This window comes from Chlorocebus sabaeus, chromosome 9, assembly GCF_047675955.1.
Source record: "Chlorocebus sabaeus isolate Y175 chromosome 9, mChlSab1.0.hap1, whole genome shotgun sequence".
Lineage (NCBI taxonomy): Eukaryota > Metazoa > Chordata > Mammalia > Primates > Cercopithecidae > Chlorocebus > Chlorocebus sabaeus.
In genome coordinates this window covers 335168-745988 of record NC_132912.1, presented here as the reverse complement: position 1 = coordinate 745988, position 410821 = coordinate 335168, and the positions used below count along the sequence as shown (strand labels likewise).

Here is a 410821-nt window from a genome sequence, read left to right as displayed (position 1 = left end):
CCAGTATTTTATTGAGGATTTTTGCATCGATGTTCATCAGGGATATTGGTCTAAAATTCTCTTTTTTGTTGTGTCTCTGCCAGGCTTTGGTATTAGGATGATGTTGGCCTCATAAAATGAGTTAGGGAGGATTCCCTCTTTTTCTATTGATTGGAATAGTTTCAGAAGGAATGGTACCAGCTCCTCCTTGTACCTCTGGTAGAATTCAGCTGTGAATCCCTCTGGTCCTGGACTTTTATTGGTTGGTAGGCTATTAATTATTGCCTCAATATCAGAGCCTGTTATTGGTCTATTCAGGGATTCAATTTCTTCCTGGTTTAGTCTTGGGAGAGTGTATATGTCCATTAATTTATCCATTTCTTCTAGGTTTTCTAGTTTATTTGCATAGGGTGTTTATAGTATTCTCTGATGGTAGTTTTATTTCTGTGGGGTCGGTGGTGATATCCCCTTTATCATTTTTTATTGCGTCTATTTGATTCTTCTCTCTTTTCTTCTTTATTAGTTTTGCTAGTGGTCTATCAATTTTGTTGATCTTTTCAAAAAACCAGCTCCTGGATTCATTGATTTTTTGAAGGATTTTTTGTGTCTCTATCTCATTCAGTTCTGCTCTGATCTTAGTTATTTCTTGCCTTCTGCTAGCTTTTGAATGTGTTTGCTCTTGCTTCTCTAGCTCTTTTAATTGTGATGTTAGGATATCAATTTTAGATCTTTCCTGCTTTCTCTTGTGGGCATTTAGTGCTATAAATTTCCCTCTACACACTGCTTTAAATGTGTCCCAGAGATTCTGATATGTTGTATCTTTGTTCTCATTGGTTTCAAAGAACATCTTTATTTCTGCCTTCATTTCGTTATGTACCCAGTAGTCAGTCATTCAGGAGCAGGTTTTTCGGTTTCCATGTAGTTGAGCGGTTTTGATTGCGTTTCTTAATCCTGAGTTCTAGTTTGGTTGCACTGTGGTTTGAGAGACAGTTTGTTATAATTTCTGTTCTTTTACATTTGCCGAGGAGTGCTTTACTTCCAACTATGTGGTTAGTTTTGGAATAAGTGCGATGTGGTGCTGAGAAGAATGCATATTTTGTTGATTTGGGGTGGAGAGGTCTGTAGATGTCTATTAGGTCTGCTTGGTGCAGAGCTGAGTTCAATTCCTGGATATCCTTGTTAACTTTCTGTCTCGTTGATCTGTCTAATGTTGACAGTGGGGTGTTAAAGTCTCCCATTATTATTGTGTGGGAGTCTAAGTCTCTTTGTAAGTCTCTAAGGACTTGCTTTATGAATCTGGGTGCTCCTGTATTGGGTGCATATATATTTAGGATAATTAGCTCTTCTTGTTGAATTGATCCCTTTACCATTATGTAATGGCCTTCTTTGTCTCTTTTGATCTTTGTTGGTTTAAAGTCTGTGTTATCAGAGACTAGGATTGCAACCCCTGCCTTTTTTTGTTTTCCATTTGCTTGGTAGATCTTCCTCCATCCCTTTATTTTGAGCCTATGTATGTCTCTGCGTGTGAGATGGGTCTCCTGAACACTGCACACTGATGGGTCTTAACTCTTTATCCAATTTGCCAGTCTGTGTCTTTTAATTGGTGCATTTAGCCCATTTACATTTAAGGTTAATATTGTTATGTGTGAATTTGATCCTGTCATTATGATGCTAGCTGGTTATTTTGCTTGTTAGTTGATGCAGTTTCTTCCTAGCATCGATGGTCTTTACATTTTGGAATGATTTTGCAGTGGCAAAACATTTTTGTTCCTTTCCATGTTTAGTGCTTCCTTCAGGAGCTCTTGTAGGGCAGGCGTGGTGGTGACAGAATCTCTCAGCATTTGCTTGTCTGTAAAGGATTTTATTTCTCCTTCACTTATGAAACTTAGTTTGGCTGGATATGAAACTCTGGGTTGAAAATTCTTTTCTTTAAGAATGTTGAATATTGTCCCCTACTCTCTTCTGGATTGTAGAGTTTCTGCTGAAAGATCCGCTGATAGTCTGGTGGGCTTCCCTTTGTGGGTAACCCGACCTTTCTCTCTGGCTGCCCTTAATATTTTTTCCTTTGTTTCAACTTTGGTGAATTATGTGTCTTGGAGTTGCTCTTCTCGAGGAGTATCTTTATGGCATTCTCTGTATTTCCTGAATTTGAATGTTGGCCTGCCTTGCTAGGTTGGGGAAGTTGTCCTGGATAATATCCTGCAGAGTGTTTTCCAACTTGGTTCCTTCTCCCTGTCACTTTCAGGTACACCAATCAGATGTAGATTTGGTCTTTTCACATAGTCCCATATTTCTTGGAGGCTTTGTTCGTTTCTTTTTAATCTTTTTTCTCTAGACTTCTCTTCTTGCTTCATTTCATTCATTTGATCTTCAATTACTGATACCCTTTCTTCCAGCTGATCTAATCGGTTACTGAAGCTTGTGCATTTGTCATGTAGTTCTTGTGCCATGGTTTTCAGCTCCATTAGATCATTTAAGGACTTCTCTACATTGGTTATTCTAGTTAGTCATTCATCCAATATTTTTTCAAGGTTTTTTGCTTCTTTGCAATGGGTTCGAACTTCCTCCTTTAGCTCAGAGAAGTTTGATCATCTGAAGCATTCTTCTCTCAACTTGTCAAAGTCATTCTCCATACAGCTTTGTTCCATTGCTGGTGAGGAGCTGCGTTCCTTTGGAGGGGGAGAGGTACTCTGATTTTTAGAATTTTCAGCTTTTCTGCTGTTTTTTCCCCATCTTTGTGGTTTTATCTACCTTTAGTCTTTGATGATGGTGATGTACAGATGGGGTTTTGGTGTGGATGTCCTTTCTGTTTGTTAGTTTTCCTTCTAACCGTCAGGACCCTCAGCTGCAAGTTTGTTGGAGTTTGCTCGAGGTCCACTCCAGACCCTGTTTGCCTGGGTATCAGCAGCGGAGCCTGCAGGAGAGTGAATATTGCTGAACAGCAAATGTTGCTGCCTGTTCGTTCCTCTGGAAGCTTCATCTCAGAGGGGTACCAGCTGTTTGAGGTGTCAGTCTGCCCCTACTGGGAGGTGTCTCCCAGTTAGGTTACTCAGGGGTCAGGAACCCACTTGAGGAGGCAGTCTGTCTGTTCTCAGATCTCAAACTCCATGCTGGGAGAACCACTACTCTCTTCAAAGCTGTCAGACAGGGACATTTAAATCTGCAGAGGTTTCTGCTGCCTTTTGTTTGGCTATGCCCTGTCCCCAGAGGTGGAGTCTACAGAGGCAAGCAGGCCTCCTTGAGCTGCAGTGGGCTCCACCCAATTCGAGCTTTCCAGCGGCTTTGTTTACCTACTCAAGACTCAGCAATGACAGGCGCTCCTCCCCCAGCCTCACTGACACCTTGCAGTTAGATCTCAGAATTCTGTGTTAGCAATGAGGGAGGCTTCATGGGCGTGGGACCCTCCGAGTCAGGTGCGGGATATAATCTCCTGGTGTGCCCTTTGCTAAGACTCTTGGAAAAGCACAGTATAAGGGTGGGAGTGACCCAATTTTCCAGGTGCTGTGTGTCATGGTTTCCCTTGGCTAGGAAAGGGAATTCCCTTCCCCCTTGTGCTTCCTGGGTGAGGCGATGCCTTGCCCTGCTTCGGCTCTCGCTTATGGGCTCCACCCACTGTCCTGCACCCACTGTCCAACACGCCCCAGTGAGATGAACCCGGTACCTCAGTTGGAAATGCAGAAATCACCTGTCTTCTGTGTCGCTCACGCTGGGAGCTGTAGCCTGGAGCTGTTCCTATTCGGCTGTCTTGGAACTGCCCCTCCTTTTTTTTTTTTTGAAACGGGGTCTCACTATGTTGCCCAGGATGGTATTGAACTCCTGGGCTCAAGTGATCCATCCACCTCAGCCTTCCAAAGTGCTGGAATTACAGGTACGAGCCACCTCGCCTGGCCCAGTCAGACTTGGCTTTCTAATTTTCCTCTTGCTCTCTATACTCATACACAAACATTTCCTATCCTGTTCCTCCCTAAATATTTTGGTTTTCATTTATGTCAATTCTCAGAATTTACATTATTTTGACTATGTAAATATCATTTATCCCCAAAATAATTCAACCTCCATCTCCTCTCAATACGCCAATTCTATCAGTTTCATTATTTTTATTGGAGACATCCCTCCAGAAATCCTTATCCTTTTCCTCCAGTCTGGACTGGTGTTTATATTATATGCATGTGAAAATATTTTTTCACAGACTTCTCCTGCCAGCCATGACGCAGACTTGTCCACTGGAAACAACTGCAACATGGGCAACACAGGAGATGAGGCATTTTAGGGTTGGAAAAGTGTGTGTTGGGAGTGTCATCTGGGTGGGCATCTCGACCATAAGCTCACTCACTTTCTTTTTTTTTTAAAAAAGACAAGGCTGGATACAGTGGCTCACACCTGTAATCCCAGAACTTTGGGAGGCTGAGTTGGGTGGATCACGAGGTCAGGAGTTGAGTTTGAGAGCAGCCTGACCAACATGGTGAAACTCTGTCTCTACTAAAAATATAAAAATTAGCCGAGTGTGGTGGCACATGCCTGTAATCTCAGCTACCCAGGAGGCTGACGCAGGAGAATCGCTTGAACCTGGGAGGCATAGGTTGCAGTGAGCCAAGATTGTGCCACTGCACTCCAGCCTGGGGGACAGAACAAGACTCTGTCTCAAAACAAACAAACAAACAAACAAACAACAATAACAAAAAGAAAAACAAGAAAAATGTGCAAATGTGCATCACAGGGGAAGAGAAACTTATGAGGTGAGCCCGTGTTGCCCGCCACTGTTCTGGCTTTCCGCCTGGGTGCGCTCCTGCTGCACGGGAGGGAGGTAGAGCCAAGCAGGATGGTGATCTCCTGGAGCCGAGAAGGGCGAGACTGAAGTTCGAGTTTTTGAAGCAGTTGGATTTGTTTGGTGGGGTTTCTGAGAAGGGGAAACTACACAGATAGGAGGCCCCAGAAACAAGCATGGGGCTTCAGCATGGTCCCTCACCTCGAGTCCGGGCTGACAGGTGAAGGGCAGGACTCTGTGGGGCTTAGCAGGTATTGCCTACTGCAGGCTATGAGCTAATGGTGACAAAGGAAGCAGGCAGTTTTGGGAGACACTGGAGTACCAGCCTCGGCAGTGGAGAAACCTCACGGAGAACTTTGGAATGGAGTTGAGTTCTCAGAAAGGCCAAACTTTAAGTGTAAGTCCCACACTCTAGAGTAAAGATCATGTCATAAAAACGCTTTCTAAACCAAAACAGACCCGCTCAAGCAAAGGACAGAACTAAGGCTGAGCAGATCAAAAGTAAGTACCACCGATTCCACTGTCTACCAGAGCAAACGCAACACCCTGTAAAGAAAGAAGACACAATCTTCTCTGTCTACAACATATTGTACACAATGTGCAGCATATAACAAAAAATTACTAGATATGGATAACAGTATGGAAGTTCCTAAAAAAACTGAAAATACAACTACCGTATGATCCAGCAATCCCATTGCTAGAGATATACCCCAAAGAGAGGAAATCAGTACATAGAAGAGATATCTGCACTCCCACATTATAGCTGCACTATTCAAAACAGCTAAGATTTGGAAGTAGCCTAAGAGTCCATCAACAGATGAGTGGATAAAGAGAAAGTGGTACATGTACACAATGAGTATCATTCATCCATAAAAAGGAATGAGATCCTGTCATTTGCAACAACATGGAAGGAACTGGAGGATATTATGCTAAGTGAAATAAGCCAGGCGCAGAAGGGCAAACCTTGCTTGTTCTTACTCATTTGTGGGAGCTAAAAATTAATCAAACTCATGAAGATGGAGAGTAGAATAATGGTTATCAGAGGCTGAGAAGAATAGTGGGGAGTGCAGGAGAAAGTGGGGATGGCTAATGGGTACAAAGTACAGTTAGAATGAATAAAATGTAGTAATTGATAGCAGATTGACTGCAGTCAACAATAATTTAGCATACTTAAAAATAACTTAGAAATGGGTATGGTGGCTCATGCCTGTAATCCCAGCACTTTGGGAGGCTGAAGCAGGCAGATCTCCTGAGGTCAGAAGTTCAAGACCAGCCTGGCCAACATGGTGAAACCCCATCTCTACTAAAAATACAAAAATTATTCTGGCATGATGGTGGGCACCTGTAATCCTAGCTACTCACGAGCCTGAGACAGGAGGATCGCTTGAACTTGGGAGGTGGAGGTTGCAGTGAGCCAATACCACGCCACAGCACTCCAGCCTGAGTGACAAGAGCAAAACTCCATCTCTAAAAACAAAAAACCAAAAAACTTAGAAAGTATAGTTGGAATGTTCATAACACAAAGAAATAAAAAATGTTTTAGGCAATGGATACCCCCATTTACCTCAATGTGATTATTTCACATTGCATGCCTGTATCAAAATATTTCATGTACTCCATAAATGTATACATATACTATGTACCCATAAAAATAAAGAATTAAAAAATTTGAAAAATTACTAGATGTGCAAATAAATGGGAAAATATAAGCCATTATCAAGAGAATATGCAGTTGAAGGAAACTGGTCCCTAGATAACCTAGATGTTGGAATTAACAAGCAGCCCTCTCCAGAAACTATGACAAACTCACATCTTCATCACAGCTGCTGGAGTGAATGAGCAAATGGGGAATCTCAACAGAGAATTCTAAACTACAAAAAAAGGGGAGATTAGAAAACTGAAAAGCATAATATATAAAATTTAAAAAAATAACAGGACAAGTTTAACAGTGGGTTGCAAGTGTTAGAAGAAAGGGTCAATTAACTATTTAATCTGTAGAACAGAAAAATTATTAAAATAGAACATGAACAGAGTCTCATAATCTTTAGGACAATATCTATCTCTCCAACACAAGTGTGAGAGAAGTTTGGAAGGAAAAGAAAGAAAGAAAGGAGTAAAGAAAATATGTTGGAAGAAGAACTGAGAATTATGCGAAGTTTGAAAGACAAGAACCCACAGATCACAGAAGCCCAGCAAACCCTACACAGGATAAATATGAAGAAATTGGCACCCAAGAACATGTGAGTGAACCTGTTGAAACCAAAGAGAAAGAGGAGGTCTTGAAAGCAGCCAAAGAAAGATGACAATTCTATTCACGTGGATGACAACATGAATTAGGGTTGATTTTTTTTTTTTCAAAAACAATGGAGGCCAGAATACAATGGGATAAGATTGTAAAGAGCAGAAAGAAGTAGCTGTCAACCCAGAATTCTAAATCCTGTGAAAATATCATTTAAAATTGAAGATACAGTAAAGGTATTTCACTCCAAGCATAATTGTATTACAAGAATTCTAAAGGAAGTTCTTCATGACCCTGGATAGAAATTCAGATCTATAGGAATGCATGAAGAGCCTCCAAAATGGTAAACAGAAAAGACTTCATACTTTACATTTTTTCTTCTAATTTTTCAAAAGTCATATTACTGGTAACCCAAATATCTCAATGCTTTGTGAGGTTTATAATGTACATGTATATAATATATATAACAAAAATACAGAAAGCAATGCAAAGAGATGTAAGAAAAAGGGAGTTAAAATAGTTACTAAAAAAATTTGACTAGTCCAAAAGAAGTCAGGAAAGGAGGAACAGAAAAACAAAATACCGAAAGCAAATAGCGAAATGCTATACCCAAGTCAAACCACGTCGACATCACATTACAAGCATTATCCAGAACTTAGCATCTACCATCGCCATGGATCCTTTCTTTTTGTTTTTCCTAAAGTTAATTGCCTTGTTTGTCCTATTAGATTAGTTTCTGTGTGGCCATTTGTAATTTCCCCCATACCTTAAAAAAGGCTCTCACACAATTTTCAGCCAGGCTAATCACATCCGTTAATATGTCAATTCCAGTTTTTAATTATTTTACTTTTGCAGGAAGACATCTTCCCATGCATTATATTTTCTTCCATGTGGAGGGAGCTCTGTTCATTCCTAGCCTTTCTTTATACACACACACACGCACACAGGTGCACGCTTATGCATGCACACACACCACACACAGTACACGCTCATGCACACACACCACACACAGATGCACGCTCATGCACACACACCACACACAGTACATGCTCATGCACACACACCACACACAGGTGCACACTCATGCACACACACCACACAGTGCACGATCATGCACATACACCACACACAGTGCACACTCATGCACACACACACAGTGCACGATCATGCACACATACCACACAGTGCACGATCATGCACACACACCACACATAGTGCACACACATGCATGCACACATAGCACACACAGTCCATGCTCATGCACACACACCACACACAGTGCACGCACATGCATGCACACACAGCACACACAGTCCATGCTCATGCACACACACCACACACAGTGCACACGCATGCATGCACACACAGCACACACAGTGCACGTCTATGCACACACTGCCCAGGAGCGTGGAGGACTGACCTGACTGGTGAGAGTGAGGAAGAAATGGGTGTGCACGGCCCAGAGGTGGCTCCTCTTCTTCCTTGAAGGGGTGACTGTGTGCAGGACACACCCCCGTCTGTTCTCCAGGGTGGTCTCTGCTTGACAGAGGAGTCAGCCCCAGTGCAAAGGGGCTTCCTGTTACTGCAGCTCATTTTTATGGGTCAGTACTAGGAAGTGCACTTCTCTGAAGAGCTAAGACACATTCACTAGTGGAAGTTTTATGATAATAAAAGGGAATATTTTGGTCTCAGCAAATTATAACCAGAGGCACTGTCTGTTGGAGTAGCTGCCCATTTACTAAGGTGAGCTGAAACATGTGATGTCAAATGAAACTGTCTGGCAGCCCATCAGTTAATCAGCAGATGAAATGAGCGTGATCCGTTTCTCACGTTGTAGAAATAAAACCAGTCTCTTTTATAATCGCCTGTTCGTTGCCTTTTAGCTTCTTTGTTATTCAAAAATTGTAAAAGTTGTCTGCCATATGTTACTGATAATTTCTCCCACTGCTTCCATTGCACTCCACCGCTTTGGTTCATTCATTTGCCGTGTGAGAGTTAACCCTTCGCAGTTTCCAATGTTGGGGATGTAAAGTCTCTGCCTACATTTGTTTTCTCCCATATTAACATCTGTTATGGGGTAAACTGTGTCCCCCCAAAAGAAGAGAGAGGGAAGCCCTAACCCTTAGCATCTCAGAGTGTAGCTATTTTGGAAATAGGGTGTTTGCAGATTTCACCATGTCAAGATCAGGTCACTGCTCTGGGTCCTAATCCAATATGACTGATGACCTTGTAAAAAGGGGACATTTGGAGCCGGCACAGTTGAGGGAAGAAGGCAGTGCAGCCATGGAGTCGGAGACTGGAGGGACGCAGCGATCAGCTGCCAAATGCCAAGCGCTGCAGAGCTCCCAGGAGCTGGAAGGGTGGGAAGGATCCGCCCCTCCAGGGGTCAGGGAGAGCAGGGCCCTGCTGATAGCTGGATCTCAGATGTCCAGCTCCAGGACTGAGACAAGACCTTTCTGGGTTTTTTTCGTTTTATTGATTGATTGACTGATTGACAGGGTCTCCTTCTGTCACCAAAACTGGAGCACAGTGGCGCAATCATAGATTACTAAAGTCTCAAACTCCAGGGCCCAGGTGGTCCTCAGCCTCCCGAGTAGCTGGGACCACAGGCACACCACCACGCCTGGCTAATTGTTTTTATTTTAATCTTTCGTAGAGATGAGATCTTTCTATGTTGCCCAGGCTGGTCTCAAACTCCTGGGCTCAAGGGATCCACCCTCCTTGGCCTCCCAAAGCGCTGGGATTACAGGCATGAGCCGGCGTGCCCGGCTGATGTCTGCTGCTTAAAGCCACCCAGTTTGTGGCACTTAGTTATGGCCACCCCAGGAATCTGATACAATGTCTAATTTCTAATTTTTAGTATATATGCTGCCGAAGCGAGCACAGCATCTAATTTCCACAGCAACATTTAAACACAGCATTTTGGGCTGGGCACAGTGGCTCACACCTGTAATCCCAGCACTTTGGGAGGCCAAGGCGGGCACATCACTTGAGGTCAGGAGTTTGAGACCAGCCTGGCCAAAGTGGTGAAACCCCGTTTCTACTAAAAATGCAAAAATTAGCCAGGGGTGGTGGTGCAGGCCTGTAGTCCCAGCTACTCAGGAGGCTGAGGCAAAAGAATTGCTTGAACCCAGGAGGTGAAGGTTGCAGTGAGCCAAGATCGTGCTATTGCACTCCATCCTGGGCGACAGAGTGGGACGCTGTCAAACAAAATAAAGCAACAACAACAAAAAAACTACAGCATTTTGCATCCCTATTGTTTAAAAAGATATCTAATTTATCATATCTTAAAAATCATGAGTTCAACTCTATTTCTGCCTGAATTTGTGTTTTGCTTCACCCATCTCTTCCCTGTTGCTAACATGGATCTTTCTCCGTGAGAGCATACCCTCTGTGTTCCTCTCCCACCTCTGTCCTTCCCTCCATTCCTGACCTCTCTCTTCCCACCCTCCAATCTTTTTCTTTCTCTCTTTCCTGTGCTTCAGAGCATTTTCATCTAACGTTCTGCGGAGGCCTATGAAAGGAGGCCCGTGAAAGGAATGGAGTAGGCGCCACACAATGGGAGTGCCCACTGGACCCGAGCAGGAGTGAGTGATTTTCAAATTAACCTCCTCATCCTTCACCTTCCTCAGGGACAAGCTACTCATGGCACTTGCTAAATTCTGCTTTGCTCCTGTGAGTTTTTTGCACAACTACTTCTTCCTGGGGTCTAAGCTCCTTGAGAAGCCTCGTGCAGCCCTTGGTGAGGCTGGAAAGGAGGATGCTACGGGGGGCTGCAGGAAGAGGTGCATGTGTCTGAGCCTGCGGGGCTGGGGCAAGCTGCTTTGGGACGGGCAGTCTCCTCAGAGCCCTCCCCCGTAGCTGTGGGACGTCGGGGGTGCCTGGTGCAAGTGCTTTGGCCAAGACTCTGTGACTGTCTGCCTGGCCACGCTTTCCCATCTGGGGTCAGATTCCCGAGGAGCCTGTGTGTGGGGAAGCCTTGGCTTTGGCATTGTGTGAAGGCCCCGCGGGGAGCTGCCCTCAGTGAGCATCCAGAGAGGCATGCCAGGGACGGGGGATCCAGGGCCCCGGTGTGCCCACTTCTCTCCCAGCCGGGGCAGGGTGAGGAGCTGGGAAGGAAACCGGAGCCTGGCCAGGCTCACGGGAGCTGCGTGCAGAGCTTGACAACCTGCCAAGGTTCCCCACGCCCACACCGGAGGTCTGACCACCAGGGGGAAACCTTCAGTCGGGCAGCACCTGGGGCAGGGGAGACGAGCGCCTGGTCCGGGCGAGGCCCTGGCCGCGCACTTCCAGGGCTTGAGTGACACAAGGTCCCTGTGGGCAGGGGAAGGGTTTCGAATCAGATCTTTTGGACAATCCGTGGTTCCTTATAAACTAACCTCTCCCGGCTAAAAGCTCTGACTTTCCAGGGGTGTCCACTGGCTTCTGTTTCCTTTTGTGTCTCTTGCTGGGACTAAAGGCCCTGCACGCGTGTAAGCTCCCGACCCACATCCTATACGGCATCCAGCACATGGCTTGGCACCAGGACATTGTCTAAAATTCTTCATGAGTCCACACAAAGCAAATGGAGTCATAAAAATAAGACACAGAAAAAGAATAACATAGAAAATAAACCAAAAAGCAGTGAATCACGTACATTCGATGTTCTCCCCAAAGATCATATAGGACCCTCACCCTCTGAGATTCCCTCTGCCCGGACGCACCACTTGGTGGATGTGAGTGGCTGCGGGTCCCCAGAGATCACACAGGATCCTCACCTGCAGGTCCCCAGAGATCACACAGGATCCTCACCTGCAGGTCCCCAGAGATCACACAGGAGCCTCACCTGCAGGTGCCCAGACATCATGCAGGACCCTCACTCTCTGAGATGCTGTCTGCCCGGACACGCTGCTTGGTGGATATGAGGAGCTGTGGGTCCACAGAGATCACACAGGATCCTCACCTGCAGGTCCCCGGAGATCATGGGGGACCTTCACCCTCTGAGACGCTGTCTGCCCGGACGCATTGCTCGGTGGATATGAGGAGCTGCGGGTTCCTGGTTTCTGCCTGGCTGACACGTGGTGGTTCTCAGCAAGCCTGCTTGTCTGCTCTAGGCTGGGTGCCCCATCCTCCAGCGACTGTCATGTGGCTGTGGGTGGGTCACAGCTACGTGTGTTCCCAGTGGGATGAGCCCATGGGCGGGCTGCTCCTTGCCCACACCCGGCTGGCCCAGGCTGTCGTCTTGCCCTGAGGACTGGCCCTGTGGTGTCCTGAGCTGCAGGGCCAAGGGCTCTGCTTCTTCCTGTGTTGAGGTGGCCACCCCTTGATGGGTTCTATCTGCAGCGCACACCCTCCATGAGGCACCACCCCCCAGCCTCTGCCTCAGGCCCTGCTTCCTGGAGCCCAGCCTAAGACATCGGTGGCCAGGACGGCAAGGACCTGAGACACAGTGCCAGCCAGAGCAGCACTCCCACCTGACTGGGGTCTGGATGTTCCGGGAGGCCCCTTGTCTCAGGCTTCCCCAGACCTTTCTCAGCAAATGAAGCTTCAATCTCTGGTTTGCAAGGTGATGGTTGGGGAGCCTGGTCTCACAGCTGCTGGACCCCCTGGATCACTGTGGCCTCAGTGTGGACAGTGGAGCCTCATGACCATCTCTGTGTTTCTTTGCTTTTGTCGGGTGTGGGTGTGAGATGGTCCAGGCTCAGGTCACAGCCACAAGCTTCTGCGACTCGCACGATTCCAGAGCACCGCGGTGGGGTCTCACTGCAGAAGCCATTTGGGAATGCGCTTGACTTGGGGTGTGTGTGTGTTTTTCCATTTTGAAAAACAAGGTCAATTTTAAAATTCTCCGACACTTTCTCAGTTTGCTGAGTTTGATGGAAAAATTTTAGTCTCCAGCCTCTCCCTTCCACTTCAGAAGCCTGTGTGTCCCTTGTCTCAGTTGTTAGTGGATATGGGTTCTGAGAATGGTAATTAATTTTAACAATAGCTTAAGTAAGCCAGACATTAATCATAATTGGCAAAGGAAATTTGCTGTAAAGTGTTATATAATCTAAGATCAAACAGGAGCAATCTTTGCCTAATTTGTTATTTTGTGCTGCCCGTGTTACCATTAGCACAGTGATTAACAATTAACTGAAATTATTCAAATTACCAGAAATAATTTAATTATCGATAATTGTATATTGATGTATAATGACATATGCAACCAAACACTTAGGTGACTTGCTCAGGATACATTTCACAGCTTGTTTTTCCTTAAAAATGTCTTTGACTCACAGTGAATTCTCAGCACTTCCATCAGTTAAATGGAAAAGCAAATTAATTGGACTGCGGGACTCTCTGGGAGTATTTCTTGCTTTTTCTCTTTTACTAGTGTACTTGTTCTTCAGTAAATGACTGGATAGTTTGTTACTTCCAGAGGAAGACAGTAACCACTAATAGATAGGAAAGTGTACCTCTGGTTTACCAAAGTCAGTCATAGTCACATTACAGAGTTAATTCTTAATGTTGTGAAAAACACCTGTGCCACGAAAATGTTAATGATCTCTTGACTGCATGGACGATTCAGGAGTCTTAAGTTGCTTTCTAAATACTAATTAATTAAACTCAGCTTTCTGTGTCCGGCAATTACTCACTTTTGTCCTGTCTTTAGTCTACCCAAGCTGAATTTCTGATGATGCGATAAGAAAAGAATGAAACAGAACCCAAAACGTAAGCTGCTAGCCACAGCTCTGTGTGGAAATTGCAGCTTAGGAAGATTTTGTCACAATGAGATTGTAACTCCTGCTTCCCCCGGCCATACATAGGGTTGAAGATGTAAGTACCTGGGGGACACCAACCGCAGTATTTTACAACCTACTCTTCCAGTAGCTTTGGAAAAGGAAAAAAAAAATCAGAGAACTGGGGCCCATAGGCGAGAGTGCAGCATGAACAGTTTTCCATTAATCTGGTACAGAGGGAGGGAGTCCAGGTGCAGCTCTGAGATGCAGGGGAACCACTCCCTGAGAGCTTTGTGTTTCCTTCCTATTAGCGATCTCATGAATAAATAAACTCTCTGCCGGGCACCCATACCTCCAGCCTGCTTTGATTCAACACATTCCTTTGCTACTCTTTTCCACTCCAATCAGATTTCCTGAAATCTCGAGCCCAGTTACACCTAAGTAATTAATTTTTCACTCATTAGAATTGGCTTGGAATTCAGTGACACAGAAAAAAAATAAGCAAGGTCCTGGAAGTTAGGGTAAATAATGGTGACGAATTACCCGTCAGTAGACAGTAAAGCAAGACACAGAAACAGGTCCTCAAACACTAGTTGGCATGGTAATTTATTAATTGTTTAATTAGATACATGTTGCTGTCCCTCTGTGGAGCTCACAACACTGTTTTCGAGACTTGTCTAGGCAAAACTGTGGAGTAGCTCAAAAACGTGACTTTAATCCCTGATGGAAATTTCAGGGGTTTGGCAGAGCTTTTGAAGCCAACAGCCCTGGGAGTCTATTTGATTCATTCTAATAAACATCTATGGGGCACCTTCATTCCTGCCTGGACACACATTTGAACCAGGTTTTTACACTTATGAGCACATAAGATGGCAAAGGTTTCACTAATCACACGTTCTGCAAGGCTGCCCACAGGTGGAGCAGAATGGGACCCCGGAAAGGGCTGCTCCTCCCTGCTCCTGTGCTGGTCTGCACTTCCAGACAGAGGCACTATGCATCTGTGGTGTCAGTCAACACATGGGAGAATTACAGATAAGCCAGCCACCAGATAAAACACACTCATAAATTACCAGTCCCAGGGACAGCAGGTGGATAAAGAGGTGTGTAATTCCACAGGTGCGAGAGAATCTTTCTAATCAGGAGATTCAGGAAGGCCGCATGGAAGAAGTGGCGTTTGAGCTTGGACTGGACAGGGTGAAATTCCATGTACAGCTCTGACTCAGGCTGCAGGGAAGGGGAGACAACAGGAGGGAGCACGTCAGAAAAACAGACACCACAGGTGGGGACTCTCCATGGACAGCTGGGAATTCTGTAGCTGAATCTCGGAGCATGAAAGAGACAGGAGGAACAGAAAGCAGGGGGAAAGGTTTAGTGCAGGGCCCGTGAAACCGTTGATGTCAAATTAAGGATTTCTTCAGTTTGCAGGCTTAGAATCGTGGGTTGTACAGCAAGGGGCCTGTGGTCTGCGCTAAGAGGGACTTTTTAGGAAGAGTGATCTGGCAGCCATGGTGGGAAGACAGGAAGGAGGCTCTGAAGGCCTGACATAGCTGGAGGTCTCGACAGGAGTAGGCAGTGAACAAGAGAAATGCTGTCAGTAGAAGTTCTTGAGGGGACTCCAAGTGAAAGGGAGGCTGCTCTCAGAAATAACGTACATAGGGGAGAGGATTGGGAGGTAGGATGATTTTGATTGTGGACAGCATGAATTTCAAGGAGATGGTAGGAGTTCCAGATGAAGATGATACCTATCAGGCTCTTGGAAATGACAGTCTAAGGCTGAGAGCCCATGCTCACATGTATAATGTGTAGGTGCACAAAGGCCTGCTGAAAGGAACCATCACCTCAAAATCTGAGTTTACAATTGAGGTGTTTAATGCAAATTACAAGTTTTCTTTGGAACCCACATCAGTTATAGGATCATATGCAAAGGATTAAGGCCCATCTGCCCATTAAAAAGGGAATATACACACACACACATATATATGTTTTTTGAGACTGAGTCTTGCTCTGTCACCCAAGCTGGAGTGAAGTGATGTGATCTCGGCTTACTGAAACCTCCATCTCCCGGTTTCAAGCGATCCTCTTGCCTCAGCCTCCTGAGTAGCTGGGACTACAGGCGCGTGCCACCACGCCTGGCTAATTTTTGGTAGTTTTTAGTAGAGATGGGGTTTCACCATATTGGCTAGGCTGATCTCGAACTCCTGACCTCGTGATCCACCTGCCTCGGCCTCCCAAAGTGCTGGGATTACAGGTGTGAGTCACCGTGCCTGACCCGGGAATATATATTTTTATTCTGATATTATCCTGCCCTAAATGGACTTGACACCATTTATTGCTTGGAATGTACAGTGCATCTTTGCTATAATGAAATGAACTCAGGGCTTTGCTTTGGAGACTGGGGTTTGAATCCTGGTTCTGCTCCCTTTTCTGTCTCTAAGGACTTGTATCTGTGACATGCAGGGGCTGTGTGGGATCTTCCCCACGGCCCCTACATTGCTGGTCGGTCTCTTTATCATGAAAAGGGGAGACATGACGGTGGGGCCACATGCTTGTGCCACCCGTGTCGTGACCTTGGCAGTCTTGAGGGAAGGATGAACCCACCGCGCACACCGGACAGAGGCGCACGGCTCTGCGCGGGAAGTGCACGAATTTTGGGGTTCCTGTTTCCCAGCTCATCGTCGAATGTCATTCGCGTCTCACAATTCCCCACTGAAAGGACCGATCCCTACAGGAAATGCACACACCTCTGGCGGTTGCCGTCACTGCCAGATCCATGGGACGGGCAAAGGTGGGAGAGGCATGGACTCTGTCCTCCAGGCGCTTACACTCACAAAGAATACAGAGGAGATAAACGCAAGGTCAAACATGATGAGGCCGGGAAGTGGCGGGTGGAGGAAGAGAAAGGAGAGAGATTGTTCTGGACCTGGGGTCAGGGATGGCTGTGGGTGGCACGGGCAGAGAAGGGGCAGGCTCTCCGGGGTGAAGGCCGGGAGCAGGAGCAGAGGTGCTGCGGGTCAGCCGCATTGTCTGCAGGAGCCGGAGTGTGGAGACCGCAAGACTGCCCTGAAGGTGGCCCTGGCTGGTGGGGGCTCCAGTCGAAGCGGGTGGGGGGATGGGGGTAGGGGGGTAGGGAGGAGGGGGGTGGTGGGGAGGGACCTGTGTTCCTGCGGCCTACTCTGAAAGGGGAGTGAGTGCAACCAGCGCTGGCCAATGTCCCGGGAGGACGGGAAGGCCAGGAGGTCTTTAGGAAGCTCTGGGCCTGAGGGAGGGGCCCGGCTGGGAAGAGGGGGTACAAGGATGAAAAGGAGGCCAGGTGGTCAGGGCTTTATACGACAGACTGGGGAGGATGTGTGGCGACAGAGGAAGATGATGATGAACACAACGGGGGTGGTTCTGAGAAGCAGGTAGATACTAAGAGCCATTGGAAGCAGCTGACTTCATTTAGGGTTTGTGGCGTTTGGGGTGTCTGGGGGCTTCCAGGGAAGTTTGCTCAGTGGACAGTTGGAGATGCGAGGGCCTCCCCAGATGGTCAGGACTAGAGACACAGACGGGGCTTCAGCCTCGCCGAGGTGGCACTGAGGCTGGGAGCTGATGGCCCCACCAGAGGAAGGAAGGTGGGAACCCTGGGGCCTGCAGCCTGTCCCTGGAGGGCTGGAGCCAGGCTTTTCGGGCCGACCTGGCATTTGGACATTAGGTTACCCAACCTTGTCCTCCCACCCCCTTTTCACAGATGGGGACACTGACCCCCAGGCAAAGGCTCAGAGTCGCTCAAGGTCATCTGCTGGTCGCTGCATTCGAAACTTCCAGCCTAGCGCTCCGTCTCCGCCTCTTAATATGTTCATTAGCAAAAAACCAGCCCTCCAAGACCCGGGGGCACTGCGAGTTTCCGCGCAGACGTCAAGCTGCGGCTCCAGGACGTGATTTTCGCAGGCAGCCGGGAGGACCAGGCGCTGGGGCAGGGCCCGGAGGCTCCGCTGGACGCGCAGAGCCCAGGACGGACAAGACCGCCCCGCCCCGCCCCGCCCCGCGGGCCCCGCGCCCCCCACCCGCCCCCGAGCGCGCCCCTGGGAGCGCGCGCTTCGCCGACGCGGCCGCGCGCCCCCGCCCCCGCGCGCCCCCGCGGCCCCCCGCGCGCGCCGCGCCCCCCGCGCGCTCCCGCTCCGGCGCGTCCTCGCGGCCCCCCGCGCGCCCCGCCCCCGCGGCCCCGTGACGTGCGCGCGCAGAGACGCTCCCGCCGGGCCGGGGCCGAGAGCAGCAGGGCCGAGAGCAGCAGGGCCGGGGCCGGGGCCGCAGAGCCTGCGGGGGTGCCGAGCGCGCGCGGGGCGGGCCGGGGCGCGTGGGGCGCGGGGGCGCGCGAGGCGGCCGTGGCGGGGCCGCGCTGAGGAGGCGCCGAGGGGAGGGAGGTCCCTGCGCGCCCGCCGCCCGCCTCCCGCGCCCGCGCCGCCGCCTCCTCCTCGGTGCGGTTCCGCCGGGCGCGAGGAGCCGCCGAGACCTCCGCCTGCGAACAAAGAGGAGGCCGTGCGGGGCGCGGCGCCCGCGGAGCATGGCGGACCGCAGCCTGGAGGGCATGGCGCTGCCCCTGGAGGTGCGGGCGCGCCTGGCCGAGCTGGAGCTGGAGCTGTCGGAAGGTAACCGGGCCCCCGCCCCGGGCCGGGCCGCGCTGTCACCGGGGAGGGCCGCGCGCGGAGGGCTGGGGGCGCGGGGCCTGCGGCGGGGCGGGGGCCGGGCCGGGAGGGGGAGGTGCGACCCCAGCCCAGAGCGTGCGCGTCCCCCGGACCCCCAGACCCCGCGCCCTGGGGACGTTTGTGGGGCCGCGATCCCCCGCGCCCTGGGGAGGCTTGTGGGGCCGCGATTCTCCGCGCTCTCGGGGTGTCTGTGGGGCCTGGTATCCCCCGCGCTCTGGGGGTGTCTGTGCGGCCGCGATCCCTGGCGCCCTGGGATGTTTGTGGGGCCGCGATCCCACCGCGGATGTTTGTAGGGCCGCGATCCCCCCGCGCCCTGGGGGTGTCTGTGGGGCCTGGGCGCCGCGCGGGGACGCAGGATGCAGCGGGCCCGCCGGGATCGGCCTTCCCGTGCGCTCTGCGCTGGAGCCGTGGCGTCCTTGGTGCAGCCGCGCGGTGCGCGCCACCTCCTCGCTGGCGGGTTCGGCCTGGAACGCCCGGCCTGATTTCAATGCGAAACTTGTCGTTGGACCCCGGGTTCGATCTCTGGCGCGGCCCGGGGGATCCCATCCCCATTGTTCGCGGTCGCTGCGCAGGGAGGGCTGGGCAGAATCGTCAACCTCTCCCCGGGCTGGGCTCCGGCCTCGCCGTCCTGGTCCTGTCGTAGGAGGGTTTGTGGCGGATCGGCCACCGCGGTCTCATGGAGGGTTGTGTACGCCTCTTATTTGCTCTACATGGCGGAGATCATGTGCTCAACTGTCATAAGTTTCAGATCGGGCTTTGCCAGGTCTTTTTCCCAAAACCACTGAAGTTCCCAAATCTGAAATGTTTGATGTGTGTTTAGCCGTCTCCGGGCTCACCCTGGTCAGGCCATTCCTGTAACGTGGGGTGGGATGGGGGTGGGCCGGCGCGTCTCGCATTTCTATTTGGAGCAGTTTAGCATGGTGAACTTTTTTTGGGTAACGGTTTTGTGAGGGCCGGCAGCCAGAAAGTAAATTCATTCGTGCCAATTTTCAGCAGCAGGGAGGAGCTGGTGTTGACTTTGTGTTTCCTTTTTAACACTTTCAGGGCAGAGAAGGGAGTGAGCAGTGGCCATAGTATGCAGCCAAATGCCTTTCCAGGCTTCTAGGGACGGGAAATGGTCCTGTTTTTCAGTTTCAGATGTGGGGTTCCACGAGGTGTGTCAGTGTCTGGTAACGTGACACAGTGGCGGGGAGGACAGAGTCTCCCAGGCCTGTGGGCTTGGCTGCCGCCCTCCCGAGGAGCCGAGGATGAGGAGTGCATGGCTAGGAGGCAGGAGACGCTGTGTGCAGGGTTCGGATGTAAACTGATAAATAGAGTGTGCTGTGCAGACAGCTTGTTTGGCGGGTAAGGAGAGTATCATTTGCAAAAGGCCCATCCTGGTTATCTGATTGTGTCAGCCTTGGGTAGGTTTCCTGGCTCGTGTCACGGCCCAGGTGCACCCCTGCCTGTAGCACCCGCCGTGCGCTGTCTCAGGACAGGGACTTCTGTGCTGCCTGCATCACACTGATGTGAAATGTCAGTGCCCCAACCATGCCATCCGAGCTCAGGCACCCCTAAGCTCGGCAGGGCGAGCCCCGTCTGAGTGTTCCCCACCCACTGCCAGCCCAGAAGTTGGACCCACATTTGTTCCTAGAGTGTGGGATGTCGCTGGGAACGGGTGTCCGGTGCGTCGTGCGTCGTGGCCTTTTGAGGTGATGACACTTGTCTGTCAGTCGCTCTTGAAGGGTGAGTGATACCGTCTTGCTGCCCAGACGATGGCAAAGCCACTTTCGACGAAGGTGTGCTCAGCCGAATTCCTCGTGAACACCTTGCCTGTCTGTACAGGTTTTTTTAAAAGGGCTTAATGAGTTTCTCATCGAGCGACCAGGCAGAGAAAGAGGTGTGTGTGTTTGCATGCAGGAAGCCTAATTATGTTTTTTCCTTCTATATGAATCTTACTGAGACCTGAGCTACACATTTAAGAAGAAATTGTGAGAGGGTTGCTCCGTGGCTCCGTTCAGCCTCCCTGCGCCCTCCGGCCTGTGCTGGCCCCACTGCCTCATCTGTTCACTGGATGGTCTTTGACTTTGCTGTGAAGTGTGGGTTTGCCCAGGTTGAGTTTATGGGGGTAGCGTTGTAAGGTCATTTGGAATTCTCTGTCTCATAACCACATAAAACAGTTTTATGGGCTTAAATTAGATGAATCAACTTGTTTTCCAGTATTGCTTAATAGAAACCCAAGAATTGAAGGATCAAAAATCTGTGTTTCTTTATGTTATTGGACTTCCAAAATTCCTCAATATATCTGCTTTCAGAGTGAAAGCTGAAAACAGCTGTTAATGCTGAATTATTTCCCATCTTCAATCAAAATTCAAGTGGAGAGAATTCTTTAAGTTAGTTGTCATCATTTTATTAAAATATCAGAAAATATTATAGAAACATATGTGGAATTTCCAGTGCTCATTTCCTACAGAGGAGGATGGAAAAAGTTCCATTTTAAGCACATAACGTAGACTGAAAGAAAGAGTAGAGCATTCCCCTGAGGTTCCTGCATGAGCTGTCAGCCTGCGTGGGTCATACGTTGTCTAGGTTTCGAGACCCTGGTCTGGTTCTGCTGCGCCCGCCTGCTGGGTGCCGTTACATGCACCTGCTGGTGTTCTGCTTTGTGGAGTTGTAGGCGCACTTCTTGCTGCGGGGCCGAGGGCTCCATCCTTCTTCCACTGCCTGTCCCTGTCCCGTGCCACCTGATGCCCCTTGCAGGGGAAGGCGAGGCCAGCTCACACCACAGAGCACGTGGCCAGCAAAACACAAGGGCTCTCTGTGGGGAGAAGTGCTGGGCAGCCCTTGTGGGAGCTGACAGCCTCAAATCCGTGTGGGGATACATTCGGGGTGTGGGGTGAGAGGGGTCATCTCCTCACATACTTGGGTCTGAGTGTGAGCCAGGGAGGAGGCCACACAGGTAAGGAGGCCACACGGGTCGGGAGGCTGTGCAGGTGGGGACACTGTGCGGGTGGAGAGGCCATGAGGGTGTGGAGGCCCCTCGGGTGAGGAGGTTGTGCGGGTGGGGAGGCCACATGCGGGGAAGGCTTTGCTAGTGGAGAGGCCCCATGGGTGGAGAGGCCCTGCTGTGAGGGCACAGAGGCTGCACAGGTGAGGAGGCCCTGTGGGTGAGGAGGCCCCATGGGTGGGGAGGCCATGAGGGCGGGAGGCTAGGCTGATGGAGAGGCCCCATGAGTGGAGAGGCTGTGAGGGTGCGGAGGCCCCACAGCTGGGAGGAGGCCCTGCAGGTGAGGAGGCCATGAGGATGGGGAGGCCATGAGGGCGGGAGTCTAGGCTGATGGAGAGGCCCCATGAGTGGAGAGGCTGTGAGGGTGCGGAGGCCCCACAGGTGAGGAGGCCCTGCAGGTGAGGAGGCCATGAGGATGGGGAGGCCTCCAGGTGATCTGGAGCTCCATTCTGGGAGGGTCAAGGAATGGGAGGGCTGTGGCAGCTGGTTTCTCATACTCCTTTCCCCAGAATATTTTCTTCTGCCTTCTCTTCCCTACATTTTTGCCCTTCATAATTGGGTATTCTTTTTTGTGGCTTTAAAGGGCCTAAAACCAATTTCATTAATAACTGATACTTTTCGTGGAATTGCCAAATAGGAGTGGAAACAGAAAACTTCCCCATAAAGACAAACTCATGTCTTATTTAGTTTTTATTTTTTGAGATAGGGTCTCACTCTGTCTCCCAGGCTGGAGTGCAGTGGTGTGAGCTCAACTCACTGCAACCTCCACCTCCTGAGTTCAAGTGGTTCTCGTGCCTCAGCCTCCTGAGTAGCTGGGATTACAGGTGCCCGCCACAATACCTGGCTAATTTTTGTACCTTTGTAGAGATGAGGTTTCACCATGTTGGCCAGATTGGTCTTGAACTCTTTACCTCAGGTGATCTGCCTGCCTCGACCTCCCAAAGTGCTGGGATTACAGGCATGAGTCACTGTGCCTGGCTTCATGTCTTATTATCATTATTATTATTTTTAAAAAGATTATGTTTAGCTGTTGATTCCAATTAGGAAGAAAGTTTCTCTGTTGACTGGTCACTGATCTTTTTGGGCAGTGTATGCTTCAGAAAGCGCTCTTTCCCATTTGTTTAGGAGGCGCTGAATTATTTTTAACTATAAAACTCGTGATATAGCCTGCAAAAATCGTTGGTTTTTGGTGGAAGAGAAGTTTTGAAAAACAGGTGCCATGCTTTGCACTCTGTGGCTTTGGTCATTGTCAGTGTGTTCCATGCCCACTGACTCCATCCTCCATGCTCTGCTAATTAATGTAGCCGATTCCTTCAGTGATCAGTTCTGCTCCCCAGTGGTGCAGCCTAATGTTTTCTCAGCAGGGAAGAACCTGCTTGTGGAGGGGGGCGAAGGCTCGCACACGTGCCGGGTCTCCCTGCGTTGGTTGAGGGACCTGTGTGTGTGTTTATATATATATATATATATATATATATTTTTTTTTTTTTTTTTTTTTTGAGACAAAGTTTCACTCTTGTTGCCCAGGCTGGAGTACAGTGGCGCAATCTCGGCTAACTGCAACCTCCGCCTCCCGGGTTCAAGTGATTCTCCTGCCTCAGCCTCTCAAGTAGCTGAGACTACAGGTGCCCACCACCACGCCCAGCTAATTTTTTGTATTTTTAGTAGAGACGGGGTTTCACCATGTTGGCCAGGCTGGTCTCGAGCTCCTGACCTCAGGTGATCCCCCTGCCTCGGCCTCCCAAAGTGCTGGGATTACAGGCGTGAGCCGCCACACCCGGCTGTGTCTGTTACTATTAGCACATATGAATATGTGTCAAATGCAGAGACGTGGTCTTCACATAGCCTGCACGTTGCTGTCGCCAAAGAGGGGACCCTAAAACGACGGCCCAGTGGGGGGTTTGTAGGTTTTGGGGGTGGCTTTTTCAGGGCACTTGGCACAAGGTCACAGACGTGTGGCTTTCAAATGGAGTTCTGTCCCCTGCGTCCCCCAGCCCTGTGCATTTCTTGGAGGTTCGACCCTGCACAGTGAAGAAGACACACTTGTGTAAGAGCTGACCTGAGGGCTGCCTTTCAGAGCCTAAGAGGAGGCCCTGAGGACTCTGTACACATTGTTTTCGTTGAAAAGAAATAGTTTACTCTGAAAAACAAATGTGCAAAAGCCAAGCCTCATTGAGCCTCACGGACAGTTTGTTGTAACTGGGAGGAGGGCGGGAGGGTCAGTGGGTTCAGGAGAGTGAGGCCTTCTTGGCCAGGTAGCCTTGTTAAATCTATCTGAAAATCACAGATAACTAAGTATCAAGTCGTCACAGATCATTTTAGTATCCTGAATGAGATGGCTACGGAAAACATGAAAACATCGTTACTGGTTAGGTGCATGATGCATCCAAAACATTGTTACCTGCACAGTGGCAGCACTGATATTTGTGGGCTTTTGAACATGTGGACTGGAGTGTTAAGAGCCCTTCAGAGTTATGACAGTAGTTTGATTTGAATGTTCTTTTCTTGGCGAATAAATGCTGTACATTGAATTTACCCAGGAAACTAGGAAGGTGAACCCACACGAAGGACACAGGCCTGTGCGCTGCTCCAGGCGCCCTTAGGGCGTTGCAGGGCCTGAGCCATGCGCTTCCCGCTCAGCCTCCTGAGAGCTGTGACGGCATCTCTGTTCTGCCTCACACTGGACCTGCTAGTTTCATATTCTTGTTATGGTTCCGAGGCTACAAGCGGTTGGATTCTGTGAGTCACTCTCTGTCTTCCTCCTCCAGCTGCTTTCAAATGGGTCGTCTCTTTTTTTAGAACTGATTTTTTAAGCAGTGATTTATGGGGTGAGTTGTAGTGCTGTCCTGAACTGCAGAGGGAGCGCATTGAGGAACCTGGGTTTTGATGCTGTGCACATCAGCTGAGTCACCAGCCCACGGCCCCGTCAGTCCCATTATTAAGCTCATTTCTTGCTCTTCTCATCGTTACTCAGATGCCTTAAAAAAAAAAGCAAACTCCTGCTTGCCGTCACTGGCTGAGTTTGGCAGATGGGTGTTTACCCTGGAAAGAGGGGCATTTTGTCCTCTGGAACGTCTAAGGCGCCCTTTGGTGACGTGGTCGGTTTCTGACCACTCTATCCTGTGGGCGTCCTTCCTGCTTCCACCTTCCCTTTCCGAACGCCGCCCCTCCAGGGCTTTAATTTTCCTTCTGTGTGGGTGCCACGCAGAGGTTGTGACTATTGTGCCAGTGCCCTGTTTTTTTTTTTTTTTCTGCTGAGGGCCCAAAACTTGCTACATCTCAAAAGAAGCAATTGCATCCATTTGTTCGCGATGAGCATAAACAGTGCCCTTTAAGGGAGACTAATTGGTAAACCCAGCTACTGTGGGTAGAAAGACAGCGGTGGCCGCGGAACAAGGGCTCTGCCTCTTCGGAGCCTGCACAACCGTCCTGCTTTCTTTCTTCAGTATCCAGTAGGAGGGTTAATTTTAATAAGCCCTTGAAACCAGCAAAGCAGGGAAGTGCTAAGACAGTGAGTTGTGAGATTTAAAATTACAACCAGCAGCCTCTCATTCTTCCTTCACTGAGGAAGGAAGGAACCAGTTGCCGCTTCGTTTTGGGGCTGCAGGGTATGTTTGGCAGCGACACTGGCCCTTTGTGCTGTGTGTCTCATGAATTGAGATAGTTCTTTACTAAGTGCTTTGTGCAGTAGGTATGAAAATGGGGAAAGAGGAAGCACCGTCCGGGGCGGAGAGGCATGGAGAGACGCTGTGATACACAGTGAGTCCTTTTTTTCTGGGCTCCTGGTTTTACATCTTTTTTTTTTTTTTTTTTCTAATAGCTTGAAAAATGGTTTTTGTGTCTTAATTAAAAGATTGAAGACTGTGGGCCAGACCCAAACTAATTCCGTTGGCATCAGAGAGAAGGATTCTTTACATATTTATTTGTAGGCATAATTGATTTTTTTTTTTTTTTTTTTGCTGAATTATCTGGTTAGTCATTACATTAGAGAAGTAATATTAAAAATTAAAAAATAAAAAATGTATCTGTAAACACATCCCCCTTCCATTCCAGTCTTTGTCTCTGTGTAATTTTAGAACCTTGAGCCATGATGTACATAGAGTTTATAGTCTTTTAATATCTTGCTACTTCATTGTTATAATGTTTAATCTCTGGGTTGATGTATCACAGGTTACTTGACCGTTTCTTACAGGTGTTTGGTTTAGTTTTTTTTTCCCTTAACGCTAATGTAAATTTGAGTGTTTGGATGGTAGTTTTAGCAGGATTTAAGGCAGAGCCTCAGTTAAGGTGGTGGATCGATTTATAGTCCCTAGTTTGAGGAGGGAGCTGGCAATCTGCCCTTTCTTCTAAAATTGATATGTTAAATCACAATGGACGTTTACTTGATTTTGAGCACTTGGGACTCCCCTGGGGTTCACTGGTATTGCAAGGTCAGGGCTGGGGATCTTCTGCTGGAGAGGCCCCCAGCGTGCCCAGCGCAGGGTCCTGAGTGTGTTGCTGCAGGACAGAAGCTCTGGGCTTTGCCCTGCAGCGGCCGTTGCTCTGGGAAGAGCTGGCTGCTCCAGGAATGAGGTCTATGCTCTGAAGCTCACAGTCGGCAGACCAGCAAAGGTCAGCACAGATGACCTTATATGAATCATTCATTTAACAAGCATTCATGGAATACACACTCCGTGCAGTTGGAACTTAGAGTGGAGGGCCATCAGCTCACTGTTGTCTCAGCAGAACTTTGTCCCTGGGTCCCTGTTGAACTTAGAGTGGAGGGCCATCAGCTCACTGTTGTCTGAGCAGAGCTTCGTCATTGGGTCCCTGTTGAACTTAGAGTGGAAGGCCATCAGCTCACTGTTGTCTGAGCAGAGCTTGTTGTCTGGCTCCCTGTTGTAGCCTCCACTCCTAGGAGGTGCACAGTGAGTGTTGGGGGACCCTCCACAGGCACAGTTGCCAAACAAGGACCTCTCTCAAGAGCATCAGCCCTGGGCCCTGAGCTCTGAAGAGGAGGAAGGCATTCCTGGGGCCGACTTCCTTTCTGGATACTGAGCTCTGCACAGAGAGAAACTCTTCTGCATTCACTGCAGTGAAATTCATAAAACAAATAACACTTTAGAGACTGGGGCCTGCATTCCCCAGAATTTCCATGGCCACAGGTGGTGGCTGCACCATGCGACTGGAGTCTGCGTTCCCCAGAATTTCTGTGGCCACAGGTGGTGGCTGCACCATGCAACTGGTGTCTATGTTCCCTGGAATTTCCGTGGCCATAGATGGTAGCTGTACCATGTGACTGAGGGTCTGCATTCCTGGAATTTCTGTGGCTGCAGATAGTGGCTGTACCATGCAACTGAGGTCTGCATTCCCTGGAATTTCTGTGGCCACAGGCGGTGGCTGCACCATGCGTCAGGTCCTCTGTCTCAGGGGTTGGTGCCATTGTCTCTGTTACTCACTCACCTGACACAGAGAGGCAGTTCCTAACTTTATCACTCCCAGGAAACACACAGGCATCTGTTTTGGACCTTGTTTTATTTCCCCATCCCCTTTCTCATCAAAGGGAAATTCACATGCCTCTAAAGCTGAAAATGGTGTGGGGCCCCCTGGTGGTCTTTCCAAGGCATTATCAGCAGGTAAACTAGACCGTATGGGCCAGTGTACCTGAAATGAAAACAGAAAGGTAAGTCGTGTCACTAAGCTTTGCTGGGAGGTTCAGGGTCTTTGTCAGTGACAGAATCATCCAAAGTAAGTTGTTTGTTCACTGCAGATCGACACGGTTAGCTGTATCGGGATTAAACTTACCCAGTGTCGACAGAGTGTAGCTTAATCCTCATGGAAGGGTGTCAAGTACATTGAAGAATAGCTGCCGAGCCTGCTATTGTCGGGAGAGGGGCAGGTGCATCTCTTGCTTAGCCCAGTGCTGCAGGAGGCTGGGCTCACGTCAGGCCGTGCGTGTGAGTGGGTTGGATTTTTAGCACGCTGGGACGGTAAAGCACAAACATCTATTTTTAACTTGTGGGTGACCTTCTTCTCTGCTGCTTGAGTCTCTGTGGGCCTTTCTCTGTTTCCTTCCTGAGGAGTCTGTGCCAGGGTCCCAACCGCTCTCTGGGCTGCACCTCCATGCCTGCCCACTCAGGAGCCTCTTCTTGGTGGCTGTGGGACCAGGCTGGGCCCACACTGTCAGCATCATCTGGGGTAAGCAAGCCCGTCCCTCCACACCTCAGTTGTTGAACAGGGCTAATCAACTGACCATCAGGATTAATGGGGATCAGATGCGCTCATCTCATAGCCCTGTTTGGTAAATAGCCACTTCCACTCTGTCCTCCAATGTGCTACTCTAGACTTTTTCTTTGCCTCCATTTAGCCAGGTGATTCGAGGTGACAGTGACTATCAAGAGGGACGTACAGAGGAAATCAGTGGAAGAGAGCTCGAGGAGCAGACATGGGCGCAGGGAGCACAGTGCGGGGAGCACGGGTGCAGGGAGCATAGGCATGGGGAGCACAGATAGGTGGGGGGAGCACAGATGTGGGGAGGATGGGTGTGGGGAGCACGATTGTGGGGAGCACAGGTGTGAGGAGCATGGGCGTGGGGAGGACGGGTGCGGGGAGCACGGGTGTGAGGAGCATGGGTGTGGGGAGGACAGGCGTGGGGAGCACAGGTGCGGGGAGCACAGGTGTGGGGAGCACGGATGTGGGAGCATGGTCATGGGGAGCACGAGTGCCTGGAGCACAGGTGTGGGGAGCATTGGTGCAGGGAGCATAGGCATGGGGAGCACAGATAGGTGTGGGGAGCATGGGCGTGGGGAGAACGGATGCGGGGAGCACAGGTGTGGGGAGCATGGGTGTGGGGAGCATGGGTGTGGGAAAGACGAGTGCGGGGAGCACGGACGTGGGGAGCACGGCTGCCCAGAGCACAGGTGTGGGGAGCATGGGTGCCGGGAGCATGGGTGTGGGGAGCACGGGTGTGGGGAGCATGGGTGCCCAGAGCACAGGTGTGGGGAGCACGGGTGCCGGGAGCATGGGCGTGGGGAGCACGGGTGCCCAGAGCACAGGTGTGGGGAGCACGGGTGTGGGGAGGACGAGTGCAGGGAGCACGGGCGTGGGGAGCATGGCTGCCCAGAGCACAGGTGTGGGGAGCATGGGTGCCAGGAGCATGGGCGTGGGGAGCACGGGTGTGGGGAGCATGGGCGCCGGGAGCATGGGCGTGGGGAGCACGGGTGCCCAGAGCACAGGTGTCGGGAGCACGGGTGTGGGGAGCACAGATGCTGGGAGCATGGGCGTGGGGAGCACGGGTGTGGGGAGCATGGGTGCGGGGAGCACAGGTGCTGGGAGCACAGGGTATGGAGAGCATGTGTGTGCTTGCTCTGCTCTGACAGATGCTGCCAAGCACGTACTCTGTGCTCAGATGGGTCAGAGCCTCAGTGCCTCTTTTTTAAAAAAATTCTTTCTTCTTTTTTAAAAAAATTCTTTCTTTTTTTAAAGATAGGACTTCTGTCTTCCTGGTGGCCCCTTTTAGTCGGTACTTTTTAAGCCTGCTTTTCCAGAGGAAAGCTAGGAAGGATGGCCTATATAGGTTCCAGTCTGGGCATATCTGGAAGAATGGCCTGTTTTAGGTTTGAGTCTGGCGTATCTGGGGACATCTTTGAACGTCCACTCAGAGTCCCAGAGCCACCTGTAGAGGCTCCCCAAATGTCTGCTGGGACTTTCCCGTCTGCTCGGGGATGATGAAGAGCAGAACCTCACCCTGCCACGACCTCTGGGGTCCTCCTTCCTGGAGGGCAGTGCCTTGGTGACCAGTGTGTGTAGGAGTCTGGGCTGGCACCTTCGGGCTATGCTGTGCAGCGGGGGCTCATGCCATGGGGCATTCTTGTGTTCTGCACCGGGACTGGTGACGTTGGGTATCCTCGTGCACTGTGGACCACATGAGGTGCACATGAGCCAGACAGCTCCCGGAATTCGGAGCCTGGCTGCGTCTCAGGCCACCCACCTGTCTGTGGCACTTCTGGGGGATTGTGGGGACTCTATGAGTCTGTGTCCCCGCCCTCACTGACTGGACACCTGTGCCAGGCTGGAGCTTTATGTTTCACCATCCCCTGTTCCAAGTTGTGTGAATGTTTATTTTCATTACCTACTCTCATAAGCTTTCCTTTTTTTAAAAAAAATCAGAGACAGACTTTGAAGTCACCTGGCCCCACCCTTTGTGGACTTAATGGTATTGCAGAAATTATGGCTTCAATTATGTATAATAACTGGGACTACTTTAAAAGAAATATAAAGGAACAAGGTGGAGTGGCCATTTCAAGCGGTACATCATGCTGGATTCTTAAGTGAACATTATCAGGCTTTCAACACATTTTCTCTTTTTATTTACTTTGGAGAATATAATGGATGCTCAGAAGCTGTTGGAATTTAGTAAGAGGAAGTCATCCTTAAGGAGCTATTTAAGCAAGGGGGCAGTTGGAGTAAATGTAAGTTATGAACACACACCTATTCCAAACCAGAGAAATAAAAGCATCAACTGTACTGGGGTTGAAACTTGGGTGCTAGTGTGTCTTTCCTGCCCACAGTGACTGTGGCAGTGCTGTGGGCAGGAAATTCTGGAAAGAAGACTTGGTGCCAGTGGTAGTTTTTGTGATGATTCATTTGCTTTCAGCTCAAGCGACTATAGTCTTATTTGCAAAGGCTAGGTCTCCACCAATGGACCACAACATTGACATAGGACAAATGAGAAATAGCCCTTGGGTTTTTAACAATTATTATTTTTAATGGACACATTATAGTACATATCCATGGGATACAGTGTGATATTTCAATACATGTTTATCATGTGTAATTAGCAACTCAGGGTAATTAGCATGTCCATCATCTCAAACACTTGTCATTTCTTAATGCTGGGAATATTTAAAATCCTCTCTTCTAGCTGCTTAAAAATATACAATAAATTGTAAACCATAGTCACCCTACAAGGCTATAGCACACTAACCCTTATTTTTACTATCTAGATGTAATTTTGTATTCATTAGCCAACCTCTCCCTTTCTCCCTTCCCACTGCCCTTTCCTATCTCTAGAATCCACTGTTCTACCTTCAGACGGTAGAATATCATTTTCCACATAGAGATCTTTAACCCTCTTGATTAGATTTCTTCTGAGGTATTTTTATTTTTATTTTATGTTTTTGTAGCTAAATGGGATTGCTTTCTTGATTTCTTTTTCCACTGGCTCGTTGTTGGTCTATAGAAATGCTACTGATTTTTATATGTTGATTTTGTATTCTGTAACCTTATTGAATTTGTTTATCTGTTCAAAGATATTTTTGCTGGAGTCTTTTTTTTTTAATTTATAAGAGCATATTGTCTGAAAACGGACAATTAGAGTGCCTCCTTTCCACTTTGGGTGCTCTTGATTTCTTTCTCTTGCCTGACTGCTCTTGACTAGGACATTCAGTGCTGTGTTGAATAGGAGTGGCACAAGTGGGCGTCCTTGTCTTGTTACAGATCTCAGAGAAAAAGCGTTTAGTGTTTCCCCATTCACCATTATGTTAGCTGTGGATTTGTCACATATGGCCTTTATTGTGTTGAGGTGTTGAGGTATGTTTCTTTCAGTGCCTAATTTGTTGAGACTTTTTATCATGAAGCAGCATTGAATTGTATCAAATGCTTTTTCTGTATCTATCGAAATGATATTATGGTTTTTGTCCTTAATTCTGTTGATGTGATGTAACGTGTTTATTGATTTGTGTTTGTTGAGCCATCCTTGCATCCTGGGATAAATCCCACTTGATCATGGTGTATAATCTTTTTGATTTGCTGTTGGATTCAGTTTGTTAGTATTTTGTTGAGGATTTTTGCATCTGTGTTCATCAGGGATATTGACCTATAGTTTTCTCTTTTTATTGTATCCTTGTCTTATTTTGGTATCAGGGTAATGCTGGCCTTGAAGAATGAACTTGGCAGAATTCCCTCGTCTTCAATATTTTTGGAATAGTTTGACAAGAATTGAAACAAAAATTTGTAGAATTCAGCTGTGAAGCCACCTACTCCTGGGGTTTTCTTTGTTGGGAGACTTTTTATTATTACTTAGTTATACATGTTACTCATTATTGGTCTGTTTAGGATTTCCGTTTCTTCTTGGTTCCATCTTGGTAGGTTGTACATGTCCAGGAATTTTTCCATTTCCTCTAGGTTTTCCAATCTTTTGACATACAATTGTTCAAAATAGTCTCTAACGATCCCTTGTATTTCTGTGGTATCAACTGTAATTCTTTTCTTTTTCTAATTTTATTTATTTCGGATTTCTTTCTTTTTTTTTTTTTTGAGACGGTGTCTCGCTCTGTCACCCAGGCTGGAGTGCAGTGGCCGGATCTCAGCTCACTGCAAGTTCCGCCTCCCAGGTTCACGCCATTCTCCTGCCTCAGCCTCCCGAGTAGCTGGGACTACAGGCGCCCGCCACCTCGCCCGGCTAATTTTTGTATTTTTTAGTAGAGACGAGGTTTCACCGTGTTAGCCAGGATGGTCTCGATCTCCTGACCTCGTGATCCGCCCGCCTTGGCCTCCCAAAGTGCTGGGATTACAGGCTTGAGTCACTGCGCCCGGCTTCTTTTTTTTTCCTTATTGTAGCTAATGGTTTATTTTATTTATCTTTTCAAAAAACCCAACATTTTTTTCTTCATCTTTTATATTTGTTAGTTTCAATTTTATTTAGTTCCTCTTTGATCTTTGTTATTTCTTTTCTTCTACCGCTTTTGGATTTGATTTGTTCTTGCTCTTCTAGCTCATTGCAGTTCATTGTTAGGTTGTTTATTTTAAATCTATTTTTTAAACATAGGAGTTTATTGCTATAAACTTTTCTCTTAATACTGCTTTTGCTGTATACCATAGGCTTTGATATGTTGTGTTTCTGTTTTCATTTGTTTCAAGAAATTTTTATATTTCCTTCTTAATTTCTTCATTGACCCATTGGCTATTCAAGGGCATATTGTTTAATTTCTGTGTATTTATACAGTTTGAAAGTTCTCCTTGTTGTTGTTTTTTTTATTTATTAAACTTTATATTCTAGGGTACGTGTGCACAATGTGCAGGTTTTTTACATATGTATACATGTGCCAAGTTGGTGTGCTGCACCTATTAACTCATCATTTACATTAGGTATATCTCCTAATGCTATCCCTCCCCCCACCCTCACCCCACAACAGGCCCCGGTGTGTGATGTTCCCCTTCCTGTGTCCAAGTGATCTCATTGTTCAATTCCTACCTATGAGTGAGAACATGCGGTGTTTGGTTTTCTGTCGTTGCGATAGTTTGCTGAGAATGATGGTTTCCAGCTGCATCCATGTCCCTACAAAGGACATAAACTCATCCTTTTTTATGGCTGCATAGTATGCCATGGTTGTTATCTGTCACATTTTCTTAATCCCGTCTGTCATTGATGGACATTTGGGTTGGTTCCAAGTCTTTGCTATTGTGAGTAGTGCCGCAATAAACATACGTGTGCATGTCTTTATAGCAGCATGATTTATAATCCTTTGGGTATATACCCAGTAATGGGATGGCTGGGTCAAATGGTATTTCTAGTTCTGGATCCCTGAGGAATTGCCACACTGTCTTCCACAATGGTTGAACTTGTTTACGTCCCACCAACAATGTAAAAGTGTTCCTATTTCTCCACATCCTCTCCAGCACCTGTTGTTTCCTGACTTTTTAATGATCGCCATTCTAACTGGTGTGAGAAGGTATCTTATTGTGGTTTTGATTTGCATTTCTCTGACAGCGAGTGATGATGAGCTGTGTCAGTTGGCTGCATAAATGTCTTCTTTTGAGAAGTGTCTCTTCCTTGTTGTTGATTTATAGCTTTATTCTGTTACAGTCTGAGAATATCCTAGATGTTATTTCAATTTAAAAAAAATGTATTGAGACTTCTTTTGTAGCCTAGCATGTGGTTGATTCTAGAGAATGTTCCATGTGCTGAGGAGAAGAATGTGCATTTTGTATCTGTTGGATGAAATGTTCTGTAAATGTCTGTTAGGTCCATTTGGTCTACACTGTACTTTAAATTTGATATTTTGTTGTTATTTTCTGTCTAGATGATCTCCAGTGCTGACAGTGGGATTTTGAAGCCCCTACTATTGTTGTGTTGGTGTCTCTCTGTCTCTGTCTCTCTCTCTCTATATAAATATATATATATGTAAATATATATATATATATATTTATTTGAGACGGAGTTTTGCTCTTGTTGCCTAGGCTGGAGTGCAGAGGTGCAATCTCGACTCATTGCAACCTCCACCTCCCGAGTTCAAGTGATTCTCCTGCCTCAGCCTCCCAAGTAGCTGGGATTACAGGCATGTGCCACCATGCTGGGCTAATTTTTTGTATTTACTAGAGACAGGGTTTCACCATGTTGGCCAGGCTGGTCTTGAACTCCTGACTTCAGGTGATCCACCTGCCTCCACCCCACAAAGTGTTGGGATTACAGGCGTGAGGCACTGCGCCCGACCTCTCTCTCTATTTAGATCTACTAATATTTGCTTTATATATCTGGGTGTTTTGTTGTTGGGTGCACATATACTCGTAATTGTTATATCCTCTTGTTGTGTTGATCTCTTTATTATATAATTGCCTTTTTGTCTCCTTTTTACAGTTTTTGACTTAAACTGTGATTGGTCTGAAATAAATATAGCTACTCTTGCTCACTTTTGATTTCCATTAATGTGGAACATGTTTTTCCATCCCTTCACATTTAGTCTATGTGTGTCTTTACGGCTGAAGTGAGTTTTTTGTAGGCAGCATATAAGTTGGTTTTTCTTGTTTTAAATCCACTCAGCCTGTCTATATCTTTTAATTGGGGTGCTTGGGGTTATTTTGCTATTGATATCACAGTCCAGACATTAAGATTTTCTCACTTAGTTACTTGTACACAAGTTACTATGAAAAGGAAGTAGAGTTTTTCTTTTGTCCTTCTGAACATAATGATGTATTATTATTTTGATTTCATACAAGTGAGGGACTCACCATGCCTGTTGGGATTTTAGAATTTCTTTCCTGTTATTAGGAACAGCAATGATCTGTAATGGGTTCCTGGAATCATCCAGTGATGGTCTGAATATCTTAAAAGTTTCCTTTCATGTCTCATTTTCTGTTTCTCCCCTAGTAGCCATACACCCAGGGCAGGAGATGGCCTTAAATTTCCTTGGTTTCTTGATGAATTCTTAGGTTTAGTGTTTGACACAGTTAGGATTCTGGATAAAATCAGCCCTTCTGGGAAGTGTGTAAGTCAAACAAGGACTTTCTGGTGGCGTTATACAGGTTTCCCATGCCCCATGAGTACAGGAATAGCTCCCTGGGGAAGGAGAATGGGCACATGATGGCAGGGAGCCATTCTTGGATGGTCCCATCGTTCTGCAGGAATTGTCATGCAGGGAGAAGAAGCACGTGGCGACTGAGCTGGTAGGGAGTCTGCTGATGGTTTTGATCGTTATGATTTGCTCCTGAAAGGTGATGTGGGATGAAGTGCAATATTTAGAATGCTGACATTCCTTGAAACAAAGATATAGAAAAAAATCTTATAATTGCAGGGTGCCTTGTAGTTTTCAGCTGCTCTCATGGGGATCCTTTTCCATCCTTCTGAAATGCTTTCCCAGGAGAGAGCATTGTTCTTTGTATACAGATGAGGAGCCTGGGTTTCAAATGGTTAGGAATTCATCGCAGGCATTGTAATCTTTGGTTTCCTGGAACATTTTCTATTCAAGTATAGACCACATGGCCTCTAAAGGCTGGCTCACTCTTAACACCGCGATTGGGGATCCAGCCTCACCTCTGGGGTGGGTGGCAGGAACTCCACAGCCATCCTGGGTGCTCTGGGGTGGGGTGGCTGAGCTGTGGCAGCCCCTCCCAGCTGAGCAGCAAGGCCGGGGAAAGCTCATTCTGTTCCCCTTGGTTCTAACCAGGTAGAGGCTTACACTACACATTTCCTTAGCTGGGAACCTTTAGAACTTTACATTAAAAATCTAATCTGTGGTCCAGGGGGTAGATACATGTAATTCCTACATTTTTTGTATGTTTAAAAATTTTTTTTATATGTGTCATGGATGACAAAAGAAATGCAACCCCTTTGAGTTAGCTTTTCTGTATAGCATCTTCTAGAATCAGGAGGCTGGACAGGGTTTAGTTTCATCAGAAATCTGAATCTTTCTGGTCAAGAGACGGCACTATTAAGTTCTTGGTTGTGTGGTTTCTGGGAAAGAAATATTCTAAATGAGTTCCAGGAATCACTTGTGTGGCGTTTCTATAGGAAAAGTGACCACTCTTGAAGCTTCGCTGTCACTAACAAGAATGATTGTGACGGTTTCTAAGCGGTCTCCAGCCAATCTTTAGTTCTTTTATGCAGAGTGCTTTTATTCCAAGTGAAGTGCCCTTCTGTTTAATGGTGACCTCCAGTTATTACAGGGATTGCATCTGCATTTGATGGATGTGAACCTGCTCATCTCTGGCTCCCCAGCTTCACCTCTGGGGTGGGTGGCAGGAGCTCCACAGCCATCCTGAGTGCTCTGGGATGGGGAGTCCCTGGTGGGAGTGGACGGTGCATGGTCGGAAGGTTCCTGTCCGATGTTCCACACTGGCTTGTGCGCCTCTCTGCCCTGTTTCCTCCATCCGTGCATCTGTGGCGTTTCTTCCATTGGTGCGTCTGTGGCCTGTTTTCTCCGTGCGTGCCTCTGTGGCGCGTTTCCTCCGTCCATGCCTCAGGGGCGTTTCTTCCTTCCGTGCCTCAGGGGCGTTTCTTCCGTCCATGCGTCAGCCGCGTTTCTTTCATCCGTGCGTCTGTGGCGTCTTCCCCATGCGTGCGTCTGTGGCGCTTTTCCTCCCTCCCTGCGTCTGTGGCGCTTTTCTTCCCTCCGTGAGTCTGTGGCCTGTTTCCTCCGTCCACGCTGAAGGCCGTCGCTTCTCTCTAGTCACCACTTACTGATCACTCCCTGTGTGCTGAGCCTGTGTCAGGCGTGTGGCGTGTGTCACCTGTGCGGCAGGGGTTTTCGTGACACACAGGGACACACGCTTGGGGAGCTGCAGTGATGGGGTCACAGCCACGCAGCTCAGCCCTGGGTCTGAGGGGCTTGATGCCCACCCAGCTCTTCCCGAAGCGGCCTCGGGGCAGATCCCAGCTCTGCTTTCTCTCCTCCAGGCACCTCATGAGGTAAATTAAGCAAATCTAAGGTAGGAAGCACTTGTGAAATGAGACCTGGTTTCAGGTGTGTGTGGTCTTTTCTCTTTACATGTTTACTTCATATACCCCAAATGATACACTTTTCCACCTGGTATAACAATTAATTACCAGCCATTATTGGTACAAAATTCCGTGAAGGATATTTGAGGAGGGCGTAGTCTCAAAAACATGCTTTATTTTCACAGCTGTGATTTGCATGATAAACCTGTCAGGAGTGTAACTTTCTTTTGTTATCTTATTTTTATTTTTAGACCCTTGAGAGGAAGTTATTTAGTGATTACTTATAATTGTGAAAGTAATCTAATGATTAGAGAATCTCATTAGAACAAGTATTATATTTTCTGTTCCTTGTGTAAATGAAATCATCTTAATCCAGGCTAGTGTTGGTAGGAATGGTCACGTTTAAAATGGGTAAGATGTTTATGTGATGTGTGGCCCTCCCCTATATTGTCTCTGGAACATTCCAGAACATCCATCTCAATTCTCACTTGTTGACACCCTACCCTGTTTTGTGATTATTCTTGTTTGCATCAGAATTTTGAATCCACGTACCTGAGATGATACTTACATATGCATGTACACATGCATGTGTGTGCATGTGTGTATGCGTGTGTATGTGCATGTACGTGTGTCCATGTACACGTGTATATGCATGTATGTGTGCACGTGTGTACGTGTGTATATGTATATATGTCTGTGTGTACGTGTATGTGTGTATATGTGTATGCATGTATGTGCGTATGTGTACACACATGTATGTATGCACACACGTGTACATGTGCATACATGTGTGCACATGCACACGCTTTTGCGTGTATGTGTATGCACATATGTACACGTGTGTGTACATGTGTGGGTATGTGTATGCATGTGTGTGCACACAGATATACCTTTTCCTTTCATACAGGCTGTTTTGAGTATTGTTAGGCAGTGACAACTTTCCGTTTCCTCAGTCAGAAAATGGGTAGCTCATCATTAATAAAGATGAGCGTTCAATATCAAGAATCCCTAAAGACAATTGAAATTGTCATATTAAATAAATAAATTCCAAAACAAAGGTAGTGTTCTGTACTATGTGTTCACATTGAACTTTCTTATAAAAATTGGTGTGAATGTTTCCCACTTATTGGAATCACATGACTAGTTTAAGCCGAAACGTGGAATATTAATTAATTCTGTCTTCAGATCACTTTTGCATATTTATGATTGATCTGTTCTGCTGTTCTGGAAGCTCTGAAAACCACTCTGTCTTACTCTAGCTGGTGCCACGGTTGTGAGAATTCAGGAAAACAAGGTGTTTGCCAGTTTAAGTATTTTAGATCTCAAACTGCCTCTTTTCTGCACCATAAACCAGTCTTAAAGAAAGACATAGTGTGACTTGTAGTGGATTATATCAATTTTATTTTCTGTGGCTGAATCATCACTCTACATTGTGAATTAATGTTATTTTTCAGATCGTCTTCATAACACAGGGAGGTTCTCCAGTGTTGAGTGCAGGTTCAGTGAAGGCACTAACACTGTTACTACGGACTTAAACAGACTTGTTTTCTGAGGTGATAACCCTGGAGTCAGGCATTCAGTGTCTGCCCATCGCTTGGTTCCAAGTTCTTGGTCCCCTCCCGCTCTCCTCCCCCTGCACCCTTACTTCTGTCTTACCTTCTTTTTGACTCACAGGCCCTCGGCAGATGGTGTGTTGGGGGCAGGTGTCTGCTGTGAATCTTCGATAACCTTGGGAGAGAACTTTTTCTTTGGAGCAAGACCCCTCTCAATAAACTTTCAGTAGCCTGAGTATCGTCTGTTGTGTGAACTATTTGTGGAAAATGTTCAGCATTTTTCCTTGGATTTTGACTGATCTTTCTCCACCTGCCAGTTTCTTTTCAGTTTGCCATGTCTGTACCCTCACCAACCCTGTTCCAGACCTGGTTACATGTAAAGTAATTGAAGCAGAGCTCTGCAGATGAGAGAGCACACGTGTGTTGCCCCCCGAGTTCCCTTCCTGGCCTCTGAGTGTGGGTTGTGTTTTGTTCTGAGGGACGACTCTGAGGCTCCTGGTCCCTGTTTTGGAGCACCCCACACCAAAGTGGGTATAAAATGAAAAATGGGCTTATGCTGTATTATTATAATTCATAGAGCAGATAATAAAAATGCTTGAATCTGAACAGCAGCTGAAAATGAGGACATGGTACCAGTTTGGATGTTGGATGACCTTCTTGAAAAAACTCATCATACTTTAGAAACCGTGCGTGTACTGTTTTCTATTTCATACTTAGAATCTGTACAGTGTGTGCTGTATGAATGTGTTGTATGAGTGTGTTGTGTTGTATGTGAGTTGCATGGGTTGTATGTGCATATTGTATTGAGTTTCATTTATTTTATGTTTCAGTGTTGTGTGTTGTATGAGTGTGTTGTACGTGTATTTGTGAGTTGCATGCTTTGTATGTTGTATGAGTGTTGTGTGTTGTATGTGTATGTTGTATATGAGTTGCATGTATTGTGTGTATGTTGTATGTGTTGTGTGTTGTATGAGTGTGTTGTACGTGTATTTGTGAGTTGTATGTTTTGTATGTTGTATGAGTGTTGTGTGTTGTATGTGTGTATGTATATGTTGTATATGAGTTGCATGTATTGTATGTATGTTGTATGAGTGTTGTGTGTGTTGTACGTGTGTTTGTGAGTTGCATGTGTTGTGTGTTGTATGAGTGTTGTGTGTTGTGAGTGCATTGTACATGTATTTGTGTTGAGTTGCATGTGTTGTGTGTATGTTGTATGTGTTATATGTTGTATGAGTGTGTTGTACGTGCATATTTTGTGCGTGAGTTGCATGTGTTGTGTGTATTTTGTATGTGTTATATGTTGTATGAGTGTGTTGTACGTGCATATTTTGTGCGTGAGTTGCATGTGTTGTATGAGTGTGTTGTATGTGTATGTTGTGAGTTGCATGTAATGTGTGTATGTTGTATGAGTGTTGTGTTGTACGAGTGTGTTGTACGTGAATGTTGAGTTGCGTGTGTTGTGTGTTGTACATGCATGTTGTGTTGAACGTGAGTTGAGTTGCATGTGTTGTACGTGAGCTGTATGTGTTGTATGTGTATGTTGTGAGTTGCATGTATCATGTGTATGTTGTATGAGTGTTGTATGTGCATGTTGTGTTGTGTTGTGAGTTGTATGTGTTGTGTGTTGTATGAGTGTTGTGTGTTGTATGAGTGTGTTGCATGTGCATGTTGTATGTGAGTTGTGTGTTGTGTGCTGTATGAGTGCATTGTACGTGTGTTGTGTTGTATGTAAGTTACATGTGCTGTATGTGTGAGTGTGTTGTACGTACATGTTGTGTTGTGAGCTGCATGTATTGGGTGTGTGTTGTATAGGTTGCGTGTGTGTGCGCATTGTGTGTTGTCAGTGTTGTATAAGTGCGTGTTGTGTTGTATGTGAGTTGCATGTTGTCAGTGTGTGCCGTGTGAGAGGCAAGGCATCCACATGACTGCTCCTCAGCCAGTCCTGCCTTGCAGCCCCTCTGAGCACATATCCTCCGGAGCAGCCTAGAAGCAGCAGCATGTTTGCCTCTGCCCTTCCCCAGGAGGCCTCAGCCGGATTCTGTGCTCAGCCCGCCGCTGGGCTGTCTGCCTCTCTAGTCTCTCTTGTCTCTTGTCTCTCTCGTCGTCCTCCTGCGCCTCCTTCTCGGGACCTGCATCCTTCCTCTGTGCTCCCTGGCAAGCCACACCTGGGATGTGGGAGTTCAGGCTCTCCCCGAAGCCGTTTGCTCCTCCCTGAAGAGCACCCCCCCTTGACTGGCCGTGAGCAGCTTGAGTGGATTTCAGGGAAGGGAGGCGGGTGTTCCTGTAGAGATGCCAGGGACTTACCTGGGGAGAAGGGGGCCTGCATTGGGCAGGCCGCCCTCCTGAGGAAGGGGATGGGGCAGTAGGAGCCTCTCGTGGACAAGGGGCCCACCTCCTGCCCTCCTTCCCTCTATCCCAGTCTGTTGTGAGGGAGGGCGGGGTCCTAGGTGACTTCTATGCAGATCTTCAATTATCCAGGCTGTGAAACAAATACTTCTGTTTTTAAGATCAGAGGAAATCTCCTTTTGTTTTTCTGCCTTTTATTTTATTTTACTTTTTTTGAGAAGGAGTTGCCCAGGCTGGAGTGCGGTGGTGCAATCTTGGCTCACTGCAACCTCCACCTCCTGGGTTCAAGCAATTCTCCTGCCTCAGCCTCCTAAGTAGCTGGGATTACAGGTGCCCACCACCACATCTCTACTAAAAATGCAGTTTCACCATGTTGGCCAGGCTGGTCTCGAACTCCTGACCTCAAGTGATCCACCCGCCTCGGCCATCCAAGGGGTTGGGATTACAGGCATGAGCCACGGCGCCCGGTCTGTCTGCTTCTTAGTTAGAACCTGTATATTTTATGTTTTAAATTTCACTTTTCCAGGTCAGAGCAGTAGTGTTTCTTTTTTGTGGTGTTGCTCTGAACGTCCTTTACGATTAGGAGACTGGGTGGGTGCCCTCTCCCTGGCGCCCTGCTCTTTTAGATGAGGTGGGGGTCAGCTTGGCTGCTTCTCATTTTGGGGGGTGCACTGCTTCTTGGGGCAGCTTGCCGGCAGTCGCTGCCTGTGGTGTTTCCAGGGGAGCTACATCTGTCCTTGTAGGCCTGGGGAAGTAGGCCGGCCCTGACTACACGCCTCAACACACGTGCCTTCCACCGGCCCCCAGGCCCAGGTCCAGACCCCAGCTGCGTCCTGTGTAGCCTGCTCAGCTGCTGCCACCACGGCTATTGAACTTTTAATACGTGTGCGCAGACAGGCCACGGGCCCACCTCATCAGCTTTGCTTACCCCCCAGTTCCATGTTACCTGTGCAGAAACCGGCTGCTCCCTGCAGTCCTGCAGGCGTGGTTTCCCCGGCCCCAACTCAGGCCGCAGGATCTCAGTCTCGGTGATTCTGCTGCAGCGGCCCGGGCTCTGGGAGCCAGCGGCTTCCCCACGCGGCTGTTGCTCACGTGTTCACATCGGTGCAGGAGGGCGGCCAGGGAGGGAGGCGCGGTGCTCTGGAGTCTTCTCACCTGCTCCTCACCCGCTCTGAACACAGACCAGCCGTTCTTCTCGTTCGCTTTTCCAGGGATGCTGTGAGGCTTTCGCGGGTGGGGAGTGACGCCCTTTGCTTTCTTCTCACCTTCCCAGTAGGTGCTGAAGGAATAATTAATAATAATGAGGCCAGTTCGGAGAAATCAAAAACTCACAATTACCTGTGTTACGTGGTCTTGTGTTACTCCAAATAGCCCTTCTTGCCCACGAACTCGCGGCCGCTCTCCCTTCTCCACCGTAGCCCGCGTCCAGGGAGGAGCTGCGGGGCCTCTGCTTTTCCAGGGTCCTGCAGGCCTGCGTTGGGGACGGCCAGGCTTAAAAGTGAGAGCGCCCCATAAACGCCACGGCGAAGACTTCCAGGGCTGCTGGGGGGAGGGGGGGAAGCGCTTCTCTGAGTGATTTCCACTTGATTATTGACCTCTTATCAGCAGATGGTGTGGAAGGATGAGGGAATTCGTCTGAGATTTATGGAGTGTTCCTGTGAGAGATAAGCCTGGCTCTTGGTTTCCTTTCGCTCTCGGGTTCGTTTGATTGACGTGTTTTGTTTTGGGGAAGCTGCAGAGGAGGAAAGTCACGTGAGGTCTTCGCCCAGGGATTCCCCAGTGTGAGACTCCGGCTGTGGTTTCGCGCGGCGTGTGGATCTGGAGGGTGGAGGCCGCGTCCCAGTCCGCGTGGGCCTCGCCACGTGGCGGTGAAAGCATGGATTCCACGAGTCTTTTGCTAGAGAAAATCCAGGCGCTCCCAACCCACTGTGTGTGCTTTTCTTTTGGAAATGTCTCTAACTCTTACTGGACTTAGAGTTTATTTAGTGTTTCTTATGTGAAGTTTCCTGGAACTGTTGAAAGTGTTTTCCATGCTAGATGATAGCATTCCTGGACTCATACAATTAAAACTGTTCCGTTAGATTACATAATTATTTATTACCTATCCCCCATTTTTTTTCAGTTAAAAAAGCACCTAGAACAATGTCTTAATGATACCACCATGATTAGTATTAGAATTTAGCTGTAGAGTGAGGTTAATAATGAATTAAGAGTCACGAGAGTATAATATAAAGCATGGTGAAGGTATCTATATATATTTTATGAGCCATCCAAAGTAAAAAATAAATTAGAGTCAACTCACAGGTGCAGAAATGTTATTTTTATTTTCTGTTTTATTCAGGAAATCTAAATCTTTAAAGCTGTTTTTTTTTGTTTGTTTTTTTGTTTTTTTGTTTTTTTTTTAAATTTTGAGGTCAACTCCAACAGAATCGATCTGTTCCTCAGCAGACCCAGGCTAGAGTACAGGTGTTGAACAGATTCGGGGATGTGCTAGTCGCGATTCAGTAGATAGTTTCTTGTTAGTTGGTAATTAAAACATTTTATAGTTATAAAGGTTTTAATGTACTTTTTGAGCTTTGTTACTATATATTCCTTCAGGAATCTGTGAGAACTCTCTACTTTGTTTTTTCCTGTCTATTTAGTGTTATGTTAGGAGTTTTAATTCCTTCTACCCTGATATTTATTTTAAAATTCCCTATGTATTAGTAGATATATATTTGGTACGTTTTAAAATGCTTGATACATTAACATTTTAAAATATCAAAAATATTTTAGAATATGCATTTTTTAAAATGTAAAAAGTAACAGTATAAAAATTGAGGTACATAAATTTAAAAAAATCATCCTTACAACTCTTAGTACCAATGATTTCTCTGTAGCATTGTGAAGTTGATTAACCCGGATATATGACAATGATCAATAGCGTTAATGTGCCAGGTTTATAACTAGGCTTACACATGTCATCTTATTGGATGATTTATCAGCCACACGAAACAGCCAGTGTTACGAAAAGGGACGTTTGAGGTTTAAAGCCTTGCCTGGGTCCTGCTGGGGGTGAGGTGGGTCTGGGCCTACCCAGGACTGCTGATAACAGAACACAGCGGACTTGGTGATTTTTAGTCAAGAACTCATGGAATTTCAATGCATCTCCCCAAACCATTCCTTCTTTTCTCTCTCCCAGAGCGAAATAGAATTGTTAGGTCCATGTGTTGTATCTTGTGAAGGTTTATTGATTGCAAGGCCCTAGACTTTGCACAACAGGCAGATGGGAGTTCCTGTGTGGAGATGCCCTGAGCTACGTTGAAAACACTTGATCCTTTGTGTCCGGGCTTTTCTCCTCAGCACTATGGATGCTCTGGCCCAGAGGAGCCATTGTGGGAGGCCGTCCTCAGTGCCTGTGATGCTGAGAATCACCCCTACCTCCCATCCTCTGGTGTGCTCCCTGGAGCCTCTGTGGATAGCCTTTGTGAGGAGGAGGCTATCCTTGGTCCCTGCGGTGCTGAGTGTCGCCCCTGCCTCCCATCCTCTGGTGTGGCCCCCCGGAGCCCTTGTGGGGAGCCTTTGTGAGGAGGAGACTGTTCTCGGTGCCTGCGGTGCTGAGTGTCAGACCTCTGCCTCCCACGATGCCATCAGCATCCCTCCTCCCAGCAGAATCGCCCCTACTTGAGAACCGCTGCTTTAGGTGGTGGCGTGAGATGTGCAGGTTTGCATTTCTTTATTAGGAGTTTTAAATTTCTGAAAGTCTAGTTGTGGTGACTGTGAAATGTACCTGAATGCGGACCTTCGAGTAGACAAGCTTCCGGAACTGTCATGGCACACGCATTTCAAGCTGCCCAGGTTTAAATCTGCATACAACTTTATTTCTCAGAGATCTTGGCCTTTTTGAGGCACGGATTGTGCCATCTTTGCATAGCTGCTTATGTCTCTAAGTGCTTCTGTGTGCTGGAGGCTGCTGTCCTGTCCCTGCTTCCTGGGATGCAGGGCTGTGGAATTTCTGCTGTGTTCCATAAAGCGTTCCAGGGAGGGAAATTCTGAGATTTCCCTTTTTAAAGACACTTTTAGTCAGGGAAGTGCTTTCCAGCCAAGTCTGTCTGTTCTCTCCTGGGATGGACAGGGTAGCTACCGTCCGTGTTCCCGAGCCTCGAAAGCCATTATGAAGTTCCAGCCTGGTCTTTACTTTCCCAAGCCTATTTCAGCTGATTTCAGCCGATCTCAGCCTTCCCTTGTAGATCTTTCTATTCATTTAGTTGGCATCCTTGCTTTCTTGTACCATCTCCCAGTTTTCCACAGTTTATTTACACTGGACATAGAATTACAACAGAAACTCACCCGTGCTGGGGCAGGGCTGCCCCAGGGGTCTCCCCTCTGCAGACCATGCTGCCCCCTGGAGAGTGGTATCACTGGTCACGGTCACCATCTGCCCCAGGACGGTCCAGAATGTTTAGAGTCTTTCCTGGACGTAGACACCCTTTTGTGTGACGTTCAGATAAAACCAATCACCGCATTCAGTTAATCAAAGAGGTCAGAGCTGGGAACCGTTAGTGCACATCCACCTCTCCCAAGAGTGTTCACGCCTCTTCCACGTGGGGCTAGGCTGCTGCTGAGCGTGGTTCTGCTGCCTGTGGGTGTGGCCTCTTTCCTCAACCACAGCCATCGCAGGCCTGCCACAGTTTTGATTCTTCTAGAGGAGAAAAGGCAACACAAGAGAAACAAGATAAGTTAGATTGGAAACCTTTAAAAAGTATTTCCTCAAACATTGTATATATTTTTTGCCGATACCTAATTTGATAGCAATTTAAAAAAGATTAAAATGAAATAAAAATTCACCTATATCAAGTCTTTGAAAGGCATCCAACTTGGTTTTCATACAGTTATTCTCTCTTTGGAGTCATACTTTACTGGTTTCAGTAATGTGTAACAAGTACACCGGCAAGAACAGGTTTAGGAGCAAACAGCTGCTTCATGGTTAGAGTTCAGCTGGTGGGGCCCAGCTGTGGGGGTGCAGCCTGCGCCTGCCTGTGCGCCAATAGGGCTGGTCACCTTGAGCATCTGGGAGTGTCTGGGTGAGTGAGGTCTGGGCAAGGCAGCATCCACACACCTACGTAGTTCTCACTTTGTCCACGTTATCCGACAATGCCACAAAATTATCAAGTAAGTGTTCTCCAAGTGCATATTCACTCAGTGTTTGGAAGGTGCATAGGTACCTCATACAGCACCTTCAGGAGGAGCTAGGAGGCCAGGAATGAGAGCAGGTGTGAGGCCTGTACTCTCTTTGCATAGATAAAATATGCAAGAGCATATCTGAGTCCAGAAAGTTAGATTGGGGCCAGAATGTAGAAGTCCTTACCTGTCAGATACTAGGGAGCCACTGAGGGTTTTGGAGAGAATCGTGTCTCTGATGTGCGGCATGCCGTGGAGCTGGCAGGGACAGGGCAGGCTCATGCAGGGCACTCGCCACTGCAAGAGGAGGAGAGAAGGCACCCAGTGAGCTGAGCGATTCGGTGCCTGAGTCAGGAGGGGAAGAGGGAGTGCAGGAAGGTGGATGAAGCTGTGAGTCTGCACCCCGAGGTCAGCGTTGTTCTTTGCCGGAGATCAGGAGGAGAAGCAAGTGTGGACCTGACTCAGAGATACTTAGAGACACCACTGCAAGCTGCGAGTTTGGAAATACAGGAGGAGGCTTGGGGAAAATCTGGAGCAGGGTGGATTTGGGAACCTCCTAGGTAGAAGTGCAGGTCAAGTAGCCAGAGTGTGAGGCGTGCATGTCTGGAGAGAGGAGGCCAAAGGAAAGCCCACATTTGGAAATGGAGGAAGGGTTGGAAGACCCAGAAAAGGCCCTGCTTAGAGTCCAGAGAAGAGCTGGATGGCGCCGTTCACTAAAGCCCAGAGCCGAGAGTTTCCAGGAGAAAGTCCCAAGTGTTGCTGAAAACCAGGGGGCAGGACTCCAGTTGGAGCCTGGGAGGGGAGCCTGGCGGCTCTGATCCCTGAGAGCAGCCAGACCCTGGGGGTCACGGTGGATGTGGGTGGGAAGTGCAGGGAGCAGGTGGAGATAGTCCTTCAAGGCCTGGTGCTTCACACAGGTAGCCAGCTGTGGACCAAGACACACCTGGAGAGGGGCCTGAACCCAGAGCGTCTCCAGGTGGATGAGGGAGCCAGGAAGGGCAAAGGTATCTGGAAGAAAGGGGGCAGGCATGGAGCCAGGTCCCCAGGGAGGCTGCAGTCTTCTTTCTCTGTTCATGGACTGGTTGTTGGTTATTCTGAGTTCTCAAAGTCAACCACTCGGTGCGGTCCAGAGAAAGTTCCCAGGGGTCTCAAGCCTGGAGCAGGCCTTGTGCTTTTCCAAACACTGTGCGTTGACTCAGGGTTACCGTCAATGGCTAATTCTAGCGTGTCTTTTGTTGGTCTGCAGAAGAGCCTCAACCAGCACCAGCTTTTGAAGAACTTATAAAACTTGTGTTCTTCTGATTCTGGGATTTTTGCCTGAAATGCCTCGTATATTTTTGGCTAGGTGTTGTTAGCACTTGTGTTACGGCATTTGGAGCTCTGTATTTTTGTGATGTGCTAGCTGTGAGGATGGTTAAAATTAGATTCCTAGAAATCAGGTTATAGGAGCTCTCGGCCACACTTCCTGGGTTATGTTTTGACACCTCATAGTAGATCCCGTTGCAGTGGCTATTCTTAGTGTTTGTGGAACACCTGACTCGTGATGCTAGGAGAATGTGATTTGTTTTCTTTGTAAGTCTAATGACCTTGTAGAGTCTTTATACCCGTCTCTTATAGATCAGCTTTAATATACTTGGTAGTGTCCTCATTGTGCCCTTGAAAAGCAGGCTCACATTTTAAGTCATCCTTTTAAAATCCTTTTCTGCACCCTGTGCCCTTTGTCTGTTTTGTTTCCTTCACTGCAACATCATGAAACAGGGACAAGGGCTAGAATCTGTTTCATACACAGAGCTTGAAACAGGGACAAGGACTAGAATCTCTGTTTCATACACAGAGCTGAACTGTGCTGAGCAACCTGCTATGCTGACGTCTGTTTCTGTCATGAGAGGGAACCCAGGCCTCTTGACTTTTCCTTTTGTACATTTTCAAAAAGAATATTTTTTCCTCTCTTGGGTCCATTCCATTGTGGGATTCTCTCCTAAGGCTGTTTCTTTGCCTTCCATTTTGACAACTATGATTTAGTTTCCGAGATGATGAAAGGGTAGTGAAAAGGCCTGGGAAAGAGCAGGAAGGGAAGGAATTATCTCATGATTTTAGTCAGAAGGAAATCACTCAGACAGAAACGCTATTACAAGTGGGTCAGATCCCAGGAAGTGGGATTGAATAAGTGGCATCATATCACACAACTCTGTTTTACATTCTTGCTGTTGCCAGGGGTAACGAAAAGAACGAGTATATTCATTCCGAGGTCAAATATATATCTTTGCTGACACCGACTATAATTAGTAGAATTCGTTCAGTTCAAGTTTGAGAATACCTTTACAGAAGAGGGTCTTCGTGCACGTGTGCCTATTTCTATTTATATGTTCACACGTATTGGAGTATAAATGTGTGTGTGCTGTGTGTGAGACCTCATTATTTGAAACAAGAAACGTGCAGTAGAGCTTATTAATTACGAGAAGGTACATTTGGGGGATAAACCACTTTGTTTAGAATTGAATAATGGGGTCTTTGAGGGGTGTATATATGTATGTGTGTTTGCATTTATGTGTATGAAAGTGTGTATTGCATGTGTGTTGTGCATGTATGTGTGCCTTTGTGTGTAATGTACACATGCATGCATGTGTATATGTGTGCATGTGTATTTGTGTTGCATGTATGTGTCTACATGTGTTACATGTTTAGGCATGAGAGTGCACATATGTGCAAGTATAAATGCATGGATGCTCGTGTGTGTATAGTTATAATGCATGGATGCTCGTGTGTGTATATACGTGTACATTTGTGCATGTTATGTCTGTGCATTTACCTATGTATGTGTGTGTCAGAATGTATATGTATATGTGTGTTTGAGTGTTGTGTGTATGTTTGCGCATGTGTGTTTGAGTGTTGTGTGTATGTGCATGCATGTGTTATGTGTTGGTATTATATGATTATGTGAATGTGTGTGCACGTGTGAATGTTTGTATTGCATGTAGGTGTGCGTGTGCCTGTGTGTGTGTGTGTGTATGTGTCTGTGCATGCATGTGTTATGTGTTGGTATTATGTGATTATGTGAATGTGTGTGCATGTGTGACTGTGTATTGCATGTAGGTGTGCGTGTGCATGTGTATGTGTGTGTGTGATATGTGTCTGTGCATGCATGCATGTGCACATTGGATTTGTGAATCCTCTCTGGGAGGGGCATGTTCCTGGAGACAGTGCATGGGATCCTCCGCTGTCCTCTCAGGGAGAGAGACATTGTGAAGGTTTGAGCCATTAGGTAAACATGCCTGATGTTCTATAAAATATATATTTACATATACCATTGGGGTTAAATATATGTTAAATGGGTGCACAGCTGTTATATTGCATTAAAAGTCATGTTAGTACTTCCTGGTTAATGGCTTTGTGAATGATTTCCTGTACATGGGACATAATACACCACACAGAATTACAGCGGGTCAATGGTATTTGCCAGGAGGTCTGGCTTATGATTGGTATTTCTAGTTGCAGACATGCAGGTTGAGCTTTGCTGGACTTAGAGGAGGGTCATTGACTCTGCCCACTGAATGATACCAGCGTCTCTGCTGCTTCCTTTTTCCGCTGGCTTCATCCAGAGCTGGGACAGCTGCTCTCAGACGCATTGTACTTTTCTCTCCATAAACATCTGCAGCATTTGTTAGCAGTCCAGTGGCAGGTCCAGCGGCAGGTCCAGGAACAGGTCCAGTGTCAGGTCCAACGTCAGGTCCAGCATCAGGTCCAGCAGCAGGTCCAGGAACAGGTCCAGCATCAGGTCCAGGAACAGGTCCAGCGGCAGGTCCAGCATCAGGTCCAGCAGCAGGTCCAGGAACAGGTCCAGCGGCAGGTCCAGGGACAGGTCCAGCGGCAGGTCCAGCGGCAGGTCCAGGGGTAGGTCCAGCGGCAGGTCCAGGGGTAGGTCCAGCGGCAGGTCCAGCCAACTTTCCACATGGCCCATGTGAAAATGTACCCTCTCCCTTCCATTTTTTTAAAGCAGTATCATTAGTAGAGCCTACTGCCATTTCTCCTTGAGCTCCTCACAGTGGATGGTAAGCATTTGCTTTATTGAAGCAAAGTTCCGTGCTCTTTGTGCTAAGTCTCCTCTGCCTTTCTGTGAGAGGCTAGAATTGGGATCGACTCTCAGCTGTGCCAGAGCCTTGGTACATGTCTCAGTTCTGGAATCTACTCTGTGCTTGTTGCCTTCCATCCACCGACAGCTGTCTGTCTTCCTGTCACTCCTTCAACACGGAGTCCAGCAGTGTGCACACAGGTGAGTCTGTGTGAATGCTGGTTTTGTAGGATCTTATCGGGACCTTAGTCATCTTTTCACTGGAAACCAGACACTGCGAAGGACTTACAGAAAAGCCCAAAGAAGCCATATCAATAGAATCATAGAGTCAGAATGCTACAACCATAGGAAATGGCATTGATTATCATGAAATGTGCATTTATGTGAGGCATAGTAAAACATCACATTTCTTACTGGGTAAGAGCTTGGAAAAGAGATTATGAACGTACAACTGGCTCTACTCTTGTATCGTGGAACATGGTAAAATGATGCAAGGTATTGTATAGAATGGAACAAACAGAATAGAATTATACAGAGTAGCGCAGAATAGAACAAATAGTATAATGTTGTATAGGGTAGCATAGAATAGAAGAAACAGTGTAACATTATATAGTATAGTATACAATAGGACAAATAGTATTACATGGTCTAGAATAGAACAAGTGGGATCGTATTATAGAGTATATAGTTGAACTAATGACGTAGTATTGCACAGCATAATACAATCTAGATTAGAACACACAGCATAGTATTAATATTACGTAGTGTGGTGTGGAATAGTAGAGTCGCATGGCACAGAACAGAGAGGATAGTGTTCTGTAGCCCTGGTGCAGGAGTTTTGCTCTTTAGCTCGGCTGGGTCCAGGTTCTTATCTCATGACCAGGAAGAAACAGGCACGGGGACATCGAAGAGTGAGTGCAGTGGAACTTGTTAAGCTAAAAGTTAAGCTCTCAGTGAAAAGAGGGGTCCTGAGAGCAGGTTGCTGGTTGCCCCCTTCCCAGCTGACTACAAGGGCTTTTATATAGAAGCTGATGGGGCTGGGCCCCTTGGGGCTGGGCTCCCTGTCTGTGTAAGGAGCGAATTTCTGGTGGCTCCACCCCATTCCCCCGTGCGCATGGGGTCCCTTAGTCTGCTGTGAGCATGTTTAGGCGAGCCCCCTGTGCAAGTTCCCCTATCTGCACAAAACATGGGCTGGAGGCTCTCTGGGACCCTTCCCTGACTGTCTGCTTAAAGCAAGCTGGCTAACTCCTTTCCGTATGGAAGAAAATAGTATAGAACAGAACAGATAGTACAGTATTATATGGTATAGAATGAAACTGTAGTGTTCTATCGTAGAGAATGGAATAGTATAGAATAGAACAAACAGATCGTACGAGTGTAGTATAGAATAGTAGCCTCATGCAGCACGGAGCAGTGCTGTGCTCCCTGTGTACAGAGTGTAACCACCAGGAGAGCGTTCTTCAGTGGGGTGTCACTGGCCCTTCATATTTCTTTGGTTCTGTGGAAATGAGGACAGGGAGATAAGAGAGGGGGAGGAGGTTGGCTTTCTTACTTTTTTTTTTTTTGACACGGAGTCTTGCTCTGTCGCCCAGGCTGGAGTGCAGTGGCAAGATCTCGGCTCACTGCAAGCTCCGCCTCCCGGGTTCACGCCATTCTCCCGCCTCAGCCTCCCGAGTAGCTGGGACTACAGGCGCTGCCACCTCACCTGGCTAATTTTTTGTATTTTTTAGTAGAGACGGGGTTTCACTGTGTTAGCCAGGATGGTCTTGATCTCCTGCCCTCGTGATCCGTCCGTCTCGGCCTCCCAAAGTGCTGGGATTACAAGCTTGAGCCACCGCGCCCGGCAGTTTTCTTACTTTTAAGGTGCTCATTACTTCTTGGGGATCATTTGATGGTCCCCTTTGGTGGTGTTCTGTGAAGAAGTCTGTGTACTCTGTGTAGGGTGAAATGTGGAGCAGTCTGTGGACTCTGTGTAGGGTGAAATGTGGAGCAGTCTGTGGACTCCGTGTAGGGTGAAATGTGAAGCAGTCTGTGGACTCTGTAGGGTGAAATATGAAGCAGTCTGTGGACTCTCTGTAGGGTGAAATGTGGAGCAGTCTGTGGACTCTGTAGGGTGAAATGTGAAACAGTCTGTGGACTCTGTGTAGGGTGAAATGTGGAGCAGTCTGTGGACTCTGTGTAGGGTGAAATGTGGGGCAGTCTGTGGACTCTGTAGGGTGAAATGTGAAGCAGTCTGTGGACTCTGTAGGGTGAAATGTGGAGCAGTCTGTGGACTCTGTAGGGTGAAATGTGAAGCAGTCTGTGGACTCTGTAGGGTGAAATGTGAAGCAGTCTGTGGACTCTGTAGGGTGAAATGTGGAGCAGTCTGTGGACTCTGTAGGGTGAAATGTGAAGCAGTCTGTGGACTCCGTGTAGGGTGAAATGTGGAGCAGTCTGTGGACTCTGTGTAGGGTGAAATGTGGAGCAGTCTGTGGACTCTGTGTAGGGAGAAATGTGAAACAGTCTGTGGACTCTGTAGGGTGAAATATGAAGCAGTCTGTGGACTCTGTGTAGGGTGAAATGTGGAGCAGTCTGTGGACTCTGTGTAGGGTGAAATGTGAAACAGTCTGTGGACTCTGTGTAGGGTGAAATGTGATGCAGTCTGTGGACTCTGTAGGGTGAAATGTGAAGCAGTCTGTGGACTCTGTAGAGTGAAATGTGAAGCAGTCTGTGGACTCTGTGTAGGGTGAAATGTGGAGCAGTCTGTGGACTCTGTGTAGGGAGAAATGTGGAGCAGTCTGTGGACTCTGTAGGGTGAAATATGAAGCAGTCTGTGGACTCTGTGTAGGGTGAAATGTGGAGCAGTCTGTGGACTCTGTAGGGTGAAATGTGAAACAGTCTGTGGACTCTGTGTAGGGTGAAATGTGATGCAGTCTGTGGACTCTGTAGGGTGAAATATGAAGCAGTCTGTGGACTCTGTGTAGGGTGAAATGTGGAGCAGTCTGTGGACTCTGTGTAGGGTGAAATGTGGAGCAGTCTGTGGACTCTGTAGGGTGAAATGTGGAGCAGTCTGTGGACTCTGTAGGGTGAAATGTGGAGCAGTCTGTGGACTCTGTAGGGTGAAATGTGAAACAGTCTGTGGACTCTGTAGGGTAAAATGTGGAGCAGTCTGTGGACTCTGTGTAGGGTGAAATGTGAAGCAGTCTGTGGACTCTGTGGAGGGTGGAATGTGAAACAGTCTGTGGACTCTGTGTAGAGTGAAATGTGAAACAGTCTGTGGACTCTGTAGGGTGAAATGTGAAGCAGTCTGTGGACTCTGTAGGGTGAAATGTGAAGCAGTCTGTGGACTCTGTGTAGGGTGGAATGTGAGACAGTCTGTGGACTCTGTGTAGGGTGGAATGTGAAACAGTCTGTGGACTCCGTGTAGGGTGAAATGTGGAGCAGTCTGTGGACTCTGGAGGGTGGAATGTGAAACAGTCTGTGGACTCTGTAGGGTGAAATGTGGAGCAGTCTGTGGACTCTGGAGGGTGAAATGTGAAACAGTCTGTGGACTCTGTGTAGAGTGAAATGTGAAACAGTCTGTGGACTCTGTGTAGGGTGAAATGTGGAGCAGTCTGTGGACTCTGTGGAGGGTGAAATGAGATGTTTTATGTAAACAGTGTCTCGTGCCTGGCACATGGCAGAGCCTCCGTGGTTCTTGCTGTCGTGAACCCTCTGATAACTTCTCTACAGTGCCCTCCACACTATAAATACCATGCATTGTGGGAAGTCCAGGCCTTTTCAAAGGCTTGGTTTCATTTTAACAAAATTGGAAAGCCCTGCATATTTGGAATGGCCAGATCATCCTGCACTTAAATGACTTCACCTGTCCAGCTGGATACAGAAACGGGCTTCGGGCATTTCCGTCTCTTCTCCCTTTCTTTCGTCTGGCAGTCTCTTCAGGGAAACCTTGACTTTGTTGTCAGGAAAACACTGATTAGCAAGAGATCAGATAGCAGCTGTGAAGAATGAAAGCGATACTAGCGAATCTCAGGCAGTGCCTGATAAGGAGAGATACACCTCTCTGCGTGCTGCCAAGGTTTATGGAGCGGAATTCCCTGACGCCACTGCCCTCACTGCCTGCACCTGCGTCTGCTGTGGGGTCATTTCCTTACTGGACTTGGCTGGGGACCTCCTGAGGGGTAGATGGGTCAGGACTGGGTAATCTGGGGAAGGTGTGCGCGGCATTCCTGTTTGCAGTCTGTGGCCCTGTTGGAAGAGTTGCTTTTAGCGCATCCGTTAATCCAGACGTGATTAGCAAGGGGTGTCTCTCCCAGGGAAGAGTTGGTGCATCTCTGCGGCTGGGCACGGTGGCTTACGCCTGTAATCCCAGCACTTTGGGAGGCGGAGACGGGCAGATCACGAGGTCAGGAGATCGAGACCATCCTGGCTAACACAGTGAAACCCCGTCTCTACTAAAAATGCAAAAACATTAGCTGGGTATAGTGGCGGGCGCCTGTAGTCCCAGCTACTCGGGAGGCTGAGTCAGGAGAATGGTGGGAACCCGGGAGGCGGAGCTTGCAGTGAGCTGAGATCCAGCCACTGCACTCTAGCCTGGGTGGCAGAGCGAGACTCCGTCTCAAAAAAAAAAAAAAAAAAAAAAAAGTTGGTGCATCTCTGCTGAGCTACTTCTGACTTCATCCTTTCTCATCTGTTACAAAGAGAACTTTGGTTTCTCAAGGTTTAAGAAGTAATGTCAAAGAGCAATTCAGTGTTCTTTTTGAGTTGCCAGCCTTGCTGTGGATGATTCATGAGTCCTTGGTGGTTAGGGCCACAGCACAATTGGTGGGCCGTCTGTTCCCCACCCTGGTGGATACTTTATCACCCAAAGAAATGTATTCTGTTAACATGTCTCAATTAGAATATTTTAGTAGGAGACAGAGTTATGGCTCTTGTTTGTAATAGATGATTACTGTAGCAGGATCAAGGTTGAGACTTGCAGTGTAGCTCATGGAAAACATTGATTAGAAACACCCAAAATATATCATCAGCTTTGTTGCTGCAGCTCCAAGGGACTAGGAATGCATATTTTTTTCTTTTGTATTTATTATTTTTATTTTTGAGACAGAGTCGTGCTCTGTCACCCAGGCTGGATTGCAGTGGCATGATGTCAGCTCACTGCAACCTCTGCTTCCAGGGTTCAAGAGAATCTTGCATCTCAGCCTCCCGAGTAGCTGGGATTACAGGTGCCTGCCACCATGTCCAGCTAATTTTTGTATTTTTAGTAGTGACAGCGGTCTCATTGTGTTGGCCAGGCTGGTCTTGAACTCCTGACTTCAAGTGATCTGCCCACCTTGGCCTCCCAAAGTGCTGGCATTACAGGCATGAGCCACTGTGCCTGGCCGCCATGACCATTTTAAATGTGGCACTGAATATCTGCCTTTTTTTAAAAAGAAGTGCAGACGTCACCCCTCACACCTCTGTTCTGGGGCTGGCCTGGCGTGGCCAGCAGGGCTCCCAGGCTCGAGGCCGTGTCTGAAGTGTTGTTGGACAATGTGGAGCTGTGACCCTTTGGTCTTTGGGGTCGTGGGGCACCCTGAGACACCCACAGTCTTGCGAGGGTTTACGGCTCTGTGTGTGGCTGCTGTGAGGCAGCTTTGGGCGGGGAGGAAGGAGAGCAGAGCCCATCTGTCCTGGTGTGGAAAATGCCCAAGAAAGTAAAGAAATGGTCCAAAAAAATCATCATCTGCCCTGATGCCATTTCTGTTAAAAAAAAAAAAAAAAATTCACTCTGAGTGTGGTTCTGTGCTTGAGGAGGATAGAAAATCCCTGGAAAGACGCACAAAGTGTTCTTATGGGGTCAGCGCCGGGAAGTGGGATGGGAGACTTGGGAGTGTGTGGAAAGGAGGACGTGGTATATTTTATTCTACTTTATTTGGTAGAGCAAGTGATGAAAGTGAAGCTTGAGTGATCGGAGCAGCTCGGCCTGGCCATGGGTAGATCCCAGCGTGTCCCGCCTCCCGCCTCCAGCTGCAGCTCTGTTTCTCAGTCACAGATGAGACAGGTGGCCTGAGGCTGTGGGCGGAGGAGGGGCAGCTTGGTGTCCCCAGCACATGACTGTCCAGGCTGCTCTTGGGCCAGCCTGAGGGAAGGGGCGGAGGAGAGCTGGGAGGGTGCACAGTGCATCCTCCTCCCCCGCCCTGGCACTGAGGTGAGCCCAGGCTGCTGTCAGGACGGAGGAAGAGGCTGGTGGAGTTTGGTCAGCAGCCAGTGTGGTCTTTCTCCCAGGGGATACACAGTGCTCCAACTCACAGGAAAAGACTCTGCTTTAGTTTTTGAATTTTGCTCATTCTGTTTATCATGCTGGTCTTGCTAAGATTTGGAAATTGTTGGTAGGAATCAGTGTCAATTGCATACAGTTGACTCTTGTGCAACACAAGCTTGAGCTTTGCGGGTCAACTTATATGTGGATTTTTCCAACCAAACTCAGGGAGAAAATACAGTGTTCCTGCCACGTGAAACGCGTGTCAGAGGGCCGACTCTTTGTGCACGCAGAAAATACAGTGTTCCTCCCATGTGAAATGCGTGTCGGAGGGCTGACTTTGTACACGCAGAAAGTACAGTGTTCCTGCCATGTGAAACGCATGTCGGAGGGCCGACTCTTTGTACACGCAGAAAATACAGTGTCCTGCCACGTGAAACCCATGTCAGAGGGCTGACTCTGTACACGCAGAAAATACAGTGTTCCTGCCATGTGAAACGCATGTCCAAGGGCTGACTTTTACACGCAGAAAGTACAGTGTTCCTGCCATGTGAAATGCGTGTCAGAGGGCCGACTCTTTTGTACACGCAGAAAATACAGTGTTCCTGCCATGTGAAATGCGTGTCGGAGGGCTGACTCTTTGTACACACAGAAAATACAGTGTTCTGCCATGTGAAACGCGTGTCGGAGGGCCAACTCTTTGTACACGCAGAAAATACAGTGTCCTGCCACGTGAAACGCATGTCGGAGGGCTGACTTTTACACGCAGAAAGTACAGTGTTCCTGCCATGTGAAATGCGTGTCAGAGGGCCGACTCTTTTGTACACGCAGAAAATACAGTGTCCTGCCACGTGAAACGCATGTCGGACGGCTGACTCTGTACACGCAGAAAATACAGTGTTCCTGCCATGTGAAACGCATGTCCGAGGGCTGACTTTTACACGCAGAAAGTACAGTGTTCCTGCCATGTGAAATGCGTGTCGGAGGGCCGACTCTTTGTACATGCAGAAAATACAGTGTTCCTGCCATGTGAAATGCGTGTCGGAGGGCTGCCTCTTTGTACACACAGAAAGTACAGTGCTCCTGCCATGTGAAATGCGTTTCGAAGGGCTGACTTTGTACATACAGAAAATACAGTGTCCTGCCATGTGAAATGCATGTCGGAGGGCTGACTCTGTACACGCAGAAAATACAGTGTCCTGCCACGTGAAACACATGTTGGAGGGCCAACTCTTTGTACATGCAGAAAGTACAGTGTTTCTGCCATGTGAAACGCGTGTTGGAGGGCTGACTCTTTGTACACACAGAAAATACAGTGTCCTGCCATGTGAAATGCGTGTCGGAGGGCTGACTCTGTACACGTAGAAAGTACAGTGTTCCTGCCATATGAAACACGTGTTGGAGGGCTGACTCTTTGTACACACAGAAAATACAGTGTCCTGCCATGTGAAATGCGTGTCGGAGGGCTGACTCTGTACACGTAGAAAGTACAGTGTTCCTGCCATGTGAAACGCGTGTTGGAGGGCTGACTCTTTGTACACACAGAAAATACAGTGTTCCTGCCATGTGAAATGCGTGTCGGAGGGCTGACTCTTTGTGCATGCAGGTTCGGCAGGTCCACCTGTGGGGCTTGAATGTGCCTGGATTTGGTGTCCATGGGGTCCTGGAACCGACTCCCTGAGTCCAGTGAGGCTGGCCCCAGGACCGGCTCCCTGAGGACAGCGAGGCTGTTTCTAATAGCAGGTGGTTTATTTTGTGTTTTCCCCCTGGCTCCACACCCCATTCTCAGGGACACAGCTGTCACAGGGGGACCAGCTGGGGTATGGGAAGAGTGGAGGGTACCTGGTAGAAGTGCTGTGGACTCTCTTAGGAACAATAACCGTGGCACCTACCATAGATGAAGATGTTGTCGCCCTGTGCTCTTCTCGTGTTGGTCTGGGGCATGCAGTGGCTGTGGGCTGGCGTGGTCCACAGCTCCGGGCACCGTGGTTCCTGACCCCGAAATCGCATCCAGTGGTGTGTCACCTCAGGCCAGCTGTCTTCTGAGGGGAAGGGAACAGGGAACAGTCCTCCCTGTGTGGCCTTCCCAGCACCACCCACCCCCAGGACCTCTAGTCTTGACCTTGCTGGGTGCTCCTCTGTCCTGGGGAGACCTTGTCCCAACAAGAGGAGTCTGTGGGCTGCAGGAGGTGTCGAGCTATTTTCTCTCCTGGAACTGGGTTGCTGGCAGCTCCTAGATGCAGGAGGAAAGGCTCAGAAGTGCCTTCCTAATAAGGAATTGTTGACGTGAACTTTGGACAGCAGACACTGCTTACATTTCCTTTTCCGTTTTGATGCGTTAATGGTGTGCGGACACCGTGACACACGAGGATGCAGGTGATGGGTGGCCCCCCCGCAAGGGGGCCATGCACCTGTTTGATAATAAGAAGGCATGCTTCTCTTACTGCAAATAAAAACTTTTAATAGTTTTCTGCCAGAAAGACCCTGTCCTTTATGTAGGATACATAGAGGATCATTTGGCAAGTGATTGGGGATTTGGGGTTAAACTAAAAATAAGTTAATTTCATTTTATAGCACTCTGAACACATTTGAGTTAATTATTCATAGATAATTTGAATAGCACACACTGTTCTGACTTCCGATTTCCTCCTAATGAATGGCATTTGCTGTAATGTGACAAAACCCTGAGTCTTAGAATTATTGGATAATGTGAAAAAAGGAAAAGTTGGTTCTCTGTTGTTTTGCTTTAAGGAAATTATATTATTTTTACAGTTGCTTAGTTTTCTCCTTTCCAATAAGAAAAATTGCTTTCTTACTACCTGAAAATTCGTGAAGGCAAGGGGACACACGCTGCAGTGCATTAAAAGCCACTATCAAATGTGGACGTGGACCCTGTTTCCCCCGTTCTCTCCCACCATCAAATGTGGACGTGGTCTCAGTTTCCCCCTGTTCTCGCCCACCATCAAATGTGGACGTGGACCCTGTTTCCCCCCGTTCTCTTCCACCATCAAATGTGGATGTGGTCTCAGTTTCCCCCTGTTCTCGCCCACCATCAAATGTGGACGTGGTCTCAGTTTCCCCCTGTTCTCGCCCACCATCAAATGTGGATGTGGACCCAGCTTCCCCCTGTTCGCTCCCACCATCAAATGTGGACGTGGTCTCAGTTTCCCCCTGTTCTCGCCCACCATCAAATGTGGACGTGGACTCTGTTTCCCCCTGTTCTCTTCCACCATCAAATGTGGACGTGGTCTCAGTTTCCCCCTGTTCTCGCCCACCATCAAATGTGGACATGGACTCAGTTTCCCCCTGTTCTCACCCACCATCAAATGTGGACGTGGACCCCGTTTCCCCGTGTTCTCACCCACCATCAAATGTGGACGTGGACCCAGTTTCTGCGTGTTCTTGCCCACCATCAAATGTGGATGTGGACTCAGTTTCCCCGTGTTCTCACCCACCATCAAATGTGGATGTGGACCCAGTTTCCCCTGTTCTCGCCCACCATCAAATGTGGACGTGGACTCAGTTTCCCCCTGTTCTCGCCCACCATCAAATGTGGACGTGGACCCAGTTTCCCTCTGTTCTCTCCCACCATCAAATGTGGACGTGGACCCAGTTTCCCCGTGTTCTTGCCCACCATCAAATGTGGATGTGGACTCAGTTTCCCCCATTCTCGCCCACCATCAAATGTGGACGTGGACTCAGTTTCCACCTGTTCTCACCCAGCATCAAATGTGGACGTGGACTCAGTTTCCCTCTGTTCTCGCCCACCATCAAATGTGGATGTGGACTCAGTTTCCCCTGTTCTCGCCCACCATCAAATGTGGACGTGGACCCAGTTTCCCCGTGTTCTCGCCAACCATCAAATGTGGACGTGGACCCAGTTTCCACCATTCTTGCCCACCATCAAATGTGGACGTGGACTCAGCTTCCCCCTGTTCTCACCCATCATCAAATGTGGATGTGGACCCAGTTTCCCTGTGTTCTCGCCCACCATCAAATGTGGACGTGGTCTCAGTTTCCCCCATTCTTGCCCACTATCAAATGTGGACGTGGACTCAGCTTCCCCCTGTTCTCGCCCACCATCAAATGTGGACGTGGACTCAGATTCCCCCTGTTCTCGCCCACCATCAAATGTGGACGTGGACTCAGCTTCCCCCTGTTCTTACCCATCATCAAATGTGGATGTGGACCCAGTTTCCCCGTGTTCTCGCCAACCATCAAATGTGGACGTGGTCTCAGTTTCCCCCATTCTTGCCCACTATCAAATGTGGACGTGGACTTAGCTTCCCCCTGTTTTCGCCCACCATCAAATGTGAATGTGGACTCAGTTTCCCTCTGTTCTCGCCCACCATCAAATGTGGATGTGGACCCGGTTTCCCCCTGTTCTCGCCCATCATCAAATGTGGATGTGGACCCAGTTTCCCCATTCTCGCCCACCATCAAATGTGGACGTGGACCCAGTTTCTCTCTGTTCTCGCCCACCATCAAATGTGGACATGGACTCAATTTCCCTCTGTTCTTGCCCACCATCAAATGTGGACGTGGACTCAGTTTCCCCGTGTTCTTGCCCACCATCAAATGTGGACGTGGATTCAGTTTCCCCCTGTTCTCGCCCACCATCAAATGTGGACGTGGACTCAGTTTCCTTCTGTGCGTGCCTACCTTGCCACCATGGCTCATTTCACATTCACTCAGGAAAGGAAGAAACATTATTTTTAATAGGCACGAAGGCAGTTGTTTTTAACCTAAGGAACAGGACATAATTCCAGCAATGGAAATTACCAGCCGAGTGGGTCTGTGTGAGGTTTGGAAGAAAAAAAAGAATTTTAACTTCCCCTCTCTGTGTGTGCCCACCTCCCCCAGTTGAGAGTCACAGATTTAATTACTTTAATTTTGAGCTTAAAATAATTTGACAGCCTAACAAAAACTACTACAGTCCTATAATATTCTGCTTGTGTGTTTGGTTTTTCAGTTGCTTGGCTTAATATGGTAAATGAATGCATTATGAGTTGTTATTTTAGTAATTGCTATAAAAATTAATGTATGTTATAACCAAATGTTATAAAGTTAATTTAACAGCAAAGTAAAGCTAAAGCTGCATTGATTTCCCGCTGTACTTGTGCTTAAAGACGGCTCTATGAGGCAGGCGCTGTGACCCTGCAGGCTGGTGGGAGCAGGTGCCACCCATCCCCTCTTGCTGCCTGGCAGCTTTGCAGTTTCCAGGCTATGGGGGAGTTGAGGCGGGTGGTCAGTAAGAGATGGTGGGGAGTTGGGTGGTGCAGGTTGGTGTGGGGTGGAAGGAGGCGTGGAGAGCCTGGGGAAGGCTGGACAGCAGCTCCAGTACCTGCACAGGGGGGCAGGGTGCGGGGCACGGGGCAGTGAGTAGCTCCTGGAAACAGCCCTTGGGGTTTTTGTAGACGAGCCTGTCTTCAGCTCTGCACCACTTTCCTGCTGGGTCCGGGTGGAGGGTGGAGGCGTCGAGCGCTTGTTTCTCCAGGTGAGGGCCCATCGGATGCAGCCAGTGTTTCCTGGAGTCCCCTCACCTGGGAAAGTGCCCCTGCTCTTCTCAGAACAAAACAAATCTTAGTTAAACTCTACACGTCACCTTTCCAGAAGGTGTTTAAGTCTGTGTGCCTGTTAAGTCACCTAACTTTAAAGAGTAATGATACAATATGCTTCTTTTTAGGGGAGAAAACCTAGCTGATTTAAAAGATAAAATCAGAGGTTGGGGTCACAGCATTTTGGAGGAGACTTGGTTTATATCCTAGTGGGCAGCAGTGTTTCCTCAACTATTGTGTTTGCTCTATTATTACATTACAGAGGTGACACTTCAAACATAGGGAAATGGAAGGCAAAACAGCCCCCCCCATTCAGAGATAAACGTTATCAACATATTCATGCCCTTCCTTTTGCTGTTTTTGCTCTTCACTTTTTATTTTAAGACCATGTTCGTAGGATGGATATATAATTGTTTATGGTGACTTTAAAAGCACCTTTCTTGTTTAAAAAGAGTGTTTTTTCATTCTGGAAAATTTAGACAACATGTTTGGTTTAAAAATTAGTTATAATACCACCATCAAGTCATCAGTGTTTTTATACATTTTCTTGGTCTCTTTATGGACTTAATATATACAATTTAACAAACTGGAATAACGTAATTTTATGAGTAAAATGTTTCTTGCCATTAGAGATGGAGCAGAGAGGAGGCACAGGGCTTCCCACTGGCTGAGGTCTTCCCAGAGTGTGACCAGCGGCCTCCCAAGTTTAGGGTCTGCACGGAGTAGGATTTCTAAATCGCCTTACACCACACCCCATGCAACCGTGTGCCACTTTGATAAGGGGGTGTACTCTGGTCGATTTTTCAAGACAAGACTTTGCTGGATCTGAGGCTGTTTCAGCTGCTTCTGGAGATGGCAGCTCTGGGACATTTGTGCCAGCTCTCCCTCAAGACCCCACGGATGCCACATCCTCGTCTTTTGGAATCCAGTGTTGTAGAGGAGAAGTCTGAAGCCAGTTTGGTTTTTGCTTCGTCATAGGAAACTGACGTTTTCAGGCTTTTCCCCTTTATTTCCATAATGAAGATGATGTCCCACCTCATCCAGAGGTGTGTTTGTTACCTTGTCGGGAATGTCCAGCCCTTATGTGCCCCTTCAGGTCCTCAGTCCCTTTCTCAGCTTCCTTGCAATCCTCCCCATCTCATCCATCTTCACTGTAATTCTGTTATTTTTTTCATTTTTGTGCTCACTTTCCCATGAGACTTTTGTTCTTGTTTCACAGATGCCCGTGCCAAACTTTATGTCTGGGGCTCGGGGGCCGTGTTTTATTCTGTCTGCCTCTGCATGTACTTTTGAGAAGTGGAGTTGGAGGTTGCCCCCCAGGTGCTGTTTCAGCTGGACCTGCCCAGACTCTGTGAATTGGGGGCGTCGGGCAAAGCCCATGTGGCTCTATGGTGGGCCGTGTTGCTGAACCGTACGTCTGAGGTTTGGGGGCCGTGTTTCATTCTGTCTGCCTCTGCATGTACTTTTGAGAAATGAGGGTGGGGGTTGCCCCCTGGGTGTTTCAGCTGCACCTGCCCAGACTCCCTGAAGTGGGAACGTTGGGCAGAAAGAACCCGTGTGGCTCTACGGTGGGCTCTGGTGCTGACAGAGCAAGAAGCTGCACTCCCAGGACGTGCTTGCAGCTGTGGGCAGGACTGGGATTGTGACAGGATCATTTCCTTCTCTAAAATACATCTCAACTGTTATCCAGAGGGTTGGCTGTACGCTTTCAACAGCTTCACTCTTCTTAGTGACCAGGAGACAATTCACTAAACAGAGTTGCGGTCAGGGTTTAATTAGGAATTTCTGCGAGAGGCTGGCGGTACAGCTCCCTCTGCAAGCCTCCTGCAGCCTCCCCGTCCCCACTCTTGGGCCCAGCCACCTGCATTGGTCTGTGGAGGCTGCACATTCTCTGTTCTCCTAAGGGGCTCCTGGACTTCTGGACAGCCTTGGCAAGCTGATGTGTAACTCCCAGTCTCTTCTCTTTTTAAGTAAGAAATACGCTCATGGAATCCTGATCTTCTAAATTGTTTCATCTTTTTAAAACAGCCACAGTTTCCTAAGCCACCTTGTGTCTGAGTGTGAATCACTTGTTATTTTTCACTGCAGAATGAACAGAACTGGAATCGTAGGATTTAGAGGGTGATGAAAAGACAGAGGTTAGGATATTCCATTTTCTCACCTTTTCCTTACACTTTTTCCTTAAATGCACCCCTCATATGTCTGTGAAGTTCTTCCCAATTCTGTAACGTCACTCCATCCTCAAGTGGAACATTTGTGAACAGTAATAAGTATTGATGTGTGCAACTCTGCAACCCAGCTGGAATTAATGCTTTTTATTTATCAATGGATGGTCATCGGATGGCCAGAGGGATTCCCTGTGCATTGCGGGGGTCCCCGTGCCTGCTTGTGAGTGACATGCACATGGCGAGGGCTAGGGAATCGCAGCCTCTATGATTCGAGTAGTGACATCGTTTACGCAAGGCAGGTGGACGACTCTGAGCCTGGCATGCTCCTGGGTGGCACAGCACAGCTGACGTGGAGTGGGGCAAGGGTTTGTTCCACGAGCTTCTGTGTTTTTTGTTTTGTTTTGTTTTGTTTTTGTTTTTGAGATGGAGTCTCTGTCGCCCAGGCTGGAGTGCAGTGGCGTGATCCAGGCTCACTGAAAGCTCCACCTCCTGGGTTCACGCCATTCTCCTGCCTCAGCCTCCCGAGTAGCTGGGACTACAGGTGCCCGCACCACGCCCAGCTAATTTTTTTGGTATTTTTAGTAGAGACGGGGTTTCACTGTGTTAACCAGGATGTCTCGATCTCCTGACCTCGTGATCCGCCCGCCTCGGCCTCCTGAAGTGCTGGGATTACAGGCGTGAGCCACCGTGCCTGGCCTGTTTTTGTTTTTTTTGAGACAGAGTCTTGCTCTGTCATCCAGGTCGGAGTGCAGTGGCACGATCTTGGCTCACTGCAACCTCCAGTCACTGCAACCTCTGCCTCCCAGTTCGAGCAATTCTCTTGCCTCAGCCCCCCAAGTAGCTGGGATTACAGGCATGTGCCACCATGCCTGGCTGATTTTTGTATTTTTAGTAGAGACAGGATTTTGCCATGTTGGTCGGCTGGTCTTAAACTGTTGTCCCCAGGTGATCCGCCCGCCTTGGCCTCCCAAAGTGCTGAGATTACAGGCATGAGCCACTGCACCCAGCCCTGTGTTTGATTCTTAAATCTTCTTTTTCTTTTTAATATTTCTCTTTCTGGAGGTCCACTTAGTGGATATGGAGGAAGAGTTCACAGATGTCCGTATTACATTTCTTTCTTAAATTAGCCTCCCTTGAACACTGCTATAGGGTACAGATGCATGAAGGGCTGAAAGGGCGTTTGCGTCCCAGTAAGTGTGAGCGTGGAGCTGGTCTGTGAGACCCTAGTGCCGGTGAAGGCACCTGTGTGAGATGGCCTGGGACGGGGATGTGCAGAGCCCTGACTGTGGCACACACCCTTCAGCTTTGATGTTTCAGGCCATTGCTCTGGTCGTCAGTGAGCAGAAGGTCTAACAGCAGTGACATTTATCACTGACTGTGTTGGCCAATGTGTTAGGAGGGTGAGCCTGTTTGACTTAAGCTGCTTGACTGGTTTGCATTTAAATAGACACGTGGTGACCTGGTGCCTGGACACTTGCTCTGTGACCTGCCCCACGTGGCTTCTCCCTCTGGTATGCATTAGGTGAGATGGGCGTGTTTAGGGTGGTGTGGCCCTAGACTGGAATGCATTAGAAGTGCAAACCCTGCCCTACCCCAGACCTGCCCCACCCCAGTGTGACTTTCGGAGACGGAGGCCCAGCATCCTTCACCTGCCCTCCAGGTGGGTCTGATGGACCCTGAGGTTTCAGAGCGCTGCTTTGCTGGCACACCACCAAGTCCTGCTTAAAGAGGCCAGGATCTGAGATGGAAGGTTACCAAATTGTATAGCAGAAAAAGAGAAACATTTCCTTAGAATGGGTGTAGGAAAAAAATGATTTCCTTCATCATATCTGGAAAAGATTTCAAATTAGTAACTAGCACTATTTGGAATTATTAGTGGTCTCCTCTATTTCTTCTTATTATTATCATTTTTTTTTGATACAGGGTCTCACCCTGTTGCCCAGGCTGGAGTGCAGTGGTGTAATCTTGGCTCCCTGCAACCTCTGCCTCCTGGACTCAGGTGATCCTCTCACCTCAGCCCCCTGAGTATCTGGGACTACAGGCATGATACTCCACCTGGCTAATTTTTGTATTTTTTTTGTAGAGACGGGGTCTTGCTATGTTGCCCAGACTGGTCTTGAATTCAAGCATTTCTCCTGCCTCAGTCTCCCCAAATGCTTCTGTACCCCTGCCACAACAAGGAAGGACAAGAGGCGTGAGCCACACTCCTGGCCTCCTGTCTTTCCTTGTTGGAGCAGGGATGTAGAAGCACTTGCCACAGCTGACTTGAGTATATCTCATTTTGCTTTGTTTTCCTCACGGGTAACCTGGCAGTGCTGTGCACCAGTGCTGCTGGCCAGCTGTTTTTTCGATGGACTGGCAGAAAATCAAACTGAGACCCGGGTTCCTTTCTCCCTGGGTACTGACCAGGTGGGAGAGGAAGGACGTTATCTGAGTATCAACTTCATGAGGGCTGGTGGGAAAACGTCAACTTTAAGGTGCCTGGGATCTAAGGCATGGAACCCAGCAGTGCAGCGGAACGCAGGGGATGTAGCCTTGGGAGTGGAGATGTGCTGGCCGGTGCCCTCGTTCCTGGCGGGATCTGAGTGCAGGAACAGGTTGGTGACCCAGCCGAGGTCACGGAGCAACCTGCCAAGACATGGCTGGCGTCCGTGCTGGCCCCAAAATTGCCGATTTGGGGATTCCCTGCAGTTGCAGACCCACCTAGGGGTCTGGAGAGCGTCCCAACCGTGACCTCAAAGATCCTCCAAGGTGAGGGTAGGAATTTATTATTATTATTATTTTTTTGCAATTAGCAATAATTTGTTGTGAATGATCTTGGACCTATTTTCCACTTCTTTGTATAGGAAGAGAGACAGAATAAAAAGTCTCAATGTGCCAGATGCCATGTAATGAAGTCGTGGGGTTAACGTTGTTGATTATTAGGTAGCATCACGTTAATTGGAACATATTCACACGTGTCCACAGCGTGTGCGTGTGAGTGTGCGTGTGTCCGATGAGCACGTTGGGTTGGGGTCGCTGCTGGTTCATGCAGCCCCTCTGGGTGGGGCTTTCTCTGTGGCTTGCCCAGCACCGTTGCTGCTGCCTCTGTTGGAGTTCAGCCTTGACCCGCCTTGCTGCCACCAGGTTCTCGGGGCCTGTGCACCCTCTTCCTGGCGCGCACCCTCGTCCCCGCGCGCACCCTTGTCCTCCGTCGTGCCCACCTGGGGGGTCTGCTATGTGTTTCTACTCAGGCCATGCCCGCCTCTTGCTGTGAGCTCGGTTTATTGAGGTGCGGTGAGAAACCAACAGAGGGGAGCAGTGTCCGAGGCTGTTAGAGTGGGAGGGAGCCTTGGGCATCTCTTCCCCAGCTCTGGTGACCCGCCCTTCGCGATGTAGTGCTGGGGAGAGAGGTGAGTTCTAAAGGTAAGACGGCCGTGATTTCCTGAGTCTTAATTACCTAACACTGGGTCATCTGCCCTGTCACCCCATCGAAGGGCACCTCTAGAGACAAAGCAAAGCCTCTGGTGGCCGTGGGCGGGGCGGCCATGCCTGTCTGTGGGTCCTGTAGAGCCTACCCGGCCACCAGCTGTGGGGATGTTCAGGCACTTGCCGCCTGTGGGAGGTGTGCGTTAGTCACGTGGTAGGTGCTCACACGTGGAGGGACAGGCGCAGGCCCACAGGTGTGGCGGGTGTGGGAGAAAGTGCGTAGATAATGCTGCGATTTGGCTTCCTCCCATGAATGCTTCATTGTCATAAGCAAAGTAAAATGCCTCCAAGGCGAGCTTGCCATGCGTTTAATGACCTTGGACACGAGCTTCCTAAACCTGACAGAAAGTGCTTCCAGCGTGGCGTCATGCAGTGGCTTCATGCAGTGGCTTCATTCAGTGGCTTCAGTGGAGAATGTGCATGTGCGGCTGATACTGAGAGCTGGGCAGCACCCTCCTGACCTGAGGGTTCCCCGTGTGTGGACCGTGTGCCGGGCATCCTGCCCTGACGGGTCCCCATGTGTGGACCGTGAGCCGGGCATCCTGCCCTGACGGGTCCCCATGTGTGGACCGTGAGCCGGGCAGCACCCTCCTGACCTGACGGGTCCCCATGTGCCCATTGTGGGACCTCCGTCACTCAAGCAAGTGACACGTCAAACTGAATGCAGGGAGAAGGGTCCAGGATTGCGTGCGGGCTCCATGTCTCATCCTTCTGAGGCCTTCTGGGAAGCCAGGAGGGCAGTGGGGTCTTTTGCATGTTTCCTCCTGGTGGCTGTGAATTTGTAACAATGGCTTTTTGCAAAAGGGCCCGGAGGCGGAATCAGAGCCTGTCCTGGAAAGGATGACGCCTTCACGGGCACCTCTTTCCGCCTCTCCAGTGCTCCTGTGATTTTCAATATGTGCACCCTGCAGACTTCAGCCTGTTGGTGTCTTGGGGGAATAGATGCCCGGATTGCTCCAGTGCCTGCAAACCTGAAACAGGAATTTCTCTGCATTAAGTTGGTCACCAAAATGGGAGGTAAGGGGAGAGGGGAAGGAACTTCTTGGCCTCGTCAGCCCTTTTCTTGAAACTCACAGTCAAACTTTGTCAAGTTCTAGGTGATAGTGCTTCAGGCGATGCACTTATGTATGTTATGTCTTGTTTTCTGAGTATGGTGCTTCGAGAATTTAAATATTAAGGTGAAATTGCCATGCACAGTTGAATTGGCACCATAATTTGATTCTCTGTAAAGCCTTTTGGTTTCCTGTTAGAGCGACTTACCATTTTTTGAGTTAACTGAAGCAAACTCTGCTATCAGCACAAAGGAGTCACTGTATAGTTAGGACGTCAAATTAAATAGAATTCTCCTAAATGGAGCGTGCTCTTTCCATAAATTTTAAAAATTCATTTATTCATCAAACACATATTGAGTACTTATCACCCTGGTTGCTAGTCACTGTTCATATATATTTTTAAGGAATTACTTCCACTTAGCTCTGAAATAACATTGCATTTAGAATTTAGCCCAGAGGTGATTAAGCATGAACTTTTCACAGCAGTCTTGTTTTCATTTTTACTTGAGAACATGTTCTCAGACTCGGTGCCCAGCTGACGTTACCGTGCGTTGCCCGAGGCACACACCTGGCCAGGGCTGTGTCTCTGGGGCTTTAGAGCAGGAAGGAAGGGCTGCCAGGCATCTGGCCCTTCCACGTTTCCCTGGGGGAGGGATTAGGCCTTGGGCAGGAGTCTTGGCTTGTCTTACTGGATTAGCTGGTGTCATTCAGTCAGCTCTGCCTTGGTATTAAGCTCTGGACTGACTCTGACCTCTGAGTGGCAGAGGAGAGGATGGCGATTTAGAATCAGTCATGCAGACCGGGGCACCCAGCGGGTCTCGGATAAAAATTGGTGACAATCGATTGCTTGCCCTTTTGGGAGAACTGTGTGGATTGACTCAGACCTCTTTCTTTTGATTTTATCTTGAGACTTTGTAGAAACAAAAATGCCTTTAAAAAAATTAAATGATGGGCTTTTGTAATGTTTGTGTCTCCCCAAGATTCACAAGTTGGAATCCTCACCCCGGAGGAGATGGTGCTAGGAGGGGGAGCTTTGGGTGGTGAGGAGGTTGTGAGGGTCTCATAAATGGGATTTGTGCCCTCAAGAAAGGGACTGCAGAGAGCTCCCTCGCTCCTTCCACAGTGTGCGGACCCAGTGAGAAGGCGCTGTCTATGAACCAGGAAGCCCACACCAGGCAAACCTGTCAGGCCTTGACTATGGACTTCCCAGCCTGAGACTGAGACTGAGAGCTGTAAGAAATGAACTTGGGTCGTTCGCCAGCCCCTGCCCAGCCTGCGGTGTGTTGTTAGAGCAGCCTGGGTGGACGAAGGCAGGTCGTGAATTTTCTGTTGTACTTTCTGGCTTCAGATACTTGCTAGGGAGATGTCACCATCTTACCCAGGTGGGACTGTCTGGAATCAGACGTTCTGTTATGATTTGACCTTGTTCTTGCCCCATGCCTGTGCCGTTCACATCTCCAGGTGTCTCAGCTGCCCGCGGCCCCTCCAGACGTTTCTGATTCGGGGTGTGGTGCTGGTCGCGGCCGTGCCACCAGTGACCAGGAGCAGGAGCTCGCGCCCCTCGTGAACCAGCAGCCTCACCCGGAAGCTGCCGAGAAGCGTTTGACAGAAGGTGATCGCGCCTCGAGACTGAAACTTCCTGTTTACAGGGAATGGAGGTGCATAGTAGGGAATTTAATGATGGCCCGAGAAACAGATGCCTCTGGGGTAGGGGACATTCTGCAGGACAGTGGTCTCAGACTCTCGAAAAGTGAAGATCACAAGTAAAAGGGTGCGAGGCTGTTCCTGACTAAGACGGGGAAGGAGAGTCACTCGGCGCAGTGTGTGGCCCGGATAGAAAAGACGTTTTCGGGACGGTTGTGCTACCTGAACATAACCTGGACAGCGATGCTCTGAAATCGTTCTTGTCTGCTGATGATGGCACTGCGGCTGCAGAGGGGCCCTTATTCCTAGGGAATGTGTGCCTGAGGACTCGGTGAGGCAGCAGGAGCCTCTTACCTTCAAGTGGCTCCAGAGGAGAAACAAATCTGTCTTTCTGTCTGATCTACAGAGAGAGTGAGAAAGCAAATCTAACGACATGTTGGCAGTTGTTGGAGCTCCACGTGGAGAAAACTTGACCACTCGTTATAGTGCTCTTCTACTTTTTAAAATATGTCTGAACATTTTCATAATGAAAATGTGAGAAAGTAAAAATCTGGAAATTAGAACGGAAGTGAGCCCAGCCAAGCGCTCTTGGGTTCAGCCGGGAAGAGCCAACGGTCTGTTGGTGTTCTCTCTACTCACCGTGGGGATTTCCTCCTCCTGGGTTCACCACCTAATTTTCCTTGTGATAGTTGTTTTATACAAGCTATGAGCATAGGTGATGCTGAAAACACACATTTAGTGTGGTTTGTCATTAAGAATTTGGAGAACTGACTAAAGAAACCACTTGTACAGATTTGAGATGAGCACTGCCTGCCTCAGCGTCTGTGGTAACAGCTTCACTTGGGTGCAGAGCTTGGCAGAGGTTTGAGTGACTCTGTCTCGATGGTCCTCTGTCGGAGGACAAGGTTAAGCATCACTGCCGAGGGCCCTGTTGAGCCTCTGGGCCGGAAGTAACCTCCCCCGGGCTGGTGAGGCAGCCTCTGGGCACCTTTCCTGACAAAGTCCTTCACTGAGCTGCAGTTTGGCCACCTCTGCCCTCGCCTCCCCGACTGCAGGGCCTTGAGGTCTCACCGCCTCCAGCCTGAGCGCCCAGTGCCCAGGGGCAATTTCCCGCCTTCCCTGGGGGCTCAGGATGCTGGCTTCTGGGGCAGTGCCCACAGCTGGGCCCCTCCTTCCGGGCTGGAGGCAGGGCTAGCCCCGGCCTCCTGCTGTGTCCCACTGGCTACTTCACCGCAGCTGCAGCCCACACTGCATGGCCCCTGCTGCTTCTGTTGGATGAGGAGATGCAGGCCTTCACCCAGGCTTCCCGGCCTCGCCCCTGCTGGCCCCAAGGCTGTGCCACTTTCCCCTGCCCAGCCCCTGGTCTCTGTACAGTGTCTGTCCAGGATGTCTGTCCATCCGTCCTTGACATTCTGTCCAGACGTTGCCACTGTCATCCTAGTCTGTGAGGGGCGAGCAGAGCCCCGGTGCAGCCGATGTGGAGGCACTGATGGACTTCAATGTGCAGGGAAGTGAGTTCCTTCATATCTACAGCCTCTGCGCAGCCAGCTGGGGGCTCACCCCATTCACAGGTGGATGTGCCTTGGTTTTTGGCCCAATTGCCTACATTAAGTCAGAAGAATCACAGTTCCCTGCTTTTCCGGCTTTGTGACCGTCCGCCTCCCTCCTCTACCTGGGCCTGGAGGGTGGGGTCTGTCGTGGGTTCGTGGAACCCTCTGTTCTTTTGCGGCCACCAGGGACTGTTACCCAGGCCGATTCCACAGGAGGAGTTTGGGGCGAGTTCCTGAGCGAGAGTTGGGAAGACTGACGTCTGCGTAAACCTTGCTTGTTCGTGGTTATTCCTCTCAGTCTTCTTAAATTCTGAAAAATTGGGGGCCAATTTGAAATAAGGATTTAGGTATGGATTGGTGAGGACAGAATGTTGATCTAACTGACTTTACATTGTGTGTGATAATTTTACGCTACCCTTGGGAAGAACTGAAGATGTTGACAGTGTCGTTAGAATCATTTCTTTCTTTCTTTCTTTCTTTTTTTTTTTTTGAGATGGAGTCTCGCTCTTGTTGCCCAGGCTGGAGTGCAATGGTGCAATCTTGGCTTACTGCAATCTCTGCCTCCTGGGTTCAAACAATTCTCCTGCCTCAGCCCCCCAGTAGCTGAGATTATAGGCGCTCACCACCACACCCAGCTAATTTTTTGTATTTTTGGTGGAGATGGGGTTTTGCTCTTAAGGACATTGTTCATTAAGTATTAATTGGTGGCCTGCCGTTGAACTAATGTTAATGTAGTACTGACATCATCAGCCACGGCAGAAACTTACTTGGCATCTCTGGAAAAGAGGGCAGGGAAGCGTAGTGCCCTGAAACTGCCTCATTCTCTAGTGCTACTTCCAACTCTGAGCTGATGGTCATTATGAGTGGATCTTCCCTGGACAAGTAGTTTAGTGCAGCTGCCTTGGACAGGCAGGTTAAAAGTAACAAACCACCACAAAACTCAGCTAATAAAATCTCAGGAGAGACTTGGGGTGCCAGGAAGGGGTGAGGCCTGTCTCCCTGTGTGCCATCTGTGTGGAGCCTCAGTTCCTAGGGGACAGCATTTACGCAGAGCCCCAGGTTTTTATTAGCGTTTCCCTGAATAAAGTGCCACTCGTGAGCTGCGGACTGGGAGGCTCTTTCTGATGATCAGGTTTCGTAATGCGGGATCATCAGTATGCAAGGTGGACCTGAGGGCCGTCGGATCTGGAGACTGTCCAGGGCTGCTTGCTGGAAGGCGGCCAGCCTGCTGGCGGGGGCGACAGGCTTGTCCCTTCAGCAGTCAAGACACTAAAGAGAGTCTTTCTGAGAATAAAAAGAGAGAAGCTTTTAAGGAAAAAAGCAGTTTCTCTGTCTGTTTGGTAGTTGAGCGCATTTTCCCGCATTTATTCGGAGATGTTCCTCGGTTCCCACCATGTGCCGTCTATGGGGTAGGGTCACCCCACCGTGTACCTAACCCAGGAAAACTCCTCTGCAGTTATTTCAGAGGCCGTGTGCATTTCTCTTGCCTCAGTGGGTAGAGTGAGTTTTTCTTCCTACTGTTTTTAGTCAGTTTTCTTAATCTAGCCTGTTCCTGGGATAAGTTCCTGAGCTGAGCAGTTTTAAAAACAATCTTTGCACCCTGCGTAGAGAGCAGTCCACCTGTGACCAGTTTGTTCCTGGAGGTGCTGCAGTGGCCTTGGTTACGCGAGGGCCCCGTGGCTCAGGATGGGCCGAGGAAGGAGTGCGTGAGCAGTGGGCACTGGCCGGAGGCAGGGGAGGCGTGGCCACCTGTGGCTGGAACTCCTCCCATCCGCTCTACCTCACTGCTGGGACGTGAACGCTCTCGCCCTGGACGTTTTCTCTGAATGCTCAGTGCCCAGGCTCTTGGGTACACAGGCGGCCCCGGGTTTTATTTGGAAAGGGTATCGCGAACAGTGAAGTAACCCACGTGCCTAAGCTTTGATTGACATGAAGGAATGTAGAGGCTGCTGAAATCCTGGTCATTTTAGAGCAAAGTATTTTATTAACAGTTTTCTAAAAGAAAGAAATCATTAAAAAATTGATCCCTGTTGAGGTAGAAGGATCTTGTCCTCATGCTCCTCAGTTCCTTCCAGAATCAGCTTCCAGTTCAGCTGCAGAACAGGTTCTGGTGGTGGCTGGAGCAGCCCAGGCAGGTGCTGTCGGGTCTGAGTTCACACTGGTACCTACGTGGTCTCCAGTTATGGTGCTGGTCATGGAGTCTGAGTTTACACCGGTGCCCGCGTGGTCTCCAGTTACGATTGGGGCCGTGGGATCTGAGTTCACACCAGTGCCCGTGTGGTCTCCAGTTATGGTGCAGGCTGTGGGGTCTGAGTTCACACTGGTGCCTGCGTGGTCTTCAGTTACAGTGCTGGCTGTTTGTGCCTTTCTGGGAAGTTAGAAGAAGGATCATTTTGTCACTACTGTGTCCTCCCATACCTGACCTATGCTGGGCCACCGTGAATTCTTCCTTTTAACTGTTTCATCACGGGCAACACTGGTGTTTTGTGGTCCATGTTTGCCTTTTCTGTAAACGAATTCTGTGTTGCTTTATAGAATCACGTGGTCTCTTATGAATTTCGATTTTCTTTAAGAAAATAATTGTGCTTTTATCTTTTCAATCTCAACTCTGTTCCCTGACACAGGCTCTTGCCAGCTTGAAAATTAAAAGTAATGTTTGATTATACTTAATACTTTCTAAAGTTTTCAAAAGTTTATCAGCATGTGGGTTACTGAACATTGACTGTTTATTTAATGGAAAATTCTAAGTAGAGTATTAGAGTGAAAATGATCTTTTGATTTTATGAAAATATTCAGGTAAAAATATTAAAATGCCTTCGCCAAACTTCATGCATGTGTATCGTGAAAACATTAAGCTGCTCTCTGCTCCCAGGAATGCATGAGTAGAGTATGTGTTTGAAAACGTCATTCCAGTCTTAAGTTTTAGGTATTCTTAAAGGGGTTGGCTGGAGAAGTGACATTTAGCATTGAGTGAATGTTTGATAAAGATTTGTCTCAATATAGAGTAGTTAAAAACAATCTTTAGTGTTTCCTGTCAGGGTTCACCCATTAAAGAATGGTCTTGTAAAAAGCCCATTAGGAGTGTTGGCGCTCAGAGGTGCTACCTTGCCCACAGTTGTGTCATCTGCTGTCACCAGGCGACACACCCAGCGTTTAGCTACACATCAGATGTGGCCACGGGGCCACAGGACATCCCTGCGGATGAATGTTCTTACGCAGGTTAATGAGGATGGAGACTGCTGCAGAACTGAAAGCCCCCCAGGGGCTGACGGAAGCCTGGGAACACCCGAGACACCAGAGTCGCTGCTGTCCTGGGTGGAAGGAAACCTCCCTGGAAGATGGGAAACGCAATAAGGAGAAAGTACCAAGGCCATGATGCTGTGAAAACAGATGTTTTAATTAAATTAACAATTAAAATCATTTTATTTATGTGAGTTATTTGAACTCATTTTAGTTCTTTTTAGAAAATTAATACTTAAAGCAAGTTTGTTTTTTGAATTGTTTGAATTAATTGAGTCAGCACAAGAGTTAGCATTGATGTCTGCCCCCCTTCCAGGGTTGGGGCAGAGGAGACGGGGGCAGAGGAAACGGGGGCAGAGGAGACGGGGACAGAGGAGACGGGGGCAGAGGAGACGGGGGCAGAGGAGACGGGCCTCCCACCCGCTTTCCCCTGGCGCTCAGGCAGAATTTCCCATTGAGGAGCCCTCAGCTCCCTGAGAGCCAGGAGCTCTTGCGGGGAAGCCGCTGTCGGCATGCCACCCGCTTTGATGGCCCTCCTCTGCCATCCCTGCGCTCCAAGGGCCAGACCCTGCTGCTGCCTGTGCCAGATGGGTCTCGGAGGTGCCAGCCAGGGGGTATGCATGGCGAGGCCTAGGCATCGCTGTCCAGATTCCGTGGCTGCCGGTTTCATTCTTTTGCTGTTTGTCCCCCTAGCAAGACTCATGAGGTTCCTTGAGGACAAGACCCCCTCCTGCCACCTGGTCTGTTTCCTGAATGTTCTCTGCACCAGTACAGCCCCGGGATGCAGCCCTCGGGAATCAGGGTGTCGGCCATAGTAGGGCGGGTCGCTCTGCTGGGCACCATGATGGATGTTAGCCGCTGTGCTTCACTTTGGGGACATGTTTAAGTACAAAATAATTTTAAAATTTCACCATTATTTCAAGACAGCTGAGAGCCTATTAGCACAGAATCCCTGGTCTGAATGAAATCAAACGGTTCTTATTAATTATTCATGATGCCATGAATATGTTACCTTATTTTTTTATAATTGCCAGTCTGTGTAATTAACCTTTCATTTAAAGTACTTAACAGTAAGTAGAGCTATAATTACAACTGTTTTTAAAAGTATATGGAAGAATGTTTAAATGTTTAATTAGAACCACTTTTTTTAGTTTCATAGAGAATTTTTTTTACTTGTCAATGAGGATCTTTAATTATTTAAACCAAAAGAGAAAAACAGACCAGAAAAGAAAAACAACTAGTAAAGCTCGGAACTGCGAAGGTGGCATTGTTCCGTTAGTCTCGGGTTTTGCTTCCTGGGTTTGTGACGTGGTCAGAGTCCTTGTCTTTGATTTCCTAACACAGGTTGTTAAAGTTGGAAGTGAGTGTGAAATTGAGTTAGTCTAGCTTTATTCTTTCACGGATGAGAAGTGAATTATCCTCAGCAAGGTGGGTGCAGGCCTGGTCCCTGGGGGTCACTGTGGTGAACAGGCCGCCCTTGTGGGGAGCCAAGTTCGTCATCACTGGGACAGAGCCCAGGACACTTCCCCGGCTGGCCAGCCTCTTCCTAGAACCCCACACATTGCAAAGGATGGAGTCCAGATCTATACCATAAAGAAATGAGGGTGATTACAGAAAGCACCACGATCTCAGCTGAGTGGCTCTGAGCACCCCAACGTTGGGGCACCTCGGCATCCTGTGTGGCTCAGGCTGTGCCCAGCAGGGAGGCCGGCCCAATTGAGGGTGGGGTCTCCACCCTTCCACCCTGAGAGCGAGGGCTCCTTCCCCCAGCGCGGGTTAAAGCAGGGAGGCCGGCCCCATCGAGGGTGGGGTCTCCACCCTTCCATCCTGAGAGCAAGGGCTCCTTTCCCCAGCGCGGGTTAAAGCACCGTGTGTCCACCTGTGCAGTGGCTGGTCCAAATGTGCCCTGGAGGGCAGAAACCCTGGGTCCTGCCACTGGTCCGGGGCGTCTGCTTCCCCTTCCTGCAGTTCCTGGGAGGGTCTGTGTGTCCAGGGGGCTCTGATCCCTGCCTCAGGACCATGGGTGAGGGGTCAAGATCGCCCGCTTTGGAGCTGGCCGGGATCTTGGTTCTGTGGATCCTCGCTGTGTGGCTCTGGAGCAGTTCTGTCCTCAGGAGAGGGATCCTCACAGCCGCCTCTTGGGCCCTGAGGAGAATTAATAGGACGACCCCCGGGTAGCTGCTCATGGCCCTGTGTGGAGCCAGTCCTGTGTCTCCACCAGTTCCTTCCCTCTGTGCTCCCCCACACTGTCACATCGCCAGCCTTTATTTCCTTTTCCTTGGACCCAGGCAGCGAATGCCCCGCTGGCCTTGGCAGCCCCTTCTCTAATCTGTCCTCAAATCACTTCCTGACGGACAGCCCTGACCGGCCATTGTCGTGACCAAAACCCCATAAAATAGAACCCAACTTTCCTATTAAGTCGTGCAGAGCTGTCCCAGCCCCACTTCCCACAGGCTGTCCTCATTCACCATGGGATCCGTGGTTCTCACCTGGGGCTGGGGGTGCCCCTGGCATCCGGTGGGGAGTGTTAGGGATGTCCCTCCAGGCCCAGTACAGTCCCCCAGCCAGTGGCCAGCAGACAGCAGCACCCAGCCTGATGTCCCTGTGGCTTCCGGTTCCCCGAGGCCAGCTGTGCTTTGCTGCCTCTTCATCCTCTCAGACGGGTGCCCTCTCTCCACCTTCGCTGGTTAGCAGTGTTCCATCCATTAGAGCTCAAAGCACTGCCTCCCGGCAGCGCAGCCCCTTCTCCTGGCCTGCCCTCTGCCTGTGCCCCGCCGTCTACGCCATGTCTTCGTGGGCCCATCAGAGCGAGGCTCCCAAAGATACGAAGCAGTTCCTGTTTGTGTCTCTGTCCCACCTTCTCTGGACCTGGCACCGTGCCCTTTGCCAACAGAGGTCTTGGGTTGATTGTCAGCAAAGCAGACAATTTGTATGGCTCTAAATAGCTGTGAACATGCTTGATTGGGGTATTTTTAAAATAATTGGATATGTAAACATTTGAGTGTGACACAGGTGGATTTTTGGGCGAATGGTCTTGTTCTTCAGGGAATAACCACAGGCCCATCCACAAGGACCATTTCTGGCTGATTTATGGAACGCTGTTCTACCTGGTTAATTTTGAACGTTATCTCAGCCTGGGAGGTAGCTCAGCATGTGACGAAGATCATTGGTTTGAATCCTAATCTGCTCCTTAGGAGCTGCACCTTCCATGCCTCCATTTCTTCCTTGGTTAGGTAGGAAAGGTATGAGCTACCTCAGAGTTGTGAGTGAGGCCTGCATCTAGTGACCACATTAAAGTGCCAGGAACTGCACCCGGAGGGTTGATATTTAAAGACCTTTAAACATTCCGATGCTGCATTTTAGTACCCGGGTAAAACAGCAAAGTTATTATAGATGCAGATGCAGACCCTCGGTGAGGTGGGGGGCTGACGGCAGGAGGTGGAACACCGACCCTGTAACGAGGGCATGGTCTGCTCGAGGCTCAACAAAGTGCACGTCATTGCGTGTACCACGGAGGTCCCTCCCGTGAAGTCCTGGAAGGGTCCATGTGGCTGAGCCGTGTGGTCTGTCTGTGACGTCCGGCAGGAGCAGAGCTTTTGGGTGCAGCCTTGCTCTTGTGTGCATGGCCCTCAACAGTCTCAAAAGTCTGAGGCTTAAAGCAGGCTTGGGGTTTCCTTACACCTCCTGGACATCTAATTTGCCTGGCAAACATGTTTTTCTTGGGTGTAAAGGTGAAGGAGTGGGTGACTGTGGTGAAAGTGTACTAATTACTGCACTTCTGGGTCAGTGGCGCTTGGTTGAAGATGCTGTCTGCCCTGGATGGACATCTCTGGGGTGGTGAGAACCGGTGGCTGGATGTCGTGGGGTTGCCAAGAAGATGCCATTTTTTTCCTTTTCCTCAGTAACAACACCCTACTTTGTTTAGGGAAGCAGCACACCCAGCTGAAAATCCAATTCTCTTGTACGGCGGAGCGGCTGGTGACACAGGTCCAGATGCTGGGATGCTGATGGGGGATCCTGGAGTGGGAGGTGTCAGGAGGCTTTCCCGACCCACAGGAGCCCTGGGCCCTTTCCGGCCTTCTTGCCCGGGGCATGACACCTGGAGGGAAAGCAGCTTCGGGGGCCCGAGGGCCAGAAGGCAGAGTCCTGGCGTGTGGGGCAGGCCTGGGCCAGGCTCCTCGGAGGATGTCACAGAGCTGCTGCCCATGCGGGGACCACCCACCTCTGAGCCCCACGCAGATTTTCCTCCATAGCTGAGTGAAATCCTGGTACGGCGAGTGAGGCAGTCAGAGGCACCTTTTGTGGAAGGAGGACAAAGCTGGAGGGAAAGAGGTTTTCCTAAAGGCACAAGGCACTGATACTGCATTAGGGATAATTCCTAGGAGTGTGGTTGCTGGTGGGTGGAAAACTGTAGCCAGAGAATAAGTGAAAATGGCCCTTGCTGGTATTTAACTGATTCGTTCACGAATGGTCCGAACAGTTCTAGTGAAAAGAACATTTTGGACACAGAAGTTTTCATCCTGCCTGACAATCAGCGTGACCGTGGGCTGTTCCATCCTTCCTGGGCGACACTGAGAGGGTCTCAGGCCCTTCCGGCCCTGTGCTGGCATTTCCCCAGGGTGTGTGTCCCATCCCGAATAGGCTGGAATGCCTCTGGGTGCAGCTGAGCCTCTTGAAAAGGGAAGAGACATGTGATGTGCTCTGGGTGGACAGAAAAATGAGGGAGGACAGGGAGAGGGGCCTGGAGGTGAGGAGGATGGTGAGCAACACTGGGGATAGGGGACGGAGGGTAACACCAGGGACAGGGGACGGAGGGTAACGCTGGGGACGGGGATGGAGGGTAACACCGGGGACAGGGGATGGAGGGTTACACCGGGGACAGGGGATGGAGGGTAACACTGGGGACAGGGGATGGAGGGTAATGCCGGGGACAGGGGATGGAGGATAACTCCGGGGACAGGGACGGAGGGTAACTCCGGAGACAGGGGATGGAGGGTAATGCCGGGGACAGGGGATGGAGGATAACTCCGGGGACAGGGACGGAGGGTAACACCGGGGACAGGGGGTGGAGGGTAACGCCGGGGACAGGGGATGGAGAGTAACACTGGGGACGGGGGATGGAGGGTAACTCCGGGGACGGGGTGGAGGGTAACGCCGAGGACAGGGGATGGAGGGTAACTCCTGGGACAGGGGATGGAGGGTAACGCCGGGGACGGGGACGGAGGGTAACTCCGGAGACAGGGGATGGAGGGTAACGCCGGGGACAGGGGATGGAGGGTAACACTGGGGACAGGGGATGGAGGGTAACACCGGGGACAGGGGGTGGAGGGATGGAGGGTAACACCACTTCTCTAGGTGCCTTTGGGGGATACTGCACCTCTCACACCCTAGAGTGAAGTCAACAGGATTCTGTCCCCAGGAGCCCCAGAGCCTGGCAGCTGGGATTGTCGCAGTATGAACCACCATTCACTGGCTCTGCACCTTGGGACAGGCTCCCTGGTGTTTCTGCCCTGGTTTCCCATCTGGACAGTGGGACCCTGAGTGTCCCCATCACAGCTGCACCCAGAGCCCTGGACTCCAGCGTGTTGTAGGCACTCGTTAGCGTTTCTTTTGTCGTGGTCCGCGGACGAAGTGGCTTTCTCTTTGTGTGTTCACACCCCTCCTGCTCACTTTACCTTCTGGGAACACTTTTTAACATAGCTTCGTATGTGGGGAGGACTCAAGTGATTAATCGAATGTTTCATCAGGTGCGATTCTTCTGTTTCCCAGTTTTGACACAACATTTGGTGAAATTTCCAGGGATTCCTGTGGTCAGCCTCACGGTTTCACTCTGTCACTTTCTAATGCAGTACTCTTTGGGGGTCTTTTCAATTAAGCGCCGTCATTTAAAAATAAGTTTTATGATATGCAGTTTCAGGTTAATTCTTTACCTTTGTGTCTCAGGCAGTGGCTCCCCACCTGTGAGTAGCCAGAAAGGTTCACGCAGTTTTCCAGGGCGGCCTTTGCATTTACTGGAACTATTAAGAGCTCGTTCCTGCTTCCTGTGATTGACACGCAGTGCGCGTGAGGCCGTGCGTGGCTTAGCATCTTCTGCGGGCTTACAGGGCACTTTCTGTTCTTCCCCACGCCGGCTCTGCTGTGCCGAGTGTTCACTTCGGGTGATGGTCACACTGTCTGGCACAGGCCACCGAGGCCACAGGGCAGACTCCACGTATCAGAGCCTGCAGAATGGCAGAGCCCGGCCTCCTCGCCGCCCTTCATGGGGAGCAGAAAGCGCAAGCCTGTGATCGGAGCTGTGCTAGCCCAGAAAGCCTCCGAACAGGCTGAATTGAGGAATCGGCTCCTACCAACTGCCCATGTTTAGGATGTGTTTGAGTGTTTGTGATTTTTCCTGCACTGAAGCTACTGGGCTGGCTCTGAGTCACCGTCATGGGACTTCACTTGCCCCGACGGGAAGCGGCGGGGGAGGAGGGCTGCACAGAGGCTTGCTGCGGTGATAATGAAGGGCTTGTTGCCTCTTGGGACAGCGAGTTCAAGCTCTTTGTAATTGTCAGTGTAAATAGTGACCCGCTGAGGACGCGGCTGTAATTCAGGGTGGCATGGTTGATTGTCATCGTTGATATCAGGTACCTGCCTCTAAAATGACGGTACCCATAGTGCGGCTCCAGGAGGGCAGCTCCTGCCAAACACACGTGCTCCTGGGCCCCTGCAACCAAGCTCGTGCTGTCAGCCACACCTGCAGCTGTGGGTGCAGCGGGGTCTTCATGGCACTGAGCGCCTCCGTCCTTTGCTTGTGGGGCCCAGCCCTCCGTCCCACCTGGTCCCCAGTGCGGCTCCTCCCTGGGTTCTCCCAGCCCCATGCACACCTCCGTCTTCACAGCTTCCATAGTTTTCTCCTCAGCGCCCCAGGTGGGCGCCTGGGCAAGGTTCATGTGTTAGTCGAGTTCTCTCCAGCCATCCCTGGCTTGTGGCTCAGCAGGTCCCTTCAGATGAGTCAGCCAGCTGTGTGCCTGCATGTTCAGGATACCTATTAGGGGCCTTCCTCAGGTCAGAGCAAGATCTACGCTCACCTCCTCCGTGGGACTTTGGAGCCCGCCCTGGAGAGACTCCAGCCAAGTCCAGAGGGGCCGCCCGGGTCCCCGCAGGCTGGTGGGAGTGACTTCTGAGCCACTCGAGGCCCCACTTTGTGTTCCTGCACCCCACAAAGCCACTTAAAGTGCCATGTTCTGGTGCCGTGTGCCTCTCGAGTGTGGCACACAAGCCTGGACGGGGATCTGAGTGGGCGCTGCCTTCCTCAGGCTGCTCTTGTGTTTTGGGGCCCCTGGAGCACTCATGGCTGTGATTCTCGCCACTGTTTGGGCTCCCCTAGATGGTCTCACCTGCAGCCTGAGGGCCACATCGGCAGCCACCGAGGAGCTGGCAGGTCCGGCGTTGGTCCCACTCAGTCCTTCTCGACTTTGGTGACAGAGGAGACAGCAAAGCTTCAGCTGGGAGCCCCAGGCCTTCTCTGCTTGGGGCCCTGGGACTGAGATAGCACAGATCCTGCCATCCACGTGCTGGGGGCCCCGCTGTGCAGCTCCCTCATCTGGTCAGGGGCCGCGCCCTTGGGCTGGGCAGCTCAGGGTCCTCGCACTCAAGGGTTCAGGGTGGGTCCTGGATGCAGAGAGAAGGAGAAGGGCGGCAGTTTGAGCCCAACTGTGTTGGCTTCATCTTCTGCCTCTTGTCCCTAAGTACATTTGCAAAGTTTTCCAGATGAAAACTCAGAAGGGATTTTTAATGACTGGAATCTGTGAATTCCGTGGAAGCCAAATCTGTCCACCTCTTTCACCCACCTCACTTCTCCCCGTTGGGGCTGATTTTGGCAGCGTTCATAGGGGCAGGGACGCAAGGGGTGGTGGCCAGCCCTCAACCCTGCGTCCCTCCCCTCCTCCCCTCAGCGCCACAGCATTTCGGTGTCATCCCCTTCCCTGCACATGTCCTCATGAAAACCAAGTGCGGCTGGAGGGAGACGCCTGCGCCCACTCCCGTGACCTTCCTGGCCAGCTCGGCTGCAGCAGCCTCTCGGCAGGCATCTGTCTGGTGCTGCCTCTTTGCCCCTCCCATCGCCTGATGCTCGTGCTCCTGAATCTTCACGCGTGTGCTCCGTGCAGCCACCTCACGGGCTCCCTGGGAACGGAGACAGTGTCTCACGCCAGTCAGAATGCTCTTTTCTGTCCACTGAATAGTTCAACACAGAATCATTCCTCTGTGATTATTTATGCTTTGTTATGTAGAACTGGAATGAAGAAAAAGTGAATTTAGACATTACAGCCATCAGGCTAAAGCTAGGTAATTGCATTAGGGAATTAAATGAGAGCATTTGAGCTTGTCGAGTTCTAATTCCACATCTTCGTATCCCCATCACCCCATACCCAGTGTCTAACACAGCTCTTGGTCTAGGAATTTCTTGATAAATGCTTATTGAATTGAACTGGACTGAGCTTAACATTCTCACCCAGAGTTAGAAGCCAGTCCCTGAGCAAATTGCATTGAGAACGTGAGTTTGACGTTACTGTGGTAAGGGGTATCCTACACAACATAATTCCTAGTCAATATCAGGTATTTAGTCAAATAGACTCAAGTATAGAGAGGCATTGGCCCATCTGGCAAAAGGGCAAGGCACGGTGCTTTAGGTCCAGGTCCGCAATATCAACTATGAAAATAAAACATTGTCAACTCCAATTACAGCCCTGTCCTCAGCTGGTCACTAACAATTATAAACGGCTTGAACTTGCTGTCCTGAGAGGCAACACACCCTCCATTCTCTCTGCAGTGCAGCTGCCTTGGTGGATGGAACATACCCCTCCTCCCTCCCTCCCCCTGCCTCCTCCCCTCTCCCTCCCTTCCCCCTCCCCTCTCCCTCCCTCCCCCCTTCTCCCTCCCTTCCTCCCCCCTCCTCTCTCCCTCCCTCCCCCCTCCTTCCTGTCTTCTCTCACCTTTCTCCCCCACCTTCTCTCCTGGATGAGGGGCAGAAGAGAAGAGACCTCAGGAATATTTTGCTTCATCCAAGCAGCTTGGGGGCAGCATGAACTGCTGCAATTTGGCTGCCCCAGCAGGTGCCTCAGGGCAGCCTTTCTAATGAGAATCCTGGAATCATGTCTTTCCTTAATGTGTCCTAAAGGCTGGAGGACATGAAGTGAAACAATGCTCCATGCTCAGTCCTGTGATTTTGTGTATTTATTGGACTTACTTTGAAACTAAACTAAATGATACCCAAGGTAGAGCATTAAAAAAAAGAAAGAACAGGCTACAGTGTTTGAAAAACAAACAAAACTATTTGGTTTGTTGGTTTGTTCTTAGACCTTCACAGCCTCCTAGGTCACACGTTTCAGTTTCTCAGCGAGTGACATTCTCTCCGGAAGCCATATCAGCCTCTTGTTTGATGATATCAGCCACAGCAGAAAGAAGCACTCCATAGGCCCCGTACTCAGCACCTTGGCATGAGCTCCTGCCATCTTCTGTTCATGCTCATCACAGCTCTGTGCAGTGGGCGTCCTCCTGATCCATGTGGGAGGATGGAGGATGGAGGCGGAAGGATGAGTGATGGCAGGATCACATGAAGGGTCTCTCCCGAGGTAGGGAGGGGAGCTGGCCCAGGACCTCAGTGCCCATCGCGTCCTTCCTCCTCCTCCTCTGCCTCTCTGTGACTGTTTGACTCAGGCTGCAGGGACGGACGTGAGTATGTGCAGTGCATGTGTGCACCCCTGGGGGTGTGTGCTTATATTGGCACGGAGGGATGTGACCGTGTACAGAGCATGTGTGCACACCTTGGGGGGTGTATGCTGGCATTGGCAGGGACAGATGTGAGTGCATACAGAATGTGTGTGCACACCTCGGGGATGTGTGCTGGTGTTGGCAGGGACAGATGTGAGCGTGTACAGAACATGTGTATACACCTTGGGGGTGTGTGCTGGTGTGGGCAGGGACAGATGTGTACAGAGCGTGTGTGCACACCTGGGGGTGTGTGCTGGTGGTGGGGACAGATGTGTACAGAGCGTGTGTGCACACCTGGGGGTGTGTACTGGTGTTGGCATGGACAGACGTGAGTGTGTACAGAGCGTGTGTGCACCCCGGGGGTGTGTGCTTATGTTGTTTTGTAAGTAACAAATACATGGCCTGTTGTGTTGGGCAGCCCTGCACCCGGCTGAGTCCGTCAGTGGCCCTCGGGTTGGGGTCTCCATCTCCCCAGATAGCACTCAAGTGTCTTGAGGTTTCAGATTCTTCCTCTCCGGGTACTTGGGCCTCCTCAGGGCCAAACATCAGCACCAGCCAACTGCAAACTACAAGAATGTTCAAATGCATCTTCAGTAGGGAAAACAAAAGTAATTGGAATAATTTTCCAACATGACCCCGTGGTTAAGCCGTTAGATACTCCAGCCAACAGATTGAGTCACTTTAAAATTCACACCAATTAAAATGGTTGTGAGAGTTGCAGAGCTTTACCGCCAAACCTTGAAATAATTGAAGCGTTCTGCTCCACTTGCTTACAAACTAGGGTTGGGGATAACTTTCAGTCCAAAGTAGCAACCTTCTAAATTCAGCTTAGATGTGAGGCTCCCACTGACGCAGGGAGAGACAGTAGCCCTTGTTTATTCTCCTGTGTTCAGATACTTTGTCATTTCTTTTGTATCCTGATCATCACTTCTGCTTTTCCAATTCAAACTAAAGGGAGTTTAGTTCTGTTTTGGAGAAGCTGTGGTTAGTGGTTTCTTTTCATGGTTTGCTTAATCTCTTAAGTCTGGTGCTTACATTTACCCAAATGGACTTTTCTTTAGTACGGTGGTGCCGTAGCCCAGGGCTTCTCCCTCCATATCTGCTCCCCAGGAGGCCCCCTAGGAATGGGCGCTGGAGATCCAGCCCCTCTCCGTGTGCCGTTTTCTTTGAGTCCAATGTAGGTTTGGCTCAGAGAAGAAAAGAGGCCTCCAGGTTAGGTGCCTCTGATTGCTTGCTTGTGAAATGTTTAATGATAAGGCGCCTTCCAAGCTGATTTTACACATTGATAGTTGTAGTTTGAAGTATCACTGCAGTCATAAGAACAAGAAACACTCCCATAAAGTAGATAGGCAGAAAAAAGCCATAAAAAATTTAATAAAGTGCAAATAAAATGGTGTTGTAACAATGTACAGTGGGAAATGCTCTCAGTCCAGCCAGATTGGCTGTGGCGTCCTCCTGTAAATACATTCAGCCACGTGTGGCCCTGATCGCAATCACTACTGTGAATTGTGATCCAGAATGTTCTTGGGGGCCGATGCCTGGGCTGTGCCAGCAGCTGAGTCTGATTGGGCGTCACGGTGGTGATGTGCTTAGCGCGGCCAGCTGGGCTGAGGGGTGGACACCCGTGCACTCGCCACGTGCAGCCGTTATTCTGGTGATGGAGTTGCACGCGGTGCGGCTTGTCCACCTGGGCTACTTAAAGTACCGGGAACTCAACCACGGGCGGGCGCCTCCCAACATGGGAGCTGTCTTTTTTTATCCAGGGCCCTCTGGCGCTGCAGACCCCGGCCGCCGGTCCCTGAGCCCACGGGGAGGCACTGGAGGGCTCTGCCGGGCCATGGAGGTCCCCGAGCAGGTGGTCACTCATTGCTTGTGCAGTGGTCCATGGCCCGTGAGTTTATTCCCCAGGTCTGTGTGGGCGAGGTTAACCAGTTCACAGCTGGGCACTTACCCCTTACACAGGTGACACTAGTTAAAGTGGAATCTATATTAGCTCGCACGGACGTGCGTGAGGAACTGGGAGGGTGGGGGAGGCTTGGCCCTTCCACTAGAGCTCGGGCTCCTGACATTCTGCCTCTTCCTGTTGAGGGGCCATCAGGGCCACTGTGGGTCCTGAAGACAGTGGGTGCCGTATGGACCAGGGGATTAGAAGCTTCGGGAAGCAGGGAGATGGTCGTTTCCCCAGAGCCAGCCCTGCCGACACCTGGACGTTAGCTGGTGGGACCTGTTTTGGACTCCAGCTTCCAGAAATGTGAGAAAATAAGTCAGTGTTTAGGGCGCTAAATTTGGGGTGATTTAGTGGAGAAATAGAAAACTAGCCCACAAAGGTGCACGCATTGAAATGTGCTCTGTCCAGGTGTTCACAGTGTCGTGAGGGGGATGGCATCAGGGTTCTGGGAACGGTGCAGTTTTACTGAAGGAAGGGGGCTCGCCACGCCTTTCCTCATGTAACTGAAGGTATGTATGCCTGCCACACTGCCCAGGAGACGGGGACTAGAATTCTGACTTTATTTTATTTTATTTTGAGATGGAGTCACGCTCTGTCGCCCAGGCTGGAGTGCAGTGGCCGGATCTCAGGTTTACACCATTCTCCTGCCTCAGCCTCTCAAGTAGCTGGGACTACAGACGCCCACCACCGCGCCCGGCTAATTTTTTTGTATTTTTAGTAGAGACGGGGTTTCACCGTGTTAGCCAGGATGGTCTCGATCTCCTGACCTCGTGATCTGCCCGTCTCGGCCTCCCAAAGTGCTGGGATTACAGGCTTGAGCCACTGCTCCTGGCCTCTGACTTTATTTCTTATGGGAACCAAGCCACAGTCAGAACACGGTGAGGGCTGAAATGAGCTTCCTGCAGCCTGAACTGGGAAGAGGAATCGCAAGTAGCTTGTTTTTTTCTACACAGACCTGTCCTTTCAGGTTTTGTTAAGTTTTGGAAAAAGGAGGAAGCCAGGCACACCTCAGCAAGGGACAGTGTTTGTGGAGGTGGTGCGGCTTCAGCCTGAACGTGGCCGTGTGGCTGGGAGGCTCAGAAACTGCCTTCCAAGGGCACTCGTCTGTTCCTTATTGCACTAATACCTCGTTTACAGAAATCCACCGAAATTCCAGAGCAGTGCGGGAGGCCTCTGGTCTGGACGGGTTTGTGTGGACCGAGGTCACGGGGTGTTGTCCCAAGTGCTTATCCTGATCTGGCAGAGGCTCTTTTCCCAAATAATTATTCCACAGTTTCAGAGCCTGTAGCTGAGGGATAGTCTTTTAACTTTGTGGCATAAAAGCAAACAAAGTATGTCTTGAGGGTCTAAAAAGCCATTTAGTAGTCATGGCTGTAAACTCAAATATGGGGCTTTGGGATGGAGTGAAAACCACCATCACCTGGCGTGGACGCTGCGTGGTATTTTTAGCGTGGTGGCCTGCTCGTGCCTTGAGCTCCATCTGCAGTGTGAGCAACAGCTGTGCATTTGAGAAATGTGGGCAGGTCAGCTTGCTCCTCCAGGGGCCTGCGGGCGTCCGGGTGAGGGGCCTGGGATGAGGCCACGTCAGTGGGAAGGAGCTTGGTTGTGTCAGCAGATACGTCTGCCTCTGGCAAGCCAGCCAGAACCCAGTTTTCCTTTGGTCATCTAATGCCAGAAAAAAACCTGTTAAAGATTCTTGTAATTCATATTAACCATTTGACCCTACATAAAATGTTATAAATGCATGAGGCTTTACAACTTGGCAGATGTGTAACTCACATGTTATGATTGAATCAAACTGTTGAAGATACTTGTTTCACTTGAAGGTTTTTAGCATTTTATGTGCAAACCAAATGCCACTAGCATTTTGAAACAGTATTTTGGAATTTTAAACACAGTAGGACAGTGCTGGGTCTCTGGGATGCTGGTGAGGTGGATGTGACCTCAAGCTCTTGGAGCTTGCAAGCAAGCAGGATTCCTAAATTGTCACAACTGCAGTGCTGGAAGTCAAAGTGGATTTCTGTAAATGAGATATTAGTGCAATAAGGAACAGATGAGTGCCCTTGGAGTGCAGTTTCTGAGCCTCCCAGATGCCCCAGGAGGAAGTGGGGTTGGGGGGGAAGTTACCCACCAGAACCTGGATGGTGGAGCTGGGTTTGCTGGTGGCCCTGTGTGGCAGATCATTATGTGCAATAAGGAACAGGTGAGTGCCCTTGAGGGCGGTTTCTTGGCCCCCTTCAGAACCGCAAGTGAAAGACGCCCCAAGGTGGGGGTTCGGTTATCCACAGGAGCCTGGATGGTGGAGCCGGGTTTGCTGGTGGTCCTGCGTGGCAGTTCATTACATGCAATAAGGAACAGGTGAGTGCCCTTGAGGGTGGTTTCTCAGCCCCCTTTGGAACCGCAAGTAGAAGACGCCCCAAGGTGAGGGTTCGGTTATCCACCGGAGCCTGGATGGTGGGGCTGGGTTTGCTGGTGGCTGCTGCGCGGCAGGTCACTGCGTGGAATGATGGGAGGTGAGTGGAGTGGGAATAGAGGACGCACCCTCCACAGCTACTGCTGGGAGTTGGCTCTGGTAGCAGAGGGGGCATAGAGGGATTCCCATCAGGGTCAACACGGCTGGGGTCCCACGTGTGCTGGACGCCGAGGTGTGGCTATATGTGATCTCGGTCTCCACAGCTGCCCTGGGAAGTGGGTTCAGTTACCTTCCCATCTCACATTTGAGAAATCTCGGGCTCACATCACAGCTGGGTAGGGTGGAACTAATGTCTCAGGCAGGACGTTGGCCCCAGAGCCCAGCTCTTACACCCCCGTGCTATTTTCAGTTCACCAAGCTTGTAGAGAGGTGTGTGCGGTGGTGGGGGGGGGCGGCTGAGAAACCAACACAGTAGAGGGGGGCAGGAAATAAACCAGGCAGGAGACACAGGCAGTGCTTGGGAGGTCTGTGCAGGGTCTGGGTATAGGGGGCGCACCTCTGGGCCTGTGAAACCCCGTTCTGTGCTCCCGGCTTGCCCAACCTTGGCCCTCAGCCACATGCTGCACGCTTTAGGTGAAATCTCAGTCCCTCACGTGGTGTGGGCATCTTTTCTCCCTGGCTTTTCCTCTCCTTAAATTATGGAGTCTCAGTGGGGATGGCGGGGTGGTTGGTGGTCCATGGTCCATGGAATTTGCCCTCCATCTCCCCATCCTTGTCCTGTCTGGCCTGTTACCTGAAAATCTCTTCAGAGCCTGCAAATGAGTGGAGGCCACGGCAGCCTCTCGCTGACCGGCCTCTCAAACTTTTTTATTCATCAGAATCGTGTTAAATGCTGATTCCTAGGCACCCCATTAGACTCTATGCCTGCCTGGCATGGGTACTTTGAGGAAGGTAGAGGGTTGCTGGGCTGTTTGAGGAGGGAATTTGCATTTGTAGAATGTCCACTGTGGTCCTTCCAGCACTCGACTTTCCACGCACATGTGGCATTAAACCTGGAGTCCTCTGGGTGCTGTGCTGGTGAGGAAGCCCCGGCAGGACGAGGGGCTGCTGGGGCTTGGACTTGATTCCTGGGCTGGGGGCTGCGGGCTTGTTCTCTTCAGTGGGCCTCCTGATGGGATGCCCTGAGAAGTCCTGCTGTGCGCTCGGGGGAAGGTGCAGAGACAGGCTCAGGAGAGACCATGGATTTAAAAATTCCTATTGGAAAATCTTTTATGAGCAAATTAATTTGCATCTGACTGCAGACAATCATTGCTTGAATAATTGGTTTGTTTATAAAATTGGTCCTATGAACAGATTAAAGTTCTCATTCATGCCTTGTCTATAACATAAATGGTTATTACTGCAACCTAAATTAGCTTTAAGTTTTGTATCAATTACAAATGGCTACTTGATAATCTAATTGATAAAACGGAGGAATTTAATACTTGGAACCCAGAGTGAAGAGAACAGAATGGCTTTGGTTTCTCAAAAGCGTGTGACTGAGGAGTGACCTGGGGTGAAGAGAAGTGGCTGGAGTCATTACACTCAATGAGGTGATCTGCCCCAACCTTTCTCAGCTGTCTTCTGGATAAAACAAAATGGCTATAAATGTGTAAAAATTCAGCGCTGAGTTCGTCTCTGCCCTGAGCTTCTCATACGATCATTAATGGGCTGTATCTGTGAAGCCTCCATACAGGCACAAAGGAATTAGGCTAGAGTACGGTGGCTGGCGACCTCTGGCATCTGGGCCGCATGTCATTTCCTAAAGCCCTTTTGGGCGAAGTGACAGTCGCAATGTCCGTTCGGAGAAGTGTAATCTCACGTATGAAATGCAGATTTTAAACACCAAAGTCAGGAAGCTTGGTGGGAGTGGCTGTCTTCCAACTGGTTTTCTGTGCTGCCATGGATGAGGTGTGGATCTGTTGGTGAGATCCGCTGGTGAAGGGGCCAAGCAAACCATGGAGGTGGGGGGATGTGAAGCTGCATCTCTTCTGGCATCCCAAATACATTTTGTAAAACTTGTGAATTTGACCCTGACCCTAACCCTGAGTGTTGAAGTCTGGTGCAGTGTCTTGAGCCCTCTTCTGCATTGAGGATGAGTGACTGTAAATGACCGATTCCTCAGTGGTGAAAGTTCAAATTTAACTTCCCTGAGGAAGCCAGACCTCAGTCACCCATATCTCCATTGTAAACACTGCGGCCCCTACGTGGGTGGCTGCAAGTTTCCAGGCCTTCCTTGGAGAAGCAGCTGTGAGGTGCTTGATGATTTGATAACATCAGCCACCTTCTGTCTAATCACGGTACAAATGATTCTACAAGGAAATGGGTCTGGTTTCTTCCCCAATCGTTGGAAGAAGCAGCCCGCCTAGGGACTGCACCATCCTCTGCACTTTCACAGCGAAGCCTGTGTCTGTCTCCGAGGAGTATCGTGTGTGTTGTGGGATTCACGGGAATTGCCTCCTTAATTCTTCCTGCTTTTGAGGGCTCGGGCAGCTCTGCCTGTTTCACCCGGACGAGCAGCGGGTGGTCTCTGGCTGCTGTGGGACTAGGGCTTGTGTTTCACCCGGGACGAGCACCGGGTGGTCTCTGGCTGCTGTGGGACTAGGGCTTGTGTTTCACCCGGGACGAGCAGCGAGTGGTCTCTGGCTGCTGTGGGACTAGGGCTTGGGGTGCGTCATCACATCTGGTGGCCTGTCCAGGTGGGCATCGTTGTCTTTTGCCTGTTGGCTGAGGCAGCTGTGATGCCATGGGGGTCATGCTTGTCAGGGCCAACCAGTTCTTCCCGTGCACACCTCTCCTGCTGGAGTGCCTTTCCTTAAGATAACGTGTTGAATTAGTGTGGAGAATGCAGAGAGGCTCTGGGCCTCTCCTTCCGATTCTTACTCCGTGGAGCTGTGATGCCCAACAAGGGAGCCCATAGCCAGAGGCTCCTTTAAATTTAATTAGAATAAAAATTTGATTACATAGCTAAACACATTTGAACTTCACAGATTAAATTCCAAATTCAGCCCTCTTCAGACCCAGTGGCCACATTTCAGGGCTTAGCAGCTGTAGGTGGCTGTTGTCTTTGTGTTGGCTGAGCAGATTGGGGCATTTCCAGTTCAGCAGGCAGTTCTCTTGCATGGCTCTGCCTGTGGTGAGGGCACCTTGGCTGGAGAGCCTCGTGGGGATCCCTTAGGCCTCTGGCTGCAGCCAGGCTGCACGGTTCTGCCCCAGGTCCTCTGCAGGCCCAGATGGATCCCACCACAGAGCCAGCACTGCTAGACTTAGGTACTGTGTGCAGACAGCAGAGGGGATATCCAGGCCTTGCAGGGGCTGGGGTGACTGGCCTCCTTGGCCAGGCTCCTGTCTCCGAGTGTTCAGGGGAAATGCATCCACCATCCACCATCCACACCGTGCACCAGAGGAAAACTGCAGGCTTCTCTGTGGATGGTGAATTGAGATCATGCAGAGTGACTAGGCTTGGGCTCCTGGCCAGCGTGGAACCTGACATGCCTCCGTGTGTACATGGCAAAGAGAATGGAGCATTATCAGCTTGAATCCAGATATGCTCCCGTTTTGAGGTGGAAGGTTCTTGGGAGTATTGGCTGTTGGTGACTGTCCTGCCATGGAGGACTTTGAATTCAGGCACTGGTTTCCTGGTCCTGTATGTGGGCATCCCTGAATATCCCAGGCTGGAGGAAGGCAGGGCAGACGGGAGGGTGACAAGAGGTCAGGTGCTTTCAGCTGTGGGGAGTGATGCCATCAGATGGCTGAGATCAGGAGGAGGGTGGCCGGGGACAAAAGCAGGGGTGCGTGGAAATGCCATGTTTCCTGGGGCGTGGGGAGGACCTGTTGAACTCTATTCCTGGGCAACATTTCTTCCATTCTCAGGAATCTGACATTGTAATTGAGTAGCAAATTCCGTAATTGCTCTAATTACTTGCTGTTAAGTCCCCATCCCAATTACCATGAATTAGCAACAGTGATAATGATTGTGAAAGGTAAGGAATCGCAGATATCCAGGGTGAGTCCAATGCAGTTGTTTGCCTGGTCAAGCCTTGCCAAGAAAAACCAGTATAACTAGTTTTGGGTGCCTTGAGTTCCTTCCAAATCGGATTCCTTAGCGGCTTGTGTCCCCACAGCTGCTGCAGTTCCTCCCGGGCCTGGCAGGCACATTCCAGACATTCACATCTCTGCTCAGATGCAGGCGTGCACATTATTTATAGAAAATCGCACTGCGCAGTGATTGGCTTGAGCTGACATTTCCTAGGTGGGAGATGGAGGCCGAGGACCTCTGTGAGGGACTGAGTGTCCTCTCATTGACTTGGAGCAGGTGCACATCTGTTCTTCAAAAGATCTAATGGGATGAAATTAGAAATACGAATTTTTAAAATTCACGTGTTATGAACTCTGTTCAGTGATTTCCTCTGAAATGAGAGTGACTATTCTTTGCAGATGAGGCAGTCGGCCTGTGGCTCTCCTTAGAACTGTCCTAGACCTCAATGCCGTCCTATGGCCTCTTCCTGGGTGTGGGGTGCTCTGCTTGAAGCAAAACTGAAAAAACGTGGTTAGCGTGCATCACTACTGCAGCCAGCTCAACGCGCACACCCACTGGGAGAGGGGCTGGATCACTTAATATTTGAAATGCATTTAACACTAAACCAGCAAGTCAGCCAGTGCTTTCTGTAACCAAGCTGCCTGGCTCATGGGAACCTGACACTTGACTTTTCGGAAGAGAATACTTGCTTCTGTGGAGTGTCAATATTTGTCTCATTTCAGACTTTGTTCAAAGTGATGAATGTGTGTAAATTAGGACCTTTTTGTGTAAATCAGGCAACAGAGCTCTCTAGGCACAGTCAGGGGAGCAAACGGCTGTGAAAGATGCCGCCTGATGTGAGTCGTGGCCGGGCACTTTGGAACCTGGGATCCCATCTCCAACCTTTCAAAGGACATAGAGGAATATAAGATGCAGATGGGAGAGTTCATATTTTGGGCATCTGTTCTTTTGAAATCAAAGTTTGCAAAGAAAAAGTTTTGGCTTGAGGTCTTACCCCATACTTGTTTTTCTCTTGAGGTTTTAAAATTTTAACTGCTTTTTCTTCCCCAATCCTTGGGGATCTTCTATCTTCATATCTTAAAAGATATGGTTAAATTAAACACTGAAATTTAAAAACATGTTTTCATATTTTTCTTTTAACTGATACCTCTGACGGTGAAGAACTAAGTGGGTGTATTGGTTTATTTTTTTGAGACAGTCTTGCTGTGTTGCCCAGGCTGGAATGCAGTGGCGCATCTTGGCTCACTGCAGCCTCACCTCCTGGTTCACGCCATTCTCCTGCCTCAGCCTCCTGAGTAGCTGGGATTATAAGTGCCTGCCACCATGGCTGGTTCATTTTTGTATTAGTAGAGACGGGGTTTCAACATGTTGGCCAGGCTGGTCTTGAACTCCTGACCTCAGGTGATTCGCTCACCTTGGCCTCCCAAAGTGCTGGGATTACAGGCATGAGCCACCGCACTCGGCCTGGGCTATTCTTGATTGTAACTACAATAGATCCCTTTAATAAAAACAAAACAAAAAAAACAGTTAGTCTGAAAGTCCCGAAATTAAAGAGCTCACTTGGACAGGGATTTGGACACCAGTTGAATGGCCCAGCACACCATAGTTACATGGGCCCCTCGGCCTGTTAGATACTTAGGGTATTTGAAGTCATGTGGATATTTGCATTTCTGCTTCTGGATATCGTGTCAGTATGAATTCGGCTGGTGTTTGAGGGCCAGGCTCAGATCCGGGAAAGCAAGAGCCCCTGCCCTCACGGCACTTCTCTTCCGTGTGTGTGTGTGTGTGTGTTAGGAAAATAGAAAGCATAAGATTTTTTTTTCAGTGAGCTGGGAAGATGGAAAAACAAGCTTAAGATGTTTACTATTCAGAAGAAGGGAAGTGCAAGGAACACTCAGCTTTGCCACTGCTGGAGGAGGACCCTGGCAGAGGCCATTTCAGAGGTGGAGTTTCTCTGAGAAAGGTGGTAAGAGGGAAATAGGATGCCCCATCTGGTTTGCCAGAGATGGGGAAAGTTAGTATCCCCAGAACAGCTTCAGCATTCTGGCAAAACTTTGGAAAACCAGCTAGGATGTGGGACGTTGTTGGCTGCTGGGTAGAAGGAAAACATTGCTGGTCCTGAGGACTGTACTGTTCTTCCACTGCTATAAAGAACTACCTGAGGCTGGGTAATAAGGAAAAAGGTTTAGTCGGCATACAGTTCTGTGGGCTGTACAGGCTTCTACATCTGGGGAAACTTACAATCAGGCCTGCCTCCCCTTCACCTTCCACCCTATCTTCACATGGCTGGAACGGGAGAGTGAAGGGGAAGGTGCCGTGTACCTCCAAACAACCAGATCTCAGGAGAAACTATCATGAGGACAGCACTTCGGGGATTGTGCTAAACCATTAGAAACCACCCCCGTGAGTCAATCACCTCCCACCAGGGCCCACCACCAACACAGGGTTACAGTTCAGCATGAGATTTGGGTGGGAACACAGAGCCACACCATGTCGTGCTTCCCATTCTTCTGCACGTGCTTTGCAAATGGTTCTGTCATTGGTTTTTTTTTTTTGTTGTTGATACATAATATATACATATTTTCAGAGTGCATGTGGTATCTTGATTCATCCCTATATTGATCAAATCTGGGTACTTGGGATGTCTTTCACTTTTAACATTTTCTTTTCCTTGTGCTGGTAATGTTCATGTTATTCTCTCCTAGGTGTTTTGAAATACACAGTATGACCCACTGCCATCCCCCTGCTGATTTGTCAGTAGTAGGCCTTGTGCTCCCATTAGGCTGTGTGTTTGTGCCCATTACCAGCCTCTGCCCATCCTGCTTATGAGTGGGCTCTGCTGGGCCCTGTTCACCACGTACTCTTGGCCTCCATGAGATCTGCGCTCAGCTCCTGCTTATGAGTGAGAACATGCGCTGTTTCTTTGCTTGGCTCGTTTGCTTAACGTAATGTCCTCCAGCTCCGTCCATGCTGCCGCAGATGACAGGGCTCTCTGCTGTGTGGTGGAGTATTGCTCCTGTGTATGTTTGGGCCACGTTCCCTTCATCCCCTGTTGACGGGCTCTCAGGTGATTCCGGACCTTGGCTGCTGTGGATGGTGCTGCATTGAAGCTGGGAGCAGTCACTGGCTTTATACTCGGGGGACATGAGCCATTTTTTTCTCAAGCAGCCCATCCCCAAAGCCCTCTGTGGAATGCCACATTCCTTTGTGCCCACGACTTCCACTAGGTTGAACCGCTGGGAAGGGGCTTTGAGTGAACTCTTGGGTTTCTGTCTTTAATTGGCACCTGCCTGCACTGACCAAGCGGGGGTCCCAGTGACCCTGGACACGACCTCACATAAGGTCCAAAGATGCAGTTAGGTTCTTTTTTTAACTTAACCAGGTCAAAAGCTTTTTTTTTTTTTTTTTTTTTTTTTAAAAAGCTATATGCATTATCAGCTAGTGTTTTTGATGTTGGAAAGGTGTATCTTTTGTTTTCTAAGAAGGAAAGAAATCCTGTTAAATACTCTAACCACAGATTAAATCATGTCAAGGAAAGAGGTACTATTTTGGGGGAATATTACCCCTTCATGTCAAAGATCAAGGAGATGGCTTACATTGTTTAATTGAGTTAATTATGAAATCTTAAGTGGTTTTGAGGAGACGAGCTGTGGATGCTGCAAGACACAAGACTGATGCTGACTTAATGTTAGCCCTGACAGAATGTGGCTAATATGTAAAGCTTGCTCCAGTATTGCTTGATAGATTGTAAGTTAATGTAAAGATCTGTTTGATGCTTTTATGTCTCAAAATATTGAGAAAAAGTTTGACAGCCAAGGAACAGCCTTCAACCAATTTCTTCCTAATTTCTATCACCAGAAAAATTTGTCCTGTTAATTCCAGAATTGACTTTTGGAAAGTTCCTGTAAGGAGAGCAGAGGTATTGGTGGTTGAATGGTGACTTGAATTTAGGTGAAGATCATTAAATATTTCAGTCATGTTTGTCTTGGTGGTTTTAGCAATTTTGTTTTAAATTTAGAACTGCAAGTCAAACCAAATGTTCTTTTGCTTTTGTGATACTCCTTTGTTTGTATGACTATACTGGTAAAGAATAAAATGTGTATAGGGTATTTTTTCTGTGTAGATATTAGGAATTTGGGGGAACAAATTAATCATTCTTCTAATAGACATTGTGCTCTGTGTTGGGTTCTTTGTATATTGAATCACTATATTGAGGACCACTCGAAAGTATGTTTCTATACAAGATCTTTTATATGCTGACTTGTGTCACGCAAAATCCTTCATCCTCTAAGAAGATTAAGCAATGGGTTGGAGGAGAGGTTTAATCCCCCATTAAGTCTATTCCAAATGCCCGGAATTGAATGCAAGTACGAATTGTTTTTGAAGTGGGGTGTGTGTGTATGTGTGGTGGAGTCCTTTTAAGGTCATGGGAGGGAGGTAAAGCAAAGATCAGATTTGCTGATGAATATTTGTGCATATTCTAGTGAAGTCATATGACTTTGACTGCACCTGCATACTCTGATTTTGGTTGTGTTAGTGTCTGTAGCCACAAGCCTCAGCCGCCTCTGGGACTCACTCTGAGGGTCTGTGGTGAGGGTTATTACAGAGTCGTGTGTCTTAGCGAATGGCACAAATGGCCTTGTGGGCCTACTTTGGCTTTGTTTGAACCTGTAGATAAACTAATTTTAGTTTAACATTTTGAGGATTATAAATTGTGATTCTTGTCTATGAAGTTTCTGTTGTCTCTGAAGACAGGAGCCACAATACAGATGGTCCCTGGCTCCCAACGGTTACATTTGTGATTGTTTTTCAACATTGTGATGGTGTGAACTAGTCACACTCAGTGCATTGTTCGGCCCGAGATCGGCTGCCTCTGGATGAACCCATTTGTAAGTTGAAACTATTATGTCAAATGCACTTTCTATTTAGGATATTTTCAGCTTACGCTGGGTTTATTGGAACAGGTTCATCCTATGGTAACTCAGGGAGCATATGTGCTCATAAAAGTAGAGGCGATCTCATAGATACCACGAGATTATAATGTCTCTGTTACAGAGATACGATGAAAACAATCAAGTGGGACTTGGAAGCATGGGCGGCTCCTGGAATGCAAACGTGAGCCCACTGGCTTCTGGATATGACATCTGTGCTTTCTGCTTAGCCCAGTGGGTTATCGGCTGCTCTCGAGGGCAGAGAGGTCCAGCGTTCCTGTGTGTGGGTGTTTGAGCTGCCTTAAGAGGCTAGGTCAATTCTCACTGGTGTCTTCAGGGCTTTAGGCCTTCTGAACAAGCAGGAGGAAGGGCGACTTTGTAGAGCTTTGGAAATCTCAACGGACTTCAGGGCCATCCCCCTTGACAGGAGAGAGCCCCACTGGAGGTGAGCAGGGTGCCGTGCGGGCCTGTGGTGCTGGGCCCAGGCATGTACGGACGTTGTGAGGGTCACAGGACACAGATTGGTCTTGGTTCACATCTGGTGTCGATGGCCACGCAGCATTTCTGGCAGGTACATGAGTGCGGGGACTTGGGTTTTGGGGTGTGTGTCCTGGCTGCCTAGCTGCTTGGAAGACCCCTATTCAGACCCCAGCCTGAATCACCGTGACGGACCTCCGGCGTCACCATGCCACACAGAAACCGTGGCATTGGTCACTGCCAACCCACCAGATGTCAGATGTGCGTGTGTATCTTCCCTGGTCTTGGGATGGATCTTGTTTTGAGGTTATAGTAAACGTTCTTTAAGAGGGATTTTGGATTTTTTATGTTGTTTGCAAGGAGGCAGCAGGGAGTGCTTGAGCAGTGAGATCCCCTTCCCAACCAACGAGACTTCAGATCACAGCAGGTAATTACGGCAGCGGGGCGGGTGGCAGAACCGCGAACTGTGGCTGTTTCTGGTGTCTTGCCCCGGACAGAGCGTGCTGGGGCCTCCGTGGTCCTCTGTGGGGTGGGTGGAGCACATGAGCTGGGTGCTGCTCGGCCGTGGCTGGCTCCCCAGCCCGAGGTTTATGCAGGACTCGTTCTGAAGACAACTTGGAACCCAGAAAGCAGCACGAGGAGCACGGGTTTGTGCGTTTCTGGATTCTTGGTGCTTCCCAGTCTCAGGCGCTGTGCAGGCTCTGAGGGGTTTCGCCAGGAAGACTTTGCACAGTCGGCTCCAGGGTGGAGTGGGGCTGCAGCGGGTCTTGCAGGAGCTGGAAGGTTGGGGGTGAGTGTCTTGCAAGCAGGACCTTTCAAATGGGCCCAGCAGGATGCATCTGTGGAAATGGTGCCGCCTAACGCAGGGCTGCGGCCAGCAGGGCCTGAAAGGCTACAGCGGGCTCTGTTTTTGCTCTCTTGAGGGTCTCTGCACGGTTTTCCTTGGTTTTTGTCTGTTTGGAGGACGCTCCCCCTTTCTTGGGTTTACCTAGCCTTCTGAGCTGCCTTGGTGAGTATGACAAAGCCCTGAGAAGGCATTTTTTATCACGTAATTGTGTTATTCTGGTGGCTGGATAAATGACCTGCAAATGTGAGTGACTCAGTAGCTCTGAGGGTGTTCAATATGCAAGACAGAGGTGGGAAGGAAATGTTCAGGCAGGCATCAGAGGATCTGTTCTCTGCTTCACACTGGGGCCCTGGTTTGCTGACAGTCTTCACACTTGATCCAAAATGAGGAAAATGAAGTTTCACGGATTCGGCTTCAGCTGAGAGCTGCCTCCAGCACAGTCTTGTGTGAGTAACAGTTTCTATGTTTGGTGCGAAGGGCGGGCGTCAGTTGATCTTATTTGTGGTGGTGCTTATGGTGGGTTTTCCGTAAGGAATGTAGACTTTATTAGCTTTGGCAAGGGAATCCTGAGTGATAAATTGGAAGAATGTTTCAGGAAATTCTAGAACCTGCTGAGAGTCTGGAATCTCTATGAAATTGAGATTTGGTTTCTCATGATTTCCTAATGCTACCCCGAAACCTAGTAGTTGAGATAGTCGTAGAGCTTCAGTTGTGCTGCCCCGGTTCCCCATTTTAAAAGGACACGTTGCTTTCATCTAGAATGTTCTGAGCTCTGAGTGCTGCCGGCAGAGTGACCAGCTCTCTGCATCAGAGGGGAAGCCAGGGCTGCGCTCACGGCGTCGCGGCAGCTGGGAGCTGACCCTGGACCTCAGGCACGTGTGATGCTGAGCATTTTCTGTAAACTCCAAGGGTGTAGTGGTCTCCTTGGCCCTTTACAGCCTTCTGAAGCTTTTGATGTGTCTGCACTTTATAGATTTTTCAGAAGTAGACAGCCTTTTCCCACACCCTTGGACTGAGTTTCGTCAGAGGCTGGTGTGTGGGAAGCACCACACCCACATCAAGACTCTGGTGCCCAACTGAGGTCAGAGTGGAAATTTGTTCTTCCTTCCCTCCAGTCTGGTCCAGCTGCTCCCTGCTTGGCCAGAAGAAAATCATGCTTATCCAAGTCGTAGGCAAACCCCTAAATCAAACATTTGTCTTTTTTCTTTAATAGGCCCATTTAGTTTATAAGGGATGATAGGTAGAGAAATGTGTTTTAGGGGAAAATTAATTTCCTTAATTACAGAGAACTTTTTGGATAAAAACTGCAATCAGGAGGCTATTTTGTAATAAGATCTAGTTAAATACTACAGTGGAAAGCTCCTTATATTTGATTTTAAACTTGGGCCCTGTGTGCGTGTCCGCACGCTTGTGCTCATGACGCCAGGCTCAGCTGTGAACTACAGGCGCACGGTACATACCTTCTGGTTGCTTTTTTGAAAGTTATTGCTTGGCCTCTCTTACTCAAATGTTGAGTTATGTTGATTCTGTTCAGAATGTTCATCCCTCTGTCTAGGGTCCAGTCGTCTTTCAGGGAGGAAGCGTCTTCCTCATCTTTGTCTCCTACAGTAATTGTGTATTTAATAGTCAAATATTTATAGGTTACATGGGTGACTGATCCGTTCATTAGGAAAACGATGCCAATATTTACATCATTATAATGGACTTGTTAAATGATAGTATATTGAAGTTTACATGGCAAAAGAGGCTTTGCACATGTGACTGTAACGGACAGTGAGATGGGGGAGGACCCTGGGTTGTCCAGGTGGGGTCCAGTGTCCTCACATGTGCCTTGATGAGAGGAAGTACGAGGGTCTGCCTCAGAGAAGGAGACCTGAGGAGGAGATAGAGGCCAGAGGGCTGCGGGGCTGAGGATGGGGGTGGGGCAGGGGCCGGAGGGGCATGGGGCCAAGGGTGGAGCAGGGGCCGGAGGGGTGCAGGGCTGAGGCCGGGGCAGTGGTCAGAGGGGTGTGGGGCTGTGAGCCAAGCTGCATGGTGGCCTCTATGAATTGGGAGACTCCAGGCAGGAACACAACCTACTGACCCCTTGACTTCAGCCCTGGGACTCCTGACTTCAGCCCTGGGACTCCTGACTTCAGCCCTGGGACTCCTGACTTCAGCCCTGGGACTCCTGACTTCAGCCCTGGGACTCCTGACTTCAGCCCTGGGACTCCTGACTTCAGCCCTGGGACTCCTGACTTTCAGGGCTGAGAGGAGGTTTGCATTTGTGGTAATTTGTTGCAGCAGCAGTAGGAAGTTAATGGATTGTATCTGTTCTTCACCTCCAAACCTTTGAAAAGTAACCCTGTTGTACCAGCCTTTTGTGTGCCCTAAATTCTAATGAGATGATTTGTAGGAAACAATGGACACAAACGATGGCAGAACAAAAAGTTGGACAGAAGCAGTGTCTTCTGTGGTTCTGTGGTTTGGGTCTGTGAAGTTAGATTTCGGTCAGAGAGTGTGTGGTCTTGTTCAGCGTATACCTGGCGTACTTGTTCAGAGCTCCTGGGGGAGTGGTCATTAACACTGTTAGGATTAAAACTTCACATCAGGGACAGAATTCCTGAGTTGGTGTTAGCCGACCTTTGAATAAGAGTTGACATGTAGAATCTGCCCACTTTACTAGTATGAAGCAGCAAAAATTTTTTTTTTTTTTTTTGAGATGGAGTCTCGTTCTGTCACCTAGACTGGAGTACAGTGGCGCGGTCTCGGCTCACTGCAACCTCCACCGCCTGTGCTCAAGCGATTTTCCTGCCTCAGCCTATAAATTGCATGATTTATTTTCCTGTTTTATATACTTAGTATATGAAAACTCTGCAAACTTTATTAATACAAATGACATGCCAGAACTTATGAGAATCCAGCATTTTCCCATGCAAATTAGTAGTGATATGGAATTCCTGGGCTGGTTTGGTTTTATAAGATGTAGGGGTGGATTCTTTGCCTAATTTCTGTGGAACTAACAATTGTTAATCACCCAGCACTCTTACCTCCCCCAACAGCTCAGGTGAGGGGGGCTACCCCCGCTGTCGTGTTGAGAGGCGGGAGACTGAGGCTTAGATGAGCAGGTGACACATTACTGTCCAGCCCTACCCACCCCGTAGTTTCCTGCCATGGCTCAGCTATCTTCCTGCAAGAAAGGACAGACACCCTGGTGCTGGGTAGAATTTCTTGTGAACCCCTTTCCATCCTCCAGGAAGTTCCTGCTTTACGGTGGTGGCTCATGGGAGGCCCCTGGCCCGCTGAGAAAGTGACTGATGTTGTAATATGACTGTCTCTCTGGCTGCTGTCGATTGGGTGATTTGTAAACAGACATTTATTGCTCACAGCTCTGGAGGCTGGAAAGTCCAAGGTCAAGGCGCCTGCAGATCTGGTGTCCCAGGGCCTGTGGCTTACAGACAGCAGCATCTCACTGGGTCTTGCGTGGCAGTGGGTGTCTCATTGGGCCTCACGTGGTGGAGGAGCAGGAGGGCTCCTTCAGGCCTCCCAACAAGGACACCAACCCCAGTCCTGAGAGCAGGACCTCCCAAAGACCCCACCTCTTAATGTATCCCATCGGAGATGGCTTCAGCATGAGGTTTTGGGGACATTCAGGCCAGAGCCATTGCTCTGCTGTGGTGTTAGGGCTGCATGGCATCATTACTGCAGCAGAGCCACAGCCTTCTCGTCTGCATTTGCTGCAGGAGGAAGATGCAGGTGCCTGTGCAAGTTGGGGTTCGGTGCAAGAAGTGGAGACCCTCGGGGAATCTTAGCAGGAGGAACTGAAGGGCTTTGAGAAACTGACACCTTAGGACTGTAGTTTTCTTCAGACTGTAAAATCCTTGGTGTGTGACAATACTGAACATTGCCTGAGCCCTGTGATCCTGTAAAACAGTGATGGTTAAGACATTCCCCATCCCCACAACTGCGCCCTCACTTTTACTGCAAGAAGCCCCTTCCCATGTGGCTTAGACTGACTGGCGGATGACCATTTACTGAGGACAAGGCCAGATACAGGCCTTCAAACCCCCCTTCTCTGCCTTATAAGTGATTAGCTAAACTGCCTGTTCCCACTGATCAATCAGAACAAAACGCTTGTTAGCCAAATCTTGGTGGTTCCTCTTCTCTCCTTACCCGAGCTTGAGGCCCCTCTGAGGAAACCTCTGATCCCCAATCAGCCACCCCTTCGCTTCCCCAACCGCTTCCTCCTGGCCTTGTTTCCCCTTCCCTGTGAAGGAGGGAGCAGCTCTGGCTGCTCTGAGATGCCAGCAGGCCTGCGGTTGGAGCAGTGGGCACCTCCCACCTGGAAATGGTTCTTCGTGGTGCAGTTGCGCCTGGGGGGTAGGACTTGTCTTTGTTGCCTTCCACTGAGGACGGTTAGGGTGGGCAGGAAAGAATTCTCTGCCACAAGTCTGCATTCCAGGCTGTTTCCAGAAGTGGAAATTCTGGGGCCCTGGAGTCTGGGAATGGATTTCCAGTTTCCCAGCTTCAGGTGGAGTTGAAATTGAGACAACCCACCACACCCAACTGGAGCCCGGAACTAGAGCTGTTTTTAAAGTGGCAGTTTCTCCATAAGATTACCAAAAAAATGCACTCAGCACGTTTCTTTCTCATTTGCATTTGGCCATCTAAAATGGGAATAGTGGGTTTTGAAGCATGGATGTAGTTTTAAATTTTGAGTATTGTAAATCTTAATGTAGCTTCTTAAAATGTTTGCCTGATTTATCTGGAGATTTACTAAACCTTTGGAGTGGTGGTAATGAGTTGATCTGTATGACTTTGCTTTCTATGATGCAATGAAAGTACTATAATTAAAACCTCTGCCGTTGGGTGCAGCAGGCGATTGGCCAAAACAAATTCTGCCGTTTGGTTTTCTTTAACCAAACAAGGGAGCAGAGTGTAAGCTGAAGTGGCAAATTCATTTCAGAGCATGCCAGAGCCCTCAACAATTGAGCAGCCTTTTCGGGTGAACGTTCAACGTGCCATGAGTCTTGGCAAGCCTGGCTACTGATGTGTGCATGTGACACCACGGAGCCACACCTAGGAAGATATGGTTTCTGTAACAAGCCTTGGAAAACCAAAGTTCAACTTAATTATCCAACTTTGTTACGGAAAAAGCTTTGACCAGATGGCCAAACACCTGATTCTCTCACAGTCAAGACGTGGTTATAAAATTTCCGTTACTTGATGCCAGTCGGTGTTGGTCCACAGTGATACTCTTCCAACCTCACTGAATGGTTTGGAGACTGAAATGAGACTGTGTGAAAATCTCCGTAAGGTGGAAAGGGCTCCGGGGCACCCGGGAATATCCGTGGTCATTCCCCTATAAGGTGGAAAGGACTACTGGGTCACGCGGGAGCATCCGCACACCTGTGGCTGTCCTCTTTAAGCTGGAAAGGGCTGCGGGGGTGCCCAGCAATATCTGCACACCCGCGGCCATTGTTCCTGTCCCCCTTTCTGCTCAGTCACCTCTGTGTTCCCGCATTCAGGCTTTGGGACACTTGGGGCAGCTCGTTCCCTGGGCTGGTGAGGAAGGAGTGGGAGGTGGTTCTGAGGCTCTGTCACCATCTGCCCTGTCGTGAGCTGGGCAAGGCAGCGGCAGTGACCCCGGAGGAGTCTGGTCAGTGAGGGCTCCAGCAGGAAGTGCTGAGGATTGAGGTGGCTCTGCCGGTCGTAACCAAATGTCTTCCCTCTTATTTCCATGATTCCTTCTAGTTCTGTGCCTTGCACTGCGGAGTCTGTGTGTCTATAAATACACATTAGTTATGATACAGGTGCCTCTTTCCCCTCTGGGGCTGGGCCCAGGGAGTGAAGTGCAGACCCCCTTACTGCTGGATGCCCACCAGCACGAGGCACTGCCTCCCCTGCTAACTAATGCCTTACAGTGAGTCCTGGAAGCCCCCCTCCTGAGCACCTGGCCTGTTGATGGTGTACACGGGAGACAGATGAGCTCCCCTTGCCCCACCCTGAGCAGAGACTGGGGAGGCGGCGGCAGCACTGTCCCCCATGGTGCATCCTCGGTGCATGGAGGAAAGTCTCTTCATGCTTAAAACACAGCTCATCCTCTCAAAAGCAGGGTGACAGCCACATTTACATCTGGAATCTTAAAAAAGGGCCTATCTCTTTGAGAGAAAAACTTGGCCATGTATGTGTGTACCCTTTTTGTTTTTTTTGGAGTATGTGTGTACCTCTTTTTTTTGTCACCCAGGCTGGAGTGCAGTGGCGCGATCTTGGCTCACTACAAGCTCCGCCTCCCGGGTTCACTCCATTCTCCTGCCTCAGCCTCCTGAGTAGCTGGGACTACAGGCGCTGCCACCTCGCTGGGCTAATTTTTTGTATTTTTAGTACAGACGGGGTTTCACCGTGTTAGCCAGGATGGTCTTGATCTCCTGACTCTCGTGATCCGCCCGCCTCGGCCTCCCGAAGTGCTGGGATTACAGGTATGAACCACGGTGCCCGGCTGTATGTGTGTACGTCTTTACAAGTCTTGCCCGACCTTTGCATTTAAAAATTATTGAAAAACTTAAGGATGTAACAAGAACTTTATAGGTTTCTCCAAGTAAAAGTCTAGAAAAGTTAAGTGAACCCATAATGTGTTTGTTTCTGTCAGTCCCGCACTTGGATTTTTAAATGTGGGCAAAACATCTCTAAGTTCTTCAGCCTGATTTCCACGGAATCGTGAATGAAACCTGCTGAAGTTGCCATGCGGATTTTGTTATGTGGCGGTGACAAGTGGGGCTAGTCACTAAACAACTGGAGGGATCCCCGTCCTTTCTGTGCTCCTGTTGGACACTAGGCACGTGCTTGGGTGTGTTCTGTGTGTGTGGACAAGATGACAGAATTTCCGGATGATCCACACGGTGGTAGCTTCTCCCTTTTCTGTTAAAACGTGTCTTCTGCTGCTTCTACATAGACCAAGTGTTTCTTTCTCTTGCCTGTCTACATAAACGCTGTTTAACAAAAACCGTATTGTAGACATGTGAAGCCGAATTCCACATTATAAAGCAGATAGAGATGACTGAGTATACTGTTTTGTGGAAGGAAGGTTTAAAATGATTTGTAGCTTTTTCCCTGAAATAGGGAATAATTTTAACTTTTTCCCTGAAATAGGGAATAATGAAATGGGAAAATTAAATTTTCCCATTTAATTGTTAGATTATATTTAATTATTTGTTAGATTATTCATGTGTTGCAAGGGAAAAAGGAACTAGATCACCCCATGTACCCAAATGAAAATTTAAAAGGGGGTATGGCTGAATTCAACTCCTTTAATTTTTTTTTTTTTTTTTTTTTTTAATAGTCTCGTTGTTTCCCAGGCTGGGTGTAGTAGTGCAGTGACAGCTCACTGCAGCCCCAACCTTCCAGGCTCAAGTGATTCTCCTGCCTCAGCCTCCCCAACAGCTGATTTACAGACATTAACCACCACACACAGCTTATCACCTCTTGGAGACTAGCTTTGAGTTTGAGCATTCAGTGAACTGTATTTTGGTTAATTCCCAAAGTTTCTCACTGTTTAATTTGCTAAAAGTCTAAATGTATTGTGAAATGCGTTACATTTCCTTAGCGTTCACGATTCCCTGTTAGTGGGGCAGAGACGCAGAAGGCGTTCGGACATCATCAAGGTTGCAGTTGAGTGCTTGCCCCGAACACACTGGAGCTCTGGGCTCTGTGGCCCCACGGGGGTCCTCTGTCCACTGAGAGGGCTGGGTTACCTGGAAGGGTCCCTCCAGCCTCTGCGATTTTGCCCTTTTCAGGTTAACATCTCATCGTTATCCTAGACAGCATTGCCTTTTGTTCACTGACCCACGAGTGAACAGCTGGTCAGTGGCCAGTGCTGCTTCCTTCAGCTGGGATGTGCTGATGTGATAACACTTCCGTGGAACTTGGTTCTTGGTGTATTAAGGAAGGGTTCGATTGTATCTTTTTTTTTTTTTTTTCTTTTTCCAGATTTCTTTTTTTTTTTTATTATTATACTTTGAGTTCTAGGGTACATGTGCATAACGTGCAGGTTTGTTACATATGTATACTTGTGCCATGTTGGTGTGCTGCACCCATCAACTCGTCAGCACCCATCAACTCGTCATTTACATCAGGTATAACTCCCAATGCAATCCCTCCCCCCTCCCCCCTCCCCATGATAGGCCCCGGTGTGTGATGTTCCCCTTCCCGAGTCCAAGTGATCTCATTGTTCAGTTCCCACCTATGAGTGAGAACATGTGGTGTTTGGTTTTCTGTTCTTGTGATAGTTTGCTAAGAATGATGGTTTCCAGCTGCATCCATGTCCCTACAAAGGACACAAACTCATCCTTTTTTATGGCTGCATAGTAGTCCATGGTGTGTATGTGCCACATTTTCTTAATCCAATCTGTCACTGATGGACATTAGGGTTGATTCCAAGTCTTTGCTATTGTGAATAGTGCCACAATAAACATACGTGTGCATGTGTCTTTATAGCAGCATGATTTATAATCTTTTGGGTATATACCCAGTAATGGGATGGCTGGGTCATATGGTACTTCTAGTTCTAGATCCTTGAGGAATCGCCATACTGTTTTCCATAATGGTTGAACTAGTTTACAATCCCACCAACAGTGTAAAAGTGTTCCTATTTCTCCACATCCTCTCCAGCACCTGTTGTTTCCTGACTTTTTAATGATCGCCATTCTAATTGGTGTGAGATGGTATCTCGTTGTGGTTTTGATTTGCATTTCTCTGATGGCCAGTGATGAGCATTTTTTCATGTGTCTGTTGGCTGTATGAATGTCTTCTTTTGAGAAATGTCTGTTCATATCCTTTGCCCACTTTTTGATGGGGTTGTTTGTTTTTTTTCTTGTAAATTTGTTTGAGTTCTTTGTAGGTTCTGGATATTAGCCCTTTGTCAGATGAGTAGATTGCAAAAATTTTCTCCCATTCTGTAGGTTGCCTGTTCACTCTGATGGTAGTTTCTTTTGCTGTGCAGAAGCTCTTTAGTTTAATGAGATCCCATTTGTCAATTTTGGCTTTTGCTGCCGTTGCTTTTGGTGTTTTAGACATGAAGTATTTGCCCATGCCTATGTCCTGAATGGTACTACCTAGGTTTTCCTCTAGGATTTTTATGGTATTAGGTCTGACATTTAAGTCTCTAATCCATCTTGAATTAATTTTCGTATAAGGAGTAAGGAAAGGATCCAGTTTCAGCTTTCTACTTATGGCTAGCCAATTTTCCCAGCACCATTTATTAAATAGGGATTCCTTTCCCCATTTCTTGTTTCTCTCAGGTTTGTCAAAGATCAGATGGCTGTAGATGTGTGGTATTATTTCTGAGGACTCTGTTCTGTTCCATTGGTCTATATCTCTGTTTTGGTACCAGTACCATGCTGTTTTGGTTACTGTAGCCTTGTAGTATAGTTTGAAGTCAGGTAGCGTGATGCCTCCAGCTTTGTTCTTTTGACTTAGGATTGTCTTGGAGATGCGGGCTCTTTTTTGGTTCCATATGAACTTTAAAGCAGTTTTTTCCAATTCCGTGAGGAAACTCATTGGTAGCTTGATGGGGATGGCATTGAATCTGTAAATAACCTTGGGCAGTATGGCCATTTTCACGATATTGATTCTTCTATCCATGAGCATGGTATGTTCTTCCATTTGTTTGTGTCCTCTTTGATTTCACTGAGCAGTGGTTTGTAGTTCTCCTTGAAGAGGTCCTTTACATCCCTTGTAAGTTGGATTCCTAGGTATTTTATTCTCTTTGAAGCAATTGTGAATGGAAGTTCATTCATGATTTGGCTCTCTATTTGTCTGTTACTGGTGTATAAGAATGCTTGTGATTTTTGCACATTAATTTTGTATCCTGAGACTTTGCTGAGGTTGCTTATCAGCTTAAGGAGATTTTGGGCTGAGACAATGGGGTTTTCTAAATATACAATCATGTCATCTGCAAAGAGGGACAATTTGACTTCTTCTTTTCCTAACTGAATCCCCTTGATTTCTTTCTCTTGCCTGATTGCCCTAGCCAGAACTTCCAACACTATGTTGAATAGGAGTGGTGAGAGAGGGCATCACTGTCTTGTGCCAGTTTTCAAAGGGAATTTTTCCAGTTTTTGCCCATTCAGTATGATATTGGCTGTGGGTTTGTCATAAATAGCTCTTATTATTTTGAGGTACGTTCCATCAATACCGAATTTATTGAGCGTTTTTAGCATGAAGGGCTGTTGAATTTTGTCAAAAGCCTTTTCTGCATCCATTGAGATAATCATGTGATTTTTGTCTTTGGTTCTGTTTATATGCTGGATTATGTTTATTGATTTGCGAATGTTGAACCAGCCTTGCATCCCAGGGATGAAGCCCACTTGATCATGGTGGATAAGCTTTTTGATGTGCTGCTGAATCCGGTTTGCCAGTATTTTATTGAGGATTTTTGCATCGATGTTCATCAGGGATATTGGTCTAAAATTCTCTTTTTTTGTTGTGTTTCTGCCAGGCTTTGGTATCAGGATGATGTTGGCCTCATAAAATGAGTTAGGGAGGATTCCCTCTTTTTCTATTGATTGGAATAGTTTCAGAAGGAATGGTACCAGCTCCTCCTTGTACCTCTGGTAGAATTCGGCTGTGAATCCATCTGGTCCTGGACTTTTTTTGGTTGGTAGGCTATTAATTATTGCCTCAATTTCAGAGCCTGCTATTGGTCTATTCAGGGATTCAACTTCTTCCTGGTTTAGTCTTGGAAGAGTATAAGTGTCCAGGAAATTATCCATTTCTTCTAGATTTTCCAGTTTATTTGCATAGAGGTGGTTATAGTATTCTCTGATGGTAGTTTGTATTTCTGTGGGGTCGGTGGTGATATCCCCTTTATCATTTTTTATTGCGTCAGTTTGGTTCTTCTCTCTTTTCTTCTTTATTAGTCTTGCTAGTGGTCTGTCAATTTTGTTGATCTTTTCAAAAAACCAACTCCTGGATTCATTGATTTTTTTTGGAGGGTTTTTTGTGTTTCTATCTCCTTCAGTTCTGCTCTGATCTTAGTTATTTCTTGCCTTCTGCTAGCTTTTGAACGTGTTTGCTCTTGCTTCTCTAGTTCTTCTAACTGCGATGTTAGAGTGTCAATTTTAGATCTTCCCTGCTTTCTCTTGTGGGCATTTAGTGCTATAAATTTCCCTCTACACACTGCTTTAAATGTGTCCCAGAGATTCTGGTATGTTGTATCTTTGTTCTCATTGGTTTCAAAGAACATCTTTATTTCTGCCTTCATTTCGTTATGTACCCAGTAGTCATTCAGGAGTAGGTTGTTCAGTTTCCATGTAGTTGAGCGGTTTTGATTGAGTTTCTTAGTCCTGAGTTCTACTTTGATTGCACTGTGGTCTGAGAGACAGTTTGTTATAATTTCTGTTCTTGTACATTTGCTGAGGAGTGCTTTACTTCCAATTATGTGGTCAATTTTGGAGTAAGTACGATGTGGTGCTGAGAAGAATGTATATTCTGTTGATTTGGGGTGGAGAGTTCTATAGATGTCTATTAGGTCTGCTTGCTGCAGAGATGAGTTCAATTCCTGGATATCCTTGTTAACTTTCTGTCTCGTTGATCTGTCTAATGTTGACAGTGGAGTGTTGAAGTCTCCCATTATTATTGTATGGGAGTCTAAGTCTCTTTGTAAGTCTCTAAGGACTTGCTTTATGAATCTGGGTGCTCCTGTATTGGGTGCATATATATTTAGGATAGTTAGCTCTTCCTGTTGAATTGATCCCTTTACCATTATATAATGGCCTTCTTTGTCTCTTTTGATCTTTGATGGTTTAAAGTCTGTTTTATCAGAGACTAGTATTGCAACCCCTGCTTTTTTTTGTTCTCCATTTGCTTGGTAAATCTTCCTCCATCCCTTTATTTTGAGCCTATGTATGTCTCTGCGTGTGAGATGGGTCTCCTGAATACAGCAGACTGATGGGTCTTGACTCTTTATCCAGTTTGCCAGTCTGTGTCTTTTAATTGGAGCATTTAGTCCATTTACATTTAAGGTTAATATTGTTATGTGTGAACTGGATCCTGCCATTATGATATTAATTGGTTATTTTGCTCATTAGTTGATGCAGTTTCTTCCTAGCCTTGATGGTCTTTACATTTTGACATGTTTTTGCAATGGCTGGTACCTGTTGTTCCTTTCCATGTTTAGTGCTTCCTTCAGGGTCTCTTGTAAGGCAGGCCTGGTGGTGACAAAATCTCTAAGCATTTGCTTATCTGTAAAGGATTTTATTTCTCCTTCACTTATGAAACTTAGTTTGGCTGGATATGAAATTCTGGGTTTAAAATTCTTTACTTTAAGAATGTTGAATATTGGCCCCCACTCTCTTCTGGCTTGTAGAGTTTCTGCTGAGAGATCTGCTGTTAGTCTGATGGGCTTCCCTTTGTGGGTAACCCGACCTTTCTCTCTGGCTGCCCTTAAGATTTTTTCCTTCATTTCAACTTTGGTGAATCTGGCAATTATGTGTCTTGGAGTTGCTCTTCTCGAGGAGTATCTTTGTGGCGTTCTCTGTATTTCCTGGATTTGAATGTTGGCCTGCCCTACTAGGTTAGGGAAGTTCTCCTGGATGATATCCTGAAGAGTGTTTTCCAACTTGGTTCCATTTTCCCCCTCACTTTCAGGCACCCCAATCATAGATAGATTTGGTCTTTTTACATAATCCCATACTTCTTGCAGGCTTTGTTCATTTCTTTTTCTTCTTTTTTTTTTTTTTGGTTTCTCTTCTCACTACATTTCATTCATTTGATCCTCAATCGCTGATACTCTTTCTTCCAGTTGATCGAGTCAGTTACTGAAGCTTGTGCATTTGTCACGTATTTCTCGTGTCATGGTTTTCGTCTCTTTCATTTCGTTTATGACCTTCTCTGCATTAATTACTCTAGCCATCAATTCTTCCACTTTTTTTTCCAAGATTTTTAGTTTCTTTGCGCTGGGTACATAATTCCTCCTTTAGTTCTGAGAAGTTTGATGGACTGAAGCCTTCTTCTCTCATCTCGTCAAAGTCATTCTCCGTCCAGCTTTGATCCGTTGCTGGCAATGAGCTGCGCTCCTTTCCTGGGGGAGATGTGCTCTTATTTTTTGAATTTCCAGCTTTTCTGCCCTGCTTTTTCCCCATCTTTGTGGTTTTATCTGCCTCTGGTCTTTGATGGTGACATACTGATGGGATTTTGGTGTAGGTGTCCTTCCTGTTTGATAGTTTTCCTTCTAACAGTCAGGACCCTCAGCTGTAGGTCTGTTGGAGATTGCTTGAGGTCCACTCCAGACCCTGTTTGCCTGGGTATCAGCAGCAGAGGCTCAGTTGAAAATACAGAAATCACCGGTCTTCTGTGTCGCTTGCGCTGGGAGTTGGTCTGAATATTTCGTGGATAATAGGAGAACCTCACTTTATCTGTGTGTTCTTTTAATGTGTTTTTGCTGGACATTTAAATGGGTGTCTTAGCCCTTAGCCCACTTCCTGTGTGTGGTGGATTCATTCTAATCGTTTATGTGAAGTGTCTCTTAAGGCCAGAGGACGTGGGGTGCTGTCTCCCTAAACTAGGGGGAAATGGCATTGTTCTGCCCTCCTCCCTGGGAACGCTGTTGGGGGTTCCGGGTCTCTGGATTTGACTCCCACACTGGGAGAGTGGCTGTGGCTTCTGGAGCCTGTTTTGTGCGGGACTGACTCCTTCACTTGCTTTATTCCCCACCATCTTTGCTGCTTTATGACGCAGGGATGAGGGAGTTGGGCCCGGGGCCTAGGCCTGTGCCTGAAAGGCTCGATGCAGAAACTCCTCGTGGGAAGGATGTTCCTTGAGGGCAGCTTGGAGTCTTTTCCCACTTTCAACAGAAGTAGCTAGTCACATGGTTCTATTCTGCTAGTGATGTTTCAAAGTAATTGGTGTAGAGTTATGGAGATGTCTGAGACACCCATGATCCACTCCGGGCCAGTGCCAGGCATTGTGCTCAGATGTCTTCAGACCACATTCAGATGCCAAAGATTCTTGCTTGGTTATTCTCAAACTTACGAGAATCTAAAACACGAGCCACTGTGGATTTTCTCTTGAGCCCCCATGACTTTGCTTTGTATTTTGGGAATGAATGACTTCATCAGGGGGAAAGAATTTGAGGAAGGAGCCTCTGAAGCTGGGAGAAAGGTGGGGAGGGGCGGAGGGCAGAGGGAAACGGAGCTGTACAGAGGAGCCAGGCTGGGACTGGGGCATCTCCCCATGATGCTCCCCCACCCCTGGCACGAGGCCCCAGGGACTGACCAACTTTCCCACAGGAAACGTGTATGATGATTTCCTGTCTGTTTTGTGGGCTGGCCATTTGGATTGAGGGAATGTCCGGGTTCTGATTCCTTATTGATTCAAAGGTTGGAAAGGTTTGTGCTCAATACAGGGGTCTCTTGGTGCGATGGGAAATGTGATCGCAGCTGCCTTCGGGGTGGGAAGGGCCCTCGAGTGGTGGCTGGTGCCAGCCCTCACCTCCCCAGGTGAGCTGCCCTCCAGGTGGGAAGGGAGGTCCTCGGTGGTGGCTGGTGCTGGCCTTCGCCTCCCTGGGTGAGTGCTGCTCCATCCCCTGGCGTTTCCGACTCCTTTCCTGGCACCTTCCTCGTTGGAGGCCGTGATCCATCAGCCTTGTCCACGCGTGTCCTGCAGACTGGTGCTGACTGCAGGTCCGGGGTAGTCAGAGGCCAGAGGAGGCCCTTGTGATGTGAAGCTAAACGTTTAATGAGTGCGCTGCTGTGTGCATCAGCCGCGACAGCCCAAGAGTCCGGGTAGGAGGGAACTGCGGGGTGGAGGGAAGACTGGACAGATGAGTGCTTTCCTCAGCCCCTGGGGGCATGGCCAGGTCCATACTCAGACCTCCTGGTTTCTCTCATATTTCCATCAATAGCAAGGGAAGAACTCGGGGCACCTAGGGGCCTCATGGGTATAAGCTGTGTCCTCGCGTGGCCCCAGCTGTGGCCGGTGACGTTATTGTCTTGAACCTCAGGCTTATTTTGTATAAAAACACAAAGCGACAGAAGTAGTTCAAGGGCCTCTAAAGTCTTATGTAATTGTTAATAGGCCTACTTTTATGATTTCTTATGTATTAAGAGCAAATCATGAAACAAACTCATTTGTTTGAAGAAATCTTTACTGTTCTCATTTTTGTGGCAAGCGACATTGATTCTTTGCTTAGTGAGAGCGTTAGTGCCCTCTTGCGCAGCGCCGCTGCCTGGCGTGTCCTCGCACACACCTCTGTCCATTGGTCTCCGTTCACCTTTCCGCCTAGAATTGTAGGAGGGGCGCTGGGATCTTAAGGCTAGAAAGAAACTCTGAAGACCACTTCTAGGGGCAGCTTTTAGTCAGGGCTCTCCAGAGAGACAGACAGCCGGGTGTGTGTGTCTCTCCAGGGGGAGGCTTGCTGCAGGGGCTACGGAGTCCAAGAAGCCCCAGGACCTACAGCCTGCAAGTTAGAGTCCTGGGAGGGTGTGGCTTGAAGACTTGAGAAGCGGAGGGTGCAGATCCCACCTGGGTCTGAGGAGCTGAGACCCAGGAGCACGGACGGCAGAAGACAGATGTCACTGGCCCACAGCCAGACAGGTGGAGTGAACCCAGTTTTCCCCGCCTTACTGTTTTACTTGAGCCCTGGAGCCCTGGGTGGATAGGGTGGTGCCCCCCACACCGGCAAGAATGGGTCTCCACTCAGTCCAGAGGCAAACATCCATCTCACACAGAAATAATGCAGAACCAGCCATCTGGGCACCCCGGGCATGCTCAGGTCGATGCACAAAACCAACGCCGTGTGTGGCCCTGACATCTGCGTGTTCGTGTCACTCCACGCACATTGCTCGGTCATCACCTCGGTGAGTTTGTAAGCTCGTTGTGTGGTTCTGGGGGTCTTTGTCCCGGATGGTGGTGGTGGTGGTGATGACAGGCTCCCCGCCGCCCCAGCTCAGGCGTGGAAGGTGATGCCACCAATGGCTCCTTATTTCTCAGACACTTGAGCGGGTGCTTTGTGCAGCCAGTTCCACCAGCAGCATCTGTTCCCTATGCCGATTCCATTCGGAGTGTGTGCCTGCCTTCTGTTGGGGTGCAGCCTTCTTTCAGGGAGGAACTGTGTCCTGTTTGCCTGTGTCTCCTGTGGTGTGTATCATGGCTGAATAAGTACCTATAGGATACCTCGGTGGCTGAATGAGATAGGTTCGTTGGAAGGAAGACTTGATACTTTTCTTTTTCAGATGGAATTTCATACTCATCCCCCAGGCTGAAGTGCAATGGCACGATCTTGGCTCATTGCAACCTGTCTCTCCCGGGTTCAAGTGATTCTCCTCCCTCAGCCTCCCAAGTAGCTGGGATTACAGGTGTCTGCCACCACGCCTGGCTAATTTTCATATGTTCGTTAGAGACGGGGTTTCACCATGTTGGCCAGGCTGGTCTTAAACTCTTGACCTCAGGTGATATACCCACCTCGGCCACCTAAAGTGCTGGGATTATAGCCATGAGCCCCACGGCACCCAGCCAACTTAATACCATCTTTTTTTTTTTTTTTTAATCATAATGGGCTTGTTAAAAGCTTACGTTAATGTTTGTTTTAAAAAATGTTATCTGTGACCTTTCAGCTTTTCATAGCACTTCTCTCATGAATCTTTAAAGGTCCTTTAGTCGTGGGGGAGAAGGGTTATCCCTTTCAGCAGAGGGAGACGGAGGAACAGGCCCTGGTGGGTCTGAGCACAGGCAATCACCCCAGCCTTGGTGCTTGCCTTATGTCTGTTCTCTGTTCACTGTAGCGGCATCCACTCTCATTGTGAGCTTTAAAATAAGCTTTTTCTTCCTCTTTCTAATCAGAACAGTAAGGTATCGAGAATGATGGCTTTCAGGCCTCATGAAACAAGTAGTAAATGCAGCTGACCCTGAACGACATGGATTTTGAGCTTCGAAGGATCACTTATGTTAATTTTTTTTAACCAACCAAACGCTTATTGAAAAAAGCTGGCTTTGTGGAGGGCTGACGTTTCCTACTTGCAGTTCCGCAGGGTGGCCGCAGGTCCCGTGGACACGTAGATTTCGGTAAATTTGGGTGGGGGGGGGTGGTCTGGAATTCATGTTCCTGTGTATACAGAGGGACAACTGCAGCTTTTTAAAAGTTTGTGTCCTGCCTTGTCCTAAAAAGGCTCCAAGGTGTATGCAAAATCATTTCATTTTTAGTTTTCTTGGTGGGATATTGGTGTTTATTCTTCAGTGTCTAAAATCCTGAGTGAAAAGAGTGCTTCAGGAACAAAGCCACAGTCTGGAAACATTGAGATATTCACCTTTTCTTCATGGTTTCACAAAAGGTCGTGATCATATTTCATTCAGCTGAACCGTAGGAAACTGCCAATATTTGCTGTTTTTGGCCTACGAAATGGCAAGTTCATATGATATTAAAAACAAAGGCTTCCTGGATGGGGAAAATAGGAATCAATAAGAACCTGAAGTTGTCTGTCATGGCCTGTGAGTCACAGGTAAATAAACCTGCGTGAGGGGACATTGGCTGTACAGCATTTTCCTTCTGTTTTGAGACTGTCAGAAAAAGGTCAGTTCTATTCCATTGGGTCCCTGTGCCTCATCTTTGCTGCAGAGGGGACTTGCCATTTTACCTCTTGTCCCCAGTGCCCAGGAGGCTGATGCCATGTAGAAGACCTGCGGGTCGGTGGATGTGAACTGGCATCGGACACACTGTGCACATTGGGACGCCTCTGAGAAGCGTGTGCTTGCCGCAGGTCTGGGGTGAGGGGGTGTTCATCTCCTCTCCCTTCTCTGGCTTTGCAGGCCTTTGAAGTTGGTCCTGGAAGGTGAAATTAGTTAATGCTGATTTAGGTCGAGGTCCAAGCCGGAATCGGGCTCATCATTTCCTGCAGTGTTCACAGCAGCAGGTTGTAAACGTGACATGACCTGAACCCGGAAAGCCGAGGTTCCGCCCTGCTTTGTGACTCGGTTGTGTGTGGTCTTGAGAAAGGGAACATGGGTTTTCTTGACTCTGAGGGGGCCGAAGAGACCCGCCCTTCACTAGGGGTGTGAAGCATTGGGCCTTCCCGTCAGGAGGCAGCAGGGACTCAAAGCCCCACATGCCCTCCAGTTCCGTTATGTTGAAATGGTTTATACTCGGCCGTGCCGGGTCATTTTGGGAGGTAAGTGGTGGGTTCACAAGGGGGTATGCAGTATTCTTAGGTGTCAGGTGCGAGAGCTGAATTTGTAGAAGCTGTGCAGATAGCAAAGGACCTGGCAGGGAGTGCTGTTTACACAGAGCCGATTTAATGCAAGGTCTGTGCTCTCCCTGGGTCCGTGTCTGACCGGTATCTCCCAGTCTGCAATGGGACGTTCATGTGACTCGGCACCATCGTCCCACTCTGTGTAGACATCTGAGGATCTGCGCGGCTGCTCTGTTAGAGCGAGTTGTGATAATGAACTGAGAAACAGTGAACAAACCCTGAATTGGTTAGCACTGGTTTCACGGCCACTTCTGCCATGGGTTGGGGTCATTCATAATAAAATGTGCTGGACTCCTATGCAGACCTCTGAATTTCAGAGGCCCTTTAACTCGGCAGCTAACCAGCTGCTTCCTTCAGAAGACATTTGAGTCCCCTTTACCTGCCAGGGTGACCCTGGGAGTTTGAAGATGAGTGAGAGAAGCCCTCCCTGTCTTGTGGATTTTACTGTCCAGAGGGGAGACAGATGTGGATGGTGAAGGAGGCCCTATCAGAGGTCAGTGCACGTCAGTTTTATTTCTTCAGCACTTGCTGTGTTCAGACGGTGCCCTGGACAATGTGCAGAGCATCTGGGGACCCTGCCCATGGCATCCCAGGCACAGCGAGCATCTGCACCATCTTCATACTTGGCCTGAGTTTTGGGGAAGTACTGAGGATGGCTTCTGCCTTTGCTGGAGAGAGTTGGAAGTCAGGGCAGCCCTCCACAAGGAGATGATCGCCAGCTGATTCCTCAGGAAAGAGAGGTGGTCCCTACATGGGCAGAGCAGGGCAGTATGCAGAGACCTGGTTGTGGGGTCTGGGGCATGTGCATCTGAGTGGGGTCTGCTGGGAGACAGCAGCGGTTGAGGTGTGAAGGCAGTTGGAATTTACAGGATAAATTATCACTAAGGCGATGCTGGGAAAACATAAAATCGGGACTCTCTGGGGTAAACGTGGACTTAGGGTGACCCTGGGCGTGGGTGTTTTCAGGCTCTGAAGGCAGAGATTTGGGAATTTGGGGCAGAGCTGAGCCCCAGATGAGGGTGAGACCACTCTTGGGGGGGGGGGGGATGTTGAATGAGACGGGTGGAAACCCAGTGAATGTCCTGGGGTCAGTCCAGCAGGAAGGCAGCAGAGGAGACTGGTGCCCTCAAAGGCCCTGTGGGGCCCGCCTCTCAAAGTGTTGCTATTACAGGCATGAGCCACTGCTCCCTGCCATTACTGGTAAAATTTCTGAGCTGCTTCTCTCTCTCTCATACCCACTCGCATATTTTTTTTTTAAACCAGGTTTATGACTGTATTTTTTCCAAGGGAACCGAACATTTGTACTGTTTGAAGTACAAGTAACACCATGTTTAAAAACCAAAAATGCCAATTTGCACAGAAGTTTCCAAATAATGCAGTTGGTTTGAGCCTTGCATTGCAGTGTCACTACCTGCTCTTAGATTTCTACATGATGTATAGATAGCGAGGCAGGGACGGCTCATACATCTTCAGGTTTCGATTCTACTAACTTGGGCTATATTTTCATTTATTTTGGCACACCTGTGGGTGTGGCGAGCAATGCCAGGGTATTTTGAAGCTTGTCAAAGGAACAGTTGGGAAGATTTTCACATTTTTAGAATTTTCATAGTAATAGTTATAATTTACAAAGAATTTAAAATTGTGTAGTCATTATTTTGCTTTTTTCTAGATGTGCCCCTAAACTGGGTTGCTAACTATAATTCTACATCACAGAATTCAGAACAGTACACTTTTGGAGCAGATGCCTATAATCGAGGAATTCCGCCTAGTCAGTTCACTTTAAGCGTGTTGAAAAGATTTTCTTTATCCTAGTTGGCACCTGTGGCTATAGTTTGTTTTCACTGCTGAGGAATATTCCATGATGGAAACCGTAATTCATCTGTTTTTCATATCGATGGACATTTGGATTATTTGGGGAGGGTGTGTATGTCCATTCAGCCTTCATTTTTTCAGGTTCTGCTACGGAGCCAACACGAACCCTGATTACAGCCACACAGACTCTCAGGCCTTGTTACCAATACACAGAACCATTTTCTCAAGTTGAAACACAGTAGCAGAACCTGAAGTCATGTGAACGTGTCCTCTGATCTTACACTTGGAATTCACTTTTTATGACTATGCTAATTAGGAAGCATATCAATTATACAGAAATATGAGAATGTATAATTATATGTTTATAACAGAAAAAAACTTAATACCCCAGAACACATGGCTATGTTTTTCCCTCATGCCCCACCACTGTTTTCTTTCTTGAAATGTGAAATGACACTTGAATACGGTTTTCTAGCGACTGTTAGGCTGGCAAAGTTCTTCAGAGACAGAGGATGTAAAGCACATGGAGAATTTGTTTGTGGAATGTGATTTCCTGGTCACCTCATTCAGGCTGCCGTCGCCTTCCCCTCTGGCTGCCTGCACCGTGGGACGTCTGAGGAGGTCTCCGTTTCATCCTCTGGAAGTTCTGAAAAGGAAGGAGAGGAGGGTGTGCAGGGTGTGGTGCATTTGTGTTGGTCCCTTGAACTTTTATTTGGAGTCTCGGCTGCCTTGGTGGCTCCTGCCTTTATGTCCCTAGCTCGTGGCTTCGTCCTTGTGTCTAACTCACAGGCAGACAGATGGAAAGGGAAGTTGTATTCAGCCAACAGCTTGATCTTATTCTCAAGGTTCAAATTGACCGGGTGTTTGGAAACTTCTGTGCAAATTGGCATTTTTGGTTTTTACACATGGTGTCTTATTTGTTCAAATGGGTAACTGGTTCTCTTGGAAAAAATACAGCCATAAAGCTAGTTTAAAAAAAAAAAAATTGGAGTGGGTGTGAGAAAGTGGCTTAGAAATTGACCAGTAATGGCAGGACGCAGTGGCTCACGCCTGTAAGCCCAGCACTTTGAGAGGACGAGGCAGGTGGATCACCTGAGTTCAGGAGTTCGAGACCAGCCTGGCCAACATGGTGAAACCCCGTCTGTACTGAAAAATATGAAAATTAGCCAGGAATGGTGACGGGCACCTGTAATCCCAGCTACTGGGGAGGCTGAGGCAGAGAATCACTTGTACCCGGGAGGCAGAGGTTGCAGTGAGCCGAGATCACGCTGCTGCACTCCAGCCTGGGCGACAGAGCAGAAACTCCATCTCAAAAAAAAAAAAAACAAAAAAAAAAAAAACCAAAAAACTACCCAGGTAATGGAAACCTGACTGCATCATCTGTGATGGAGATGGCGGATTATTTCATTTTTAGTGACAGGATGAACTGGATGTGTGTTTGCAGTATTGATCTTGACAAGGGAAATGGTCAGAACCAACTGTGCCGCCCAGCTTGGGCCTCGCCGTTGGCGCAAGACCCTGGCGGGCAACAGACTGGAGACTCGGAGACTGAGGGGAGAATTCTCACGCCGTGATGCTAGTGCAGTCACTGCTTCTGGGCTCCTGCTGGAGGGAGCGGCCCCTTCGCCTTGCAGGCTTTGGTGCAGTGGAGACCTTAGGACCTGCCCCTCCTGGCACACCTGTGGGTGTGGCAAGCAGTGCCAAGGCTGAGACACAGGTGCTGAGCCTGGAACGTGGGCCGGAAGAGGCTGCACACCCCGGGCGGGAGGCGTCTGCTCCAGCAGCCGGGGTTTCCGCAAGGGGGTGGGGTGTTGATTTTCGTCCTTGAATTTGGGTGGGGAGGGTGTCCTGGAGTGCTGTGTGCCCAGTTGTGTTGCTCTGAGGTCAAGGTGTGGCCCTGAGTCCCCGTCCCTCTGCTACAGTGAGGGTTTGCCCATTTTCAGGTCAGATTTCCCTTGGGTCCGGGCCTCCAGGAGTGGGGGGCATTTGAAGGGTGTGAGCACGGTTGACACTTGTCGGCCTCTTCCTCTCCCCCCAGCTCCTGGGCTGTGTGTGAAGAGCTGCCCAGCGGAATCGCCCTCCTGCCTGGTGGTTCATTCACTAGAAATCGTTCTCACTGTGGACTCTTGACTCAAATGTAATCCAGGAATGGAACATGCTGTTGCTGGATGCCACACACAGCATCAGGAGCCTAGTTGGGGATTATATGATCTTACCCCACACCTTAAAAGTGAAGACTAGAGTTAAGGAGATATTGAAGTCTTTGCCAGCTCCAAGAGCTTTTTCAGTTTGTGTCGGGCCATTTTAGGCAGAAGGAAAACCTTGCTTAGAGAGTCTTACAGAAATGTTTGTTGCAGCACCATTAACTCGTGGAATAAATGTGTAACTTTCTGTGGCAGCCCTCTGGAAAGAGATGCACTTTGAGTGCACCCTGGCCTGCTCACTACAAGAATCAGCCGTGTCAGCCCGCTTTCTGTGGGTCTGCAGGTGTGCGTGGACCATCGCCCTGCACTGTGGCCAGGAAGGGAAGATGATCTGGAATGCCAGCGACAGTTACCGGTGCGTGTTGTGTGCTGCTTTCTACAGGTGAGAACGTTTCTCTTCAGTAAACATCAGGATGGTGACTGCAGGATATTTGAGTCTCAATAGTGTTTCTGGGTTCCTTCTGTTTTTAATCTGCTTTCTAGCACTAGGCAAGTGAAGACATGGAAAGTAAAAACCCATCGAACTTGTAGAGACGTGGTGTTGTGTAGGAGCAGACTGTAGCCTCTGGCTGTGTTTCAAGATTATAGTAAATCTCTTACCTGGCATGTAAATTATCTTGTTCAATCGAAATGTGTATGAGTCAAAGTTGGCGCCTGCATTGTTGATGAAATACCAGAGTTTAAAGGAACATGTCGATATGCCGTAAGATACCAGCAAAGGTTCGGAGGAGCTGGGCCTTAGGTCACCAGGGTCGTCTCTGGGAGCAGATGCTCAGTGTGGGCGTTAGTTGCTTAGCCTTTCCAGAGCCGAGGAACAGCTCGCTGTGGTGGTTTTAGAACCTGTATTTTGAGTCAGTTTCTCCTTGACTCGAAGTTGCTGTGCAGTTTCAGACCTTTGCCTCGTACCGTGCGCTCATTTTCTTGTCCCCTGATAACTGCCTCGGTTGCCTCAGCCTGACATTCGAGCCTCATCGTTCATGGACACAGGCTCCGTGGTGGGGCCCAGGCCGCGACTCCGGCTTGCACAGTTCCGTGCCTCTCACCATGGTTTATCACATCACTCCCAGGATCTCCTGTTTAGAGGAAGAGTGTCCGTTTCCTGCAGGCCCTGTGTGGTGTGGAAACCCCCCCTACCTACCTTTCTCCCATTTGAACTGTACCGTGAGGCTATTTCTGTTCTAGTCAACCGTCAGAATTTAAGGAACGGTGATTTATGTAACTTATCACAGGCTTCTCAGCAGTTCTTTATAAATTTCATCCTGTTGTGAAATTATTGTAGTTTTCATGACTATGCTGGTCTCACGTTGTGGCCCTTGGTAACTATCTTGAAATGAATTTGCCTCCCCATTGTGCGTTAAGGTTTTGCCTGGGAGCTGTTGAGCCCTCACCTCTGCTTTGGGCGGTGGCTTTGCTCTCCTGACAACAGGAAGAATCTTATTTAGAGCATAGCTAATGTGCTTTTTGCTTCCAGACAGAATTACTTTTTTGACAAAGAGACAGCCACTAAAGTCGTAAATTATGCTCAGGAGGGACACACGGGTCAGCTGACAGTGGAGTCCAGAACAGACCCAAAGACGCAAAAGCAGTTCAGTGGAATTTGAGTCTTTTCAACAAATGGTGCTGGAATTATGGGACAGCCGTATGCAAACAAGTGAAAACAAGGAGAAATTCCTGTATGAAAATTAAGGTGGACCATAGCCCTGAATGTAAAATACCAAACTACAAAACCTGTAGAAGAAATGGAAATTGTCGAGACCTATGGTCTCGACCTAGGGTTAGAGCTCTTAGCCATGATACCATGAATCCCCATAATCAAGGAAGAAAACAAGTAGGTAAGACTCATAAAAATTAAACTTTTAATGTAAAAGGCACCCCTAAGGAGTTGAAGAGACACATTTTTTTTTTTTTGGAGATGGAGTCTTGCTCAGTTGCCCAGGCTGGAGTGCGGTGGTGCGATCTCAGCTCACTGCAAGCTCCACCTCCCGGGTTCACGCCATTCTTCTACCTCAGCCTCCTGAGTAGCTGGGACTACAGGCGCCACCATGGCACCCGGCTAATTTTTTGTATTTTTAATAGAGACGGTTTCACCGTGTTAGCCAGGATGGTCTCAATCTCCTGACCTCATGATCTGCCCGCCTCAGCCTCCCAAAGTGCTGAGATTACAGGCGTGAGCCACCGCGCCTGGCCAAGAGACACATTTTCTATAGATGGGGAGATGTCTATGAACCATGCAGCCGGCAAAGGACTCATATCCAGAATGCACAGGACTCCCATGGCTCATGACAGAGAACAAACCACCTGACTTAAAAAGCGGGCAGAGACCTGAACAGATGCTTCACTGAGAAGGACGGGAGGATGGCCCGAAAGCAACTGAAATGTGACCTTCAGCGTGACTGGTCGCACCGAGATGTGCACCGAAGCCGCAGTGAATTTGTTCACACCCCTGTGGAGCGCCTGACTAAGGTCTTCCGACAGCCCCAGGTGCTGGTGAGGACAGGCAGTCGGGACTCCTGTGCGATGCTGGGTTCAGCACGGTGCAGACAGCTCGACTGTTTCTTACAAAGCTGAACTCACACAAACGTGGGTCCCGGTGACCCCAATCCTGGGTATTTACCCCAGAGAAACAAGCTGATGTTCAAGAAAAACTGTGCCCAGATGTTAATAGCGCTGTCTATAGTTGCCCAAAACAGGTTACAATGTGCGCAGCCATGTGTGGGATAATAAACACCCAGCAGCCCCGAGGCCGGGCTGCTGATCACAGGACACCCTGGGTGCACCTCCAGGCACGATGCCCAGGAAAGACACAGGCTGAGCCTGCTCTGCTGTGACCTGCCCCTCTGACAACACACGCAAAAGACAGACCCGTGGGATGGGAGAAACACGGAGACGGTGGTTGCTGGGAATGGGCGGGTGTGCTTAGTAGGGGACTCGTGAGTGGGTTTGGGGCTGTGGGACTGTTCTGCATGTGTGATGGTGATTATGGGAATATTTGTGCCGAAATTCACAGAACTGAACACTGTCCACTTTACAGTAATTTTAAAAAAGTGGTAATATGCTCATTTTCAGTACTGTTTTTAATGGAAGATGGAGTTTGCAGATGATTCGTTAGGGCAAGCCTGTCTCAGGGTACCCGGATTAGGTTGGAATAAGCTCATTTTCAATACTGTTTTTATGGAAGATGGAGTTTGCAGATGATTCGTTAAGGGCCTGTCTCGGAGCCGTTGGGTTGGGTTGGAAAAGCCGCCTCTGTTGCCGGCAGTAGCATGGGGCATGGAAAAGGATATCGCCACGGAAACACATAGAATCCTTTCAGGAAACATGTGTATTTCTAACTTGCCATAAGATAGAATTGGAATTTGTAATGGTTTTGTTTTCTAGAATCTTGGTAGAATAGGGAGACAGTGTAATAAAAGCTAATTTTGAAATGAAGAATTTTAAAGATTTCCAACAGCAATAGCTCTAGGAAATCACCCTGGAAATGATTTTAAAGATGTTCAGTAGCAATAGCTCTAGGAATAGTCACCCTGGAGTTGCTTCTTGAGCATTGGTTTCCTGGCTGTATCTTCTGACTTTCATTTTTTAGTTGTGCTGTGAGTTGGGGATGTGTGGGAACAGCCATCCCCAGGTGTTGGGTAGGAGTGGCCCTGCAGGGGTGCATGTGCCCCGAGGCCTGGGGCACTGTTTCAACCTAGCTTGGAACATGGGGACTCTTGTCAGTGGCTGGAGTAAGAGTACCAGCCTGGCAGGCTGGCGGAGCCCCAGCGTGGTCTGGGCACTGTCCTCCCTGCCTGCAGGACGGCAGCTGGAGGAGCTCAAAGGCTGTCTGCCTCGTGGCTGTCAGCGCAGCAGCCCCTCCTGGCCCTGGAGCAAGCTTTGGGTCCATGAGTCTCTGCGCCGCGACTTGCCTCCTGGGACCTCCGCCACTGTCCTGAGGGCCCTGGTGCCAGTTTCCCGGCGGGACCCAAGTCTCAGACAGCTGTGACCTCAGATTCGGTTGCTTTCCCTGACATCTCATTCCAGCATGAGTGCCCACCTCACTCAGTGCAGAGCCTCAGGTTCCCTTGAGAGATCCCCCAAGACGGAATCTCCCAATTTAACAAGATCGTTGGTGCCAAGATTTGAGCGGCAGTGATTTAACTCAGCTTCCAGAGTTTGAGTTCCCAAGACACAGTCCTGCTCCTTCCCTGCCCTCATCCTGTGTGGCTGGTGTGGATGCGGGGTTTCCGGAGGGTGGGGCCGAGGCAGGTCAGCGCAGGGGGATGGCCCATTATTGATCATTCAATGCCTTGAGGATAGCTAGGATTAATGACCTTTATAGGATTGTAGGTTTGAGGTATTTTTTTTTTTTTTTTTTTTTTTTTAACGAATTGGATTTCACGTAGGGCAACCTACGGCAGTGTGGCCTCACCACGTGCCCAGCAAGTCACCTGCTGACACTATTGCTGTGTGTGTTCCTGTCATCCCGCGAGGTGGCCACGGTTATCACCGCATTTTTCTGATGTGAAACTTGGAGAGAAGAGGGTTTAGGAAACTCCTGAAGCCACGCTGTCAGCAGACCCGGGTGGTCTGGCCTTAGAACTCAGGCTGGTCGCCCCTCCCTGCCACATTGTATGGTTTTTCCTGCTTCTGGGCAGCATTTGATAGCTTGTGAAACAAGTCCAAGACTTACTATGAGTGGATAAACCATTATCTGAGATCCAGAACGTTCCCTGGACTTGGCCTTGAGGATGTCATGTAAGGGGAAATAAACATTTTCATTGTGGTCATTGGGGTTCCTGAAATGGTGTTCTTCCCAGTGAAAGTTTACTCATAAAAATCTGTTAACTCAGTACTATGTGAACAGGAAGAGGTGTGTTGGGCTCTAGTTAAATGTCTCAGAGCCACAGAAGTAAATGAGGGCACCTTCCGAGCACAGCCTCCTGGAGGAGGCCGAGGACGTTTGCCTGGAGGGTTTGCTGTGAAGCAGGACTTGGGCAGGGCTGGTCTGCCTGGAGAAGCCTCTGGCATGATATAGTTTAGTTGAAGTAGTTTTTGAGGGGTGGTGGTGTGAGGTCGGTGGTCCCCGAGAAAGCCCCTAGCAAAGCCGGTTGCAGTGGGATGGAAAACTGCTGTTCAGTGGCTGTAATCCTGGCTTCATGGGTCCGACGTACATTCCTGCACTTTGGATACTTGGATCCCAGCCAGGTCAGATGGCCCTGAAAGGACATTCAGGCTGTGAGGGCTGCACCCATTCTCAGCATCTGCAAGGCCTTCCCGGGTGTGTGTTTCCATTTTCTTTCAGAGGCTCAGCACAGTTTAATTCTCTCTCCCAGAGAAGTCATGAGAAATAGGAGATGTGGAATGAAGACGTGATTGAGGAGAGTGTGGTGTGGTCTTCGACCTTATTTTGCCTTGGTTGGTGCTCAAGAACTCCGCCTGCCCTCAGCTGAGCGTTTCTGCCAGGAGGTCCTGCCTTTTATCCTGCCTTTCTTTGAGGCCCATTGAGACACTCCAAGAAGCTTCTTTAATAAATTGCCTTTTCCTTTCACAGCAGTTGGATGTATTTGCAGCAAAACAAAGGAATAACCCTCCAATATGGTGATGAAATGCATTTAAGTATAGATAACATTCAGTCTTGAAGGGCCTGGGATTTTAATCATCTTTGGGTCATGTAACAAGTGGTGTTGGTGATTAAAATCTCCTGACAGCTTTGTTCTGCCACGTTCCTCAGTTTTGAATGATGATCTTCCTGGTTGTACCTTGGAGAGGGGCGTTTGTGTCAGTAGAGAGCAGAGTGGTGGTTCCCAGAGGCTGGGAAAGGACAGAGGTGAGGCCCCTGCAGGACGCCGGTCTTCCTGGTTCAGGGGTTTCAGGCTCAGCCACCTTCCTGTGTCCGTGTAAATTGTACCCAGGATCATTTTCACTTGCCCCACTTTAGTTGAGCATTGGAGCTTCAGGAAGTGTGTGCCCATGTCACCTGGGCCGTGCTCCTGGACCTGGGTGAGACTGTGATTCCTGGTTTTATAGAATTACTCTGGGATTATTAAAAATGAAAGTGCTTGAGGCATTCAAATGCTGTTTCCTGAACGTAACTTACGTGCAATTCTTCAGAAACATTTATCTGAGGAAGCATCTATAATTTTTGTTTTCTGCTGCTCGGTGCTAGAAAGAATTGTGCAACACCCGAGTGAGAGCGGCATTATTCCCCTCCCTCCACCATGCAAGCAAGATTAAATGTGCCTCTGGCTCCCCTCAGTCTTCTCATCTGCAGGACGCCTGGCGTGGCAGTGTGCTGCCTTCCGTCGTCTTTTTGGGGAGAATTAGTGGTGTTTGTGTGTGCTGCTCAGCTCAGCGTGGTGCGGTTGTGTGGGTGAGGAGCTTGGATGCTAGGTGACCCTCCCAGGCCTGCCTCCAGCCTCCCCAGGCCTTGTTCTAAACTGACAGATAACCAGTGTGTTTTGGAAGAGGACAGCTGCAGGGCAGGAGAGCGTTTGTTCAGACTTTCTCCTTGCACTGACGTTTGACCCCTTGTCCAGCCTGGGCCCTTCTACAGAGCTGCCTTTGTGTGTTGCAAACCACTCCCAGTAACCGTGCTTTCAGAGGTTTGGAAATGTGACTTAACTCATCTTCAGTTTAAAGCATACTATTAAATTTTAATGTTGAAACTGATGTATTTTATGGCCTTTATTTGATTTCTCTCGATTGATTTTTTTTTTTCCCCCATATGAGACATGGCATCTTAAGGGAGACAGCCTGGTGTTAGGCCCCCTTTCCTAAGGATGGAAGTGAATTCTGAAAGCCCTTTATGTAGGCAGCGAAATAATCAGGGAACCGTTATTATAGCTATGGCTGTCCATGTAAAGCAAGCACGACTCATAAGCAGAAAAAAATGCAGCCCAGGGGCAAGGTGAGCGCTAATGCTGCCTATGCCTCACCTCCCTGCCCTGAGGAACGGAAGTGCAAGCGGAGGCGGCTGAGTCAGTCTCCATGCCCGGCCTGCGCCCCCTCACATCCCTCTGCATCTGCAGGGGCACAGGCCGTGCTGCCACCCCTCGCTCAGTACCAGGGCTGATGCGTCAGGAACAGGCGGTGCTGTCCGCCCCTTGTTCGGTGCCAGGGCTGATCTGTCAGGATCCCTCATTCTCACCTGGTTCTCATGTCTTCATTACCAGCCTTCTGCTCATCCCGGGCTTGTTATTACCTTGTATGTGTTGCGGGGCTGTGCTCAGCCCTCGGAGGGAATCGGCCGTTAGCCGATTCATATTCAACAGGACCGGGAAATGGGTTCTTGTTCCGTGTCCTGGATCCCAGGAAGCCCATGCCCTGGACCCTGTAATGCCCAGGGTCTTTCTGAGAAACGCTGGTGCCATTGGAGCACAGCCCGGCCCCCTCCAGGCATCCTCGTTTCTCTGCTTTGTAACTGCACGTGTGTTTAGGTCTTCCAGGACTTAGATGCTGCTTGGTGTGAGCCAGGTTTTGTGTGGAAAGAGGACAGGTCGTACGCAGGAGCCTGAGCCCCGGTCCGAGCAGGCAACCAACCAGCCCAGAACCATCTTTTATGCTTTCAGATTCTGTGGCCAAAAACTTACCCATGGACATTGAGGGTGATGCACTTCTGCTCCGAGATATCTGTGGCCTTAGCTGGAGGAATGGAAAGGATGTGGAGCCTCTTCACTCCTGGCCTGGGCTTGGACCTGCTATGCAGCCACTCGGTGACACCAGGGCCCCCGTGTGTCACAGCAGCCTCAGTTGGCACTGCCCCCAGGATGTCCCAGGCTTCATGATGTCGAGGCTCCCCTGGCATGGTGGCCTCAGGTCGGTGGTACTGCTCTGATGGACGCCCCAGGCTTCATGATGCTAGGGTCTCCTTGTGCCATGGCGGCCTCGGGATGGTGGCACCACCCCAGGGTGTCCCAGGCTCCAAGGCCAGTGTTCTGTCCAGCCAAGGGCAAGTCGTACTGTAAGGTCTAGTCTCGGAAGGTGCCTGGGGTAATATCCTTCAGAGTGGTCCCATGCCCACCACAAATCAAGCCCGGGGGAGGCCCTGCCAGAATTTGCAGCTGTGTTTCAGGTGGTCCCACCAGGCCTCTTTTATTTTGGCCTAGTCAAGTATATAATTCTTTTTCTCTTTGGTTTTTTCGAGACCGGGTCTCACTTTTGTTGCCCAGGCAGTGGCGTGAGCATGGATTACTGCAGCCTCGACCTCCCAGGCCCAAGCGATCCTCCTGCCTCAGCGTCCCGAGTAGCCAGGACCACAGGCACACGTCCCCATGCCTGGCTTATTTTTGTATTTTTTTGTAGAGATGGAGTTTTGCAGTGTTGCCCAGGCTGGACTCGAACTCCTGGACTTAAGCAGTCCAGCTACCTCAGCCTCCCAAAGTACTGAGATCATAGGCATAGCCACTGTGCCTGGCCAAGTATGTTTCTACTTTCAAAATTGACGACCCAGAGCCAGTTAATTACGTCTCTATTGGAACGTGTTACTTACAGTACATTAAGAAAAATCGTCCAGAACTTGGAAAGAGGCTGAACAGACACAGCCCTTCGAGGTTGTCTGATGAGTTCCTGGGGTCTTTAACCATCTGAAGGGATATGTACCATGTCAAACTCACTGTTGTCAATGGACTGAAGCCCGGGTTTCGTGAGGTCACGTGTCGGCTTGTAAGACTTTCTCTGACAGAGGTGCGAGTGACTTCTGAGAGGCTCATCCCAGGGACTTCATGGCCTGAGGGACAGCAGCCTATTTGAGCTGATCGAGCAATCTCGCGCTACCCTTATTTTCTGAAACGCCTATGAGTGATTTCTCACACGGTCTTTGAAGCGGCTTCATGCCCACCCTCCTTGTTAATCGAATGCTTTTTTTTGACCCCTCGTCCCCTTTCTTTGGGGTGTTCCGGTCTCTGTTCTCGCGCGTTCTGCTTCTATGGGAATCTCTGAAGCTGCTGAGTGTAGAAAGCACTGAGGAGGCTGTGCTCCCACCCCCGTGAGCCTTCCAGGCATCGTCCTCTCCCCTCAGCGAGGCGACGTCCATGGCACACTGAGGAGGCTGTGCTCCTGTCCCCTGTAAGCCTTCCAGGCAGCGTCCTCTCCCCTCCAGGGGGACAGGAGGAACCTTTCAAACCCTTCTTAAACTTGTTTCCATGTCTTTGTTTTAACAGATTTCTTTGCATCTTCTCCCTTATCCAGAAGTGAGGGTGAATGCTGAGTTATTCCCAGGAGTCAAGAAACCACACACAGCCCAAAGTGACATTTGTTTCCCCGAAATGATTTGTGTGTGTTCACCTTAAAATGCAGCTCAGTAAAACAGGTGTGTGTTTTGAGGAATGACTTGAAATTACCCTGGTAAAGATGTGACAGTTCCATTTCATCCAGTCTGTGCAGGTGTCCACAACACCCTTCAGTGGTTGCGTGTGAGTTTATGTGACTTGGGGTTATTTTTGAAGAAAGAAAATCTGTTGTTGCTGAGGACTTCAGAGGGTGTGCTGGGATTGTGTGGGGCGGACCTCAGGGGCTTCAGTGTGTGGCCTCCTTGAAGACGTTCAAATTCAGGCTGAGCGTCCCTACTCCAAAATGCTCTGAAACCTGAAACATTCCGAGCTCTCCCTCATGACACTCGCAGGAAATGCTCTTCGGAGCACTTTGGATTTCAGGCTGGGGATGCTCAACCAGAAAGCGAAATACTGCAAGAACCTTCTTGCCCCAGGAGCTTGGATGAGGACATGTGGCCTGTGCCAGGCATCCGTGGCGTGCGAGGCAGCCTGGGCTCGCTGGACTGGTTTTTGTAGGAGCCACAGAAGGGAAGAGAGGGTCAAAGTGGCCATGCCTGGCTCCTGAGATAGGGCGGAGCAGAGGGAGGTGGGCGCGGAGGGCAGCAGCGGAGTCCCCAGCGTCCGGGGCTCCTGTCCCTGGTGGAGTTGAGAGCCTCCTCTAGTTGTGGCCTCTGCCCTGTCAGCAGCCACTGAGGCCTGGAGGGAGCTGGGGGCTGAGGGAGGAGGAAGGGACAGGCCTGCTTTTGGAGAGGGCTGGCGTCAGCCTGTGCTAGCCTCGTGTGCTACTCCTGCGTCCGGGGTGCACGGCCGCCCCTCCTGGCGTAGCGGTTCCCAGGGTGCGCAGCGCTCTTCTCTGCGCACCCCAGCCCTGGCCTTGTCTCCAGCCCTTGGAGGCAAGTTACCTTTTTTTTTTTCACCTAGTGAAAAGAGGTAGAAAATCTTATAGAAATGCATTTGCTGGAATGTCTATTTTCTGATAAAACATCGTACGCTTAGGCTAGGCTCCTAGTGAGTCTCGTGTGTAGAGTAAGGACAGTTCATGCATATCTTAAAGCAGGTACATTTAGCAACACGGAGCATCCCGGTGCTAGAATGGAGTTTCCCACTAACTCTGGGAATGGAATCTGTAGAGCCTCTGGTTCTACAGATTAGCATGAGGTTAGCATGTGGGTTAGGTGCACCCACAGCCCTGCCTGTGCCGCATCCCTTCTGCTAGAGCGTCTGCGGGGCCTGCGTGGGTCGCCTGAGCGGTGCTGTTACCTTTTTCACATGAGCCTTTTTATCGAATACTAGGATAAACTTGACCTCACATACTTTGTGGGGAGAGAGAAAAGTATATCTGGGACCTCTTTAATTACATGTTGGAAAACAGATCTGGGCAAAATATTTCTGCATATGCGTGCTTGGTGGGCGTGGGGTTCCCTGCCGCACCCTGAGGCACGTTCGCACGCACATTGTGATTTAATCTTGGGTCTATGGCAACAAAACTGTAGAAGTTGGCTATGACTGACTTTCTCAGATCTAGAAATAAACATACAATTGGAATCATCATCTATTGGACTTCTTTGTAAAATCTGATTTGAACTATCATTTTTGCTTGGTATATTAACAATTTCATTTTTTATTTAACGTGGCATAGAATGAGTGGAACAAATATTCAAACTCAAATTTAAAAATAAGGAATTACCATTTTGTTTTCGTATCAACATACTGCTTCACCAAGTTTCTTATTAATTATACTTTCTCTGAATGCGGCGTAATTGTTATAGAATTAAGAAAAAGGTTGTGCACGCTGGCTTATGCCTGTAATCGCAGCACTTTGGGAGGCCAAGGCAGGAGGATCACTTGAGGCCAAGGAGTTCAAGACTAGCCTGGACAACAGAGCAAGACCCTGTCTCTATAACAGGAAAATTAGCTGAGTATGGTGGTGCGTGCCTGTGGTCCCTGCTACTCTGGAGGCCGAGGTGGCAAGATCACTTAAGGCTACATTAAGATCACCATTGCTCCACTGTACTCCAGTCTTGGCGACAGAGCCAAGACCCTGTCTCAGAAAGGAAAAGAAAAAAAAAATCCAGAAATGTCATTTTCTTTTTTAATCATCGCAAAAGAGAAATCGTTTTTTTCTAAGAATGTAAAGGGAGGGTAACTGATAAGATTCTTTCCTTGCATTGTTTCTCCTTTTCAAATATTTACGGTATTCTGTCCACATCATCTCTTGTCATCTCATTACAAAGCAGCAGGTATCTTCGAGGTTAGTGGTGTTTCTCTGTGTCTCACCTTGGAGAACAGCCAGCATGAAACCTCTTACCACGATCGTGTGCATTGTAGTCCCAGTTAAAATCCTCTCTAGAGATGCCTGTGCTGCTTATGAAAGCAGAACTTTGGTTGTGCTAAAATGTGCATTCAGCTAATGGCTTTAAGTTCATATCTGAGATGATGCTGTATAATTCATTAAGCATATGGGATCAGTAATGATTGAAGATAATTCTGGCTGATGTCATTTAGAGGATATTTTTCACTTCAAGTTAAAACTTCCTTCGTGCTAGTCATTTTGGGATTCATTTAAATATGTGCTTTATTTCATAGCTCAAGTTTTCATTAGTCATTTCATAACATAGGATTTTGAAAGCAGATTTGATAAAAATCTTTCTAATAAAATGTTTGCTTATGATGTCCCAAGGAACAGCACTCAGAATTGCTGGTAACTGTGGTACATTTTAAGGCTGATGATAGAAGTCACTTGAACAGTAAGGGCTTCTTTGTGAGGCAGTTGGGGTTTTGAACCCTGACCTCCTGATACACCAGCCCTGACCCTGGCCTTCTCTCCTCTCCACTGGGAGATGGTGCCAACATCCACCTCACAGGCTGTCCTGAGAACCCGAGACTAAGGGCTTGTGTTCCTCTTGCAGGTGGTGCAGATGTGGGAGTTTGATGATATACACACTGCAGGCTGCCAGTGTCAGGGTAATCCAGTTTTAGTCAAAAGGTGGGATTTGCTTTGCTCCCCTGCGGACCAGGTGCGGTGCTGCTGTTGCAGCAGGTGTGTGGATCCTCTTGGGTGGTCCTCAGGTGGACAAGGAGTCACCGATTCCGATTCCGAGGGTTAGATGTGAGGGGACCATGGACCTCATGTGTTCAGAGAGGAGGAGTAAAAAGTTTCCCTTGTAATTCCAGGACTATCTATCCCAGGAATGCCAAGCCCCACTGGCTTTCACCCGACGCTGTCGTAGGTGACGCCGTATGGAAATGAGGACCCGTGTGCCGCATACCTGAGCCAGTACCCGTCTCCCTCCAGGGCCGTGGCTGAGCCCTCCTGATTTCGCTGGGTTGCCAGCCTGGGGATCTGTAAGCCCAGCGACGCCTGCGGTCTCAGCCCCCCTCCCCGTGGGGACAGGAGGTGGCTTCCGGAGGCTGGTGATGAATGCCTGAATGAAGCCGACTTGTGACTGCAGTTCTGTCTAAGGGCTTCCCTGGGTGTTAGATGTCAGTAAATGACACCTGTGTGTGGATCTTATGTGATGAAACTGGGGGAAACCAAAGCTTGTGGAGTCTGCAGGTTCTGGACTGGGGTGTGTGTGCACCTGTGTACTTGGTGAGGGATGTGATGTCTGGAACGAATGTGCACGTGTGCCATGTTTGTGCGTGTGTGGTGAGTGTATTTAGCAGGTATGTGGAGTGAGCATGTTCATGCGTGTGTCGTGTATATTGGAGGGTGTGTGGAGTGTGTACACGCATCACATTTGGTGAGTGTATTTGAGGGGGTGTGTATGGAGTGCATAGATGTGTTTGCATGTATAGTATTAGGTGAAGGGGTGGCATGTGTGGAGTAAGCATGCACACGTGTGTGCTGTGTGTGGGGTTTCTACCTGGTCCTCCCCTGAGCCTGCTCCTGGGCCCTGCTGTCCTGTTAGCTTTACAGTGTGGTGTGTCTTTGGTTCCGGAAGATTCTGGAACCCGATTCTGAAGCTGTGATCACAAACTTGCAGCCCTGGAGGACGCTGGCCCGTGGAGCCGGCACGAGGATCTCTGTGCTGGGCTGGGCTCCTCTGTCCACAGCAGAGCATGTCCGATGATTGAGCTGTGCGAGTCTGTGGCTCCCCAGCCTCGAGTCAGCCCTCGGTTCTGTCCCGCCTCTGTTTTTCTTGCTGAGCTGAGGGGCTCCGGGAAGTGGTGCCTGGGATGATGTTTTCACCCTGGGGTTGCTTCGCCTGCTGCCGTCCTGGGTGGACAGGGCTGGCACGGGGACATCCCTGAGCACCTGCGGGAAGGCAGGTTTAGGAAGTGCCAGAGGTGAGTGGCTTCCTCCCAGATTTGATTTTCTGGAAAGTTCTGGGCCTCATATTTTTCCCTAAGGGAAGTTAGAAACTGAGTTTCTCTTTAGGGGAACATCTTTGCAGCGTCTGTTGTTAGAATGTTCTCCAGGTGTGGAATACCCGGGGCCGTGTGTGTTTGGGAACATCCGTGTCCTGAGCGAATTCAGTAGGGGATGGAGAGAGGCCTCCCTGCTGTCAGCTTGGCCTCTGTTTCCAGCTTGTGAGTTGTGAGGGTTGGCGGCTGCTGGTATCCCAGGGAGAGTCAAACACTGGGTGGCGTGGGATGGGAACGTTCGCTCTGACAAGGTCAGTGGGAAAGCTTCTAAACAAACGTTGCCATTCTCCGGGCTCCTTGGGGTCGAGCTTGTTTTGTGGTGTTGAGGGAAAGCTACCCTTGTTTGTTGCTGTTCCTCACCATTTGAATGGTGTCCAGGGCTTGTTCCGCCGGAGAGGTGATGCGCGTGAATGGGGGTCAGGTCGCAGGCTCTGAGGTTATTTGGAATCTGTCAACGGATTTCCTGAACACACAGGTGCTTGGTAAAGATGTTCCTGATTAGCTAAAACATTTCAACAGGACGTGATAGCTGGTGGTTTTTTAAAGAGTATCACAATTTTCCTGTTACTTTTTAAATGCCTGTTGAATAGGGGAGGATTCACATACTTTTCTTTGCCTGTCTGCATACTTGATATTTTGTTTGTTTTTTACGTGGGTGTGCAGTTAACAGGATTTCGAAGCAGTCTCAGCCCTGAGGAGGCTTCAGGGTAGCCTCAGTCAGCGCTGAAGGGAGGCAGGGATTTGGGGGCTACCTCCTCCACAGGACGGACACCAAGGGCTAGAGGTCAGCAATCTCAGTGAGGTCACACAGATGGGCACACCCAGCACCCTGGCCCCTGTGCCTCTCCTTCACGTTTGTCTCTGCTCCAAGCTGCTTTCCTGGGTCATCACGGGTGATCTCTAGGCGCGTGCTTGGTTCTTGCAGAAGTGGTGCCTGGCTGTGGTCAGTGTGGGCTCTCAGGACTTCCATGTTTTTGGCTCCCATCAATATTGGGCAGTGTGGTGTATGTTTGTTTTGGAGTGGTAGATCCGGGTGGATTTTGGCTTTGCCAACTCATTTAATACCTGTTTCTCCTGTTTCTGTATCGGGTGTTCTCTGGTTAGAAGGGGGATGACGGTGTGGTGGAACGGCTTCTGGCTGTTGAGCCCCTGCTGAGAGCTGTTTGGCGTGCACAGATCCGTTTCGGCACAATCTCATGAGCAGCCCTGGGCAGTGCAGAAAGCGAGGCCCAGGTGAGGCTGTCGGACACAGGAGCGCCCTGACCTGTGTTCTTTCAGCCTCTGAGCCGCCCCTCTCCTGACTGCTTACCAAGCTGTATCGATACTGCAATCTGAGCATTGAAAAGTCACCAGGGGAATGCCGTTTCCGGGAATCTTACTGTGAACCTTCTGTTAAAGGTTCGATGTCGAATAATGAATTGCCTTTGAATGCAGGTACCAAACGGGCTCCCTGGGATAACTCATTCCATAGAAACTTTTTAAAATAATGTTCCCAACTAGCTATCCTTTACATTCTTTCTACTAAGAGAATGTATATATAGTAGTTTAACTTGTTAAAAGGGAAACCTTGTACTAGTTAGATCTGAGCACCTTGAAGGCAGGGCTTTGTTTTATACTTTTAATAAGCAGCAGGCTGATGGCAGGGCTGGGGCCCTTCATCCGATCACGCGTTCCTCTGAGCATTCAGAGGTCTCAGCGCATGCTATGTGTGGTGTTGGCTCTTTAGGGTTTAAATAGGAATACGAGGCTCTGCGCCTCGGGACATTCTTACCACCTTCATAGAGAGCTTGGTGACAGCTTAGCATGATAATATATACACAACAGGTGTGCAAACTGTTACGGCCACACAGAAAGGGTGATTTGAATGTGACTAATTTCTCATGTTTTTTGCCTTTATTCCTAGTTACAGTCCTGATACTTTTTTTCCTTTAAATTCTTGCTAATCACTAGTGAATTAGTGATAAACTATGTGTTCCCTAAAGCTAGGGACTTAATTGGAGGTCATTCTTGTACCACATGTCAGTGCTATGTCAGGATGGCTCAGTTTTACGTTGTCAAAGGATTAACTACAGCAGGATGCAGGCTTACTTGGAACTTGCTCATTTATGAAATATAGGCGCTTTATATTTTGTGTTAGTCACACTCAAGGTGTGCTCAAATGTAAACATTTTGAGCCGTGTTAGGATATACAAGATTGTAATGAAGAAAACAACTTGATCAAGTACCAGCTAATGAATTTTATATTTTAAGTACATGGAACGTGGACCTTGGCAATTAGTTTTCATCTTGACCTTTTGTTTTTATTTTTTTATTAGACAGAATCTTGCTCTGTCACCCAGGCTGGAAGGGGGAGCACAGTAGTACGATCTCGGTTTCCTGCAACTTCCATCTCCCAGGTTCAAGCGATTCTTATGCCTCAGCCTCCCCTAGTAGCTGGGGTTACAGGGTGTGTGCCACCATGCCTGTATAATTTTTTATTTTTAGTAGAGATAGGGTTTTGCCATGTTGGCCAGGCTCGTCTCCAACTCCTGGCCTCAAGTGATCCACCCACCTCAGCTTCCCAAAGTGCTGGGATTACACGTCTGAGCCACCATCCCTGGCCTGACCTTCTGTTCTAATATTGGTTATTCAATCTCAATGATAGTGCCTGGTTGTATTAAATTGGGGTAGAAAGCACAATCGAAATGAATGTGGTTGTGTATGTACGTGCTGACTTAGCGTTCATGGCAGCACTGTGAGGTGGGCATTGATCCTGAAGGAATGCCTGATGGGGAGTCAGAGCTTAGATACAGGACTTGGCAGTCACTGCTGTCCCATGGCTGAGACCAGGCCTGTCTGAAGCCTGTACCCCGAACTCCTCTTAATACTGCCTTTCAACACATGAACGAGCAATTGTCAAGAGTCAGTGCTCAAGTGCCATGTGACCTGTGGTGTTTGCCTCACAGCGTTGCTTCGGGGTAACAGGGCAACAGCTCCCTTCCTCGTGCAGCTGCCTGGGAGTCCCAGGAGAACCCACTGATACCAGTTATAAATGCTGGACATCTGACGTTCTGCTCAGTGCCAGCACATCTGGAATCAAACAGCGTAGTTAGATTCTCAGCAAGCAAACCCGTACAGGAGTGTGTGAACTCTGTTTACTTCTCCCAGACAAAGGTGAATTCCTGGTCACTACTGCATGGCAACAGGTGTGACCTCAGGAGCAGTGCAGAGATGGGCACCCAGGTGCAGGAAGAGCATCTGCATGAGGGGGTGGGGAACGTAACAGATGCCCAACCCTTGAGATATGTTGAACATGCAAGCTCAGCTGTTACCGTGGAGAAGGGGGCGGGTAAGACCAGACTGTTTCTCATTGTTAACCCTTTCTGCAAAGGGACCCTAAGTTGACTTCTCTGTGGCTCCTCGTGCCTCCTTGTCAGGTTGGAGGAGACTACGCCCCTGGCTCAGGCCCTGCTCGCGGCGAGACAGAAGCTGCTGTTGCTTGTCCTGCCCTCCCTGTGACGTCCTCTGTGCTGTTCTCCCCCGGGAACAGTTCTGCTGAGCAAGCTTGGACTCTGCTCCCTTCTGCTCTTGGATTTCATGTCTGAAAGGCTTGTGTTCATTTCTGGTTTTTGATGATGCTGAGCTATGTGTTTGCAAAGATCACACGTGCCCATAGCAGGGAGAAGCCCCTCTGCAACTTGAACATCTTGACTCTCAAGCAGAGCTTCCTGTCGAAGTTGACAGACTCCTGTGTTTGTTTTGTTTTGGCAGAAACTGAATTTCAGTCCCAGGACAACTTCAGCACGCTTGATCCTAGCTCTTCTCTCTCACTGCTCCCCTCGTGTGTGGCAGAAATCATATGCCCTGAAGTTTACCAGTCCCTTCATTTGAAAATCAGTTAATGTATGCGATCCTCATGAGAATTTTACTTTTTATAAAAGCAATCGCAAAGACTGGCTTTTGTGAAACCAGTGTTTTATGTGTATATTAATTGCACTCACAATAAGCTTTGTCTTCTAAATATTTCCCATTGAGGAAAGTGGCAGGAGGACTGTTCAGAACGTGTTTGGAATCGGATTAGCACAGGAATCATGCCCCGGAGTAGTTTTGCTTTTCCGCTTTTATTTTTGGCTAAGGTAAAGTTGAGAACATTGTGATATGAGGTGTAGTGAGCCCTTTTAGTTCCTTCTATGTCTGTTTTCCTTTAAGCCAGAACCAACAGACTGATACCAGTTCGTGAGCACCTGGCATCTCCCAGGCATTTCCTGGGTCTTCCCTCCACTGTCTCGTGGACAGAGGAGTCACTCGTGGAAGGTGAACCTGAGAATCTCTGTGTGGAATTAAGTAAATGTCATAGCTCTCTTCTGTGACGAACTGAATCACATTAAGCCCAGTAAATTGTAACAGCAGGTTTTGCACATACAAAGCATTGAACACCAGTACAGGTTACCAGGCTGTGACACTTCTGGTCCTGCACAAGACCTCCGGTATCACAGCACATTTAACAAATTGGCTGCATTGAGTGTTTGAAAACGTTGTGTATGTACCATGTCCGTGATTTTCGAGGGCCTGGAAAAAACACCTCTGTGGTTATCGCAGTCTTCATCAATGGGAGCTTATGGTTAGTACTGGGGCAGACTGCGTTTTAAAGAATCAAGGTCTCTTGAGTATGTTTTGGTTTTCCCATGAAAAAGAAAGATGTTTGCTGTTCTTTCCTGGACTGTGGCTATCAGAGTGCCCCACCACGGTCACTCACATGTTTACCTCATTTCCGTGTAACTGGGCTGGGCTTGGGCCAGAGTACTTCGGTTGTCAAATGTCATACGAGGCTGAGGAACTGTTTTCTGCTTCATCGTTAGCATATGGAAACACTGTTTTCCAAAGCATACTCTACTTTCTCATTTGTGTTTATATAAAATAATGGAACAGTTATTTTGATCATGCAGTTTCCTATCCTTGGTTATTTAATTGCGGAAAGATACCGGTTTTATTTTGCTAAAATCTGTGGTAGGAATTGTACAAAATCTTTGTGAAATGCCCAGTTTACTAGCTTAAGTTACAGATCTTTATATAGAAAAGAAAAAGCCTATTGCTAAAAGGAGCATTGTCTTTATTGATACAGAAAGCTTTAAACTTATTGGCCGTGTAGTCAGTAAAATGCATCAGAATGTGGCAAAAATTGAGAAAAGCATTGAAATTTTAAAATCTGCTACGCGGTTTTCTTCAACTACCTTGCAAGATACTTAATTTGAATAAGAGACAGAATAAAGTGTTCCCATTGAGGAAAGTGGCAGGAGGACTGTTCAGAACGTGTTTGGAATCTGAGCAGTCCTGCCACGCTTGTCTGATGTGGTGGTGTCCATGGTATCACTTTTACAGAACTTTAAGAATGCTGCTTCTGTGAATAAAATACATTTTATTCTTAGCATTTCAGTTTTGAGATGTATAAAACGTGTTAATGCTTTCTTTCCCTTACAGAATTACTTTGCTTGTTTTTTTTTTTTTTTAAATGCCTACAAGACTCTGAAGCACATTAATCACTTAAAAAGAAAAGAAAAAAAGGGGGGCTGGGCGTGATGGCTCATGCCTATAATCCCAGCGCTTTGGGAGGCCAAGGCGGACAGATTGCTTGAGCCTGGGAGCTTGAGTCCAGTCTGGGCAACCTGGTGAAATCCCATCTCTACTGGGAACACACACATTAGCTGGGCGTGATGGCTGCACACCTGTAGTCCCAGCTACTCCAGAGGCTGAAGTAAGAATCACTTGAGCCTGGGAGGCGGGGCTTGCAGTGAGTGGAGATCGCGCCCCTGCTGTCAAGCCTTGTTGATAGAGTTGGGACCCTGTCTGAAAAACAGCAACGATAATAACGTACGGGTGAACTGCCCAGCTGCTCTCTGTCTAGAGTAGAATAAATCCAATTACATTTTAGTCTTTTAATTAGCACTGAAATTTTCTTAATCATCCCTGTGTTTTCATTACATTTTTTCATTACATTGTAGCAGTCGATTGCTGCTTAGAGTCTGGAGCAAGTAGGCTTCTCTTGATCAGGTTCTTACTGGATTGTTAAAACTTGGAATGATGTGTTCCCCTCCTTGGATGTGACTTATAGAACTTTGCCTTTTGAGGTGATGTGCTGCATTTGACAGCAGACACAGGAACGCCCAAAGAATTCACTTACGGGCTAAAATGTACATGCTTTGTAGCGTTTCCCTCCTAGAATGAAAACTGTACCTCTCATTTGTGGGGTGATGATGCTAGTTGCTGAAAACATTTATTTTTTGAGACAGTCTCGGTCTTTCCCCCAGGCTGGAGTGCAGTGGCGTGATCTCGGCTCGCTGCAAGTTCCGCCTCCCAGGTTCCTGCCATTCTCCTGCCTCAGCCTCCCAATGCCTGGCTAATTTTTTGTATGTTTAGTGAGACGGGGTTTCACCGTGTTGGCCAGGATGGTCTCAATCGCCTGACTTTGTGATCCGCCTGCCTCGGCCTCCCAAAGTGCTGGGATAATAGGCGTGAGCCACTGTGCCCGGCCGAAAACATGTTTACTGCCTCAGTCCGCAGTTGGGTAGCCCTGTTCTATTGTAGGACATTCAGGGAGTTGGGGACATCTTGAGTCCCCGCTCAAGGCATGCTCTGCGAGATGGGAATCTTCCGGCTGCTTATTTAGTGAATCTTGCCGCTGTCATTCACTGGAGAGCGCAGTTTCCTGGCTGCCCTGGTCTTTGAGGGGAGGGAGACTGAGGGGTCATTTTCCCACCTGGACCAACGTGTTTATTAAACCTGGCTTGTGGATCGTTTGGATCTTTTTATGAAGGAGAAACCCCATCTGTGACTTTCAGATGAGTGGAAGTCATGTTTAAAAAAAAAAAGCTTTTTTTTTTTTTTTTTTTTTTTTTTTTGCTACTATGGAGAAGTTTTGTCCTTGTGACCTGTGAATTACAGTCACGGGAAAGCAGAATGTTCACAGTGTGGGTGCTCACAGTGTACATGCAGAGTCACATTCTTCACAAGTATTAAGTTAAAAAGTGACAAGAGAAAAATATTTTCCTCATTACAACCTCGGTAAGAAGCTGGCAGTACTCTTGTTTTTGGAGGGGTGTGAAGGGAATATTGAGAAAGTGTCATCAACATTAGACTCGCCCACTCTGCAAATCCTGTGCCAGCTGGAGTGAGGACCCCGTGATGGAAAGATGCACCACTCTGCCCGGAAGGAGTTGACTTCTTGTGGCGCTCAGGACGCATGGTTCATCTCTATATAAAGGCAGAATGTGAAACGCCGTGGAGGCCGAGAGAAGAGATGTGGTTAGCAAGTATGAGTGAGATGTTTGGGGCATGTTAGCAAAGCTTGCTGCACACACGCCAGGTGCTATCTGCACACGTGTTATCCTTAGAACACTGGTGTGTGGAGCCGTGAGGCTGTCGAGGGCCCCAGCTCCTGGCAGGCTGAGGATTTCCCTGTTACCACCAGGATAACCATGATTTTGAAGGCTGTCACTCAATCCCGAGTCCCCGAAGGGGGCTCCTTTCAGAGAGGAAAACACCCCTAGAGCCTCAGGCAGAATTCAGTGATTTTTCTTATTATGTTGCTCAGATTTCACAAACATGAAACCAAGAACATATTTCAGAATGCTCACGGTTCTTTTGTAACCATGGATACAAAGTAATTTGCAGTTGATGGACAGTTTTTGGAAGCTGAACTGCTTATATCATGAGCACGGCGCTCTCCCTATCGCCCTGGGCCTTGCTCCAGTTTGCTGGGGAGGCTTTGCAGGGCCTCTTGGCTGGGATACCTCTCCCATGTCCCATGTTGCTACCCCTGGTCATAGCCATACTGCTGGGCACCGGTGCCATGAGGACACTGAGTAGACATGGAGCCTCAGGGCAGCAGCTGGTCATGAGGTGGCGTCCAGATGGTCCAAAACAGGTTTCTGTTCATTAAGAATGATCATTGCAATAAAAACAGTGAAAAACCCTCTACTGACCTGAGAATGCGTCAGCTGAGTTGGATAGGGAAGTGCAGTGAGGAAGGTGAGGGCTGAAAGGAAATGAGGGAGGGGAGAGGAAAGGAGAGAAGGGAAGTGAAAGGGGAGATGGAGGAGGAGGAAGAGAGAGGGCGGTGGGCAGGAACCTGGGAAATGTGTCCCAGAGCCGGTTCCTGACCGTCGTGGGTGCGTTAGAGCTCATCTTCCAGGAGAGGCGGCCTGGAAGGGCTGACCCTTAGGAAGTGAGGGCCGGGGGGAGCTGATTTTTTGGCCCTCAGCGGGGCTGTTGTTGACCTGAGATACAGTCGATGGTTATCCCGAAGAGGTCGTCTGCACAGCCACCGTTTGCTGCCAGGTTGGAGAGAGAAGTGCTCCTCCCCATGGGTTCTTTCTATTTTGTGGATTTTTCCCAGTTTAGCTGAGCAGCCTGTCAGTGCAAATGTCAGGGATTACTAACATGTCTCCATTCTACAGAGCAGTCGGCCAGCTTCTGATCCTGTAGTTGTTGGGGGACCACTCCCGTTGTGTGACTGTCGTGTCCTTAGGCCAGTGCCGGCCCAGCATGGAAGCTGCAGCCCAAGGCACTGGGAAGCCTGTGGGGCTCTTGCTGCCGAGGCTCCGATGAGAGTCCGTGCGCTGTGAGAATGATGTCCGTTGAGCAGAGCCTGGCAAGGAGGGGGTGTTGCCGTTGCAGCAGTACATGGAATTTTAATGATGAATGAAACATGCTTTTAATTATGACCACAGTTCTATGTTCTACATTTCTTCAAATGGAAATGTGTTGAAATGAATTTGCTGTTAATCGGTTGCCTCACGCAAGATGGTGTGCTTGGGAGCAAAGTAGGATGTGGACTTATCTACAGAGCTTCCTCCTCTCAACAGACTATGATCAGTTGGATGGTGCTACACAGGAATATGTGAGAATTCATGTGAGAAAGGTGATAGGTGCAGACCTGTGTGACCAGCAGGTGTAGGGGGAGGTTTGACAGAAGCTTTTGGCTGAAGTGGTGTCAGGTGCAGGTGCTGAAGTGGAGTGTCTGGCTGGATGGAAGAGCACACGCCTCTGGGCTGTGGGAAACAGATAAAGGAGGAGGTGGGAAGACGTGGGTCGTGTCTTAGGAATGGTAGCAATTCAGGCAGACCCAGGATCAGGCTCCCACGGGGGAGGAGTGGACATCAGGACCCACGGAGCGTGGGGTGGGGGTCATGCCCAGGCCTCTGCGGGTCTTGCTTCTGTGTCAGAAGGGCCCTGTGCTTGGCCTCTTTAAAGCTGTTTCCTGATCCATAAAACGGGCACGACAAAATCCACCTTGTGACACTGAAGCTTAAATGAGATGATCTTCATGGTGTCTTCCTTCCCTTCCTGACACATCGTAGACTCACAGCTATGGTAGCAATGACAGGCTGGATGGAATGCTGGAGCCACTTTGCACCTGGTGAAGCCACATGGATTTGTGCAGTGCTGGCGACTGTCTCTGAAAGCCTTTGGTCATGGCAGTGGCAGCCTGGAGTGGCTCTTGGCATACTTCAGTCTGTGGAGTGCAAGGTTGTCTTGGAGCTCCGAGGCCATTGATACTATCCAGGGGTGAGCTGATGGGACCCTAAAACATTGGGTAAGGCCGAGAGGAGTTGGCTGCCCAAAGTATTGTAGATTTCTGGCTTCGAGAACTTGCTGACTTATGGACATAGGAAGGTAAACCCAGATGGCTCCAAAATTTTAAGTCCAGAAGAAAGGTGGGAGGGTACAATTGCTGACTGGGCCATGGTTGCCCTGTCCCTTTTTTTCTGGCCATCGTTTCTCCTCCCTCCCCCGCCTTTGTGGGCAGGAGGGCCTGAGCCTGCACAGCGGTCTATTCATGGTGACGATGGCCAATTGTTACCCTACAGTAAGAAGTCTCTCCACTTTATTTTGCAGCAGTAGTTAAATAAATTTAAGGAGTGATAGTGTAGTGGTATTTGTTTTGTTTTTGCTTTTTTTTTTTTTTTTTTAAAGTATCATTTAACTGAATGTTATTCCCAATTTCACTGATCACTTTGAGAGGCCAAAACATGCTTTGGTTTGTTATTTTGTGTTTGACTTTGAGCTAGTTTATTGCCTCACAGGAATGCCAATTATTCTTGTTGTCATACATCTTTGTGTATCTCAAATTGTGTTACTATAATACTTAGCTGAATTACCTCCCTTATTTTGGCTTTTACAAAACTAAAATCTGTGAAACACAGGATGGTGCATCTCCATTGAGGGTTGTTGAGAAGTGTGACTTTTCCTGGCATGCTTGAGAATCAGTGACATTATTTTATAGAAACACTTTGTAACTGACAACACAGCTTAGAAGCTCCTGTAAAGGGCAGGGTAAGCAACGTGTTATGCTTTGTGGGCCACACCAGTCTCTGCATATTTTTCTTTTGTTAAAACTTCAAAGTGTAAAAATCACTTCTGGTTCTCTGGCCAAGGCTGGTTTGGGGATCATGGTTTGCAGACCCTTGACTGCACCTTTTCTGAAAGCTGGTCTCCCATGCGGTGAGCAGGAGCCCACCTCATTGCTTCAGCCAGGAAGATGGTGCCCTCATGCTGGAATTTACTTCAAACAAACTTGAAAGCTCTGGCACCGCTGCTCATTTCTGTACTGTTGCAGGCCATCTAAAATATGGAGCGTGCCTTGGCGTTTTGATTTTGTGACTCCTCTTGAAAGGCTCTGAGATGGCTCGTCGCGGGTTAGACATTTTCAGAAATGATCAGGCAGAGCCGCAGCCATCTTGCAGATCAAGTGAAGTTTTTTCTGAAAGCTTGTGACAGGCTTAAATTTCTGATCCCTTTCCATCTACTCATCTTGTATGATTGGTTTCTTTTTGCTCCCATTTGGGTCTATGAAACTTGTTGAACAGCGTCTCCCCACCACAGTAGAACTTTAGCTCTGATTTCATGCATGAGTCGGTATCCTCACTCCTCATTTGTGAGGAAGAAGCGCTGCAGCTCCTGCGTGGCTTCCGTCCCCTCCCTGCACGCGGATGGATGTGGGAGGTATTTGAGGTGTGTGAACTCGCTACTCCCGGAGCAGAGCCTCCTGGTTCACTCCCTGGGCCCACACTCCTCCCTCCTGGTTCACTCCCCTGGGCCCGCACTCCTCCCTCCTGGTTCACTCCCCTGGGCCCGCACTCCTCCCTCCTGGTTCACTCCCCTGGGCCTGCACTCCTCCCTCCTGGTTCACTCCCTGGGCCCACACTCCTCCCTCCTGGGGTCTTGGTAGTTTCTGCTGTGCTTGTGCCAGCATGTTAAGGTTGAGGGGCAGCTCCAGGACTGTGGCAGCTCACGCAGCTGTGGCGTTAGTGCAGAGAACTGTGGGGATGCAGCTGCCCTTGCTGTGACACTTTGAGTGTCATAGTCGGTGTGGGAAGCTGGGTGGGATGGGGATGTCCCGGGATGGGACGGGAGTCCTCCCCTCAGCCTCTATCAAACACTTCTTGGCCAAGCGTGGTGGCTCATGCCTGTAATCCCAGCGCTTTGGGAGGCCGGGGCGGGCGGATCACCTGAGGTCAGAAGTTGGAGACCAGCTTGGCCAACGTGGTAAGACCGTGTCTCAACTGAAAATTAGCAGGGTGAGGTGGTGCACACCTATAGTCCCAGCTACTCTGGAGGTTGAGGCAGGAATATCCCTTGAACCTGGGAGGTGGAGGCTGCGGTGAGCAGAGATCACACCACTGCATTCCAGCCTGGATGACAGCAAGACTCTGTCACAGAAAAACAAAACCAAACTCCTCTATCATGCTGACTGGTGCTCACGACTTGTAAGCAGAGGAGAGAATGTTTGGCAGAAATACTCAGATGATTTAGGAAGTGTTTTCTGGTTAAGAGAATCAACAGCTCAGTTAATTATCTGCCGACTTTCAGTCGTGTTGTGGCTGGGAGAAGGGGTGGCTGTTAAAACAGGTGCCTGTCTTTGGGAGGCCGAGGCGGGCAGATCACAAGACCAGGAGTTCCGAGACCAGCCTGACCAACATGGTGAAACCCTGTCTCTACTAAAATACAAAAATTAGCTGGGTGTGGTGACATGCACCTGTAAACCCAGCTATTCAGGTGGCTGAGGCAGGAGAATTGCTTGAATCTGGGAGGCAGAGGTTGCAGTAAGCTCAGATGGTGCCACTGTACTCCAGTCTGGGCAACAGAATGATACTCTGTCTCAAAAAATAAAACTAAAACAACCCCCCAAAAATGGTGCCTGTCCTCCTTTCACCAGAGTTGGGTTTGATTTGGCGGCTCTGAGATGGGGCCCTGGATACATGTAATTCCACATTCTCGGATGATGCTGATCTGGGCTCTGTGCAACCAAGTGAGTCTTAACATTTAGCTTCTTTCCAATTACAAAGAATTATTTTCCCTTTCTGAATAGGTCAGTGCATCTCAGAGATTTGAGCCACCAGAACATCAGTTCTCAGATGGCTTCCTTAGCCTTTGATGGTTTATGGAATGGGATTTCTGTTGTCCGAGCCTCGGTTCAGAGGGAGTACGTGCTGTGGAGGAGATGTCTCTGTGGCATCACAGCAGCCACAGACGCTGCTCTGCGTGGTGCCCTGGCCATGGCTGCACTCCACTGGGACCCTCAGAGGTGCTGCTGTTGTCTTTGAAAACACCGCCTCCATGCGAGACACTCAAGAAATCTCGGCCAGGGGTTGCTATGAAGAAAGCCTGGGCTTCTGTGTGCTGGGGCCTACGGGCCCTCGCCTCTGGAGAGGGCGGGAGAAGGTGCTGACACCTGTCTCCTCAGCACTGGCATCAGTTTTGCTATCTGAATGTGTAAGCGTCAAAGTCTAAATGAACTGTAAAACTATCAGTGTGAGGTGTGTCAGTGCTGTTTGTGGCGTGCTACGCGAGAGGAAAGGCGACTGTCACGCTCCAGGGTTTGATGGAGCCTCTGGTGAGTCAGTGGCACATGCACCAGGTGAACCAGCAGCAGCAACACCGCTTCTGAGGAAGGCCTGGCATGGTTACCCTGCGAGGGTCACGTGAAAAAGTGAGTTGGTCAGATTGCTGGCCGGGCTTTTAATAAACAGTAACTACAATTAGTTTAAAAATGGGCAAACAAATTACATTCCTTCAGACACTAAAATGTAAGCTACTACTTTTTTTTTGGACTGAAGAGCTTAGAAAGTCCTAAAATAAGGCATTGGTTTTAGAAGTTTCTATTCTTAGGGCGTGTCCCAGTGTTGACAGGTTTATTTTTATTTTTATTCTTTTTTTTTTTTTCTGGTGGATTTGGAATCCACCCCTCTCCGTCAGGGTCTCACAGTGTCTGAATGCCGGCCTTTGCAGGAGTCCAAGGTGCTGCCTCCAGCAGGAGAGTGGGTGATGTGGATCTGAACAGCAAATCAAAGCTGGGTGCCCACACGGCCCTGCCTGCTTCCCAGCGTGTGAAGTGCTGGTCAGTGGTTTCCTTCCACCCTTGGACTCAGTTATTAGACTGTTATGTACCTCGGAGCAGGGCGCCAGCCTGGGAGGGTAACTCCTGCTTTAATCTGCTTGCTCTGCTTGACTCCGTTTTGTGACCATAAGCATGCATTTTTATGCTTGGGTTTTGGGCAACTGCAGGAGTTTGAAATTTAAGTGCATTTGATATGCCTTTTAAAACTAAGCTTACATGTAGCAAATGGGAAATGCACGATTTTATATCCTTATTCCTTTAGCACATGTGAATTCCGTGGTTTTAAATTCTAGGTGAAGTTTGTTTAGTCTGTGGAAAATGCCATCTCTTACTATTGGAAAAGCTGATTGCTCCTCATATACCTTGTTTAAAAAGCTAAGATGCAAAAGGGATCTTCTGGGCTGACTATAGTTGCCGACAGTTTCACTGAATGTGAAATGTGTGGTTTTGAAAGTTTGACTCTGCAATACAGGGGTGTGCGTGTTTGTCTAGGCCTTTCATTTTGTTTTGTTTTTTTGTTTTTTTAAGAACTCAGATACTGTTTCATATTTTTAGGAGTCTCATGTGGTTTCCTCAGCTGAATTTAAACTTGAGGAGGGGTGGTACTTAAACGCTGCATACATACAAATGCCAGCATGATGCTTTGTACAGAGGACGTTGGCACCTGGTCTATTGATGGAATGGATGTGTTCTCCTGTCCGTGCTCTCTTGAGGCCCTGATACTGACCTAGGGGTGGTCCGGGCTCCATGGAGGGCTTCCTAACTGATTAGGGGGAGTGATGGCACTGCCCTCTCTTGCAGCACCTGGCAGCTTGCCATTGAATAGAGGAAGGGAAATTGTTGGTAGCAAAGGGGACCAGAAAAGTGTTCTCTTCATCTTTACCAGGTTTCCAGTAGATGTTAAATCACTGAGTTGTAATGTGGTTTTGCTTGGATATATTGTAAAGGTGATGGTCAAACACAGAAGAAAGATTTCTATTGTGCATTTGAGTGAGTCTTCTGGGAAGTCACGTTGGGAAGATATTTGTTGTTTTCCAGTTTCTGCTCATGTGTTATGCGTTTATTTCTGAGATGGGAAGAGCACTGGGTGGAGGTGGCTGGTGTTCGACTGAGTAGGCTGAGTTCTGTGCAGTGTCTGGTGTCTGCTGGATGCCATGCTGAGTGCTTCAGGCATACTGGCTCATTGAGTCCTCATAGAAACCTGCTAACACAGGAACTTTTACCTCATGTTGTTAGAGATGAGGAAACAGAGGCCAAAAGGAGACAGGCAAAATGCCGCAGAGTTGACCAGCAGAACCGGCATCAGAACACAGTGCTCAATTTCTGTGTGGACACCCTTAGCTCTGCTGCATTTGGCCCTTGGCTACTGGCTGAGATGGAATAACAGGTACTAGACTTGCCCCTCTTCCTGGAGAAAATATGTGGAACGATGGTTCTTAAGACTCTGAATGTCAGGCAGTGAAGGCCTGTGGGTGAGAGGGGAAGTAAGTGAGGCCGCCCCAAGGTGGCGTCCTGGCTGTGAGTGTGGGGAGGGTGATCCGTGGTTGAGGAGACGGAGCTGTGGGCTGGAGAGACCAAGGAGATGAGGATGGTTATGTCCAAGAGAGCCAGTGATGTTCACCTGGATGCTGCTGCCTCAACCACACACAAGAGCGGAGGAACATTCTCCCCCGAGGGCCTGCCAGTGAGTAATGAGAAGGAGCACCATGGATTCGGACACTTCATATTCTCACAGGGTCTGAGAATTTGCTCCCCGAAGTCTTTTTAGTAGTTATGACACATCTTAGCAGATTCCACTTCAGGTTGTGTGGAATTAGTGTGTTCTCAGCTTTGAAATCTTCTCTTAGATAATTGGTTCATTCATATTATTCATAGACTTTAATTCTTCAGTTACTTCAAATTCAGCCTTGATTCCCTGAATGACCTTAGCAGTGTTGGAATTTTCGACACATTAAGAATTAAGGAAAACAACTCACACTCGTTTGCCTTGCTTCTTAATTGATGATTGATGTAGCCCATAGTCTGAACTTGTTAAGCAACCATTCTTACCAAAAGACTAATCTTTGAAAGTCTCTTCCTCTGGACACGTCTTTGGCTGCTGTAATCAAATGCAATGTAATCAGCACTGGTTAATGGCTTTCCTTGCTTGGCTAACAAACACTTCTCAGAAACTTTGGTTTCTTGTTATTTTCATTTATAATTATATTTTAAGCCTTCTGATTTTTCTGACTTTCCTGCGAGTTGAGAATAATTGTGATGGGTGCTTAGTTTGGCATGTTGATGTACACTGTATGCCCAGCTACTATGCCATTGTGCGAACACTGATTTGTCACTTTCTCATGAAGACCAATTTCACCTAGTTTGGTAAATTCTATTAATTTTAAGGAAGGGAGTGCAATACAACTGCGTTTAGGAGGCTTTTTTAAGGATTGGGGAAATGTTGCCATGACTATTACCATTAAGAAGGAACATAAAAATATGTGCTGCTTTCAGTCATTATGAATATGTAAGTCCGCATCTGTGACTGCAGAAAATGGCAGCCCCAAATCTTAAAATCGTGTGGATGCACCAAGCCCACCTGGAGGGCACTGGGGAGCAGCCTGCATTAGCCAAAGTTGGCCCACAAGCCCTGAGGGATGGTGTCTGAGTTAGGATAAGGCTCTGACTTGGGATTAAACAGGCCTCCAAGTACTGTGATATTCTAAACAAAGACACGATACTGCCCAGGGAGCCCAGTGGGCACCTGTAGGCAGTGCAGGTGAGAAAATGTTCCACAGAAGATTCCTGTAGCTTAGCTAGGAGGATTCTGTAAGGCAGTAGACACATCAATGTTCACATGGGAGTGTTGACCTATATTCATTCCTTTTAAGCAACCAGGCTTGTGTGTGTTTTTAGGGGCACTCACTTGGCGCCCCTTCCACCCTCACTGCTGGTTGTGCCTGTTTGATGTTGCGGATTTCTGTGTTGAGTGTGTCCACTCTCCAAATGTATCTCTGTCTCTAGAATATTTTAGAGTTAGACCATTTATTGTTTAAACGCTTGCTTTTAGTGAGGAAGAAATCTTTAAAACTGGCCATGCAGACCCTGTTATAAATGTTTAACAATGGAATGTGTAATGTTTAACACGTAGTGTTTAAAGTAGAAGACAGTTTAATTTAGAAATCTTGTTGGAAAGCCAACTTAAATTATGACCATCTGTATGCATATGGAAAAGAATGAGTGAATGTACAGAATTGGAATTTTGTCTATTTTGTAGAGATTCTGTAATGTATCAGGTACAAGTCTCACTTCATGATTCAGATGCATGAAGCTGAAATTATAAGAATTGACAAAAACATGCCTTTGAATAGTGAGCCATTATCCTACTTGAAAGTCATTCACTAAAATGTCCACCTGCAACTTTGTCAAACACATTTGTTGCATTAGTTCTCAAGTGAGCTCAGTTTTCCAGACAGGGAGGTTATTACTACTTAAAGTTTGTCCTGATGATGTTGGTGAACAGGGAAAATCCTTTGACGTGGATCCTCTGTGTTTTAAGCATCAGATGTGGCCTGCCCAACCCTCTGCCTGTAACTGGGAACCTTGACTGTCGGGATCATTGTAGAGAACCTTGAGAAAGCAAAACAAAAAGCCTCTGGAGTAGCAAAAGATGTAGCTGATTTCATGCAGTAAAACATTTTTCTTTAAAATGCATCCTTCGGAACGTCATCTTGCTGATTATTTTAGAATCACTGTAGTCTGCTGACAGCAGTCGTGGGAACAGGTGCATGGCCCGGCTGATGCAGGAGGGTCTCAGCAGAGCCATGCTGCTGACACCAAAGCAGGGGCTGGAGCCGTCATGCTTGTGACTCTTGCAGATGGCCTTGGCTGACCTCCAGAAGAGGAAACGTCAGTATCCAAGGAGGAAAAAGTGTATTAATTTCACGAGTGTTTGCCTTCACAATGGCTAAAACCCTGAGTTTGTGGCACCTACTGTCTCTGGAATAAGGAGTCTTCCCTTCCTGGCAGACGAGCTCTAGATGGGACTAGGAGATGTGGTTCCTGGATTGAAGAGGTTTCCTTCCTGGAGAGGTGGCCTTCGAGCCTGACTCGAAGGAAGCGGTGACTCGCGGGAAAGGGCCTTGGAAGACAGTGCATTACCAGGGCGGTCAGTGACTGAGAACCATCCTGTTCCAAGTGTTCCCATTGTGGTTTTAGAGTAAACTTGTGGAGAAGCAACAGCTGAAAGCCTCAAGGAATATTCTGTGATGTTGACACATTTGGTAGATTTGTTGCTGAGACTCTGAAATGAGAAGCCCTGGAGGTGCAGGTCTATCAGGCTGTGGGACGTGGGAGAGCTGCTGCTTCAGGGGTTGGAGTCCCCGTGCCAGAGGCTCAGTCCTGCAGAGACTTTTGTGGGCAGCTGCTGCCTCCGGTTGATTGTGAGTCCCCCAGATGAATACCCATGAAGGGTACCATGTCAGCAAAGAGTCAAACTCTGTGAAGCATTTGGAGATTTATTCTGAGCCAAATGAGTTACCGTGGCCCTTGATACAGCCCTCAGGAGATCCTAAGAATGTATTCCCAAGGTTGTCTGAGCACAGCCTAGTTTTATAGCTTTTAGGGAGACATGAGACATCAATCAAATAAATGTAAGATGTACATTGGTTTGGTCTGGAAAGGTGGGACAACTGGAAGCAGGGGTGTCCAGGTCATAGGTAGACTCAAAAATTTCCTGATAGTTGGTCGAGAGAGTTGTCAGATAAGAGGTTGTGGAGACCAAGGCTTTGTCATGTGGAGAGAATCCTCCAGGTAGCTTCGGACAGAATAGATTGTAAATGTTTCCCATCAGACTAAGAGTAAGTTCTGTTTAATTTCAGAAGGGAGGTGGGGTGATGAGGCAAGTCCGACCGCCCACCGATCTTGGCCTGGACTAGTTTTTCAGATTAGCTTTGGAATGCCCTTGTCAAAAGCAGGGGCTGTTCAGATGGCCAAGGGGGCTTCGAATTCTAATGTTTTTACAACCAGAAAGTGATTGTGTTTTTTCTGTGGATGACAGCCAGTGTGGTAATTAATATTTTATTAGCAGATTAATTTGGAAGTCAATGTGTTTTCAAGTATGTTAATTATTAAGTCAACAAAGAAGGGCTTACTTTGAAACCCGCCTGAGAATCAAGAGGCTCAGCAAAGAAAACGATGGACTTGGGAGAACTGATTCACGTGTTTACTGTGCCAAGTTTCAGGCATTATGAGAAGTCTGTGCTTGATACATTGTGACTTGAGAACTTAAATCTTGATGGACTTAACAGTGAGGCTTTTTTTTTCCTTTTTTTAAACAGTCAGTTGTTTGTCTCCTGTGTTTTGTCTTCCAGCTGCTGAGCACTTTAGCTTTCTGTTCACATGACCTTGTTCTCCGAACCACCCGCTTTGAGGCTCCTCCGTCCTGCCCGCCTTGATCGCGTCTTCCCCGCCCCGTGGGTTTTATCCTGAGGACTGCTCTCCGCTGTGTGGAGTGGAGCATCAGTGGACACTGGCTTTACTGACCCATTTTCTATGTAGCTCCCAGTTTCTCAAAATCCTAATTGTCTTGGATTCCCTGTGAAACTGGGAGTCAGGCCTTGGGCACAGTGCTGGGTGGCCTTGGGTGCAGTACTGGGGCAGGAGGGAGAGATGAGAATAGGAAGGACGGGTTTGTCAGGGGAAGGAACCCTTTGCCGCATTCCTGTGTCTGTTTTAGGTTAAAGACGAATGGCCGGGTGGTGGATGTCTCCCCTGCTGTGGCTGGACCTCGCTGTGCTGAACCCTGAGCAGGGGCCCCAGCAGCTGCCTCCTGCCAGGCCGGGGCCACAGGGCTGGGCATCCGCCTCTGGGGGGTGGGTTATGAGGGCTCATGCCAAGGTGCAAGGGTCTGCACCACTCCTGTGTGACCTGAGGGGCATGTGGGAAGCTGGTCTGTGCTCCTTACCTGGGAGAAGCTGAGCTCAACTGGGCCAGAGCCTCTGGGGAGCTAGGAAGGCAGAGGCCTGGAATTCCTGCTTTCCCCAGACAGCAAGAAAGCTCAGTGTTGCACCTGCTCTGAGATGCCCTCAGCAGCCATATATCATTGATTTTAACGTGAGGGAAGGTGCCAATTAACCCGGCTCTGTGGGGAGCTTTGAGGAGTCCAGGCCATGGGCTTTTTAACATGTTCCTTTCTGAACAAAAAACAACAAAAGATCCCTGTGGCTGATGCCGACTGCGTGGGGTAGAACATGCCGAACTTGCATGGGGCTTGCCCCTGTGTTTCCTTGGTGCTCCTCGCAGCCCCCACGGACACCAACTGTTCCAGGCCGAGGCTTGTCCTGGTTAGACCCTCGTTGGTGGGGTCTGTGGTCCTGGATCGAGGGCCCAAGCACTTCTTTCATTATTAAAATGATTCACCCAAGACCCATGGCTGCCTCCAAACATCTCATGAGCATGAGATACAGCCAGTGCCGCTGCCCCAAGCTCATAATTCCAGTGGAAAGGATAAATTTTACTTCTAATGTGCTCGTGTGACTCAGATGCAAATATTCAATTCCCATTAAACTTTCAAGACCTTGAGAACCTCTGAGATTCCTTGGAAACCACTCCTTGGCCCCACAGCTAACTCTCCTGTGGAAGGAGGCTGGGGTGGTCCGCGGGGTCTGGGTCCTGCTGCGTTCTCCAGGATTCCTTCCGTTTCATCGTTAGTCCCAGCTCTTCAGCAGGCGGAGCGGATTCACTGATGTTTCCATTATTTTGTTCCTGTGTTGCCTCAGTTAACTTAATATTTACCAGAAATAATTGACAGCGAGATGGGGAATTATCGGTGATTCCCTGACATAGGCAGCCTGTTTAGATAAGCGTGTTACAGTGTCTGATTTCCGAGATTTGGTCCACACCTTCTCAGGAACACACTTTCAGGGGTAGATTCCTGTGCAGGAGAAGCTGCTTTTCCTGAGATGTGGTGGCGGCCCCTGCACTGGCATGGCAGGGTGGGCGTGTGACTGGGCAGGGCTGGACGTGCTCCTGCCCACCCCTGTACTGGGCACCTGCCTCCGCCCCACATCTGTGTCAAGGGTGCTTGCCTTTGTTCCCCCAGCTCGAGGTCATAGAATTGTATACCTTCCTTGACACATTTCTGCATAGAGATGATTAGATCTGGGGGTTGAATCTCAATCTGACATACATGTAGGCAAATTATTCACATGAATGACTTGGGTTCTCCGCGTTCGGGATCAGGAGGCGTGAGGTGGGTTTGGAGACAGCTGCCTGGCCTCAGGAAGTTTCTCTCAGAGCCTGTTTCTTTCTCTAGCAAAGTAAGTGATGCCTACCTCATGGGGCTTGACACAGGCTCAGTACCCAGACGCTGTCTGGTCTTTATTATAGTAAGAAAATGCGTTATCTTTACAATTTATAGAATGTCATACAAGGCAAGTGTGAAACCGGGACACTAGCCTAATCTGAAGATGCTGGTGCTTACTCTTCTTAAGCATTTTGTTGTAATTCTGGCGTGTGTCAGCCAAGTCATGTGACGGTACCGCGTGCGTGATGCCAGCTCAGTTACTTTGGAACGGGGAGCCTGAGGCTACCAGGGAGCATCCCTCCTGCCTCCAGCCCTCGGGGGTTTCTCTCTATTCTTCCCTCTGTCCCTCCCTATCCCCCGCTCCCCCTCCACCCCCTCACTTACTCTACAACAGAGGCCCAGACTTTGACAAATCCCAGCTGGGCCTATTTAACGCTTGGCTGGGAAACCAGAGGGAAAGGGGCCCAGTTACTACAGAAATACAGAGAATTGAAATAGAATGTGAGCTACTTTTGCGTCTTGTTTTTTATTTTAATCTGAATATAAAAGGCAAGTGTCAAAACAAAATCAGTGCTAACTACACCACGCAGCTCTGAGTCTGCCTTGTCGGGGCTCCATGGGTTCCCATGCCCTGGCCTTCTCCATGAGCGTCTGGACATGCCGTGGCTGCGAAAGGAGCATTTGGTTATGGTCCTTTGAATGTTTCAGAGTCATGTTTAATAAAAATCTTCACGTTTACCCATAGCCAAGTCTTGATTTAATAACAGGTACTGCAGGTCTCTGGGTGGGGCTGAGCCTCTGTTTTAGAAGCAGCCGCACCAACCGAGGGGCAGGTCCGTGTGGGCTGGCAGGCGGCCTGGTCCTTGGAGCACAGGGTGGACCTGACCCAGTCCTGGCAGTGGGGGGCCTTGCAGTTCTAGAATGTAGTGATGCAACCTGTAGCATAAATAAAAAGCCTCATGTGCCCCCATGAGAAGCTGGGGCTTCCCCTCAGTGCTGTGGTGTGCTGTGTTTGATCATGCAGATGTAAAAGGGTGAGGGAGATGTCTAAAAACCAGGCTCCCAAAGACAGCCCTTCATGTCTGGTGCTTTCACGTGTGTATGCACACCTGTGTGACGTGTACACCTTCACGTGTGCACCTGTTTCATGCGCGTGCGCCTGTTTCGCGTGTGTATGTGCGTATTCCAACAGGAATTACCCCCCTAAATCCACTAGAAGTACCTATTTTAAACACCTCTGTACTACTTGCATCAGGAGTTACAATCACCTGGGCCCACCATAGTCTGATGGAAAGTAATCGAAAACAAATAATCCAAGCCCTACTCATTACGATCCTACTAGGCATCTACTTCACCCTACTACAAATCTGAGTACTTTGAAGCACCCTTTACACGTGCCTGCGTATTCACCCTGTATTGCGTCATACATTGTATTTTACAGATTGCTTTTTTTCACTTTGTATCATGAGCTTGTAATGACTGTGAAGAGAGGGGGCCTTGGCAGCCTTTGGCTCTGAGAAACGTGATGTTGCGGGAACAGATGAGACAGCCCGGATGAGGCCGGCAGAGGCCATCGTGGCCTGGGACCCCCATGCGCATCCCGTCTGTCGCTGTGTGACAAGTGACCCCAAAACCTAGGGGCTTAAGGCAACATACGTGTACGACTGTACAGCTTCTTCAGGTTGCAGATTCAGGGCGGCCCTGCTGAGCGGCTCTGGCCCAGTCCCCCGGGTCACTGTGAAGATGCTGAACAGGGCTGCAGCCATCTGTAGGCTCAGCTGGGCTGGAAGTTCTGCTCCAGGATGCTATGCTGACGTGTCTGCGGGCAGAGGCCTGGTCCTCCACACCTGGCCCCTCCCTGGGGCTGCCAAGTGCATTCCTGCCCAGGACCGCTCCTTTCCCCAGAGACGTAGCAGTGCTGGTCTTATGCCCAGCGTCAGGGTGGCCGGGTCAGGAGCAAAGACTGGTTTCCCCTACTCGGCGGCTACTCCTGCAGAGCTGGGTGACAGTGGAGGTCATGCAGGAAGGTGTTCGCTGAAGACCGTGCTCTGTGACTTGATGGGTGTTCCTCCCAGGAGGGTGAAATGGAGACTGGACACTGGGAGCGGCATCCTGCGTGACCCCACATGTAGTGGGCTCACAGCAGAGCTAAGTACTTCCTTTACAGATACTTTTCAGAGTTTGCCCGCCTTTAGATTCTCTGATTAACGTGTCTGAGGACGGTCCCAGAAGTCTGCCACCTGCCAGGCCAAGGAGGTTCCCTGCATGTGGCTGGTCCCCTGACACCCTGAGAAATGTGATGACTCGAGAGGATCACCCGAGTTTAAATGAGTCACCTGCCTTCTCTTCCCTTTGCTTTCATGCCCCCCCAGGGTAGGTCAGTCCTGTCCGCCGTAGCGATACCTGCATGCTGGGGTTACAAGGAGATTGGGGGTGTATGTGGTCCCCCAGCGAGATTCGGTGACTGAGGATGCTGTCATAGCAGCCAACGTGTCCTTATTGTTTTCACTTTTAATGAAGTTCAGTTACTAGGTGTTCTGAGGCACAATGATGTCCTTGTGAAAAATTGGTGATCAGGGAAGCAAGTAAGTGTGGGAAAATGATCCTGCCCTTAAACCTAAAAAACGATGAAACAGCAAAGAGCCCTGAAGAGCCCATGAACCTCCTCATGGGGCAGTGAGGAGACACCTCAGTAATGGCTTAAAAAACAAAAATCAGATAATACTGAAGAAAAGGTAAACTAAATTTTGGGTCTCCTATGGGTAAAGAGATTGTGGTTTACATTTTGTAGGCATGCGTTTTTATACTTATTTTTCTTTGTTGGATTTAGAATTAGTTGCAATAAATGTGATTTTTTTTAATTAAAAAAATTGGGGCATATGAAGTCTAATCCCTTTGTGATATTTCTGTACTGTGAGACTCCACATACAAAAGTGAAGCCCAGACTATCTCGAATGAACCAGAGAGAAGTGGTCATCTCCTGCAGGCCGGTCTGGCCATCCTCCCAGTCTTGGGCCACACCTGCATCACTGGTGCTTCCTGCCAGGCTGTGACTCTGCCCAGGTTTCAGGAGCACTTGGAACAGTTTTTCCCCACTGCCAGGTAAATTGGTGATTGCCCCCCAGGCTGTATTTGTCGCATGGGGCACAGAGAGTCTGGGTGTGGTGTCGTGGCCCTGGAGCCCAGCTCTAGGACTGCACAGCGGCCTTGCCTCTACCCTTCATCTGGGAACAGGGTGGTGGGGAGGAGAAGGGAACCAGGGTCTTGCCCCTTCTGTGTCTCGAGAACACAGGAACACATCGCCCCATTGCCTCGCACCATTCACAGCCCAAGCTTGTGTGAAGTATTTGTTATTTTATAACCTCCCCTGACGATGATGTATTTTATATAAGCAGCCTATAAAGTGGTAATTTAAATACTATCAAGCAAGAGCTAAACAATAAGCAGATATCACTGTAGAAAAGTTACTTTATCCAGGAAACATTTATCTACTGCAGGTGGAAATGGATCGTGACTTCCTCCTCGGCGGCTCCTGATGAGCCTGTGAGATTGTCCTGTTCTCCACTGTTAGTTGTAAGCTACACCTTTCCTTCTATGTCTTCTATGTTAGTTACAAGCTATACCTTTCCTTCTATGATGATTATTTCTTGCCTCTTCACTGTTACAAGCTATACCTTTTCTTCTGTGATGTATATTTCTTGAAGACAAAGGGCTAAATCCTAATTCCACAGTATTCGATGCACATATTCAAGAGATACTTGTTTGAATGAATGGATTAATGGAAAATAGAAGTGGTGACTTCACTTTTAATTTGTTATGCCAAACTTCGTTTACACACAAAATTTTATGGTTTTTTGGATAAACTGGGCTTCTGTGCAGGGTGGTTAGAGATTGTGGGAGGGCAGCAAATAGCTCTGTGGCTCGAGGCTCACGAAGGACTTGAGGGACTTGGTGGTGGCACCTGTGTTAAACTCAGTTCTGCAAATCCATTTGAGTGATCTGCCAGCACACACAGCCCTGCTTCCCAGCTGATTTCTGCACAGAGGCTTCTCCTGAATGCCCCAGGTGAACGTGGGTTCAGCCAGCACTGCTGGGCTTCCACAGCAAGCCACGTGCTGCAGGGACAAGGGAGAAGAGAGGGGCAGGACCCGGCTCTTCTTGGAGAGGTCAGGGAAATGATGGCATGGAGGGTCTGTTGGCACAAGCCGCTTGCTCAATCATGGATCCCAGGTCTGTGTGGGAGGCAAAATAGAAATTTATGTGGATATCAACAGTAACATAGCAAATATGGGCTTCTTCCCTAGGGTGGCTGTGAACCTCTTGCTCATCTGCTGAGCAAAGGCCCGGCCCGGCCTTCTGGGCCTCCACACTGAGCTTTTCCCAAGCTCTGTCCACTCCGTGGAGATGGCCGGAGCCAGGGCAGACATGGGGTGTTTGCCTCTTTTTTTTTTTTTTCAAGACAGAGTCTTGCTCTGTAGCCCAGGCTGGAGTGCAGTGGTGTGATCTCGGCTCAGTGCAAGCTCTGCCTCCCGGGTTCACCCCATTCTCCTGCCTCAGCCTCCTGAGTAGCTGGGACCACAGGCGCCGCCACCTCGCCTGGCTAATTTTTCGCGTTTTCAGTAGAGACGGGGTTTCACCGTGTTAGCCAGGATGGTCTTGATCTCCTGACCTCGTGATCCGCCTGCCTCGGCCTCGGCCTCCCAAAGTGCTGGGATTACATCTGTGAGCCACTGCACCCGGCCAGGTGTTTGTCAGTTTTTGAAAGCCACATTTAAAGAATGAAATAGACTGAGCAGAATTACTTATTTTTGAATATTGAATACTTAGTCTACCAGAACACTTAAATATAGTTAATGTATTTGAATAATAACTTTCCCTCTCTGTTTCCAAAGCAAAAGTATAAACAACCTTTTACTTGGCAGGGATTTCACTCTATTTCTAAAAAGCCAGCGAGCACTTTTCCTGAAATAGACCAGTCTCTTCCTCTGCATAGACCCTACGAACATTTTAGCTACATTTCGGCTGTATCTTGATGTGATAGATTATAGAAAATTCCTTGCTACTGGAACTTCATGATGCATTCCTTTTAAACATCAGATAGAAAATACGGATAGTAAATCTCAGAGTAGTTGCCATTCTCGGTCTTGGTAGAGCTGTCACCAACAGCCTCTGTCAGTTCCAACAGAGTATGTCTCCCCAGCATCCCGGCTTAGATTGCAGACCGAGCCAGGCTCACCCAGGATTCAGTACAGCGTCTTCCGGAGCTGCAGCCACTGCTCTCGGAGGAGACTTGAGAAGCCCTCCTTCTGATGCCTGTGCATGGCTGTTCTCAGATCACAATAGCTGCAGCAGCATCTCGGAGGATGCCGGCAGGGGTGTCCTGGGTACTGACACCACGGCAGGGGCCTGCAGTGTCGGAATGAAATGGGCCGTGACATTGAGCAGCCGAGAGGAGTCCACAGCCACGTTTCAAAGGTGCAGTGGCCCAAGGTGAACCCCAGAGCACTGAGGAGCCTGGAGTTGACCTGTCACGACTCCACTGAGAGAGCTGGCTGAATTCCGTACCTGTGCGGGCAAAAGATGGCTGTTTGCACTTGGCCCCTTCCCAGGCCAGGGCTGGGGAGGTTGTCTGCACAGCTAGTGGGCAGCTTGACTCTGTGCACACTCGGGGCTGAGTCCCTCACCTTTCTGTGACCCCTAGGGAAGATACACATGCCAAGCTCTCCTGGAAGAGGCCCCTGATGAGTGGAAGCTGAGCTTCAGGATGGTCGGCCTGTGGTGTGCGGGGCGGGTTCGGAGTCGGTGCGTGCTGCCTGGGGGCCCGGCTGCTGCTGTCGCTATTGGGCTCAGCAGACGCTGCCGGTGGACGTGGCTCCTGTGGTACTTGGTTTTCTCCTCACAGGAGTGGGTTTCCCTGCAGTGAAGGTGTCTGTGCTGTGACAGGCAGCCTGGCAGGAGGAAGGTGCTCCTGGGGTTGTGCCCCGAGGCCCCCTTCCTCTTAAGGAGCAGGAAAGGGGAGTTGGGACCCTGCTTACGGCTGTGCTCCCTTGCTAGGTTCTTGGCCTCCAGGGCGGGGAGAAGCTGAGTACAGGCCTGAAGCCTGGACCCCTTCCACAGCCTCCTCGGTGCTTGTGGTGGTATGCAGGACGTGGCCCTTGGAACTCTAAGCCCTACCCTGGCATGCCCGCCTGTTGGGGTGTCTCAGGCACCTGCTGTGGGCCAGGCTCCGTGGTGGGGTGGGCGGTAGCAAGGGCTGTGGGGTAGAGGGGGCACAGTACGCGGATGATGAGAAGCATCAGGGAGGCACTTGAGGCAGTGACAGCAGAGCTGAGACCTGCAAGGAGGGGACTGGCTGTGGGTGTTGGGGCTCAGGGAGCTGCCTCTACCGGAGCCACAGTGGCCAGTGAGGGCAGAGCGGGGGACTGAGGCCCGGGGAAGCCATGTGCATGGTTTGCATCGGGTGTGCAGTTCTGCCAGGCTGTGCTGCCCTTCTCAGTCCTGGTTGGGCCTGGGGTCCCAGAGGGAACCTAGGGGTCCTCACATCTCCCTCTTCTTGCTTCCCTGTTGCTTCCTGGTCAAGGGATGCTTGTTTACTGCAACTCTGGTAGTTTTTCTGAATATTGAGGCATTTCACAAAATTGTGGGGGGAGAGGGACTAGGGATTCATTTTTTTTCCTCCCCTTGATTTTACACGGAGGCTTCTGCTGTCCCTTAGTGTGGAGGCAGAGTGCAGATGTTCCGCAGTTATCTGTCCAGGAAGAGAAGAGCTGCTGGGAAGTCACAGATCTGATCATTGCAATAGCACTGACATTTTTAAGTGGGAGAATGCTGATGTCTATAATAATCAGAGTAAAACTTCAGTAGCTTCAATATAAAGATGCCGAGATGATCTTAAAGCCATTTCATCCATAGATCCTTCTGCAGTGTGGAGTGAGACATCTCTACCAGCCTCTGTTCAGTGGCCGCCTGTGGGTAACTGAATGCTTGAAGTGCAAATGAGAAACTGACCCTCTAATTTTATTTAATTTTAGTCAAATTTAAATAGCCGTATGGGCTGGGCACCGTGGCTCATGCCTGTATTCCCAGCAGTTTGGGAGGTCGAGGCAGGTGGATCACATGAGGTCAGGTCTTCGAGACAACCTGGCCAACGGGGTGAAATCCCGTCTCTACTAAAAATACAAAAAATTAGCCAGGCGTGGTGACAGACGCCTGTAATCTCAGCTACTCGGGAGGCCAAGGCAGGAGAATCACTTGAACTCGGGAGGCGGAGGTTGCAGTGAGCCGAGATTGTGTCCCTGCACTCCAGCCTGGGTGACAGAGGGAGACCCTGTCTTAAGAAAAAAAAGATTAAAAAAACCCTACATGCCCCTAGTTGCTTCTGTAGGAGATGGCATGATCCCAGAGGGTAGACTTTGTGTTGAGGACTCTGCAGCATCAGGCTGGAGACAGTCTCCCTTCCTAGCAGCGTGGGCCGCTGGGCTGCTCTTCTACCAGAAGGGATGGTGGCGTCTCTGGGAGGTATTTGTGGACTCAGATCTGTGTGGATTAGTGACTTGTGTTACTCACAGATACTTAATTTTATGGGTAAATGAATACCTGGACTTGCTGCAACTTCAGGGTGAGATTAAGGAGTAGGGAGTGAAAAGTGACGAGGGGACCCAGGGCTTGTCCTGCCGACCCCAGCTCCTGGTCGGGGCGCCCCTCCCCTCTGAAGCCCCCAGACCCGCCTGGCCTGTGGTGCTGCTTCTCTAAATACTGCCCTTGGCTGTTTTCCAGGAGTCACTGGCACCTGAACAGGCTGCATGTGTCACTTCTTCACGGATCTGGGGTGTCGGTGAAGTCGGTTGTCTCGTCTTCCTCCTCATGGCCGTATCTCACCTGTTGTCTGTCTGAGTTCGTGTGTGTGCGTGTTGTGCATTCTCAGGCTGTACTCGGTGCTTAGGTGACAAGGATGTCTTAGAGCAACAGACTGTCTGCTCCAAAGGACGCTGTGTGTGAATCGAGACATGGTTTACTTGTGGGGTTTAAATTTCCTGGATGTTGGAGGCAATTAGGGGGAAACAAGGTCTAAAAAAGCCCCTGGGGATGAGGAAGGCAATAATGAAAAAAATAACTTTATACACATGTAGTGGTTGATTTAATTTGAAGATGAATTTTGCATTTTTGGGACTCCTAAAGCTACTGTTCATAGGGCTTCCTTGATGAACTTGTTTTCTGTCGAGTAGAAAGTAAACTGGATCAGTTTTGCCTTTAATTCTGACTAGACTCTACTTCCCTTTTCCCCCCATTCACGTTAGGGTGGGGATTGAACTAGAAGAGCTGTAGGATCTCTTTATTTCTGATATTAAATGAATTTTTTCTTTACTCACTTTTTTTTGGGTGAGCTGCTATTTTTTCCTTCAATGCACTGTTCTTTGGGAAATGTGCTATATTTGTACCGTGCTTTAAATGTACACAATGGTTCTAAATTGCTACTTTTCTTTAAAGTTAGATATAACATCTTAATTAGAATGTCATCCATAAATCAGGCACAGTCTGAGGCCTGGAGAGACCCCTCTTGTCACTTCCAGCTGTGTCTCCTTCCCTGGCCACGTTGCCTCTGGCCACGTCTCCTCCCCCCACCATGCCGTGTCATCCCTGCACCACGTCACCTCTGGCCACATCACCTCCGGCCTCACTGCCTGCCTCCCTCCCTCCCTCCCTCCTGGTGGCCTCCGTGGCTCCTGCTGACTGCCCTCCTGTAGGTCTGTTCAAGGCTCCTTCCCCGTTTTCTGCTCCTGAGTAGGTCTCAGGACCTGGATGTTTCACAGGATGCAAGTTTCTTCCCTTCCAGATGTGGGTGTCTGGGCGACAACTCCAGAGAGGGCACTAAGCTCTCCTTACCCACCTGGGGGCCCTGAGCCCTGACCGCCGACCACCAGGGCTTTTCTGCAGGGTGTGGGGCAGACTCATGCGTGAATTGAACTAAAAAGGTGCTTCCCAGAATCCTTGTTTTAAGTGCACTGGAGCAGAGATGGGGAGAGGGGACCACCGGGTTTGCTCAGAATTTGGTCCTGATCACAGCCAATGAGGCAACATAAGCACCTCCTAAATGAAGCATTCCACAGACTGATTTTACACATGACAGTTGTGATGGCTGGAAAAGGCTTCACACAATGAGCGAGTTTGAGCTGCATTTGCGGGAAGAACCAGGTCCCTGAAAGTGGAAATGAAAGATAAGGGTGACCCAAGCCATCAGCAGCAGCGGGGGTGGGGTGGTGCAGACTCCCCATGGATGGTGGGCATGGCTGAAATGCAGGAGAGGGCAGGGGTGCGAAGGAACAGCAGGGCGGCATTAAAATCCCCCTGCAGAGAGGGGACGTGACTGAGATATTATCACATGTATACAACTGAGAGATGATCTGAGGATGATTTCTGGGAGCCTGTGGGAAGAGCACGTGGTCATCAGTTCTCGGGATCTCTTTTTATGAAAACAGTCATGCCTCTGCCTATCTTGTGAGCTGTTGTGAAGATCAAATCAGATAATCTTCAATGAGCCTTGTAAATGCTAAAGCTTATGACAGACTGTTCCAGCCCCCTTGTCTCCACCCTCCTTTCCTCCTGGGTAATGTGAACCCTGCTGGGTACCTCACTATCTGCCTGGCTTCCTCCTCCATAACGCGAGCCCTGAGTACTTGCTGGGTACCTCGCTGTCCACCTTCCTTCCTCAGTAACGTGAGCCCTGAGTATTTGCTGGGTACCTCGCTGCCTGCCGTACAGCTGGCTGTAGCCTCGTCAAACGCACTTGGCTGGCACGTAAGCAGAAGTGCTCACCGGGCCTTGGGAGGGCTTTCTGACATGTGGGTGCCTGCTTTTCCCTGTAAGCTGGAGCTGCAGGAACCCTCCTAGACCAGAGGACCAAGGCTGTGGCCTTGGGGTGGGCGCTGGGGGAGCTCCCTGGGTTTATTGTGTGGGTGAGAGCAAACTTCAGTCCCGCTGCGGCACCAAAATTCAGTGTTCCTTCTGGAATGTTCTGAGAAACAGGAAATGTGCACAGGTGCGTCTTCTGAGGATTTTATGGTTATCTTAAGAGGGCACTGGTGCCTCTGAGCTATGAATCTGCAGAACCACTTCTTCCACTAACGGCCTCCTTTATGTAAAGAATGACTTACAAACGATGCCACTTCAGATGGGGAGGTATTTGCAGGTGTGGCCTGAAAAATGAACAAAATGACTCTTTAATCTCAAGGAAAGTACCTTACATTATTCCCAATGATAGACATTTGGCTTTCCAGTGAATATTAAAATATAAAAATCTTATGTCCACCACTTTCCCATGTGATCAATGGTGATATTGATGTGGTTTTGACATATAATAAAATGTGGAAGCTGCTCATAACTCTGAACCAGTGTTTTCTAACCAATGTGTGATTACAAAATCATGTGCTGGTAAAAGCCATTCAAGTGCAGGATGGGACCAGTCAACTTAGAAGGAGCTGGGGCAGAAAGGCCCGTCGACCAGAGCGCAGATTCCGCGTTGCAGACAGCCTGTATGGAAGTGCCACTTGTTACATCTGGCAGCAGAGAATACCTAAAATGATCTGAAAACACAATGAAAATACTGCTTCCTAATTGTATATCAGCATGGAGTTGGACTTTCTTCATAAACTTCAACCACAGCTCTGCAGCCCACTGAACGCAGATGCAGGCATGAGAACCCTGCTGTCTGAGGTGCAGAGATGTTAGGTGTTTTCACAGCAGCACAAACTGTTGCCACGCTGCTGCTTATTTTGGAAAATGGTTTCTTCTTTAAGACAGTATTAAGACATAATGACTTTATCATTGTAAATGAACTAGATTTTTTTTTTTTTTTTTTGAGATGGAGTCTTGCTCTGCCACCCAGGCTGGAGTGCAGTGGTGTGACCTCAGCTCATTTCAACCTCTGCCTCCTGAGTTCAAGCGATTCTCCTGCCTCAGCCTCCCTAGTAGCTGGGACTACAGGTGTCCACCACCATGCCAGGCTAATTTTTGTATTTTAGTAGAGACGGGGTTTCACCATGTTGGCCAGGCTGGTCTTGAACTCCTTGACCTCAAGTGATCCACCTGCCTCTGCCTCCCAAAGTGCTGGGATTACAGGCATGAGCCACCACTCCCGGCCTCATGAGAAAGCTTTCTGTGATCTTTAATAAAGTGCAAAGGGTTCCTGAGACCTAAAAGTTTGAAAACCACTGGCTTAAACTGACAAAATTGTCCACGATTCTTCGCGTATCTTCTAATCTGTTGATGGAGAAAAGGGCGTAAGGGTCGCTTTACTTTTTTCCTTTCACAACTCAATGGTGCTGGGACAACTGGGGTGTCCATATGGAAAAGGATGGACTGGACCCTTCCTCACCCTACACGCAAAGCTCAAAATGGATCCAGCGTAAGGAGCCAACTGTGAGACCCATTCTGTCAGTCTGCTGGGTACCATAACGGACCCCACAGACTGTGCGGCTTAAACAGCATCTTATTTCCTTTGTTCTGGAGGCTGGAAGCCTGGAGTCAAGGTGCGGGCAGGGTTGGATTCTCTAGGGCCTCACTCCATGCTATGTAGATGGCATCTTCTCGGTGTCCTCACAGGTTTCTCTTATGTACGTGCAGCACTGAGGACTGTGTGTCTAAATTCTCTTATAAGAACACCGGTCATACTGGATCAGGGCCTACTCGTAAGATCTTATGGGACCTAAATTGCCAAGTTAAAGGCACTGTATGTAAATACAGTGACATTTTGAGTTTCTGGGTTTGTGACTTTAAGATACATTATCCTGATAAGGGTCTGATATCAAGAATATATTTAAAAACTCTTAATAAAAATCTAATTTAAAAATAGACAAAGGGTTTGAATAGACATTCTCCAAAGAAAGACGTATAAATGCCATAAAAAGCACATGAGATGTTTAGCAGAATTCGTCATTTTAGAAATGGAAATCAAAACCACCATGAAATACTTCACAACCACCGAGATGGGTACATCCCCGTATTGTACAGTGACATGGTGGTGAATTTGGGAAAACTGAAATCTTGATGTATTGCTAGTGGGAGGGGAAGTAAAATGGTACAGTTGCTTTGGAAAAGTCTGGCAGTTCCTCAGAAAAGTTGAGCATAAAATCACCGTACAACCCAGCAATTTCACTCCTAGACATATGCCCAAGAAAATTGAAAACATTTTTTACAAGAAATCTTATCCAAGAATCTTTATAGCAGCATTATTCGTAATAGTAGAAACAGCCCAAGTATCTGTCAACGGATGGATAAAGAAAATATGCACACAATGGAATATCAGCCGTAAAAAGGAACAAAACATGTGCGCCAACCCAAATGAGCCTTGGACTTGAAAGATGCCGGCACCAAAGGTCATGCACTGAGATTCTACTCACCTTGGACGTGAAAGATGCCAGCACCGAAGGTCACGCCAAAGGTCATGCACTGTACGATTCTCAACAGGTGTCCAGAATGGGCAAATTCAGAGAAATGGAAGTCAGCTGGCGATTGCCAGGGGCTGGCGGAAGGAGCAGGTGCTGACTCTTAATGGGTTCAAGGTTTCTTTGGCAGATGGTGAAAAAGTCCCGGAATTACATACTAGTGGTTGATTGCATGTGCAGCTTTGAGAATATGCTAAAAAGACTGAATTGTATCCTTTAATATTGGGGCTTTTGTGATTTGTAAATTGCTTTTCAATTTAAAAAGGAACTCAAGAACTTCTTTGGTGTTGATATTTAGAATGTGAAAGAGACAGTATCCAGAACATGTTACTATGTAACTCACGTCCCCAGAGAGTTAAACTTCATTTTCTGAGGATCTTAAAGGATGTGTTTGAGCCTAGGAGACACAACGATCCTATACTATATGTTACAGCCCATCTTACTGATTTCTATCTGACATAACCATATTCAGGGAAAACCAACATGCAAACGTGAGCTGAATGCTATGTAGAGGCACATTCCTCTTACCCGGATGGTCTTTAGTGGTGCAGTAAGAGATGCGGTCATAGCAACGTTAGTTGAATTTCCATGGCAACAGGAATTTGGCACATCTGATGAGTTAGATCTCCCTGCACAGCTCCCAACAGGGTTACCCATTTCTGTGTGGTGTCTGTGTACATTCTTGCTGTGGAAATAAGTGATAGCACCTGCACAAACACTTGCCCAGAAACGCGCACGAAGCTGGTGAAGGACAGGCAAGAGGGAAGCATGGCTCAGCCCTGGCAAAGGAGACGGTTATTCCGAATGCAGAAGATTCAGGAACACGATCCTTGGGAAGACTGGTGATGTCTGTGGATCTCACCACTGTCGGGTTGTGCCTGTGCAGCCAATTACTGGAGCTGCCGGAACCACATGTGTTGGTATTGGTGTCATCACTCAACGATTCTGACTTTTCCTGGTGCTGAGGATGACTGCATGTGATGGAAGCAAAGTGCTGACTTAGCACAGATCATCAGATCCCAGTTCTTTTCTATCAAGGGGGGCAGGGTTAGAACCACCCCATCACACTCCCCAATCCTGTAAGAAGTGGGATCTGATGATCTGTGCTGTTGAGAGAGGCAGGGTTAGAACCCCTCACTCCCCAGTCCCATTGGTGAAAATCATAGTTGGCTTGGGAGGGTTTTTACTCCTAAGGTTGAAGCCGTGCATTTCTGGAGCCTGGGCTGTCAGCCATGGTGGCTGGCGAATTCTGGGGCTGTGGTCGTCCGGCCGCCGGCAGCCCTGCTGGGTGGGTCCTGCCTCTTCGACACCGTTTGTTTCTGAAGCTTGCTTTCCCCAGTGTTGGAAGTAGCAGCACTGGAGGAATGGCCGCCTTCCTACAGCGAAGCTCTGCCAGGAGAGGAGAAGACACGGAGTGTCAGTTGAAGGATGTGATGTTTGGGGTACCGCACCATGTGTTCTGCTTCTCAGCGGTTCCTCCTGGTTGATGTTACCATCACCTGGCATTGCCCAGGAGGTAACTTGCAGATGCCACACTGGTGGAAAGCTGCAGCAGCGCAGTTCGAGTCCAGGGCCAGCTGGAGCATTATCAGCAAGGTTGGGCTGGAGGCATGTGCTCCACCCAGTGGGGGGGGGGGGGTTCTGTGGAGCTGGGGTGGCGTGAGAGCCGGAGGGTCCTAGTGGAACCCTGCCAGATGACAGGAAAGAGGCCCATGAGGAGAGTAACCAGTGGAATCGAGGCAGGGAACCGAAGGAGCTCAGGAAGGAGCGAGCCATCACAGGGTGGGAGGCTCAGGAGCCAGCAGGCGAATGGGATGTGGCCTCAGGGTGCTGCTGGGTTGGTGAGGGGCCTTCTGTGACTTTTCTGAGTGCAGTCAGTTGTACGGGTGGGTGCCGGCTCCTGCAGGTAGAAGAGCCAAGCGTCCTGCAGGAGACCAACGTGTGCACTGGGAGTTCCCAGGTGCATGTCCTGGCACGCAGCCCAGAGGCCCCTGACAAGGCTCAGTGCACCAGGCACACAGTGGGCTGTTGGTGCCTGATCCAATGAGGGATTGAGTGAGGGCCAATGCACGGGATGGGGAGAGTCATGCTGTGGGGTCCAGGAGAGACGGGTTCGAGAATCAATGGGACAGGGGTACATTCAGGTGGAGAGTCATGCTGCTGGGGTCTGGGAAATGTGTTTTTGCTTCTCTCTAAGAAGCTGGACTGAGCATGTCTGTGCTTTGACATTTAATCTGTGCACTATCCTCGGCAGGGTGCGTATCTCTGTGGCAGAGGACACCCCGGGCACAGTGGATGTCAGCGGCCGTGGCTGGACTCAGGGTCCGTGAATGTTGCGTGATCAAACATGTTTGGTACATTCTCAGCTCCTGCCCAGGTGCCTCCCGAGCATCGGGTGTTGTGGCTCCCCACACCCTTCGCATCTGCGTGTAGCAACCACCTTCCTACCATGTGTTTGTCCTGCCACGGCTGCCATGTCTAACGGACGCTTTGCTTTCCAGCTACTTTCCTATAATCAAAACCCTTGACTTTGCCTGCGTTTCAGAGACGACAGGGTATTAGTCTTTCATGATTGCTCTGAGGATTTCCAAAAGCAAATGCGCCTTACAGGATGCAAGATATTGGAGACAGTAATTGTAGATAACTTTTCTCAGTCTCTTTATTGTGGTAAAATTGCATAGCACTCTATTTTTAAGTGTATGGTTTGGTGGCATTAAGTGTCTTCACACTGTCATGCCGCGATCACCGCCATCCATCTCCAGAACTTCCTGGTCTCCCCACGCTTGAAACTCAGTCTACCAAACTCTAGCTCTCCTCCCGCCCCAGCTCTGGTAAGCACTACAGGTTGCTTACAAAATTGGCTTTTTCAGTAAGAGAAGGGGCAAGGAAAAGAGCTCTAAAGACTGTCCTGAGATTTGAGGAAGTGTTTTAGGTTTTGCTGTCTGGTTCCCAGTGTAAAGGAACTATTGAAGACGTGGGAAGGCGAAGGTCTGTGATCTCAGGAAGTGCTGGGTTAGGCAGCTTTCCCGCTGTGATGGGGGCACTTGCCCTCAAACCCGCCTGAGATAATCGCGTGAGGATGGTGCTGCATTGTGACAGCTCTGAACTTGGTCTCCTTGAACGTTGCCAAGTGCATAAGCTTTGGCGGTTACCGTCTAGTGTCTGTGGGAGACCTAGAATTTGAACATTGTTGACTTTAGAACACACTCATTTTTATAACATTCTACCTGTCCTCATCAATAGGAAATATGCTGTCTTTTTTTTTTTTTTTTTTTTTTTTTGCCTTAATATTCCGTGTTGCAGTAGCAGTAGTTGCAGCAGACACTACTTCTGGTTCATGGTCATTGCCAAACACAAGCTTCTGGAAACCGTGTGAAAAATGAAGGGGAAAGTGCTTTTCTGCAAAGGGGGTTTTTTGAACATCTTTTTTTCTGGAATATCTGTTGTATAAAACATTTTCATATTTAGGGGTTTGTAACATGTTTTATACTGGTTAGCTTTGAAACCCCATGTTTTTGCATGTCATGGGGCTGCTTTATCCTATTCTATGATATAGCTGGTTTTCAAAACTATTGGTTATTTCACTTTAAAAACCAAAGCAGCTTACAGTATGAGTGTGATTCCTGTAAGAATTTAATTGTAAAATTGATTTGTGTTCAATAAACTTACTGGAATGACTAGTTAGATCAGTGTATGAAAAGAGAACATGTCAAGTCTGTGGGCCAGGAAGGACGTGATACACAGTAATTTCTTAACAAAAGATTAGATTTAGTACATAACTGTTTAAAGCCTCTATTTTCTATTATAGCCATTCCACAGTGCCCACGGGGGTGGGCTGCAGAACTGCCTATGGATACCAAGGTCTGTGGGCGCTCAGGTCCCTGGTATAAAATGGCATCGTGTTTGCATATGACATATGCACATCCTCCTGCAGACTTTCAGTCATGTCAGGGTTGCTCGTAACACCTATACCGTGGACATGCCATGCGAGTAGTTAAACTATATTGTTTAATGAATAATAAAGTCTGAATGCTTAGTTACAAACACCTTAGAGTATTCTTGATCTATGGTTGGTTGAATCCACAGGCCTGGAACCCCGGGATAGAGTACAAAACTCTAGAAACAAAATGAACAAATAAAGAACTTGAGGTCAGCAGTGAGGGGTGTGGGATTGCACTGAATCTCATGTGTTTTGCTGTCTCACTACAGAGGGTAAACGGGAACCGTTTTTAGCTTAAGGTAAAATAGGTAACAGGAAACACTATGGAATGGGCACGAAGGCGCGCCCCTCATTACCACGTGTTACAGCCAAGCATCTGCCTCTTGGGGGAAGGATCTGTTCTGTGGGGAGACTAGACGTTGATGATTTCAGACGTGTGAAGGGGAAATGCCCTCCGAGAAGTGTGGCTTTGCCCGGAGCACGTCAGATGAGAGTTACCGTGGCATGGAGTTGCCACAGTGCCCCTCATGCCTGCTGCTTCTCTCCTCTCCTCACCGCTGGCCCTGACTCTTACCAAGGGAGGAAAGTTCAGCTCCAGCTGAACCCTGCACAGGGCTGTGGGTCTCTAGGGCGGATGCTGCCTTCTCCTGAACAGGCTGTGGCAGAGGAGGATCTGGCCATACTTGAGCTGTGAGAGGTGATGCTCTCAGAGATCCAGCATCCTGCAAGCCCGGGTGCTGAAGGTTCCTTCTCCACTGTCCTACAGGGAGAAGGGTCTGTTCCTGCTTCCCCTCAACCCGAGCTGACTTCTTGTCTGTTCTGTACTCCTAGCTCTTAAGAGCAGTTATTGTTAAAAATAATCATCTAGCAGACAAACACCATAAGGTGATAGCCTTGGGGAGTAGATGGGGCTTGGAAGGTGGTTTCCCGAAGAACAGGGTTCAGTTTCCTGTTTTGGCGTTATTCGACCCAAGGCCCCCAGATAATTGAAATATTGTCAGCAAAACACCCATGTTGTACCTGAGTTTTTTTTTTTTTTTTTTTTTTTTTTTAAAGGAATGGGTGCAAACTTCTAACAGGGACCTGACAAAAGAGAAGGATTTCTTCTCTGCAAAGCGAAGGTCAGGGCTGGTTGGCATTTGCCATCTGTGACTAGCAGGGACCCAGGCTGCTTCCCTCCTGCTGCCCGACTCCTGCCCCTCCAGCTCCTGCCCCTGTTCCCACCAGCAGGAAGGAGAGATGTTGCATCTGCCATTTCGCTAGTCCCTGGGGTAATTCTCCAGCATGGATGGGAGTTGGGTTTGGTGGCCTGAGCCCCGTGAAGCTCGGGTTGCTGTTCCCTGAGCAGCAGGAGCCTGGACTCTGGGAAGTGGGGTCAGAGGGTAGCCTTTGCTGCATCTACAGGAGGGGGCCCCTTGTCCCAGTTGACATCATCACTGCAGAAGGGGGTGGGCTTTCATGGTCCATTGATAAATAGAACGTTCCTTTTTTTTTTTTTTTTTTTTTTAAAGCACATCAAACCCTAATTCCTTTGGCCTTTACTAAAGTGACATTTTGTAATTCCACATGATTTCATGGTTATACCCGCAGGAGAGAGTGCTTCCTGTAAACCAGAAGCATCTGAGAATAGTTCTCGGCCCATTCAGAAGGTTCATTTTCCCAAGGTTAAAGATACAGCCTCAGGAGGGGTTGAGGATGCACCGTGACAGTCTCAGGACCTGGACATGTGCCCAAGGTGTTTAGGGCACAACTTGATCTTACCCATTTTAGGGAGATGTGAGACATCAATATATGTGAGATGTACATTGGTTTGGTCCAGGAAGGAGGGATGACTGGAAGCGGGGAGGGGTTTCCAGGTCACAGGTAGATCAGAGACAGATGCGTTTCTGGTGAGGCTTTCCAGGGAAAGCAGTAAGATCCGCATCTATCTCCGTGTGCAGATGGTGACTTTGAGTTCTGTCCTCTGTCCCTGAGGAATTTCCTTGTAGACCAACAGTTGTGAGGGAAGTACGTGGCTTTTTTTTTTTTTTTTTTCCCTCTAGTCTCTGTTAGGAGCATGGGAGGCAGGTTTGCCCTAAGCCATTTCCCACCTTGACTTCCCTTTAGCTTAGTGATTTTTGGGGTCCTGAGATGTATTTTCACTTCACACTTCTGAACACACTGTCACTCTAAACAGTGTTGTAGGAGGCCGTCTAACTAATTTAGAAGAATAAACTATTTGGAAGGACTTGAGCAGCTTCTTGAGAGAACCAAGCCTTTGTTTAGTTTGCCCCGAGGCTGTTACGCTGCCCCGGGCTCTGCGGCCTTAGAAAGCTGTGCCCCTCTGAGCGCCTGGCTGTGGAATCTGGTGACTTTGAAGTTAATCCAGCAGCTACATGTTTTGGAAAGCAGATTGCCTCTTAAAGTGTTGGTGATTATGATTCTAACACCGGAATTTCAATGTGTATTTTCTACCCTTCTTTCTTTGTCTCCTTATACCCTTTGATGCTGCTGCTGCTGCATTTGCCCTTAGGCTTCATTGAGGGAGGGTCCGTTCTGACCCTTTCTTTAGATATTGACTTTGGACAGAATCGAGATTCAGAAAAACCCTTGGGCTGTGAGAGTGTGCTGATATCTCTGTAAGTGGAGGTCATGTGTTAAACTCGGTAATAGTTGAAGAAATATCAATTCTAGGCTGGGCATAGTGGCTCACACCTGTCATCCCAGCACCTTGGGAGGCTGAGGTGGGCAGATTCAGTTTTGAGCCCAGGAGTTTGAGACCAGCCTGGGCAATATAGCAAGACCCTGACTCTACAAAAAATTAAATAGTGGTAGTGATGTGCACCTGTGGTCCCAGCTACTCGGGAAGCTGAGGCTGGAGGATCACCCAAGCCTGGCAGGTTGAGGCTGCAGTGAACCATGATAGCACCACTGTACTTATGGTGCACTGTTCCTGAGTGACAGAACAAGAACCACCACACACACACACACACACACACACACACACACACAAATATCAATTCAATTCATGCAGTGGCCAGTTCTGCTCGGACCACCTGTTAAGGCTACTGTGGGTCTTATGGTTTAAGAAGGATCTGTCCAGGGGAGAGGGAGTGGCTTGAGGGCCTAGAAGCCAGTTGTTGTGGTTCAGCATGACTGCGGGTGTGGAGCTGGGGGCAGGGCTCTCCAGGGCATGAGTGGGTAAACGGATGGGCTTCCAGGATGAGCCCCTGTGACTTTGGTTTACATCCATCCAGTACAAATCCACAGGCTTTTACTTTAGAAGCTTCTGCCGGGTCTGATGGACTGGCCTGGGGACAGAGGGTGCCCTCAGAGCCTCAGGGTGCCGTCTGGTTTGGGAAGAGCACTTAGTCACCTAGATCTAGGATTTATGGCACTACAGGGGACTCGTCACACTCAGAGCAGCAGCCATCTGCATTCTAGACTTGGTTCTAGGCGAAGTATTTTGGAGCCTTGTTGGTACCCTGTGTTCTGTTTATCTGTAAAACAAGTTAGAGTTATAAGTAGTTAAAACCTATTTTTAAAATTTTGCCACAGAATATGGCAGTTGTGGTGGAGCCTGGCCAGAGACCCCCACACTCAGACGCTGCCGCGTGCTGGGGTTGCAAGCGTTGCCTGTATCGGCTGTCCCTCCCGGCGTGTCTGTGTTCTTGACACGGGTGCCCGTCGAGGGTCGACCTGTGGGACTCATGCAGCCATTTGTGTTCCTCTGAGGTTCCACAGACTTCACGGTCCCATGGCAGAGCATACGGTATCTGCTTGCATCCTGATTTCCCTAAACCCCAGGACAGGCCAAGAGTTCCTTACACACAACTGCAGAGGGCCCCGTGGTGTGGATTTGCGGTGACACAGCCTTTCCCCAGCTCAGCCTTCATCTCCAGAGTTGGCTTTAGGACGATAGAAGCTTCCGTGAGACTGGGGGGCCCTGAAGCTTTGGTGCTAGGAATTCGGTGACCAGCTCGGATGATACCCCATTTCTCTGCATTTGTAGCAAGAGTTGTTAAAATGACCATGAGATGTACAGAGGAAGGAAAAAGGTTTTATTTTCAGAGTAACAGTCTGTGCTTTGGGAAGTGTGGTCCTGGGGGAGCTGTAAGCACACGCCCCTCTGGAGGGGAGGAGGCTGCGGCGTTAAACGTTCTGGCATTTGTTTGCTGTGTGTGCTCATCGGGCTCATGGAATGTCTGAACGTTTACAGGGAAAGTGGGGTGTCTTCATTCGGTTTGTGCAATGTCTGAACACTTACAGGGAAAATCTAGCACATGTGCAGTGAGTTAACCTGTAATATCCATGTTCGCCTTGGGGCGAGCATAACATTTGAAATGAGATGGACTCAGCGTGTCATGTACAAAGGCGAGCTGTTGGGTGCAGAGGTTTGTGCGCAACCTCTGGCTCAGGGTCTGCAGCTTCTGGCGGGAAAGGACACGAGGTCATTCTGTTCAGCTGGGGCTGCTGGCAGGGTCCCAGGGTGGGGCTGTCTGGTCGGCCGGCCGGCGTCAGGAGTGCACCCGGGTCCCGTGGGCAGCGTTCTTCTAAACCAGGCTTCTGTCTGATTGTGGAAGAGACTTCATGCTGGTTAACAAACTGTACAGGAGTTAGTGCTGTGGGGCTTTGGGGTCGACCTTCCTCCCTGTGATGCCGGTTATATTTCTCTCTGGTCCTCATTGTAGCCACAGAGAGTGCACCTCGTCTGACAGCAGGGGGTGCCATGTTGACATAGTAATTTATTGTATTAACCTTTTTATTACTATTTTAATCTATTTTTCTTTTTAAAGAGGTAGGGTATTACTGTGTTACTCAAGCTAGTCTTGAACTCCTGGCCTCAAGCAATCCTCCCACCTCGGCCTCCCAAAGTGCTGGGCTTATAGACGTGAGCCAGTGCGCCCAGCCTACAGCTATGTTTTTAAAACTCAGCAGTTTAAAAACCCTACTCCTTTCACCACCCCCTCAAGCAGGCTGGTTGGCCTTGTACAAACTGGGGTGTCCAAACTGGGGTGTCACGATCTTGGCCCCCCTTTTATTTTTCCCTTTGGCCTCAAGTTCTGATGAGAACAGCAGTTACAAAATGGGCGTTAGGTGATTCTTCCGTTACTAAAGCCAGAATTCTCCCCAGTTAGAGATATTTGTCCCCAGGATCCCAGAAAGCTGTTTTGAATCAAGCCCATAGCCAATAAGTAAGGAACTAAACCCTTGGTCCTCTGCTTAGTATCTGGGGAGTGTGTTATTGCTGACATCCTTTGATCTGTGATCATGTGCTGCATCTCATCACGGGAAGCAGAGTCGCCCTGTGGAATAAAGCCCGGCTCACCGTGGCATGTCGGGATGCTCCGGGCTGTCAGTCCCTTAGACAGTGGCAGACCTGGAGACTCAGCATCTCGTGCAGAGCCCGGGCAACTGGAGTGCATCCACCTTACAGACCACACAGCCGGTCGGCAAGGTGGATGTCCCGGCAGATGGCCCTGATGGGCCCGTCACGCGGTGAATTAGGAATTTGTTAGCAAAGAAATGAAACTCATCTGTGGGTCCCAGCTACTTGGAAGGCTGAGGTGGGAGGATTGCTTGAGCCAGAAGGTCAAGGCTGCGATGAGCCATGATTGTAATACTGCACTCCGGCCTGGGTGACAGAGCGAGACTCCGACTCCAGAAAAAAAAAATAAAAGAAAGCAAGCTAAACCTTACTCTCCATAGCAGGAGGGAGAATTTATCAAAGTAACTGCAATAAAATCTTAGGTGATGTAATTTTGGTGGCTAAGTGAGCTGTCCAGCCCACGTGGCTGCCTCACAACGCAACAGAGCCAGGTGCTGCTGCAGCCGCCCTCCCACCTGATCGCTTGTGGACATTTTCTGTTTTACAGTGTTGAGGATCTGTCGCCTGTCTTTTTCTGTTTTCCCATATCTCCCTTTTGGATACGTAGCTCGCTACTTTATAGCTAGGCATCAGTAAAACAGGTTGTCTATTTTGAGAACTAACTATTGTGTCTTTTAAGGACAAAATGAAGCAGGTGACAGGAACGTGGCAACATGGTGAATAGATTTAGATGAATATCTAATACTTGGCACCACTCTGATCCCTTCTCTCATGCTTAATTACAGCTGCTGCCTCCTAGGACAGAACACTTTGAGCTCTGTGAGTAGGAATTAAACACTTTCTAAATCAGAAGTTACAGTTAAGCAGTATTTTACATGAATTGCCCAGTCCCTAAGTGCTCACTGTACTGGTGTGTGGTGTAGAGGAAGGAACGGGGTCTTGGGGCCGGGTCTATGGTGCGGTGTCCAGGTTCCCATCTGTGAGATGAGGGCCATGAGATGGCCTAAAAGGTTCAGACTGTGGGATTGAATGGATCTGCCCACTCCTGGGAAGCCTCGAGTCTAACTCGACTTGGGCTGGTTTTAGGGAGATGCCGGCAGTGCTGTCCTCACAGGTCACTGGGAGGGGCACTGGCACTGTCCCCATCAGGTGTCTCATGATCAGCCCAGCTTGCTCATCTCAGAATCTGCTGGTCGTGTTCTTGTTCCTGTTTCTTGCGTGTTACTTAGGTTCTGTTCACGTGGGGGCCTAGGAAGTTCCACAGTGAGAGGAGAGCTGCTGAGCCGCCTTCCTGCCTGGACGCCAGCCCCACGGAGGACCGTAACTGCTTGAGGTTGGCTTCTGCCCCGGCCTCACCTGTGGAGGCATTGATGCAGTGGTACTTTCTAAGCTCCTGGGGCACACAGCGCGGTTGTGTGGATCCACAGGACACTGTGGCGTCCAAGCACGTGTTCCCGGAGGAGAGGACCCTGCGGGCGCTGACGCTGGGAGCTGGCCGAGCATCCAGCGCATGAGACTCCCTGTGATGTGCACAGCTGCCATCTGTGCAGCCCCTCCTGACGCCAAGATGGTCGTGCGATAAACACACAAAGCACATCTCCAGCAAAAGGCTGCCGAGTGTCCACATCCAGGATATCCACCACGGTGGCTTTTTGGCGTTAATACGATGAATGTGAGTGGCAGGTGGTCTGCGTTCTGGGTGTGTGTGACTGTGCCACTGCAGTTTTGTTCCCATGTCTTGATGAGCATGAACGGCTCCTGACGAGGGTAGGTAAGGATGCTGTGACCTGAGACTCTGCAGTATTGTAGCTTGAGGAACCAAGGAGTTTTTCTCTCTTGCAAACCCTTCAGGGAGGAAGTTCCAGGCTGGTGACTACTCCATGAGGTATTCAGGGATCCAGGTTCCTTCCAGACCCCTGCTCTGTGTTCCCACAGACAAGGCTGTCCTTGCTGTGGTTGGGATTGGGTGTTTGCCATACTAGTTGGGGGAGGCTTAGAGCGATAGTGGCCGTGATTTACCTAATCTACGTAATGGCAGGGAGCCTGGGAGTAAAGTGTAGCCATGGCCTGGAGGATGGATGATGGATGTTGGTGAACGACTGGCTGCACTCACCGCAGCTGGCCCAGGGATGGGAAGGATGGCTGATTATGCCGTTCAGTGGTACCTGGTTCTTTCAGATTTGACTTCCTTCTGGATTTTCTGCTGTAAAGGGAGAGCCTGTGGTTCTAGGCCAAGCATCTCATCTCATAACATCTTGTATCCCTTAGCCACATTTATGTCAAGTTTTAGAAGTCCTACAAACTGGCAAGCATTTCTCAGTCTGGTTTAACCATTGGCTTTTATATCTGTGTCTGCATCTCTATTTACATCTATGTGGTTATTTGACACTCTGTAGTACCTTTGTAATAGGTTCTGTTTGGTGGAAGTTACTTTCAACAAACCCTTGCTGCTACTTGAATTTTCAAGGTTGCAAGTAGAAAGGAGAGAATAAAAACCACATCTTTCTGCTCTAATTTTAAAATGTGTTGTTCCTCAAATCACACCAGAAGTACAAATACTACAAATTACAAAAGCAGCAGCCAGAATCCAGGTTAAGAGGTTTCTGGGTGATTCTGCCTAATCAGTGTTTGCTGAGGTGTGGGCAGCAGAGCAACACGCCAAGAAGCCTGGGACGGGGGAGAGTTGGGAGGCCAGCCTGTGACCTCAGAGGTGCTGTTGCTTCAGGGAGAGGAGCTAGATGCAGAGAGGATAAATGGCCACAGGTGTGACCACCGCCGTCCTTGCTGCGGTACAGGGGCCTTTGTGAGCTGAGTTATGAACCAAGTGCAGGCGTCAGAGAATCCAGGCCAGACGCGACGGGTGGAGGCTTGGCGGAGGTGAGGAGCCAGACAGCCCCGCTAAATGTGCGGTGGCTCACTGCAGACATCGCCCATCAGTCGCCAGGCAGACTAGCTTGATCTTCAGCCTCCATGACAGATGCACTTACCCTGTCTGCCTCCACCTTCTGAGGCCTATAGGCGTCGCAAATGTGTGGTTTTTAAACAGATATGGATGAGTTGCTTTCTGCAAACACACCTGGACAGGCAGAGGCTGGTTCTCCACAATGGCACCAGGGACTTGGCAGGGAGTGGTGGGACAGAACCTCAGGGCACAGCACCAGCTCCCTGGGAGAAGTGCCTGTGGGACGGAGGAAAGAAGAGGCACACAGTGCTGAGGCGTGAACACCAGTTTGCTCTTAGACATGACACACATGCCTTCCGGAAGTTTCCATGAAGCACTGTTAAAGCCACCAGTGTGGACGGGGTCCTGAGATCAGGAGACCCAGAACATACTTGTATTTGAAATCCTTCACGTGCTGCAATCTCTTCAAAGAGGACCACGAGGTTGTCTCTAATAATGTAAAACTAACGTAAATTTTTTATTATGTGTCATGCTTGTGTGTGTGTGTCGGGGGTAGGGCTGGTGTGTGACAGTAAAACAGACGCAGTGGCACAGCTGGTGGGTGTTCTGGGCCCCAGTTGCAGTTGTATGAAAAAAGTCTCCACAGCTGTATGAACCAAAACACCTGGATTACGTGTTTTCATGTAATTAACATAAATGTACACATTTGTATGCCAAACACATTTTTCTATATGTAATTCACACCTTTAAGTATTTAGCATAGAAACAACTGTGCAGCATCTTCTCCCTGCCCACAGCCACCCACACGTTCTGAGTGGAAACCGCGCTGCAGTTGGCTTTGTGAGTGGTGAGCCGTGCGCAGATAAGTGCTGTGTTTGCCGTGTCCGCTGACACGAGCCCCGGTCAGTCCTGTTTCAGGTGAATGCTTTCCCTTGTAGTTCCCTTCTGTTCTGTTAGTTGAGTAAACTCGGGACCAATGGTGAGAGTAGGCGTAGAGCGCGGTGTCGTCAATTAAGGAAAATCCACGCCGGGCGTTGCAGGAGGAGGAGGCGGCGGCGTGCGGGGTTCCACTGCCAGTGCGAGCCATGACTGCTGAGGGCTTCTGGGCAGCAGCTCACCTGGGCTACTTGGAAATGCAGATTCCTGGGCACAGACCTGAGAGGCCCTGGGGTGACCACCCTCCAGGGATTCTGCCCAAACTTGGCCATCTTGTCTCTTGGCAGGTCACCCGTGCCTGGCTGTCTCATTGACATGCCCGGCTATTGCAGAGTTAGCTGAGTCATTTGCACAGCTGGTGTGGGTGTGCCGATGGCGGTACGGGGCTGGCCTGTCTTCCTTTCTCACCCCATGAAGTGTTTGAAGGCCTGTTTTCCTACCCTGTCCTGTCCCTGTCCTCGGTGGGCAAGCAGGAGGTTCATTTTCACTTGCAGATGAGGAAAATTCTGAAGTCTCGTAAAGCAGCCAGGACCATCTTCAGAATCTTCTTTGTTCCAATCAGCTCTGATATTTTCAGTTGGAAAGACTTTTCCTCAAACACTTTGCATTCGTTCTGTGTGAGAAGTGCTGTAGACTTTCCTGTTGTTAGTATCTGTACTGTGTTCTGTTGTCCATCACAACTGTATATATTTTCATTCTGAGACATGCTGAGTCAGCCTTTGCAGTCCAGAGGGATTTCATGTGCATTCATAGAAGCTTCCATCAGAAACCACATTCCAAATAGCTGTGGACATAGAACCTGCTTGTGACTTGGGAATTGCCAAAGTCAAATTCTATCTCGATTTGAGGCTTTAGGAGCTTTAGAAATTTTGAAATTATAAAATGAAAATGTGGCAAAATTAAGTGTATTTAAAACTAAGAGATACTATGCTGTGGGTTTTAAGGGCTGTGATGCATTATTTGGTTATCTTTAAGGATGTCGTGTTCCACCCAAATGACAAACACATGAAATAATTTAAATATAAGGTGACCCTTCAGAATTTGGTCTTGATCTTCTGACCTTGAAAACGTGATTTTTTTTTTTTTGAAAATATGATTGTCTTAAACTGTTTTTAGACCATCTCATCTGAATTGCTTTGGAAACATCTGCACAGGTATCTTTCTGTTCTTGAGTATAGAGAGATAGACATCATTACACTTTAAAATAGTGAAAGTCCTGGAGAGCAGTTTTTCTTAATCAGTGGTTGTATTTAAAAATGAACTTCCTAATGCTTAAACTAATGAGCTATTATTGTTGGAAATCTTCAAGGTGTAGCAAGTCATAGAATCTCTCAGTGAAAGTGATTATTTAAAATAGAAATTGAGAGTGCAATGCATTCTTAGTTTTTAAAATAAAATGCTAATACTTAGAGAACGTTTAGTTTGCAAGAATGTAAAATGTTACATCTTTGTTTCGAATTTAAGGATAGTAATTTGCTTGATCTTTGGGAGATTTGAAATCTTAACTATGGTTTATCCATGTTTTATACATATGCATATATATACATATATTTGTAAGGTATATAAAAGGAAAACAAGCATGTATGTATTTACATCTATATACACTTCTATAATGTATATACTTCTAGTCACACATAGGTCTAAGTGACTGTGATTTTACTTGATGACCATGCTCTTAGCCTAGCTCTTGCGTCTGAGCAGGGACCCTGTGAAGTGCGCCTCCCACATTCCAGGCCTCACACAGCCCGTGCCAGGTTTTGGAAGCAGGAGTTTGTCTGCAGCCACTTCGGGAAGCAGGTGGTTGCCAGGATTGCCTAGAGCTCCAGGCTGTCTCCAGTCCCAGCCTCCCTGGGGTAGAAGCTGCCCCACCAGGGCCTGGACATGGACGTTAGGGCCTCTGGAGCCAGGGACTGCTCTGGAAGGGGAGGGCTCCCCTCACAGCTGGGCATGAGAACCGAGGACAGGAGGCGGTACCAGCCTCGGGCCAGTGCATGGCCTCCCCGAAGTGCTTGCTGGAAGCCCCGGCCGCCCTTTGCTGGCCCCACAGCCAGCACCACACTCTGTGAGATCCCCTTGGCCCACTCCTCAGGTTCCTAAAGTGCTTAGGGTTTCCTGGGCTGTGAATTTTTAGGTCTAGGCTAAAAAGTCCTGAGACAGACTCACAGGGTTCTTTATGTAGAAATGATGAGTATGCTGGTGACTCAGAGCAGGCACTGCGCACCCTCACTCCAGGGTCCTTTGCACCAGGTGGAAACGAGCGTGTGGGTCACGCAGTCCCTGCATCCTCGCTCCAGGCACTGCTCCTTGGTTTCTTAATTAAAAGCCTAAAAGCCTTGATAATGAAAATGCATTCTTCCCAGAGAGTAGAGTTTCCGGTTATGGAGGCTCACCTGTAAATGCTGTGCCAGATCAAATCTGGGATCTGGGCCAGGTCCTGATTCCTGCTCACAGCCAAGGCAGGTACTTCATTTGGGAGGTGACCCAGAGGGACATCTGAGAGGCCTGCCTGTCCCCGGGAGATGAAGCCGCTGGCCTTCACAGTCTGCTCCAGCCTCCATCAGCTCCTTCCTACCTGAAAACTGCCTGCTTTGACGTTGCCATCATTGGAGATATGTTAGGGACTTAGTATGGGTTGACCCCCATAGGACCAGCAGATCGTGGAAAGGTGGGAACCAGGGCTGGGAGGGTGGTGACCACGGCCAAAATGAGAACCGTGGTGGGCTGGGAGGTCCATCTTCTGTCTAAAGTGTTTTTCAAAATAAAAAACATAGTGTCTCAGGAGCATGAGAGGGCAGGCCACAGACGGGGAGAACGCATCTGTAAAAGACTCATCTGATAAAGGCTGTTATCCAAACCGTGCAAGGAACTCTCAAAACTCAGCAAGAAAATGAATAACCTGATTAAAAATGGACCAAAGACCTGGACAGATACCCCAACAAAGAAGATACAAAGATGGCAAATCTACACGTGGAAAGATGGCCTGCGTCTTATGTCGTAGGGCGAGGCGCCACTGCGCACCCAGCAGCCTGATCGATACTGGAACTCCGACACCACCGCGTGCTGGTGGGTGTGGGTGTGTGGGCATCAGGACCCTCACTCATCACTGGGGAAAGTGGGGCAGCTCCTGTGGGAGGCAGCGTGGTGGTTTTCCATGGAACTAAGCTCTCTGACCACAGGAGCAATCACAATCTTGGACGTTTACTCGGAGGAGCTGAAAGTTTACTTCCATGCGGAAATGTGCACACAGTCGTTGACAGCAGCTTTATAATTGCCAAAACTAGAAAGCAACCAAGATGCCCTTCAGTTAGGTGAATGGATAAACTGTGGTATGTCAGATACTGGGATATTATTCAGCACTAAAAAGAACTGGACCACTAAGCCATGAAAAGACATGGATCTTGAATGCATGTTGCTAAGTGAGTCTCCAATCTGGAAAGGCTGCCTGCTGTCTGAGTCCAACCACAGGACAGTGTGGAGAAGGCAAAGCTGTGGAGACAGTAAAATGGTCAGCAGCTGCCAGGGGTTGGGGAAGGGAGGGATGAATGGGAGTAGCATAGGGGGATGTGTAGGGTAGGGAAACAACTCTGGGTGGGGCTTTCATGGGGGATCCATGCCGTTCCACGTCTGTGAAACCCACAGAGTGAGCAGCAGCAGGCCGAGCCCTCGTGTGAGCTGTGGACTCAGTGGTGGTGCCGTGTTGATGTGGGTCTGTCGGTTGTACAGATGGGCTTGTCCGGTGGGGGCAGGAGAATGATGGAGGCTCTGCCTGTGCTGGGGAAGGAGATACGTGAAGACTCTGTACTTTCCTCCTCATTTTGCTATGAACTGAAAACTGCTTTTAAAAACATCTCTTGAAAAGGCAAACAAAAAAGAGTGCTAGCCAGATAACATCTGTGTGAAGGTGTGGCCTGTGTTCTACGCTCAGGATTTCCCTGTTAGAATACACATATCTAAATTATTCAGAAGTTAAACCTTTGCATTAAGTAACTCACTACAAAGTTAATTACAGCATCAGCTTGAGCACTGCCAGGATAGCCAGGATCCTGTATCCTGACCAGCTTCTCCCCTTACAGGTGCAGTGACGGCCACGGCCTCACCCCAGTGAGCAGCAGGGCTGGGACCAGGAGTCAGGCTTTGGGGGGCAGAGAGGAAGTGAGATCTTGTAAGCCCGTGGCAGGGAGCCGGCAGGGATGATTTTTTGACCAGTTTTCCTTATCGCTGACGCCTTCTTAGACTTGGGGAGTTGGGAGTCCCCACTCTCGGCACCTCAGAAACCAAAGGCTGCTCCTAATCCTCATGCTCCAGATGCCTCAGGGGGAGGTACCTGGGTTGTTGGGTACAGTTCCCTTATTTGCTACTCAGTGGAATTGGCCCACAGCATTTCTGGTCATTTTTAAGAGCTGATGCTTGAGCTGCTTAAAATCACATATGGATATTGATTTACCTGTAAAAGTTAAGAATAGAAATTGAGTTCAAAGATTTGTGAAAATGCTCAAGTTTGTGTACTGATACATACATTACATTTGTGGAAATATCTAAAAGTCCAGAATTTATATTAAACATTTCTCTTGATTTTTGTAATATCTACCTGTCATATTTCCATTTGATTAATAGATGTCAGGGCTTAAATTTTGAGTGCCTGAATTCACTGAATTTAAAACTTCTTACTTCAAATGTAATTAAACTGAATGTAGCCAACAGTCCATGCTTTTATAAGTATTGATTAAAAAATATATAAAAACATATCCATGAACATGCAGATGGGGCAACATCTTTGTTTTCTGAGAAGATAAATTTTTAAAAAGCCAAGGGGTCTTATAACTTTTTAGTTTCCAAATTATTTGCCCTAAAGTGAAAGTTTGGCAGCAGAAGATTGACAGCAGGAAAAGAGGAGATCCTGGGCCAGTGCAGGCTCTGGGAGCAGCGGGGTGAGTGGTGCTGGAAGGAGCTGGCTGGAGGCAGAGCAGGGAGGTGCTCAGGCAGGCCAGGATGGCCTCAGGACACGCGGCTCAGCGAGTGAGAAAGGGTTCACATTTCCTGGAGAGCCCTTGTCTCTGCTCACGGAAAACACAGACTCCTTCCAACTGGGATGTGCATCTTATATAAAAGTTGTTACTCCCAGAAAGGAAGCCAGTGGATATAGAATTTTTTGTATGCAGAAATTACTTTACATTTGTTTCTAACCTTATTCTTTTCTTCCCCTGTCTTAGTGTCTAGTAACTTTCTGCAGGTAACACGCACATCTTAGGAGAGAGCTGTATTTCAGTTGCTGTTGGCTCTGATATGACTTTGTGGTGTCTGAGGTCCTGCCCAGAGCGTGGCGCTCTCTGCTGAGCGTTGCTTGTTGAAGGCCCGTGTGGAAACTTTCCCTGTAAGCTCGTCGACCCCAGCAGTCTTGGTTCAGAAACCTTTGAACTCGCTGAGACTTCACACAGCCTTCTAAATTTTCTTGCGTGACCTTTTCATTTTAGTGTTCCCCATTAATTCAGATGTTTTCCAGAATGTAAGTAAGCTGCTGAATGCAGGGGTGGGGGGTGCCCTCCATTGGCCCTGGGGAGAAGCATCGCTGTTTCTCCGGGTGGAGCTTCCCGGCCATCACGTTGTGCTCCAAGATGGAGCAGGTTCTTTGGCAGAAGTAACCGTCAAAGGCCCGCGTCTCAGCGGCAGGGTGGCTGTGGATGTGCGGTCTCGAGGCCATACCGTCCCCTCCCATCAGTGGCACCAAGGAGAGGAGCAGGGGGAGGCCTGGGATCTGTGCTTCCGAGACTGCGTTGTCCTTTTGTAACTAGACATGCAGAGAAAGTGTTGGAGATAAACAGGAGATGGTGTCCATCCCTAATGAGCTCAGCCGTGCCCTTGAGAGGGTCAGGTTTCTGTGTGGTTGATCCAGACTCAGCCTGGCTGTGGCAGTGCAGGTGACTGCTGGGCTTTGGCAAGGCTGCACCCACTGTCTGTCTGAAACAGCCCCATTCCCAGGCTCGCTGTGCCAGCTGGGCGCCCAGGCCTGATTTCCCGCCAGGACGGAGGCCCTGTGTATGTGGTGGGGAGGGGGAAGGTGGGGGTCCTGCTTTATTGCCGTATCCAGTGCCATACGGAGTCAGCACTCAGGAAACACGTGCTGTGTGGGTCAGCGATTGAGTTCGGGAACCTGGAAAACTCAGCAGTGCAGGCTTCGGGCATGACCCGTCCAGCCCTGGGGCTCTTTCTCTGAATTTCCTTCCGTGGCGTCTTCCTCATCCCAGGGGCCCCTGTGCCCGCTCGGCTGTTGGCAGCTTCACAGCTTCCTCTGCCTCCCCTCCCAGGCCCTGGTGTGGCTGGGGCAGCTAGTGGCTGTGCAGACCCCACAGCCAGTAGATCATTAGTGCCAACGGCTTGGGCCTGGGTTACCTGAGCCAAGGACTCCAGTGCCCAGCTGAGCTCACCCTGAATGGCTGGATTGAAAGGCCTTGGGTTGCAGAGAGGGTGGTTGGATATTGAAGGACAATCTGCAAAGGAGAAGGGGAAATGGGTGTGCTGGATGGGCAACTGGAGAAGTCTGCGCAGAGCCTGGGACCCAGTGCAGATGCAGAGCCGGCATGGGGAACCTGGTGACATGGCCACCGTGCAAGTGGGCAAAGTCAAAGGCTTCAGACCGACATGGAGGGGCTGGTCTAAAACGATCCTCCTTTTCCTTTAATCCTAGCAACTGCTGGCTTACAGGGTTGGAGGAAGTAAGATCTGTGGTGGCCGCGAGGAGAGACAGGGATTTTAATTAAACCCCTCTTTCTGGGAGAGGGGAGTAGCTGTCTCCGTAGGATGGTGAAGCATTGTCATCTCAGGCAGCTCAGGCTGCTGTAACGAAACACCATTGACTGAGTGGCTTATGAACAACAGGAATTTGTTTCTCACAGTTCTAGAGGCTGGAAGGTGGTGGGATCAGGGTGCCGCAAGGGTGGGTTCTGGTGTGGGCCCCTTCCTGGTTCGCACACACCTTCTCTCTGGCCCTGACACAGTGGGAGGGTGACGGATTTGCTGGGCTCCTTTCTGAGGCACTAAACCCCATTCATGGGGCTCCAGCCTCGGGAACTCATCACCTCCCAAAGACCACCTGACAGCATCGCATTGAGGGTGAGGATTTCAACCTGTGTTTTGGGGGACGGGCAGGCAGTTCATAACCGTCACCCTCTTTGTGTATTTCTGACTCAACATTGAGTCTGCATTCAGCTCTCCAGGGGACAGAGCCTATGTAGATACTGAGTGAGGTCAGAGCTGCAAGCATGTACACATCGGGGGCAAGGGAGCTGCCAGGGGTGCGAGAACGGGGTTTCAGCGTCAATCGGAGCTGCTTTCCTGGCAAATGTACTCATAAGCTATCGTGGCAACATTTGCTCTTCGAGAAGAGTCGATCAGGCAGTGGGGGCAGCAGGCGGTGTTACCAGAAGCTTGGAACTGATGGGCAGCAGAGAAGGGGCAGAGGCCACGACCTTGGGGAGTCAGCAGTGCCAGGTGTCTGCCCTCCAGGCCTCACGCCTGTGACTGTGCAGAGACTGAGCCGACCGGGGCTTGCCGGCCAGTGTGGCTCTCATGCAGGTGATTATCGGGGTGTGCTTTCTATGTAATGTTCCCTCAACCCCATCCCCACCCCACCCCACCCCACCAGTTTCTGTGCCTAGCAGAAATCATGCTGCGTCTTCTTGATAGGAAGCATTGAGTTTCCTATCGAGGTGTAGGAATAGCACGATTTGGCTCACGTCAAAATACTTTGCAGTGAAACTGCATGGAAGAGGATTCTAGGCTTCCATTTGACGTTTTAGACAATGCCTGAGTGTTAGAGGACCCTCTTGTTTAAAAGCACCAGAAGAGAAAGGCTATGGTTAATAAAGGAGACTTTTTACATGAGCACAGAGAGGGTGGCTTGAGATAAATTCAGCGTAACGTAGGTGTGTGTGTGAGCCGTCAAAGGGACCATCTCTCTGCTGGCGAGACATGTTTTCCGGTATTGGTTTTGATCTGAAAAAGGATGAGTGGCATTCGGTAGAGTCATTCCAACATTCACCTGGAAGGCGTCCACATGGTACCTTGTTTTCTCCTGACATTCGGGCACCACGAGGAATTATTCTTGTCTTCAGCACAAGCAGGAGACTTTTCCTGAACACCTGCTCCTCTTTGCCGTTGTGGGTGTGAAGGGGTCAGAGTGACCCTGTCTTCATGGAGCTTTCAGACACCACGGGGGACAGTGTGGCACGAGTGTCAGGCTCGGGTGGGACACAGGCTTTCCCCAGAAAACAGCTGCCGATTCCAGAACGACCCTCGACTCCCCCCCCCCACCCCCGTTCCTCTGCATCATGTCTGAATTAAGGCTGTTCTCTCATAGCAGGGGTGTCATGTTAACTGGAAGTGTGCTTTTGTTCTGGGCAGTAAATGAATTAATGGCGCATTTGCCAAAGACAGCGAGATTTGATTTGATGAATCCAGTGGGGAAAAGGAGAAGGGGCTTGGCTGGGTGGGGACATGTGTGATGGGAGCCGAAAGGAGCAGCCATGCAGGCTGGTGGGATGGAGGGGCTGCGCCGGCATTTCCATGGGGTGCGTCGATGTTTGTGCCACTAGACCTGAACCTCTGTCTCCACTTCGAAAACCCGCATAGTGAGGAAGCCCCTGATGGGCCTCGAGTTGTTACTTCCCGTGGCCATGGCTGGGAAGTGCCCCGGCCGCCTCTCCTGGCTGGTGACGGCCCTGGGCCTGGACACTGGGTTCGTCCTGAGCTCTGCCAGGGGCTTGGGCTCCACGCGCACCAGGCACCTGCACATCCCTTTGGACGTGAGATGTTGGCGCTCAGCTTGTAGGCAACCGCGATCTGGGTGTGGTCAGGACTGGCTCATCCTCTGGGGAGAGAGCACCAGCCCGGGGGCCCCTCTGAGGTGCGTAGTCGTGCAGTGCCCTCACAGGATGCCATCCTCCAGGGACTTCCCGCCATTCCCCTAGACCCCCTCAGGTGTGGGAGTCAAGTGTGGTGTGTGTGTCCCGGGCGGGGGTGCTGAGGACACCACGTGCCTGCCCGTGCGAAGACCCGAGGCGCCGCTCGTTTCCAGGAGGCCGTTGGCATCCTGGGGCCTGTGATGTCTTTCCACTGGTAGGAAATAACGGGTGGCCCATGTTACCTTTTTTTTTTTTTTTGGCCAAAAAGCCCTAATGCCAACGTTGCTGTCCGGCTGTGGGAACCGCCCATCTCAGGCTCCCTGGCCCTCCTGTTTCTGGGCTGCTGCAGTGTTGTGTTGGGATAACTGTTAACTTCCTTTGAATTTTCTTCCTGTTCCTTTGGAATAAGTGTTGATAGTTTGTGCTGCTTGTTCACCCCAGAGGCGAGGGTGTCCTTTAGGCCTGGCAGAGCACAGCGGTGCAGGGAGGTGCTGGGCCTCGGCCTCTCGTGTCATCCACAGCCCTCTCCACACATCTGCTCTTCACTCCTCGTGCACACAGCCGGGGTCACGGGCTGCTCGCTCTGCTGTTTGAGATCTTCGGAAAAGGTGGTGGTTACACTGAAGGGAGATTGGGGGTGTGCGGCTGATTTTAAATAGGAGGAAACGACCGTAACGGAATGAGCAATGCCTAGCACTTAGTCTTAGGCTTGAGAAATTGTTTTAGAAGCACGGTATCCCCAACTCCGGTTTTCTTCAAATTAAATCTTTTAAAGAGTCCACAAATATAGTTAAAGCCTAAAACTATGCAACAGAAGGCCTAGAGCCCAAGCCACTGCCACCTCTGACTCCAAGACACCTCAGAAACTTGGTCCTCCTCAGAAAACCGCCCATCTGCTCCCCGCTCCCCCCTCCCTGGACAGCTTTCTTCCTCTTCTTCCCCCTCCCTGTCCTTGGGCAACCTTCTTGGAACTCTGGTTGAAAGTCACTGGTCTGTGGGGTCGCCCATTTGACAGACGAGCAGGCTGAGGCCCAGGCACAAGTGACTGACTCAGACCCGCCCAGAGGCTGACCCAGCACGGATGCCATCTCCTGCCTCCTGTACCACCGGATTGTCTCTAATGGAAGAGAATCAATGATGCTGCTTCACTGATCTCCAGGGAAAGCAGGTTGATAACAAGTTATATAAACACCGGAACGTTTTGGAAAAGCCGTCGTCCACTTGTCAGCTCCATCTCTCCTGCCCAGAAGATGTAGGGAGAACCTGCCTTCAACCCACCCTCATCCCGTAACAGGACAGAGGACAAAGGGGCAGAGACCCAAGTCCTGTCAGTGCCCTCAGGAAACCCCCCGTTTCCTCCTCATGGTGGAAGTGGAAACCATCCCACTGGATAATCTTCCCGGGAAGCCCCTCCTCCCTGAAAGCAAGGAATCTGGTTTGAGTGCACACACCATTCTCGGTGCCATCACTTTCTGCAGCTGAACCCTGCATACGTGGCCCATTAATCTTGCTAGTCCGGTGTTACTGGGTCCTGGGAGTTTCTGTGGGCTGATGGCAGGTGTTTACCATTGTGTGCAGAGAGAATAGAACTTTATTGTGTCAAAATCAGATGATAACCATTGCCATGTGATTCCTGGGGTTGGTTGGGGGGCGGGAGAGTGGTGTTCACAGCTTTTCCTGAGGGCTAAGTTCTTGTTCGAGACCGTCTCACTTTGTTGCCCAGGCTGGAGTGCCGTGGTGCAATCTTGACTCACTGCAACCTCTGCCTCCTGGGTTCAAGCAGTTCTCCCTGCCTCAGCCTCCCAAGTAGCTGGGATTATAGGTGTGTGCCACTGCGCTTGGCTAATTACAAAAATGTTTAATGCAGGCTGGGTTTTGCCATATTGGCCAGACTGGTCTCGAACTCCTTGCCTCAAGTGATCGGCCCACCTTGGCCTCCTAAAATGCTGGGATTACAGGCTTGAGCCACTGCGCCCGGCCTGATCCTGATATCTTTTAAAGCTGCCTTCATGTACCAAAAGCCAGTTTATGTTTGAAAATCAGTCTTGAAGAGCCTAGGAGGAGAGGGATATACTTCAGCTAGGTAAATAACTATGCATATGTTAAAAATATGGGCCAAAATCTACCCCAAATGTTAACTCTTCTGCTTTGCGTTTTATATCCATTTATGGTTATTCTTTCAGTATTAAGAGTTTTAAAGATTCTTTTGATAATTATGGACAAATTACTATTAAAACTCAGCTGCATTTGTAACACTTTAAAGAACTAATTGGATGACATTATTTTTCCCGGAGGCATTTTGGATAGTTACATAATTAATGTTTATCTCTTTGCCAGAAATTTTTTTTTTTCCAGAACAGAAACCTCTGAAAAGAAACATTCCTTTGCATTAAGTGCTATTTCACTGTGTGACAATCAATTTTTGAATGTGAGAACAAGATCATCGTGTATTTTTGGGATAATTCTTGCTTAATAGTGATAATGTGCTAAGTGTTAAAATTATGGAACAATTTGTTTCTTTGAAAATTACTGTTTGCCTACTCACCAGGTGGGAGCTGATGAGAATGTGGATGTAAAAATTAAATTGTATTTAGCTTGTATAAAAGAAGTTAAAAAAAAGCTTGTTTTGTGCTACTACTGAAGTTGCTTAGCTGTGGAAATGAGGTTATTGCAGGCACCTAGAATTGTATCTCCTTCACTTCCACAATGAGGAGAAATTCTCCAATAAGCACAGGAATCTGACATTCTGATATTGAGACTCCTAGGCATCGAGCCCCATGGCAGGGGTGGTGATTACGAGAGCGTTGGCGTTGATGTGGGCGTCCTCCGAGCCGGACGCGGGGGCAGGGATACGTGAGCATTGGCGTTGATGTGGGCGTCCTCCGAGCTGGGAGCAGGGAAGGGCAGAAAGAACAGGCCCCTCAGGAGCCATGAGAAAATCAAGTGTTGGCAGCAGTGGTTGAGGGTTGGTGTCAGGGACCAGGAAGAGGTGGCGAAGGGAGCATGTGCCTCAAGGCAGCCCTGGAACCCGCGGTCCCTGCAGTGGGTCTGGTCTGCAGGGGACGTGGACGGCCACGCGGCAAGGCAGACAGCTTGGACTTGGCTACCTCAGAACTCAGGTGGACGTTGCAAACGGCCCCACAGGGTTGCAGTGCACATTCCTCGGACAGAAAGAAGATGCTTGGAACTGTTCCCGGCACGAAGCCAGCGCCCTGTGAACAGTGGCCGCTGCTGTCGTGACTGAGTGCCATCCAACTGGGGGCATTCGCTCTGCTCGCTTCACTTAATTGGGCCAGGAATGGGGTTGCCCTGCCTTCAACAAGCTTGACGCATTGAACGAGGACTCAGTCGATAATGTAGTCTGTAAATACGCTCTCTCGGCTAGAGTGAGCAAAGCCCGGGGAGAGAGTGGTTCCTCAGTATTAGCCAGGTGTTTGTGGTGGGGCCAGCTGTGCGGCTGCCAGAGCGAATGTGACCAGGAAACCTCTGTCCCCCCCGAGGTGGCCAGCGTTCCTGTTACACATGCCGTAGGCAGAAGGTAGGTGCTGCTGGGAAACTTGCTCATGTTCCTGTTTTCTGATTGGAAATTCAAGGTTTCTGAGCATCCTACGTCGAATTTGTACATTGCTGAGACTGTACACACTTCAACACTTGTTTTTTCCTGCTTTTCGGATCTATACAACCTGGCATTTGGCCGTGGCTTCCAGGACAGGCTGGATGCAGAGTGAAGTCCTCTCTGCTCTGTTGATGTTTGCAGATGTCTTTTTGTATAAACTTTGTATTTGAAACTTTCAATTAGGTGTTTACTTAACTAGACTTTTAAAATTGCCGTGCACATAACTCTACCAGTTACAGTCATGAGCTAACATGGGTTTTTGGTTTTACTTTGATGAATGTTTAACATTTGCATGCTGGATGTGGGGGTGGAGATCATTTATCTGCTTTTCATTTCCTTCTTGGTTATACTTGGTGACTTTCAGGTAAGGTGTGGAAGGCATGGTACAGGGTGAATTGCAGGCCACACTGGCATGGTGGACGAGAGACGCAGGCTGCAGTGGTGTGCAGAGTGGATGAGAGAAAAGAGGAGACTTCCATCCTCGAGGGCAACACAACAATTTAAAAAAACTGGTCATCTAGCTTACATGACGTCTAACAAATTCAGTTTGCAAAGTTTAATTTCCAGGTTAATTTAGTAATTTTTCCCCTAAGTCATTAATTTAGTAGCTTACATTTAAATATATCTTTTGTCTAAAGCAAGTCATAAATTCTAAAATGAATGACTAAACATGTAATAATTTAGGCATACAGCACCTGAAGGGAAAACTGCCAGTATGCTAAAATATTGGATACAGATGCTTAAAAACTATGATGTAGCATTCTTCCAATGCATGTGCTTTTAGCATGCAACTTGGTGAGTAGTTTTGAGCTATATTTGTAGGAATGTGTATCTTGAATACTTTAGGGCACCACTGCAGATGTGTGCATGAGATGTATAAATACTGAATGTTCTTCTCCCTTCCCTTAAATGAAAACATTAGCTCCCTTTATTTTTATTTTTTTGAAGTGGACTCTTGCTCTCTTGTTGCCCAGGCTGGAGTGTAGTGGCACAATCTCGGCCCACTGCAACTTCTGCCTCCCAGGTTGAAGTGATTCTCCTTCCTCAGCCTCCTAAGTAGCTGGGATTACAGGCACCCACCACCGCGCCTGGCTAATTTTTGTATTTTTATTAGAGATGGGATTTTGCCATAATTTTTGTATTTTTATTAGAGATGGGATTTTGCCATATTGGCCAGGCTGGTCTCAAACTCCTGACCTCAGGTGATCTTGCCCACCCCGACCTCCCAAAGTGCTGGGATTACAGGCATGAGCCACTGTGCCTGGCCAGCTCCCTTCTGTAATGATTTATACAGTTGTTTTTGCTTTTTGTTTTTTTGAGACGGGGTATCACTCTGTCACCGAAGCTGGAGGGCAGTGACGCAAATCTTCGCTGACTGCAGCCTTCACCTGCTGGGCTCAGGTGATCCTCCCACCTCAGCTTCCTGCGTAGCTGGGACTAGACACATGTCACCAACACCCAGCTAATTTTATTTTGTTTTTGTATTTTTAGTAGAGACGGGTTTTTGCCATGTTTTCCAGGCTGGTCTCGAGTTCCTGGGCTCTAGTGATCTGCCCGACTCGGCCTCCCAAACTGCTGGGATTACAGGCGTGAGCACCACATCTGGCCTATTTTTTTTTTTTCCTTCCAGGATTAGAATTCGACTTTCAGAAAACCCTTCAACCTTGCAAACTTAATTTTCCATAAGAATGTGTGGACTACAGTTAAAAGTTTTCAACATAACATAGCTTAAGGCTGACATTTACAAAGAGCAGGAGGCCCGTTCAGTGCCTTCCAGGCATTGGCAATGGCGGTCTGTGGGCGACCCTAACGTGTGCGGCGTCCTGAGACGTGATCGTGGTATTCACGCTTTTACCGAGGGCCTCGCCGGGAGTACCGGAGGCTCCTCTTCTGCAGTGGGCCAACTAGGCAGCAGCTGCTGGAGAAGGAACAAACGGTAGAAGACGGATGTACACGGTGTTATTGTGGCAGAGAGGTTAAAACCAGGCTCGCTTTGTTCTTAAAGTTTTAAATAACTAATAATGAAGTCTTTAAATACGTATTGTGTTTCAGGATTTTAAAGCAGTTGTGGGTGTGTCTGTGTCTCTCTAGCTCCCGTTCGGGTGCTCCCTGCGAAGAGAGCTCAGAGATGCCACCTTTCCTTGTTGAGGTGACAGGGCCTGGAGAGGTGTGAACCCGGTGGGGGGGTGGTGACTGACCTGGGGGGAGGCTGGGTCAGCGTGGGGATCCACCCCCACTCCATGTTCCTGTAGGGAATCCACAGTTCTAAGTCTTTATGATAGGGGTAAAATGAACCTGGAAAAGGTGTTATTTTTTAAGAAGTAAGTGCCATGCTCTTTTTTCCTCATTCTTCGTGTTTAAGCAGCATTGAAGGATAAGGCACTACTAGCATGTTGATTTGGAAACGAGCTTGTTGGTTATTTTACGTTGAATATGGTATTAAGGTTGCCTGGTAACAGAAGTTTTCCTTTAACAACAAGGGACTCTGTTGAATCTGTTGCCCCATTGGCTGAGCCGTCTGAAATCAGTGCAGTAGCAGCTGAAGAGGCCTCTTCCCCTTGGAGGAAGCCGCTGGATTGGCAGGAGGCACCGTCCTTGATTGAGGGAGTGAGGCCGGTTTGCAGGGACCCCACGTGGCCCCTGCGGCTCTCTCCTGCCCCCTGCTGGTTGGCGAAGCAGCCTTGCGACAGTGTGCTCAGTGTGAATGTTCACTGGGGCAGGCCAAGGCTTTTGTTCCAGAAACACTGACTTCAGAAACGGCAGGCTGTGTGTGTTGAGCATGGCAAGAAAGACTTACGTGCGTCTTAAACCTCTTGAACAAAGCAAGTTGATGTTTCAAATGCATCTCAAAGGCTCATGACTTTGCTATGGTCAATATTCAGGAGAAAATAGAGTTTGATGAAATAGAAAGACAGGAATGGCAAGTGAGGTGCTTGTACCCCGTATGACTAAGCGATGTCCTGGCCGTTCCACACCACGGCCTCTGAGCAGTCAGCCTGCAGATACTGGGTCAATTTACATATCCCTGATCTCTGCAGAGGTTTGATCAGGTAGCCCAAGAGCAGTTAAACACAAACGTTGACTGGAAACCCTGGCACACGGAGACACTGGAAACAGCAAGCTGCTATTAACATCACAGATGCAGTCGCCTGCATGCTCAGGGGTGTCAGCTTCTTTTGCTTCTAGACTTTCGTCTGCGTTACAAGACAGTTTTGCTCAGTTTATCCCCATTACTCCACTGTCTTCGCTGTTAAAGTCTCAGCCAGCACTTAGCTCTGACACTGCAGGAATTTCACTGTGCGGCTGACCAGGCCTGCCTGGCACTGCTTTTAAAGCAGGCGAGAGCTTCCCGGAAGAAGGTGACAAGAACCCGAGGCAGGAAAGAGCATTGCTGGTCCACATACGGCAGTGCACCTGCAGCAGAGCAGGTACGTGCACGTTCAGGCTAAACAGGTGTAGGAGAGAAGAAAACCACCTATGATTAGTCACTTAAAATACCACACACCCAACCCTTGAGACCCTAGCACATAGAGTAGTAGTGGTCTTGGAGACGGCAGGTGTGCTGACGTCTGATTTTCTCACTTAGCTTTTCCAGCAGCATTTTCCTCATCTCTAAGCTGGGGCTAACAACTGTCCCGCATAGATTTGTGCATGGAACCGTGCGTGTAAAGTGGGGTAGCCCCCAGGACCTAGGAAGGATTCGTGGTCAGTGTCGGTGGTCATGCGTGCTGTACGGGTCCCCCAGGAAGGCGATTGCTACAGATAACTCTCCGTTCGATGTCACTGGATGTAAAAGTGGGACCTTGGCTTCTGATGTGTCTGGTTTGCTGCAGGCCGCGCTGCACCCCCTGGTTGCTGAGCCCTGGGCTGAAGTACGCCCTGCTGCATCGCCTGTGCCGCTTTTGCTGTGTAGCGAGAGCCCCTGCCCTGGGAAGCTTCCTCGCGCAGTTTAGCCTGAACTACGAGCACCACAGGCTGCAGCAAGACCTGTCCCAAGTGTGGGTTGGGAGGAGCCCGCGGCGGCCGTGTCCTCTCCAAGCTGCTCCACAGGCCGAAGCCTGGGGTGGGAAGAGCCCGCGGCCGCCGCGTCCTCTCCAAGCTGCTCTCCAGGCTAGGAGCGACTTTGTGGGGTTTGTCAGTCCTTCTCTCAGGTGTCCTGTGTCTCGTGGATCAGCCGAAGAGCCCTGTCAGATGCCCCTCTTCTGTCTGGAGGAGCACTCTCCAAAAGGCTGCCGGCCACCCCGATCTCCTGGCGCAGAGTGAGGCCACATCTGCAGCCCTTACCGCACAGAGTCCTGAGGCATCGGCAAGAAGGGGAGCGCGCTGCGTGTGAGTTTCCGCGCGGTAGCCGGCTCTGCTCCCTACTCTGCGTTTGGGGTGCGGGATGTTCAGACCTGCTGTGTCCATCCGAGGCCGTGGCGGGGTGTGGGTGGGAGGAGCAGCGCGGATGGATCCAGGGAAGGACTTAGTTGAATCCCAGCTGCCCACATACTTGTTGCGGGTCTTGGACAAGCTCCCTAGTTTGTTTGGGCTTCGGTTTGATTGTAAGACTAGGACGCCGCCCGAGTCTGAAGATGTCGGTGTGTGCGGGAATGCCTGGCGCAGTCACAGTGGGTTTTCCTTCAGCCTCCTCCGCGCCCCTGCTGGGTCAATCAGTATCCATGCGTGCCACAAGTAAATTACAGCCCCGAAAAACCAGCTGACCCGAGTTTTACGGTCAAGCATCATGAGTGTCCTTGCCAGGAAATGCCACTAGATGTGTTGGGCCCGCTTGTCTAACTATGTCCACAGCAATCCCCGGAACAGGCTGGTTCAGGATGTGGGAGGTGGGAGTCGGTGTTGTACCTGGGACAGGCTGAAGTCAAAGGCTCATTTGCTCTGTGAGGGGTGATCAGGATGACACATCAAATGGAGCCCCATGGCTGACCCTGGAGGTGGCCAGTCGGGTTGGATTGGCCGCCCTCTAGCACATGTTTCGAGTGATGCCTTCCCTGGGTCCCGCAGCCCTGATCTGTAGCGCACAACTTCCCAGCTCCAGCCGATCTGGTCTTGCCTTCTCCTTCCAGGAAGGTACTTGGGGCAGTTGCCTTTAAGCGGCTCCTTCTGGACACCACGGGGTGGTAGCAAGCAAGCCTGGGCGGCTTTTTCCTTACGTTGTCAAAATACGCGGGGCCAGCTTTGCACGATCCCATTCAGCATCACACGTGTGCATGGGCCACGCACCTGTCCATCCGCCACAGACAGGCCTGGACCGGACCATTGAGTGGTCTTTGCTGCAAAGAGCATAAAGGACTCATAGGAAACCCGGACCCAGCGCAGTGGTAACAGCACCGCAATACCTGTCATTGATCAAGGGGTATTCTGGGCCAGACGCGGTGTCAAGTGATCCAGTTCGGTTAGCACTGTTAGAATTAACCCGCTTTTGCCTATCAGGAAATCGAGGATGGAGGGCATTAATGCCAGGGGGCAGGGAGTAAGGGGACACAGAGGGGCTGAGGGGCTGGGCACTCTGAGCCGGCAGATCCGCCCCCTGGCCCCGGCTGCACGGGCACCAGAGCTGCTCTGGAGGGGGTGAGGAGCTCTGGGGAAAAGATGGAGCCTGACGTGGCTAAGATTTGGATATTTTCGGAAGAGATTTTCAGCCTGGAATGAGGGTGTAAGTGACTGAATCCGACTCATGAGCCAGAAAGCCCGGCTGCGGGAGCTCCCCTGTGGGGTGAGGGAGGAAGGCCTTGGGGGCGTGTGGCTGAGCAGAGGCGCTGGGTCGCCAGGAGCCGTGGGGGGGCTTGGAAAGGGTGAGAAACGCGGCGCCCTGCACTGCAAGGACACCAAGAGGTGGTTGCGGCTCTTCCTGACCATGACAGGCACAAATGGTGCTGATGGTGGAATGCATGGACTCTGCCTTCAGAGAACTCCTCCTGTCTTTTAAAACCTTGGGCCACTCTTTTAAACTTGGTGGCCTCAGGTGAATGATCAGAAACAGTTTCTGATGAGGTTGCAGAGATTGTGCGTGGCCTCTGATTGTGCACGGTCTCTGTGTGGCCTGATTGTGGGGCCTCTGATTGTGCACGGTCTCTGTGTGGCCTGATTGTGGGGCCTCTGATTGTGCACGGTCTCTGGTCTGATTGTGTGGCTTCTGATTGTGCAGCCTCTGTGGCCTCAGAGCTCGGTCTCTGGGGACTCTGGTTGTGTGCGGTCTCTGGTTGTGCTCAGCCTGTGATTGTGGTCTCTGTGCGGCCTCTGTGCATGGCCTCTGATTGTGGGTTGTGTGAGTTTCCTGGGATGAAGTAGATGAGCCTCGTGCTGGGGCAGATGTGCCTTGTGTTGGGCACGTGGAGGAGGAAGACGCTTAACCCATCCCCTCTTTGGGAATGGCAGGGCAGTAACAAAGGCAGCTGATTTATACGTGGCCATCCTCGTGAGGTGATGACCTGAAAGGTTTACTGCTTTCCTGGAAAAGCTGCTCTGGGCGTCACCATCACTGGTCATGGACAGGAGCTCAGAAGCCCCGTTAAGGTGCAGGGAGGGACTGGCGCTGGTCCTGTCTGTGCCCAGGCTGCTGGTCACCCCGACGGCCAGGCGATGGCTGCCTTTGCACGAAGCTGGGGTCACAGTCAATTTGGGCAGTGTTGGCTTTGATTTAGGTCAAGACTGGTCAGTCTTCTTAAAATACAGACGTTAAAGCATAGGGCACATGGCCAGTGTTGAATTACATTTTGTTCAGTGTAACTGACGGGACACGGGGCCTGAGTCCCAGGCCTGCCACGGGGTTCAGGGAGCTTCGGGGGGGATGCTTGTGCTCAAGTTTTCGCAGGTGGGATGGGACATGGGCACTGGGCTGGAATGCTCTAACCTTCGATCTTCAGTCGTCGGTACTGAAAGGAATGTGCAGGAACAAACTCACCTGTGCGCACGCATATCATTTTCAAAGATGGACGAGCTTTTGGGCAATATCTAAAGACTTTTCAAGTTTTGAAGGAAGGTGGGATGACACTGGAAACGTCAGGAGTTTTGGCTGGTGACCAGGTCCATCACCACACACATGGTCCCTAACCTCATAGACCTCTGATCGCACACAGCAGGTGACCAGGTCCGTGACCTTGCATGGCTTTGATTGGACACAGCAAGTGACCAGGTCCGTAACCCTGCACACCTCTGATCGTGCACAGCCGGCGACCAGGCCCGTAACCTCAAAAGCTTCTGATTGGGTGCAACTGGTGACCAGGTCTGTAACCTCGCACGACTCCGATTGGACACAGCGGGTGACCAGGTCCGTAACCTCACACATCTCTGATCGCGCACAGCGGGTGACCAGGTCTGTAACCTTGCCTGGCTCTGATTGTGCACAGCGGGTGACCAGGCCTGTAACCTCCAAAGCTTCTGATTGGGTGCAGCTGGTGACCAGGTCTGTAACCTCGCACGACTCCGATTGGACACAGCGGGTGACCAGGTCCGTAACCTCACACATCTCTGATCGCGCACAGCGGGTGACCAGGTCTGTAACCTTGCCTGGCTCTGATTGTGCACAGCGGGTGACCAGGTCCGTGACCTCACACCTCTGATCGTGCACAGCTGGCGGGCGCACTTCAGTGAGGGACTGACCTCCCAGGTGTGAAGGGGGAATGCTGTGTGGCTCGCTCAGCCCCTCCATGCTTTGGGGGCTCCAGGCTGTGGCCGGAAAGTAGGATGTTGTCCCAGGAGGCCGCTATGTGTGGGGGCGAGAGGCAGCTGCAGGGTGGTGAGGGCGTGCGTGTGGCTGGGAGTGGCCTGATCCGTGGCTTCTGCACATGAGTTCTGGTGATTCTCTTCCGGCATGTTGGCATATCATTCAGCGCCCCCATCACATTTGAGATGAACTGTGCTCTGTGAGTGGCCCTGCCCCGGGTCATGATCATACGCTGGACTTGAGCTGTGGGAGCCACATGGACAGTTGGAGGCCTCAGACCCCAGGGCTACACACACCGAGATGTCCTGGTTGCGTCTCCCCGGGCCTCGGGCCATGCTAGGGGATCCTACTCGCAGGTCTGACGGCAACATTGCTTGCTGGCTTTGTCCCCCAGGACTTGCAGGTGGTTCGCGCCTGGAATAGTTCTGTGGAAGCAGGGTATCAGTGGGTGGCCGGCCTCGGCTTCCAGCATGGCCTTTATTCTCCACGGGGCGTTGGAACTGATTTTTGAGCAACAGTGATTTGACAGTGAGTGATATGCTGTGGGTCCCCAGCCCAAGGAGATGGGGATAAATACTCTTTGCTGCTCTTTCATGCTCTGGGTGGGCAGGGAGTTGGATTGAAGGCTGCAGGTGATGCCTGCACATGTCGTGAGATGAAGAGAGAGTATTTCCATGAAATCCTCTGTTTACAGAATTAGTCCAGTTGTATCTGTAATGCAGAAGTTGAAAGCAGTTGACTTCAAGTGTGATCAGGAAGCTGGAATGTAACTTCTGAGTAAAATAATTACTGTGGAAATGAGTCTTTGGACTTGGAATTGAAATGAATGGTTGTAAATTTAGGGTAAGTCACAGTAACAGGTTTAGACAAAACATCTGATGTAGGCAGCAGAATTTTTGAGGTCTGTATAGAACCGTGATGAAAATGGTAGGGGACAAAGAAGGATTGTCCTGTCCTGAGAGATTTAAAAAGTGGATTACAAATGCGGACTTTAGGGTGCATATAGAGGCCGTCAAACATAACTCAGTGCTTCGCAGCAGAAGGGTAAGAGCCGAAGGAATATTTCTGGATGTTCTTCAAATGACTTCTTCCTCTCAGTGTGGAAGCTGTGGTTAGTGTCCACCGGTTCTGGGTCTGCCAGCGATGTCTCCTGGGTGGTCAGGTGGTACGCTCAGAGAAAGACGCAAGGAACGCCTCCATGGTTTTCTGCCAGCTTTAAGATAATCTTTGTAGCCCTTGGTTCCATTTGTTTCTCCCTTGTAGTTTTATTTTGTTTTTTAAATTTATGTATAGTAGGACTGCCACGACTCTTTTGTGGACAGTTCTGTTAGTTTCCTAGTGCTTATGTCCATCCCCTTCATTGAAGTGTCTGTCCAATTTTTGCCAATTTTTTAATTGGAATGTTGATTGTCCTCTGTTTCTTTCCCTTTCATGTAACTTTTAGCCTGTCTTATCTACAGAAAGTCCTGGCGGGATTTATGTTGGAATTGTAAGTCTGCAGGTCAGTGTCCTCCCGGGATTTATACTGGAATTGTAAGTCTGCAGGTCGGTGTCCTGGCGGGGTTTATGCTGGAATTGTGGTAAGTCTATTGGTCAATGTGGAGAGAGTTGGTGTCTTGACCATGTTGCCGCTTCTCCTTGGACTTGTGGCTCAGTTGACGTAGCTCTTTTCTTTCTTCAGTGTTTTGTGGTTTTCTTCATACACATCCTCTGCGTGCTGTTAGATTTATACCTACGTGCTTTTTATACAGCTACTGTGAGTGTGTGGTTTTTAAAATGTAGGTCCCAAATACGAATTGCCCCTATGTAGAGTAAGATTTGACTGTGTGCTGTGACTTGGCTAAACTCAGCTGTTGGATCTAGGACTGACGGTTGTAGATTCCTTGGGAATTTTTATATTCCCAAGGGGCTTTTGGTGTGACTTGAGTTCTCCTTTCTGTTTTCAGTTTCTTTGATTTGTGCTCATTATGATGTATTTTTGCTGGCTTTGAGTTGAAGATAGAAGCTTAGATTATGGACCCGAGACCTTACTTTTTTCAAATATGAGCCTTTCGTGCTATAAGCTTTTAGTTCCCGTCATGATTTTGGCTCCATTTCATAGATCGTAATTTTTGTTTCACTTCAGTTGAAAATTATTTTCCTTCGAACACTCATGGTGGTTTTATTTAGTTCACTCAAATCTCATTTTAGCAAAAGATAAAAATTCATGCAGGTTTAGTTCCTGTGTGTGCCTCATAATATCTTCACGTTCTGTGCCTTGACCAGTGAGTAAGTGAGCTTATCAGGGAGATGGCTGCATGGTATATTCGTGTTGTAAAAATTATTATGTGGGAATTTGAATGTTTTTGAGACAGGGTCTCTCTCGCCCAGGCTGGAGTATAGTGGTGCAATCAGAGCTCAGTGCAACCTTGACTTTCCAGGCTCAAGCAGTCCTCCCACCTCAGTCTCCTGAGTAGCTGAGACTACAGGTGCATGCTGTCACACCCAATTAATTAATTTTGTTTTTTGTAGAAATGGAGTTTCACTGTGTCCCACCTCAGCCTCCCAAAGCACTGGGGTTACAGGCGTGAGCCGTGTACCTGGCTGGGAATCGGAGTGCCACGAGCGTGCAGAGGTTTTAGGTTTTGTGTTCTGATATTGTCACATACCTGACAGTGCCTGGCCTGCGGTCGATGCCTAATGCATATTCCTGAGTGAGTGAATATACATTCCTGAGTGAATGGATACTGCAATATTGAATTAAATGTAATTTCACTCACTCGCGTTTCTCTGTGCCAGTCGTTTTGCCTGTCTGGACTGCTTTGTTCTGCAAGTTACCCTGTAATACAATCATGTTTTTCAAGCGGTTTTGCACTTTGATTATTGACCTTTTTTCATTTTAAATGAAACAAGTACCCCCCCCCCATTCTCTCTAAGATATTCTCATCTTCCCTCTGTAATTGGGATATATGGTACCATTGCATGTCTCTTCATAAACATGTTATAATAAAAATCCTTGAATTACACACATGCTTACATAAGCAGAGGTTTGATTCTTTTAAGAGTTGGTATTGCAAAGCAGAGATCTTGAGAAGCTCTGCTTCTCGTAATGTATCAGTAAGTATAGGATTGCATACATTCTACTTTATTTGCCTTCTAAATAAAGAATATTCTTAATCATTGCCAGTTAATAAAGGTTGGGCAAGATCTTTTAGAAAAGATGTTTCCACAAATTAAAGTTTGTACTATCAACATTGTTATTTATAAATAGCTAGTGAAACCATCAAAATCTTATCACATTTACATGTTGCACCAGGAATCATCTCTGCTTTCCTCCGTGCAACTCAGGGTATTTTTGACGCGATGTGAGTTAGTGCACAGGAAGCCTCGGTGTTTCCTGGAGGGATGCCCGCAGCTCACTGGCCTCAGAGAAAGTCGTAACGTGTGTACGAACTTCTCTGGAATAACTTGAGCTTATTACATACATCTTCTGGTAGGTCGTTTGCCCCCTCCACTCTCCAAAAGAAAACCTCAGACGTCTTAAATTAACGGCAAGCCTCTTCGGGACTGAGCCATTATTTTAGAAAGCAAGATTGTCAGAAAAAAATACAGCTTTAAGGATGATAGAAAGATCTTAGCATCTTCTGAATCCTGAAACCTGTGGTAGGAGACAGCACAGTCATTCCTGTCCTGAAGGTACCTGGCCTGTCCCTTTTGTTTTCCATTGCTTACCCAGATGTGGCGATTTAAGAAAATCACTGGACTCATGGAATTAAGCATCCCTTTATTTCCAGCTTTTAAAAGGTTTTAAGTTAAAATACAACTTCTTAAATCTTTTATGCAGCAAACATTTGGCAATATTATGTCTGTTCCGTGTGTGCTTTCTCTGTTTTGCGTAGGATTTCTGTTTTATGTACTCTGTCCATTGCATGGCACACAGTAGGTATTAAATATTTGGGAGATGAATGAATGAATGAGGAAATGAAGTTTAGGATAATTTCTACAGCATTTGGAGATTCTCACATACAGCCTAGGCTTGTGCAGGTTACCAAACAAGGCCCAAGTGAAAGCTGCAGTATTTATGTGATTAGTTACTAAGCAGCAGTCACTTTCTCTTCGTGCATCCTGGATTTGTGGGGTCACAGGACCTACTGAAGTTGTGCCGTATAATGTCTGACGGTGAGAATGCTGGCATGCAGATAAGTAACACTCGCAGCTCTCAAAAAGCATGTTTTATCTATAGTTAGCTGGCAGGACTCAACAAACGCACGTTGCCTCCTTAATTCGCCCACACAGCAGACATTTTTTTCAGGCCTGGGGTGTTACTGGGGAATGGTGAGTGGGGGTCCTGGCTCGTCCCAAGGTGCCCTGGAGCTGAGAGGAGATTTTGTACTCGGAGATGGAGGTCGGGACACGCTTGAGCCCAGAGTCTTGGGGTGAGCTGACTTCTTCATTGAAAACTTATATTTGCTGAGAAGAAATGGGCAGAAACTTCATTTCAGATAAATTAAAGTCAGTCATCCCTTGACAGAGGTGCATCTCTGACGAGCACCCTAAGAGAGACCCCCGGGCAGCAGGGAGAAAGAAAAAAACATGACTCTGCGCTGTTCTACACGTCCTGGTGGGGGGTCTCTCGGCCGGACCCCCGAGGAGAGGCAGGCATCTCTACTGGCACCTGCTTCTGTGGCACGAACTGCTGACTGTGAGTGGGATCGGTTCTCTCAGGTGTGCAGATTCGAGGGGCTTTGAGGACTTCCTTCAGCTGAGGCATCTCCTGTTAGAGCCGAGTCGTTCCCTGGGTACGGCGTGTGCCTGTCATCTGCTGTCCCGCCCTTCGTGAAGAGACAACAGCAGTAGCATCACCCTCGCCACAGCCGGGGAAGCTGGCTGGATAGCAAGAGGTTGGAAAAAATTCAAGTACTGTGTTTATAACACTCATGACAGAGGCTGGATTTGGTGGCTTATGCCCATAATCCCAGCACTTTGGGAAGCTCGGGAGAGAGGATCACTTGGGCCCAGCAGTTTGAGGCCAGCCTGGGCAACACAGCGAGACCCCATCTCTACAAAAACTGCATAGTCAGCCGGGTGCGGTAGTGTCTGCCTGTGTTCCTGGCTACCCAGAAGGCTGAGGTGGGAGGATCACTTGACCCCGGGAGGTCAAGGCTGCGGTGAGCTGTGATCACACCACTGCACTCCAGCACAGGTGACAGAGGCAGACCTGTCTCAAGAAAAAATTTGTTTTCTAATCTCATGACATGTTTTCCCTGTCCCAACCTATTCCAAAATAGCTAATGTTTTTGGCGCTTGCATTTTGCATTTCAACTCCAAATGTACGAATGTTGCTTAAGAAATTCTTCCTCTGTGTCCCATCTGTATGGTGGAACCAGCCAGGTGCTGTAACGTTACGGGACGCTTCTCCGCATGGCCTCGTGTGCGTCAGAGGAGCCCTGGCCGCTTGTTCAGCTTCTCTGCATCCGAGAGATGGCTGTGTGTGGCAGGACTGATCCTCACTACATACGGTTCGGATTCCTCCGGTGAGTGTTTGGAAGAAGACACGGTCTTGAGCTCATTGCCGCGGCAAACACAGTTTGCAGGTGAAGGATATCTGCTTCTCCCTGTCCAGAGCTGCCCCGTTGCTGATGAAGATTGTGAAGTTGGTCAACAGAGAAGCAGCTGACACAGCAGAATGACCAGGAAGTACTGAGGGGTGTGGGAGGCGAGAGCCTGTATTCCTTCCTCCGCCTGCTGAATGTTAAAAATTTCCGAGACGCAGAGTTGGCCTTCCATGTTCATGGGTTCTGTAGCCCTGGATTCAGCCAAACTGAAAGTGAAACTGCTCAGAAGGAAAAGAATGGCCTAGCCTGTTCCGAACATGTGTAGACTTTGTTGTTTTCATTATTCGCTAAACAATACAGTACAACCACCATTTACACAGCACTCACGTTGTTTGGGGTATTACGAGTAATGTAGAGATTTTAAGTACATGGGAGGGCACGCGTGGGTTCTGTGTACTCAGCACTCACGTTGTTTGGGGTATTACGAGTAATGTAGAGCTTTTAAATACACAGGGCACGCGTGGGTTCTATGCAAATGCTGCGCCATTTTCTATCATGGACTTGAGCATCGCAGACTTTGGGATCCTGACCCCTGGAACCCACTCCCACAGACACCGAGGGTGACTGTACTTTAACACGCTTTATTTTTTCAAGAGACTTGCTGGAAGAAACACAATTTTTTCCACACAGACCAACGTTCAAAATCTATAAATAGTTTTTGGGAGGAGGGGAAGGATTTCAGGGTTTTTTCCTCCCCCAGTTCAAGCTATTGATAACACATCCCTCACCTTGTAGCTAATTCATGTGTGTGGTGAGAATATGGAAGATCCATTCTCTTACCCAGTTTCAGGCAGATGATACGTTGTTAACTGAATTTCAGGCAGACGATACGTTATTAACTGTAGTTACCATGCTATACATTCGGTCTCCAGAATTGACTCGTCTTTTCATGAAGTGTGTGCCCTTGACCAGCGTCTCGCCGTTTCCCTTCCCCAGTCCCTGGTAACCCCATTCCACTCCGTTTCTACAAATACTTTTTTAAGATGCCGCATATAAGTGAGATCATCCAGTATTTGTATTTCTGTGCCTGGTTTATTTCACTTAGCAAAATATCTTCCAGGTTTATCCATGTTTTTGCAAATGACAGAATTTCATTCTTTAGGGTGAATAGTATGCGTTGTGTCCGTACACCACGATGTCTATCTGTTCATCCACTGACAGGTGTGTAGGTCAATTTCACGTCTAAGTGACTGTCAGTAGTGCTGCGGTGGTCGTGAGCGTGAGCGTGCAGGCATCTCTCCATTAGCGGTTTAAATTCCTTTGAATATTTACCCAGACGTGGGATTGCTGGATCACAGAGTCCTGTTTCTAGTTTTGGAAGATGCTCCATACTATTTCACAGCTGTGCTGCTTTGCACTCCCACCAACGGTGTGCAAGGGTTCCCTTTGCTCCACATCTGCCAACACTGCAGAATTTACATTCCTAGATCCCTTGGGTTCCCTGGCGTGGGCACAGGTGGCCTGACCGCTCACTGCCACCTCTGAGTTTTGCTTTCTCATGCTGCAGACAGACTGGCTGAGGAGCCTCTTGGATAGCTTTGGCTCTTGGGAGCTTTGACTTAAAAAGGCAACTGAGCAGAAAGCCATAGCTACTACGCAGCTGCTTAAATGATTCTGCAAAGACTTAGATTCTGGATGAGGGAGTGTGTGCTTCTAAAACAGGAAGATAATGCTGGATGTGTTGTGGAAAGTCGAGGCTCTGTTGGCCCCCGTTCACTGCACGCCTCTGGCTCTGGCATGAACACACAGTGACGGTGAAGCTCTGATTACAGAGATGGGCTCCTCCTGGGGTTTAGGACTCTGGACTGCATGCGCTTTTGCATTGACTGAGATTAGCCCACTTCTTTCTGCTGTCAAAGCGATTCCATCTTTGATGCCTTAGCAGTGTTGTTTCCCAACAAAAGCACTTTCTGATGCTGAAGGGCGCGGGGCATGTGGTACGTGGCACGTGGCTGTAACCACTCCCCGTGGCCTGGCATCCGAGATAGACCATACACTTCTCACCTTGGGGTGGTCCAGTGTGACTGTTCAGATGCTGGAAGTGACGTGGATGTTTGTTCTAGTTGTCGTCCTCCCCCTTCAGCAGGGCTGTGACATTCTCCCTGCTGGGGCATCTGAAGCGTCTCCTGTAGCCGGGGGTGGGCTGGCGCCGCTGGGCCAGACGGTTCTGCGTGATGACTTTGTAGCCACCAGTCTGGCCCTTTGGCGGGCGTCTTGGACTTGCTGAGACTCATCTGTGAAATGATGATAGTGCTTGTGGAATGTTTAAATGACATAGTTGTCTGTTAAGTTCGCAGTAAGACCCCGACTTTGTAGGTGGATGGTCGTCCTCCATCCTGTCCCCTGTCCCCCGTCCCCCTGTCCTCATGCTCATGTTCCCTCCCAATCTGAAGAAAAATCTCCAAGGGGATCTCGCTCTGTCGGGGAGTGGAGGGTGGAGCGCGAGGGGCTTGCTCTCGAGCCGTGAGGCCCACGGCGGCCATCTGAAAGGAGCTCACAGCAGGTGCTGGGCCATGCTGGGTCCTCTTCTACATGTCAGTCTCAGTGTCTAGCTGGGAGTAACGGAAGCTGGGCTTCATTGTCCCTACCTTGCCCCTTGCCCCTTTCCCCTTCTCCCTCCCCACAGCACCAAAAAATGTAAATACAACATCCAGCAAAACCAACTTACTGCTGAGGCCTGAGATCTGCAAAATTGAGAATGAATGTCATGGGAAAGGGACGTAGCTGTGTTTAAGAAGGAGGGATTTCTAACTCCCAGGACATGCTGGAGAACTTATGCTTGCCCGAAGAGTTCTTAGCAAGTTACGACAGCAGTTTTGTGTGAAACGGGTGTGTTTAAATCTTCCCGCTGGCCAGGATGGCTGCTGGGGCATCTCAGGGGACCTCGTGCAGAGCCCCTGGTCTTGCCAGGGACTGGAAGGGAGGGGGTGTTTCGAGGCTGCAGTAGGACGAGAATCTCCTCAAACTCACAAAGCCTCTGCTCCACACGGTGCACTGCACACGCGCTTCGAAATTTTAAACATTCCATCGGCATTCATATTTCTAAGCCCTTCGGGGACTGTTAGTACTACATTATTTTTTTTAACATCAGAAGCTTATTTTCAAGACCGCTGCGGTAGTGTGAACTTCTGTTGCTCTTTCTCGTGTTCTTTTGATCCATGTGTTAAAAATAGAATGGACTCCAAACAAGCTCTTTCCTTTAATCCCCCTTCTAACCGGAGTTCTTAATGTAACAAAGAGAAGAGCTACGGGGGACGATACAAATTAAAAAAAAAAACCGAAAAGGTAAAACTCTAAATGACCTGGTCCACCCACCCCACCTGAGTAAGATCTTCCTGCAACAGCATGTCTCAAATGTGTTTCCCTCCTGCTCCTACCGTTAATTAAATGTGTGTGTGTGTGGTTTGAGACAGGGTCTTGCTCTGTCGCCCAGAGAGTGGGGCACTAGGCACCTAAATAACAATAAATCATGTTTTTATTAAACAGAAAGCTCAGGTGAATGAATCCTAGTGTAGGCTTTGTTTACCCTGGCACCTTATTTAAAAGATCTTTATGGAATTTAAGCTGCCGATACTCGTGCTGGAAACGTGGCGGGGGCTTGCGAGAATGAGGGGGTGATGGGCACAGCAGGTGCACGTGGAGCCATGGCAGAGCACGGGTGGCCAAGGCGGCAGGGCTGGATCGGGAAGGACTTGGAGACCCTGTGGGGAGTTTGGCCTCAACCCAAACAGCAGGGAGAAGCCTCTGACACGGTTTGGGGGCAGAGGCTCCCTATGTTTGCATTCTTGCAGCGACCCTTCTGGCCGCCGTCTGGAGTGTGCATGGGGCCAGGAGCCTCAGCCCCAGAGCTGGAGCGTCTCAGTGACGTGGGGGCCCGCGGCAGCTGGGGTCCCGAGATGGTGGTTGACATCGGAGCAGAACAACCACTGGGTTCTCAGGCTGAGATTTTGAGTTTCTTCCTAGTCCCTGGTTTTCCGTGGTCCATCTTCTTTGCCTCCCTCCCCTGAAGGGGCGATGCCTGTGGCCCTGCAGGCTGCACAGCAGGTCTGTGTTCATGAGTCCTCCCATCGACTCGGACGTCTCATGAGTTGAATGTGAAGCAGATATTGATGGGTGCTTGTTGAAATTTTTAAAGATTTTATGTCCTTCGTGCTTTGAGACCTTCACATCCTGTGTGTTTTCTCTCTCCATCCGCAGTAGCAGGTAGATGGGTACTATTACCTATATTTTATCCATGAGAAAAATGAGACCCACACTAGTTAGCTGGCCCTTGGGGGGGCCCTGCTGTGCTCAGCTGCTGGAGTGAGAGGACATCCCAGGTCCTCCTGCCCCTGTCCCCCAGTGCAGGCGAGGGGCTACACACAGGAGCTGTCACCAGCCTACTGGGCCTGCTGCACAACGAAGAAGCCTATCGGAGATTTAAAAATGAGGCTGTAGCCTTGCCTTCTGGGGCCTCCCGGCTCCTTATAAAGCAATAGACTCAGAGCAGCAGCACCAGGCTCCTGACAGCCGTAGAATTCCGAACATGGAAACGATTGCTTTGTAATATAAAGTATTCATTCCAGCATTAACTAATCTCCTGACACCGCACGTGGAAACCATCACTGCCAAGTGGGTCTCTGTGCTCGGAGCTGAGCCATGTCATGGAAGCAGCTCCGTGGCCCGTTTCCTTCATCCCTGAGGGCTCCCCGGCTCTCGGGTGTCTGTCTCTGGAGCCTGACGTCCGCAGCTCGGGCTCTGCACGGGTTCCAGTTGGGGCCACATTGGCTGGTGCGGGCCTGAGGCCTGAGGCCAAGAGGAAGCCACAGGGGCCGGGAGGCTGTTCTGTCGTCTTAACCCTGCGTTTGCCAGGCTGGCCTTTCCTTGCTTTTTTAAGATAGGGTTTTGGCCTGAAACTCTGGGCTGCAACGTAAATGAGAAAAAGAATCCCTGCCTTCAGGGAGGGAAAGAAGCATCATCCGTCTGTCTCATTCGACCTTCTGCTGGTGACTTGGCCTCACTGGGGTTTTCACTTCCAAAGAACGATTTTCTGTAAATCTCTTTTCTTTGTGATTTTAATTTCTGCTTCTGAAATTTTAATTCTTATGGAAAGTCTCAGATTTATATAAGTAGCATTTTTTTAATGAAGTAGAAAATGTTTGAAGAGAGATCACTTTTATTTTTTTTCTCACTAAGGTTACAATTTCTACATTTACTCTTCTGTCATACTTATTCCTAAAGTGAAAAGGAAAATAAATGGGTATCTTGATGTGGAAGCGGGAAAATATGCTGTTTGGAATTTTACATGGAAAGCGCTCCAGCAGAGGCTCGGGTGGTTCGCGTTCTCTGACAGCAGCCTCCCAGAGGCTGTCCCCGGAGACGGGAGTTGACTTTTGAAATAGCCCTGGATGACGTTCCCGTTGCTTCCAAGTTTGGGGAGTATGAACAGGCCTGCTGTGAGCAGTGGATATGCCTAGCGGGATAACAGACCCGTGATGGCCCCTGCTTAGAAACATGGGGAAGGACGTGCCCTCTCTCGGAGCATTTGTGCCTTTAGTTTATGTAGCTGCACACTGAGAACCACATGCCCTGGTGGACACAAGATGAGGGGGAGAGAAAGGCAGGAATTGATCATTCAGCCTGAACCAATGTGAAATGGAGGAGCACCAGGCACCGTCAGAGCCACCGTCTCCCTTGTGTGGAACGGAGGAAGCACCAGACATTGTCAGAGCCACTGTCTCCCTCGTGTGGAACGGAGGAAGCACCAGGCACCGTCAGAGCCACCGTCTCCCTTGTGTGGAACGGAGGAAGCACCAGACATTGTCAGAGCCACCGTCTCCCTCGTGTGGAACGGAGGAAGCACCAGGCACCGTCAGAGCCACCGTCTCCCTCGTGTGGAACGGAGGAAGCACCAGACATTGGCAGAGCCACCATCTCCCTCGTGTGGAACGGAGGAAGCACCAGGCACCGTCAGAGCCACCATCTCCCTAGTGACAGTGTGGCGTTGATTGAAGGTCAGGCCTTGGGCCCAACCCAAGGAGGTGTTCTGGGAGGATACTGTGTAGTCAGCCAGTTGGCTTCCGCCTGTCAGTGTCTCACCTCCCGCCACCTGCCGTCTGTCCATCATCTCTGTCGTCTGTCTATCATCTCTGTCTGTCCATCATCTCTGTCATCTGTCTATATGCATCATCTGTCACCTACCTGTCGCCTGCCGCCTGTGATTGTATTCACACAGGAAACATTGGTTGCTTCAAAATAAAGGATGGCACGTAAAAGCTGCTGCTAGGTTTGTACCTGTAACCTGTAGCAAATCTATTATGGGAATCTGGTGGATCTCTGTCTACCAGATGCTGAGGCAGTTCCAGAGTTGAAAATAACTGGACTTTTCACATGAAAATGTAGCAGGTGCTTGTGAGCCTGGTCTGAGGGCCACGGCATCCAGCACTTCAGCACATCAAGCCATCGTCTTCTGCATTTTGGTGATAGAATCAGTGTAAGTTTCCCCTCTGCCCGCCGCCCAGTCACTGAACAGGTAAATGATCGCCCCGCGTCTGCCCAGGTCTTCAGCGCACTCCCAGCCAGTCGCTTATATGCAGGGGTCTCTGCGTCAGGCACAGGCATCTGTGTGTGTAGTACACACAGGACCACCCTGGCTTCAGTTCGTAAGACAACGGGGTTGGAGCACAGTTCTGTGGGACGTTGTCTGGTTTTAAGGATAACTGTGTGTGTGTGTGTGTGTGTGTGTGTGTTACAAATAAACCATAGTCAGTCATCCACGACATCACGCAAGCTACAGTGTGTGATTTGTGCTGTGGGCACCCAGAGGCGGCATCCAAGCAGGGCAGGGGCTGGGAGAGGGCAAAGCGGGAGGTAGACTCGCATTTCCTTTGGAGAAGGGCACTTCCCAGGCAGGGTACAGAGTCAGGAGGACATACAGGGGCGTGAGTATGCGAGGAAGGCCCAGGAAGCCAGGGCTGTGGCCTCTGGACACTGCGCCAGCTTTAGAGTGTAAGACTCTGGGTGTGGTTTTCATGGGACACGGTTTTGGAGCTGGACAGACTTTTGTCTTAGATCTGTGGTCCTGAGTGAGGAACGTAAGTACCATTTGTGCCTCAAATTCTCATCTGTACAAATTCTCATCTGTAAAATAAGTTGTTAAAAGGTTTAAACAATGTCGTCTTTGGGGATGGGCCGGCAAACCCTCCTGTGAGGAGCTGGACAGAACTCTGTCTTGCCTTGCAGCTCGGGAGGGAGCAGGTTGTGAGCACAGAGCATGTCTCCAGAAGTGGCCTGGAAGCTGGGCTCAGCCTGGAGACTTAGTTTGCAGACCCCGGTTTGGGGGAAGTGCGGGCCATGGAAGTTACTCAGTGGTGCTGCCCTTTCCCACCTCCTAGGTTTTGAGAGATGATAGTAATGTAGGATTTCTTGAAGTCTTGTCTGGAAATTTTCTTTGCTGATTGATTGGGGGCTTGATTTAAATCCAGCCAAATGCCTGCTCTTAAGTAGAGGCTTCTCCTCGTGTCTGGCCCTTCCCCATCCTGAGATTCGCTGCGGAGCCTGTATGGTGAGGAACGTGAGAAGACACGTCTGGTTAGGCCTGCCGGGGTGACTCCCGGGGGGAGAGGAAGGAGCCGTGGCCCGGAGGAACGCGCTGGGTTTCCTCCAGCTGGGGGCCTTGACAATCGGAGCTTTCCGAATGTGAGACAGAGTGCAACGTCAGTTTTCTTTGATGCTGGCATCAACTGAAAATGGAGGAGCAGCTCCCCATGCTTAAGTGTTCAATTGAGAAATTAGTGACTTGGGAGCTGAATGTTGGGTGTAGACAGGGCTTTCAGGATGGGACCTGATCATAGAATTGTGCAAGGCGGCTGGAAACCAGGATGCCAGAGCAGTGGGGCCGTCGGCTGGAAGAGCCACTGGGCGCGTTGCTGGAGGGGCCGGGAGGGCCGCTGGGCGCGTCGCTGGTGCTGAGGGCGCGTCCCGCTGTGCGGCGGGGCAGTTGCTCATCCGTCGTCGTCCCGGGTGCAGCCGTGTTCCATCCGCTCTGGTCCTTTCTTTCCTCTTGGCCGGGGCGTTTCCTCAGTTGCAAGGAGTAGGCTCTGGGGGTGCCTCTAGATGCTGAGCAGGGGGCGGAGGGGGCGGAGCAGCTTCCTCCTCACGCAGCCACCTTCAAGGCAGGACTGGGAACCATGGGGAGAACAGCGATCGGCTGCTGCTGCCTTTTCAGGGGATCCCAAGGCCGGGCGTGTGTGGATCAGGGGCTTTCTGCTCTGCCCTTGTAGGTGGAACTCCCACCTTCTCTGCAGCAGGAGAGCGGAGCTGGGTCAGCCTCTTGCTCTGTAATTCTGCTCTCAAGTGGGTTGAAGTGAAAGGGCTGGGGAGGGGGGTACCTGCCAGTGAATCAGGTCTCCTGTGATTGATGGGCCTGGAGAGAACTTCCAGGCTTCTGGCATCTTGTTTCCTCAAAACCAGATATTTTTCTCTGATGGTGGGACAGGCGTCACAGTGTGTAGGGAAAGGAGTGAACCTGACTTCACAGCCAGCGTTCGAGGTGACTCGTCCCTGAGCTCCAGTGCACGTGCACATGTGGCTGTTTGTGTGGTTCAGATTTTGGACATCTTTGTAAAATGGGTTAACAAGGCATTTCCAGAAGCGGCCGAGCAGTCTCGTAGTGGGCAGCTGATGGCTGCGGGTGTGGAGTGCCTGGCAAGCTTCAACACTTCTGCAGAAACCGTCCCTTTGTCGGCGGTGGCCGGCTGGCTAGTTAGCATCAAGGACACTCGTGGATGGGCAGATGCGGAGTCCGTGTCATTTGGTTCCCGGCTCCGTGTTCAGACGTCGGCCTTGCGTACCGTGGCGGAGACGAGAACCTGTGTTGTGAGCTGTGAGTTGGTGGAGGCAGAGGTGGCACCCGAGAGTGCCCACCCTTCACTAGGAAAAGTGAACTGTGACCACCTTGTGTGTACATCATGATAACTTGTCACTCATTTGCTGTGTTTTTATTAAAGCTTGAATTTTTAGCTCTTCTAGGAATTATGGTTTGATCAGTCTTAGAAAACAATACAATAGGTCCAAGAAAATGAAGGGCGAGTGAGGGTGCTGCGCGCTGGAGTTGTGATCGGGAAGGGCCCCTGCGGGTTGATGAGGTGGCTCTGTCTTTGCTCGTGCTGGCTCCAGAAGAGGCGCGGCTGCTACGTGGCTCCCTTGCTGTCTGTGAGCTCGTGGCTTTAACGCATGGATTCTCACCTCACCACAAGCATCTTTCTCTTCTGGATTTCTGCAGGTTTCATGCCTTTCACTTCTTCCCTTGGCCTTCGTCACTCCTTTTTCAAAAACACTGTGGTGGCTCAAGTCCTTGTGACCGACACGCTTGATTAGGAAATGTCTCGTTAATGAAGAAGATGCTGATTGGTGCTGGTGTCGGCCATCCCAGCCCCGCCAGCCGCAGGATCTGTCATTGACTGAGTTAACGAGCGCCCTCGCCACCGGGCTTGGCTTCCTGGACCAGCGGGTGGGGATGAGATGGCAGGGATCTAACTCTGGACTTCATCCAGATAAATCAAGAAGGGGCCAGAAACAGGCGTGTGTTTAGCAAATGAGTTTCAGTGACTTAAACGCTGTGGGCTTTTGTTCGAGAGCAGGGGAGGAACTGAAGTTGTATGATGTGCAGTGCTTGCTTTTAAAATTCTAACGATGAGGCACGCAGAAGATACAGTGGTAACTGTTTTCTTGGGTGCCACTGAATGATAAACTCTGTCCACTGAGACCTTGCTGAACTTCGTTTTCCTTCTCTTGCAGGTGACATCACACAAAAAGGATATGAAAAGAAGAGGTCAAAGTTAATTGGAGCCTACCTTCCGCAGCCTCCGAGTACGTAACCCCGATGAGTCGCATGAGTCCTCTCATTTCACACGTTCACTGCGTGCCAGAGAAACACCTGGAGGCAGACGTTCCCTGACTCCCCCGTCGGCAGGAGGCGGCGTCTGGCGTTCATGCTCCAGGCATCCGGTTCCTTTGCGTGATCACATAGAAGGCACAGAGGATTTTTCTATAAGTGTGCCTAATTTAACAGGTGTTTTCTCTATAAGCAGAGATCAATATTGTGTTGATTACTTTAAAATGCTGTAGTCGTAAAAATATGAGCACATTAGTGATTTCAACATATTTGGTTTAGAGGGCTATTTATTACTATTGATTCTGGTTTAATCCAAGGCATCTATTGGTGGCACAGGCCAAATCTAGACAGTGCTGTGATATCCCGCCCAGGACTCTGCAATTGTGAAAGCTGGTTGTGTGTTGAGATATGGTTGTAAACATACATGATGATTCTTCAGAAGGACAGTCGGTTTCCCGCCAGCGTTTCTACATGTGCAGATTGGCAGCTTTCCTGCACTTGAGCTGGGTTCTGTAAATGTCAGGAAAAAAGAACCTCATATTAGACTGGGATTCTAGCACCTCAGTTCCCATCTGGGAAGCTCAGTTCAGCCCGAGAGTGACCTTGAAAATTAGCTAGGCTTGAGGAATGGCTTAAAGCTAACAAGCAGTTTCTTCCTGAAACATAAAGGCTAGCAACATGAAATTTAAAGGTGGAAACTGAGCTTCCATAGTTCTTATCATTGCAACAAAATTTTAAAAGGTTTAAGGATGCACATGTCCACACCTGCACAAACCCCAATTCTGTTCTTCCCGAGGCCCCGATGCCCATCCAGGGTCCTGTTGACTCAGCAAGGAAAACTTCCTGGGGCTCAGGCCCCAGGAAACTCGGTGTGGAGCTTCTGCTATTGGTAGTTTTGTTTTGATTCCGTGTTTTTCTTACCTTGATTTTTGAGGCAGTGATGTAACAGTGAACGTGTTTGTGTGGACCTTTCTTAGCAGAGGCTTAAGTCAGGGAGAGATGCCGAGGAACCCAAGAGAAGGGAAGCAGAGGGCTGGGCTGGAACGCTGGGGCCAGAGGCTTCAGGGCGGTGCTGGGCAGATCCTCCCATGGCCTGCGCCCCCTCCCTCATTCTCTTCTCACGGAGCCACATGGGGATAACTGCCCCAGCCCTGTGCCTGTGGGTTCCCCTCTGCAGGTGCCCTCACGTCCTACAGGAAGGTGTGGGGCTGACTGTAGGCCGTGGACGCTGTTGGTTTTAACTTTTGTGCCTTGCCAAACAAAAGTGAAACAGAAGCGGTTCCTCGCTTCCCAGGACGGTTCTCCAGCGCACGGTGCCTCCCGCAGTGACCTTGGCGGGCGCGGAGGGCGGCCGCGCGCTGTGGTCCCCTTGGTGGTCTGTGTGCTGTCCTGCATGGGGTCGGCAGCTCTGCTCAGCGCTGTAACAAATTTAAAAAAAACTAAAGTTTGAATTAATTAGTTTTTTTTCAACTTGTTACAGCAGCGAATGGAGCTGCCGTGGTTCGGTGTAGACTGCAGCACAGTGAAGGAGCGCCGAGGAGAACCTTCCGCTCTGCCCACATCGGGGTGTGCGACGTCCGAGAAGCCGCGGCCCGGGAGCGGGTGGCCAGCACCGCGGGGAACCGGCCTCTGTTTTACTTTCGTTTCGGTGAGCGCTGCTTTGCTGAGAGCCAGCCCCACAGCAGGGTACACGTTAGAAAAGGGGCCACCTGCCAAGTGCCATCCTGTGCAGACGTGTAGGGCGCGGCCCGGGGCCTGAGGTGCCCATTCTGCAGTGAGCCAGGTCGCTCCGCGGGTCCAGAGCTCGCCAGAGACCGGGTCTGTCCATGGGAGTCAGGGCCCCGTTCTGCGTTGCCTGTTGAAGTAGAATGTTGCTTTTACAATTCCACTTTCTCAGCGGGGCACCACTTAGAGAACACCTAAGAAGAATACATGACAGATTATAAAACTTTTCTGAAAGCCGCTGGTCTTCTACAGACTTTTGTCTTAGAGCCAGAGACCCGATTACAGGATGAGCTGATGAGTCTTGGCCTCTGAGATCTGCTAGAGGGAGCGATTTTGAGATTTCCATCTCCAAAGAGCAAAGTAAGGGTTTTTGAAATAGAAAAACCCGTTAATCATAGAGTATATTCTTAGCGGTAAAGATTCTGTTCAAAGGTCAAAATTACTTTGGGTGGACAGTATTGTGAATATAGGAATTTCATGAGGCAAAAGGGGGAGTTCAATGCATTTTCCAACAGAATGAAAAAAATCACATGCAGGCTGAAGTTTCAGGTTCATGTTCAGGGTTACACTTCAAAATGTGTTTTAAAATCACAGGGCCGGGTGTGGTGGTTCACGTCTGTGATCCCAGTGCTTTGGGAGGCGAGGCAGGGGATTGCTTGAGACCAGCCTGGGCAACAAAGGGAGTCCCAATCTCTACAAAAGAAAAAATTAGGCATGATGGTGCATGCCTGTGATCCCAGCTATCCGGGAGGCTGAAGCGGGAGGATTGCTTGAATCCAAGAAGTCAAGGCTGCAGTGAGCTGTGATTGTGCCACCATATTCCAGCCTGGGGAACAGAGCTGAGACCCTGTTAAAAAATCGGTAAAATCAAGTCATAGAGGCAAACTTTATTATTACAATTGGCCATCGGGGTCTCAGAAGAGGACGCCCTGCCTCATCTCCCGGCTTCCACTGCGTTCCTCCTCTCCAGACCCCTGGCTTGATGCCCTCGCGCCCTCAGGAGCAAGTGGTGGAGCTGATGAGAAGGTGACAGCGTTGGGTGCTAGCCACAAGGTCCGTTTCTGAATTCATCTGCCGGAAATGTGAGGAAAACAGGAGGAGGGACCGCCTGGGCCCCCTGATTCAGACCCAGACACTGGACTCAGGCCGGGGGGTACTCAGGACTCGGGGGGACTCGGGATGGGGGGAAGTCAGGACAGGGGTGCTGGGGCCCAGCAAGGTTGCGTTTCCCTGCCGACCTTCATTTGGAGACTCTGCTGGTGGCGCGTGAGCGTGCACCGTGTGCTCCTGTCCTGGGAAGCAGCGAGGAACGCAGACGTTTCCAAAGCCGGGGCTGCTGTCTCGGTTGGCCCCATGGGACGTGACTTCCTTTGCTGCAGGATCGTCTTTTTGTTCCCCTGTGCTGCTGCACTTTTGCCTGTAAAGGGGTTTGTGTTCTGATTAACTTCCACCCTTTTTTCTTAACATTTACATTCCTACGTCTCCAGAAACTATCCTGAGTGTTTCTAGGATGTTGTTTGGGATGCAGAATTACGAGCTCCAATGGGGGTTCCATTCCCTGGGCCAGCCAGGCACATCCCAGCTGCTCAGGAGGGCAGCGTCTGTGTCGGGGCCTCCGGCCGGGATTCAGAAGCGAGTGTGGTGCTGAGCAGCTGCCTGGATCTAGCTGAGGAAAAGAGTGCCAGGAGCCGGGAATAAATGTGACTTGTATGTGCAGTGAAAGGCAGGTCAGAGAGAGTGCCCGGAAGATCATCTTCAGGGATAAGACACGGCTTGGGGAAGCTGCCCACTTGGCACTCACCCTTCTGTGGTTCAAACCCAGCCCTCATCAGTCTCTAAGCCCAGTCAAACTTGCAAACAGAGGAAATGGAGTCTATTGCCTGGCACCTTCTTCAGGGATATCTTAATAACATCATCGACTGGGATAACAAGGCCTCACTGCTTTTATGATGCAGGCCATGGAGATTGAGAGTAAAACTTCGGTGTGGCTACAAATAGTGGAGCCTTCCTTGCTCAGATACAACTCCTCTTTCTCAACTTCTTACGTGATTGTCCATGAAATGTTTCTTGGTACTGAGTGATTTACGAAGATTCCGTATTCCTCTCCAAGCCCAGCTTGCTTTTCCTTCAACAGCCGGACAGCTTGATGCCCAGGTGCAAGTTACAAGGACTCGGAGGGGGTCAGTCTGTGCCGCACAGTTTCCACCATGGGGTCGCGTGAGCAGCCTCCCCAGAGAAGAGGGCTCCCGGGTCAGTGAGTGAAGCCCACACAGTTTCCACTGGAGGCCTTGATGGCTGCCCTGGCCTGCAGGCTCGCGCTGTGCTGTCCGGCTGTTGGCTCTGATCACAAACCCGGATTTATCTGTTTGCTGCCAGGGCTCCCGATGGCCATGCTGCTGTCTACATGAGGAATTCTGCTCAGGCCGTGCCCTTAGCCATGTCCAGGCAGTGTTTAAAGCTCAGTTTGGATTTCTCCCCTGATCCCTCAGTCTAGACCATCCAGATTGCCATCTCCGTGTCGTCCTGTCCCTGAAATACCACAGTCATAGTTGGGCGGTGGTTACTAAATGCTCAGTCTCCACCCCAACCCCCAGCAGCAGGACGTAAGTCGCCCGAGGCCGCGGCCGCCTGCTCACGGAAAGTGGATGTTGGGCAGGTATTTGCTGAATGGATTCCGGGGTGCGGCACAGAGGGGCTGAGTCTGCCATGGGGGTGGGCGGGGCAGTGCTTGCTTCTCCCCCACACTGGGTAACGGTCCCCACCGTGGTACGAGGATGGATGTGCAGTGTCCCTGAGGGCAGACGCCACCATGCCCACACGACACTCAGATCCACGTGACGCCCTAAGCAGGCACCGCAGACCTTCCACTACCTCAGGCGTCTATCTGGGCCACAGTTTCTTTTATTCTTGATTTGGATAAATTTAAATGGCAGATGGTAACATGTAAGTGCTAACTAATGATCAGAATGACAGTGGGTAACATATACCTCAGCACCGTCCAGTCCATGGAATTATCTTTTCGGGACTTGGCTCGCATCCCCGTGTTTGATCCTGTAACTGGATCACATGTTCTCATGAGAACAGCTGCTCTGGCCTGAGTGCTGTTGCTTGCAGTGGCTGCCTTGCCCTGTCCCCATGGAGAGGGCTTCCTTTGAGGTCCTGTTGCAGACTGTCCCACTGGGCTTTGACAGTCATGAAGGAAGAGGTGCCCCGGAGTCGGCGTTTGTGAATTTGGCACTTTGGTTACATATGGAATGAGAAACTTTCTTATATTTAAGCACATAAATGCTGTTTTGTTTTGTTTTGTCGTCTTTAGAAGACGTGGCTGGCTGACCCCGGCCTGTTTGCCTGGGACGGCCGTTGGTGGTTCTGATTCTTCGTGTCAGCAGAGGCTGTGCTTTCCCAGGGCAGGTGCACAGCGGGTGCTGCTATGAGAGTTACAGTCCGGTGACCCCAGGGTAGCCCTTCCCACACGACAAGTACTGGGGCAGGGACCGCCTCCTCACCTGGGCTGAAGGTCCCAGGGTCCTGTCCCTGGCTGGTTGCCTCCACTTAGTGGTTAGGTCATGCGGCAGCTCACAAGGTGAGGATCTTTAAACTTCAATCCCAGAGGAGGGGAAATGTGGGTGTCCAGATTGCACTGCCCGTGACAGCATGAATCCTTCTAGACCGAGTTGCTGCAGTGAGAGGTGGACCACCTGTATTCCAGGTCATCCGTGTTCCAAGGGTAACACGCTCAGCTGCTGGAGACGTGTTCTGTCACACGCAGCTGTCGGTTTGATCCGTGCATTTATTTCCTGGTCTTTTTAGCAATATTTAGTGAATCGCAGTCCTCCTCCCAGATGTCAGGCACTAGGGAGGGGCTGCAGCTGAGCCCACGCCGTGCGGGGTGTCTCCAGTGGGGAGGGTAGCACCCACTTTGGAGCTGGGCATGTGGGTTTTGTGAAGAATCCGAGGTGTAAGCAAAGTGCAGAAACGTGAAACCCCGGCCCTGATGGTGAGATTGGCATCTCATCCAGCGAGTGTGGACCGGGGCTCAGGCTGGCGGATGAGACACAGACGTCAGACTCGCCTGACCCCGGATCACTGGCAATTTCCAATGCTTGAGTCCCTAACTGAGTTAAACTAGTATAACAGGAAAAGGGTTGTTAAGGAAATGTATAGTGATTTGCGGCAAAGATTTGGGTTCGTGAAAGATGGATAGAAAGGAGGACAGCGTGGGGCCGGGCGCAGTGGCTATTGCCTGTAATTCCAGCACTTTGGGAGGCTGAGGCGGGCAAATCACGAGGTCAGGAATTTAAGCTCAGCCTGGCCAACATGGTAAAACTCCATCTCTACTAAAAAAATACAAAAATTAGCCCGGCATGGTGATGGGTACCTGTAATCCCAGCTCCTCGGGAGGCTGAGGTAGGAGAATCTCTTGAACCTGGGAGGCGGAGGTTGCAGTGAGCTGAGATTGCACCGTTGCCCTCCAGCCTGGCGACAGAGCCAGACTCCATTTAAAAAAACAAGAACAAAGGACAGTGTGAGGATTCACAGGGTTGGGGCCGGCAGGTGTCAGGTGCTTAGGATGGAATTTCAGTCTTTCCATTGTATGGTGTTTCCCATCTGAGTAAATACAAAGAAAATTATTAAATTTCTTACCCGTGTGTTTACAGCAGTTGTCTTGTTTGCTTTCTGGCAAAGTCCTTGATTGCACTTATTTTAAAAACAAGTTCTGTGATATGAACAAGAGCATGTAATTGAGGCCTGGAGAGAATTCAGAAACTGCTTTGGGACAGACCTGAAATACAGAAAATCCCCCGCAGTTCCACGAAGGGCCCAGGGCAGGCTTCTCGTGCAGGACGCTCCTGTGGAGGCCGGCGCGCTTGCCCTTGGGTGCCCAAGAAAGAGGCCAGGAGAAGCCTGTTGGCCCTCCTCCTCCTCCCCTCTTCCCTTCCTCCTCCCCTCTTCCCTTCCTCCCTCTCTTCCTTCCTCCCTCTCTCTGCCCTGGGAGCCGAGGTCAGCCATAGAGACATTTGTGTCTACACCCCCGGCACGCCCGGACACGGGATGAGTGAGAATAAGACGGGAATTCGGATGTGTCTACACCCCCAGCACGCTGGGACACAGGGGATTAGTTGAGAATAAGATGGGAATTTGGAGCAAGGCCTTCTCATCTTAAATCCTACATACTTTTAAAATTTAAGTTTTTCTCCACACATTCGTGATGATTTCTTTTAAAAATATGTTGAAAATCAAGATTTTCAGTGTATTTCTCTATCTGAATTTAGAAATCTGGAAATTGAGAAGTTTAGAAATGCAGTAGACTTTTTTCTAGTGCGTTTAACATCTTGAGTAACTACATGGTGTCCATGTTGCCAGGCCCCCAGCCTGTGGAGGCCACTGTGGTGTGGGCGGCCACCCCATCTCCCTGGGGATGCCCCCTTCCCAGGGACCATGCCAGCCTCTCTCCCCTGACCACACCTTCTGTCAAGAGGCTTCCAGTCTTTGTGACGCGCCTGAGAACTGGTTTTCAGCCACAGTTCCCCAAACCGAACGTGACTATGAACGTGAGCTCTGGGCAGCGCAGAGCACTATGCTGTGGTCGTGCATCTTAGTGATCATTCGCGTTCGTGCTACCAAGAGGCATATGTTCCAGCAGCCGTGCTTGGTTTCCCTGTGATGGGGACAGTGGGGACGCCCCCTCTGCTGCCCCTGGGTCCTGTGCGGTCACAGGCTGGAATCCAGTTGAGCGACGCCTATTCAATTGTGGCTTTCTTCTTCCCGGAACACGCCATTAAGCCACCTGCAGCCTCATTTGGGATGACGTCAGAGGAAAATGAATGAAGGAAACGTGCATGTTCATACTTGTTTCTTTTGCTGTCTTATTGCAACCTGTAGAAGCTAGTCTTCCGTTTTCTTCATTTGTTTTCAAACTTTTGTTGCAAACTTTGCATTTCCACCTATGAGAGGAGATATTCACAAGGTTGGTATGCAGAAGGTTGGTATGTGTGCAGAGATCAGACACACAAGGCCTGTGAGAAGCCGAGCAGCAGCCTAGAACTCCATCATCTGTGGGCACCAAGAGGAGGTTAGGGTTGGAGGTAATCCCAAGAAGCGTGTTTGCATGGACTGGATACATGCGGTATTGAGATTGAAGGTGAAGCATTAAAAACGTCCGGCCACTGGTTACACTTGGCAACTTGGAAGTGTGCATTTGTCTCTGTTTCTCCAAACTGCTAAGATGTCAGTGACTGTAAGTCCACAGCACAAGAGAAGTCAAGTAGAGGAATTTGTGGTTCATCATTTAGCAAAATGGAGAAAGCCAAGATGCAGACACGGGGGACAGCCGTGGGTGCTGTACACGTGGAGCCCAGAGAACGGTGTCCAGGGAGCAGGCGGCCACGTCTTCCCCCCCTTCCCCCATCCCCCATCCCCCCTCCCCCCTTTCCCCTCTTTCCCCCCTTTCCCCCCTTTCCCCCCTTCCCCCCTTTCCCCTCTTTCCCCCCTTCCCCCCTTTCCCCTCTTTCCCCCCTTCCCCCCTTTCCCCTCTTTCCCCCCTTTCCCCCCTTCCCCCCTTTCCCCTCTCCCCCCCTCCCCCCCTTTCCCCTCTCCCCCCCTCCCCCCCTTTCCCCCTCTTTCCCCCTTCCCCCCCTTCCCCCCTTCCCCCTCTTTCCCCCTTCCCCCCTTCCCCCCTTCCCCCTCTTTCCCCCTTCCCCCTTCCCCCCTTCCCCCTCTTTCCCCCTTCCCCCTTCCCCCCTTCCCCCTCTTTCCCCCTTCCCCCTTCCCCCCTTCCCCCTCTTTCCCCCTTCCCCCTTCCCCCCTTTCCCCTTCCCCCCTTTCCCCCTCTTTCCCCCTCTTTCCCCCTTCCCCCTTCCCCCTTCCCCCCTTTCCCCCTCTTTCCCCTTCCCCCCTTTCCCCCTCTTTCCCCCTTCCCCCTTCCCCCCTTTCCCCTTCCCCCCTTTCCCCCTCTTTCCCCCTCTTTCCCCCTTTCCCCCTCTTTCCCCCTCTTTCCCCCTTCCCCCCTCTTTCCCCCTCTTTCCCCTTCCCCCCTTCCCCCCTCCCCCCTCCCCCTTTCCCCCCCTTTCCCCCTTTCCCCCCCTTTCCCCCCCTCCCCCTTTCCCCCCCTTTCCCCCCTTTCCCCCCCTTTCCCCCCTCCCCCCTTTCCCCCCCTTTCCCCCCTCCCCCCTTTCCCCCCCTTTCCCCCTTCCCCCCTCCCCCCCTTTCCCCCTTCCCCCCTCCCCCCCTTTCCCCCTTCCCCCTTCCCCCCTTCCCCCCTCCCCCTTCCCCCCTCCCCCCCTTTCCCCCTTCCCCCCTTCCCCCCTTCCCCCTTCCCCCTTCCCCCTTCCCCCCTCCCCCTTCCCCCCTCCCCCCCTTTCCCCCTTCCCCCCTTCCCCCCTTCCCCCTTCCCCCCTTTCCCCCCCTTTCCCCCTTCCCCCTTCCCCCCCTTTCCCCCTTCCCCCTTCCCCCTTCCCCCTTCCCCCCTTCCCCCTTCCCCCTTCCCCCCTTTCCCCCTCTTTCCCCCTTCCCCCTTCCCCCCTCCCCCCTCTTTCCCCCTTCCCCCTTCCCCCCTCTTTCCCCCTCCCCCTTCCCCCCCCTTTCCCCCTCCCCCTTCCCCCCCCTTTCCCCCTCCCCCTTCCCCCCCTTTCCCCCTCCCCCCTTCCCCCCCTTCCCCCCTCCCCCCTTCCCCCCTTCCCCCCTCCCCCCCTTCCCCTCCTTCCCCCCTCCCCCCCTTCCCCTCCTTCCCCCCTTCCCCCCTTCCCCCCTCCCCCCTTCCCCCCTCCCCCCTTCCCCCCTTTCCCCCTCCCCCCCTCCCCCCTTCCCCCCTTTCCCCCTCCCCCCCTCCCCCCTTTCCCCCTCCCCCCTTCCCCCCTTTCCCCCTTCTCCCCTCCCCCCCTTCTCCCCTCCCCCCCTTCCCCCCTTTCCCCCTTCTTTCCCCCTCTTTCCCCCTTCTTTCCCCCTCTTTCCCCCTCTTTCCCCCCCTTCCCCCCCCTTCCCCCCCTCCCCCCCTTCCCCCCTCCCCCCTCCCCCCCTCCCCCCCTCCCCCCCTTCCCCCCTCCCCCCCTCCCCCCCTTCCCCCCTCCCCCCCTTCCTCCCTTTCCCCCCTTTCCCCCTTCCCCCCTCCCCCCTTTCCCCCTCCCCCCTTCCCCCCTCCCCCCTTTCCCCCTCCCCCCTTTCCCCCTTCCCCCTTTCCCCCTTCCCCCTTTCCCCCTTCCCCCTTTCCCCCTTCCCCCCTTCCCCCTTTCCCCCTTCCCCCCTCCCCCTTTCCCCCTTCCCCTTTCCCCCTTCCCCCCCTCTCCCCCTCTTTCCCCCTTCCCCCCCTCTCCCCCTCTTTCCCCCTTCCCCCCCTCTCCCCCTCTTTCCCCCTTCCCCCCCTCTCCCCCTCTTTCCCCCTTCCCCCCCTCTCCCCCTCTTTCCCCCTTCCCCCCCTCTCCCCCTCTTTCCCCCTCTTTCCCCCTTCCCCCCTCTTTCCCCCTTTCCCCCTTCCCCCCCTCTCCCCCTCTTTCCCCCTTCCCCCCCTCTTTCCCCCTCTTTCCCCCTCCCCCCTCTTTCCCCCTCTTTCCCCCTTCCCCCCCTTTCCCCCTCTTTCCCCCTTCCCCCCCTTTCCCCCTTCCCCCTCTTTCCCCCTCTTTCCCCCTCTTTCCCCCCTCCCCCCCTTCCCAGCCATGTGTGTTATCTGGAGAAATTAAACCAGGGAGGCTCCAGATTTGGAGGCGATACTGAAAACAGGCCCCAGGTCAGAGCACACGTGGAGGAAACAGCCCAGCCCAGAGGGATGAATGCGCCTGTGTTTGGTTATGAAACAGGAGAGGAGAGGACTCTTCAGGCAAATGAAACAGCCCCGATGAAGCCCTTTCTGAGGCAATCGAGGTGCTCCTTTAGGATGGGAGAGTGGGGAGAGCAGGGGGGGCATTGAGGGGCTGAGAACGAGTGACCAACATAGTGAGCAGCACGGCCAGCGGGAAGAAAGGCACCCAGTGACAATAGCATGGTGGGGATCAGGGCGGGGCTCCAAGAGGATTTCCAGGAAAATCAGAAATTCTCACCAGGTTATCAGTGTTTGATCGTGGGCGAGAAAGTGTGGGAGAGAGTTTTTCGGTTCTGCGGAAGAACTGTGAAAGGGTTGGCAATAGGTACATCGAAAGCCAGGATAATGGAAAATAGATAAAAAGTGTTAACTCCAGAATCATTGAAAAGGATAAGATAGGACGGTATTTTTGTAGCACACTGCAGACCCTGACGTGATGACCACAGTGGTGTAAGGGGTGGTGTCTAAAGGACAATTCAGGAAGTCGTGTGGTAAGTCCGTGTTTATGAACGTAAGTGCCAGGTAACTACTATTTTTCACGTGAGACTTGGTAACACTCTGATTTCCTAAAATGCATCTGTTTGATAAAAAGGGTAATTGAAGATCATTTTTAAAGGATCATGTGTAGATAATGATTGCAAGAGGTTGGTAGCAGCAGTTTGTTCCTCAGGAACTGATGGTGATTTGGATGCTGCTGAAAGAAGAGCACATGAGACTTAACAAAATGACAGGGTGGGGGCGCGGTGACGGGGTGTGGAGCTGTGCTTCATTTAGTTCTGAACTCACCAGCCTGATACGTAGGGTCTGCACACACACCACGAAAAGCTGATGTGCAGAAACCACCTGAGTGAGAGGAACATGAAGCCCACAGATTCAGACTCAACAGCTGTCATAAGAGCCCATAGTGGAAAACCAGGGACTAAATATTTCTTGTTAACTTAAAGCTTTATTTCTGGTTTAGTTTCAATCAAATATTACTGATCCATGTCTGAAGAAGCATCTGTTAGTGATTGGTGCTCAGTCTCAGAGCAGTTCTTCACGGAACTGTGACGATGAGGTCCTTTCTATGGTATCAGAGCCGTTCACGGAACTGTGGGGATGATATTTTTCCCGTGGTATCAGAGCAGTTCTTTGTGGAACTGTGATGATGATGTCCTTCCTTTGGGGGCTTCGTTTCATCTAGTTGTGTTCCTTGCCACCCTGTTACTACCTGAGTATAACCAATACCGTGACAGGTGGATTCACGTCAGTGTTTTGACCAATACCATTAAATTGTTTTCATCTGACCACATTAACGTTTTTTTGTAATCCATCAAATAATTGTAATTCATAGTCAAATATAATCTGTTAAACCACTTGGCATCAAATGGAGTAAGTTTCCAGAGAGTAATCTGGAATGACAAAGCTGGACGTTCGTGGTATGTCCTGGTTACCTGAATTGTACTGTTAAATTATCCTGTAAGATTTATTTTAAAAATTGCTTTAATCATTAAGTTTTAAATTTTCTTAAGAACTTACACAGCCCATTCTGTATATTTACAACATGAAAGGTCATAACTTGAGTCTGTGTCTTGGGCCCTGTTTCTCTAACTCCCAGGAATTCAGTTGCTACCTGTGGCTGAGTTTGTGTCTCTCCCTGCCTGTCAGTGGACCCTTGTGCTGTGAGAGGGGCCGTGGTGGCGTCCAGGCAGGAGGGGTCTCCCCGGCTATGGGAGAGCTTCCCCTCAGTCCTGGCCCTCCTGCCTGTGGGCTCTGAGGTGCTGCCATGCCCAGTCCCGTGGGTAACTCTGGCTTTGCTGTGGGGATGGAGGGGATGATTTGCTGGAGTCCGCTGAGCACAGCCACGCCTCACTCTTCTCTGTTCCCTCTTCCCTGAAATCCAGGGGTGGACCAAGCTTTGCCGCAAGAACGCCGGGCTCCTGTCACTCCTTCCTCTGCCTCTCGCTACCACCGCCGAAGGTCTTCAGGGTCACGAGATGAGCGCTATCGGTCAGGTAAGCGCGGGGTGGGGTGTGACAATACGTCCATCTGCTGCCTGTGCCAGGAGGGTGCCTGTGCCCAGCCACTGGGCGAGGCAGAAGCGTGCTGGGAGATACACCCTGCTGGGAGACCCCAGTGTCTGGTACATAGCTGTTCACGTGGTTTACAAGCCCACGTTGTCTACTATTCAGAATTTCACACTAATTAAAAAGATTATAATCTCATGCCAAATTTTTCTCATTTTTAGGCATCACTGTTAAATAACTTTTTAATCGTGGTTGCTAGCAAGTTTTTTCTTCTCCTTACCCTCAGTGATTTCTTTTCCAGGTCTACTTTTCTAAACAGAAATGAAAACCACACATTGTCCTGTGTTTCCTGTTTGTTTTTCCTCCGTGTTTTATGATGTCATCTGCACAGGGTTGTCTGCCACTGCCACCTGGGCTTGGCCAGCTGAAATTTCATTAATTTAGTAACAGAAAACTCAGGCTGTCGGGCACGGTGGCGGGCACCTGTAGTTCCAGCTACTCAGCAGGCTGAGGCAGGAGAAATGCTGGAACCTGGGAGGCGGAGGTTGCAGTGAGCCGAGATCACGCTACTGCACCCCAGTAGTTGTGGCTGTTGTCTCCTGTGTCAGAAGAAAAAACAGAGTCGAAGGGATGACAGAACTCACCCGGTGGTGGAGGAAAGGCTGTGAGTCTTAGTTGTGCTGTAACGAATCTCTCGGTCCACACAGGCTCATGTGATTAGCCACTTCTGCATCCTCCTCAGTTGCCGTCTGGCCTCCTGGCTCTGCTCCTCTTTCTAGAGAGATTTTATGGCCTCGGGGAGTGTCACCCGTGCAAACGAGAAGGACACACCTGAGAGCCTGAATGAAAAGCTGATGCCACCTCTACGGTGCCCCTGCTGCCTTCTCCAAGGAGGCTTTGACCCCAGGAAAATGTGTGGGGATGGAACGAAAGAGGATTTGCTCCCGAATCCAACCTCCGTTATTTCACAGTGGTCTTAAGCCCTGACACATATTGAGACCTTCTCTTACTCACGTGGGTGTCTCGGAGGCCCCTGTCGAGTTCAGGAGTGTGGAGGTGCCCACGTGCTGTCAGCCTGCGGTGAACGCTTCCCTCACCGTGTGTCAATGCCGCCGTGTGGGCGCCCTGTCTGTGAACACACAACACACCCAGACGTGCACGCAGGCATGAGTTCACATCGCTTCAGTTCTCACGGAAGCCAGTGTGGGTCTGTCTGCCATTTTATAGATGAGGAAACAAATTCAGGGAGGCTGCCCGATGGCCGACGATCACACGGGCCCGCTCCTCGCAGGAGGATGCAAGCCCAGCTTTGGCCTGACATCTTACCACACAGGAGAGGGAGATCCACGTCTATTTCCTACATTCTCTCTCCACGATGCTGCAGCGGGGTTGATAAACCCTGTGTTTACCTTTCGATCGTGCCATCTTCACAATCCCAGCTACTCCACAAGATAAGTGTGGCGGGTTGTGGTTGTGGTTGTGGTTGTCTCACACTCTTCTCTCTCGATACAAGCCTGAGAGAGGTGGGTGTAGCAGGAGATGGTGATCTCTTGGCTTCGGGCGCGTTTTCTGTTCACCCGTGCACCTTACCTCACCTCTTCAAAGGCAGGAAGGCATGCGGGGGGAGAGGCACACGGCAGAGGGAGTGGCTGAGAGTGGGAGGGTGGGTAGAGGAGACCGACGCTTCAGCTCAGAGACTGCAGGCTCTGCTCTGAAGGGGAAGCCAGACCCAACGTGAGAAGTATGGTTCATTTCTGCTGTTTGTGTAAAATTGTAAAATACGGCACCTCTTCATACACAATCCCTCCCGTTCCCCTCCTGACTCATGTGTCCACTGCCGTTATAACCACACGACACTCTGTCCATCTGTCTGCATATCTGTGTATTCGTTATTTATCTACCTGTCAGTCATCCATTTATCAACCTCTGTATCTGTCTACGCATTCACCAATCATCTACTTACCTGTCAGTCATCCATTTATCAACCTCTGTATCTGTTTATGCATTCACCAATCATCTACTTACCTATCAATCATCCATGTATGTCCACCATCCATCCATCTATCATCAGACATCTCATCCGTTTACCCAATTACTCAGCCATTCTTCCACCATCCACCTCCCTACCTCTCACCTTCTCCCATAAGAATACGAGGTCCACACAGGCCAGGATCTCTGTTTTGTTCATTCGTGTGGGCCACACACCTGAAATATTGCCTGGCTTCTATATTTTGAAGGAAGATGAGGGAGCATGACACATTTGGGAAAGGGCAAGAAGTCAGGTAGGAGGGGCCGGTTATAGCATCTTGAGCATCATGCTTGGGAGTTTGGACTTCGTCCTGAAGATGATGGGGAACCACTTGAAGATTTTAGGCAAAGGGCCAGTGAGGGCCAGTCAGGGTTTGAAGATCACGTTAGCAGCAGCATGGAGCCTGGGCTTGAAAGTGGGGGAGTCTAAACAACCCAGAATGCCTGAAACTGATGTGTACTTAAGAGATATCTGTTGGGGCTGGGCGCTGTGGCTCATGACTGTAATCCCAGCACTTTTGGAGACCGAGGCAGGTTGATCACCTGAGGTCAGGAGTTTGAGACCAGTCTGGCCAACATGGCGAAACCTCATGTCTACGAAAAATACAAAATTAGCCGGGCGTGTGGTGGCTCATGCCTGTAATTCCAGCTACTCCAGAGGCTGAGGCAGGAGAATCTCTTGAACCCAGGAGGTGGAGGTTGCAGTGACCCGAGATCACACTACTACACTCTAGCCTGGGTGACAGAGTGAGACTGTGTCTCAAAAAAAAAAAAAAAAAAAGTATCAGATTTGAGAAATGCTCACAAGTTAATAGCGGTAAGACCTGAATGTTGGGTTAACAAGGAGGAACATGAGAGGAAATCAGGGTGACCTTGATGTCCGATATCATACTGAATGGGCAAAAACTGGAAGCATTCCCTTTGAAAACTGTTACAAGGATGCCCTCTCTCACCACTTCTATTCAATGTAGTATTGGAAATTCTGGCCATGGTAGTCAGGCAAGAGAAAGAAAGGGTATTCAAATAGGAAGAGAGGAAGTCAAATTGTTTGTTTAGAGATGACATGATTCTATATTTAGAAAACCCCATCATCTCAGCCTAAAATCTCCTTAAGCTGATAAGCAACTTCAGCGAAGTCTCAGGATACAAAATCAATGTGCAAAAATCATAAGCATTCCTATACACCAACAACAGAGAGCCAAATCATGAGTGAACTCCCATTCACAATTGCTTCAAAGAATAAAATACCTAGGAATCCAACTTACAAGAGATGTGAAAGACTTCTTTAAGGAGAACTACAAAACCACTGCTCGAGGAAATGAGAGGATGTAAACAAATGAAAAAACATTCCATGCTCATGGATAGGAAGAATCAATATGAAAATGGCCATATTGCCCAAAGTAATTTATAGATTGAATGCTATCCCCATCAAGCTACCATTGATTTTCTTCACAGAATTAGAAAAAACTACTTTAAATTTCATATGGATCCAAAAAAAAGCCCGCATAGCCAAGACAATCCTAAGCAAAAAGAACAAAGCTGGAGGCGTCATGCTACCTGACTTCAAAGTATACTACAAGGCTACAGTAACCAAAACAGCATGGTACTGAAATGCAAAATGCTTTGGTACTGGTACCAAAACAGATATATAGACCAATGGAAGAGAAGAGACGCCTCAGAAATAACACCACACATCTACAACCATCTGATCTTTGACAAAGCTGACAAAAACAATGGGGAAAGGATTCCCTATTTAATAAATGGTGTTGGGAAAACAGGCCAGCCATATGCAGAAACTGAAACTTGACGCCTTCCGTACACCTTATACAAAAATTAACTCAACTTGGATTAAAGACTTAAACATAAGACCTAAAACCATGAAAACCCTAGAAGAAAACCTAGGCAATACCATTCAGGACAAAGGCGTGGCCAAAGACTTCATGACTAAAACACCAAAAGCAATGGCAGCAAAAGCCAAAATTGACAAATGGGGTCTAAACTAAAGCGCTTCTGCACGGCAAAGGAAACTACCATCAGAGTTAATAGGCAACCTACAAAATGGGAAAAAATTTTTGCAATCCATCCATCTGACAAAGGGCTAATATCCAGAATCTATAAAGAACTTAAACACATTTACAAGAAGGAAACAACCCCATCAAGAAGTTGATGAAGGATATGAACAGCCACTTCTCAAAAGAAGACATGCGACCAATAAACATATGAAAAAAAGCTCATCACTAGTCATTAAGAGAAATGCAAATTAAAACCACAATGAGATAGCATCTCATGCCAGTTGGAATGGTGATCACTAAAAAGTCAGGAAACAACATACTGGAGAGGATGTGGAGAAACACCATTGGTGGGACTGTAAACTAGTTCAACCATTATGGAAGACAGTGTGGCAATTCCTCAAGGATCTAGAACCAGAAATACCATTTGACCCAGCAATCCCATTACTGGGTATATACCCAAAGGATCATAAATCATGCTACTATAAAGATACATGCACATGTATATTTATTGCAGCACTGTTCACAATAGCAAAGACTTGGAACCAACCCAAATGCCCATCAATGATAGACTGGATAAAGAAAATATGGCATATATACACCATAGAATACTATGCAGCCATAAAAATGGGTGAGTTCATGTCCTTTTCAGGGACATGGATGAAGCTGGAAGCCATCATTCTCAGCCAACTAACACAAGAACGGAAAACCAAACACCACATGTTTGCACTCATAAATGGGAGTTGAACAATGAGAACATATGGACACAGGGGAACATCATGCACAGGGGCCTTTTGGGGACTGGGGCACTAGAGGAGGGATAGCATTAGGAGAAATGCCTAATGTAGATGACAGGTTGATGAGTGCAGCAAACCACCATGGCACATGTATACCGGTTACTTCCTGGCCTCTCCGTAGGTGGAAATATCCTTGACCACTTTCGGTGCTCATCCTCAAAGATATTTAGAAATACTAAAAAGTCACTGCCCTCTGTCCTCACTGCTGAGTTTCCAGATGATTTTCTCCTGTCTTTTTAAGTATTTGCATTTCAGGCATTTGCTGGAGTCCATGATACTGTGTGTCCAGCATGACCGGTGAATCTTGTTACTCTCGTGACTTCCGCGCATATATCTGTTGACTCCTCTGTAATCCTGCCTGGTACCTTTACCCGGGATGTTTGTTTCTCATGGTTTCCAGTTCATGGCCTCTCATCTGGTGTCTCGTTGACATGGCTGGGTAAAATTGTATTCAGGGCATTTGTAATTAAGGCTTTGGAGGACACTTGATCAGATGCTTTCATGGATTTCTGATGCTGCACAGGTGCTGGATTTCATCTGTCGGCTCATTTTGTGAAAAGGATGTTGTGTTTTCAAGGGAATATTTGTTTTGTAGCAATCTGTTTACCCATGTTTTATTTTCCTAAAAGTTCTTCATCTTATGAGCTCTTCTCAGAATGATCTGGGTTTTATGCAGAGCTTTGTAAACGTCTTTGTTCTCAGCTCATACCCTTTGCAGCACTGTGTGTTCATCCAACACTGCCCCCTTCCTCGCACCCAGGCCTCAGACTGGCCAGGACTCCCTGTGACCCGCTGGCGTTGGCTCTCATGGGAGATGGGTCCATCCTGCACCCTGTGGTCAGATCTCTCCCCTCACCTGTGGGATTTGGGCCACCTGGCCAGTGGACATGCCGCCTTTTAAGCTGGAGGTCGTAAGAGAAGACCTCCCCAGTAGCTGCGTGGGGTGTTTTCTCTGCAGCAGGGCACTAGCAAAGCACCCGGCTGTGCTGAGGATGCAGGAGGAGCAGCGAGAGGAACCGGGGGGCCATCGTGGCATGGGTTGCCTCCTTGTCCCCTCTAGGTGTCACGCTGGGAAAGGTCTTTCCACAAAGTGCTGTCCATTTAATCGGTATTTTAGGTGTTTGTGGTTGGATGCTGCTTTCTGCCTTGGCTATTTTGAGTTGGATGGAAATTATTAAATACAGCAACAACTTAACACACAGAGGTAGATTCTGACTCAAACACTTCACTCAGCATCGCAGGAAATGCTTTCAGCCATAATTACACTGCATGCTTCAGAAGCCGATCTTCACACCTGGACAGGTTGTGCTTTCTCCACGTGTTCGCTGTGTTTTGATGATGGGTCAGCACGCTCTAAGGGTCTGCACTGAGAAGACCCCATCACACAATGGGGAGGCTATCCTATTGTTGTTACTCGTCTTAACATTGTTCAGTGTAGAGTCTGACGGAATCTACAGGGGTGCTGTTTATAGATGTGTTGAAGTGTCACCGTGCCACTGATTTCAGGTTAAAATAGAATGTAGACATCTTTTTACAATAGTTTTTAATTACTCTGCTAGTTTGTGTTGCTGTCTCTTGCCGTGCAGCCCACAGTCTGACGTCTTTGTGGTCCCTGTGTTTCCCTCCTGCTCGTGTTACCCCATCCTGTGGGTCAGCTGTGAGGAAACCACTCTCCGTCCTCGTCTGGAGTGGCCTCGAGCTGGGTGTGCTGGTCTCCTTGTGGGCTAAAGTGTTCTTCTGTTACTGTTTTCTCTCAGTTTTTTGACCAAATTTAGCAGACTTGTGTATGGTGCAAACACTTTTAAAAATGTCTTTTGCTTTTATGAAAAAAGCACCTGTGTTACTTTAAGATGAACCTTTCCTGTGTCTCCATCCTTCCCCAAACGATTGCTCTGTGTTAGAAACTGGGTGGTGTGTGTGTTTCATGGCCTCATTCCATCAAGCACTGTAACCTCTGATTGCAAAAGTGACTACACTGAAGGCAAAAAACTTTGCAAATGTTGAAAAGAATGAACAAAAAACGGTATATTGTTCTCTTGTTGTTCTGAAATGACTACTCTTAATATTTTGATGTAGTTCTTTCAATACTTTTTAAGTAAAGTTGCTTCTAACACAAGCACTTTAATTGTATTGATCAAATTATATTCAGGAAATAAGGAGAAAGTGAAAAGAATATCCAGTTTGGGGCAAAAAGGAAGACGACATACAGGCTGTAAAACTCCCTGCAACTTGAAAAGCTGGATTGCGGTGGTTGCGGTTTTGTTTTTAGCATGAGAGACCACATGATTCTTCTGGGCACTGAAGGGCAATAGGATAACACCCTGTGTGTGTTCTGGTGGCCGTATGGTGGCCAGTCCCATGCCCTCTTTCGAAGCAGAGAAAGCATGAGGTTTGAGGTAGTGGTTTGGTAACTTTTTGAAAATCTGTTTGTAGGACTGCACTGCAGAGATTAGGTCAGTCTGAATTAGAATCGAATGATCCGTTCAGGGCTTGGGAGCTTTCTACACTGGGTGTACGTCTGTTCTGGATGTGGTGTAGAGAGAACAGGACTGGGAGGGTTTCTTGCTTCACCAGTCACCTCCCACAGGCAGGGGCTGGGGAGCCCAGGGTGCTGCGGAGATGGGCTTCCAGGCTCCCACCCTGGCCCTGAGGAGGTTGCAGGCTGAATCTAGGAGATGCCGTTATTGAGGCATAGACAGTATATTTTATACCCCCACATGCGGACATATACATAGATGTGTGCACATACATATGTGTACATATCCGTGTGTGTATAACATACGTGTACATACCCGTGTGTGCATAGGTTACAGAACCACCGGCTTTTGTGCTGTTTCCTTAATCTTTTCATTTGCCTCAGTTGAAAAAAGATGTGTTCCTTGTTGGAGGTGAATGGTTTCTTTGTTCCAGACCAGTCATAGAAATGCCTGCAATTATCTCTGTTTGTTGTCTCTCGGGAAGCTATTTCGGGAAGGAAGTATACGTTCCAAGGCTGCTGGTTGGCCTGTCGTCACCCTGGGGGTCTTGGTGTGGGTCACGGGAGCTGTGGCTGCTCGCGCGTGGAGCTCTGTCTCTCTCGCTGCCACTGGTAGACAGCTGGTCACCAACACAGTGTGTCCCAGTGGCCTTTGAGAAGAATTCTCTGCATCATTTTTATACAAGGTCCTTTTTCTTTTCAATGTCAACATCGTGTCTTCTAGCCAACCGATATGTTCTTGCAGAAACAGGAAGTGTGGCCCAAGTGAGAAATGAGGGAATTGATCCATAACTGCTATCAGTTTTTATAGAGTTGAGCCATTGTAATTTATGCATAAACATGTTAAATCTGTAGCAGTGAGTCATGGTGCCAGACCCTCACAAATGCCGAATGTCTACGTGGGACCTCCATTCTATCGGGTCCACATCACAACAAGAAAAGTCGCTCAAACGCAGCACGGAGTGGACGTGAATCTTTCCGAAACGTCCGTGAATCCGAGCGACTGCTTTCCCATTTGCTGGATTCCCCATTTGAGGTTGTGAGATTCCTGTTCTGAGGCTCCCTCAATTTCTCAGCACCCATTTCACTCCCTCGTGGAGATAACAGACTCACACTGATACCTTGTTCTCAGATTCTCTAATTAGAAAAATCGCATATTTCACAAGAATTGTCCGGCTAAGTCACTCCTTAGCCTAGGGTAAGCCACATACCACTTTTCTCTTGAAAATACTTGCCTTTCAGAACTCTTGGTAAATTATTTAAGAGTAGGAAGGTACCGTGACTTTGGCCACAAGCAGTATTATGTATAATGTGCAAGTGAGTGCCTTGAGAGCCATGGCTGCTAAAAACAAATTTTCTCAGAAGAGAAAAATGTAAGCAGTTCTTTACCTGACCACTGTGTGATCCTGAGTATCGTCGGGGTGAGTGGATCCTGCTGCCCCACTGTGTGTGATCCTGAGTATCGTCGGGGTGAGTGGGTCCTGCTGCCCCACTGTGTGATCCTGAGTATCACTGGGATGAGTGGATCCTGCCGCCCCACTGTGCGTGACAAGCCCTTTGTTTCTGGCCCGGAAATGTCCCGGCTCCGTCAGTGCATTGGGCTGGTGCTGGCTCCCTTTGTTAGTTTGCATGCGAAGCAAAATCTCACACCTTTCACTCTTGTTGACATACAGATGCTGAAGCTTTTAACAAATTCTTACTAAATCAAATCCAGAAATATGTAAAAGGGAGAAGAATACCATGACCACTTAGAGTTTGTTCTCATGATGTGTAGTTTTGCAGTGCACACTTGGCTCATCATTCAAAAATCAATGTAATTCACCACATTAACAAAAATAAAGCAGAAAACCCATTTTATCCTCTCGGTAGACACTGGAAAACATCTGTTGAAATTTAATAGTCCTTATACGAATTTCCTGTCACATCAGCAACAGAAGGGAACTTTCTCCGTTTGATAAAGGCCATTCCTGAAAAACAAGAGCTGACCCCCTCCTCAGTGGTGGCAGCCGGGGAGCTCTGCCCACAGTCAGGGGTGTCGGGAGCGTGGCCACTCTCCGTGGTTCAGGTTCGCATGGTGCACACTGGGGCCCTCGTCCATGAAGTGAGTCGGGAGAACTAAAAGGCATAAAGACTTGGAAGCAGGGAGATGCTTGATGTACAGAAGACACAGGGCCTTATTTAGAACATCTTAGGAAATGTACAAACAAATGGTGTGAATTTTGCAAGCATGCAAGATGGACTCTTCACAACAGATGTATACAGATGCCCAGTGGCCCGTGAGAGGTGCTCACCAGGGAGTCATTGGGTAAGTACAACTTACACCCACGAGGTTCCCCTTCACAAGAGTGGAGAGGGAGGACAGTAGCAGGTGCTGGTGAAGATATGACAGGCTGAATCTCAGACTGATGGAAACTTAAAATGGCACAGCCACTTTAGCAAACCGTGTGGCAGTTTCTTTAAAATGTGTACACTTACCATATGGCCCAGCAGGTATGCTGTAGACGTTCACAAGGAGAGATGAAAATGTGTGTCCTTGTAAAAGAATTATCTCCAGAGTAAATTGTCATAGCCAAAAACTGGGAACAACATAAATCTCTCTCATCTGGAGAAACATGAGCAAATTCTGATATATTCATACATTGTCCTAGTTCCCATCGGGAAAAACGTACAAAATACTGAAACCAAAACAGGCAACGGGGATGAGTTCCAGTAGCCTTGAATTGAGCAGAGAGTGAACACCATGCCGTGGAGTCCATGTGACGATGGAGAATCTATGCGAGTCACGGGTGACGGAAGAGCGCCAAGAACACTCCTCGAGAATGAACAGTGGCTGTCTCGTGAGGGCCAGGATTGACTGGGAGGGGATGTGTGGGAACTTTGAGGCAAAAGGTTTGATTAGGGTAATAGATTTCCATTTATCGAAATGCACCAAGTGTACTTAAGATCTGAACATTTCACTGTGTATACTTTGTACTCCCTCCCTTCCAAAAAGAAAAATGAAAAAAGAATTACAAATGAATACTGAACTCTACTTGATAGATTTTTCACAGTGGTATTAGAGAGCAGTTCTGAAAGCATTTCTGTATCTCCAGGCTTAAGCAAATAAGCTTAATAAAGTAGTGAATATATTGAGGGTTACAGGAGCCAGGTTTCTTTCTTGGCAAGAGAGGTAGAAATAAGAAAAGGCCAAAGACTGGAATGGATCATGTGGGATTGGGTTGCAGCAGGAGGTACCAGTATGAGCTGGTGGCTTCCGACAGATGTAGACAGGGACAGAAGTGCCTGTGGATGGGTGTGGGTGTACATGCGTGTACACGCATGCTGTGTGTTCTGCTTGCCGGCAATGCCCAGCAGCACCCGGTGCCCAGTCTTAGCTTCCAAACACTGTTCTTCACAAGAAGGAGCCCTGGTCCAGGGGCTGGGGAATCCGGTGTCACATCTGGAACCAGTTGAGCAACAAAACAAACCATTATAACTACGAATTATAGCCCACCAAGCCAGACTGCATGAGTACATTTTGACATATGTAAATGAATGATGAAAGACAAAATAATTTTACGTGAATATGGAAGATCTAATGATTTAGAAGGAATGACAGGAAATCAGTGGATGCTAAAACTAGTAGTGAAGAATTGATGGAAAACAGAATATGCACATAGTGTCATGGTCTCTCCTCCCAAATCTTAATTGTGACCCGAGAAGTAGCATCTTTGCTTTGGAGGAACTTAAGCACCACCTTCACTGAGTTGCTGATGTTAACATTGTCACATAGGACAGACTTCTGCGGTGTCCCTGCTAAAATCCATACTCTTGAGTCTAGTCCGGAGGATACCAAAATAAAGGACAAGCTGTACAATAACTGACCTGTATTCTTTAACGTTTTCAATTTCAAGAAACACAAAAGCTGAGAAACTTGGATTCTAGGAGGGTAAAAATCACATGACAATTCATGATCCTGGATTGGATCGTAAAATAGGAAGAAAAAGTAAGAAAATTATGGAGACAGTTGACACCATTTGAAAGTGAACTTTGTATATGACAGTTTAATTTCCTGATTTTGAGGAAAATGAGTCTGAGAGCATATCCTTGTGTTGAGGAAATACATTGAAACATTTAGGTATGGAAGGATATAGTATCTGAAATTTATTTTCATTTGACTTAGAAAATTCATGGAGGAGCGGGGAAAGCAGTGATGTAAGATAGGAGCAGATGGGCCTAAGTTGAGCCTGGTAAGTTATGTGGGAATTCGCTACGCTGGTCTTGCAGATTTTCTGTGTATTTGAAATTACATCCAGAAAGTTTAAAATGGAGAAGATGCAAAACAAAAAGCGATTTGTGGAAGTGAGTGGACTGTCACCTCATTGATCCCTTCAGTTTTTGGCCATGAGCAAAGTCAGTCACATAGTGGCTTTTGACCTGGGAATTAGAAATAGTGGCCAGATGACCAGGCTCTTTATCTAGTTAGGGAGAGAAGTGTGCACAAAGGCTGACCAAGACCAAGCAGTGCGATGAGCTGCTTGTGGGCGTGATGCTGAGGGTCTGGGTCCTGTCTCAGGGGGCAGCGTGTGGGGGGTTTAAGCCAGAAAGCCACGTCCAATTCCCTTTCAGTGGGATCATTCTCGCAGCTTCAGAGAAAACTGCCCCATCCTGGGGACCCTCTCCCCCAACCCGTCTTCACTCACGTTGGCCATTTTTGGTGGTGGTGGTTTTAATTCTGCTAACACCGTTCTCACTCACAGTGTAGGGCCTTTGAGCGGGTTTTTGCCTGTGTCTCAAAGATTCTCGTCTTGACAGCGGGTATGGTTCATTCCTGTTGTTCTGATTTTGTGTTAAGAGGGTTCTTCCCTGGCTTCACAGTTTGGAGTTGCCGCTGCCTCTGTCTCTGCTTTAATTCTCTAGCCCATCTATCACCTGTCTCATCCATTAGGAAGTGGCCTGTGTAAGATGCCATGAGACTGCCTTATCACCACTGCGTCCCCAGCCTGTAGGGACTTACAGAAGAGGCATTCGGTGAATGTGTGGAATTAATGTAATGGGTTAATAGCCACAAATGTGTTAATGGTTGTGTTAGTCCATTTTCACACTGCTGATAAAGACATACCCGAGACTGGGAAGAAAAAGATTTAGTTGGCCTTGCAGTTCCACATGGCTGGGGAGGCCTCAGAATCATGGCGGGAGGCGAAAGACACTTCTTCTTACATGTCAGCAGCAAGAGAAAACAAGGTAGAAGCAAAAGCAGAAACCCCTGATAAACCATCAGATCTATAGGAGACTTATTCACTATCATGAGAATAGCACAGGAAAGCCGGGCCCCAGTGATTCAACTCTTTCTCCCTAGGTCCCTCCCACAACACATGGGGAATTTGGGACGTACAATTCAAGTTGAGATTTGGGTGGGGACACAGTCAAACCATATTCATAGCCAACACAGTCCTGGCCCATGGCTGGTGTTGAGCTGAGCTGCGACTGTGGCTGTGTGAGTTGGGGTGCGAGGTGTGCACACGCCTCAGCAGTACAGCGAAAGGATTTGGAGGCACAAATGTGTGACCTACAAAGAATCTCCAAAGATCAAGGTGCATTCACCCTAAAAAGAAAAATCTCAGTGCAGTTTACAGCCAGTGTTTGCTTGTGGATATGGGTTCTGCAGTAATAAAATGAATAATTAAAAGTCTGTGAATAAATTTTAATGTCTTTACTGGAATTGTAAACACTGATTTTCTTTCCTCGCCCACCCATCTGTTGGTGAGTTTCAGAAGGTGGATGAACCGTGCTGCGGGGACAGAGAGGAAAGTGCAGCTTGGCCTCTGGGACCTCAGCTGAGCACTGAGTGACTGAGCTCTCTCCGTTTCAGATGTCCACACGGAAGCTGTCCAGGCGGCTCTGGCCAAACACAAAGAGCGGAAGATGGCGGTGCCTATGCCTTCCAAACGCAGGTCCCTGGTCGTGCAGACCTCCATGGACGCCTACACCCCTCCAGGTAAGGGACAGGCTCCCCGACGCTGCCTCCTGAACATGCTGGGCACCTCAGAATTGACCACTGGCTCAGCATTCGGGTTTTTGCCTTCAAAATAATGGTGCAGAGATGCAGATTTTATGAACCAGAAGTCCAAAAACAGTATATGAGTTAAACGTGGAAGGAAAAGTAACATCACTATGTATCTGTATAAATACACATTTTTAACTTTTCATCAAGACTCATACATGTGATACATACCAGTAAAATCTCACACAGTTTTATTCATTTAATTCCTTGTAGGGAAAAGGGAAGAGTTTGTTGTAGCCCTCTGGGTGGAATTGGACTTTTCTTATTAGGCTGGTGCATGTGTGGTCTCAAATCTTCAGATAAGTGTGCTATATTGTTGGATTGTTTTAGAACAAGCGAATTGGACACTTTAGGCAGCTACCCGAATCAGGTCATAAACTTTGCCTGCAAGGTGCCAGCTAGTATTTTAGTTCCTGAAGGCCATAAGGTCTCTCACAACGACTCAACTCTGCCCTCAGCCATGGGTGATAGCAAGTGCGTATGGCTGTGTACCAATAAAACCTTATTTACAAGAACAGTGGACCAGATTTGGTGCACGGACCTGCCAACCCCTGATCTAAATTACTGAAGGTAATAGCCAATTTATATTTCTGCTATATAATACTGGTTTTATTTAATCTTGAATTTTACATAACTACCCAAATTCTCTCTTTTCTCTGCCCAAATAATTATAAACTACATTTCATGATCTTCACACCCAAGTAAAGCAGAAAGTTTAGTTATCCAGATACTTGTTAGAGACACGGATTGAACCTATGCTATTTGGTGTTTAGTTTCTGTGATTTCGATTCCAACATTATTCGTGTCGTTGTTGCACGCTTGTCTTCTCAAAGGACCTGAATCACCTTACATCCCACGTTGAAGCTACATGTCACTTTAAATGACACCGTGTTTTTCCTCCAATACCAAAGTAACTTAAGGTACAATACGAATAGTTGAAAATGTACAACATTTTGGGGAGTATTTTTACTTCTGAAGTTTAGCTTAGTCTTGGCAAGCAGTGAGACAGAAGGACGGTCTTCAGATCAGAGCTGAGGTCAAGCGTATGCCCACGTTATTCCAAGCAGCTCCTGAGTCTCACCTTTATGTACCTTTACAAATGAAAGTACTGAAATTTATAGGACAGAACTTAAAGAGTGCATCATTTTGGGTTTTCGTTGCTTTTTGTTTTGAGACAAGGTCTTGCTCTGTCACCAAGGTTGGAATTCATTGTGATCACAGCTTTTGGCTCACTGCAGCTGTGACAACCTGGGCTCCAGTGGTCCTCCCACTTCAGCCTCAAGCAACTGGGACCACAGATGCTCACCACCACACCCAGCTAAGTTTTAAGTGTTTGTAGAGACAGGGTGTTCCTATGTTGTTCTTGTTTTTCATTTACACATAAAGTGTTCTTCATCTAAAGAACGCAGTGCCAGCGGGCAAGGGAGTGAACACCGTGCTAGCAAGGTTGTTGGTAAAGGAGTCCTTTCTGCCAATGTGCTCCCTTGGACTCCTCCCTTTCTTTATTTTAATATTAAGCCACAGCACATAATTAAGGGCTGAGCAGGGTAGCTCATGCCTATAACTCCAGCACTTTGGGAGTCCAGGGCAGGTGTATGGCTTGAGCCCAAGGGTTCAAGGCCAGCCTGGAAAATATGGCAAAATGTACAGAAATGCCTTTTGTACATTTTGTCTCCACCAAAAGTACAAAAAACTAGCTGGGCCTGGTGGTGTACACCTGTAGTCCCAGCTACTTGGGAGGCTGAGGTGGGAGAATCACTTGAGCCCAGGAGGCAGAGGTTGCTATCAGCTGAGATGGCACCACTGCACTCCAGCCGGGGCAACAGAGCAAGACTCCCATCTCAATTAGAAAAAATGATAATAAATAGAGACTCTTTAAAAATGATTAGGCCAGGCGTGGTGGCTCATGCCTCTAACCTCAGCACTTTGGGAAGCCAAGGCAGGCAGATTGCTTGAGTCCTGGTGTTTGAGACTAGCCTGGGCAACATTCCAAACCCCATCCCTACAGAAAATACAGAAATCAGCCAGGCATGGTGGTGTGTGCCTGTGGTCCCAGCTGCTCAGGAGGCTGGGCTGGGAGGATCACTTGGGCCCAGGGAGGTTGAGGCTGCAGTGAGCCATGATCGTGCCACTGCACTCCAGCCTGGGCAACAGAGCAAGACCCTATCTCAAAAAATAATATGCTTAATCCTGTTTGTTCAGTTTATGGTTATAATTTGCCAAAACTTATAATGTGGTAAAAAATTGTACGTGTTATTTGTGTAACTAACAACATGGACGTTAAGAGGATAACCCACTTGAAATATTTTAAACCACATTTTTGGCACTAACTAGTATTTAAGGCAACAGGCATTTTTCTTGACCACTTTTTATAAGAGAAATGATGACTTTGAAATGGAAGAAGCAGTGCTGTTATTTGCTTATTTCTCATATTGAATCCAACTGCTGAGAAATGTTACTGGGTCATGCGTGATGAATAACCTCATTGTACAGATGTCTGCAAAATATAAAAGAAAATTATTTGAAATGTTATTTTTGTGAAATATTTGGATTTATTTGACTAGCATTTTCATATAAACCATAAAGCATCGTTTGTAAATTTTCATCAGGAGTCCTCGTGATATCACATGGGGCAGTTTTGTACAATCATAAATGTCAATATCATAAAAATTTTTTACTCCCAGCCTATTTTGTGCTTAGTGGTAGTTTGCATGTTTATTACCATATTTCCTTGAACAAAGTCTTAGCTGCATTTTCTTACCTATTTTTCTTGGTTGTTGGTAACAGTGGTTAGATCTTACTCAGTGTCATTGCGCTTCAGAGAATGTTCTTGAAGTTTATCTTCAATGAAATGACTGGCTGCTGACCTGGATCATAGTTTCTGGAGAAACTCTCATTAGGATTGTCCCACCGCTAATATTCTATGGGTGAAGCTTTCCTTTAGTTTTCAAATGTAAAGATATAAGAATAATTTGCCAAAACTTCTTCTAGCCATAATGAGAGAACAGGGACCCAAATCACACATCTGCCGTAAACAACTGTAAAACTGCACAAAGCGAATGAGATGGCTGTTTTTAGTCTGAGCACAGCTGTGCTATCCAGAACCTGAGGGCCGGAGAATGAATGAGACGCACCCACAGTACACTTGCTCTCTGCCTGGAGAACACCTGCAGACCGTGGCACCGAGAGCTCAGGTGTGGGCGGAGCATGGCCACCCTACCACGTCCAGAAGGCGGAGATCAGACAGAGCTCAGGTGTGGGCCGAGCATATCATCCTACGACGTCCAGAAGGCGGAGATCAGACAGAGCTCAGGTGTGGGCAGAGCATGGCCACCCTACCACGTCCAGGAGGCAGAGCTTGGAGAGGGCTCAGGTGTGGGCGGAGCATGTCACCCTACCACGTCCAGGAGGCAGAGATCGGAGTGGGTGCAGGATTGGAGCTCTCCACAGATCCACACCAGCAGCGAATCAATCCAAGCCTGCCCATGTCACAATGACCCAGCAGTGCCTGTGCTACCTGCTAAAACAAGAGCTGGAAAGCTTCAGAGGAAGGTTAGGGATCCTGAGCGTGCTCAACATGTTACCCACAATGTGTAATATTCAGCAAATAATCACTGCATACACAGAAACGGGAGGTAGAATCTGTGGTCAAGAAAAAGGCAGTGAAAAGTGCACACACATGCAGGATGGTCTCTCACTCACCACATGCGGCGGCTGTGGATTTGCTACGTGAGAGACATGCCAGTTAATATAAAAAATAGAAAATATTTTATTTGTATTTATTTATTTATTTTGTTTTTTGAGACAGAGTCTCGCTTTGTGTCCCAGGCTGGAGTGAGTGGCGCCATCTCAGCTCACTGCAAGCTCCGCCCCCCGGGTTCACGCCATTCCCCTGCCTCAGCCTCCCGAATAGCTGGGACCACAGGCGCCGCCACCACGCCCGGCTAATTTTGTGTATTTTTAGTAGAGACGGGGTTTCTCCGTGTTAGCCAGGATGGGCTCGATCTCCTGACCTCGTGATCCGCCCGCCTCGGCCTCCCAAAGTGCTGGGATTACAGATGTGAGCCACCGCACCTGGCCTATTTGTGTTTCTTATTTAAAGTATAGTATGAGCATTTTGAGTTAAAAATATACTAGTAAAATTAATTGTACCTGTTTATATATTTATATGAGGCTACAAGGAAGATTTAAAGTTCTATAACAGGACTCTCATAATTCTGTTGGAAAGTGCCAGTCTAGATGTCTGATACAGCAGAAGACCGAGTTTTTAAATCTACAATTATAAATATTTAGGGAATCAAATTAAAATGTGTCAAAGAACGAAAATATTTTAATTCTTGAGCCAGAGGAAGGGAAGACACTTTTTACTCTAATGGAGTTGGGGAATTTCAGGTTCCGTACACGATAATCTTGAGAATTGTCACTCCCTCCTCACAGGTAAAAAGCTGAGCAAACTGAAAAATCGGCAGTTCCTCTTAAACCTGCAAGAGACGTGAGGTCACAGGCAAGCCACTCTCCCCAGATTGGCTGGACAGGTAAAGCGGAGAATCACCATACACTGGAGCTCAATGCTCCAAGGAACGCACGCTGGGATTGGAAACCCTGAACTGGAATTGACAAATTGCTGCAGTGAGGTGTGGCCACGTCTGAGAGTTAAAACCTCCAGGATCGGGAGGCTGAGGCAGGAGAATGGCGTAAACCCGGGAGGCGGAGCTTGCAGTGAGCTGAGATCCGGCCACTGCACTCCAGCCTGGGCGACAGAGCAAGACTCCATCTCAAAAAAAAAAAAAAAAAAACCTCCAGGAGGCCTGTGCATATGGGTCTCATGCTTTTGTGAGTTGTACCATCAGAAGCTCAACCAGGTTCTCGAAGTAAACATCAGAGAAAAATCCCCTCATACTTACTACAGGGGAAAGAGAATAGGAATCATTTTTAAATATGCAGGTGTACTCAACTAGGTCTACCTTCCAGAGAAGCTAGTTAACTAGGGACTAACCTGGTGGGATTTTATCAGAGCCTTCTGACCTGGGGGAAAGGAAATAACCAATTCCAACCTCCAGAACTGAAAAGCAAAAAAGAACAGAGTATCCAAGCACTATGGGACGTCTACAGAGGCATAAAATATGCATAAAGGAACAGAAGAAGTATTTGTAACAGTAATAGCTGAATTTCCTCACATTAATCTCAGACACCAAACCATAGATCCAGGAAGCTCAAGAAACACCAAGAAGGATAAATGTAAAAACAACAATGACAAAAACAAAACAAAAATAAACTATACTTGGGCATATAATTTTCAAACTATGGTGAATCAAAGATTAAAAAACAACAAACCAGAGTACTCTCCTTCCCTATGGAGGATCAAAGATAAGAATTATATTCAACTTCCCCTCAAAAACCATGAAAGCAAGAAGTGGAGTGAAATATTTAAACTATTGAGAGGAAAAAAATTCCATTAACCTAGAAGTCTATACTCTGTGAAATTATCTTTTAAAAGTGAAGGAAAAGTAAAGACCTTCTCAGACAAAAATTGCAAAATTTGTTGCCGGTAGACCTGCCTTGCAAAAAATGTTCAAAGTTCTTTAGAGAAAATAGTAGAGGTCAGTAACTCAGCTGTGCATAAAGAAAGGAAGAGCACAGTCTGTTTACAGGGGCTCACACTCGGGGAGGCCAAGATGGGAGAACTGCTGGAGGCCATTAGTTGAGACCAGCCTGGGCAACGTAGTGAGACTCTGTCTCATTTAAAAAAAAAAAAAACAAAAAAACAAAAAAAAAAAACAAAACCTGGTGGCCGACACCTATAGTGCCAACTACTTTGAGAGGCTGAGACGGGTCACTTGAGTCTAGGAATCCCATTCAAGGCTGCAGTGAGCTATAATGATGCTACTCCACTCCAGCCTGGGCAACAGAGCAAGACCTTGTCTGTTTAAAAAATAAACAGAAAACCAGAAGGCATCAAAGAAGAAACAGTGAAGGTAGAAGAAAAACTTTCATTTTTCTTGATAGATCTAACATAACAGTTCATTCATAATAACGACAGTATATTTGATTATATGCTTATGTATATGTCATATACACACACTTAAATATAAGTGAAATGAATGACAGCAGTGATACACAAGGGATGGGAGAGAGCAATTAGGAATTAGGATTTTGTTATAGTGTGCTTGCGCAATATCAAGAAACCAGTGTAGTGTCATTGGAAAGTGGACTTGGGTTACTTGTAAATTTATATTGCAAATTCCAAGGCAGCCACTTAAAAAAAAAAAAAAAGTAACCGATATGCTAAGAAAGGAAAGAAAATCATAGAAAATGCTCAATTAAGACCACTAGAAAAAAAAAAAGTGAAAGACAAAAACAAAGAACAAGGGCAACAAATAGAAAATAGTAGGCCGGGCGCGGTGGCTCACGCCTGTAATCCCAGCACTTTGGGAGGCCGAGACGGGTGGATCACAAGGTCAGGAGATCGAGACCATCCTGGCTAACACGGTGAAACCCCGTCTCTACTAAAAAATACAAAAAACTAGCCGGGCGAGGTGACGGGCGCCTCTGTGGTCCCAGCTACTCGGGAGGCTGAGGCAGGAGAATGGCGGGAACCCGGGAGGTGGAGCTTATAGTGAGCTGAGATCCGGCCACTGCACTCCAGCCTGGGCAACAGAGCGAGACTCCGTCTCAAAAAGAAAATAGTAACAAATATGGTAGATGTTAATTCAACTGTATATCATTACTTTCGATGTCAGTCCAAATGTACCCAACTATATATTGTCTATAAGAAATCCACTTTAGATATAAAGACATATATATGGATCAATCAACAGTAAAGGGAAAAAGATAGAAGTGTTAACACTAATTTTTTTTTGTGCAATGGCCTGATCTCATCTCACTGCAACCTCCACCTCCCAGGTTCAAGTGATTCTCCCGCCTCAGCGTCCCGAGTAGCTGGGATCACAGGCGTTTGTCATCATGCCCAGGTAATTTTTTTTTTTCTATTTTTGTACAGATGGGTTTCACCATGTTGGCCAGGCTGGTCTTGAACTCCTGACTTCAGGTGGTCATCCTGCCTCGGCCTCCTAAAGTGCTGGTATTACAGGCATGAGCCACTGTACCTGGCCAACACTAATTTTGAAAAATGGAAGTGGTGATATTAATTTCAGACAGAGTAGGCTTTTTACATCAAGGAAAGTTACCAGAGATGACTGTTACATAATAAAGGGGTCAATTCTCCAAGAAAGTGTAACAATCCTTAAATGTATTTTTGCTAACAAAGCATCAGAATGCCAAAGCAAAAACTGATAAACCTCAAGGAGAAATAACCCACTATTACAGTTGGAGACTTTAACACCCCTTTATCAGAAATGGACCAATTCAGTAGCCAGAAAATCAGTAAGGACAAAATTGAAATCAACATCCTCAGTCAACTGTATATAACTGACGTTTATAGACTATTTCCTCCAACAACAGCAGAATGAAGAACATTCACCAAAATATACCACATTTTGGTCCATAAAACACACCTTAACAAATTTAAAAGAATAGGAATCAAACAAGTATGTTCTCAACCACAGTAAAGTAGAAATCAATAATAGATGACTGGAAAATATATTAGGATATTAAACAATACACTTGTAAATAATACATTGTTCAAGGAAGAAATCTGAATTCTTTGAAATTTTGAAGTAAATGAAAATGAAAACTTGTTAAAATTTGTGAGATGCAATGAGAGTAATGTTTATAGGGAAATTTTTAGATTTAAATGCATATGTTAAAAAATCTAAAATCAATAAGCTTCCACCTTCAAAAACTAGAAAAAGAACATCAAATTAAATTTTAAGCAGAAGACAAAGAGCAGAGATCAATACATTGAAAACAGAAAATCAGTAGAGAAAATCAGTGAAACCAAAAGCTGGTTCTTTGAGAGAAAATCTATAAGCCTCTAACAAGAAAAAGAAATATAGCAGATAAATTACCAATATCAGAAATGAAATAAGGGATATAACTACAGATCCTATGGACATTAAAAGGATAATAAATACTATGAACAACTCTATGGCCACAAATTTGGTAATGTGGATGAAATGAACCAATTTCTTTAAAGACAGAATCTGCCAAAATTTGAACAGGAAGAAACGATCTGTATAGGCCTATATCTGTTAAATTGAATCAGTGGTTAATAACTTTTCAAAACAGGAAGTGCCAGGCCCAGATGGGTTCACTGGTGAATTCTACCAAACATCTAAGAAATTATACCAATCATCTACAATCTCTTTCAGAACATAGAAGCTGAGAAATACTTCTTAACTCATTCTATGGAGTCAGCATCATTTTAATACCAAATACCATTTTAATAACAAAATATTACAAGAAAACTACAGAACATCTCTCATGAACATAGATGCAATAATCTTCAATAAAATATTAGTAAATTAAATCTAACAATGTAAAAAAAAATGTGCACCAAAACCACATGGAATTTCACATATCCAAAGCCGGTTTAACATTGAAAAACCAATTAACATAATTCATCACATTAACAGGCTAAGAAAAAGAAAAAAGCATTTGACAAAATCTAACACTCATAATAAAAGCTCCCAGTACACTAGGAACAGAGGTGGTCTTCCTCAACTTGATAAAGAATATGGATAAAAAAACCTATTGTTAACATCATACCCAATTGTGAGAAACTAGAATCTTTCCCACTAAGATCCAGAAAGAGGGATCAGGAAAAACATACCACTTCTTTACAACATTGAACTAGAAGTACTAGCTAATGCAATTATGACAAGAAAAATAAAATATATATTCATTGGGAAGATAAACTTAGTTCATAAATGGCATGTTTGCCTATGTAGAAGATCCAAAAGAATTGAGTTTAATATACAAAAGTTCACTGAATGTCCTGTTTGCCAGCAAAGAACAAGTAGAATTTGAAATTAAAAACTGGCTCATGTTCGTAATTCCAGCACTTTGGGAGGCCAAGGCAGGTGGATCACTTGAGGTCAAGAGTTCGAGACTAGCCTGGCCAACATGGCAAAACCCCATCTCTACTAAAAATAATAATAACCATTTCCAGTAGCACTCCCCAAAATGAAATACTTAGGCATAAAATCTAACAAAATATGTTCAAGACCTTATGAGGAAAACTACAAAACTCATTCACAGGAAAACTAAATGGACAGGTAGTCCATGTTCATGGATAGGTACACTGAATATTGTCAAGATGTTTTCCTTACAATGCAGTCCCAACCAAAATCCCAACAAGTTTTTTTTTGTTTTTGTTTTTTGTTTTTGTTGTTTGTTTTTAATATCATCAAACTGATTCAAAAGTTTATTTGGAGAGACAAAAGACCCAGAACAGCCACTTCAGTATTAGAAGAACAAAGTTGAAGACTGACAATATCCAACTTCAAGACTTAGTATAAATCGACAGTAATCAAGACAGTGTGATATTGGTGAAAGAACAAACAAAAGGATCAATGGGACAGAATAGAGAGCCCAGTAACAAAATATGGTCAACTAAACTTTGACAGAGGAACAAAGGCAATACAGTGGAGCAAATACAGTATTTTTAACAAATGGTACTGGAACAACTGGACATCCACATGCAAAGAAAAACATAAACCTAGACACAGGCCTTACATCTTTCAAAAAAATTAAAACAGATCACACAACCACTGTCCTCATTAGTATAGTGGTGAAGTATTCCTGCCTGTCAAATAGATGACAGATCTAAATGTAAAGTGCAAAACTATAGAATTCGTAGAAGATAAGGTAAAATCTAAGTGACTTGGGTTTGGTAATAGCTTTTTAGATATGACACCAAAGGTGCAATGTGTGAAATAATTGATAAGCTGGACTCGAATAAAATTAACATTTTCTGCTATGTCAGAGACTCTTAAAGTAATTAAAATACAAGCCACACACAGGGAGAGGATGTTTGCAAAAGACATAAATGATAACTTTTATTTGAAATATACAAGGAGCTCTTAGAAGTCAATAACAACAACCTGATTAAAATATAGGGGTCAGCCAAGTGAGATGGCGTGCGCCTGTAGGCTCAGCTAATCGGGAGGCTCAGGCGGGAGCATCACTTGAGTTCAGGAGCTTCGATTGTTGAGTTATGCCTCTCAGGTGTCCACACTAAGTTCAGTGTCAACCCAGTGACCTCCTGGGAGGGGTACCAGCTTAAGTTAGAAATGGAGCAGGTCAGGATTCCTATGCTGATCAGTAGTGGGATTGCACCTGTGAATTGCATTCCCGACTAGGCAACATTGTGAGACTGTCTTTAAAAAATGAATAAGTAAAATATGGGTCAAAGACTAAACAGATGCCTCATCTAAGAAGATATAAAGATGGCAAATCGACGTATGAAATGATGCTTCACATTATGTGTCATAGAGAAATGCAGATTAAAGCAACAGTAAGATATCACTACGCCAGAATCCAGAACACTATCAACACCAAAGCCTGTGAAGATGTGGAGCTGTGGGAATTCTCTCTCATTCATTGTGGGTCTTAATGCAAAATAGGACAGCCTTTAGGAAGACAGATTGGTGGTTTCTTACAAAACTAAATATACTCTTACCATATGATAAAGCAATTACACTCCTTGGCATTTGCTCAAAAGAGTTGAAAACTTATGTCTACACACAAAGCGTGCACGTAGATATTTAGAGCAGCCTTATTCATAATTGCCAAAACTTGGAAGCAACCAAAATGCCCGTCAGTAGGTGAATGTATAAGCAAGCTGTGGTACATCCAGACAATGGGATGATATTCAATGCTGAAAATAAATGAGCTATCCATAAAAAGACACGGAGGAAACTTGAAGGGCATACTGCTAAGTGAAAGAAGTAATCTAAAAAGGTGGTTGTGTGATTCCAGCTTTACGACATCCTGGAAAAGGCAAGACTGTGGAGACTAGGACGATCAGTGGTTGCCAGGGGGAGGCAGGGATGAATAGAGCAGGAGAATTTTTAGTATCATGTGATCTGTGTATGATACTGTAATGGTGGATACATGTTATGCATTTGTCCAGACCCATATATTGTACAACACCAAGAATGAACCCTGATGTGAATGATGGAGTTGGAGTGGTAATGATGTTTCGCTGTAGATAGAAGTATCAGTTGTGACAAATTTATCAGTCTGGTAGGCAATGTCGATGATAGGAGACGCTGTGCATATATAGGGTATACATGGGACATCACTGTAAAGCTGGAAAATATGACACTGAGATGAAATTGCGCTGATGGGCTTAACAGGTTGGAGAAGGAAGATGAAGTCTGTGAGCTCAGAGAGATGAAAAGGAATTAACCAAAGCGAAGCCCAGAGAAACACAATTAAAGAAAAGCCAACAGAACCTCAAGCTCCTGTGATACGTCATTATACTTGTAATACAAGAAGGAAAAGAGAAGAGTAAAAACCTTTGAAAAAAGGAGTCAAAATTTTCTCAGATTGATGTCAAACACCTGTGTCCGGCCCTGAGAAGTTCAGTGAACTCCAAGCAGAACAAGTATAACAAGAATCACATCCAAGTTCATGATAGCCAAAGTATTGAAATCCCAAGATTAAGAGGAGATCCTGAAAGGACTCAGAAGAAAAAGACACGTTACACACCAGAGAAGCATTTGAACAACGCGTGACTTCTGTGAAGATACAGTGGAGACCAGAAGACCATGGAAAGACATTTTTTAAAGCAGGAGAAAGGCCTGTCAACTCATATCCAGGGAAAATCTCCTTTATAAACAGGGGTGAAACAACACTTTCCCAAATATGAAAGCTGAGAGAATGTGTTATCAGCAGAACCACACTATAAACGTGCTAAAGAATGTACTTGGCTGATTGCAAAGGATATCAGATGAAAGGTTAGCTCTACGAAAACAAACCCTAGAAATCATAACAGTGCGCTCTAAATTTTCTAGAATATAAAATCATAGAATATTTTACTCTGATTTTATGGTTTTTGGTTTTTTATGGTCTTATAATTTTATGATATAAAATCATACAATGTACACAATTCTCTATGCCTCCTTTACCTGTTTTGAAGTCCTTGCTGTACCATGCACCAGTAGTTTATTCCTTCTTATTATTTATTTATATTCTATTTGATGGCTATGCCACATTCTGTTTATTCATTTACCAGTTGGTTATTTATTGTTTCCAGTATTCAGCTACTGTCGACATTTATGTACATATCTTTGTGTATACATGTAATTTCCTTTATCTTAAGTGGATGCCAAGTAGCATGATTGACTCTTATTGTAACTTTAGGTTTAGCTTTTTAAAAACTGCCAACTTGTTTGGAAAATAGCTGCACCATTTCACACTTCCACCAGCAGCATATGCGCATCCCAGTTTCTCCACATCATCACCAGCAATCGTTATTGTTGATATTCTTATTTTTGCCATTCTAATTGATGTGAAATGGTATATCATTGTGTATTTACTTTGCAACAATGAATGATGCTAAGCATTTTTTAATGTGCTAATTCCTATTCATAGCCATTTGTATATATTGGTAAAATGTTCAGATGTTTTGCTTATGTTTTAAATGGGTTGGTTGTCGTCTTATGGGTTACAGCTGCCTTATGCAATCTGAATAGAAGAGTTTTACAGATGTAACGTTTCTCAGTGAAAGAACAATCTGTTATGTAGCAGACAGAACAAAGCCCTTCCTCCAAGATACTCAGGTCCTATTCCTCAGAACTTATGAACCTGTTGTCTGAAGTGGTTAAAAGGGATTTTGCAGCTGATTAATTCGATTAATTTAAGATCTTGAGATGGGACCTTTATCCTGGTTTAAGTGGGTAGACCCACTGTAATCAAGAAGGTCCTTACAAGAGAAAAGAACTAGAGACTGCAGTGATGCACTTTAAAGATGAAGAGGGGCCAGGACTCAGGGACACAGGTGGCCTCTAGAAGTTGGGAAAGGTAAAGAAATGGATTCTCCTTTGAAGCCTCCAGAAGGAACGTGGTTCTGCCGACACTTAGATTTTACACTTCTGACTTCTCCATCAATAGGATAATAGATTCGTGTCTTGTTATAAGCCACTAAGATCAAAGTAATTTGCTACATTAGCTATAGGGAGATAATCATCTTTTAAAACTTACTAGTTTTCTATTTTAATGAAGTCCATTTCACTAATTTTTACGGATTGTGTTTTTGGGAGTTTTAGAAGTCTCATGGTCTTACTATTCTTTCATTTAGGTCTGTGATCCATTTGGAGTTAATTTTTGTGTGTGCAGTAGGGATCTAAGTGGGATTTTTGTTTGTTTGGGTTTGGTTTGGGGGACTTTTTCCCCCACGGTTTTTCTTTTTGGTGTGTGGGTACCCAGTTGCCGCAGCAACATTTGTTGAAAAAACAAACTACCTTTCTCTTACTGAATTGTCTTGAGAGCTTTGTCAAAAATAAATTAACCATAAATACAAGGCTTTATTTCTGGGTTTAATTCTGTTCCTTTGATGTATACGTCTCTTTTTGTGCTAATACCACTGCCTTAAAAACTATGACTTTCTGTAAAGTTTTGAAATCAGATAGTGAAGTCTTCCAACTTTGTTTTCCTTTTTCAAAATTATTTTGGCTATTGTAGGTCCTTTGTATTTCCGGATAAAATTGAGAATAAGCTTTCCATTTCACACACAGCCTTCTGGGATTTTATTAGGCAGTGCCTTGAATTAATGGAACGGTTTGGGAAGAATTGCTCTCTTGATAATACTGAGTTTTCCAATTCACGATGATGAATCCATCTCCATTAATTTAGTTTCCATTTATTTGGATCTTTAATTTCTCTTAGTAATGTTTTATAGTTGTCATTCTACACATTTTGTACCTTTTTGTTAGAAGTTCAGCTGAGTTATGCTTTTGATGCTGTTGTGAATGGAACGATTTTCTTAATTTTATTTTCCGGTTGTTTATTGGTATATGTATATCTTTGTCTTATGTCCTGTGACCTCATCAAACTTTTTTTTTAGTAATACAAAACATATTTGGTGTACTTCTTGCCATTTTCTACGTCCCAAGGTGATGTCATCTATGAATAAAGACACTTTTATTCCTTTCTAATCTGGATGTCTTCATTACGGTAATTTGTTAATTTATTTCACTAGCTAGAACCTGCCAGATAACGTTGAATAAAAGTGGCAAGAGGGGACATCTTTGTCTTGTTCTCCATCTTAGGGAAAACGCGTTGTATTGTTTACCATTAAATACAATGTTAGCTGTGGCTTTTCACGAATGTACTTTAACAGGTGGAGGAAATTGCCTTCTATTCCTGGTTTGTTGAGTTTTGTTATCTTGAATTTGTCAGTACTTTTCTATGTCTCCTAAGGTTAACATGCGGTTCCACTCCGTAATTCTATACCGTGTATGACATTAATTCAGTTTTGAATGTTAAATCAACCTGACTTCCTGTCCCCATGGTGTGTAATTCTAGTCACCACTGGTCATGCTGTATCATCCATTTCATATGCTGCTTGCTTGGTTTGCTGCTATTCTGTCGAGTGTCTATATCCCATTATTCTGCAGGTTTCTTGGAAAAGGTAGGTGGGAGTGAGGAATGAAAGTTTGGAAAGGGTTGTGAGAAGACGTTCTGGGGAGATGGCTGTGCTCCACATGGACACCTGGTTGGTACCTTTCTCAAAAGTCTCAAGGCTGTGTCAGTTTTACTTTTACTTTTATGTAAATTGTGTAAGTTTTCCTAAAAGGCAGGGTGGGCCAGGCGCAGTGGCTCACGCCTGTAATCCCAGCACTTTGGGAGGCCGAGGCAGGCGGATCATGAGGTCACGAGGTCAGGAGATCGAGACCAGCCTGGCCAACATGGTGAAACCCCGTTTCTGCTAAAAATACAAAAACGAGCCAGGCATGGTGGCACATGCCTGTAATCTCAGCTACTTGGGAGGCTGAGGCAGGAGAATCGCTTGAGCCCGGGAGGAGAGGTTACTGTGAGCTGAGATCACGCCACTGCACTCCCCCCAGGTAACAGAGCAAGACACTGTCTCGAAAAGAAAAAAAAAAAAAACAAGGTGATAGAGAATTTTCAGGCTCCTAATATTGTTGCTTTTCTAACAAGTAAACGTAAAAAAATTCCCAGACAGCGTAAGTCATGTGACAGTGGTAATAAGTGTGAATATCGTTTGCTATTATTGTCTTTTAAAAAGCAAACCCATGTCTTAAGATTATTTGCTGTGACTCCTCCTCTCACCCAATGCCCTGGAGCTGCTCACCTGAGCCGGCGCCTCCCATCACTCACCTGTAGGTAGGATTCTGAGTGTCATCCTTACATTGAAGTTTAAGAAATACACCAGCAATTTATTCCCAAAAACCTTGGTACTGCATGAAAAAGTATTAAATGAAAAATGTTCTCGTGAATTATAGTGAAAAAATAGATATATTTTATCATAATCCAAGATATCCAATTTGTACAGATAGAAAAATCAATAATGTCAATATATAAGAAATGAATACTGTAAAGGTGATTAGATTTGAGTGCAAAATGTGACATGAGGGTTTGTCGTGTGCCCCGGAGGAAAACGGGGGAGGTGGAGGGGCCGCTCCATGTGAGGCACATTCTGCTTTCTCTCCTGTTACCACCGTCAGCTTCTTGATCCTTAGGGAGCTGCATGGGTATCGAACACGCCGATGTAGAAATAAATCACCCTCATGGGTATCGAACACACCGACGCAGAAATCACCTGCATGGGTATCTAACACACCGATGTAGAAATAAATCAGCGGTATGGGTATCTAACACACCGACGCAGAAATCACCTGCTTGGGTATCTAACACACACACCAACGTAGAAATAAATCAGAGCCCAGAAGAGCATCTCAGGACTAACAAGGGCTAAACATAGTCACACGGAGACTCCTGAGAGCCGCACAGGCCCTCCGCCTTCCCTTGCCCTCTCACTTTCTGGGTGACACAAGAAAACATTTGGTTTCTTCCCAAACTGCTGTGTGGAGAAAATGTATCAGTGCATCTTTGAGATGACAGTATCAAACATCTTATAGCATGTTTGTATAAGGTGCTTTGGAAGAAAAATTCATTATGCTAAAAAATGGTTCATTATCTGAAAAGTGGTTTAACTTCTCAAGAGTGTCTATGGCAAAAAGTCATTGAAGAACTGTTCAGACTTGTGTGAAGTAAATCTGTGGCGAGGGACTGAGATTGTGGTGCATGTTTTTGCTGCAATATATAGCAAATCGCCTTTCTTCTTACACAGATACCTCTTCTGGCTCAGAAGACGAAGGCTCAGTGCAGGGGGACTCCCAGGGCACCCCCACCTCCAGCCAGGGCAGCATCAACATGGAGCACTGGATCAGCCAGGCCATCCACGGCTCCACCACGTCCACCACCTCCTCGTCCTCCACGCAGAGCGGGGGCAGCGGGGCTGCCCACAGGCTGGCGGACGTCATGGCCCAGACCCACATAGGTGAGCACGCTTCACAGTGTCTTTCTGTGCCTGTTGTCTAAATGCCTTTGTGTGTGCACGTTCTCCTCTGTTTGCATCGTGGCTGTGGAATCCCTCAGTGGAAAGAGCGCAGAGCCCTTCTGGCCCCTGGGGTGCTTTGGTTGGATTGTTTCTGGAAGCTGCTTTACTGCTTTTCTCATGCCCAGGTCCCTCCCACAGCTGGAATTCCAGGGGCCTTGTTACTGGGGAATCCCGCAGCCATATCCGAATTCCAGGGGCCTTCTGTTTATAAGTCCTTTTGTGTTCCTGGGGAATCCTGCAGCCATATCTGCTCCCATCTTTTCTTCTCACTTTTGCTCCTGCGTGAAACCTTAACAGTCCCAGTCAACAGGACAGGGTTTTAAAGTGTGCTCCTCCTGACAGTGGGAGTCATTTAAGGAAACGAGGGCTTTAACCACTGCCACAGGTGTTCAGATTTCTTGGGCGTGGTGCACTGTTTTGTGTAGGTTCTGTGACAAGGGAGATCCTCTGTATTAGAAAAAGAACGAAGTTAGGATCACTGCCCCACAACGTTTGAAGATGCCGTGGAAAAGGAGTGAAGTGAGAATTACTAGAGGTAGAGCCTGCGCGTGGGGGAGCGGTGATGAGTCTCGCGTTGCTCTGCCTCTGAATGGTTCAGGAGTAAATGTTTTCCATCAAGTACAGGACTAGGGTTGAATAGGATTTGGTGTGTGTCTCTATTAAAGCAGTAACCGGAGACGACTGTGTACCACGTCGCCGATAACAGAGCACAAGCCACAGGCTCAGACCCTCCCGGCACCAGCTACCACAGGAAAGCCTGATCTCTGCAAAACCCTCAGTGGGAAGCAGGTGGATGTCATGTGTGATCAGATAGCCCACAGATACCCCAGAACCCCAGAATGTTCACTTCTAGATCACTGACTCCTTGACACCCAGAGGCGTTTCGGATTGACTTGGGTCCAGCCCCTTCGGTGCTCACTGACACTGAAAGCGTCGGCTGTTTTCTGTCTGGAACAGGAGTTTGCTGTCAGGAGAGCTGGGTCTGTCTCACTTTTCCCAATAACTGCTGCTGGGATCTCGAAGTCTCTTCTCCTGTTTTAGGCTTTTAGTGAGGGGAAAAAAATGAAAAAAATAATTTTTCTCTCTCAGAACTGTTGAGTATAAAGGAGAAAACAGAAATACTCTTTAAAAGTTTGCAAAGTAGTACTCAAATGCAAAGCAGTATTAAACTTCAGTATGACAGTTTCAGGAACATGTACACTGGTTTATGTGAATTAATAACCTATACTTGAAATCACAGTAGGTTAAATATTGAACAGAAATGTGTGACTGTTACATATTTTTCCATAATAAAATTCCGTGTGTATATTGGATCCCAGGATAGTGGCCGAGGCTCTGCCAGGCGTGAACGGGGAGGCCAGACACCACCTCTGCCACTCGGTGGAAGCATTTGTATCCTCGGATTTTGTTCAATTTTAACGAAATGCACAGAGTCTTACCAAGAAAAACACATATTTTTGAACAAATGAATCACTGCACTTGGGCCTCCCTTTGTGGATTTAGCCTTGCAATACTGGAGGAAGTTTTAGTACAAAGAATTAATTTATCCAAACTATGAGGGGCTCCTAACTCATGTACATCAGGGCTCAGTGTGACCCAAATGTAACTCTCGGGTGATCACGTTCCGGTAATTTCTAATTGGGCACAAAGATAATCCTCCTAGACTATCTGGAAATTTTTTGGAAAAGCCGTGGCAAAATAATGAAACTTAGAAGAGGAAAAATATTTTCTGTGGCAAAACAAGAGAAGTAAAAAGTCAGATGTGCATGTGACCTTCTGAGATCATCAGAAGCCTGTGAAGGAGAACGTAGCGTGTGTGATCGTGTGTGCGCGAGTGTTCTAAGGAGTCTGCGCACAACAGAGTCACACTGGCCAAGCCCTCCAGCAGGGGACGGAAGGGGCGGCCACAGAGGCCGCCTTGGTCCTCGGGGAGAAAAGCCCAGGGCTGCAGACTGCAGGCCACCCAGTCTCTCAGAGCTCGCCGCGCTTCTACTTGTTGAAGCGAAATCTCAAGTCCTTTGTGGATTTTTTCCACCCATTATGCCAGCAGTTCAGTGGGGACATCGCACATGTAGCTTCCCAGTCAAGCCAGTTCGGCACAGGACAGGAAATGGCATTCTAGTTTTGTTTTCTCCTGCTGTCCCCGCTGTCCATCTAGGAGCTGGGAGGAGGCCTCAGACGCTACCATCCAGTCCGGGAGGCCTGGGGGTCGGTGCTGCAGGAAGCCGGCCGCCTGCCTCCGGGTGGAAGTGGTGGCACCGGCGGGCCCTCCCCTTAGCGAGAGCCGATCGTTCTCCTCTTCTCAGTCACGGGCTCCAAGCGAGCGGCGTGGCCAAGTCCACTTGTGACGCCAGCCTGGCACCCTCGGGAGCGCCTGACGCGGCGCCCAGGCGGCTCAGCACCCCCACCCCGCCCGGTTCCCGGACCACACAGGAGCGTCTTTCACGGCCTCTCTTGCGCCTCGATTTTCTGTCGCTGTTTTTGTGCGTTCCGTGGATTTCGCCGTCCAGGCGGCCTCCGGGCGGGGCTGCGCGGGCAGCGCGCGGTGGAGAAAGGCTTTGGGGACGAGCGCCGCTGTCAGCAGCACAGAACACCGGCTTCTGTGGCTTCTGTGGCTTCTGTCCCGTGGGACGGTGGCGGGCGATCCTGAAAAGCTGCTGTCAAAGGAGGATTCCGAATCCGGACCGCACCGCGCGCCCACCAGGACTGTGGGTGTGGCGGGCTGGTCCGTGGGCTGCCTGGCGCGTCTTCCTCAACCTTTTATTCATTAACTGGCGAAGCTTTTCCCCGCTTAGCCACCTGCCGCTTGGCTTTCCCTCCACCGCCTGCTGGAGGACAAAGCTCCGTGCGCGCGTTGGCCTCCCGCGGTCCTTAGTACACATTAGGGCGGAAACGCGGTTCTTTGAATGACTAGGATTGTTTGTACTAAGACAAATGATAATAGTTGTTGATGTTTCCCCCTTTAGGAAAGAAAATCCTGTGAACTGTGTATGTGTTAGCTCCCGCAGTCCACCCAACTGCCCTGCCTGGTCGTGGCCATCACTGTTCCCATTGGATGAATAACTGAGGCCGGAGAGCTTAAGGGACATCCCCAAATCCCCAGAAGTTTCCAGAGCTGGGTTTCCAATTCCAGGCCCTGGGCTGTGTGGACGTGGCCGACAGGAAACGGGACCCTTCCGTGAACACACACAGGGTTCCCCACGCCCTGCCATCGCCGGTCTAGCGTTATTCTAGTTAAAACGCCGCTGACGGGGCTCCTGTTAGGAAACTGAGGTTTCACTGGACTCTGCTCCATTTGCGACAACATGAGTTATGCTGGGGTCCCCCTTTGTGCGGATGTGTGTGGCAGACGTGGCTGAGCTCGGCTTTGGCTTCCATGGCACCCCCAGGGTGAACGCCCGCGCTCCGGTCTCTTCCTGAGCTATGGCTCAACCTGCAGAGCAAACGCCACAACCACCAGAAACACTCATGATGTGCTTCTTTCCAGAAAATCATTCTGCACCTCCTGATGTAACCACGTACACCTCAGAGCACTCCATACAGGTGGAGCGACCACAGGGTTCCACGGGGTCCCGGACAGCGCCCAAGTACGGCAACGCCGAGCTCATGGAGACCGGGGATGGTACGTCCCAAAGCAGAGATGCGTTTTTTCCTGGTAAACGGTTTGTGCTGATGTCCCGTTCCGTGCCCGTGACTGGGTGTGTTTCTTCCTGGGGTACAGTCTGCTGCCATTTTATCTGCTGAATAACTCACAGTGGTTCAGCAACTGAGAAATTCTTGTACAGGTGTTAAGGCCATGAACAGTCACTTAGAAGAGCAAGATGAAGTTAAATGTACAACAGAATTACTGTCAGATGGGCTGATATGTTGCTTTAGACTTTGGAGGAAAGAGGGTCTTTTTATCCATGTTGGACAAGATGTCAGTGACTTGGTAACAGGCTGCGGCCGAGGGCTTCTCCTTCCTTCCTCGTGGCCTGGTCTTGGTACGTTCTGGTTACAGCGGCTGTTTGTATCACCTAGCCCCTATTCTATTTAAGTCTCAGTCCTTCCCGGGATCATAAAAGTCAGTGTAGAACCTAGCAGTGAATGAAATGCAATGCCCCTGTGTGAAGCTGCGTGCCCTCATCTTGTGGTGCACGGAACTCACAGGCGGACAGGGAGGCCTATCTGAGCCCGGACAGGCACAGTGGACAGGGAGGCCTGTCGGAGCCCCGAAAGGCACAGTGGACGGGGAGGCCTATCCAAGCTCCAACAGGCACACCACTGCATCCTCACGTGAGGCAGAGCCCGGCCGTGCCTTTGCAAGTGTCCAGTTAGTGCACTTGAAATCGCCCTGGTTGCCGGTGCGATGACTTTTGCTGGAATGCCTTTCTGTGTCATTATTTGCTTTAGTTCTCTGATAAGTTCAGTCTATAGTAAATTGGCCGTTTTTGTTACTCTTGTCACGGTCATTTTAGTAACTATGTCATCTTTCAAGTCTGTCATCTTTGCCTTTGTTCCCCAGGTAAATCCCGCGTGGTGTATTGTGTCGTCTTGATGTGTCACAGCCTCCCACACCAGAACCCACAGGGGCCCTCGCTGGGAGGGTGATTCTGGGCCACACTCCAGACGTCATGAGCTAGAAGTTCTGGGGGCCCTGAGGTGATTCTGACATCTGCCAAATTAAGCTTGAGAATCATGGCCTGGCAGAGATGGTCTGATTGGTCTGAACCAAATTAGTTGGGCTATTTAATGGGAAAATACTATGTTTAGATGTTGAGAGTTCTGGATTGCGTGTTTTTCTGTGTTTTCAGAGATATGAAATATTTAATGTCTCAATTCTGAAAGTACCCACAGAGCATTTTGAGACACTGATTAAAAATTCTTGATAGAAAAAATTTCCTTGAATTCTGTTCTATTCCCCCCAAATGTTGAGGTCTGTTTTTTATGACCCAGTGCAGGGGCGAACAAGGGCTCTGCCTCAGGTGAGGGAATGGCCTGCCAGCTGTACCTGCAGAGACCCCTGCACCGGCCAGGCCCACAACTCTGGCTGATGGTTTCCCAGGTCCTGCTGGCCTGCAGCGTGTGCCTGAGGAGGACACTTTCGATCTAGTTGGAGCATCAGTGTCTTGATCCTCTGTCTCGTTCGTTTATTTGATTGATTTATCTTGAAATTTGAAAACTGACTTTTTCATTTATCAAATCAGTTGATTTTCAGAGTGATGCAGCATTTGCTGTAATTAGCACAGTATTATAAAATGGGGTTTTTCTCAGTCCACTTGGATAGGTATGTGCTAGTATTCTGTTACACAAAAATTTGAGTTTAGAGACTTTAACTTCTGTGCTTGAGGATGCGTTGCCTGTGTGTGGGCTGAGCTGTGTGGGTTTGGAACATGTGTGAGGAGCTCAGCCTTATTAGGAGTGGACAGGGCTTGGACGTGGTGGTGCTGGAACCTGAGCCCGGGGCTGTGGGATGCTGGGGGTTCCAGACGTGACTCACCAGCCCGATGTTCTCGTGCCTCCGTGAGGCCGAATGCTGACGGTCCCTGGAGAGACAGACTCAGGGAAGGCCTTACTGCTCCACTGATGGTCTCGCCCTGTTGAGAAGGGGGGCCTGGGGCAGTGGGAATGAGGAGTCTGCCCTCTGCAGATGACAATTCTCTCCTGAGAATCAAAGCCGGGGTCAAGCATATGTGGTCCTGAGGCTCTTCCCAGCATGACCGGCAGAATAGCGCATGCTGGAACGTGGGAGACGTTTGGGTCCGATGCATCTCTGTCCTGTCTCCTGCGTAGCCACAGGGCTACTGTACAGCATGACCACCTCAGGCCCTTCCCGGGATGGCGTCTAGAAGGACACCAGCCTGCAGCCGTGCTGGGCAGGGGGGCTGTGGGACTGTGGGTGCTCGTTGAAGCTGTGATGATCGCTTCCCCCACCCACTGGTTCCTGTTTTTCAGGAGTACCAGTAAGTAGCCGGGTGTCAGCAAAAATCCAGCAGCTTGTCAATACCCTCAAACGACCGAAACGACCACCTTTACGAGAATTCTTTGTCGATGACTTTGAAGAGTTATTAGAAGGTGAGAGAACCCTTTCCTACACGTTTCTTGCAGATGCTCCTATGGTCCCATAAGCAATGACGTTTTTTTCTGCAGGGCTATTTTACTTTTTAAGAGCAGTAATCTTGGCATTCATTGGATAATGGGAACCCAGGTATAGGGAGCAGGTGATGTTCCCAGGCAGCCTCGGTGCTGGCAGGTTTCTAAACCTGGTTGTTAGTCGTCCTCTGCAGGAGGTGATTTCGTTCTGTTACCCAGGTCAGGTCTCTCTCTAAGAACTCTAAGAGTATAGAAATACAAGTAAAGTATAAACATACAGAAAAACAAGTAAACTGGGGAAATCCTTCGCTCACAGCCAAACAGGCGTGTGAGGTGCCGTCTCCTCCTCCCTCCTCCTCCTCCTCCTCCTCCTGCCGCTCCTTATAGATGCCAGAGCTGCTGCCTTTGCCCCCAGATGCTCCTGGGTCTTTTTAGACAAACAACTTAAAGTTGAAACAAAGCACAAGAACTGCTCATTATAGCAAACTCGAGCTCCTTATTATCTTATGCATTAAACCACAAGTAAAAACGGCCGGTTTTCTTGTCAGTCGTAAAGTGAGAGACAAGTCTGTTCCAGAAATGGAAGAGATAATTTCCATTCTTACCTCTCGCAAGGATTGGGCAGGTGGTAGTTATGATGCGCTGATTTTAGTTTTACTCAGGAAAATACTCGCTCCGTGTTGCTGTTATTCAGAGTACTTGTAGCAGATTGAAATGTACAGCTCAGACCAGGTGCGGTGGCTTACGCCTGTGATTCCGGCACTGTCGGAGGTCAAGGTGGGCAGATCACTTGAGCCCAGGAGTTCAAGACCAGCCTGGGCAATATGGCAAAACCCTGGCTCTACAAAAAAATATATATATGTATACACACACACACACACACACTAAAATTAGCTGGGCATGGTGGTGCATGCCTGTAGTCCTAGCTACAGGCTAGGACTGTAGCGGAGGCTAAGGTGGGAGGATAACCTGAGCCTGGGAGGTCGAGGCTGCAGGGAACTGTGATCATGCCATTGCACCACAGCCAAGGCAGAAGAGAGAGACCCTGCCTTGGAAAATAAATGTACCATTCATCTTTAAGGACAGAATATAATTTAGCAAGATTTAAGCAATTTGGGGTCCAAAATCACTAGTTTATGTTGATAATGGAAATGTTCAGCATGGCTGTTTGAATTCCAGGCTCTGTCTGTATGCTGCGCAGTTCCACCTGTTGTCAGTTTGCAGGTGTGTCCGGGTCCACCTAAGCACTCCAGCTACATGCTGCCTTGGAAATTACAAGAACTGATTTTTTTACCAGCATTCGTGATGCTTGTGTATAGACCCCAGTTGTAGAAAAGCATGCTTTTCTGTCAGCCAGTAAATGTACACCTTAAGTATAAATCTCCTGGCTTCTTTATAAAGAACAAAAAGTAGCCACGCTAATGTGGATGCATTTCTCTCATAACCTCTTGTATTCAAATGATTTAGTTCAACAACCAGATCCGAACCAACCAAAGCCGGAGGGGGCCCAGATGCTGGCCATGCGTGGAGAGCAGCTGGGCGTGGTCACGAACTGGCCGCCGTCGCTGGAGGCCGCGCTGCAGAGGTGGGGCACCATCTCGCCCAAGGCGCCCTGCCTGACCACCATGGACACCAACGGGAAGCCCCTCTACATCCTCACTTACGGTAATCCCGAGGCTCACCCTCTGCCCTTTGCCCATGGCCACGCACAGCCACTCCCGAACGCACAAAGCTCAGTGTCCGTTACTTCTGGTGACTGATGGATTTTATGCTGCCTTATGTTTCTGGCACAGAAATAAATGGAATCTCGAAAGTTATTTTGTTAAATATTTTTTGAGTTAAAACCAGAAATGGCTGCTTGAAGCAGTGACCATAACTCTTAATAAGGTATTAGATTTTCTTAAATACATACGTGATTTATTGAAATGCATGCTTTCAGCAAAGATTGGTAGTTAGAAAAATCTGCCTAAGCTTTCTGATATGTATCACTCAGAAGAAACAAAATCGGTTTCCAAGGGACTTTTCAGAAGGCCAGAGAAACCACCTTTCCCTTAAGTCTTCAGTACAATTAATACAGTCTGAAAACTTGCACATGGTTAACGATAGCAGAGAAATGCGTTCTCTTTTTTTCTGTGGATAAGAGACCATGGAGGAGCAGATTGTCAGACTTATTTTCTCTTTGCTTCAGCTTTACAAAGAAAATAGTAACTAAAAGGCTGGCATGATGGCTCGTGCCTATAGTCCCAGCTACTTGGGAGCTGAGGCAGGAGGATCACTTGTGACCAGGAATTCGAGGCTGCATTGAGCTATGATTGTGTCACTGCACTCCAGCCTCAGTGACAGCAAGACCCCATCTCTAAAAAATTAATTCGAATTTTCAAAAGATAAGAAAATAACTAAAGGGCCAAAATGGTTCACATTATGTCTGCATGTCTGAGATTTATGTTGACAGTTGAAATTTTAAACATAGCTGTTTCAATTCTGGGCTCTTGGGCATGGTACAGTACGTCGTTCCACCTGTTGTCTGTTCGCAGGTTTTGTTTTTAACTTTAGGTTTTGTTGTTATAACACAACACTTTTCTGATTGCAGGTAGGAAAGGAATTGATTTCTCCATTAACCATGGAGGCCCAAAGCCAGATGCTCTGTTGAATCATGGAATCTAAGTAGAGCCCAGCCTTTCGGGGTGGGGCTCCGGGAGGCGGCAGCTGTCGACCTGTGCATTTCACCGACAGATGGGGGATTTGGGCCTAGGAGCATACTGGGTTTGGGAGCGTGTGTTTTGTAGCTCCTTTGCGTTTATGGCTTCATTCAGTGGTTTTAAATGGATAGTGTGTGTCATCTATGATGAAGCATAAGCTTTACTTTTAAAATTATGCCCTCAGAAATAGGTTTTATTCAGTCAAAAGGATGAAAGACTTTTCTATGTGACCCTCATCTCCGGCCAAATTCAGCCCTGGAGCTAATTGTGTACTTGGAGTCACCGCTGCTTGACAGCTGATGGCCTCCGAGGCCTCCCCGCCTACATGCCGGGAATTCCAGGAGCAGCCGTGCTCTTCCGGGTGCGTGCGTTCACTCTGAGCACTAACACACGTTCACTTGGGTGTTTTAAGCATGCAGTATGTGTTGGCATGGGACTAAGTTTTAGGAAGTCAAAGACAATAAGACACAGTTCTCACGGGGCTTATGATCTCGGTCAGAAGGATCGCCCCTCTCTGCTGCTGGAACATTGAACAGTGCTGGCGTCTTTCCCCTTCCTGCAAGGTTCAGATGAATGGGAGACGTAAGACACAGACCGAATATTCATATGAAAAGTTGCAGTCATCAGAACTCATGCCCCCAACCAATGCATTTTAACTCCTGTTTTTAAATCATCTATATGTTGTTGTATTTTAATTATCCACATTAATTGCAGGCCGTGGGTTGATCTTGGTTTTTACTTGTTAAAGGAATATAAGAAAGTGACACATTTCCAAATGTAAGATTACAGCTTATCAGATGAAAACGCAGTGAACACTGTGGAAAGCTCCCTCCGCACAGAAACGCTAATGTAGATGAATGAATGCTTGGCTGTTGCTGAGATGACTCAGAAACAAGCTCGTCCAATGAGAATTGTTCTAATACTAAGTAACCTGGTGTAACTGAGCGGCTGTATTCTCTAAGCTCCTGCTGTTTCCCCTCAACCCCCAAATTTAGCTTCCTACGAAGCACTGGGGTAGCAGAATTCCCAGCTGATAAACTTAGGATCATTAATAGAAAGTGTAGGTGGCTAATGAAAGCCACAAGTCAAAAAACTTGTGGAACATCTTACAATTCTGTTTTCCACCTTAGACTACCCGTGGCATTTCATAATCTTGTAAAAATAAGTCACGCTGTGCCATTAATTGCCCTTCACGTCCTGCCTCCAGCAGCTCTGCAGTACACTCTGCCGCCTCTGGTTTTCGGGAGAGACCTACCCATTCATTTTGCGTTCCTACCAAGCAGATGCTCGTGTTCATCTCCCTTTTAATGTTTTATTTATGGTTTTCCTATTACTCCAGGTGTTTCGAGCAATCTACACGCCTGAGCTAGCAGCGCATTGGGCCGCCTTTCTGTGGCCTTGCTGCTTTTTTGCGTAGTTGGTGGTGTGTCTCAGGTTCCCGCCTCCTTCCCGGGCTTGCTCCGGTTCAGCCCGTCGCCACCCACTACTTCTCCCCTCACCAGTTACACTGTGTACAGTTGCCTGTTCCTCAGTCCAAACCAAGTGAAATTACAATTAATGTCTAATACAACAGTGCTGACCTCACACACATCTCCTTTATGAATCAGTTAAGAACTGCTGTATCTTTATATCAGCAGCTTAACTTCTTGCCTTTTCTGTTTGAGAAGTATACCAAATATATTTCAAGAATTTTGCCAAAAGTTTGCATGTGTTTTATCAAACTCTATTGTTAACTAGCTTCTGTGTGAACTTAGGATGTCAAGACTCTTAGCTGAGAATGAAGTTGAAATTTTCACAAGCTAGAATGGTGCTAATCGAGTGTAATTGATTTATTCAGTTACAACACATTGTTTTTCTATCAATTGCAATGAATTGATTGTTATTGTTTACCCAACTATAATAGTTCCCTAATCTTGTTCACATTAAAGAAATCCGAAGCCACAGAATAATAGTTTTTGTTGGGGAAGAAATACTCCAAGTTACATCTAATGAGCCAGTGATCGTTTTCAGGAAAATAAAATCCCCAAATAGAATTCCAGATGACTGTAAAGCTGCCAGTCTTGAAGACTACCTGTGGTGTTGAGGATGAGGAGCTAAGGAAGACGGGAGGAGGGAACATGAATAAAAGTGTGTCTAGCAAAAGTGCTCAAGAATATGCTAGAATGCACACTGTAACTTTGTATTTCATTACAGCTTGCCTGTGACATTAGTAAAATGAAGAAACATTTGCTGAACCCATACTATGACCAGGATATGTCCTAGGAACTAGAACAATCAAAAATAATCATTCTCTTCATGTTCTCATTAGCAAGGGATAAATACTGTGGTAAATAAATAATAATACCCGAGGAGCTCTCATTCCCATAGGAAATAAACAAATTCAGGGTTTTTAAATTTGCACTGTGTTGTAAACAACGAAATCTGATTTAGCGTTTACATTTAAAATAGGGAAAAGATTAAAACAGTGATTGCATTGAAACAAAATAGTTAAGATTGCTGTTACCTTTATTACACTATTAAAGCATTATCGTGTCTTCTAACACCTTGACTACCGAGAAGCTCTCGCAGCTGAAGCCTCTGAGACTAGGTTGTAAAAGGCCATTGTGTGATTTAAGAACCCATTTTAGGCTTTAAAGTCATTGTTATTTGATCTCAGACTGTTATATTTACCATTATCTGTATCTGAATCCAAGGATTCATCATTAAAAACCCTAAAACCCTGAGGCTAGGAAAGTTTGAAGGTGAGAAACACAGGACTGGAGTTTGGAGCCTCTCGAGGTGGTTTTGTGCTCTGTGTTCCTCAGTCCCGTGGGACCGGCTGTGGATGAGGAATGTGTCACCGGGTGTGACTGCGGCAGTGACGCTGTTACGGTGGCCCCACAGGACTTTCCCCCCTAGAACCTTCCCCACGGTTTCTGTGCTGACCATCGGTGTTTTCAGGGGCTTTGTTGCAGGCACTTCGCGCACTCAGAGGGGATTTGTTTTGTGCCGGCCTTGTTCCGGCGTCCGGGCAGCTCTGACTGTTGCAGTTGGAGTCATTGCTTTTACTCTTCTTGACTCCAGGGACTCAGGATGAGTTGGAGCTTTGATCTGCAGGGAGAAGGTTCTTGGGGCCCTCCTGCTCCCTGGCAGTGTCATTTCAGCTGGGCAGATCCCAGCCCTGTGACGGTGTTTGCACTGTCAGCTCCCCCCACCGCTGGCCCCACATCACAAATCAGAAGACAGGCCAACACTTGGTTTTCACTTATTTTCATTCTTTCTCCTGAAGCTTTGTTTTTAGAATCCCTGTTCTTTCACTCATTTTCCATTCTCACCTACCAGTTCCCCCTTTGCTCAGCTGCCCCCAGTTCAAGTCGCTTGCAGACCATGATACAGGAAGCAGAGTGGACTCATGCCCTGGACTTCGGTTTGCGGAAGCAGTGCTCTCCGTATGGCTTAACGTGCACATTTGTCTGTGATTTGTATTCATAGGCAAGCTGTGGACGAGAAGTATGAAGGTCGCTTACAGCATTCTGCACAAATTAGGCACAAAGCAGGAACCCATGGTGCGGCCTGGAGATAGGGTAAGTGCACCTTAAATTGTTGAATCTACAAAACACACAGTCCTGTGTGGAAAAGATGCCCACTGTTTAAACGTTACAGAGTTCAGCGCCACCTCCGCTTTCCACTGGAAAGCAAGTTTTCCTTCTTAACTGCTACCTGGTAAGTTACACAGGACAGATACTATTAATGGTATCTCCATTCTAATGTTACATCCTGAGCAGGTAATGGTCTTGTCCATGCCTTATGCCCCAGTTTAGATGTGGAGCTGGGTATAGAACCTGGTTTTCTTGCATTTATATGTACAGCCTTCTACCTATGTGCTTTACATGCCCCAAAGATTAGGTTATCCTACCTAAAGGACTCCAAATGAATGACATAAAGACATCATTTAGAGCTCCATAAACCAACAGAAGCATGAGCTTTGATTACTTAAGCAATACTATAAAGGCATGAGTCTGCTGTGGGGCGTCTTCAACAGATTGCAGCAGGTCCAGGAGACTGTGGACTGGGATTCTTTCCCATTTTTTATTGAACACATTTGGCCTCTTTTAAAAGTAAACTGTAGGTGTCATATTTCCTGATTATGAAATTTACTACAAAGCTTTATAATAATCACAATAGTGTACTGGCTTAGAGACAGACGTATACACCAATGGAACAGAATAAAGAGCCCCGAGATAAACCCTCGTGTATATGGACAAGTGATTTCCAGCAGGGTGCCAAGATATTCAACGGGGAAAGGACATCCTTTCCAACACACAGCGCTGGGAAAACTGGATATCCACCTGCAAGAGAATGAAGTTGGATGTTTACCTAACGTGCAAAAATTCATATGCAAAAAATTCATTCAAAATGGACCAAACGCCTAAATGTAAGAGCTAAAACCACAACCTAGAAGAAAACATAAAGAAAATGCCTTAGAAGAATATATAGAGAAGATACCTCACGATGCTGGATTTGACATTAAAAATATTTGTACATCAAGAAGCACTATCAAGAGAGTGAAAAGGCCACCTACAGAATGGGAGAAAATGTTTGCAAATTATTTGCCAACAGATTAATATCTAGAATATTTAAAGAATTCCTACAACCCACCACCACCAAAAGAAGCAACAACAACAAAAATGTTTAAATGGGTCAGAGACTTGAGTAGACGTTTCTCCAAAGATTTGGCAGTGGCCGATACACACATGAAGAGATACTCAGCCTCCCTGATAGGGAAAAGCAAACCAAAAGCTCAGTGAAACGCTGCTTTACACTGAGAAGCATGGCAATGACCAAACCACCGAAAAGGGCACGTGTTGGCAAGGACGTGGGGAAATCGGAACCCTTGCGCACTGCTGTGAGAATGTAAAATGGTGCAGCCTCTCCGAAAAACATGGCAGTCCCTCAAAAAATTAAACATGGAATTACCGTGTGATCCAGCAATTCTGCTTTGGGGTGTGTACCCAGAAGGATTGAAAGCAGAGTCTAGGAGAGCGATGAGTACACTCAGGCTCATAGCAGCCGACTCACAAAACCAAACGGTGGAAGCAGCCCCAAATCTAAGGACTAGGTGTGAATTTCCCGTCAGAAGGGAGGAAGTTCTGGCACGTAACACGTAGATGAACCTTGAAGATACTATGCCTAGTAAAATAAGCCAGACAGAGAACAGGTACTATGTGATTCCACTCCTATGAGCATAACTGCCCAACAGGTTCACCCCTTGCCTGCTGCCTAGCCAGAGCCAATTTATCTCGACGGGAATTGCAATGGAGAGAGTGATTCACGCAGAGCTGCCTGTGCGGGAGACTGGAGTTCTGTTATTACTCAAATCGGTCTCCCCAAGTGTTCGAGGATCGTTCAGAAGTTTTAAGGATAACTTGGCGGCTGGGGGCTTGGGAAGTGGGGAGTGCTGATTGGTCAGGTTGGAGGTGGACTCAAACGGGGGTCGAAGTGAGTTTTTCCTGCTGTCTTCTGTTCCTGGGTGGGTTCCCAGAACTGGCTGAGCCAGATGACCTGTCTGGGTGGTGTCAGCGGTTCCATCCAGTGCAGGGTCTGCAGAATACCTCCAGCACCGATCTTAGGTTTTATGATTGTGATGTTATCCCCAGGGGCAATTTGGGGAGGTTCAGACTGTTGGAACCAGAGGCTGTATGACCCCTAACGGGTAATTTCTAATCTTGCAGCTAATTTGTTAGTCCTGCAAAGGCAGACTGGTCCCTAAGCAAGAAGGGGGTCATTTCAGGAAAGGGCTATTATCAGTTTTGTTTCAGAGTCGAACTGTGAGCTGAATTCCTTCCCAAGGTTAGTTTGGCCTACACCAGGAATGAACAAGGACAGCTTAAAGATTGGAAGCAAGATGGAGTTGGTTAGGTCTGATCCCTTCCACTGTCATAATTTCCTCAGTTACCATTTTCACAAGAGTGGTTTCATGACATCCGTAGAGTAGTCACACGCTAGAGAACCAAAAGTAGAAAGGTGAGGTGCCAGGGGCTGGGGGAGAGGGATGCAAAGTTCGTGTTTAATAGCAACAGAGTTTCTGTTTGGGAAGCTGAGGAAGTTCTAGAGATGGCTGGTGGTGGTGCTTGTACAACAGTGTGAATGTGCTTCATGCCACTGAATTCTACATGTAAAAATTGTTAGAACTGTAAATCGTGTGTTACCACATAATGAAATGGTGATTGTAATGGAGTATCTCCATTATCTGTAATGTGGTCCATAGTCTTAACAGTTTTAACAATTCTTTCATAGTATGGCCTCCAGATACTTGAAGTTGCCATATGATAATTACAAAATAAACTCCTGGGTTCCTCTAAGATGTCAGTAGGGATACAGGAAGCACGGTTTTGATGAAACATATAAAGAGGCTCATTTTAGGCAGGGATTGGTTTAGCTTGGCTGGGTCAGGGGTGAAGGTGCTACTTTTCTAAAATTATTCTTACAAAATATTATCTGAGAAGGGCTCTCGAGGAGAAAAGATGAGCCTGTAGCTCTTGGTTGGGTACCCGGAGGTAGCGTGGAAGGTGCTGAAGCCGTTCGTCTGGACAGCAGGGCCGGCTGTGCGAGGATCCCTGGAGGGGAGCTGGGAATCCTTCGGCCAGAAAGGCCTTCGCTCCCCTGAAGAGCCTGTGCATGCGTCTCCTGACTGGCTGACGCCTGCTCTGTGAATAATTAGGTACAGTGAGGTATCAAAGAAGTACACAGAGGATTGAATGGAGGGAAGCCATGCGGGTTTACAAAAATTGAGCATCTTTGTATTTCTAAAGTATTATATTGGAATCACTATGGAGATAGCAATAAAACAGGATTTGTGACTGATTCAAATATTGAAGGAATGATGTAAGTACAGAGTGTTCTCTTCCTTAAATTGCAAAAAAATTTTCAGTTTTGATGCTAAAAGAGCCTTTAAGTATTTTCCCCTTTTCTATCCATTACTTGTATTGTCGCGTGTGTACAATAACGTACCATTTTATATTCTGCTGTTATTAACTTTGTTATACCACGTTTCATCACATTTCAGTACAACTCTGCAGTGGTCTATAATACGGAATTTTCAGCATTAACTCTAGTGAGAATTTTAAACCCCTGATAAAGAAGAACTTCCTTTGAGCAGAGGCACCAGGAGCTGGGAGAGGAGCCAGACGCAAGGTGCTTCCTGGGAGAGGGGCTGATTGGAGTCTGGCCGTGGGGAGGACACGTATCCTCTCCGTCTCGGCTGTCTGCCCTTGGTGAAGACTCTGCCTCCAGAGCTGGCATTCTGGGAAGATGAACAAGTCAGAATTGAACATGTTCTTTATGAATAGGTGCAATCATCAGTTTTGGATGGAACTTTAACATCTTCTGAATTCTCGAAGGTTTCCTGGTGTTTTTTGGTCCGCCTTAGGGGAAGCAGTTGTACAGCAGTGGTAATGTGGAAATCTGACAAACATTTAACTGAATACTGTTTACCATATCAAGATCTGAAAAACATGCCATCAGCTCTCAGTCCATCACGTGACACTCATGACTAAACCTCAGTTTGAAGAAATAATTGGTTGTGGCTTATCTGCATAGATGTGCAAATCATTTTATTCCCTTTCTAATCTCTCTTAGCAGATTGTAGTGGACTGTAGAAATGCCATACAGAAAGGAAATATTCATATATTCATAGAATCTACAACTTAATTTTGTGTCGGCCAATGATCCTGCGTTCCGACCTTTCCAGCATGGCCTGCTCCCCTCTCAACGACCATCTGGATGCTTTTATGGCAGCCCGCTTACTTACACAGATGATTAAGATGTTTGTCCAAAACTGTTCATGATGAAGTTAGTTCCAGCTAGGACATTTTTAATAAATTGTTTAACTTCAAGAACGAGGCCTGGTGCGGAGGCTCATGCCTGTAATCCCAGCACTTTGGGAGGCTGAGGTGGGTGGATCACTAGGTCAAGAGATCGAGACCAGCCTGGCCAACATGGTGAAACCCTGTATCTACAAAAAATACCAAAAAAAATGGCTGAGAGTGGTGGTGCACACCTATAGTCCTAGCTACTCGCAAGGCTGAGGCAGGAGAATCGCTTGGATCTGGGAAGTAGAGGTTGCAGTGAGCTGAGATTGCACTACTGTACTCCAGCCTGGGCAACACAGCAAGACTGTCTCAAAAAAAAAAAAAAAAATCCAGAATGAGGTAATGCAAAAATGATGCACGTGTGCTAAATCATAGGAAAATCATAGGATTCATGTGCTGATGAAAACACTGTCCATAAGGAAGAGGAACCCTAATGCTACCCCACACATGAGTAAACTGTGTTAAAATAGAAGCAGAGTTCGCAGGGCATAGTGGGAATCCAGAAATAGGGCTGTCAATTAAAACTCGATCATCGAAGGAAAATTGTTCCTCGTCAAGAAAGGACTATCGGAAAACGTATTTAGAAAACATATTGGCCAGGCACAGTGGCTCACATCTGTAACCCAAACACTTTGGGGGATTCAAGGCAGGAGAATCGCTTGAGGCCAGCCTGGGCAACATAACGAGACCCCATCTTAAACATATTTTTTAAAACTTAGCTGAGTGTAAGGCCAGCCTGGACAACATAGTGAGACCCCATCTAAAATATTCTTTAAAAATTAGCTGGTTATAGTAGTGCCCACCCGTAAGGCAGGAGGATCGCTGGAGCCCACGAGTTCAAGGCTGCAGTGAGCTATGTTTGTGCCACTGCACTCCAGCCTTTGTAATAGAGTGAACTTCTTTCTTTAAAAATAAAAATATCTATTAGCAGGTACCGATATTACTTGACAATGTACATTAACCACAGTTTTAGAACTCTGACAATTCTCTTAGGAACTTAGTTGATCTGGCAGGATGGATCGGTGCCACATCCAGGCAGCTACACAGGGAAGACTTTGCTGCAGGGAGGGGCAGGGCCCACAACAAGTGCACGCGTGTGGCATCAGGACTGATGCTGCTACCGGCCCTAGTGCCAGTAACTTGGCCTTTACTCATAGTCAGCGTCCGCGAGCTCACGCCGTGTGTCAGGCATCCCACTGAGCTCTCCATGTGCATTCTCTCATTAGACCTTCACTACCACTTTAAGACATAGGCTCTATCATTCTCACTTTTCAGAGAGCACTAAGGCTTGGAGAGGCCACCATTGTGCCTGAGATCCCAGAGCTAAACACTGACATGGGATCTGAGCCGAGTCCTGCGCACGGCCTAACAAACTGCACAACTGTCCCATGACAGTTATGAAGGCTGCGTAGAAATACAAGGAAGTACTTACAAAGCTTAGTGAGAAACAGCAGGATATGACTTCATCTATGTGAAATATGTGGGTATGGAAGGTAATATGCAGCAAATAAAGGCAGTTGTACTCTGGTGATGTCATGACAGACGACTGTTCACACATTTGCCGTCTTCAAGGCCAGGTGCGTGATCTTATTAAAACACGGCTTACTGAAATGCATTTTACATAGGACCTGGCTCTCACTGAAGCATGCCCTCACCTAGAACCAAGCTCTTCCGTGGCGTCTTAGGAAGCCAGGACCCCACGTTAACGCTGACCTGCTCTGGCCTGTCCCACAGGTGGCACTGGTGTTCCCCAACAACGATCCGGCCGCCTTCATGGCAGCTTTCTACGGTTGCCTGCTGGCCGAGGTGGTCCCTGTGCCCATCGAGGTGCCGCTCACGAGGAAGGTAAGGAACGCGCCCTTTGCTCGGTCTCATGCTGAGTGAGATGGCTTTCATGGTGGCTGTCTCCCAGCTGGGTGAGAGTCTCCTCGCTGTTTCTGGGACCTTGGGTTTCCTTCAGTTGCCTCGATAAGGGGCGTGGTCGCTGGTGGGCCCTGCAGCCTGGGATGGGTGTCCCGGAGGGTGGAGCACAGCTTGCTTTGGGGTCAAACATGGAGCAGCAGCCTCTTGGTTAGTAAAGCAAGGGTGTTTGAGAATCTTGTTCCTTGGTGTCATGTGCACTAGAATTGGGGTAAATGATAGTTTTTTGAAATTTATTATTTTTTGAAGGGTGATGGATGCTGCTTTTGTTCAGGTGTTTTGACATCCAGTCCAAGGTTGACCTGTGATTTGTCAGGTCTTATTCTATAAGGAAAATAAACCACTAAACTTGCTATTGTAATTATTGTTTAGTCTGATGTAAAGAAATTAATGTGCATTGTCAGTCAAAAAGTATTTGAAACAGGTTTCAATTTAGAATTTTATTTTGCCAAGGTTAAGGACATGGCCAAGACCCAGCCTCAGGAGGTCCTGAGACCATGTGCCCAGGGTGGTCTGGCTGCAGCTTTTGGGTTCACACATTTTCAGGAGACATGAGACATTAAGTAACACACATAAGACGTATGTTCATTTGGTCTCGACAGCTTGAGGCAGCAGTCGGGGCCTTCCAGGTCACAGGTGGATTCTAAGATTTTCTGATTGGCAGTTGGTTGAAAGTTTATCTAAAGCCCTGGAATCAATAGAAGCCAGTGTTTTAGGGTTCGGGGTTGTAGAGACCAAGGTTTTTATTATGTGGAGGAAGCCTCCAGGCAGCAGGCTTCAGAGAGAATAGATGTAAATGGTTCTTATCAGTCTTAAAAAGGTGCCAGAGTCTTAGTTAATTCTCCCTGGATCAGGAAAAGGCCCTGGAAAGGGAAGGAGATTCTCTACGTAATGTAGATTTTCCCCACAAGAAAGAGCTTTATAGGCTATTCCCAACTATATCAAATATATTTTGAGGTAAAATACTTTGATTTCTTTCAGGGCCTGCTGTTTGTCATGTTGGTATCTTATTGCTACAGAGCATCAGCTTTGTCGGTCTGGAGTTCTCTCTTTTAATGCCATTGCTGGTCAGCTGTGCCTGAATTTAACCAGAGGATGAGGGTGTAAGGAGGCGCTTCTGACCCTCCTTCCCATCACAGCTGAACTGGTTTTTCAGGTTAACTTTGGAATGTCCTTGGCTGAGGGAACGGGTCTCTTCAGTTGGCTGAGGGGCTTAGAATTTTAGTTATGGCTTATGCTGCGTAAACCTGTGATGTGCCCGTGCACACTGCCCTTAAACCATGAGCTCCTTTTAGCACTTTTTTTTTTTTTTTTTTTTTTTTTTTTTTTTGGAGATGGAGTTGCTCTGTTTCCCAGGCTGGAATGCAGTGGCATGATTTTAGTTCACTGCAACCTCTGCCTCCTGGCTTCAAGCGATTCTCCTACCTCAGCCTCCTGAGTGGCTGGGATTACAGGCGTGTGCCACCATACCCAGCTAATTTTCCTATTTTTAGTAGAGACGAGATTTTGTTGTGTTGGTCAGGCTGCTCTCAAACTCCTGACCTCAGGTGATCTGCCTGCCTCGGCTTCCCACAGGGCGGGAATTACAGGCGTGAGCCACTGCACCTGGCCCCTTTAGCACATCTTTAATGCGTGCACTGTGTGGGTGACTCTTCTAGCTCTAAAAGGCAACAATCACAGGTAGCCCAGGCTAAGAGTTCCCGAAGAAACTTCCAGCTGTCTTTGTGGCTATTCCAACATTAAAGTTTGTTGACTCAATATTTAAGAAAACCGTCTGCCACCTCTTAGAACACACATGGGTATCTCTTCAGAGTCTATGCCAGTTATACGGTTGCATTTCAATCTGCGGGAATGGGGTTCCTTTCGGAAACAGGAAAGATGATTGCTATTTTCATTTCCTATGTATAAATCCAGGAGGTTCATGCTTGGCCTCCCGAGTATGCGTGTGTCTGGCAGAGGCAGGGGAGTCTGTGGTAGCTGCCATGGGAGAATGCCAGTTCCCCTGCCCCCGGATTTGCAGCCAGTTTCCCCCGGATTTGCAGCCAGCACTCCATATGTGCATCAGACAGGTCAGACTTCCCGTGAGGTGCTTTCTCGTCCCCCTGGTTCCCGTGGTCTTCACGACACGTGAGAAAAGTGGAAGGACTGGAGGACTCCAGTCATGCTTACATGACAGCCTCAGTACTGTAGTTAACCCAGTCCTGGGATCTAGTGAGGAGCTGGCGAGGCTCCCCGTCAGCTGATGTTCATGTCAGTGGTTAGGGGCTCCCTGGACATGCTCTGAGGTCTCTAAGCAACAGTGAAACGATGATTTGCGGGAACCTGTAGGCATCAGCATATGGTGATGGTTCAATAACCAGACACAAAACATTTATCATTGTTTTTCGTAACAATTATTTCTTCTTTTCTTCCCTTGAACAATTTGTATTTGTCCATGTTAAGTGTTATAGCCTGGTGTCCTCCAATCCAGGCTGGTTTGCAGAGGAAAATGATTTGTGTTTGTGAGGGGGTGGTTTTCCTGAGCAGGTTCCAGTGCTGTCCTCAGGTTGGCAGAAATGCCATCCTGTTATCTGAAATCCTAGGCATAGCTCCAAATACCAAGGTGGCGTTCATTTCAGCCATGAAACGTTTCAGTGTAACACATGTTTAAGATGCTTTGAAATAATGAAGTTAAGTACCTTTGAATGGTGGTAAAGACATAAACCGTCCGTTTTGAACAGACCAGAAATCTTTCCAAGGCCACGTGACTGGGAAGGTGTGGCAGTGATAATGGAGAAAGAGGAGCTTTCCTCCCCCACAGGAGGACCGACAGTCCCCCTCGGCTGAGAGCCCCTTGCACCCGAGTAGAGGCTGCAGGTTCACTGTAGATAGGGCAGGTCTGCATGGGGACGAGGGGCATCTCGGGGGGACTCTGTGGTCAGAGGGCAGGGAGCACAGCAGGAGAACAGTGTGGGGACGTCTCAGGAGGCCAGGACTTTTCACGCTCGGAGGTCCCTGGGAACTTAGGTATCAGTGACTGTAACCTGTGCAGGTGATGAGGTCGCAGGCACAGGAAAGAGCCCCTGCCTGTCCCTCACTCACCTCCAGGACATTGGGGAGGGGCCCTCTGTGGCTGCAGTTTTGTCACCAAGCACCATGAGCACGAAAACCCCTCTCAGAAGAAAGGGCTTACGTTCCCACCTTGCCCACTCTATGCCAATATAACCCTGAGGTGACTTTGCCTACAGATGCCTCAGGCTATGCAGAAAGCTGTGGAGAATGCATAGACCTTAACAAGGCATTTAGAAATCTTTACTGTGCAATCCAGTGGTCATGGGATAGAATTCTAGGGAAACCACAAGTGGTTTCACAGGTGAAGGACAGAGACCCTCCCCTGAGGCCAAAGCTGTGGAGAATGCACAGACCTTAACAGGGCATTAGAAACCTTTACTGTGCAAACCAGTGGTCATGGGATAGAATTCTAGGGAAACCACAAGTGATTTCACAGGTGAAGAACAGAGGCCCTCCCTTGAGGCCAAGCCTTTGAGTTCTAAAGACACCGTGACTTGATTTTAAACACTATTTTAACTGACAAGTTATATACATTTATGGGGTAGAGTGTGGTGTTTTGATATATGCATACAACGTGGAATGTTTATCAAACTGATTAACATATCTGTCACCTTGCTTACCTCTCATTTTTTATGGAGACATTTGGAATTTACTCTTGGTTATTTTGAAATGTAGGTAACATTTTTATTGACTATAGTTACCCTGCTCTGCAATAGATCTCAAAACATCTTCCTCCAATCTGAGGCTTTGTCTCTTCTGACTAACATCTTCCCATCTCCTCCCAACCCCTGTATCTCCTCCCTCCCCCCAATCTCCTCCCTCTCTGGCCCTCGTGGTCACCATTCTGTTCACTACTAAATGCCACATGCAAATGAGCTCATGTGGCGTTGGCCTTTCTGTGCCTGGCTTATTTCCGGCAGCGTAATGTCCTTCCGGTTCAGCAGGTGGCCGGCTTCCCTCCTCACCGAAGGCCGAATAGCGCCCACTGTGTGGCGCAATGTCCTTCCGGTTCAGCAGGTGGCCGGCTTCCCTCCTCACCGAAGGCCGAATAGCGCCCACTGTGTGGCGCAATGTCCTTCCGGTTCAGCAGGTGGCCGGCTTCCCTCCTCACCGAAGGCCGAATAGCGCCCACTGTGTGGCGCAATGTCCTTCCGGTTCAGCAGGTGGCCGGCTTCCCTCCTCACCTAAGGCCGAATAGCGCCCACTGTGTGGCGCAATGTCCTTCCGGTTCAGCAGGTGGCCGGCTTCCCTCCTCACCGAAGGCCGAATAGCGCCCACTGTGTGGCGCAATGTCCTTCCGGTTCAGCAGGTGGCAGGGTTTCCTCCTTGCTGAAGGCTGAATAGCGCTCACTATGTGGTGTAATGTCCTTCCGGTTCAGCACACGGCCGGCTTGCCTCCTCTCTGAAGGCTGAATAGCACCCAATGTGCCGGGTCGGCCTGCTCTGCATCCATTCGTGGGTCTTTGGGCACTGAGGTTGATTTGTCATCTTGGCGCTTGTGGATAACACTCCAGTGAGGGTAGGCATGCAGATAATCTCCTGGATTCCTGATCAGTTTCAGTTCGTTTGGCCAAATACCCAGTAGCAAGATTACTGGATCATATGGTAGCTCTATTTTTAGGTTTTTGAGAAATCTCCATACCATTTTCCATAATGGCTGTGCTAATTTGCATTACCACCAATAGCATGCAAGGGTTTTCTTTTCTCTGCATCCTCATCAACAGGTATTTTTCCTCTTTTTGGTAAACGCCATTGTAACCAATGCAAGCAATGTGAGGTGATGTCTCCCTGTGGATTTTTTTGTTTTGTTTTTTCTTTTTTTTTTTGAAACAGTCTTGCTCTGTCACCCAGGCTGGAGTGCAGTGATATGATCTCTGCTCACTGCAACCTCCACCTCCACCTCCTGGGTTCAAGCTATTCTCCTGCCTCAGCCTCCTGAGTAGCTGGGATTATAGGTGCACACCATGACACCCGGCTAATTTTTGTACTTTTACTAGAGATGGGGTTTAGCTACGCTGGCCAGGCTGTTCTTGAACTCCTGACCTCAAGTGATCTGCCCGCCGTGGTCAACCAAAGTGCTGGGATTACAAGCGTTGAGCCATCTTGCCTGGCTTCCCTGTGGTTAATTTGCATTTCCCTGATGATTAGTGATGTTGAGCAGCTTTTCATGGACCTGTTGGCCATTTGGGTGCCATCCTTTGAGAAGTGTGCCTTTAGAATGTAGCAGTTTGTTGGTCTTAGATAACTTTTCTTATTTTTAACTGAAAGAATCTGTTGGCTATGGTGCAAGTCAAAGTGGGGTCAGATGAGCATATTCGTGTAGTGATAAGTATGTGAACCCTAATATTTCTTCCATCTGCCAGTCCTACAGCCACTAGAAGTGTCTTCGAACAAAGGCCCTAATGAGAACCCAGTTTTCTGAACACATCTTGGGAGGATTCCTTTTTTTTTTTTTTTTCTTCCTGAGACGGAGTATTGCCCTGTCACCCAGGCTGGAGTGCAGTGGCGTAATCTCTGCTCACTGCAAGCTCTGCCCCTGGGAGGATTCTTTTTATTCACACTTTCCTGAGATGTAGCACCTGTTTCCCGGAGTTGGCCTCAGATCCAGCCAGATGAGGCCGACATCACCTTTCCAAGGACAGAGAACTAAGGCCTGTGAGTCAAGAAAGCCCCTAGTCCAGGCGCAGCCAGGTCCCATCCTTGGGTCACCTGCGGAGGCCGTGAGGCCCACCGAGGACCTGCAGCCATTTGCTTCCGATGCTGTGTGTGGGGTCCACCTGTCCGATCCCTTTCTTTGTTGAGTGTGTATGCGTGTGTGTGTGGGCACGTGTGTGAGTGTTGAGTGTGTGTTGAGTGTGGGCACGTGTGTATGCATGGGCACGTGTGAGAGTGGGGGCACTGTGGGCACGTGTGTATGCATGGGCACATGTATGTGAGTGTGACTGTTGAGTGTGTACGCATCCGTGTGTGTGCGTGTGCATGTGTATGTGGGCACGTCTGTGTGTTGAAGGCTGCACGGGTTTCCTCCCACACAGGTGTGTAGGGTGAGACATGGTAAGTGCTGTTCTGAGTGCACTGGCCGGGGCTGGGCAGAGCTGTGCAGAGGGCTGGCGTCTGACGGGGCAGTGGGGGCGCTCTACACGTGCTGAGGAGCAGCAGACCCAGCCTCACCTTGGCTGAACCGTAGCCACATCCTCCCAGGCCTGCCGCTCCTGTGGTTTTCAGTCTCTTATTTCTTAGGGAGTCTTGTTATGTGTATGATTTTATCATTTGGGGGATTAAATCATGGGCAGACATTACCAGGGCAGGGTTTAGGGAAAGGTTGGCTCCTGGCCTGAGGTCAGCGTTCCACCCATAGCCATGAGTGACTGGGCTCAGCCGTTCCTCCGTCTTGTGATCGTCACGCATGTGCTCCTGCCTCGCCCGGCACTTTCTGGCTCCGCGGAGCTGCCTTCCTGCTGTGGAAGCTAACGTCGCCCCACCTCTGCCCCTTACCTCTGCAGAGTTGGGACGTTTGCTAATGTCATGTTCACATTCACATTAAAGTAACCGATTAGGGCTTTACTTGAGCAAGCACCGCGTGTGGGAAAAGCACCACAAGACGTCCCCGAGGCGGGTTCCGTCTGTCCGCTGAGCTCCCGATGACCAGACCTTGGGGAGCTACGTTGTGTGTGCTAGTTGGCCCTTTTGGCTATTGCTCTGTGAAAATTCCACAGAGAGGCGTTTTCACTGCAGATTTAAATCTACAGTAAGAAAAGTACTAAACACTTAAGAGACTACAGCTTTGAAATTTTAATGCTGCCTAATTTACCCAGGTGAAAACATCACTCTTCAGCTCATGTTCTCCCGTTTTCAGGGAAACAGGTGGGAAGATCCACAGCCAGGCCTCTGATCACCAACAGCAACCGGGCCGTGTAGGGTCCATGCAGGGGAGGGGGGCGTCCACGCTCAGCCATCTGGGGAGTGAAGACGGTGACTTGCTCACTACAATGTGGTATTTTTAGTTCCTGGAACCCTGGCTGTTTTGGAGCTTTCGGTTTATTTTATGAATGAAATAATGGAAAACCCACACAGCTGGCACAGCTGGCAGGCGTAGAGAGAGTGACGTGAGTGCCTTGGCTGCCTTTGGGCAGATGGACAGGAGTGAGGACTGGCGTGGTCTGCTCAGGTCTGACCTTCCAAACCGGAGCTGGCAGCCTGGAGCCACCTGTACCTGGTGTCTCCGGTGAGGCTGCACAGCAGTGGCCCGTTTCAGCAAGCTTCAGTTATTTCACTGAGACCGAGCTGTTCAGGGTGAGGAGAAGGTGACCCAGGTCTTCTTTCCTCTGGCTGAGGTTCCCTGCCTGGCACCCATGCCAGGTGTGCCTTCCATGCCTTTGGTCTTTGAATGTTTCAAAGATCAGGCACTTGGTGTTAGTGTGTTAGTAGAAGTGTTTTTTCAGACCCTATCTGTTCTCTACAGTAATTTTGTCCTATGATCACAGTCTTATGGAATCGGAGGGAACCGTAACAGCAGCCTCTTAATGTGACCCGCTGAGCACTTTGCATACACTCTTCCAATTTATCCTCAACAAACCTGGGAGACGCCGCTCTTTCTGTCCCTGTTTTACCCGTGAGGACACTGAGGTCGCTGAGCACTTCCCATACACTCTTCTAATTTATCCTCAACAAACCTGGGAGATGCTGTTCTTTCTGTCCCTGTTTTACCCATGAGGACACTGAGGCCATGCCAGCTCACCTGTTCGGGGTTCCACAGATGCCAAGCAGCAGGGCTGGGGTTGGATCCCCGTTCTGCAGACTCCAGGGTCTGTGCGAACTCTGGAGGGAGGGCTGAAGGCCGGGCGGAGCAGGGCGGGTCGTGGATTCTCAACCCCTCTCTCTCTGTTGCCCTCTCAGGATGCAGGGAGCCAGCAAATAGGTTTCTTACTTGGAAGCTGTGGTGTTACCGTAGCCTTGACTAGTGACGCCTGCCATAAAGGACTTCCAAAAAGCCCAACAGGAGAGATCCCACAGTTTAAAGGTATGCCACCGAGGCTCCGAGAGCTCGCATGCCCACATCCTTTGTCAGAAGACGGGTGCGGGAATACGTTACCCCGCCTCGGTTTCAATCCTCTGTGGAATGAAACGTCAGTTGCGGACCCACAACTTTTCACGCGTTCGCGTCCCCGATGGCGCAGCCGGGCTGCCGACCCGTGGGGTGACGTGAAGGTAATGAATGGTGGAGGCTTGGGTGCTCTTCTGTTCATGTCTTAGATCTCGTGAAATCTGGAAACACCAGAGATTCAATCTGGTTGATGTGTTTGAAAGGGTAGCACATGAATGGAGAGAAATTCTGCAGGCCTACTTTCTGAGTAACGTTTAAAAGGAACTTGTCGTTTATTTCCAAGGTTGGCCAAAGCTGCTGTGGTTTGTCACAGAGTCGAAACATCTCTCCAAACCGCCCCGAGACTGGTTCCCACACATTAAAGATGCCAATAACGACACTGCGTATATCGAGGTGAGTCAGCCTCGGCCGCCTCCACTGGCCCTGAGTGTGGCCTTGGGAACTAATGTGTGTTTCCGATGGTTACTCGAGCGCCAAAATTCAGGAACTCGGAGACCTCAAGTAACCAGAAAAGCTGCCATGACCTCCCAGCCCCACCTCCCTCATGCTTTCTGTCTTATTTCAGTACAAGACGTGTAAGGACGGCAGCGTGCTGGGTGTGACGGTGACGAGGACCGCGCTGCTGACACACTGCCAGGCCCTGACGCAGGCGTGCGGCTACACGGAAGGTACCAGAGCCCGACTCCTTGGGGTACCAGACCCCGACTCCTTGGGACCCTGGTTCTAGCCGGGACACCTGACACGAAGACCACGTCCTTCCCATGAGTAGCTGTAGAAATAGTGTGACGTTTGTGCCCAGCTCCGCTGACGTTCACTTATTACTGAATTAGGATATCAGCTCAGCCTGCCATAGCAAAATACCACAGACGCGGCGGCTTCAACACAGACATTTATGTCTGCACAGCGCGGAGGTCTGAGGTCAGCGTGCCCTTGGGCAGTTCCCAGTGGGGGTCTCTTCCCGGCTTCTCATAGGAGGTGTAAGATGTGCGGTTAGGCGCCCATCCCTACGACCCCACTGAACGCGAATGACCTCCTGAAAGGCGCACGCTCCACACACAGCCACGCTGGGGCCTGGGGCTTCAACATGTGGATTTGGGGAGACGCCGTGAACACCGTGGAGCTTCATCCCGGGTGCACATGAGCGTGTCTTTAGTTGTGAGGAAAACACCCGTGTGTCCGCCCGCCCTCCCGGTTAGGTCAGTCTCTGCAGGTCTGCTGCTGCGGTGAAGAAGAATTGGTGCTTGTTATGTGTTTTCCTTCCCGCGGGTGGGCTGGTATGGGAGGCAAAGAGGGGAAGTGAGTGGAGGGAACTGTGGCAACCGCGCTAAAATGGCACAGAGGGGGGAGGGTGCAAGCAGATCCCGGGGACCCCCAGAGACTCCCCGCATGGGTGCCCTGAGTCCTACTGAGATCCCCTGAAACCTCCTGAGATATTCTGAGACACTGTGATGTGCCCTGAGGCCCTTTGAGACCCCTTCAGAACCCCCAGAGAACCCCCATGACCTCGAGAGCCCTTGGGATGCCCTGAGGCCCCTTGAGACCCCCTGCAGAGACCCCCTGAGGCCCCCTGAGATCCCCTTGACCAGGCCCCTGACGGGACAGCTGCAGTGTACACCCCTGCCTGGCATCTCTTTCTGGAACCTAACGAAGCCATGGTGGCATCTGCCACGCCGCTGTGGAATGAAACACTTTTCTTTTTCTACTATTTTTATTTTCTCCCCATCCTCATCATCTCCCTTTTAAAAACAACGCACGTGTCTCGCGGGTGTTCTGATGTTTAGCCGTGGACTTTCCACACTTGGGGGTACATTGTCCCCTGCTCCTTGCCCTGATAACACCTCCAAGGTCCAGGGCGGTCACTCTTGGGGAGGGAATAGATACATTCCCTCCTTGCTTCACCACTTTCAAAAGGAACTTGGGTTGTCTCCTTTAGCCGTGTGTTGTGAAAGCCCCTCTGTCTGTTACCCTCCACACTTCAGCCTTTAGACGGGGAGACTGAGTCATGTGCAGGCAGCTACTGACCTCCGGGGGCCAGGTGACTTCCAGAGAAAGCTGGGCCTGTTCACGGCCAGCGTGCTCTGCGATAGTAATCCTCATCAAGCACGAGCTTTTAGCACCTTTTTAGAGCCCTCCCCCATAGTCATCGAATAGATTTCCCTCCCTGTCTTCCAAATTCCGGTGCCTCCTTGTTTTACTGCAACTCCAACCTTGGAGACTTCCAGTAGAGCTGCGTAGGTCCCCATGTTGCCAAAAATCCACCTCCTCTGTGCACACAGGGCTTTCCAGCTGCAAAGCTTCCTTTCCTGGGAGACTCATGAGGAAGTGAAAAGAAATCTTTTAAAGAACAAGGCAGGGAGGGAGAGAGACATAAAAAGAGAAGGAACCCTGTGTTTTAAGGCGCAGCCTGGAGAGCTAACGCTGCTCACTCGTGTGTCAGGATATCTCTAGAAATTCCAGGTGGCCAGCACTCAAACGGGTCTACAGAATTTCCACCAAGATACAGCAAAATGGGATTTTTCCAAGATCTGTTATTTCCTGTGATGCAGTGTTGGATTTTCTTTGCATTTTGGTCTGTTGCTGTCCCGTCCTAAGAAAGAATCTCCTGACTCCCTCTTTTGTGCAGCTGAAACCATCGTGAATGTGCTGGACTTCAAGAAAGACGTCGGGCTCTGGCATGGCATCCTGACAGTAAGTGAGGTCCTCTGGCCACGTCTGTCCACACAGCAGTCCCCCCCAGCCCAGCCTGTCCACACAGGAGTCCCCCCCCAGCCTGTCCACACAGGAGCCCCCACCACCCCGCCCAGCCTGTCCACACAGGTGTCCCCCCCCCCCCACCCAGCCTGTCCACACAGGAGTCCTCCCCGCCCCCCGCCCAGCCTGTCCACACAGGAGTCCCCCCCACCCCACCCCAGCCTGTCCACACAGGAGTCCCCCCCCGCCCCCCGCCCAGCCTGTCCACACAGGAGTCCCCCCCACCCCACCCCAGCCTGTCCACACAGGAGTCCCCCCCCGCCCAGCCTGTCCACACAGGAGTCCCCCCCCGCCCCCCGCCCAGCCTGTCCACACAGGAGTCCCCCCCACCTCGCCCAGCCTGTCCACACAGGAGTCCTCCCCACCCCACCCCAGCCTGTCCACACAGGAGTCCCCCCCGCCCCACCCCAACCTGTCCACACAGCAGCCCCCCCCCCACCCAGCCTGTCCACACAGGAGCCCCCCCCCCCACCCCGCCCAGCCTGTCCACACAGGAGCCCCCCACCCCGCCCAGCCTGTCCACACAGGAGCCCCCCACCCCGCCCAGCCTGTCCACATAGGAGTCCCCCCGCCCAGCCTGTCCACACAGGAGTCCCCCCGCCCAGCCTGTCCACACAGGAGTCCCCCCCCGCCCAGCCTGTCCACACAGGAGTCCCCCCCGCCCCACCCCAGCCTGTCCACACAGGAGCCCCCCGCCCCACCAGCCTGTCCACACAGGAGCCCCCCCCACCCCGCCCAGCCTGTCCACACAGGAGCCCCCCACCCCGCCCAGCCTGTCCACACAGGAGCCCCCCACCCCGCCCAGCCTGTCCACACAGGAGTCCCCCCCGCCCCACCCCAACCTGTCCACACACAGCCCCCCCCCCCGCCCAGCCTGTCCACACAGGAGCCCCCCACCCCGCCCAGCCTGTCCACACAGGAGCCCCCCCCCCACCCCGCCCAGCCTGTCCACACAGGAGTCCCCCCCGCCCCACCCCAACCTGTCCACACACAGCCCCCCACCCCGCCCAGCCTGTCCACACAGGAGCCCCCCACTCCGCCCAGCCTGTCCACACAGGAGGCCCCCCCCCCACCCCGCCCAGCCTGTCCACACAGGAGCCCCCCCCCACCCCGCCCAGCCTGTCCACACAGGAGCCCCCCCCCCACCCCGCCCAGCCTGTCCACACAGGAGCCCCCCACCCCGCCCAGCCTGTCCACACAGGAGTCCCCCCCACCCCGCCCAGCCTGTCCACACAGGAGTGTGCTGGGTGTCTGAATACAAATGCCTAGGTGTGCATACGTTTCACTTGGGCAAGTTGCTTCCTCCCACACTGTGAAGAGAAAATCATTACTGTTTAGAAGACCGATGCTGTCCACTAACGTGGTTCACGACTGCACCACAAAGCTAGTTGTTTCAGCAGCCACTGGTTTGAGGGTCTTGGACACGTGGATTGAGGTTACAGCTGCTGAAAACAGCCTTCCAGGGCTCACGAGGAGATCATTATCTTCCTTCCCGCACTTTTGGCATTCAGTATCTTAGCGTAACATCAAAGGTTGGTTGGTGTGTGGATCACTGTCCTGTACATCTGGTTAGCTGCACGTTCCTGTTATTTCTTGAGTCAGTGGGGCCTGCTGTTGTGTTACTCTGCGGGGAAAAGTAGTTTATAGATTTGCCCTTGAGGATGACAATCAGTGTGTTGCAGGGAAATGATTGTCTCACAATCACGAGTGCCCTGGATGACTGTGCCAGGCTTGGGCACTTCTCATGGGGAAGAAACCTTATTTGTTTAAGGCAGGCGTGGCACTTAAAAGCTACGTGGAGTGTGACTGCTTAGACGCTCCCCTCATCTGTTTCATATGTGGTGATTTTCACTCATTTTTCTAGTAGTTGTCACATGAGTGATGGGCGTATGAATATAGGGTTTGCCGTTTCTCAGCGAACCAGAATTCATGTGAAAAGGAGCTGGTAAGCATTTCCTAGACCAAGTATCTGTGGCTCCAGAGCAGCCCACCTGGCTCTGCCTTCTGTGACACGTGTGGGTCGTCTCTCAAGTCTGATGCTGTTAGGGGGTGAGATGGAGCAGCGTGGTCCCCGCACCGTCGTGTGCTGCTGCAGTGGGGAGCCCGGCTTTGGGGCTGGGGGACCTGGGATGAGATGGAGCAGCGTGGTCCCAGCACCGTCGTGTGCTGGTGCAGTGGGGAGCCCGGCTTTGGGGCTGGGGGACCTGGGATAAGGGGGGAGCAGTGTGGTCCCAGCACCGTCGTGTGCTGGTGCAGTGGGGAGCCCGGCTTTGGGGCTGGAGGACCTGGGCTTGTGTCTCAGCCCTTCCTTTCTTTGCTTTGTGACTCGGGCATATCACACGTGCATCTAAGTCCCTTCTCAAATCTGAACCTCAGTTTTCCTATCTGTGAATGGGAACGACAATCCTATTTGACGTGGCTGGTGTGAGAATTATGTGGCCTGCAGTGTAAGCACCCACTCCACCTACACGTTTGACACATGATTCAATGATCAGGTCCTAAAGAACAGATAGCTACGTCACTGTTGCTGTTAGTCACTCTCATCGTTAGAACCCCCAAGTTTCTGGCTGTGGCGTTGTCCGCACAGCCCTGCTTTCGAGGCCTCGTTGTGGGGCCACATCTCTGAGGGTCTCCCGCTGGTGGTACCAGCCTGCCTGCTCTGTGCTCTGGGGTACGGCCGGCAGCCCCGGCAGGTGTGAGTCTCTCCACTGTCGCATCTAAGGCGAGGTCTCTGAGCAGACAGCAGCAGCTTTTAAGATGCCCTCACAAACCCCAGCACAGAGTGGGGAGGGAGTCGGTGGAGCTCTGAGGAGGGAAGGCGCACGTTGTCTTTCCGCTTTCATCTGGAGCTTCCTGAATCGAGCCAGTGGCTCTGCGGAGGGGTCTGTGCCCTCTTGTCTGCCCCCAACCCGTAGCCTACAAGACTGCAAGGATCCTAGCCCGCTGCACAGCCCGCCAGGTGGTGCCTGGTCTGACTGCTGTGGCGTGAGGCAGGTGTGAGTCCCAGCGTCAGCATGCAGCAGCGTGCAGCAGCGTACAGGTACTAGCCAGTGTGTCCTAGTTTATTTTTGTCAGGAGTCGCAATCTGCTGTAGCAAGGCCTGGCCAGAGCCAGAATGTGAGCTTCCCTCGGCCCCCGCGTTTCAGAGCAGCGTGCAGTTCTCAAGACGGGTTCTGCGAAGTAAAAGTTAGCATAACACACTAGGAAGAATTAGGCTTCGAGGATACGAAAGCTGTTGAAAATGATGATCCTTCACCAAAGGTTTCGTCTTAAAAAGGATTTGTACTTAAATTATTTAATTCTGTCAGCAGTAGTTTAGGGAAAGCAGTGGAGTTCGGGGGAGGCCTTGGGAGTCGCTTTCCCTTGGACATGCTTTAAAGGATTACACCCAGACCCCACCGTGCCACGCTCATGCAGACCAGCCGTCCCCGCCCTCCCCACCCTAAGGAGCCTCCAGGGTGCTGTGCGACTGCTGCTCCTCCGGGCCTGTGCAGCCTGGTGTCTGTGGTGCTCCCTGAGAGTCCCTGCTCCTCCTCCAGGCCCGTGCAGCCCTGATGTCTGTAGTGCTTCCTGTGAGCGGCTCCTTCTCCTCCTCTTCCCCCCGCCCTTTCCCCCCCTCCTCTTCCCCCCCTCCTCCTCCTCTTTCCCCCCCTCCTCTTCCCCTTCCCCCCCCTTCCCCTTCCCCCCCCTTCCCCTTCCCCCCCCTTCCCCTTCCCCCCCTCCTCTTCCCCTTCCCCCCCTCCTCTTCCCCTTCCCCCCCTCCTCTTCCCCTTTCCCCCCTCCTCTTCCCCTTCCCCCCCTCCTCTTCCCCTTCCCCCCCCTCCTCTTCCCCTTCCCCCCCCTCCTCTTCCCCTTCCCCCCCCCTCCTCTTCCCCTTTCCCCCCCTCCTCTTCCCCTTTCCCCCCCCTCCTCTTCCCCTTTCCCCCCCCTCCTCTTCCCCTTTCCCCCCCCTCCTCTTCCCCTTTCCCCCCCCTCCTCTTCCCCTTTCCCCCCCCTCCTCTTCCCCTTCCCCCCCCTCCTCTTCCCCTTCCCCCCCCTCCTCTTCCCCTTCCCCCCCCTCCTCTTCCCCTTCCCCCCCCTCCTCTTCCCCTTCCCCCCCCTCCTCTTCCCCTTCCCCCCCCTCCTCTTCCCCTTCCCCCCCCCCTCTTCCCCTTCCCCCCTCCTCTTCCCCTTCCCCCCTCCTCTTCCCCTTCCCCCCTCCTCTTCCCCTTCCCCCCCTCCTCTTCCCCTTTCCCCCCCCTCTTCCCCTTCCCCTTCCCCCCCTTCCCCTTCCCCTTCCCCCCCTTCCCCCCCTTCCCCTTCCTCTTCCCCCCTTCCCCCCCTTCCTCTTCCCCCCACCTCTTCCTCTTCCCCCCCTCCCCCCTCCTCTTCCCCCCTCCTCTTCCCCCCTCCTCTTCCCCCCTCCTCTTCCCCCCCTCCCCCCTCCCCTTCCCCTTTCCCCCCCTCCTCCTCCTCCTCCTCCTCCTCTTCCCCCCTCCTCCTCCTCTTCCCCTCCTCTTCCCCCCCTTCCTCTTCCCCCCTCTTCCTCTTCCCCCCCCTTCCTCTTCCCCCCTCTTCCTCTTCCCCCCCTTCCTCTTCCCCCCTCTTCCTCTTCCCCCCTTCCTCTTCCCCCCTCTTCCTCTTCCCCCCCTTCCTCTTCCCCCCTCTTCCTCTTCCCCCCCTTCCTCTTCCCCCCCCTTCCTCTTCCCCCCTCCTCCTCTTCCCCCTTCCTCCTCTTCCCCCTTCCTCTTCCCCCCTCCTCCTCTTCCCCCCTCCTCCTCCTCCCTCCTCCTCTTCCCCCCTCCTCCTCCTCCTCCTCTTCCCCCCTCCTCCTCTTCCCCCTCTTCCCCCCTCCTCCTCTTCCCCCCTCCTCCTCCTCCCCTCTTCCTCCCTCCTCCTCCTCCCCTCTTCCTCCCTCCTCCTCCTCCCCTCTTCCTCCCTCCTCCTCCTCCCCTCTTCCTCCTCCTCTTCCTCCTCCTCTTCCCCTCTTCTTCTGGGGCCCCATGTGGCCTGGTGTCCACGGCACTCACTGAGAGCTGCTCCTCTGCCATGCCCCCTCTGTAGTTGCCATCCCTGCCAGCCCCACCCTAAGGAACCTACAGGGGCCGTGCGGCCTGGTGTCTGCAGCACTCTGAGGGCTCCCCCTGCCCCCGTGTGGCCTAGTGTCCCTGCCGCTGGCTGAGAGCTGCTCCTCTGCGTGCCCCTCCGTGCTCACCCTGCGTGTTCCTGTGTTGATTGCAGAGCGTCATGAACATGATGCATGTGATCAGCATCCCATACTCGCTGATGAAGGTGAACCCTCTCTCCTGGATCCAGAAGGTCTGCCAGTACAAAGGTGGGTCTGGCGGGGTGCAGTGACTCACGCCTGTAATCCCAGCACTTTAGGAAGCCAGAGGGGGTGGATCATCTGAGGTCAGGAGTTCCAGACCACCCTGGCCAATATAGAGAAAAACCCTGTTTCTACTAATAATACAAAAGTTAGCTGGGCCTGGGGGTGCGTGCCTATAATCCCAGCTACTTGGAAGGTTGAAGCAGGAGAATCACTTGAACCCAGGAAGAGGAGGAGGTTGCTGTGAGCCGAGATTGGTATTAAAAACAAACCAAAAAAAGGCTCGCGGGGGCTGGGTGACAGTGATTCTTCACCCTTCCCCACCACTCACGATGATCTCTCTCTTTCAATAGGGGGCGATCTGACGGTGGCACATACTAACCTATTTCTATTTTTCTTTTAGCAAAAGTGGCGTGTGTGAAATCGAGGGATATGCACTGGGCATTAGTAGCACACAGAGATCAGAGAGACATCAACCTCTCCTCTCTGCGAATGCTGATCGTGGCGGACGGCGCGAACCCCTGTAAGTGAGGAGCCGTGGGAACTAGGCAGGCTATGGAGTCTTTTTTTATTTTTATTTTCCCCAGGTTTCATTCTTTATACTTTTATTTTTCTTTTTCTAATCCTTATCTTGGTAAAGAAGTTGTCTTAAAATCACCAAACCGTATCTCTCCCTCTGGCCGAGAGGTACGATGGCTTAATAAGGACAGGCATGTGTAGACTCCACAGCCCTGGGATTCAGAGGATGTCTTGATTCTGTAGAGAAAGTTCCTTTGGTGACCCTGTTTCCCTGCCTGTAAAACGGTGCTTAAGTCATAAACTTTCATGAGGATGAAATGAAGTAAGCCCTAAGCAGGTAATAAGGAAATATTCAGGAAATATTTGACTGCTCGTACTTTACGGTCTGTAGTAGTTTTCTTGATCAGTAAATTAATTTGTCATTTTACATGTAATTTCATTATCATATTCTCTAACAAAAATACTCAGATAAAGTAAATTAGTGGCTCCACAGAATACTATAAATACACCTTGAGAAATATTTCAGCCAACTGAAACGAGAACCTAGCTAGCATGCTTTTGTGAGAAAAGTATATAAAGCTTAGAAGCAAAGTGAAATTAATGAAAGGTTTCTGACCACATTTATGAAATATGCAACATTTATGTTTGTAAGTTAAAGCAGCATAAACTCCTTTAATACCAGATATACAAAAGCAGACTCATAAACAGGTTTTATAAACAGTTTTCAAATATAAAATTTCAAAAATCCTGAGCTAATTTAATAAACAATTGTTTTAACCCATAACTCTACAAAACAATATAACTCTACAAAACAATACATCTTGCATAAAGGAAAGTATGCCTATATTTGGACATAGTTTAGCAGATATGTTCTTGATAATTACGCCTCGACCTCATCATTTAATAGAGAGGAAAGTTTTCTTCATTTGGTTTAGATTTACCCCTGTCTTGCAACTTCCATACTGAAAACAGTGGAACAAGTCTCAGAAAAGTTACTAAAGTAAGTTCATCTGTCAGAAAAGGGGTCATAAATGTGGAGGTTGAGTTCTTTAAATTCTTGAGTTCTGTTTGAGAATGACCACTTTCAGTGTAACATAAATAATAAATTGTATTAAATATTTTTCCATACTGCCTAGATCCACTTGTGCCTAAATCCCGCCTTCAGAACGGTTTTCTGTGGTGGGATTTGTAATCAATCACAGTGCTTCAGCTGTCTGACCATTGTCCCTCTTTCACTCTAGGGTCTATTTCTTCTTGCGATGCATTTCTCAATGTCTTCCAAAGTAAAGGCCTTCGACAGGAGGTCATCTGTCCTTGTGCCAGCTCGCCAGAGGCCCTCACTGTGGCCATCCGGAGGTACTGGGTCCTGTCGATTTACGTAGCTAACCTAGAGACAGTCCTGATTCAGCAGCGAAGGGAGATCAGGAAATCCTAACAGTGAGCGCTGAGGGTGAGGGTGAAAGCGGGACCTAACCTTTCAAGATGAGTTTATTTCTGTTTTTATGTAGATTCATTCGTTAAAAAACATGTATCCTCCTCCGCAGTTTCACTGTAATTCCTTAGTAAGTGGAACTGTCTAGAGGCTCATGGAATCATAATATCCTGTCCTTGCCGTTGGCAGGAATTTACTCCGATTTCCTCTTGCGTGTGTCAGTCTCTGGTTTCGTCTGGGGTGGGATAGGAATTTACTCCGATTTCCACGTGTGTGTGCGTGGAAACAAGAATGGAATGACCCTCCTCTTCCCCACCACTGGGAGTATTGCTGTGGACACGCTGCCCCAGACCCCCGCACCACACCTCCTTCTGTCTCCCCACACCTCCTCCTGTCTCCCCACACCTCCTCCTGTCTCCCCACACCTCCTCCTGTCTCCCCACACCTCCTCCTGTCTCCCCACACCTCCTCCTGTCTCCCCACACCTCCTCCTGTCTCCCCACACCTCCTCCTGTCTCCCCACACCTCCTCCTGTCTCCCCACACCTCCTCCTGTCTCCCCACACCTCCTCCTGTCTCCCCACACCTCCTCCTGTCTCCCCACACCTCCTCCTGTCTCCCCACACCTCCTCCTGTCTCCCCACACCTCCTTCTCTCTCCCCACACCTCCTCCTGTCTCCCCACACCTCCTTCTCTCTCGCCACACCTCCTTCTCTCTCCCCACACCTCCTTCTCTCTCGCCACACCTCCTTCTCTCTCGCCACACCTCCTCCTGTCTCCCCACACCTCCTTCTCTCTCACCACACCTTCCTCTGGTTTCATCTGGGGTGGGATAGAGTCCGTTTTCATCAGCCTGCTTTTCTTGCAGTGCTACTGACTTCCATGTGCTGTGGGATTTACTGGTATATTTATTTTTTTCATTGTCTGTCTCTGGTGTATAGTTGATGCCTGATGCATGTTTTTTGAATGAATGAAAGTAAAATTTAATGTAGGTAAATTCAGAAAGTTGCCTCCCTTACACTTGCTCTGACAATCCCATGTCATTCACCAGAAGTGAAGCCCAAACATCATGTGTGTTTATGCACGTGATATGCACCCGCTTGACATTTTACATAAGTGGAGCCATGTGTGCGTTTGGGTTTTTGTTTTCATTTTACTTGGTTGACGTAGGTGCCACTGACGGCCTAAATATGCTGTTGTAACATCCGCTGAGAACAGGCTCCTGCAGAGAAGCTGCGTTCCTGTGTCGGCTGTCACCGGCCCACCCAAGGCTGGTCCAGAGGAAGGTGTGGTGAGAGAGAAGGAGGTGTGGTGCGGGGGTCTGGGGCAGCGTGTCCACAGCAATACTCCCAGTGGTGGGGAAGAGGAGGGTCATTCCATTCTTGTGGGGTGAGCTCTGGAGTGTAGATGAGTGCAGGAGGCCTGCTTGCAACTGGCTTCCCATAGCAGTGTGTGGTTTTTAAATTATTATAGGCAAAACTGTGGAAGGGCAGGCATTGACCGGGACACAAACAGAAATAACAAGAGCAGGATGTGTCTCCCTCCCACTGTCTCGCCTGGTGGTCCACGTGGGCACGTACGTCAGGTCGGCTGCGGCCTGCACCCCACGCAGTGTCTGGAGGAGTGGTCTCTGGACACGGCCCACCGTGGGTCACAGCAGCCTGTCTTCAGAGCTACCTCCCTGGAGCTGGCTTCAGTGCTCTTCTCGGGTGTGCCACTTTTCTCGGGTGTGCCACTCTTCTCGGGTGTGCCACTTTTCTCGGGTGTGCCACTTTTCTCGGGTGTGCCACTTTTCTCGGGTGTGCCACTTTTCTGGTTGGTGTGATTGGACTCAACAAATTGAAGGGCCGAGAGGGATTAAAAGATACAATTTTAGCATTCCAAGTTGAATTAGGAACGACAGTGTCCTGAAAACAAACAGCAGCCCCCCAAGTGTTCCCGTGCCAGTTCTCCCTGCCCCCCGTCATTCTCAGTCTCATCAAGACTGTCTTTTTATGTAGTTATCATGCATATGATGCAGAAACTGTTAAATGCTGATGCTTTACGAAAGAATAATCTGTATAACTGGCCATTGCGCTTGGAATCCCTAATTGCCTGAGATGAATTAGGCAGCAACTCTATCTCAGTGGTGAAAATCTTTAGGAGAAAACCAGTGCTGGTCCTTAGAACCTGTATCTTTCGTTACCCTGATGTTTAAGTCACTTTTGAATAAATTTGATGAAAGCAGCACTTGTACTTGCATTTCCACCAACACACCCCTCTTTGCATTGTTGTCTGCATGTGTGAACAGAAGGAAAACTTCCCTCTGTGCTGGGGTTTCCGTTGTGTGCTGTAGAAGGGTTGGGACAGATGCATGTTTTTGGAAAATGAGCCGGCAACTGTGAACTCAGTGTATTCTGTCTTAAGATTTGAGGTGAACTTTCCACGTAGGAGAGGCCAGAGGCCAGCCAGGTTATTAACTGAAAAATGGCTTTCGTACGTTCCGTAAAGCTGCTTTAAGTGAGGTCTGGCAAGGCTTCCCTGCAGGTTCTGGCCTGAGAACAAAATGAATGCCTTAAATGTTGTTGTGTCCAGCATGGGAGGCAGTACAGTGCTCTCGTTTTATTTACTCCTAATGTTTTTTAAAGAACAAAAACAAGTGCTACATTCCCCTGTTCTGTTGCAGAGAAGGCTCTGTAGAGGATGGGTTTATGCCTATTTGAAGGGGTTCTAGGATGGGCGTTTCCTCTGTGTTGGGATCTAAACATTTGTGTCCTGCGTGTTAAGCATCTTCCAGGGACAGCCTCTTCTGTGTGTGAACCATCTTCCAGGGACAGCCCCTGCTCCTGGTAGCGAAGCAGAGACTGAACTTCCAATGCTGAGTTGCAGCTGGTTGCTTGTTTGGCTTTCGGACTGTTTAATTAAAAAAGGATAACGATTATCTGCAGTAGAATGCAGATAAAATTGCAGATGCATTTGCTTACTATTTGTAGAATTTTGGCCCTCTCTGGAATATGTGTCACTTAGTGATTCTCTTCTGCAAAAAAAAAAAAAAACCATAAAAGAGTAGATAAATCAGAAGCCGAGGCACTCACAAGAAAGCCACCCAGGGCTGCAGGTGCCAGCAGGGCTGGGCGTGGACATCAGGGCTATGAGTCGATCTTCCAGGCTGTCAAGGGCCAGGGCCTTCAAGAGCCCCAGGTCTGACAGGGGTGCCCGCAGCCTACTAGCTGCGGAGTATCTTAATGTCACTCTTGCAAGCAACATAGAATGTCTGTCATGCAAAACAGAGCACATTGAAAGGTTTCAGGGCTCACAGGATCGATGGAACCTCCAGTGTCCCGCTTGATAAATAGGCAGGATGCACGGGCGCTTCCAGGAGCAGTAGCAGCCCTGGCAATGGGGAAGGGATTGGGGTGGGGTAGGGGGTCACGGCGTACAGAAGCCAGCAGCAGCTGTCAGGGGTTGTGGGGGAGTGCGGCACACAGGAGCCAGCAGCAGCCCTGGCGATGGGGGGGGTATGTGGAGCAGCCTGGCACCTGGGCTCCAGGTACTGTGCCCTCCCTCAGGTTGCCCAGCGTTGGAGTTAGGTCACTGCTGGAACTTACACCGTTGGTTCTCCCCTCAGAGAAAGGCCAGTTGCCAAAAAATGACCAGCACTCATTGTAGGGTGGTTGAGATTCTTTGAAAACATGAGTCGGAGACCTTGAAGGGGCAAGGGCTGGAGACGTGCCTGTCCTCAGGCATGTCTGTGTTCATGTGTGTCTAGGCATGTTTGTGTTCACGTGTGTCTTTATGCATGTCTTCATGCGTGTCTATGCATGTTCATGCTTGCCTTTCTTCATGGCTGTCTTCACCTGTGTATGCCTGTCTTCGTGTTTGTATTGATGTGTCTGCCTTCGTGTGTGTCTGTTTTCACCCTTGTGTTCACGTGTGTCAGCCAAGTGGTGGCAGGAAATCACCTGCTCTAGTGAAGTGAAGTCTGCTCAGTCTTCCTATGTGAGCTGTATTTTCACCCAGGCATGTAAAGTGTTTTCTTCTCTTTAAAACTGTCACTGTCCTGTTATATTTTGTGTTTTCTTTTCTACTGATATTAGTTTTAGAGTAGGAAATATTGGGGAAATAGGGGTTTGTGGTGCCTAAACTCAGCAGAAATTTTTTTTTTTTTTTTTTTTTGAGACGGAGTCTCGCTTTGTCACCCAGGCTGGAGTGCAGTGGCGGAATCTCGGCTCACTGCAAGCTCTGCCTCCCGGGTTCACGCTATTCTCCGGCCTCAGCCTCCCGAGTAGCTGGGACTACAGGCGCCCGCCATCACGCCCAGCTAATTTTTTGTATTTTTTTTTTAGTAGAGACGGGGTTTCACTAGGTTAGCCAGGATGGTCTCGATCTCCTGACCTCGTGATCCGCCCGTCTCGGCCTCCCAAAGTGCTGGGATTACAGGCTTGAGCCACCGCGCCCGGCCAGAAATCTTTTAAAGGACAAATTGCAAGGCGAAAACCAGGAAACTGTTTCCTGGCTACAGGTATCCCCTTAACCTCCTGCTGTCTGAGTCTGTTACCATCTCTCCCTAAACCTCCTGCCATTTGAGTCTGTTACCGTCTCTAGAATGTAGATGTGACAGAATTGATTTCCTTAAAGCTACATTGTGAAAATGTTTATTGAACTGAAAAACATAATTTTTAGCTTTGTAACTACAAAGTATTATTCGGATATCCTGATAATTTAGTAACGAAAAGGCAAAAATTCATGTAAAACAATGAAACAGTAATTCCAGAAAAGATAAAATCTTGTCTTTTGCCCCCTTGTCACAACAGCCATCTTCCGTTTTTTGAAAGTATCCAAGCTAGAAGTTAGCCGGGAGAAAATCGAAGAAGAGGTGTCCACAGGGAGAAGGCTGCTGTCTGGTGCCCACTGGGTGTGGGTGGTGCCTGGATGAGTGACAGGAGAAAACAGCGTAGCTCTGAGACAAAGTGGTTCCAAAGTGAGCACTTCTGACTGCTCAGAAAAGTCAGACCCAAGTTCCATAGTCCAACATGTAAGGGAAAGCAAGATAAACTGTGTAATTTTATCTAAAAAGAGGGATACAATTTTGAAATTCTCTATAGAATAGCCTTGAGATGAAGATCACCTGAACCAGAGCATGACAATTAGGCAGCATTGAAGAGCAAGCCAGGTTTTCCTGTTTAATTTCACCCGACCACCTGCGTTTGACAGTGTGCTCTGTTTGTGGTGAATTACACAAGTAGTTTGTTTTGGCAAAGGTTCGCAGTGTAGTGAGAAGATGGCAGAGGAGGGGCCTCCCCACAGGGTCCCCCCAGTTCCAGTCAGTAACTCCCCTGGAAACAGAAGGGTGGCCAAGGCTTATGAGAAAGAGTTTGCAAAAAAGTTTATATAGTGTGATCCCATTTTTGGTAACAAAAAATTAAGTATCTGTAAATAGTATATTCAGTGCCAAAAAAAAGCTGCGCTACACAGGACAGGGCGGGCGAGGCGGTGGAGCTGGGCGGCTCACTGTCTGTGCTACGCGGCTCTTAAAATGGGCTGTTTTTCGTGGGCATGCATTACTGCTATTAGGGAAAAGGAAGAAGGTTACATTAAATCAACTCATAACTTAATACACTGGCTGCTTTTACGTCATATCTTTTCCTGTTAAAAATCACAACCTCCGTTATCTGTTGTGGTTTTGAAAGTCTGTCACACTAAACGTTGTACATGCACATTTTTCACTGAATTTCTCCTTGTGGTGCAGAAGTGTTTCCCGAAAATATTATTTCTGCTAAAATGAGTTCACAAGCTTACCTGCTCCCTGTCCTTTAAAGGGCACTTTTACCGGGTACTATGAGTGCATAATTATGGGCATTCTGCTGCTGTTGAAGCGTGGCCCGGGGAGGAAAGAAAGCAGAGGACATGCTCTGTGTTCTGTGTGCCCAGGCACCTTCATCAGGGCTGATTTATATTGGTCTAAAAGAAAAACCTTTGGTGGTGAATGGTGATTCAAGACCAGAGCAGCGGCCCTGTTTTTTAAAAAAAGGCACTTCCTCGGGGCTCTGGCTGCCAGTTCGGAAGGGAACACCCTCCACTCTCAGACAGGCTTCTCGGTAACTTCTCGTTTTGTCTGGAACCCGAACGTGTCTTCCCAAAGAAGCAACGTTGTGCAGGTGCTTTGAGGCCAGCGTGGGGAGCGGCAGGCGTGGGATGAGCACCACCTCCTTCCTTCTCTGTGCCGCTCTGTCGGGGGCCGAGGTCGGCCTGGGTCCTCCTCTGTGAGGTCGGCCTGGGTCCTCCTCTGTGCCTCTCTGTCGGGGGCCGAGGTCGACCTGGGTCCTCCTCTGTGAGGTCGGCCTGAGTCCTCCTCTGTGCCCGCTCTGTTGGGGGCCGAGGTCGGCCTGGGTCCTTCTCATGCTCATGTCGCTCTAGCTTTGTGACGTGGGTGGGGCTTCACCTTCAGCCCCGTCAGATTCCTCGTCTGTAGATGAGAATCACAGCAGTAGCCCCCTCAGAGGCCCGTGTGAGCACTGAGTGGGTTCATACACAAAGCACTTAAAAACACACCTGGTTCATAGTAAGAATTCAGCAGGTGTTGCTGCCGTTACCGCAGTTACATGACTACAGGCGTGTTTTGTGTGATCTGTTGCAAAGACAGGCTGTGTAAAGATTGCTGGGGGGAGGAGGGGTCTGCAGCTTAACTCTTTGTTCTCCAAATGTGCTGCTGTTGCTAAGCTGAGAATTACTAGATTGGAGAGAGCCCGTGTAAGATGAAGAAAAAGACCCTCGTTAACTCACTTGCCTCAGGGATTCAGCAAATAACAGGTGGCACTGAAGTGGTGCAGGTGCAGTGCGACTCCTCTGGCAAGCCCTAGAGCTGGAGGCTGGTAAGGCCTGTTTACTGCTTGATCTGTTTGTTTTGTGTTAATGTCCTGAGCCTGGCCAGGCTCTGCTTGTGGTCAGGAGTAGCAAACTGGACGTGTTCATGAAATTTATAGGAGCTGCTGCTTCAAGGTGTTATGCAGGCAAGGCTTATAGAATGTTTTCCAGAGGCTGGAAACGCTATGACAAGTCAACAGTGCAAACAGTTTTGTGGAAGCCATAGTGTACATTCCCTGTGAGGCCACCTTGCGAGGTCTGGCCTGCTTCTCTCCTTTTTGTTGGTCTGTTTGCATTGTTATAAAGGAATGTGTGAGACTGGGTAATCTATAAGGAGAAGAGGTTTATTCTGGCTCACAGTTCTGCAGGCTGTGAGAGAAGCGTGGCTCCAGCATCTGCTCAGCTCCTGGGGAGGTCTCAGGAAGCTTACGATCACGGCAGAAGGCAAAGCGGGAGCCTGTGTGTCACATGGTGAGAGACTGAGCGAGAGGGAGGGAGAGAGGAGATGCCCAGCTCCATTCTAAACAACTAGATCCCACGTGAACTCATGGAGAACTCTCGCGTTACCGCGAGAACAGCCGTGCCTCCAGCGCTGGACATCACATTTCAACGGGAGATCTGGAGGCAACAAAACATCCAGACTCTGTTGTCCTTTAGTTTTCTTTTCCTTTTCCTTTTGCACGTCATTGTGGTGTTGTATACGTAGCTCTGTGTTTTGCTCCTTCCATATCTCCAAGAGTGGATGCTGCGTCCTCACATTCCCAGAGACCACTGAGATAGTCCTTCCTGGAATTCATATTCTTCGTGAGACACACAAAGCCGCTTGGTCTTGAACATCATTTCACCTTGGAACTGAGTTTGGAAGTTGATGAATGGGCAGATACCTTTATCAGCCATTATTTAGTGTACTGATATTGATTATTCAGGTGGATGTTTTTAAATCCCCTTGAATTCTGCCTGTGGGGACTGTTTCTTCCCTTCCTCACCTTGTCTACCTTCTTGGGATTTTTACTTCCCAAAAAGGTGTTGATGGAGGTAAATATCATGTAACTTGCTTAATAATATGGGGAACACAAATTGGAACAAGTGGTGTTTTACTCAACAAATTGGGAAGCATTTTAAGTGTTGGCAAGAGTGTGCAGAGATGGGCACTGCCGAGGCAGCTTGGCGCTGTGGTCAGATGCACAGATTCTGAAGCCAGCCTGAGACTGGCGCTGGCTCGGCTCTGTGGCAGCGGCCTTGGGCAGCACTCAGCCCTCCTCACCCTGCCCCGTCTGCTAAACAGTAGGGTCATGATGCTGCTCCCATCTCCACAGGGTTACTGTGCGGAGTAGGTCATTAAATATATAACCACGACCCCATACAGCCAGTGTGAGGTGCTTTTCTAGTAGATGAGAAAATAATACTCCTGTTCTGTTAGTGGAGTGCAAAATATGTTCTTTTGGGAAGGTATTTAGGTGGTCTTAAAATTTTAAGTATATGTGCTTTTTGATCCTCCATTTTCTTTCTAGATACACATGTTACAGGTATATTTCTGGCTGTATAAAAATTGAATGAAAGAAAATATATGGTCATATATTCGTGTTACTGAACACCATGTAACAAACCAGCTGAATGCAGTGGTGCACACACCTACACAGATGTACACCCACACACAGAGACAGGGAAAGATCTGCAGGTATGTTTAGTGAGGAGACTGAGTTTTAGAATGTTGGGTGATTGGACCCAATACCAAGTCGTGGGGGTGATGAAGTCCGGCAGAGTCAAAGGAATGAGAAAAGACAGTTTGAGAGAGAAAGTGGGACCAGGGGGCCATTGTGAGTGTGGAGGCTGTGAAGGGCCTGAGCTCTGCACGTCCAGACTATTTATTGGTGATCAAAGAAACAGGTGTCGAGAACGTGGCAGTCGAAAGGGCAAGCGCATGGTCTGCGGCTGTGATGGTTTAGCATTTCCTTTGAAGCATGTGGAACATCCTCTGCTACTTGAGATACTGGAGAGCAGGTTCTTTTAACTCAAGATACATTCGATCCTGGGAGAGCAAGGAGCCAGCAAATCTAGACACGTTCCAGAGGCCACGAGCCCTGGATTCTCTCCAAGCCATGAGGGGTTTTATGCCCTAGGCTTAGATAACGGTGCATCAGGGTAGCCTTCCACCCTTTAGCACAGAGCTTGGTGTTCCAAAGGCCATGAGAAGTTTTAGACCCTGGACCCCGGACATGTTCCAAGACTCTTTTACATTATGTCAGACATGCAAGCCCTGCCTCAGCTTCTCCCAACACTCAGCTTCTCCACCAACATAGAAGAAGCATCTTGATTCTGCTTTTCTTTAAAAAATCAATGTAGTGGTATACATACATATTTTATACTTAACTTATATCTAGGAGTCTAAACTTATAAAAATCTCCATAGTGGTTATCTGTGGGGCACAGGATTGGAGCAGAAACAGGCACTTTCCCTTTGGACTGTGATGTTTGCCTTGTTCATACTAAGAATGTGCTCATGTTGGTTTTAAGTTTTTATAAAAAGCAGTAGACTGATGCACTCAGTGTCCTGGGAATAGAGGCTGTGCTCTGGGTCTAAGTGCTGCCAAGTCCCACCACTCACTTGGGTGGTGAAGTCAACCTTTCCGTGCCTGAGTCTTCTCATCTGAAATTGGGGAATAGTAGCCATAGGCTTGTGGTGAGTTTTGAGTCCCTATGCATGAAAGACTCAGAACCATTTGGCACATGGAGGTTACCACTGGGGCATTGGTTTGCCATCTGGAGGGGGAGGCATCAGCACCACCAGGTCAGAAGTTAAGGGGTGGCCCCGGACACCACGTCTGTGGGGAGGTGGGGCTGTGAGGCTGCCTGTGTGTGTGCCGGGAGCACTGTGCTTCTGTGCCTGGCTCTGTGTGTCCTGGGAGCACCAGGCTTCTGTGCCCGGCTGTGTGTGTATGGGGAGCACTGCGCTTCTGTGCCTGGCTGTGTGTGTGCCAGGAGCACTGCACTTCTGTGCCTGGCTGTGTGTGTGCCGGGAGCACTGCACTTCTGTGCCTGCCTGTGTGTGTGCCGGGAGCACCACGCGTCTGTGCCCACCTGTGTGCCTGCCTGTGTGTCCGCCTGTGTGTGTGTGGGGGGAGCACCACGCGTCTGTGCCCACCTGTGTGCCTGCCTGTGTGTCCGCCTGTGTGTGTGCTGGGAGCATCACACTTCTGTGCCCGCCTGTGCGTGTGGGGGGAGCACCACGCTTCTGTGCCCACCTGTGTGTGTGCTGGGAGCATCGCGCGTCTGTGCCCGCCTGTGTGTGTGGGGGGAGCACCACACTTCTGTGCCCGCCTGTGTGTGTGGGGGGAGCACCACACTTCTGTGCCCGCCTGTGTGTGTGCTGGGAGCATCGCGCGTCTGTGCCCGCCTGTGTGTGTGGGGGGAGCACCACACTTCTGTGCCCACCTGTGTGTGTGGGGGGAGCACTACACTTCTGTGCCCGCCTGTGTGTGTGGGGGGAGCACCACGCTTCTGTGTCCGCTTGTGTGTGTGTCGGGAGCACTGCGTTTCTGTGCCTGACTGTGTGCCAGTGTCTTGCTCATCTGCAAGGAAGGAAACCCAGGGCCATGCATTTTCTCCGACTAGCAAGAGAATCTATCAAATATGAATAAATGTACAGTGGCAGGTTAAATTAATACAAGGTTAATGTCGCTAATATGAACATATTCGGCCTCCTGTAACTATCATTGTGTAAGCATAATTGAAAAGTTCCTATAGCAAATGCAATTTGTAATTTTAAGGTATTATTAAATGTGCAAGTCTTATTTCTCATTAACTGTGTTTAAACATAGAAAAGAGGATCTTGGCCAGGCACAATAGCTCACACCTGTAATCCCAACACGTTGGGAAGCTGAGGTGGGCGGATCACTCGAGGTCAGAAGTTCGAGGCCAGCCTGGCCCACATGGTGAAACCCTGTCTCTACTAATGATAGCAAAAAAATTAACTGGCTGTGGTGGTGGGTACCTGTAGTCCCAGCTATTCAGGAGGCTGAGGCAGGAGAATGGCTTGAACCTGGGAGGCAGAGGTTGCAGTGAGCCGAGATCGCGCCATTGCACTCCAGCCTGGGCGACAGAGTGAAACTGTGTCTCAGAAAAGAAAAAGGGAGGGAAGGGGGATTTTGTAATTGAGACAACAAAACACGTGATTGGGCCCTAAGATAACTTTTTCTCCCAGCCTCTGGCCTGGCAGGTCAGTGTTCTGAATCTTGGCTAGCCCAGCATTTTGATTTCATGTGACTTTTTAAAACAAAACTAAGTATACCTTAAATTTTTATCACTAAGTTAGTGTATTCAGGCTCTTGTAACAAAGTACCACACGGTGGGTGGTTTAAACAACAGACACTTGTCTCAGTTCTGGAGGCTGGAGTCGGAGACCCTGAGGTGTCACAGGGCTGGGCCTCTGGAGGTGCTGAGGGAACCTGTCCCAGGCCTCACCCCGGCCTCGGGTGCTCAGCGATCCTGGACGGGTACCTGTCACTGCAGTCCCTGCCTCCATCATCATGTGAGCTCCTCCCTGTGTCCGGGCCTCTCTCGCCTCTTACAAGAACCGAGTAATTGGATTTAGGGTCCATTCTAACCCAGTATGACCTCATCTTAACCTGGTCATAAGATGGCCCTGGCTTAAGGTGGTTCAACCTGCGATTTTCACCTTTACAATGGGTTTATCAGGTTGTAACTCCATTGTAAGTCCAGGGCATCTGTCTCTGCACAGGCCCTGCTTCCAAATAAGGTCACAGATACGAGGGGTGATCTTTTGCAGGGACACGATTCAAACCACGGCAGATACTGAAGCTCACAGTTCCTGACTCCCACATCGATCTTTGTAGAGGACTCTTAGGGTGAGGGAAGGGTGGCAGGACCACTGACAACACTGTTCATTTCGAAGTTTTGGTTTGTTTGGGGTCTCTGGGAAGTAAAGGCCAGGAGAATAACGTAGAGCCCAGTGATTTGAGCTCACCCTATCTAGGTGGTTCCATGTGGGTTTTCTTATTTGGGCAGACTTTTCTTTTCTATCTGGTTAGCTCTATCCTTTTTTATTCTTACATCTGGAATAATTCTGTTTCCAGAGTCTTTCGTGCTTTTTTCAGTACACCAGTTACTTCATTCAAATGAGATCTCCTCTTGCAAATTTTAACTTTTATGTTGCCTCATTTATGTCTTCACTTTCATTATAAACCATAATATTTTAAAGTTAAACAGCAAGCTTAGGTCCAGCTTTTAAGTCTGAAGTGCATTAAAGATTTATATATGGAAAATTACAGGAACAGATGTGATGTGTACCTAAATTGTGGTGACTCACTTAGATAACCAGTGAGGAATTATTAGTTTTCAGGAATATAATCCATGATCTTAGAGAGATTTTAACTTATTTGTTCACAAATTCAGTCAGCAGATATTTGTTGCTAGACATTTTCCAGGGCTGGGATGCAGCAGTGAGCAAAACAAACTCAGGAGAGTTGGGTCTGAGGGAGGAGGTCGCAGGTAGTCAGAGATGTGTGCTGTGGGGCGGGCACCTGGGTGGGGAGTGTTTTCTGAGGGGATGAGAAGTCCCAAATTTGAGCCAAACTCTGGAGACGCGGAGGGAGAGGGCCGTGCGGAGGTCTGCCGGAGGAACGTCCCGGGTAGCAGCGAGAACCAGCGCAGAAGCCCCACGGCGGGAACAGGCTGGGGTGTCCGGCAGAGGAGGCGGGGCGGACCCCAGAGTGGTGTGCGCAGTGGTCTTCTGAAACCTGCCTTGTGTGGACCTCCTTCTCCTGACCCACAGTGCATTCTACAGCTTGCCTGCCACCCAAATAATTTTCCTTAGAACTTGGCAGCCAGAATGGCACAGCGTAAATCTTATTTTAGATTCTTATATATAAAATTGGGCATACGCCCAGACGGCCTGCCTCTGAATTGAGGCTGGACAGTCGGGATTTCCATCATTTCTGTTCAGTGGTTCTGCCTGCATTCTTGGAGTGGATGCACCCCCTTCCAGACATTTGCGAAACTGAAGAGCAGACTGTGCAGTGAGCAGGAGCTGGGAGGAGAGAGAGAGCCGGTCTGTGCAGGGCTTGCATAGAGAGGGCAGGAGAGGAGCTGCCTTCGTAGTTTTCGGGTATTCTTGAGATTCCCTGGGAATGCAGAGGCTGAAGCAGTAGACTCGCCACCAGCCATTCATAAACAGAACGAGCACCCCCTAATGCGGCCACGTGGGTGGCCGGCACTGTTCCCAGGGGTGCCCAGCCTGCCGCGTGTGTGCTGACTGCACAGCTGTGGTTGTGATGGCTTATCTGCCCCTGCATATTCAAGTTAAAAACTGTCGTTACAGGCCCACGGATGACAGTAACCAGCCCCCAGGCCGGGGCGTCCTCTCCATGCACGGGCTGACCTACGGAGTCATTCGTGTGGACTCGGAAGAGAAGCTCTCCGTGCTCACCGTGCAGGATGTCGGCCTCGTGATGCCTGGAGGTGAGTGTGCATCGCGAGCCACACAGATTAACCAGTTATTAAATGCTTTTCTAACACATCACCAAAGCCCACATTCCCACGTTCCCACGTTCCTGTGGTGCGTCCTCGGGCTGAGAGCCTCACTCCCAGTCTTCGGAAGTCCTTGTTAGGCTTCAGACATTTGAGGCGGTGTTCCCTCTCCTGGTAGACGGTCGAGAAGATGGGGAAGGGCAGCTTTGCACACCTGGGGCCTCAGGCTCCTCTTCCCTGGAAGGCTTTGGGGCCAGTGCAGGGTCCACACTGGTGCTTGGGCAGCTTCCCTTCTCTGCCCCAGAGGACGTGCCCGTCCATCACCCTAAGACACCAGCCAGAGTGGGAACAGCCAAGCTTGGCTGCCCCCAAGGCAGACACGTGTGAAAACCAAGGAGTGTGAGTCTGTGTGACCATGAAGCCTGTTTTCAGCAGTAGAGCCCTTTTTCCAAGTCTCAGAAGCCTTTTCCACAGATGCGTGAGGAAGCGCCCAGCTGCAGGGCCCACCGTGCCTCCCACCGGCCCCACCAGGAGCGCCCAGGCACCTCCCAGGAGCCACTTTACCATTCTCAGGGTGCGCACACCTGGCACTCAACTCATGGGGTCACTGGCAGCATCAGCCCCTGGCTCTCTGGCCCCTGAAAGGGAACCTGGCTCTTTTCTCAGCTGGGAACCCCAGAGCCTGTGTCTCCTGCTGAGCCCTCCAGGCATGGGGTGTGGGCTCAAGCCCAGCAGGGTAGCCATGCCCGTGCGAGCAGTGCTGCCACCATCAGCAGCAGGTGCAGGACGCCAGGTCAGGTGGGCCTCAGCAGGGAACCCCTCTCCATGGAGTCTCACAGAGGCAGACCCCTCATGCCCCTTCCTGGTGAGCTGCGCTGGGGCCAGGCACTCCAGAAGCTCTTGCCTTTCTGTTCGCCCGGTTTGGCATAAAAGAAATGAAGGCAGCCCTGGGCTTCCCTACCCCTCACTACCCCAGTTCCCTGTGGACGCCCTCCAGCATCCCTGCAGCTCCGCCTCTGCTGCCAGCCTCCAGCCCCTATGTCCGGCCCACTCGCTGCCCCCCAGCTGCGGCCAGGCCCCCTGGCTCCCTTTCTTTCTTTAATATTTAGTTTTCAAGTAAATGGAGCTTCATGGTGAAATCTTCCAAAGGTTCTGAAGGACACAATGGAAACGCTTCTTTGTGACTGTGAGAGCTGCCGCAAGCTTCCCAGGCTCCCCGTCAGAGGCACCTGGGGCTGTGGGACAGAGCGTGCACCCCCCCACCCCGTGTGTGTTCTCTGCCCTGAGTTTGGGGGTTTTCTCACATCATGATAGAGCACTGCCTACACACGCATATTTTATATCTTGGGGTCCTCTGTCAGCACGTAACGAGCTCCGTGCTGTTCTCCAGGCGGCACAGTGCTATGTTGTGGGACCACTAAGGTTATTTGAGCCTCCCCTGTTTGGGGATTTTCCCTCTTTTGCTGCTGCAATGAGTGACCCCCTCGTGTCTAATGGAAACAGTTCTCGAAGTGGGAGTTCTGTTTCAAAGAGAACTACCGATGCAGCTTTTATGATGGTTGTCTTTTCGAAGCTTGTGAGGCTTTTACACCCTGCCGAGCGGTAAACAGCAGCACTTCTTTCTCCACTCCCTTATCCGCCCTATTACCTGACTTTTATTTTTACCAATATGATGGGTGAATAATCTTTCAGTGTAATTTTAATGTGAATTTTTCTTCCTGTGAGTTTAACTTATGTTTCCGCTGTTCTACTTCTTAGACGCCCGTACTCCAGCCCAGTAGGTGCCGGCTGTTTCAGGCTCTTTCTAAACAGTTCAGCTGTCACTAACGCACACTCCACCCCTCTGAAGCATGAGGCTCTTGGCTCCCTAATCAGATTTGTGGCTTGCAGTTGGGGGCTACGTAGGACGTTGTTGTTCAAAGCATCGAAGTATTGGTGGCACAGACCAGTGAGAACTGATCACGGAACCGTGTGCGAAGCGCTCCAGGGGTGTTCTCGGAAGGACTCACCTTGCACGGAGCATGAAATCGAAGGCTCAGATTTCCATAAGACATTAGAGGCTTGATTTGCAGAGTTCAGGTTGCGCCACGTTGCTGATGCATGTGTGGCAGGTGGCCCTGAGGCTGGTTCTGAGGCTCCTCCCCAAATCTAAATGGCAGATGATGTTACGCCCCTAAATACAACTTGCACATTAACATTAAAGCAGTTGCAATATTTATTGATGTTTCAGCTATGAAATTGGCCATATTGCTCCAACAGGAAAAATCACAGCTCTTTAGGGACAAGGAATGTCTGGGTGACGACCATCCGTGCAGTTTTTCTCCAGACCCCATTCCTGTTCACTGGTGTCCTCGTTCATATTCACGTCTTCCCTGTTTTCTTTATTCTCCCCACCCACCCCCTCTCACACTGCATGTGCTTTCCTGTTTGCTTTTAGCCATCATGTGTTCAGTGAAGCCAGACGGGGTTCCTCAGCTGTGTAGAACGGATGAGATTGGGGAGCTGTGTGTGTGTGCAGTTGCGACGGGCACGTCCTACTATGGCCTCTCCGGCATGACCAAGAACACCTTTGAGGTAGGTGGAGGACAGTCCTGCCACGAGCACTGCCTATGGCTCCATCTCCAAACAGCCTTGGCAGGTGCGTAGCGACAGACATGGAATGTAAGATCCATTTTCAGCAAGACGTGTTTATATTCATGAAAATGATGGCACTTGACCACTTTGTATCACTTTTGATACATTTGTTGTATCAGCATTGTTCTGACCTTACAACCAGGGTTTAAAACAACAAGCACGATTTCCTAAGAAAGGATCCAGACGGGCGGATCACGAGGTCAGGAGATCGAGACCATCCTGGCTAACACGGTGAAACCCCGTCTCTACTAAAAAATACAAAAAACTAGCCGGGCATGGTGGCGGGTGCCTGTGGTCCCAGCTACTCGGGAGGCTGAGGCAGGAGATTGGCAGGAACCCGGGAGGCGGAGCTTGCAGTGAGCTGAGATCCGGCCACTGCACTCCAGCCTGGGCGACAGAGCGAGACTCCGTCTCAAAAAAAAAAAAAAAAAAAAGGATCCTTTTTGTTACTTTTCTCACTTTTACTGTGAAAAGTGGATCATGAGGGAACGTGCACTCGTGTGCAAGAAGGGCTTCGCCCAAGTACGTCTGTGGTATACACAGGCGCGTGTGTAATGTGCGTACAAGGGGCGTGTGCACAGATGTGCTGTGTAATGAGCAGAGACATGAAGGGGTCAGACACACGTTCAGTGCTACAACTCAGAACTCATCTTTTTACCGAGTAGGTCCTGGCCTTACAAGTAGCACAATATTTAAGCTATACGTAAGAAAATATAAATTGTTTGGGGATACATTTCCCAAATGTTTAGAACTTTTGGTTGTTGTTGAGACAGGGTCTTGCTCTGTCACTCAGGGTGGAGGGCAGTGGGACGATCACAGCCCACTGCAGCTTTAAACTCCTTGGCTTAAGCCATCTTCCTGCCTCAGCCGCTGAGTAGCTGGGACTGCAGGCATGTGCCACCACACCTAAATAATTAAAAAGAAATTCTTTTGTACATATGGGGTCTCGTGCTGTTGTCCAGGCTGATCTCAAACTCCTGGTCTCAAACAATCCTCCCGTCTTAGCCTCGTAAAGTGCCAGGATTCAGGCATGAGCCACTGTTCCTGGTCTAAATGTTGAGAACTTTGGATGTGTCTGAACAGATGTTACAATACCTGTCCATGATAGCTTTCTTGAATGTGAATTGAACTTTCTAAAATATCCCTCGAAACTGAGCTAGATACAAATCTAAATGAAAACCCCATCTCCATTTCTATGTGATTTATCTGAAGGGTGGAGGAAAAGAGGTTTACAGTTTGCACTGATTGGATTTGCTTCCTTAATATTTTTCTTTTCCGCACACTTCCAACAGGGGCAAATAACATTTTATGAATGAATAGAGATTACTTTAAAACTAACATACGTTGTTTAAAATGTATCTTGACTCTTCACTCATCTTTTACATTGTGGTTTTGTAAACGAAGTAATCAGTTGTTGCTGAGTGGCCTCCTGCGAGTCTTCTGGGTGTTACCTGTTCAGGGTTCAGAGGCAGGGGGAGCTCCCGCAGGTGAGTGGAGGTGCAGGAACGGATGGGGTCCTGCTGAGGTGGGCGGGAAGTGCGTTTCTGCCTGTTGGCCACCAGCAGTAACTGTGACCTCGGCCCTCGGGCAGGGTTGCTGGGGTGAAAGGCAGAGCTTAAGCAAAGCAGGTGCCGTGCTCGCAGGAGAAGCGGTGAGGACTAAAACCAGCTGGCCACGTGAACGGTGGCCTGATGGATGCTGTTTCCGCAGGTGTTTCCCATGACCAGCTCCGGGGCTCCGATCAGCGAATACCCGTTCATAAGGACAGGCCTGCTGGGGTTTGTGGGTCCCGGGGGTCTCGTCTTCGTGGTGGGCAAGATGGATGGCCTCATGGTGGTCAGCGGGCGCAGGCACAACGCCGACGACATTGTGGCCACCGCGCTGGCCGTCGAACCCATGAAGTTTGTCTACAGGGGAAGGTCAGTGGCGTTCTGCAAATTAAGCATATAGTTTCCGGTCGGCCACACTTTTTATGTGGTTTTGAAGGGTTGAAAGTTGCACAGATTCCTTAAATGTATTGTGTCTCGGTTTCCTCTTCTGTATAATTGAAGCAACTGGACTCTGACCTCTGAGATTTAACCTAGTTCTGAATGTCCGAGATTTTATAGAAATTCCCTGAACCCCATAAATATATTTCCATTGAACTTCCCCTCTAAGTATAAAGGAATATGCCGTAGAAAACTTCTGATAAATAACGGCACAAATTAAAGATCCAGATATTCATCACAGAGCCGGTTGGAGAGACCCAAGGGTGACGGCTGAGTCACAGACTTGCGTGCGCGCAGACGCTCGCCACTTCCCCGCTCTACCGCCGTTTTCTTCCCTGCCTTGCCTGGCGCACAGCGGAGGCCCCGTGATGAAATGAGTTGCCAGGGTTCCTGGGTTTTTGCCAATCGGGAGGAAGTCCTAAAGTGTTTGAGAGCCTTTTTTCAGTTAGGAAGCTGACAGGAGCAGGAAGTAGATACCTGGAGATGATGTTGCCTCCTTTGAATTATTTTTGAAGCTACAACCTCTTTGTAAAACGAGTTTACTAGAGGTGACTATGCTGTGCTGGCGGCATAAGGCACGTACACTGAGCAGAACATCACTAGTTCTGAAAGGGGAAATTTCTACTGATTTGGAGACCGTTAACTTCACAGGTGCAAACTCAGCTGTGAAGGGTGTGGCTCTCTCAATTTCAGCAGGTCTGATCACTGCACATTTGCCCCTGTGTACCGAAAGGCGTAACCTGGTCACCAGAGCCCACGGGTGCTGTGTGTGGCCTCCTGGGGATCAGGGTGACCTTGCCTCGGCAGCATCCCTGGGCGCCTCCCGCAGCTCTTCCCGTAACGATGAGTGTGGGGAGATTCGGAAGCACGGCTGCCGTGTTGAAGTCGTAGTTGGAGCTGTGTCACCCGCTCGTGATGGTGATGGAGCCCCGATCGCGGAGGGGGGGCTGCATGAGCGTCCGGTGCAGGCTCACCGTGCTCCTGTGTCCCCGCAGGATAGCCGTGTTCTCGGTGACTGTGCTGCACGACGAGAGGATTGTGATCGTGGCAGAGCAGAGGCCCGACTCCACAGAGGAGGACAGCTTCCAGTGGATGAGCCGCGTGCTGCAGGTTGCCCTCCCTCGCCCTGGGCACTGGTCCCCTCTGTCTTGTTTCTGGCCTCCTTCCTTCATTCAGATCACGGCGTGACCAGCTGTGGCTTTGCCCATGGGGTGGCCCTTTTTCCCTTCCCTTCGTTTGACCAGAAATTACATCAAGTGTCCAGAAACTCGGGGGTGTAGGGACCAGGAATTGGCACAGCTGGTTCCTACTGGTCACCTTGGGAAGGTCAAAGGAAGCTTTTTGTTTGATTGTGAGAACATGTCTTTTCTCCGAAGTTCCTTTTTTGCTGTGTTTGGTCTTCCACAAGCCCTGGGTAACATTATTCAGCTCTAGTGAGTTTAGCAAGAAAACCCTTTCTCTTACCTTGGCGTTTTTGTGCTGGGAACAGTGCTTATACTGCACAGACTTCTGTGTGTTGTGGATCATATTTTGCATAATATAAATATGTACTGAGTGTTTATGCTTCCTATTATAATATGGCTTCCTCTTTCTTGCTTTCTAGGCGATTGACAGTATACATCAAGTTGGGGTTTATTGCCTGGCCTTGGTGCCAGCAAACACCCTCCCCAAAACCCCGCTTGGTGGGATCCATCTGTCAGAAACAAAACAGCTTTTTCTGGAGGGCTCTCTGCACCCCTGCAACGTCCTAATGTGCCCCCACACCTGCGTCACAAACTTGCCTAAGCCTCGACAGAAGCAGCCAGGTATGTGCACCACCTGGGCAGCTTGTGAGGTGCGGGAGTTCCCTCAGGGCCTCATGGCACGGAGAGGTGCAGGAGTTCACACAGGATCTCGGGGCACGGGGTGCGGGAGTTCACACAGGATCTCGGGGCACAGAGAGGTGCAGGAGTTCACACAGGATCTCGGGGCACGGGGTGCGGGAGTTCACACAGGATCTCGGGGCACGGGGTGCGGGAGTTCACACAGGATCTCGGGGCACGGGGTGCGGGAGCTCACACAGGGCCGCGTGGCACGGAGAGGTGCGGGAGCTCACACAGGGCTGCTTGCAGGAAGCTGATGCTTGTGGGAAAGAAGTGGTTACCCCAAGAATAGAACGCAGGGTGGGGCAACTTGGATTCTGGTCTTCCGTCTGTAAATGCCTTGCTTTTATTCTCTGTAGGCTCAGGGGTGTTAGTGTGGTCATCAGCACATAACTGGCTGGCTCTGTTCTCTTGTAGCAAAAGCTCATTCTCCTGAAGGACACGGCCGTGGTGCTCTCACTTTCTAAGCACATCGGGTTCACGTGTATTGTTGCTCTTTCATTTCTGACCTACTTCTTATTTTTTTCTTATCTTGCAGATTTCCTTAAATATTCTTCCTCCGTTTCTTCTCCCCCCGCCCCCCGCCCCGGCACCATTGTTCTTACGGTCTCTGTTCTTATGATTGACAGTTTTTTTTCCAAACCGTTGTTCTCATGGTCCCTGGTTTTCATGATTGGCACGGGGAATGTGGAGTTGCAGGGGGCAGTATCCATTTCACTACATTCTGTGGGTGCATGGCCTTCTGTTGGGAGCCACTCAAACCATGGGCATGCTCCCTCGGAGTGCCCTGAAAGGGTGGGAAAGCCGCCTCTGTCTGCCGCCTCGGGAAGTAAACAGCCTTGTGAAGGACACAGGCCATTGCTCTCCCCAGGCTGTTTCTGCAGTATGAAGATTTATAACAGGTGTCAGTGCTCTCCAGGGTATCCTCATTGTAAACTCTGAAGCGACCTGATCCTCTCTCCCCACTGGTTGGTTCATTGTCAGACACTCTCGACCCAGAGACCCGTGGTGCCAGCTGGGAAGCAGCTCAGTAGTTGGTGGAGAAAGGGTTCAGACAGGTGTTTATGGAAGGGAGGACCCTTTGCAAATACAAAGTTGTAATGACTCCATAGCTACAGGGCTTGGCTCACCTGAGCCAAATGTCGAGACGCGACTGGGAAAACCCAGGGAGAGAGAGCAGCCAGCAGCCTCACGCCAAGGTCAGGAAAACCCAGTGGGGAGACAGAGCCAGCAACCGCGCAGTGCGGTCAGGAGGCCTGCAGAAAGGCCTCTTCGTCAGGGGTTTAGCTGGGGAATGGTGGCGCAGGAGATTGGAAATCTTTTTACTCTAATACAGAGCTTCATTAAATGAAGCTTCATGTGATTGATAACATTAAAGAAAGAAAATAATATGTATATTTAGTGTCTCATCTGTTTTTGCTAACCTGAGAGGTTACCTAATTTTGTGTCTTTAAAAAGCTTTTTAACAAATATTAACTGGCAGCGCTGAGGCCCCATGAGTTGCCCACAGACTCATCTGTCTCTGCTGAGGGCCTGAAACGCAGCTTGGGCCTCAGCTTCGAACCACAGAGACGGAATTGGGCTGCATGATTTCTGAGGCCCCTTTGGATAAACATTTTAAATGACCCTGACAAGTGAGTAGCCATTATCGGAAGCCGAAGCAAACATTCCTTGAGCCGTTTTATGGGTGACGGTGTTCTGAGATGCTGGAAACAGAGACAGCCTGTTGACAACCAAATTGCCTTTCTTACTGGATGAATTCATGTTTACTCAGGGAATGGCACTGTGTACCCTCAGATTATCTTATTTGAGCACAAAAGTATTAAAAGACCTTTAACTTATCAGCTGAGCTGGTACAACTATTAGAGAGTTACAAAACAAGGTCCAATTCCTCAGCTTTAAAGGTTCCTGGGAATATTGCCCCAGAATCGCAGGAGGAATCTGCTGAGGAATGGCCAGAGCCTGGCACCCAGGAAGGGCTTGTCTCCCGCTTGGGATTCCGTGTGTCTTGCTGCTGTCTTTGAGATAAAACTCCCGCCCTGTGCCCTGAGCAAATTCGCCAAGCATTGCGTGGCAGGATATTTGACAACAGCGAGGCGTCTGCTGACTTGCAGATGGGTGAGTCCATTAATGGGAGCAGAGAGAAGAGACTTGAGCCTCAAATACAGGCGTTTTGGGATTCCTCTCAACTCTGTAGCTCAAATGGCGAGGCTGTGATATACCCTGGAAGCATCTGGGACACGCCCACCTCTCTTCAGCGGCTGCCAAGAACGGACTTTGAGAGTGAGGTGCGGCTAGAAGGCCTCTGCCTCCCAGGAGCTATCGGGAAAACTGCGTCCCTGAGTCTGCGTGGGGAGGCATTCAAGGCCCCAAACTTCCCTTCAGAGGATGCACGTGGAGATGAGGGAAGACGTAGCAGAGGGGCACAAAATAAGGCTCCACAAAAGCCTGATCTATCCTCAAAAGCTCGCTTTCCCCCTAGCATGAATTCTTAAAAACATATGGGGAACTTTGGAACCCATTTAGGCCAGTTTCCAAGTTGGCTTCTTAGAAGAACCGTGTCATCTTGGCCAGCATCGGTCACCAAGGAGAAGGCTAAGAACTTCAGCCAGGCGCGGTGGCTCACGCCTGTGGTCCCAGCGATGCGGGAGGCTGGGGTGGGAGAATCGCTGGAGCCCAGGACTTCGAGACCAGCCTCAAAAACATAGTGAAACTCTGTCTCAAAAAAAAATGTTAAAGATGCATCGTTCAGAAGACGCTTCTATCTGATAGAGATAGAGGATGCGCGGTGGATGAATGAGGGGCTCCCAGGTGTTCAGAGATCACACAGGAGCAATTGTTCCCACCACAGGGCAGCTCCCTCCCTCCCAGCGCCTGACCAAATTCTTTAGCTAAATGTGAAAAGGCTATTCCTCTTCCATGCTTCATTAAGAACTAAGAAAAGAAATTCAGTTCACAACTGCGACGTGAACATTCAAAAATACTTTGCTGGGTGTAGAAGGCATTTTACTGTTACACGGAGTCCAGACTCAAGGCTCCTACACGTCACCTAGAACCCAAGGCACCGGCAGGCAGAAGCCAGACATCTGCTTGTAGGCCGTGCTCCAGGTTTCCGTCCTGGCCGAAGTGCCTTCTGCGTAGCTGTGAAGAGTGGAAGCGTCTCTGGCAGCCCACGTTTGAAAGGGATGGCTGCACACCTGTAGAGACCGGTGGCTCTCCTCTGCCTGGGGGCCAGCCACAGGACGTCAGGCCCTGACCGCCTTGCTCTGGTGCCACCGTTTCCGTGAGCTTTTCGGGAAGCCGAGGGACTCTGTGGTGGTTGTCACGATGACGGGCTCATCCTAAGCCTTGTTCGGTGCCACCGCCCAGTCAACTGCATCTGGGCACGTGTGTGTTTTTGACAGGGCAGTGAACAATCTGCTTAGCTACAGCTCTGCTTGTGGGTTAACGAATGCACATGTGGCCTGGTTTACAGACCTGTCACTTGACCTTTATCGGGAATTTAAGACTTTGACTTAATGATAGCCTGTAAGCCAAAGATTAGGCACAAATTGATAATGTCATCGTTATTTTACATGCAATTCTTTTGGTAAACATTCTTTAACTCTCCCTGCTTCCTCTGCCTCTTCCCCCCATCCCCCCTCCCCTGCCCCCTCCCATCCCCCCTCCCCTCTCCCATCCCCTCTCCCCTGTTCCTCCCCTCTTCCCTCCCCCTACTCCCACCCCTTTCCCCCTTCTCACCCCTTCCCTTTTCCTCCTCCTTCCTCCCCCCTTTGCCCAGATGATAGTCACCTCATCACTCATGGTGAACTAAAAAGGAACTTGACTTTATGACAGCTCTTGGTTTGTTCTTCCACACCTCACTGTGGGCCTGACAGAACCTAAGACCTTTTCAGTGTGTAAAACATACTGAGAAGCGACTCTGTATCCTGTCCTGTCCACAGTGTCACCCTCAATTTCACGCCATGACATCCGTATGTGAAATGTCCACTGTCTGTTTGTCCACAATCAGATCTCAGGTGTGTGGACCCCAGAGAACTCGAACAGACGGGAGCCACAGGTCTCTGCAGTGAAACAAATCCTGGCTTTCAATTCTGTGTCTTCCGTCTTATTTTTTACAATCAAGGCTGTGAGTGCCAGCACCCGGGGCTCTCACACTAACTGGAAAGTCAGGCGTGGGCTTGGAGGGCCTCCAGGGAGCTTCAGGGATGATAACATCGTTTCTGAAGAACCCAACTAAGGCTTGTCACACTCCCTTTCACAATCCTTTGATTTTGTTGAATCCCTGTTCTTAGAAGGTTTATTCAAAGCCAGGTCTTTCCAGAAGTTTTCCGAGAGTAAGGTCTTTACCAAGGTGGGAGGTCAAGTCTTAAAGAATTTCTCTTTTGTTTCCTCAAGGCCATGTCTCTGTTTCTTTCCAGAAATCGGCCCCGCCTCTGTGATGGTGGGGAACCTGGTCTCTGGGAAGAGAATCGCGCAGGCCAGCGGCAGAGACCTGGGTCAGATCGAAGATAACGACCAGGCCCGGAAGGTAGGAACTGGGTCCCCGACCCTCCCCGACCCTCCCCTGCCGTTCCCCACAGTCCCCGGCCTTCCCCAACCTTCCCCAGCCGTCCCCCACCGTCCCCCACCGTCCCCGACCGTTCCCGACTTTCCCCGGCTTCCCGCGCTGGTGGTGGTCCACCACTGCCCAATCTTCCTTTATTCTACTTGTCTTCTCTTGCAAGAGACCATATACTTTCATAAGAAAAATGTGTTTATAGGAGATAAAAAGTTTCAAAGAATGTCACAGCGACGCAGAAGTGGGTGAGGGGTGTCCGATCCCACGACTGGCAGTACTGAGGCAAATGTCTGGCAGTCCTTGTCCGGCCCACGGTTCCCCGAACTCCTTCCTTTCCAGTTTCCCCACCAGCCCAGATTCAAAGCCCGCCCTGCCCATAGCAGCTTGCAGCAAAAGGCTTCTGCCCTGTGCTTTCTGGACCCTAAGAAGCAGTTCGAAACCCAGGTTTGGGGGCCAGGCCTCCCGACAGTGGCGTTAAAAGCCATAGGAGAAACTCCCGAGGCCCAGACTTTGCACAGTGCACCATGTGTGTCCACGGTCCCCGTCAGAACCGTTTGGCCTTGACCGTGCGCCGTGTGTGTCCACGGTCCCCGTCAGAACCGTTTGGCCTTGACCGTGCGCCGTGTGTGTCCACGGTCCCCGTCAGAACCGTTTGGCCTTGACCGTGCGCCGTGTGTGTCCACGGTCCCCGTCAGAACTGTTTGGCCTTGACCGTGCGCCGTGTGTGTCCACGGTCCCCGTCAGAACCGTTTGGCCTTGACCGTGCGCCGTGTGTGTCCACGGTCCCCATGAGAACTGTTCGGCCTTGACCGTGCGCCATGTGTGTCCACGGTCCCCGTTAGAACTGTTCGGCCTTGAGAATGCTCTGGGCTCACCCAGAGGTCCTGTTTCCCGCAGCCAACAGGTGTCCCCTTCTGTGCGGCCCGTTAGGAAATGGGACGAAATCAGCCCCGTGAAATGTTGATGAAAGGGATGAAGCCGTATCTGTGGTTTCTGTCCCTGACATGAAATAAGGCTGCCCCTTGTACTATGGAGCAGGTCAGTGGCACACGTGTGGTTTGTGTAATTTGTGGCTTCATGCCATCGGGGTATTGCCATTCTAGAAACCTAAATTTATCAGAGCCTGCTTTTTCAAACCACATAGATCTGATTCTCTCATTGTAGCCGCCGAAATCCACGCTGGATCTTCTGGAAGCCCCAGGAGAAGGGGTTTCTGTGCAGGCTGCTCCTGCCTGTGAGGGAAATGGTTCCCATCCTTGGGCAGACTTTCAGGAAACTTCACACCAGGGTACAGCACCAGCCTTTTGCCTGTGACTGACTCGGGCGCTGTGAATCTAAGCCCTGCAGGAACAAAGCTGTGGGCACTTGCTTGTCCTGTGGTCGTGTGTGACGGGGATTTTCCCAGCATGCATGTCTTCGACTCCGCGGAGAAGCACGCGGTTTTAAGACCCAAAGCACTCGGTCTTTATGGGTTTGAGTATCCAGGTTGCCCCACCTCAGACCGCACAGCCTGATCCGACCGCACGGCCTGACCCTCACCCCTGTGCTCTGTTCCAGTTCCTGTTCCTCTCGGAGGTCTTGCAGTGGAGAGCACAGACTACCCCGGACCACGTCCTCTACACGCTGCTCAACTGTCGGGTGAGGCGCGGGGCTGGCTTCCCTGGCTGCTGGCCTCAAGGGGCCCAGCCTGGCTCCTGGAAGCGCTCCTGCTTTCTTTCTGACTCGGTCCTTTCACTTCAGTCTTATGCGAATTCTTTTTATGTTTTGCTCTTCTGACTGAGACTTTTGTACCTAGGGATTGCTTTTAAGCATAACCATTTGTGCAGTTACTCACACCTACTTGTGTATCAGATATTTTAGCACCCTGTTTACAATATTTCTCCCCCAAAATGAGTAATTAATGGTATCTACCAGAAATCGCAAGTCTATGAGATATTTGCATTTTTATTTTGATTACTAAACTAGTTTTTGTTTTGTTTTTTGAGACAGTCCTGCTCTGTTGCCCAGGCTGGAGTTGAGTGGCACGATCTCCACTCCAAGCTCCACCTCCCTAGTTTAAGCGATTCTCATGCCTCAGCTTCCGAGTAGCTGGGACTACAGGCGCCCACCACCACATCTGGCTAATTTTTGTATTTTTAGGAGAGATGGGGTTTTGCCATGTTGGCCAGGCTGGTTTAGAACTCCTGGCCTTAAGTGTTCCACCTGCCTTGGCCTCCCAAAGTGCTGAGATTATAGACATGAGTCACCACACCCAGCCCTAAACCACTTTTTTATACATCAGAAGTTATATTTATTGCAGACTCAGGAATGAAAATCATTTCTACTTTGTAATTTAAGTTCCTGTTGACACTTTACGTAAGAAAACCACACTCATCAAATACTGCTCCACAGTAGTACTTAAGAGTAAGGCATTAAACAAGCTAATACTAGTAACAATAAAAATTAAATGCAGAAATCTTAATATGCTTGTAACTTCTTTTTGCCCTGGACATAAAACTTGAAAACGGATGAAAAATGTAAGTCGTCTTGACAAGTATAGGCACTTTTGCAACTCTTCAAAAGTCGTGGCTGCTTAGAATTGCTCAATTCAGAATCTTAGCGTGCGAAGCCACGGATTGAAGACAAAAGGAAATGCCAGCAGCATCACAAAATTATTCCCCGACTCTCTGGTTTGAGTTTCAGTTATCAGACCATTCTCTGCACGTGATTTAGTTCATAGGAACACCCTCTCCTTCTCCTCTGCCAGAGAAGACATTGTCGTCTTGACATTGTCACGGATGCTGAGTTGATCCCAGCAGTCGGTCGTTCACCGTATCTGCTCAAGACCATTTCCCAGGAAGAGCCTTTAAAACCAGGAAGGCCCGTTTCTGCCACCTCCTTCGGGCCCTCGTTCACTGGCACTATGATGGAGCCACTGCCCCGCACCGACAGCTCAGGCGTGGGGGCCGCAGACCTTGAGGACCAAAGTTGCTGTGGGTCCCTGTATCTGAAATGCCGCCTTCCACTTTTCATCTTTCTCCACTGCACCCTTCCTCAGCCTGTGAATATGGATGATACCCCTTTGCTAACCCGATCGTCAGGTTCGCCGGCCTTGGGTGCTGTCTTGATTTCCTGCCCGTCTCTGTCTGATTCTTTGTCCTCTCCAAGTAGTGTTTCTCCTGTAAACTGCTTGTGACTTCTCGTTCCTCGTTCCCTGTGGTCTTCACGGTTCTCTAGAGACTTCCAATGTCGCCTCCAACGTGGTGACCTAAATCTGCAGCACTAACTCCAGCCTCCTTCAGCACCTCAGATCCCTTCTGCTGAAAGTCCTTCTTCCTTCCCCCTGATTTCCTCACAGAGGCGGCTACCCCTCTGCAAGCTGCAAGCAGTCAGGGGCGGAGTCAGCTCTGAGTCTCTCTGAATCCCTGCCCCGATGTTGCCTGACACGTTGCTCCCATATGTGTGGGTTGCACGCGTGTTTGTGTCCAGTAATCTAGAGGTATTGATGGGAAGCTCAAGAAGTAGCAGAGACCCCCATATACGCAAAGATTCAGAAATAATCTGGGTATGTTCGTGGGCAACATGTGCCATCAGGAGGAGGAAAATAGAGCTGTTCCAGCTGTGCCTGATTTGGGGACGATCCCTCAGATTGTTTGCTGGGTGGTACCACAGTCCTGGGCTCGGCATCTGGTTTGTGGCCCTGGTGGGTTTCAGGACAGAAACCCCAGTGAATGTTGATGAGGATGCCAGAGAATGATGACTGTTACCTGCAGTGATTGGCTGTTGCTTTATGGGACACTCACCGAGAATGCATCACGTTCTTAACATCGAGTATGTGGGAATGGAAAGTGCAAGCCAAAGCCAGTGGCATTTCTCCTGAGGTAGACACTGCATTAGGATTCCTAGGGAGTGAGGCTGAGAACAGTGTCGCGTGTGTGGAGTTGCCGTGTGGTGTAGCCGTGTCCCGTTCAGCCACACGGGGTAGGGGAAAGGCGGCAAGGAAGAAGGGAAACTGCTCAGCTGCTGTAGGCAGCCCTGCAGCGTGAGCCAGGAGTGACTGTCCCTCCCCGCCAATGGGGGGGGTCTAGTGTTTGCTCACCTTGTCCTTTCCAGGCAAGAAAGGCACCCACCTGGTGTCACCCATGGCCCGGCCCCACCCGGCCGTGGAGCGAGAGGGGCCTGCTCACATCTGACCGGCTGTGAAATTGTGTGCCTGTCTCCAGCACAGCACCATCTCAAGGGGCTTTTGAGGAACTTATTTTAAATCACCCTGCGAGCTGGCTTCAGGACCTAACACCCGAGAAGGGACGCTGTCCTCATGGAGCGTGACTGGAAGCTTTGCTGTTTGTTTTTATGTCAGCTGGGGTCAACCAGCATTGAGAAAATGGTGTTTCACAAGGTCATCAAAGATAAAGGACAACGCACAGCATACGCACGTTACACTTCACGTTTTCCGAGTACCCATAGGTGGGGATTAATGTGCACCAGAATCAAAACGTTTTCAAAGACACTCTTGGCTGCTGGCTGTGTCTCATCTGAGCCTCTCAAATCTCAGGACCCAGAAAGTGGGCAAACCACAGGCTTTGTCATCTGACAGCAAAGCGGCTGTTTGATAGGGGATGGGCTTCAGCTCTCCAGAGATGGGGAAGAAGCTGTTCCACAAGCCAAACAAACCAGACTGGGCGCTGCTGCTGCAGGCAGGCCTGGCATGAGAATGGGCTGTGCGGTGGTGAGGTCTCCCTCAGTGGGGCGGGGCCTCCCTCAGTGGGGCGGGGCCTCCCTCAGTGGGGCGGGGCCTCCCTCAGCGGGGCGGGGCCTCCCTCAGTGGGGCGGAGCTTCCTCAGTGGGGCGGGGCCTCCTCAGCGGGGCGGGGCCTCCCTCAGCGGGGCGGGGCCTCCCTCAGTGGAGCGGAGCTTCCTCAGTGGGGCGGGGCCTCCCTCAGTGGGGCGGGGCCTCCCTCAGCGGGGCGGGGGCTGAGCCGATTCCGCCCGGGCTCCTCTCTGAGCCTGCGGCCCCCGCCAGCCCCAGGCCCGGCCATGCTCACGGCGATGGGTGGTGTGCTGGTTTTCCTTGTGGGGAGACCTGTCCCTGGAGTCGGGGTGGATCTGAATGGGTCCCATCAGCGCCCAGCCTGGCCGTGCGGAGTGTCTCTGTCCCGGTGGGCTGGTTGCTGTGAACAGGTGGCCAGGAGCCCCCCAAGAGTGAATGCTCAGAGGAACAGTCCAGTTTCAAAGGCCCCCAGATCTACCTTCTCGGCGGGATTTCCTGGGCTCCAGCCCTGCCTGCCTTGTTGTCTTTGCCCATCTCTGCCGCCTTCTGCTCTTGGGCTCTTCCACTTTACATCGGTTTCTGTTTTGTTTCTTTTTAGGTGTCCTCTGAGTGGGGAAATAATTAAGGAAGATGAGTGGGATGAGAAGGTTGAGTTCAGAGAAGTGTAAGCTAACTCTCTCCTCCATGGAGGAACCAGCCAGTCAGCAGGAAGGGTCTGAAGACCCACTGGGCCGTCACGTGGGCAGCCTCCCCGCAGCCCTGGCCTGTGCAGAGGCCTCAGGGAGAAGGCGCTTTCCCCGCAGACCTAGCTGGCTCATCGGCTGTCTGGTGGACGTTTTGGTAGAGGTCAGGGTCTGGCGTTCACATCTTGATGCTTCCTGAGACATTCTCTTCACTCCCACCCTGTCCCGCCCACGTGTTTCTGACCTGGGCCCTTCCAGCTGGGAGGCTGACGTGCTTTTCCCAGCATGGCCGCTGAATAGCCCCAGACACTGTTCGTCCGTGCAGCGTCCTCTTTGTTGCACGAAGTCCGCGCCCCGTGCTCCATCCCCACACCCACGCATTCATCTTTGTAGCTGTGACTCACATAAGAATTCCTGGGCCGGGCGTGGTGGCTCAGGCCTGTGATCCCAGCACTCTGGGAGGCCAAGACGGGCGGATCATGAGGTCAAGAGATCAAGACCATGCTGGCCAACATGGTGAAACCCCGTCTCTACTAAAAATACAAAAATGAGTTGGGTGCGGTGGTGGGCGCCTGTAGTTCCAGCTGCTCAGGAGGCTGAGGCAGGGGAACAGGAGAATCGCTTGAACCCAGGAGGTGGAGGTTGCAGTGAGCTGAGATTATGCCACTGCACTCCAGCCTGGCGACAGAGCAAGACCCCGTCTCCAAAAAAAAACAAAAAATTCCTGAGCCCGGGTGTTCAGTCACTCTTCGGCTCTGGAGTCTTCCTGGCCCCGTGGACTGCGGTCCAGTTGCTTGAGGGAAGATCCTCACTGTGCTAATAGCTGTGAGACAGAATCCGATCCCAAGAGGTTTTTAAATGACGTAGAAGCACTCTTCACATCTGAGAATGTTGCAGAGGAGCTAGAACTGTGAAGTGTGTCGGCAGGAGAAGCTTGTTTTGGTTAGTTACATGTTTATAATTTGCAATTTATTCACATTTTTCTTTATGGCTTAAGTAGGCCAAGATGGGAAGATCACTTGAGGCCACGAGTTTGAGACCAGCCTGGGCAACATAGGGAGACCCCATCTCTATGAGAAAAATTTTTATAAAAATTGGCCAGGCATGCTGGTGGCACCTGTAGTCCCAGCTAGTCAGGGAGCTGAGGCAGCAGAATCGCTTGAGCCCAGCAGGCCCAGGCTGCAGTGAGCAGTGATCATGCCATGCACCCCAGCCTAGGAGACAGAGACCCTGTCTCAATAAATAAATAGTGACTCCCACACTCTTGCGATGTTGCTTAGTATGTATCTTGCAATTCACCTTCCCTCACAACCCTTTTGTAAGCTATTTTCCAGCACAAATATGTTTTCTGTTTATTTCTACATTAAAGTCTATGTGAAAATGCGTTTCATAGTTCTTTTCATTCCTTCAGGGTGTTTTTAACTATTTGCTTTTGTTTTTCGCTTTCTGACTTCCTTGATTTTTGATGTGGTCTTTCTAAACTGAAATTTTTAATTAGTCTTAACTTCCAGGGTGCAGGCCCTTCCAGTGTACTAAGAATTCCCACTGCCTATGACAGTAACACAAGTCCCAGAATTGTTAGGGTTTTTTGTTCTGTTTTTTAATTGACGTAATCATTTTTCAAAATATTTCTTGTTACCCTAAATATATCTAGATGCTTCTTTGGTCTGCACTCCTTACCTAGTTGGAAGAAAATGGGGTTGATCTCTAATGTATATGTAGTTTTGGGGGAAGCTGAAAACATTCTAAAATTGACTGTCATGTTGGTTGCACAGGTCTGTGCTTGTTCTAAAAACCACTGACGTTCGCTTTGCGTCAGTGAGTCGTATGACGCGTGCGCGCTCTCCGCAAGCTGCTCTGCTGAAGGAATCTTACGCACTTGTCCCTGTGATCGGCCCGCAGGGTGCGATTGCGAACTCGCTGACCTGCGTGCAGCTGCACAAGAGAGCTGAGAAGATCGCCGTGATGCTCATGGAGAGGGGCCACCTTCAGGATGGTGACCACGTGGCCTTGGTCTATCCCCCAGGTACGGGCACAGGGCAGTCTTCCCCTGAGAGATGGCCACCGGTCAACCGCAGTGCGAGGAGGTCCCTTACACCCGCTGGTGCCTGAGCCCAGGGTGGCGTGATGGCCGGGAGTCTGCGCTGCATCCAGCTGGTTGCTAACTGGCCCCTTTGTGTCTGGCTACAACCACTCATGGGCACCAGCCGTATGTGCTACTGTTAGAGGCTTCAATAAAGTGATGTTTTCGTAAGACTTTTATATCCAAATTTGTGTTATTAGATACCTCAGGGTAATTTAATTAATAGTACCTAAATCTTGACTCAATTCACAGTTACAAAGGTGGGTAATTCCTTAGCAAAATGATGTAAAATTAAACCTCCAGGCTGCCTCACATCTGAAAGGATGGGTAGATGACGGTGACCGCCAAAGCTGACTAAACCTGCCGGGATGACAGAGGCTGCCAGAAGTTCAGCTGCTCGTTCACCCGTTGAACTTGTCGCAGACGAGCATTTATGCTGGCAGGGACAGTGGGCACTCAGTAGCGTGGTCTGCCTCAGTAATGCTGTTTTTCTCCTTGTGTAGGAATAGACCTGATAGCAGCGTTTTATGGTTGCCTGTACGCAGGCTGTGTGCCCATAACCGTCCGTCCCCCGCACCCGCAGAACATCGCGACGACGTTGCCTACCGTCAAGATGATTGTAGAGGTAACATGCCTGGGAGTGTCGGGGCCTCCACTGCCTGGAGCTGAGTGTGGAGCTCGCAGAGCGCAGACTCTGACATCTCCCAGGGCAGCTGCTGGCTGTGGGAGCTGGTGTGTGTCTGGAGTCAAATGGTCAGGACAGGACAGGGTCTCCACCTGCAGGGAGCCTACAGTCTAGGTCTAGAAGCAAGATCTAAAGGTGTGCATGGAGGCAGAGGCCAGATAGTAGCCTCTTCAGTGTCCACCCTGGAGAAAATGGCTCCCAAGAGAGGGCATCACCACCATTCCTTGGGCTTCCCCACAAACCCAGCCCAGCAGACCGACCACGGGAAGAGGCAGGGCTTTTTCAGAAGCCCTCTCCTCAAGATGTAGAAGTTTCCTGCTCCTTTTTGAGAGTATAGATCTGTTTTTCTTCATATATAGCTGGAGGAGTTTGAGAGGATTCAGCTATATTATCCCTGTTGAAGGAGGAACTACAGGGGAAAACAGTTTGGGCAGAGAATGCACCTGTCCCGTCCACACCTGAGTCCCTTTTAGCATGGTGCTGGAGACTCCCACAGTGGCCACTCCTGCTAGAAAGTATGCACGATGTGCCTGGGTGTGTGTGACGCTTCCAGGAGAACCGTGCGCCACGTGCCTGGGTGTGTGTGACGCTTCCAGGAGAACCGTGCGCCACGTGCCTGGGTGTGTGTGACGCTTCCAGGAGAACCGTGCGCCACGTGCCTGGGTGTGTGTGACGCTTCTGGGAGAGCTATGCACGACGTGTCTGGGTGTGTGTGACGCTTCCAGGAGAACAGAGCTAATGCTGTGAGTGGTGAGCTCTTTTCTGCACGTGTCATGACGCTGACGCTGTGGGTGCGCTGGGCCCAGGAAGTGCAGATGCAGCAGCTGCAGGCCCCACCCCCAGCCCCCGTGCCTCCACAACCAGACCCCAGCTTTGTTCTACCTCAGCCAGCAGGAGGAAACAGTGGGCTCGGTAACCTAATCTGCCCGTTAAAGCTACATGGTTTTAGCGTGCATAGTGAGCAGGAGACCCATGTGAAGCGAGCACGCTTTCATCTGGGTCCACGTTCATGGCTCCGTTCTCTGACGCCAGGTGAGTCGCTCTGCCTGTCTGATGACGACACAGCTGATCTGTAAGTTGCTGCGGTCCAGGGAGGCGGCGGCGGCTGTAGACGTCAGGACGTGGCCCCTCATCCTGGACACAGGTCAGTGCTTTGGCTGCAGAAGGTGGTTTGCTCATGGCCTTGCTCAGGCTGGATCTGCTGATAAGCTGTGTTCCTCTCCAGATGATTTGCCAAAGAAGCGGCCTGCCCAGATCTGCAAACCTTGCAACCCAGACACCCTCGCGTATCTTGACTTCAGCGTGTCCACAACTGGGATGCTAGCTGGCGTAAAGGTGAGCAGGGCGGCTGCGGGAGGCGGCCACAGAGCATGCTGGAGGTGGCAGGCTGCGTGCTGACTCTCGGCGCCTCTGGTGTAGTCAGACTCTGAGATGTGGGAAGAGGTGTACATACATGTTTCATCACAGTATGACACGTATGACCATTTCCATCCTTAACCAGGCTGATTCTGTCCAAATGTCCCAAGTATGTTTTTATGTGAACATGGTCTCAGCAGCCGACAGAAGAACACTGCGAATGTTTTTCTCTCTTACTGGTTCTCAAATCCGAATGCTCTGTGATAAATCTCTGAACACTGCACTTTCCAGCGTTTTAACCTGGGCTGTATTAGAAATCCTCATGGCCCTCTCAGCTCAGACGCTGCCCTCGTCTGTGGGTCTGACTGGTGAGCTGGCTTTGCCTCACACAGTTCTCACGCTCCATCCACCTCTTCGTGGAACTGAGGCGGAATACCAAAATAGCTACAATATGAAAGAAAATAATTTTTCAAAAGCTTTTGAAAAGAAATGTTTTCAGATCAAGATGATTTAGTTACTGTAGTCTGAAGTTAGCTGTGACCCTCCTACTGTCATAGCCAAAAGAAGCACCTGCTTCCAGTCGTAGCATTTTCATGGCCCACTTACAATCTCAGCGTCTGGCGTAGAGTAGATCATCAGAACTCTCTTGGCTGCTTTTCTTTAGCCGGTGTCAATTCCTGTTTCTCTGCTGAAGTCCCGCGAAGGCCCTGCTGGCCCTGTGACCCACAGCCAGGGTGATGGGAGCACCATGTACCCTTTCTCTTACACTCCATACACAGTTGTCCATGCACTCATCTCTGAATTCCACCTGGATCCTGAGGGCAGGGCCGTGTCTTACTCATCTGTTCATCTCTAGCGCTTAACACAGTGCCTGATAACAAGCTCTTGGTACTTTAGTATTTGCTGAGCTGAAGAACTCGATTCTCCACCTAGAAATAGTGCTTTGCACAGAGCAGCAGTTCAGGGCAGGCTTGCTCTAGTTGCTGATCTGAGTGGGTGGGTAATTTTAGGAGGCAGGATTTTACTAACTCCTAATCCAGGGAGGCAGGAGTCTGGATGGATGTTCTATAAATTCAGTCTTATTTCTCCTTTAAACAAAAATTTGCCTTAAAAGCAAGCTGAAAAGAATTACTTACATTTTACATTCTATAATAATTCTACGTTCCCCTGTTTGAATATAGTAAGAGAGTCATGAAACCTCCTGGGCAGAACTTCCAATAGTGATGGAACATTTTACAGTGGGAGGACCCCCACCCCAAGTTCTCTCACCTCTTGCTGGAGTGATGAATGAATGATGGGGAGCCAGGCATTTGGATTTCCCCAGTTATTACAAGGCTCCGTGCTGGTCCCTTTACAGTTTAGCTCTGGTGACATTCTACTTCAGATCAACTTGTGACTTTTTTTTTTTTTTTTTTGAGATGGAATCTTGCTCTGTCACCCAGGCTGGAGTGCAGTGGCGCGATCTTGGCTCACTGCAACCTCCACCCTCCTGGTTCAAGCGATTCTCCTGCCTCTGCCTCCTGAGTAGCTGGGACTACAGGCACATACCGCCATCCCCGGCTAATTTTTTGTGTGTTTAGTAGAGACGAGATTTCACTATGTTGGCCAGAATGTTCTTGATCTCCTGACCTTGTGATCTGCCCACCTTGGCCTCCCAAAGTGCTGGGATAACAGGCGTGAGCCACCGCGCCCAGCCGTGACGTGTTTTAAAACCGCAAAAATCAGACCGTTTTCTTTGCTGCTTTGACTTCCTTTTTCCTGAGGTTTGGCTAGAGAGCTTCTGTGAGAAAATTGATCTTGTTAATATATTTTATTGTATTTCAAAGTAATCGACATTACACACGGACTGTAGGGGACTATTACAGGGATTAGGGAAGGGGAAGATGCGGAAGCTCTTCACTGTCTGGTCACGATGGGATGATTGGATTTTGGCCACCATCTCCCTGCGGGATGGTGGAAGATGGTGAAGGGCGTTGGAGTGTAGGAGGACCTGAGCTCTAACTCCCAGCTCTAACTTATGTCACAGGCAGCAAAATCTTTAACTTCTGTGAGCCTTCACTTTCTGACCATTAAGATGGGTGGGCACCCAGCAGGTCTCGCTGGCCACGTGCCACACAGCAGAGGCTATGTCCAGCCCTGGAGATAGCCACGAACGAGGCGGGGCCTCGACCAGCAGAGGTGGGAGCGCGCCGTGGTGCCTCCCCTACCTGTGGGACAGTGTGTTGGAGAGTGGATCACACAAGAACCACTTCCTGTGTGACTTGCTGTTCAAATGCACTCTGAATAGCTGGCGTTGCCAGGTCCTGAAGGGCCAGCAGTTCTGAGTGAGGTTTACTCATTGAAAATGAGAAGTCCAGTGAAAATATCAGCCACTCACATTCCCCAGACACGACATAGCCCCAGCTTGGCGACAGTCGTCCCCAGTCCTAAAAACAGCCTTGGGCATTTGGGGCCAGGTATCATTTGTTGTTTTCTGGGTTTTGTTCTCTAAAATTTGTTGAAGAGACAGGGTCTCACCCTGCTGTCCAGGCTGGAGTGCACTGGTAATCCTAGCTCGCTGCAGCCTGGAACTCCTGGCCTCAAGTGACCATCCCACCTTGGCCTCCCGAAGTGTTTTGATTACAGGTATGAGCCACTGCGCGAGGCCAGCACGTTTCGTGTGGCCTTTCTGTCTTAAAGACGTCTTGGCTGCCAGGCCCCATGCATTTAATGCGGCTTTATTGTCTTGTAGGTACCCGTGGGTATGAAGTCCCCTGCGTTCAGTGCAGCCTTATTTTCCCACAGGTGTCTTACGGTGTCAGGTCCGATGCGTTTAACGCAGGCTTGTGTTTTGCAGATGTCTCACGCAGCCACCAGTGCCTTTTGCCGTTCCATTAAGCTGCAGTGTGAACTTTACCCCTCTAGAGAAGTGGCCATCTGCCTGGACCCTTACTGTGGACTGGGATTTGTCCTCTGGTGCCTCTGCAGGTAAGATTCCTCTCTGTATCTTTACATTAAAAAAAAAAAAATCGTGCACCTTCCTCTCCAGATCTTAGACCCAGCCAGGCAGCCTAAGCACGGTCCCCACACCCCGACCCCTGGCAAAGGATGCCTGGGCTGACCCCTGTCCCCTCTGCCTTTCCTGGTGGACTTGGCTCTCGGGACAGAGCAGTGCCTGGGGTGATTTTGACTTTCTGCAGCAGTGGAGGAACATTTCAGGGAACTGTCTGTTGAGGACCTTTATTTCTGACCATGAGAAGACTCCCAGGCTCCAGGCTTGGTTCTTACGCATATAAAGCCTGGCGATGGTGCTGGGCCTGGGTTCTCGCTGGGCCAGCAGGCATTGCAGGCTCTTACCTCCCACCGGCTTCACCCCAGCTGTTACTGCAGGGCTCAGGCTGGGCAGGCCCAGAGGTGAGTCCGGGAGGGCTGAGCATTCTCTGGGGTGCGGCACGCTACCCAGCAGCCGGCTCGGAGCCTGGCCCACAGCAGGGACTCGGCAAGTATTTATGGGATAAATGAAGGACCAGAAAAACAAATGGATGTTTCTTGGCTTTTTTGTCTGATTATGCATACATGTTCATTGTAGAAATTTTAGAAAATACAAAATAACATAAGGAATAAAATAAAGCCATCAACAATCGTACCACCTGATAAAGGGTGTTACCAGTAAATTCCACTCTTAGCATTGGACGTATAGTTTTTCAGAGTTCATTTTCCAGTGGAGCATTTTCAAACATGTAAGCATAGGGCGTGTTCAGTAATAAACACCCGTGACCATCATCTGGCTTCACGTGTCAGCATTTTAGTGGTTTTGTATTATCTGCCTGCTTTCCCCCTTTTTTAAAAAATGGGTATGTTAAAGCTAACACAAACATAAAAATAATTTCACTCATAAATCTTCTTTACACATATTATTTTATGAATAAATATACATTAATATATTTATAAAACTGAGATGCTACAGTATGAAATTGGTTATGATTTTCTTTATAGTGGATCTTTTTTCTTTTCTTTTTTTTTTTTTTTTTTTTTTTGAGACAGTCTCGCTCTGTCACCCAGGCCGAAGTGCAGTGCCACAATCTCAGCTCGCTGCAACCTCTGCCTCCTGGGTTCAAGCAGTTCTCATGTCTCACCCTCCTGAGTAGCTGAGATTACAGGCACCTGCCACCACACCCAGCTAATTTTTGTATTTTTGGTAGAGATGGGGTTTCACCATGTTGGCCAGTCTGGTCTCGAACTCCTGACCTCAAGTGATCTGCCTGCCTCGCCTTCGTGAGCCACTGCACCCAGTCAGATTTTTTTCTCCTGTAAGCACTCTTCTGGAACAAATATTTTTAATGTATTACTAATATTTAATAGTATTAATTTGGATTAAAATGTAATCTTGTATTTTTGAAAAATTCCGATGTTCTAATTAGGATAATTCAGCTTTTGGAGAAAGCAGATAAAAGTGAATAAATGAAATATTTAATGATTTTTGCCTCAGTCCAAAATGCAATAACATTGTAAATTTTTTTTTCGTGGGAAATCGCTCAGAGCATGGCCTTAGCTGCACATGCCAAGCTGGAGGGCAGAGGCCTGTTCCGAACAACTGCCCTTGTAGGATGACCATATTTCATTTGGCAAAGTATACCAGTAAAACTGAAGCCAGGCGATGGAAGCCGCCTGCCTGCAGGCTCACCACACCTGGCTCCCCGTGGAAACCAGAGAGACGGTGTTTGTGGCAGGGAAAGTAAGTTTTCGATGTGAACCCACGATAACAATAGACTCGTTAAGGGATTGTCCAGGTTGCAGTGAACTTTAACAAGCATCTTTCCTGCAAAATATTAATAACTCAGAAGTCACAAGATCACAGTATTATGCCGATGGCCCTTGCAACAGTAAATATAGCCATAAACCTTTCCATTTAAACAAAAAAAAAATTCTCTATAGAAACAGATCCCAATGGATGTGCTTTAAAAAACAAAAAAATCACTTGGGTCCTAGATGCACAATGACTGATACAGAAGTTAAACATAATAATGACTTCCCTTTTCCCATGCAGTTCAGCAGGTCTGGGAAGAGAATCGGGCAGAAGAGGCCCTGGGGTGTCACATTTGAGGAGGCCTCGTCCTCGGGCTCTGCTCCTTCGATAGCGCAGCAGGGTGAGGGCGTCTTGGTCGGGGGCAGCCGCACAGGGCGCCCAAGCCCAGGTCGGAGGAGGGGAGTCCACGGAGGGGTGTCCTGGCCTGGGCTGTGGGAGCCAGGCAGGGTGCAGTGTGGGGAAGTCAGCTTGTTCCGGGAATCAGCAGCAGCAGAGGGAGATGAGCTTCGTGTGGGGGATTAGAAATAAGTGATGGGGATACGTTCATTGTGTAAACATCGAGTTCGCTTACACAGACCTGGCTGGTACAGCCTGACACACCCAGTCCGCAGTCCTGTGCAGTGAATGCTCTGGGCAGTGGTAATGCAGTGGTAAGTATTCGTGTATGTAGACATATTTAAACACAGAAAAGGGACAGTAAAAAGATGGTATAGAAGGTAAAAAAAAAGAAAAACAGCTGTGTAGGGCATTTCCCGTGACTGGAGCTGGCAGGAGTGGAGGTTGCCCAGGGGAGTCGGCGAGTTGGTGAGTAAGTGGCACCTGGACGTGAGGCCCGGACGTGACTGTGCACTGTTGTGGCCTCTGTAAATACCCGACACTTCGGCTATACCAAGTTTATCAAATATGTTTTTAGCTCTTCAATAATAACTTAACCTTAGCTTACTGTAACTTTTTAACCTTAACGTTTTAATTTTTTAAACTTTTTGACTCATCTATAAAAACACTTAGCTTAAAACACAAACATATTATACAACTGTACAAAAATAATTTATCTCTATAAGCTGCTTTGTATTAAATTTTTAAAAATGTTTTATGCTTTTGTTGAAAACTAATAGGCACACACATCAGCCTAGGCCTCTACAACACACATGCGCACACACACACGCACACACACGCACGGCTACCTAGGTCTCCACAACACACACGCACACAGCTGCGTAGGCCTCTGCAATACACATGCAGACACACACGCACACACACACAGCTGCCTAGGACTCCACAATCCACACATATACACACACATCAGCCTAGGCCTCCACCACACACACACACATACGTGCATACACAGCTACCTAGGCCTCCACAACACACACACACACCTTCCTAGGCCTCCAGAGGGCCAGAGTGTTCCATGTCACTGTCTTCCCCTCCACCTCTTGTCCCACTGGAGGGTCTTCAGGGACAATACGCGTACGGAGCCGTCACCTCCTAGGATAACAATAGCTTCTCCTGGAAGACCGTCCTGAAGGACCTGCCAAGGCTGTTTTACAATTTATTTTTTTTTTTATATAAGTAGGAGGATGCTGTAAAATAACAAAGTACAGTAACTTCATAAACCAGTAGCACAGTTGTTTATCATCATGGTTAGGTATTCGGTTGTGTACATAATTTTATGTGCTCATCAGAAGGCTGATCCACCGTGCCCAAGTAGGCTTCGTCCCCAAGATGCAAGGTTGTGTCATACGCAAATCAAAAAATGTGATGCATCATGTAAACAGAACTGAAGACGTGATTGTATGTGCTGTGCTTTTATATGACTGGCAGCACAGGTTTGTTTAGACCAGTTACCACCACCAACGCAAGTAATGTGGTGTGCTGCCACGTCTCTAGGCAGTAGAAATTTTTCAGCTTTGTTACAGAATCATGAGACCACCGTTGTACATGGACCCATCCTCGACCAAAGCATCACTATCCTGGGACCTCAGGCATGCTAATTTTTAAACTTTTTGTAAAAATGGGATCTTGCCATGTTGCCCAGGCTGGTCTTGAACTCCTGGGCTCAAGCCATCCTCCCACCTCAGCCTCCCAAAGTGTTGGGATGATAGGCATGAACCACCACACCCAGCCTACAAAAACCTTTTTTTTTTTAATTAGCCGGCTGTAGTGGTGTGTACCTGTGGCCCTGACTACTTGGGAGGCTGAGGTGGAGGATCACTTGAGCCTGGAAGGTTGAGGTTGCAGTGAGCTGAGATCATACCACTACACTCTAGCCTGGGTGACAGAGCAAGACCCTGTCTCAAGAAATAAAGATTGCAACAGATTATAACACTTTGAGTAAAATAGGAAATTTTCCGACTATTTAGATACATAGATGAACAAATGGAAAGCTTGATGAGAAGTGAGGATTTCTATAGTAGCCATCCACGAAGTTAGAGAGGCTTCAGGGTGGAAAAGCATGAACCAGGTGGTCCAGGCAAACCTCATTGGTGGTGAAGCCTGCAGCACATGGCGGGTGGGATGAGGAGAACAGCATCCATGATACTCCTGCCAAAGACACCTGCCCTGTATCTCCCCATGTGGAAGCATCGGCCCCCAAGTTAGGGGACTGACTGGACAATGCACCTGCCTAGAATCTTCCCAAAGCCTGGTGTTGTGAGAATCATGGAAACATCCAGAAACTCGCTCTGGACAGAGGGAGGCTGAGAGCCGACCGCTTCCTCGCAGTGTGCCTGTGCAAACTGGACCCTTTTGCTACAGAGGATATAATCGGGGATAGCTGGAGAGACTTGAATAGGGTCTGAGCTGGGACAGAAGGAATGTGTTGGTTTCTGATTTTGATAGCTTAGTTGTTTATGGAGGAAAATAGACTTGTTTGTTGGAAATCCCCCAGGAGGTATCTGGGATTAGGCATCAGGTCAGTGACTCACCATCAGATAATCCAAGGGAGAGAAAATTATTTTAAATGTACTTGTAACTTTTCTGTGACTTTGTGATTATTCGAAAGTTAAGTAACACAAATAATTTATGTCCTCATCCTAAAACTTTTTTCTGTCATAAAGTAGAGGATTGTTTATCTGAGAATTATGAATATAATGGGATTGTTTCAAAATACTTTTTAAGATTACACCTGTTTTTAAAAATTGTGTCAGCCCATATTCATGTATTAGAAGATTCAATATTATTAAAATGGTAGTTCTCCCCACGTTGTTTTATAGGTTTAATGTAATTCCTATCGAAATCTTGGCAGGCTACTTTTTGGGGGTTTTTTGGAGCAGAAATTGATAATATCCTAAAGTGAATATAAAGGACCCACAATAGTCAAAGCAGTTTTAAAATAATATAACTAAATTGGAGAATTCAGAACGTCTCATTCCTGATTTCAAAAATGCTGCAAAGCTATAGTAACCAAAACAACATGGTACTGGTATAGAGACAGACTGAGATAGACTGATTATATATGATAAACAGAATTGAGAGTCCAGAAATAAACCCTTATATTTATGGTCAAATAATTTTTTAACAAAGTTACCTGAGCAATTCAATGAAGAAAAGAGTTTTTCAACAACAGATGCTGGGAAATTTGGACATTCACATGAAAATGAAAAAAGATAAACCTTGACTCGACATCATAAGTTAGTTCAAGTGGATCATAGATCTGAATGTAAGAGCAAAAATTATAAAAATTTTAGAAAACACAAGAGTAAATTTTCATAATCTTGGGTTAGGCACAGAGTTCACTACAGGTACACTACATAAATACTGATAAATTGGACTTGAATAAAATTTAAAACTTTTGTATATCAAAAGACATGATTAGAAGGATAAGCCACAGTCTGGGAAAAAACATTTGCAAATTATAAATCTCATGAAGTACTTCAGTGCACCTATGTAATAAACTTTTTCCCTTTTTTTTTTTGAGACAGCCTTGCTCTGTTGTCCAGGCTGGAGATTAGTGGTATGATTTCAGCTCACTGCAACCTCTGCCTCCAAGGTTCAAGTGATTCTCCTGCCTCAGCCTCCCAAGTAGCTGGAGCTACAGGCATGCACCACCACGCCTGGCTAATTTTTTTTGTATTTTTAGTAGAGAAAGGGTTTTGCCATGTTGACCAGGCTGGTCTCGAACTCCTGACCTCAAGTAATCTGCCCGCCTCAGACTCCCAAAGTGCTGGGGATTACAGGTGTGAGCCACTGCACCCAGCCTATGTAATAAACTCTCAAAACTCAGAAACAAGCAACATAATTTAAACATGGGCAAGAGATCTGAATAGATATCTCATCAAAAGAAGACATACAAAGGACCGATAAGGACATGAAAAGATACCCAGCATTAATTAGGGAAATGTAAATTAAAACCACAGTGAGATGCCACTTCACACCCACTAGAACGCTGTCACTGAAAATATAGGAAAATAAAGTTGGAGAGCTTGTGTTTTCTGACTTCAAAACTTACACTGCAAAGCAACAGTAGCCAAGAAGGTGGAAAAACGAATTCTCATACATTGATAACGGGAATGTAAAATGGGGGAGCCACTGTTTGGCATGATCTTAATTAAGCAGACTTGCTGCAAGACGCAGCAGCTGCCCTCCTAGTTGGAGGAAAAGCGAACGTCCACTCAAAGACTTGGTGTAAGTTCCCTGGAACCTTGGTCAACACGAGGAAACAATCCAGGTGTCCGCCAACAGGTGAATGAACAAGGGACGCCTGCCACATCCATATGGTGGGTGCTTCTGTGCAGGATCAGCCCAGAAGCACCTGCTGAGGGAAGGAAGTGTGGCTGTGTGGTAGGCAGTGTCCAGAAAAGGCAAATTTGTAAAAACAGAGTGATGACAGTGGCTAAGGCTGGAAATGGGACTGACTGCAGATGGACGTGGGATCCCTTTCAGGAGGTGGAAATGTTCGAGAGTGGTGACAATGTTACAACTCTTCAATTTTACTAAAAACCATTTAATTCTGTGCTTAAAATGAATGAAATTTAGGGTATGCAAAGTTTACCTAAATAAAGCTGATGGGTTTCTTAGAATAGGCCAGGCACGGTGGCTCATGCCTGTAATCCCAGCACTTTGGGAGTCCAAGGTGGGTAGATCACTTGAGGTCAGGAGTTCAAGACCAGCCTGGCCAACATGAAACCTTGTCTCTACTAAAAATACAAAAATTAGCCGGGCGTGGTGGCGGGAGCCTGTAATCCCAGCTACTCAGGAGGCTGAGGCAGGAGAATCACTTGAACCCGGGAGACGGAGGTTGCGTTGAGCCGAGAATGCACCACTGCACTGCAGCCTGGTGACAGAGTGAGACTGTCTCCACAACAAAAAATAATCAAGTGCTTCACTGCAGTAACTGAAGTGTGTAGGGAGACCCTGGGCTGGATGGCATGCCTGCTGGCAGAGGGGGCACCACCCAGGACCCCGGGTGAGGTGAACCCGTCTTGTTGAATTCCCAAGTTGGGAGAGGTTTCAGTTGTTGGTGTGTTTTGTCAGGTTAGTAATCCGAAATCATCAAATTGCTAATGTACAAAGGTATGTTACTTACCAAATGTCCATTTTTATTCTTTTTGAAGTTAAGGTCTAAAGAACAGCTCAGGTTCCCAACATTCTCAGAGAATAATGTCTTCAGAATAAGCAGCCTGCTCTTAAGTAGGTTTGTCTTGTCCATAGCAGAATTTATTGCCGGTGGCAAAAATCAATCTTGGCTGATACAGCAATTAACCACCATTTGTCGTATTGAGTGAGATAAGGGCAAGTAGGAAATCATGAGTTGGGTTTTCTATTTGTTTCTGCTGTCAAGATTTGTTTTTTCTTAATGTTGACTTCTTATTTATGGGGATGAGGAGGGAGGTGAAACTATATTTCGTTTTCACAAGCATATTTCAAATTCTCTAGCCAGGAATTCACATTGGGTACCCAAGCTCGTTTGTCTGCTGGCAGTTCTGACAGAGCAAATCATTAATGCTGATGTGTATTTTTGAGGAATCCACTTCCAGGGACACTTAGAAATGGTTAAAATGACTTTGGGCGTCCAAGGCAGGAGGATTGCTTAAACCTAGGAGTTCAAGACCAGCCTGGGCAACATAGTGAGACCCCATCTCCACAGAAAAGTTTTAAATTAGCCCATCATAGTGGCACGTGCCCGTAGCCCCAGATACTTGGGAAGTGGGAGGATCACTGAAGCCCATGAGGTCAGGGCTGCAGTGAGCTGCGATCACACCACTGCACTCTAGCCTGGGTGACAAAGGAAGACTCTGTCTCAGAAAAGAAGAAAAGAAGTGGTGAATATGGTAAATTTTATGTTACATATGTTTTACCACAATAAAATTTTTAAAACTAAGACTAAATGGCCAATTTACAGCAGAGTAATAATTCGAGGCCTCATATTCACCCTTTATGTGCCTAACCCTGTTCTCCAAGGATTCAACCCCTGAAAAGGTCACTATTTGCTATAAATCATCCCTCAGTGTCCACGGAGGAGATGGGTTCCGGGACCCCGTAGGTACCAAAAAGCGAGGATGCTGAAGTCCCTGACATAAAATGGCATTGTATGTGCACATCACCTGTGCACTTCCTCTCTCATGATTTAAATAATTTCTGGATTACTTGTAATACCTAAGACAATGTAAATGCTATGTAAATAGTTGTACTGTGTTGTCTATTCCATAGTGACAAGAAAATCTACGAGTTAGGTATAGACGCAGATTTTTTCATGAACATCTTTAATTCATGGTTGAAGCCAGGGGTGAGGAATCCACAGACACAGAGGGCTCTGTGTCCTTTTGAAAAGAATAAATCAAGCTTTGGAAAAGAGAATGAGGAAAGAAATGGAAAATTGCCCAAAAACGCTTTTGTCACATTTGCCAAAGAGTAGTTTTTCATACTAAGGGTCCTGTTTGAAATAAATTTTGTTAGTCAACTTAATTTCCTTACATTTATTTAGTTGGATTCTCTTATAAACAATTATGAAAATTTCTAAATGCGATTGGCCACATTAGAGAACTGGCTTTAGTATTATAGCATAGTAGTTAACAAGGCCTAACTCGTTAATCATAGTGCTATTTCACTGGTAAAATTTTGTGTAGGCCTCTTGTGGTGGCTCATGCCTGTCATCCTAGCACTTTGGGAGGCCAAGACAGGAGGAGCGCTTGAATCCAGGAGTTTGAGACCAGCCTGGGCAACATGACGAAACCCTGTCTCTACCAAAAAAACAAAAAAAACTAGCCAGGCATAGTGTTGTGCACCTGTAGCCCCAGCTACTCGGGGGCTGAGGTGGGACGATGGCCTCAGCTTGGAATGCGGAGGTTACAGTGAGCCCAGATCACACCACCACACTCCAGTCTGGGTGACAGAGTGAGACCCTGTCTCAAAAAAAAAAAAAAGGTGTAGGTTGGGCATGGTGGCTCATGCCTGTAATCCCAACACTTTGGGAGGCCCAGGCACGTCTTACATGGCCACAACAGGAACAAGAGAGGATTGCTTGAGCCCAGAAGTTCAAGACGAGCCTGGACAACATAGACCCTACCACTGAAAAAAAAAAAAAACAGCATGGTGGTGTGCACCTGTGGTCCTGCCGACTCGGGAGAGGCAGGAGGATTGCTGGAGCCCAGGAGTTGGAGGCGACAGTGAGCTATGATTATACCACCGTACTCTAGCCTGGGCAACAGAACGTTCTTATTCATTTTTAAATCTTAGAACGTGATTTATCTGGGATATGTCATTTTAATGTATGGCATCTATTAATGTGAATTCATAGTAGTAAACATTAAAAATGTATTTTTGACAAGTTTATTAAATCCACACTTACCCATCAATTGATGATAAATTAAAATATGTAACCTATCACTGCTTCATTTCTCTAAATCTATTCTCTCATATGAAGGTAAAATTAAAGAATGGTTATATTTTCTCTCTTTCTTCTGTTTGGTGATTACCATAATTGTCTTTTTTTCACCCTGGCTGTCAGTTTTCTAAACCAGGTATAGGCCTACTCTTTCTTAAATTGCTGTTTGGTAAATATTTTAGGTTCTGTGGTCTCTGTACTATTATTCAGCTCAAAGCTGCTAGAGACAATATTTAAACAAATGAGTGGTGGTGGCTGGCCCTGTTCCAATAAAACTTTATTTACAAAAACAGGAAGTGTCTGTGGTTTGCCAGCTCCTGTTCTGAAGCTAGACTTTTTTTTTTTTTTTTTTTGGTCCAAAATTTGATCCCTGTGTTTTCTACTAAGAAAGAGGATCCACTTTGCTGATGTCGCAGGTCTGAGAGACGTCACAGTTCTGAGAGATGTCAGAGCATCACAGCATTTAGTAGTCTTAAATGTGTGTTCAAAGTGGTAGTAACTGCCTCATGATTCTGTAGTAAATACTTGCTTTTCAGAAGGCTTTCATGTGAACATGGTTGCAGTTTGCAGCATTGGTTTTACTGTCCCCTTCTACAGACGGCAGCACAGGCTGTTCCAAGTCCTCCTTTTCCTTGGAGTCAGTGCTGCCCTGAGCCCTCCAGCCTTGCTGAGCTCCCGCCCTGACAGCCTCTTCTTTCTCTGCAGTGTGTATTCTGGGCACCAGTCCATCCTGATCCCACCCTCCGAGCTTGAAACCAACCCCGCCTTGTGGCTTCTCGCCGTGAGTCAGTACAAAGTCCGAGACACGTTTTGCTCCTACTCCGTGATGGAGCTGTGCACCAAGGGGCTGGGCTCGCAAACAGAGTCCCTTAAGGTAAGCAGCTCCCTTGGCAGCTCAGCGCCTCGCGAGCCCACAGGGACTCGTTTCTAAGAAGGCACGTCTGTGATTGGGTGAAGTTAAAACAGTCCTCCAAAAAAAAGCCTGAGTTTAGTCTAACGTCACCTGAAGCTTGCAAACTGCCTTTATATGAAAATGTTTTTAACGTGAATATTTCCCCACGACCACAGAGAGTAACAAACCAGAATGTAAAATATTTTCAATGCCTATCATTCCTCTGGGTCTACTTGAAAGATCCTAAATTTGATTTTTTTGTTGGGTGGATTCAGTGTTCTGAAGTGTTCGGTGTTCAGAAGCTCTGAGGTGATGTTAACTTGTTCTGATACTGGTATTTAAGAAGGTAGGTTTGAATTTAGCCACTCACTTTTGTTTTTCCTGGAGACCCTGATTTGTGGGTCTGGACCCTAAGCTCAATTCATTTTACGATTAAGTTAACAGTGTTGTGTTTTATTTTTAAGTAACTGCCATTATGTAAGAATAATGGTATTTCCCTCCATTTAAACCAAGGATGTTTTGATAGGTATATCTTCATGGTAAATTAAGTAGTACTTAGCTACAAGTAACTAGGAGGGAATAATCATATGACCAGTTTTGATTAAATTTCAACCGACTTTGTACTGTTTGGATGTGTGTCTGTCTTCGTATATACATGGATTGTGTTTGTGTTTGTGGCATCCGCACACAGATCAGTAGTGCGACAGTCCATTTATCTGTCCTGCATTGTCTTCCTAATGCATAAAGCTTGAACAGGAAAGCAAAATGCAAGATAATGTTATATAAGTAAGTGTGCAACCATTTTGAGTTTTATATTTATATAGGAAAAAGTTACACAGCATTATTCATGTTTATCTATATTGTATTAAAAAGTGAGTACATTTTCATGACCTTCCTGTTGGCACATACATAAATAGCCAGAATAAATGATGACGTAGTTGAGGGTCACTACGTATTCATTTCATCCTTACAATAGCTCTCTGAAATAGGAGCCGTCATTGTCTCCATTTTAAAGCTGAGGAAACTTACATCACAGGGAAATTAAGCGACTTCTCCAGGTTCTTAGGTTGAACGAACCTGGAGCCAAATTTATAATCTTTGGCTTCAGGCCTGCTATTGCAGCTGCATGTGCTTTACCTCTCAGACATGCGCACGTGTGAATACGTAATTTGTATTCCCCAGACTTGAGTTTTTCCTGTTTAGCTCTGTGTGTGCAGTTGTGTCTATATGCTCAGCACGAATGTTGAAGTCAGCTAGAGCTGTGTGTCCTCCTTGCCCAGGACCCTTGTCAGTTGTCCGTGTGCTGAGGCTGCCTGGAAAGGGCTCGAAGGACCTGATGGCTGGGGTTTTGGTGGCCGCCCTCTTAGCAGCTCTGGCTTCCACTCCAAGACAGTCATTCACGGTTCGCCTTCACATTCACAAGCCGTTCCTATCACTCCCTTGTTTTCCCTCTTGGCCCGGGCAGTGCCACAGAATGAGCTGTGCTTAACTCCTTGAAATCCTTGTATGACTTTTGCTGTTGTGCTCAGCTGACTGAATTTGGTGTGGAAACTGAGATGTTCTTAATCTTATGCTTACTGTAGAAACAGACACGCTGAGAGTGAGAATAAATTCTTGCTGTAATGGGGCATAAATGGAGCACTGTCTATGAAGTCTAAAAATTTTAATATATATTCCTATATATTAAAATGCAGGTTTTCAGGCTGGGTGTGGTGGTACATGCCTATAGTCCCAGCTACTTGGGAGACCACAAGGTGGGATGGTCACTTGAGCCCAGGAGTTCAGCTCCCCTGGGCAGCATAGCAAGACCCCATCTCTTTAAAATATGTAGATTTTCCCCATTCCTCTCCAGTGTGTGTTCTGGTACCTCCATGCCCAGAAGAATCTATCAAATGCCTCTCCTTTCCCGAACTGCCTTTCATCGTCTCATCCAGGAAGTTGCTTTTCCTCAGCCTGTCTCCTCCTCACAGTTCTTGCTGTGGCTGCAGGCGGCTGTGTGTTCTTCACCGTTTGAATAGCTGTGTGAGTGCTTTTTCACCACCGCTGGGCTTGTTACATTAACGAGGTGGACACAGGCGGCCCTGGAAAGGCCTCGCCATGTTGAGTTTTCCAGTGTTTATGTGGGGATCCGAGGGAAGGCGTCTCCGGCTCACTCCAAGCTCGGCCGGCCCGGGGGGCTGACTTGGTTTCTCTGTTGTTATCTCCAGGCGCGAGGGCTGGACTTGTCCCGAGTGAGGACCTGCGTGGTCGTGGCGGAAGAGCGGCCGCGGATCGCGCTCACACAGTCGTTCTCAAAGCTGTTTAAGGACCTGGGCCTTCACCCGCGGGCCGTCAGCACCTCGTTCGGTTGCAGGGTGAACCTGGCGATTTGCTTGCAGGTGAGATTCCCGAGCTGGAAGCTCCCAGGGTGGGCGCGGCCGACTGGCTCCAGGCGTCTCCCTGGGCTAATGCTCAGCTACCTTCAGAAGAGATCTCTCAGTCACACGCACGCGGTTGGTGCAGATCTCTGTGTTTTTACACTACAGTCTGCGTTCGTATCCATATTCATAACAAGCATTCATAGCACTTACTGTGTCCTGGAACATTTTAACTTTTGTGACAGGAGGAGCAGTTTGTCCAGACCTCTGCTGTGGGACTTTTTAAAGATTAGATACTAGACAGATCAAGAAACCAGTCCCTCAAAGTACTTAGTCTCGTGTGCAGACGATCGCTGTAGGAAGAACTTAATTACACTGAGCAGGTTCTGGGATTTGCTGCTGCAGCGGCAGTGTAGAAACAGCAAAGCTGCACTTGTGCGAAGCGGGCGTACCTGAAGGGGCTCTGGCAAGACAGCCTTGCATTAACAGTGGCTGACAAGCCCCAGGCAGAGCTGCAGATCTGGTTCCTGGAAAGTAAGGGCTCCCCTCTCAGCAGGTGCTGGTGAGGCACATGGTTGGCGGGTGTCACCTCCACCTCCCTCTCTGCCCACCGGCTGTCCTACTTGTGGTCCCAGAGTGATTGCTTAAGGTTGCTGCTGGGTGAGCCTCTGAAGGCTCCGTCTGCCCTTTTCACGCCTGTCTAGGTGCTTGGAGTTAGCCACTAGGTCAGAGGAGGGAACCTCCTCTCTGCCCAGGATCATTTCAGAAAAAGTAGCTGCAGAAAGGTTTTCTTGATTTTCTTTTTTCTTTTTCTTTTTTGAGACAAGGTATCACTCTGTCACCCAGGCTGGAGTGCCGTGGCATAATCACGCATAATCGCGGCTCACTGCAGCCTGTACCCCCCCGCCCCCGCCCCCAGGCAGGCTCAAGTAACCCTCCCACCTCAGCCTCCCGAGTAGCTGGGACCGCAGGTGCCCACCACCACACCTGGCTAATTTTTGTATTTTTTGTAGAGACAGGGTTTCACCATGTTGCCCAGGCTGGTCTTAATCTCGTCAACTTAATGATCTATCTGGCTTGGCCTCCCAAAGTGCTGGGATTACAGACATGAGTCACCGCGCCTGGCCTTTTTTTTTAATTTTCATACATGGGATGTTCCTTGCTTCTGTCTTCCTTCTCTTTTAATTATTACAATAGCTTCATTTTTAAGAAATTATAAATTACCAAATTTCTCTCAAGAGTCAGGTAAACCTTGTCCTGTGATTACAATTAATACCCTTTTCGAAGAGGACATCTGAAGAATTAGATTTATCTCACCAACCTAGTTCTTAAAATATTGAAGTTTTCTCTCTCTATTCACCTTTTTCTGTTCCTCATAAATGTTTATCACCATCGATCCCATTAGGAGAAACAGGAAATGCAGAAGTCTGCTTCTTAAATCAGTTCAGCAATAGTGTGATGTCCCACTTGTCTCTGCCCACCAGTGACAGGGACCCCCGGGCAAGAGCGAATCAGTGATTTGTGAGAGACGGGCACTAGCCACGGCGAGGCTGCTGCTTCTGGCTTTGTCTCTTAAAATGTCGGGGTGGGGCCGAAGGGAGACGAGCAGAGAGTAACACTTAGCCCTGCTCCCTCCAACAGGTGACAGAGTTCAACCTGTGTTGCAAAATTGGCCTCTTGTAGAGTACGTACATTTATTTTTTTCTTTACTTTTTCATTTATTATTTATTTCTATCCACCTGGATCCAAAATGGTTTTTGTTTTGTTTTGTTTTTGTTTTTGTTTTTGTTTTTGTTTTTGTTTTTGTTTTGAGACGGAGTCTCGCTCTGTAGCCCAGGCTGGAGTGCAGTGGTGCGATCTCGGCTCACTGCAAGCTCCACCTCCCGGGTTCACGCCATTCTCCTGCCTCAGCTTCCCCAGCAGCTGGGACTACAGGCGTCCACCACCAGGACTGGCTAATTTTTTGTATTTTTAGTAGAGATGGGGTTTTGCCATGTTAGTGAGGATGGTCTCGATCTCCTGACCTCATGATCCGCCCACCTTGGCCTCCCAAAGTGCTGGGATTACAGGCGTGAGCCACCGCGCCCGGCCTCAAAATGTTTTAAGATGGTTTACAGGGAAGGAGTACGCTCAGTGGGAGAAGATAAAATACACTAAAAACGAACCAAAACATGGAGGTGAAAGAGAAAAATTGCAGGAAAGTGACAGCCTGAAGAACAACTGGCATGCTGGTGTTTCCGCGAGGCTCTGAAGTGTGCCACCATCCTTACCTCAGCACCGGGGCGGGGCCGGACACGTGCTGGATGTTGAATGAATGTGCCCTGTGAGAGTGCTGGGCCCAGTTATGTATTCTTAATGGGAAATAGCAATATGTTCTTGTACAGAAGACAAGTTCATCAGTATGACTGCCGAGTCAAAATTCAGTATTGCTAATCATGGGTCATGGCACTATTTTGCAGTCTTGGCGCATCTTTTAAGCATTTTTGTCTATGTTCAGTTTTCTACTTGACCTATTCATAACTCCTTTCGGTCAGCATTTCCTTATCTGAATAGTATTGGAAAATAGTTGGAAGTATTCAAGTGTCTACTAGCAGAGAGAAATTAAATTTATGTACAAAGCAATGCAGGCTCACCCTCCCCTTGCCTGAAGCTTTGAGGGCAGGTGCGCTTCAGAATTAGGTTTCTGGCTTTGTGAGAGGTGACGTGGCACAGATGCCATGCATGATGCCACAGTTCAGTATCACATGTGCCAGTGTTCCTGCAGCAGGGAAGGGCAGGAGACCCAGACTTAAAGGGGCTCGTGTCAGCTTAGGTCAAATTTTACTACAGAGAAACTTAAGACAAAGTTTGTGCCATCATCAAACATTTCTCATAGTGAGATGGACAGTAGGCATGTAGGTAATGTTTTCAGGAAGCGACTCGTTCTTAGTAAGTGAGCAGTGAGAGGCTAGAGCGCATGGGCATGGGGGGGCATTCTGGGGGAGGGCGGTCAGGAACACTTCCGCGGAGCACATCGGAAGGGCGGAGCCGTGCAAAAGACCAGTGAAGGCAACCGTAAGTGAAAAGGCTTCAGGCAGAGCTGGTCTTTGGAAACACTCATTTTCTGGAATTTTTGCAAAATTAAAAAAACATGTTGGTGATAGCAAACAAGCAGAGCGGGAGAAGCCCAGAATCCAGAGGCAGAAACCACCTCTCGCTGCCTGGCTCTCCACAGAGCCCAGCACACAGGACATGCCTGATATAGTAAATGTACACTGAGTGCTTACGAGTGGTAGTAAGGAAAGCCTGAAATGTTTCTGAATTTTGTGTACACTGAATTTATTTTTCTTTATACAAGAATATTTTAGAAAACAAAATCAGAAAATATACTTTAGCTTATAAATAACTCATAAACCCATCTACCCTGAGATAATCACAATTAATCGTTTGATGTGAAAAATAAAAAACACAAAAAATTAAGATACTCCCAAAATTCCAAACCTTGTACCTAAATATTTAAAGATGTTGAAAAATGTAGTTTTGAGTTTGAAGCAACAGCATTGTGAATGAGTGTGGAAGCGGGGGGGTGTCTGCTCTCAGACCGACTGCATTCGAACAGCGCTGGTTTCCCGACTGCAGCCCCGGCGCCCCTGACGGACTGCGTTCTAACAGCACTGGTTTCTCCTGGCTGCTTCGCTGGAGCCCCCACAGGCCTTCCCTGACTGTGTGCTCTGCTGGAGGAAGCCTGATGGAGCGAGGAAAGAGCTTTGTCTCCAGGAGATAGGGAGCAGACTCAGCAAAGAACATTGTCCCAAAGAGAAAGGGAGCCTCACCCGGGCGCAACAGGGCTCAGGAGGTGTCAGGGTCATCACTGTCAGAGGGGGTCCTGGTCTTTAGGGAAGGCTGAGCTGCGCAGTTCCTGAGTATTATTACTGCAGGATTTAAAGGCCTTTCTGGTGCTACTGAGCAGTGCTGCATCCTCAAGGGGGAAGCCGCGTGCAGTTTTACCAGTGCTGACTTGGCACCTGGACAGCCACTTTTTAAAACGTACCCGACACACGAAACGTTACAGGTGTACAGAGACACACTGGGCGTTTGTTTTTACTTTGCAAAAATCAGCTCCATCAGTGGCGCTCTGGTCCTATCACCATCCAGCCCCAAGCATCTGCCTCCCCTTCGTGCAGTTTTTCCTAAGCCCCTTTCTCATGCAGTCTTTCCTGCTTCTGCTTCATAACCCGGACACTGTGCTCGGCCTGGATGGACTCTCCTCTGCCCTTGTCCTGCTTCTCCGCCCGGGTCCCCTCCGTGGGGCCTTCTCGAACTCTGTCAGCTGCAATGCTCTCTTTCCTCTGAATTGCCAGCGTACTTTGTTCTTCCTCCTTTGCATTTTCCACCTGCTTTATAGTTATTTATCAACATATGCATGTCTCTTCTGCTCTGTGAGTAGCTGTGTTACAGAACACAGTTTTTTCTTTGTTGTTGTAGTTATTGTTTGTAGAGACAGGGTCTCACCGTGTTGCCTAGGCTGGTCTTGAACTCCTGGCCTCAAGTGACCCTCCCACCTCAGCCTCCCAAAGCACTGGGATTACAGGCGTAAGCTACCACAATCAACCAAGAGCACAGTTTTACAAAAGAACCTCCCTCCCTGAGTGTCCAGTGCCATCTCACATCATCACAGTCACTTCTTAAGGTTGTATACATTTTGTGAAAGCACCGATACTTGATTCTGGGTTTGTTTGTTTGTTTGTTTTGGGAGACGGAATCTTGCTCTTGTCACCCAGGCTGGAGTGCAATGGCATGATCTCAGCTCACTGCAACCTCTGCCTCTTGGGTTCAAGCAATTCTTCTGCCTCAGCCTCCCAAGTAGCTGGGATTATAGGCACCTTCCACCTCGCCCAGCTAATTTTTGTATTTTTAGTAGACACGGGGTTTTGCCATGTTGGCCAGGCTGGTCTCAAACTCCTGACTTCGTGATCCTCCTGCCTCGGCCTCCCAAAGTTGATTCTTTTAACTGCCAATCTGTGTGTGTAATAAATACAATTTACATTAGAGAAATTAAACATATACTTACCTGACTAGAGTGTAGTCTCCCATGGAAAATGATTTGGCGTGATGAATTTTCTCTAAAATGAACCCCTGGTGTGAATCTTCACCAGCTAAGAGCTCATACGACATCTGTAACTGTTCCTTGCAAGTGAAAACCCAGGGTTTACTATTCTTCAACCTTCTAATAGCAGGAAGTCTGGGGCTTGCACCTTAAGAGACATTCACGCTGGAAAAATACATTCTTTAGTCATTGCATTGGACCGTTGGATTCAGACAGCCTCTAGTTAGGTCTTCTCATGCTCCTTAAGGGCCCTTTCAGGCATTTGAAGTGAGAGATGGAGGCCCTGAGAAGTGAACTTTCATAATTGACAAAGCTAGGAGGCAAAAACAGAACAAAATTTAGAAGTAAAAGCTATTTGTTACTCTTAGGAGTAACATTTCCCAGAATCTTTAGCTGTAACAATGACTTTAAAACAATTTGAATTTATTGAATTTATGATAAAAGTGGACATTAGAAAGATCAAATTTTGACTTCTGTGTTTAATTAGCTTTCACATAAATTTAGTATTATTAGAAGGTGTCGTTTATTATTTGGAAATATATTTCTCACAGCCACAATTACTCTTCAAAAATGTAAGCTGGAAGGTCTCTTGTTGCATTAGATTTAGAGATATTGTTCACTATAACAGAAAAATTAGCATCCTCCTTCTAGTAGAAGGGAAGAAAAACATGAGGTCTTCTGTTTTCCAAAAGAGACCTCGGTAGTTTATTTACTAGGAAAAAAACATCAGAAACTTTGATTTTTATTATATAGAAAAATACCTGATTTATCTAAGAGGGCAGCTTTATTGTAAGTAGCTTTGTGGGATTAAATCAACAGTAACTATTGCAGTGACCCTTAACTCTTGAAACTCACACAACGAAAGAGAAATGCAGCCACCCTAGTAATAGAAAGAGTCATGGATTGTTGAAAGAAGTGAGCCAGGCATGGTGGCTCACACCTGTAATCCCAGCACTTCGGGAGGCTGAGGCGGGTGGATCATTTGAGGTCAAGAGTTCAAGACCAGCTTGCTCAACATGGTAAGACCCTGTCTCTACTAAAAATACAAAAATTAGCCAGGTTCAGTGGCACGCATCTGTAATCCAAGCTACTCGGGAGGCTGAGGCAGGGGAATCCCCTGAACCTGGGAAGTGTAGGTTGCAGTGAGCTGAGATCGTGCCACTGTACTCCAGCCTGGGCGACGGAGCAAGACTGTGTCAAAAAAAAAAAAAAAAAAAAGGGAAAAGAAATGTGGAAGGCTCAGGAGATGATGTAAGTCTTAAGTAATCCTCAAAACAAAGTTATAATAAGACTTGCATTAACTTGAGCTCTCAGTTTCCTTGTCCCCTACACTGCTTTTAGGTGAAGGAAATAAATAAGGTACTGCTGGGGATCTTGAAAGCCTCAGGGAATGAGCCACCATCAGCAGGAACTTCACGCCCTCTCCTGCTACTCGGCGTCCCAGCCAGTGCTGGGGATCATGGAAACCGTCTTCCAGGCACCCTGCACATCAGTCACAGCTTTCTGACCTGTCAGCAATGGAAACCTCCTTTGGCAATTTGAGGCACCAATAGGTGGGTCTCAGAACCACCAAGGGAGTAGGACCAGCAGTGGGACCCTGCGTCTAGGAACCGCTTGTGCAGGAGCATGTTCTTGTGAGGAGAACATGAAGTCTGCACTGCTGACCTTGTTCCTGAACACGAGACTTCCCCACCAGCATGGCATTCCCCAAACCTGGATCATGTCAGGACACCTTCACTGCCGACAGCAAGAGCCCAATTGCTTTGTCCTGTAAATGGATGCAACTGGTTAGTCATCTCCCCACACCCTAGCTTCCAGGAAGGCTGGGAAGGGGACTTCTGGTATTTTTACTTCCTGTAGAGCCTCAAGGGCTCTGTATCCAAACAGGACTCAAAAAGTGGAGTTCTCCTGATACAGGAGGAAGGTTGAGATGTACAGTCACTAAACTGTGACAGCCGGCGGCTGCTCCCGCCCCTCCCTTCCGCTGCCCAGCATCGCTGAGTTCTCGTCCCGCCCTCACACTCTCCACAGCCCCGGGAAACCACCGTGATGCAGCTGCTGCTTTTACATCTACTCAGGCACTCGCCCTTTATGCAAAGGGGAAACAAGCCAAAGCCTCTGGAATTACCATGACCAGCGTCAAACCCACGGCTTTCTAGGTGGTGCCTCCTCTTCCTCCAGTGCCATCACTGGCATTCTGTGACCTACAGATGGAATTGTGAAATTTACAATTGACGGATGAAGAGAGAGAAAAGAGGAACATTCAAATTCTTCCGCCAGTGTTTTTGGATGCCTCACGTGCCCTAGGCGCTGGTGGGCGCTGCACTGAACAGATAATCATGTTGGATCTGCAAGTTGCTAAGTGAGTCTTTCCATCTGTCTTCAGGAATGTTGGAATCACCACCAGAAGAGTCTTAGGGACCCAGGAGATCGTGAAGAGGGTCCGAGGGGTTAACTCCACAGCTTCAAGTGTTCGCCTGGCTTTCAGCGAGGGATTCTCTGTCACAGTCACGGAACATTCCTGGCTTTTAGTCTGTGTCTTGAACCAAAAAACAAGAATCTGAGTTCATCATTCAGTCAGTACAACAAAACAGTCGTGCTGCGTCCGTCTGGGTGCTTTCATCTGCTCTGTGACTCGGCAGCCCCTGAGCTAAAGCCTTCCCAGGCCCTCTCTCTCAAGTGTCAGAGCACGGCGTCCAGGCTGCCAGCCTCATGGTGCTTTCTGCACAGCTGCTCAGCTCTGCTGTGCCACTCAAAGCAGAAATAGGCAATATGTAAATGAGCAGGCATCGCCGTGCTTCAGTCAAACTTTATGAAAGCCAGTGTGTGGTGCTCCTGATGACCAGTTTGCTGGTGGGTGGCCTGAGCTGGGTTCACACTGTCTGTGGCCCCCACCCCACCAGTAATCCATTCCAGAGCCCCCCGTTTCCTGACTGTCACCTGCATCAACGCCTGATGACAACATCCAGATCCATCCATTGGATGCCAAACATAGAAACAAGCTCAATGTGATTTTTGCAAATTTTTTGAAGGTTTCGGAATTCCATTTTTTATTGAGATGTAGAAGTCACAAGAGACTCTTGTTCTGACCATAACCATCGGAACAATCTGGTTAATACACAGATTCATCGTTTTTAAGATCCATCAGAGAGTTGAAGACTCAAATGTAAATGAATTAAATTTCTTCCGAGGAGAAGAGAGACCTGTATGTGGTTTTTCCCATGGCAGAGGAACCAGGAGAAAGAATTTACCATAAAAATGATAAAGCAAAGGGTTTCTGAACTTTTTAAAAAACATAAATGGCAGTATCTGGTTAGCAAGGTAGATGAGAATCCCAGGGGAGCCCTAAAAGTGGATCCATTTTCTCTGAGGCACTCTGGACCTTTAGTGTGCAAAAGGCAGGGGCTCCTGAGGGCTGGGAGGTGAGCAGCAGAGCCCTAGCTACCCCCTCCAGGGCGGCCCAGATCACCCAGCAGAGCCCTGGCTATACCCCCTCCAGGGTGGCCCAGATCACCCAGCAGAGCCCTGGCTACCCCCTCCAGGGCGGCCCGGATCACCCAGCAGAGCTGCTGGCTACACCTCTAGGGCGGCCTGGATCACCCAGCAGAGCCAGGGCTACCCCCTCCAGGGCGGCCCGGATCACCCAGCAGAGCCAGGGCGGCCCAGATCACCCAGCAGAGCCCTGGCTACCCCTCCAGGGCAGCCTGGATCACCCAGCAGAGCCCTGGCTACCCCCTCCAGGGCGGCCCGGATCACCCAGCAGAGCCCTGGCTACCCCTCCAGGGTGACCCAGATCGCTGTGGGAACTCCACTCACGCTTCAACAACGGAGGTGGGATGAGGGCATGCATAGCACATCCCTCTGCAGCGCCCTTGCCCTTCACCATGTGTAATATATTTGCCTTCCAAAGGCTGGGGGTGTGGCAGTGGAATAGAAGAAGCTGGGGGTGAGACTGAAGAGAGAATCACCCAGTTACCTGAAGAGCCAACAGCGAAGCGGTGGGCGGAGTCTCCGCCGTTTGGAAAGCAGGTCCTCGCCGTGAAGCATAGACGACTTCCAGGGTCAGTGTCAGGCCCAGCATCCGGGTCCTGCCCATAGACTTGTAAATTCTTTTCTGGGGATAAATGTTATTTAATATTCACTGTTCTTTTAAATACAGTCTTCGTTGTTCATAAAACATTGTGTTATATAATCAAAATTTAAAAGACCTGCAAAGAAGCAAGAGAATTGGACTCATGTTCATGAGGGGGGACGGCCCCTAAGACGGTCAGTAGAAGAGACGTGCTGGAATTATCAGACTTTGGAATAGCGGTGATAGGTGAGGCCAGGAGTTTGTTGAAAAGGTCTACAACATCTATGAAGAGGTGAGGGGTATTGCAGAAGGATAAAAACTATGAAAAAAACAAAATGGAAATGCTGGAAATGAGAATTCGTATTGGAAATAAAATTCCCATGGTTTAATAGGAGACTAGGTACAGCAGAGGAAAGACTCATTGAATGAAGTCTGACCAGTAGAAATGACCTAAGACAAGGAGAAAAGGCATGAAAATACAGTGGAACAGAGTGCCTGAGGCCCGTGGGTCTAACATACCTGTAGTGATCGGAGCCCCAGCAGGAGTGGGTGAGAGAAAATGGGGCAAGAGAACAATTTGAAGAACTATGGCCAGGAGCGAAGGGAAGAATCAACACAAAGATTCAGGAAGCTCAGTGAACTCCAGGCAGAGTAAATGAGAAGAACCACACCCAGACACATTGTTGTCCAAACACTGAAGGTCGACGGCAGAGTCGATCTTAAAGCCCCTGCAGAAATAAAGCTAAGTAGGGGGAAGTAATAAAAACAACACTGAGTTCTCATCAGAAATGCTGGAAGCAGGAGATCCTTCAGAATGGAAGAGAAAAGCAGATACTTAGCCAACCTAGAGAATCCATTAGCAAATACGCATCACAAGAAATAGAATGTCTCAGGATGAAAACAAATGATAGCAAAATGAAGCCCAAACTTTTAAGAAGAAATGAAGAACACTGAAAAGAGTAAATACAGGAAAATGTTTTAGAATCTATCAGTATGTAGACATGTAAATATTTTTTAGTTTGTTTTAAAAGTATTAACCGTTTAAAAATATGAACTGCTGAGGTGTTCATAACGTGTGTAGGAATAACAGATGAGACAACAGGAAGTCGGGCCCTGGAAATGCACCGTTGCAAGAATCTTCATTTTCATAATGCATAACTAGAATGCAATAAATCATGCAAAAAATACACAGAGGGTAAAATGAAATACCACAAATATTCTTTCTATTCATGAGAAAAGGAGGCAGGAAGGGAAGAACAGAGAACAAAAGGGACGAGTAAAGAACCAACAGCAATCGCACCAATAAGGATGTGAAAAGTAAATGAACTGTGGATGCCGTGATTGCTGAGGTTGGATGTCTGTGTCCCCCCTCCAAACCGTCTATGTCGAACTATAATCCCTAACGCAGTAATATAAGAGATGAGGCCTTTAGAAGGTGATTAGATTATGAGGATGGAGCCCTCACGAATGAGACTTCTGCGCTAAAGGAGCATCTTCATCCACTGCAGGTGCCTCCATCTGGGACTTGCTAGACTCCAGAGCTGTGAACAGCCTGTTACCTAATCTAAGGTATTTCACAGCAGGGGGTAGCAGATGAGCACAGACCCAGCCTTGTCCTGCTGCCTTCCCGTGCCCAGGAGAGGCGGACGTTGGCCACAGACCGTGTGAAGGATGGCGTCCAGCTGCTGGGTGATCCGGTGCAGCACAGGGAGGCCAACCTCCCTGTCAGGCTTCTTTAAGGGAATGCTGGCTGGTACCGAGCTGAGAAAGATGAGTTAGCGGTGACGAGAGTGGGGAGGGAAGAGCACTCTGGCCAGGGAAGCTGAGCTGAAGCCCCTGCAACTTTGGAGGGGTCAGGAAAGATGGGAAGAGGCCAGGGTGGCCAGAGAGGGAGGGAGGACGACAGAAGGCTGCACCAATCGCCGGTCCTTTTCCCAAGATCAGTGGGAAATTGTTAGAGGGCTTAGGGCAGGGACCTGTCGTATTTAGCTAATCGTTTTGAAACGATCATTTGTTGTACATCATGAAGGCTTCTCTAAGCCGGTAACATTTCCACAGCCCCCACATTTTAATGCAAATGGAGAAATTCTTTTGGAAATAGGAGTACAAAGAGGTCAAATTTTGTGTCATTTTCCCTTTCAATTTGAAGAGTGTCATTTGCCTGGAGACATACAACCTAAGCTTTTTCTCGTCTTCGACGTACCCAGCGTACTACATAAGCCCAGTATCGGGTCTTTGGAGTTTGTTCATTCTTTCACACATTTCTACTTACGGTAGCCCTTTCTGCAAGTACTAGGTTGTGCTAATATTATGGTGTGTGAATTGCTGAATAGTAAAATCGCCAGTCAGCGTAAATGCTAAAATTAGTCCTGTTTTGTGTTTTCTGCGCTGGTATTTGGGATGTGAGTCTGTATATCTTCACCTGAGATTTAAATATTACTCATTTGTGCAACAAGCACTTAATACCTAATTGATATAATACTTTTATGTCAGTAAGAAACTTACTTTTTGGTATATACATTTGTCCCTCAGTGGGGGACAGGTTTCTGGACTCCCTATGGATACCTAAGTCCGCAGACGCTCAGGTCCCTGCTGGAAAATGGCTCAGCATTTGCATAGAACCCGTGCACATCCTCCGTGTACTTTAAATCATCTCTAATGACTTGTGATGCTGAATATGATGTAAATGCTGTGTAAACAGTTGTACTGTATCATTCAGGGAATTATGACAAGAAAAAGTCTGTGCCTGTTCAGTACAGGTGCAATTTTTTCAAATATTTGTGATTGAAGGTTGGTTAAATCTAAAGATGCAAAACTTACGGATATAGAAGGCTGACTGCTTAACATTTTTATTATATAACTGGATTTTAATGTGAATCCTTTTTTCTCATTAATGTAACTTGCAATTTCAAAAATGCTTTACCTTTGTTTCTGAATGAGCTTTAGTTGGAATGGATAATGCTGTTTTTCCGTGGGTCCTTTTTGCAAGTATTTGATCCTTAAATACTGAGGAGCATTAGGGATCTCTGTATTTAAGGGAACACTGGCTAGCATTCTTTAGCAATATGAAGATTTTGTTAAATACTCCCTCAATATGTATCTTGAAATTTCAGACTTTTTACCTCAGGGGTTTTATAATTTGGAAGCAGCTGTGTCTTACCTCTTTATCTCCTTCACGTGTTCTTCTCTATTAATGCTCAGGCCTATTTGGCTTCAGGCGCAGTGTTGCCTCCTCCACGTGGTACAAGATAGGAAAGGAGGTACTAGCCATGCACATTTTTTCCTGAGATACCACCTTGAGCCATTATGACAATTTCTGAACTTGGATAATTTAGAGAGAATGCTGACTTATTTTCATTCCAGTTAATATTTAGGTTTCAAGGAATCATGAAGGAAGGAAATTATTTAAATCATTGCTTCAGCTCGAATATATTCAGTTAAAGTCCACTATGTGTTTGGAGCGTACACACCTTTATTGGCTATTTTCTTTCTTCATGCCCTTCCTCTCTCTTTTAAACATAAGATGCTGAGAGAGAGCAGTAGCCATAATCACCCTAGTGAAGTAACAGAGAAGAGTGGAATCATAATTTCCTTTTAAAATCTTGAACGGTTGCTTATTTTCATAGACTTGGCTCTGTTGTGAGTGGTGGCAGTTTTTCCATCTGGCTTTGTGACCAAATTTCAGCCAGAAGAAAAACACTTAACTCCCTTTCCACTGCTGCGGCTGCTGTCTCTAGTGTCTGCCTCCTGTCGTCATGGGGGTGTGGGTGGGTGCTGGGCCATACACACAAAGAACAGGTGTGCATCAGTCCAGGCACCTGTGAAAAATCTTCTACTCTTTGTACTTTTGGGGAATGTTTGAGAAAGACAGCTAAGTCACATAGGGAAAAATACCTTGCATCCAAGGAGCTTGCCCAAGTTGCTTTCTGGAATTGTCCAGCAGCTGGGGTAGATGATTTAATAGGGGTAGCAGGCAGGGACCACAGCCATGGATGATGAGGAGAAGAAAACAGAAATTGGTGTCTCTGTTTGGAGAACAGCAACAGAGCACATTTGCTGGGGTGGAAACTCCTCCTGAGGCTGCTGAGCAGACCGTGTGAGAGCCCAGCGCTGGATTCTTTCAGGCTTCAGATATACGTTGGCCTCTCCTTTTGCCTCATCGTTTAGGTGGAGAGGGCTAGTGCCCTAATTTCGGGTGTAAAAGCTTATAGGTTCTCCATTGTTACTGGAATCAGAACCTCGGAACTACCTCAACCAATTTAGCGAATGAAACTTGCACTCCCACGTCCCTCAGAGAGTGCTGTGAGATGGTGCAGTGCCACCATTTACCTTCTGTGTTTCAGAGTGACTCAGGTCCCTGCACCGTGGTTAGTCACCTGCTTCACCCTCTTTTGTTGCTCCGTGGATATGTTGACATCTTTAAAACATTTCTTTTAGTCTTGTACAGTGGTTAATTTTAATGATTTCCATATTTGATGTTGTTTTTGATCTTCTTTTCATTTTGTTTCCTGCTTTTCGCATTCTCCTCCCCACCCCTCCCTCTTCTCCATCCCATTTTTCACTGTCGGGTCATGTGTGTCTGTGTGTTGTGTGTGTTGGTTTCTGTTGTCTGGTATTCTCTCCTCTCTTCTCATCCTCACCCTTCTGCTGCTGTAGCCTCACAGGCTGTGGACCCTGGCCGAGCAGGTAGGGGACTTTCCTGTCCGTCACACCCCTGCCTCCCTGCCCAGCCCCGCTGCCTTGCCCGCATCCAGCCATGGGACAGACTAGCAGCTGAGTGCAGAGATTGGCCGGGGGTCTGCGGACCCTGTGATCGTGGGTGCTGCCTGCCGGGCAGTGTCACGTTCAGGCCTCACGCGTAGCCGACGCTGTCTTCCCGGGGTGCGCGGTCAGTGGTTCCTTTGCCAGTTTGGTTCATCTCTGTTTTACTGAATTCTCCACCTGTTTTCCATTTACTTATTTTTAATTGACCCTCCATGGCTGTATTTTGCGTTACTCACTGTGGGCCGGTTCTCCGCTCGGCGCTGGTCTGTGGCGTGGCTTTGCTGAGCAGCGGGGGTAGAGCTGTCACTGGGAGTGTCCGCCGGGAGGCTGACTCGCATGTGCTGTTCTTTTTCCCTATCTCGGTGGTGAGATACCAGGGCCCAGGGTTATTGAGTACTATGGTATGTTTTAACGACATTGTCTTTTTTTTTCTTATATATAAGCAATATAAGAAAATTGTGTGCCTTTAGTACAAAATTTGGAATTCTCTCCTGAAGAATTTTAGTGTAATTCTTCAAATGAATTCTGAAGGGCTCCCTTATTTTTTGGCAAATTTATTGTAGGTTGTCTTTTTCCAACCAAGGTATTGTATTGCCTTCCCCAAAAATGGTTGTACAGTTTTGGTTTGTAACACAGCCTTCATGATACTGCTATTCTGTGGACAAAGGTCACTGTTCAGAAGTCAGCATGGTGTAATTTTTCAAGCAATTTATGGTGCCAAGAAAAGATTTCTGGACCCCTGTGTAAAATCAACAGCCAAGTGGCTCAGACCACCAAGTCCTGCCCAGCTTACCAGGATAAAATACCCCTTCTCTGACCTATGTCTCAGCCGAAAATGCCCTCCTCAGGCCAGAGAGCCAGAGCACAAGCAGAGCCCGGAGGAGCAAGATGCTCCCCTCACCTCTTCCTCCCTGGCCTGTCCATCCACATCATGCATCTGCTTCACTGTCCTGGGCCCTCAAAGTACACCTTTTGTTGTTAAAGGTGGATGCATGTAGTAAAAATTTCTCTGCACAGATGCTTCATATCCTTCCAACCTGCTTTTGCAGCCGCCGTCTTGGCAGTTTCAGCCCTCCCTTTTTTTGGCACAGTGCGTGGCTTGTCTCCTTTCTTTCCTATTTTTATATATTGGCGGTCAAGCTGTGTGAATCCAGTATTATCCTAATAAGATATGCCTTCTGGAATTTAGGTTATCAAACTTAAAGTTAGCAGGTGCCTTGCAGAGATTGCTGGTCTAAGTGCTTTTAGTTTTATTTTTCACTTTAACATTTTACCAAAGAAATGTTTCCTAGCTAGTAGAAGCACAGACCCCAGTCTCCTTCCGCGTAAATTTGAGTTAACCACTCTGTTGTTGCTTGCAGGGAACCTCAGGACCTGACCCAACCACTGTCTATGTGGACATGAGAGCCCTGAGACATGACAGGTACTGTACGCTTCTGGGTTTTTTTCTTTTCCTTTTTCTGTTTTGTTCTGTGGCCGTGCACGCAGGTGTCCATCTAGAGGAAGGGGTGCGTGCAGTGTTTATCTGCTCAGAGTGTGCTTGTCTCATGAGTGAAGTGGTGGAGTTAGGCATTGGCTTGAACTTTGCAGTTGAAGACTCTGGCCAGGCACGGTGGCTCATGCCTGTAATCCTAGGACTTTGGGAGGCTGAGGTAGGCGGATCACCTGAGGTCAGGAGTTCGAGGCCAGCCTGGGCAACGTGGCGAAACCCCGTCTCCACTAAAAATTACCCAGGTTTGGTGGCAGGCACTTGTACTCCCAGCTACTTGGGAGGCTGAGTCAGGAGAATTGCTTAAAACTGGGAGGCAGAGGTTACAGTGAGCTGAGATTACACCTCTGCATTCCAACCTGGGAGACAGAGCAAGACTCTGTCTCAAAAAAAAAAGAAAAGAAAAAGAGAAAATCTGTTGCAGGATGGCAGTGGCCGGTGTGATAGCAGGAGTGTGGCCAGAGCCGCTTTATCTGACCGTCTCACCGGAAGGCAGGCACTTGGTTCTTTTCCTTCCTATTTTAGCCACCATTTTGCCCCCCTCGTAGAATGTCAGCATCCTGCCCACATTTATTTACATGATGTTTTGTGAAGGTGCTTAAATTAGGGGTTAGGGTTCAGGTTACCTTCTCTATGTGGCCTCCTAAGCGCCCCCTGAGAAGAAAAGTGGAGTTCTTGGTGAGTGTGTGAGGACTCCAGAAGGCAGGGATGGGGTTGAGCAGGGTGAGAAGCCCTTCAGAGGAATCTCTGCCCACCAAGGAGGACCCACTAAGATGCCAAAGAGGAAGGAAAGAAGGCGTCATTTTTACTGCAGACTTCACCCGTTGAAACAGATCATTTTCCGCTTGGTGACTGTGGAGGTGCCCGTTCATTGTTGCTTAGGTGAACTGTGTGGGACGTGGTGTCTTCCCTTACCGTCGTCAGCAGCCGCTCCGTGACATGTTGCTGTGTGTGCCTGTGCCTCAGGGGTGTCTGGCGTGCCTGGAGGCATTTTCGATCAGCACAAGTTGGGCAGGGGCTCAGCTGGCATCTGGTGGGGGGATGCCAGGGATGTCCCAACAGCCTGCATGGGACAGCCAGTGGCTGAGAGCTCACGTGCCAGGGCCAGGAGCTACGACCGCCCTGACGGTTCACACTTGTAGATGCATGCCTGGCCCTGTGGCCCTTCCATCAGGCCTTCCGGTTGACAGAACCACTGGCTGCACAGTTATGAAATCACAGAAGAGTGGTGGCCACCTAGGAGCCCTCGGGAGGCTCTGCAGGCTGAGGGCCAGAGGCAACGCCTACCCCCAAGGCCACCAGCTGCCAGGGACAAAGTTCAGTCTGGAACACTTAGAAAAATCAGAAATGTAGTTTTAGATTAGATAACTTGTTTCTGGGCATACGATTTTCTAAATAACAACTTCTGGGCTTTAAAGCATGTCTACTTAACTCCCTGTAAGAATTCTTTGGAAAATATCTCATAATTGTATGACTTCCTGGAGAAGTGAGCAATATCTCATCAAATAACACATGTATGCAGTTCTATCTGTGGCCTGGCCCTCAAAGAGTAACGTTTTCCCTGACTAGGCTGCTAGCTGCTTTGGAAAGCATCTGAAATGGAAGTGAGAGCACGCAGGGAACAGGAGCTGGCGGTGCCGTTCACTTTCCCACACACCACTGCGTGGGTCTGGTTGGCACCCACGCCGCTGACTCTTGCTGCTCGCTGGCCTAGGCTCTCACCTTTGAGCAGTGCCGAGCGGAGCTCCTCGGATGCCAGACATCTTCACAAGACTCAGACCTGACCCCCATCCTCAGCATTTTATATACAAAGAAGAAAAGCAAAGTCTGGCTCTACATTGCAGAGCAGCTTCCTTTCACTGGGCCCTGCCCAGGCACCCCTGAACCCTCCCTGCTGCTCTCTAGATGGCCATGTGCCACTCTTCCTCGCATGCCCTCGGGTGGGAGATGCTGCCCTTCCCTCCTGGCTTCTGGGGCTGCTCTCACTCCTCTCATTCCTTTCAGTGTTTTTCTCCGTGATGTTCTCTCTCTGACCTTTCTGACTGGCTCTGTCTGTGGCCCCCTCCATCTGGCTGGGTCCCTTCTCCCTTACCCTCAGTGCAGAGAACCTCAGTGGCGTCCCAGCCTTGCTCTCTGATGCCCCCACCACCTACTCACAGTCCGCAACCCCCAGCCCACCTCCAAGGAGTCTGGCCCCAGGGGCCTTTCCTCCAGTCCTCCAAGCTCAGCTCCAAAGCCGTCTCCTTCCTTAAACCTCCCTTAAATATTCCCAAGTAAAAATACATCCAGCTTTAATCTGCAGCATCACTTTCGACCTTTACCAGCATGTAACACACCTCATGCTGCAGCCACTGGCAGAGGGGGCTGTGGGTCACACAGGTAAGAAGTCAGCTGCTCTGGGAACGAGGTATTACGCTCTGTAACCTGTTTCCCTCTTGCTTTAGTCCGTTTCGGTTTCTATAAAGGAACACCTGAGACTGGGTGATTTTTAAAGAAAAGAAGTGTATTTGGCACAGGGTTCTGCAGGCTGTACAGGAAGTGTGGTGCCTGCATCTGCCTCTGGTCAGGTTTCAGGAAGCTTCACTCATGGTGGAGGGAAAGAGGAGCCGCAAGTGAAGAGATCCATGGTAGGAGGAGGGGACAGACTGCCTGTAGCCACCGGCTCTCCTGGGAGCTGGTAGAGCAAGAACCGGCTCCTCCCATTAGGCCCCACCTCCAACCCTGGGGATCACATTTCAGCAGGAGCTTGGGGAGTAGGGGGGGAGGTGCTCAGAACAGGTGCAGTAAAACCAGTCTTCCCAGGCACCTGTGAGGACAAAGTAAAGGAATGCTGTGAAGAGCTGGACCGGGGCCGATGCTGTCACTGTGAGCTCCAGCAGCTGGATGGTGACAGAGGACTCACCTCTTCTGTTCCACTGGCCTAGGGCTGCTGACCACAGAGGGTGAGAAAGTCGACAGTCCAAGGCCAGCAGTCGGGAGGCAGTGAAATGAGAGCCACTAAAAGCACTGACCCTTTTCTTTCTTATTACTCTTCCTATAAAAATGGGATGGTGGTTTTCCCATTTGATCTGCATTAGGGTCTGTCACAGGATTAATTACTGTTCCTGTTGCTTTAATGGCACACTCACTTGGGAGCTCCAAGGCACCTGGCCATGTATCGTCTAATTACTGTGGAGAAGGTTAGCTTATTGGTATGCACATGCAATTTCCTTGAGAGAGAATATGAATGTGCACACACACAAGCAAGACGGCCTACAGAGGAAGACGGCCATTGTGGAAGTCAGTGGTTAAACAGGTGTATTAGCCATTTCTACTTGGTTTTCTGCCTCTGTTTCTGATGCCCTTTTTATTCTTGGAGCCATGGTGGGTGGGACCTGCCTGCATCTGTGACAGGTCACCATGGAGAGCATTTCTGCATCACAGAGTGAGGAGACACACTCTCCCTGCTTCTGGAACAGATTACAGTCCCACATGTGCAGGAAGGAAATGATGAAATTGTGTTAATACTATTTGAAAGTGACTGTTCACTTTAAAAATATTTTTACAATGTAATTCATTTTAAATGAATTCATAAGTCTCTCAATGACTTCCAATTTGGTCTTTCCATGAACACTTCAGTTTTTCAGACTTTAGATAGGAAATATATGTATATTTTTGTCTGCATTTGAAGATGGGGTTTTTAAGGCTGAGGACAGGCTCACACCTGTAATCTCAGTGCTTTGGGATGCCAAGGCAGGAGAATCACTGGAGTCCAAGAGTTTTGAGAGCAGCCTGGGCAACATAGCAAGACTCTATCTCTACATTTTTTAAAAATGAGCTAGGTGTGGTGGCATGTGCCTATAGTCCTAGCTACTCAAAAAGCCGAGGTGGGATGACTGCTTGAGCCTAAGAGTTAGAGGCTACAGTGAGCCGTGATCACACCGCTGCACTCCAGCCTGGGCAATGGAGCAAGACCTTGTCTCAAAAGAAAAAGAAATAGTTTTAGCAATTTTTTATATCTTAAGAGCATTACATTGGTGTAAAGTCCTAGGATGAAAATTTTCTTAGCTTCCTCAGGGCTTGTAACCTGAAGTCATAATTAAAGGGTATTACCAGAAAAGCATAGATATTAAATTAATTCCTGCTCAGTGTTAGTCCAAGTATCAAGATCCTGAGAGCAGGGGGCACAGAATGAAAGTGCATCAATAAACTTCAGACTTAGGAGCAGAATGGAGGGAGTGAAGACAGAGATAAAGACAAATAGCTTAACAAGAGCCTTTCACCCGGTCAGGTCCTTGTGTGTGTGTGTGTTTCAGTGCATGTGAGTGTGCTGTGAATACATGCATGTGTGTGTTGTAAGTATGTGAATAGTGTCTGCACATGTGAATGAGTTTGTGCATATGCAAGCTTGCCTCTGTTATGTGTTGTGTGGGTGAGTGATGTGAGTACAAGTGCATATATGCATGACAGTATGAGTTTGTACAGGTGTGTATATATGCTGTTGTGTGTTACAAGTGTGCATGTGTGTGCAATATTGCATGTTTCAACTGCACATGCATGTGCACAAGTGTGTGTGCTGCAAGTGTAGACGTGCATGTGTGTGTCATGAGTGTGTTGCAAGTATGTTGCAATTGTGTGACTGTTTCAAATGTGTACACATTTATGACTTTGCATGTGTGTGTGTGCATACAAATATGCAGCATATATTTGTGCAAACATGAGTACATGCAAGTATGAGTATGCACGTGTGTGTTGCATGGGGGGGTGCCTGTGTATGGTACAAGTGTATTAGGGTTTGCAAGAATGCAAGTGCACTCCCATGTGCATGTGTGTTCAAGTGTGAGTTTGCATGTGTGAGTGTAGTGTACCAAGTGTTTTATGTGTGTACAAGTATGTTGCCTGTGTACATGTGTGCATGCAGATGAGTTTGTGCTGATGTGTGGGCTATGTGAGTATTGTGTGTGTTGCATGTGTGTGCATGTGCACATGCACATTGAGTCTTAGTATTGCCTTGTATTTTGTATGTGGAGTTGTGTTAAAAGTATGCACATGTGTGCATGCATGTGGAAGTGTGTGTGCATTCATGTGCATACATGTGTACATGAGAAGGATTCGCTGGGAGGGGGCCACAGTTCTCCAGGTGGTCTTTAGTCCACTCATCATGGCCTGTGGTCTTAGCAGACTGAGAGCTGAGCTCTCAGTGGAGCTCCTGCCCCTTACTGAATTAGTCATGTGCTGCATAGTGCCATTTCTGTCAATGACAGACCACAGTGGTCTCCAAGACAGTGTTCCCTAAATGACAGTGGTTCCATAAGACTGTAATGAAGCTGAAAAATTCCTGTGAAAATGGAGTCTATTGATGTTGTGGCCATCATAATACAATACATTACCTGTTTGTGGCTATCCTAGTGTAAACCTGTGCTGCCAGTTGTATAAACGTATAGCATGTAGGATCATACACAGTACATATTACTGGATTGTGATAAGATACCTGTGTAACCGGTTTATGTACTTACCTTTAATGTCATTATCTTAGAGTATATTCTCTCTGCTTACCAATAAAAAAGTTAACTGTAAGACAGCCTCAGCCGGTCCTTCAGGAGGAATCCAGCAGAAAGCACTGTTCACACAGATGACAGCTCTGTGCATGTCACTGCCCTAAAGACCTTCCAGTGGGACAAGATGTGAAGGTGGAAGGCAGTGATTTTGGTGATCCTGACCCTGTGGAGGCCCAGATTAATGTGTGTCTGTGTATTCATTTTTAACAAAGTTTAAAAAGCCAAAAACTTTTAATAGAAAACTTGATATAAGGATAAATTATTTTTGTACAGCTGTACAATATGTTTTACTCTGTTTTTATAAGTGAGTCAAAAAGCTTTAAGGAATTTACAACATAGAGTTACAGTAAATGGAGATTTATTTAACAAAGGAATTTTCTTACAGATTTAGTGTAGCTTATGAGTACAGTGTTTATGAATCTACAGCCACGTGCAGTGATGTCTTAGCTCGCAAGTAGTCTTTATAAAGTCTGTAGCCGCATGTGGGTGATGTCTTAGCTTACGAGTACAGTATTTAAGAATCTACAGCCACATGCGGTGATGTCTTAGCTCACGAGTACAGTGTTTACGAAGTCTACAGCTGTGTGCGGTGATGTCTGCTTTACAAGTACGGTGTTTACAAATCTACAGCTGCGTGTGGTGTTGTCTTAGCTCACAAGTACGGTGTTTACGAAGTCTACAGCTACATGCAGTAATGTCTTAGCTTACGAGTACAGTTTTTAAGAATCTACAGTTGTGTGTGTTGTCTTAGCCCACGGGTACGGTGTTTACAAATCTACAGCTGTGTGAGGTGATGTCTTAGCTTACAAGTACAGTGTTTACGAAGTCTACAGCTACGTATGGTGATGTCGTAGCCCTTTGTGTGCACTCACCACTCACTCACCCAGAGCAGCTTCCACTTCTAAAAGCTCTGTTTATGGGTAAGTTCCCTATATGGGTGCACCATTTTTTATCTTTTTACAGCATGTTTTACTGTGCCTTTTCTATGTTTAGATACACAAGTACTGTTGTATTGCAATTGTGTATAGTCACCTGCTGTCCAGGTGTGCAGCCTGGGAGCACTTGGCCATACCATACAGCATAGGAGCATAGGAGGCTACCCCATCCCTGCGTATGTAGGTCCACTCTGTGGTGTTTGCATGATGACACAATGGACTGACAGCTCGTTTTTCAGGATGTTTCCCTGTTGTTGAGTGACATGACTGTACTTTTTACCTCTGACTTCTCAGCGTGTCACACGATCCTCAGGTGACTGTCCCAGCAGTGTACCCAGGAGCCTCACCCTCACTCCCCTGTCCCTTGGGTACCAGAGCTGAGCCTCAGGGTGGTTTGTCTGGCTGCAATGAATTTAACAGGTGCTTGGATTAGGCTCAGGACCCATTGTCTGGCCTCAGATCTATCACTTTCTGGCCATGTGATCCTGCACACGTTGCCTTCCTGTATTTTACTTTCTCTGCCTGTGAAATGGCAGAAGCAGTGTCACTCCTAGAGTCATTAGGAGGATTCTTGGTATGTGTCAGGTACTTGGGACAATGCTGGCCAGCTGTCTCAGTACAATTATCTGGTATAGTTATACCTTTACATGGATATACGATTATGTGTATGTACTCATGCAAATGCCTTTTTCTTATTAGTTTATATTTTTTTCCTTTCTTTCTGCTCTGGCTGTCTTCAGGCATGAACAGCCTCCTAATCCATCGTCTTGCCCAACTTGAGATGATCATCGGGTAAGGGACAGTAGGGCTTTCATGATTCCTTAAATAGAACTTGCAGTCTACTTGAAAACAGATGACAAACCAGTGAGGAAAACCGAATGAAAAATAAAGAATTCACATTCACACTATGTCACTTGTGATATTTGGACACAATGTCCTGCGAGGCTTTGTCGTTCTCCTGGTGCCTGGTTTGCAGCTCCCACTTCTCTTGCTCCCCACTCCAAAAATCCCCTGGCCAGGTGTGTGTGGAAGGAGAGCAGTCACGGAGCACCGTGGCCACCCCACAAGCGGGTGAGGATGCAGTTCCCAGAGGCGGGCTCCCAGGTCCTGACCCTCTAAGGCATGTTTTCAGGAGATGGAAGAGGCAGGCTTATTGCCAAAATATTTTTGTCTCTGCTGTTTTAGAATTACCATCCGTATCCCAGAGAGACTGTGTCCATGTTTAAACTCATTAATATTTTTAGTCTTTACATCCCATTCTCTGAATTTATTCTTTCACTTTGCCATATCAGTGTAACTGTAAACCTTTGAGGGCCTCAGTTTATCTCCTAAATGAGGCAATTAAGCAGCAATGAGCAGCTCCCACCCAATATGACCCCCTCCACCTTCCCCAGACCCCAGCCCTCTACTCAAGGTCCTGGGGCTGACCAGCATCCCCTCCCTCTGACATCACCAGTGTTTCCTTATCTTCGAAGTCGTCTATCTGGATGTAAATATGACATGATAAATGCCGTCTAAAAACAAAAATCCTCCTTTGACCCTTTTCACCTGTGGCCACCACATGACCCTCTCCCCAGACAGCTGAACACCTCAGAGGGTCTGGGTTCATCTGCTGGCTCATGAGAGACAAAGCCCTATGTCCCCACAGTTCCCTGGTGGCACCCAGCAATGCCACCTATGACCCCACCCTAATGTTCCACGCTGAGTGCCAGTGGATACTGCTGAGCCTACCCTCCTGCTGGAAACTGGCTCTTCTCTTTGGGTTTAGGGACTACACACTGATAGTTCTTTTGTTGACATAAACAGAAAAGCTTATTTTTCTGTTTAATAAACAAAGGATGTCTTATGATTTAATAAACAAAAAGATGCTTTTCAAGTCTTTTCTGTGGAGAAGGAGTTGCCTGGCTGCTCAGGGTGAGTTCCGGTTTCTCCACATGCTAAGGGCCGCCTCTAATTTGTTTCTCCACACTCTCAGGGCCGCTCCTGATTCCGGTTTCTCCACACACTAAGAGCCGCCCCTGATTCGTTTCTGCAGACGCTCAGGGCCGCTCCTGATTCCAGTTTCTCCACAGGCTCAGGGCCACGCTTGATTCCGCTTTCTCCACACGCTCAGGGCCGCCTCTGATTCCGGTTTTGCCACACGCTCAGGGCCGCGCCTGGGTTCCGGTGTCTCCACACGCTCAGGGCCGCGCCTGGGTTCCGGTGTCTCCACACGCTCAGGGCCGCGCCTGGGTTCCGGTGTCTCCACACGCTCAGGGCCACGCCTGGTTCCGGTGTCTCTACACCCAGGGCTGTGCCTCGATTCCGGTTTCTCCACACGCTCAGGGCTGTGCCTGGGTTCTGGTGTCTGCACACGCTCAGGGCCGCTCCTGGTTCCTGTTTCCCACACCCAGGGCTGTGCCTCTGATTCCGGTTTCTCCACACTCTCAGGGCCGCCTCTGATTCCGGTTTCTCCACACGCTCAGGGCCGCCTCTGATTCCGGTTTCTCCACATGCTCAGGGCCACCTCTGATTCCACCTCTGATTCCTGTTTCGCCACACGCTCAGGGCCCTCCCTGGATTCCGGTTTCGCCACACGCTCAGGGCCGCGCCTGGGTTCCGGTGTCTCCACACGCTCAGGGCCGCGCCTGGGTTCCGGTGTCTCCACACGCTCAGGGCCGCGCCTGGGTTCCGGTGTCTCCACACGCTCAGGGCCCCGCCTGGTTCCGGTGTCTCTACACCCAGGGCTGTGCCTCGATTCCGGTTTCTCCACACGCTCAGGGCTGTGCCTGGGTTCTGGTGTCTGCACACGCTCAGGGCCGCTCCTGGTTCCTGTTTCCCACACCCAGGGCTGTGCCTCTGATTCCGGTTTCTCCACACTCTCAGGGCCGCCTCTGATTCCGGTTTCTCCACACGCCCAGGGCCGCCTCTGATTCCGGTTTCTCCACACGCCCAGGGCCGCTCCTGATTCCGGTTTCTCCACACGCTCAGGGCCGCTCCTGATTCCGGTTTCTCCACACGCTCAGGGCCGCGATTGGTTCCGGTTTCTCCACAGGCTCAGGGCCGCCTTTGATTCCGCTTTCTCCACACGCTCAGGGCCGCTCCTGATTCCAGTTTCTCCACACGCTCAGGGCCGCGATTGGTTCCAGTTTCTCCACACGCTCAGGACTGCCTCTGATTCCGGTTTCTCCACACTCTCAGGGCCGCGACTGGTTTCAGTTTCTCCACAGGCTCAGGGCCGCCCTTGATTCCGGTTTCTCCACGGGCTCAGGGCCGCACCTGGTTCCGGTTTCTCCACACATCCAATATTGTCTTGATTAAACCTCTACTCTCCATCCCTCTTCCCTCAGCCCCTGGCACCTGCCATTCTACTTTGTCTATGAATTTGACTACCTAGGTAGGTACCTCATATAAGTCCAGTCCTGTGGTATTTGTCTTTTTGTGACTGGCTGATGTTACTTAGCATGTCCTCAAGGTTCATCGATGTTGTAACATGTGTTAAATTCTCCTTCCTTTTTAAGATTGAATAGTATTTCCTTATACGTATACACCACACTTGGCTCATCCGTTGTCTGCCGATGTTCACTTGGGTTGCTTCCACCTTTGGGCTGTTGTAACTGATGCTGCTGTGAACATGGTTTACAGATACTGCTGAAGACCTGGTCTCAGTTCTTCTGGGTATATACCCAGAAGTGGAATTGCTGACCCATACAATAGTTCTATTTTTAATTTCTGGAGGAACTGCCATACTGTTTTCCACAGCCGCTGCAACGTTTTACTTTCCCACCAGCAGTGCACATGGGTCTGGTTTCTCCATGTGCTCACCAACAGTAGCTGTTTTCTATTTTTTTTGAGAGTAGCCATCCTAATGGGTGTGAGATGCTGTCTTGTTGTGGCTTTGGTGTGCGTTTTCCTAGTGATGGTCTTGTCAAGCATCTCATGCTCAACTACTATTTGTATACCTTCTTTAGAAAAATGACTATTCAAGTTTTTCCACACTTTTTAACTGGAGTGGTTTTTTTGTTTGGTTTGTTTTTTGGGTTTTTTGGGTATTGAGTTGTAAGAGTCCCTTACATAATCTCGGTATTAGCCCCCTAACAGCTATGTGATTTGCAAATCTTGCTCCCATTTCCTGGGTTGCGTTTTCACTCTGCTGATTCTGTTGATTGTGTCCTTTGATGAACAGGAGTTTTTAATTTTGATGTCCAGTTTATCCTCTTTGTTTTCTGCATATACTTTTGGTGTCGTAGCCAAGAAATAATTGACACATCCAATGTCATGAGGCTTTTCCCTTAACAGTCTACAGTTTTATCTCTTACATTTATGCCATTGATCCACTTTGAATTAAATAATTTTAAATATTTTTTAAAGGCAGGGACATGACGTTGGCAAAAATGTCAATGTCATAAAGACAAAAAAGACTTTGGAAATCTTCCCATTTAAGGCAAGCTAAAGAAATGACAACAAAATACAAAACCTGATGCTAGGGTGAGCCCTGCACTTAAGGTGGGAACTGTAGGGATATTACTGGAGTAATGGGAAGAATTGGAAAGAGGCTATAGATTAAATATTGGATCAATATTAAAATAATTGAAACTGATAACTGTTCTGTGCGTAAGTAAGATAATATCCCTATTCTCAGGAAATCCACCCTTAAATACTTAGGAGTAAAGGGGCCTTGATGTATTTAACTTACCCTCAAATGGTTCAGAAAAAACTGTGTGTGCATATTGGGTAAGATGGGGTGGGCAGTGCAAATTATAAAGCAGATGGAACATAATATTAACAAGCAATGAACCTGTGTGTTACAAGTATTCTTTATACTGTTTTCATTCTTGCAAGTTTACTATAATTTTGAAATTATTTTGAAAAAAGTTTTACACATGCTCATAAACATCAAATCTAGAATTATTTTTCAAGTCTTTCTAGCCTTACTCAAAAAGGGAAAGTTGCTCCACATTAGTCAAGACTTCAGTGACGGAAACCAAGTTGGACCATTTCAGCAAGTGAAGATTGAGGTAGGAGAGAGGTGCCTGAGGAACTGGAGGGTGGGGTGGAGGTGCAGCCCAGTGACAGGGAGGGCCTGGAAGCAAAGCCCAGAAGAGCCTCAGGAGTCCCCTTGTCACCTTGCTTCTCTGCTGTGTGCACACTTCTGTGCAAATGGATCAGCTCTCTGTGCTCATTCCACCTAGGAGAATGCCGCAGCCCCATGATCATTAGACCTCCTCTGTCAGACGGCTGCCCATCCCCAAGCTACTGGGCCTGGGGCATGGGCTTGGTCACCCAGAGGCGGGAGGCTGTGCCCTCCATGAGGCCAGCAGTCTCACATCTCAAAAGCCAAGAAGAGAGCACACACCCTCTCCTCTCCAGCATGGGCTGTGCAGAGCGATGCCTCCAGAGAGGGCATGTGGAAGGGATGGGGAAAACCTACACACGTGACCCAGCTAAGTGCGAGGTCACCGTCAGCGGTGATGAGCAGGGGGGCTTTGATATTATGCCATGGGGAGGGCGCTCATCTCTGAGGCCTTTCTCCAAAATGCCTGTAATCTATGTCTACCCATGAACAATGTTAGACAAGTCCCAACCAAAGGGTAGCCTACAAAACACCTCATCAGTCCCCTCAAAACCGTCAAGGTCAGCACAACAGGGACATTTCTGAGAGACTGTCACAGCCCACAGGAGCCCAAAGAGACGTGACAGCCAATTGTCATGTGGAATCCTGGGTAGGATCCTGGGACAGGAAAGGGATTTTAGGGGGAAATGAGGAAGACTGAGTAAAGGATAGATTTAAATCATCTCAGTGTTGGCTCACTAATTCTAACTAATGTTGGATGTGCGCGCATTCTGAGACTGGGTTGTATTGTAGGGCAATGTGGGAGCTCTACCATCTGCTCAATTTTTCTTAAATCTGAAACTCCTAAAAAGTATATTTTTAACTTTTTTATTTTAATTAACACATAATTGTACAACTCATAGGGTACACAGTGATGTTTCGATACATATAGCGCGTAGTGAGCAGATCAGGGTATTAGATCAGGAACGTGCATCATTTCTTTGGAAATGTTTGGTGTCTTCCTCCTAGCTATTTGAATAATAAATTACTGTTAGTTATAGTCATCCTGCAGTGGTACAGAACATTGGAACTTCTTCCTCCTATCCAGCTGTGATTTTGTTTCCTTTAACAAATCTCTCCCCATCCCTCCCGTCCCAGCCTCCACTATGCCCTGTTATACTTTGTACTTCTATGAAATCAACTTTCTTTAGCTTCCACATATGAGTGAGAACGTGTAGTATTTAATTTTCTATTCCTGGCTTATTTCACTTTACTTAATGTCCTGTGCTTCCATCCATATTGTTGCAGATGATAGGATTTCATTCTCTCTTGTGGCTGAATCCTATTCAGTGTTACATACCACACCTTCCATATCCATTCATCTGCTGTTGTACTCCTGGGTGGATTCATATCTTGGCTATTGTGAATCGGGCGTAGTAAACAGAGGAGTGCAGATGTCTCTCCAGTACACTGATGATTTACTTTCCTTTGGATAAACGCCCAGTAGTGGGATTGTTGGATCATATGGTAGTTCTATTCGTAGTTTGGTATGTGTGTGTGTATGGGGTGGGGAGGGTGGTTTTGTTTTGTTTTGTTTTGTTTTTGAGACAGTCTCACTCTGTCACCCAGGCTGGAGTACAGTGGCACGATCTCAGCTCACTGCAGCCTCCACCTCCCCGGTTCAAGCAATTCTCCTGCCTCAGCCTCCTGAGTAGCTGGGACTACAGGCGCGTGTCACTACGCCCAGCTATTTTTTGTGTTTTTTTAGTAGAGATGGGGTTTCACCATATAGGCCAGGATGGTCTCCAACTCCTCACCTTGTGATGAGCCCGCTTCGGCTTCCCAAGGGTGTGTGTGTTTTAAGGAGCCTTCATACTGCTCTCCATGGTAGCTGTATTAGTTTACATTCCTACCAGCAGTGTGTAAGAGTCCCCCTTTCTCTGTATGCTCACCAGCATTTGATATTTTTTGTCGTTTTGATAATAGTCATCTTAAGTGGAGTGAGGTGATATCTCACTGTGGTTTTGACTTCCACCTCCCAAGTAACAATAAGTATAAAGCAGCTGAGCGGTCTTTGTTGCTGCTCTGCCTGTGGCGTAGCCATTTTTTTATTTCTTTACTTTCCTAATAAACTTGCTTTCACTTGAAAAAAAAAAAAAAGACTTCCACTTCTCTGATGATTTGTGATGTTGAGCAATTTTCATGTATTTTCTGGCCATTTATGTCTTTTGAGAAATGTCTGGATCATTTGCCCATTTTTTAATCAGTTTTTTGTTTGTTTTTTTGCTGTTGAGATGTTTGAGTTCCTTATATATCCTGAATATTAATCCCCTGTCTGGTGAGTAGTTTGTAAATGTATTCTTTTATTCTGTAGGTTGTTTTTTCACTTTGTTTCCTTTGCTGTGCAGAAGCTTTTAAGTTATATATAACCCTATTTGCTTATTTTTGCTTTTGTGGCCTGTGCTTTTGAGGTCTTATTCAGAAAGTATTTTTTTTAAAAAACCAAGGAGTTCCCAAAAATGAAAAGTTTTTTTTTAATTCAATGCGAATGAATGTCATGAAAACCTTATGAATGGACATAAAGTGATAAACAATTTATCCCACTCTTTGCCACAGAAATATTGATGCATTTTTTTCTTTTTCTTTTTTTTTTCTTTTTAGACAGAGTATCACTCTGTCATCCAGGCTAGAGTGCAGTGGCATGATCACAGTTGACTGTGACCTCTGCCTCAAGCGATCCTCCCACCTCAACCTTCCCAGTAGTTGGGATTACAGGTGCACACCACCACACCTTGCTGATATTTGCATTTTTTGTAGAGACGGGGTCTCACCACATTGCCTAGGCTGGTCTCAAACTCCTGGGCTCAAGTGAACCTCCTGCCTCAGCTTCCCAAAGTGCTAAGATTACATGCATGAGCCACTGCACCTAGCATATTGATGCATGTGATTAGGATCTTAGGTAGCAGGGGTCTGTGCTCAGGATTAGCATTCAGAAATGAGCACTTCTGAAACTTGAAACCCATCTGGCCTTGGAAGAAGATGGAAGAGGGCAGTTTGGGCTGCAAGATCAGCTCAGTCCATGCCTCCAAATGGTGTCTTTTAAGGGAAGAAAACACAGACCTCTCTCCCACCCGAGGGAGAGAAAAGGGAAAAGGATGGACAGAAGAGTCTGGATTGGAGGGAGTTAACGTTTATAATTTTATAAATGAAAAAAGTACATAAAGTATGCTTTGGTACTTCATTTGTGCAATGCGGTTAGATTAGATGAAAACGTTCCTCTGTTTTCTTTCGTTGCCCATTTTTAGGGTGATTGGTATCTGTTTCTGGACTTCCATGATCGAGATCTGCTTGCCCTTAGCCTTTTGTGGTGGCCACTGTGGGCCGTCTCTTGCGGTCATCTGTAGCTTTCGTTAGGGCTGGAGTCCTGGGAGGATCTCCTGTGGAAATAATAGTGCATTTGTTTTTGGTTTTGTTTGTGGTTTTGGATGTGTGAACATGCCTATTTATTTTTAAGCACTGTTGTTGTTCCTTGTGATTTTAATACTCTTACATGCTCCACTGGTTGCAAAGGAAATGGCAAGATATTAAAATCCCAACTTTGACAGTAACACTTGCCTCATCCTCTGTGCGCCTTAGCTGCCAGGAAGCTGCAGACTAGACTCAGTCACAGCCTGTTAATTAATCTAAAGTTTTTGAGTATTTAATTTCCCCTCTATCTTTGGGGATTTTTAAAAGCTTATTGTTCAGATGGTCTTATTATACTGGGCATTTTAAATGCTTCAAATTAATTTTGGAAGAAGGTGTAGTTTAAAATCTTAAGTAAAAGTTTTGGTTGTTTTTTCAGTGGCACATTCATAAATGCCATCCTCAAACTGCGAGTGTGGCTGTGCTGCAGCTCGGCTTTCCATGACTGGGTTACCCTGTGTCCTGTCTGCTCCCCTCGAAGTGCCACAGAGTTGGCACTGAGGACAGCACCAGCTCCGTCTGCATCTGGTCTGTCAAGCCGGTTTTTGAGACTGAAGGTGCAGAGGGTGCTGGACCCTTCAGGTCACGAGTGACAATCAGGCCAGTGCTGAGCAGTGGCGTGGGCGGGCAGGGTGGGCTTCCGGTGGGTGCTCTGCTGGCATCTGCATTAGGTGCCCCACCTTAGGGCATTGGTCAGGGGCTCCGACTGCCCTGGTCTGAAGCAGTCGTCTTTCTGGCGGGAGCAGTGCTGCCATCTGTCGGCGCACTTCTGTTGGGGCAGAGAGTGGTATTTGTTTCTTGGTTGTTGTCACGTCTCCGAAGCTGGTGTGCTGACGGATGCTCTGTCAGCCCGCGGGTGCTGCCAGGGGGTGGTGGTCCTGGGCAGAGGGCAGGTGTGCTCATCCCCCTTTGCATGGTTCAGACAAGGCTCCTTGCTCCTTGGTGAGAATCTCAGTTGGATAAAGAAAGAGTCCCTTCTGTAGCTTTGTGGGGAAGGATTAGCGAGAGGTTCAGCCATGGCTCTCCTTAGAAAAATGATGAAAAACCTGGTTATCTCAGCAGCACCTTCCTGCCCATTCCCAGGAGGCCAGGCTTGTGATGCTGGGAGGCACGAGTGAAGAATGAAGACCTCACAGACCTCTCGTGACAGCTGTGCATTTGTTCCCCACTCAGGGTTGCACGGCGCCATCGGGGCTTCAGCCTTCTGAGATGTTGCTTCCAGCAAAACAGGTTGCTAAGGTCGAGTCCATTTGAGGGCAGTTCAAGAACAGAGCAAGTTAGAGGCTAGTAGCAAGTCCCCTCATGTCAACTCTCTCTTTGCTTTTCTAGCAAAAGTTTAACTTCAAGTCCACTTGACAGCATAGGATGAAAAGAGTTTATTCCCCACAGGTCCAAGATTCATACTGGAGTTGAGAGAAATAAAGGGTGAGACAGAGGCCAGGCTGGAAAAGTTTATTCAGACACTGGGTTAAATTGTAGCCTTGATGTGAAAGTAGGTGCACTGTTTAAAACTGACTTTCACCTAGTAATGGTTCATGGAGCCAATTTGGGCAGCAGTAATGCATGTTGGAGGCAGCAAGAAAAGTGGCACAAAGTTCCGGATCTGGAGCTGACGGGTTTCCTCAGCCCTGAGTTGTCTAAAGCTGACTTTGCAGCGTGACCTGAGCAGAAGGTGCCCTCACAGAAGGTGAGCTCTGCTGGACGCCAGCCTCGGCACGACGGTTCTTGGAAGATGAGAGTCGTCTTACAGCATCACTTGTCCTTTTGGTGGCTCAGTCACACTTCCCGCGGGAGAGGGCCAGCCGGGCTGAGCCTGTATTCCTCCCTCCCTCATGGAGTCCTCCTGCTCCACTCTGGCTCCCGGAGTCCACAGACCTCTGTATCTCCCTCCAGCAGCCCCACTCTCGTGTGCCAGGCAACACCTTGGTTTTAACCTTACAACCTGGTTCTAACCGAGAAGTGTTAATAATCACCGCTACTCACAACTCACGGAAAACAAGCACTTCAGATCCATAGCTCATTGAATTTGCCCAAACCTGGTGATGCCTGCATGTGATCCCCAGTCTGAGAAAGTCGGCACCAAGCAGCACAGTTTGACCTGGGTCTTAACTCAGCCCACTCTGTGACTGTGGAGAACACTACTTTTGAGAACAACCAAGATCACCTGGTTTTATTTCTATGTGTTCTTTGCACATGGAGGGAATCAGCCCTTTGATGTGTCTGTTACAAATACATCTGCTGGTTCTTTAGGAAGATATCTCTTCTGCCCTTAGATAGGGGTAGCTTTTTTCCTCTCTTGGCTGCGTGGATCTTGTTCCCCTTGGTGTAGAAGAAGGAATTCCTGTGTGGCACTTGCTAGCAGGATATGTAGCTTTTTCATCCAGGACCGTCCTGAGTGGTTTAGCATCCTGTGCCTGTTTTCATATGAAGCACACCTTTTTCACATGAACCAGAGAGGGAATTCTTGATGATCTTCCGTGTTTTCAAGACTTCAGACAAGGTTATCAGCTGAGATTCTGTCTTGCTTCCTTTCGCGAGGCTGAGGGTCAATATGGGGGCAGAGGCCGGAGAGAGTGAAGGACATGCGGCCAGAGGGCGAGGCGCTGGCCAGCACACACCTGCCCGGAGCCTCACCTATCTTGTTTTCCTGCACGCCCCCTAAGTGGGTGAGCACAGGCCAAGGTAAAAACCCACAGGGATGGAGATAAGATCTGGGAATGCTGCAGAGCCTGGGCCCTCCCTGGCAGAGCCCTGGGGTATTTGCCCTTTGCTTTTGTAACTCAAGAGCCTTGTTTCCTGAGTGACCCACTTACCCTGTCTGAAGTCATCCCCATAGCAACAGCTCCCAGAGCTGCCTTGTGCACCTGACTCCGGCCGGCGACAGGATCTCGAACGTCCTGAAGTAGAGATGACTGAGGACTGGGCGCAGAAACAGAGATGGTGTGTGTCCCAAACAGCCCTCGGTTTTGGCTGAGTTTCACTCCCTGGCTGGTCACCTGGCTTTTGTAGTGCTGAGGTGGGGGCATCTGACCCCCGTCTCGTTCCTTCTTTCTCCTCACCATCTTCAGGTGCCCCTTTCTCGCCACTGCCCCAGCCTGAATGGCCTGGCTTCTCTACTGCTGTCTTCATCTGGAGCAGAGAGCCCCTATCTGGAACCCACAGTTCGCCGGCTTTGACTCCACTTGGCCGCTCAGATCAGGGCATGTGTGCGGGCCTCCTGGCACGGCAGGAAGGAGTCAGCAGCATTGTCCTGGCATGGCCACATCCTGCCGACATCCCAAGTGTGCGCGTGCCGCCTCTGGCTGTGAGCTGCTCCGTGGTCAGTGTCCAAGGAGAGCACGTTTGTGTTGCACCACAAATTCTAGGTGTTCTCTCATGGCAAGTCGTGAATTAGCATAATGCTACTGGCTCCTAAAAGTTCTTTAGTTTCTTGCAGTTCTGTGTGAAAACAGCCAGTAAGACATTTTTGGAGGTTAGCGTCATCAAGCCTATCGGCATAGTCCGTAAGAGCTTGAATCGTGTGAGCTCTTTGGCCGTCCTCATCGGCTGCTGGCATCAAGGTTTCCCTTTGAGACAGACACCACAGAGTTAATGGTTCTCATCTGATCTGAAATGACTCTAGTGAGTCCTCCTCCCTCATCAGACTCCTGCTGACGCACACAGGTGCCCTCCCCAGCATCTCTTCTCCTGTCTCCTGCAGAAGAGAAAGTGCTGCCAGCCTTCCCTATTCTGCCACAGATGATCCTCCCCGGCACAGGCTGCTCCTGTCTACAGCAATCAGAGAAGTCACGCCAGGCTGGGTGCGAGGAAATGGTCCTGTGGCCTCAGTCACTGAACAGCCAGAGGGATGGTGCCCCTGACTGCAGACAGCCCTAGGTCCAGCAGGAGCAGTGCAGCCGGTCAAGGCCCTGTCAAGCCCTTCGCGCTGCTCCCTGGTTTATTGACACCACATGTCTGGCACATGCAGGACGTCAGGCCGGTGCCACCTTCCACACTGCTGGGTGCCTCCCCTGTGGGGGCAGGAACACCCCCATGCCCAGAGGTGTGTGTACCCTCCGCGGCCACCCTCATGCCACGCAGAGGGCTGCGCTGGACTGGCCCCTCAGGGCCCCGTGACACTCAGCCTTATTTCTTGGTACCTCCTGCCCCTTCCCTACCCTTCATCCTCCTTCCTTGGCACATCAGTCAGTTACAGAGGAAGACTGCTGTGCTGAGTGCCTAAGAGTGGGTCCCTGGTGTGTTTCAAATCTCAGTGAGGGCTGGTCATGGTGGCTCACGCCTGTAATCTCAGCACTTTCGGAGGCTGAGACAGGAGGATCACCTGAGACCAGGAGCTTGAGACCAGCCTGAGCAACATAGCGAGATCTCCTTTGTACAAAAACGTAAAAGTGAGCCAGATGTGGTAGTACCCATCTGTAGCCCCAGCAACTCAGGAGGCTGAGGTGGAAGGATTGCTTGAGGCCAGGGGTCAAGACTGCGATGAGCCATGATTATGCCACTGTGCTCCAGCTTGTGTGACAGAGTGAGACCCTGTCTCTTTCAAAAACAACACATCAGTGGGGGATGGTAAGAAGGGTGTCTCAGGAGCCAACAGGCCCCCTGCCCGCAGCCTGTCCCCAGGTGGGAGGCAGGTCCTCTGATCCGCTGTCTTCAAGCCCTTCAAGCACTTTCTCCTTTGCTTTATTTTGTTTAAATAAAAAATGCCCCTTAGGTGAACGAAGAGTGTCATGGTCCACTAGGCACTTGGTAAAAATGCAAAACCAGTAGTGAAGGCCTCAAAATACAGAAATAATGCAGCTGGGAGGACCGTTAGCGAAGCTCTGGTTGTGACCCGCTGCGATTTCCTTGGCAGTTCTTAAGATTAAATTATCATTACGTATCCTTTGAAGTAAAAGAGTTTAATTTCTGAGTACCTTTGCTGTCAGGGCCTGGCAATTCTCTCTGCTTCTTTGGCTGTGGTGCACGTGCTGTCTTGGGAGGGCTCTCGGCCGCAGCACGCCTAGCCCTGCCTTCAGTGCCCGCACCTTCTTTGGAGGGCTCTCGCCTGCTGCACACTCAGCCCTGCCTTCCACCCACAGGATAGCCGTCGGTGCTTCAGGACCAGGCGACACGGTCATGGGTGACCCACAGCTCTTTCAAGGATGCTCTGTAATCTGTGTTCTTTTCCTTTTCTGAAAATGCTAAGTGGACTCATGGTAACTTTAAGTTCAGAGTCATTTTTCCAGTTATTTTGCAGGTTTCAGAGATGTGGCTTCATCTGTCTTCTCTGTGGCCCTTACTTTGGGTGCAGTTTCCTCCGCTGCTGAGTTGTTCTTTTTGCAACTTCTGTCTTTGCCATTGGATGATGCTCAGAATCAACTTTCCCGGACAGCTGCCGGGCTTGTGACCTCATGTGAATTGGTGAAGGGGAAAACTGGACAGAAAACACATCTAGGAATATTTTAGGAACATTTTCTCTTTCTGTTTGCAGAGTTCGCTTAGTGGAAAGAGGATCCCCTCATAGCCTGCCCCTTATGGAATCGGGAAAGGTAAGTATTATAGGAAGAAGCCTGCATTTCTGTATCAGTTTGCTTCTGAGTGTAGGAGCTTTGAAGTTTTCAGAAATGTATTTTTTAGATTGTTTTTTCCTAACTTGAAAGTAACATATCCATGAGTATAGAAACTCAAAATAACAGTGTTTTAAACAAGTTAGACTTTTTTCCTCAGGTAAAAGTTAGGAAATAGGCATCTGCTGCTCCGTGAAGCCAGCACAGGCCCTGGTGCCTTTGGCCTCTTTCTGCACGTTGGAGCCCAATTCCCAGGGGCACCTGAGGAGCTGAGGCGGCTGCTGCTGCTCCTCCAGCCATCATTTCCACGTTCCAGCCAGCAGGAGGAGAGAAAGAAAAGAACAAAGCATGCAGACCATAGGGAAGGTTCCCAAGCTGTCCTACACTGAAATTCCATTGACCAGAACGTGGTCACATGGCCACACGTAGCTAAAGGTTGGGAACTATTGAGATATCAATTCTGAATATCTATAGGCCTATCTAAAAATCAGGGTATCTATTACTATGGAAGTAGAAAAGAATGGTTATCAAGAACAACTAGTAGTTTCTGCCACAGTGGCTGGTTTGTTTTGTTTTGTTTTGTTTTTGTTTTGTTTTGTTTTTCCTAGCACTAAAGGGCAAGAAACATATTTAAACCTAAAACATATTTAAACCTTTTTTTTTTTTCCTTTTTGGCCCCAGTTGTCAGATTCCTTCTCCGTTGACATAATTCTAAAAGCATCTCACGTTGCTTCTGGACCTATTATAAAATTGCCTGCATGGCTGCAACTGAGAGTTCTTTACAGAGTTGGTTCCAAAGTAGGAATGTGCTCACCATGCATCTTAACAGTCTGGCGGACCATAGTCAGCAGCAGAGACCAGAGCCCTGAAATCTCACTTCAAACTTAAGTGAGATTTAACAGTATGACTATTCCAAGATGTTCTGTGTTTTTACCATAAAATGTTTTGCCTTTATCTCAATCATAAATGTTAGATGAGCTGATCTGAGACAGGCTATATTCAGGATTTCCAGAATAAACTTTTGATTCCTTATATAAGTGGTATCAGTGGAATGTGAGATATTTCTAAGCTAAACTTTAAGAAGGAAATTCTGGCCAGACCCAGTGTCTCATGCCTGTAATCCCAGCACTTTGTGGGGCTGAGACTGGAGGGTTGCTTAAGGCTACAGTAATCTGCGATCGTGCCACTCCAGCCTGGATGACAGAGCTAGACTCTGTCTCAAAAAAAAAAAAGAAAAAGAAAAATGCTTAATACTGACATCCATCACAGTAAAAGATATTTACCTGCAGGAAAAAGTTCCCCAGTATCGTTGAAAATTCGGTGGAGATGAGTTGGAGATCCACATGGACGTTCTAATTAAAACCCGCAGACTTCACTAGCAGTTGACACAGAATCTTTCCCTTCTGGCACCACCAAAGCAGCTGCCTACTCTGTCGTTTTGCCAAAAGCATTTTGGGTTATCTTCGAGTCCATGCTTACCCCTGAAAATGTGACTCTGTGACTCCCTTCCTTCAGCGATTACTGCAAGCATCACCCTCCATCCATGCGTGTGCCATAATGTGAGATGTAATGTTGAATCTATGTAAATATCTTAAATAAATTCATTGAAACAACTGAAAATTCCCATTTTGCAAGGGTCAGGCTCTGTTAAACGTTATATCATTTACCATGTTTTTTTTCAAAAATTATTTCCATGGTTTTCAATAGATTTCTTTTAGCTTTATTGAGGTATGACAATCAAAATGTTTAATTTTAAAGTCACCATAACAGCATACAATATTGTAACAGTTACAGTGAGAATATGATTGTCATGCTGTGATTGTCTAATGGGTCATAACTTTGTGGCATATAATTTTGATTTAATTGCTTTCTAAACAGAATGGAGACCAAGAGACATGGCATATGAAAGGAAATTACATAAAGACGAAATTGAGGTTGGCTTGTGTGTAGCCTCTCCCTGTATTCCTTCCATTGACAAGAGACTTTTCCTCTCCCAAATAGATACTTCCAGGGGTTCGGATTATAATTGCCAACCCAGAAACAAAAGGACCGCTGGGGGACTCACACCTTGGAGAGGTGAGTTGAGTGTCCTCCGAGATCCAGGTTACTTTTCTGTTACGTATCCTCGGCTTGCCTTGACATCGTCAGAACTGCTCACATGATTGCCAGGGAAATAGCGTGAGGTGAGCTTTGTGGCTCAAATGAGTCCATGAAAGCTCACAATTACAAAATGGCACTTCCTTAGGGAACCATAATAGATTCTCCCCAAATAATTCAGAAAAGATTTAAACACATAATGTGTATGGACTGAGCTTCTTTATTTCTTAGTTCTTGAGTTTGCTTTCCATGTTCCTGCTTTTATTACTGAGAAGTCCTTCAGGAAAATGGCAGAGGCCTCCACAGGAAGTAATGTGCAAACAACACCATCAGGACACAGTAGCCAAAAGATCATGTGTTTATTTCAGATCAGAAGGCAAACAGTGGAACTTGACACCTTTGCCTCATTTTGTTCAGGATGAACCCAACCTGGCTGGCTCTTAACTCCCTGCCACTGTGCCCTTCCGCGCCCCTCCGCGCCCCTCCGCGCTGCTGGCAGGATGCAGCTGGAGAAGGCTGCCTCGTGTAGCTGTCTGGCCTTGGTCTCCATTCTTGACACCTCATCTCAAGCAGGCCCTGGCACTGCTGGGCGTCCCCAGTCTGAGAGACCACGTGTCTCATGCGTCCTCCTCCTGCCCCATTCTTCTCTCTGGCGATGAGCTTGCTGCTTCTACAAAGAAGCAAAGGGCATTGGAGAAGAGCGTGTCTGGAGCCAGCCTCCTCCCACAGTGGCAGCACGCGTGCCCTCCCTTCGGTTACACCAGGCCTGCCGTGCCACTGGACCAAGCCCCGTGTCCAGCCAAGGACACCCTCGCTCCCCTTGTCACCTGTCCTGTCTCATTAGGTGCCCCCATTCCTGAATGGCTCCCAGCATCACATGTGGGAGATGTGCTAAGAACTGGCATCTTCTTATAAGCAGCACCAGCCCTCCTCCTCCCCAGCCCCGGCTACATCCCCGGCCACATCTCTGGCACTTGCAGGAACACGTTTCTACACGTACATGGGTGAACGCCTGACTAATGAGCAAGCCCTCACCAGTTCTCAGGTCCCACCTTGCTTTGCTTCTTGGGCATTTTTTTTTTTTTTTTTTTTTTTTGCCCCTCACTTGACCTCTCTCAGTCACATGAAAGATCAGAATTGTGAAGATGAAATTCTGTGCTGCTCTCACTTAGGAGTTTCCTTTAAATGCATTCCTAGAAACAAGCTGGAAGCAGAGCCTGCTTCTCCAGCACCTGGAGGGGGTCCTCACAGGTGCTGCCCGAGACGTGTGCTAGGCCAAGGTCAGAATTCTCTTCCCTCTGAGGGTGGCCAGAACTGGCGAAATTTCCAGGGTGACTTTCTTATGGGGAATGTGTGCTTTTCCGCTTTATGGGGTTAATTGAGAAAGTTGTATAAATTAAGGAATGCACTGTGATGCTTTGACGTATATACATATTTTGAAACAGTTACCACGACCGAGTTAGTTCTATTAACCGTCACCTCACATTTTGCGTGTGTGTGATGAGAAAGTTTAGGATCTATTCTGTTATCAAATTTCAAGTAAATAATACAGTATTATTAACTGTAGTCACCACACTACATTTTCTCCCCAGAACCTATTCGCCCTCTAACTGAAGGTTGGCACCTTTGCCCGTCATCTCCCCCTTGCCACTCTGAAGCCCTTGGTAACCACTGTTGACCCCCGCTTCTGTGAACTCAGCTTTTTAGATTCCACATGAGTGAGGTGGTGCAGTATTTGTCCTCCTCTGTTCTGGCTTCTCACTCAGCGTAACGTCTTCCAGGTTCATCCATGCTGTTGCACATGGCAGGATTTCCTCCTGTTTTATGACTGAGTAATACTCAGTTGCCTTAATGAGAATTTTATTTGTGTTAAGGAACAGAGGACAAGCTGTCGTTTCCCTGATCTGATGGTGCACTCTTTTTCTCAGTTTCACTTTTTCATTTGTGAGGCACTGCTCTGGGGACGTGGGTGCAATACTGAACCCGTTTCTGACTCCTGGAACTTGACTGCTTTTCATTGTCAGTAAAATAATGGAAACAGCCAAGCCCAGAATGTCTCGACAGCAAACACTCCAGAGCCTAAGAGGCCTCCTCTCCTGACCCTTGCGGTGTGGGCACAGCTGCATGCAGCTGCATGGGCTCTGGGGAACTTACCTGGTTGTGCTTTTATCCAGCCCTGTCCATGGTTCTGCGTAATCCACGTGGCTATGGCTTTGACTCACCATATCCGTCTTTGCTTACCTATTTCCCCAAATGTCAGACATCAGGCATTTTTGTTGCCGTTTTTTGGTGTTTTGTGCCCTCGTCCCGTAGGTTTGGTTTTTGGTGTATGGTTTTCTTGCATTATGTGTCCAGAAGAATGTTCACCAGGTGAAGTGAGAAAATGAATCTCAAAGCTTTTCAACATCGTTCTTGCTCTTCAGAAACAATCGTTTGGAAAAGCGAAGGAATCTAGTGTGACTTTGTTCATTTGATGTGTGTGTTTTTAAAAGCTTTTTGTTAAATCTTCATCTAATCTGCTTTAGTAAGTTCCCCGTAGGTGGATGGCTTGATTGGTTGCTTGGCCACAAACTTGGTAGACTGCCTTTATTTCAGTACCCTCTGTGTGTGTCTCCAGAAACCTGAGTGAGATTAACATCTTGGTTATTCAGTCCAAGGAAACTTTTAATATCACTGAATATAATTTATTGAATTGTCAAAGTAGTTGTAGCCTCATTTCCCTGGAGATAAAATAATGTCATCCACAGTGAAATTTCCCTCCATTTGCAGATTTGGGTTCACAGTGCCCACAATGCCAGCGGTTATTTTACTATTTACGGAGATGAATCCCTCCAGTCGGATCACTTCAACTCAAGACTAAGTTTTGGAGACACCCAGACCATCTGGGCACGCACAGGCTACTTGGGGTTCCTGCGGAGAACTGAGCTCACAGATGCAAATGGAGGTGAGAGTCCAGGCTGGCTGGCCCCCCACACAGATGGGCAGAGAGGTTAGGCTCCCCTAGATACAGAAGCTATTCCCAAGGTTTATGGCAGCCAAACCCAGGAGGAAACATGTGCTAGCTGCAACCTAGTGCGAAAAGAGCCGAGTTTAAGAGAAGAGAAGAAGGCAAGATGCAAATGTGCCCAACAAGCTGAGCTGCACATCACATACCCTGTCCTGTCCTGAGAACCAAGTGCTGACTGAAAATCGGGGAGGGGCGCGGCTGCCGAGCACGGGCTGCAGTGTCGCCCACAGCAAAGTGCCCAACGTCAGCCCACAGAGTCTCCTCAGCAAGCCTGAAGGCTGCCTCCTCCCACGGGGTCCATCCGAGACAGAAGCTGGCCCAGTGGCTGCAGGAACGTGCACGCTGCTGCTTCTAGGACTGGATCTGCCCCTGTCTGGGAAGAGGAGGCCGCGAAGCTCTCGGGCCCTGGTGGCTGGCCGTCTCTGCCCATGCGTTCATCAGAGTGCAGGGCCTGGTGCTGCTGATGCTGGTGCCTAATGTGGACAGCATTGCCTTTGCCCCATCAGAGGAGAGCGGGGTGAGGCCAGGGGTATTTCATGACACGGAGGAGTAAAAGTGCACTCGCATAGTTAATTCTTTGCTTGTTCCAGAATCCTTTCTCACCTCCTTAGTTCTGCTAAAAATAGAGGCAGGACTTGGCTGTTTCACAGCAATGGCAGTTGAGGTTCCTGGTGAGATCTTGCCTGACCAAAACCCCAGGGAGATGAGTTTCTAGACATCAGCAAGGCTTCCTTACATGCCTCTCTCACATACCTACGATGGCCTGGCCCAAAGGGCTACATTTAGGAATCATACAAAAATATCCTGGCATGACATTTGCGTTGCGGGAAATTGTAGACTAGTTTGAGGGTGCTGGCTGAGGTTCCTGGAAGATGCAAAAGCTGGTGGCAGTTTATAATCCTAGAGAAAGGCCAGGAAAGCCACTTCCCGCTGAGTCCTGGGAGCAGGGATACCCTGAAGGACGTGTCTCTGCCACTAGAGAAGAGGCAAAGCTGCTGTAGGGGGCAGAGGCCGAGTCAGGGTCTCTATCTTTCTTTGTCTGACTTAAATTAGAAAATACTCATCTCTGATATTATTTTATATGTCAATCATGCCTTTCAAATTTTCCCTAATATGCTTACTACCTTATAAAAATATAGGACATTTCCTTATTAAGGAAAGATAGGACCTGACCACTAGTTGTCATTGTCATTCCGAGGTTTGCATGAAGGATAGAAATAAATTTCATGGCTCTATGAGCTAAGGAAATCTTCATGAACATGACCAGGAGCTACGCATTCTTTTCCCACTTAGACACAGAATTAATAGCGCAGAGAAGCACGTGTGGGTTGGAGTCAGGGAGCTGGTCTGTGACTGCTGCATCCTGTGTGACCTTGGGCAGACGAGGCCTCAGCTGGTGGGTCCATGGAACTCAGACCACTGGGTGCTGACTTCGCCCCTCAGTTGCTCCCGGTGAACATGTGATCAGGCAGTTGACTGGATGTCGAAGCTGAGCCAAGAAAGGTCTTCTCCCAAAGAACAAGTGTAGAGGGAGCGTGGCGTCTTTGCAGCTAGCTGTGGGGCACCGACGCACAAGCCGGGCACTTGCCAAGGAGCTCCCTGGCAGAAGAAGCAAACTGTCCCTGGATCCATGAGGCCCTTCCTTGGCGTCCCTCTCACTTGTGGGTAGTTTTTAATCTTTTTTCAGAAAAGAAGGAAAGTGACTTGAGCAGCATTATAGGGAAGCTCACACAGGCTTTCATTCCTCCGCAGAGCGCCATGACGCCCTCTACGTGGTCGGGGCACTGGACGAAGCCATGGAGCTGCGGGGCATGCGGTACCACCCGATCGACATTGAGACCTCGGTCATCAGAGCCCATAAAAGCGTTACGGAATGGTAAGTCGTGAGCTTGCAGCTTGTACCCAGTCAGGAGCCGAGTTTGTGAAGCACTGGGGATGTGGAGGGCACGGTGGCAGAGGAGAGTTTTGCTAAGGTAGGGAAGGGAGTGCAAGTCAGCATTTGACTATAAACCTTTATCTTTTGGGGTTAAAGTAACAAAAGAACACTCCACATGTAGAGTTAGTGTACCATATATCACCTGAAAACGATAGACTTCTATTGCCATGAAAACTACTTGATAACGTTTTCCAGGAAGCCAAATTGTTTGGTTTTTAATTTACAAAAGCATGATGTAGGAAAAAAACGAACCTCACACATATGTAGGCACAGAAAATACTTTTATGACTGTTGACTTGGGAACTGTAAGTAACATGAGGCGTGGGAAAACTTTAGGTGAGAGGGAGAGGCAGCGTTTGTCCAGACCCCAGAAGAGACTTCCAAAGGAAGAATTGCTTGAGTTAAACCAAGGCTGACAGTGAGAAGGTGTGTGCGTCGCACCTGCTGCCTGGGGCAGACTCTGCTCTGGGCCAGGTGAGGACTTGGAGGCTGGGACTTTGTCTTTCTCTCTGGCCCGTTTAATCTGCCGTGACGTGCTGAGTATGTCCACGGTGCTGCCGGAGACACAGCAGCGTTTTCTTCTGATGTGTGGGAGCGGCTGGATGCTGGAGTGCCACGAGTTAAGTCAGCCAGGGCCGGGGAGTGTCACAGGCTTGTTCAGTGCCTTTATATTTGCAGTTAGGCTGAAAAGTGACTCAACACCATTGACTTTAGACTTGTTCATTCCCTTGATAACAGACAGGGTGCTAACTGAGGGCGCCTGGTGAAACTGGTCTCCGTCTCAGGTCAGAGACCCTGAGGGAGGTGCATTCTCCTCTCTCATCAACAGCTTTTCTGGGCTGAAAGGACGGGCTCTGAGATTGTTCCTTCCTCCTCTGAGCTAGCTGAGGTGCAGTAAAGACTGGTACTTACTGCCATTTGCTGAATTTGAACATGGAGGACTTGGCAGAATTTACAAGATCCAATTTGCTTACCTGTCAGTGATCCTGTGGTTCAAATTGGCTAAGCGCCTACTCTCAAACAAAATTCCTTAAATTGTTGATTTCTTTGACAGTTCTCTCCTTGAGTATACAGAGAAGACAGAAACTCTAGGAAGACTTTGGCATGAAACTTGACCAGGGCCTACCTTATTTTCCATCTAAATAGCTACGAATATCAGTTAACAGCCTTTCTGGTTTTTTTATTTTTAAGAAAACAATTCTAATTGGCTTGTATTACCTCCCTCAATAATTTGTCTGGTTTGCGGCTAAAAGGTGTACATCGAGGGCCTCGCTAGTGCCTTCTGTGGGCTTCTAGACTGTGGTGCTGGGCCTTGTTCTGAAAGTGTCGCTGCTGTTACCTGCCATGTGGCCACCGAACTGGGTCTGTCCCTCACCTGGTCAGGGGCTCACATGCCCCTTGCCCACACGGTGTCCTTTGAGTGGGCTTTCGAATGTTTGAGATGATCCAGATACAAACTGCTTTGCTCCACCTTCCCTCTCCCAGCCTCCCTGCACTGCCCTTCCAGCCACCGTCGGCTGCTCCATGCTGAGAAATGTGGTTGTGTCACCCAGCGTTGCACAATGGGACTCTCCATGTTGCCAAATTCAAGCCAAACTTTCTCATTTCTCATCAATTGTTCTCAGCATTGAGTAGCGTGCACAGCTCCTGGAAAGGCTCTGAGAGTCGCTGGCACCGCCCCGTAGGTCCCTGGCAGCCCCGAGGAGATAGCAGATCAAGCACACCCTCGGCCAGCTCTGTTACCTCCGGAGAGCCAAGCTGATTCGGATACTCCAGGACTATTCCATAAATTCCAAATGCCATAATAAAAGTATACCCAATGTTCCTGAGATGTGTGTATCTGTGATATCACAGATTCACAATGTGGGCTCACATGGGCCATGTAGAGCAGCGTTTTGACATCACCAGGAGCAGTATGACAGGAATTCAGCACGTCTTCTCGGAAACAGTTCTTAGCATGCTCCACAGGCGTGCGGCAGTCACAAAGCAAAATCCAGGAGAACTATTGAGAATTTCCAGGAAAATTATCCAATTTTCCCTGTCAATTTAACATAGATTGACCATACTGAATAAAATATGTGTTATTTTCCTAATTGACCTCCCACTCGGGCGCACCGCACAGAGAGGAGTAGGCACTCGTGCCCTAGGCCTCTGCACACACTCCTCTCAGCAGCAGAGCTGGGGTCTGGAAGCAGGAGGCACAGGGCTGCCTTGAGGGCAGAGGCTGATGGCACGCCGCACTGGGCAGTGGGGGCATTGGTCCTCCAGGCAGCAGCAAAGAGGCAGCACTGGAACAGACTCCGCTAGCCAGGTGGAGTGACCCTGGGCTAGAAATGGGAACTAAGGAAGATGGTGAAACCCTCACAGAAGCCGCCGAGAGAGAAGGCTGGTAGGAAACACCGATCTGTGCTGTCGCCAGGAAATGTGTGTGGGGAACGATTAGTGGGCGGCAGACGGAGGACATGGGGAGGCCAGAGGACACTGTCGGGAGTGCTCAGGCAGGTTGGAGACAGCCAAGTGGAACTTCGAAAAGAAACCACAGCTATTAAATAAAGTGTTAATAAACGTGTAATGTTGGCTTCCTTTTCTGTCTTTTAGTGCCGTGTTTACCTGGACAAATTTGTTGGTGGTTGTGGTTGAGCTGGATGGGTCGGAGCAAGAAGCCTTGGACCTGGTTCCCTTGGTGACCAACGTGGTCCTGGAGGAACACTACCTGATCGTCGGAGTGGTGGTCGTGGTGGACATCGGCGTCATCCCCATCAACTCCCGTGGGGAGAAGCAGCGCATGCACCTGCGAGACGGGTTTTTGGCAGACCAGCTAGACCCCATCTATGTGGCCTACAACATGTAGTCTCGTCTCTTGGCTTCCATGGACTTTTCTAGAGATGTAGACATTGTTCTCCGTGTCCACTGAAGCGTGCAGACACAGGGCGACACTCACCAGAATGCAGCCTTTTGTGGTGAGAGTGGAGGAGGAAGAAGAGGAGGAAGAGGACTTCTCACAGCAGCCACGATCGGCGTGGGGGTGAAATGTGAATTTACCACTGAATTTCGCTCAGAAGGACTTTGGATTACTGCCTTCAGTTCGTTGGAAAAGCCCATTTCAAAACTTTCTTTTCTTTTCTTTCTTTTTTAATTATTGGATAATAAGTGCTTTCTTCGTAAATGTGGTATTTTGTTAAGCCGAAATAGCAATTAAAAAAATATCCTGCCCTCCAGATGGGTTCTTTTAAACAATTTATGTAGTGTGACAAAGAATTGTTTTCTCTGTTTTAATGTGTCATGAAATCTTAATGACATGGATCTGTTACTAATTTAAGCCATTGCTAGATCTCATCCTTTTAGGGAAGTTTGAGGTACGAGAAAACCTTCCAAATAGCACCTTCCAATTAGATTATAGCGGCTTTCTTTGTCAGAAATGTGCTGAAGAAACAAAGGCTGACATATGGCCTTTGAAGTTAGTATAGAATGAGAAGAAATTATAAATAAGGTGTATTTCGGCAATTATCTTGCAAATATCTTTGTACTAAACTAAAAAGATAAAATAAGTTAACTTCCTCAATATGTAATTATGTACAAAACGTTTAATTTATTTTGATCTCTTTAGAACTATAAAAGAGAAAAACATTCAAGAATATTAAAGTCTTGTAATGTTTGCTAATATAAAAAAGTGTTGTATTATCTTGCGTGGATAGTATCACAACAAATATATATATATGAAATATAAATTCACTAATGAACAAAGGAGATTTTAAAGTTTAAGATGCAGAACTTGTCACTTGCATGGTGTGCCCCCCGTACTCACATCCACTCTGCTGTTGCCAGCAGTCACAGACCGCAGGAGCCCTGTCTAAAAGTTTCTTCTAGAACCAGAGACCAGCAAGTGAAATTACTGCCATCTCAAGGATGGTGAAAGAATTCAAAGCTCAATGTGCACTATTTTTTTCTTTGCTGTGGGACAACAGTGAATGTGTTTATGCCAGCGTGTGCTGATGATACTGAGGGGCTTTAGGTTGGCAAATAGCACTGTTTTCTTAGCTGCAAGAATTCGTTGCACAATGTTTTTCATCATTTTTGTTAGTGTCATCTTTTGTTGGTCCTTGCTACGGAAAGGAATGCGATTCTGTGGTCATTTGCACTGGGTTGCATTGATTCCCCCTCTGATGGCCAATGTGGAGTGGACAAAGTGTCCGGAACTCACATCGGTGATCGTCCCCTCGTCTTAAGACCCAGCCAGCTCTGTGTGAGCCTCTGGGGCTCCCTCGCTCGGTGAGCACAGTTCCCCGGGGGTTCATGCCAGAGCTCTGGCTGAAGCAAGAAGTCCTCCAGCTGCGTCGTTTGCCGCCTGTGGATGAGTGCGCCCCAGTTTCTGCCCTGGCAGCTCCTGGCCACACCTTCTCAGAGCTCACCTGTGCACTTCTAAATTGAATTGGCCCACGGAGTCCAACCAAGAAGGAGCATCTGCACTCCGAGAAAGATGTGTTCTGTACCTGCCCCATGTGACCCTGCAGTGGCTCTCGGTGCTAGATATGCATGACTAAGATTGATGCTGGGCAAAATTTAGATTAACTTTCATTATGTTGTGGGCAGTGTCTTTGTCTGCCTTTGCTATATGCAGTCAGCAGTAAGCCTTTTGCTAAAAGAGTTTTGTTTGACTTCTGAGATCCAAGGCTGATTGTTGTGGAAAAAAAAGAAAAAAAAAATGGCACATTTAAAAAACTTTGTCTGCATATGTGGTGCATCCTTCCATCTCCACAAACCATTTGATTCTTGAGATATTGTTTGGCCTCATTGCTGTGTGTGACTATTTCTCCACATGCTTCAGATACACATTCCTAGTCTCTGCTTCCTAAGGGGGGAACCACCACACATGGGGGGAAAAAAGACATTTTCCTATACCCACCCACCTTGTTTAAAGGGAAGTAGGTTTGGGGCTTCAGGTCAGACACTGATTATGAAACATTAGCTGCAGTGTGCAGGACAGCTTTGAGGTCCAGCTGAAGTCAGGAAGCAAAACAAATTTAGATGTCACTTCAAACATAATTTTAACTGTCACCAAATCAACTCTATGTTCGAGGAGTGTGGACGCTGCAGTGTAGTTGCGAGGGCCATTAGCAGCAGTCTCTTCTGCATCCTGTGAACTCTGATGTTAGAGTTTAGGCTCAAAAGAGTTGGTGGACTGAGATCAAAATTTGGTTGTGCAAGAAAAAGGAAAGGAGACAGTACCACCAGTTTCAGCAATAAAGAAGGGTCATTCTGTATTCGAAATTGTACTGTAGATAAATCATTCATGAGAATGTAAAAAATGTTTGTCTTGTGACCTTGTGCTTTTGAAGTCAGACAAAACCGTGTAATCAACTTGCACAAAAAGAGGGTACACAATGAACATATAAACACAGACCTAATCAAACAGGAGCAGATTCCTCATGGTGCTTGTTTATTATATATATTTAATCCTGCTTGACACTTTACCCAAGGGAGATGGTCCCTTTTATCAGTTGAATGTTAGCAGCGTTATTTCAGAGTGTGGTGACTGGTTAGAGAAATTCATGTACTCAACCAATCACAGTTTCAAACAAAATTTTTATGTGCAAAGGACAGCAACCTTCTTGTATGTTAAACCACCAGTACGCTTTGTACATCTGTGATAACGCCTGTTTTATATTCAAATGAACAAATAAAAGCTTTTATTTTTGTTGCTCTGAAAATAGCAGTTTCTTAATTGGTCCCCTGGAAAGATGTCTGGAACAGCTTTAATCCCAGGAAGGAAGTGACTCCTACAGGGAAATGTATCTGACTCTGTTTACAGAATTCGTTGCATTACTTAGTACAGATAATCATACTTTGAACAATGTTTAAATTTTGATGGGGGCATTTATTGCTAAAAATAATTCCTATGGCAACAAATGTTTTGTGAAATGTTTTTTTTAATTCTTTTAAATATATCGAAATATATTTGTTCATATTTGCTGTAAGTGTACAGATTATTGGTGATTTGGGGACAAACAGCGTGATCCTGTGTGCAGACGCTTTCTGTCAGCTGTGTCGCAGGGTCACAAGTGTGTCAAGAAGTAGGAGTACTTGACTGTTCCACCCCAAATTGTCTTTATCCATTTGACAACCAAAAACTGCATCTTTTGCCCAAGATCTTAGAATTCTTATGGCTTTGTCTTTGGGAAAGCAGTAGCAGGTCAACTGCCCTTCAGACCAGTGGTTCCATGAAGATAAATGTTTGTTCACAAGAAAATCAGTGGAACTAGGGCTGGGCGCGGTGGCTCACGTCTGTAATCCCAGCACTTTGGGAGGCCGACGCAGGCGGATCACGAGGTCAGGAGATGGAGACCATCCTGGCTAACACGGTGAAACCCCCTCTTTACTAAAAATACAAAAAATTAGCTGGGCATGGTGGCGGGCGCCTGTAGTCTCGGCCACTCAGGGTGTTGAGGCAGGAGAATGATGTGAACCCGGGAGGCGGAGGTTGCAGTGAGCCAAGATCGCACCACTGCACTCCAGCCTGGGCGACAGAGCGAGACTCCGTCTCGAAAAAAAAAAATATATCAATGGAACTAAAATTTTCACACAGAGCACCAGGTGTAATCTGAGTGCCTTTGTGTTCAAATTTCACTTGCCTTCCCTGACCCCTAACTTTCATTCAGGACAATCCCTCGTTGACTGAGAATGAGGCTTTGGGTGTGTGAAAGTGAACAGCTGGTGTGAGACCTGCAGGGCTGCATTGGAAGAAGCAGAAGATAGCAAGGGAGAGATACTTCTCCACAGGCTCCCGCTTCTCAGATGGCAGCCCTCACCATGGCCCGTCAAGTACAAACCAGGTAACCAGGAGAACTGCTTCCGTGGAGCCCTCACCATGACCGGTCAAGTACAAACCAGGTAACCAGGAGAACTCCCGTGGGGCCCTTCTTTGGACTGTGCATGTGTTCCAGCACTGGTGTGTGAGTGTAGGATTTGCTACTGTGAAGCTGTGTTCTGCGTTCTCCATGGCCCCTCGCGCAAGGCTGGGTTCTTGGGATGCAACCAAGAGCAGTTTTGTTGGCTGGTCAGTCCCCGTTTTGTCTTGTGAATCCTCCATGAAACATCTCAGTGCACTCACAATGGTCTGTCCACCTGGACAGAAGCAGTCACACTGCTTCTGTGGAGAGATTGCTTAGCAAAAGGGGTCATTTCCTAACTGCTGTGTTTGCTGGGATGCTCAGCTTTGTGTTGTCTCAGTAGAATTTGCCATTCATGATCCCTACTGACATACTAAAAATTTCTTTCTACGAGATTCCAGAAAGTCCTGCGGAGATCCCATACGACTTCTTCTGTAATCCCTGGGTTTTCTTTGTAGAATGAGAATGTCGGCTGGTGTCATTGTCATGTCCCTCTGGCAAAACATACTGCAGGCACATGCGACTCAAGTCTAGTGCCTACTCTCAGTTGTAGCTCTTGCTGTTGGTTAATCTATAATGTTAATTCTATGAACAAAACAACTGGGCAAGACCAAGCTAATACCTTAGCAAGGGATTTGGGTTGGCCCCGGTGCTAACGTGGCTTGTCATTCTGTGATGAGAGCATCGTGGGGTGTTGGGAACACGGGCCCGCCCAGCTTGCTCTTGGGGTCCAGTGGTGTTTCTGCTCTGCGCTCCCCAGATCGCACGCCTGTCTTTACTCCATCTCTAAATGGGACTCGGGCTTTCGTGGGCATAGTGAGTTTGTGCCTGAGCTCTGTGGCGCAGTAGCCAGTTCAGCCCCATTTAGAAATTGCATTTAAGGCAGAAATGGGTAGAAATAGAAATAGAAAGGGCTTCTGTGACTGTCTCTCACACTTGAGTTTATTTCTTATTTTTTTGGGACAGTCTTGCTCTGTTGCCTGGCTGGAGTGCAGTGGCGTGATCTCGGCTCACTGCAACCTCTGCCTCCCAGGTACAAGCTATTTTTCTGCCTCAGCCTCCTGAGTAGCTGGGACTGCAGGTGCCCGCCACCACGCGTGGCTAATTGTTGTATTTTTAGTAGAGACGGAGTTTCACCAAGTTGGCCAGGATGATCTCGATATCTCAACCTCGTGATCCGCTTGCCTCAGCCTCCCAAAGTGCTGGAATTACAGGCATGAGCCACCGCGCCCAGCCTGAGTTTTTTAACTACACCTACTACAAAGACTTCTAGCAAATAACTTCTGCAAACCAGCTGGCCTCACTCAGATGAGGATCCCAGGTGTTTCTTAGAAGCCCTGCCAGGGGAGGGAGGGTGCAGGAGGCAAAAAGGTTGAGAACCTTAGGAAGTTTGGTGACACAGCATAGTTGGGTGGAAAACATATTTTGCAGCCCTATTCGAGAAGAGTGTGTGAGAAGCACCTGCAGGTGCATGTGCCCCTCCCAGGAGGCCCCAGGGAGCTATCCCTTTTTCAGGAGGTGCAAAGTAGCCAGGTCCAAGTGGATATCTGGATGGGCCTGACCACTCTTCAGCTGCTGCAGGTCTGGGATAGAACAGAGTGGAGGGAAAGGGGTCCTAATTTTTTCCAGAATGCGTGGAATATCCTGAGCCACAAGCCTGACCTCACAGGACAGATAACCCCCACGACAGTGCGTCCTGGTGTGTCTGCTCTGAGCTAAACTGTAGGAGAACCCCGCCTTTAGGGACCTTTTCATCCCAGGAACCCCACCAACACCGAGGCTCCAGTACTGGGACAAGAATCTGAGCTATTTAAAAATGTGCTTCTGCAGGAAATGATGTCAGAATGCTCATTTCATCGGTCTGGTCTTCAACAGCGATTCAGCCCCGACTGTGCAGATCCCATTTCCTGGGAATGGAGCAGAGCCTCTGCATGAAACATCCATGTGCAGTACTCTTAGGGACGGAAGGGATTGGGCTAAACCACAGTGGGAGCTGGGAAGGGAAGGGACCAACCTCAGGCCCCACTGGGACACTGGAGCTGCCATCCTGTAGAGCCCTCCTAACCCTACACCAGAGGCTGAGGGGGACCTTGGACATCACACGTATGCTTTCCCATGTTTTCAGAAATCTGGAAACGCAGAATTTCAGGGGTGAGAGTGCATACATATTGAATATGAGGCTAGATTGGGCTTCTATAATATCCCAAAGGACCGTCCAGCTTTTTCACCGGCACCCAATGCCCACCAGATACCAAAGACACAGCTTAGGAGAGTTTCACCCTGAAGCTGAGGGGGAGGGAACCTGGTTAGAGGTGACTGTGCAATATGACTGCCTTCTCCGCCTGACGATCTCAGCTGCTGCCCTTTTCTTTTCCCGCAAATGCCCGTCGCCATGGCCTTCTGTGTCCACAGGAGAGTTTGACCCAGATACTCATGGACCAGGCAAAGGTGTTCCTCCTGGCCCAGGGCCCACCATGAAGTGTGCCTGGGAGCCTAGTAAGGACCCAGCCACTCCTGGGCTGTTGACCTTGGCTTCTCTTGCCCAGCGTTGTGGCCACATCACTGCATCGTACTGTGAGATAAGTCAAGGTGGGCTCCCCAGGACCTGCACTAAATTAAATAGTGAAATCCAGCTTCAAAGAGCTTTGGAAATTACCCCTGCGTTTAAGCAAAATCAGTGATACCTGAGCAAACCCTTTCACACTGGCACGAGTTACAATCCTGTCTCCTCTTGATTACAGATTCCATCCAGGCAGGAGCTGTGTTACTCTGAGGTCTCCCATTCATGTTTTGGTCAATATTTAGTTTCCTTTTGAAAATAGATTTTTATGTTACTCCATTATGATGGGCAGAGGCCAGATGCTTATATTCAATTTAAATGACTATGTTTTTCTATCTGTAGTTGGGTTTATAGTCAGGTAGTAAATGCTTTTATTGCAGCCGGAAGATTCCTGGAAGGTGACCAGAGATTAGCTTGCTGCTGTCAGACCTGAAGTTACTTCTAAAGGGCCTTTAGAAACGAATTCCTTTTATTCCTTCTCTGAATTCTGAGAAGTAGGCTTGACTTCCCCTAAGTGTGGAGCTGGGAGTCAACTCCTCTGAAAGGAAAGTTTCAGAGCATTTTCCAAAGCCATGGTCAGCTGTGGGAAGGGAAGACGGTGGATAGTACAGTTACCGGCAAACACTGATGGAGGCAGATGCTCCAGTTCAGCCAAAGACCTTTCTTCCGCCCACCCCAGAAATGCCTTCCTCAATCGCAGAAGCGTTGTCCCACGGCTCCCGATACTCAGAATGTGACCTCTGACCGGGACCATCTGCATCCTCCAGGAGCTTGTAAGAAACGCAGCGTTGTGGGACCTGGTGAACCCAAACCTGCAGGGCTCCTGGGCGTGCTTGGGGCAGCTGCAGGGAAAGCTGGAGTCAGCAACCTCCTCCTGACCTTCCCGGCGGCTGCTTTTCTGAGGGACCAGAATGCAGCGGTTGACCTTGCATCACTGGCCCACGACTGGCTGCTTTGGTCAGGTATAAAAAGGTGTTTCCACAGGGTCTGCTCCTCAGGCCTCTCACTGTCGGACCCGGTTTCCGTGGAGAACTCAGCCTCCCGGCAGGGATAGGGAACTTCAAATGGCTCAGAGAATTAAGAGGCCACACATGTGCGGCCTGAGCAGTCTCTGCTGCAAAACGAAAAGGATTCTTAATGTAAAGCGTTCTCATCCTCACAGAGGGGTTCCCAGCTGCTAGTGAGCATGTCGCAGGCATTTCCTGGGCTGCATCAGGTTGCCATCAGCTAGATGATCGTTTTGGGGGCTCATAAACCAAAGACAGGTGACACTCTGCCACCTATATCAGCCACCAGCTGTTTCCCGGAGGCAGAATTGGGCTACAAAGATGGGCTTGGGTGATATTAATGGGTTTTAGGGATTCTGTGGGTTAAGATTAGGCCATTAGTCTTTAGTGGGCAGTTGCCCCAGAAGGTAACAGGCATGCTGGCCATGCCTGGTGTCAGCTCCAGCTCACTGCTAACCTTATAAGATAGGGAAAGCAAACTTTCTACCTAAATTACTCGATTCTGAGCTGTAGCACAAATGCAGCCACAGATAGCCCTCCCAAAAGTACTGTGGCTCTAGTCCCATGGAGCTTTTTTGGGAGACACCAATTGAATTTCCAATGATTTTCCCATCATGAAGTATCCTATTGATCTTTTTTCTGCCATTTAAAAGTATAAAGGCTATTCTTAGCCTGTGGGTCCTACAGAAATAAATGACAGCTGGAGGCAGCCCTCAAAGGAGTTTAATTTTTCAACTTCTGCCTCATTCATTTCTTCAGCCAGCAAATATTTGAATTCCAGCCACTGGTGCTAAGGATCCCACAGCTGCCCAAGTCCGGCAGCTCTGAGGCGTGAGCTCTGAGGGAGGTGCCCACCCTCTCCAGTCACAGCAGTGTCTTGGCTCAGCCACAAAGTGCAGATCACGTATTATCTTTTCTGTCTCTAAGATGAGGGATAAGAGTAGATGACGGTGAAGATCTTATTTTTCCCCACATACAGCGTTCTTTAAATGGCTCTAACCAAAATATGACCACACTGATGCTTCCTCTGCCTAAACATATTTTTCCTGCCTTCAAACCGCTGGTCCTGATTAGCCTCTGGACTCAGGTGCGATGCGACACCCTTGCCAGCCTGATGGGATCGTGGCAGGTAGAGGCAGGGGCAGGAGCACCCACATCTGCCCCCTTTCTCAGCCAACACCTCTCCTTTCTTAATTTAGGAGGAAGGGTGCTGGGTATCCAGGGTTTTAATTTCCTGGAAACAACAATGAGGTCTCCAAAATATAAGAATTCCTTTTCAACACCAAAGTTCAGAATTACTCCATCTTAATGCTGATTGGCCTGACATCAACAGAAGTGAACAGGTCTGCTGCAAGTTTCTAACACCCACCATGTTTCGAGAGAAATGAAGACACACTTGAGAAGGAGCAATTTTAAGAGACCCTGTGATCCTTTATGGTGTAAATAATCCCTCCATCGGTTTAAAGATCGAGTATTTAGATATGACCATGTGAGGTATTTTGTTAAACTATGTAAAAGGATGACTTACGGGGTTATGTTTCTACAGAAAGACCCGTCTTCCCCGTCACCACCCAAGTTCAGCGCTGGCTGCAGCCCACTCAACTCAGTCGTGCCTTCGAAGGCTTCTTGAAGTTCAGAGAATAAGGACAGCAGTCAGGCCACTGGCATTTTAAGGAGTTTCTACTATGTTTAAATCATTTAATTTGGGATGGGACTAGGGTTTGAGGAGCTACATGGAAACAAAGCATCCCTCGTAAGTGGATGCCACAGCACGTGTGGAAGGACCACAGCCCCTGAGGTTAGTAATGGCACAATTAGGAAGAAAAAGAAACATGTCACTATTACCTGGTGTCAACATCTCAACATTTACTGCCTGGGCTGTTAAGAAAAATCTTTTTTTTTTTTTTTTTAAATACACAAAATGTAGTATTTTAAGTAGATAATCCAATCACATGGTCGAAATATGGACACTACATGAGAGGGTGTTCATGGTGAAGTCGTGCTTGCAATCTTGTTCCTGTGCCCCGGTCCCCACAGCTCATCTTGAGAGAGAACCGTTTTTACTAGTTACTGCTGTCTTTTCAGTGTTTATGGGAATCCAGGCCAATCATGAATGTATATTCCTACCGCCCCTCCTTCTAACCGGAAAGGACATGTACTATGTAATCTGTACATTGCTTTCTGTAAAGTTCATCCTGATTACTTTTTTTTTTATAAAGAGCCTCATATTCCATTGTTTGGTTGCACCACAGTCCCTATTAATGGGCACTTAGTCTTTTTCCCGTCTTCTGCTATTAGGAGTCATCGATTTTTGTCATGACAACAGTTTATTTCATAATTGGCCAAGCATGTCTGATGGACAGATTCCCTGAAGTGGGATTGCAGCACCAAAGCGTCAACACGCCTGTAATCTGGTCAGATTTTCCCAGAAAGTGTTCCATGGTGGCTTCACTTTCATTTTTCACTTTTACCAGCAACACTTCACTGACAGAAATTGTGGTGTCTTTATGCATTTGCCAGTATCCCATGTCAGAAATGGTAGTTTTCATTTGCATTTCTCTTGTCATAAGTGAGTGTATTTAAAAATATCTTTAAAGCTGTTTCTATTTCTCTTTCTATAGACTGTTTTGTTTGTATCCCTTGGACTATTGAATTGTTGAACTTGTCAGGAAATACTGTGAAAGATTTTTACATGGGCCAAAATATTTATTTTTTTGGATGTCCTGACTAGCTTATCCATCCAGGTTATCTCTGCATTTTATTGTCTTTGAGCTACTTTACAGCTCTATACATTGTAGAGAACTTGTGATAATACAAATTATTCCTGTCCATAGAAATGTGAGAAAAGAACTTTTACCTCAGGAGTATGAGTCCTTTTAAATTATCAAGTCCAGAGAGACAGTAAAACGAGGCAGCAGTCACATCACACACACCCCTTGACCTTATGCCTGCATCTCCTGAAACTACTTGCTGCTGCTGCAAGTAACTGAATCAACCTAGTGACGCCACATCAGACACCGTACCCCATGCCCTGTACCCTACAGTCATGAGTCAACCTAGTGACGCCACACCAGATGCTGTAACTGGCCTCCTATAGCTTAACAATGTACAGCCAATCACTCAGCACTGTTGTTTCTATAAACCGACAAGAATTCCTGACAGCCAGCTTGCTGTCAGCCAACTCCCTGTCCTCCTCTTTTGCCTTTAAAACCCCACTTGAAGCCGGGCACGGTGGCTCACACCTGTAATCCCAGCATTTCGGGAGGCTGAATTGGGCAGATCACCTGAGGTCAGGAGTTCAAAGCCAGCTTGGCCAACATGTTGAAACCCTGGAAAGTTAGCCGGGCATACTGGCGTGTGCCTGTAATCCCAGTTACTTGGGAGGCCGAGGCAGGAGAATTGCTTGAACCCAGGAAGTGGAGGTTCCGTGAGGCGAGATTGCACCACTGCATTCTAGCCCAGGTGACAGAGCGAGACTCCATCTCAAACAACAACAAAATAAAAACCCACCTGTAACCGCTGCTTCTCAGAGCATATATTATCAGAGCACATACTCAGGGCAACTTGAATCTATGCTCCCAGCTGCGATCCTCAAGCTTGGCCCAAATCCACTCCCTGCTTAGATTAACTGTGCCTCAGATTCTTCCTTTTAGTTTAACTATCTGGTATAGTCTGCAGGATTTAGAGTGTCACCCCCTGACCACGTGGTGTTTCTCCCTGAAAGCAGTGCTTGGTGCCAGCACAAACTCTGTCTTCAGAAGTCCCACCAGGTGTTTTGGGTGAGTTCTCCTGAAACTGGGCCTCCCACTCAAACTAGCCCAGTTGTCCTATAAAATTGACGTTCGTGGTTGCTTTAGGATAAACATAGAAATTGACCTTCCCAGTCTTAAAACTTGAGAACCTTACATTTGTCTTACCTGAGTTTCTTTCTCAGGACACCAACTATCAGGCCTACCAGATGGTATCAAGGAGCTCAAACTCACCAGTCACCACATCTGGACAGTGAGAGGCCAAACCGCTCACCTGCTGCCTGTCGACTGACTCCTCTTCCTCATCCCTCCCTCGTTCCCGTTTTCCTGCACATAGTTACATTTCTTCCCTGCTCTGTAGACTCCTAATTGCAGTGGGTCAGGGAGATGGATTTGAGACTGATCTCCCATCTCCTCAGCTGCAGCACCCGATTAAAGCCTTCTTCCAGGCCAGGCGCGGTGGCTCAAGCCTGTAATCCCAGCACTTTGGGAGGCCGAGACGGGTGGATCACAAGGTCAGGAGATCGAGACCATCCTGGCTAACACGGTGAAACCCCGTCTCTACTAAAAAAAAAAAATACAAAAAACTAGTCAGGCGAGGTGGCGGGCGCCTGTAGTCCCAGCTACTCGGGAGGCTGAGGCAGGAGAATGGCGTGAACCCGGGAGGCGGAGCTTGCAGTGAGCCGAGATCCGGCCACAGCACTCCAGCCTGGGCGACAGAGCGAGACTCCGTCTCAAAAAAAAAAAATTAAAAAAAAAAAAAAAAAAATCCTTCTTCCCTGGCCGTACTTGTCTCGGTGATTGGCTTTCTGTGCAGAAGGCAGCAGGACCTAGATCAAACCCCTAGCATTTTGGTAGCACCACTCTTTGGTTGAAAGTCCTGACTTATTTAGGCTGTTTTACAAACTCTTTTTTCTTTTAAGAGTAAGGGCTTTGCTCTCTGTCTTTGTGTGGGAGATTCAGGTAAAGAGCTCTGTAGGGAAATATTTTCCACGTCTGTCTCGGGACGAGGGATTTGGCTCCAAGTTGTTCTGCCGCGTCTCACAGCAGAGGTTCGGGTCCACAGATTTGCAGTTAGGCATTTGTGATCTCTTTGTACATAGTATGCTTTTAAAAATTGCAGCTATTCTTCTGTTTTTGAAATTTGGACCTGATGTTTCATCTGTGGCAAACTCCTATTAAATGCCAGTAGGCTTTACATACGTTATAGATATCTGGGAAAGGGAACCCGCCTAACCCCGGGTGATCAGAGACAACAATGACCAAAAATGGAGGTCTTCTGAAATACCTAAAATCATTTATTTGTATACACAATTGGAAAAAGCCAGTTTTAGAAACAAATTAAATGGAAGACTTCCAGTAGCACCTAAAAAACTTCTAAAATAAATTCTGAGAAAATCACCTCCATTCAGGAGGTGAATGAAGAGATCTCTGTCATGACCACCTGAGGAAACTCCCAGGTCTCTGACCTCCTCCCTGAGACTCCTATTGTGGCAGCCCCAGGGTCACTATGAACCCTCTGGTTCTGGGGGCTGCCCAGTATTCTTCACCTATTCTTTGCTCAATTAAACAGACCACCCAGTGGGCAAGATGGGTCTCCAAAACACACCTTTGTTGCCTAGCTGACAATTGCTTAGGGCAATAAAACAAATAACTAAAAGACTAATAGTCTAAAAGAGGAGAGTGGACAAAAATAAAATTACTGAGATCTTTAAAATGCAGATCCAACAAATGTTTTCTACACTAGGACTCTAGTGACTGACTCTGATGAAATGCTGACATCCAGGGAATTAGCTAAGCAGCATTCCAGCTGAAATCAGACAAAAAATGATTTTAAATCCTTTAAATGTTCAAACTACCTGCTTTGGATCCCCTACAAGATTTACACACAAAAAGGAAAAAAGGGAAAAAACAAAAGCATGTCCACCCTGTGGCCTAATGCCTAGGGTTCGTGCTTTCACTGCTGCAGCCGGCTCCCTTCCTTGTCCCTTTTGGTTCGGTATTTGTGATAACTTCCGACTTTGTGGGATACTGCTTTGCCACTCAGGAAGGTACCTTTGGTAAAAATGATTCAAAACACAGAAATATCATCTGTTTGTCCTGGCTAGAATCTGAGAAAGAGATTTGAGTTGTCTTTTTTTTTTTTTTGAGACAGAGTCCCACTCTGTTGCCAGTGCTAGAGTGCAGTGCAATGGTGCGATCTCAGCTCACTGCAACCTCCACCTCCTGGGTTCAAGTGAATCTCCTGCTTCAGCCTCCCGAGTAGCTGGGATTACAGGTACGTGCCACCATGCCCAGCTAATTTTTGTATTTTTAGTAGAGATGGGGTTTCACCATGTTGACTAGGATGGTCTTGATCTCTTGACCTCATGATCCACCTACCTCAGCCTCCCAAAGTGCTGGGATTACAGGCATGATCCACTGTGCCCAGGCAATTTTTTTTTTAAGCTCTATGGTCAGCTTAATTAAAACTGATATTCAAGCTATATGTGTATATATGTGTGTGTGTGTGTGTGTGTGTGTGTGTGTTTAAGGCCTTTCTGCTATTGCTCTTTGGGTCTTGTTTTGGAAATTTTTTTTCAGTAAATTGAAACCCTTTTTAAAAAAAATTATGTGTTTTTGGTTCCTCTGTGTTCACTTCCTTTCTCAAGAACAGCTCTCCCTGTTCTTCCTGCTCCTCCTTACTCTTTGCTGTCTTTGGTTCCACGTGAAAGGATCTGGAGGGGACATCTCATGACTCAGACTCCTAAATGAACGCAGGAAAAGGCACCACTCACTGCTTTTCGGGGTCTTCTGTCTTCCTGTGCAGTCTCGAGAGTCATGGGCAGGGTTCTCTCAGGTCCGAGACCACATTATGTGCTGCATGACCTGATTGATCTCTTGGCTTTGGGGCACTGGAGATTACGCTGTACTGTGGGACAGGACTTAACCTTGGTGTGTGTGATGCCCGGCGTCACTGGTGAGAGCTGCAGTTTTGGGGGTGTCTGAAGGCAGTTCTTTATAGTAAACGGTTATTACTACAGGGAGCTACTCATTTCTTTCCATGTTTAGATTTAAAAGGTGCAGTTTAAACACGTAGAGAAATGTCTTTGTAATGAAGTGTACTGTGGAGGTGTTGTATGGCCCCGTCCCATGACAGTCCCCTTTTTGAGGGGATCTGGGATTCAGTAGAAAAGTAAAATCCTGGCTGGGCGCGATGGCTCCCACCTGTCATTCCAGCACTATGGGAGGCCGAGGTGGGCAGATCACAAGGTCAGGAGTTCGAGACCAGCCTAGCCAACATGGTGAAACCCTGTCTCTACAAAAAATACAAAAACTAGCCGGACGTGGTTGCAGGCGCCTGTAGTCCCAGCTACTTGGGAGGCTGAGGCAGAAAAATCGCTTGAACCCGGGAGGCGGAGGCTGCAGTGAGCTGAGATCGCACCACCTGCACCCCAGCCTGGGTGACAGAGCAAGACTCTGCCTCAAAAAAATAAAAAAATAAAATGCTTGATTTTTAAACACCTAAATGCTCTGCCGTCTAACTGCCTGGTTTTCACAGTTTTTTGGCCGTTTCTTTTCTTTTTTCTTTTTTTTTTTTTTTGAGACGGAGTCTCACTCTGTTGCCCAGTGGCAAGAGTGCAGTGGCAAGATCTCGGCTCACTGCAAGCTCCGCTTCCCGGGTTTACGCCATTCTCCCGCCTCAGCCTCCCAAGTAGCTGGGACTACAGGCGCCTGCCACCACGCCCAGCTAATTTTGTTTCTGTATTTTTAGTTTCGCCATGTTAGCCAGGATGGTCTCAAACTCCTGACCTCGTGATCCACCCACCCTGGCCTCCCAAAGTGCTGGGATTACAGGTGTGAGCCACCATGCCTGGCCTTGGCCCTGTTTCTTAATGGGCTCTGCCCTGAGTCCATTGGTCCGGCTGGAAAATAGACTAAACTGAAAGTTACCTATCTAAATGAAATTGGCCTCCCTATAAAATCCTATGGTAAGTTACCTTGGCATCCCTTTCTAATTTTCCTCTGACTACCACACTTCAGCTCCTCCTTAGCAAGGCTTAAATTCTCTGTGTGTGCTTTGGGAAATAAATTTGCTACCCCGTTTTCTCTAAAACTTCATGAGGGCTTGGGCCCTGTGGGACAGATAAATCTCAGCCTGTTCCATTCACAGAGACACAGTTTAAAACCAACTGTTCTTTGATACTAGTGATTTTCACCTGACTCATGGCTCACATTTTAAAACTAAAGCTGTAAGATCTTTCTTTATGTCTGTCTGTGTTTTTGTATATGTACGTGTACATGTCTGTCTGTATATTGTTCATGGTACCAAACTGGCTTATAAATAAATGAGTACTTGTAAATTAAGCAAATAAGCCCCAGTGCTTTTCAGGTTCATGTGATTTTAGTAATCTTTGAGAGTTTTTAAATTGTTGGTGAAACAGAAACATCTTCAGGATTTAATTTAGACACTGTGCCTGGGACTGTTGGTCAGGCAGGTTTATACCGTCTCTGCTAGAGGCTGGGGGTGAGGACACCTCCCAACAAGACAGGTGTGAAGGAGGGTGCCCCTCCCTCAGGGCGCACAGGGTTGGGCTTGGGAACTGGAACTGTGTCTCTAGGCCAGAGCCTGGGACTCAGGGGCTGCAGTCTGAGCTGGGCTCCTTCCCACTGGCATCTTTGGGAGGGGATGTGGAAGTGCGTTGCTGGGACTCTGAAGGCTTCCCAGAAACACTAGTGAAATCTGAGTAAAAATGCTTGGAAATGATTTATGAAAAAAGTACCTATGTGTATAAATGTGTACCTTTGTGTATAAACTCACATTTACAGATAAGAGCCTACCCTTGGGGAGGCTTACATTCTGGTGAGAACTGATTGTTTTCAGCTCCTTTGTTCTGAGCTCTTTGGCCTAAGGATCAAGAGCAGTAAGAAACTGAATACAAATAACATCTTCACTGGAGACAAATCCAAAAATGTGTGGTCCTCAGTCCCACATCTCTTCACCCTCCCATTCGCAGGTGTTCAGTTGCTAGAATTATTAAAAGATTCTAAAAATTCAGAGCTTAGTCTTTCCTAATGTTTATGATCCTCTTTAAAGTGAGATAGAAGACAGTGGATTGGCACTTTTTATAATGTTTAAAAAAATTTTTTTTTGGTAGAGGTGGGGTCTCACTGTGTTGCCAAAGCTGGTCTCAAACTTCTGACCTTAAGTGATCCTCCTGCCCTGGCCTCTCAAAGTGCTGTGAGTAGAAGTGTGAGCCACCACGCTCATACTTCACAATGTATTCTACTTTCTGGTTATACTTTAATGAAACTTTGAGTGCACTTTGACATACATACAGACACATATACACACGTGTATGTATATGCATATGTGTCTAAATTCACGTTTACAGATAACCGAATTTGACTGTTCTCAATGCTAGGATAGCACTAGCTTGTGTTGTGTCTGTCTTTGGAAGGATGCCTAGGAAACTGGCGGAGTCTGTGATTGCCTCTGAACAAGAGAACTAAATCGGCTGAGACATTTTCACTTTGTAACTTTTTCAACCTTTGACTTTTGTATCAATTTTAAAACTAAGATAATTTTTTACAATTCCAAAGTTGGAGAATACTTGCACCATTCTCTCTCCGGGGGCTCCTGGTTAGATAAAAATAGGTTTCTCTTCTGGGAGGCAGAGCTTGCAGTGAGCTGAGATCGCGCCACTGCACATCAGCCTGGGAGACAGAGCGAGACTCCTTCTCAAAAAAAAAAATAGGTTCCTCGTGTTGTCCCAAACATCATTTCCCTCCATCTGTTTCGTTCCCCCTTTTGCCATGTTTCTTGGATCGTCTTCTCTCATCTTCACATCTTGGCCTGCTGCCCTCACTGTGCCGTTGCCCCCGCTCGTCCTCTAAAGCCAGTACCCTCCTTCCTTCTGCCCCTGTCGCTGACTGTAACCACGCCAAATCTCCCATTACTCTCCTATAACTCTTACTACACACCTCTCTAGCAAGCCTTTTTCTAACTTCCCCCCACTTTCAAAAGTATTAATGTTCATTGTAAAAATATGAAGGTGGAAAACAAATCATCCAAAATCGATATGGTTCCTCTGTCCTGTTTCATCTCCAGCTAACCCCTGCTCACCCTGAAAGGTTCAGCCTTACTAGTTCTTTCCCCTCCTGAGATTTTTTGCTTCCTCTGTATCCTATGGTCCTGCATCTGTCTTCATGGCACCTTGCTCGCTGGAGTATCAGCTTTCAGGAGACCGGAGAGGTCTGCTCTGCTGTGCTCATCGCTGTTCACCCACATCCCACACAGATGCTGTAGGAGCTCAAGCAGTTCTCACACTGATGAATCGGTGGATGATGCTTACACAGTGTTTTCTGAATTTCCTCAGCATTCTTCAGCTTCTGCTATCCTATCCTTCCTCGTTCGGCCGGGCGCGGTGGCTCACGCCTGTAATCCCCAGCACTTTGGGAGGCCAACGCGGGTAGATCACCCGAGGTCAGGAGTTCAAAACCAGACTGGTCAAAATGGCGAGACCCCGTCTCTACTAAAAATGCAAAAATTAGCCGGGCGTGGTGGCGGCCGCCTGTAATCCCAGCTACTCGGGAGGCTGAGGCAGGAGAATCGCTTGAACCAGGGAGGCGGAGGTTGCAGTGAGCCGAGATCACGCCACTGCACTCCAGCCTGGGCAACAAGAGTGAAACTCTGTCTCAAAAAAAAAAAAGTTCGTTCCAGGAGGGTAGGGACTACTTCCTGTCCTTGCAAGACTTTATGAAGCCACCTACAGTGTGTAAAGGACCACCGAAGAGGAGGCGTGGCGTTACTAACCCTGTGACACCAGGAAGCTCTGGGTCTGCTTTCTCTCTGCTCTGGAGTTCAAGAGTTAGACTCAAGGGTTCTTAGACTGCCCTTTAGAGCAGAAGGATACTTAGGATCCCTTGCCAGGGTTGCCTAATTGAAATGTCATTTTGGAGCTTGACTAGATATTTGTAAGTTTTCAGACCTGAGACTTTGAAACATATCAAGCGCCTACCCTCAGGGAGGCTTAAATTCTGGCAAGAACTGATTTTTTTTCAGCTCCTTTGTTCCGAGTAAGCTTTAATACATTTTTGCTCTGTGAATATCTACTATAGGCAAGGCGCTGATAGGGCATGCACTGGTCTAAGACAAAGCTCTTATTTTTAGGTTGCTCTGTCCAATACACTGAATTGAATACAGGTTGCCACTGGCTACGTGTAAATGAGCATGGCCAGTCTGAATGGAGATACGCGGAAGCTATAAAAGACACATCAGCTTTTAAAGACTTAGTGCTAAACATGAATGTAAGTGATCTCAATCATTTTTATGTTAATTACACGTTGAAGTGGTATTCTGGATATATTAAGAGGTATTATTAATGTTACCTATTTCTGACTTTTCAAATATGGCTATTAGAAAATTTGAAGTGACATGCATGCTTCATATATTTTTATTTAACAGTACTGCTTTATGGAGTTTATAATTTAGTGCAGTAGTACTTCATCTCCTGAGTTTACACACTCCTGGGCACCCGGCGTCTCATGTACTGTCCCTGTCCACAAGAATCAGTACCACCTGGGGGCTCATTCGAAGGGGCAGAATTACCAGCTCCAGCCACGCCAGACCCTTTACCAGGTCCTCAGGTGATCTGTGTGCTCACGAACGTTTGCGAGGCCCTGACTTACTTAAATTACAGTAACAGGCCTCCACTTGTATCCCTCCCATTTCGCTGCTCCAGTCCTACTGGATTAAGGATTCTTAACGTGAGGGTCAACATAATTCTGGGCCTTAGGAATCCACAGAATTTTACGCAGCATTATCTGTGCATGTGTGTATATGTGCACTTTTCAGGAAAGGGTCCATTTCTTTTTTCTTTTTTTTTTCCCCCCTCCACATGTCAATAAAGCAGTGTTCTCAAAGGATGTTCCCATCAGCAACACTTAGGAACTTGGGAGCAATGCACACGCTGGAGGTGGAGCCTAGTGGTGCTTTAATAAGCCCTCCAGTCACAAGTTTGAGAACTACTGAATTAAAGACTGAAGGCAAAGAACAGGGCGAGGCCACTTGTTACATCAGTCTAGTCTGGGTGACCAGGACTGTGAGAC

At 48.5% G+C, this 410821-nt stretch overlaps 1 protein-coding gene across 4 annotated transcripts; it reads left to right on the top strand.

Annotated features, from left to right (window-relative positions):
* The first annotated feature begins 18054 nt into the window (after positions 1 to 18054).
* On the top strand, positions 18055 to 394235 carry DIP2C (disco interacting protein 2 homolog C). 4 transcript variants are annotated; one of them, XM_073018672.1, is made up of 39 exons: positions 18055 to 18309; positions 216604 to 216675; positions 218181 to 218348; positions 229100 to 229210; positions 242384 to 242509; positions 258798 to 259007; positions 262555 to 262689; positions 265002 to 265121; positions 266607 to 266804; positions 271310 to 271401; positions 277423 to 277533; positions 285556 to 285679; positions 286047 to 286156; positions 286329 to 286431; positions 288387 to 288451; positions 293735 to 293828; positions 294226 to 294345; positions 295583 to 295697; positions 308952 to 309091; positions 311538 to 311674; positions 313445 to 313653; positions 314718 to 314832; positions 315326 to 315527; positions 320006 to 320115; positions 321703 to 321783; positions 327480 to 327603; positions 328164 to 328285; positions 329378 to 329489; positions 329571 to 329680; positions 332538 to 332668; positions 343018 to 343186; positions 345412 to 345582; positions 359376 to 359405; positions 360845 to 360906; positions 381412 to 381469; positions 383489 to 383563; positions 386354 to 386528; positions 388344 to 388467; positions 391126 to 394235. In XM_073018672.1, exons 1-39 carry the CDS (start codon positions 18225 to 18227, stop codon positions 391376 to 391378), a joined length of 4869 nt encoding a protein of 1622 aa, XP_072874773.1. In that variant the 5' UTR covers positions 18055 to 18224; the 3' UTR covers positions 391379 to 394235. The 4 variants fall into 4 exon arrangements, with proteins under 4 accessions (XP_072874773.1, XP_072874775.1, XP_072874774.1 ...); XM_073018674.1 differs by lacking the exon at positions 218181 to 218348 and having other exon boundaries at positions 18056 to 18309; XM_073018673.1 differs by lacking the exon at positions 359376 to 359405 and having other exon boundaries at positions 18056 to 18309.
* Positions 394236 to 410821: the final 16586 nt, after the last annotated feature.

What these genes read in the sequence shown, in the direction of transcription:
- DIP2C (XM_073018672.1), top strand. Translation starts at nt 18,225, where the DNA reads ATGGCGGACCGCAGCCTGGAGGGCATGGCGCTGCCCCTGGAGGTGCGG. An exon ending in AGATGAGCGCTATCGGTCAG is followed by an intron (nt 229,211 to 242,383) that starts GTAAGCGCGGGG and finishes TCTCCGTTTCAG; the next exon opens with ATGTCCACACGGAAGCTGTC. An exon ending in GGCGGACGGCGCGAACCCCT is followed by an intron (nt 294,346 to 295,582) that starts GTAAGTGAGGAG and finishes CTTTCACTCTAG; the next exon opens with GGTCTATTTCTTCTTGCGAT.